Source organism: Balaenoptera physalus, assembly GCF_965194825.1.
Source record: "Balaenoptera physalus genome assembly, contig: SUPER_1_unloc_4, whole genome shotgun sequence".
Lineage (NCBI taxonomy): Eukaryota > Metazoa > Chordata > Mammalia > Artiodactyla > Balaenopteridae > Balaenoptera > Balaenoptera physalus.
The window spans coordinates 284,891-861,606 of NW_028126595.1; the positions used below are offsets into that span (position 1 = coordinate 284,891).

The 576,716-nt window shown below is 38.7% G+C and overlaps 3 long non-coding RNA genes and 1 pseudogene across 5 annotated transcripts; 3 read left to right on the plus strand and 1 right to left on the minus strand.

Moving 5' to 3' along the window:
* Positions 1-15,850: 15,850 nt before the first annotated feature.
* LOC309650540 lies at positions 15,851-19,295 on the minus strand. Its single transcript, XR_014257609.1, has 2 exons — positions 19,044-19,295; positions 15,851-18,701 (listed from the first exon to the last, which is right to left on the minus strand). It is a non-coding gene; the product is annotated as an uncharacterized lncRNA (long non-coding RNA).
* Positions 19,296-38,062: 18,767 nt separating this feature from the next.
* LOC309650548 lies at positions 38,063-289,578 on the plus strand. 2 transcript variants are annotated; one of them, XR_014257613.1, is made up of 3 exons: positions 38,063-38,077; positions 211,427-211,738; positions 287,546-289,578. It is a non-coding gene; the product is annotated as an uncharacterized lncRNA (long non-coding RNA). The 2 variants fall into 2 exon arrangements; XR_014257614.1 differs by having other exon boundaries at positions 211,427-211,734.
* LOC309650538 (serine/arginine-rich splicing factor 3 pseudogene) lies at positions 253,198-253,972 on the plus strand (annotated as a pseudogene). The gene is made up of 2 exons: positions 253,198-253,237; positions 253,428-253,972. The product of its transcript is annotated as a serine/arginine-rich splicing factor 3 pseudogene (transcript).
* Positions 261,211-276,489, plus strand: LOC309650545. Its single transcript, XR_014257611.1, has 3 exons — positions 261,211-261,298; positions 261,794-261,912; positions 275,874-276,489. It is a non-coding gene; the product is annotated as an uncharacterized lncRNA (long non-coding RNA).
* Positions 289,579-576,716: the final 287,138 nt, after the last annotated feature.

Consider the following 576,716-nt stretch of genomic DNA (forward strand, 5'->3'; position numbering starts at 1 on the left):
CCTCTCGTTGCCAAGCACAGGCTCCAGACACGCAGGCTCAGTAATTGTGGCTCACAGGCCGAGTTGCTCCGCGGCATGTGGGATCTTCCCAGACCAGGGCTCGAACCCGCGTCCCCTGCATTGGCAGGCAGATTCTCAACCACCGCACCACCAGGGAAGCCCAACCAAAATTTTTGAAGCAGCTGCTAGATGCCTGGCCCTGTTTGGAGTTCAGCAGTGATCAAGGCAGGAAGAGTCCTGCTTTCATGAACCATGTAGTGGGGAGGAGAGACAGGTGCAACTTGGGTGAGGGATTTCACCTTGCTGGGCCTCTGTTTTCTCATCTGGAAAATGGGATGGGTGTTTCTCATTTTCTGGGATTGTCCCGCCCTCATATTCTCTGATTCCATAAGAAGCATCTGTTTTCCTGTTTCTTTAAAATTCAATCAGGCCATGAGCTGTGATGAATGTCGTTAGCTGCTCCCCAAATCACTCTATTTCCACCCATTTCCTGTGATCAGGTCTTTCCCCCAACATGACTCACAATCAGTCAAGTCACAGAAGCTAAGGGGCACCCAGCAGAAGAATTCCAACCCTGGCTTCTCAGGAGCTCTGCGGTCTACCTGGCCAGGTAAACTTCACGCACCTGGCACAAGGTGGCCATCCCTGGTTTCACATCAACATGATCTCAGGCACAAACCTCCTTGTTTTTCCATTTTGTCTTTAAGTTACTTGCTGAAACAACTGCACAAATATGAAAAAGATATAAAATCAGGCATCCTCTGCCCTCAGTGCCTACTAAATGATTTTCTGCCACTTTAATGATAAAGATACAACATTTCAGCATTCCGCTGCCCTTATTATTTTTCATTTTGTTGATATTTCTACTGAATACATCTTTCAATATTTTAACAATGGAACATATATTTAGGTTGTTCCACACACAGCCTTTGGTGGTAAGGGTTTTGTTGTTATATTTCTATTATGTTTCCTTTAAAAATAATTATCCTGTTTAAATGGATTACATCAATTTTATAGGCATTTATCATATGATATTGATGAAATTAATACATAGAGGGCAGTAGTACAAATTGATTGGAATTGAGAGCCTCCATTAGCACACTTAAATATGAATATTATATATATATATATTTATAAGCCAAATTACATGCTGAGTGAGATTCTCCTACTCTTTTTCACTCTCTGCCCCTCAAGGCTGTGAGAAATGGAATATTTCTTGCCATATCAGTAAAAAAAGGATGTCACAGACATCAGCACTTGCAGCCCTCCAGTGTGAGCCGGCAGGCCCTGAGGAACTCAGGATATGCAAATACAGAATGCAGGACCCAGAGAGCTGAGGTGCATATCAAAGGAAGGATTTCAGTGAGCCCAGACGCTTGCATCTTCCCATACAAAGAAAAGCATTCCATTCCTCACCTTGGGAGAGCTGGTTTTCCTTAGTTAACAGTCACCTTTTGATGTTCCCCATTACCTGCGCCATTCCACTCCCCTGTCCCCTCCCCCCAGTACTTTAGCTCAGGGAGGAAGGAGCGCAGAGAGACTCGGCTGAACAAGGGGCCTGCGAGCCTGGGGATGCGTTTTCAGCCGCTTTCCCCGCAGTCAGGAGGAGGGGCGCTGACGCTCCAACTGGACCCTGCGCCTCCCTTGCCCCGTTTCCCCTCAGGACGCTCAGGCCGACCCCCCTCCCCACACCCACCAGGCCCCGCAAGCCAGGCCAAGGGCAGGGGCGAGAGGAGGGACTGAAGTTCCCCGGGACCAGACGCAGGGGGCCGCTCTTTCTGCCCAGCAGCGGCGGGTGGCAGCGAACCCCTGCCCCTCAGAAGTTGGTCTTGCGCTGACGCCCGGGCACCGCACCAGGAGGAGGGTCGGTGCCCACTTACCCGGCCCGCCGTCCCCACGACTGTCGCGGCTTCGCCCGCCGGGGCCCCTCCAGAGCCGGCAGCCTCAGTGAGGCCGCCCTCCCCTCGGGCTCCAGGTCAGTTCCGTGACGGCGGAGGGAAGAGACCCCGAGCCGGGAGTTCCAGCTCTGCGGAAACGCGGGCTCCGTTCTGGGCACAGGGGGTGGGACGGCTCTGCCCAGAGGCCTTCCGGGAGGGAGGAGGACGCTGGGGAAGGGAGCCGCCAGGAGCGTAAGGCCTCAACGGGGGTCCTGGAGGGGCAGCCCGGCCCGGGGTCCACGCCCACTGTGACCGCAGCCCAGGCCTTTTTCCTGGAATCCTACACACAAAAGTTAGAAAGATACACGGTCTATAGTAAATATTCACAAATGATTGTTGCTGCTGTGTTTACTATTCTATTAAAGGTGTAAAATCCATAAAACACTTTAAGTTCAAAATTAAATATGAATTTTTACCTTTCTAATTATGTCTCTGATATTCACAATTGTGGTTAATGAATCAGAGACTGTGGCATCACCAGTTAAAAATGAGCTTGAGAAAAAAATAGAACTCAGGCCCACCGGACCTACTGAATCACAATCTGCACTTTTACAATCTCCCCAGTGTACTTGTGTACCCATGAATAGTTGAAAGGTACATTTCTACCTCGACATGTCTTTTCTATCTGAGAAATACACACATTTTATCCAGTTTGATATAAATAAAACACTCAAAAATGCATATGCCTGTGTTGAAACCATCATTTTATCATTTTTCCAGACAAGTATAGTCTCTATACTGGATTTGTGGATCACATGCCATACTCTTTCTTGTAGTTAGAAATAAGGTAGAGAAAGTTACTTTGTAAAAAAATAAAAAATATATGTATATATATATATGTATATATATTAGTGGATAATTGAAGACAGACTTCTAAATTAAAACCAGTTCTCTTAACTTGCTGTTTTCTTCTTGGGTCACATTATGAACTCTTCCTGTGGCCACATGGCATGTGTACTTTTAATTTCAGGGGCTGCTGGCATTCCAGGATGTGGCCATAGATTTCTCTCAAGAGGAGTGAGAATGACTGGACCAAAATCAATGGGAATTGTACAGGGATGTGATTTTAGAGAAGTATAGGAACCTGCTCTCCTTGGATGAGGATACCTTCCTTCCAGAATTCCTTATCCAACCACAGGGTTTAGAGTCCTTCATTTGTAGAATGTCTCCTGGAATCTTCTGCTTCGTACAATAGGGTTTCAGTTTGCAACGTTTCAGGAAAGATTGGGAGTTTGTGGATATAATTTATCTTATTCTTTTAAAATTGCAGCCTCCCTTTTAATATACTTTGTAACTGCTTGGGATGTGTCTATATGAACTGTGTACTATATGCTTCTGTTATAGTCCTTACAATATTTTTTTGCCTTATTTTCTGTAACACATTTCCATGGATTCTTTGGGCTTAAGGTATATTAAAAAGGAGACTGCGATTCTGGGACTTCCCTGGTGATGCAGTGGTTAAGAATTCTCCTGCCAATGCAGGGGACCCGGTTCGATCCCCGGTCCGGGAAGATCCCACGTGCCACGGAGCAACTAAGCCAGTGGGCCACAACTACTGAGCCTGTGCGCCACAACTACTGAAGCCAGCGTGCCTTGAGCCTGTCCGCCATTTATTTTTTGGAGAATAAAACCGCCTCCGAGTGATTAAAAGTTTGACCAGCTAGTCAAAATGCTTTATCACCTGTTCTTCCAAAACACTGATCAACGGAACAAGTTTTACTAGGGATAACAGTGTAATTGTATTCTGGAGTTCATATGGGCAATATGGTTTATGACCTTGATGCTGGATCACGACATTTCAATGGTATAACTGCTATTAATTGTCTGTTTGTTCAATGATTAAAGTCTCACGTGATCTGAGTTCAGACTGGAGTCATCCTGGTTGGTTTCTGTCTATTGCAGATTTCTTCCAGTATGAAAGGACAAGAGCAATTCGGCTTACTTTACAAAATGTCTTCAAACTAAATGATGATATAATCTACATTCAATTAATTTATACATACCCTACTGTAGAACAGAGTTTGTTACGGTGGCAGAGCCCGGTAATTATGTAAAACTGAAACCTTTATCTGCAGTGGTTCAAGTCCTCTTCCTAAGAATATGTTTATAATCAACATTCTTTCACAAATTACCCAATTTAATTCACCATAGCATTCCTCATATTAACTAAATGGAGAATCCTAGGCTATATACAAATCCAGAAAGGGCCAAAAATCATCAGCTCCCATGGATTATTACAACCCATTGCTGAGGCATTCAAATTACTTATTAAAGAACCACTATGTCCATCAACATCATCAATTTATATATTATTGCCCCAATGCTAGCCTTAACCCTGGCTCTCACAACATGAATTCCTCTTCCCATATCTTATCCACTAATTAATATAAATGTAGGCATACTATTTATATTAGCCATATCACACCTAGCCATCTATTCCATCCTCAGATCTGGATGAGCTTCACGTTCAAAATACTCACTCACTGGAGCTCTAGGGACAGTAGCACAGACAATCTCATATGAAGTAATGTAACAGTTATTCTATTCTCAGTCTTACTGATAAATGGATCATTTACACTTTCAACAGTAATTATTACACAAGAACACCTATGACTAATTTTCTCCTGACCCCTACCCAGAATTTGATTATCTCCGCAGTAGCAGAAATCCAATGAAGCCCCACTTGATTTAACAGAAGTAGAATCAAAACCTGTATATGTCTTCAATGTAGAAAATGTAGCAGGCCCATTCACCCCGTCCTTCCTAGAGAATATGTCAATTTCCTTATAATAAACATTTCCACAACATTCTATTTTTAGGAGCATTCAACAGTCCCTAGGTGCCAGAATTATATACAGCCCAAGTCATCATTAAAACACATCTAAAAATCTCCTTTCTATGAATTTGAGCATCCTACCCACAATTTTGATATGATCAACATATACATCTCTTATAAAAAGTTTTTTTACTACTAACATTAGCCCTATGTATATGAGAGTTTTCTCTACCTGTCATCATACCAGGCAACCCACAGCAAACTTAAGAAATATGTCTGACAAAACAGTTATTTTGATAGAGTAAATCATAGAGGTTTCAATGCTCTTATTCCTGGAATTGAATTCTTCCTAATAATTTTACATTCTCCATGCTACCTACCACATTACACCACATGCTATATAGTAAAATTCTCTAAGTAAGCTTCCGGCCCATACCCCCAAAATATTTTTGTATATCCTTCCTGTGCTAATAAACTCTCATTGTTTTTACCATCATTCTACTGACCATTTTCTCAGGAAATATAATTGTATAACAAGCTCACACTGGTTAATGGTATCCCCATTCTAATAAAAAACATGAACCCATAAGCTACAGAAGCATCCAACAAATATTTCCTAAAACAGTCCACCACATCAATGTTACTTATAACGGCTATTATCATTAATCTAATATACTCTGGTCAAAGAGCACAATGAATAACAAGAATCTTTAATCCACCAGCATCCACCCTCATGACAATCGCCCTTGTCACAAAAGTAGGACTTTCCCCATTTCACTTCTGAGTGCCTGAAGTCACACAAGGCATCCCATGAACAGCAGACCTGATGCTATCAACATCACAAAATTGCACCCCTATCAGTTTTATACCACATGTCACCATCCATCAACCTAAATAAACTATTAATCATAGTGATATTATAAATCATAGCTGGAGGCTGAGGCAGACTTCGCCATACTCACCTGGAAAAAATTACAGCCTCCTCATCAATTGCCCATATAGGATGAATAACAGCTATTATAATGTATATTCAGATTATAACAATCCTAAACATACTAATTTATATCATAACAACACTATCTTCTTCTTATTTATGCCCAGATCATGTACAAGAGTATCACTGTCACACACATGTGATAAAACACCTCCCATCACAATCCTTTTCCTCACCATTATAGTATCATTAGGACATCACCCATCACTATCAAGGTTTTTAACCAAATGAATAATTATCCAAGAGATAACAAAAATGACATCATTCTCCCAACACTAATAGCCATCATAGCAGTCCTCAGCATATATTTCTACTTGCAGCTAACATACTCCACATCAATAACTATATTCCCTTCATTAAACAACACAAAAACAAAACAATTTGAACATACAAAGAAATAACCTTCCTATCATTACCAATCCTAATACCCACACGATTACTACACACAACACCCATTCTATTGGTGCTGGACTAGGAATTTAGGTTAGTTCAGACCAAGAGCTTTCAAAATCCTAAACAAGTAAAATTTACTTAATTCCTAAAAATAAGGATTGCAAGACTTTATTCTACATCAATTGAATGTAAAGCAAACATTGTATTTAAGCCAAATCTTTATGAGATTGATGAGTTTTAACCCCAGGAAACTTTAGTTAACAGGCAAATCCTCTAGTCAACTGGCTTCAGTCTACTTCTCCTTCATTTGAGAAAGAAAAAGAGAAAAAAAGGCAGGAAAATCACCGGCAGAATTGAAGCTGCTTCTCTGAAGTTACAATTCAATTTGTTGATTCACCACAGGGTTTGCCAGAAAGAGGGCTCAATCTCTGTCTTTAGATTTAGAGTCTAATGCTAACTCAGTCATTTTACCTCTGTTCATACACTGCTGATTATTTTCAACAAATCACAAAGATATCGGCATTTTATATTTACTATTTGGTGCTTGAGCTGGAGTAGCAGGCAGCACCTTAAGTATATTAATCCAGGCTGAGCTATGCTGACCTGGAGCGCTACTTGGAGATGCCCAAACCTGTAAGGTAGTCATAACAGTCCCTGCACTTGTAATAATTTTCTTTATAGTTGTACCCATTATGATTGCAGGCTTTGAAAACTGACTTGGACCACTAATAACTCGGACACCTGAAGTAGCATTTCCCCAAATAAATCATATAAACTTTTGACTACTTCCCCCATCATTCTTACTCCTACTCATATCACCAGTAGTAGAAGCTGGTTCTGGTACCAGTGGAACCGTGTATTCAGCTCTAGCCTGCAATCTGGCCCATGCAGGAGCCTCTGTCGACCTAACTGTTTTCTCCTTACATTTAGCAGGTGTCTCTTCAATTCTTGGTATTATTACTTTTATTACTATAGTCTTTAATACAAAACCAGCAGTCATATCCCAATACCAAACACCATTATTTGTTTAATCTTCCCCAACTATAGCCATATTACTATAATTACCAATCTCAGTCCGAGCAGCCAGAATTGCCATATTGTTAAGAGATAGAAATCTAAACACTACTTTCTTTGACCCTGCAGGAGGGGACTGAATCCTATACCAACACCTATTTTGATTCTTTGCTCACCCTGAAGTCTGTATTCATGGCCTACCAGGGTTTGTTGTAAACTCACATATCATTACATACTATTTAGGACAAAAAGTGCCTTTCAGCTAATTTGGAATAGTATGAGTCATGTTCACTGGTTTTTTAGGATTTCTCTTGTGGGCCCATCATATGTTTACCATAGGGATAGCTGTCGACTCAGGAGCATACTTTGCATCAGCTACCGTAATTACTTCTATCCCTACAGGAGTAAAAGCATCTAGCTGATTAGCAACTCTTTATTTAATTTCTCTTTTTTTTTTGGCTGCGTTGGGTCTTGTTTGCTGCACGTGGGCTTTCTCTGGTTGCGGTGAGCGGCAGCTACTCTTCGTGCGGTGTGCGGCCTTTTCATTGCAGTGGCTTCTCTTGTTGCAGAGCACGGCCTCTAGGCGTGTGGGCTACAGTAGTTGTGGCTTGTGGGCTCTAGAGGGCAGCTCAGTAGTTGTGGTGCACGGGCTTTTTGCTCCGCGGCATGCGGAATCTTCCCAGACGAGGGCTCGAACCCGTGTCCCCTGCATTGGCAGGCGAATTCTTAACCACTGCATCACCAGGGAAGTCCCTGGTTAGCAACTGTTCACGGAAGTAATATTATATGACCTCCCACTATATTATGAGTTTTAGGCTTTAGTTTTTCTTTTTACAGTAGGTGGTTTGACAGGAATCATCTTAGCCAACTCATTGCAGACATTGTCCTCCAGGATACATACTATGTAGTAGCACACTTCCATGACCTAATGTCCATGGGAGCAGTCTTCACTATTATAGGAGGCTTCCTACACTGATTCCCACTATTCTCAGGTTATACAGTTAACTCAGCATGAGCAAAAATTCACTTCACAAGTATATTTGTAGTAGTAAATATGACTTCCTGCAGCACTTTCTTGGCCTCTCAGGGATGTCACTACGTTAGTCTGAGTACCCTGAGGCACACACAACATGAAATATTTTGTCTTTAGGCTCATTCATCTCAGTAGCAGCAGTAATGCTAATAATCTTCATACTTTGAAAAGCATTTGCGTCTAAACAAGAAGTCTTAGCAGCGGAAACTGCTACTCCTAACCTAGAATGGTTACACGAATGTTCTTCACCATATCCTATGTTTCAAGATCCTACCTATGTAAATGTAAAATAAGGAAGGACTCAAGTCCTTTTCAACCAGTTTCAAGCCAACACCATAACAATTATGTCTTTCTCAATAAATGAGATAAAAGTAAAAAGTGATGTAGCTTTGTCAAAGTTAAATCATAGGCTAAAATCCTGTATATCACTAAGGCATATCACTTTCATCTCGGCTCTCAAGATACAACATCACCGATTATGGAAGAACTTTTACATTTTCATCATCACACATTAATAGTGATTTTTAAAATAAGTTCTCTAGTCCTCTATATCATTTCACTAATATTGACATCTAAACTAACTCACTTGCATACAATAGATGCACAGGTAGAGAAAATGTGAACAATTTACTAGCCACTATTGTAATCTTAATTGCCCTATCATCATTGTGAATCCTTTACATGACACATGAAATCAATAACTCTTCCCAAACCATAAAACACTATGGGTCAGTAATGATACTGAAGCTACAAATACACAGATTATGACGATTTAAATGTTGACTCCTCTGTAATCCCCACATCAGAGCTAAAACCAGGAGAATAATGACTAATAGAAGTCAACAACCGAATAGTTAGAGATAGCCATTGAATATTAGTTTCATCTGAAATTGTTGTACACTCCTGAGTTGTTCCTTCTCAGGCCTAAAAAGAGCTATCCCAGGATGCCTAACTTAAAGAATCCTAATACCAACAGGACCAGGCCTATGTTGTGGACAAGAGAGCTCGTTTTCCTGAGTTCAAAGACAGGACAGAGGGATATGGCTGAGATATGGGGTGAATCTGGAGCCCATGGGGATGCACTCTCCAAGCTCCAGGATAGGAATGGGGCCTCTAGGGTCCCAGGCCACCCACCACACCCTCCCGAGCAGGATCTGGACAACATTCCCTGTCAGTGATGAGGCAGCCCTAATACTGGTCATGCCCCGATGTTGTGTCCTATGTGGGCCCCATGCTCTTGGGATCACATCCCACACTCTGCAGGTCCATGCTACAGGGTCCTTCGTGCCTCAGGAGTACAGACCACACAACAAGCAGTTCCCTCCACAACCAGCAGGAGGAGGGGAGGAGAGCAGGGGCACCAGGGGAGTCTCACTCAGACAACAACACCCCAGGGGTGCCAGCGGGGACAGTGATGATGCAGATGAGGCACAGACCAAGAGATGGGACCAGAGGACCCAAAAGGCAGCTGGTCAGGTCCTGGCTCATCTGCACCCCGGACACCTTTGTCCCTCATACACCCCCTTCCTCATACACCCTCTCCTTAAATGCAGAATCTTCAGATGCAAACAGGCAGAGCTTCAGACTGAAAGTCAGCTCTTCCAAAATGACCCATCAGCAAACACTTCAGGATTCCACTCCAGTGGGTGCCCTGGAGTCGACAACTCAGTGACTGAAGTGGATATCGGTGCCAGGGGCGGTGGGAGGGAATGGGAAGTGAGACTTTCATGGTTGTGGAATTTTCGTTTTGCCAGATGAAAAGTTCTAGTGATGGTGGTGATGGCTCCACGAGAAAGTGAATCTATCTGATGCCTCAGAAACGTGCACTTAAAATGGTGATGATGGTAAAGGGTATGTGATGTGTGTGTTTTTTTGTTTTTTTGTGATGTGTGTTTCATTTCACTTAAAATAAATTCTTAAAATAATGTCTTGTTAATTGAGATTCCATTTCGACTCCCCTTCATCACAAATGTCAGAGGCCCAGACACAGTCCCCTACCTTAGGGGCCATCACGGTACCCTCACAGAGCACGTGGGAGACCATTCTTAAGGGGGGGCTAGTCTGTGCTCACCTGACCTCTGTCCAGGGGGACCCAGGCAGTGGTGACTCCCATAGATTAGACATATGATATGCTATGATATTAATATGATACCACCAAGTGCTGTCACTCACCAGAACACAGAGCAGCAACCCACTCAAACATGTCTGACCTCATATGATTGTGACAAGATGAAGAGAAGAAAAGGAACCACAGGTTAATCAGGGCAACACCCTTAATGCAGAGGTTGGAAATCTCAAAGGGGACAGGACACACTGCAGGCAAAGAGCGCATATGCGGTCTCCCCGTACATGTGATCCTGACCCATGCAGGTATGGTGAGACCCACACAGTCCCCGCACCCTATACCTGGGGTCACACATCCACACTCACCAGGGTGACCCACCTCCCCATACCCCTCCACCTGGGTCACATGTCCACAGTCCCAGGGTGACCTCACCTCCCCAGACCCTGCACCTGGGGTCACACGTCCCCTTGGTCAGGACACCATGGCTCTGCAGGGGGCTCCCCCAATGTGGAAACAAGCTGGGTCCCTGGGACCTCCTGGGATGGGAAAAAGTGTCAGGTGGGTCTCCTTTCCCCACACTTGTCCCACAGGAGTCCTCCTCTTCTCACTTTGGTTCTGTGTGATTTTAACTGTTTTTAAAGCTTTCAGGCTAGAGTTGAACACACGACCTTGGCGCTGGCAGGCTCAGTCCTTTCTCGTCTCACTTACGTGTTGAGAAAACTCACAGGACAGCAGGGCTGAAAGCCGAGGGGCAGCTCTGGACTCTGCTGAGTAGGGACGGTAGACTGGAAGGAGTGCTCAGCAGCAGCCTCAGCTGTTACCCATCGGCCTTTTGCCCAATCTGCGTGCCCTGCAATCAATTCACCAGCTAAACCTGCCTATCGGGCTTTTGCCCAATCTGCGTGCCCTGCAATCAATTCACCAGGTAAACCTGCCTCCCTATGCACCATGCACGTGCTGGTAAATTGGAATTATTGCCAGGTAGCCTCCCTGAGGATTCTCCACAAACCCCAGGGAAGGTGAACCTTGCAGGGATTAAGACTAAGGCCCCGACCATAGCACTGACCCTTGGGAGGACCAGGTCACCACACTCAGAGGAGAGGCTGTTACGTAGACAAACCCACCTCAGCTCCAGACCCCAGACACCTAAGCACTGACATTCAGATGCAGTCATGGAGCTTCCCAGTACTGAGGCCAGGCCGGGTCTCTACCCAGGTCCCCATAGTCCTAGCGTACACAGAACATGGTCAGGTCTAAATCTTCTTATTATAGACAACACATGGTCAGCTGTAAACATAATCGGTAGACAAGACATGCAGAGGTCTAAATCTACCATGTAGACAGAACTTGATCATGTTTAAACTAGCTTAGGGCTGATCTCATAGGACGTACAGATCACACACATGGGTCTCTCATCTTTGGACACCCACATCAGGAAACTGAACAAAATCTTTGTCATTAAACATTTCAACAGGCAAAACAGAAATGTTCCCAATTTCTCTGGCCACCTGATGGTCAGGATCCATGGGTGAGCCACGAACTTCTTACAGTGCAGCCCAGTCTGCTGCCAAGACAGACAAGAAGTGGCCTGATTCCAGCCTCCCAGGCTTCCAGAAGGAGGCGACCACACTGGAAGCCCAGGCAGGAGAGTCCTGTATGGTCCGGGCCGGGAGATCCGGTCTGTCCATTCGGCTGGCCGATTCCGGGCGTGGCGCTCAGGGCTGCTGAGAGCCCTACACTCAGGTCCTGCTTCCCTGCAGCATGTGCGTGTGCATGTGCGTGTGTGTGTGTGTGTGTGTAGAGGGGGCGGTGGCTGACGGCTCCCATGGCTCCCGTCCCAGGCACCGCGCTGTGTTCCAGGGGAGGCACGGGGAGATGTAGGGACACAGAAGCCGTTGGAGAGGAGAACCTACCGCGGAACTCCTTGCACGCTGGCTAGCCCCACCCGGGGACCCGCCTGCCCATCGTGGGCCGCATGTCACCCCCCAGCCCCCCACCCCCGAGGACAGGGTGCCTGATCTTTCAACAGCACAGGGTCTCACATGAAGGAGACCCAGTGGGGACTGTCACCACCCTCCCCACTCCTGATACTGTGTTTGGGGAGAATGAACCCCCTTGACTGGGCGATGGGACCCTGTGAGGAAAGAGGTGGCGGCCTCATCCAAGTCGGGGCCTGGCTGAGAGATGGAAACACAGGAGCCAAGTGCAGGGCCTGGAGGCCAGGCCAACAGGAGGGGCACCCCCATACTTGGCCGGGCTCCCCAACTGTGACATTGTTGCTTTAGGGGACCTGGAGCAGGTGACTGAATGTAATGGGGGTCTAAACTGGACCCTGAATGGGGTTTAAAGAAGGTGTGAAAGAAGTTACTGAGACGGTGACAGTCATTGGAGGACAGACTCTGTGTCAGGACATCCTGCTCCATCCATTTAAATCCCTGAGATCTGTGACCTTTACGTGGCTACGCAGGATTGTTGGAGCAGCTGCGTGCGGATATATCTGGGGCACAATTCAGTCTGCAACCAACTTGCAAGTGCAAGTGGTTCCAGCAAACACACAGGTGTGCGCACAGGCAGGCACAGGACACACACAAACATATGCACGTGCACAGCACAAATATATTCACACACTAGCATATGAACACACATGCACGCATATGCCCATGGACACACTAACGTGTGCAAGTGCACATACCTGTGCACATTCACAGCATATGTATGCAAACAGGCACATGCACAAGCATAGCACACACACAGGGAATAAAGTGAATCCGTAAAGTATTAATTCCTGAACACAAGTGAAGCTGACATGTATTTTTCCCTTTTCTTAGCTTTGATGTTTTTCACAATACAAAGTTTAAGAAAAAAGTTAATGGCAAATGACTTTTGATTCATAGGACTTTCTGACATTATTCCACAAATATTATGACAGGAGAAATGAATGTAGATATTACATGTGTCCACTAATGGATGAATGGAGAAGAAAAACACAGTCCATCAATACAAGGGAATGTTATTCAGCCTAAAAAGGAAGGCAATTCTGACACGGGCTGCAGCAGGGATGAACCTTGAGGGCATTATGCTCAGTGATGTAAGCTAGACACAAAAAACAAACAGTGCTTGATCCACTCATACAAGACCCCTAGAGCAGTCGGAAACATAGAGACATAAAGTAGGATGTTGAGTGCCAGAGGCTGAGGGAGGGAAAATGGGGAGTGAGTGTTTAATGGGGACTGTTTCAATTTTGCAAGATGAAAAAGTTCTGGAGGACGATGGCGGTCAGGTTTGCACAACAGTGCGAATTACTTCTTGACCCTGAAATGTGCACTTAAAAATGGTTAAGATAGTAAATTTTATGTTATGTGTATTTGACCACAATTTTAAAAACTTTTTAAAAAACAACAGGAAATAGTCCATGAATACCACAAGATGCACAACTTCACTAACAACCGAGGGATTAAAGCCATAAGAAAAATACTGTGCATACACCTACCAGAGTGGCAGACATGAAACACATAGTATCAAATATCAGCAGGATGTGGAGCAATGGAAAGCCTGGTACGCAGCGGGGGGGATGCAACCACTTCTGAAACAATCGGGCCTCAGATAGCGAAGTCCGTGCACACAGACCCACAGTGCTTCTCCCAGTTGAACACAAACCCACCAGCCCTGCACCAGGACACACGGACATGGACTCTGCAGCCACAGGAGCCAAACCTGAAAGAACTTGAAGGCCATCACAAGCGGATGCAGAAATGAATCATGAACGCTCCTATGAAGGAATATTCCACAGCAATGGAGTACATTTTGTTTAAAGGTAGTAAAACTATAAAAATTATTTAAAAAAAACTATATTCACAAGATGAAAGAATCTATAATTCTGGCACCTAGGGATTGTCAAATGCTCCTAAAAATAGATTGTTGTGGAAATGTTTATTATAGGGAAATTGACATATTCTCTAGGAAGGACGGGGTGAATGGGCCTGCTACATTTTCTACATTGAAGACATATACAGGTTTTGATTCTACTTCTGTTAAATCAAGTGGGGCTTCATTAGATTTCTGCTACTGCGGAGATAATCAAATTCTGGGTAGGGGTCAGGAGAAAATTAGTCATAGGTGTTCTTGTGTAATAATTACTGTTGAAAGTGTAAATGATCCATTTATCAGTAAGACTGAGAATAGAATAACTGTTACATTACTTCATATGAGATTGTCTGTGCTACTGTCCCTAGAGCTCCAGTGAGTGAGTATTTTGAACGTGAAGCTCATCCAGATCTGAGGATGGAATAGATGGCTAGGTGTGATATGGCTAATATAAATAGTATGCCTACATTTATATTAATTAGTGGATAAGATATGGGAAGAGGAATTCATGTTGTGAGAGCCAGGGTTAAGGCTAGCATTGGGGCAATAATATATAAATTGATGATGTTGATGGACATAGTGGTTCTTTAATAAGTAATTTGAATGCCTCAGCAATGGGTTGTAATAATCCATGGGGGCTGATGATTTTTGGCCCTTTCTGGATTTGTATATAGCCTAGGATTCTCCATTTAGTTAATATGAGGAATGCTATGGTGAATTAAATTGGGTAATTTGTGAAAGAATGTTGATTATAAACATATTCTTAGGAAGAGGACTTGAACCACTGCAGATAAAGGTTTCAGTTTTACATAATTACCGGGCTCTGCCACCGTAACAAACTCTGTTCTACAGTAGGGTATGTATAAATTAATTGAATATAGATTATATCATCATTTAGTTTGAAGACATTTTGTAAAGTAAGCCGAATTGCTCTTGTCCTTTCATACTGGAAGAAATCTGCAATAGACAGAAACCAACCAGGATGACTCCAGTCTGAACTCAGATCACGTGAGACTTTAATCGTTGAACAAACAGACAATTAATAGCAGTTATGCCATTGAAATGTCGTGATCCAGCATCAAGGTCATAAACCACATTGCCCATATGAACTCCAGAATACAATCACTAGTAAAACTTGTTCCGTTGATCAGTGGTTTAAAAGCACAGGTGATAAAGGATTTTGACTAGTTGGTCTAAATTTTAATCACTCAGAAGCGGTTTTATTCTCCAAAAACTAAATGGCGCACAGGCTCAAGGCACGCCGGCTTCAGTAGTTGTGGTGCGCAGGTTCAGTAGTTGTGGCCCAATGGCTTAGTTGCTCCGTGGCACGTGGGATCTTCCGGGACCGAGGATCGAACCGGGTCCCCTGCATTGGCAGGAGAATTCTTAACCACTGCATCACCAGGGAAGTCCCAGAATCGCAGTCTCCTTTTTAATATACCTTAAGCCCAAAGAATCCATGGAAATGTGTTACAGAAAATAAGGCAAAAAAATATTGTAAGGACTATAACAGAAGCATATAGTACACAGTTCATATAGACACATCCCAAGCAGTTACAAAGTATATTAAAAGGGAGGCTGCAATTTTAAAAGAATAAGATAAATTATATCCACAAACTCCCAATCTTTCCTGAAACGTTGCAAACTGAAACCCTATTGTACGAAGCAGAAGATTCCAGGAGACATTCTACAAATGAAGGACTCTAAACCCTGTGGTTGGATAAGGAATTCTGGAAGGAAGGTATCCTCACCCAAGGAGAGCAGGTTCCTATACTTCTCTAAAATCACATCCCTGTACAATTCCCATTGATTTTGGTCCAGTCATTCTCACTCCTCTTGAGAGAAATCTATGGCCACATCCTGGAATGCCAGCAGCCCCTGAAATTAAAAGTACACATGCCATGTGGCCACAGGAAGAGTTCATAATGTGACCCAAGAAGAAAACAGCAAGTTAAGAGAACTGGTTTTAATTTAGAAGTCTGTCTTCAATTATCCACTAATATATATACATATATATATATACATATATTTTTTATTTTTTTACAAAGTAACTTTCTCTACCTTATTTCTAACTACAAGAAAGAGTATGGCATGTGATCCACAAATCCAGTATAGAGACTATACTTGTCTGGAAAAATGATAAAATGATGGTTTCAACACAGGCATATGCATTTTTGAGTGTTTTATTTATATCAAACTGGATAAAATGTGTGTATTTCTCAGATAGAAAAGACATGTCGAGGTAGAAATGTACCTTTCAACTATTCATGGGTACACAAGTACACTGGGGAGATTGTAAAAGTGCAGATTGTGATTCAGTAGGTCCGGTGGGCCTGAGTTCTATTTTTTTCTCAAGCTCATTTTTAACTGGTGATGCCACAGTCTCTGATTCATTAACCACAATTGTGAATATCAGAGACATAATTAGAAAGGTAAAAATTCATATTTAATTTTGAACTTAAAGTGTTTTATGGATTTTACACCTTTAATAGAATAGTAAACACAGCAGCAACAATCATTTGTGAATATTTACTATAGACCGTGTATCTTTCTAACTTTTGTGTGTAGGATTCCAGGAAAAAGGCCTGGGCTGCGGTCACAGTGGGCGTGGACCCCGGGCCGGGCTGCCCCTCCAGGACCCCCGTTGAGGCCTTACGCTCCTGGCGGCTCCCTTCCCCAGCGTCCTCCTCCCTCCCGGAAGGCCTCTGGGCAGAGCCGTCCCACCCCCTGCGCCCAGAACGGAGCCCGCGTTTCCGCAGAGCTGGAACTCCCGGCTCGGGGTCTCTTCCCTCCGCCGTCACGGAACTGACCTGGAGCCCGAGGGGAGGGCGGCCTCACTGAGGCTGCCGGCTCTGGAGGGGCCCCGGCGGGCGAAGCCGCGACAGTCGTGGGGACGGCGGGCCGGGTAAGTGGGCACCGACCCTCCTCCTGGTGCGGTGCCCGGGCGTCAGCGCAAGACCAACTTCTGAGGGGCAGGGGTTCGCTGCCACCCGCCGCTGCTGGGCAGAAAGAGCGGCCCCCTGCGTCTGGTCCCGGGGAACTTCAGTCCCTCCTCTCGCCCCTGCCCTCGGCCTGGCTCGCGGGGCCTGGTGGGCGTGGGGAGTGGGTCGGCCTGAGCGTCCTGAGGGGAAACGGGGCAAGGGAGGCCCAGGGTCCGGTTGGAGCGTCAGCGCCCCTCCTCCTGACTGCGGGGAAAGCGGCTGAAAACGCATCCCCAGGCTCGCAGGCCCCTTGTTCAGCCGAGTCTCTCTGCGCTCCTTCCTCCCTGAGCTAAAGTACTGGGGGGAGGGGACAGGGGAGTGGAATGGCGCAGGTAATGGGGAACATCAAAAGGTGACTGTTAACTAAGGAAAACCAGCTCTCCCAAGGTGAGGAATGGAATGCTTTTCTTTGTATGGGAAGATGCAAGCGTCTGGGCTCACTGAAATCCTTCCTTTGATATGCACCTCAGCTCTCTGGGTCCTGCATTCTGTATTTGCATATCCTGAGTTCCTCAGGGCCTGCCGGCTCACACTGGAGGGCTGCAAGTGCTGATGTCTGTGACATCCTTTTTTTACTGATATGGCAAGAAATATTCCATTTCTCACAGCCTTGAGGGGCAGAGAGTGAAAAAGAGTAGGAGAATCTCACTCAGCATGTAATTTGGCTTATAAATATATATATATATAATATTCATATTTAAGTGTGCTAATGGAGGCTCTCAATTCCAATCAATTTGTACTACTGCCCTCTATGTATTAATTTCATCAATATCATATGATAAATGCCTATAAAATTGATGTAATCCATTTAAACAGGATAATTATTTTTAAAGGAAACATAATAGAAATATAACAACAAAACCCTTACCACCAAAGGCTGTGTGTGGAACAACCTAAATATATGTTCCATTGTTAAAATATTGAAAGATGTATTCAGTAGAAATATCAACAAAATGAAAAATAATAAGGGCAGCGGAATGCTGAAATGTTGTATCTTTATCATTAAAGTGGCAGAAAATCATTTAGTAGGCACTGAGGGCAGAGGATGCCTGATTTTATATCTTTTTCATATTTGTGCAGTTGTTTCAGCAAGTAACTTAAAGACAAAATGGAAAAACAAGGAGGTTTGTGCCTGAGATCATGTTGATGTGAAACCAGGGATGGCCACCTTGTGCCAGGTGCGTGAAGTTTACCTGGCCAGGTAGACCGCAGAGCTCCTGAGAAGCCAGGGTTGGAATTCTTCTGCTGGGTGCCCCTTAGCTTCTGTGACTTGACTGATTGTGAGTCATGTTGGGGGAAAGACCTGATCACAGGAAATGGGTGGAAATAGAGTGATTTGGGGAGCAGCTAACGACATTCATCACAGCTCATGGCCTGATTGAATTTTAAAGAAACAGGAAAACAGATGCTTCTTATGGAATCAGAGAATATGAGGGCGGGACAATCCCAGAAAATGAGAAACACCCATCCCATTTTCCAGATGAGAAAACAGAGGCCCAGCAAGGTGAAATCCCTCACCCAAGTTGCACCTGTCTCTCCTCCCCACTACATGGTTCATGAAAGCAGGACTCTTCCTGCCTTGATCACTGCTGAACTCCAAACAGGGCCAGGCATCTAGCAGCTGCTTCAAAAATTTTGGTTGGGCTTCCCTGGTGGTGCGGTGGTTGAGAATCTGCCTGCCAATGCAGGGGACGCGGGTTCGAGCCCTGGTCTGGGAAGATCCCACATGCCGCGGAGCAACTCGGCCTGTGAGCCACAATTACTGAGCCTGCGTGTCTGGAGCCTGTGCTTGGCAACGAGAGGCCACGATAGTGAGAGGCCCGCGCACCGCGATGAAGAGTGGCCCCCGCTTGCCACAACTAGAGAAAGCCCTCGCACAGAAACGAAGACCCAACACAGCCATACATACATACATACATACATACATACATACATAAAAAGAATGTAAGCAGACAAGAATAGCATTAAAAAAAAAATTTGGTTGACTGGATGAACAGCGCTATTTCTTTCTTTCTCACTCTTATTCAGGACTGTGCCAAGAACTCCCCAGGTTGCAATGTAATTCGATAAATGTAAATATTAATTGAGTTTTGGTGTGATGAGGGCTTAGGCTTTGAAGGTTACAGACTTGGTTCAGATCCTGGTTCTGCCACTCAATAGCTGTTTGGCTTTGGGAAAATTACTAAACCTCTCTGAGCTTACTTCCTCCTTTGTAAAGTGGGGATAAAACTATCTGAGCCAGCAGAACACCTGCATCAGGGATGTGCACTAAGTATTGGTCTTTCTCACTCTCCCACTCCTTCCCTCTGTTCTTCCCCAAGAAGTTGTATAGAAGGATATAGTAGTTTTAAAAAAAAATTAATTTAATTAGTTTTGGCTGCGTTTGGTCTTCGTTGCTGCGTGTGGGCTTTCTCTAGTTGCAGGGAGCGGGGGTTATTGTTTGTTGCGGTGCGTGGGCTTCTCATTGCGGTGGATTCTCTTGTTGCGCTTGTTGTGGAGCACCGGATTTAGGCGCACAGGCTTCAGTAGTTGTGGCCTCCAGGCTCAGTAGTTGTGGCACATGGGCTTAGCTGCTCCGCAGCATTTGGGATCTTCCCTGACCAGGACTCGAGCCCAGGTCCCCTGCCTTGGCAGGCAGATTCTTAATCATTGCGCCACCAGGGAAGTCTGATATAGTACTTTTTAAAAAGGGGTTTTAATTTATTTCAGAAAATATACATTTTTCTTGTAGAAAAGATTATTCCCCTATAGAAACATAAACACGCAAACCACTCCAAATGCTGTATTCTATGGGTTAGATATTATCAGTCACATTTTATAAGTAATTGGGCAAATGCCAAAGCACTAGCTACTGGGGAGTAAGAAGACTCAAATCTGGGGTGCCCCCCACCCCAATTTCAAGAGCATGGTGTGTTTTTCAAATCCATGTTTCATCTGGTCTTTGTTTCTCATCCATATTCTGTGTCTGCCTTTCACCAGAAGGCTCAGATCCTCCGCTTTCACACCCTCCCGGCTGGCTGTGCCCCAGCTCCCGCCCTGGAACCTCTGCATGCCTGGGTGTGCCTGCTCCCCCTGTGCATCACCAGCTTTGCCAGGGAGCTGCTGTATCGTGCACTGCTTGCTGTGCCCAGAGTACCTGGACCCTTCTGGTACATGAAGTACACCCTCATCACCATGTGTGCACGCCCATCCCCTTACCTTATATCCTGCCTCTAAGCCAGGGTTGGGGGTGACTACAGTGTGCATTCAGCTGTGTGAGGTGCTGGGATCAAAGTGAAGTTCCCAACTTTTGAAGTTGCAGGCTTGAGGGGCACACAGTGATTTAAAATCAGGTCACCTGACTTCAAGGGGGGACTGATTGATTTAAAGCCAAGGCAGCTGACTTAAAGCCTGTGTCCCTCAGCTGCAGGACGAGACCAGCTTTGGCGGTACACGGGTTCGCTCCAAGCCACGACTGCTATTCAGGAAGAGCTTCCAGCAGCGCCTTAGTGCAGGGGGACTTGGTCCGTGGTCTTGCCCCTGCTCTCAGAGGGGGGCCACCTGCTCTTCTGGAGAATCAGGGAGGGGGAAGTGCAGAGTCCCAGCTGGAGTTGCGTCACCCTTGTCTGATGGCAAGGAAAGGGGGGCGGGGCTGTGTGGTGTCCTGGGGCTGGACTCACCAGGTCGACTCAGCCTCTCAGCCCCCTAACCTCCCCTCACACACCCCACAAGAGTTTTCAGTAATATGTAATTGCGCCTTAGGTTCTCGGTCTTCAAACTCATACCCAGGCTCCCAGATCCCTTGATTCAGCCTATTCCTCTGTGCTCTTTCTTCTGTTACATACAGTCCGAGAGGGAGGGGCTGGGGGATGGGACTGGAGGGATCCCGGCAGCACTGGCCTCAGCTGACTAAAGAGATCCGGGGCCTGCGCTATCACACATGTGCGAGGACCCTTAAGGCGGAATCGAGGGGGCCAGTTAGAGGCAGTGCTTGCTGCCTCAAGTGAGTATGGATCACCGTCGGGTGGGGAGCACGCTGACCCCTGAGAAGTACTGTTAGGAGGATGTGTTCCTCCCTCGGCTTCAAGGACGTGGGTGGGCTTCAGGGCTCCAGTTCCTCTCCAGGCCTCCAGGTCCGACTGCACCGCAGCGGGCTTGCAGACCTGTCTTCCTGTCCCAGAACTTGCCAGGCTCCAGGAAGAATCCAGATTGCAGAAATGGTGCCTGAGCACTCCAGCGTAAGAAGTGCTGTCCCTGGGGACCCAACAGTGGAGGGAGGAAGGGTGAAGGGACTGGGGGTTAGGGTAGGGAGGGGTGGCTGCCCTGGGAGACATTGAGAAAAATATCGCCCCCCACACCCCTGCCCCTGCAACTGACCCATTGATGCCATAGGATCTCAGCGCCTTTTAGTCAGAGATGCCTCTGCTTCTTTACTCCTGTGTTCAAAACTATGCAAAACCAACTCTTCATCCTCTTGCTGCCTTGCCAGGACTTTTAAAGCACTGTTCTTTTGAAGCACTCGTTCCCTAAACTGCAGTTTGGAGCTGTCCCAGCTATTTAAAAGTGTTCTCCTTAAACTGAGACTAAATCCTACTCTTTTGGAAAAATGTCCTTAACTTCATTGGAGATCATCTTTTCTGCCCATTCCTTCCTTCTACTGCCCTCTTAAGAACCCCTGTGCTCAAAGAGCTTGGTGATTTATTTTTTGCTTGATGTCTAAAAGAAACCTTCCCCATGCACCCCAAAAAGCTTTCCTGGATCATAGGTGTTTCAAAACCATGACAGTGTTTTGCAGTTAGTATACACTGGGTAGACTGCCTAGCAATCCCTCCAAGAGCCAGAGGTGAGCAACACCTTTGCTTATTTGATTGGATGTCCTTCAAGTTTAGGAAGGTACCATTCTTATGACCCAGGAGATAAGACAGAGCCCTGGATGGCTGTGGCTGTGATTAGATAACTTCTGATGATTTTATTTCCCTTACTGAGCTGCTGCTTCTAGGTTAATTTCATTTCATTACCTGTCCATTTTTAAAGAAAGACTGACAAAGTCACTGGAATAGGTCAGGAGTCTGAGCTCAGGGTTGGTCAAAGGTACTCACAGGGAGGAAGGTGGATAAAAATAGGTAGGTAAATAGGAGGGTTGGCAAGTACAGCCAGGACACCCGTGTTCATCGTGCATACTAATAAAGGCCAGAATCTCATTTATCTCTGGTGGGAAGTTCTGATGGTTTCACAGGATCAAACTCAAATCATATTCAAACTAGGGGATTTCCCTGAGCATAAAAGGAAGTGTCCATCCCTAGCAGGAGTCGCTGCAGAGGAATAAAGACGTAGATGTAGAGAATGGACTTAAGGACACAGGGAGGGGCAAGGGTAAGCTGGGATGAAGTGAGAGAGTGGCATGGACATATATACACTACCAAAGGTGAAATAGATAGCTATTGGGAAGCAGCTGCATATAGCACAGGGAGATCAGCTCAGTGCTTTGTGACCACCTAGAGGGGTGGGTTAGGGAAGGTGGGAGGGAGACACAAGAGGGAGAGGATATGGGAATATATGTATACGAATAGTTGATTCACTTTGTTATACAGCAGAAGCTAAGACAACAAGGTAAAGTAATTATACTCCAAGAAATATGTTAACAATAGCAACAGCAAAAAAACCCGAATCTAAGTCAATCAAGCCAACGGAGACATTGTATGTGTTTACAGTTCAAGAAATCCACAAGATAATCCTTTATTCTGTAGGCAATGAATGGTCCATTCGAAAAGAAAAAAACTTTCTAAAATGTTGTTTTTCCATTTATTGTTCAGAACATCCTTTTTATACCTCTGAATTTCTTACTATTCAAAGCCAAGTCACGTGAGTTACCGGGAAGCAGCTGATTGATTTAAAGTTGGGTCATGTGATTTAAAAACCAGTGGCAGTTGATTGATTTAAATCCCAGTTAAATGACATGAGGAAGGGGTGCTAGAAACTGCTTTTTCATCTCTGGCTCAGAATATCATATATACCTACCTTGGTTTTTCTTATGATTTAGAAAACTTGAGCTGTCTCTCCTTGGAATCATCAGGAGAAAAATACAGCATTTCAGGTTCATTCTTGAAACCAACTTCTCACGGTTAAGGTGTATTGGCTAAAAGATCTTCCTTCTTCAAGAGATTCCAAACCTCTGTAAGACACTTCATTGTAATTGGAGAAAAAAGAAGAATGAATTCAGGCCAGCAGCTGCAGGAGGCCAAGGCAGCCCCCAGGATTAGGGAAGGAGGGGGAGGAAGGGCTGAGAGTTTGGCTTTAGAGCAGACAACCCCCAGAGGGCACTGAAGCACAGGCAGAGCCCACCTGCCACTCCCAGTTTGGCACTCCAGGGTCAGATTTAGGTTTGGAGATGGGGTTGCTGTAACCCCAAGGAGGTGAGCAGAGAGGAGGAGTTGATTACCTCTGATTATCCTCTGACTCTCTGATTTGATTATCCTCTGACTCTCTGGCCCAAATTGCCTGACGTCACAGGGGGGGACAGAGTTTTGCTTTCAGCAACTGATGGGACACTTCCAGGCTGGTCGGGTCGTCCAGTGGCCCGACAGCCTGACAGGCTGACTGCGGTATGATCGCCCTTCTTTTCTCCAGAATCTGTACATCAGGAGGTGCATGGGTGTGGGAGCCCATTCACCGCCACCCCCCACCCCCAGGGGGGATGGCACCTTCCCTGGCTGTACCCTATGATCACCAGGTGCTTGAAATGAATGCAAGATTTTTGACTTGAAGGAAAAGCTCACGTAACCACTTCTGCCTCATAATGTGTGGGATTTACTATAATGGAAGGACATTATAAAGAACAGGTAGAAAACTCACCTGTTGGTCTCCATGTAGGAGTTAATTTTGCATGAATCCCTCCTACATGAGTAGATAGCAGAGGTTTATTTTTGTTCCCGTGTGTGTAGTTGTGTCAGAGGATGTAGGTATGGTGATTTGAAGCCGTCAAAGAAATATTCTCAGAACTCTCAAGACTTCTCTTGATTGGAACCGAAAGAGACCTGGAAAAGGAGGAAAAGAAAAGGAGGAGGGAGAACGAATGACTGTTTCTCAGTAAATTCACCTTCCTGGTTGATTGTTCTGTCTTCTCATTTCTTTTAACTTCCATGTATGTCTAGTGGTATAATGTAGAAAGGCTGATTTTTATGCTTTAAAAGATTTTACATCACAAAGAAACTAGAAGTGGCTAACAGAACTTATTCAAATCAATTTTACCTAGAGACTTTGATATTAAATTTGTATACTAAAATGGGTTTATCCAAATTTTCTCTTTCTTTTTGAGTGAATATTTGTAACATATTTTTGTAGATAATAATTTATCCTAGATATACAAAATTGTGAGAATGGGTACCATTTTTTACCACTTAAATGATTTCTTTTAAATGAATAGATTGTACACTTTAAATGCCAATGTTGTGTCTTACATGTTGTGTTTTAATTCCTGATTTCCAAAACTTGTGTTTATTTAATTGATTTCTATCTAATAATCTGTCTCCCCTTTATTGTTTCTTACTTTATATTTTATTGATCTATAGTTAATTTACATTATTATATTAGTTTCAGAGGTACAACAGTGATTCATAAATGTTTAGGTTCTTCTCCATTTATAGGTATTATAAAAGAGTGGCTATATTCCCCATGCTATACAGTACACCACTGTAGATTATTGATTTTATACATAGTGGATTGTACCTCAAAATCTCCTACCACTAATTTGCTCCTCCACCCTATCTCTCCCTGCTGGTAACCACTAGTCTGTTCTTTAATCTGTGAGTCTGTTTTTTTGTTGTTGTTGTTTGTGTTGTATTCAAATTTTTAGATGCCACGTGTAAGTGATAACATACCATGCTTGTTTTCTCATAACATACCATGCTTTTTTTCTCATAACATACCATGCTTGTTTTCTCTGCGGCTTATTTTACTAAGCATAATACCCTCCAAGTCCATCCATGTTCTTGCAAATGGCAAAATTTCATTTTTTGCTGGTCATCATAAAAAATCTTTTTTATCCACTAAGCTATTGATGAACACTTATTTTGACTCTATATCTTGGCTATGGCAAATAACACTGTTATGAACATTGGGGTGCAGTTATTTTTTTGAAATAGTGTTTTTGTTTTCTTCTGATATACCCAACAGTGAAATTGCTGGATATTATGGTAGTTCTATTTTTAGTTTTTTGTGGAACCTCCATTCTGCCTTCCACAGTAGCTGCACTACTTCACATTCACATCAAGAGTGTACAAGAGTTTCCCTTTCTCCACATCCTCACTAACCTTTGTTATTTGTGATCTTTTTGATGACAGCCTTTCTGACAAGACTGAGGTGATATATCTCGTAGTTTTGATTTGCATTTTACTGCCGATTAGCTATGTTTAGCATCTTTGTGAGTTCTGGCTGTCTATCTGTATTTTTTCCTTGGAAAAATGTCTATTTAGGTCTTCTCATTTTTTTAAAAAAGATTTTGGGTGTTTTTTTGATATTGAGTTGTATGTGCTGTTTCTGTAGTTTAGATATGAACCCTTGCTTGGTCATCTTTTTGGTGTTAACCTCTTATCATGTGCAAATATTGTGTCTCCTTCAGCAGGTTGTCTTTTCATTTTGTCTTTGGTTTCCTTTGCTGTGCAAAATCTTTTAAGTTTAGTGAAGTCCCATTTGTTTATTTTTGCTTTTGTTTCATTTGCCTTAGTAGACTGAACCTAAAACTGTTGCTATCATTTATGTTGAAGAATGTTGTATACTTTCCTCTAGGGGTTTTATGGTTTCTGGTCCTACATTTAGGTGTTTATTCAGTTTTGCATTTATTTTATATATGCTGTGCTAAAATAATCTAATTTTATTCTTCTCCATCTAGCTGTCCAGTTTTCCCAGTACCACTTATTGAAGAGACAGTTTTTTCTCCATATTGCCAGCTTTGTCATAAATCAATTAAATATAAGTGTGTGGGCTTATTTCTGGGATCTCTGTTCTCTTCCAGTGATCTTTGTGTCTGTTTTTGCTCCGGTACGATTCTCTCTGATTACTGTCACTTTGCAGTATAGTCTGAAGTCAAGGTGCGTGATGCCTCCAGCTCTGTTCTTTCTCAAGATTGTTTGGCTATTTGGGATCTTTGTGTTTCTATACAAATTTTAAAATTACTTTTTCAAGTTCTGTGCAAATGCTTTGGTATTCTGATAGGGATTGCATTAAATCTGTAGATTGTCTTTGGTAGTATGGTTATTTTAAGAGTATTAATTCTTCCAGTCTATGCACATGCTATATTTTCCCATCATTTTGTGTTGTCTTCAACTTCTTTCACCAATGGCTGATAGATTTCTGAGCACATGTCTTTTACCTGCTTAGGTGTGTTTATTCGTAAGTATCTTATTCTTTTTGATGTGATTGCATATGGTGTTGTTTTCTTAATTTTTCTTTCTGACAGCTTTGAGTTTTTTTTTTCTTCTTTTTCTAATTCCTTCAGGTGTAATGTTATGTTGTTTATTTGATATTTTTCTTGATTCCTAAGAATAAGCTTGTATCATTATAACTTCCCCCCGTGAACTGTGTTGGCTGTGTCCCATAGATTTTGGATCATTGTGTGTTCGTTTTCATTTGTCTTTGGTATTTTTGGAATCCCTCTTTAATTTCTTCAGTGTTCCTTTCTTCCCCTTTTATTCCCTTCATCTGTGATGTGAGGACTATCTTTAATATTATGTTTGGATTTCTTTCAGTTTTGTGTATTTGCGTGTGTGTGTGTGTGTGTGATTATTTAAGTTGCTGAGCTCTTAATCTCACATGGAAACTACCAACCCTGCATTGTTACTCTCCTCCCCCACAGTTACTGAATTTGACCTTATATTTTACATCTACTTGTTTGTGTGTGCCTTAACTTCTTATTGTGAATATAGATGATTTTATTACCGTTTTCTTTCATCCTTCCTATTAGCTGTGTACATGGTTGATTTACTACCTTTGTTGAATATTTGCCTTAACAAATGAGCTTTTTCCTTTAGTAAGTTTCCTTTCCTAATTTTTATGTTTCAGTCGTGACCATTTCTGTTTCACTTAGAAAAGCCCCTTTAAGATTTCTCATAAAGCTGGTTTGGCGATGCTGAGCTCTTTTAGTTTTGCTTCTCTGTAAAACTTTAGATATCACCATCAAATCTGAAGGAGAGCCTCGCTAGGTAGAGTATTTTTGGTTATCGGCTTTTCCCTTTCATGACTTTAAATATACCATGCCACTCCCTTCTGGCATGCAGAGGTTATTGTGAAAAGTCAGCAGATAACTTTATGCAATTTCCCATGTTTGTAACTTGTTGCTTTTCCTTTTCTCCTTTTAATAGTGTCTTTTTATCTTAATCATTTTTTCCATTTTAATTACAATGAGTCTTGGTGTAGTCCTCTTTGGGTTGATCCTGTTTTGGCCTTACTGTGTTTACTGGACTTGGATGTCTGTTTTCTTTCCCAGATTAAGGAACTTTTCAGCTCATATGTCTTCAGGTTTGTTCTAAACCGCTTTCTCTTTCCTTTTTGCTTCTGGGACCAGTATAATGCAAATATTAGTACACTTGATGTTATTTCACAAGTCTGTTCAACTTTCCTCATGTCCTTTTAATCTATTGTTTTACCGTTCATCTTCAGTGATTGCCAGTACTCTGTCCTTCAGTTTTCTGATTCATTCCTCTGTATCATTTAGTCTACCGTAGTTTCCTTTTAGTGTATTTTTCATTTCAGTTATTGCATTCCTCATCTCTGTTTTGTTGTTCTTTAATGGTCTATCTCTTTTTAAAAAACTTCTAACTTCTTGCTCTGGTCGTCCATTCTTCTCCTGAGTTCTCTGATCATCTTTACCGTCATTACCTTGAACTCTTTCTTGAGTAGATTGGCTATCTCCACTTCACTTAGATCTTCTTCTGAGTTCTTATCTTGTTCCTTCATTTGGATCGTGTTTCTGTGTCACCTCATTTTTCTTAACTTGCTGTTTTTATTGCTATGTATGTAGTAGGTTCGTTACATTTCCTGACCTTGGAGAAGTGGCCTTTTGTAGGAGAGGTCCTATGTGTCCCAGCAACCCAGTGTCCCCTGGTCACTAGAACTATATGTTCTAGGTGTACCCCCTATGTGGGCTGCTTGGGCTCTTCTGTTGTGGTGGGCTGACTACTGTGGGTGGTCTGGTAGGCTTGGCTGCCCCCAGACTGCTTGTTTGCCAGGCTCTGCCTTGCATGGAGGCTGTCTGTGCTGCTTGGTGAGACTAAATCATAAGGCAGCTGGCTGCACAACTCTGGGGGACACCAAATCTAGTGCTGGTTCACTTATGGGTAGAACTGCAGTCCAGGTGATAATCAGGGCTAGTGCCCAGTCACTGGTCCTGGGGCTATGCTGGCTACTGGGAGGAAGAGACAGGTCCTGAGTTCTGGCTGCAGGGCCCAGGAGTCACAGAGTTGGTGTTGGATCACTGTTCCTGACACAGCTATCTGCAGGGTCTGGGGTATCCCTAATCTTGTGTTGGCATTCTGATGGGCAGGGTCAGGACCCAGCTGAGTCCATGGCTGCTTCTGGCCTGCAAGTGAGTGTTCTGGTCACACAGGCTGCTGGGCTGTGGTATTCCTGGAGCTGGTGTGTGCCTGTTGGTGTATGAGGCTGATCCCAATGCTAGAGCAGGTTTGCTGTTGGGTAGGTCCAAGCTCCATCCAGTCCCTGTGCAGTTATCACCTGCCGATGGTGAGGCTGACTCCAAGGCCAGAGTAGGCTCACTTGTCAGAGGGGCCAGGGACTCTGGGGCTGGTGCCTGTCCACTGAGGTGTGGAGGCTGGTCCTGGGGCTTTTGGTGGCTGGGCCCATGTCCAGGGGCAGCTGTGCATTGAGAGGGTCTGAAGGCAGCCTGTTTGCCGGTGGGTAGGGCTATGCCCTTGCTCAGTTAGTTGCTTGGCCTGCAGCATCCTAGTACTTGTGTCTCTAGTCTGGTGGAAATGGGTAGGGCTAGGTCCTGAGGCTAAAAAGATAGAGGGAGGATTCTCAAATTATGCTTGCTGGTACCAGTGTCCACGAGGTAGAAGGAGCTCCACCGAATGGCTGTTGCCAGTGTCTCTGTCCCTGAGGCTGTGCTGTAGTTGCCTCTTGCCTCTCTGGGAGACTCTCCAAGGTCAGGAGGTAGGTGTGACCCGGGATCCTTTCAAATGACTGCTTCTGTTCTGATTCTCAGATCATGTGGGATTTTGTGAGCATCTTTTAAGGGTGGAATCTCTATTTCCCACAACCCTCGGGCTCTCTGGAAAATAAGCACTACTGGTCTTCAAAGCCCAACTTTCTAGGAACTCTTCTTTCCAGAACAGGATCCCTGGGCTTGGGAGCCTGATGTTGGCTTCATACCCCTTGCTACCTGGGAACACCTCTGAAATTTTAATTATTCTCATATTTGTGGGCCACCCACCTGGTGGTATGGGTCTTGACTCTATTGAGATTTTGCCCTTCTTTTCTATCTTGTCGAGGTGCCTTCCTTATATCTTTAGCTGTAAAACATCTTTTATGGTAGGTCCCGGACTTTTTTTATCAATTGCTGTTCTGTAAACTGTTGTGACTTTGGTGTGCCCATGAGAGGAATCAAGCTCCGGGTCTTTGAATGCTACCATCTTGGACAATCTGTCCACTTCATTCTTAATCATATTATTTAAGCTTCCTTAGTATCTTATTTGATTAGCGACAGTTTGAAATTTATTATCACTCATGTTTACTTCGCCTGTTTAAAGAAATTGAATAGTGCATTAATTCATTTTGAAATGGAGGTAGTGACCTGTGAATTTCCATACCTCAAAAATCAAGGATAGGACAAAAGCCTTTTTGACCTGTGTTACCCTCAAACTCTGCACCCCACCCCAGCTTGGCAATTAACCTCTTACACCCATGCTCACACCTTCTGTTTTCGGACTGTTAACCATCATTGCATCTTTATGTGTGTTGACAAAGTGAACTCTAGTCTTTCCAGTTTTTGAGTTTTGTTTTTTGGTTTAGGGAACAGTCCTACTATGAATGTACATTTACTGGTCTGCTGAAGTTCATATATAAACCTGTCAAGCACATTACCAGAATTGGAATTGCTTGTATACACACTTTGATAAATTTTAGAGACAATGGTAGAACAGAAGTAAATTGTATTTCAAATCCCACAATATTTTCACACCATGAAAACCCTTCCCTGTTTACTATATTTGTGTGTAGTTTATCTTTATGCCCATACTATATTTCCCAGAGATGGGTAAGTGTTACGTTTCTTGCTAGCACATTTACCGTATTGTTCAAAGTCAGGCGTTTAGTGGTTTTAGCATGATCCTATTTCCATGAACTCGCAAATACAAGATCTTCTCTCACACTGTCTTTTACTCCCTGCTGTTTTATATTGCCCTCCTAATTCTCAGTCCTGGTCTTTCTTTATGTTCTTCATCAACCTGGATAGGTTATACTATTTTCTCCCTTATTCAAGACCAATAGAATAGAATAGAACACCTAGAAATAAACCCTGATATATGGCCAAATGATTTTTGACAAGTTGCCAAGACTTTTCAAAGTAGAAAGGATAGTATTTTCAACAAATGGTGCTGAGAAGTCATGTTGTCAACATGCAAAGTAGGAAGATGGACCCTTACCTAACATCATATGCAAAAATTAATGAAAACGTATCAAGAAACTAAATATAAGACCTAATAAAATAAAAAGTCTTAGAAGAAGACACAGGACAAGGGCCTCACGACATTGGATTGGCAGTGTTTTCCTCAATATGAAACGAAGGAACAACAAAGGTACAGCTGACAAAAAAATTAACAATTTGCAGTACAAAATTTTAAAAAAAATGTGTATCAAAGAAATGTAAACAGAATAAAATGGCAACCCACAAGATGGGAGAAAATATTTGAAAGCCATGTATCTGACAAGAGATGTCTATTCAGAATATACAGAGAACTCCTACACCTCAACAAAAAGCAAACACCCTGATTCAAAAATGGATAAAAGACTTGAATAGATGGTTCTTCAAAAAGATGTACAAATGACTAAGCACTTGAATAGATGCTCCATATCACTAAATGCATGTTTATATATTTGTGTGCATGCATACACACACAAGCACACACACACATACACAAGCAGAAAACAAGTATTGGTGAGGATGCGAGGGAGTTGGAACCATTGTGCTATGTCAGTGGGAATGTAGAATGATACAGCTGCTTTGCAAAAGAGTATGGCAATTTTTCAGATATTGAAAAATAGAATTACTACATGATCCAAGAATTTTACTATGAGGTATACCCAAAGGAATTGAAATCAGGGTCTTAAAGAAATATTTGTACTCCAGTGTTTAGAGCAGTAATAATCACAGTAGCTAAAATATGAAAGCAACCTAAGTGTTCATCCACTAGTTCCTGGATAAGCAAAGTGTGGTATACCCATATAATACAATATTATTCAGCCATAAGAAGGAAAAGATCTAGGAATATGCTACAACATGGATGAATCTTGAGGAAATTGAGCTACCAAAAATGCCATTTTTGTGACTTTTAGTGAGTCATAACAATACAACTACTTATTTCAATTATATGAGGTACTTAGTGTAGTCAAAACCATAGAAATTGGGAGGGTAATGATGCTTTTCAGGTGGTTATGGAACAGAAAGGAAAGTTATGTTTAAAGGATACAGAGTTACAGTTTTAAAATGTAGAAAAGAATTAGAAAGATAAATGGTGATGTTGATCGCCCAATAATATGAATGTATTTAATATCACTGAACGGTGCACTTTATAATAATTAACATGTTATATTTTATGTTATTTGATTTTACCAACATACACAATTGGGAAAGAATGTAATATCAGGAAAGGGAGTGGACCTGGGATAGAGCAGAGAGTAATCAGAAGGGTGAGACACTGCATATGTTGAAGAAGAAGAACTGAGAGTCTTCATTGGCCAGAAGAGTCTTTATAAAAAAAAATTACTCTGAGGGTGTATTAAATAGATATCTATGGGTGCACTGCTGTCTCCCATGGGTTATCTTAAAGAGTCTTTAATAAAGTCCATAAGGCTTGTGCTGAGGCTTTTTTAAAAACTGGATTCCCTAGGAGATAATTAGAGGGTGGTACTTAAGTCTATGTCTAGGTTGACAGATTTTGCAGGGAAGACGAACCTGAGAACAGTGGAGGTCTTAAGAGTGTAAGTACACGGAAATTAGAAAAAATAAATAAAAGGAATTAGGAAAACTGTGGACTTCGAAGGTCATGTATTATTACTGAGCCAGACCTGAGGTTTCTAAGGAGTTATATACACAGTTGCTATTTGGATTACTTGTTGATAAAGATAAATGGAACAACTAGAATCGTTCCCAAGTGTAGGTAAGATATAATGAGAGGATGGAGGTGGAAAGTAGGGAGGCCCAGAGAGAAGTGGGAAGGTCATATTGGGCCAAGATGGTGGTAATATCCAGCAGAACAGATGGTAGGACAGACTATGGGTTCATCGTTTTCATTTCGGCTCCCCACCTCATCCTTAATAATTCTTTGGGAATATTTCATGGCTCTGTGATGCAGGTACAGAATTCGAGTGAGGAGACTACACCCTCAGTGTCCAGCTGTCTGAGTCCTCAGTGTGCTTCAAATGATGGAGAACTATTGCTTCTTTATGAGAAGAGTTAGTACCTCGTAGCTAAGCTTAAGCTGGAGCTTATGCAATATTGATTCCATTTTATATATACTGTTGGCATGGAGGTTCCTCCTCCTCTTTTCTTGACCATTATGAAATGAATCTATATTTCTTAATATTTGGGTATATCAGATAAATACATTAAGTAAAGGAATCTTATATATTGCTCCCTGCATAGTTTGCTCTTTCTTGTTTCTCTTTTCTCTTTACTAAATTAGCACAGGGAGAGACCTTGAAATGTTCTAATCAGGAGAGATTAGAACATCATATTTCTAGAGAGGTTGGTTGGACAGAGCAGGGGTCCCAGTGAGAATCCAAGCTTCTGTTTCTACTTGGAAGTGTACCTGTGTAGAATAGAGGGCTCCAGGAAATATCCTAGAATATTCCAATGTCCCTGTGGGAGATCATTAAGAGAGGCAGGATCTGGTACCAGATCAGTGTACTATGACATGTTTGTCAGTCATCTGATGTGAGATTCTGAGAGCCAATCCCTTATGGTAGGGCTGAGTGCAGAGTGATGAAGAACCTGTGAAAGCCTTTGATTGCATGTTAAAGATGAAGCTCTGATTTCGGGGAGAATTTTCTTACCTGACTGAATGTCACCCTTCTGTGGGGATGAGATTCTGTGCTTTTCCTCCGTTGATGACCACTGACTGAAAATCATTAGAGGATCATGTCTAGAAAGCATTCCTTATTTAATTTCTTAAAGAAGAAAACATAGAAAACATTTTTATCCACTTTCAAATTGAGGATCATGGGGAATGACATCAGTGAAAATGTCAGAGTAGGGAGCTCTGGCTTGTGTCCATCCCCAGAAACACTGACATACGTGGTACAACCTGTCAAAATGATCTTATCCACACATGTAAGTTTTCTTTTCTTTTCGCCCTGTAGATTTATCTTTCATTCAAACTTTACTGACTACAGGGTGTGGAGAATAAACAGGGAAGTAGAAACTGTATTTCCTGATGAGAGAATCACTAAGTCACATTAGCTGTTCTGAGCTATGTCTTACTCACCGTGACTGTAATTAAAACAAACAAACAAACAACACACTTTTTTTCTTTTTGGTGAGTCAGTTCTGACATTTCCTCGTTAAAGACATGGTAACAGATATAGAATTAGATTTATCAGAATTGAGCAAAATTTTGATTGTACCTGTGTTGAATATATGAGCATGACCTGCTACAAAACTTCATTATACTTATTGCCACAACTGACAAATTTCCTTTTTCCACTCCTGATATGTTGCATGTAAGGAATGCATAGGTCACTAACCCCAGCTGGTCACAGGTAAACTCTGCCACATGGATTACTGCATGTTTTTCTGCTAGAAGACCATACATTCTCGAGTATCATGCCTGCAGAGTATCTGGGCTCTTCTTTTTTCTGGATAAAGTTTAGATAATCACCTAATTTTATGAGAAATATATAAATTGTATCTGCATATTCTTCAGGTTTTTATTTATCCATTCTCTTTCAAGTCCTAAGTGCAAATATTAAAGTGATTTCCAAGAGGGTGGTAAATAGGACAGCTACGTTTATGCTCCAAAATTAGCAATAAATCATAATACAATTGTAAATGCATTAATGTGTGATTAATATGTAGATACTTATGTAAATGCAATTTTAGTAATGCTTTGTGGAGAGCTTCAGAATCTAGGTATTAAGAAAAAAAGAAGAAGAAGGAGTTCTTGAAACTCTGAGGAAATTATAGAGAAGTCTTTGTGTCTATAAATATCACTCTGAAATAATGCATTTTCTCAGAAATAAAGTAGGCATAAAACTGTAGGAAAAAACTTCATGAAATGAAAGAGCATGTGAGATGGCCATACAAGAAAAAGAATATTCTCAGAGAATAATGAACAGTGTGGAGTTCAGCAGAAAGGTAATACAGATTCAGAGAGTAAAACTTCGGAGAGCCTAATTATGAGTTCCTCATATTTCATCTTTGGAGAGATGGTAGTCATTTGAAATATGATGTTATAAGATGACGTTAACATACTTAAATACTTTCATTTAGAAATGACCACTTATACCAGAATAAATGAAAAAGAACACAAAATTATGTTTTTGTTGATTTTTTAAAGACCTCAGGTGAGTGCTGATAATTTAAAAATACATGATGTCTTTCACTGCAAAGTAAAGGAGCTGTTACAGTGGAGGATTACTGGACTGAATGTCAATATTATGACATAGTATGAGTGTGTTTCGTGTTTGGTAATTGCAATCATTGTTGCTTTTGTTGTGGTCATCCATTTACAATGCTTGGTGTCAGTTGATTTATCTCTTGTAAAAATAAAATACAGTGTGTGTGGGGAAAAATACATGATGTCTTGACTAAAGTTGTATGGAATTTGAGATCTGGAAAAAAGGCAATTTCTTTTCTGTAATGCTAGGATGCTAATTGGACATTTTTGCAAGAAAGAGATTTCAGGATGCAAATCTCGTGTCTCTAAGGTTGGAAGTCAGCTCATGGTGGAACATTTTATTAAAATTGTATAAGTGGAGAAGTATTTCTTTGGAAGGAAGAGGTCGGTCACGAATTCCTTTTTAATAAAGTTAGTGGTTTATAGTATACCAAATGAGCAAAATGGCTATTTCTGAACTTTAGAGAAAATTAATATAGTTTTTCTGCATTTATATTATGAAGCTGATATAAAGTATCATAAATTCTTTATTTTGAAAAACAATGTAATCAATTTGACATAATTCATATATATTGAACCTGTGGTACACACACACAATAAATCTTACATTCTAAAATTTTTTTGCACTAAAGAAATATCTTCAAGTGTAGTTGATTTACAATGGTGTGGGTTTTTTAAATACATGTTTATTGGAGTATAATTGCTTTATAACATTGTATTAGTTTCTGCTTTACAACAAAGTGAATCAGCTATATGTATACATATATTCCCCATATCCCCCCCTCTTGAGCCTCCCTCCCACACTCCCTGTCCCACCCCTCTGGGGGACATAAAGCACCGAGCTGATCTCCCTGTGCTATGAGGCAGCTTACCACTAGCTATTTTACATTTGGTAGTGTATATATGTCAGTGCTACTCTCTCACTACGTCCCTGTCTCCCCTTCCCCCTGTGTCCTTAAGTCCGTTCTCTACATCTGTGTCTTTATTCCTGCCCTGTCACTAGATTCGTCAGTACCACTTTTCTAGATTCCATATATATGTGTTAGCGTACGGTATTTGTTTTTCTCTTTCTGACTTACTTCACTCTGTATGACAGACTCTAGGTCCAACCACCTCACTACAAATAACTCAATTTTGTTCCTTTTTATGGCTGAGTAATACTCCATTGTGTATATGTGCCACGTCTTCTTTATATATTCATCTGTCGATGGACATTTAGGTTGCATCTATGTCCTGGCTATTGTAAATAGTGCTACAGTGAACATTGTGGTACATGTGTCTTTTTGAATTATGGTTTTCTCCGGGTATATGCCCAGTAGTGGAATGCTGGGTCATATGGTAGTTCTGTTTTTAGCTTTTAAGGAACCTCCATACTGTTCTCCATAATGGCTGTATCAGTGTACATTCCCACCAACAGTGGAGGAGGGTTTCCTTTTCTCCACACCCTATCCAGCCTTTATGCATTGTTTTATTAATTTCTTTTTTTTTAAACTTCTAAAAAAAATTTTTATATTTATTTTTGGCTGTGTTGGGTCTTCATTTCTGTGCGAGGGCTTTCTCTAGATGCGGCAAGCGGGGGCCACTCTTCATTGCGGTGCACGGGCCTCTTCACTATCGTGGCGTCTCTTGTTGCAGAGCACAGGCTCCAGACGTGCAGGCTCAGTAGTTGTGGCTCACGGGCCTAGTTGCTCCACGGCGTGTGGGATCTTCCCAGGCCAGGGCTCGAACCCGTGTCCCCTGCATTGGCAGGCAGATTCTCAACCACTGCGCCACCAGGGAAGCCCTCCATCATTTCTTTTTCATTTATTTCTGATTTCATCTTTATGATTTCTTTCCTTCTGCTAACTTTGGGGTTTTTTTTATTATTCGTTCTTTAATTGCTTTAGGTGTAAGTTTAGGTCGTTTATTTGAGATTTTTCTTTTTTCTTGAGGTAGGATTGTATTGCTATAAACTTCCCTCTTAGAACTGCTTTTGCTGCATCCCTTAGATTTTGGGTCATTGTGTTTTCATTGTCAGTTGTTTCTAGGTATTTTTTTATTTCCTCTTTGATTTCTTCAGTGATGTCTTGGTTATTAAGTGGTGTATTGTTTAGCGTGCATGTGTTTGTATTTTTTTTACAGATTTTTTCCTGTAATTGATATCTAGTCTGATAGCGTTGTGGTCGGAAAAGATACATGATACGATTTCAATTTTCTTAAATTTACCAAGGCTTGATTTGTGACCCAAGAGAAGATCTATCCTGGAGGATGTTCCATGCGCACTTGAGAAGAAAGTGTATTCTTTTTTTTTTGGATGGAATGTCGTACAAATATCAATTAAGTCCATCTTGTTTAATGTATCATTTAAAGCTTGTGTTTCCTTATTTATTTTCCTTTTGGATGAATTGTCCATTGGTGAAAGGAGGTGTTAAAGTCCCCCACTATGATTGTGTTACTGTCAATTTCCCCTTTTGGGGCTGTTAACATTTGCCTTATGTATTGAGGTGCTCCTTTGTTGGGTGCATAAATATTTACAATTGTTATATCTTCTTTGTGGATTGATCCCTTCATCATTATGTAGTGTCCTTCTTTGTTTCTTGTAATAGTCTTTATTTTAAAGTCTATTTTGTCTGATATGAGAATTGCTACTCCAACTTTCTTTTGATTTCCATTTGCATGGAATATGTTTTTCCATCAACACACTTTCAGTATGTATGTGTCCCTAGGTCTGAAGTGGGTCTCTTATAGACAGCATATGTACGGGTCTTGTTTTTGTGTCCATTCAGCCAGTCTATGTCTTTTGGTTGGAGCATTTAATCCATTTCATTTAAGGTAATTATCGATATGTATTTTCCTATTACCATTTTCTTCATTGTTTTGGGTTTGTTATTGTAAGTCTTTTCCTTCTCTTGTGGTTCCTGCCTAGAGAAGTTCCTTTAGCGTTTTTTGTAAAGCTGGTTTGGTGGTGCTGCATTCTCTTAGCTTTTGCTTGTCTGTAAAGGTTTTAATTTCTCCGTCAAATCTGAATGAGATCCTTGCTGGGTAGAGTAATCTTGGTTGTAGGTTTTTTTCCCTTTCATCACTTTAAATATGCACAAAGATGCCCAAAGTGTATGCTCAGCTGTCCCTCAGAGTCGACAGCCTTTCTATTGTGATCTATTTATGATTTATTTCTTAAATGACTAATGAGGCTTAGTCAGATTTTTCTGACAGCTTTGGGTCTTCAGCTTTCTGCTTTCATCATTTGTCCTTAACAGCAAAATCTAGATTTAAAGTGTTTTAGTTTTCTATTCACTTATACATAGTTATATAGATAAAAGATGTCAACATCCCATACAAATGCACCCTTCCCTACTTCTACCCTCAATATTTTGTGGAGATTTCTGTCTTTATGCAGAGAGTGTATTTGGAGGGGGTGGGGGGAGGGGGTTCCCCTGTTTAAATAAAATTGCATTTAGTATAAACCCAAATCAATACTTTATACCATTAGTACCACCAATATGCCACTCAGGCTGTCCTAAAAGCATCCCCAAAGCAGTTCCTGTGGGAAACAGAAAACAGGCTGTTTGCAGTTCATGAAGAACACCCCAATACTATTCCATTGTATTTTATGTCAAAAAAAAGCATGATCTCTATCAATTTGAGACATCATGTTTTAGAAAATTGGGATATAAGATACATTTTTTCCCTTTCCTAGCTAACCTAAATTAATAGCAAAAGTAATCATTTACTGAGCACCTACTGTGTTACACAAATTATTTATAATCTTTATAACACACCTACAATGTAGGCATTATAATTGCCATTTTTAAAATGAGGAAATTGAAACTCAGAAATACAATATAATCTGAGCAGAGTTACACAGCTATTGAATGGCAGAGCTAGTATTTAAACCTGTCTCGTCATGTTCCAAAGTCTATGTCTGTATTAAGATAGGAAGACTATAACTTTCTGATACTCAATACACCTAAAAAAGTGAAATTTAGAGAATGTGAAAATTCCCCCCATATCAGAAAACTAGTCTAAGTTTTAAAAGAAGTATCATGAGCAGAATCAGGCAATTAAGTAAGAGTACTATTCAAGTACACAAATCACTGTGATCATTGGAGAACATGTTACTGTCACATGAAAGGCAATGAGAGAAGAATAGTATTTACAGCGGTGGGAGAAAATTTCTATGTCTTTATGCTTCTTTGCCTTTTAAAATGTTAATCTCATAATGATAAAACTAAAGGAACAATAGGTTTTGTTTCCAAAAGCTGCTAATAATGATATGTTCACTATACCATAGGCTGTTTAGGCCAGTGTGTTTGTGCATTACTTGTTTATTTATGTATATACTTAATTTTTAAAATGTCTTTTATTATAAATATGATATACCTTCGTTGTTACATATTCAAGCCATAGAGAAAGGCATAGAATCGTTTTTCGTTATATTCTTCCAGATTTTATTATTTTTTCACTTCCTTTTCCTTTCCTCCCTTTATTTGAGGTTGTTATTTATGGAAAGGCTGGCCCAAAGCTTGAAGTTTCTAATGACTCTATTAAGCTTCTACCATCCCACTTCCTGCTTCCAAGTGGCAACCACTTTGAAGTTTTCAACTTGATCTTTTGGTGTTTACCTCTGTGTCTCCATGTAACATGTTTATACATGTTTCTACTTCCTGTATTTTCTAATTGAAATTACCTTTTGACTTCTCATTTTTGGAAGATGAGGATTTATATCTTTTCACAATCCCTTCTCAACCCCCACTACACACACACACACACACACACACACACACACACATACACACACACACATCCTTTCAACTTGGTAAGAGTGAAATTTTGGTTTTGTTTTTTAGGACTGAATAGTATACTATGATCACTTTTTCTTGTACATTTTGTTTAACTTTGAGCTAATATTTTCTCTCTTTCATATTCTATCAACTTTATATGTACTCTTCACTAATTCAACTCCAAAGCCTCCTTCTGTTGTATAATAAACTTCTTATTATATCCAAACACATTAGGTCTTCTCCGAATTTTCTCTTCTTACTAAAAAATAACTTTCCTGGAAACTTCTAAGCTGCTACAACCTGGACTCGTTCCTCTCTGTGCCCACCTTTGGTCCTGGACACACTTCACTATCATTTTAATTCCCTTCACCTGTCTCTTTTGTAGGATCTCCTATTTCCTGGGTTCCATCTCTTGTTGGGGAAGAAGGGAGTGTTTGTTTGTTTACTTCCTGTTTGGGTGGCATATATCCTCCAGCATATTCCTAATAAAGAGATGCATGTGAAACATTTTTTGAGAATTTACATATGTGAATATTCCCTTATTCTATCATCTTTCTACTTAATAGTTTGGCAAAGTATAGAACACTAGATTGGAAACTGGCGTCTCACAAAATTTTGAAGGTATTTCTCAGCTGTCTTCTAGGCCCAAATGTGACTGAAATCATTCAAATTCTTATCTTTTCTTTGAAACCTGGCTGTCTCTCTCTCTCTTTCTCTCTCACCTTGTCAATGTTCCTCTATTTAACAGGTATATACTTTGATGGGCTCTGTTTCCTTCCATTATGTTAGGCACTCTGTGTGTAAATCCCTTTTGAGTGCAAACTTATATTCTCCAGATCTGCTAATCTTTTGACAATTATTTTATTCATGACTTTATCCTTTCTATGGACTTTTTTCTCTTTTTGGAAATTTCTATCAGATCTCTTGGACTGTTTCCTTTCTTTTTCCCCCTCACTGTTTCCTATTTATTTGCTTCTTTACCCTAGTTTATGCGAGAATTGTTGACTTCATATTCTAAATCTTGTGAATTTTTCTTTTCTGCTCTAATAGTTTCAATTTTCAAAATATCTCTATTATTTCTTTGAATGTTACTTTTTCAAAGCATCCATTTTAGTTTCTGAATGCAATATCTTATGGCTCTGAGGATACTTATGCTATTTTAATAATGTTTTTCTTCTCTCCACTTAATTCATATTTTCTTTTTCTTTTTTTTCTACCTGTTTTGTTGCTTGCCTGTTTGCTCATAGTTAAGAGTGGTACATTGGAAACCCAAATGGAAACTCTGAGAGCAGATGAATTTCTTAAACTGTGATCTTCATGTAGAGTGATCTGGCGGGAACATTTCCTTGTGGAAATCCTGATGTTGGCGTATTTAGAGATTTCCTCTGGGGCTGCCCAAATTCCCAAGCAAAGTCTTCCTCTGTCCTGCTTGGAGGGAATCCTCCTGGTTGCTACTTCGGGAATTTGTTTTTTCCCCAGCTTGCTAACACACATCCAATTTTGTGATTTATTATTAAAATTACATTCTCTTGGGACTTCCCTGGTGGTCCAGTGGCTAAGACTCTGTGCTCTCAGTGCAGGGGGCCCAGGTTCGATCCCTAGTCAGGGAATTAGATACCACATGCCAAAACTCAGAGTTCACATGCCGCAACTAACAGATCCCTCATGTCACAACTAAGACCTGTCACAGCCCAATAAATAAATAAATATTTAAAAAAATAATAAATAAAATTACATTCTCTCACTTGAACACAATTTATGTGAAGGAACTAGGATGACTAGGAGGCAGAGGTGTCATGTACTTAAAAATTATCTCAGCGGAATTTTTCTTTTCAGTGATGTCCTTAATACTTTACTGTTTGTGAGGGCCTGTTACAAAAGCAAACTCTTGGAGTTAACAAAACTGTGTATAAGGTATGGGATTATGAAGTTGAGGTCAGCTGATAGAGAAAATTGAACCAGGTGGCATTAGCACCACAATTCAGGGTTATATTTTTTCTGTAAACTACAGCACCAAAAACTTAATTGGCTAAATCAAGTTGTCCTTCCTCATAGAGTTCACAGTCTATAATGTTGAAAGCTATTTTGGTGAGTGTTATGTTGCAATTTACAATAAAAAGTATATATTCAGTCTTCAAACCCTGCTCCTGCCACAAATCTCCTAAAAGTCTTGGAATTTCCTAAGTGATAAGGACAACAAAGGTGTGCTTTTATGTTAATGAGGTGACTTTTGGAAAGAACCTAAGGATGGGGGCTGGTTGCTAGCTGAGTCAAAGATTTGATTAGAATGTTGGAACTTTCACTTTCCTCCCCACCCCTGAACTTCCAGCCTCAGGGGAGGGGACAGGGCTGGAGACTGAGTTCAGCCAGCAGTGTTGTAATCAGACATGCCTTTCAGGAAGCCTCCATAAAAACTCAAAAGGAGGGGTTCCAAGAGCTTGCGAGTTGGTGAACACGTGGAGATTTGGGGAGTCACACCCAAAGAGGGCAAGGAAGCTCCATACCCTTTCTCATACCTTACCCTAGGCATCTCTTTTATCTGGCTACTTCTGAGTCATATTCTTTTATAATAAACCAGCAATCAGTTAAGTAAATGTTTCTCTGAGCTCTGTGAGCCACTCAAGCAAATTAACCCCAAACCAAGGAGGGTCGCTGGAATTGCTGATCTATAGTCAATCAGTCAGAAGCACAGGTGATAACCTGGACTTGCGATTCACATCTGAAGTGTGTGTGTGTGTGTGTGTGTGTGTGTTTGTAAGGAGGTGGGTGGCAGTGGAGGGCCATGTGGTCTGGTAGGACTGAGCCCATAACCTATGGAATCTGATGCTGTTTCCAAGTATATAGTGTTAGAATTGAGTTGAACTGTAGGACACCCTGTTGGCGTCCAGAAAACTTCTTGGTGGTGGGAAACACCCTCCCTCCACACATTAGAAATGGGGTGTTCAGAGGACCAAAGAGTGAGTTTCCAAAATAATTGAGATCGGTTCAAAAGTGACACTGAGATGCGTGTGCACAGACACACAAATCCTTCACTGTGTTCATGAAATTCACTTTTATTTAATAGAGTAGGAAGTTTGTCAGTGTGTGGGGGGAAGAAAAAAAATACAAACCTCATTAAGTAGAAGTAAATAAACTCATATTGAACATTTTTGCCATTTTAGAATCAGACAACAATCTGTGACTTCAGATATTGAATAAAAATGTAGTACGTGTGCTGGTAAATTTAAGAGGCCCCCTACAGATGACTTTAAAATTATAAAATTACCTAATTTTATTTCCAAGTCAAAATCTAGAATAACTTTATGAATATCACCAACTAATTCATGGCTTCTTGGGATAGATCCTCAACCACATGACAACTTCTAATAACTGGAATATTACTTTTATGTGTCAGTTCAAATTCCTGGGAAAGTGGATCGGTTTGGTCTAGCTAATCTTAATGAGCCTGTCCACCGAGTTCACTGGTTACCTGCCACCTTTGGATCTGCTGCCCATTAGTCACATGCCCACACCTGAGCAATGAACTCTGGAGGAAGGACAACTGGAGATGGGCTGCACGTCATGGTCACTAGGCAAGAAGGAATTGTCTGAAGGAAAACTTTTACCTGGAAGGGAAATATCATCATTTCCTCCCTAGCTTTAAGATTCAATGTTTTTCCATTGCTTTTTAAAAAAAAATTTATTAGAGTATACTTGATTTACAATGTTGTGTCAGTCTCTGCTGTACAACAAAGTGAATCATATATATATATATATATATATATATATATATATATGCTCTTTTTTAGATCCTTTTCCCATATAGGTCATTACAGAGTACTGAGTAGAGTTTCCTGTGCTATACAGTAGGTCCTTATTAGCTATCTATTTTATATATAGTAGTCTGTATATGTCAATCCCAATCTCCCAATTTATCCCTCCCTCCCATCCTCCCTGGTAACCGTAAGATTGTTTTCTACATCTGTGACTCTCTTTCTGTTTTGTACCATGATTTTAGATTCCACATATAAGCAATATCATATAATATTTGTCTTTCTCTGACTTAGTTCACTCAGTATGACAATCTCTAGGTCCATCATGTTACTATTTTTTGTCATTCTTTTTTATGCCTGAGTAATATTCCATTATATATATATGTATACACACACACACACACACACACACACACACACACACACACATATCATGTCTTTTTTATCCATTCATCTGTTGACGGACATTTAGGTTGCTTCCATTTCCTGGCTATGGTAAATAGTGCTGCAATGAACATTCGGGTGCGTGTATCTTTTTCAAATTATGGTCTTCTCTGGATATATGCCTGGGAGTAGGATTGCTAGAACTTATGGTAGCTCTAAAAACAATTAATGCTGGAGACGGTGTGGAGAAAAGGGAACCCTTGTACACTGTTGGTGGGCATGTAAGTTGGTACAGCCACTATGGAGAACAATATGGAGGTTCCTTAAAAACAAACAAAACCTGCGGGGCGGTGGTGGTGGTGGTGTGATGAATTGGACGATTGGGATTGACATGTATACACTGATGTGTATAAAATGGATGACTAATTAAAACAACAACAACAACAAAAACTACTAAAAATAGAGCTTCCATTGCTTTTAGGATCGATCCTACAAAGGCTGATGTGACTGGGCCCCTGCCTCGCCTCTTCTCTCATTACTCTCCGCTCTTTCTCTCTGCTGCAGCCATGCTGACTTTGCAGTTTCTCAAATCACCCTTGTTTCCATGTTGCCCCACAACATTTGCCTAGGCTTTTCCCTTTGCCCACCTAATAATCACCCTTTAGATCTCATTTCAAATTACATTCTCAGTGTCTTTGAAGAAGTCCACAGAACAACTTACTTCTGAAAATTAGAGCTGCCAATTAAATTCCATTTTGTTATGGAACTAATTGTGTGAATCTGTTGATCGGGGTTCAGGACACACTAACCCAAAATATGACACCGTGGCATACTGAATATTTTAAGCTGAAGGAATTTGAGAAAGAGCATATGTAGAAAGGACTCTCTGACCTTCCCCTGCAGGAGATCATAAGACCCTTATGTGAGGGGTGCCTTTTCTATACCCAGAGAAAATGTTCATCCTCATCTCCAAGACGTCAAGAGGAATTAGACTGAAAAGGCTTTGCTATTTCCCCTAATTTACCGCACTAAACTCATACCCCTTTTTGTCCTATCATATTTTCCATGACTTTCTACTCTTCTTCCAACCAAACAGAAACACTCTCAGGTTTAACCACTTCTTCAGGTCTTCATTTTCTAATGAAGCTTCCGGTGTCACGTGAAACTTACAATAAACGAATTTGTATGCTTTTCTCTTGTCAATCTGTCTTTTGTTAGAGGGGTCTCTGTCAAGAACTTAGAAGAGTAGAGGAAACAGCTCTTTTTCTTCCCTACTTCAGTAACCAGGTAAGAGGCTATCAAGGTAGTCAAAAAAGAGGAAGTCTCTAGATGGTGAGAAGGGTCACACTGTGTTGAGTAGTGATTAGCAAGCAGAGAAGAGTTAGTAGCAGGGGAGTAGTACTACTCTCAGAAGTCACCTCTCTCATCTCTGAAGTCTCCTCACATTTGCTACTTAGGCAGTGAATTGTTCCCATAGTATTTTTTTCTTCTCCTTATCTGAGATGCTCATTGAAGACCACATTTATAAGATACAACTTAATCAATATATGTGGATGGCTTGGTGCATTATACTTGGAAAGTTTTTAATTATTATTGAGTAATAAGTAAGCTTTGTTGAAGCCTTGTCTTTCCTTTTTTTTAGTGTTTGTAATATACTTTGATTTGATTGGATTTTTTACTGAAGTATAGTTAATTCACAATGTTGTGCTAGTTTCAGGTATACAGGAGAGTGATCCATTTTTATATATACATATGTTAAGATTAAGTTTTATATATATTATATAATATATATATATTCTTTTTCAGATTCTTTTCCATTATAGGTTATTACAAGATATTGAGTATAGTTCCCTGTGCTATACAGTAGTTGCCTTTTCATGTTCTTATTAGGTTTCATCTTCCTGCATTTTACTTTTTAAGATGCATTTTTTTTAAACGGGAAACTTTTTTCTGATTATGTTAGTCTATGGACTATCATGGTTCTCTAAATTCAGAAATATATATTAGTAAATGTTCCCTTCCTCATCCCTACATTCATGGGTAATCTCCTGCTAATTATTAGCACGGTGAAGTAAATTAAGGAAGCTATTATTGGGTGTATATGTTAATAGGGTGATAATTGGATACCAGTGGGTAAGAATTAAGTAGGAAATGTCAAGGTGAGTTCAGAGACGTTTCATTAAAGAAAAAAATAGGAAAATGCTGAGGAGCTTACAATCAATTGCTTATTTTACACCAAATGGCTTTTTAAAATTATGGTCACAAAAAGTGGATAAGCAGTAAAATGTACATTTGAGCTGATACAAATTGTCAGAAGAGAAATAAATATCGACACGTCTCACATTTGAGGTAGATTAGATAAATGTTTGATTTTTGAACATTCATTTCAAACAACAAAATTGAAATAACCTAAAATTTTCATGAAAGCTGTGCGGACATTCTAAATCAGTTATGCCATCATTTTGAAAATGGTCAAGATGGGAAGGGGAGGTAGGAAGATGGGATTCCACGTAAAATTCATCCGAAATATTTTTCTAAGAAGGTTTGAACAACACACTTAGGATTTCAGGGATGCCCATTCTGCGTATAACGTATCTATCTGCAAACATGTTACGGCAAGCATCACTTGGCTGACACACCTGCCCACTGTCCTACCTACAGCGAGCTGTCTGAGATGTCATGGGAGTTGCCTCTAACCAGGACCTGATACCCAATGCCCTGACAACGCTGCTTATTCAAAGCTTGAACTGCGACTCTTCACTTGGCTCCACAGGCCCAGGGCAACTTGAACACCTGGCAAGACAGTAAGTTGGCAGATTCCTGCCTCTGAAAGATATGCAATTTTCAAGTGAGAGTTGCATTTCTCAATTTTACTTTTCTGTTTAGGGATTAGTTTGCTTATTTGTTCACTTATTCATTCACACATTTACATTTATCGACCAATATTTGTACAATTACGTTTTGTTTCCTCACTTAAATAAATAATTTTTTTCTCTGTGATGACTAAGGAACAAGCTGGTAAATGGTTGTTTGCTCTACAGTCATTTTGCCACAAGGTCGTGGTATAACTCTTTGAAGTTAAAAAAAAACTTGCAAAAAGTGTAATTTCAAGATTTATAAAAACATAACTCATGAGAACGGCTTATTTTTGTTTCATAGTTTAATTTCTCTACAGCTTTAATAATTGTAGAAATTAGATTTCTATTGCAAATGAATTTTTCTTAAATGATATATAAATTATAAGAATTGAAATCACTCTCATAATGATGATGATATGCAGTTATCACAGCTAACATTATCTAAGGCCTTATTTTGTGCCAGGCACTGTGCGAGGTGTTTTACGTACAGTGAGTCAGTGCTCGCTGTCCTATCATTACTTAAATACAGTCACTGCTACCCTCTTTGCAGATAAGAGGACCAACACTTATATTAACAGGGATTCTTATTTATCTGGTCTTTTAATACTGTGTCTTATGTTAGGTTTTATAGTTGAATTAGAGCTATGTTTCCTGAGTTAGCAGGACAGTAATCTCCAGGGGGTACATTTTTCCATAAGTAATTTTTGCAGAGTCCTAACCTGAAGATTCTAATTCCAAGGGTCTGGAATTGGGACCTAGTAAACTGTACTTTGAACAAATGTCCCTTATGATTCTTACTGTTAAACAAGTTTAAAAACTATTGATTGATAGTTGTCTTTGAGTTTCACTGCTCTGCTTAAAAGATGCTTAAAATCACCTATTTCCAGCACTGCATCCTTTACCTCAAGATTTTAAAATCAAGATTATAAAATTACAATAATGTTTCATTCAGGCTCTTCAATACTATTTTCACCCTGATTTTGAGGATTTGGGCAAGTCATGTATTATAAAGAGGTGAATTCTTTTGTATTTTATTGTAAAAAAAAAAAGTGATATGTAAAGAAAGTATTTTGTGCTCTGTTACAAATATCCCAGTGAAATTCATACTACACAATGTAGTAAAAACAGATATAAAATGCTTTATCAGTTTAAAAGTACTGAAAATTCTGATTTGTATTTTAGGGATGAATATAAACTATTAATTCAAATATGATATGGCAATATTGAGTTAGTAAAATCTCTTATAACATAACTGATCCCAACTTTTTTAAAAGCATGTAATATTTTGCCTCACCAGCTTTACACTGCTGAAGTTTATAAATGAACAAAGTACTGAAATCCAGTGACAACAGCTAGCAAAACATTTTCCTTTAAATCTAAAGTATTTATAGTGCTCTGTGTATTTAGATCTCTCTTCTCCTAGATATTAGGTATCCGTATTAGGTATCAGTATTTTCTTTTTTGCATTTTTTCAAAACAATTTAATTGTCTGCTCTTCAGTCATTTTACCACAAGGTGGTGGTATAACCTTCTGTCTTAGATTCCTTGACACTCCCAAAACCTTCTAACTGGATTAAAATTGCTTAGAGAAAAATATCCCATTACCTTTGTAACTATTTTAACAAACTTTAAGAGGTTTAATTAATTATTATGTGTTGCCAATGCACCTATAATTTATACCAATTTGACAAGTGATATTTTCTTAAAATGATAAAGAAAACCTAATGTTTTAAAACTCTTGTGTGCTATACCAAGAGATGACACTAATCACCAGAAAAACTTAAGCTAATTCTGGAACTAGCCAACATTAATGGAGATACTAAAATGGGAGTAGTAGGATGAGGTCTCTGAATGTTTTTCATTGCCTTGAACTTTACTTTTAGAACTTGGTAGCTTATCTATTTCATGTTTATTCTAAAACTGGATTTTTCAAAATTAATTTTTTCAATTCTTTTTTGTATTACTAGTAGCAGCCTTAATCCTAAGTGCCCCGTACTGAAACATTTATATAAGTTACTGTGGTAGATATTTGAGTGTACCTTTCAGATGTGGTCTGCAGACAGCCTCTAGCTATCAGCTCCTTCTGTCTCAGCTGCAGAGAACCACCTATGTGGAGGTTAGGCCCTTCCCAGGGCAGCCCACTTCTACTGACTGAGCAAAGTGGCAGTATAAAGACCTGGCCATTTGGGCTCTATGCAGAATTTTTTTATTGAGATATAAATGACATATAACATTGTATTAGTTTTAGTCATACGGTATAATTATCTGATACATGTTTATATTGCGAAATGATTACCGTGAGTTTAGTTAACATCCATTACAGCACATAATAACAATTTTTTTCCTTGTGACGAGAACTTTTAAGATCTACTCTCTTAGCAACTTTTAAATATACAAAACTGTATTGTTAACTGTAGTCACCATGCTGTATATTACATTCCCAGGACTTATTTATCTTACAACTGGAAGTTTGTACCTTTGCACCACCTTGACTCATTTCTCCCATTTTCCCACACACCCCCCTACCCCACACACACACCTGCTTCTGGTAATCACAAATCTGTTCTCTGTATCCATGAGTTTGTTTTTTTAAATTTTAACTTATTTTTTAAGATTCCACATATAAGTGACATTATAAGTATTTGTCTTTCTCTGACTGTGTTATTTCACTTACCCTCCATATCCATCCATGTTGCCACAGATGGCAGGATTTCCTTCATTTTTATGGCTGAATAATATCTCGTTGTGTATATACACTATATTTTCTTTATCCATTCATTCATCCATGGACACTTAGTTTGTTTCCATGTCTTGGCTATTGGAAATAATGCTGCAATCTATATGGGGATGCAGGTATCTTTTGGAGACAGTGATTCTGTTTCTGTTAGATAAGTACCCAGAAATGGAATTGCTAGACCATATGGCAGTTCTAATTTTTATTTTTTGAGGAGCCTCCATACTGTTTTCCACAGTGGCTGCACCAATTTACATTCCCACCAACAGTGTACAAGGTTTCCCTTTTCTCTACCTCCTTGCTTACACTTGTTATTTCTTGTCTTTTTGATAATAGCCATTCTAACATGCATGAAGCGATACCTAATTATGGTTTTGATTTGCATTTCCCTGATGATTAGTGATGTTGAGCATCTTTTCATGTGCCTGTTGGCTTTCTGTATGTCTTCTTTGGAAAAACCTCTATTCAGATATTCTGCCCATTTTTAAACTAGATTGTTTCTTGCTTCCTTTTTCTGCTGATTTATATGAGTTTAAATACTTTTTAGATATTTACCCCTTATCAGATACATAATTTGCAAATATTTTCTCCCATTCCATAGGTTGCCTTTTCATTTTGTTGATGGTTTCGTTTGCTGTGCAGAAGTCTTTTAGTTTGATATAGTCCTACTTGTTTATTTTTGCTTTTTTGCCTTTCTGTTTAGTGTCAAATCCAAAAAGTCATTGTCACAACTGATGTCAAGGAGCTTACCTCCTATGTTTTCTTCTAGGAGTTTTAAGGTTTCAGGTCTTCTGTTCAAGTCTTTAATCTATTTTGGGTTAATTTTTGTGTATGGTGTATGATAGGGCTTCATTCTCTTGCATGTGGCTGTCTAGTTTTACCAACACAATTTATTGAAGAGATTATCCATTCTCCATTGTATATTCTTGTCTCCTTTGTTGTAAATTAATTGACCATACATAGGAGAGTTTACTTTTGGACTTTTGATTCTGTTCCATTGACCTATGTTTCCATTTTTGTGCCAGTACCATACTGTTTCAATTACTGTAGCTTTGTGATACGGTTTGAAAACAAGAAGCATGTTACCTCCAGCTTTGTTCTTCTTTCTTAAGATTGCTTTGGCTATTCCAGGTCTTTTGTGGTTTTATATAAATTTTAGGATTATTTATTCTAGTTCTGTGAAAAATGCCATTGGTATTTTGATAGGAATTGCCTTGAATCTGTAAATTGATTTGGATAGTATGGACATTTTAATATCAGTTCTTCCAATCCATGAACCTGGAATATTTTCCCATTTGTTTGTGTCTTCTATTTCTTTCATCAGTGTTTTATAGGCTTCAGTGTACAGATCTTTCACCTCATTGGTTAAGTTTATTCCTAACTATTTTATTCATTTTGATGTAATTGTCAATGGATTGTTTTCTTAATTTCTCTTCATAATAACTTGTTATTAGCGTATAAAAATGCAACTGATTTTTATATATTGATTTGGTATCCTGCAACTTACTGAATTCATTGATTAGTTCTAACTTTTTTTGGTGGAATCTTTAAGGTTTTCTATATGTAATGTCATGTCATCTGCAAATAGAACCAGTTTTACTTCTTCTTTCCTTCCTTCCAAGCCTATACTGAATAAATGTGACAAGAGTGGGCATCCTTGTCTTATTCCTGATCTTAGAGAAAACACTTTATGTTTTTCGCTGTTGAATATGATATTAGCTGCAGGCTTGTCACATATGGCCTTTATTACGTTAACGCATGTTCCCTCTATACCCACCTTTTTGAGTTTTTTCATAAATAAATGTTGAATTTTGTCAAATACTTTTTCTGCGTCTATTAAAATGATCATATGATTCTTATCCTTCATTTTGTTAATGTGGTTTATAACATTGATTTGCAGATAGTGAACCATCCTTGAATCCCTGGAATAAATCCCACTTGATCATGGTGTATGGTCTTTTTAATGTATTGTTGACTTAGTTTGCTAATATTTTGTTCAGAATTTTTGCATCCATCTTCATCAGGGATATTGGCCTGTAAATTTCTTTCCTTGTAGTGTCCTTGTCTGGTTTTGGTATCAGGGTAATGATGGTATCATAGAATGAGTCTGGAAGTGTTGCCTCCTGTTCTCTTTATTAGAAGAGTTTGAGAAAGATTGGTATTAATTTTTCTTTAAATGTTTGGTAGAATTCACCACTGAAGCCACCTGGGTGAGGACTTCTGTTTGTTGGTAGGTTTGATTTTTTTTTTTTAATGTTGTGGCTGACTTGGTTTTTCCCTACATGTTTTTTGGGTTTTGGGTTTTTTTGTTTTAATTTATTTTTTAATTTTGGCTGTGTTGGGTCTTCGTTTCTGTGCGAGGGCTTTCTCCAGTTGTGGCAAGCAGGGGCCACTCTTCATCGTGGTGCGCGGGCCTTTCACTGTCGCGGCTTCTCTTGTTGCGGGGCACAGGCTCCAGACACGCAGGCTCAGTAGTTGTGGCTCACGGGCTTAGTTGCTCCACGGCATGTGGGATCTTCCCAGACCAGGGCTCAAGCCTGTGTCCCCTGCATTGGCAGGCAGATTCTCGACCACTGCGCCACCAGGGAAGCCCAGGTTTGATTATTGATTCAATCTCCTTACTAATAATTGGTCTGTTCAGATTTTCTGTTAATTCGTGATTCAGTCTTGGTACGTTCTATGTTTCTAGAAATTTATCCATTTCTTGTAGATAGTCCAATTTGTTAGCATATAATTTTCATAGTAGTCTCTTATGATCCTTTGTATTTCTGAGGTATCAATTGTAACATCTCCTCTTTCATTTCTGATTTTATTTATTTGAGTCTTCTCTCTTCTGTTCTTAATGAGTCTGGCTAATGATCTATTTTGTTTATCTTATCAAAGAACCAGCTCTCAGTTTCACTGATCTTTTCTGTTGTCTCTTTAGTCTTGATTTCATTTATTTCTACTCTGACCTTCGTTACTTTCTTCCTTCTACCAACTTTTGTCTTAGTTTCTCCTTTTTCTAGTTCCTTGAGGTACAAAGTTAGGTTGTTTAGTATTTTCTTTTTTCTTCATGTAGGGGTTTATCCTTATGAATTTCCCTCTTAAAACTGCTACTACTGTATCCAATAAGTTTTGGTATATTGTATTTCCATTTTCATTTGTCTCAAGATTTTTTTTAATTTCTTTTCAACCCACTGGTTGTTCAGTGGCATGCTATTTAATCTCCACATATTTGTGAATTTTCCAGTTTTCTTCTTGTAATTGATTTCTAGTTTCACACCACTGTTGTTGGAAAAGATACTTGATATGATTTCAATCGTCTTAGATTTAAGATGTGTTTTATGGTCTAATACATGATCTATACTGGAGAATGTTCCATGTGTAAATGAGAAGTATGTGTATTCTATTGCTTTTGAATGGAATGTTGTGTAAACGTATGTTAAGTCCATCTGGTCTAACATATTATTTAAGTCTAATGTTTCCTTGTTGATTTTCTGTTTGATATTCTATATCTATCCATTGACGAAAGTGGGGTGTTGAAGTCCCTTACTATTACTGTTATTGCTGTCTTTTTTTCCCTTTTGTGTCATTAATATTATACATTTAGGTGCTCCTTTTTGGGGTGCATAAATATTTACAAATGTTACATTCTCTTGTTGGATTGACTGCTTTATAATTATATAATGACCTTCTTTGTCTCTTATTACAATCTTTGTCTTAAAGTCTATCTTGTATTTTATATTACCTCAGCTTTCTTTTGGTTTCCGTTTGCATGGAATGCCTTTTTGCATCCCTTCACTTTCAGTCTGTATGTGTCCTTAAAACTGAAGTGACTCTCTCACTTAAGGCAGAATATATAAATTGGGTCCTGTCCATTGACCTTTTATAAGTCCCAATGAGGTCCATTTATCATAGAATAATATATTTAATAATATAAATGCAATTCACCATTAGCATTGTTATGAAGAATAAGAAATATCAAAACAATTCCTATATTTATTTGGCTATTGTTATTCAAGGAAGTGATTTTTTAAAAAGAAAAGTCTGATCAAATAACTTATTGTTAAACTCTAGAAGGAAACAAGTGAAGAAGTCACTTCTCCATTCACTGTTCTCTCCTTTGCTCACTGTGCTCCAGCCACACTGCCTTTCTTGCAAGCTTTCTAACACGCTGGAGACACTATCCTTGAACCTTTGTTCTGGAGGTTTCTTCTGTGGGTCTAGATGTGGTCAATCCAGGTTGCATCACAGCCCCTGAATGAATTTTGTAAGAATTTCTCTCCCTCTCACTGTCTTTGTATCTCTTTTTTCTTTTCTAATTTATTTTTATAATGGGGTATAGCTGATTTTCAATGCTGTGTTTCTTCCTTCTGTACATCCACTTGATTCACTTACAGAGAGACATCAATCAATTCCTTTTCAGATTCTTACCAGTCTTCTATATTCTATTCTGGTGACGAAAGTGTGCTCACTAAAGTGCTTTGAGCTATAGAGTAGGTCTTGTCGATTACCTATTTGGGCTATGGAACGGTATCTATGCTAATTTCAACCTCCTGGTTTATGCCTCACACCACCCCAGCTTTCCCCTTTAGCAGCCATAAGTGTGTTTTCTAAATGTGTGACGCTGTTTCTGTTTTGAAATTTAGTTCATGTGTAGCCATTTTTAGATTTCACCTATAAGTGATATCTTATGATAAGTCTCTTTTACTGTCTGACCTATATCACTTAGAATGATCATACCTAAGCCCACCCGAGTTGCTGCAACTGGCCTTCTTTCATTCATGTCATGGCTGAGAAATATTCCATTTTACCTAAGTACCGCACCTCCTTAATCCATTTTTTCCTTCCAAGGTCATTTACATTGTATGCCAGTCGAGGCTCTTGTAAACAGAGCAGCCCTAAATTTTGGGGTGCCTCTGTTTTGTTCATTTTTAATTTTCCCAATTTATACGCCCATGAGTGGAAGTGCCCTATGCTCTCTAGCTGTGTTTTTCAGATGTTTTGGGAAACACCATACACTTCCCCAGAGTGGCGGTTGGCAATTTACATCCCGCCCATCAGCGTAACAAGGCTCCCTTTTCTCTCTGGCCTGTCCTGCATTTCTGGTTTTTACACTTTTTCAGGATGGCCCTTTTGACCGATGGGAAGTGAGACATTTTTGTAGTGCTGATTTGCATTTCCCGCTTGCTTGGTTGGCCAAAAAGGGCGTATGCGTTTTTTCCTGAATTCAGGAAAAAACGCATACGCCCTTTTTGGCCAAGTGCATCATTGTTGACGTTTTGCCGCATTTCATGTGCTTTAAAGGTGAGTCGAATCTACCTCCTGAAATCTGTTTCCTGCAGTTCTGCCTTACTTTCAAATCCTCTTCCTTGCCTTCCCTCAATATATTTTTGGACGATAGTTATCATTTATAACTCTGCAGGTTTGTGAATTGCAGTGCCCCTGAGCTCCATTTTTCAACTCGCTTTTTTGGAAGCTGGCCGCAAAACCGCAGGATTGCTTCAGGCCCTATTCTGGTTCCGAGGAGCAGGCTGAGCCTGTGGTTAATTCTTCTTCCTGATGGCAAATTAGATTGACCTGTGCCGGTCTGAACACCTAGAGCTAGTCTCTCATTGGTTGCCCCTCTTCCCGTTCATCCTCAGGACAAATTGCAAACTGTACGAAAGAGGAGGTTAAAGGTGCTGATTCTCCAAGTGGGGAGATTGTTAGGAAAGTGGCTGGAATGGCGAACCCGAGCACCAGGAGATGAGAAATGAGGTGCGTTTTAGAAACCTTTCCCGATCACACGGTGTCCCATCCTCTGGGTTTCCCATGCATGTTTTCTCTGTAGGAAGATTCCCTTGAACCTGGAGATTTGGGACCCATGCAATGGGTCCCACGCAGTATTACTTTAAAGGGTCTGCATTTGCTCCCCCAACCTCACCAATCCTCTCAGCCCCTAGAGTGTCCACCCTTATGTCACATCCAGCTGTGGGTCTAGATATGGTCAGTCCAGGTTGCATCACAGCCCCTGAACGAATTTTGTAAGAATTTCTCTCTCTTTCACTATCTTTGTTTTTTTTTTTTTGTAACTTATTTTTATAGAAGGGTTTAGCTGATTTTCACTGCTGTGTTTATGCTGCTTTACGCCCACTTGATTCACTTACAGGGAGATATCAATATATAGGTTTTAAGATTCTTACTAGTCAGATATATTCTTGGGCGGTAAATAGGGGGTGTTGAGTCCAGTTCACTGAGCAAGGAGTAGGTCTTGTCTGTTACATATTTAGTTTATGGAATGGTATCTGTGCTAATTTCAAACCCTTGTTTTATGCATCACCCCACCTCACCTTTCCCGTTAAGCAGCCATAGTGTGTTTTCTAAATGTGTGACTCTGTTCTGTTTTGTAATTCAGTTCTTGTGAAGCGATTTTTACATTCCCTCTATAAGTGATATCTTATGATAATTGTCTTTTTCTGTGTGACTTATTTCACTTAAAATCATCGTACCTAAATCCACTCATCATGCTGCTACTAGCCTTATGACATTGATTTCATGGCTGAGTGATATTCCATTGTACATAAGTACCACAGCTTCTTTATCCATTTTTCTCTTTCCTGGGATATTTAAGTTGTAGTGAAGTGGAGATTCTTGTAAAAAGAGCAGCCCTAAACTTTGGGGTGCCTGTGTCTTGTTGATTTGAAGTTTTCCCAATTTATATGCCCATGAGTGGAAGTGTCCTATGCTCTCTAGCTGTGTTTTGTAGATGTTTTGGGAAACACCATACAATTCTCCAGAGTGGCCGTTGGGAATTTACATCCCGCCCATCAGCATAACAAGGTTCCCATTTCTCCCTGGCCTGTCCTGCATTTCTGGTTTTTACACTTTTTTAGGATGGCCCTTTTGACTGCTGAGAAGTGAGACTTCTTAGTAGTGCTGATTTGCATTTCCTGCTTCTGCAGAATGTGGGATGTTCCCGAACCAGGGATCGAACCTGTGTCCCCTGTATTGGCAGGCGGATTCTTAACCACGGTGCCACCAGGCAAGCCCCCATGTAAATTATTACAGAGCGTTCAGTAGACCTCCCTTGTTATATGGTGGTTCTTTTTGACACATGTGTTTAATGTGTATTTGTATACGTATGGTAAACCTAATCTTAATGTACCCATTCCTCCCACCTTTCCTTTGAGATAACCGTGGTTTGTTTTCTAAGTCTGTGAGAGTCTTTCTCTGTGGAAGTATGTTCATATGTGTCAGTTGTTAGGTAACACCTAGAAGTGATATCACAGGATATTTGTCGTCTGCTGTCCGACTTACCTCATATTCTGTGATTATCTCTAGGCTCATCTAAGGTCCTGCAAAGAGCAGTGTTTCATTCTTTTCCATGGCGAATATTCCACCGTGTCCATGGACCACTTCTTCTTTTTACATTCACCTGTTGATGGGCATTTTGGTTACTTCCAAGTCTTGGCTATGCTAAATATTGATGCAGTGCAGGATTGCCAGCCCGTGTCTTTGGGATTCTGGTCTTCTCAGGGGTTAGGCCCAGCAGTGGGCCTACTAGATCATATGGTAGTTCAATTTTTACCTTTCAACGCACCTCCATTCTGTTCTCACTACTGGCTGTTACCAGTTTACATCCACCAGCAACCAGAGGGTACACGGATCTCTAAAGCCCCTTCAGGATTTATTGTTTGTAGACTTTTTACTGATGGCATTTTGAGTGTTGCATGGTGATACCTTTTTGTAGTTTCAATTTGCATGCATCTAATAATTCCCGATATTGAGCTTTTATCTACGTCCGTTTTCCTTTTTTTTTCTCTTAAGTGAAACACAGAAACTTACCTCTTTAAATTGTTTCCTTGAAAATTGTGCCATGTTCTGAATTCCTGTGGCCATTACCTGTACCAGGATATTTTTTGAGGGCAGGTGTCATTTACAGCCCTGTAGTAATTGTGAATATTACATGACCATTAGCTCTGGATTTAAAGCTGCTGTTGCAGGAAACGGCCACAAGGAGGCAGCATTTCTATATTCCCAACTCTGGTTACTAGAGCAACATAGCCTTCCTGGAAGTCCTGTTTGTAGGTTGTAAAGTAGAGTGGAATGTGCCAGGACAAACCCCCAAAAACGATGTCTACTTATTTGTTGTTGGTATTCTTAGTTAAATTTTCATTTTTCTCAGAGCAAATTTGATTGCAATATTGTGTTTGCTCTAGGTGTACAGAGTCTCTTTCATTGATACATATATCTTTTCATGTTTGGATGCCGTTCCATATAGGTTATTACAGAATGTTGTGTAGACCTCTCTTGGTATTCGGTATGTCTTTGATGATTATATATTTTATAAGTATTAGCATATGTCTGTTGAACCCAATATCCTCCGTTATACATTCCTCACACCTTTCCATTTGGTTAACCACAAGCTTGTTTTCTGAACACGTGAGTGTCCTTCTCTGTGGAAATAGGTTCATTCCTATCAATTTTTAGATAACACCTATATGTGATATCATAGGATATGTGTCTCTCACTTTCTGACTTACTTCAAGTTGTGTGATTATCTGTAGCCTCATCTATGGTGCTGCAAACGGCACTGTTTCATTATTTTCTGTGTCTAATATTGCATTGTGTACATGGACCACTTTTTCATCCATTCATCTGATGATGGACATTTTTGTGGCTTCCATGTCTTGGTTATTGTAAATACTGCTGCAATACACGATTTTCCATCCCGTGTTTTTTGGTTCTGGCTTTCACAGGTTACAGGCCCAATAGTGGGCCTTCTGGATCATATGGTGACTCAATTTTTACCTTCCAACGCACTGCCATTCTGTTCCTATTATTGGCTGTTACCAGTTTACATCCCACTTAGACCAAGAGGTTACGCTATTCTCCACAACTTCTTCAACACCTATTGTTTGTTGACTTTTTGCTGATGGTCATTCTAACTGGTGTGAGGTGATACCTTTGTGTAGATTGGATTTCAATGAGTCTAATAATTCCTGATGTTTTGTGTTTATGAATGTCGTTTTCATTTTTTTTAAGATTGAGCTAAACTTACAACTTCATATTGCCTTCTTGAAAAATTTGCCGCGTTTGGATTTTTTTGGCCATTCCCTACCCCAGGACATTTTTTGAGGGCATGAGTCATTTATAGCCCTGCAGTCCTTGTGAATATTAGTGACTATTAGCAGTAGATTTAAAGCTGCTGTTTGAGGAAATGGCCTTAGGGTGCCAACATTTATACGTTGCCAACTCTGCTTGCTAGGGAAACAGAACCTTTCTGCAAGTTGTGCTTTTAGGTTGCAGATTAGAGTGGAATGTGCCAGGATAAAACCCCATAAATTTTAGCTTCCTTAATCCTTGTTTAAGTTGTAGTTTTGATCAGAGCAAATTTGATTGAAAAATGCCTTTTGTTCAAGGTGTACAGAATCTTGTTCATTTACACATATGCATACATCTATTGATCTTTGGGTCTTTTTCCATGTAGGTTATTACAGAGTGTTGAGTAGACCACTCTTGGTATTCCATAGGTCTTTGGGATTATATATTTTATATGTATTAGTATATGTGTGTTAACCCCAATATCCTAATTTATCCATTCCTCACATCTTTTCTTTGGATTAACCATAAGTTTGTCTTCTCAATCTGAGATTGTCTTTCTCTATGGAAATATGTTCATTTTTATGAATTTTCAGATAACATAAGTGATATCATAGGACATTTGTCTTTCGCATTCTGACTTACTTAAGGTTGTGTGAGTATCTCTAGGCTCATCTGTAGTGCTGCATATACCATTCTTTTATTTTTTTTCGTGACTGATATTCCACTCTGACCATATACCACTTATTCTTTGTCCATTCATCTGTTTGTGGACCTTATTTTTGCTTCCATGTCTTGACTATTTCAATATTGCTGCAGTGCACATTTGCCTGCCTCTGTCTTTCTGATTCTGGTGGTCTTAGGTTTTAGGCCCAAAAGGTGCCCTGCCGCATCATATGGTAGCTCAATGTTTACCTTTTAAAGCAGCTCCATTCAGTTTTCGTTAGTGCTGTTACCACTTCACATCCCACCAGCAGCCAGAAGGTACACAGTTCTCTAAAACAGCTTCAGCATTTATAGTTTGTAGACTTTTTGCTGATGGTCATTTGACTGGTGTGAGCTGAAACCCTTTTGGAGGTTGGATTTGCATGTGGCCAGTAATTCCTTGTACTGAGCTTTAGGCATGTCCTTTTTTTTGTTATCCTTTTTTTAAAGAGTGAGTCCAACGTTCCTCTTCATATTGACTGTTCGAAAAATTTGTCATGTGCTGAATTTTATTGCCTATTCCCTACCCCAGGGCATGTTTTGAGGGTGTGTGTCATTTACAGCCCTGCAGTCCTTTTGACTATTAAGCAACCATTAGCACTGGGTTTAAAGCTGCTGTTATGGGAAACAGCCACAAGGCGGCAGCATTATTACGTTCTCAACTCTTGTTACTAGGGCAACAGAGTCTTCCTGGAGGTAGTGTTCCGAGCTTGTAAATTAGAGTTGAATGTGCTGGGACAAGCCCCCAGTAGTTCATGTCTCCTTACTTAAGTTTGTTTTTTAAATTTAATTTCTATTTCTTATCGGAGTATATGTGATTAGAGTGTTGTGATTGTCTGACTGTACAGAATCTGCTCAATGATTCATACATGTATCTGTTCAACTTCGGATCCTTTTACTATGTATGTTATTACAGGATATTGAGTAGACCTGCCTTGGTATTTGGTAAGTGTTTTGTCATTATATATTTTCTATGTATTGGTGATTATATAATTCATATAGTTTATATGTTATATGTTTATATACATTTAACATACATTAGTATATGTATGTTAGCCAAATTATCCTAATTTATCCATCCTCCTACCTTTCATTTTGGTTAAGCATTAGTTTGTTTTATAAGTCTGTGAGTGTCTTTTTCTGTGGAAATATATTCAATGGTAACAATCTTAGGATAACATGTATAAATGATATCATAGGATATTTGTCATTCCCTTTTGACTTACTTAACCTAATATGATTATTTCTAGGATCATCTGTAGTCCTGAAAAAGGCATTGTTCATTTCTTTCCCGAGGCTACTATTCCATTCTGTCCGTATACCACTTCTTCTTTGTCCATTCATCTGTTAATAGACCATTTTTTTGCTTCCATGTCTTGGCTATAACAATATTGTTGCAGTGCACATTTGCCTCCCTCTGTCTTTCCGATTCTGGTGGTCTTAGGATATAGGCCCAAAAGGTGCCCTGCCACGTCATATGGTAACTCAATGTTTACCTTTTAAAGCAGCTCCATTCAGTTTTCGTTAGTGCTGTTACCACTTTACATCCCACCAGCAGCTAGAAGGATGAGAGGTCTCTAAAACCCCTTCAGCATTTATAGTTTGTAGACTTTTTGCTGATGGTCATTTGACTGGTGTGAGCTGAAACCTTTTTGAATTTGAATTTGCATGTGGCTAATAATTCCTTATACTGAGCTTTAGGAATGTCTTTTTTTTTCTTTTCCTTTTTTTTTTAAAGAGTGAGTACAACTTTCCTCTTCATATTGAATGTTTGAAAAATTTGTCATGTGCTGAATTTTCTTGCCTATTCCCTACCCCATGGCATTTTTTGAAGGCCTGTGTCATTTAGAGCCCTGCAGTCCTCGTAACTATTAAGCAACCATTAGCACTGGGTTTAAAGCTGCTGTTATGGGAAACAGCCACAAGGCGGCAGCATTATTACGTTCTCAACCCTTGTTACTAGGGCAACAGAGTCTTCCTGGAGGTAGTGTTCCGAGGTTGTAAATTAGAGTTGAATGTGCTGGGACAAGCCCCCAGTAGTTCATGTCTCCTTAGTTAAGTTTGTTTTTTAAATTTAATTTCTATGTCTTATCGGATTATATGTGATTAGAGTCTTGTGATTGTCTGGCTTTACAGAATCTGCTCAATGATTCATACATATATCTGTTCATCTTTGGATCCTTTTACTATGTATGTTATTACAGGATATTGAGTAGACCTGCCTTGGTATTTGGTAAGTGTTTTGTCATTATATATTTTGTATGTATTGGTGATTATATAATTCATATAGTTTATATGTGATATGTTTATATACATTTAACATTCATTAGTATATGTATGTTAGCCAAATTATCCTAATTTATCCATCCTCCCACCTTTCATTTTGGTTAAGCATTAGTTTGTTTTATAAGTCTGTGAGTGTCTTTTTCTGTGGAAATATATTCAATGGTAGCAATCTTAGGATAACATGTATAAATGATATCATAGGATATTTGTCATTCCCTTTTGACTTACTTAACCTAATATGATTATTTCTAGGATCATCTGTAGTCCTGAAAAAGGCATTGTTCATTTTTTTCCCGAGGCTACTATTCCATTCTGTCCGTATACCACTTCTTCTTTGTCCATTCATCTGTTAATAGACCATTTTTTTGCTTCCATGTCTTGGCTGTATCAATATTGTTGCAGTGCACATTTGCCTCCCTCTGTCTTTCCGATTCTGGTGGTCTAAGGTTATAGGCCCAAAAGGTGCCCTGCCACGTCATATGGTAGCTCAATGTTTACCTTTTAAAGCAGCTGCATTCAGTTTTCGTTAGTGCTGTTACCACTTCACATCCCACCAGCAGCTAGAAGGATGAGAGGTCTCTAAAACCCCTTCAGCATTTATAATTTGTAGACTTTTTGCTGATGGTCATTTGAGCGGTGTGAGCTGATACCTTGTTGGAGGATGGACTTGCATGTGGCTAATAATTCCTTATACTGAGCTGTAGGCATGTCGTTTTTTATTTCCTTTTTTTTTAAAGAGTGAGTACAACATCCCTCTTCATATTGACTTCTTGAAAAATTAGTCATGTGTTGAATTTTCTTGCCTATTCCCTAGCCCAGGGTATTTTTTGAGGGCAGGTGTCATTTAGAGCCCTGCAGTCCTTGTGACTATTAAGCAACCATTAGCACTGGGTTTAAAGCTGTTGTTGTGGGAAACAGCCACAAGGCGGCAGCAATATTACGTTCTGAACTCTTGTTACTAGGGCAACAGAGTCTTCCTGGAGGTAGTGTTCCAAGGTTGTAAATTAGTGTTGAATGTGCTGGGACAAGCCCCCTAAGTTTATGTCTCCTTACTTCTGTTTGTTTTTTAAATTTAATTTCTATTTCTTATCAGAGTAAATTTGATTAGAGTGTTGTGATTGTCTGGCTGCACGGAATCTGCTCAATGACTCATACATATGTCTGTTCATCTTTGGATCCTGTCACCATGTATGTTATTACAGAATATTGAGTAGACCTCCCTTGGTATTATGTAGGTGTTTTGTCATTATATGTTTTATATGTTTTGGTGATTATATAATTCATATAGTTTATATGTTATATGTTTATATACATTAGTATATGTATATTAGCCGCAGAGTCCTAATATATCCATCCTCCCACCTTTCATTTTGGCTAACCATTAGTTTCTTTTATAAGTCTGTGTGTGTCTGTTTCTGTGGAAATATGTTCATTGCTAGCAATCTTAGGATAACATGTATACATGATATCATAGGATATTTGTCATTCCTCTTGACTTACTTAACCTAATATGATTATTTCTAGTCTCATCTGTAGTCCTGAAAATGGCATTGTTCATTTTTTTCCCGAGGCTACTGTTCCATTCGTTATGTATACCACTTCTTCTTTGTCCATTTATCTGTTGATAGATATTTTTTTGCTTCCATGTCTTGGCTACTGTAAATACTGCTGTAATACACGATTTTCCGTCCCGTGTCTTTTTCATTCTGGCTTTCACAGGTTACAGGCCCAATAGTGGGCCTTCCGGATCATATGGTGACTCAATTTTTACCTTTCAACGCACTGCCATTCTGTTCCTATTATTGGCTGTTACCCCTTTACATTCCACTTAGACTGAGAGGTTACGCTATTCTCCACAACTTCTTCAACATCTATTTTTTTTTCACTTTTTCCTGATGGTCATTCTGACACGTGTGAGGTGATATCTTTGTGTAGAATGGATTTGCATGTGTATCATATTTCCTGATGTTTTGCGTTTATCAATGTCCTTTTCAATTTTTTTAAGATTGAGCAAAACATACAACTTCTAAATGCCTTCTTGAAAAATTTGCCACGTTTGGAATTTTTTGGCCATTCCTTACCCCAGGACATTTTTTGAGGGCATGAGTCATTTACAGCCCTGCAGTCCTTGTGAATATTAGTGACCATTAGCAGGAGATTTAAAGATGCTGTTTGAGGAAACGACCTTAGGATGGCAACATTTCTACGTTGCTAACTCTGCTTGCTAGGGAAACAGGACCTTGCTGCAAGTTGTGCTTTTAGGTTGCAAATTAGAGTGGAATGTGCCAGGACAAACCCCCATAAGTTTTAGCCACCTTAATTCTTGTTTGTGTCTTTAAGTTGTAGTTTTTATCAGAGCAAATTTGATTGAAAAATGTCTTTTTTTCTAGGTGTACAGAATCTTGTTCATTTACACACACATATATATATCTATTGATCCTTGGGTCCTTTTCCATGTAGGTTATTACAGAGTGTTGAATAGCTCATTCTTGGTATTCCATAGGTCTTTGGGGATTAAATATTTTATATGTATTAGTATATGAGTGTAAACCCCAATATCCTAATTTATCCATCCCTGACACCTTTTCTTTGGCTTAACCATAAGTTTGTCTTCTCAATCTGAGATTGCCTTTCTCAATGGAAATATGTTCATTTTTTATGAATTTTCAAATAACATAAGTGATATCATAGGGCATTTGTCTTTCGCATTCTGACTTACTTCACGTTGTGTGATTATATCTAGGCTTCTCTGTGGTGCTGCATATGCCATTCTTTTATTTTTTTTCGTGACTGATATTCCATTCTGTCCATATACCACTTCTTCTTTGTCCATTCATCTGTTTATGAACCTTTTTTTTGCTTCCATGTCTTGGCTATTTCAATATTGCTGCAGTGCACTTTTGCCTGCCTCTGTCTTTCCAATTCTGGTGGTCTTAGGTTATAGGCCCAAAAGGTGCCCTGCCGCATCATATGATAGCTCAATGTTTACCTTTTCAAGCAGCTCCATTCAGTTTTCGTTAGTGCTGTTACCACTTTGCATCCCAACGGCAGCTAGAAGGTACACGTTTCTCTAAAACCCCTTCAGCATTTATAGTTTGTAGACTTTTTGCTGATGGTCATGACTGGTGTGAGCTGAAACCTTTTTGAATTTGAATTTGCATGTGGCTAAAAATTCCTTATTCTGAGCTTTAGGTATGTCCTTTTTTTTCTTTTCCTTTTTTTTAAAGAGTGAGTACAACTTCCCTCCTCTTATTGACTTCTTGAAAAATTTCTCAGGTGTTGAATTTTCTTGCCTATTCTCTAAACCAGGGCATTTTTGAGGGCGTGTGTCATTTACAGCCCTGCAGTCCTTGTGACTATATAAGCAACCATTGGCACTGGGTTTAAAGCTGCTGTTGTGGGAAACAGCCACAAGGCGGCAGCATTATTACGTTCTCAACTCTTGTTATTTGGGCAACAGAGTCTTCCTGGAGGTAGGGTTCCGAGGTTGTAAATTAGAGTGGAATGTGCTGGGACAAGCCCCCAGAAGTTTATGTCCCCTTACGTATGTTTCTTTTTTAAATTTAATTTCTATTTCTTATCAGAGAAAATTTGATTAGAGTGTTTTTATTGTCTGGCTGTACAGAATCTGCTCAATGATTCATACATATGTCTCTTCATCTTCGGATCCTGTTACCAAGTATGTGTTTACAAAATGTATATTTTAAAGGTATTGGTAATTATATAATTCATATAGTTTATCTGTTATATGTTTATATACATTTAACATACTTTAGTATATGTATGTTAACCCCATAGTCCTAATTTACCCATCGTCCCACCTTTCATTTTGGCTAACCATTAGTTTATTTGATAAGTCTGTGAGTGTCTTTTTCTGTGGAAATATGTTCATTGGTAGCAATCTTAGGATAACGTGTATAAATGATATCATAGGATATTTGTCATACCGTTTTGACTTACTTAACCTTATATGATTATTTCTAGGCTCAAATGTAGTCCTGAAAACGGCATTGTTCATTTTTTTCCCGAGGCTACTATGCCATTCTGTCCGTATACCACTTCTTCTTTGTCCATTCATCTGTTTATGGACCTTATTTTTGCTTCCATGTCTTGGCTATTTCAATATTGCTGCAGTGCTCATTTGCCTGCCTGTGTCTTTCCGATTCTGGTGGTCTTAGGTTATAGGCCCAAAAGGTGCCCTGCCGCATCATTTGGTAGCTCAATTTTTACCTTTTCAAGCAGCTCCATTCAGTTTGCGTTAGTGCTGTTGCCACTTTACATCCCACCAGCAGCTTGAAGGTACACAGTTCTCTAAGACCCCTTCAGCATTTATCGTTTCTGGACATTTTGCTGATGGTCATGACTGGTGTGAGCTGAAACCTTTTTGAATTTGAATTTGCATGTGGCTAATAATTCCTTATACTGAGCTTTAGGCATGTCCTGTTTTTTCTTTTCCTTTTTTTTAAAGAGTGAGTACAACTTCCCTCCTCTTATTGACTTCTTGAAAAATTTCTCATATGTTGAATTGTCTTCCCTATTCCCTACGCCAGGGCATATTTTGAGGGCGTGTGTCATTTATAGCCCTGCAGTCCTTGTGACTATATAGGCAACCATTGGCACTGGGTTTAAAGCTGCTGTTGTGGGAAACAGCCACAAGGCGGCAGCATTATTACGTTCTCAACTCTTGTTACTTGGGCAACAGAGTCTTCCTGGAGGTAGGGTTCCGAGGTTGTAAATTAGAGTGGAATGTGCTGGGACAAGCCCCCAGAAGTTTATGTCCCCTTACTTATGTTTCTTTTGTAAATTTAATTTCTATTTCTTATCGGAGTAAATTTGATTAGAGTGTTTTGATTGTCTGGCTGTACAGAATCTGCTCAATGATTCATACTTATGTCTGTTCACCTTTGGACCCTGTTACCATGTATGTGATTACAGAACGTATATTTTAAAGGTATTGGTGATTATATAATTCATATAGATTATCTGTTATATGTTTATATACATTTAACATACATTAGTATATGTATGTTAACCCCATAGTCCTAATTTACCCATCCTCCCACGTTTCATTTTGGCTAACCATTAGTTTATTTGACAAGTCTGTGAGTATCTTTTTCTGTGGAAATATGTTCATTGGTAGCAATCTTAGGATAACGTGTATAAATGATATCATAGGATATTTGTCATACTTTTTTGACTTACTTAACCTTATATGATTATTTCTCGGCTCAACTGTAGTCGTGAAAACGGCATTGTTCATTATCTTCCCGAGGCTCCTATTCCATTTGGTCCGTATACCACTTCGTCTTTGTCCATTCATCTGGTTATGGACCTTTTTTCTGCTTCCATGTCTTGGCTATTTCACTATTCTTGCAGTGCACATTTGCCTGCCTCTGTCTTTCCGATTCTGGTGGTCTTAGGTTATAGACCCAAAAGGTGCCCTGCCGCATCATATGGTAGCTCAATTTTTACCTTTTCAAGCAGCTCCATTCAGTTTTCGTTAGTGTTCTTACCACTTTATATCCCACCAGCAGCTAGAAGGTACACAGTTCTCTAAGACCCCTTCAGCATTTATAGTTTGTAGACATTTTGCTGATGGTCATGAGTGGTGTGAGCTGAAACCTTTTTGAATTTGAATTTGCATGTGGCTAATAATTCCTTATTCTGAGCTTTAGGCATGTCCTTTTTTTTCTTTTCCTTTTTTTTAAAGAGTGAGTACAACTTCCCTCGTCTTATTGACTTCTTGGAAAATTTCTCAGGTGTTGAATTTTCTTGCCTATTCTCTGAACCAGGGCATTTTTGAGGGCGTGTGTCATTTACAGCCCTGCAGTCCTTGTGACTATATAAGCAACCATTGGCACTGGGTTTAAAGCTGCTGTTGTGGGAAACAGCCACAAGGCGGCAGCATTATTACGTTCTCAACTCTTGTTACTAGGGCAACAGACTCTTCCTGGAGGTAGTGTTCCAAGGTTGTAAATTAGAGTGGAATGTGCTGGGACAAGCCCCAAGAAGTTTATGTCTCCTTACTTATGTTTGTTTTTTAAACTTAATTTCTGTTTCTTATCAGAGTAAATTTGATTAGATTGTTTTGATTGTCTGGCTGTACAGAATCTGCTCAATGATTCATACATATGTCTCTTCATCTTTGGATCCTGTTACCAAGTATGTGTTTACAAAATGTATATTTTAAAGGTATTGGTGATTATATAATTCATATAGTTTATATGTTATATGTTTATATACATTTAACATACATTAGTATATGTATGTTAACCCCATAGTCCTAATTTACCCATCGTCCCACCTTTCATTTTGGCTAACCATTAGTTTATTTGATAAGTCTGTGAGTGTCTTTTTCTGTGGAAATATGTTCATTGGTAGCAATCTTAGGATAACATATATAAATGATATCATAGGATATTTGTCATACCCTTTTCACTTTCTTAATGTTATTTGATTATTTCTAGCTCAACTGTAGTCTTGAAAACGGCATTGTTCATTTTTTTCACGACGCTACTATTCCATTCTGTCCATATACCACTTCGTCTTTGTCCATTCATCTGTTTATGGACTTTTTTTTTCCTTCCATATCTTGGCTATTTCAATATTGCTGCAATGCATATTTGCCTGCATCTGTCTTTCTGATTCTGGTTGTCTTAGGTTATAGGCCCAAAAGGTGCCCTGCCACATCATATGGTAGCTCAATTTTTACCTTTTCAATCAGCTTCATTCACTTTGCGTTAGTGCTGTTGCCACTTTACATCCCACCAGCAGCTAGAAGGTACACAGTTCTCCAAAACCCCTTCAGCATTTATCGTTTGTAGACGTTTTGCTGATGGTCATGACTGGTGTGAGCTAAAACCTTTTTGAATTTGAATTTGCATGTGGCTAATAATTCCTTATACTGAGCTTTAGGCATGTCCTTTTTTTTCTTTTCCTTTCTTTTAAAGAGTGAGTACAACTTCCCTCCTCTTATTGACTTTTTGAAAAATTTCTCATATGTTGAATTTTCTTACCTATTCCCTACGCCAGGGCATGTTTTGAGGGCGTGTGTCATTTACAGCCCTGCAGTCTTTGTGACTATATAAGCAACCATTGACACTGGGTTTAAAGCTGCTGTTGTGGGAAACAGCCACTAGGCGGCAGCATTATTACGTTCTCAACTCTTGTTACTAGTTCAAAAGTTTCTTCCTGGAAGTAGTGTTCCAAGGTTGTAAATTAGAGTGGAATGTGCTGGGACAAGCCCTCAGAAGTTTATGTCACCTTACTTATGTTTGTTTTTTAAATTTAATTTCTATTTCTTATCGGAGTAAATTTGATTAGAGTGTTGTGGTTTTCTGGCTGTACAGAATCTGCTCAATGATTCATACATATGTCTGTTCATTTTCGGATTCTGTTACTATGTATGTTATTACAGAATGTTGAATAGACCTCCCTTGGTATTTGGTAGGTGTTTTGTCTTTATATATTTTATATGTATTGGTGGGTATATAATTCATATAGTTTATATGTTATTTGTTTATATACATTTAACATACATTAGTATATCTATGTTAGCCCCATAGTCCTAATTTATCGATCTTCCCACCTTTCATTTTGGCTAACCATTTGTTTGTTTTTTAAGTCTGTGAGTGTCTTTTTCTGTGGAAATATGTTCATTGGTAGCAACCTTAGGCTAATATGTATACATGATATCATAGGATATTTGTCATTCCCTCGTGACTTACTTAAGCTAATATGATTATTTCTAGGCTCATGTGTAGTCCTGAAATCGGCATTGTTCATTTTTTTCCCGAGGCTACTCCTCCATTCGGTATGTGTACCACTTCTTCTGTGTCCATTTATCTGTTGATAGACATTTTCTTTGCTTCCATATCTTGGCTATTGTAAATACTGCTACAGTACATGATTTTCCATCCCGTGTCTTTTTGATTCTCACTTTCACAGGTGAAAGGCCCAATAGTGGGCCTTCCTGATCATATGGTGACTCAATTTTTACCTTTAAACGCGCTGTCATTCTGTTCCTATTATTGGCCATTATCAGTTTACATCCCACTTAGACCGAGAGGGTACGCTATTCTCCACAACATCTTCAGCATCTATTGTTTGTTGACTTTTTGCTGATGGTCATTCTGACTGGTTTGAGGTGATAACTTTGTGTAGATTGGATTTGCATGCGTCTAATAATTCCTGATGTTTTGCGTTTATCAATGTGCTTTTCATTTTTTTTTAAGATAGAGCTAATGTTACAACTTCAAATTGCCTTCTTGAAAAATTTGATGCGTTTGGAATTTTTGGCCTTTCCCTACCCCAGGACATTTTTAGAGGGCATGAGTCATTTACAGCCCTGCAGTCCTTGTGAATATTACTGACCATTAGCAGTAGATTTAAAGCTGCTGTTTGAGGAAACGGCCTTAGTGTGGCAGCATTTCTACATTGCCAACTCTGCTTGCTAGGGAAACAGAACCTTTGTGCAAGTTGTGCTTTTAGGTTGCAGATTAGAGTGGAATGTGCCAGGACAAACCCCCATAAGTTTTAGCCTCCGTAATTCTTGTTTGTGTCTTTAAGTTGTAGTTTTTATCAGAGCAAATTTCATTGAAAAATGTCTCTTTTTCTAGGGTACAGAATCTTGTTTATTTACATATATACATATATCTATTGATCTTTGGGTCCTTTTCCATGTAGGTTGTTATAGAGTGTTAAGTAGACCACTTTTGGTATTCCATAGGTCTTTGGGGATTATATATTTTATATGTATTAATATATGTGTGTTAACCCCAATATCCTAATTTATCCATTCCTCACACCTTTTCTTTGGCTTAACCATAAGTTTGTCTTCTCAATCTGAGATTGCCTTTCTCTAGGAAATATGTTCATGTTTATGAATTTTCAGATAACATAAGGGACATCATAGGGCATTTGTCTTTCGCATTCTGACTTACTTCACGTTGTGGGATTATCTCTAGGCTCATCTGTGGTGCTGCATATGCCATTCTTTAATTTTTTTTGTGACTGATATTCCAATCTGTCCATATAACACTTCTTCTTTGTCCATTCATCTGATTATGGACCTTTTTTTTGCTTCCATGTCTTGGCAATTTCAATATTGCTGCAGTGCCATTTGCCTGCCTCTGTCTTTCCGATTCTTGTGGTCTTAGGTTATAAGCCCAAAAGGTGCCCTTCCGCATCATATGGTAGTCAATTTGTACCTATAAAAGCAGCTCCATTCAGTTTTCATTAGTGCTGTTACCACTTTACATTCCACCAGCAGCTAGAAGGTACAGAGCTCTCTAAAAGCCCTTCAGCATTTATAGTTTGTAGACTTTTTGCTGATGGTTATTTGACTGGTGTGAACTGAAACCTTTTTGGAAGTTGGATTTGCATGTGGTTAATAATTCCTTATACTGAGCTTTAGGCATGTCCTTTTTTTTCTTTTCCTTTTTTATTTAAATAGTGACTATAACTTCCCTCTTCATATTGACTTCTTGAAACGTTTGTCATTTGTTGAATTTTCTTGCCTATTCCCTTCCCCAGGGCATTTTTTGAGGGAAGGTGTCATTTACAGCCCTGCAGTCCTTGTGACTATTAAGCAACCATTAGCACTTGGTTTAAAGCTGCTGTTGTGGGAAACAGCTACAAGGCGGCAACATTATTACATGCTCAACTCTTGTTACTGGGGCAACAGAGTCTTCTTGGAGGTAGTGTTCCAAGGTTGTAAATTACACTGGAATGTGCTGGGATGAGCCCCCAGAAGTTTATGTCTCCTTACTTCTGTTTGTTTTTTAAATTTAATTTATATTTCTTATTGGAGTAAATTTGATTAGAGTGTTTTGATTGTCTGGCTGTACAGAATCTGCTCAATGATTCATAGGCATGTCTGTTCATCTTCAGATCCTGTTACCATGTATGTTATTACAGAATGTTTAGTAGACCTCCCTTGGTATTTGGTAGGTGTTTTGTCATTATAAATTTTATATGTATTGGTGACTATATAATTCATATAGTTTATATACATTCAACATACATTAGTATATGTATGTTAGCCCCATAGTCCTAATTTATCCATCCTCCCACCTTTCATTTTGGCTAACCATTAGTTTGTTTTATAAGTCTGTGAGTGTCTTTCTCTGTGGAAATATATTCATTGGTAGCAATCGTAGAATAACATGTATACCTGATATCATAGGATATTTGTCATTCCCTCTTGACTTACTTAACCTAATATGATTATTTTTAGGCTCATCTGTAGTCCTGAAAATGGCATTGTTCTTTTTTTTCCCTAGGCTACTATTCCATTCTGTCCATATACTACTTTTTCTTTGTACTTTCAACTGTTTATGGACCTTTTTTTTGCTTCCATGTCTTGGCTATTTCAATATTGCTGCAGTGCACATTTGCCTGTCTCTGTCTTTCCGATTCTGGTGGTCTTAGGTTATAGGCCCAAAAGGTTCCCTGCCGCATCATATTGTAGATCAATTTTTACCTTTTAAAGCAGCTCCATTCTGTTTTCTTTAGTGCTGTTACCACTTTACATTCCACCAGCAGCTAGAAGGTACAGAGTTCTCTAAAAGCCCTTCAGCATTTATAGTGTGTAGACTTTTTGCTGATGGTCATTTGACTGGTTTGAGCTGAAACCTTTTTCACGTTAGATTTGCATGTGGCTAATAATTCCTTATACTGAACTTTAGGCATGTCCTTTTTTTTCTAAAAACTGACTACAACTTCCCTCTTCATATTGACTTCTTGAAAAATTTGTCATGTGTAGAATTTTCTTGCTTATTCCCTACCCCAGGGCATTTTTTGAGGACAGGTGTCATTTATAGCCCTGCAGTCCTTGTGACTAGTAAGCAACCATTAGCACTTGTTTTAAAGCTGCTGTTATGGGAAACAGCCACAAGGCGGCAGCATTATTACATTCTTAACTCTTGTTACTAGGGCAACAGAGTCTTCCTGGAGGTAGTGTTACAAAGTTGTAAATTAGAGTGGAATGTGCTGAGACAAGCCCCCAGAAGTTTATGTCTTCTTACTTATGTTTGTTTTTTTAATTTAATTTCTATTTCTTATCGGCGTAAATTTGATTAGAGTGTTGTGGTTTTCTGGCTGTACAGAATATGCTCAATGATTCATACATATGTCTGTTCATCTTCGGATTCTGTTACCTTGTATGTTATTACAGAATGTTGAGTAGACCTCCCTTGGTATTTGGTAGGTGTTTTGTCATTATAAATTTTATATGTATTGGTGACTATATAATTCATATAGTTTATATGTTATATGTTTATATACATTTAACATACTTTAGTATATGTATGTTAGCCCCATAGTCCTAATTTATCCATCCTCCCACCTTTCATTTTGGCTAACCATTAGTTTGTTTTGTAAATCTGTGATTGTCTTTTTCTGTGGAAATATGTTCATTGGTAGCAATCTTAGGATAACATGTATACATGATATCATAGGATATTTGTCATTCCCTCTTGACTTACTTAAGCTAATATGATTATTTCTAGGCTCATGTGTAGTCCTGAAATCGGCATTGTTCATTTTTTTCCCGAGGCTACTCTTCCATTCGGTATTTGTACCACTTCTTCTTTGTCCATTTATCTGTTGATGGACATTTTGTTTGCTTCCATGTTTTGGCTATTGTAAGTACTGCTGCAATATACGGTTTTCCATCCCGTGCCTTTTTGATTCTGGCTTTCACAGGTGACAGGCCCAATAGTGGGCCTTCCAGATCATATGGTGACTCAATTTTTACCTTTAAACGCACTGCCGTCCTGTTCCTATTATTTGGCCATTACCAGTTTACATCCCACTTAGACCGAGAGGTTACGCTTTTCTCCACAACTGCTTCAGCACCTATTGTTTGTTGACATTTTTTTTCACACACACACAGTGTAATTTATTTTTACAAGAGATAAATAGACTGACACTAAGCATTGTACATGGATGACCACAACAAAAGCAACAATGATTGCAGTTACCAAACCTGAAAGACACTCATACTATGTCATAATATTAACATTCAGTCCAGTAATCCTCCACTGTAACAGCTCCTTTACTTTGCAGTGAAAATTGATTTGTATATTCTTTGCCTCTGAGTCCTTGTGGGATTTTTTTTTAATTCAGACAGAAAGTCACAAAAATTATACTCATCCTCATCAGTTCACTCAGTCCCATGTAATTAAATTTTTTTTTCATCTTGATCTTTTGTTAGCACTTTTTTGAGTTCATCAGTTTTTCATTAGAGTTCTGAAAATGCTTATTCATTCAGTTCAGCAGTGCAGTCAGTTACCAGAAACTTGTACTTGTCAGAGTCTTTTCCATGAATTTCTTGAAGATGAAACCCTTTAATAGGAACATATTTGCAAAAGCATCAGAGTACACCCAGAACTGTCTGTAAATGAGAAAAGACTTAAAAATGACCACAGTTAAAGATTTGATGAAAGTTCATAATAATGCAGTTGACAAGAAAATTAGTTATTTCTGAGATATACATTTTAAAGTAATAACTAGGATTATTACTTATAACATTATACCAGAACATATAAGATTTTTAGAAATTTCATGTAATGTCTGAAACATTTATATTAACATATTTCCATACATATTTCCATACAAATACAAATATAAGATTTTTAGAAATTTCATGTAATGTCTGAAACATTTATATTAACATATTTCCATACAAATAACCCAATGAAAGTTTAGTATTAGTTGTTTTGTTTGTTTGTTTTTTTATGCTGCAGGTTCTTATTAGGCATCAATTTTATACACATCAGTGTATACATGTCAATCCCAATCGCCCAATTCAGCACACCACCATCCCCACCCCACCGCAGTTTTCCCCCTTGGTGTCCATATGTCCATTCTCTACATCTGTGTCTCAACTTCTGCCCTGCAAACCGGCTCATCTGTACCATTTTTCTAGGTTCCACATACATGCATTAATATACGATATTTGTTTTTCTCTTTCTGACTTACTTCACTCTGTGTGACAGTCTCTAGATCCATCCACTTCTCAACAAATGACTCAATTTCGTTCCTTTTTATGGCTGAGTAATATTCCATTGTATATATGTACCACAACTTCTTTATCCATTCGTCTGTTGATGGGCATTTAGGTTGCTTCCATGACCTGGCTATTGTAAATAGTGCTGCAATGAACATTCGGGTGCATGTGTCTTTTTGAATTATGGTTTTCTCTGGGTATATGCAGTCCCAGTAGTGGGATTGCTGGGTCATATGGTCATTCTATTTTTAGTTTTTTTAAGGAACCTCCATATTGTTCTCCATAGTGGCTGTATCAATTTACATTCCCACCAACAGTGCAAGAGGGTTCCCTTTTCTCCACACCCTCTCCAGCATTTGTTGTTTGTAGATTTTCTGATGATGCCCATTCTAACAGGAGTGAGGTGATACCTCATCGTAGTTTTGATTTGCATTTCTCTAATAATTAGCGATGTTGAGCATCTTTTCATGTGCTTCGTGGCCATCTGTATGTCTTCTTTGGAGAAATGTCTATTTAGGTCTTCTGCCCATTTTTGGATTGGGGTGTTTGTTTCTTTAATATTGAGCTGAATGAGCTGTTTATATATTTTGGAGATTAATCCTTTGTCGGTTGATTCGTTTGCAAATATTTTCTCCCATTCCGAGGGTTGTCTTTTCGTCTTGTTTATGGTTTCCTTTGCTGTGCAAAAGCTTTGAGGTTTCATTAGGTCCCATTTGTTTATTTTTGTTTTTATTTCCATTACTCTAGGAGGTGGATCAAAAAAGATCTTGCTGTGATTTATGTTAAAGAGTGTTCTTCCTATGTTTTCCTCTAAGAGTTTTATAGTGTCCAGTCTTATATTTAGGTCTCTAATCCATTTTGAGTTTATTTTTGTGTATGGTGTTAGGGAGTATTCTAATTTCATTCTTTTGCATGTAGCTGTCCAGTTTTCCCAGCACCACTTATTGAAGAGACTGTCTTTTCTCCATTGTATATCTTTGCCTCCTTTGTCATAGATTAGTTGACCATAGGTGCGTGGGTTAATCTGTGGGCTTTCTATCTTGTTCCATTGATCTATGTTTCTGTTTTTGTGCCAGTACCATATTGTCTTGATTACTGTAGCTTTGTAGTATAGTCTGAAGTCAGGGAGTCTGACTCCTCCAGCTCCATTTTTTTCCCTCAAGACTGCTTTGGCTATTCGGGGTCTTTTGTGACTCCATACAAATTTTAAGATGATTTGTGCTAGCTCCGTAAAAAATGCCATTGGTAATTTGATAGGGATTGCATTGAATCTGTATATTGCTTTGGGTAGTATACTCATTATCACAATGTTGATTCTTCCAATCCAAGAACATGGTATATCTCTCCATCTGTTGGTATCATCTTTAATTTCTTTCATCAGTGTCTTATAGTTTTCTGCATACAGGTCTTTTGTCTCCCTAGGTAGGTTTATTCCTAGGTATTTTATTCTTTTTGTTGCAATGGTAAATGGGAGTGTTTCCATAATTTCTCTTTCAGATTTTTCATCATTAGTGTATAGGAATGCAAGAGATTTCTGTGCATTCATTTTGTATCCTGCAACTTTACCATATTCATTCATTAGCTCTAGCAGTTCTCTGGTGGCAGTTTTAGGATTCTCTATGTATAGTATCATGTCATCCGCAAACAGTGACAGTTTTACCTCCTCTTTTCCAATTTGTATTCCTTTTATTTCTTTTTCTTCTCTGATTGCCGTGGATAGGACTTCCAGAACTATGTTGAATAATAGTGGTGAGAGTGGACATCCTTGTCTCGTTCCTGATCTTAGAGGAAATGCTTTCAGTTTTTCACCATTGAGAATGATGTTTGCTGTGGGTTTGTCATATATGGCCTTTATTATGTTGAGGTAGGTTCCCTCTATGCCCACTTTCTGGAGAGTTTTTATCATAAATGGGTGTTGAATTTTGTCAAAAGCTTTTTCTGCATCTATTGAGATGATCATATGGTTTTATTCTTCAATTTGTTAATATGGTGTATCGCATTGATTGATTTGCGTATATTGACGAATCCTTGCATCCCTGGGATAAATCCCACTTGATCGTGGTGTATGATCCTTTTAATGTGTTGTTGGATTCTGTTTGCTAGTGTTTTGTTGAGGATTTTTGCATCTATATTCATCAGTGATATTGGTCTGTAATTTTCTTTTTTTGTAGTGTCTTTGTCTGGTTTTGGTATCAGGGTGATGGTGGCCTCATAGAATGAGTTTGGGAGTGTTCCTTCCTCTGCAATTTTTGGAAGAGTTTGAGAAGGATAGGTGTTAGCTCTTCTCTAAATGTTTGAGAGAATTCACCTGTGAAGCCATCTGGTCCTGGACTTTGGTTTGTTGGAAGATTTTTAATCACAGTTTCAATTTCATTACTTGTGATTGGTCTGTTCATATTTTCTGTTTCTTCCTGGTTCAGTCTTGGAAGGTTATACCTTTCTAAAAATGTGTCCATTTCTTCCAGGTTGTCCATTTTATTGGCATAAAGTTGCTCGTAGTAGTCTCTTAGGATGCTTTGTATTTCTGCGGTGTCTGTTGTAACTTCTCCTTTTTCATTTCTGATTTTATTGATGTGAGTCCTCTCCCTCTTTTTCTTGATGCGTCTGGGCTAATGCCTTATCAATTTTGTTTATCTTCTCAAAGAACCAACTTTTAGTTTTATTGATCTTTGCTATTGTTTTCTTTGTTTCTAGTTCATTTATTTCTGCTCTGATCTTTATGATTTCTTTCCTTCTGCTAACTTTGGGTTTTGTTTGTTCTTTAGGTGTAAGGTTAGATTGTTTACTTGAGATTTTTCTTGTTTCTTGAGATAGGCTTGTATAGCTATCAACTTCCCTCTTAGAACTGCTTTTGCTGCATCCCATAGGTTTTGGGTCGTCGTGTTTTCATTGTCATTTGTCTCTAGGTATTTTTTTGATTTCCTCTCTGATTTCTTCAGTGATCTCTTGGTTATTTAGTAACGTATTGTTTAGCCTCCATGTGTTTGTCTGTGTTACGTTTTTTTCCCTGTAATTCATTTCTAATCTCATAGCGTTGTGGTCCGAAAAGATGCTTGATATGATTTCAATTTTCTTAAATTTACTGAGGCTTGATTTGTGACCCAAGATGTGATCTATCCTGGAGAATGTTCCGTGCGCACTTGAGAAGAACGTGTAATCTGCTGGTTTTGGATGGAATGTCCTATATATACCAGTTAAATCTAACTGGTCTATTGTGTCATTTAAAGCTTCTGTTTCCTTATTCATTTTCATTTTGGATGATCTGTCCATTGGTGTAAGTGAGGTGTTAAAGTCCCCCACTATGATTGTGTTACTGTCGATCTCCTCTTTTATAGCTGTTAGCAGTTGCCTTATGTATTGAGGTGCTCCTATGTTGGGTGCATATATATTTATAATTGTTATATCTTCTTCTTGGATTGATCCCTTGATCATTATGTAGTGTCCTTCCTTGTCTCTTGTAACATTCTTTATTTTAAAGTCTATTTTATCTGATATGAGTATAGCTACTCCAGCTTTCTTTTGATTTCCATTTGCATGGAATATCCTTTTCCATCCCCTCACTTTCAGTCTGTATGTCTCCCTAGGTCTAAAGTGGGTCTCTTGTAGATAGCATATATATGGGTCTTGTTTTTGCATCCATTCAGCCAGTCTATGTCTTTTGGTTGGGGCATTTAATCCATTCACGTTTAAGGTAATTATCGATATGTATGTTCCTATGACCATTTTCTTAATTGTTTTGGGTTTGTTTTTGTAGGTCCTTTTCTTCTCTTGTGTTTCCCACTTAGAGAAGTTCCTTTAGCATTTGTTGTAGAGCTGGTTTGGTGGTGCTGAATTCTCGTAGCTTTTGCTTGTCTGTAAAGCTTTTGATTTCTCCATCAAATCTAGATGAGATCCTTGCCGGGTAGAGTAATCTTGGTTGTAGGTTCTTCCCTTTCATCATTTTAAGTATATCATGCCACTCCCTTCTGGCTTGTAGAGTTTCTGCTGAGAAATCAGCTGTTAACCTTATGGGAGTTCCCTTGTATGTTATTTGTCGTTTTTCCCTTGCTGCTTTCAATAATTTTTCTTTGTCTTTAATTTTTGCCACTTTGATTACTATGTGTCGCGGCGTGTTTCTCCTTGGGTTTATCCTGTATGGGACTCTCTGCGCTTCCTGGACTTGGGTGGCTATTTCCTTTCCCATGTTAGGGAAGTTTTCGACTATAATCTCTTCAGATATTTTCTCTGGTCCTTTCTCTCTCTCTTCTCCTTCTGGGACCCCTATAATGCGAATGTTGTTGCATTTAATGTTGTCCCAGAGGTCTCTCAGGCTGTCTTCATTTCTTTTCATTCTTTTTTCTTTATTCTGTTCTGCAGCAGTGAATTCCACCATTCTGTCTTCCAGGTCACTTATCCGTTCTTCTGCCTCAGTTATTCTGCTATTGATTCCTTCTAGCGTAGTTTTCATTTCAGTTATTGTATTGGTCATCTCTGTTTGTTTGTTCTTTAATTCTTCTAGGTCTTTGTTAATCATTTCTTGCATCTTCTCAATCTTTGCCTCCATTCTTATTCCGAAGTCCTGGATCATCTTCACTATCATTATTCTGAATTCTTTTTCTGGAAGGTTGCCTATCTCCACTTCATTTAGTTGTTTTTCTGGGGTTTTTTCTTGTTCCTTCATCTGGTACATAGCCCTCTGCCTTTTCATCTTGTCTATCTTTCTGTAACTGTGGTTTTTGGTCCACAGGCTGCAGGATTGTCGTTTTTCTTGTTTCTGCTGTCTGCCCTCTGGTGGTTGAGGCTATCTAAGAGGCTTGATGGGAGGCTCTGGTGGTGGGTAGAGCTGACTGTTGCTGTGGCGGTCAGAGCTCAGTAAAACTTTAATCCACTTGACTGTTGATGGGTGGGGCTGGGTTCCCTCCCTGTTGGTTGTTTTGCCTGAGGCAACCCAACACTGGAGCCTACCTGGGCTCTTTGGTGGGGTTAATGGCAGACTCTGGGAGGGCTCACGCCAAGGAGCACTTCCCAGAACCTCCGCTGCCAGTGTCCTTGTCCCCACGGTGAAACAGAGCCACACCCCGCCTCTGCAGGAGACCCCCAAACACCAGCAGGTAGGTCTGGTTCAGTCTCCCCCAGGGTCACTGCTCCTTCCCCTGGGTCCCGATGCGCACACTACTTTGTGTGTGCCCTCCAAGAGTGGGGTCTCTGTTTCCCCCAGTCCTGTAGAAGTCCTGCAATCAATTCCCACTAGGCTTCAAAGTCTGATTCTCTAGGAATTCCTCCTCCCGTTGCAGGACCCCCAGGTTGGGAAGCCTGACGTGGGGCTCAGAACCTTCACTCCAGTGGGTGGACTTCTGTGGTATAAGTGTTCGCCAGTCTGTGAGTCACCCACCCAGCAGTTATGGGATTTGATTTTACTCTGATTGCGCCCTCCTACCGTCTCACTGTGGCTTCTCCTCTGTCCTTGGACGTGCGGTATCCTCCTTGGTGTAGTCCAGGGTCTTCCTGTCAGTGATTGTCCAGCAGCCAGTTGTGATTCTGGTGCTCTCGCTAGAGGGAGTGAGAGCACGTCCTTCTACTCCGCCATCTTGGTTAATGCTCTGTTTGTTGACATTTTGCTGATGGTCATTCTGACTGGTGTGAGGTGATACCTTCGTGTAGATTGGATTTGCATGCGTCTCATAATTCCTGGTGTTTTGCGTTTATCAATGTTCTTTTCATTTTTTTTAAGATGGAGCTAAAGTTACAACTTCAAATTGCCTTCTTGAAAAATTTGCCACGTTTCGATTTTTTTGGCCATTCCCTACCCCAGGACATTTTTAGAGGGCATGAGTCATTTACAGCCCTGCAGTCCTTGTGAATATTAGTGACCATTAGCAGTAGATTTAAAGCTGCTGTTTGAGGAAACAGCCTTAGGGTGGCAGCATTTCCATGTTGCCAACTCTGCTTGCTAGGCAAACAGAACCTTGCTGCAAGTTGTGCTTTTAGGTTGCAGATTAGAGTGGAATGTGCCAGGACAAACCCTCATAAGTTTTAGCCTCCGTAATTCTTGTTTGTGTCTTTAAGTTGTAGTTTTTATCAGAGCAAATTTGATTGAAAAATGTCTTTTTTTCTAGGTGTACAGAATCTTGTGCATTTACACATATACATATATATCTGTTGATCTTTGGGTCCTTTCCCATGTAGGTTGTTACAGAGTGTTGAGTAGACCACTTTTGGTATTCCATAGGTCTTTGGGGATTATATATTTTATATGTATTAATATATGTGTGTTAACCCCAATATCCTAATTTATCCATTCCTCACACCTTTTCTTTGGCTTAACCATAAGTTTGTCTTCTCAATCTGAGATTGCCTTTCTCTAGGAAATATGTTCATGTTTATGAATTTTCAGATAACGTAAGGGACATCATAGGGCATTTGTCTTTCGCATTCTGACTTACTTCACGTTGTGTGATTATCTCTAGGCTCATCTGTGGTGCTGCATATGCCATTGTTTTATTTTTTTTGTGACTGATACTCCGATCTGTCCATATACCACTTCTTCTTTGTCCATTCATCTGATTATGGACCTTTTTTTTGCTTCCATGTCTTGGCAATTTCAATATTGCTGCAGTGCCATTTGCCTGCCTCTGTCTTTCCGATTCTTGTGGTCTTAGGTTATAGGCCCAAAAGGTGCCCTGCAGCATCATATGGTAGCTTAATTTTTATGTTTTAAAGCAGCTCCGTTCAGTTTTCGTTAGTGCTGTTACCATTTTACATTCCACCAGCAGCTAGAAGGTACAGAGTTCTCTAAAAGCCCTTCAGCATTTATAGTTTGTAGACTTTTTGCTGATGGTCATTTGACTGGTGTAAGCTGAAACCTTTTTGGAAGTTGAATTTGCATGTGGCTAATAATTCCTTATACTGAGCTTTAGGCATGTCCTTTTTTTTCTTTTCCTTTTTTTTAAAGAGTGAGTACAACTTCCCTCCTCTTATTGACTTTTTGAAAAATTTCTCATATGTTGAATTTTCTTACCTATTCCCTACGCCAGGGCATGTTTTGAGGGCGTGTGTCATTTACAGCCCTGCAGTCTTTGTGACTATATAAGCAACCATTGGCACTGGGTTTAAAGCTGCTGTTGTGGGAAACAGCCACTAGGCGGCAGCATTATTACGTTCTCAACTCTTGTTAGTAGTTCAAAAGTTTCTTCCTGGAAGTAGTGTTCCAAGGTTGTAAATTAGAGTGGAATGTGCTGGGACAAGCCCTCAGAAGTTTATGTCACCTTACTTATGTTTGTTTTTTAAATTTAATTTCTATTTCTTATCGGAGTAAATTTGATTAGAGTGTTGTGGTTTTCTGGCTGTACAGAATCTGCTCAATGATTCATACATATGTCTGTTCATTTTCGGATTCTGTTACTATGTATGTTATTACAGAATGTTGAATAGACCTCCCTTGGTATTTGGTAGGTGTTTTGTCTTTATATATTTTATATGTATTGGTGGGTATATAATTCATATAGTTTATATGTTATTTGTTTATATACATTTAACATACATTAGTATATCTATGTTAGCCCCATAGTCCTAATTTATCGATCTTCCCACCTTTCATTTTGGCTAACCATTTGTTTGTTTTTTAAGTCTGTGAGTGTCTTTTTCTGTGGAAATATGTTCATTGGTAGCAACCTTAGGCTAATATGTATACATGATATCATAGGATATTTGTCATTCCCTCGTGACTTACTTAAGCTAATATGATTATTTCTAGGCTCATGTGTAGTCCTGAAATCGGCATTGTTCATTTTTTTCCCGAGGCTACTCCTCCATTCGGTATGTGTACCACTTCTTCTGTGTCCATTTATCTGTTGATAGACATTTTCTTTGCTTCCATATCTTGGCTATTGTAAATACTGCTACAGTACATGATTTTCCATCCCGTGTCTTTTTGATTCTCACTTTCACAGGTGAAAGGCCCAATAGTGGGCCTTCCTGATCATATGGTGACTCAATTTTTACCTTTAAACGCGCTGTCATTCTGTTCCTATTATTGGCCATTATCAGTTTACATCCCACTTAGACCGAGAGGGTACGCTATTCTCCACAACATCTTCAGCATCTATTGTTTGTTGACTTTTTGCTGATGGTCATTCTGACTGGTTTGAGGTGATAACTTTGTGTAGATTGGATTTGCATGCGTCTAATAATTCCTGATGTTTTGCGTTTATCAATGTGCTTTTCATTTTTTTTTAAGATAGAGCTAATGTTACAACTTCAAATTGCCTTCTTGAAAAATTTGATGCGTTTGGAATTTTTGGCCTTTCCCTACCCCAGGACATTTTTAGAGGGCATGAGTCATTTACAGCCCTGCAGTCCTTGTGAATATTACTGACCATTAGCAGTAGATTTAAAGCTGCTGTTTGAGGAAACGGCCTTAGTGTGGCAGCATTTCTACATTGCCAACTCTGCTTGCTAGGGAAACAGAACCTTTGTGCAAGTTGTGCTTTTAGGTTGCAGATTAGAGTGGAATGTGCCAGGACAAACCCCCATAAGTTTTAGCCTCCGTAATTCTTGTTTGTGTCTTTAAGTTGTAGTTTTTATCAGAGCAAATTTCATTGAAAAATGTCTCTTTTTCTAGGGTACAGAATCTTGTTTATTTACATATATACATATATCTATTGATCTTTGGGTCCTTTTCCATGTAGGTTGTTATAGAGTGTTAAGTAGACCACTTTTGGTATTCCATAGGTCTTTGGGGATTATATATTTTATATGTATTAATATATGTGTGTTAACCCCAATATCCTAATTTATCCATTCCTCACACCTTTTCTTTGGCTTAACCATAAGTTTGTCTTCTCAATCTGAGATTGCCTTTCTCTAGGAAATATGTTCATTTTTATGAATTTTCAGATAACATAAGGGACATCATAGGGCATTTGTCTTTCGCATTCTGACTTACTTCACGTTGTGGGATTATCTCTAGGCTCATCTGTGGTGCTGCATATGCCATTCTTTTATTTTTTTTGTGACTGATATTCCAATCTGTCCATATAACACTTCTTCTTTGTCCATTCATCTGATTATGGACCTTTTTTTGCTTCCATGTCTTGGCAATTTCAATATTGCTGCAGTGCCATTTGCCTGCCTCTGTCTTTCCGATTCTTGTGGTCTTAGGTTATAAGCCCAAAGGGTGCCCTTCCGCATCATATGGTAGTCAATATGTACCTATAAAAGCAGCTCCATTTAGTTTTCATTAGTGCTGTTACCACTTTACATTCCACCAGCAGCTAGAAGGTACCGAGCTCACTAAAAGCCCTTCAGCATTTATAGTTTGTAGACTTTTTGCTGATGGTTATTTGACTGGTGTGAACTGAAACCTTTTTGGAAGTTGGATTTGCATGTGGTTAATAATTCCTTATACTGAGCTTTAGACATATCCTTTTTCTTCGTTTCCTTTTTTATTTAAATAGTGACTATAACTTCCCTCTTCATATTGACTTCTTGAAAAATTTCTCATGTGTTGAATTCTCTTGCCTATTCCCTATCCCAGGGCATTTTTTGAGGGCAGGTGTCATTTAGAGCCCTGCAGTCCTTGTGACTATATAAGCAACCATTGGCACTGGGTTTAAAGCTGCTGTTGTGGGAAACAGCCACAAGGTGGCAGCATTATTACGTTCTCAACTCTTGTTACTAGGGCAACAGCGTCTTCCTGGAGGCAGTTTTCAAGGTTGTCAATTAGAGTGGAATGTGCTGGGATAAGCCCCAGAAGTTTATGTCTCCTTACTTATGTTTGTTTTTTAAACTTAATTTATATTTCTTGTTGGAGTAAATTTGATTAGAGTGTTTTGATTGTCTGGCTGTACAGAATCTGCTCAATGATTCATACATACGTCTATTCATCTTCGAATCCTGTTACCATGTATGTGATCACAAAATGTATATTTTGAAGGTATTGGTGATTATATAATTCATGTAATTTATATGTTATATGTTTATATACATTAAACATACATTAGTATATGTATTTTAACCCCATAGTCCTAATTTACCCATCCTCCCACCTTTCATTTTGGCTAACCATTAGTTTATTTGATAAGTCTGTGAGTGTCTTTTTCTGTGGAAATATGTTCATTGGTAGCAATTTTACGATAACATATATAAATGATATCATAGGATATTTGTCATACCCTTTTCACTTACTTAACGTTATATGATTATTTCAAGGTTCAACTGTAGTCCTGAAAACGGCATTGTTCATTTTTTTCACGAGGCTACTATTCCATTCTGTCCATATACCACTTCGTCTTTGTCCATACATCTGTTTATGGACCTTTTTTTTCCTTCCATGTCTTGGCTATTTCAATGTTGCTGCAGTGCACATTTGCCTGCCTCTGTCTTTCCGATTCTGGTGGTGTTAGGTTATAGGCCCAAAAGGTGCCCTGCCGCATCATATGGTAGCTTAATTTTTACCTTTTCAAGCAGCTCCCTTCTGTTTGCGTTAGTGCTGTTGCCACTTTACATCCCACCAGCAGCTAGAAGGTACACAGTTCTCTAAAACCCCTTCAGCATTTATAGATTGTAGACTTTTTGCTGATGGTCATGACTCTTGTGAGCTGAAACCTTTTTGAATTTGAATATGTATGTGGCTAATAATTCCTTATACAGAGCTTTAGGCATGTCCTTTTTTTTGTTTTCCTTTTTTTTAAAGAGTGAGTACAACTTCCCTCCTCTTATTGACTTCTTGAAAAATTTCTCATGTGTTGAATTTTCTTGCCTATTCCCTACCCCAGGGCATGTTTTGTGGGCCTGTGTCATTTACAGCCCTGCAGTCCTTGTGACTGTAGAAGCAACCATTGGCACTGGGTTTAAAGCTGCTATTGTGGGAAACAGCCTCAAGGCGGCAGCATTATTACGTTCTCAACCCTTGTTACTAGGGCAACAGAGTCTTCCTAGAGGTAGTGTTCCAAGGTTGTAAATTAGAGTGGAATGTGCTGGGAGAAGCCCCCAGAAATTTATGTCTCCTTACTTATGTTTGTTTTTTAAATTTAATTTCTATTTCTTATCGGAGTAAATTTGATTAGAGTGTTTTGATTGTCTGGCTGTACATAATCTGCTCAAATATTCATACATATGTCTGTTCATCTTCGGTTCCTGTTACCATGTATGTGATTACAGAATGTATATTTTCAAGGTACTGGTGATTATATAATTCTTATAGTTTATCTGTTATATGTTTATATACATTTAACATACATTAGTATATGTATGTTAACCCCATAGTCCTAATTTACCCATCCTCCCGCCTTTCATTTTGGCTAACCATTAGTTTATTTGATAAGTCTGTGAGTATCCTTTTCTGAGGAAATATGTTCATTGGTAGCAATCTTAGGATAACATGTATAAATGATATCATAGGATATTTGTCATACCCTTTTCACTTACTTAACCTTATATGATTATTTTTAGGCTCAACTGTAGTCCTGAAAACGGCATTGTTCATTTTTTTCCCGAGGCTACTATTCCATTCTGTCCATATACCACGTCTTCTTTTCCCATTCATCCGTTTATGGACCTTTTTTTGGCTTCCATGTCTTGGCTATTTCCATATTGCTCCAGTGCACATTTGCCTCCCTCTCTCTTTCCGATTCTGGTTGTCTTAGTTTATAGGCTCAAAGGTGTCCTGCCGCATCATATGGTAGCTCAATTTTTACCTTGTAAAGGAGCTCCATTCAGTTTTTGTTAGTGCTGTTACCACTTTACATCCCACCAGCAGCTAGGAGGTATGAGTTGTCTAAAACCCATTCAGCATTTATAGTTTGTAGACTTTTTGCTAATGGCCATTTGACTGGTGTGAGCTGAAACCTTTTTGGAGGTTGGAAACGCATGTGGCTAATAATTCCTTATACTGAGCTTTAACCATATCCTTTTTCTTCGTTTCCTTTTTTTGTTAAAGAGTGAGTACAACTTCCCTCCTCTATTGACTTCTTAAAAAATTTCTCATGTGTTGAATTTTCTTGCCTATTCCCTACCCCAGGGCATTTTTTGAGGGCAGGTGTCATTTAGAGCCCTGCATTCCTTGGGACTATTAAGCAACCATTAGCAGTGGGTTTCAAGCTGCTGTTGTGTGAAACAGCCACAAGGCGGCAGCATTATTACGTTCTCAACTCTTGTTACTTGGGCAACAGAGTCTTCCTGTAGGTAGGGTTCCGAGGTTGTAAATTAGAGTGGAATGTGCTGGGACAAGCCCCCAGAAGTTTATGTCTCCTTACTTATGTTTGTTTTTTCAAATTTAGTTTCTATTTCTTATTGGAGTAAATTTGATTAGAGTGTGTTGATTGTTTGGCTGTACAGAATCTGCTCAATGATTCATACTTATGTCTGTTCACCTTTGGACCCTGTTACCATGTATGTGATTACAGAATGTATATTTTAAAGGTATTGGTGATTGTATAATTCATATAGTTTATCTGTTATATGTTTATATACATTTAACATACATTATTATATGTATGTTAACCCCATAGTCCTAATTTACCCATCCTCCCACCTTTCCTTTTGGCTAACCATTAGTTTATTTGATAAGTCTGTGAGTGTCTTTTTCTGTGGAAATATGTTCATTGGTAGCAATCTTAGGATAACATGTATAAATGATATCATAGGATATTTGTCATACCTTTTTGACTTACTTACCCTTATATGATTATTTCTAGGCTCAACTGTGGTCCTGAAAACGGCATTGTTCATTTTTGTTCTGAGGCTACTATTCTATTTTGTACGTATACCACTTCTTCTTTGTCCATTCATCTGTGTATGGACCTTTTTTTTGCTTCCATGTCTTGGCTATTTCAATATTGTTGCAGTGCACATTTGCCTGCCTCTGTCTTTCCGATTCTGGTGGTCTTAGTTTATAGGCTCTAAAGGTGCCCTGCCGCATCATATGGTATCTCAATTTTTAACTTATAAAGCAGCTCCATTCAGTTTTTCTTAGTGCTATTACCACTTTACATCCCACCAGCAGCTAGGAGGAATGAGTTGTCTAAAACCCATTCAGCATTTAGCGTTTGTAGACTTTTTGGTGATGGCCATTTGACTGGTGTGAGCTGCAACCTTTTTGGAGGTTGGATACGCATTTGGTTAATAATTCCTTATACTGAGCTTTAGGCATATCCTTTTTCTTCTTTTCCTTTTTTTGTTAAAGTGTGAGTACAACTTCCCTCTTCATATTGACTTCTTGAAAAATTTCTCATGTGTTGAATTTTCTTGCGTAATCCCTACCCCAGGGCATTTTTTGAGGGCAGGTGTCATTTAGAGCCCTGCAGTCCTTGTGACTATGAAGCAACCATTAGCACTGGGTTTAAAGCTGCTGTTGTGGGAAACAGCCACAAGGCGGCATCATTATTACGTTCTCAACTCTTGTTACTAGGGCAACAGAGTCTTCCTGGAGGTAGTGTTCGGAGGTTGTAAATTAGAGTGGAATGTGCTGGGACAAGCCCCCAGAAGTTTATGTCTCCTTACTTATGTTTGTTCTTTAAATTTAATTTCTATTTCTTATTGGAGTAAATTTGATTAGAGTGTTTTGATTGTCTGGCTGTACAGAATCTGCTCAATGATTCAAACATATGTCTGTTCATGTTCGGATCCTGTTACCATGTATGTGATTACAGAATATATATTTTAAAGGTATTGGTGATTATATAATTCATATAGTTTATCTGTTATATGTTTATATACATTTAACATACATTAGTATATGTATGTTAACCCCATAGTCCTAATTTACCCATCCTCCCACCTTTCATTTTGGCTAACCATTAGTTTATTTGATAAGTCTGTGGGTGTCTTCTTTTGTGGAAATATGTTCATTGGTAGCAATCTTAGGATAACATGTATAAATGATATCATAGGATATTTGTCATACCGTTTTGACTTACTTAACCTTATATGATTATTTCTAGGCTCAACTGTAGTCGTGAAAACGGCATTGTTCCTTTTTTTCCCGAGGCTCCTATTCCATTTGGTACGTATACCACTTCATCTTTGTCCATTCATTTGTTTATAGACATTTTTTTTGCTTCCATGTCTTGGCTCTTTCAATATTGTTGCAGTGCATATTTGCCTGCATCTGTCTTTCCGATTTTGGTGGTTTTATATTATAGGCCCAAAAGGTGCCCTGCCGCATCATATGTTAACTCAATTTTTACCTTTTCAAGCAGCTCCATTCAGTTTTCGTTAGTGCTCTTACCACTTTACATCCCACCGGCACCTAGAAGGTACACAGTTATCTAAAACCCCTTCAGCATTTATAGTTTGTAGACTTTTTGCTGCTGGTCATGACTGGTGTGAGCTGAAAACTTATTGAATTTGAATTTGCATATGGCTAATAATTTCCTTTACTGAGCTTTAGGCATGCCCTTTTTTTCTTTTCCTTTTTTTTTAAAGAGTGAGTACAACCTCCCTCCTCTTATTGACTTCTTGAAAAATTTCTTATGTGTTGAATTTTCTTGCCTATTCCCTACCCCAGGGCATTTTTTGAGGGCCTGTGTCATTTACAGCCCTGCAGTCCTTGTGAGTCTATAAGCAACCATTGGCACTGGGTTTAAAGCTGCTGTTTTGGGAAATAGCCACAAGGCAGCAGCATTATTACGTTCTCAACACTTGTTACTAGGGCAGCAGAGTCTTCCTGGAGGTAGTGTTCCGAGGTTGTAAACTAGAGTGGAATGTGCTGGGACAAGCCCCCAGAAGTTTATATCTCCTTACTTATGTTTGTTTTTTAAATTTATTTTCTACTTCTTATCGGAGTAAATTTGATTAGAGTGTTTTGATTGTCTGGCTGTACAGAATCTGCTCAATGATTCATACATATGTCTGTTCATCTTCCGATCCTGTTACCATGTATGTGATTACAGAATGTATATTTTGAAGGGATTGGTGATTATATAATTCATATCATTTATATGTTATATATTTATGTACATTTAACTTACATTAGTATATTTATGTTAACCCCATAGTCCTAATTTACCCATACCCCCACCTTTCATTTTGGCTAACCATTAGTTTATTTGATAAGTCTGTAAGTGTCTTTTTCTGTGGAAATATGTTCATTGGTAGCAATCTTAGGATAACATGTATAAATGATATCATAGGACATTTGTCATACCCTTTTGACTTACTTATCGTTATATGATTATTTCTAGGCTCAACTGTAGTCCTGAAAACGGCATTGTTCATTTTTTTCCCGAGGCTACTATTCCATTCTGTCCATATACAACTTCTTCTTTTTCCCGTCATCTGTTTATGGATCTTTTTTTTGCTTCCATGTCTTGGCTCTTTCAATATTGCTGCAGTGCACATTTGCCTGCCTCTGTCTTTCCTATTCTGGTGGTCTTAGGTTATAGGCCCAAAAGGTGCCCTGCCGCATCATATGGTAGCTCAATTTTCACCTTTTCAAGCAGCTCCATTCAGTTTGCATTAGTGCTGTTGCCACTTTACATCCCACCAGCAGCCAGAAGGTACACAGTTCTCTAAAACCCCCTCAGCATTTATCGTTTGTAGACTTTTTGCTGACGGTTATGACTGGTGTGAACTGAAACCTTTTTGAATTTGAATTTGCTTGTGGCTTATAATTCCTTATACTGAGCTTTAGGCATGTCCTTTTTTTTCTTTTCCTTTTTTTTTAAAGAGTGAGTACAACTTCCCTCCTCTTATTGACTTCTTGAAAAATTTCTCATATGTTGAATTTTCTTGCCTATTGCCTACGCCAGGGCATGTTTTGAGGGCCTGTGTCATTTAGAGCCCTGCAGTCCTTGTGACTATATAAGCAACCATTTGCACTGGGTTTAAAGCTGCTGTTGTGGGAAACAGCCACAAGGCGGCAGCATTATTACGTTCTCAACTCTTGTTACTAGGGCAACTGAGTCTTCCTGGAGGCAGTTTTCCAAGGTTATAAATTAGAGTGAAGTGTGCTGGGACAAGCCCCAGAAGTTTATGTCTCCTTACTTATGTTTGTTTTTTAAACTTAATTTATACTTCTTGTCAGAGTAAATTTGATTAGAGTGTTTTGATTGTCTGGCTGTACAGAATCTGCTCAATGATTCATATTTATGTTTCTTCATCTTCGGATCCTGTTACCATGTATGTGATCACAAAATATATATTTTCAAGGTATTGGTGATTATATAATTCTTATAGTTTATCTGTTATATGTTTATATACATTTAACATACATTAGTATATGTATGTTAACCCCATAGTCCTAATTTACCCATCCTCCCACCTTTCATTTTGGCTAACCATTAGTTTATTTGATAAGTCTGTGGGTGTCTTCTTTTGTGGAAATATGTTCATTGATAGCAATCTTAGGATAACATGTATAAATGATATCATAGGATGTTTGTCATACCCTTTTCACTTACTTAACCTTATATGATTATTTCTAGGCTCAACTGTAGTCCTGAAAACGGCATTGTTCATTTTTTTCGCGAGGCTACTATTACATTTGGTACGTATACCACTTCGTCTTTGTCCATTCATCTGTTTATGGACCTTTTTCCTGCTTCCATGTCTTGGCTATTTCAATATTGCTGCAGTGCACATTTGCCTGCCTGTGTTTTGCACATTCTGGTGGTCTTAGGTTATAGGCCCAAAAGGTGCCATACCGCATCATATGGCAGCTCAATTTTTACGTTTTCAAGCATCTCCTTTCAGTTTGCATTAGTGTTGTTACCACGTTACATCCCAGGAGCAGCTTGAAGGTACACAGTTCTCTAAAACCCCTTCAGCATTTATAGTTTGTAGACATTTTGCTGATGGTTATGACTGGTGTGAGCTGAATCCATTTTGAATTTGAATTTGCATGTGGTTAATAATTCCTTATACTGAGCTTTAGGCATGTCCTTTTTTCGTTTTCCTTTTTTTTAAAGAGTGAGTACAACTTCCCTCCTCTTATTGACTTCTTGAAAAATTTCTCATGTGTTGAATTTTCTTGCCTATTCCCTACCCCAGGGCATTTCTTGAGGGCCTGTGTCATTTACAGTCCTGCAGTCCTTGTGACGATGTAAGCAACCATTGGCACTGGGTTTAAAGCTGCTTTTGTGGGAAACAGCCACATGGCGGCAGCATTATTACGTCCTCATCTCTTGTTAATGGGGCAAAAGACTCTTCCTGGAGGTAGTGTTCCAAGGTTGTAAATTAGAGTGGAATGTGCTGGGACAAGCCCCCAGAAGTTTATCTCTCCTTACTTATGTTTGTTTTTTAAATTTAATTTCTATTTCTTATCGGAGTAAATCTGACTAGAGTGTTTTGATTTTCTGGCTGTACAGAATCTGCTCATTGATTCATATTCATGTTTGTTCATCTTCGGATCCTGTTACTATGTATGTGATTACAGAATATATATTTTAAAGGTATTCGTGATTATATAATTCATATACTTTATATGTTATATGTTTATATACATTTAACATACATTAGTATGTGTATGTTAACCCCATAGTCCTAATTTACCCATCCTCCCACCATTCATTTTGGCTAACCATTAGTATATTTGATAAGTCTGTGAGTGTCTTTTTCTGTGGAAATATGTTCATTGGTAGCAATTTTACGATAACATATATAAATGATATCATAGGATATTTGTCATACCCTTTTCACTTACTTAACGTTATATGATTATTTCTAGGTTCAACTGTAGTCCTGAAAACGGCATTGTTCATTTTTTTCACGAGGCTACTATTCCATTCTGTCCATATACCACTTCGTCTTTGTCCATACATCTGTTTATGGACCTTTTTTTTCCTTCCATGTCTTGGCTATTTCAGTGTTGCTGCAGTGCACATTTGCCTGCCTCTGTCTTTCCGATTCTGGTGGTCTTAGGTTATAGGCCCAAAAGGTGCCCTGCCGCATCATATGGTAGCTTAATTTTTACCTTTTCAAGCAGCTCTTTTCACTTTGCGTTAGTGCTGTTGCCACTTTACATCCCACCAGCAGCTAGAAGGTACACAGTTCTCTAAAACCCCTTCAGCATTTATAGATTGTAGACTTTTTGCTGATGGTCATGACTCTTGTGAGCTGAAACCTTTTTGAATTTGAATATGTATGTGGCTAATAATTCCTTATACTGAGCTTTAGGCATGTCCTTTTTTTGTTTTCCTTTTTTTTAAAGAGTGAGTACAACTTCCCTCCTCTTATTGACTTCTTGAAAAATTTCTCATGTGTTGAATTTTCTTGCCTAATCCCTACCGCAGGGCATGTTTTGTGGGCCTGTGTCATTTACAGCCCTGCAGTCCTTGTGACTGTAGAAGCAACCATTGGCACTGGGTTTAAAGCTGCTGTTGTGGGAAACAGCCTCAAGGCGGCAGCATTATTACGTTCTCAACCCTTGTTACTAGAGCAACAGAGTCTTCCTAGAGGTAGTGTTCCAAGGATGTAAATTAGAGTGGAATGTGCTGGGAGAAGCCCCCAGAAATTTATGTCTCCTTACTTATGTTTGTTTTTTAAATTTAATTTCTATTTCTTATCGGAGTAAATTTGATTAGAGTGTTTTGATTGTCTGGCTGTACAGAATCTGCTCAAATATTCATACATATGTCTGTTCATCTTCGATTCCTGTTACCATGTATGTGAATACAGAATGTATATTTTAAACGTATTGGTGATTATATAATTCTTATAGTTTATCTGTTATATGTTTATATACATTTAACATACATTAGTATATGTATGTTAACCCCATAGTCCTAATTTACCCATCCTCCCACCTTTCATTTTGGCTAACCATTAGTTTATTTGATAAGTCTGTGGGTGTCTTCTTTTGTGGAAATATGTTCATTGATAGCAATCTTAGGATAACATGTATAAATGATATCATAGGATGTTTGTCATACCCTTTTCACTTACTTAACCTTATATGATTATTTCTAGGCTCAACTGTAGTCCTGAAAACGGCATTGTTCATTTTTTTCGCGAGGCTACTATTACATTTGGTACGTATACCACTTCGTCTTTGTCCATTCATCTGTTTATGGACCTTTTTCCTGCTTCCATGTCTTGGCTATTTCAATATTGCTGCAGTGCACATTTGCCTGCCTGTGTTTTTCACATTCTGGTGGTCTTAGGTTATAGGCCCAAAAGGTGCCATACCGCATCATATGGCAGCTCAATTTTTACCTTTTCAAGCATCTCCATTCAGTTTGCATTAGTGTTGTTACCACGTTACTTCCCAGCAGCAGCTTGAAGGTACACAGTTCTCTAAAACCCCTTCAGCATTTATAGTTTGTAGACATTTTGCTGATGGTTATGACTGGTGTGAGCTGAAACCTTTTTGAATTTGAATTTGCATGTGGCTAATAATTCCTTATACTGAGCTTTAGACATATCCTTTTTCTTCGTTTCCTTTTTTTGTTATAGAGTGACTACAACTTCCCTCCTCTTATTGACTTCTAGAAAAATTTCTCATGTGTTGAATTTTCTTACCTATTCCCTACCTCAGGCCATTTTTTGAGGGCAGGTGTCATTTAGAGCCCTGCAGTCCTTGTGACTATATAAGCAACCATTGGCACTGGGTTATAGCTGCTGTTGTGGGAAACAGCCACAAGGCGGCAGCATTATTACGTTCTCAACTCTTGTTACTTGGGCAACAGAGTCTTTCTGGAGGTAGGGTTCTTAGGTTGTAAATTAGAGGGGAATGTGCTGGGACAAGCCCCCAGAAGTTTATGTCTCCTTACTTTTGTTTGTTTTTTAAATTTAATTTGTATTTCTTATCGGAGTAAATTTGATTAGAGTGTTTTGATTGTCTGGCTGTACCGATTCTGCTCAATGAATCATACATACGTTTGTTCATCTTTGGATCCTGTTACCATGTATGTGATCACAAAATGTATATTTTAAACGTATTGTTGATTATATAATTCATAAACTTTATCTGTTATATGCTTATATACATTTAACATACATTAGTATAGGTATGTTAACCCCATAGTCCTAATTTACCCATCCTCCCACCTTTCCTTTTGGCTAACCATTAGTTTATTTGATAAGTCTGTGAGTGTCTTTTTCTGTGGAAATATGTTCATTGGTAGCAATCTTAGGATAACATGTATAAATGATATCATAGGCTGTTTGTCATACCCTTTTCACTTACTTACCCTTATATGATTATTTCTAGGCTCAACTGTGGTCCTGAAAACGGCATTGTTCATTTTTCTTCCGAGGCTACTATTCTATTTTGTACGTATACCACTTCTTCTTTGTCCATTCATCTGTGTATGGATCTTTTTTTTGCTTCCATATCTTGGCTATTTCAGTATTGCTGCAGGGCACATTTGCCTGCCTCTGTCTTTCCGATTCTGGTGGTCTTAGTTTATAGGCTCAAAAGGTGCCCTGCCGCATCATATGGTAGCTCACTTTTGACCTTGGAAAGCAGCTCCATTCAATTTTTGTTAGTGCTATTACCACTTTACATCCCACCAGCAGCTAGGAGGTATGAGTTGTCTAAAACCCATTCAGCATTTATAGTTTGTAGACTTTTTGCTGATGGCCATTTGACTGGTGTGAGCTGAAACATTTTTGGTGGTTGGATATGCACGTGGCTAATAATTCCTTATACTGAGCTTTAGGCATATCCTTTTTCTTCTTTTCCTTTTTTTGTTAAAGTGTGAATACAAATTCCCTCTTCATATTGACTTCTTGAAAAATTTCTCATGTGTTGAATTTTGCTGCGTTTACCCTAACCCAGGGCATTTTTTGAGGGCAGGTGTGATTTAGAGCCCTGCACACCTTGTGACTATTAAGCAACCATTAGCACTGGGTTTAAAGCTGCTGTTGTGGGAAACAGACACAAGGCGGCAACAGTATTACGTTCTCAACTCTTGTTATTAGGGCAACAGAGTCTTCCTGGAGGTAGTGTTCCGTGGTTGTAAATTAGAGTGGAATGTGCTGGGACAAGCCCCCAGAAGGTTATGTCTCCTTCCTTATGTTTGTTTTTTAAATTTAATTTCTATTTGTTAATGGAGTTAATTTGATTAGAGTGTTTTGATTGTCTGGCTGTACAGAATCTGCTCAATGATTCATACATATGTCTGTTCATCTTCGGATCCTGTTACCATGTATATGATTACTGAATGTATACTTTAAAGGTATTCGTGATTATATAATTCATAAACTTTATCTGTTATATGTTTATATACATTTAACATACATTGGTATATGTATGTTAACCCCATAGTCCTAATTTACCCATCCTCCCAACTTTCTTTTTGGCTAACCATTAGTTTATTTGATAAGTCTATGAGTGTCTTTTTCTGTGGAAATATGTTCATTGGTAGCAATCTAAGGATAACATGTATAAATGATATCATTGGATATTTGTCATACCCTTTTGACTTACTTACCCTTATACGATTATTTCTAGGCTCAACTGTAGTCCTGAAAACGGCATTGTTCAGTTTTTTCCTGAGGCTACTATTCCATTCTGTCCATATACCTCTTCTTCTTTGTCCATTCTTCTGTTTATGGAACTTTTTTTTGCTTCCATGTCTTGGCTATTTCAGTATAGTTGCAGTGCACATTTGCCTGCCTCTGTCTTTCTGATTCTGGTGTTCTTAGGTTATAGGCTGAAAAGGTGCCCTGCCACATCATATGGTAGCTCAATTTTTACCTTGTAAAGCAGCTCCATTCAGTTTTTGTTAGTGCTGTTGCCACTTTACATCCCACTAGGAGCTAGGAGTTATGAGTTGGCTAAAACCCATTCAGCATTTATAGTTTGTAGACATTTTGCTGATGGCTATTTGACTGGTGTGAGCTGAAACCTTTTTGGAGTTTGGATACGCATTTGCCTAATAATTCTTTATACTGAGCTTTAGGCATATCCTTTTTCTTCTTTTCCTTTTTTTGTTAAAGTGTGAGTACAACTTCCGTCTTCATATTGATTTCTTGAAAAATTTCTCATGTGTTGAATTTTCTTTCCTATTCCCTACCCAAGTGCATTTTTGAGGGCAGGTGTCATTTAGAACTCTGCAGTCCTTGTGACTATTAAGCAACCATTAGCACTGGGTTTAAAACTGCTGTTGTGGGAAACAGCCACAAGGCGGCAGCATTATTACGTTCTCAACTCTTGTTACTAGGGCAACAGAGTCTTCCTCGAGGTAGTGTTCCGTTGTTGTAAATTAGAGTGGAATGTGCTGGGACAAGCCCCCAGAAGTTTATGTCTCCTTTCTTATGTTTGTTTTTTAATTTAATTTCTATTTCTTATCAGAGTAAATTTGATTAGAGTGTTTTGATTGTCTGGCTGTACAGAATCTGCTCAATGATTCCTACTAATGTCTGTTCATCTTCGGATCCAGTTACCATGTATGTGATTACAGAATGTATATTTTAAAGGTATTGGTGATTATATAATTTATATAGTTTATATGTTATATGTTTATATACATTTAACATATATCGTATATGTATGTTAACCCCATAGTTTTAATTTACCAATCCTCCCACGTTTCATTTTGGCTAACCATTAGTTTATTTGATAAGTCTGTGAGTGTCTTTTTCTGTGGAAATATTTTCATTGGTAGCAATCATAGGATAACATGTATAAATGATACCATAGGATATTTGTCATACCCTTTTGACTTACTTACTCTTATATGATTATAGGCATTTTTCAAGAAGTCAATAGGAAGAGGGAAGTTGTAATCACTCTTTAAAAAAAAAGGAAAAAAAAAAGGACATGCCTAAAGCTCAGTATAAGGAATTATTAGCCACATGCAAATTCAAATTCAAAAAGGTTTCAGGTCACACCAGTCATGACCATCAGCAAAAAGTGTACAAACTATATATGCTGAAGGGCTTTTAGAGAACTCTGTACCTTCTAGCTGCTGGTGGAATGTAAAGTGGTAACAGCACTAACGAAAACAGAATGGAGCTGCTTTAAAAGGTAAAAATTGAGCTACAATATGATGCGGCAGGGCACCTTATGGACCTATAACCTAAGACCACCAGAATCGGAAAGACAGAGACAGGCAAATGTGCACTGCAGCAATACTGAAATAGCCAAGACATGGAAGCAAAAAAAAAGGTCCATAAACAGATGAAAGGACAAAGAAAAAGTGGTATATGGACAGAATGGAATAGTAGCCTCGGGAAAAAAATGAACAATGCCATTTTCAGGACTACAGATGAGCCTAGAAATAATCATATTAGGTTAAGTAAGTCAAGAGGGAATGACAAATATCCTATGATATCAGGTATATATATATGTTATTCTACGATTGCTACCAATGAACATATTTCCACAGAGAAAGACACTCACAGACTTATAAAACAAACTAATGGTTAGCCAAAATGAAAGGTGGGAGGATGGAAAAATTAGGACTATGGAGCTAACATACATATACTAATGTATGTTAAATGTATATAAACTATATGAATTATATTGTCACCAATACATATAAAATATATAATGGCAAAACACCTACCAAATACCAAGGGAGGTCTACTCAACATTCTGTAATAACATACATGGTAACAGGATCCGAAGATGAACAGACATGCGTATGAATCATTGAGCAGATTCTGTACAGCCAGCCAATCACAACGCTCTAAACAAATTTACTCCGATAAGAAATAGAAATTAAATTTAAAAAACAAACAGAAGTAAGGAGACATAAACTTCTGGGGGCTTGTCCCAGCACATTCCAGTGTAATTTACAACCTTGGAACACTACCTCCAGGAAGACTCTGTTGCCCCAGTAACAAGAGTTGAGAACGTAATAATGCTGCCGCCTTGTAGCTGTTTCCCACAACAGCAGCTTTAAACCAAGTACTAATGGTTGCTTAATAGTCACAAGGACTGTAGGGCTGTAAATGACACCTGTCCTCAAAAAATGCCCTGGGGTAGGGAATAGGCAAGAAAATTCAACACATGACAAATGTTTCAAGAAGTCAATATGAAGAGGGAAGTTTTAGTCACTCTTTAAATAAAAAAGGAAAAGGACAAAAAAGGACATGCCTAAAGCTCAGTATAAGGAATTATTAGCCACATGCAAATCCAACTTCCAAAAAGGTTTCAGCTTACACCAGTCAAATGACCATCAGCAAAAAGTCTACAAACTATAAATGCTGAAGGGCTTTTAGAGAACTCTGTACCTTCTAGCTGCTGGTGGAATGTAAAATGGTAACAGCACTAACGAAAACTGAACGGAGCTGCTTTAAAAGGTAAAAATTAAGCTACCATATGATGCTGCAGGGCACCTTTTGGGCCTATAACCTAAGACCACAAGAATCGGAAAGACAGAGGCAGGCAAATGGCACTGCAGCAATATTGAAATTGCCAAGACATGGAAGCAAAAAAAAGGTCCATAATCAGATGAATGGACAAAGAAGAAGTGGTATATGGACAGATCGGAGTATCAGTCACAAAAAAAATAAAACAATGGCATATGCAGCACCACAGATGAGCCTAGAGATAATCACACAACGTGAAGTAAGTCAGAATGCGAAAGACAAATGCCCTATGATGTCCCTTATGTTATCTGAAAATTCATAAACATGAACATATTTCCTAGAGAAAGGCAATCTCAGATTGAGAAGACAAACTTATGGTTAAGCCAAAGAAAAGGTGTGAGGAATGGATAAATTAGGATATTGGGGTTAACACACATATATTAATACATATAAAATATATAATCCCCAAAGACCTATGGAATACCAAAAGTGGTCTACTCAACACTCTGTAACAACCTACATGGGAAAGGACCCAAAGATCAACAGATATATATGTATATGTGTAAATGCACAAGATTCTGTACACCTAGAAAAAAAGACATTTTTCAATCAAATTTGCTCTGATAAAAACTACAACTTAAAGACACAAACAAGAATTACGGAGGCTAAAACTTATGGGGGTTTGTCCTGGCACATTCCACTCTAATCTGCAACCTAAAAGCACAACTTGCAGCAAGGTTCTGTTTGCCTAGCAAGCAGAGTTGGCAACATGGAAATGCTGCCACCCTAAGGCTGTTTCCTCAAACAGCAGCTTTAAATCTACTGCTAATGGTCACTAATATTCACAAGGACTGCAGGGCTGTAAATGACTCGTGCCCTCAAAAAATGTCCTGGGGTAGGGAATGGCCAAAAAAATCGAAACGTGGCAAATTTTTCAAGAAGGCAATTTGAAGTTGTAACTTTAGATCCATCTTAACAAAAAATGAAAAGAACATTGATAAACGCAAAACACCAGGAATTATGAGACGCATGCAAATCCAATCTACACGAAGGTATCACCTCACACCAGTCAGAATGACCATCAGCAAAATGTCAACAAACAGAGCATTAACCAAGATGGCGGAGTAGAAGGACGTGCTCTCACTCCCTCTTGCGAGAGCACCAGAATCACAACTGGCTGCTGGACAATCACTGACAGGAAGACCCTGGACTACACCAAGGAGGATACCGCACGTCCAAGGACAGAGGAGAAGCCACAGTGAGACGGTAGGAGGGCGCAATCAGAGTAAAATCAAATCCCATAACTGCTGGGTGGGTGACTCACAGACTGGCGAACACTTATACCACAGAAGTCCACCCACTGGAGTGAAGGTTCTGAGCCCCACGTCAGGCTTCCCAACCTGGGGGTCCTGCAACGGGAGGAGGAATTCCTAGAGAATCAGACTTTGAAGCCTAGTGGGAATTGATTGCAGGACTTCTACAGGACTGGGGGAAACAGAGACCCCACTCTTGGAGGGCACACACAAAGTAGTGTGCGCATCGGGACCCAGGGGAAGGAGCAGTGACCCTGGGGGAGACTGAACCAGACCTACCTGCTGGTGTTTGGGGGTCTCCTGCAGAGGCGGGGCGTGGCTCTGTTTCACCGTGGGGACAAGGACACTGGCAGCGGAGGTTCTGGGAAGTGCTCCTTGGCGTGAGCCCTCCCAGAGTCTGCCATTAACCCCACCAAAGAGCCCAGGTAGGCTCCAGTGTTGGGTTGCCTCAGGCAAAACAACCAACAGGGAGGGAACCCAGCCCCACCCATCAACAGTCAAGTGGATTAAAGTTTTACTGAGCTCTGACCGCCACAGCAACAGTCAGCTCTACCCACCACCAGAGCCTCCCATCAAGCCTCTTAGATAGCCTCAACCACCAGAGGGCAGACAGCAGAAACAAGAAAAAGGACAATCCTGCAGCCTGTGGACCAAAAACCACAGTTACAGAAAGATAGACAAGATGAAAAGGCAGAGGGCTATGTACCAGATGAAGGAACAAGAAAAAACCCCAGAAAAACAACTAAATGAAGTGGAGATAGGCAACCTTCCAGAAAAAGAATTCAGAATAATGATAGTGAAGATGATCCAGGACCTCGGAATAAGAATGGAGGCAAAGATTGAGAAGATGCAAGAAATGATTAACAAAGACCTAGAAGAATTAAAGAACAAACAAACAGAGATGACCAATACAATAAGTGAAATGAAAACTACGCTAGAAGGAATCAATAGCAGAATAACTGAGGCAGAAGAACGGATAAGTGACCTGGAAGACAGAATGGTGGAATTCACTGCTGCAGAACAGAATAAAGAAAAAAGAATGAAAAGAAATGAAGACAGCCTGAGAGACCTCTGGGACAACATTAAATGCAACAACATTCGCATTATAGGGGTCCCAGAAGGAGAAGAGAGAGAGAAAGGACCAGAGAAAATATTTGAAGAGATTATAGTCGAAAACTTCCCTAACATGGGAAAGGAAATAGCCACCCAAGTCCAGGAAGCGCAGAGAGTCCCATACAGGATAAACCCAAGGAGAAACACGCCGAGACACATAGTAATCAAAGTGGCAAAAATTAAAGACAAAGAAAAATTATTGAAAGCAGCAAGGGAAAAACGACAAATAACATACAAGGGAACTCCCATAAGGTTAACAGCTGATTTCTCAGCAGAAACTCTACAAGCCAGAAGGGAGTGGCATGATATACTTAAAGTGATGAAAGGGAAGAACCTACAACCAAGATTACTCTACCCGGCAAGGATCTCATCTAGATTTGATGGAGAAATCAAAAGCTTTACAGACAAGCAAAAGCTACGAGAATTCAGCACCACCAAACCAGCTCTACAACAAATGCTAAAGGAACTTCTCTAAGTGGGAAACACAAGAGAAGAAAAGGACCTACAAAAACAAACCCAAAACAATTAAGAAAATGGTCATAGGAACATACATATCGATAATTACCTTAAACGTGAATGGATTAAATGCCCCAACCAAAAGACATAGACTGGCTGAATGGATACAAAAACAAGACCCATATATATGCTATCTACAAGAGACCCACTTTAGACCTAGGGAGACATACAGACTGAAAGTGAGGGGATGGAAAAGGATATTCCATGCAAATGGAAATCGAAAGATAGCTGGAGTAGCTATACTCATATCAGATAAAATAGACTTTAAAATAAAGAATGTTACAAGAGACAAGGAAGGACACTACATAATGATCAAGGGATCAATCCAAGAAGAAGATATAACAATTATAAATATATATGCACCCAACATAGGAGCACCTCAATACATAAGGCAACTGCTAACAGCTATAAAAGAGGAGATCGACAGTAACACAATCATAGTGGGGGACTTTAACACCTCACTTACACCAATGGACAGATCATCCAAAATGAAAATGAATAAGGAAACAGAAGCTTTAAATGACACAATAGACCAGTTAGATTTAATTGATATATATAGGACATTCCATCCAAAACCAGCAGATTACACGTTCTTCTCAAGTGCGCACGGAACATTCTCCAGGAGAGATCACATCTTGGGTCACAAATCAAGCCTCAGTAAATTTAAGAAAATTGAAATCATATCAAGCATCTTTTCGGACCACAACGCTATAAGATTAGAAATGAATTACAGGGAAAAAAACGTAACACAGACAAACACATGGAGGCTAAACAATACGTTACTAAATAACCAAGAGATCACTGAAGAAATCAGAGAGGAAATCAAAAAAATACCTAGAGACAAATGACAATGAAAACACGACGACCCAAAACCTATGGGATGCAGCAAAAGCAGTTCTAAGAGGGAAGTTGATAGCTATACAAGCCTATCTCAAGAAACAAGAAAAATCTCAAGTAAACAATCTAACCTTACACCTAAAGAACAAACAAAACCCAAAGTTAGCAGAAGGAAAGAAATCATAAAGATCAGAGCAGAAATAAATGAACTAGAAACAAAGAAAACAATAGCAAAGATCAATAAAACTAAAAGTTGGTTCTTTGAGAAGATAAACAAAATTGATAAGGCATTAGCCCAGACGCATCAAGAAAAAGAGGGAGAGGACTCACATCAATAAAATCAGAAATGAAAAAGGAGAAGTTACAACAGACACCGCAGAAATACAAAGCATCCTAAGAGACTACTACGAGCAACTTTATGCCAATAAAATGGACAACCTGGAAGAAATGGACACATTTTTAGAAAGGTATAACCTTCCAAGACTGAACCAGGAAGAAACAGAAAATATGAACAGACCAATCACAAGTAATGAAACTGTGATTAAAAATCTTCCAACAAACCAAAGTCCAGGACCAGATGGCTTCACAGGTGAATTCTCTCAAACATTTAGAGAAGAGCTAACACCTATCCTTCTCAAACTCTTCCAAAAATTGCAGAGGAAGGAACACTCCCAAACTCATTCTATGAGGCCACCATCACCCTGATACCAAAACCAGACAAAGACACTACAAAAAAAGAAAATTACAGACCAATATCACTGATGAATATAGATGCAAAAATCCTCAACAAAACACTAGCAAACAGAATCCAACAACACATTAAAAGGATCATACACCACGATCAAGTGGGATTTATCCCAGGGATGCAAGGATTCGTCAATATACGCAAATCAATCAATGCGATACACCATATTAACAAATTGAAGAATAAAACCATATGATCATCTCAATAGATGCAGAAAAAGCTTTTGACAAAATTCAACACCCATTTATGATAAAAACTCTCCAGAAAGTGGGCATAGAGGGAACCTACCTCAACATAATAAAGGCCATATATGACAAACCCACAGCAAACATCATTCTCAATGGTGAAAAACTGAAAGCATTTCCTCTAAGATCAGGAACGAGACAAGGATGTCCACTCTCACCACTATTATTCAACATAGTTCTGGAAGTCCTATCCACGGCAATCAGAGAAGAAAAAGAAATAAAAGGAATACAAATTGGAAAAGAGGAGGTAAAACTGTCACTGTTTGCGGATGACATGATACTATACATAGAGAATCCTAAAACTGCCACCAGAAAACTGCTAGAGCTAATGAATGAATATGGTAAAGTTGCAGGATACAAAATGAATGCACAGAAATCTCTTGCATTCCTATACACTAATGATGAAAAATCTGAAAGAGAAATTATGGAAACACTCCCATTTACCATTGCAACAAAAAGAATAAAATACCTAGGAATAAACCTACCTAGGGAGACAAAAGACCTGTATGCAGAAAACTATAAGACACTGATGAAAGAAATTAAAGATGATACCAACAGATGGAGAGATATACCATGTTCTTGGATTGGAAGAATCAACATTGTGATAATGAGTATACTACCCAAAGCAATATACAGATTCAATGCAATCCCTATCAAATTACCAATGGCATTTTTTACGGAGCTAGCACAAATCATCTTAAAATTTGTATGGAGTCACAAAAGACCCCGAATAGCCAAAGCAGTCTTGAGGGAAAAAAATGGAGCTGGAGGAGTCAGACTCCCTGACTTCAGACTATACTACAAAGCTACAGTAATCAAGACAATATGGTACTGGCACAAAAACAGAAACACAGATCAATGGAACAAGATAGAAAGCCCACAGATTAACCCACGCACCTATGGTCAACTAATCTATGACAAAGGAGGCAAAGATATACAATGGAGAAAAGACAGTCTCTTCAATAAGTGGTGCTGGGAAAACTGGACAGCTACATGCAAAAGAATGAAATTAGAATACTCCCTAACACCATACACAAAAATAAACTCAAAATGGATTAGAGACCTAAATATAAGACTGGACACTATAAAACTCTTAGAGGAAAACATAGGAAGAACACTCTTTGACATAAATCACAGCAAGATCTTTTTTGATCCACCTCCTAGAGTAATGGAAATAAAAACAAAAATAAACAAATGGGACCTAATGAAACCTCAAAGCTTTTGCACAGCAAAGGAAACCATAAACAAGACGAAAAGACAACCCTCGGAATGGGAGAAAATATTTGCAAACGAATCAACGGACAAAGGATTAATCTCCAAAATATATAAACAGCTCATTCAGCTCAATATTAAAGAAACAAACACCCCAATCCAAAAATGGGCAGAAGACCTAAATAGACATTTCTCCAAAGAAGACATACAGACGGCCACGAAGCACATGAAAAGATGCTCAACATCGCTAAGTATTAGAGAAATGCAAATCAAAACTACGATGAGGTATCACCTCACTCCTGTTAGAATGGGCATCATCAGAAAATCTACAAACAACAAATGCTGGAGAGGGTGTGGAGAAAAGGGAACCCTCTTGCACTGTTGGTGGGAATGTAAATTGATACAGCCACTATGGAGAACAATATGGAGGTTCCTTAAAAAACTAAAAATAGAATTACCATATGACCCAGCAATCCCACTACTGGGACTGCATATACCCAGAGAAAACCGTAATTCAAAAAGACACATGCACCCGAATGTTCATTGCAGCACTATTTACAATAGCCAGGTCATGGAAGCAACCTAAATGCCCATCAACAGACGAATGGATAAAGAAGTTGTGGTACATATATACAATGGAATATTACTCAGCCATAAAAAGGAACGAAATTGAGTCATTTGTTGAGAAGTGGATGGATCTAGAGACTGTCACACAGAGTGAAGTAAGTCAGAAAGAGAAAAACAAATATCGTATATTAATGCATGTATGTGGAACCTAGAAAAATGGTACAGATGAGCCGGTTTGCAGGGCAGAAGTTGAGACACAGATGTAGAGAATGGACATATGGACACCAAGGGGGGAAAACTGCGGTGGGGTGGGGATGGTGGTGTGCTGAATTGGGCGATTGGGATTGACATGTATACACTGATGTGTATAAAATTGATGCCTAATAAGAACCTGCAGCATAAAAAAACAAACAAACAAAACAACTAATACTAAACTTTCATTGGGTTATTTGTATGGAAATATGTTAATATAAATGTTTCAGACATTACATGAAATTTCTAAAAATCTTATATTTGTATTTGTATGGAAATATGTATGGAAATATGTTAATATAAATGTTTCAGACATTACATGAAATTTCTAAAAATCTTATATGTTCTGGTATAATGTTATAAGTAATAATCCTAGTTATTACTTTAAAATGTATATCTCAGAAATAACTAATTTTCTTGTCAACTGCATTATTATGAACTTTCATCAAATCTTTAACTGTGGTCATTTTTACGTCTTTTCTCATTTACAGACAGTTCTGGGTGTACTCTGATGCTTTTGCAAATATGTTCCTATTAAAGGGTTTCATCTTCAAGAAATTCATGGAAAAGACTCTGACAAGTACAAGTTTCTGGTAACTGACTGCACTGCTGAACTGAATGAATAAGCATTTTCAGAACTCTAATGAAAAACTGATGAACTCAAAAAAGTGCTAACAAAAGATCAAGATGAAAAAAAAATTTAATTACATGGGACTGAGTGAACTGATGAGGATGAGTATAATTTTTGTGACTTTCTGTCTGAATTAAAAAAAAAAATCCCACAAGGACTCAGAGGCAAAGAATATACAAATCAATTTTCACTGCAAAGTAAAGGAGCTGTTACAGTGGAGGATTACTGGACTGAATGTTAATATTATGACATAGTATGAGTGTCTTTCAGGTTTGGTAACTGCAATCATTGTTGCTTTTGTTGTGGTCATCCATGTACAATGCTTAGTGTCAGTCTATTTATCTCTTGTAAAAATAAATTACACTGTGTGTGTGTGAAAAAAAATGTCAACAAACAATAGGTGCTGAAGCAGTTGTGGAGAAAAGCGTAACCTCTCGGTCTAAGTGGGATGTAAACTGGTAATGGCCAAATAATAGGAACAGGACGGCAGTGCGTTTAAAGGTAAAAATTGAGTCACCATATGATCTGGAAGGCCCACTATTGGGCCTGTCACCTGTGAAAGCCAGAATCAAAAAGGCACGGGATGGAAAACCGTGTATTGCAGCAGTACTTACAATAGCCAAAACATGGAAGCAAACAAAATGTCCATCAACAGATAAATGGACAAAGAAGAAGTGGTACACATACCGAATGGAAGAGTAGCCTCGGGAAAAAAATGAACAATGCCGTTTTCAGGACTACACATGAGCCTGGAAATAATCATATTAGCTTAAGTAAGTCAAGAGGGAATGACAAATATCCTATGATATCATGTATACATGTTATCCTAAGATTGCTACCAATGAACATATTTCCACAGAAAAAGACAATCACAGATTTACAAAACAAACTAATGGTTAGCCAAAATGAAAGGTGGGAGGATGGATAAATTAGGACTATGGGGCTAACATACATATACTAATGTATGTTAAATGTATATAAACATATAACATATAAACTATATGAATTATATAGTCACCAATACATATAAAATATATAATGACAAAACACCTACCAAATACCAAGGGAGGTCTACTCAACATTCTTTAATAACATACAAGGTAACAGAATCCGAAGATGAACAGACATATGTATGAATCATTGAGCATATTCTGTACAGCCAGAAAACCACAACACTCTAATCAAATTTACGCCGATAAGAAATAGAAATTAAATTAAAAAAACAAACATAAGTAAGGAGACATAAACTTCTGGGGGCTTGTCTCAGCACATTCCACTCTAATTTACAACTTTGTAACACTACCTCCAGGAAGACTCTGTTGCCCTAGTAACAAGAGTTAAGAATGCAATAATGCTGCCGCCTTGTGGCTGTTTCCCATAACAGCAGCTTTAAAACAAGTGCTAATGGTTGCTTACTAGTCACAAGGACTGCAGGGCTATAAATGACACCTGTCCTCAAAAAATGCCCTGGGGTAGGGAATAAGCAAGAAAATTCTACACATGACAAATTTTTCAAGAAGTCAATATGAAGAGGGAAGTTGTAGTCAGTTTTTAGAAAAAAAAGGACATGCCTAAAGCTCAGTATAAGGAATTATTAGCCACATGCAAATCTAACGTGAAAAAGGTTTCAGCTCAAACCAGTCAAATGACCATCAGCAAAAAGTCTACACACTATAAATGCTGAAGGGCTTTTAGAGAACTCTGTACCTTCTAGCTGCTGGTGGAATGTAAAGTGGTAACAGCACTAACGAAAACAGAATGGAGCTGCTTTAAAAGGTAAAAATTGATCTACAATATGATGTGGCAGGGAACCTTTTGGGCCTATAACCTAAGACCACCAGAATCGGAAAGACAGAGACAGGCAAATGTGCACTGCAGCAATATTGAAATAGCCAAGACATGGAAGCAAAAAAAAGGTCCATAAACAGTTGAAAGTACAAAGAAAAAGTAGTATATGGACAGAATGGAATAGTAGCCTAGGGATAAAAAAGAACAATGCCATTTTCAGGACTACAGATGAGCCTAAGAATAATCATATTAGGTTAAGTAAGTCAAGAGGGAATGACAAATATCCTATGATATCAGGTATACATGTTATTCTACGATTGCTACCAATGAATATATTTCCACAGAGAAAGACACTCACAGACTTATAAAACAAACTAATGGTTAGCCAAAATGAAAGGTGGGAGGATGGATAAATTAGGACTATGGGGCTAACATACATATACTAATGTATATTGAATGTATATAAACTATATGAATTATATAGTCACCAATACATATAAAATTTATAATGACAAAACACCTACCAAATACCAAGGGAGGTCTACTCAACATTCTGTAATAACATACATGGTAACAGGATCCGAAGATGAACAGACATGCCTATGAATCATTGAGCAGATTCTGTACAGCCAGACAATCAAAACACTCTAATCAAATTTACTCCAATAAGAAATATAAATTAAATTTAAAAAACAAACAGAAGTAAGGAGACATAAACTTCTGGGGGCTCGTCCCAGCACATTCCAGTGTAATTTACAACCTTGGAACACTACCTCCAAGAAGACTCTGTTGCCCCAGTAACAAGAGTTGAGCATGTAATAATGTTGCCGCCTTGTAGCTGTTTCCCACAACAGCAGCTTTAAACCAAGTGCTAATGGTTGCTTAATAGTCACAAGGACTGCAGGGCTGTAAATGACACCTTCCCTCAAAAAATGCCCTGGGGTAGGGAATAGGCAAGAAAATTCAACAAATGACAAACGTTTCAAGAAGTCAATATGAAGAGGGAAGTTATAGTCACTATTTAAATAAAAAAGGAAAAGAAAAAAAAGGACATGCCTAAAGCTCAGTATAAGGAATTATTAACCACATGCAAATCCAACTTCCAAAAAGGTTTCAGTTCACACCAGTCAAATAACCATCAGCAAAAAGTCTACAAACTATAAATGCTGAAGGGCTTTTAGAGAGCTCTGTACCTTCTAGCTGCTGGTGGAATGTAAAGTGGTAACAGCACTAATGAAAACTGAATGGAGCTGCTTTTATAGGTACAAATTGACTACCATATGATGCGGAAGGGCACCTTTTGGGCTTATAACCTAAGACCACAAGAATCGGAAAGACAGAGGCAGGCAAATGGCACTGCAGCAATATTGAAATTGCCAAGACATGGAAGCAAAAAAAAGGTCCATAATCAGATGAATGGACAAAGAAGAAGTGTTATATGGACAGATTGGAATATCAGTCACAAAAAAAATTAAAGAATGGCATATGCAGCACCACAGATGAGCCTAGAGATAATCCCACAACGTGAAGTAAGTCAGAATGCGAAAGACAAATGCCCTATGATGTCCCTTATGTTATCTGAAAATTCATAAACATGAACATATTTCCTAGAGAAAGGCAATCTCAGATTGAGAAGACAAACTTATGGTTAAGCCAAAGAAAAGGTGTGAGGAATGGATAAATTAGGATATTGGGGTTAACACACATATATTAATACATATAAAATATATAATCCCCAAAGACCTATGGAATACCAAAAGTGGTCTACTTAACACTCTATAACAACCTACATGGAAAAGGACCCAAAGATCAATAGATATATGTATATATGTAAATAAACAAGATTCTGTACCCTAGAAAAAGAGACATTTTTCAATGAAATTTGCTCTGATAAAAACTACAACTTAAAGACACAAACAAGAATTACGGAGGCTAAAACTTATGGGGGTTTGTCCTGGCACATTCCACTCTAATCTGCAACCTAAAAGCACAACTTGCACAAAGGTTCTGTTTCCCTAGCAAGCAGAGTTGGCAATGTAGAAATGCTGCCACACTAAGGCCGTTTCCTCAAACAGCAGCTTAAATCTACTGCTAATGGTCAGTAATATTCACAAGGACTGCAGGGCTGTAAATGACTCATGCCCTCTAAAAATGTCCTGGGGTAGGGAAAGGCCAAAAATTCCAAACGCATCAAATTTTTCAAGAAGGCAATTTGAAGTTGTAACATTAGCTCTATCTTAAAAAAAAATGAAAAGCACATTGATAAACGCAAAACATCAGGAATTATTAGACGCATGCAAATCCAATCTACACAAAGTTATCACCTCAAACCAGTCAGAATGACCATTAGCAAAAAGTCAACAAACAATAGATGCTGAAGATGTTGTGGAGAATAGCGTACCCTCTCGGTCTAAGTGGGATGTAAACTGATAATGGCCAATAATAGGAACAGAATGACAGCGCGTTTAAAGGTAAAAATTGAGTCACCATATGATCAGGAAGGCCCACTATTGGGCCTTTAACCTGTGAAAGGGAGAATCAAAAAGACACGGGATGGAAAATCATGTACTGCAGCAGTATTTACAATAGCCAAGATATGGAAGCAAAGAAAATGTCTATCAACAGATAAATGGACACAGAAGAAGTGGTACACATACCGAATGGAGGAGTAGCCTCGGGAAAAAAATGAACAATGCCGATTTCAGGACTACACATGAGCCTAGAAATAATCATATTAGCTTAAGTAAGTCACGAGGGAATGACAAATATCCTATGATATCATGTATACATGTTAGCCTAAGGTTGCTACCAATGAACATATTTCCACAGAAAAAGACACTCACAGACTTATAAAACAAACAAATGGTTAGCCAAAATGAAAGGTGGGAAGATCGATAAATTAGGACTATGGGGCTAACATAGATATACTAATGTATGTTAAATGTATATAAACAAATAACATATAAACTATATGAATTATATACCCACCAATACATATAAAATATATAAAGACAAAACACCTACCAAATACCAAGGGAGGTCTATTCAACATTCTGTAATAACATACATGGTAACAGAATCCGAAAATGAACAGACATATGTATGAATCACTGAGCAGATTCTGTACAGCCAGAAAACCACAACACTCTAATCAAATTTACTCCGATAAGAAATAGAAATTAAATTTAAAAAACAAACATAAGTAAGGAGACATAAACTTCTGGGGGCTTGTCCCAGCACATTCTAGTGTAATTTACAACCTTGGAACACTACCTCCAGGAAGACTCTGTTGCCCCAGTAACAAGAGTTGAGAACGTAATAATGCTGCCGCCTTGCAGCTGTTTCCCACAACAGCAGCTTTAAACCAAGTACTAATGGTTGCTTAATAGTCACAAGGACTGCAGGGCTGTAAATGACACCTGTCCTCAAAAAATGCCCTGGGGTAGGGAATAGGCAAGAAAATTCAACACATGACAAATGTTTCAAGAAGTCAATATGAAGAGGGAAGTTTTAGTCACTCTTTAAATAAAAAAGGAAAAGGAACAAAAAGGACATGCCTAAAGCTCAGTATAAGGAATTATTAGCCACATGCAAATCCAACTTCCAAAAAGGTTTCAGCTTACACCAGTCAAATGACCATCAGCAAAAAGTCTACAAACTATAAATGCTGAAGGGCTTTTAGAGAACTCTGTACCTTCTAGCTGCTGGTGGAATGTAAAATGGTAACAGCACTAACGAAAACTGAACGGAGCTGCTTTAAAACATAAAAATTAAGCTACCATATGATGCTGCAGGGCACCTTTTGGGCCTATAACCTAAGACCACAAGAATCGGAAAGACAGAGGCAGGCAAATGGCACTGCAGCAATATTGAAATTGCCAAGACATGGAAGCAAAAAAAAGGTCCATAATCAGATGAATGGACAAAGAAGAAGTGGTATATGGACAGATCGGAGTATCAGTCACAAAAAAAATAAAACAATGGCATATGCAGCACCACAGATGAGCCTAGAGATAATCCCACAACGTGAAGTAAGTCAGAATGCGAAAGACAAATGCCCTATGATGTCCCTTATGTTATCTGAAAATTCATAAACATGAACATATTTCCTAGAGAAAGGCAATCTCAGATTGAGAAGACAAACTTATGGTTAAGCCAAAGAAAAGGTGTGAGGAATGGATAAATTAGGATATTGGGGTGAACACACATATATTAATACATATAAAATATATAATCCCCAAAGACCTATGGAATACCAAAAGTGGTCTACTCAACACTCTGTAACAACCTACATGGGAAAGGACCCAAAGATCAACAGATATATATGTATATGTGTAAATGCACAAGATTCTGTACACCTAGAAAAAAAGACATTTTTCAATCAAATTTGCTCTGATAAAAACTACAACTTAAAGACACAAACAAGAATTACGGAGGCTAAAACTTATGGGGGTTTGTCCTGGCACATTCCACTCTAATCTGCAACCTAAAAGCACAACTTGCAGCAAGGTTCTGTTTGCCTAGCAAGCAGAGTTGGCAACATGGAAATGCTGCCACCCTAAGGCTGTTTCCTCAAACAGCAGCTTTAAATCTACTGCTAATGGTCACTAATATTCACAAGGACTGCAGGGCTGTAAATGACTCGTGCCCTCTAAAAATGTCCTGGGGTAGGGAATGGCCAAAAAAATCGAAACGTGGCAAATTTTTCAAGAAGGCAATTTGAAGTTGTAACTTTAGATCCATCTTAACAAAAAATGAAAAGAACATTGATAAACGCAAAACACCAGGAATTATGAGACGCATGCAAATCCAATCTACACGAAGGTATCACCTCACACCAGTCAGAATGACCATCAGCAAAATGTCAACAAACAGAGCATTAACCAAGATGGCGGAGTAGAAGGACGTGCTCTCACTCCCTCTTGCGAGAGCACCAGAATCACAACTGGCTGCTGGACAATCACTGACAGGAAGACCCTGGACTACACCAAGGAGGATACCGCACGTCCAAGGACAGAGGAGAAGCCACAGTGAGACGGTAGGAGGGCGCAATCAGAGTAAAATCAAATCCCATAACTGCTGGGTGGGTGACTCACAGACTGGCGAACACTTATACCACAGAAGTCCACCCACTGGAGTGAAGGTTCTGAGCCCCACGTCAGGCTTCCCAACCTGGGGGTCCTGCAACGGGAGGAGGAATTCCTAGAGAATCAGACTTTGAAGCCTAGTGGGAATTGATTGCAGGACTTCTACAGGACTGGGGGAAACAGAGACCCCACTCTTGGAGGGCACACACAAAGTAGTGTGCGCATCGGGACCCAGGGGAAGGAGCAGTGACCCTGGGGGAGACTGAACCAGACCTACCTGCTGGTGTTTGGGGGTCTCCTGCAGAGGCGGGGCGTGGCTCTGTTTCACCGTGGGGACAAGGACACTGGCAGCGGAGGTTCTGGGAAGTGCTCCTTGGCGTGAGCCCTCCCAGAGTCTGCCATTAACCCCACCAAAGAGCCCAGGTAGGCTCCAGTGTTGGGTTGCCTCAGGCAAAACAACCAACAGGGAGGGAACCCAGCCCCACCCATCAACAGTCAAGTGGATTAAAGTTTTACTGAGCTCTGACCGCCACAGCAACAGTCAGCTCTACCCACCACCAGAGCCTCCCATCAAGCCTCTTAGATAGCCTCAACCACCAGAGGGCAGACAGCAGAAACAAGAAAAACGACAATCCTGCAGCCTGTGGACCAAAAACCACAGTTACAGAAAGATAGACAAGATGAAAAGGCAGAGGGCTATGTACCAGATGAAGGAACAAGAAAAAACCCCAGAAAAACAACTAAATGAAGTGGAGATAGGCAACCTTCCAGAAAAAGAATTCAGAATAATGATAGTGAAGATGATCCAGGACCTCGGAATAAGAATGGAGGCAAAGATTGAGAAGATGCAAGAAATGATTAACAAAGACCTAGAAGAATTAAAGAACAAACAAACAGAGATGACCAATACAATAAGTGAAATGAAAACTACGCTAGAAGGAATCAATAGCAGAATAACTGAGGCAGAAGAACGGATAAGTGACCTGGAAGACAGAATGGTGGAATTCACTGCTGCGGAACAGAATAAAGAAAAAAGAATGAAAAGAAATGAAGACAGCCTGAGAGACCTCTGGGACAACATTAAATGCAACAACATTCGCATTATAGGGGTCCCAGAAGGAGAAGAGAGAGAGAAAGGACCAGAGAAAATATTTGAAGAGATTATAGTCGAAAACTTCCCTAACATGGGAAAGGAAATAGCCACCCAAGTCCAGGAAGCGCAGAGAGTCCCATACAGGATAAACCCAAGGAGAAACACGCCGAGACACATAGTAATCAAAGTGGCAAAAATTAAAGACAAAGAAAAATTATTGAAAGCAGCAAGGGAAAAACGACAAATAACATACAAGGGAACTCCCATAAGGTTAACAGCTGATTTCTCAGCAGAAACTCTACAAGCCAGAAGGGAGTGGCATGATATACTTAAAGTGATGAAAGGGAAGAACCTACAACCAAGATTACTCTACCCGGCAAGGATCTCATCTAGATTTGATGGAGAAATCAAAAGCTTTACAGACAAGCAAAAGCTACGAGAATTCAGCACCACCAAACCAGCTCTACAACAAATGCTAAAGGAACTTCTCTAAGTGGGAAACACAAGAGAAGAAAAGGACCTACAAAAACAAACCCAAAACAATTAAGAAAATGGTCATAGGAACATACATATCGATAATTACCTTAAACGTGAATGGATTAAATGCCCCAACCAAAAGACATAGACTGGCTGAATGGATACAAAAACAAGACCCATATATATGCTATCTACAAGAGACCCACTTTAGACCTAGGGACACATACAGACTGAAAGTGAGGCGATGGAAAAGGATATTCCATGCAAATGGAAATCAAAAGAAAGCTGGAGTAGCTATACTCATATCAGATAAAATAGACTTTAAAATAAAGAATGTTACAAGAGACAAGGAAGGACACTACATAACGATCAAGGGATCAATCCAAGAAGAAGATATAACAATTATAAATATATATGCACCCAACATAGGAGCACCTCAATACATAAGGCAACTGCTAACAGCTATAAAAGAGGAGATCGACAGTAACACAATCATAGTGGGGGACTTTAACACCTCACTTACACCAATGGACAGATCATCCAAAATGAAAATGAATAAGGAAACAGAAGCTTTAAATGACACAATAGACCAGTTAGATTTAATTGATATATATAGGACATTCCATCCAAAACCAGCAGATTACACGTTCTTCTCAAGTGCGCACGGAACATTCTCCAGGAGAGATCACATCTTGGGTCACAAATCAAGCCTCAGTAAATTTAAGAAAATTGAAATCATATCAAGCATCTTTTCGGACCACAACGCTATGAGATTAGAAATGAATTACAGGGAAAAAAACGTAAAACAGACAAACACATGGAGGCTAAACAATACGTTACTAAATAACCAAGAGATCACTGAAGAAATCAGAGAGGAAATCAAAAAAATACCTAGAGACAAATGACAATGAAAACACGACGACCCAAAACCTATGGGATGCAGCAAAAGCAGTTCTAAGAGGGAAGTTGATAGCTATACAAGCCTATCTCAAGAAACAAGAAAAATCTCAAGTAAACAATCTAACCTTACACCTAAAGAACAAACAAAACCCAAAGTTAGCAGAAGGAAAGAAATCATAAAGATCAGAGCAGAAATAAATGAACTAGAAACAAAGAAAACAATAGCAAAGATCAATAAAACTAAAAGTTGGTTCTTTGAGAAGATAAACAAAATTGATAAGGCATTAGCCCAGACGCATCAAGAAAAAGAGGGAGAGGACTCACATCAATAAAATCAGAAATGAAAAAGGAGAAGTTACAACAGACACCGCAGAAATACAAAGCATCCTAAGAGACTACTACGAGCAACTTTATGCCAATAAAATGGACAACCTGGAAGAAATGGACACATTTTTAGAAAGGTATAACCTTCCAAGACTGAACCAGGAAGAAACAGAAAATATGAACAGACCAATCACAAGTAATGAAATTGAAACTGTGATTAAAAATCTTCCAACAAACCAAAGTCCAGGACCAGATGGCTTCACAGGTGAATTCTCTCAAACATTTAGAGAAGAGCTAACACCTATCCTTCTCAAACTCTTCCAAAAATTGCAGAGGAAGGAACACTCCCAAACTCATTCTATGAGGCCACCATCACCCTGATACCAAAACCAGACAAAGACACTACAAAAAAAGAAAATTACAGACCAATATCACTGATGAATATAGATGCAAAAATCCTCAACAAAACACTAGCAAACAGAATCCAACAACACATTAAAAGGATCATACACCACGATCAAGTGGGATTTATCCCAGGGATGCAAGGATTCGTCAATATACGCAAATCAATCAATGCGATACACCATATTAACAAATTGAAGAATAAAACCATATGATCATCTCAATAGATGCAGAAAAAGCTTTTGACAAAATTCAACACCCATTTATGATAAAAACTCTCCAGAAAGTGGGCATAGAGGGAACCTACCTCAACATAATAAAGGCCATATATGACAAACCCACAGCAAACATCATTCTCAATGGTGAAAAACTGAAAGCATTTCCTCTAAGATCAGGAACGAGACAAGGATGTCCACTCTCACCACTATTATTCAACATAGTTCTGGAAGTCCTATCCACGGCAATCAGAGAAGAAAAAGAAATAAAAGGAATACAAATTGGAAAAGAGGAGGTAAAACTGTCACTGTTTGCGGATGACATGATACTATACATAGAGAATCCTAAAACTGCCACCAGAGAACTGCTAGAGCTAATGAATGAATATGGTAAAGTTGCAGGATACAAAATGAATGCACAGAAATCTCTTGCATTCCTATACACTAATGATGAAAAATCTGAAAGAGAAATTATGGAAACACTCCCATTTACCATTGCAACAAAAAGAATAAAATACCTAGGAATAAACCTACCTAGGGAGACAAAAGACCTGTATGCAGAAAACTATAAGACACTGATGAAAGAAATTAAAGATGATACCAACAGATGGAGAGATATACCATGTTCTTGGATTGGAAGAATCAACATTGTGATAATGAGTATACTACCCAAAGCAATATACAGATTCAATGCAATCCCTATCAAATTACCAATGGCATTTTTTACGGAGCTAGCACAAATCATCTTAAAATTTGTATGGAGTCACAAAAGACCCCGAATAGCCAAAGCAGTCTTGAGGGAAAAAAATGGAGCTGGAGGAGTCAGACTCCCTGACTTCAGACTATACTACAAAGCTACAGTAATCAAGACAATATGGTACTGGCACAAAAACAGAAACATAGATCAATGGAACAAGATAGAAAGCCCACAGATTAACCCACGCACCTATGGTCAACTAATCTATGACAAAGGAGGCAAAGATATACAATGGAGAAAAGACAGTCTCTTCAATAAGTGGTGCTGGGAAAACTGGACAGCTACATGCAAAAGAATGAAATTAGAATACTCCCTAACACCATACACAAAAATAAACTCAAAATGGATTAGAGACCTAAATATAAGACTGGACACTATAAAACTCTTAGAGGAAAACATAGGAAGAACACTCTTTGACATAAATCACAGCAAGATCTTTTTTGATCCACCTCCTAGAGTAATGGAAATAAAAACAAAAATAAACAAATGGGACCTAATGAAACCTCAAAGCTTTTGCACAGCAAAGGAAACCATAAACAAGACGAAAAGACAACCCTCGGAATGGGAGAAAATATTTGCAAACGAATCAACGGACAAAGGATTAATCTCCAAAATATATAAACAGCTCATTCAGCTCAATATTAAAGAAACAAACACCCCAATCCAAAAATGGGCAGAAGACCTAAATAGACATTTCTCCAAAGAAGACATACAGACGGCCACGAAGCACATGGAAAGATGCTCAACATCGCTAAGTATTAGAGAAATGCAAATCAAAACTACGATGAGGTATCACCTCACTCCTGTTAGAATGGGCATCATCAGAAAATCTACAAACAACAAATGCTGGAGAGGGTGTGGAGAAAAGGGAACCCTCTTGCACTGTTGGTGGGAATGTAAATTGATACAGCCACTATGGAGAACAATATGGAGGTTCCTTAAAAAACTAAAAATAGAATTACCATATGACCCAGCAATCCCACTACTGGGACTGCATATACCCAGAGAAAACCGTAATTCAAAAAGACACATGCACCCGAATGTTCATTGCAGCACTATTTACAATAGCCAGGTCATGGAAGCAACCTAAATGCCCATCAACAGACGAATGGATAAAGAAGTTGTGGTACATATATACAATGGAATATTACTCAGCCATAAAAAGGAACGAAATTGAGTCATTTGTTGAGAAGTGGATGGATCTAGAGACTGTCACACAGAGTGAAGTAAGTCAGAAAGAGAAAAACAAATATCGTATATTAATGCATGTATGTGGAACCTAGAAAAATGGTACAGATGAGCCGGTTTGCAGGGCAGAAGTTGAGACACAGATGTAGAGAATGGACATATGGACACCAAGGGGGGAAAACTGCGGTGGGGTGGGGATGGTGGTGTGCTGAATTGGGCGATTGGGATTGACATGTATACACTGATGTGTATAAAATTGATGCCTAATAAGAACCTGCAGCATAAAAAAACAAACAAACAAAACAACTAATACTAAACTTTCATTGGGTTATTTGTATGGAAATATGTTAATATAAATGTTTCAGACATTACATGAAATTTCTAAAAATCTTATATTTGTATTTGTATGGAAATATGTATGGAAATATGTTAATATAAATGTTTCAGACATTACATGAAATTTCTAAAAATCTTATATGTTCTGGTATAATGTTATAAGTAATAATCCTAGTTATTACTTTAAAATGTATATCTCAGAAATAACTAATTTTCTTGTCAACTGCATTATTATGAACTTTCATCAAATCTTTAACTGTGGTCATTTTTACGTCTTTTCTCATTTACAGACAGTTCTGGGTGTACTCTGATGCTTTTGCAAATATGTTCCTATTAAAGGGTTTCATCTTCAAGAAATTCATGGAAAAGACTCTGACAAGTACAAGTTTCTGGTAACTGACTGCACTGCTGAACTGAATGAATAAGCATTTTCAGAACTCTAATGAAAAACTGATGAACTCAAAAAAGTGCTAACAAAAGATCAAGATGAAAAAAAAATTTAATTACATGGGACTGAGTGAACTGATGAGGATGAGTATAATTTTTGTGACTTTCTGTCTGAATTAAAAAAAAAAATCCCACAAGGACTCAGAGGCAAAGAATATACAAATCAATTTTCACTGCAAAGTAAAGGAGCTGTTACAGTGGAGGATTACTGGACTGAATGTTAATATTATGACATAGTATGAGTGTCTTTCAGGTTTGGTAACTGCAATCATTGTTGCTTTTGTTGTGGTCATCCATGTACAATGCTTAGTGTCAGTCTATTTATCTCTTGTAAAAATAAATTACACTGTGTGTGTGTGAAAAAAAATGTCAACAAACAATAGGTGCTGAAGCAGTTGTGGAGAAAAGCGTAACCTCTCGGTCTAAGTGGGATGTAAACTGCTAATGGCCAAATAATAGGAACAGGACAGCAGTGCGTTTAAAGGTAAAAATTGAGTCACCATATGATCTGGAAGGCCCACTATTGGGCCTGTCACCTGTGAAAGCCAGAATCAAAAAGGCACGGGATGGAAAACCGTGTATTGCAGCAGTACTTACAATAGCCAAAACATGGAAGCAAACAAAATGTCCATCAACAGATAAATGGACAAAGAAGAAGTGGTACACATACCGAATGGAAGAGTAGCCTCGGGAAAAAAATGAACAATGCCGTTTTCAGGACTACACATGAGCCTAGAAATAATCATATTAGCTTAAGTAAGTCAAGAGGGAATGACAAATATCCTATGATATCATGTATACATGTTATCCTAAGATTGCTACCAATGAACATATTTCCACAGAAAAAGACAATCACAGATTTACAAAACAAACTAATGGTTAGCCAAAATGAAAGGTGGGAGGATGGATAAATTAGGACTATGGGGCTAACATACATATACTAATGTATGTTAAATGTATATAAACATATAACATATAAACTATATGAATTATATAGTCACCAATACATATAAAATATATAAGGACAAAACACCTACCAAATACCAAGGGAGGTCTACTCAACATTCTGTAATAACATACAAGGTAACAGAATCCGAAGATGAACAGACATATGTATGAATCATTGAGCATATTCTGTACAGCCAGAAAACCACAACACTCTAATCAAATTTACGCCGATAAGAAATAGAAATTAAATTTAAAAAACAAACATAAGTAAGGAGACATAAACTTCTGGGGGCTTGTCTCAGCACATTCCACTCTAATTTACAACTTTGTAACACTACCTCCAGGAAGACTCTGTTGCCCTAGTAACAAGAGTTAAGAATGTAATAATGCTGCCGCCTTGTGGCTGTTTCCCATAACAGCAGCTTTAAAACAAGTGCTAATGGTTGCTTACTAGTCACAAGGACTGCAGGGCTATAAATGACACCTGTCCTCAAAAAATGCCCTGGGGTAGGGAATAAGCAAGAAAATTCTACACATGACAAATTTTTCAAGAAGTCAATATGAAGAGGGAAGTTGTAGTCAGTTTTTAGAAAAAAAAGGACATGCCTAAAGCTCAGTATAAGGAATTATTAGCCACATGCAAATCTAACGTGAAAAAGGTTTCAGCTCAAACCAGTCAAATGACCATCAGCAAAAAGTCTACACACTATAAATGCTGAAGGGCTTTTAGAGAACTCTGTACCTTCTAGCTGCTGGTGGAATGTAAAGTGGTAACAGCACTAACGAAAACAGAATGGAGCTGCTTTAAAAGGTAAAAATTGATCTACAATATGATGTGGCAGGGAACCTTTTGGGCCTATAACCTAAGATCACCAGAATCGGAAAGACAGAGACAGGCAAATGTGCACTGCAGCAATATTGAAATAGCCAAGACATGGAAGCAAAAAAAAGGTCCATAAACAGTTGAAAGTACAAAGAAAAAGTAGTATATGGACAGAATGGAATAGTAGCCTAGGGAAAAAAAAGAACAATGCCATTTTCAGGACTACAGATGAGCCTAAAAATAATCATATTAGGTTAAGTAAGTCAAGAGGGAATGACAAATATCCTATGATATCAGGTATACATGTTATTCTACGATTGCTACCAATGAATATATTTCCACAGAGAAAGACACTCACAGACTTATAAAACAAACTAATGGTTAGCCAAAATGAAAGGTGGGAGGATGGATAAATTAGGACTATGGGGCTAACATACATATACTAATGTATGTTGAATGTATATAAACTATATGAATTATATAGTCACCAATACATATAAAATTTATAATGACAAAACACCTACCAAATACCAAGGGAGGTCTACTCAACATTCTGTAATAACATACATGGTAACAGGATCCGAAGATGAACAGACATGCCTATGAATCATTGAGCAGATTCTGTACAGCCAGACAATCAAAACACTCTAATCAAATTTACTCCAATAAGAAATATAAATTAAATTTAAAAAACAAACAGAAGTAAGGAGACATAAACTTCTGGGGGCTCGTCCCAGCACATTCCAGTGTAATTTACAACCTTGGAACACTACCTCCAAGAAGACTCTGTTGCCCCAGTAACAAGAGTTGAGCATGTAATAATGTTGCCGCCTTGTAGCTGTTTCCCACAACAGCAGCTTTAAACCAAGTGCTAATGGTTGCTTAATAGTCACAAGGACTGCAGGGCTGTAAATGACACCTTCCCTCAAAAAATGCCCTGGGGAAGGGAATAGGCAAGAAAATTCAACAAATGACAAACGTTTCAAGAAGTCAATATGAAGAGGGAAGTTATAGTCACTATTTAAATAAAAAAGGAAAAGAAAAAAAAGGACATGCCTGAAGCTCAGTATAAGGAATTATTAACCACATGCAAATCCAACTTCCAAAAAGGTTTCAGTTCACACCAGTCAAATAACCATCAGCAAAAAGTCTACAAACTATAAATGCTGAAGGGCTTTTAGAGAGCTCTGTACCTTCTAGCTGCTGGTGGAATGTAAAGTGGTAACAGCACTAATGAAAACTGAATGGAGCTGCTTTTATAGGTACAAATTGACTACCATATGATGCGGAAGGGCACCTTTTGGGCTTATAACCTAAGACCACAAGAATCGGAAAGACAGAGGCAGGCAAATGGCACTGCAGCAATATTGAAATTGCCAAGACATGGAAGCAAAAAAAAGGTCCATAATCAGATGAATGGACAAAGAAGAAGTGTTATATGGACAGATTGGAATATCAGTCACAAAAAAAATTAAAGAATGGCATATGCAGCACCACAGATGAGCCTAGAGATAATCCCACAACGTGAAGTAAGTCAGAATGCGAAAGACAAATGCCCTATGATGTCCCTTATGTTATCTGAAAATTCATAAACATGAACATATTTCCTAGAGAAAGGCAATCTCAGATTGAGAAGACAAACTTATGGTTAAGCCAAAGAAAAGGTGTGAGGAATGGATAAATTAGGATATTGGGGTTAACACACATATATTAATACATATAAAATATATAATCCCCAAAGACCTATGGAATACCAAAAGTGGTCTACTTAACACTCTATAACAACCTACATGGAAAAGGACCCAAAGATCAATAGATATATGTATATATGTAAATAAACAAGATTCTGTACCCTAGAAAAAGAGACATTTTTCAATGAAATTTGCTCTGATAAAAACTACAACTTAAAGACACAAACAAGAATTACGGAGGCTAAAACTTATGGGGGTTTGTCCTGGCACATTCCACTCTAATCTGCAACCTAAAAGCACAACTTGCACAAAGGTTCTGTTTCCCTAGCAAGCAGAGTTGGCAATGTAGAAATGCTGCCACACTAAGGCCGTTTCCTCAAACAGCAGCTTTAAATCTACTGCTAATGGTCAGTAATATTCACAAGGACTGCAGGGCTGTAAATGACTCATGCCCTCTAAAAATGTCCTGGGGTAGGGAAAGGCCAAAAATTCCAAACGCATCAAATTTTTCAAGAAGGCAATTTGAAGTTGTAACATTAGCTCTATCTTAAAAAAAAATGAAAAGCACATTGATAAACGCAAAACATCAGGAATTATTAGACGCATGCAAATCCAATCTACACAAAGTTATCACCTCAAACCAGTCAGAATGACCATCAGCAAAAAGTCAACAAACAATAGATGCTGAAGATGTTGTGGAGAATAGCGTACCCTCTCGGTCTAAGTGGGATGTAAACTGATAATGGCCAATAATAGGAACAGAATGACAGCGCGTTTAAAGGTAAAAATTGAGTCACCATATGATCAGGAAGGCCCACTATTGGGCCTTTCACCTGTGAAAGTGAGAATCAAAAAGACACGGGATGGAAAATCATGTACTGTAGCAGTATTTACAATAGCCAAGATATGGAAGCAAAGAAAATGTCTATCAACAGATAAATGGACACAGAAGAAGTGGTACACATACCGAATGGAGGAGTAGCCTCGGGAAAAAAATGAACAATGCCGATTTCAGGACTACACATGAGCCTAGAAATAATCATATTAGCTTAAGTAAGTCACGAGGGAATGACAAATATCCTATGATATCATGTATACATATTAGCCTAAGGTTGCTACCAATGAACATATTTCCACAGAAAAAGACACTCACAGACTTAAAAAACAAACAAATGGTTAGCCAAAATGAAAGGTGGGAAGATCGATAAATTAGGACTATGGGGCTAACATAGATATACTAATGTATGTTAAATGTATATAAACAAATAACATATAAACTATATGAATTATATACCCACCAATACATATAAAATATATAAAGACAAAACACCTACCAAATACCAAGGGAGGTCTATTCAACATTCTGTAATAACATACATAGTAACAGAATCCGAAAATGAACAGACATATGTATGAATCATTGAGCAGATTCTGTACAGCCAGAAAACCACAACACTCTAATCAAATTTACTCCGATAAGAAATAGAAATTAAATTTAAAAAACAAACATAAGTAAGGTGACATAAACTTCTGAGGGCTTGCCCCAGCACATTCCACTCTAATTTACAACCTTGGAACACTACTTCCAGGAAGAAACTTTTGAACTAGTAACAAGAGTTGAGAACGTAATAATGCTGCCGCCTAGTGGCTGTTTCCCACAACAGCAGCTTTAAACCCAGTGCCAATGGTTGCTTATATAGTCACAAAGACTGCAGGGCTGTAAATGACACACGCCCTCAAAACATGCCCTGGCGTAGGGAATAGGTAAGAAAATTCAACATATGAGAAATTTTTCAAAAAGTCAATAAGAGGAGGGAAGTTGTACTCACTCTTTAAAAAAAAGGAAAAGAAAAAAAAGGACATGCCTAAAGCTCAGTATAAGGAATTATTAGCCACATGCAAATTCAACTTCCAAAAAGGTTTCAGCTTACACCAGTCAAATGACCATCAGCAAAAAGTCTACAAACTATAAATGCTGAAGGGCTTTTAGAGAACTCTGTACCTTCTAGCTGCTGGTGGAATGTAAAATGGTAACAGCACTAACGAAAACTGAACGGAGCTGCTTTAAAACATAAAAATTAAGCTACCATATGATGCTGCAGGGCACCTTTTGGGCCTATAACCTAAGACCACAAGAATCGGAAAGACAGAGGCAGGCAAATGGCACTGCAGCAATATTGAAATTGCCAAGACATGGAAGCAAAAAAAAGGTCCATAATCAGATGAATGGACAAAGAAGAAGTGGTATATGGACAGATCGGAGTATCAGTCACAAAAAAAATAAAACAATGGCATATGCAGCACCACAGATGAGCCTAGAGATAATCACACAACGTGAAGTAAGTCAGAATGCGAAAGACAAATGCCCTATGATGTCCCTTACGTTATCTGAAAATTCATAAACATGAACATATTTCCTAGAGAAAGGCAATCTCAGATTGAGAAGACAAACTTATGGTTAAGCCAAAGAAAAGGTGTGAGGAATGGATAAATTAGGATATTGGGGTTAACACACATATATTAATACATATAAAATATATAATCCCCAAAGACCTATGGAATACCAAAAGTGGTCTACTCAACACTCTGTAACAACCTACATGGGAAAGGACCCAAAGATCAACAGATATATATGTATATGTGTAAATGCACAAGATTCTGTACACCTAGAAAAAAAGACATTTTTCAATCAAATTTGCTCTGATAAAAACTACAACTTAAAGACACAAACAAGAATTACGGAGGCTAAAACTTATGAGGGTTTGTCCTGGCACATTCCACTCTAATCTGCAACCTAAAAGCACAACTTGCAGCAAGGTTCTGTTTGCCTAGCAAGCAGAGTTGGCAACATGGAAATGCTGCCACCCTAAGGCTGTTTCCTCAAACAGCAGCTTTAAATCTACTGCTAATGGTCACTAATATTCACAAGGACTGCAGGGCTGTAAATGACTCATGCCCTCTAAAAATGTCCTGGGGTAGGGAATGGCCAAAAAAATCGAAACGTGGCAAATTTTTCAAGAAGGCAATTTGAAGTTGTAACTTTAGCTCCATCTTAAAAAAAATGAAAAGAACATTGATAAACGCAAAACACCAGGAATTATGAGACGCATGCAAATCCAATCTACACGAAGGTATCACCTCACACCAGTCAGAATGACCATCAGCAAAATGTCAACAAACAGAGCATTAACCAAGATGGCGGAGTAGAAGGACGTGCTCTCACTCCCTCTAGCGAGAGCACCAGAATCACAACTGGCTGCTGGACAATCACTGACAGGAAGACCCTGGACTACACCAAGGAGGATACCGCACGTCCAAGGACAGAGGAGAAGCCACAGTGAGACGGTAGGAGGGCGCAATCAGAGTAAAATCAAATCCCATAACTGCTGGGTGGGTGACTCACAGACTGGCGAACACTTATACCACAGAAGTCCACCCACTGGAGTGAAGGTTCTGAGCCCCACGTCAGGCTTCCCAACCTGGGGGTCCTGCAACGGGAGGAGGAATTCCTAGAGAATCAGACTTTGAAGCCTAGTGGGAATTGATTGCAGGACTTCTACAGGACTGGGGGAAACAGAGACCCCACTCTTGGAGGGCACACACAAAGTAGTGTGCGCATCGGGACCCAGGGGAAGGAGCAGTGACCCTGGGGGAGACTGAACCAGACCTACCTGCTGGTGTTTGGGGGTCTCCTGCAGAGGCGGGGCGTGGCTCTGTTTCACCGTGGGGACAAGGACACTGGCAGCGGAGGTTCTGGGAAGTGCTCCTTGGCGTGAGCCCTCCCAGAGTCTGCCATTAACCCCACCAAAGAGCCCAGGTAGGCTCCAGTGTTGGGTTGCCTCAGGCAAAACAACCAACAGGGAGGGAACCCAGCCCCACCCATCAACAGTCAAGTGGATTAAAGTTTTACTGAGCTCTGACCGCCACAGCAACAGTCAGCTCTACCCACCACCAGAGCCTCCCATCAAGCCTCTTAGATAGCCTCAACCACCAGAGGGCAGACAGCAGAAACAAGAAAAACGACAATCCTGCAGCCTGTGGACCAAAAACCACAGTTACAGAAAGATAGACAAGATGAAAAGGCAGAGGGCTATGTACCAGATGAAGGAACAAGAAAAAACCCCAGAAAAACAACTAAATGAAGTGGAGATAGGCAACCTTTCAGAAAAAGAATTCAGAATAATGATAGTGAAGATGATCCAGGACTTCGGAATAAGAATGGAGGCAAAGATTGAGAAGATGCAAGAAATGATTAACAAAGACCTAGAAGAATTAAAGAACAAACAAACAGAGATGACCAATACAATAACTGAAATGAAAACTACGCTAGAAGAAATCAATAGCAGAATAACTGAGGCAGAAGAACGGATAAGTGACCTGGAAGACAGAATGGTGGAATTCACTGCTGCAGAACAGAATAAAGAAAAAAGAATGAAAAGAAATGAAGACAGCCTGAGAGACCTCTGGGACAACATTAAATGCAACAACATTCGCATTATAGGGGTCCCAGAAGGAGAAGAGAGAGAGAAAGGACCAGAGAAAATATCTGAAGAGATTATAGTCGAAAACTTCCCTAACATGGGAAAGGAAATAGCCACCCAAGTCCAGGAAGCGCAGAGAGTCCCATACAGGATAAACCCAAGGAGAAACACGCCGCGACACATAGTAATCAAAGTGGCAAAAATTAAAGACAAAGAAAAATTATTGAAAGCAGCAAGGGAAAAACGACAAATAACATACAAGGGAACTCCCATAAGGTTAACAGCTGATTTCTCAGCAGAAACTCTACAAGCCAGAAGGGAGTGGCATGATATACTTAAAGTGATGAAAGGGAAGAACCTACAACCAAGATTACTCTACCCGGCAAGGATCTCATCTAGATTTGATGGAGAAATCAAAAGCTTTACAGACAAGCTAAAGCTACGAGAATTCAGCACCACCAAACCAGCTCTACAACAAATGCTAAAGGAACTTCTCTAAGTGGGAAACACAAGAGAAGAAAAGGACCTACAAAAACAAACCCAAAACAATTAAGAAAATGGTCATAGGAACATACATATCGATAATTACCTTAAACGTGAATGGATTAAATGCCCCAACCAAAAGACATAGACTGGCTGAATGGATGCAAAAACAAGACCCATATATATGCTATCTACAAGAGACCCACTTTAGACCTAGGGACACATACAGACTGAAAGTGAGGGGATGGAAAAGGATATTCCATGCAAATGGAAATCAAAAGAAAGCTGGAGTAGCTATACTCATATCAGATAAAATAGACTTTAAAATAAAGAATGTTACAAGAGACAAGGAAGGACACTACATAATGATCAAGGGATCAATCCAAGAAGAAGATATAACAATTATAAATATATATGCACCCAACATAGGAGCACCTCAATACATAAGGCAACTGCTAACAGCTATAAAAGAGGAGATCGACAGTAACACAATCATAGTGGGGGACTTTAACACCTCACTTACACCAATGGACAGATCATCCAAAATGAAAATGAATAAGGAAACAGAACCTTTAAATGACACAATAGACCAGTTAGATTTAATTGATATATATAGGACATTCCATCCAAAACCAGCAGATTACACGTTCTTCTCAAGTGCGCACGGAACATTCTCCAGGATAGATCACATCTTGGGTCACAAATCAAGCCTCAGTAAATTTAAGAAAATTGAAATCATATCAAGCATCTTTTCGGACCACAACGCTATGAGATTAGAAATGAATTACAGGGAAAAAAACGTAACACAGACAAACACATGGAGGCTAAACAATACGTTACTAAATAACCAAGAGATCACTGAAGAAATCAGAGAGGAAATCAAAAAAATACCTAGAGACAAATGACAATGAAAACACGACGACCCAAAACCTATGGGATGCAGCAAAAGCAGTTCTAAGAGGGAAGTTGATAGCTATACAAGCCTATCTCAAGAAACAAGAAAAATCTCAAGTAAACAATCTAACCTTACACCTAAAGAACAAACAAAACCCAAAGTTAGCAGAAGGAAAGAAATCATAAAGATCAGAGCAGAAATAAATGAACTAGAAACAAAGAAAACAATAGCAAAGATCAATAAAACTAAAAGTTGGTTCTTTGAGAAGATAAACAAAATTGATAAGGCATTAGCCCAGACGCATCAAGAAAAAGAGGGAGGGGACTCACATCAATAAAATCAGAAATGAAAAAGGAGAAGTTACAACAGACACCGCAGAAATACAAAGCATCCTAAGAGACTACTACGAGCAACTTTATGCCAATAAAATGGACAACCTGGAAGAAATGGACACATTTTTAGAAAGGTATAACCTTCCAAGACTGAACCAGGAAGAAACAGAAAATATGAACAGACCAATCACAAGTAATGAAATTGAAACTGTGATTAAAAATCTTCCAACAAACCAAAGTCCAGGACCAGATGGCTTCACAGGTGAATTCTCTCAAACATTTAGAGAAGAGCTAACACCTATCCTTCTCAAACTCTTCCAAAAATTGCAGAGGAAGGAACACTCCCAAACTCATTCTATGAGGCCACCATCACCCTGATACCAAAACCAGACAAAGACACTACAAAAAAAGAAAATTACAGACCAATATCACTGATGAATATAGATGCAAAAATCCTCAACAAAACACTAGCAAACAGAATCCAACAACACATTAAAAGGATCATACACCACGATCAAGTGGGATTTATCCCAGGGATGCAAGGATTCGTCAATATACGCAAATCAATCAATGCGATACACCATATTAACAAATTGAAGAATAAAACCATATGATCATCTCAATAGATGCAGAAAAAGCTTTTGACAAAATTCAACACCCATTTATGATAAAAACTCTCCAGAAAGTGGGCATAGAGGGAACCTACCTCAACATAATAAAGGCCATATATGACAAACCCACAGCAAACATCATTCTCAATGGTGAAAAACTGAAAGCATTTCCTCTAAGATCAGGAACGAGACAAGGATGTCCACTCTCACCACTATTATTCAACATAGTTCTGGAAGTCCTATCCACGGCAATCAGAGAAGAAAAAGAAATAAAAGGAATACAAATTGGAAAAGAGGAGGTAAAACTGTCACTGTTTGCGGATGACATGATACTATACATAGAGAATCCTAAAACTGCCACCAGAAAACTGCTAGAGCTAATGAATGAATATGGTAAAGTTGCAGGATACAAAATGAATGCACAGAAATCTCTTGCATTCCTATACACTAATGATGAAAAATCTGAAAGAGAAATTATGGAAACACTCCCATTTACCATTGCAACAAAAAGAATAAAATACCTAGGAATAAACCTACCTAGGGAGACAAAAGACCTGTATGCAGAAAACTATAAGACACTGATGAAAGAAATTAAAGATGATACCAACAGATGGAGAGATATACCATGTTCTTGGATTGGAAGAATCAACATTGTGATAATGAGTATACTACCCAAAGCAATATACAGATTCAATGCAATCCCTATCAAATTACCAATGGCATTTTTTACGGAGCTAGCACAAATCATCTTAAAATTTGTATGGAGTCACAAAAGACCCCGAATAGCCAAAGCAGTCTTGAGGGAAAAAAATGGAGCTGGAGGAGTCAGACTCCCTGACTTCAGACTATACTACAAAGCTACAGTAATCAAGACAATATGGTACTGGCACAAAAACAGAAACATAGATCAATGGAACAAGATAGAAAGCCCACAGATTAACCCACGCACCTATGGTCAACTAATCTATGACAAAGGAGGCAAAGATATACAATGGAGAAAAGACAGTCTCTTCAATAAGTGGTGCTGGGAAAACTGGACAGCTACATGCAAAAGAATGAAATTAGAATACTCCCTAACACCATACACAAAAATAAACTCAAAATGGATTAGAGACCTAAATATAAGACTGGACACTATAAAACTCTTAGAGGAAAACATAGGAAGAACACTCTTTGACATAAATCACAGCAAGATCTTTTTTGATCCACCTCCTAGAGTAATGGAAATAAAAACAAAAATAAACAAATGGGACCTAATGAAACCTCAAAGCTTTTGCACAGCAAAGGAAACCATAAACAAGACGAAAAGACAACCCTCGGAATGGGAGAAAATATTTGCAAACGAATCAACCGACAAAGGATTAATCTCCAAAATATATAAACAGCTCATTCAGCTCAATATTAAAGAAACAAACACCCCAATCCAAAAATGGGCAGAAGACCTAAATAGACATTTCTCCAAAGAAGACATACAGATGGCCACGAAGCACATGAAAAGATGCTCAACATCGCTAATTATTAGAGAAATGCAAATCAAAACTACGATGAGGTATCACCTCACTCCTGTTAGAATGGGCATCATCAGAAAATCTACAAACAACAAATGCTGGAGAGGGTGTGGAGAAAAGGGAACCCTCTTGCACTGTTGGTGGGAATGTAAATTGATACAGCCACTATGGAGAACAATATGGAGGTTCCTTAAAAAAACTAAAAATAGAATGACCATATGACCCAGCAATCCCACTACTGGGACTGCATATACCCAGAGAAAACCATAATTCAAAAAGACACATGCACCCGAATGTTCATTGCAGCACTATTTACAATAGCCAGGTCATGGAAGCAACCTAAATGCCCATCAACAGACGAATGGATAAAGAAGTTGTGGTACATATATACAATGGAATATTACTCAGCCATAAAAAGGAACGAAATTGAGTCATTTGTTGAGAAGTGGATGGATCTAGAGACTGTCACACAGAGTGAAGTAAGTCAGAAAGAGAAAAACAAATATCGTATATTAATGCATGTATGTGGAACCTAGAAAAATGGTACAGATGAGCCGGTTTGCAGGGCAGAAGTTGAGACACAGATGTAGAGAATGGACATATGGACACCAAGGGGGAAAACTGCGGTGGGGTGGGGATGGTGGTGTGCTGAATTGGGCGATTGGGATTGACATGTATACACTGATGTGTATAAAATTGATGCCTAATAAGAACCTGCAGCATAAAAAAACAAACAAACAAAACAACTAATACTAAACTTTCATTGGGTTATTTGTATGGAAATATGTTAATATAAATGTTTCAGACATTACATGAAATTTCTAAAAATCTTATATTTGTATTTGTATGGAAATATGTATGGAAATATGTTAATATAAATGTTTCAGACATTACATGAAATTTCTAAAAATCTTATATGTTCTGGTATAATGTTATAAGTAATAATCCTAGTTATTACTTTAAAATGTATATCTCAGAAATAACTAATTTTCTTGTCAACTGCATTATTATGAACTTTCATCAAATCTTTAACTGTGGTCATTTTTAAGTCTTTTCTCATTTACAGACAGTTCTGGGTGTACTCTGATGCTTTTGCAAATATGTTCCTATTAAAGGGTTTCATCTTCAAGAAATTCATGGAAAAGACTCTGACAAGTACAAGTTTCTGGTAACTGACTGCACTGCTGAACTGAATGAATAAGCATTTTCAGAACTCTAATGAAAAACTGATGAACTCAAAAAAGTGCTAACAAAAGATCAAGATGAAAAAAAAATTTAATTACATGGGACTGAGTGAACTGATGAGGATGAGTATAATTTTTGTGACTTTCTGTCTGAATTAAAAAAAAAATCCCACAAGGACTCAGAGGCAAAGAATATACAAATCAATTTTCACTGCAAAGTAAAGGAGCTGTTACAGTGGAGGATTACTGGACTGAATGTTAATATTATGACATAGTATGAGTGTCTTTCAGGTTTGGTAACTGCAATCATTGTTGCTTTTGTTGTGGTCATCCATGTACAATGCTTAGTGTCAGTCTATTTATCTCTTGTAAAAATAAATTACACTGTGTGTGTGTGAAAAAAAATGTCAACAAACAATAGGTGCTGAAGCAGTTGTGGAGAAAAGCGTAACCTCTCGGTCTAAGTGGGATGTAAACTGGTAATGGCCAAATAATAGGAACAGGACGGCAGTGCGTTTAAAGGTAAAAATTGAGTCACCATATGATCTGGAAGGCCCACTATTGGGCCTGTCACCTGTGAAAGCCAGAATCAAAAAGGCACGGGATGGAAAACCGTATATTGCAGCAGTACTTACAATAGCCAAAACATGGAAGCAAACAAAATGTCCATCAACAGATAAATGGACAAAGAAGAAGTGGTACAAATACCGAATGGAAGAGTAGCCTCGGGAAAAAAATGAACAATGCCGATTTCAGGACTACACATGAGCCTAGAAATAATCATATTAGCTTAAGTAAGTCAAGAGGGAATGACAAATATCCTATGATATCATGTATACATGTTATCCTAAGATTGCTACCAATGAACATATTTCCACAGAAAAAGACAATCACAGATTTACAAAACAAACTAATGGTTAGCCAAAATGAAAGGTGGGAGGATGGATAAATTAGGACTATGGGGCTAACATACATATACTAAAGTATGTTAAATGTATATAAACATATAACATATAAACTATATGAATTATATAGTCACCAATACATATAAAATATATAATGACAAAACACCTACCAAATACCAAGGGAGGTCTACTCAACATTCTGTAATAACATACAAGGTAACAGAATCCGAAGATGAACAGACATATGTATGAATCATTGAGCATATTCTGTACAGCCAGAAAACCACAACACTCTAATCAAATTTAAGCCGATAAGAAATAGAAATTAAATTAAAAAAACAAACATAAGTAAGAAGACATAAACTTCTGGGGGCTTGTCTCAGCACATTCCACTCTAATTTACAACTTTGTAACACTACCTCCAGGAAGACTCTGTTGCCCTAGTAACAAGAGTTAAGAATGTAATAATGCTGCCGCCTTGTGGCTGTTTCCCATAACAGCAGCTTTAAAACAAGTGCTAATGGTTGCTTACTAGTCACAAGGACTGCAGGGCTATAAATGACACCTGTCCTCAAAAAATGCCCTGGGGTAGGGAATAAGCAAGAAAATTCTACACATGACAAATTTTTCAAGAAGTCAATATGAAGAGGGAAGTTGTAGTCAGTTTTTAGAAAAAAAAGGACATGCCTAAAGCTCAGTATAAGGAATTATTAACCACATGCAAATCTAACGTGAAAAAAGTTTCAGCTCAAACCAGTCAAATGACCATCAGCAAAAAGTCTACACACTATAAATGCTGAAGGGCTTTTAGAGAACTCTGTACCTTCTAGCTGCTGGTGGAATGTAAAGTGGTAACAGCACTAAAGAAAACAGAATGGAGCTGCTTTAAAAGGTAAAAATTGATCTACAATATGATGCGGCAGGGAACCTTTTGGGCCTATAACCTAAGACCACCAGAATCGGAAAGGCAGAGACAGGCAAATGTGCACTGCAGCAATATTGAAATAGCCAAGACATGGAAGCAAAAAAAAGGTCCATAAACAGTTGAAAGTACAAAGAAAAAGTAGTATATGGACAGAATGGAATAGTAGCCTAGGGAAAAAAAAGAACAATGCCATTTTCAGGACTACAGATGAGCCTAAAAATAATCATATTAGGTTAAGTAAGTCAAGAGGGAATGACAAATATCCTATGATATCAGGTATACATGTTATTCTACGATTGCTACCAATGAATATATTTCCACAGAGAAAGACACTCACAGACTTATAAAACAAACTAATGGTTAGCCAAAATGAAAGGTGGGAGGATGGATAAATTAGGACTATGGGGCTAACATACATATACTAATGTATGTTGAATGTATATAAACTATATGAATTATATAGTCACCAATACATATAAAATTTATTATGACAAAACACCTACCACATACCAAGGGAGGTCTACTCAACATTCTGTAATAACATACATGGTAACAGGATCCGAAGATGAACAGACATGCCTATGAATCATTGAGCAGATTCTGTACAGCCAGACAATCAAAACACTCTAATCAAATTTACTCCAATAAGAAATATAAATTAAATTTAAAAAACAAACAGAAGTAAGGAGACATAAACTTCTGGGGGCTCATCCCAGCACATTCCAGTGTAATTTACAACCTTGGAACACTACCTCCAAGAAGACTCTGTTGCCCCAGTAACAAGAGTTGAGCATGTAATAATGTTGCCGCCTTGTAGCTGTTTCCCACAACAGCAGCTTTAAACCAAGTGCTAATGGTTGCTTAATAGTCACAAGGACTGCAGGGCTGTAAATGACACCTTCCCTCAAAAAATGCCCTGGGGAAGGGAATAGGCAAGAAAATTCAACAAATGACAAACGTTTCAAGAAGTCAATATGAAGAGGGAAGTTATAGTCACTATTTAAATAAAAAAGGAAAAGAAAAAAAAGGACATGCCTAAAGCTCAGTATATGGAATTATTAACCACATGCAAATCCAACTTCCAAAAAGGTTTCAGTTCACACCAGTCAAATAACCATCAGCAAAAAGTCTACAAACTATAAATGCTGAAGGGCTTTTAGAGAGCTCTGTACCTTCTAGCTGCTGGTGGAATGTAAAGTGGTAACAGCACTAATGAAAACTGAATGGAGCTGCTTTTATAGGTACAAATTGACTACCATATGATGCGGAAGGGCACCTTTTGGGCTTATAACCTAAGACCACAAGAATCGGAAAGACAGAGGCAGGCAAATGGCACTGCAGCAATATTGAAATTGCCAAGACATGGAAGCAAAAAAAAGGTCCATAATCAGATGAATGGACAAAGAAGAAGTGTTATATGGACAGATTGGAATATCAGTCACAAAAAAAATTAAAGAATGGCATATGCAGCACCACAGATGAGCCTAGAGATAATCCCACAACGTGAAGTAAGTCAGAATGTGAAAGACAAATGCCCTATGATGTCCCTTATGTTATCTGAAAATTCATAAAAATGAACATATTTCCTAGAGAAAGGCAATCTCAGATTGAGAAGACAAACTTATGGTTAAGCCAAAGAAAAGGTGTGAGGAATGGATAAATTAGGATATTGGGGTTAACACACATATATTAATACATATAAAATATATAATCCCCAAAGACCTATGGAATACCAAAAGTGGTCTACTTAACACTCTATAACAACCTACATGGAAAAGGACCCAAAGATCAATAGATATATGTATATATGTAAATAAACAAGATTCTGTACCCTAGAAAAAGAGACATTTTTCAATGAAATTTGCTCTGATAAAAACTACAACTTAAAGACACAAACAAGAATTACGGAGGCTAAAACTTATGGGGGTTTGTCCTGGCACATTCCACTCTAATCTGCAACCTAAAAGCACAACTTGCACAAAGGTTCTGTTTCCCTAGCAAGCAGAGTTGGCAATGTAGAAATGCTGCCACACTAAGGCCGTTTCCTCAAACAGCAGCTTAAATCTACTGCTAATGGTCAGTAATATTCACAAGGACTGCAGGGCTGTAAATGACTCATGCCCTCTAAAAATGTCCTGGGGTAGGGAAAGGCCAAAAATTCCAAACGCATCAAATTTTTCAAGAAGGCAATTTGAAGTTGTAACATTAGCTCTATCTTAAAAAAAAATGAAAAGCACATTGATAAACGCAAAACATCAGGAATTATTAGACGCATGCAAATCCAATCTACACAAAGTTATCACCTCAAACCAGTCAGAATGACCATTAGCAAAAAGTCAACAAACAATAGATGCTGAAGATGTTGTGGAGAATAGCGTACCCTCTCGGTCTAAGTGGGATGTAAACTGATAATGGCCAATAATAGGAACAGAATGACAGCGCGTTTAAAGGTAAAAATTGAGTCACCATATGATCAGGAAGGCCCACTATTGGGCCTTTAACCTGTGAAAGTGAGAATCAAAAAGACACGGGATGGAAAATCATGTACTGTAGCAGTATTTACAATAGCCAAGATATGGAAGCAAAGAAAATGTCTATCAACAGATAAATGGACACAGAAGAAGTGGTACACATACCGAATGGAGGAGTAGCCTCGGGAAAAAAATGAACAATGCCGATTTCAGGACTACACATGAGCCTAGAAATAATCATATTAGCTTAAGTAAGTCACGAGGGAATGACAAATATCCTATGATATCATGTATACATATTAGCCTAAGGTTGCTACCAATGAACATATTTCCACAGAAAAAGACACTCACAGACTTAAAAAACAAACAAATGGTTAGCCAAAATGAAAGGTGGGAAGATCGATAAATTAGGACTATGGGGCTAACATAGATATACTAATGTATGTTAAATGTATATAAACAAATAACATATAAACTATATGAATTATATACCCACCAATACATATAAAATATATAAAGACAAAACACCTACCAAATACCAAGGGAGGTCTATTCAACATTCTGTAATAACATACATAGTAACAGAATCCGAAAATGAACAGACATATGTATGAATCATTGAGCAGATTCTGTACAGCCAGAAAACCACAACACTCTAATCAAATTTACTCCGATAAGAAATAGAAATTAAATTTAAAAAACAAACATAAGTAAGGTGACATAAACTTCTGAGGGCTTGTCCCAGCACATTCCACTCTAATTTACAACCTTGGAACACTACTTCCAGGAAGAAACTTTTGAACTAGTAACAAGAGTTGAGAACGTAATAATGCTGCCGCCTAGTGGCTGTTTCCCACAACAGCAGCTTTAAACCCAGTGTCAATGGTTGCTTATATAGTCACAAAGACTGCAGGGCTGTAAATGACACACGCCCTCAAAACATGCCCTGGCGTAGGGAATAGGTAAGAAAATTCAACATATGAGAAATTTTTCAAAAAGTCAATAAGAGGAGGGAAGTTGTACTCACTCTTTAAAAGAAAGGAAAAGAAAAAAAAGGACATGCCTAAAGCTCAGTATAAGGAATTATTAGCCACATGCAAATTCAAATTCAAAAAGGTTTTAGCTCACACCACTCATGACCATCAGCAAAACGTCTACAAACGATAAATGCTGAAGGGGTTTTGGAGAACTGTGTACCTTCTAGCTGCTGGTGGGATGTAAAGTGGCAACAGCACTAACGCAAAGTGAATGAAGCTGATTGAAAAGGTAAAAATTGAGCTACCATATGATGTGGCAGGGCACCTTTTGGGCCTATAACCTAAGACAACCAGAATCAGAAAGACAGATGCAGGCAAATATGCATTGCAGCAATATTGAAATAGCCAAGATATGGAAGGAAAAAAAAAGTCCATAAACAGATGAATGGACAAAGACGAAGTGGTATATGGACAGAATGGAATAGTAGCGTCGTGAAAAAAATGAACAATGCCGTTTTCAAGACTACAGTTGAGCTAGAAATAATCAAATAACATTAAGAAAGTGAAAAGGGTATGACAAATATCCTATGATATCATTTATATATGTTATCCTAAGATTGCTACCAATGAACATATTTCCACAGAAAAAGACACTCACAGACTTATCAAATAAACTAATGGTTAGCCAAAATGAAAGGTGGGACGATGGGTAAATTAGGACTATGGGGTTAACATACATATACTAATGTATGTTAAATGTATATAAACATATAACATATAAACTATATGAATTATATAATCACCAATACCTTTAAAATATACATTTTGTAAACACATACTTGGTAACAGGATCCAAAGATGAAGAGACATATGTATGAATCATTGAGCAGATTCTGTACAGCCAGACAATCAAAACAATCTAATCAAATTTACTCTGATAAGAAACAGAAATTAAGTTTAAAAAACAAACATAAGTAAGGAGACATAAACTTCTTGGGGCTTGTCCCAGCACATTCCACTCTAATTTACAACCTTGGAACACTACCTCCAGGAAGAGTCTGTTGCCCTAGTAACAAGAGTTGAGAACGTAATAATGCTGCCGCCTTGTGGCTGTTTCCCACAACAGCAGCTTTAAACCCAGTGCCAATGGTTGCTTATATAGTCACAAGGACTGCAGGGCTGTAAATGACACACGCCCTCAAAAATGCCCTGGTTCAGAGAATAGGCAAGAAAATTCAACACCTGAGAAATTTTCCAAGAAGTCAATAAGACGAGGGAAGTTGTACTCACTCTTTAAAAAAAAGGAAAAGAAAAAAAAGGACATGCCTAAAGCTCAGAATAAGGAATTATTAGCCACATGCAAATTCAAATTCAAAAAGGTTTCAGCTCACACCACTCATGACCATCAGCAAAATGTCTACAAACTATAAATGCTGAAGGGGTCTTAGAGAACTGTGTACCTTCTAGCTGCTGGTGGGATATAAAGTGGTAAGAACACTAACGAAAACTGAATGGAGCTGCTTGAAAAGGTAAAAATTGAGCTACCATATGATGCGGCAGGGCACCTTTTGGGTCTATAACCTAAGACCACCAGAATCGGAAAGACAGAGGCAGGCAAATGTGCACTGCAAGAATAGTGAAATAGCCAAGACATGGAAGCAGAAAAAAGGTCCATAACCAGATGAATGGACAAAGACGAAGTGGTATACGGACCAAATGGAATAGGAGCCTCGGGAAGATAATGAACAATGCCGTTTTCACGACTACAGTTGAGCCGAGAAATAATCATATAAGGTTAAGTAAGTCAAAAAAGTATGACAAATATCCTATGATATCATTTATACACGTTATCCTAAGATTGCTACCAATGAACATATTTCCACAGAAAAAGATACTCACAGACTTGTCAAATAAACTAATGGTTAGCCAAAATGAAACGTGGGAGGATGGGTAAATTAGGACTATGGGGTTAACATACATATACTAATGTATGTTAAATGTATATAAACATATAACAGATAATCTATATGAATTATATAATCACCAATACCTTTAAAATATACGTTCTGTAATCACATACATGGTAACAGGGTCCAAAGGTGAACAGACATAAGTATGAATCATTGAGCAGATTCTGTACAGCCAGACAATCAAAACACTCTAATCAAATTTACTCCGATAAGAAATAGAAATTAAATTTACAAAAGAAACATAAGTAAGGGGACATAAACTTCTGGGGGCTTGTCCCAGCACATTCCACTCTAATTTACAACCTCGGAACCCTACCTCCAGGAAGACTCTGTTGCCCAAGTAACAAGAGTTGAGAACGTAATAATGCTGCCGCCTTGTGGCTGTTTCCCACAACAGCAGCTTTAAACCCAGTGCCAATGGTTGCCTATATAGTCACAAGGACTGCAGGGCTATAAATGACACACGCCCTCAAAATATGCCCTGGCGTAGGGAATAGGGAAGACAATTCAACATATGAGAAATTTTTCAAGAAGTCAATAAGAGGAGGGAAGTTGTACTCACTCTTTAAAAAAAAGGAAAAGAAAAAACAGGACATGCCTAAAGCTCAGTATAAGGAATTATTAGCCACATGCAAATTCAAATTCAAAAAGGTTTCAGCTCACACCAGTCATGACCATCAGCAAAATGTCCAGAAACGATAAATGCTGAAGGGGTCTTAGAGAACTGTGTACCTTCAAGCTGCTGGTGGGATGTAAAGTGGCAACAGCACTAACGCAAACTGAATGGAGCTGCTTGAAAAGGTAAAAATTGAGCTACCAAATGATGCGGCAGGGCACCTTTTGGGCCTATAACCTAAGACCACCAGAATCGGAAAGACACAGGCAGGCAAATGAGCACTGCAGCAATATTGAAATAGCCAAGACATGGAAGCAAAAATAAGGTCCATAAACAGATGAATGGACAAAGAAGAAGTGGTATACGGACAGAATGGCATAGTAGCCTCGGGAAAAAAATGAACAATGCCGTTTTCAGGACTACATTTGAGCCTAGAAATAATCATATAAGGTTAAGTAAGTCAAAACGGTATGACAAATATCCTATGATATCATTTATACACGTTATCCTAAGATTGCTACCAATGAACATATTTCCACAGAAAAAGACACTCACAGACTTATCAAATAAACTAATGGTTAGCCAAAATGAAAGGTGGGACGATGGGTAAATTAGGACTATGGGGTTAACATACATATACTAAAGTATGTTAAATGTATATAAACATATAACAGATAAACTATATGAATTATATAATTACCAATACCTTTAAAATATACATTTTGTAAACACATACTTGGTAACAGGATCCGAAGATGAAGAGACATATGTATGAATCATTGAGCAGATTCTGTACAGCCAGACAATAAAAACACTCTAATCAAATTTTCTCTGATAAGAAATAGAAATTAAATTTAAAAAAGAAACATACGTAAGGGGACATAAACTTCTGGGGGCTTGTCCCAGCACATTCCACTCTAATTTACAACCTCGGAACCCTACCTCCAGGAAGACTCTGTTGCCCAAATAACAAGAGTTGAGAACGTAATAATGCTGCCGCCTTGTGGCTGTTTCCCACAACAGCAGCTTTAAACCCAGTGCCAATGGTTGCTTATATAGTCACAAGGACTGCAGGGCTGTAAATGACACACGCCCTCAAAAATGCCCTGGTTTAGAGAATAGGCAAGAAAATTCAACACCTGAGAAATTTTTCAAGAAGTCAATAAGAGGAGGGAAGTTGTACTCACTCTTTAAAAAAAAGGAAAAGAAAAAAAAGGACATACCTAAAGCTCAGAATAAGGAATTTTTAGCCACATGCAAATTCAAATTCAAAAAGGTTTCAGCTCACACCAGTCATGACCATCAGCAAAAAGTCTACAAACTATAAATGCTGAAGGGGTTTTAGAGAAACGTGTACCTTCTAGCTGCCGTTGGGATGCAAAGTGGTAACAGCACTAACGAAAACTGAATGGAGCTGCTTGAAAAGGTAAACATTGAGCTATCATATGATGCGGCAGGGCACCTTTTGGGCCTATAACCTAAGACCACCAGAATTGGAAAGACAGAGGCAGGCAAAAGTGCACTGCAGCAATATTGAAATAGCCAAGACATGGAAGCAAAAAAAAGGTTCATAAACAGATGAATGGACAAAGAAGAAGTGGTATATGGACAGAATGGAATATCAGTCACGAAAAAAAATAAAAGAATGGCATATGCAGCACCACAGAGAAGCCTAGATATAATCACACAACGTGAAGTAAGTCAGAATGCGAAAGACAAATGCCCTATGATATCACTTATGTTATTTGAAAATTCATAAAAAATGAACATATTTCCATTGAGAAAGGCAATCTCAGATTGAGAAGACAAACTTATGGTTAAGCCAAAGAAAAGGTGTCAGGGATGGATAAATTAGGATATTGGGGTTTACACTCATATACTAATACATATAAAATATTTAATCCCCAAAGACCTATGGAATACCAAGAATGAGCTATTCAACACTCTGTAATAACCTACATGGAAAAGGACCCAAGGATCAATAGATATATATATGTGTGTGTAAATGAACAAGATTCTGTACACCTAGAAAAAAAGACATTTTTCAATCAAATTTGCTCTGATAAAAACTACAACTTAAAGACACAAACAAGAATTAAGGTGGCTAAAACTTATGGGGGTTTGTCCTGGCACATTCCACTCTAATTTGCAACCTAAAAGCACAACTTGCAGCAAGGTCCTGTTTCCCTAGCAAGCAGAGTTAGCAACGTAGAAATGTTGCCATCCTAAGGTCGTTTCCTCAAACAGCATCTTTAAATCTCCTGCTAATGGTCACTAATATTCACAAGGACTGCAGGGCTGTAAATGACTCATGCCCTCAAAAAATGTCCTGGGGTAAGGAATGGCCAAAAAATTCCAAACGTGGCAAATTTTTCAAGAAGGCATTTAGAAGTTGTATGTTTTGCTCAATCTTAAAAAAATTGAAAAGGACATTGATAAACGCAAAACATCAGGAAATATGATACACATGCAAATCCATTCTACACAAAGATATCACCTCACACGTGTCAGAATGACCATCAGGAAAAAGTGAAAAAAAAATAGATGTTGAAGAAGTTGTGGAGAATAGCGTAACCTCTCAGTCTAAGTGGAATGTAAAGGGGTAACAGCCAATAATAGGAACAGAATGGCAGTGCGTTGAAAGGTAAAAATTGAGTCACCATATGATCCGGAAGGCCCACTATTGGGCCTGTAACCTGTGAAAGCCAGAATGAAAAAGACACGGGACGGAAAATCGTGTATTACAGCAGTATTTACAGTAGCCAAGACATGGAAGCAAAAAAATATCTATCAACAGATAAATGGACAAAGAAGAAGTGGTATACATAACGAATGGAACAGTAGCCTCGGGAAAAAAATGAACAATGCCATTTTCAGGACTACAGATGAGACTAGAAATAATCATATTAGGTTAAGTAAGTCAAGAGGAATGACAAATATCCTATGATATCATGTATACATGTTATCCTAAGATTGCTAGCAATGAACATATTTCCACAGAAACAGACACACACAGACTTATAAAAGAAACTAATGGTTAGCCAAAATGAAAGGTGGGAGGATGGATATATTAGGACTCTGCGGCTAATATACATATACTAATGTATATAAACATATAACATATAAACTATATGAATTATATAATCACCAAAACATATAAAACATATAATGACAAAACACCTACATAATACCAAGGGAGGTCTACTCAATATTCTGTAATAACATACATGGTGACAGGATCCAAAGATGAACAGACATATGTATGAGTCATTGAGCAGATTCCGTGCAGCCAGACAATCACAACACTCTAATCAAATTTACTCTGATAAGAAATAGAAATTAAATTTAAAAAACAAACAGAAGTAAGGAGACATAAACTTAGGGGGCTTGTCCCAGCACATTCAACACTAATTTACAACCTTGGAACACTACCTCCAGGAAGACTCTGTTGCCCTAGTAACAAGAGTTCAGAACGTAATATTGCTGCCGCCTTGTGGCTGTTTCCCACAACAACAGCTTTAAACCCAGTGCTAATGGTTGCTTAATAGTCACAAGGACTGCAGGGCTCTAAATGACACCTGCCCTCAAAAAATACCCTGGGCTAGGGAATAGGCAAGAAAATTCAACACATGACTAATTTTTCAAGAAGTCAATATGAAGAGGGATGTTGTACTCACTCTTTAAAAAAAAAGGAAATAAAAAACGACATGCCTACAGCTCAGTATAAGGAATTATTAGCCACATGCAAGTCCATCCTCCAACAAGGTATCAGCTCACACCGCTCAAATGACCATCAGCAAAAAGTCTACAAATTATAAATGCTGAAGGGGTTTTAGAGACCTCTCATCCTTCTAGCTGCTGGTGGGATGTGAAGTGGTAACAGCACTAACGAAAACTGAATGCAGCTGCTTTAAAAGGTAAACATTGAGCTACCATATGACGTGGCAGGGCACCTTTTGGGCCTATAACCTTAGACCACCAGAATCGGAAAGACAGAGGGAGGCAAATGTGCACTGCAACAATATTGATACAGCCAAGACATGGAAGCAAAAAAATGGTCTATTAACAGATGAATGGACAAAGAAGAAGTGGTATACGGACAGAATGGAATAGTAGCCTCGGGAAAAAAATGAACAATGCCTTTTTCAGGACTACAGATGATCCTAGAAATAATCATATTAGGTTAAGTAAGTCAAAAGGGAATGACAAATATCCTATGATATCATTTATACATGTTATCCTAAGATTGCTACCATTGAATATATTTCCACAGAAAAAGACACTCACAGACTTATAAAACAAACTAATGCTTAACCAAAATGAAAGGTGGGAGGATGGATAAATTAGGATAATTTGGCTAACATACATATACTAATGAATGTTAAATGTATATAAACATATCACATATAAACTATATGAATTATATAATCACCAATACATACAAAATATATAATGACAAAACACTTACCAAATACCAAGGCAGGTCTACTCAATATCCTGTAATAACATACATAGTAAAAGGATCCAAAGATGAACAGATATATGTATGAATCATTGAGCAGATTCTGTAAAGCCAGACAATCACAAGACTCTAATCACATATAATCCGATAAGACATAGAAATTAAATTTAAAAAACAAACTTAACTAAGGAGACATGAACTACTGGGGGCTTGTCCCAGCACATTCAACTCTAATTTACAACCTCGGAACACTACCTCCAGGAAGACTCTGTTGCCCTAGTAACAAGGGTTGAGAACGTAATAATGCTGCCGCCTTGTGGCTGTTTCCCATAACAGCAGCTTTAAACCCAGTGCTAATGGTTGCTTAATAGTTACGAGGACTGCAGGGCTCTAAATGACACAGGCCTTCAAAAAATGCCATGGGGTAGGGAATAGGCAAGAAAATTCAGCACATGACAAATTTTTCAAACATTCAATATGAAGAGGAAAGTTGTACTCACTCTTTAAAAAAAAAAGGAAAAGAAAAAAAAAGACATTCCTAAAGCTCAGTATAAGGAATTATTAGCCACATGCAAATTCAAATTCAAAAAGGTTTCAGCTCACACCAGTCAAATGACCATCAGCAAAAAGTCTACAAACTATAAATGCTGAAGGGGTTTTAGAGACCTCTCATCCTTCTAGCTGCTGGTGGGATGTAAAGTGGTAACAGCACTAACGAAAACTGAATGGAGCTGCTTTAAAAGGTAAACATTGAGTTACCATATGACGTGGCAGGGCACCTTTTGGGCCTATATCCTAAGACCACCAGAATCGGAAAGACAGAGGGAGGCAAATGTGCACTGCAACAATATTGTTATAGCCAAGACATGGAAGCAAAAAAATGGTCTATTAACAGATGAATGGACAAAGAAGAAGTGGTATACGGACAGAATGGAATAGTAGCCTCGGGAAAGAAATGAACAATGCCTTTTTCAGGACTACAGATGATCCTAGAAATAATCATATTAGGTTAAGTAAGTCAAAAGGGAATGACAAATATCCTATGATATCATTTATACATGTTATCCTAAGATTGTTACCATTGAATATATTTCCACAGAAAAAGACACTCACAGACTTATAAAACAAACTAATGCTTAACCAAAATGAAAGGTAGGAGGATGGATAAATTAGGATAATTTGGCTAACATACATATACTAATGTATGTTAAATGTATATAAACATATAACATATAAACTATATGAATTATATAATCACCAATACATAGAAAATATATAATGACAAAACACTTACCAAATACCAAGGCAGGTCTACTCAATATCCTGTAATAACATACATAGTAAAAGGATCCGAAGTTGAACAGATACGTGTATGAATCATTGAGCAGATTCTGTACAGTCAGACAATCACAACACTCTAATCACATATACTCCGATAAGAAATAGAAATTAAATTTAAAAAACAAACTTAAGTAAGGAGACATGAACTACTGGGGGCTTGTCCCAGCACATTCAACTCTAATTTACAAGCTCGGAACACTACCTCCAGGAAGACTCTGTTGCCCTAGTAACAAGAGTTGAGAACGTAATAATGCTGCCGCCTTGTGGCTGTTTCCCATAACAGCAGCTTTAAACCCAGTGCTAATGGTTGCTTAATAGTCAAAAGGACTGCAGGGCTGTAAATGACACACACCCTCAAAACATGCCCTGGGGTAGGGAATAGGCAATAAAATTCAGCACATGACAAATTTTTCGAACAGTCAATATGAAGAGGAACGTTGGACTCACTCTTTAAAAAAAAGGATAACAAAAAAAAGGACATGCCTAAAGCTCAGTACAAGGAATTACTGGCCACATGCAAATCCAACCTCCAAAAGGGTTTCAGCTCACACCAGTCAAATGACCATCAGCAAAAAGTCTACAAACTATAAATGCTGAAGCTGTTTTAGAGAACTGTGTACCTTCTGGCTGCTGGTGGGATGTGAAGTGGTAACAGCACTAACGAAAACTGAATGGAGCTGCTTTAAAAGGTAAACATTGAGCTACCATATGATGCGGCAGGGCACCTTTTGGGCCTAAAACCTAAGACCACCAGAATCAGAAAGACAGAGGCAGGCAAATGTGCACTGCAGCAATATTGAAATAGTCAAGACATGGAAGCAAAAATAAGGTCCACAAACAGATGAATGGACAAAGAATAAGTGGTATATGGTCAGAGTGGAATATCAGTCACGAAAAAAAATAAAAGAATGGTATATGCAGCACTACAGATGAGCCTAGAGATACTCACACAACCTTAAGTAAGTCAGAATGCGAAAGACAAATGTCCTATGATATCACTTATGTTATCTGAAAATTCATAAAAATGAACATATTTCCATAGAGAAAGACAATCTCAGATTGAGAAGACAAACTTATGGTTAATCCAAAGAAAAGATGTGAGGAATGGATAAATTAGGATATTGGGGTTAACACACATATACTAATACATATAAAATATATAATCCCAAAGACCTATGGAATACCAAGAGTGGTCTACTCAACACTCTGTAATAACCTACATGGAAAAAGACCCAAAGATCAATAGATGTATGCATATGTGTAAATGAACAAGATTCTGTACACCTTGAACAAAAGGCATTTTTCAATCAAATTTGCTCTGATCAAAACTACAACTTAAACAAGGATTAAGGAAGCTAAAATTTATGGGGTTTTATCCTGGCACATTCCACTCTAATCTGCAACCTAAAAGCACAACTTGCAGAAAGGTTCTGTTTCCCTAGCAAGCAGAGTTGGCAACGTATAAATGTTGGCACCCTAAGGCCATTTCCTCAAACAGCAGCTTTAAATCTACTGCTAATAGTCACTAATATTCACAAGGACTGCAGGGCTATAAATGACTCATGCCCTCAAAAAATGTCCTGGGGTAGGGAATGGCCAAAAAAATCCAAACGCGGCAAATTTTTCAAGAAGGCAATATGAAGTTGTAAGTTTAGCTCAATCTTAAAAAAAATGAAAACGACATTCATAAACACAAAACATCAGGAATTATTAGACTCATTGAAATCCAATCTACACAAAGGTATCACCTCACACCAGTTAGAATGACCATCAGCAAAAAGTCAACAAACAATAGGTGTTGAAGAAGTTGTGGAGAATAGCGTAACCTCTTGGTCTAAGTGGGATGTAAACTGGTAACAGCCAATAATAGGAACAGAATGGCAGTGCGTTGGAAGGTAAAAATTGAGTCACCATATGATCCAGAAGGCCCACTATTGGGCCTGTAACCTGTGAAAGCCAGAACCAAAAAACACGGGATGGAAAATCGTGTATTGCAGCAGTATTTACAATAACCAAGACATGGAAGCCACAAAAATGTCCATCATCAGATGAATGGATGAAAAAGTGGTCCATGTACACAATGCAATATTAGACACAGAAAATAATGAAACAGTGCCGTTTGCAGCACCATAGATGAGGCTACAGATAATCACACAACTTGAAGTAAGTCAGAAAGTGAGAGACACATATCCTATGATATCACATATAGGTGTTATCTAAAAATTGATAGGAATGAACCTATTTCCACAGAGAAGGACACTCACGTGTTCAGAAAACAAGCTTGTGGTTAACCAAATGGAAAGGTGTGAGGAATGTATAACGGAGGATATTGGGTTCAACAGACATATGCTAATACTTATAAAATATATAATCATCAAAGACATACCGAATACCAAGAGAGGTCTACACAACATTCTGTAATAACCTATATGGAACGGCATCCAAACATGAAAAGATATATGTATCAATGAAAGAGACTCTGTACACCTAGAGCAAACACAATATTGCAATCAAATTTGCTCTGAGAAAAATGAAAATTTAACTAAGAATACCAACAACAAATAAGTAGACATCGTTTTTGGGGGTTTGTCCTGGCACATTCCACTCTACTTTACAACCTACAAACAGGACTTCCAGGAAGGCTATGTTGCTCTAGTAACCAGAGTTGGGAATATAGAAATGCTGCCTCCTTGTGGCCGTTTCCTGCAACAGCAGCTTTAAATCCAGAGCTAATGGTCATGTAATATTCACAATTACTACAGGGCTGTAAATGACACCTGCCCTCAAAAAATATCCTGGTACAGGTAATGGCCACAGGAATTCAGAACATGGCACAATTTTCAAGGAAACAATTTAAAGAGGTAAGTTTCTGTGTTTCACTTAAGAGAAAAAAAAAGGAAAACGGACGTAGATAAAAGCTCAATATCGGGAATTATTAGATGCATGCAAATTGAAACTACAAAAAGGTATCACCATGCAACACTCAAAATGCCATCAGTAAAAAGTCTACAAACAATAAATCCTGAAGGGGCTTTAGAGATCCGTGTACCCTCTGGTTGCTGGTGGATGTAAACTGGTAACAGCCAGTAGTGAGAACAGAATGGAGGTGCGTTGAAAGGTAAAAATTGAACTACCATATGATCTAGTAGGCCCACTGCTGGGCCTAACCCCTGAGAAGACCAGAATCCCAAAGACACGGGCTGGCAATCCTGCACTGCATCAATATTTAGCATAGCCAAGACTTGGAAGTAACCAAAATGCCCATCAACAGGTGAATGTAAAAAGAAGAAGTGGTCCATGGACACGGTGGAATATTCGCCATGGAAAAGAATGAAACACTGCTCTTTGCAGGACCTTAGATGAGCCTAGAGATAATCACAGAATATGAGGTAAGTCGGACAGCAGACGACAAATATCCTGTGATATCACTTCTAGGTGTTACCTAACAACTGACACATATGAACATACTTCCACAGAGAAAGACTCTCACAGACTTAGAAAACAAACCACGGTTATCTCAAAGGAAAGGTGGGAGGAATGGGTACATTAAGATTAGGTTTACCATACGTATACAAATACACATTAAACACATGTGTCAAAAAGAACCACCATATAACAAGGGAGGTCTACTGAACGCTCTGTAATAATTTACATGGGGGCTTGCCTGGTGGCACCGTGGTTAAGAATCCGCCTGCCAATACAGGGGACACAGGTTCGATCCCTGGTTCGGGAACATCCCACATTCTGCAGAAGCAGGAAATGCAAATCAGCACTACTAAGAAGTCTCACTTCTCAGCAGTCAAAAGGGCCATCCTAAAAAAGTGTAAAAACCAGAAATGCAGGACAGGCCAGGGAGAAATGGGAACCTTGTTATGCTGATGGGCGGGATGTAAATTCCCAACGGCCACTCTGGAGAATTGTATGGTGTTTCCCAAAACATCTACAAAACACAGCTAGAGAGCATAGGACACTTCCACTCATGGGCATATAAATTGGGAAAACTTCAAATCAACAAGACACAGGCACCCCAAAGTTTAGGGCTGCTCTTTTTACAAGAATCTCCACTTCACTACAACTTAAATATCCCAGGAAAGAGAAAAATGGATAAAGAAGCTGTGGTACTTATGTACAATGGAATATCACTCAGCCATGAAATCAATGTCATAAGGCTAGTAGCAGCATGATGAGTGGATTTAGGTACGATGATTTTAAGTGAAATAAGTCACACAGAAAAAGACAATTATCATAAGATATCACTTATAGAGGGAATGTAAAAATCGCTTCACAAGAACTGAATTACAAAACAGAACAGAGTCACACATTTAGAAAACACACTATGGCTGCTTAACGGGAAAGGTGAGGTGGGGTGATGCATAAAACAAGGGTTTGAAATTAGCACAGATACCATTCCATAAACTAAATATGTAACAGACAAGACCTACTCCTTGCTCAGTGAACTGGACTCAACACCCCCTATTTACCGCCCAAGAATATATCTGACTAGTAAGAATCTTAAAACCTATATATTGATATCTCCCTGTAAGTGAATCAAGTGGGCGTAAAGCAGCATAAACACAGCAGTGAAAATCAGCTAAACCCTTCTATAAAAATAAGTTACAAAAAAAAAAAACAAAGATAGTGAAAGAGAGAGAAATTCTTACAAAATTCGTTCAGGGGCTGTGATGCAACCTGGACTGACCATATCTAGACCCACAGCTGGATGTGACATAAGGGTGGACACTCTAGGGGCTGAGAGGATTGGTGAGGTTGGGGGAGCAAATGCAGACCCTTTAAAGTAATACTGCGTGGGACCCATTGCATGGGTCCCAAATCTCCAGGTTCAAGGGAATCTTCCTACAGAGAAAACATGCATGGGAAACCCAGAGGATGGGACACCGTGTGATCGGGAAAGGTTTCTAAAACGCACCTCATTTCTCATCTCCTGGTGCTCGGGTTCGCCATTCCAGCCACTTTCCTAACAATCTCCCCACTTGGAGAATCAGCACCTTTAACCTCCTCTTTCGTACAGTTTGCAATTTGTCCTGAGGATGAACGGGAAGAGGGGCAACCAATGAGAGACTAGCTCTAGGTGTTCAGACCGGCACAGGTCAATCTAATTTGCCATCAGGAAGAAGAATTAACCACAGGCTCAGCCTGCTCCTCGGAACCAGAATAGGGCCTGAAGCAATCCTGCGGTTTTGCGGCCAGCTTCCAAAAAAGCGAGTTGAAAAATGGAGCTCAGGGGCACTGCAATTCACAAACCTGCAGAGTTATAAATGATAACTATCGTCCAAAAATATATTGAGGGAAGGCAACGAAGAGGATTTGAAAGTAAGGCAGAACTGCAGGAAACAGATTTCAGGAGGTAGATTCGACTCACCTTTAAAGCACATGAAATGCGGCAAAACGTCAACAATGATGCACTTGGCCAAAAAGGGCGTATGCGTTTTTTCCTGAATTCAGGAAAAAACGCATACGCCCTTTTTGGCCAACCAAGCAAGCGGGAAATGCAAATCAGCACTACAAAAATGTCTCACTTCCCATCGGTCAAAAGGGCCATCCTGAAAAAGTGTAAAAACCAGAAATGCAGGACAGGCCAGAGAGAAAAGGGAGCCTTGTTACGCTGATGGGCGGGATGTAAATTGCCAACCGCCACTCTGGGGAAGTGTATGGTGTTTCCCAAAACATCTGAAAAACACAGCTAGAGAGCATAGGGCACTTCCACTCATGGGCGTATAAATTGGGAAAATTAAAAATGAACAAAACAGAGGCACCCCAAAATTTAGGGCTGCTCTGTTTACAAGAGCCTCGACTGGCATACAATGTAAATGACCTTGGAAGGAAAAAATGGATTAAGGAGGTGCGGTACTTAGGTAAAATGGAATATTTCTCAGCCATGACATGAATGAAAGAAGGCCAGTTGCAGCAACTCGGGTGGGCTTAGGTACGATCATTCTAAGTGATATAGGTCAGACAGTAAAAGAGACTTATCATAAGATATCACTTATAGGTGAAATCTAAAAATGGCTACACATGAACTAAATTTCAAAACAGAAACAGCGTCACACATTTAGAAAACACACTTATGGCTGCTAAAGGGGAAAGCTGGGGTGGTGTGAGGCATAAACCAGGAGGTTGAAATTAGCATAGATACCGTTCCATAGCCCAAATAGGTAATCGACAAGACCTACTCTATAGCTCAAAGCACTTTAGTGAGCACACTTTCGTCACCAGAATAGAATATAGAAGACTGGTAAGAATCTGAAAAGGAATTGATTGATGTCTCTCTGTAAGTGAATCAAGTGGATGTACAGAAGGAAGAAACACAGCATTGAAAATCAGCTATACCCCATTATAAAAATAAATTAGAAAAGAAAAAAGAGATACAAAGACAGTGAGAGGGAGAGAAATTCTTACAAAATTCATTCAGGGGCTGTGATGCAACCTGGATTGACCACATCTAGACCCACAGAAGAAACCTCCAGAACAAAGGTTCAAGGATAGTGTCTCCAGCGTGTTAGAAAGCTTGCAAGAAAGGCAGTGTGGCTGGAGCACAGTGAGCAAAGGAGAGAACAGTGAATGGAGAAGTGACTTCTTCACTTGTTTCCTTCTAGAGTTTAACAATAAGTTATTTGATCAGACTTTTCTTTTTAAAAAATCACTTCCTTGAATAACAATAGCCAAATAAATATAGGAATTGTTTTGATATTTCTTATTCTTCATAACAATGCTAATGGTGAATTGCATTTATATTATTAAATATATTATTCTATGATAAATGGACCTCATTGGGACTTATAAAAGGTCAATGGACAGGACCCAATTTATATATTCTGCCTTAAGTGAGAGAGTCACTTCAGTTTTAAGGACACATACAGACTGAAAGTGAAGGGATGCAAAAAGGCATTCCATGCAAACGGAAACCAAAAGAAAGCTGAGGTAATATAAAATACAAGATAGACTTTAAGACAAAGATTGTAATAAGAGACAAAGAAGGTCATTATATAATTATAAAGCAGTCAATCCAACAAGAGAATGTAACATTTGTAAATATTTATGCACCCCAAAAAGGAGCACCTAAATGTATAATATTAATGACACAAAAGGGAAAAAAAGACAGCAATAACAGTAATAGTAAGGGACTTCAACACCCCACTTTCGTCAATGGATAGATATAGAATATCAAACAGAAAATCAACAAGGAAACATTAGACTTAAATAATATGTTAGACCAGATGGACTTAACATACGTTTACACAACATTCCATTCAAAAGCAATAGAATACACATACTTCTCATTTACACATGGAACATTCTCCAGTATAGATCATGTATTAGACCATAAAACACATCTTAAATCTAAGACGATTGAAATCATATCAAGTATCTTTTCCAACAACAGTGGTGTGAAACTAGAAATCAATTACAAGAAGAAAACTGGAAAATTCACAAATATGTGGAGATTAAATAGCATGCCACTGAACAACCAGTGGGTTGAAAAGAAATTAAAAAAAATCTTGAGACAAATGAAAATGGAAATACAATATACCAAAACTTATTGGATACAGTAGTAGCAGTTTTAAGAGGGAAATTCATAAGGATAAACCCCTACATGAAGAAAAAAGAAAATACTAAACAACCTAACTTTGTACCTCAAGGAACTAGAAAAAGGAGAAACTAAGACAAAAGTTGGTAGAAGGAAGAAAGTAACGAAGGTCAGAGTAGAAATAAATGAAATCAAGACTAAAGAGACAACAGAAAAGATCAGTGAAACTGAGAGCTGGTTCTTTGATAAGATAAACAAAATAGATCATTAGCCAGACTCATTAAGAACAGAAGAGAGAAGACTCAAATAAATAAAATCAGAAATGAAAGAGGAGATGTTACAATTGATACCTCAGAAATACAAAGGATCATAAGAGACTACTATGAAAATTATATGCTAACAAATTGGACTATCTACAAGAAATGGATAAATTTCTAGAAACATAGAACGTACCAAGACTGAATCACGAATTAACAGAAAATCTGAACAGACCAATTATTAGTAAGGAGATTGAATCAATAATCAAACCTGGGCTTCCCTGGTGGCGCAGTGGTCGAGAATCTGCCTGCCAATGCAGGGGACACAGGCTTGAGCCCTGGTCTGGGAAGATCCCACATGCCGTGGAGCAACTAAGCCCGTGAGCCACAACTACTGAGCCTGCGTGTCTGGAGCCTGTGCCCCGCAACAAGAGAAGCCGCGACAGTGAAAGGCCCGCGCACCACGATGAAGAGTGGCCCCTGCTTGCCACAACTGGAGAAAGCCCTCGCACAGAAACGAAGACCCAACACAGCCAAAATTAAAAAATAAATTAAAACAAAAAAACCCAAAACCCAAAAAACATGTAGGGAAAAACCAAGTCAGCCACAACATTAAAAAAAAAAAATCAAACCTACCAACAAACAGAAGTCCTCACCCAGGTGGCTTCAGTGGTGAATTCTACCAAACATTTAAAGAAAAATTAATACCAATCTTTCTCAAACTCTTCTAATAAAGAGAACAGGAGGCAACACTTCCAGACTCATTCTATGATACCATCATTACCCTGATACCAAAACCAGACAAGGACACTACAAGGAAAGAAATTTACAGGCCAATATCCCTGATGAAGATGGATGCAAAAATTCTGAACAAAATATTAGCAAACTAAGTCAACAATACATTAAAAAGACCATACACCATGATCAAGTGGGATTTATTCCAGGGATTCAAGGATGGTTCACTATCTGCAAATCAATGTTATAAACCACATTAACAAAATGAAGGATAAGAATCATATGATCATTTTAATAGACGCAGAAAAAGTATTTGACAAAATTCAACATTTATTTATGAAAAAACTCAAAAAGGTGGGTATAGAGGGAACATGCGTTAACGTAATAAAGGCCATATGTGACAAGCCTGCAGCTAATATCATATTCAACAGCGAAAAACATAAAGTGTTTTCTCTAAGATCAGGAATAAGACAAGGATGCCCACTCTTGTCACATTTATTCAGTATAGGCTTGGAAGGAAGGAAAGAAGAAGTAAAACTGGTTCTATTTGCAGATGACATGACATTACATATAGAAAACCTTAAAGATTCCACCAAAAAAAGTTAGAACTAATCAATGAATTCAGTAAGTTGCAGGATACCAAATCAATATATAAAAATCAGTTGCATTTTTATACGCTAATAACAAGTTATTATGAAGAGAAATTAAGAAAACAATCCATTGACAATTACATCAAAATGAATAAAATAGTTAGGAATAAACTTAACCAATGAGGTGAAAGATCTGTACACTGAAGCCTATAAAACACTGATGAAAGAAATAGAAGACACAAACAAATGGGAAAATATTCCAGGTTCATGGATTGGAAGAACTGATATTAAAATGTCCATACTATCCAAATCAATTTACAGATTCAAGGCAATTCCTATCAAAATACCAATGGCATTTTTCACAGAACTAGAATAAATAATCCTAAAATTTATATAAAACCACAAAAGACCTGGAATAGCCAAAGCAATCTTAAGAAAGAAGAACAAAGCTGGAGGTAACATGCTTCTTGTTTTCAAACCGTATCACAAAGCTACAGTAATTGAAACAGTATGGTACTGGCACAAAAATGGAAACATAGGTCAATGGAACAGAATCAAAAGTCCAAAAGTAAACTCTCCTATGTATGGTCAATTAATTTACAACAAAGGAGACAAGAATATACAATGGAGAATGGATAATCTCTTCAATAAATTGTGTTGGTAAAACTAGACAGCCACATGCAAGAGAATGAAGCCCTATCATACACCATACACAAAAATTAACCCAAAATAGATTAAAGACTTGAACAGAAGACCTGAAACCTTAAAACTCCTAGAAGAAAACATAGGAGGTAAGCTCCTTGACATCAGTTGTGACAATGACTTTTTGGATTTGACACTAAACAGAAAGGCAAAAAAGCAAAAATAAACAAGTAGGACTATATCAAACTAAAAGACTTCTGCACAGCAAACGAAACCATCAACAAAATGAAAAGGCAACCTATGGAATGGGAGAAAATATTTGCAAATTATGTATCTGATAAGGGGTAAATATCTAAAAAGTATTTAAACTCATATAAATCAGCAGAAAAAGGAAGCAAGAAACAATCTAGTTTAAAAATGGGCAGAATATCTGAATAGAGGTTTTTCCAAAGAAGACATACAGAAAGCCAACAGGCACATGAAAAGATGCTCAACATCACTAATCATCAGGGAAATGCAAATCAAAACCATAATTAGGTATCGCTTCATGCATGTTAGAATGGCTATTATCAAAAAGACAAGAAATAACAAGTGTAAGCAAGGAGGTAGAGAAAAGGGAAACCTTGTACACTGTTGGTGGGAATGTAAATTGGTGCAGCCACTGTGGAAAACAGTATGGAGGCTCCTCAAAAAATAAAAATTAGAACTGCCATATGGTCTAGCAATTCCATTTCTGGGTACTTATCTAACAGAAACAGAATCACTGTCTCCAAAAGATACCTGCATCCCCATATAGATTGCAGCATTATTTCCAATAGCCAAGACATGGAAACAAACTAAGTGTCCATGGATGAATGAATGGATAAAGAAAATATAGTGTATATACACAACGAGATATTATTCAGCCATAAAAATGAAGGAAATCCTGCCATCTGTGGCAACATGGATGGATATGGAGGGTAAGTGAAATAACACAGTCAGAGAAAGACAAATACTTATAATGTCACTTATATGTGGAATCTTAAAAAATAAGTTAAAATTTAAAAAAACAAACTCATGGATACAGAGAACAGATTTGTGATTACCAGAAGCAGGTGTGTGTGTGGGGTAGGGGGGTGTGTGGGAAAATGGGAGAAATGAGTCAAGGTGGTGCAAAGGTACAAACTTCCAGTTGTAAGATAAATAAGTCCTGGGAATGTAATATACAGCATGGTGACTACAGTTAACAATACAGTTTTGTATATTTAAAAGTTGCTAAGAGAGTAGATCTTAAAAGTTCTCGTCACAAGGAAAAAAATTGTTATTATGTGCTGTAATGGATGTTAACTAAACTCACGGTAATCATTTCGCAATATAAACATGTATCAGATAATTATACCGTATGACTAAAACTAATACAATGTTATATGTCATTTATATCTCAATAAAAAAATTCTGCATAGAGCCCAAATGGCCAGGTCTTTATACTGCCACTTTGCTCAGTCAGTAGAAGTGGGCTGCCCTGGGAAGGGCCTAACCTCCACATAGGTGGTTCTCTGCAGCTGAGACAGAAGGAGCTGATAGCTAGAGGCTGTCTGCAGACCACATCTGAAAGGTACACTCAAATATCTACCACAGTAACTTATATAAATGTTTCAGTACGGGGCACTTAGGATTAAGGCTGCTACTAGTAATACAAAAAAGAATTGAAAAAATTAATTTTGAAAAATCCAGTTTTAGAATAAACATGAAATAGATAAGCTACCAAGTTCTAAAAGTAAAGTTCAAGGCAATGAAAAACATTCAGAGACCTCATCCTACTACTCCCATTTTAGTATCTCCATTAATGTTGGCTAGTTCCAGAATTAGCTTAAGTTTTTCTGGTGATTAGTGTCATCTCTTGGTATAGCACACAAGAGTTTTAAAACATTAGGTTTTCTTTATCATTTTAAGAAAATATCACTTGTCAAATTGGTATAAATTATAGGTGCATTGGCAACACATAATAATTAATTAAACCTCTTAAAGTTTGTTAAAATAGTTACAAAGGTAATGGGATATTTTTCTCTAAGCAATTTTAATCCAGTTAGAAGGTTTTGGGAGTGTCAAGGAATCTAAGACAGAAGGTTATACCACCACCTTGTGGTAAAATGACTGAAGAGCAGACAATTAAATTGTTTTGAAAAAATGCAAAAAAGAAAATACTGATACCTAATACGGATACCTAATATCTAGGAGAAGAGAGATCTAAATACACAGAGCACTATAAATACTTTAGATTTAAAGGAAAATGTTTTGCTAGCTGTTGTCACTGGATTTCAGTACTTTGTTCATTTATAAACTTCAGCAGTGTAAAGCTGGTGAGGCAAAATATTACATGCTTTTAAAAAAGTTGGGATCAGTTATGTTATAAGAGATTTTACTAACTCAATATTGCCATATCATATTTGAATTAATAGTTTATATTCATCCCTAAAATACAAATCAGAATTTTCAGTACTTTTAAACTGATAAAGCATTTTATATCTGTTTTTACTACATTGTGTAGTATGAATTTCACTGGGATATTTGTAACAGAGCACAAAATACTTTCTTTACATATCACTTTTTTTTTTTACAATAAAATACAAAAGAATTCACCTCTTTATAATACATGACTTGCCCAAATCCTCAAAATCAGGGTGAAAATAGTATTGAAGAGCCTGAATGAAACATTATTGTAATTTTATAATCTTGATTTTAAAATCTTGAGGTAAAGGATGCAGTGCTGGAAATAGGTGATTTTAAGCATCTTTTAAGCAGAGCAGTGAAACTCAAAGACAACTATCAATCAATAGTTTTTAAACTTGTTTAACAGTAAGAATCATAAGGGACATTTGTTCAAAGTACAGTTTACTAGGTCCCAATTCCAGACCCTTGGAATTAGAATCTTCAGGTTAGGACTCTGCAAAAATTACTTATGGAAAAATGTACCCCCTGGAGATTACTGTCCTGCTAACTCAGGAAACATAGCTCTAATTCAACTATAAAACCTAACATAAGACACAGTATTAAAAGACCAGATAAATAAGAATCCCTGTTAATATAAGTGTTGGTCCTCTTATCTGCAAAGAGGGTAGCAGTGACTGTATTTAAGTAATGATAGGACAGCGAGCACTGACTCACTGTACGTAAAACACCTCGCACAGTGCCTGGCACAAAATAAGGCCTTAGATAATGTTAGCTGTGATAACTGCATATCATCATCATTATGAGAGTGATTTCAATTCTTATAATTTATATATCATTTAAGAAAAATTCATTTGCAATAGAAATCTAATTTCTACAATTATTAAAGCTGTAGAGAAATTAAACTATGAAACAAAAATAAGCCGTTCTCATGAGTTATGTTTTTATAAATCTTGAAATTACACTTTTTGCAAGTTTTTTTTTAACTTCAAAGAGTTATACCACGACCTTGTGGCAAAATGACTGTAGAGCAAACAACCATTTACCAGCTTGTTCCTTAGTCATCACAGAGAAAAAAATTATTTATTTAAGTGAGGAAACAAAACGTAATTGTACAAATATTGGTCGATAAATGTAAATGTGTGAATGAATAAGTGAACAAATAAGCAAACTAATCCCTAAACAGAAAAGTAAAATTGAGAAATGCAACTCTCACTTGAAAATTGCATATCTTTCAGAGGCAGGAATCTGCCAACTTACTGTCTTGCCAGGTGTTCAAGTTGCCCTGGGCCTGTGGAGCCAAGTGAAGAGTCGCAGTTCAAGCTTTGAAAAAGCAGCGTTGTCAGGGCATTGGGTATCAGGTCCTGGTTAGAGGCAACTCCCATGACATCTCAGACAGCTCGCTGTAGGTAGGACAGTGGGCAGGTGTGTCAGCCAAGTGATGCTTGCCGTAACATGTTTGCAGATAGATACGTTATACGCAGAATGGGCATCCCTGAAATCCTAAGTGTGTTGTTCAAACCTTCTTAGAAAAATATTTCGGATGAATTTTACGTGGAATCCCATCTTCCTACCTCCCCTTCCCATCTTGACCATTTTCAAAATGATGGCATAACTGATTTAGAATGTCCGCACAGCTTTCATGAAAATTTTAGGTTATTTCAATTTTGTTGTTTGAAATGAATGTTCAAAAATCAAACATTTATCTAATCTACCTCAAATGTGAGACGTGTCGATATTTATTTCTCTTCTGACAATTTGTATCAGCTCAAATGTACATTTTACTGCTTATCCACTTTTTGTGACCATAATTTTAAAAAGCCATTTGGTGTAAAATAAGCAATTGATTGTAAGCTCCTCAGCATTTTCCTATTTTTTTCTTTAATGAAACGTCTCTGAACTCACCTTGACATTTCCTACTTAATTCTTACCCACTGGTATCCAATTATCACCCTATTAACATATACACCCAATAATAGCTTCCTTAATTTACTTCACCGTGCTAATAATTAGCAGGAGATTACCCATGAATGTAGGGATGAGGAAGGGAACATTTACTAATATATATTTCTGAATTTAGAGAACCATGATAGTCCATAGACTAACATAATCAGAAAAAAGTTTCCCGTTTAAAAAAAATGCATCTTAAAAAGTAAAATGCAGGAAGATGAAACCTAATAAGAACATGAAAAGGCAACTACTGTATAGCACAGGGAACTATACTCAATATCTTGTAATAACCTATAATGGAAAAGAATCTGAAAAAGAATATATATATATTATATAATATATATAAAACTTAATCTTAACATATGTATATATAAAAATGGATCACTCTCCTGTATACCTGAAACTAGCACAACATTGTGAATTAACTATACTTCAGTAAAAAATCCAATCAAATCAAAGTATATTACAAACACTAAAAAAAAGGAAAGACAAGGCTTCAACAAAGCTTACTTATTACTCAATAATAATTAAAAACTTTCCAAGTATAATGCACCAAGCCATCCACATATATTGATTAAGTTGTATCTTATAAATGTGGTCTTCAATGAGCATCTCAGATAAGGAGAAGAAAAAAATACTATGGGAACAATTCACTGCCTAAGTAGCAAATGTGAGGAGACTTCAGAGATGAGAGAGGTGACTTCTGAGAGTAGTACTACTCCCCTGCTACTAACTCTTCTCTGCTTGCTAATCACTACTCAACACAGTGTGACCCTTCTCACCATCTAGAGACTTCCTCTTTTTTGACTACCTTGATAGCCTCTTACCTGGTTACTGAAGTAGGGAAGAAAAAGAGCTGTTTCCTCTACTCTTCTAAGTTCTTGACAGAGACCCCTCTAACAAAAGACAGATTGACAAGAGAAAAGCATACAAATTCGTTTATTGTAAGTTTCACGTGACACCGGAAGCTTCATTAGAAAATGAAGACCTGAAGAAGTGGTTAAACCTGAGAGTGTTTCTGTTTGGTTGGAAGAAGAGTAGAAAGTCATGGAAAATATGATAGGACAAAAAGGGGTATGAGTTTAGTGCGGTAAATTAGGGGAAATAGCAAAGCCTTTTCAGTCTAATTCCTCTTGACGTCTTGGAGATGAGGATGAACATTTTCTCTGGGTATAGAAAAGGCACCCCTCACATAAGGGTCTTATGATCTCCTGCAGGGGAAGGTCAGAGAGTCCTTTCTACATATGCTCTTTCTCAAATTCCTTCAGCTTAAAATATTCAGTATGCCACGGTGTCATATTTTGGGTTAGTGTGTCCTGAACCCCGATCAACAGATTCACACAATTAGTTCCATAACAAAATGGAATTTAATTGGCAGCTCTAATTTTCAGAAGTAAGTTGTTCTGTGGACTTCTTCAAAGACACTGAGAATGTAATTTGAAATGAGATCTAAAGGGTGATTATTAGGTGGGCAAAGGGAAAAGCCTAGGCAAATGTTGTGGGGCAACATGGAAACAAGGGTGATTTGAGAAACTGCAAAGTCAGCATGGCTGCAGCAGAGAGAAAGAGCGGAGAGTAATGAGAGAAGAGGCGAGGCAGGGGCCCAGTCACATCAGCCTTTGTAGGATCGATCCTAAAAGCAATGGAAGCTCTATTTTTAGTAGTTTTTGTTGTTGTTGTTGTTTTAATTAGTCATCCATTTTATACACATCAGTGTATACATGTCAATCCCAATCGTCCAATTCATCACACCACCACCACCACCGCCCCGCAGGTTTTGTTTGTTTTTAAGGAACCTCCATATTGTTCTCCATAGTGGCTGTACCAACTTACATGCCCACCAACAGTGTACAAGGGTTCCCTTTTCTCCACACCGTCTCCAGCATTAATTGTTTTTAGAGCTACCATAAGTTCTAGCAATCCTACTCCCAGGCATATATCCAGAGAAGACCATAATTTGAAAAAGATACACGCACCCGAATGTTCATTGCAGCACTATTTACCATAGCCAGGAAATGGAAGCAACCTAAATGTCCGTCAACAGATGAATGGATAAAAAAGACATGATATGTGTGTGTGTGTGTGTGTGTGTATATACATATATATATAATGGAATATTACTCAGGCATAAAAAAGAATGACAAAAAATAGTAACATGATGGACCTAGAGATTGTCATACTGAGTGAACTAAGTCAGAGAAAGACAAATATTATATGATATTGCTTATATGTGGAATCTAAAATCATGGTACAAAACAGAAAGAGAGTCACAGATGTAGAAAACAATCTTACAGTTACCAGGGAGGATGGGAGGGAGGGATAAATTGGGAGATTGGGATTGACATATACAGACTACTATATATAAAATAGATAGCTAATAAGGACCTACTGTATAGCACAGGAAACTCTACTCAGTACTCTGTAATGACCTATATGGGAAAAGGATCTAAAAAAGAGCATATATATATATATATATATATATATATATATATATATATATATATATATATATATATATGATTCACTTTGTTGTACAGCAGAGACTGACACAACATTGTAAATCAAGTATACTCTAATAAATTTTTTTTTTAAAAAGCAATGGAAAAACATTGAATCTTAAAGCTAGGGAGGAAATGATGATATTTCCCTTCCAGGTAAAAGTTTTCCTTCAGACAATTCCTTCTTGCCTAGTGACCATGACGTGCAGCCCATCTCCAGTTGTCCTTCCTCCAGAGTTCATTGCTCAGGTGTGGGCATGTGACTAATGGGCAGCAGATCCAAAGGTGTCAGGCAACCAGTGAACTCGGTGGACAGGCTCATTAAGATTAGCTAGACCAAACCGATCCACTTTCCCAGGAATTTGAACTGACACATAAAAGTAATATTCCAGTTATCAGAAGTTGTCATGTGGTTGAGGATCTATCCCAAGAAGCCATGAATTAGTTGGTGATATTCATAAAGTTATTCTAGATTTTGACTTGGAAATAAAATTAGGTAATTTTATAATTTTAAAGTCATCTGTAGGGGGCCTCTTAAATTTACCAGCACACGTACTACATTTTTATTCAATATCTGAAGTCACAGATTGTTGTCTGATTCTAAAATGGCAAAAATGTTCAATATGAGTTTATTTACTTCTACTTAATGAGGTTTGTATTTTTTTTCTTCCCCCCACACACTGACAAACTTCCTACTCTATTAAATAAAAGTGAATTTCATGAACACAGTGAAGGATTTGTGTGTCTGTGCACACGCATCTCAGTGTCACTTTTGAACCGATCTCAATTATTTTGGAAACTCACTCTTTGGTCCTCTGAACACCCCATTTCTAATGTGTGGAGGGAGGGTGTTTCCCACCACCAAGAAGTTTTCTGGACGCCAACAGGGTGTCCTACAGTTCAACTCAATTCTAACACTATATACTTGGAAACAGCATCAGATTCCATAGGTTATGGGCTCAGTCCTACCAGACCACATGGCCCTCCACTGCCACCCACCTCCTTACAAACACACACACACACACACACACACACACACACACACTTCAGATGTGAATCGCAAGTCCAGGTTATCATCTGTGCTTCTGACTGATTGACTATAGATCAGCAATTCCAGCGACCCTCCTTGGTTTGGGGTTAATTTGCTTGAGTGGCTCACAGAGCTCAGAGAAACATTTACTTAACTGATTGCTGGTTTATTATAAAAGAATATGACTCAGAAGTAGCCAGATAAAAGAGATGCCTAGGGTAAGGTATGAGAAAGGGTATGGAGCTTCCTTGCCCTCTTTGGGTGTGACTCCCCAAATCTCCACGTGTTCACCAACTCGGAAGTTCTTGGAACCCCTCCTTTTGAGTTTTTATGGAGGCTTCCTGAAAGGCATGTCTGATTACAACACTGCTGGCTGAACTCAGTCTCCAGCCCTGTCCCCTCCCCTGAGGCTGGAAGTTCAGGGGTGGGGAGGAAAGTGAAAGTTCCAACATTCTAATCAAATCTTTGACTCAGCTAGCAACCAGCCCCCATCCTTAGGTTCTTTCCAAAAGTCACCTCATTAACATAAAAACACACCTTTGTTGTCCTTATCACTTAGGAAATTCCAAGACTTTTAGGAGATTTGTGGCAGGAGCAGGGTTTGAAGACTGAATATATACTTTTTATTGTAAATTGCAACATAACACTCACCAAAATAGCTTTCAACATTATAGACTGTGAACTCTATGAGGAAGGACAACTTGATTTAGCCAATTAAGTTTTTGGTGCTGTAGTTTACAGAAAAAATATAACCCTGAATTGTGGTGCTAATGCCACCTGGTTCAATTTTCTCTATCAGCTGACCTCAACTTCATAATCCCATACCTTATACACACTTTTGTTAACTCCAAGAGTTTGCTTTTGTAACAGGCCCTCACAAACAGTAAAGTATTAAGGACATCACTGAAAAGAAAAATTCCGCTGAGATAATTTTTAAGTGCATGACACCTCTGCCTCCTAGTCATCCTAGTTCCTTCACATAAATTGTGTTCAAGTGAGAGAATGTAATTTTATTTATTATTTTTTAAAATATTTATTTATTTATTGGGCTGTGACAGGTCTTAGTTGTGACATGAGGGATCTGTTAGTTGCGGCATGTGAACTCTGAGTTTTGGCATGTGGTATCTAATTCCCTGACTAGGGATCGAACCTGGGCCCCCTGCATTGAGAGCACAGAGTCTTAGCCACTGGACCACCAGGGAAGTCCCAAGAGAATGTAATTTTAATAATAAATCACAAAATTGGATGTGTGTTAGCAAGCTGGGGAAAAAACAAATTCCCGAAGTAGCAACCAGGAGGATTCCCTCCAAGCAGGACAGAGGACGACTTTGCTTGGGAATTTGAGCAGCCCCAGAGGAAAGCTCTAAATACGCCAACATCAGGATTTCCACAAGGAAATGTCCCCGCCTGATCACTCTACATGAAGACCACAGTTTAAGAAATTCATCTGCTCTCAGAGTTTCCATTTAGGTTTCCAATGTACCACTCTTAACTATGAGCAAACAGGCAAGCAACAAACAGGTAGAAAAAAAAAAGAAAAAGAAAATATGAATTAAGTCGAGAGAAGAAAAACATTATTAAAATAGCATAAGTATCCTCAGAGCCATAAGATATTGCATTCATAAACTAAAATGGATGCTTTGAAAAAGTAACATTCAAAGAACTAATAGAGATATTTTGAAAATTGAAACTATTAGAGCAGAAAAGAAAAATTCACAAGATTTAGAATATGAAGTCAACAATTCTCGCATAAACTAGGGTAAAGAAGCAAATAAATAGGAAACAGTGAGGGGGAAAAAGAAAGGAAACAGTCCAAGAGATCTGATAGAAATTTCCAAAAAGAGAAAAAAGTCCATAGAAAGGATAAAGTCATGAATAAAATAATTTTCAAAAGATTAGCAGATCTGGAGAATATAAGTTTGCACTCAAAAGGGATTTACACACAGAGTGCCTAACATAATGGAAGGAAACAGAGCCCATCAAAGTATATACCTGTGAAATAGAGGAATATTGACAAGGTGAGAGAGAAAGAGAGAGAGAGACAACCAGGTTTCAAAGAAAAGATAAGAATTTGAATGATTTCAGTCACATTTGGGCCTAGAAGACAGCTGAGAAATACCTTCAAAATTTTGTGAGACGCCAGTTTCCAATCTAGTGTTCTATACTTTGCCAAACTATTAAGTAGAAAGATGATAGAATAAGGGAATATTCACATATGTAAATTCTCAAAAAATGTTTCACATGCATCTCTTTATTAGGAATATGCTGGAAGATATACTCCACCCAAACAGGAAGTAAACAAACAAACACTCCCTTCTTCCCCAACAAGAGATGGAACCCAGGAAATAGGAGATCCTACAAAAGAGACAGGTGAAGGGAATTAAAATGATAGTGAAGTGTGTCCAGGACCAAAGGTGGGCACAGAGAGGAACGAGTCCAGGTTGTAGCAGCTTAGAAGTTTCCAGGAAAGTTATTTTTTAGTAAGAAGAGAAAATTCGGAGAAGACCTAATGTGTTTGGATATAATAAGAAGTTTATTATACAACAGAAGGAGGCTTTGGAGTTGAATTAGTGAAGAGTACATATAAAGTTGATAGAATATGAAAGAGAGAAAATATTAGCTCAAAGTTAAACAAAATGTACAAGAAAAAGTGATCATAGTATACTGGATTCAGTCCTAAAAAACAAAACCAAAATTTCACTCTTACCAAGTTGAAAGAATGTGTGTGTGTGTGTGTGTGTGTGTGTGTGTGTGTGTGTGTGTGTAGTGGGGGTTGAGAAGGGATTGTGAAAAGATATAAATCCTCATCTTCCAAAAATGGGAAGTCAAAAGGTAATTTCAATTAGAAAATACAGGAAGTAGAAACATGTATAAACATGTTACATGGAGACACAGAGGTAAACACCAAAAGATCAAGTTGAAAAATTCAAAGTGGTTGCCACTTGGAAGCAGGAAGTGGGATGGTAGAAGCTTAATAGAGTCATTAGAAACTTCAAGCTTTGGGCCAGCCTTTCCATAAATAACAACCTCAAATAAAGGGAGGAAAGGAAAAGGAAGTGAAAAAATAATAAAATCTGGAAGAATATAACGAAAAACGATTCTATGCCTTTCTCTATGGCTTGAATATGTAACAACGAAGGTATATCATATTTATAATAAAAGACATTTTAAAAATTAAGTATATACATAAATAAACAAGTAATGCACAAACACACTGGCCTAAACAGCCTATGGTATAGTGAACATATCATTATTAGCAGCTTTTGGAAACAAAACCTATTGTTCCTTTAGTTTTATCATTATGAGATTAACATTTTAAAAGGCAAAGAAGCATAAAGACATAGAAATTTTCTCCCACCGCTGTAAATACTATTCTTCTCTCATTGCCTTTCATGTGACAGTAACATGTTCTCCAATGATCACAGTGATTTGTGTACTTGAATAGTACTCTTACTTAATTGCCTGATTCTGCTCATGATACTTCTTTTAAAACTTAGACTAGTTTTCTGATATGGGGGGAATTTTCACATTCTCTAAATTTCACTTTTTTAGGTGTATTGAGTATCAGAAAGTTATAGTCTTCCTATCTTAATACAGACATAGACTTTGGAACATGACGAGACAGGTTTAAATACTAGCTCTGCCATTCAATAGCTGTGTAACTCTGCTCAGATTATATTGTATTTCTGAGTTTCAATTTCCTCATTTTAAAAATGGCAATTATAATGCCTACATTGTAAGTGTGTTATAAAGATTATAAATAATTTGTGTAACACAGTAGGTGCTCAGTAAATGATTACTTTTGCTATTAATTTAGGTTAGCTAGGAAAGGGAAAAAATGCATCTTATATCCAAATTTTCTAAAACATGATGTCTCAAATTGATAGAGATCATGCTTTTTTTGACATAAAATACAATGGAATAGTATTGGGGTGTTCTTCATGAACTGCAAACAGCCTGTTTTCTGTTTCCCACAGGAACTGCTTTGGGGATGCTTTTAGGACAGCCTGAGTGGCATATTGGTGGTACTAATGGTATAAAGTATTGATTTGGGTTTATACTAAATGCAATTTTATTTAAACAGGGGAACCCCCTCCCCCCACCCCCTCCAAATACACTCTCTGCATAAAGACAGAAATCTCCACAAAATATTGAGGGTAGAAGTAGGGAAGGGTGCATTTGTATGGGATGTTGACATCTTTTATCTATATAACTATGTATAAGTGAATAGAAAACTAAAACACTTTAAATCTAGATTTTGCTATTAAGGACAAATGATGAAAGCAGAAAGCTGAAGACCCAAAGCTGTCAGAAAAATCTGACTAAGCCTCATTAGTCATTTAAGAAATAAATCATAAATAGATCACAATAGAAAGGCTGTCGACTCTGAGGGACTGCTGAGCATACACTTTGGGCATCTTTGTGCATATTTAAAGTGATGAAAGGGAAAAAAACCTACAACCAAGATTACTCTACCCAGCAAGGATCTCATTCAGATTTGACGGAGAAATTAAAACCTTTACAGACAAGCAAAAGCTAAGAGAATGCAGCACCACCAAACCAGCTTTACAAAAAACGCTAAAGGAACTTCTCTAGGCAGGAACCACAAGAGAAGGAAAAGACTTACAATAACAAACCCAAAACAATGAAGAAAATGGTAATAGGAAAATACATATCGATAATTACCTTAAATGAAATGGATTAAATGCTCCAACCAAAAGACATAGACTGGCTGAATAGACACAAAAACAAGACCCGTACATATGCTGTCTACAAGAGACCCACTTCAGACCTAGGGACACATACATACTGAAAGTGTGTTGATGGAAAAACATATTCCATGCAAATGGAAATCAAAAGAAAGTTGGAGTAGCAATTCTCATATCAGACAAAATAGACTTTAAAATAAAGACTATTACAAGAAACAAAGAAGGACACTACATAATGATGAAGGGATCAATCCACAAAGAAGATATAACAATTGTAAATATTTATGCACCCAACAAAGGAGCACCTCAATACATAAGGCAAATGCTAACAGCCCCAAAAGGGGAAATTGACAGTAACACAATCATAGTGGGGGACTTTAACACCTCCTTTCACCAATGGACAATTCATCCAAAAGGAAAATAAATAAGGAAACACAAGCTTTAAATGATACATTAAACAAGATGGACTTAATTGATATTTATACGACATTCCATCCAAAAAAAACAGAATACACTTTCTTCTCAAGTGCGCATGGAACATCCTCCAGGATAGATCTTCTCTTGGGTCACAAATCAAGCCTTGGTAAATTTAAGAAAATTGAAATCATATCATGTATCTTTTCCGACCACAACGCTATCAGACTAGATATGAATTACAGGAAAAAATCTGTAAAAAAAATACAAACACATGCACGCTAAACAATACACTACTTAATAACCAAGACATCACTGAAGAAATCAAAGAGGAAATAAAAAAATACCTAGAAACAACTGACAATGAAAACACAATGACCCAAAATCTAAGGGATGCAGCAAAAGCAGTTCTAAGAGGGAAGTTTATAGCAATACAATCCTACCTCAAGAAAAAAGAAAAATCTCAAATAAACGACCTAAACTTACACCTAAAGCAATTAAAGAATGAATAATTTAAAAAACCCCCAAAGTTAGCAGAAGGAAAGAAATCATAAAGATGAAATCAGAAATAAATGAAAAAGAAATGAAGGAGGGCTTCCCTGGTGGCGCAGTGGTTGAGAATCTGCCTGCCAATGCAGGGGACACGGGTTCGAGCCCTGGCCTGGGAAGATCCCACACGCCGTGGAGCAACTAGGCCCGTGAGCCACAACTACTGAGCCTGCACGTCTGGAGCCTGTGCTCTGCAACAAGAGAGGCCACAATAGTGAAGAGGCCCGTGCACCGCAATGAAGAGTGGCCCCCGCTTGCCGCATCTAGAGAAAGCCATCGCACAGAAATGAAGACCCAACACAGCCAAAAATAAATATAAAAATTTTTTTTAAAGTTTAAAAAAAAAGAAATTAATAAAACAATGCATAAAGGCTGGATAGAGTGTGGAGAAAAGGAAACCCTCCTCCACTGTTGGTGGGAATGTACACTGATACAGCCATTATGGAGAACAGTATGGAGGTTCCTTAAAAGCTAAAAACAGAACTACCATATGACCCAGCATTCCACTACTGGGCATATACCCGGAGAAAACCATAATTCAAAAAGACACATGTACCACAATATTCACTGTAGCACTATTTACAATAGCCAGGACATAGATGCAACCTAAATGTCCATCGACAGATGAATATATAAAGAAGACGTGGCACATATACACAATGGAGTATTACTCAGCCATAAAAAGGAACAAAATTGAGTTATTTGTAGTGAGGTGGTTGGACCTAGAGTCTGTCATACAGAGTGAAGTAAGTCAGAAAGAGAAAAACAAATACCATACGCTAACACATATATATGGAATCTAGAAAAGTGGTACTGACGAATCTAGTGACAGGGCAGGAATAAAGACACAGATGTAGAGAACGGACTTAAGGACACAGGGGGAAGGGGAGACAGGGACGTAGTGAGAGAGTAGCACTGACATATATACACTACCAAATGTAAAATAGCTAGTGGTAAGCTGCCTCATAACACAGGGAGATCAGCTCGGTGCTTTATGTCCCCCAGAGGGGTGGGACAGGGAGTGTGGGAGGGAGGCTCAAGAGGGGGGGATATGGGGAATATATGTATACATATAGCTGATTCACTTTGTTGTAAAGCAGAAACTAATACAATGTTATAAAGCAATTATACTCCAATAAACATGTATTTTAAAAACCCACACCATTGTAAATCAACTACACTTGAAGATATTTCTTTAGTGCAAAAAAATTTTAGAATGTAAGATTTATTGTGTGTGTGTACCACAGGTTCAATATATATGAATTATGTCAAATTGATTACATTGTTTTTCAAAATAAAGAATTTATGATACTTTATATCAGCCTCATAATATAAATGCAGAAAAACTATATTAATTTTCTCTAAAGTTCAGAAATAGCCATTTTGCTCATTCGGTATACTATAAACCACTAACTTTATTAAAAAGGAATTCGTGACCGACCTCTTCCTTCCAAAGAAATATTTCTCCACTTATACAATTTTAATAGAATGTTCCACCATGAGCTGACTTCCAACCTTAGAGACACGAGATTTGCATCCTGAAATCTCTTTCTTGCAAAAATGTCCAATTAGCATCCTAGCATTACAGAAAAGAAATTGCCTTTTTTCCAGATCTCAAATTCCATACAACTTTAGTCAAGACATCATGTATTTTTTTCACACACACACTGTATTTTATTTTTACAAGAGATAAATCAACTGACACCAAGCATTGTAAATGGATGAGCACAACAAAAGCAACAATGATTGCAATTACCAAACACGAAGCACACTCATACTGTGTCATAATATTGACATTCAGTCCAGTAATCCTTCACTGTAACAGCTCCTTTACTTTGCAGTGAAAGACATCATGTATTTTTATATTATCAGCACTCACCTGAGGTCTTTAAAAAATCAAAAAAAAACATAATTTTGTGTTCTCTTTCATTTATTCTGGTATAAGTGGTCATTTCTAAATGAAAGTATTTAAGTATCTTAACGTCATCTTATAACATCATATTTCAAATGACTACCGTCTCTCCAAAGATGAAATATGAGGAACTCATAATTAGGCTCTCCGAAGTTTTACTCTCTGAATCTGTATTACCTTTCTGCTGAACTCCACACTGTTCATTATTCTGTGAGAATATTCTTTTTCTTGTATGGCCATCTCACATGCTTTTTCATTTCATGAAGTTTTTTCCTACAGTTTTATGCCTACTTTATTTCTGAGAAAATGCATTATTTCAGAGTGATATTTATAGACACAAAGACTTCTCTATAATTCCCTCAGAGTTTCAAGAACTCCTTCTTTTTTTTTTTAATACCTAGATTCTGAAGCTCTCCACAAAGCATTACTAAACTTGCATTTACATAAGTATCTACATATTAATCACACATTAATGCATTTACAATTGTATTATGATTTATTGTTAATTTTGGAGCATAAACGTAGCTGTCCTATTTACCACCCTCTTGGAAATCACTTTAATATTTGCATTTAGGACTTGAAAGAGAATGGATAAATAAAAACCTGAAGAATATGCAGATACAATTTATATATTTCTCATAAAATTAGGTGATTATCTAAACTTTATCCAGAAAAAAGAAGAGCCCAGATACTCTGCAGGCATGATACTCGAGAATGTATGGTCTTCTAGCAGAAAAACAGGCAGTAATCCATGTGGCAGAGTTTACCTGTGACCAGCTGGGGTTAGTGACCTATGCATTCCTTACATGCAACATATCAGGAGTGGAAAAAGGAAATTTGTCAGTTGTGGCAATAAGTATAATGAAGTTTTGTAGCAGGTCATGCTCATATATTCAACACAGGTACAATCAAAATTTTGCTCAATTCTGATAAATCTAAGTCTATATCTGTTACCATGTCTTTAACGAGGAAATGTCATAACTGACTCACCAAAAAGAAAAAAAGTGTGTTGTTTGTTTGTTTGTTTTAATTAGAGTCACGGTGAGTAAGACGTAGCTCAGAACAGCTAATGTGACTTAGTGATTCTCTCATCAGGAAATACAGTTTCTACTTCCCTGTTTATTCTCCACACCCTGTAGTCAGTAAAGTTTCAATGAAAGATAAATCTACAGGGTGAAAAGAAAAATAAACTTACATGTGTGGATAAGATCATTTTGACAGGCTTTACCACGTATGTCAGTGTTTCTGGGGATGGACACAAGCCAGAGCTCCCTACTCTGACATTTTCACTGATGACATTCCCCATGATCCTCAATTTGAAAGTGGATAAAAATGTTTTCTATGTTTTCTTCTTTAAGAAATTAAATAAGGAATGCTTTCTAGACATGATCCTCTAATGATTTTCAGTCAGTGGTCATCAACGGAGGAAAAGCACAGAATCTCATCCCCACAGAAGGGTGACATTCAGTCAGGTAAGAAAATTCTCCCCGAAATCAGAGCTTCATCTTTAACATGCAATCAAAGGCTTTCACAGGTTCTTCATCACTCTGCACTCAGCCCTACCATAAGGGATTGGCTCTGAGAATCTCACATCAGATGACTGACAAACATGTCATAGTACACTGATCTGGTACCAGATCCTGCCTCTCTTAATGATCTCCCGCAGGGACATTGGAATATTCTAGGATATTTCCTGGAGCCCTCTATTCTACACAGGTACACTTCCAAGTAGAAACAGAAGCTTGGATTCTCACTGGGACCCCTGCTCTGTCCAACCAACCTCTCTAGAAATATGATGTTCTAATCTCTCCTGATTAGAACATTTCAAGGTCTCTCCCCGTGCTAATTTAGTAAAGAGAAAAGAGAAACAAGAAAGAGCAAACTATGCAGGGAGCAATATATAAGATTCCTTTACTTAATGTATTTATCTGATATACCCAAATATTAAGAAATATAGATTCATTTCATAATGGTCAAGAAAAGAGGAGGAGGAACCTCCATGCCAACAGTATATATAAAATGGGATCAATATTGCATAAGCTCCAGCTTAAGCTTAGCTACGAGGTACTAACTCTTCTCATAAAGAAGCAATAGTTCTCCATCATTTGAAGCACACTGAGGACTCAGACAGCTGGACACTGAGGGTGTAGTCTCCTCACTCGAATTCTGTACCTGCATCACAGAGCCATGAAATATTCCCAAAGAATTATTAAGGATGAGGGGGGGAGCCGAAATGAAAACGATGAACCCATAGTCTGTCCTACCATCTGTTCTGCTGGATATTACCACCATCTTGGCCCAATATGACCTTCCCACTTCTCTCTGGGCCTCCCTACTTTCCACCTCCATCCTCTCATTATATCTTACCTACACTTGGGAACGATTCCAGTTGTTCCACTTATCTTTATCAACAAGTAATCCAAATAGCAACTGTGTATATAACTCCTTAGAAACCTCAGGTCTGACTCAGTAATAATACATGACCTTCGAAGTCCACAGTTTTCCTAATTCCTTTTATTTTTTTTTTCTAATTTCCATGTACTTACACTCTTAAGACCTCCACTGTTCTCAGGTTCGCCTTCCCTGCAAAATCTGTCAACCTAGACATAGACTTAAGTACCAACCTCTAATTATCTCCTAGGGAATCCAGTTTTTAAAAAAGCCTCAGCAAGCCTTATGGACTTTATTAAAGACTCTTTAAGATAACCCATGGGAGATAGCAGTGCACCCATAGATATCTATTTAATACACCCTCAGAGTAATTTTTTTTTATAAAGACTCTTCTGGCCAATGAAGACTCTCAGTTCTTCTTCTTCAACATATGCAGTGTCTCACCCTTCTGATTACTCTCTGCTCTATCCCAGGTCCACTCCCTTTCCTGATATTACATTCTTTCCCAATTGTGTATGTTGGTAAAATCAAATAACATAAAATATAACATGTTAATTATTATAAAGTGCACCGTTCAGTGATATTAAATACGTTCATATTATTGGGCGATCAACATCACCATTTATCTTTCTAATTCTTTTCTTCATTTTAAAACTTTAACTCTGTATCCTTTAAACATAACTTTCCTTTCTGTTCCATAACCACCTGAAAAGCATCATTACCCTCCCAATTTCTATGGTTTTGACTACACTAAGTACCCCATATAATTGAAATAAGTAGTTGTATTGTTATGACTCACTAAAAGTCACAAAAATGGCATTTTTGGTAGCTCAATTTCCTCAAGATTCATCCATGTTGTAGCATATTTCTAGATCTTTTCCTTCTTAAGGCTGAATAATATTGTATTATATGGGTATACCACACTTTGCTTATCCAGGAACTAGTGGATGAACACTTAGGTTGCTTTCATATTTTAGCTACTCTGATTATTACTGCTCTAAACAATGGAGTACAAATATTTCTTTAAGACCCTGATTTCAATTCCTTTGGGTATTCCTCATAGTAAAATTCTTGGATCATGTAGTAATTCTATTTTTCAATATCTGAAAAATTGCCATACTCTTTTGCAAAGCAGCTGTATCATTCTACATTCCCACTGACATAGCACAATGGTTCCAACTCCCTCACATCCTCACCAATACTTGTTTTCTGCTTGTGTATGTGTGTGTGTGCTTGTGTGTGTATGCATGCACACAAATATATAAACATGCATTTAGTGATATGGAGCATCTATTCAAGTGCTTAGTCATTTGTACATCTTTTTGAAGAACCATCTACTCAAGTCTTTTATCCATTTTTGAATCAGGGTGTTTGCTTTTTGTTGAGGTGTAGGAGTTCTCTGTATATTCTGAATAGACATCTCTTGTCAGATACATGGCTTTCAAATATTTTCTCCCATCTTGTGGGTTGCCATTTTATTCTGTTTACATTTCTTTGATACACATTTTTTTTTTAATTATGTACTGCAAATTGTTAATTTTTTTCTCAGCTGTACCTTTGTTGTTCCTTCGTTTCATATTGAGGAAAACACTGCCAATCCAATGTCATGAAGCCCTTGTCCTGTGTCTTCTTCTAAGACTTTTTATTTTATTAGGTCTTATAGTTAGTTTCTTGATACGTTTTCATTAATTTTTGCATATGATGTTAGGTAAGGGTCCATCTTCCTACTTTGCATGTTGACAACATGACTTCTCAGCACCATTTGTTGAAAATACTATCCTTTCTACTTTGAAAAGTCTTGGCAACTTGTCAAAAATCATTTGGCCATATATCAGGGTTTATTTCTGGGTGTTCTATTCTATTCTGTTGGTCTTGAATAAGGGAGAAAATAGTATAACCTATCCAGGTTGATGAAGAACATAAAGAAAGACCAGGACTGAGAATTAGGAGGGCAATATAAAACAGCAGGGAGTAAAAGACAGTGTGAGAGAAGATCTTGTATTTGCGAGTTCATGGAAATAGGATCATGCTAAAACCACTAAACGCCTGACTTTGAACAATACGGTAAATGTGCTAGCAAGAAAAGTAACACTTACCCATCTCTGGGAAATATAGTATGGGCATAAAGATAAACTACACACAAATATAGTAAACAGGGAAGGGTTTTCATGGTGTGAAAATATTGTGGGATTTGAAATACAATTTACTTCTGTTCTACCATTGTCTCTAAAATTTATCAAAGTGTGTATACAAGCAATTCCAATTCTGGTAATGTGCTTGACAGGTTTATATATGAACTTCAGCAGACCAGTAAATGTACATTCATAGTAGGACTGTTCCCTAAACCAAAAAACAAAACTCAAAAACTGGAAAGACTAGAGTTCACTTTGTCAACACACATAAAGATGCAATGATGGTTAACGGTCCGAAAACAGAAGGTGTGAGCATGGGTGTAAGAGGTTAATTGCCAGGCTGGGGTGGGGTGCAGAGTTTGAGGGTAACACAGGTCGAAAAGGCTTTTGTCCTATCCTTGATTTTTGAGGTATGGAAATTCACAGGTCACTACCTTCATTTCAAACTGAATGAATGCACTATTCAATTTCTTTAAACAGGCGAAGTAAACATGAGTGATAATAAATTTCAAACTGTCGCTAATCAAATAAGATACTAAGAAAGCTTAAATAATATGATTAAGAATGAAGTGGACAGATTGTCCAAGATGGTAGCATTCAAAGACCCGGAGCTTGCTGCCTCTCATGGGCACACCAAAGTCACAACTGTTTACAGATCAGCAATTGATGAAACAGGCCGGGACCTACCGTAAAAGATGTTTTACAGCTAAAGATATAAGGAAGGCACCTCGACAAGACAGGAAAGAAGGGCAAAATCTCAATAGAGTCAAGACCCATACCACCAGGTGGGTGGCCCACAAATGTGAGAATAATTACAATTTCAGAGGTGCTCCCAGGTAGCAAGGGGTATGAAGCCAACATCAGGCTCCCAAGCCCAGGGATCCTGTTCTGGAAAGAAGAGTTCCTAGAAAGTTGGGCTTTGAAGACCAGTAGTGCTTATTTTCCAGAGAGCCAGAGGGTTGTGGGAAATAGAGATTCCACTCTTAAAAGATGCTCACAAAATCCCACATGATCCGAGAATCAGAACAGAAGCAGTCATTTGAAAGGATCCCGGGTCACACCTACCTCCTGATCTTGGAGAGTCTCCCAGAGAGGCAAGAGGCAACTACAGCACAGCCTCAGGGACAGAGACACTGGCAGCAGCCATTCGGGGGAGCTCCTTCTACCTCGTGGACACTGGTACCAGCAAGCATAATTTGAGAATCCTCCCTCTATCTTTTTAGCCTCAGGACCTAGCCCTACCCATTTCCACCAGACTAGAGACACAAGTACTAGGATGCTGCAGGCCAAGCAACTAACTGAGCAGGGGCATAGCGCCACCCACCGGCAAACAGGCTGCCTTCAGACCCTCTCAATGCACAGCTGCCCCTGGACATGGGCCCAGCCACCAAAAGCCCCAGGACCAGCCTCCACACCTCAGTGGACAGGCACCAGCCCCAGAGTCCCTGGCCCCTCTGACAAGTGAGCCTACTCTGGCCTTGGAGTCAGCCTCACCATTGGCAGGTGATAACTGCCCAGGGACTGGATGGAGCTTGGACCTACCCAACAGCAAACCTGCTCTAGCATTGGGATCAGCCTCATACACCAACAGGCACACACCAGCTCCAGGAATACCACAGCCCAGCAGCCTGTGTGACCAGAACACTCACTTGCAGGCCAGAAGCAGCCATGGACTCAGCTGGGTCCTGACCCTGCCCATCAGAATGCCAACACAAGATTAGGGACACCCCAGACCCTGCAGATAGCTGTGTCAGGAACAGTGATCCAACACCAACTCTGCGACTCCTGGGCCCTGCAGCCAGAACTCAGGACCTGTCTCTTCCTCCCAGTAGCTAGAATAGCCCCAGGACCAGTGACTGGGCACTAGCCCTGATTATCACCTGGACTGCAGTTCTACCCATAAGTGAACCAGCACTAGATTTGGTGTCCCCCAGAGTTGTGCAGCCAGCTGCCTTATGATTTAGTCTCACCAAGCAGCACAGACAGCCTCCATACGAGGCAGAGCCTCGCAAACAAGCAGTCTGGGGACAGCCAAGCCTACCAGACCACCCACAGTAGTCAGCCCACCACAACAGAAGAGCCCAAGCAGCCCACATAGGGGGTACACCTAGAACATATAGTTCTAGTGACCAGGGGACACTGGGTTGCTGGGACACATAGGACCTCTCCTACAAAAGGCCACTTCTCCAAGGTCAGGAAATGTAACGAATCTACTACATACATAGCAATAAAAACAGCAAGTTAAGAAAAATGAGGTGACACAGAAACACGATCCAAATGAAGGAACAAGATAAGAACTCAGAAGAAGATCTAAGTGAAGTGGAGATAGCCAATCTACTCAAGAAAGAGTTCAAGGTAATGACGGTAAAGATGATCAGAGAACTCAGGAGAAGAATGGACGACCAGAGCAAGAAATTAGAAGTTTTTTAAAAAGAGTTAGACCATTAAAGAACAACAAAACAGAGATGACGAATGCAATAACTGAAATGAAAAATACACTAAAAGGAAACTACGGTAGACTAAATGATACAGAGGAATGAATCAGAAAACTGAAGGACAGAGTACTGGCAATCACTGAAGACGAACGGTAAAACAATAGATTAAAAGGACATGAGGAAAGTTGAACAGACTTGTGAAATAACATCAAGTGTACTAATATTTGCATTATACTGGTCCCAGAAGCAAAAAGGAAAGAGAAAGCGGTGTAGAACAAACCTGAAGACATATGAGCTGAAAAGTTCCTTAATCTGGGAAAGAAAACAGACATCCAAGTCCAGTAAACACAGTAAGGCCAAAACAGGATCAAACCAAAGAGGACCACACCAAGACTCACTGTAATTAAAATGGCAAAAAAATAAAGATAAAAAGACACTATTAAAAGGAGCAAAGGAAAAGCAACAAGTTACAAACATCGGAACTTGCATAAAGTTAACAGCTGACTTTTCAGGATAACCTCTGCATGCCAGAAGGGAGTGGCATGGTATATTTAAAGTCATGAAAGGGAAAAGCCGATAACCAAAAATACTCTACCCAGCAAGGCTCTTCTTCAGATTTGATGGTGATATCTAAAGTTTTACAGAGAAACAAAACTAAAAGAGCTCAGCATCACCAAACCAGCTTTATGAGAAATCTTAAAGGGGCTTTTCTAAGTGAAAAAGAAAAGGCCACGACTGAAACATAAAAATTAGGAAAGGAAACTTACTAAAGGAAAAAGCTCATTGGTTAAGGCAAATATTCAACAAAGGTAGTAAATCAACCATGTACACAGCTAATAGAAAGGATGAAAGAAAACGGTAATAAAATCATCTATATTCACAATAAGAAGTTAAGGCACACACAAACAAGTAGATGTAAAATATAAGGTCAAATTCAGTAACTGTGAGGGAGGAGAGTAACAATGCAGGGTTGGCAGTGTCCATGTGAAATTAAGAGCTCAGCAACTTAAATAATCACACACACACACACACACAAATACACAAAACTGAAAGAAATCCAAACATAATATTAAAGATAGTCCTCACATCACAGATGAAGGGAATAAAAGGGGAAGAAAGGAACACTGAAGAAATTAAAGAGGCATTCTAAAAATACCCAAGACAAATGAAAATGAACACACAATGATCCAAAATCTATGGGACATGGCCAATGCAGATCACGGGGGAAGTTATAGTGACACAAGCTTATTCTTAGGAAACAAGAAAAATATCAAATAAACAACCTAACATTACACCTGAAGGAATTAGAAAAAGAAGAAAAAAAACACCCAAAGCTATCAGAAAGAAAAATTAAGAAAAGTATACCATATGCAATCACATCAAAAAGAATAAGATACCTACGAATAAACACACCTAAGCAGGTAAAAGACATGTGCTCAGAAATCTATCAGCCATTGGTGAAAGAAGTTGAAGACAACACAAAAAGATGGAAAAACATAGCATGTGCATAGACTGGAAGAACTAATACTCTTAAAATAACCATACTACCAAAGACAATCTACAGATTTAATGCAATCCCTATCAGAATACCAAAGCATTTGCACAGAACTTGAAAAAGTAATTTTAAAATTTGTATAGAAACACAAAGACCCCAAAAAGCCAAACAATCTTGAGAAAGAACAGAGCTGGAGGCATCACGCACCTTGACTTCAGACTATACTGCAAAGTGACAGTAATCAGAGAGAATCATACCAGAGCAAAAACAGACACAAAGATCACTGGAAGAGAACAGAGATCCCAGAAATAAGCCCACACACTTATATTTAATTGATTTATGACAAAGCAGGCAATATGGAGAAAAAACTGTCTCTTCAATAAGTGGTACTGGGAAAACTGGACAGCTAGATGGAGAAGAATAAAATTAGATTATTTTAGCACAGCATATATAAAATAAATGCAAAACTGAATAACCACCTAAATGTAGGACCAGAAACCATAAAACCCCTAGAGGAAAGTATACAACATTCTTCAACATAAATGATAGCAGCAGTTTTAGGTTCAGTCTACTAAGGCAAATGAAACAAAAGCAAAAATAAACAAATGGGACTTCACTAAACTTAAAAGATTTTGCACAGCAAAGGAAACCAAAGACAAAATGAAAAGACAACCTGCTGAAGGAGACACAATATTTGCACATGATAAGAGGTTAACACCAAAAAGATGACCAAGCAAGGGTTCATATCTAAACTACAGAAACTCACACAACTACACACACGGGAACAAAAATAAACCTCTGCTATCTACTCATGTAGGAGGGATTCATGCAAAATTAACTCCTACATGGAGACCAACAGGTGAGTTTTCTACCTGTTCTTTATAATGTCCTTCCATTATAGTAAATCCCACACATTATGAGGCAGAAGTGGTTACGTGAGCTTTTCCTTCAAGTCAAAAATCTTGCATTCATTTCAAGCACCTGGTGATCATAGGGTACAGCCAGGGAAGGTGCCATCCGCCCTGGGGGTGGGGGGTGACGGTGAATGGGCTCCCACACCCATGCACCTCCTGATGTACAGATTCTGGAGAAAAGAAGGGCGATCATACCGCAGTCAGCCTGTCAGGCTGTCGGGCCGCTGGGCGACCTGAGCAGCCTGGAAGTGTCCCATCAGTTGCTGAAAGCAAAACTCTGTCCCCCCCCTGTGACGTCAGGCAATTTGGGCCAGAGAGTCAGAGGATAATCAAATCAGAGAGTCAGAGGATAATCAGAGGTAATCAACTCCTCCTCTCTGCTCACCTCCTTGGGGTTACAGCAACCCCATCTCCAAACCCAAATCTGACCCTGGAGTGCCAAACTGGGAGTGGAAGGTGGGCTCTGCCCGTGCTTCAGCACCCTCTGGAGGTTGTCTGCTCTAAAGCCAACTCTCAGCCCTTCCTTCTCCTTCCCTAATCATGGGGGCTGCCTTGGTCTCCTGCAGCTGCTGGCCTGATTTCATTCTTCTTTTTTCTCCAATTACAATGAAGTGTCTTACAGAAGTTTGGAATCTCTTGAAAAAGGAAGATCTTTTAGTCAATACACCTTAACTGTGAGAAGTTGGTATCAAGAATGAACCTGAAATACTGTATTTTTCTCCTGATGATTCCAAGGAGAGACAGCACAGGTTTTCTAAATCATAAGAAGAACCAAGGTAAATATGATATTCTGAGCCAGAGATGAAAAAGCAGTTTCTAGCACCCCTTCCTCATGTCATTTAACTGGGATTTAAATCAATCAACTGCCACTGGTTTTTAAATCACATGACCCAACTTTAAATCAATCAGCTGCTTCCCGGTAACTCACGTGACTTGGCTTTGAATAGTAAGAAATTCAGAGGTATAAAAAGGATGTTCTGAACAATAAATGGAAAAACAACATTTTAGAAAGTTTTTTTCTTTTCGAATGGACCATTCATTGCCTACAGAATAAGGATTCTCTTGTGGATATCTTGAACTGTAAACACATACAATGTCTCCGTTGGCTTGATTGACTTAGAGTTTGGTTTTTATGCTGTTGCTATTGTTAACATATTTCTTGGAGTATAATTACTTTACCTTGTTGTCTTAGCTTCTGCTGTATAACAAAGTGAATCAACTATTCGTATACATATATTCCCATATCCTCTCCCTCTTGTGTCTCCCTCCCACCTTCCCTAACCCACCCTTCTAGGTGGTCACAAAGCACTGAGCTGATCTCCCTGTGCTATATGCAGCTGCTTCCCAATATCTATCTATTTCACCTTTGGTAGTGTATATATGTCCATGCCACTCTCTCACTTCATCCCAACTTACCCTTGCCCCTCACTGTGTCCTTAAGTCCATTCTCTACATCTACGTCTTTATTCCTCTGCAGCGACTCCTGCTAGGGATGGACACTTCCTTTTATGCTCAGGGAAATCCCCTAGTTTGAATATGATTTGAGTTTGATCCTGTGAAACCATCAGAACTTCCCACCAGAGATAAATGAGGCGATTCTGGCCTTTATTAGTATGCACGATGAACACGGGTGTCCTGGCTATACTTGCCAACCCTCCTATTTACCCACCTATTTTTATCCACCTTCCTCCCTGTGAGTACCTTTGACCAACCCTGAGCTCAGACTCCTGACCTATTCCAGTGACTTTGTCAGTCTTTCTTTAAAAATGGACAGGTAATGAAATGAAATTAACCTAGAAGCAGCAGCTCAGTAAGGGAAATAAGATCATCAGAAGTTATCTAATCACAGCCACAGCCATCCAGGGCTCTGTCTTATCTCCTGGGTCATAAGAATGGTACCTTCCTAAACTTGAAGGACATCCAATCAAATAAGCAAAAGTGTTGCTCACCTCTGGCTCTTGGAGGGATTGCTAGGCAGTCTACCCAGTGTATACTAACTGCAAAACACTGTCATGGTTTTGAAACACCTATGATCCAGGAAAGCTTTTTGGGTTGCATGGGGAAGGTTTCTTTTAGACATCAAGCAAAAAATAAATCACCAAGCTCTTTGAGCACAGGGGTTCTTAAGAGGGCAGTAGAAGGAAGGAATGGGCAGAAAAGACGATCTCCAATGAAGTTAAGGACATTTTTCCAAAAGAGTAGGATTTAGTCTCAGTTTAAGGAGAACACTTTTAAATAGCTGGGACAGCTCCAAACTGCAGTTTAGGGAACGAGTGCTTCAAAAGAACAGTGCTTTAAAAGTCCTGGCAAGGCAGCAAGAGGATGAAGAGTTGGTTTTGCATAGTTTTGAACACAGGAGTAAAGAAGCAGAGGCATCTCTGACTAAAAGGCCCTGAGATCCTATGGCATCAATGGGTCAGTTGCAGGGGCAGGGGTGTGGGGGGCGATATTTCTCTCTCAATGTCTCCCAGGGCAGCCACCCCTCCCTACCCTAACCCCCAGTCCCTTCACCCTTCCTCCCTCCACTGTTGGGTCCCCAGGGACAGCACTTCTTACGCTGGAGTGCTCAGGCACCATTTCTGCAGTCTGGATTCTTCCTGGAGCCTGGCAAGTTCTGGGACAGGAAGACAGGTCTGCAAGCCCACTGTGGTGCAGTCGGACCTGGAGGCCTGGAGAGGAACTGGAGCCCTGAAGCCCACCCACGTCCTTGAAGCCGAGGGAGGAACACATCCTCCTAACAGTACTTCTCAGGGGTCAGCGTGCTCCCCACCCGACGGTGATCCATACTCACTTGAGGCAGCAAGCACTGCGTCTAACTGGCCCCCTCGATTCCGCCTTAAGGGTCCTCGCACGTGTGTGATAGCGCAGGCCCCGGATCTCTTTAGTCAGCTGAGGCCAGTGCTGCCGGGATCCCTCCAGTCCCATCCCCCAGCCCCTCCCTCTCGGACTCTATGTAATAGAAGAAAGAGCACAGAGGAATAGGCTGAATCAAGGGATCTGGGAGCCTGGGTATGAGTTTGAAGACCGAGAACCTAAGGCGCAATTACATATTACTGAAAACTCTTGTGGGGTGTGTGAGGGGAGGTTAGGGGGCTGAGAGGCTGAGTCGACCTGGTGAGTCCAGCCCCAGGACACCACACAGCCCCGCCCCCCTTTCCTTGCCATCAGACAAGGGTGACGCAACTCCAGCTGGTACTCTGCACTTCCCCCTCCCTGATTCTCCAGAAGAGCAGGTGGCCCCCCTCTGAGGGCAGGGGCAAGACCACGGACCAAGTCCCCCTGCACTAAGGCACTACTGGAAGCTCTTCCTGAATAGCAGTCCTGGCTTGGAGCGAACCCAGGTACCGCCAAAGCTGGTCTCGTCCTGCAGCTGAGGGACACAGGCTTTAAGTCAGCTGCCTTGGCTTTAAATCAATCAGTCCCCCCTTTAAGTCAGGTGACCTGATTTTAAATCACTGTGTGCCCCTCAAGCCTGCAACTTCAAAAGTTGGGAACTTCACTTTGATCCCAGCACCTCACACAGCTGAATGCACACTGTAGTCACCCCCAACCCTGGCTTAGAGGCAGGATATAAGGTAAGGGGATGGGCGTGCACACATGGTGATGAGGGTGTACTTCATGTACCAGAAGGGTCCAGGTACTCTGGGCACAGCAAGCAGTGCACGATACAGCAGCTCCCTGGCAAAGCTGGTGATGCACAGGGGGAGCAGGCACACCCAGGCATGCAGAGGTTCCAGGGCGGGAGCTGGGGCACAGCCAGCCGGGAGGGTGTGAAAGCGGAGGATCTGAGCCTTCTGGTGAAAGGCAGACACAGAATATGGATGAGAAACAAAGACCAGATGAAACATGGATTTGAAAAACACACCATGCTCTTGAAATTGGGGTGGGGGGCACCCCAGATTTGAGTCTTCTTACTCCCCAGTAGCTAGTGCTTTGGCATTTGCCCAATTACTTATAAAATGTGACTGATAATATCTAACCCATAGAATACAGCATTTGGAGTGGTTTGCGTGTTTATGTTTCTATAGGGGAATAAACTTTTCTACAAGAAAAATGTATATTTTCTGAAATAAATTAAAACCCCTTTTTAAAAAGTACCGTATCGGACTTCCCTGGTGGCGCAGTGGTTAAGAATCTGCCTGCCAAGGCAGGGGACCTGGGCTCGAGTCCTGGTCAGGGAAGATCCCAAATGCTGCGGAGCAGCTAAGCCCATGCGCCACAACTACTGAGCCTGGAGGCCACAACTACTGAAGCCTGCGCGCCTAAAGCTGGTGCTCCACAACAAGCGCAACAAGAGAATCCACCGCAATGAGAAGCCCACGCACCGCAACAAACAATAACCCCCGCTCCCTGCAACTAGAGAAAGCCCACACGCAGCAACGAAGACCAAACGCAGCCAAAAATAATTAAATTAATTTTTTTTAAAACTACTATATCCTTCTATACATCTTCTTGGGGAAGAACAGAGGGAAGGAGTGGGAGAGTGAGAAAGACCAATACTTAGTGCACATCCCTGATGCAGGTGCTCTGCTGGCTCAGATAGTTTTATCCCCACTTTACAAAGGAGGAAGTAAGCTCAGAGAGGTTTAGTAATTTTCCCAAAGCCAAACAGCTATTGAGTGGCAGAACCAGGATCTGAACCAAGTCTGTAACCTTCAAAGCCTAAGCCCTCATCACACCAAAACTCAATTAATATTTACATTTATCGAATTACATTGCAACCTGGGGAGTTCTTGGCACAGTCCTGAATAAGAGTGAGAAAGAAAGAAATAGCGTTGTTCATCCAGTCAACCAAATTTTTTTTAATGCTATTCTTGTCTGCTTACATTCTTTTTATTTATGTATGTATGTATGTATGTATGGCTGTGTTGGGTCTTCGTTTCTGTGCGAGGGCTTTCTCTAGTTGTGGCAAGCGGGGGCCACTCTTCATCGCGGTGCGCGGACCTCTCACTATCGTGGCCTCTCGTTGCCAAGCACAGGCTCCATACACGCAGGCTCAGTAATTGTGGCTCACAGGCCGAGTTGCTCCGCGGCATGTGGGATCTTCCCAGACCAGGGCTCGAACCCGCGTCCCCTGCATTGGCAGGCAGATTCTCAACCACCGCACCACCAGGGAAGCCCAACCAAAATTTTTGAAGCAGCTGCTAGATGCCTGGCCCTGTTTGGAGTTCAGCAGTGATCAAGGCAGGAAGAGTCCTGCGTTCATGAACCATGTAGTGGGGAGGAGAGACAGGTGCAACTTGGGTGAGGGATTTCACCTTGCTGGGCCTCTGTTTTCTCATCTGGAAAATGGGATGGGTGTTTCTCATTTTCTGGGATTGTCCCGCCCTCATATTCTCTGATTCCATAAGAAGCATCTGTTTTCCTGTTTCTTTAAAATTCAATCAGGCCATGAGCTGTGATGAATGTCATTAGCTGCTCCCCAAATCACTCTATTTCCACCCATTTCCTGTGATCAGGTCTTTCCCCCAACATGACTCACAATCAGTCAAGTCACAGAAGCTAAGGGGCACCCAGCAGAAGAATTCCAACCCTGGCTTCTCAGGAGCTCTGCGGTCTACCTGGGCAGGTAAACTTCACGCACCTGGCACAAGGTGGCCATCCCTGGTTTCACATCAACATGATCTCAGGCACAAACCTCCTTGTTTTTCCATTTTGTCTTTAACTTACTTGCTGAAACAACTGCACAAATATGAAAAAGATATAAAATCAGGCATCCTCTGCCCTCAGTGCCTACTAAATGATTTTCTGCCACTTTAATGATAAAGATACAACATTTCAGCATTCCGCTGCCCTTATTATTTTTCATTTTGTTGATATTTCTACTGAATACATCTTTCAATATTTTAACAATGGAACATGTATTTAGGTTGTTCCACACATAGCCTTTGGTGGTAAGGGTTTTGTTGTTATATTTCTATTATGTTTCCTTTAAAAATAATTATCTTGTTTAAATGGATTACATCAATTTTATAGGCAAGTATCATATGATATTGATGAAATTAATACATAGAGGGCAGTAGTACAAATTGATTGGAATTGAGAGCCTCCATTAGCACACTTAAATATGAATATTATATATATATATATTTATAAGCCAAATTACATGCTGAGTGAGAGTCTCCTACTCTTTTTCACTCTCTGCCCCTCAAGCCTGTGAGAAATGGAATATTTCTTGCCATATCAGTTAAAAAAAGGATGTCACAGACATCAGCACTTGCAGCCCTCCAGTGTGAGCCGGCAGGCCCTGAGGAACTCAGGATATGCAAATACAGAATGCAGGACCCAGAGAGCTGAGGTGCATATCAAAGGAAGGATTTCAGTGAGCCCAGACGCTTGCATCTTCCCATACAAAGAAAAGCGCTACATTCCTCACCTTGGGAGAGCTGGTTTTCCTTAGTTAACAATCACCTTTTGATGTTCCCCATTACCTGCGCCATTCCCCTCCCCTGTCCCCTCCCCCCAGTACTTTAGCTCAGGGAGGAAGGAGCGCAGAGAGACTCGGCTGAACAAGGGGCCTGCGAGCCTGGGGATGCGTTTTCAGCCGCTTTCCCCGCAGTCAGGAGGAGGGGCGCTGACGCTCCAACCGGACCCTGGGCCTCCCTTGCCCCGTTTCCCCTCAGGACGCTCAGGCCGACCCACTCCCCATGCCCACCAGGCCCTGCGAGCCAGGCCGAGGGCAGGGGCGAGAGGAGGGACTGAAGTTCCCCGGGACCAGACGCAGGGGGCCGCTCTTTCTGCACAGCAGCGGCGGGTGGCAGCGAACGCCTGCCCCTCAGAAGCTGGTCTTGCGCTGACGCCCGGGCACCGGACCAGGAGGAGGGTCGGCGCCCACTTACCTGGCCCGCGGTCCCCAGGACTGTCGTGGCTTCAGCTGCCAGGGCCCCTCCAGAGCCGGCAGCCTCAGTGAGGCCGCCCTCCCCTCGGGCTCCGGGGCACTTCAGTGACGGCGGAGGGAAGAGACACCGAACCGGGAGTTCCAGCTCTGCGGAAACGTGGGCTCCGTTCTGGGCGAGGAGGTGGGACCGCTCTGCCCCCAGGCCTTCCGGGAGTGAGGGCGGCACCAGGGGAGGAGCCGCCTGCAGCCGCCAGGAGCCCTTCCGGGGGTCCTGGAGGGGCGACCCGGCCTGCGGGCCCCGCCCACTGTGGCTGCAGCCCAGGCCTTTTTCCTCGAATCCTACACAAAAAAGAAAGATACACAGTCTATAGTAAATATTCACAAATGATTGTTGCTGCTGTGCTTACTATTCTATTAAAGGTGTAAAATCCATAAAACACTTTAAGTTCAAAGTTAAATATGAATTTTTACCTTTCTAATTATGTCTCTGCTATTCCCAACTGTGATTAATGAATCAGAGACTGTGGCATCACCAGTTAAAAATGAGCTTGAGAAAAAAATAGAACTCAGGCCCACCAGACCTACTGAATCACGATCTGCACTTTTACAATCTCCCCAGTGTACTTGTGTACCCATGAATAGTTGAAAGGTACATTTCTACCTCGACATGTCTTTTCTGTCTGAGAAATACACACATTTTATCCAGTTTGATATAAATAACACACTCAAAAATGCATATGCCTTTGTTGAAACCATCATTTTATCATTTCTTTTCAAGATAAGTATAGTCTCTACACTGGTTTTGTGGATCACGTGCCATACTCTTTTCTTGTAGTTAGAAATAAGGTAGAGAAAGTTACTTTGTAAATATATATATATATATATATATATATAGTGGATAATTGAAGACAGTCTTCTAAATTAAAACCAGTTCTCTTAACTTGCTGTTTTCTTCTTGGGTCACATTATGAACTCTTCCCGTGGCCACATGGCATGTGTACTTTTAATTTCAGGGGCTGCTGACATTCCAGGATGTGGCCATAGATTTCTCTCAAGAGGAGTGAGAATGACTGGACCAAAATCAATGGGAATTGTACAGGGATGTGATTTTAGAGAAGTATAGGAACCTGCTCTCCTTGGGTGAGGATACCTTCCTTCCAGAATTCCTTATCCAACCACAGGGTTTAGAGTCCTTCATTTGTAGAATGTCTCCTGGAATCTTCTGCTTCCTACAATAGGGTTTCAGATTGCAACGTTTCAGGAAAGATTGGGAGTTTGTGGGTATAATTTATCTTATTCTTTTAAAATTGCAGCCTCCCTTTTAATATACTTTGTAACTGCTTGGGATGTGTCTATATGAACTGTGTACTATATGCTTCTGTTATAGTCCTTACAATATTTTTTTGCCTTATTTTCTGTAACAATTTTCCATGGATTCTTTGGGCTTAAGGTATACTAAAAGGGAGACTGCAATTCTGGGACTTCCCTGGTGATGCAGTGGTTAAGAATTCACCTGCCAATGCAGGGGACCCGGTTCGATCCCCGGTCCGGGAAGATCCCACGTGCCACGGAGCAACTAAGCCAGTGGGCCACAACTACTGAGCCTGCGCACCACAACTACTGAAGCCGGCGTGCCTTGAGCCCGTGCGCCATTTATTTTTTGGAGAATAAAACCGCCTCTGAGTGATTAAAATTTAGACCAACTAGTCAAAATCCTTTATCACCTGTTCTTTTAAACCACTGATCAACGGAACAAGTTTTACTAGGGATAACAGTGTGATTGTATTCTGGAGTTCATATGGGCAATGTGGTTTATGACCTTGATGCTGGATCACGACATTTCAATGGTATAACTGCTATTAATTGTCTGTTTGTTCAACGATTAAGGTCTCACGTGATCTGAGTTCAGACTGGAGTCATCCTGGTTGGTTTCTGTCTATTGCAGATTTCTTCCAGTATGAAAGGACAAGAGCAATTCGGCTTACTTTACAAAATGTCTTCAAACTAAATGATGATATAATCTATATTCAATTAATTTATACATACCCTACTGTAGAACAGAGTTTGTTACGGTGGCAGAGCCCGGTAATTATGTAAAACTGAAACCTTTATCTGCAGTGGTTCAAGTCCTCTTCCTAAGAATATGTTTATAATCAACATTCTTTCACAAATTACCCAATTTAATTCACCATAGCATTCCTCATATTAACTAAATGGAGAATCCTAGGCTATATACAAATCCAGAAAGGGCCAAAAATCATCAGCCCCCATGGATTATTACAACCCATTGCTGAGGCATTCAAATTACTTATTAAAGAACCACTATGTCCATCAACATCATCAATTTATATATTATTGCCCCAATGCTAGCCTTAACCCTGGCTCTCACAACATGAATTCCTCTTCCCATATCTTATCCACTAATTAATATAAATGTAGGCATACTATTTATATTAGCCATATCACACCTAGCCATCTATTCCATCCTCAGATCTGGATGAGCTTCACGTTCAAAATACTCACTCACTGGAGCTCTAGGGACAGTAGCACAGACAATCTCATATGAAGTAATGTAACAGTTATTCTATTCTCAGTCTTACTGATAAATGGATCATTTACACTTTCAACAGTAATTATTACACAAGAACACCTATGACTAATTTTCTCCTGACCCCTACCCAGAATTTGATTATCTCCGCAGTAGCAGAAATCCAATGAAGCCCCACTTGATTTAACAGAAGTAGAATCAAAACCTGTATATGTCTTCAATGTAGAAAATGTAGCAGGCCCATTCACCCCGTCCTTCCTAGAGAATATGTCAATTTCCCTATAATAAACATTTCCACAACAATCTATTTTTAGGAGCATTTGACAATCCCTAGGTGCCAGAATTATAGATTCTTTCATCTTGTGAATATAGTTTTTTTTTAATAATTTTTATAGTTTTACTACCTTTAAACAAAATGTACTCCATTGCTGTGGAATATTCCTTCATAGGAGCGTGCATGATTCATTTCTGCATCCGCTTGTGATGGCCTTCAAGTTCTTTCAGGTTTGGCTCCTGTGGCTGCAGAGTCCATGTCCGTGTGTCCTGGTGCAGGGCTGGTGGGTTTGTGTTCAACTGGGAGGAGCACTGTGGGTCTGTGTGCACGGACTTCGCTATCTGAGGCCCGATTGTTTCAGAAGTGGTTGCATCCCCCCCGCTGCGTACCAGGCTTTCCATTGCTCCACATCCTGCTGATATTTGATACTATGTCTTTCATGTCTGCCATTCTGGTAGGTGTATGCACAGTATTTTTCTTATGGCTTTAATCCCTCGGTTGTTAGTGAAGTTGTGCATCTTGTGGTATTCATGGACTATTTCCTGTTGTTTTTTAAAAAGTTTTTAAAATTGTGGTCAAATACACATAACATAAAATTTACTATCTTAACCATTTTTAAGTGCACATTTCAGGGTCAAGAAGTAATTCGCACTGTTGTGCAAACCTGACCGCCATCGTCCTCCAGAACTTTTTCATCTTGCAGAATTGAAACAGTCCCCATTAAACACTCACTCCCCATTGTCCCTCCCTCAGCCTCTGGCACTCAACATCCTACTTTATGTCTCTATGTTTCCGACTGCTCTAGGGGTCTTGTATGAGTGGATCAAGCACTGTTTGTTTTTTGTGTCTAGCTTACATCACTGAGCATAATGCCCTCAAGGTTCATCCCTGCTGCAGCCCGTGTCAGAATTGCCTTCCTTTTTAGGCTGAATAACATTCCCTTGTATTGATGGACTGTGTTTTTCTTCTCCATTCATCCATTAGTGGACACATGTAATATCTACATTCATTTCTCCTGTCATAATATTTGTGGAATAATGTCAGAAAGTCCTATGAATCAAAAGTCATTTGCCATTAACTTTTTTCTTAAACTTTGTATTGTGAAAAACATCAAAGCTAAGAAAAGGGAAAAATACATGTCAGCTTCACTTGTGTTCAGGAATTAATACTTTACGGATTCACTTTATTCCCTGTGTGTGTGCTATGCTTGTGCATGTGCCTGTTTGCATACATATGCTGTGAATGTGCACAGGTATGTGCACTTGCACATGTTAGTGTGTCCATGGGCATATGCGTGCATGTGTGTTCATATGCTAGTGTGTGAATATATTTGTGCTGTGCACGTGCATATGTTTGTGTGTGTCCTGTGCCTGCCTGTGCGCACACCTGTGTGTTTGCTGGAACCACTTGCACTTGCAAGTTGGTTGCAGACTGAATTGTGCCCCAGATATATCCGCACGCAGCTGCTCCAACAATCCTGCGTAGCCACGTAAAGGTCACAGATCTCAGGGATTTAAATGGATGGAGCAGGATGTCCTGACACAGAGTCTGTCCTCCAATGACTGTCACCGTCTCAGTAACTTCTTTCACACCTTCTTTAAACACCATTCAGGGTCCAGTTTAGACCCCCATTACATTCAGTCACCTGCCCCAGGTCCCCTAAAGCAACAATGTCACAGTTGGGGAGCCCGGCCAAGTATGGGGGTGCCCCTCCTGTTGGCCTGGCCTCCAGGCCCTGCCCTTGGCTCCTGTGTTTCCATCTCTCAGCCAGGCCCCGACTTGGATGGGGCCGCCACCTCTTTCCTCACAGGGTCCCATCGCCCAGTCAAGGGGGTTCATTCTCCCCAAACACAGTATTAGGAGTGGGAGGGTGGTGACAGTCCCCACTGGGTCTCCTTCATGTGAGACCCTGTGCTGTTGAAAGATCAGGCACCCTGTCCTCGGGGGTGGGGGGCTGGGGTGTGACATGTGTCCCACGATGGGCAGGCGGGTCCCCAGGTGGGGCGAGCCAGCGTGCAAGGAGTTCCGCGGTAGGTTCTCCTCTCCAACGGCTTCTGTGCCCCTACATCTCCCCGTGCCTCCCCTGGAACACAGCGCGGTGCCTGGGACGGGAACCATGGGAGCCGTCAGCCACCGCCCCCTCTACACACACACACACACACGCACACGCACATGCACACGCACACGCTGCAGGGAAGCAGGACCTGAGTGTAGGGTTCTCAGCAGCCCTGAGCGCCACGCCCGGAATCGGCCAGCCGAATGGACAGACCGGATCTCCCGGCCCGGACCATGCAGGACTCTCCTGCCTGGGCTTCCAGTGTGATCATCTCCTTCTGGAAGCCTGGGAGGCTGGAATCAGGCCACTTCTTGTCTGTCTTGGCAGCAGACTGGGCTGCACTCTAAGAAGTTCGTGGCTCACCCATGGATCCTGACCATCAGGTGGCCAGAGAAATTGGGAACATTTCCGTTTTGCCTGTTGAAATGTTTAATGACAAAGATTTTGTTCAGTTTCCTGATGTGGGTGTCCAAAGATGAGAGACCCATGTGTGTGATCTGTACGTCCTATGAGATCAGCCCTAAGCTAGTTTAAACATGATCAAGTTCTGTCTACATGGTAGATTTAGACCTCTGCATGTCTTGTCTACCGAATATGTTTAGAGCTGACCATGTGTTGTCTATAATAAGAAGATTTAGACCTGACCATGTTCTGTGTACGCTAGGACTATGGGGACCTGGGTAGAGACCCGGCCTGGCCTCAGTACTGGGAAGCTCCATGCCTGCATCTGAATGTCAGTGCTTAGATGTCTGGGGTCTGGAGCTGAGGTGGGTTTGTCTACGTAACAGCCTCTCCTCTGAGTGTGGTGACCTGGTCCTCCCAAGGGTCAGTGCTATGGTCGGGGCCTTAGTCTTAATCCCTGCAAGGTTCACCTTCCCTGGGGCTCGTGGAGAATCCTCAAGGAGGCTACCTGGCAATAATTCCAATTTACCAGCACGTGCATGGTGCATAGGGAGGCAGGTTTAGCTGGTGAATTGATTGCAGGGCACGCAGATTGGGCAAAAGCCCGATAGGCAGGTTTAGCTGGTGAATTGATTGCAGGGCACGCAGATTGGGCAAAAGGCCGATGGGTAACAGCTGAGGCTGCTGCTGAGCACTCCTTCCAGTCTACCGTCCCTACTCAGCAGAGTCCAGAGCTGCCCCTCGGCTTTCAGCCCTGCTGTCCTGTGAGTTTTCTCAACATGTAAGTGAGACGAGAAAGGACTGAGCCTGCCAGCGCCAAGGTCGTGTGTTCAACTCTAGCCTGAAAGCTTTAAAAACAGTTAAAATCACACAGAACCAAAGTGAGAAGAGGAGGACTCCTGTGGGACAAGTGTGGGGAAAGGAGACCCACCTGACACTTTTTCCCATCCCAGGAGGTCCCAGGGACCCAGCTTGTTTCCACATTGGGGGAGCCCCCTGCAGAGCCATGGTGTCCTGACCAAGGGGACGTGTGACCCCAGGTGCAGGGTCTGGGGAGGTGAGGTCACCCTGGGACTGTGGACATGTGACCCAGGTGGAGGGGTATGGGGAGGTGGGTCACCCTGGTGAGTGTGGATGTGTGACCCCAGGTATAGGGTGCGGGGACTGTGTGGGTCTCACCACACATGCATGGGTCAGGATCACAAGTACGGGGAGACCGCATATGCGCTCTTTGCCTGCAGTGTGTCCTGTCCCCTTTGAGATTTCCAACCTCTGCATTAAGGGTGTTGCCCTGATTAACCTGTGGTTCCTTTTCTTCTCTTCATCTTGTCACAATCATATGAGGTCAGACATGTTTGAGTGGGTTGCTGCTCTGTGTTCTGGTGAGTGACAACACTTGGTGGTATCATATTAATATCATAGCATATCATATGTCTAATCTATGGGGGTCACCACTGCCTGGGTCCCCCTGGACAGAGGTCAGGTGAGCACAGACTAGCCCCCCCCCAAGAATGGTCTCCCACGTGCTCTGTGAGGGTACCGTGATGGCCCCTAAGGTAGGGGACTGTGTCAGGGCCTCTGACATTTGTGATGAAGGGGAGTCGAAATGGAATCTCAATTAACAAGACATTATTTTAAGAATTTATTTTAAGTGAAATAAAACACACATCACAAAAAAACAAAAAAACACACACATCACATACCCTTTACCATCATCACCATTTTAAGTGCACGTTTCTGAGGCATCAGATATATTCACTTTCTCGTGGAGCCATCACCCCCACCCCTAGAACTTTTCATCTGGCAAAACGAAAATTCCACAACCATGAAAGTCTCACTTCCCATTCCCTCCCACTGCCCCTGGCACCGATATCCACTTCAGTCACTGAGTTGTCCACTCCAGGGCACCCACTGGAGTGGAATCCTGCAGTGTTTGCTGATGGGTCATTTTGGAAGAGCTGACTTTCAGTCTGAAGCTCTGCCTGTTTGCATCTGAAGATTCTGCATTTAAGGAGAGGGTGTATGAGGAAGGGGGTGTATGAGGGACAAAGGTGTCCGGGGTGCAGATGCCAGGACCTGACCAGCTGCCTGTTGGGTCCTCTGGTCCCATCTCTTGGTCTGTGCCTCATCTGCATCATCACTGTCCCCACTGGCACCCCTGGGGTGTTGTTGTCTGAGTGAGACTCCCCTGGTGCCCCTGCTCTCCTCCCCTCCTCCTGCTGGTTGGGGAGGGAACTGCTTGTTGTGTGGTCTGTACTCCTGAGGCACGAAGGACCCTGTGGCATGGACCTGCAGAGTGTGGGATGTGATCCCAAGAGCATGGGGCCCACATAGGACACAACATCGGGGCCTGACAAGTGCTAGGGCTGCCTCATCACTGACAGGGAATGTTGTGCACATCCTGCTCGGGAGGGTGTGGTGGGTGGCCTGGGACCCTAGAGGCCCCATTCCTATCCTGGAGCTTGGAGAGTGCATCCACATGGGCTCCAGAATCACCCCCATATCTCAGCCATATCCCTCTGTCCTGTCTTTGAACTCAGGAAAACGAGCTCTCTTGTCCACAACATAGGCCTGGTCCTGTTGGTACTAGGATTCTTTAAGTTAGGCGTCCTGGGATAGCAGCTCTTTTTAGGTCTGAGAAGGAACAACTCAGGAGTGTACAACAATTTCAGATGAAACTAATATTCAATGGCTATCTCTAACTATTCGGTTGTTGACTTCTATTAGTCATTATTCTCCTGGTTTTAGCTCTGATGTGGGGATTTCAGAGGAGTCAACATTTAAATCTTCATAATCTGTGTATTTGTAGCTTCAGTATCATTACTGACCCATAGTTTTTTATGCTTTGGGAAGAGTTATTCATTTCATGTGTCATGTAAAGGATTCACAATGATGATAGGGCAATTAAGAGTACAATAGTGGCTAGTAAATTGTTCACATTTTCTCTACCTGTGCATCTATTGTATGCAAGTGAGTTAGTTTAGATGTCAATATTAGTGAAATGATATAGAGGACTAGAGAACTTATTTTAAAAATCACTATTCATGTGTGATGATGAAAATGTAAAAGTTCTTCCATAATCGGTGATGTTGTATCTTGAGAGCCTAGATGAAATTGATATGCCTTAGTGATATACAGGATTTTAGCCTATGATTTAACTTTGACAAAGCTACATCACTTTTTACTTTTATCTCATTTATTGAGAAAGACATAATTGTTATGGTGTTGGCTTGAAACTGGTTGAAAAGGACTTGAGTCCTTCCTTATTTTACATTTACATAGGTAGGATCTTGAAACATAGGATATGGTGAAGGACATTCGTGTAACCATTCTAGGTTAGGAGTAGCAGTTTCCGCTGCTAAGACTTCTCGTTTAGACGCAAATGCTTTTCAAAGTATGAAGATTATTAGCATTACTGCTGCTACTGAGATGAATGAGCCTAAAGACAAAATATTTCATGTTGTGTGTGCCTCAGGGTACTCAGACTAACGTAGTGACATCCCTGAGAGGCCACGAAAGTGCTGCAGGAAGTCATATTTACTACTACAAATATACTTGTGAAGTGAATTTTTGCTCATGCTGAGTTAACTGTATAACCTGAGAATAGTGGGAATCAGTGTAGGAAGCCTCCTATAATAGTGAAGACTGCTCCCATGGACATTAGGTCATGGAAGTGTGCTACTACATAGTATGTATCCTGGAGGACAATGTCTGCGATGAGTTGGCTAAGATGATTCCTGTCAAACCACCTACTGTAGAAAGAAAAACTAAAGCCTAAAACTCATAATATAGTGGGAGGTCATATAATATTACTTCCGTGAACAGTTGCTAACCAGGGACTTCCCTGGTGATGCAGTGGTTAAGAATTCGCCTGCCAATGCAGCGGACACGGGTTTGAGCCCTCGTCTGGGAAGATTCCACATGCCGCGGAGCAAAAAGCCCATGCACCACAACTACTGAGCTGCCCTCTAGAGCCCACAAGCCACAACTACTGTAGCCCACGCGCCTAGAGGCTGTGCTCTGCAACAAGAGAAGCCACTGCAATGAAAAGGCCGCACACCGCACGAAGAGTAGCTGCCGCTCAACGCAACCAGAGAAAGCCCACATGCAGCAAACAAGACCCAACGCAGCCAAAAAAAAAGAAAAGAAAAAGAAAAATTAAATAAAGAGTTGCTAATCAGCTAGATGCTTTTACTCCTGTAGGGATAGAAGTAATTACGGTAGCTGATGCAAAGTATGCTCCTGAGTTGACAGCTATCCCTATGGTAAACATATGATGGGCCCACAAGAGAAATCCTAAAAAACCAGTGAACATGACTCATACTAATCCCAATTAGCTGAAAGGCAATTTTTGTCCTAAATAGTATGTAATGATATGTGAGTTTACAACAAACCCTGGTAGGCCATGAATACAGACTTCAGGGTGAGCAAAGAGTCAAAATAGGTGTTGGTATAGGATTCAGTCCCCTCCTGCAGGGTCAAAGAAAGTAGTGTTTAGATTTCTATCTCTTAACAATATGGCAATTCTGGCTGCTCGGACTGAGAGTGGTAATTATAGTAATATGGCTATAGTTGGGAAAGATTAAACAAATACTGGTGTTTGGTATTGAGATATGACTGCTGGTTTTGTATTAAAGACTATAGTAATAAAAGTAATAATACCAAGAATTGAAGAGACACCTGCTAAATGTAAGGAGAAAACAGTTAGGTCGACAGAGGCTCCTGCATGGGCCAGATTGCAGGCTAGAGCTGAATACACGGTTCCACTGGTACCAGAACCAGCTTCTACTACTGGTGATATGAGTAGGAGTAAGAATGATGGGGGAAGTAGTCAAAAGTTTATATGATTTGTTGGGGGAAATGCTACTTCAGGTGTCCGAGTTATTAGTGGTCCAAGTCAGTTTTCAAAGCCTGCAATCATAATGGGTACAACTATAAAGAAAATTATTACAAGTGCAGGGACTGTTATGACTACCTTACAGGTTTGGGCATCTCCAAGTAGCGCTCCAGGTCAGCATAGCTCAGCCTGGATTAATATACTTAAGGTGCTGCCTGCTACTCCAGCTCAAGCACCAAATAGTAAATATAAAATGCCGATATCTTTGTGATTTGTTGAAAATAATCAGCAGTGTATGAACAGAGGTAAAATGACTGAGTTAGCATTAGACTCTAAATCTAAAGACAGAGATTGAGCCCTCTTTCTTGCAAACCCTGTGGTGAATCAACTAAGTGAATTGTAACTTCAGAGAAGCAGCTTCAATTCTGCCGGTGATTTTCCTGCCTTTTTTTCTCTTTTTCTTTCTCAAATGAAGGAGAAGTAGACTGAAGCCAGTTGACTAGAGGATTTGCCTGTTAACTAAAGTTTCCTGGGGTTAAAACTCATCAATCTCGTAAAAATTTGGCTTAAATACAATGTTTGCTTTACATTCAATTGATGTAGAATAAAGTCTTGCAATCCTTATTTTTAGGAATTAAGTAAATTTTACTCGTTTAGGGTTTTGAAAGCTCTTGGTCTGAACTAACCTAAATTCCTAGTCCAGCACCAATAGAATGGGTGTTGTGTGTAGTAATCGTGTGGGTATTAGGATTGGTAATGATAGGAAGGTTATTTCTTTGTATGTTCAAATTGTTTTGTCTTTGTGTTGTTTAATGAAGGGAATATAGTTATTGATGTGGAGTATGTTAGCTGCAAGTAGAAATATATGCTGAGGACTGCTATGATGGCTATTAGTGTTGGGAGAATGATGTCATTTTTGTTATCTCTTGGATAATTATTCATTTGGTTAAAAACCTTGATAGTGATGGGTGATGTCCTAATGATACTATAATGGTGAGGAAAAGGATTGTGATGGGAGGTGTTTTATCACATGTGTGTGACAATGATACTCTTGTAAATGATCTGGGCATAAATAAGAAGAAGATAGTGTTGTTATGATATAAATTAGTATGTTTAGGATTGTTATAATCTGAATATACATTATAATAGCTGTTATTCATCCTATATGGGCAATTGATGAGGAGGCTGTAATTTTTTCCAGGTGAGTATGGCGAAGTCTGCCTCAGCCTCCAGCTATGATTTATAATATCACTATGATTAATAGTTTATTTAGGTTGATGGATGGTGACATGTGGTATAAAACTGATAGGGGTGCAATTTTGTGATGTTGATAGCATCAGGTCTGCTGTTCATGGGATGCCTTGTGTGACTTCAGGCACTCAGAAGTGAAATGGGGAAAGTCCTATTTTTGTGACAAGGGGCGATTGTCATGAGGGTGGATGCTGCTGGATTAAAGATTTTTGTTATTCATTGTGTTCTTTGACCAGAGTATATTAGATTAATGATAATAGCCATTATAAGTAGTATTGATGTGGTGGATTGTTTTCGGAAATATTTGTTGGATGCTTCTGTAGCTTATGGGTTCATGTTTTTTATTAAAATGGGGATACCATTAACCAGTGTGAGCTTGTTATACAATTATATTTCCTGAGATAATGGTCAGTAGAATGATAGTAAAAAACAATGAGAGTTTATTAGCACAGGAAGGATATACAAAAACATTTTGTGGGTATGGGCCTGAAGCTTACTTAGAGAGCCTTACTATATAGCATGTGGTGTCATGTGGTAGCATGGAGAATGTAAAATTCTTTGGAAGAATTCAATTCCAGGAATAAGAGCATTGAAACCTCTATGAGTTACTCTATCAAAGTAACTGTTTTGTCAGACATATTTCTTAAGTTTGCTGTGGGTTGCCTGGTATGATGACAGGTAGAGGAAACTCTCATATACATAGGGCTAATGTTAGTAGTAAAAAAACTTTTTATAAGAGTTGTATATGTTGATCATATCAAAATTGTGGGTAAGATGCTCAAATTCATAGAAAGGAGATTTTTAGATGTATTTTAATGATGACTTGGGCTGTATATAATTCTGGCGCCTAGGGACTGTTGAATGCTCCTAAAAATAGATTGTTGTGGAAATGTTTATTATAGGGAAATTGACATATTCTCTAGGAAGGACGGGGTGAATGGGCCTGCTACATTTTCTACATTGAAGACATATACAGGTTTTGATTCTACTTCTGTTAAATCAAGTGGGGCTTCATTGGATTTCTGCTACTGTGGAGATAATCAAATTCTGGGTAGGGGTCAGGAGAAAATTAGTCATAGGTGTTCTTGTGTAATAATTACTGTTGAAAGTGTAAATGATCCATTTATCAGTAAGACTGAGAATAGAATAACTGTTACATTACTTCATATGAGATTGTCTGTGCTACTGTCCCTAGAGCTCCAGTGAGTGAGTATTTTGAACGTGAAGCTCATCCAGATCTGAGGATGGAATAGATGGCTAGGTGTGATATGGCTAATATAAATAGTATGCCTACATTTATATTAATTAGTGGATAAGATATGGGAAGAGGAATTCATGTTGTGAGAGCCAGGGTTAAGGCTAGCATTGGGGCAATAATATATAAATTGATGATGTTGATGGACATAGTGGTTCTTTAATAAGTAATTTGAATGCCTCAGCAATGGGTTGTAATAATCCATGGGGGCTGATGATTTTTGGCCCTTTCTGGATTTGTATATAGCCTAGGATTCTCCATTTAGTTAATATGAGGAATGCTATGGTGAATTAAATTGGGTAATTTGTGAAAGAATGTTGATTATAAACATATTCTTAGGAAGAGGACTTGAACCACTGCAGATAAAGGTTTCAGTTTTACATAATTACCGGGCTCTGCCACCGTAACAAACTCTGTTCTACAGTAGGGTATGTATAAATTAATTGAATGTAGATTATATCATCATTTAGTTTGAAGACATTTTGTAAAGTAAGCCGAATTGCTCTTGTCCTTTCATACTGGAAGAAATCTGCAATAGATAGAAACCAACCAGGATGACTCCAGTCTGAACTCAGATCACGTGAGACTTTAATCGTTGAACAAACAGACAATTAATAGCAGTTATACCATTGAAATGTCGTGATCCAGCATCAAGGTCATAAACCACATTGCCCATATGAACTCCAGAATACAATCACACTGTTATCCCTAGTAAAACTTGTTCCATTGATCAGTGGTTTAAAAGAACAGGTGATAAAGGATTTTGACTAGTTGGTCTAAATTTTAATCACTCAGAGGCGGTTTTATTCTCCGAAAAATAAATGGCGCACGGGCTCAAGGCACGCCGGCTTCAGTAGTTGTGGTGCGCAGGCTCAGTAGTTGTGGCCCACTGGCTTAGTTGCTCCGTGGCACGTGGGATCTTCCCGGACCGGGGATCGAACTGGGTCCCCTGCATTGGCAAGAGAATTCTTAACCACTGCATCACCAGGGAAGTCCCAGAATTGCAGTCTCCCTTTTAGTATACCTTAAGCCCAAAGAATCCATGGAAATTTGTTACAGAAAATAAGACAAAAAATATTGTAAGGACTATAACAGAAGCATATAGTACACAGTTCATATAGACACATCCCAAGCAGTTACAAAGTATATTAAAAGGGAGGCTGCAATTTTAAAAGAATAAGATAAATTATATCCACAAACTCCCAATCTTTCCTGAAACGTTGCAAACTGAAACCCTATTGTATGAAGCAGAAGATTCCAGGAGACATTCTACAAATGAAGGACTCTAAACCCTGTGGTTGGATAAGGAATTCTGGAAGGAAGGTATCCTCACCCAAGGAGAGCAGGTTCCTATACTTCTCTAAAATCACATCCCTGTACAATTCCCATTGATTTTGGTCCAGTCATTCTCACTCCTCTTGAGAGAAATCTATGGCCACATCCTGGAATGCCAGCAGCCCCTGAAATTAAACGTACACATGCCATGTGGCCACGGGAAGAGTTCATAATATGACCCAAGAAGAAAACAGCAAGTTAAGAGAACTGGTTTTAATTTAGAAGACTGTCTTCAATTATCCCCTAATATATATACATATATATATATACATATATTTTTTATTTTTTTACAAAGTAACTTTCTCTACCTTATTTCTAACTACAAGAAAGAGTATGGCATGTGATCCACAAATCCAGTATAGAGACTATACTTGTCTGGAAAAATGATAAAATGATGGTTTCAACACAGGCATATGCATTTTTGAGTGTTTTATTTATATCAAACTGGATAAAATGTGTGTATTTCTCAGACAGAAAAGACATGTCGAGGTAGAAATGTACCTTTCAACTATTCATGGGTACACAAGTACACTGGGGAGATTGTAAAAGTGCAGATCGTGATTCAGTAGGTCCGGTGGGCCTGAGTTCTATTTTTTTCTCAAGCTCATTTTTAACTGGTGATGCCACAGTCTCTGATTCATTAACCACAATTGTGAATATCAGAGACATAATTAGAAAGGTAAAAATTCATATTTAATGTTGAACTTAAAGTGTTTTATGGATTTTACACCTTTAATAGAATAGTAAACACAGCAACAACAATCATTTGTGAATATTTACTATAGACCGTGTATCTTTCTAACTTTTGTGTGTAGGATTCCAGGAAAAAGGCCTGGGCTGCGGTCACAGTGGGCGTGGACCCCGGGCCGGGCCACCCCTCCAGGACCCCCGTTGAGGCCGTACGCTCCTGGCGGCTCCCTCCCCCAGCGTCCCCCTCCCTCCCGGAAGGCCTCTGGGCAGAGCCGTCCCACCCCCTGCGCCCAGAACGGAGCCCGCATTTCCGCAGAGCTGGAACTCCCGGCTCGGGGTCTCTTCCCTCCGCCGTCACGGAACTGCCCTGGAGCCCGAGGGGAGGGCGGCCTCACTGAGGTTGCCGGCTCTGGAGGGGCCCCGGCGGGCGAAGCCGCGACAGTCGTGGGGACGGCGGGCCAGGTAAGTGGGCACCGACCCTCCTCCTGGTGCGGTGCCCGGGCGTCAGCGCAAGACCAGCTTCTGAGGGGCAGGGGTTCGCTGCCACCCGCCGCTGCTGGGCAGAAAGAGCGGCCCCCAGCGTCTGGTCCCGGGGAACTTCGGTCCCTCCTCTCGCCCCTGCCCTTGGCCTGGCTTGCGGGGCCTGGTGGGTGTGGGGAGGGGGGTCGGCCTGAGCTTCCTGAGGGGAAACGGGGCAAGGGAGGCGCAGGGTCCAGTTGGAGCGTCAGCGCCCCTCCTCCTGACTGCAGGGAAAGCGGCTGAAAACGCATCCCCAGGCTTGCAGGCCCCTTGTTCAGCCGAGTCTCTCTGCGCTCCTTCCTCCCTGAGCTAAAGTACAGGGGGGAGGGGACAGGGGAGTGGAATGGCGCAGGTAATCGGGAACATCAAAAGGTGACTGTTAACTAAGGAAAACCAGCTCTCCCAAGGTGAGGAATGGAATGCTTTTCTTTGTATGGGAAGTTGCAAGCGTCTGGGCTCACTGAAATCCTTCCTTTGATATGCACCTCAGCTCTCTGGGTCCTTCATTCTGTATTTGCATATCCTGAGTTCCTCAGGGCCTGCCGGCTCACACTGGAGGGCTGCAAGTGCTGATGTCTGTGACATCCTTTGTTTACTGATATGGCAAGAAATATTCCATTTCTCACAGGTTTGAGGGGCAGACAGTGAAAAAGAGTAGAAGAATCTCGGCATGTACTTTGGTTTACATATAGATAATATTTATACTTAACTGTGCTAATAGAGGTTCTCAAGTCCAATCAACTTGTACTACTGCCCTTTATGTATCAATTTCATCAATATCGTACGATAAATGCGTATAGAATTCACTTAATCCATTTTAATAGGATAATGATTTTTAAAGGAAACATAATAGAAATATAACAACAAAACCTTTACCATTAAAGGCTGGGTCTGGAACAACCTAAATAAATGTTCCATTGTTAAAATATTGAAAGATGTATTCAATAGAAATATCAACAAAATTGACAAATAATAAGGGCAGCAGAATGTTCAAATGTTCTATCTTTATCATTAAAGTGGCAGAAAATCATTTATTAGTAGGCACTGGGGGCAGAAGATGCCTGATTTTATATCTTTGTCATATTTGTGCAGTTGTTTCAGCAAGTAACTTAAAGACAAAATGGAAAAACAAGGAGGTTTGTGCCTGAGATCATGTTGATGTGAAACCAGGGATGGCCACCTTGTGCCAGGTGCATGAAGTTTACCTGCCCAGGTAGACCGCAGAGCTCCTGAGAAGCCAGGGTTGGAATTCTTCTGCTGGGTGCCCCTTAGCTTCTGTGAGTTGATTGATTGTGAGTCATGTTGGGGGAAAGACCTGATCACAGGAAATGGGTGGAAATAGAGTGATTTGGGGAGCAGCTAACGACATTCATCACAGCTCGTGGCCTGACTGAATTTTATAGAAACAGGAAAACAAATGCTTCTTATGGAATCAGAGAATATGAGGGTGGGACAATCCCAGAAAATGAGAAACACCCATCCCATTTTCCAGATGAGAAAACAGAGGCCCAGCAAGGTGAAATCCCTCACCCAAGTTGCACCCGTCTCTCCTCCCCACTACATGGGTCATGAAAGCAGGACTCTTCCTGCCTTGATCACTGCTGAACCCCAAAAAGGGCCAGGCATCTAGCAGCTGCTCCAAAAATTTTGGTTGACTATAGGAACAATGCTATTTCTTTCTTTCTCACTCTTATTCAGGATTGTGCCAAGAACTCCCCAGGTTGCGATGTAATTCGATAAATGTAAATATTAATTGAGTTTTGTTGTCATGAGGACTTAGGCTTTGAAGGTAACAGACTTGGTTCAGATCCTGGTTCTGCCACTCAATAGCTGTTTGGCTTTGGGAAAATTACTAAACCTCTCTGAGATTATTTCCTCCTTTGTAAAGTGAGGATAAATCTATCTGAGCCAGCAGAGCACCTGCATGAGAGATGTGCACTAAATATTGGTCTTTCTCACTCTCCTACACCATCTCTCTGTTCTTCCCAGAGAAGTTGTACAGAAGAATATAGTACTCTTTTAAAATAGCTAACTAATTAATTTGTTTTTGGCTGCGTTGTGTATTCGTTGTTATGCACAGGCTTTCTCTAGTTGCGGCAAGCGGGGGCTACTCTTTGTTGTGGTGCGTGGGCTTCTCATTGCGGTGGCTTCTCTTGCTGCACTTGTTGTGGAGCACCGGCTCTGGGCGCGCGGGCTTCAGTAGTTGTGGCCTGCAGGCTCAGTAGTTGTGGTGCATGGGCTTAGCTGCTCTGTGGCATGTGGGATCTTCCCTGACCAGGGCTCGAACCCATGTCCCCTGCCTTGGCAGGCAGATTCTTAACCAATGTGCCACCAGGGAAGTCCGATATAGTACTTTTTAAAAAGGGGTTTTAATTTATTTCAGATTGTGTACATTTTTCTTGTAGAAAAGATTATTCTACTATAGAAACATAAACACGCAAAACCACTCCAAATGCTGTATTCTATGGGTTAGATATTATCAGTCACATTTTATAAGTAATTGGGCAAATGCCAAAGCACTAGCTACTGGGGAGTAAGAAGACTCAAATCTGGAGTGCCCCTCACCCCAATTTCAAGAGCAGAGTGTGTTTTTCAAATCCATGTTTCATCTGGTCTTTGCTTCTCATCCATCTTTGCTTCTCATCCATCCTCTGTGTCTGCCTTTCTCAAGAAGGCTCAGATCCTCCGCTTTCACACCCTCGTGGCTGGTTGTGCCCCAGCTCCCGCCCTGGAGCCTCTGCATGCCTGGGTGTGCCTGCTCCCCCTGTGCATCACCAGCTTTGCCAGGGAGCTGCTGTATCGTGCACTGCTTGCTGTGCCCAGAGTACCTGGACCCTTCTGGTACATGAAGTACACCCTCATCACCATGTGTGCATGCCCATCCCCTTACCTTATATCCTGCCTCTAAGCCAGGGTTGGGGTTGACTACAGTGTGCATTCAGCTGTGTGAGGTGCTGGGATCAAAGTGAAGTTCCCAACTTTTGAAGTTGCAGGCTTGAGGGGCACACAGTGATTTAAAATCAGGTCACCTGACTTCAAGGGGGGACTGACTGATTTAAAGCCAAGGCAGCTGACTTAAAGCCTGTGTCCCTCAGCTGCAGGACGAGACCAAATTTGGCGGTGCACGGGTTCTATCCAAGCCAACAATGCTATTCAGGAAGAGCTTCCAGCAGCGCCTTAGTGCAGGGGGACTTGGTCGGTGGTCTTGCCCCTGCCCTCAGAGGGGGGCCACCTGCTCTTCTGGAGCATCGGGGGTGTGGGGGGGGAGTGCAGAGTCCCAGCTGGAGTTGCGGCACCCTTGTCTGATGGCAGGGAAAGGGGGGCGGGGCTGTGTGGTGTCCTGGGGCTGGACTCACCAGGTCGACTCAGCCTCTCAGCCTCCTAAGCTACCCCTCACACACCCCACAAGAGTTTCCAATAATATGTAATTGCGCCTTAGGTTCTCGGTCTTCAAACTCATACCCAGGCTCCCAGATCCCTTGATTCAGCCTATTCCTCTGTGCTCTTTCTTCTATTACATAGAGTCCGAGAGGGAGGGGCTGGGGGATGGGACTGGAGGGATCCCGGCAGCACTGGCCTCAGCTGACTAAAGAGATCCGGGGCCTGCGCTATCACACACGTGCGAGGACCCTTAAGGCGGAATCGAGGGGGCCAGTTAGACGCAGTGCTTGCTGCCTCAAGTGAGTATGGATCACCGTCGGGTGGGGAGCACGCTGACCCCTGAGAAGTACTGTTAGGAGGATGTGTTCCTCCCTTGGCTTCAAGGACGTGGGTGGGCTTCAGGGCTCCAGTTCCTCTCCAGGCCTCCAGGTCCGACTGCACCGCAGCGGGCTTGCAGACCTGTCTTCCTGTCCCAGAACTTGCCAGGCTCCAGGAAGAATCCAGACTGCAGAAATGGTGCCTGAGCACTCCAGCGTAAGAAGTGCTGTCCCTGGGGACCCAACAGTGGAGGGAGGAAGGGTGAAGGGACTGGGGGTTAGGGTAGGGAGGGGTGGCTGCCCTGGGAGACATTGAGAGAGAAATATCGCCCCCACACCCCTGCCCCTGCAACTGACGCATTGATGCCATAGGATCTCAGGGCCTTTTAGTCAGAGATGCCTCTGCTTCTTTACTCCTGTGTTCAAAACTATGCAAAACCAACTCTTCATCCTCTTGCTGCCTTGCCAGGACTTTTAAAGCACTGTTCTTTTGAAGCACTCGTTCCCTAAACTGCAGTTTGGAGCTGTTCCAGCTATTTAAAAGTGTTCTCCTTAAACTGAGACTAAATCCTACTCTTTTGGAAAAATGTCCTTAACTTCATTGGAGATCGTCTTTTCTGCCCATTCCTTCCTTCTACTGCCCTCTTAAGAACCCCTGTGCTCAAAGAGCTTGGTGATTTATTTTTTGCTTGATGTCAAAAAGAAACCTTCCCCATGCACCCCAAAAAGCTTTCCTGGATCATAGGTGTTTCAAAACCATGACAGTGTTTTGCAGTTAGTATACACTGGGTAGACTGCCTAGCAATCCCTCCAAGAGCCAGAGGTGAGCAACACTTTTGCTTATTTGATTGGATGTCCTTCAAGTTTAGGAAGGTACCATTCTTATGACCCAGGAGATAAGACAGAGCCCTGGATGGCTGTGGCTGTGATTAGATAACTTCTGATGATTTTATTTCCCTTACTGAGCTGCTGCTTCTAGGTTAAATTCATTTTATTACCTGTCCATTTTTAAAGAAAGACTGACAAAGTCACTGGAATAGGTCAGGAGTCTGAGCTCAGGGTTGGTCAAAGGTACTCACAGGGAGGAAGGTGGATAAAAATAGGTGGGTAAATAGGAGGGTTAGCAAGTACAGCCAGGACACCCGTGTTCATCGTGCATACTAATAAAGGCCAGAATCGCCTCATTTATCTCTGGTGGGAAGTTCTGATGGTTTCACAGGATCAAACTCAAATCATATTCAAACTAGGGGATTTCCCTGAGCATAAAAGGAAGTGTCCATCCCTAGCAGGAGTCGCTGCAGAGGAATAAAGATGTAGATGTGGAGAATGGACTTGAGGACACAGGGAAGGACAAGGGTAAGCTGGGATGAAGTGAGAGAGTGGCATGGACATATATACACTACCAAAGGTGAAATAGATACCTATTGGGAAGCAGCTGCATATAGCACAGGGAGATCAGCTCAGTGCTTTGTGACCACCTAGAGGGGTGGGATAGGGAGGGTGGGAGGGAGACACAAGAGGGAGAGGATATGGGAATATATGTATACGAATAGTTGATTCACTTTGTTATACAGCAGAAGCTAACACAAAAAGGTAAAGCAATTATACTCCAATAAAGATGTTAACAACAACAACAAAAAAACCCCAAAATCTAAGTCAATCAAGCCAACGCAGACAATGTATGTGTTTACAGTTCAAGAAATCCACAAGAGAATCCTTTATTCTGTAGGCAATGAATGGTCCATTCGAAAAGAAAAAAACTTTCTAAAATGTTGTTTTTCCATTTATTGTTCAGAACATCCTTTTTATACCTCTGCATTTCTTACTATTCAAAGCCAAGTCACGTGAGTTACAGGGAAGCAGCTGATTGATTTAAAGTTGGGTCATGTGATTTAAAAACCAGTGGCAGTTGATTGATTTAAGTCCTGGTCATATGACATGAGAAGGGGGTGCTAAAAACTGCTTTTTCATCTCTGGCTCAGAATATCATATTTACCTACCTTGGTTTTTCTTATGATTTAGAAAACTTGGGCTGTCTCTCCTTGGAATCATCAGGAGAAAAATACAGCATTTCAGGTTCATTCTTGAAACCAACTTCTCACGGTTAAGGTGTATTGGCTAAAAGATCTTCCTTCTTCAAGAGATGCCAAACCTCTGTAAGACACTTCATTGTAATTGGAGAAAAAAGAAGAATGAATTCAGGCCAGCAGCTGCAGGAGGCCAAGGCAGCCCCCAGGATTAGGGAAGGAGGGGGAGGAAGGGCTGAGAGTTTGGCTTTAGAGCAGACAACCCCCAGAGGACACTGAAGCACAGGCAGAGCCCACCTGCCACTCCCAGTTTGGCACTCCAGGGTCAGATTTGGGTTTGGAGATGGGGTTGCTGTAACCCCAAGGAGGTGAGCAGAGAGGAGGAGTTGATTACCGGTCTCCTCTGACTCTCTGACCCAAATTGCCTGGCTTCACAGGGGGGACAGAGTTTTGCTTTCAGCAACTGATGGGCACTTCCAGGCTGGTCGGGTTGCCCAGTGACCCGACAGCCTGACAGGCTGACTGCAGTGTGACCGCCCTTTGTTTTTCCAGAATCTGTACATCAGGAGGTTCATGGGTGTGGGAGCCCATTCACTGCCCCTCCCCCCAAGGGGGATGACACCTTCCCTGGCTGTACCCTATGATCACCAGGTACTTGAAATGAATGCAAGTTTTTTGACTTCAAGGAAATGCTCACATAACCGTTTCTTCCTCATAATGTGTGAGATTTACTATAATGGAAGGACATTATAAAGAACAAGTAGGAAACTCACCTGTTGGTCTCCATGTAGGAGTTTATTTTGCATGAATCCCTCCTACATGAGTAGATAACAGAGGTTTATTTTTGTTCCCGTGTGTGTAGTTGTGTCAGAGGATGTAGGTATGGTGATTTGAAGCCGTCAAAGAAATATTCTCAGAACTCTCAAGACTTCTCTTGATTGGAACCGAAAGAGACCTGGAAAAGGAGGAAAAGAAAAGGAGGAGGGAGAAAGAATGACTGTGTCTCAGTAAATTCACCTTCCTGGTTGATTGTTCTGTCTTCTCATTTCTTTTAACTTCTATATATGTCTAATGGAATAATGTAGAAAGGCTGATTTTTATGCTTTAAAAGATTTTACATCACAAAGAAACTAGAAGTGGCTAACAGAACTTATTCAAATCAATTTTACCTAGAGACTTTGATATTAAATTTGTATACTAAAATGGGTTTATCCAAATTTTCTCTTTCTTTTTGAGTGAATATTTGTAACATATTTTTGTAGATAATAATTTATCCTAGATATACAAAATTGTGAGAATGGGTACCATTTTTTTACCACTTAAATAGTTTCTTTTAAATGAATAGATTTGTACACGTTAAATGCCAATGTTGTGTCTTCCGTTTTGTTTTTCAATTCCTTGATTTCCAAAACTTGTGTTTATTTAATTGATTTCTATCTAATAATCTGTCTCCCCTTTATTGTTTCTTACTTTATATTTTATTGATCTATAGTTAATTTACATTATTATATTAGTTTCAGAGGTACAACAGTGATTCATAAATGTTTAGGTTCTTCTCCATTTATAGATATTATAAAAGAGTGGCTATATTCCCCATGCTATACAGTACACCACTGTAGATTATTGATTTTATACATAGTGGATTGTACCTCAAAATCTCCTACCACTATTTTGCTCCTCTACCCTATCTCTCCCTGCTGGTAACCACTAGTCTGTTCTTTAATCTGTGAGTCTGTTTTTTTTGTTGTTGTTGTTTGTGTTGTATTCAAATTTTTAGATGCCACGTGTAAGTGATAACATACCATGCTTGTTTTCTCATAACATACCATGCTTTTTTTCTCATAACATACCATGCTTGTTTTCTCTGCGGCTTATTTTACTAAGCATAATACCCTCCAAGTCCATCCATGTTCTTGCAAATGGCAAAATTTCATTTTTTGCTGGTCATCATAAAAAATCTTTTTTATCCACTAAGCTATTGATGAACACTTATTTTGACTCTATATCTTGGCTATGGCAAATAACACTGTTATGAACATTGGGGTGCAGTTATTTTTTTGAAATAGTGTTTTTGTTTTCTTCTGATATACCCAACAGTGAAATTGCTGGATATTATGGTAGTTCTATTTTTAGTTTTTTGTGGAACCTCCATTCTGCCTTCCACAGTAGCTGCACTACTTCACATTCACATCAAGAGTGTACAAGAGTTTCCCTTTCTCCACATCCTCACTAACCTTTGTTATTTGTGATCTTTTTGATGACAGCCTTTCTGACAAGACTGAGGTGATATATCTCGTAGTTTTGATTTGCATTTTACTGCCGATTAGCTATGTTTAGCATCTTTGTGAGTTCTGGCTGTCTATCTGTATTTTTTCCTTGGAAAAATGTCTATTTAGGTCTTCTCATTTTTTTAAAAAAGATTTTGGGTGTTCTTTTGATATTGAGTTGTATGTGCTGTTTCTGTAGTTTAGATATGAACCCTTGCTTGGTCATCTTTTTGGTGTTAACCTCTTATCATGTGCAAATATTGTGTCTCCTTCAGCAGGTTGTCTTTTCATTTTGTCTTTGGTTTCCTTTGCTGTGCAAAATCTTTTAAGTTTAGTGAAGTCCCATTTGTTTATTTTTGCTTTTGTTTCATTTGCCTTAGTAGACTGAACCTAAAACTGTTGCTATCATTTATGTTGAAGAATGTTGTATACTTTCCTCTAGGGGTTTTATGGTTTCTGGTCCTACATTTAGGTGGTTATTCAGTTTTGCATTTATTTTATATATGCTGTGCTAAAATAATCTAATTTTATTCTTCTCCATCTAGCTGTCCAGTTTTCCCAGTACCACTTATTGAAGAGGCAGTTTTTTCTCCATATTGCCTGCTTTGTCATAAATCAATTAAATATAAGTGTGTGGGCTTATTTCTGGGATCTCTGTTCTCTTCCAGTGATCTTTGTGTCTGTTTTTGCTCCGGTACGATTCTCTCTGATTACTGTCACTTTGCAGTATAGTCTGAAGTCAAGGTGCGTGATGCCTCCAGCTCTGTTCTTTCTCAAGATTGTTTGGCTATTTGGGATCTTTGTGTTTCTATACAAATTTTAAAATTACTTTTTCAAGTTCTGTGCAAATGCTTTGGTATTCTGATAGGGATTGCATTAAATCTGTAGATTGTCTTTGGTAGTATGGTTATTTTAAGAGTATTAATTCTTCCAGTCTATGCACATGCTATATTTTACCATCATTTTGTGTTGTCTTCAACTTCTTTCACCAATGGCTGATAGATTTCTGCGCACATGTCTTTTACCTGCTTAGGTGTGTTTATTCGTAGGTATCTTATTCTTTTTGATGTGATTGCATATGGTGTTGTTTTCTTAATTTTTCTTTCTGACAGCTTTGAGGTTTTTTTTTCTTCTTTTTCTAATTCCTTCAGGTGTAATGTTATGTTGTTTATTTGATATTTTTCTTGATTCCTAAGAATAAGCTTGTATCATTATAACTTCCCCCCGTGAACTGTGTTGGCTCTGTCCCATAGATTTTGGATCATTGTGTGTTCGTTTTCATTTGTCTTTGGTATTTTTGGAATCCCTCTTTAATTTCTTCAGTGTTCCTTTCTTCCCCTTTTATTCCCTTCATCTGTGATGTGAGGACTATCTTTAATATTATGTTTGGATTTCTTTCAGTTTTGTGTATTTGTGTTTGTGTGTGTGTGTGTGTGTGTGATTATTTAAGTTGCTGAGCTCTTAATTTCACTTGGAAACTACCAACCCTGCATTGTTACTCTCCTCCCCCACAGTTGCTGAATTTGACCTTATATTTTACATCTACTTGTTTGTGTGTCCCTTAACTTCTTATTGTGAATATAGATGATTTTATTACTGTTTTCTTTCATCCGTCCTATTAGCTGTGTACATGGTTGATTTACTACCTTTGTTGAATATTTACCTTAGCAAATGAGCTTTTTCCTTTAGTAAGTTTCCTTTCCTAATTTTTATGTTTCAGTCGTGACCATTTCTGTTTCACTTAGAAAAGCCCCTTTAAGATTTCTCATAAAGCTGGTTTGGCGATGCTGAGCTCTTTTAGTTTTGCTTCTCTGTAAAACTTTAGATATCACCATCAAATCTGAAGGAGAGCCTCGCTAGGTAGAGTATTTTAGGTTATCGGCTTTTCCCTTTCATGACTTTAAATATACCATGCCACTCCCTTCTGGCATGCAGAGGTTATCGAGAAAAGTCAGCAGATAACTTTATGCAATTTCCCATGTTTGTAACTTGTTGCTTTTCCTTTGCTCCTTTTAATAGTGTCTTTTTATCTTTATTATTTTTTCCATTTTAATTACAATGAGTCTTGGTGTAGTCCTCTTTGGGTTGATCCTGTTTTGGCCTTACTGTGTTTACTGGACTTGGATGTCTGTTTTCTTTCCCAGATTAAGGAACTTTTCAGCTCATATGTCTTCAGGTTTGTTCTAAACCGCTTTCTCTTTCCTTTTTGCTTCTGGGACCAGTATAATGCAAGTATTAGTACACTTGATGTTATTTCACAAGTCTGTTCAACTTTCCTCATGTCCTTTTAATCTATTGTTTTACCGTTCATCTTCAGTGATTGCCAGTACTCTGTCCTTCAGTTTTCTGATTCATTCCTCTGTATCATTTAGTCTACCGTAGTTTCCTTTTAGTGTATTTTTCATTTCAGTTATTGCATTCGTCATCTCTGTTTTGTTGTTCTTTAATGGTCTAACTCTTTTTAAAAAACTTCTAACTTCTTGCTCTGGTCGTCCATTCTTCTCCTGAGTTCTCTGATCATCTTTACCGTCATTACCTTGAACTCTTTCTTGAGTAGATTGGCTACCTCCACTTCACTTAGATCTTCTTCTGAGTTCTTATCTTGTTCCTTCATTTGGATCGTGTTTCTGTGTCACCTCATTTTTCTTAACTTGCTGTTTTTATTGCTATGTATGTAGTAGATTCGTTACATTTCCTGACCTTGGAGAAGTGGCCTTTTGTAGGAGAGGTCCTATGTGTCCCAGCAACCCAGTGTCCCCTGGTCACTAGAACTATATGTTCTAGGTGTACCCCCTATGTGGGCTGCTTGGGCTCTTCTGTTGTGGTGGGCTGACTACTGTGGGTGGTCTGGTAGGCTTGGCTGTCCCCAGACTGCTTGTTTGCCAGGCTCTGCCTTGTATGGAGGCTGTCTGTGCTGCTTGGTGAGACTAAATCATAAGGCAGCTGGCTGCACAACTCTGGGGGACACCAAATCTAGTGCTGGTTCACTTATGGGTAGAACTGCAGTCCAGGTGATAATCAGGGCTAGTGCCCAGTCACTGGTCCTGGGGTTATTCTAGCTACTGGGAGGAAGAGACAGGTCCTGAATTCTGGCTGCAGGGCCCAGGAGTCGCAGAGTTGGTGTTGGATCACTGTTCCTGACACAGCTATCTGCAGGGTCTGGGGTGTCCCTAATCTTGTGTTGGCATTCTGATGGGCAGGGTCAGGACCCAGCTGAGTCCATGGCTGCTTCTGGCCTGCAAGTGAGTGTTCTGGTCACACAGGCTGCTGGGCTGTGGTATTCCTGGAGCTGGTGTGTGCCTGTTGGTGTATGAGGCTGATCCCAATGCTAGAGCAGGTTTGCTGTTGGGTAGGTCCAAGCTCCATCCAGTCCCTGTGCAGTTATCACCTGCCAATGGTGAGGCTGACTCCAAGGCCAGAGTAGGCTCACTTGTCAGAGGGGCCAGAGACTCTGGGGCTGGTGCCTGTCCACTGAGGTGTGGAGGCTGGTCCTGGGGCTTTTGGTGGCTGGGCCCATGTCCAGGGGCAGCTGTGCATTGAGAGGGTCTGAAGGCAGCCTGTTTGCCGGTGGGTGGCACTATGCCCCTGCTCAGTTAGTTGCTTGGCCTGCAGCATCCTAGTACTTGTGTCTCTAGTCGGGTGGAAATGGGTAGGGCTAGGTCCTGAGGCTAAAAAGATAGAGGGAGGATTCTCAAATTATGCTTGCTGGTACCAGTGTCCACGAGGTAGAAGGAGCTCCCCCGAATGGCTGCTGCCAGTGTCTCTGTCCCTGAGGCTGTGCTGTAGTTGCCTCTTGCCTCTCTGGGAGACTCTCCAAGATCAGGAGGTAGGTGTGACCCGGGATCCTTTCAAATGACTGCTTCTGTTCTGATTCTCGGATCATGTGGGATTTTGTGAGCATCTTTTAAGAGTGGAATCTCTATTTCCCACAACCCTCTGGCTCTCTGGAAAATAAGCACTACTGGTCTTCAAAGCCCAACTTTCTAGGAACTCTTCTTTCCAGAACAGGATCCCTGGGCTTGGGAGCCTGATGTTGGCTTCATACCCCTTGCTACCTGGGAGCACCTCTGAAATTGTAATTATTCTCACATTTGTGGGCCACCCACCTGGTGGTATGGGTCTTGACTCTATTGAGATTTTGCCCTTCTTTCCTGTCTTGTCGAGGTGCCTTCCTTATATCTTTAGCTGTAAAACATCTTTTACGGTAGGTCCCGGCCTGTTTCATCAATTGCTGATCTGTAAACAGTTGTGACTTTGGTGTGCCCATGAGAGGCAGCAAGCTCCGGGTCTTTGAATGCTACCATCTTGGACAATCTGTCCACTTCATTCTTAATCATATTATTTAAGCTTTCTTAGTATCTTATTTGATTAGCGACAGTTTGAAATTTATTATCACTCATGTTTACTTCGCCTGTTTAAAGAAATTGAATAGTGCATTCATTCAGTTTGAAATGAAGGTAGTGACCTGTGAATTTCCATACCTCAAAAATCAAGGATAGGACAAAAGCCTTTTCGACCTGTGTTACCCTCAAACTCTGCACCCCACCCCAGCCTGGCAATTAACCTCTTACACCAATGCTCACACCTTCTGTTTTCAGACCGTTAACCATCATTGCATCTTTATGTGTGTTGACAAAGTGAACTCTAGTCTTTCCAGTTTTTGAGTTTTGTTTTTTGGTTTAGGGAACAGTCCTACTATGAATGTACATTTACTGGTCTGCTGAAGTTCATATATAAACCTGTCAAGCACATTACCAGAATTGGAATTGCTTGTATACACACTTTGATAAATTTTAGAGACAATGGTAGAACAGAAGTAAATTGTATTTCAAATCCCACAATATTTTCACACCATGAAAACCCTTCCCTGTTTACTATATTTGTGTGTAGTTTATCTTTATGCCCATACTATATTTCCCAGAGATGGGTAAGTGTTACTTTTCTTGCTAGCACATTTACCGTATTGTTCAAAGTCAGGCGTTTAGTGGTTTTAGCATGATCCTATTTCCATGAACTCGCAAATACAAGATCTTCTCTCACACTGTCTTTTACTCCCTGCTGTTTTATATTGCCCTCCTAATTCTCAGTCCTGGTCTTTCTTTATGTTCTTCATCAACCTGGATAGGTTATACTATTTTCTCCCTTATTCAAGACCAACAGAATAGAATAGAACACCCAGAAATAAACCCTGATATATGGCCAAATGATTCTTGACAAGTTGCCAAGACTTTTCAAAGTAGAAAGGATAGTATTTTCAACAAATGGTGCTGAGAAGTCATGTTGTCAACATGCAAAGTAGGAAGATGGACCCTTACCTAACATCATATGCAAAAATTAATGAAAACGTATCAAGAAACTAACTATAAGACCTAATAAAATAAAAAGTCTTAGAAGAAGACACAGGACAAGGGCTTCATGACATTGGATTGGCAGTGTTTTCCTCAATATGAAACGAAGGAACAACAAAGGTACAGCTGAGAAAAAAATTAACAATTTGCAGTACATAATTAAAAAAAAATGTGTATCAAAGAAATGTAAACAGAATAAAATGGCAACCCACAAGATGGGAGAAAATATTTGAAAGCCATGTATCTGACAAGAGATGTCTATTCAGAATATACAGAGAACTCCTACACCTCAACAAAAAGCAAACACCCTGATTCAAAAATGGATAAAAGACTTGAGTAGATGGTTCTTCAAAAAGATGTACAAATGACTAAGCACTTGAATAGATGCTCCATATCACTAAATGCATGTTTATATATTTGTGTGCATGCATACACACACAAGCACACACACACATACACAAGCAGAAAACAAGTATTGGTGAGGATGCGAGGGAGTTGGAACCATTGTGCTATGTCAGTGGGAATGTAGAATGATACAGCTACTTTGCAAAAGAGTATGGCAATTTTTCACATATTGAAAAAAAGAATTACTACATGATCCAAGAATTTTACTATGAGGTATACCCAAAGGAATTGAAATCAGGGTCTTAAAGAAATATTTGTACTCCAGTGTTTAGAGCAGTAATAATCAGAGTAGCTAAAATATGAAAGCAACCTAAGTGTTCATCCACTAGTTCCTGGATAAGCAAAGTGTGGTATACCCATATAATACAATATTATTCAGCCTTAAGAAGGAAAAGATCTAGGAATATGCTACAACATGGATGAATCTTGAGGAAATTGAGCTACCAAAAATGCCATTTTTGTGACTTTTAGTGAGTCATAACAATACAACTACTTATTTCAATTATATGGGGTACTTAGTGTAGTCAAAACCATAGAAATTGGGAGGGTAATGATTCTTTTCAGGTTGTTATGGAACAAGAAGGAAAGTTATGTTTAAAGGATACAGAGTTACAGTTTTAAAACGTAGAAAATTATTAGAAAGATAAATGGTGATGTTGATTGCCCAATAATATGAATGTATTTAATATCACTGAACGGTGCACTTTATAATAATTAACATGTTATATTTTATGTTATTTGATTTTACCAACTTACACAATTGGGAAAGAATGTAATATCAGGAAAGGGAGTGGACCTGGGATAGAGCAGAGAGTAATCAGAAGGGTGAGACCCTGCATATGTTGAAGAAGAAGAACTGAGAGTCTTCATTGGCCAGAAGAATCTTTATTAAAAAAAAATTACTCTGAGGGTGTATTAAATAGATATCTATGGGTGCACTGCTATCTCCCATGGGTTATCTTAAAGAGTCTTTAATAAAGTCCATAAGGCTTGCTGAGGCTTTTTTAAAAACTGGATTCCCTAGGAGATAATTAGAGGGTGGTACTTAAGTCTATGTCTAGGTTGACAGATTTTGCAGGGAAGACGAACCTGAGAACAGTGGAGGTCTTAAGAGTGTAAGTACATGGAAATTAGAAAAAAAAATAAAAGGAATTAGGAAAACTGTGGACTTCGAAGGTCATGTATTATTACTGAGTCAGACCTGAGGTTTCTAAGGAGTTATATACACAGTTGCTATTTGGATTACTTGTTGATAAAGATAAGTGGAACAACTAGAATCGTTCCCAAGTGTAGGTAAGATATAATGAGAGGATGGAGGTGGAAAGTAGGGAGGCCCAGAGAGAAGTGGGAAGGTCATATTGGGCCAAGATGGTGGTAATATCCAGCAGAACAGATGGTAGGACAGACTATGGGTTCATTGTTTTCATTTCGGCTCCCCCCCTCATCCTTAATAATTCTTTGGGAATATTTCATGGCTCTGTGATGCAGGTACAGAATTCGAGTGAGGAGACTGCACCCTCAGTGTCCAGCTGTCTGAGTCCTCAGTGTGCTTCAAATGATGGAGAACTATTGCTTCTTTATGAGAAGAGTTAGTACCTCGTAGCTAAGCTTAAGCTGGAGCTTATGCAATATTGATTCCATTTTATATATACTGTTGGCATGGAGGTTCCTCCTCCTCTTTTCTTGACCATTATGAAATGAATCTATATTTCTCAATATTTGGGTATATCAGGTAAATACATTAAGTAAAGGAATCTTATATATTGCTCCCTGCATAGTTTGCTCTTTCTTGTTTCTCTTTTCTCTTTACTAAATTAGCACAGGGAGAGACCTTGAAATGTTCTAATCAGGAGAGATTAGAACATCATATTTCTAGAGAGGTTGGTTGGACAGAGCAGGGGTCCCAGTGAGAACCCAAGCTTCTGTTTCTACTTGGAAGTGTACCTGTGTAGAATAGAGGACTCCAGGAAATATCCTAGAATATTCCAATGTCCCTGCAGGAGATCATTAAGAGAGGCAGGATCTGGTACCAGATCAGTGTACTATGACATGTTTGTCAGTCATCTGATGTGAGATTCTCAGAGCCAATCCCTTATGGTAGGGCTGAGTGCAGAGTGATGAAGAACCTGTGAAAGCCTTTGATTGCATGTTAAAGATGAAGCTCTGATTTCGGGGAGAATTTTCTTACCTGACTGAATGTCACCCTTCTGTGGGGATGAGATTCTGTGCTTTTCCTCCGTTGATGACCACTGACTGAAAATCATTAGAGGATCATGTCTAGAAAGCATTCCTTATTTAATTTCTTAAAGAAGAAAACATAGAAAACATTTTTATCCACTTTCAAATTGAGGATCATGGGGAATGTCATCAGTGAAAATGTCAGAGTAGGGAGCTCTGGCTTGTGTCCATCCCCAGAAACACTGACATACGTGGTAAAACCTGTCAAAATGATCTTATCCACACATGTAAGTTTTCTTTTCTTTTCTCCCTGTAGATTTATCTTTCATTGAAACTTTGCTTACTACAGGGTGTGGAGAATAAACAGGGAAGTAGAAACTGTATTTCCTGATGAGAGAATCACTAAGTCACATTAGCTGTTCTGAGCTACGTCTTACTCACCATGACTCTAATTAAAACAAACAAACAAAATACTTTTTTTGTAAGTCAGTTCTGACATTTCCTCGTTAAAGACAAGGTAACAGATATAGACTTAGATCTACCAGAATTGAGCAAATTTTTGATTTTACCTGTGTTGAATATATGAGCATGACCTGCTACAAATCTTCATTATACTTATTGACACAACTGACAAATTCCCTTTTTCCACTCCTGATATGTTGCATGTAAAGAATGCATAGGTCACTAATCCCAGCTGTTCACAGGTAAACTCTGCCACATGGATTACTGCATGTTTTCCTGCTGGAAGACCACACATTCTCGAGTATCATGCCTGCCGAGTATCTGGGCTCTTCTTTTTTTCTGGATAAAGGTTAGATAATCACCTAATTTTATGAGAAATATATAAAATGTATTTGCATATTCTTCCGGTTTTTATTTATCCATTCTCTTTCAAGTCCTAAGTGCAAATATTAAAGTGATTTCCAAGAGGGTGGTAAATAAGACAGCTACATTTATGCTCCAAAATTAGCAATAAATCATAATACAATTGTAAATGCATTAATGTGTGATTAATATGTAGATACTTATGTAAATGCAAGTTTAGTAATGCTTTGTGGAGAGCTTCAAAATCTAGGTATTAAAAAAAAAAAAGAAGGAGTTCTTGAAACTCTGAGGGAATTATAGAGAAGTCTTTGTGTCTATAAATATCACTCTGAAATAATGCATTTTCTCAGAAGTAAACTAGGCATAAAACTGTAGGAAAAAACTTCATGAAATGAAAGAGCACGTGAGATGGCCATACAAGAAAAAGAATATTCTCACAGAATAATGAACAGTGTGGAGTTCAGCAGAAGGGTCATACAGATTCAGAGAGTAAAACTTTGTAGAGCCTAATTGTGAGTTCCTCATATTTCATCTTTGGAGACATGGTAGTCATTGGAAATATGATGTTATAAGATGACGTTAACATACTTAAATACTTTCGTTTAGAAATGACCACTTAGAACCAGAATAAATGAAAGAGAACACAAAATTATGTTTTTGTTGATTTTTAAAGACCTCAGGTGAGTGCTGATAATTTAAAAATACATGATGTCTTTCACTGCAAAGTAAAGGAGCTGTTACAGTGGAGGATTACTGGACTGAATGTCAATATTATGACACAGTATGAGTGTGTTTCGTGTTTGGTAATTGCAATCATTGTTGCTTTTGTTGTGCTCATCCATTTACAATGCTTGGTGTCAGTTGATTTATCTCTTGTAAAAATAAAATACAGTGTGTGTGTGTGTGAAAAAAAGCATACATGATTTCTTGACTAAAGTTGTATGGAATTTGAGATCTGGAAAAAAAGCATTTCTTTTCTGTAATGCTAGGATGCTAATTGGACATTTTTGCAAGAAAGAGATTTCAGGATGCAAATCTCGTGTCTCTAAGGTGGGAAGTCAGTTCATGGCGGAACATTCTATTAAACTTGTGTGAGTGGAGAAATATTTCTTTGGAAGGAAGAGGTCACGAATCCCTTTTTAATAGTTATTGGTTTATAGTATACCAAATGAGCAAAATGGCTATTTCTGAACGTTAGAAACAAATAATATAGTTTTTCTGCATTTATAATATGAAGCTGATGTAAAATATCAAAAATTCTTTATTTTGCAAAGCAATGTAATCAATTTGACATAATTCACATATATTGAACCTGTGGTACACACACACACAATAAAACTTACATTCAGAAAATTTTTGCAGTTAAGAAATATTTTCAAGTGTAGTTGATTTACAATGTTGTGGGTTTTTAAAATACATGTTTATTGGAGTATAATTGCTTTATAATACTGTATTAATTTCTGCTTTACAACAAAGTGAATCATCTATATGTATACATATATTCCCCACATCCCTCCCTCTTGAGCCTCCCTCTCACACTCCCTACCCCACCCCTCTGGGGGACATAAAGCACCGAGCTGATCTCCCTGTGCTATGAGGCAGCTTACCACTAGCTATTTTACATTTGGTAGTGTATATATGTCAGTGCTACTCTCTCACTACGTCCCTGTCTCCCCTTCCCCCCTGTGTCCTTAAGTCCGTTCTCTACGTCTGTGTCTTTATTCCTGCCCTGTCACTAGGTTCGTCAGTACCATTTTTCTAGATTCCATATATATGTGTTAGCATACGGTATTTGTTTTTCTCTTTCTGACTTACTTCACTCTGTATGACAGACTCTAGGTCCAACCACCGCACTACAAATAACTCAATTTTGTTCCTTTTTATGGCTGAGTAATACTCCATTGTATAGATGTGCCACATCTTCTTTATATATTCATCTGTCGATGGACATTTAGGTTGCTTCTATGTCCTGGCTATTGTAAATAGTGCTACAGTGAACATTGTGGTACATGTATCTTTTTGAATTATGGTTTTCTCCAGGTATATGTCCAGTAGTGGGATTGCTGTGTCATATGGTAGTTGTATTTTTAGCTTTTAAGGAATCTCCATACTGTTCTCCATAGTGGCTGTATCAGTTTACATTCCCACCAACAGTTCAGGAGGGTTCCCTTTTCTCCACACCCTCTGCAGCATTTATACATTGTTGTATTAATTTCTGCTGTGCAGCAAAGTGATTCAGTTTTATATATATATAGATATATAGATATATATCTATATCTATATATATGTATATCTATATATGTATATATATTCTTTTCCATTATGTTTTATCACAGGATATTGAATATAGTTTCCTGTGCTAAACAGTAGGTCTTTGTGGGTTGTCCATCCTATGTAGAATAGTTTGCTTCTGCTATTCCAAAGCTCCCAATCTTTCCTTCACTCTCTCCTTGGCAACCACAACTGTGTTTTCTATATCTGTGTGTTTGTTTCTGTTTCGCTGACATGTTCATTTGTGTCCTATTTTCGATTCCACATATAAGTGATATTATATGGTATTTGTCTTTCTCTCTCTGACTTACTTCACTTAGTATCATTATCTCTAGGTCCATCCATGTTGCTTCAAATGGCATTATTTCATTCTTTTTTATGTCTGAGTAATATCTATTGTATACTTATATCACACCTTCTTTATACATTCATTTTTCAATGAACATTTAGGTGGTTTCCATGTCTTGGCTATTATAAATAGTGCTGCTATGAACATAGGGTTTCATGTATCTTTTTGAATTATAGTTTTGTCTAGATATTTGTCCACAAGTGGGATTGCTAGATCATATGGCAACTCTCTTTATAGTTTTTTTGAGGAACATCCATACTGTTTTCCACAGTGGCTGCACCAACTTACATGGCCACTGACAGTGTAGAAGCGTTCCCTCTTCTCCATATCCCCTCCAGCATTTGTTAATTGTAGATTTTTTTTAATGATGGCCATTCTGATCAGTGTGAAGTGATACCTCATTGTAATTTGGATTTGCGTTTCTCTAATAATTAGTGATGATGAGCATCTTTTCATGTGCCTATTGGCTATCTGTATGTCTTCTTTGGAGAAATGTTTATTTAGATCTTCTACCCATTTTTCCATTGAGTTATTTGTTATTTTGTTATTGAGTTGTATCAGCTGTTTGTATAGTTTGGAAATTAAGCCCTTGTCAGTCTCATCATTTGCTAATATTTTCTCCCAGTCCATAGATTGTATTTTCATTTTGATTATGGTTTCCTTTGCTGTGCAAAAGCTTATAAGTTTGATTAGTTCCTGTTTCTTTTTTGCTTTTACAGTAAGTCCCCTACATATGAACAAGTTCCCTTCCAAGAGTGCGTTTGTAAGTCCAATTTGTTTGTAAGTCCAACAAAGTTCGCCTAGGTACACAACTTACACAGTCGGCTATATGGTATGGTACCGTAATAGGTTTATAATACTTTTCATGCAAACAATACATTAAAAACAAGCACAAAAACAAAGAAAACATTTTTAATCTTACAGTACAGTAACTTGAAAATTACAGTAATACAGTACAACAGCTGGCATACTCGGGCTGGCATCGAGGGAATAGGCGAGAAGAGTTACTGATTCAAGAGGGAGAGGAGGTGGGAGATGGTAGAGGTGAAGGATTATCAGTAGTAGGAGACAGAGGGCAAGCTTCAAATTCACTCATACCTGACGTTGATGGCAAATGTTCTGGTTCCTTGTTGGATTTAATTCTATCTACCCTCTTGAAAGAATGATCCATTGATGTCTGGGTAGTAGCTCTTTTTTTCTCATCATAGATGACAAGGTAGCACTGGATTGCATTCTGAATGGCTGCTGCCACCTTTGGGTCCCATTCTAGGTTCGGGTCCTGTGCCTCAAAAACTAACAGTGTTTCCTCAAATAACGAAGATTCCCTTGCCATTTTCTGTGTCGTGAATCTCTTCAGTTCTTCAGTTACTTCTTCTTTCTCCTGTCCCTCTTCATCCTTTCTCTGGGCCTCCAATTCCATCAGTAAGCTCCTCATGTTGCACAGCAAGGAGTTCAATGGAATCATCCTCTTGCAGATCTAGCTCCAGCTTCTCACTGAGGTTCACTGCGTTGCTGAAGACCTCTTTGGACTTCTGATCTACCTTCTCAAATCCACAAAAATCATGAACAAACTGTGGGCAGAAGTTCTTCTAAACCCTATTCATGGTGACCGCCATACCCTCACACCATGCAAAGTCAATGTTTTTTATGGTCTTGTAGATGTTATAGTCTTTCCAAAGTTGTCCCTAGGTTGTTCCTGATTTGTTACTTACCTTTACTGCCTGACAAAAAGTGTGACATAAATAATATTTCTTGAAAGTCGTTATAACTCCCTGGTCCATAGGTTGGATGAGCAACGTAGTATTCGGTGACAGATGCAGTACTTTGACGTTGGGATGAAAGTCATCCATGAATGGGGGGTGGCCCAGAGCATAGTCAAGCAGCAACAGAATGTTTTGCTGGAACGTCCTTCTCCAAGTAATATTTCTCTACATCTGGGATAAAGTGGTGGCAAAACCAGTCCTGGAATGTGGCCTGTGTAATCCAGGATTTGGGGTTACGCTTCCACACAACAGGAAGGGTTCTTGGGTTCTCTGAATGATAAACTGAGAGAGGTTTCAGCTTCAATTCACTGGAAGCATTGCCACCAAACAACAGTTAGCCTGTCCTTTGCTGCTTTACAGCCCGGCATCAACTTTTCCTCCTTACTGATGTAACGTCGGTCTGGCATCCTCTTCCAGTACAGTTGTGTCTCATCCACGTTAAAAACCTGGTTGGGTAAATACACACCATCATCAATAATTTCTCAAAGTGTTTCTGGATGTTCCTGGACAGCTACCCTATCTGCACTTGCTGCCTCTCCACTTACTTTTACATTGTGAAGGTTGGCTCTAGCCTTGAACCGATGAAACCAGCCATGGTTGGCATTAAAAGATGTGCCCTCTGATTCTTTGCCGTGTTTCTTCTTCAAGTCTTCATAAAGGCTTTTAGCTTTCTCTTGAATCAGTGTTAAGTTGAGCAGGACTCAGCGCTGATGTTGATCCTGCATCCGCACACTGAGAAGTTTCTCCATCTCCTCCATCACTTTTCCATGCTTCTTCGATATTTTGTCAACATCATCGGCACAGCAGACTTCACATGTTCCATGATCTTGTCCCTGTTCTTTAGATTCCTGACAATGATTGAATGATTCATGTTATAAGAATGAGCAATGTCTAACATCTTTTTGCCTCGCTCCACTCTCTCAATTACTTTCACTTTTGTTTCCATCATTATCGCTTGGCGCTTCTTAACAGTACCAGCTACATCACCTCTGCTTTTACGCTTGCTTCCAGACATCTTGGGCTTGAAATAAAGATACTGTACTACTGTACTCTATACAGTACTGTAAAGTACACAAAAGCACAACCGCATATAGAGGAAGCACGCACGTGACAATGTATGCCAGACACGTGAACTAACTTACATGATTTGACATGCAAATGGACGTTTGCATCTTTGAAAGTTTGCAACTTGAAGGTTCGTATGTAGGTGACTTACCGTATTCGTACTGCCTAAGGAGAACTACCTAGGAAAACTTTGGTATGACTTATGTCAGAGAATGTTTTGCTTATGTTCTCTTCTAGGAGTTATAAGGTGTCCTATCTTATATTTAAGCATATAAGCCGTTTTGAGTTTATTTTTGTGTATGGTGTGAGGGTATGTTCTGACTTCACTGATTTGCATACGGCTCTCCAACTTTCAAAACACCACTTGCTGAAGAGACTCTCTTTTCCCCATTGTATATTCTTGCCTCCTTTGTCAAATGTTAATTGACCATAGGTGTGTGGGTTTATTTCTTAGTTCTCTATTCCATTCCATTGATCCATGTGTCTCTTTCTGTGCCAATACCATGTGGCTTTGATTACTGTAACTCTGTAGTATTGTCTGAAGTTTAGGAGGGTTATGCCTCCTGCTTTGTTCTTTTTCCTGGGGATTGTGTTGACAGTTCTGACTTTTTATGGTTCCAGATACATTTTAAGATTATTTGTTCTAGTTCTGGGGAAAATGTCATGGGTAATTTGATAGGGATCACATTAAATCTGTAGATTGCTTTGGGTAGTATAGCCATTTTAACAGTATTAATTCTTCCCATCCAAGAGCGTGGGATGTCTTTCCATTTCTTTGAATCATCTTCAGTTTCCTTTACTAACGTTTTGTAGTTCTCAGCATATAAGTCTTTCACCTCCTTGGTGAGGTTTATTCCTAAGAATTTATTTTTTTGATGCCATTTAAAAAAGGATTGCTTGTTTACAGTTCCTTTCTGATATTTCATTGTTAGTATAAAGAAATGCAACCAGGGACTTCCCTGGTGGCTCTGTGGTTGAGAATCTGCCTGCCAATACAGGGGACATGGGTTTGAGCCCTGATGCAGGAAGATCTCACATGCCGTGGAGCAACTAAACCTGTGTGCCACAACTACTTAGCCTGCACTCTAGAGCCAGAGAGCCACAACTACTGAGCCCGTGTGCCACAACTACTTAAGCCTGCGTGCCTAGAGCCCATGCTCCACAACAAGAGAAGCCACTGCAATAAGAAGCCTGTGCACCACACGAAAGACTAGTCCCCACTGGCCACAACTAGAGAAAGCCCGTGCACAGCAATGAAGACCCAATGCAGCCGAAATAAATTTTAAAAAAAGAAAGAAAAACCAAGAAATGCAACCAATTTATGTATGTTAATCTTGTATCCTGCTACTTTGCTGAATTTGTTTATCAGTTCTAGTAGTGTTTGTGTGGAATTTTTAGGGTTTCCTTTATATATATTATCATGTCATCACATATAATGACAACTTTACCTCTTCCCTTCCAATTTGGTTGGATTTTATTTCTTTTTCTTGTCTGATTGCTGTGGCTAGGACTTCCAGTACTATGTTGAAGAGAAGAGGTGAGAGTGGGCATCCTTGTCTTGTTCCAGATTTTAGTGGGAAGGCTTTCAGCTTATGAACATTGAGTATTATATTGGCTGTGGGTTTGTCATAAATAGCTTTTATTATGTTGAGATATGTTTCCTCTATACCCACTTTGGTAAGTGTTTTTATCATGAATGGATGTTGAAGTTTTTCAAATGTTTTTTCGCCATCTATTGAGATGATCGTTTGTTTTGTGTTTTTCCTTTGTTGACGGGATGTATCATGTCGATTGACTTGCATATGTTGAAACAACTTTGTGACACTGGGATGAATCAAATTTGGTCATGGTGTATGATCCTCTTCTGTGATGTCAGTTTCAGTTTTCTAATATTCAGTTGAGAATTTTTGCATCTATATTTATCAAAGATATTGGCCTGCAGTTTTCTTTTTTGGTAGTGTCTTCCTCTGTGTTTTTTGTTAAAGTCTTTATTGAATTTGTTCCAATATTGCTTCTGTTTTATGTTTTGGTTCCTTGTTTGTGAGGCATGTGGGATCTTAGCTCCAAAACCAGGGATCGAACCTGCACCCCCTGCACTGGAAGGCAAAGTCTTAACTGCTGGACCACCAGAAAAGTCCCCATCTGTTTTATTTTGTTTTTTTTAAGTAAATTTCTTTATCTATTTATTTTTGGATGCATTGGGCGTTCGTTGCTGTGCTCGGGCTCTCTCTAGTTGAGGCGAGCGGGGGCTACTCTTCACTGTGGTGTGCAGGCTGTTCATTACAGTGGCTTCTTTTGTTGCAGATCATGTGCTCTAGGTGCACAGGTTTCAGCAGTTGTGGCTATCAGGCTCAGTAGTTGTGGCTCGTGGGCTGTAGAGCGCAGGCTCAGTAGTTGTGGCACACAGGCTTAGTTGCTCCGTGGCATGTGGGATCTTTCCAGACCAGGTCTCGAACCTATGTCCCCTGCATTGGCAGACTGATTCTTAACCACTGTACCACCAGGGAAGTCGCCCCCCCCCATCTGTTTTTGATATCAGCGTGATAGTGGCTTCATAGAATGTCTTTGGAAGTATTCTTTACTCTTTAGTCTTTTCAAAGAGTTTGAGAAGAATCAGTGTAAGTTCTGCTTTGTATATTTGGTAGAATTTGCCTGTGAAACCATCTGATCCTGGACTTCTGTTGGTAGGGAGTTTTTTAAAATTACAGATTCTATTTTTTTAAAATTTTATTTATTTATTTATTTATTTATTTTTGGCTGTGTTGGATCTTCGTTTCTGTGCGAGGGCCTTCTCTATTTGCAGCGAGCGGGGGCCACTCTTCATCGCGGTGCATGGACCTCTCACTATCGTGACCTCTCTTGTTGCGGAGCACGGGCTCCAGACGCGCAGGCTCAGTAGTTGTGGCTCACAGACCCAGTTGCTCCGCGACATGTTGGATCTTCCCAGACCAGGGCTCGAACCCATGTCCCCTGCATTGGCAGGCAGATTCTTAACCACTGCGCCACCAGGGAAGCCCTCTGTTTTGCTTTTAGTGATCAGTATGTTCAAGTTATCTATTTCCTCTTGATTCAGTTTTGTTCAGCTGTAAAAAAACAAAATATATTTTTAAGTTATGTTAGCATCTAAATACTTACCATGTATTAGACCACAAAAGAGTGAAGAAAAAAATATTAAAATATTTTTTCGAATACAAAAAGTATTGAAATGTTTTTAAGAAATTGGTATAATAATACTAATTACAATAATGACAAATTGTTCTGAACTTAAAGACTACTTATATCTAAGATGCATATTATATGCTTATTGTTTTATTATTTTTAAAAACATGGAATGTTTTCTCCTTTCTAATGTAGTTCTTTTATTTTACCTGTATATTGTGAAGAAAATTTAGTTGCACATAATATAAAAAATTACACTTTAATAGGAGGTATTAATCCATTTACATTTACTATAGTACTGAAAATACTTCGGTTTAGAGTTCCATGTCATTGAGTGCTCTTTTTTATTTATTTATTTTTTAAAAAGATTTAATTTGGGGGGGCATAAATTATTTATTTATTTATTTATTTATTTATTTATTTTTAGCATCTTTATTGGACTATAATTGCTTTACAATGGTGTGTTAGTCTCTGCTTTATAGCAAAGTGAATCAGCTATACATATCCATATATCCCCATATCTCCTGCCTGTTGCATCTCCCTCCCACCCTCCCTATCCCACCCCTCTAAGTGGTCACAAAGCACTGAGCTGATCTCCCTGTGCTATGCAGCTGTTTCCTACTAGCTAGCTATTTTACATTTGGTAGTATGTATAAGTCCATGCCACTCTCTCACTTCGTCCCAGCTTACCCTTCCCCCTCCCCATGTCCTCAAGTCCATTCTCTATGTCTGCGTCTTTATTCCTGTCCTGTCCCTAGGTTCTTCCCAACCATTTTTTCTTCTTTTTTTTTTAGATTCCACATATATGTGTTAGCATACAGTATTTGTTTTTCTCTTTCTGACTTACTTCACTCTGTATGACAGACCCTAGGTCCATCCATCTCACTACAAATAACTCAATTTCATTTCTTTTTATGGCTGAGTAATATTCCATTTTATATTGAAGATGTGCAACATCTTTTTTACCCATTCATCAGTTGATGGACACTTAGGTTGCTTCCATGTCCTGGCTATTGCAAATAGAGCTGCAATGAACATTGTGGAACATGACTCTTTTTGAATTATGGTTTTCTCCAGATATATGCCCAGTAGTGGGATTGCTGTGTCATATGGTAGTTCTATTTTTAGTTTTTTAAAGAACGTCCATACTGTTCTCGATAGTGGCTGTATCAATTTACACTCCCACCAACGGTGCAAGAGGGTTCCCTTTTTTCCACACTTCTGCAGCATTTATTGTTTGTAGATTTTTTTGATGATGGCCATTCTTACCTGTGTGTGGTGATATCTCATTGTAATTTCGATTTGCATTTCTCTAATGATCAATGATGTTGAGCATTCTTTCATGTGTTTGTTGGCAATCTGTATATCTTCTTTGGAGAAATGTCTATTTAAGTCTTCTGCCCATTTATGGATTGGGTTGTTTGTTTTTTTGATATTGAGTTGCATGGGCTGCTTGTAAAGTTTGGAGATTAATCCTCTGTCAGTTGCTTCATTGGCAAATATTTTCTCCCATTCTGAGGGTTGCCTTTTCATCTTGTTTACATTTTCCTTTGCTGTGCAAAACCTTTTAAGTCTCCTTAGGTCTCATTTGTTTATGTTTTTTTTTTTAATTTCCATTTCTCTAGGAGGTGGGTCAAAAAGGATCTTGCTGTGATTGATGTCATAGAGTGTTCTGCCTATGTTTTCCTCTAAGAGTTTTATAGTGTCTGGCCTTACATTTAGGTCTTTAATCCATTTTGAGTTTATTTTTGTGTGTGGTGTTAGGGAGTCTTCTAATTTCATTCTTTTACCTGTAGCTGTCCAGTTTTCCCAGCACCACTTATTGAAGAGGCTGTGATTTCTCCATTGTATATTCTTGCCTCCTTTATCAAAAATAAGGTGACCATATGTGTATGGGTTTATGTCTGGGCTTTCACTCCTGTTCCATTGATCTATATTTCTGTTTTTGTGCCAGTACCATACTGTCTTGGCTAATGTAGCTTTGTAGTATTGTCTGAAGTCAGGGAGCCTGATTCCTCCAGCTCTGTTTTTCTTCTCAAGATTGCTTTGGCTGTTCAGGGTCTTTTGTGTTTCCATACAAATTGTGAAATTTTTTTGTGCTAGTTCTCTGAAAAATTCCATTGGTAGTTTGATAGGGATTGCAATGAATCTGTAGATTGCTTTGGGCAGTAGAGTCCTTTTCACAATGTTGATTCTTCCAATCCAAGAACATGGTATATCTCTGTATCTGTTTGTGTCATCTTTGATTTCTTTCATCAGTGTCTTATAGTTTGTTGAGTAAACGTCTTTTGTCTCCTTAGGTAGGTTTATTCCTAGGTATTTTATTCTTTTTGTTGCAGTGGTAAATGGGAGTGTTTCCTGAATTTCTCTTTCAGATTTTTCATCTTTAATGTATAGGAATGAAAGAGATATCTGTACATTAATTTTGTATCCTGCAACCTTACCAGATTCATTGATTAACTCTAGTAGGTTTCTGGTAGCATCTTTAGGATTCTCTATATATAGTATCATGTCATCTGCAAACAGTGAGAGCTTAACTTCTTCTTTTCCGATTTGGATTCCTTTTATTTCTTTTTCTTCTCTGATTGCTGTAGCTAAAAATTCCAAAAGTGTGTGGAATAATAGTGGTGAGAGTGGGCAATCTTGTCTTGTTCCTGATCTTGGTGGAAATGGTTTCACTTTTTCACCATTGAGAACGATGCTGGCTGTGGGTTTGTCATATATGGCCTTTATTATGTTCAGGAAAGTTCCCTCTATGCCTACTTTCTGGAGGGTTTTTATCATAAATGGGTGTTTAATATTGTCGAAAGCATTTTCTGCATCTATTGAGATGACCATATGGTTTTATCCTTCAGCTTTTTAATATGGTGTATCACATTGATTTGCATGTATTGAAGACTCCTTGCATCCCTGGGATAAACCCCACTTGATCATGGTGTATGATCCTTTTAAGGTGCTGTTGGATTCTGTTTGCTAGTATTGTGCCGTGGATTTTTGCAGCTATGTTCATCAGTGATATTGGCCTGTAGTTTTCTTTCTTTGTGACATCTTTGTCTGGTTTTGGTGTCAGGGAGATGGTGGTCTCATAGAATAAGTTTGGGAGAGTTCCTCCCTCTGCTATATTTTGGAAGAGTTTGAGAAGGATAGGTGTTAACTCTTCTCTAAATGTTTGATAGAATTTGCCTGTGAAGCCATCTGGTCCTGGGCTTTTGTTTGTTGGAAGATTTTTAATCACAGTCTCAATTTCAGTGCTTGGGATTGGTTTGTTTATAGTTTCTATTTCTTCCTGGTTCAGTCTTGGAAGGTTGTGCTTTTCTAAGAATTTGTCCATTTCTTCCAGGTTGTCCATTTTATTGGCATATAGTTGCTTGCAGTAATCTCTCATGATCCTTTGTATTTCTGCCATGTCAGTTGTTACTTCTCCTTTTTCATTTGTAATTCTATTGATTTGAGTCTTCTCCCTTTTTTTCTTGATGAGTCTGGCTAATAGTTTATCAATTTTGTTTATCTTCTCAAAGAACCAGCTTTTAGTTTTTTTGATCTTTGCTGTTGTTTCCTTCATTTCTTTTTCATTTATTTCTGATCTGATCTTTATGATTTCTTTCCTCTGCTGACTTTGGGGTTTTTTTTTCTTTCTTTCTCTAATTGCTTTAGGTGTAAGGTTAACTTGTTTATTTAAGATGTTTCTAGTTTCTTGAGGTAGGATTGTATTGCTATAAACTTCCCTCTTAGGACTGCTTTTGCTGCATCCCATAGGTTTTGGGTCTTCATGTTTCCATTGTCATTTGTTTCTAGGTATTTTTTTATTTCCTCTTTGATTTCTTCAGTGATGTCTTGGTTATTAAGTAGCGTATTGTTTAACGTCCATGTGTTTGTATTTTTTTACAGATTTTTTCCTGTAATTGATATCTAGTCTGATAGCGTTGTGGTCGGAAAAGATACTTGATACGATTTCAATTTTCTTAAATTTACCAAGGCTTGCTTTGTGACCCAAGATATGATCTATCCTGGAGAATGTTCCATGAGCACTTGAGAAAAATGTGTATTCTGTTGTTTTTGGGTGGAATGTCCTATAAATATCAATTAAGTCCATCTTGTTTAATGCATCATTTAAAGCTTGTGTTTCCTTATTTATTTTCATTTTGGATGATCTGTTCATTGGTGAAAGAGGGGTGCTAAAGTCCCCTACTATGATTGTGTTACTGTCAATGTCCCCTTTTATGGCTGTTAGCATTTGCCTTATGTATTGAGGTGCTCCTATGTTGGGTGCATAAATATGTACAATTGTTATATCTTCTTCTTGGATTGATCCCTTGATCATTATGTAGTGTCCTTCTTTATCTCCTGTAATAGTCTTTATTTTAAAGTCTTTTTTGTCTGATATGAGAATTGCTACTCTAGCTTTCTTTTGATTTCCATTTGCATGGAATATCTTATTCCATCCCCTCACTTTCCGTCTGTATGTGTCCCTAGGTCTGAAGTGGGTCTCTTGTAGACCACATATATACCGGTCGTGTTCTCGGAGCCATTCAGCCAGTCTATGTCTTTGGTTGGAGCATTTAATTCATTTACATTTAAGGTAATTATTGATATGTATGTTCTTATTACCATTTTCTTAATTGTTTTGGGTTTGTTATTGTAGGTCTTTTCCTTCTCTTGTGTTTCCTGCCTAGAGAAGTTCCTTTAGCATTTGTTGTAAAGCAGGTTTGGTGGTGCTGAATTCTCTTAGCTTTTGCTTGTCTGTAAAGGTTTTAATTTCTCTGTCGAATCTGAACGAGATCCTTGGTGGGTCGAGTAATCTTGGTTGTAGCTCTTCCCCTTTCATCACTTTAAATGTGTCCTGCCAGTCCCTTCTGGCTTGCAGAGTTTCTGCTGAAAGATCAGCTGTTAACCTTATGGGGATTCCCTTGTATGTTATTTGTTGTTTTTTCCCTTGCTGCTTTTAATAATTTTTCTTTGTATTTAATTTTTGATAGTTTGATTAATATATGTTTTGGAATGTTTCTCCTTGGGTTTATCTTGTATGGGACTCTCTGCACTTCCTGGTCTTGATTAATGATTTCCTTTCCCATATTAGGGAAGTTTTCAACTATAATCTCTTTAAATATTTTCTCAGTGTCTTTCTTTTTCTCTTTTACTTCTTGGACCCCTATATTCGAATGTTGGTGCATTTAATGTTGTCCCAGAGGTGTCTCAGATTGTCCTCAATTCTTTTCATTCTTTTTTCTTTTTTCTGCTCTGCAGTAGTTATTTCCACTATTTTATCTTCCAGGTCATTTATCCATTCTTCTGCCTCAGTTATTCTACTATTGTTTCCTTCTAGAGAATTTTTAATTCCATTTATTGTGCTGTTCATCATTGTTTGTTTGCTCTTTAGTTCTTCTAGGTCCTTGTTAAACGTTTCTTGTCTATTCTCCATTCCAGTTCCAAGATTTGGGATCATCTTTATTATCATTACTCTGAATTCTTTTTCAGGTAGACTGCCTATTTCCTCCACATTTGTTTGATCTGGTGGGTTTTTACCTTGCTCCTTCATCTGCTGTGTGTTTCTGTGTTTTCTCATTTGGCTTTGGGGACTGTGTTTGGGGTCTCCTTTTCGGAGGCTGCAGATTCATAGTTCCCGTTGTTTTTGGTATCTGCCCCCAGTGGCTAAGATTGGTTCAGTGGGTTGTTTAGGCTTTCTGATGGAGGGGACTGGTGCCTGTGTTCTGGTGGGTGTGTCTGGATCTTGTCTTTCTGGTGGACAGGTCAGCATCCGGTGGTGTGTTTTGGGGTGTCTGTGACCTTATTATGATTTTAGGCAGCCTCTCTGCTAATGGGTGGGCCTGCATTCCTGTCTTGCTAGTTGTTTGGCATGGGACGTCCAGCACTGGATCTTGCTGGTCTCTGAGTGGAGCTGGGTCTTAGCATTGAGAAGGGTACCTCTGGGAGAGCTTTTGCCGTTTGATATTACAAGGTGCCGGAGGTCTCTGGTAGACCAATATCCTGAATTCGGCTCTCCCGCCTCAGAGGCACAGGCTTGACACCCGGCTGGAGTACCAAGACCCTGTCAGCCACATGGCTGGGGGTGAGAGCAAGAGGTAACTTTGGTACATCTCAAAGACCACCAATGAGAATCACTGACCATTTTCTCTCCAGAAGTGAAGAAAACAAAATTCAGACTTCGGCTTGTCAGCCACTTTGGTAGCCAACCTCCAAGATGGCCCTAATTATCCCCTAATTATCTCCCAGTCTTCATGTACCTGTGTGGCTCCTCGCACTTGAAAAGGGTTGACTGTTTAACTAATAAGAAATTGCAGAAATGACAAAGTGCAGCTTCCAAAGTTATAAAAGACATTGCAGCTTCTGCTTTGGTTTCTGCTAGATCACTCATCCTGGGGTAAGCCAGCTGCCATGTCATGAGGACACTCAAGCAGCCCTAAGGAGAGATCCATGTGGCAAGGAACTGAGGCCTCTTACCTACAGCCACGTGAGTGAGTCATCTCAGAAGTCAAAAGATTTAATTTTATTTATTTTTGGTTGCGTTGGGTCTTCGTTGCTGCACAGGGTTTCTCTAGTTGTGTCAAGCAGGGGTTACTCATCGTTGTGGTGCGTGGGTTTCTCCTTGTGGTGGTTTCTCTTGTTGTGGAGTATGGGCACTAGGTGCATGGGCTCCAGTAGTTGTGTCATGCAGGCTCAATAGTTGTTGCTTGCAGGCTCTAGAGCACAGGCTCAGTAGTTGTGGCACACAGGCTTAGTTGCTCTGTGGCATGTGGGATCTTCCCAGACCAGGGATTGAACCACTGTTCCCTGCATTGGCAGGCAAATTCTTACCCACTGTGCCACCAGGGAAGTCCAGTGTGCTCTTTTTTAAACCTAGTCTGTTTTCATTATTTTCTATCTTAACGATTCTTTTTATTAAAGAAAAAAAAATAACACTCCTTTCTACCCCTCCTCTTTGAGGATTATATATGAAGAAGTATGTCTTATTCATTAACCTCAAAGTTTCACCTTACATTTAAGAAGTAATCACAATGTCAAGTATTTAATACCTTTCACTTCCACCTTGAAAAGCATGGATATTAAAGTGCTAATATAATTACCTTCCCTAGTCTATCTTTTTTACTTTTTGTTATGTATAAAAAACAACTAAAAACATGCATGGTTTGTAAGGAAATGACAAATTTCAGAAAATTCAGCATCTGAATACACTCTCTACATAGCTTCTAGATAAAGACACAGAAAATTGCCAGATACTCAGAGGTCCCCTGGTCCCATTCTAGTGACTCCCCTTAAGGTTTAATATTGTTCTGGTATCTAACAAAAAGATAACTTTACCTGTATTTTGTATTTTATATAAATGTTATGGCACAGTAAAATCACTTTTGGATTGGGCTTTTTTATTTTATGTTGTTTGTGAATATGCCTATATGGTTGCCTGTTGTTGTGATCATGCATTGCCACTGATGCATAGGATTCCATAGTGTAAATATTTAACTATTAATTAATTTATTCCAATGTGTATTACAATATGAGTGATTTTCAGTTTGTGTCTATTGAGAACAGCACTGGTATATAAATTCTAGAACTTGAGCTTTGGCAGTGTGTGTGTAAATTATTGTTCAGTATACATGTAGTAGTAAAATTTTCGAGTCATAGCTTTCTTGTGTTTATCTTTTTAGATATTTCTAAATATTTTCAAAACATTTGTATGATTTTTCATCCTCAGCAGCAATGAATGAGATTCAAGGATTATACACATTCTTGTCAAACTTGATAATACTTGTCATTTTCATTTGAACTTTCTGGTTGGTGAGTGATAATTCCAGGTATCACGTTTTTGCATTTAATTGACTACTAAGAAGCCAAGCATCTTTTGATATGTTTACTTAACATTCTGTACTCTCTTTTTTGAAATATCTTTTGGTATATTTTCCCCATTTTGCTATTCCATTATCTTCTTATTGAAGACTTCTTTTTTTTAACATCTGAAGACTTTTTATTTAAGAGTTTTTAATATATGCTTGATATGAGTTCTTCTCTCTTTGTGTCTCTCCTTCTCTTTCTTTAGATGAGTGTCAGTTTTTAATGTTAATAACATCTAATTTGTTATTTTCTTCTTTATTTATTTATTTAGTCTTATTTCTATTTATTTATGTAGTCTTCTTATCTGTAGCAGAACACATTATTTATTCTAAACCACAAATATGTTTTCGTTTCTTTAATAAATCTAATTATTAAGCTTTAAAATTAAGTTAACTTTCTAAACTAAATATGTTGTATCATAGTGAGTATTAATTTTTCTATGACAGCTGAAATGTTACATTTATTCAGAAAATGTTGTATTCAGTTTTCTTTTCATTTGCTCCTACTTCTCATTGATTCACAGTGGTAAACATCACTTCATCCATGGATCTGACTTTTCTCTGATTTCTCATGGTCATTCTCACTAATTCGTCTTGCCTCCTGAAATATTTAGCAATCCCATTATTCCACAGAAGCAAAAACCTTCCTTGGGCCTTTTTCCTCAGAAGATTGATTATTCCCACATTTTAAATGGGAGATTGCAATAAGTTAGGAGAAAATGCCACAAGGGTCTCTCATTTTTTTTTCACATCTTGTATCAGCCTCTGCTTGCACTCTCTGTTCAAAGATTTTTGTACAACACATTGATGGAAGATGCCAGTTGTTTCTCTCCTTGGGGAAAAGACAGATTAATTACCTGACAAATAAAATAAAGAGAGTGTCTTGCTCTGTTCAAATGCTGGACAGGATTGCTTGCATCCTAATTTAAATGTTTCAGGTGACTGAAGCTTAAGATTCCTAAGCTTTAATCCATACTTGCACCATGCACAGCACCCAACAGGAGTGCTTTACATAACCCCATGAGACACTTGTGTGCAAGTGGAACAGATAAAAATATAAAACTATTGCTGTCTTTTTGTGCCATAAAAATGATTTTTTGTCTCATTTAAAATATTTTTTTCTAAAATCCAAAAACGTGTCAGGCTAAAATATTGTTATTTCAAATATGGTAAAATCGAAGACCCTTCAAATTTCTTTCCAGTTTTGTTGATGATGGAATGTTGTCAGAGATATGACTTCATTAAACACAATAGGTAAGATTCCTTCATAGGCCTGATTGGGGAATATGAAAATAATCCCCAGAAAAATCTGGACATTTTCTAGTTCTCAAATATTGGTTAAGATGGTAGAAAGGGCCCTTCATTGTCCTATATGTTAATGCAGATCAATTGTGAGAGGTGGGAATAAAACAAGCAGCCTAAATATCCTTTATGTTTGTTGTACTACTAGTAGAAAGAGGAAGGGTCAACATGTCACCATGGTTGATATAGCAAATAAGCTGCTTGAAACTACACAGAAATGTATCTGCTTGTGTTTTCTGTGCAGTTACCCTCTCTTTTGGTGTGCCCTGATACCTCCCTCAACTTATGTACCAACTCCAGCAGCATTAAGCAGAAATCCAAAGAAATCTATTCTTTGGAATTATGAGGAAGGGAAGAGTCGAAAATTTTATAGCATACTCTGTACAAGGATACACGTCACCATTCTTATCTATGTCATGCCATTCATGGAGGGTCAGTAGGTTCAGGGGATTCTGGAAGCACCAAGTTCTGTGGGGTTAATCACAGCTGCGTTCATGGGCAGTAAAAGAGAAGGGCCTTATCTTGGTCACTTTCTCAATGCTAGTAGCTACAAAAAGAAGAGGACAGCAGACATCTTAGGGAGAAGAGCCAACATTAAATGAAATGTCCTAATTACTCTAGGCAACTTCTCATGATGGACTCACATAGCTCCTCAAATCCCTACATACTTGCACAAGGGATAGTGTAATATTACTGGAGTGTCTGACTGCAGATTAACATTATTTTTGTTGAAAAAAATAAAAATAGGTTCAAGTGATAGGGTCTGAAAAGGGTTCACAGTGCGAGGGAAGCTATTGTAACAATGTGGACAGAACTCTTTGGATGGATTCATCATGTTTTGTTTTGTTTTTTTGCTGCTTCAGAATCTGTAGTAGAGATTGGTGTGTTCCATGATGCATTCCCGTTTCTTATAAGTTTTACATGGAATACCCCATTAGGAAGAAGTGCACGTAAGGAAGATTAGTGAATCAAACTCCTCTGCCCTCTGTCAGCAGTGGGTGCAAAGGGATTTAGACCAAGTGCTTTCATCCTTTTATGTGCAAAGTTTTCACTATATGAATGATGTTTTGTTTGTTTGCAGGTCAGGAGCCTTGGTCTCAATATCCCTGTTTAAAGTGTTATCACGTGTCTGCCAGAAAGAATTGCTGATGATACTGGAAAAAATTGAGAGTTATCCTTAACAATTAAGGGTTTTGTAACAACATGGATGGACCTAGAGATTGTTATACTGAGTGAAGCAACTCAGACACACAAAGACAGATATCATATGATACTGCTTATATGAGGAATCTAAAAAAAAAAAGGTACAAATGAACTTATTTACACAACAGAAATAGAGTCATGGATATAGAAAACAAACTTATGGTTACCAGGGGATAAGTGGGGAAGGGATAAATTGGGAGATTGGGACTGACATATACACACTACTATATATAAAATAGATAAGTATTGATAAAGACCTGCTTTATAGCACAGGGAACTCTACTCAATGGTCTGTACTGGCATATACAGAAAAAGAATCTTAAAAAAAAACAAGGGTTTGGGGATTATATAATAAATATAAATGTACAAACCTTTAACATGAAAGGAAAAGTCAGTTAACTCTGTGGTCCCTGTTATGGTGTAAACAATTTGTACCTCTAATTTTAAAATTTTGAAACCTAGCTCCCATGTTGATGGTATTAGGAGGAGGAGTTTTTGGGAGGTGATTAGGTCATGAGGCCAGAGACCTCAAACATGGGCTTAGTGACCTAATAAATGTAGCACACAGAATATCTTATGCCCATTCCATGATTTCATTGCCGAGCGAGAAGACCCATATTATGAACCAGAAATTGGTCGCTCGCCACACACTAAGTCAGCTGGCAACTTGTTCTTTTTTTAAAAAATTAATTAGAAAATTAATTAATTAATTTTTGGGCTGTGTTGGGTCTTTGTTGCAGTGTGCGGGCTTCTCATTGGGTGGCTTCTCTTGTTGCGGAGCACAGGCTCTAGGCGTACGGGTTTCAGTGGTTGTGGCTCACGGGCTCAGTAGTTGTGGCCTGTGGGCTCTAGAGCACAGGCTCAGTATTTGTGGTGCGTGGGCTTAGTTGTTCCATGGCATGTGGGATCTCCCCGGACCATGGCTCGAACTCTTGTCCCCTTTATTGGTAGGCAGATTCTTAACCACTGCACCACCAGGGAAGCCCCTGGTAATTTGTTCTTGAACTTTTCAGCCTCAGCAATTATGAGAAAACAAAAATATTCTGTTGTTTATAAAATACCAAGTCTCTCATATTTTGTTTTAGCAGTCAAAGAGCTGGCTGAGGAGAAATATCTGTGAGCTTGAAGAAACATCAAGAGAAACCTTTAAATCTCAAAAGAAAAGAGAAAATGGGCAGGAAAGAAATCAACAGAACAGAGTAATCAATAATTGTGGAACAATGAAAAATGCTGCGACCTATACATAATGGGTATAGCAGGAGGAGAATAAAGATAACAAAGAACAGAAAATATTTTCTAAAAATGACTGAGAATCTCCCCAAATGAATGTCTGACACTAAATCCACAACATCCAAACTTAGAGGAACATCCGAATAGTAAAGAAAACTGACCAATATCTCTCAGGAACATCAGTGCAAAAATCCTCAACAAAATATTACCAAATCGAATCCAACAATATTTTGAGAGAATTTTATATCATGAATGAGAGGGAATAATCCCAGGTATGCAAGCCTGGTTCAACATTCTAAAATCAAATAATTATAGCCATCATATCAACACCCTAAAGACAATCATTAGCATATCAATAGATTCAGAAGCCCTTTGAAAAAATCTAACACCCATTCTTCATAAAAACTCTCAGTTAAAGAAATAGACTGGAGCTTTCTCAAGTTGATAACAAAGATTTACAGGAAACTTTTATCTTACATCATGATTAATGGTCAAAAACATGAAGCTTTTCCACTAAGTTCAGGTAAAAGCAAGGATGTCCTCTTTCATGGCTCCTTTTCCATATTTTACTTCAAGTCCTTGCTAATGCAATAAGGCACAAAAATAAATAAAACAAATACAGATTGGGTAGAAAAAAATGAAAGCAACCTAAATAAAATGTGGACCAATATACTTTATGGACACCTCACCAAAGAAAATAGACACTATGCATATAAGTATACAGAAGAATAATCCAGATTACATGCTGCCATGAAAAAGCAAATTAAAAATACAATTACATACCACCATATAACACTTAGAATGGCTAAAATGTGAACAATGACAAGAACAAATTCTGTAGGAGATGTGGAACAATAGGAAATGTCATTTGTTATTGGTGGAAATGAAAAATAATACAGCTACTTTGGTAGTCTGATTGACACTTGCTATAATATTGAACATTCCCTTACTGTACAATCCGGCAAGTGTTCTCATGGATATTTACTGAAAGTAGTTTAAAACATACTTCCAGAGGAAAACCTGCATATGGATATTTATAGCACCTAATTCAATATTGCCAAAATGTGAATGAAACTAAGGTGTCCTCCAGTAGGTGAATGAAATGATATAGTATTAATATATTCTGGGAATGGGATAATATTGAGCACTAAAAAAGTAAACTATCAAGCCATAAAAATAGATGGGGATTCTTATTTTCTTTTGAAATATAGGTGATTTTCTTTATCTTGTAATTTAAATTTTATTGGAGTATAGTTGATTTACAATGTTGTGTTCATTTCAGCTGCACAGCAAGTGATTCAGTTACACATATGCATATATTCATTCTTTTTCAGATTCTTTTCTGATAAAGGTATTCTCAGAATATTGAGTAGAGTTCCCTGTGCTATACAGTAGGTCCTTGTTGCTTATCTATGTTATATATAGTAGTATTCGTATGTTTACCCCAAGTTCCTGATTTATCCCTACCCCCCACCTTTCCCCTTTGGTAACCATAAGTTTGTTTTCCAAGTCTGTGAGTCTGCCTCTGTTTTGCAAGTTAGTTCATTTGTATCAATTTCTAGGTTCCACCTAGAAGTGATATCATACAATATTTGTCTTACTCTGTCTGACTTACTTCACTTAGTACAATCATCTCTAGGTCCATCCAAGTGACTGCAATTGGCATTATTTTCTTCTATTTTATGGCTGAGTCATATTCCATTGTATATATGTATCACATATTCTTTACCTATATTCATATGTTGATGGACATTTTGGTTGCTTCCATGTCTTCGCTATTGTAAAGAGTGTTGCAGTGAACATTGGGGAAGATGTGTCTTTTCGATTTATGCTTTCCTCCAGATATGCGCACAGGAGTGAACTTGCTGGATCATCTGGTAGCTCTATTTTATTTTATTTCATTTCATTTCATTTCAATTTCAATTTTTTTGGAGAAGAGTTGATTTACAATGTTGTGTTACTTTCTGCTGTGCAGCACAGTGAAGCAGTTATACATATATCCAATCCTTTTTGGATTCCTTTCCCATACAGGTCATTACAGAGTATTGAGTAGAGTTCCCTGTGCTATACAGTAAGCCCTTATTTGTTTTCTCTTTTATATATAGTGGTGTGTATATGTCAATCCCAATTTCCAGTTTATCCCTGCCGCCTCCCCTCACTCTGGTAACCTCCATTCTGTGCTCCATAGTGGCTATTACCAATTGACATTGCCACTGATAGCGTAGTATTGGTGGCACAGTGGTTAAGAATCTGCCTGCCATTTCAGGGGTCACAGGTTCGAGCCCTGGCCCGGGAAGACCTCACATGTCACAGAACAAGTAAGCCCGTGCACCACAACTACTGAGTCTGCACTCTAGAGCCCACGAGCCACAACTACTGAAGCCTGTGTGCCTAGAGCCTGTGCTCCACAAGAGAAGCCACCGAAAAGAGAAGGCTTTGTACCACAACGATGAGTAGCCCCCGCTTGCTGCAGCTAGAGAAAAGCCACATGCAGCAATGAAGACCCAATGCAGATTAAAAAAAATAATAATAAGTAGTAGGTTTCTCTTTTTCCCACACCATCTGAAGCATTTCGTGTTTGTAGACATTGTGATGATGGCTATTCTGAGTGGTTCCAGGTGATACTTCTTTGTACATCTGATTTGCATTTGTCTAACATAAAGCAATGGTGAGCATCTTCATATGTGCTTTTCTTTTTGAACAGTGTGAGTAAAATTTACCCCTTGAAAAAGGGTTATTGAAAGGTTGCCTTGTTTTGAAGTCTATTTCGATTACCTACCCTAAGACATTTTTTGAGGGCTGTTGTCATTTACAGCTCCCCAGGCATTTTGAATATGAAGTGCCTATAAGGTCCAGTTTTTAGAGTTGTTGTTATGGGAAACAGAAGGCGGCAGGATTTCTACTGTCCCTGTCTGGTTGCTGACACAACCTTAGATGTAGGGAAAGTCCTATTCCTGGGTTTTAAATTAGAGTGGAATGTGCCTGACCAAACATGTAAGGGCTTCTGTCCCATTCCTTCTTCCCCCTTACCCTTCATCCCCCGAACAAATACAAACCCCTGCAAAATCACCTGTTGAGGGTGCTGTCTTGCAGAGTGGGATGACCCTAACGAAGAAGTCTGGAGGTTGGAACCCAAACACCAGGATATGTTGAGACCAGGTGATTTTCCAAGTGTCATCCAGCCCAGAGAGTCCACCATCCTTTGGGTGTCAGAGGGTTGATTTAGTAGTATGAGGGCACACTTAGATCTGGAGATTGTGATCCCATGCAGAGGGGACCAGGTACTACATGTTCAAGGGGGGTGAATTAGCTGGCATATCCTCCCGAGGTCCTCAGGCCCACAACAGTCCAGTCTTGGGACCAAATTGGGTCTGTGTCCAGGGATGTGACACTAGCACGTTCACCGCGACTAAACGAATTTAGTGATCATTTTTCATTTCTGTAATTTAATTTTAAATTTATAATGGAGTATAGTTGATTTACCATATTGTGTTCATTTTTGACATACACCAACATGATGCATTTATACAGAGATGACTATATATTCTTTTTAGAATTATTTTCCCATTGAGGTTACTAAAGGGTGTTGAGAAGAGTTCCAAGTGCTCTACAGCGGGTCCATGTTGATTACAAGTTTTCTCTCTGTAAATATGTATATACTAACTCCAACCTCATGATTTATGCCTCCAACACACCTTTCCAGTTTGGTAACCATAAGTTTGTGTTCTAAGTCTGGGACTCTGTTTCTGTGTTGTAAGATAGTACCTTTCTATCAATTTTTAGATTCCCCTGATAAGTAATATCATATGATATTTTTCATTGTCTGATTTATGACACTTAGTATGAATGTATCTAGGTCCTTCCGAGTGGCTGCAAATGGCCTTATTTCATTCATTTCATGGCTGAGTAATATTCCATTGTACATATCTACCATAATTTCTTTATCCATTCTTCCTTCCAAGGACTTTTAGGTAGCTTCCAAGTAGAGGCTCTTGTAAACAGGGCTGCATAAATTTTGGAATGCCTGGGTCCTGTCAATTTACGTTTTTTCCAAGATACAGGCCCAGGAGTGGTATCGCCATATGCTCTGAAGCTCTGGTTTTTAGATTTTTAAGGAATCACCACCCACTTCTCCAGAGTGGCTGTTAGCAATTTACATTCCCACCATCAGCTTGTCAGGGTTCCCTTTTCTGCACACCCTGTCCTGCATTTCAGGTTTTACACTTTGTGAGGTTGGCCATTCTGACTGGTGCGAAGTGATATCTCTTTGTAGTATTAATTTACATTGCCCACCTGTTCTGTTGGTCAAAAATGGAGTAAGAGTTTTTCCTGAATATATTAAGGAATAACGCATACGGCCTTTTTGGCAAACTGCATCATTGGCGATGTTCAGCAGCTTTGCATGTGCTTTAATGGCGAGTGCAAACTACCTCTTGAAATTCCTTTCCTGCAATTCTGCCTTGCTTACAAGGCCTTTAGGAATACTTGGCTGAAGAAATGGCTCCATTAGAGGTGTCAATTACAACCCTGCATGTTTGTGAATTGCAGTGCCCCTGAGCACCGGTTTTCAACTTGTTGTTTAGGGAAGCAGACACAAAGGGGCTGGATTTCTACAGACCCATTCCGGTTACTGGGGCACCTGAAGGCTAGGGAAATTCTTCTTCCAGATTAGGAAACTAGAGTGGCATATGCCTGTCCAAACATCTAAGGCTCGTGTCTCATTCCATCCCCCCATTCCCCTTCTTCACCGGAAAATTCCAAGCCGTGAAAAACTGGCTGTTGAGTGTGCTGCCTTCCCAAAGTGGGGAGACTCTAAGGAAAGGAGCTGGGGAACCCGAATACCAGGAGAAGTGGAGATGGGGTGACTTTTCCAAACTCTTCCCGATCAGACGGTGTACCATCCTCTGGATGTCCCATGAATGTTTTAGCTGTAGGAAGGGTCCCCTGCATCTGGAGATATGGGACCCATGGAATGGGGGCCAGGCAGTATTACTCTAAAAGTGTTGCATTTGCTGTCCCATCCTCACGAAGCCTCTTAGACCAACGAGTGTAGAGCCTTAGGTCCCATCCAGCTCTGTGTCTAGATGTGGTCAGTCCAGGTTGCATCACAGCCCTTGAACAAATTTTGTAAGAATTTCTCTCTCTCTCACTGTCTTTTTTTTTGTTCTTGTTATTTAATTTTATAATGGGGTATAGCTGATTTTCAATACTGTGTTTCTTCCTACTCTGCATCTATCCACTTGATTCACTTAAAGAGAGACATCAATAAATTGTTTTACAGATTCTTACCAGTCTTATATATCCTTTTCCGGTGACAACAGTGTGCTGAGTCCAGCTCGTTGAGCTATACAGTAGGTCCTGTCGAATACCTATTTTGTTTATGGAACTGTATCTATGCTAATTTCAACCTCCTGGTTTATGCATCACCCCACCCCACCTTTCTTCTTTAGCAGCCATAAGTGTGTTTTCTAAATGTGTGACTGTTTCTGTTTTGTAATTGAGTTCATGTGTAGCCATTTTTAGATACTATCTATAAGTGATACCTTATGGTAAGTCTCCTTTTATGTCTGACTTAGGTCACTTAGAATGATCATACCTCAGTCTCCACGAGTTGCTGCAATTGGCCTTATTTCATTGATTTAATTGCAGAGTAATGTTCCATTGTACAGAAGTACCACATCTTCGTTATCCATTTATTGCTTCCAAGGACATGTAAGTTGTACCCAAATCGAGGCATTTCTAAACAGAGCAGCACTAAACGTATGGGGTGCCTGTGTCCTGTCGATTTTTGGTTTTCCCAAGATATGCGGCAAAGAGTGGAAGAGATGTATGCTCTGTAGCTCTGTATTTTAGACGTTTTAGGGAACACCATAGACTTCTCCAGAGTGGCCGTTGGCTATTTACATCCCCGTCATCAGTGAAACAAAGCTCCCTCTTCTCCATGGCCTGTCCAGCATTTTTGCTGTCTACACTTTTCCAGGATGGCCTTTTGATGAATGCGAAGTGATACTTCTTTGTAGTATGGATTTGCATTGCCCGCTTGTTTGATTGGCCAAAAAGGGCGTATGCGTTTTTTTCTGAATATATTTATTTTTATAATGGGGTTTAGCTGATTTTCACTGCTGTGTTTATGCCACTTTACGCCCACTTGATTCATTTACAGAGAGAAGTCAATACATAGGTTTTAAGATTCTTACTAGTCAGATATATTCTTGTGCGATGAATAGGGGGAGTTGAGTCCAGTTCACTGAGCAAGGAGTAGGTCTTGTCTATTACACATTTGGTTTATGGAACGGTATCTGTGCTAATTTCAAACCCTTGTTTTATGCATCACCCCACCTCACCTTTCCCGTTAAGCAGCCATAGTGTGTTTTCTAAATGTGTGACTCTCTTCTGTTTTGTAATACAGTTAATGTGTAGCGATTTTTACATGCCCTCTATAAGTGATATCTTATGATGTGTCTTTTTCTGTGTGACTTATTTCACTTAGAATCATCGTACTTAAATCCACTCATCATGCTGCTACTAGCCTTATGACATTGATTTCATGGCTGAGTGATATTCCATTGTACATAAGTAGCACAACTTGTTTATTACATTTTTCTCTTTCCTGGGATATTTAAGGTGTACCGAAGTGGAGGTTCTTGTAAACAAAGCAGCCCTAAACTTTGGGGTGCCTGTGTCTTGTTGATATTTAGCTTTCCCTATTTATACGCCCATGAGTGGAAGTGCCCTATGCTCTCTAGCTGTGTTTTTTAGATGTTTTGGGAAACACCATACACTTCTCCAGAGTGGCCGTTGGCAATTAACATCCCGCCCATCAGCGTAACAAGGCTCCCATTTCTCCCTGGCCTGTCCTGCATTTCTCGTTTTTACACTTTTTTAGGATGGCCATTTTGACCGCTGGGAAGTGAGACTTCTTTGTAGCGCTGATTTGCATTTCCTGCTTGCTTGGTTGGCCCAAAAGCACGTATGCGTTTTTTTCTGAATATATTCGGGAAAAAACGCATACGCCCTTTTTGGCTAAGGGCATCATTGTCAACGTTTTGCCGCTTTTCATGTGCTTTTAAAGCGATTCGAATCTACCTCCTGAAATCTGTTTCCTGCAATTCTGCCTTACTTTCAAATCCTCTTCGTTGCCTTCCTTCAATATATTTTTGGATGATAGTTATCATTTATAACTCTGCAGGTTTGTGAATTACAGTGCCCCTGAGCTCCATTTTTCAACTCGCTTTTTTGGGAGCTGGCTGCAAAACCACAGGATTGCTTCAGGCCCTATTCTTGTTCTGGGGGCAGACTGAGCCTGTGGTTAATTCTTCTTCCTGATGGCAAATTAGAGTGACCTGTGCCTGTCCGAAGAGCTAGAGCTAGTCTCTCATTGGTTGTCCCTCTTCCCATTCATCCTCAGGACAAATTGCAAACTGTACGAAAGAGGAGGTTAAAGGTGCTGATTCTCCAAGTGGGGAGATTGTTAGGAAAGCGGCTGGAATGGCGAACCCGAGCACCAGGAGATGAGAAATGAGGTGCGTTTTAGAAACCTTTCCCGATCACACGGTGTCCCATCCTCTGGGTTTCCCATGCATGTTTTCGCTGTAGAAAGATTCCCTTGAACCTGGAGATTTGGGACCCATGGAATGGGTCCCACGCAGTATTACTTTAAAGGGTCTGCATTTGCTCACCCAACCTCACCAAACCTCGCAGCCCCAAGAGTGTCCAGCCTTATGTCTCATTCAGTTGAGGGTCTAGATATGGTCAATCCAGGTTGCATCACAGTCCCTGAAAGAATTTTGTAAGAATTTCTCTGACTTTCACTGTCTTTGTATTTTTTTTGTAATTTATTTTTATAATGGGGATTAGCTGATTTTCACTGCTGTGTTTATGGCACTTTACACCCACTTGATTCACTTACAGAGAGATATCAATACATAAGGTTTCAGATGCTTACTAGTCAGATATATACTTGTGCAGTGAATAGGGGGTGTTGAGTCCAGTTCACTGAGCAAGGAGTAGGTCTTGTCTATTACGTATTGGGTTTATGGAACGGTATCTGAGCTAATTTCAAACCCTTGTTTTATGCATCACCCCACCTACCTTTCCCGTTAAGCAGCCATAGTATGTTTTCTAAATGTGTGATTCTGTTCTGTTTTGTGATTCAGTCCATGAGTAGCGATTTTTACATTCCCTCTATAAGTGATATCTTATGATAATTGTCTTTTTCTGTGTGACTTATTTCACTTAGACTCATCGTACCTAAATCCACTGATCATGCTGCTGCTAGCCTTATGACATTGATTTCATGGCTGAGTGACATTCCATTGTACATAAGTACCACAACTTCTTTATCCATTTTTCTCTTTCCTGGGATATTTAAAGTGTACCGAAGTGGAGGTTCTTGTAAACAGAGCAGCTGTAAACATTGTGGTGCCTGTGTCTTGTTGATTTTTAGCTTTCCCTATTTATACGCCCATGAGTGGAAGTGCCCTATGCTCTCTAGCTGTGTTTTTCAGATGTTTTGGGAAACACCATACACTTCTCCAGAGTGGCCGTTGGCAATTTACATCCCGCCCATCAGCGTAACAAGGCTCCCATTTCGCCCTGGCCTGTCCTGCACTTCTGGGTTTTACACTTTTTTAGGATGGCCCTTTTGACCGCTGGGAAGTGAGACTTCTTTGTAGTGCTGATTTCCATTTCCCGCTTGCTTGGTTGGCCAAAAAGGGCGTATGCGTTTTTTCCTGAATATATTCAGGAAAAAACGCATACGCCCTTTTTGGCCAAGTGCATCATTGTGAACGTTTTGCCGCTTTTCAGGTGCTTTAAAGGCGATTCGAATCTACCTCCTGAAATCTGTTTCCTGCAATTCTGCCTTACTTTCAAATCCTCTTCGTTTCCTTCCCTCAATATATTTTTGGACGATAGTTATCATTTATAACTCTGCAGGTTTGTGAATTGCAGTGCCCCTGAGCTCCATTATTCAACTCGCTTTTGGCGAACTGGCTGCAAAAACGGAGGATTGCTTCAGGCCCTATTTTGGTTCCGCGGAGCAGGCTGAGCCTGTGGTTAATTCTTCTTCCTGATGGGAAATTAGAATGACAAGTGCCTGTCCGAAGAGCTAGAGCTAGTCTCTCATTGGTTGCCCCTCTTCCCATTCATCCTCAGGACAAATTGCAACCTGTACGAAACAGGAGCTTAAAGGTGCTGATTCTCCAACTGGGGAGATTGTTAGGAAAGCAGCTGGAATGGCGAACCCGAGCACCAGGAGATAAGAGATGAGGTGCTTTTTAGAAAGCTTTCCCGATCACATGGTGTACCATTCTCTGGGTTTCCTATGCATGTTTTCGATGTAGGAAGATTCCCTTGAACCCGGAGATTTGGGACGCATGGAATGGGTACCACGCAGTATTACTTTAAAGGGTCTGCATTTGCTCACCCAACCTCACCAAACCTCGCAGCCCCAAGAGTGTCCAGCCTTATGTCTCATTCAGCTGTGAACCTCGATATGGTCAATCCAGTTTGCATCACAGCCCCTGAAAGAATTTTGTAAGAATTTCTCTCTCTTTCACTGTCTTTGTTTCTTTCTTTGTAATTTATTTTTATAATGGGGATTAGCTGATTTTCACTGCTATGTTTATGGCACTTTACACCCACTGGATTCACTTACAGAGAGATATCAATATATAGGTTTTCAGATGCTTACTAGTCAGATATATTCTTGTGTGGTGAATATGGGGTGGTGAGTCCAGTTCACTGAGCAAGGAGTAGGTCTTGTCTATTACACATTTGGTTTATGGAACGGTATCTGTGCTAATCTCAAACCCTTGCTTTATGCATCACCCCACCTCACCTTTCCCGTTAAGCAGCCATAGTGTGTTTTCTAATTGTGTGACTCTGTTCTGTTTTGTAACTCAGTTCATGAGTAGCGATTTTTACATTCCCTCTATAAGTGATATCTTATGATAAGTGTCTTTTTCTGTGTGACTTATTTCACTTAGAATCATCGTACCTAAATCCACTGATCATGCTGCTGCTAGCCTTATGACATTGATTTCATGGCTGAGTGATATTCCATTGTACATAAGTACCTCAACTTCTTTATCCATTTTTCTCTTTCCTGGGATATTTAAGTTGTACCGAAGTGGAGGTTCTTGTAAACAGAGCAGCCGTAAACATTGTGGTGCCTGTGTCTTGTTGATTTTTAGCTTTCCCTATTTATACGCCCATGAGTGGAAGTGCCCTATGCTCTCTAGCTGTGTTTTGTAGATGTTTTGGGAAACACCATACACTTCTCCAGAGTGACCGTTGGCAATTTACATCCCGCCCATCAGCGTAACAAGGCTCCTATTTCTCCCTCGCCTGTCCTGCATTTCTCGTTTTTACACTTTTTTAGGATGGCCCTTTTGCCCGCTGGGAAGTGAGACTTCTTTGTAGGGCTGATTTGCATTTCCCGCTTGCTTCCTTGGCCAAAAGGGCCTTTGCGTTTTTTCCTGAATATGTTCAGGAAAAAACGCATACGCCCTTTTTGGCCAAGTGCATCATTGTCAACGTTTTGCCGCTTTTCATGTGCTTTAAAGGACATTCGAATCTACCTCCTGAAATCTGTTTCCTGCAATTCTGCCTTACTTTCAGATCCTCTTTGTTGCCTTCCCTCAATATATTTTTGTACGATAGTTATCATTTGTAACTCTGCAGGTTTGTGCATTGTAGTGTCACTGAGCTCCATTTTTCAACTCGCTTTTTTGGGAGCTGGCTGCAAAACCGCAGGATTGCTTCAGGCCCTATTCTGGTTCGGGGAAGCAGGCTGAGCCTATGGTTAATTCTTCTTCCTGATGAGAAATTAGAGTGAGCAGTGCCTGTCCGAATAGCTAGAGCTAGTCTCTCATTGGTTCCCCCTCTTCCCATTCATCCTCAGGACAAATTGCAACCTGTAGGAAACAGGAACTTAAAGGTGGTGATACTCCAAGTGCGGAGATTGTTAGGAAAGTGGCTGGAATGGCGAACCAGAGCACCAGGAGATGAGAAATGAGGTGCGTTTTAGAAACCTTTCCCGATCACACGGTGTACCATCCTCTGGGTTTCCTATACATGTTTTTGCTGCAAGAAGATTCCCTTGAACCTGGAGATTTTGGGCCCATGGAATGATTACCACGCAGTATTACTTTAACGGGTCTGCATTTGCGCACCCAACCTCACCAAACCTCGCAACCCGACGAGTGTCCAGCCTTATGTCTCATTCAGCTGTGGGTCTAGATATGGTCAATCCAGGTTGCATCACAGCCCCCGAACGAATTTTGTAAGTATGTCTCTCTCTTTCACTGTCTTTATTTTTTTGGAATTTATTTTTATAATGGGGTTTATCTGATTTTCAATGCTGTGTTTATGCTGCTTTACACCCACTTGCTTCTCTTACTTAGAGATTTCAGTACATAGGTTTTAAGATTCTTACTAGTCAGATATATTCTTGTGCAGTGAATAGAGGGTGTTGAGTCCAGTTCATTGAGCAAGGAATAGGTCTTCTCTATCACATATTTGGTTTATGGAACGGTATCTGTGCTAATTTCATACCCTTGTTTTATGCATCACCCCACCTCAGCTTTCCCATTAAGCAGCCCTAGTGTGTTTTCTAAATGTGTGAGTTTGTTCCGTTTTGTAATTCAGTTTATCTGTAGCGATTTTTACATTTCCTCTATAAGTGATATCTTTTGAAAGGTGTTTTTTTCCTTTTGACTTATTTCACTTAGAATCTTCGTGCCTAAATCCACTCATCACGCTGCTACTAGCCTTATGACATTGATTTCATGGCTGAGTGATATTCCATTGTACATAAGTACCGCAACTTCTATATCCATTTTTCTCTTTCCTGGGATATCTAAGGTGTACCGAAGTGGAGGTTCTTGTAAGCAGAGCAGCCCTATACTTTGGGGTGCCTGTGTCTTGTTGATTTTTAGTTTTCCCAATTTATACGCCCATGAGTGGAAGTGCCATATGCTCTCTAGCTGTGTTTTTTAGATCTTTTAGGAAAGCCCATACTCTTCTCCAGAGTGGCCGTTGGCAATTTCCATCCCACCCATCAGCCTAACAAGGCTCCCTTTTCTACTTGGCCTGTCCTGCATTTCTGGTTTTTACACTTTTTTAGGATGGCCCTTCTGACCGTTGTGAAGTGAGACTTCTTTGTAGTGCTGATTTGCATTTCCTGCTTGCTTGAGTGGCCTAAAAGGGCCAGGAGGGAGAAGGGAAGGAGTTTCAAGGAGAAGGACAGAGAGCAGGAGAAGGAGGGGGTGAGGGAGAGAGAGGGGGGAGTGGGATAGAGGGATAGAGGGAAGGAGGGAAAGACAAAGATATCTCTCCCTCACTCCCTCTATCCGTCTCTCCCTCCCTCTATCCCTCTCCCTCGCTCCCTCTCCTCCCTCTCCCTGTCCCTCCAGCTCTCCCTCTCCCTCCGTCTCTCCATCTCCCTTACTCCCTCCCAGAGATGGAGAGATGTAGGGACAGGCAGAGACAAGGGAGAGGGAGAGAGGGAGAGAGAGAGGGGAGAGAATTAGAGAGGGAGAGAGAGAGAGGTCTCTTCCTTCCTCTCTTTCCCTCTCTCCTCCTTCTCTCCCTCTCTGCCTCTTCCCTCTCCCTCTCCCTCTCTCCCCCCTCCCTCTCCCCGTCTCTCTGGTCTCTGCCTCTCCCTCCATCTCTCCCTCTCTGGGAGCGAGTGAGGGAGCGGGAGAGACGGAGGGAGAGGGAGAGACAGAGGGAGAGGGAGAGACAGAGGGAGGGAGAGGGAGAGGGAGGGAGAGAGGAAGGGAAAATGCGAGGGAGGGAGAGGGAAGGAGGGCAAGACATCTCTCCCTCTCCCTCTCCTTCCACCTGCCTCTCTCCCTCTCCCTCCCTTCCTCTTCCTTTCCTAGAGGGAGGGAGGGAGAGGGAGAGACAGAGGAAGAGGAGAGGGAGGGAGCAAAGGAGAGGGGGAGTCGGAGAAGGAGGTAGGGAGAGGGAGAAGGACAGAGGGTGCCTGCTTCCCTCTCTGTCTCCCTCCCTCCCTCCCTCTCCGTGTCCCTCTCTCCCCTACTCTCCCTCTCCCTCTGTCTCTCCTTCTCTGGGAGGGAGAGAGGGAGAGGAAGAGGGAGGGAGAGTGAGAAGGAGGGAAAGTGATGGAGGGAGGGAGAGGGAGAGAGGGAGGGAGAGAGGGATAGAGGGACGGAGGGAGAGATGTCTTTCCCTCCGTCCCTCTATCACTCTCTCCCTCTACCCCCCTTTCTCTCCCTCTCCCCCTCCCTCTCCTGCTCTCTGTCCCTCTCCCTCCACCTCCTTCCCTCTCTGGAGAGGGAAGGAGGTGGAGGGAGAGGGAGAGGGAGGGAGGGAGGGAGAGGGAAAGAGGTAGAGGCAGAGCGGAACAGGGAAACAAGGACAGGGAAACAGGCACAGGGAGAGGGAGGGAGAGAGGGAGAGAGGAGAGGGAAGAGGGAGATGAAAGAAGGAGAGGAAAGAGGTAGAGGGAGAGAGGGAGAGGGAAGAGGGAAAGGGAGAGGGAGCGAGGGAGGGGAAAGAGAGAGGGGGAGAGGGAGAGAGGGAGGGAGAGAGGGAGAGACAGATGGAGAGAAAGAGAGGGAGAGGGAAAGAGGGAGAGGGAAGAGGGAGAGGGAAGAGGGAAAGGGAGAGGGAGCGAGGGAGGGGAAAGAGAGAGAGGGAGAGGGAGAGAGGGAGGGAGAGAGGGAGAGACAGATGGAGAGAAAGAGAGGGAAAGAGGGAGAGGGAGAGTGGAACAGGGAAAGAGGGACAGGGAGAGAGGGAGGGATAGAGGGAGGAGAGGAAGCAGGGAGAAAAGAGAGAAAGAACACACCATCTACACTTCTGTCAAATGACACCGGGGATCCTTACACAACCAGGAGAAAATAACACAGGGAGGCTCTTTCTCAGCTGGAACTGGAACTGCAGACGGGGCCAAACACCACCAGGCTGGCCACAAATGTCCAGCCGCTGCTCCAGCCCCGTCAGCTGTGAGTCCGGTCACCAGGGCTCTGAGTGTCTGCTCCAGGGAGCTGGGGTTCACCCTCTCACCCGGGAGGCTGGGCCAAGACAGCAGGGCCCCGGGCTGGAACATAGGTGGGAAAGCATCCCCACAGGATAGCTTGTGTAAGCAGATTCAGCTGCCAGATTCTAGAGGCCCGGGACCACCCTGTGGCCCGTGAAACCCAGGAGCCACGAGGGTCTTGCATCGTGATTCCTGTCCATTGGACTGTAAAGTTTATGTAGGGAATCTTGGAAACAGTGGTAACAAGGCTGAATTGGAACGAGCTTTAGGCTATTATGGACCACTCTGAAGTGTGTGGGGTGCTAAAAACCCTCCTGGCTTCGCTCTTGTTGAATGTGAAGATCCCCGAGATGCAGCTGATGCTGTCCGAGAACTAGATGGGAGAACACTATGTGGCTGCCGAGTAAGAGTGGACCTGTCGAATGGGGAAAAGAGAAGTCGAAATCGTGACGCCTCCTTCTTGGGGTCGTCGCCCTCGAGATGATTATCGGAGGAGGAGTCCTCCACCTCCCACACATCTCCAAGATGGAGAGCCTTCTCCGTCAGCCAGAGCAGGTCCCTTTCTAGATATAGGAGAAGAGAGAGATCCCTGTCCCAAGAGAGAAATCACAAGCCATCCCGATCTTTCTCTAGGTCTCCTAGCCGATCTAGGTCAAATGAAAGGGAAATGGAAGACCACTTTGCAAGAGGAGTGGTGTACAGGCAATAACTTCATTTGGCAGGAGTATGTACAGAATATTCAAGTTTTGTTTGAGACTTCCGAAGCTTGGTGCACTTTTTAAATGTTTTAGTTGTTCACACTTGTTTGTCTCTTGGGACAGTGACACATAAAGGTGTCATTCTCTATGGTTTGAAATGGATCCTATGAGGCATGTAATATGAAGAATTGTTACCTTACAATGTTCCCTTAAGCAAAATTGAATTTGCTTTGAATTTTTGGTCTTGCCTAGACTGATAATGAAACTCTAACTCCTGCCCACCTAAAGTGTGATGTTTACTATTATGGAAACAACACTGGCAAACATTGAAAAGACTTTCTGTAGCTGGGATATGGTATGCAGCTGTAGTTAAGCAAGCAGTCTTTAAAAGGTGCTGTGAATCCAAGCCAGCAGGTAAAAATGAAAGCCGCACCCTTACCCTAGATTAGAGGTTTAAAAATTCCACTAGTCTTCACACTGGACAAGAGGTTGTCCAGGGAGTTTAAAATCTAAGAAGTTTCAAGGAAGTTAGTTTACCTTTGAGTTAGGTCATACGTCCCCTCTGTGTTTGCTGTACATGAATACATAGCTCTTTGTAATATTCTTTGGAAATTTGAGATTATCAAGATACCAATGTCCTGCCAGATTAAGAGTATATTGTAGAGCTGAACTTTGAGTTACTGTGCAATTTTTTTTTTTCATGCTGTCATTTGTAATATGTTTTGTGAGAATCCTTGGGATTAAAGTTTTGGTTGCAAAAGAAAAAAAGAAAAGAAAAGAATCCGCCTGCCAATGCAGGGGACACAGGTTCAAGCCCTGGTCCGGGAAGATCCCAGGTGCTGCAGATCAACTAAGCCCGTGGGCCACAACTACTGAGCCTGCACTCTAGATCCTGGGAGCCAGAACTACTGAGCCCCCGTGCCACAACTACAGAAGCCCACACGCAACGACGACCCAACGCAGCAAGAAAAAAAAGACGATACTGGCCAGGTGATCAAGGGTAAAATCGTTTGTCATAAGTCCCGTTGATGGTGTGTATCCTTGATGTGACCTGAGGAAAATGGCATTTTTATCTCTGTCTGGGTCTTCCGCCCCAAACCCCATAACTCCAGACCAACCATAAGAAAACATCCGAAAACAAACAGACAAACAAATTGAGGGACAAAATACCTGACCAGTCCTCCTCAAAACTTTCAAGGTATCAAAACCCAGCGACGTCTGAGAAATGTCACAGCCCAGAGGAGACTGGGACAGAAAAAGGATGTTAGGGGAACACTAGGGAAATGCTAATAAAGTTTGGACTTTAGTTAATAACAATGTATCCATCTTGGTTCCTTAGTTGGATAAACATGTCGTACTAAGGTACTAACGAGTTGGAAATAGGGGTACTGGGTCAGGGTCCACGGCACTCTGTACACTCTGTACAGATCTTTGCAACTTTTTTGTAACTCTAAGCTCTAAAATTAAGCGAGTACTGAACAGAGCTAAGAATGTTATTTCCCTGATTTGAACATGCCTGAGTTTCTTTTCATGGTCACATTTTTGCTATCTGGATGTGTCTTGGCATCAGTAGCAAAGGAGAGTTGCCAGCCCCTGGGAAGATGTGGGTGGTTTGCAGGTGGCTTGCTCTGGAGCTGAAGACCACGGTGGGAAGTCTGCAGCCTCGGGCTGCACTTAGAACCATGGGAGGGGATGGGCCAGCTCAGTTAGGGATGGAACCTATAAATAAAACTTTTTTCTTTTCCGTTATGGCTTATCACAGGATACTGAATATAGTTCCCTGTGCTAGACAGTAGGACGTTGTAGTTTATCCATCCTATATTTAATAGTTTGCATCTGCTAACCCCAAACTCCCAATCCAACCCTCCCTCACTGTTTCTCCCCCTTGGCAACCACAAGTCTGTTCTCTATGTCTGTGAGTCTGTTTTTGTTTTGTGGACGAGTTCATTTGTGTCGTATTTTAGATTTCACATATAAGTGAGATCATATGATATTTGTCTTTCTCTTCTGACTTACTTCACTTAGTATGATCATCTCTAGGTCCATCCACGTTGCTGCAAATAGCATTATTTCATTCTTTTTATGGCTGAATAATATTCCATTGTATATATGTACCACATCTTCTTTATCCATTCATCCATCAGTGGACATTTAGGTAGCTTCCATGTCTTGGCTACTGTAAATAGTGCTGCAATGAACATTGGGGTGCGTGTATCTTTTCTTTCTTTCTTCCTTCTTTCTTCCTTTCTTCTTTTCTTTCTCTCTCTCTCTTTCTCTCTTTCTTCCTTTTTTTCTCTCTCTCTTTCTCTCTTTCTTTCTTTTTTCTTTCTTCTTTTATTGTCACACGGCATGTGAGATCTTAGTTCCCTGACCAGAAATGGAACCCATGCCCCCTGCACTGAAAGCGCGGAGTCTTAACCACTGGGCAACCAGGGAAATCCCAGGGGTGTATGTATAGTTTTGAATTAGAGTTTTCTCCGGATCTATGCCCAGGAGTGGAATTGTGGGACCCTATGGCAGCTGTATCTGTTCCTGCACGCCTCACATCAACCACCTGCACTCCAATCCTTGCTCTCAACGTCATCTTCGGGGAACCCAACCTGCGACAGGGACCTTGACAAGAAGAAATGGCTCAGGGAAAAGCTACCTGCACAGGGAGGAGATAGAGGCCATCGCCCCTGGGGTGCGGCGGGGACAGTGGGCACAGAAATTTGTCATTTCACCCACCCCCGATACTCATCTCAGCCCTCCTGGCTGCCCCACTCTAGGTCACCTCGGGATACAGAGGTGACCCGGTTAGAGTCCCTGCCTGTGCAGGAATCTGGGGGCACCAGCGGGTCTGAATAATATTAGTGCAGGGTATCCCCCATGGCACTGGGTTTATTCGGAGCGGGTCATCCTCTGCTGAGGGCCTCTCCTGGTCACTGTGTGGGGTTTAGCAGCATCCCTGGCCTCACCCATTTGATTCCAGGGTCCCCTCCCCCCCAGTTGTGACAACCACAGATTTTCCACACACATCACGGAAGAACTGGGTGAGGCGGGGGCAGGATGGCTCTGGGCGAGGACAGCTGTGTTGAAGCAACCAGCCTGGCCCAGGGCAAGGTCTGCCCCAATCCCGTCAGCGCCTGAATTTAGAACTGCCCCTTTCCTCTCCCACCTCCCTTGCCCTGCAGTGGTCTCCGAGACATCATCCCCAAGTAATAAATCACACCTTCTCAGTTTACTGTTTGCTGCCCTCGCTAGAACGTGAGCTCTTTGAGGACAGGGATGCTGTTATGTCCGCAGCACCTAGAATAGTGTCTGCTCTGTAGTAGATGCTTCATAAATACTTGCTGAATAAAGGAGTTGAATACAGGGATAAGTGGATGAATGAATGAAGGTTACAATGGAAGGAGGGGGGAGATTCCCTTTCTGGCTCTCGGGGGTTGGGAGATCAAGTGAAAGATCTGTCCTAAATAGGCTGACCAGCCTTCTGGGGTCCCCTGGGACTGAGGGTTTCCCCAGAATTCCAGCGCTCAAACCTGAGCGGTCCTGGGCAAACTGGGGGCGGGTGTTGGTCACCCTATCTAAACACAGTAACAATTCCAGCTGCAATAGCAATGGCCAATGACCTCTACGGTCTTATTGACCATGCACAGTTCTCTACCTGGCAGGGAAGGGTGGGCCGGGATTGGAATTCTGGTGATCCAGGGCGGGTGAGGGCACACCCCGGGCTTGTGGAGTGGAGTCCAGGAAGGTTCTGGAGGAAGTGACAGTGACACAGGAGGGAGGGAGGAGTCTAAGGAAGAACGTCCCACATGACAACATGTGCCAATGGCCCTGGGCCCAAGGTCACACCTGACCAGGGCTTGCTTTTTTTTATTTTCTAATTTACTTTTTCCCACATGGATATGCAATTGTCCTAATGCCATTTATTGAAAACTCCTTAATTTCCCTACTTTCTATCATATCAAGTTCTCATATATCTGTTTCTGGACCTTTATTCTATACCATAGAGCTATACGTCCCATCCTTGCACCACTAGGGCTGTTTCATCACTATAACTTTATTTATCCATTTTTTTTGGCCGTGCCGTGCGGCATGTGGGATCTTATTTCCCTGACCAGTGATCGAACCCGCGTCCCCTGCAGTGGAAGCTCGGAGTCTTAATCACTGGACCTCCAGGGAAGTCCCCAGGGCTTGCTTTGACATCCATGGAATGGTGGCAGGTGGGCACAGGGAGCAGCTGTCTGTGAGCCATCCTGTGTAGAAATGCAGGGTGGAGGGGAGGACAGGTGGAGCTGGAGGGGGAGAAGCGGAGGAGGGAGGGAGGAAGGGAGGGAGGCCGGGTGAGAGACAGACAGAGAGTTTCCTGAGACAATAGCTCTGGCCGTGTCCTAGGGCATGAAAGCTGAAAATAGCTCCTAGTGCCGGGAGCCTTGGAGCCGGAGCCTGGGAGCCACGGTGACTGGCTCTCCTCCCTGGTGTGTGTGTGTTGCAGCGGGGGGGTGGGGGGGTTGGCTCTGGGCTTCTCAGGCTGGGAATGGGGTGCACAGAGCAGGGACGGAGCAGGGACCCTTCTCTCTGGGACCTCGTGGGCCATCCTCAGCTCACAAAGCTGAGCCACTCCTGGCCCTACGAGTGGGGGGCTTATCCTCCCTGTCCCCTGGATCATACCCCCTCACACACAACTTCCCCATGTGTGTTCCCAGCAACCAAGAGAATCTGTTTTTAAAAGATTTGGGGGAGGGGGGTAACCATACAAACAAGAGCAGAATGGATACTTTTTCAGAATATGAATGGCTCTGTGTAAGCCCACCCCCAGGGTAACCACAGTCCTGACCTCTAACACTCTTGACGAGTCAGCCTTGGTCTGGGCTTGCGGACCCACGGAAGCTTCCTCATCCCCTCCTTCAGATCCTGACTCTCCCTCGGCGTCTTTGTGAGAAGCACCCGGGGAAGTGGGACTGCTAGGCTGTACTGCTGCTAGAACTCCACCTGGGCTCCACCAGGCTCCAGCCCCCTGCCCTGTCCACCTAACTGATCCTGAGGCACCTCAACTGGTAGGAGCAGCATCACCTTCCCTCCTGGGACTTGTGACACTTAAGGGAGACCCCGAAAGACAAGCCTTTGGCTCCCTGGCTGGCAAAGAGCAGGTACTCAATTGTCATAAGTGTCCGTATCAGTGAGGGTTCTCCAGACAAACAGAATCCATACGGGGTGTGTGTGTATATACACACACACGTACATATGTACAAGCATACAAAAATATACAGCTGTGTACATATGCAGTATGCGTACACACATATACACATATAGTATATACAATAAACACATACATATATACACACATAAAATGCAGTTTGTATATATACAGTATGTATACACACATATACACATAATATATACAATACACACATACATATACACTATACATACACACATATAAAATGCATAGTTTGTATATATACAGTATGTACAAATACGTATAACATATGCAATATACACACCTAGGTACATATATATCATACATATATACACACATACAAAGATATTTAGGTGTGCATATAGACAGTATACATACATACACATATAATATATGCAATACATACACGTACATACATATAGACACACATATACACCTACATATAAAAGCATATAGCATAAAAATATATGTGTACTGTATATAGAAATTCATCGTATATATACATACATATATCATATATATAAGATATATACACATACATATATACAATGTATACACACACACACACCTATATGTAAATATGCGCATGGACATACACATATAAATTCATACGCAAGTGTGTATATAATAGTATATTCATATATACATATAATACCTAGAAACATATACACATGCAGGTATACAACAGATATACACACCTATATATAAATATACACTGTATACATACATACATACAGTGTACATACACTGTCTATATACACACACCCATAAATCAATATATGGGTGTGTGTATATATACAGCATGTTCACATTTATAATATGTATACTATATATATATATACACATACATACATGTATACAATATATACACACAAATATATAGGCTTGTATGTATACTGTATATAGTACTTACACATATACTACAAACGCACGCACATATAAACATATGTGTATACATATATATAATATGTATACACACATATACAAATTAATAGGCTTGTATATATTCAGTATTTTTACATATATAGTTTTGTTTTAAGGAGTTGACTCATGTGACCGTGAGGCAGGCAAGTCAGGGCAGGACTCTGGGCTGGAGACACAGGGAAGAGCTGATGTGCCAAGGCCATTGGAGGAACAGTTCCCTCTTTCTACGGAACCTCATTTTTCTCTCCAGTCCTTCAACTGATGGACGAGGCCCACCCACGCCACGGCATTGACAATCTCCTTTATGCAAAGTGGTCCAATTTCAGTGTTCATCTCTTCTGAAAAATACCTTCCTGGCCACATCTGGAATAATGTTTGTGGTTGCCGGGGCCCCACGCAGTGCGCACATGAGATTAACCATCCCCGTGGCGATGACACTTTATTTTCTCCCTTGACCATTGTCACTACTATTCCAATTAAAATGGCAGCGCCATGAGGGCAGGGCATTTCCTTTTTTGCCAGTACTGAGCGTCCAGGTCTGGTGCCTAGCATAGGCTAAATACACAGCATTTTTGTGAACAGAAGCCAGGATTCCGGCTGCCATATTTAATGAGGAATTATAGTCTTATTATTGGGGGGGAGGTGTCACGGTACGTCAAGGGCGGGAGTCGAACCCGCCACCCCAGGCCCCGAGGGGTCTCCCCGGGTCTCCACTTCGGGCCGGTGGGTGTGGCCGGGGGCAGCTGAAGACGTGCGTGCGTGCTTGCGTGCGTACGTGCGTGCGTGCGTTCGTACGTGCGTGCGTGCGTGCGAGGGGGCGGGTCCACGGGGCGGGAGGCGCTCGCTGCGAGTGAGTGGTTCAGCTGGCCCCCGGCTCATTGTGCTTGCCTCACGCCGGCCCCAGTTGGCAGCAGCGCTGGAGGCCCCGGGCCTGTGACCACAAAGAGGGAGCCGGGGGCCGGACGGGAGCAGGCCGCCGGCGGCGGCGGCGGCGGCGGCGGCGGCGGCGGCGCGGCGGCGGCGCCGGCTGAGGCCCAGGCCAGGCTCCCTCCCCTCAGCCTCCCGCCCGCCCGCCTGTCCCGCCCCCGCCGGCGGCGCCCCGCCCCTCCCCCAACCGCCAGACTAGCCTGCTGCGGGGGCCGCGCGCGAAAACGTGGGGGAGAAGCTGAGGCTGGAGTCGCCCGTGGTGGCCGAGCCCGCCGTCTACCCATGGCTGCTGCTGGTCTACGTGAGTGCCGCCCGTCCCCTCTTCCTGGACCTCCACCTCTCTTCCCCCAGGGCGCGCGCTGAGCCCACCGAGAAACGGAGCGACTCGAGTCGCCAGACCCTCTTTGGAGCCCCCCTTCCCGCCCTGCCTGCTTCTCCGCGGCCGTTTCCAGCCCCCGTGCGCAGGGTGGGCAGAGGGGAGCCGGGGCCGGCCGGGGGCACAGACTCGGCCGCGGGGACCCCGCGCTTCCGAGGGTCGCCCGAGCCGGTCTGCCGTTGGCCCTGTAGGGCTGGGGACCCCGGTCCCCCCCCACCGGCCTGAACTGCTGGCGGGCTTGCCCTTCCGTACTTTATGATCTGACACGTCGGGTTTCTTTTTCCTGGCCAGCTTTACCATTACCTGCCCAGCTTTCCCAGCATCCCCTGATAATGTGTTAGATATTCAAGTTTTAGGGCCCGGTCCCAGCCCTATGGAATCAGCAACTCTGGTGGGGCTCAGTGATCTCTGTTACAACAGACCCTCCAGATGATTTTTATTCACCTTAAAGTTTGAAAATATCTGCATTGTCAGCTGGCCAAAGCATCCACCAGCAGGTGAAGGGGAGTGGCGCCTGGAAAAGATAGGGACTAGCCAAGGTAAGTACAGTAGCATTTGCCATGGTAGTAATGGAGAATGCCTTTTCTCCACTGGTTGGCACAGACTAGTAGTATCTGGGAGCAGTGGCAGGGTTATTTCGGATGCTTTACATTGCAATGTAGAGTGACCGCTGTCCTGGTTTGCCAGGGACTTCCCCTGTGTGAGCACTTAAAATCTCATCCTGGCAAACCCCTTAGCCTTGGGTTTGAAAAACTTAGGGAATAACATGAAATTTAGGGGAAACATGATCTAGGTTTTGGGCAAGTCACAAGTGCTAATTAAAGCTAAGCAAGTATGGACAACATCTAGCCTCCTTTACCCCTTTGCGGGGAGGTAAATCTTGATTGGGTGAGAGGACTTATTGTTAAGAGATCTTTGTAGAAACATCCCCTTCTGCTTAGTCCGCTGGTTCTCGGTTCTGGCTAGACATTGGCATCGTCTGAGGAGAGTTAAAATGATTGTATTGGTCTAGCATGACCAACCGTCGGTGTGAGGGTTTTTAAAAAGTGCTTCAGAGGATTCTAATGTGCAGCCAAATTTAGGTGCCACTGCTTAAGCTTTTGAACCGCTGCTACGTATTTTCACCTCATCTTGCTGTGAGAATATCCAACTGTAGTTGAGGTTTGTTTTTTTTCTTTTTCTTTTTTTAACTGTCTTATTATAAGATTTACTGTCTTAAATAAGATTGAATGTACAGAAACTCCTGCTAGTCCATCTGGTATAGCTGGATACCCGGAGTAATATCGTTAAGATATGTACCATTTAAGTATTGTGACTGGCCTTTTAAAAATTAACATATGCATTAAATTAGTATTGATAGTATAGATCTCTTTCGAAGTTGTCATGTTGGGGAGCTATACCTCTAATCTGCTGCCATTGCTAAATATCTGGACACCTCTTATTAGGAATTGCTTTAAAAAATCTTTAGGGATTAAAACCAAGATTGCTGTATTATTTGTACTGGGACCACAAAAACCTCACGAAGTTCCCCTGCTGTACCTTCTACCCCCATCTCTAACCCTTGGCAACTTCTAATCTGTTCTCCATCTCCACAGTTTTGTTATTTTAAGAATAATATGTAAACATAATCATGAATTACTTAATCTTCGGAGATTGGCTTTTAAAAAATTTTCCCTCGGCATCATTCCCTTGAAGTTCATTTCAATTTTTGCATATATTAATAATTTGTTCCTTGTTGTTGCTCGGTAGTATTCTATCATAAGATTTTATCACAATTTGTTTCAACATTCACCCATTGAAAGACATTTGGGTAGTTGCCAGTTTTCGGCTATTAGAAATAAAACTGCTATGAACATTTATGTGTAAGTTTCTGTGGGAACTTCATTAAGTTTTTGTTTCTTTTGGATAAATGCTCAAGAGTACAATTACTGCATTGTAGGGTGAATCTACTTTTAGGATTAAAAGAGACTGTCAAGCTGTTTCTCAGAGTGGCTAAACCATTTTATTTTCCCACCAGTGATGTGATATAATTTTTCTACGTACTCGCTAGCATTTGATGTTGTCACTATACTTTAATTTTAGTTATTCTCTGATATCTCATTATGGTCTTAATTTGCATTTCCCTGACGGCTAACGATGTTGAACATCTTTTCATGTGCTTCTTTGCCATGTGTATATTCTCTTCCATGAAATGTCTGTTCCTGTCTTCTGACTATTTTCTAGTTGGATTTTTTTAAGTTGTTTGGAGAGTTCTTTGTATATTATAGATACAAGTCATTTGTCTCCTATGGGGTTTTCAAATATGTTTTCCCACTGTGTAATTTGAGTTTTCATCCACTTAAAAGGATCTTCTATGAAGCATTTTTAACTTATTTTGATGAGATCCAATTTATCAGTTTTTGCTTTTATTGATCATACTTTCGGTGTCAAGTCTAAGAATTATTCACCTAGTTCTAGATGCCAAAGATTTTCTCCTATTTTTTTTTCTAAAACTGTCCTGCTTTTACATTTAAGATTATGATCCACTTTGATTTAATTTTTGTGTAAGATGTGTAAGGTTTAGGTTAAGGTTCATTGTTTGTTTGTTTGTTTTTGTCGAGGGATGTCCAACTGTTTCAGTACCATTTTTTGAAAAGTCTATTCTTCCCTGATAGCTTTTGCACTGCTGTCAAAACCAAGTTAAATGTATTTGTGTCGGTCTATTTCTGGGTTCTCTGTTCCATTCCATTGATCTGTGTATCTACCCTCCATCATTATGGCGAAATCTTGAAATTGGGTAGATTAATTCCTCCCATTTTAATCTTCCTTTACAAATTGTTTTAGCTATTCTTCAGCCTCTTCCTACCATATAAATCTTAGAATAAGCTTGTCTATATCCACAAAAACCTTGAGGGCATTTTAAGAGTAATTGTGTTAAGCCTGTTAACTTGGGGAGAATTGACATCTTTATTATGTTGTGTTTTCTAATCCATGAACAAGGTATGTCTCCCTATTTGTTTGGGACTTTTAAAATTTTCTTCATCAGCATTTTGTAATTTTCAGTATAGAGGTCCTATAAATGTCTTATTGGGCTTCTATTTAAGTATTTATTTAGGTCAGTTGTAAATGGCATCACATATTTTTATTTAAGCTTCTACACATTTGTTATTAATATGTAATTTGATAAAATTGTGTGGATCTTGTACTCTAAAACATTTACAAACGAATATTATTTCTCAAGCTTTTTGTGGATTCCTTGGTATTTTCTCCATTTAGATTATCATCTCATCTTCAGATATAGACAGTTTTAGTTTTCCTTATTCAATATAATAGGATATATTACTATTCAACATTCAGTAGGATATATTCCTTCCTATTCAACATAGTAGGAATAGTTCTTTCATCTTTTAAATAAACTTTTTAAAAATTTAACTGTTAAATTTATCTATTTATTTATTTTTGCTTTATTTTCTTACTAGAACCTCCAGTAATATATTTAATAAAAGTGGTGAGAGCAGATATCGGTGCCTTGTTTCTGATCTTACAGAGAAAGCGTTCAGTCTTTCACAGTTAAATATAATGTCGGTATAGGTTGTTTGTAGATCACCTTTATGAGTTTCAGTATGTTCCTTTTCTATTCCTAGTTTGCTTGGAGTTTTTTTTCTTCTTTTTTTAAAATCATGAATGGGATTGGATTTTATCAAATGCTTTCTCTGCATTAATGATTAGGATCACATGACTTTTCCCCCTTAATCTGTTGGATATGGTAGATTACATTGTTTGATTTTCAAATATTTAACCAACTTTGCATAACTGGAATAAATACCGCTTGGTCATGGTATATTATTCTTTTTATATATTTCTGGATTTAATTTGCTAATATTTGGCTGAGGATTTTTACAGCCAATTTCATAAAAAATACTGGGCTGTAGTTTTCTTCTTTCTATACTGTCCCAGTCTGGTTTTGGTATCAAGGTAATACTGGCTTCATAAAATTAATTAGGAACTGTTCCCTCTACTTCCGTTTCTTATCAAGTCATGTAAAATTGGTGTTAATGCTTTAAGTCTTGGGTAAAAGTGAAACATCTAAGCCTGAATATTTCTTTTGGGAGTTTTTAAATGAAAAATCAGTGTTTCTCATAGTTACAGGAAAATTGAGATTGTCTCTTTCATCTTGGCTGAGTTTTGGTAGTTTTGGGTGTAGACGCATTGGTCCATTTCATCCACAGTTTTGAATTTATAGTGTAGACTTGTTCATAATAACGTGTCCCTTATTAACCTGCAGGATATGTCATGGTATCCCTGGTTGCATTTCTGATATCTGTGATTTGTGCCATCTCTCTTTTTATCTTTATCAGTCTTGCTACATCTTTCTTGATTAGATTGTTTATTTTGAAGAACCAGCCTTTTGTTTCATTGATTTCCTCCCCCCCCCATTTTCCTGTTTTTAGTTTCATGGATTTTTGTTTCATCTTTATTATTTCCTTCTTTCTGCTTGTTTAGTGTTTTTTCCTCTTCCGTTTTTACTATTTTAATATAGAAAATTAGACTATTTCTTTGAAATATTTTCTTTCCCAATTTAGTGCTATAAACTTGCCTTTCAGCATTGCTTTCACTTCATTCCACAAACGTTGATCTGTTATATCTCCATTTTCTTTTATTCTATGCATTTAAAATTTTTTCCTTGACTTTTTACCCATGAGTTATTTGGAATTGTGATGTTTAGTTTTCATGTGATTGAAGATTTTCCTGTTGTCTTTCTGTTATTGATTTCTAGTCTGGTTCCATTATGGCTAGAGAACATACTCTCTCTGATTTTAATTCTTTTAAATCTGCTAATGTTTTTTTATCACCCAGTGTATGGTATATGAGTGAATGTTCCATGGACACTTGAATATGTATTCTGCTTTTATTGAGTGTGTTCTTTAAATGTCAGTTATATCCTGTTGATTGATGATGTTTTCAGTTCTTCCATACCCTTGCTGATTTTTCTCTCTGGGAGTTCTATAAATTGCTGTGTTGAAGTCTCAAATAATAATTGTGGATTTGAAATTTTCTCCTTTTACCTTTTTCAGTGTTTGCTTCATGTGTTTTGAAGTTCTGTTGTTTGGTGCACACGCATTTAGTATCACTAGGTCATCTAGGTGGATTATTCCTGTTATCTTTATGTAATGACCCTCTTTGCCCCTAATAATTTCCTTTGCTCTGAAATCTACTTTATCTGATATTAATATAGCCATTTCTGCTTTTTCTGATGAATGTTCACATGATATACCTTTTTCATCCTTTTACTCTGAACTACCAATATCATGATGTTTAAAGTAAGCTTCTTATAGACAGTATATAGTTGGATCATGCTTGTGATTTTTTCATCTACTCTTCCAATGTCTGTCTTTGACTTGGCTATTTAGATCATTTACAGTTAATGTAACGATTGCTATGTTAAAGATGAGGTCTAGCATTTTATTTTTTTTATGTTTATTTTTTATTTTATTTTTTTCACACACACACACACTGTATTTTATTTTTACAAGAGATAAATAGACTGACAACAAGCATTCTACATGGATGACCACAACAAAAGCAACAATGATTGCAATTACCAAACATGAAACACACTCATGCTATGTCATAATATTGACATTCAGTCCAGTAATCCTCCACTGTAACAGCTCCTTTACTTTGCAGTGAAAATTGATTTGTATATTCTTTGCCTCTGAGTCCTTGTGAGATTTTTTTTTTAATTCAGACGGAAAGTCACAAAAATTATACTCATCCTCATCAGTTCACTCAGTCCCATGTAATTAAATTTTTTTTCATCTTGATCTTTTGTTAGCACTTTTATGAGTTCATCAGTTTTTCATTAGAGTTCTGAAAATGCTTATTCATTCAGTTCAGTAGTACAGTCAGTTACCAGAAACCTGTACTTGTCAGAGTCTTTTCCATGAATTTCTTGAAGATGAAACCCTTTTATAGGAACATATTTGCCAAAGCATCAGAGTACACCCAGAACTGTCTGTAAATGAGAAAAGACTTAAAAATGACCACAGTTAAAGATTTGATGAAAGTTCATAATAATGCAGTTGACAAGAAAATTAGTTATTTCTGAGATATACATTTTAAAGTAATAACTAGGATTATTACTTATAACATTATACCAGAACATATAAGATTTTTAGAAATTTCATGTAATGTCTGAAACATTTATATTAACATATTTCCATACATATTTCAATACAAATACAAATATAAGATTTTTAGAAATTTCATGTAATGTCTGAAACATTTATATTAACATATTTCCATACAAATAACCCAATGAAAGTTTAGTATTAGTTGTTTTGTTTGTTTGTTTTTTTATACTGCAGGTTCTTATTAGGCATCAATTTTATACACATCAGTGTATACATGTCAATCCCAATCGCCCAATTCAGCACACCACCATCCCCACCCCACCGCAGTTTACCATTTTATTTTTTGTTTTGTCTTTTACCTCAGTTTCTCAATCCTGTGTTTCTCTTATTTTGCCTTCTTGTGGGTTACTTAAACATTTTTTAATAAGTCCATTTTAATCTAATTTATTTATAATCGTTTGTGGATACTGTTTGTATAGTTTTCTTAGTGGTTGCTTTTGGCATTACACTATACATATGTAACTTATCATAGCCTACTGGAATCAGTGGTTTATTACTTCAAGTGAAGTTTCAAAATTTTACTTCCATTTAGGTCTCTTAATAGTCCCCAGTTTTAAAGTATGATTTTCTGTAGTATTTCCTTTATATACATTGAGAACCACATCAGATGGTGTCATAATTTTTGCTTTGACCATCAGAGGGAATTTAAGAAACTCATGAGGCTAATGATAGTCTCTTATATTTATCCCACTTGTTTTCACCCATTCCATTGTTCCCCTTTTCTTTCTGAAGTTGCCAGTCTTCTGTTATTTTTTTTTATGTTTGCATAACAGTAGGTGATATCTGGGCTTTCCAGTGCCATTGGATATGAGTTTCAGGAAACACTGAGCCTGGCTCACTTAATGCTACTGAGTTGGAGGGTTTGTATACGTTGGGCCTGTTGGCACAGCAGATGCTAGCAGATTAGACTAATGCTGATGGGACTAGTGCCACAGGAGGATGCATTCCCATTCAGGCTATGCTGCTGCTACAGTAGATCAAATCCCCCTCTACCCCAAGTGTGGGGCAGTGACCTGCTGCTGTCACTGCTTCTTTATTAGGCTGCTTTCGCCTCAGGTGTGTGGTGGGATCCCTTGGAAGCTGCTGCTGCTGTCAATCACAGGGTTAAATTCATTTTAGAAAAACTTAAATATAAATATATAGCCTGGCTCTTGTAGGACCTCTGTATTTGTTTTTTTATTGCTTTCATACGAATTACCACAAATTGAGTGACTCAAAACATCGTAAATTTATTACCTTACAAGTCTGACATTGGTCTCAATTGAGTAAAGTAAAAGTGTTGGCAGGATCGACAGATGAATGGATAAAGCTGTGGCACATATATACAATGGAATATTACTCAGCCATAAAAAGAAATGAAATTGAGTTATTTGTAGTGAGGGGGATTGACCTAGAGACTGTCATACAGAGTGAAGTAAGTCAGAAAGAGAAAAACAAATACCGTATGCTAACACATATATATGGAATCTAAAAAAAAAAGAAAAAAATGGTTATGAAGAACCTAGGGGCAGGACAGGAATAAAGACTCAGCCATAGAGAATGGACTTGAGGACACAGGGAGGGGGAAGGGTAATCTGGGATGAAGTGAGAGAGTGGCATGGACATATATATACTACCAAATGTAAAATAAATAGCTAGTGGGAAGCAGCCACAAAGCACAGGGAGTGGAATCCTGCAGTGTTTGCTGATGGGTCATTTTGGAAGAGCTGACTTTCAGTCTGAAGCTCTGCCTGTTTGCATCTGAAGAATCTGCATTTAAGGAGAGGGTGTATGAGGAAGGGGGTGTATGAGGGACAAAGGTGTCCTGGGTGCAGATGAGCCAGGACCTGACCAGCTGCCTTTTGGGTCCTCTGGTCCCATCTCTTGGTCTGTGCCTCATCTGCATCATCACTGTCCCCGCTGGCACCCCTGGGGTGTTGTTGTCTGAGTGAGATTTCCCTGGTGCCCCTGCTCTCCTCCCCTCCTCCTGCTGGTTGGGGAGGGAACTGCTTGTTGTGTGGTCTGTACTCCTGAGGCACGAAGGACCCTGTAGCATGGACCTGCAGAGTGTGGGATGTGGTCCCAAGAGCATGGGGCCCACATAGGACACAACATCGGGGCATGACCAGTATTAGGGCTGCCTCATCACTGACAGGGAATGTTGTCCAGATCGTGCTCGGGAGGGTGTGGTGGGTGGCCTGGGACCCTAGAGGCCCCATTCCTATCCTGGAGCTTGGAGAGTGCATCCCCATGGGCTCCAGATTCACCCCATATCTCAGCCATATCCCTCTGTCCTGTCTTTGAACTCAGGAAAACGAGTTCTCTTGTCCACAACATAGGCCTGGTCCTGTTGGTATTAGGATTCTTTAAGTTAGGCATCCTGGGATAGCTCTTTTTAGGCCTGAGAAGGAACAACTCAGGAGTGTACAACAATTTCAGATGAAACTAATATTCAATGACTATCTCTAACTACTCGGTTGTTGACTTCTATTAGTCATTATTCTCCTGGTTTTAGCTCTGATGTGGGGATTACAGAGGAGTCAACATTTAAATCTTCATAATCTGTGTATTTGTAGCTTCAGTATCATTACTGACCCATAGTTTTTTATGGTTTGGGAAGAGTTATTGATTTCATGTGTCATGTAAAGGATTCACAATGATGATAGGGCAATTAAGATTACAATAATGGCTAGTAAATTGTTCACATTTTCTCTACCTGTGCATCTATTGTATGCAAGTGAGTTAGTTTAGATGTCAATATTAGTGAAATGATATAGAGGACTAGAGAACTTATTTTAAAAATCACTATTAATGTGTGATGATGAAAATGTAAAAGTTCTTCCATAATCGGTGATGTTGTATCTTGAGAGCCTAGATGAAAGTGATATGCCTTAGTAATATACAGGATTTTAGCCTATGATTTAACTTTGACAAAGCTACATCACTTTTTACTTTTATCTCATTTATTGAGAAAGACATAATTGTTATGGTGTTGGCTTGAAACTGGTTGAAAAGGACTTGAGTCCTTCCTTATTTCACATTTACATAGGTAGGATCTTGAAACATAGGATATGGTGGAGGGCATTCGTGTAACCATTCTAGGTTAGGAGTAGCAATTTCCACTGCTAAGACTTCTTGTTTAGATGCAAATGCTTTTCAAAGTATGAAGATTATTAGCATTACTGCTGCTACGGAGATGAATGAGCCTAAAGATAAAATATTTCATGTTGTGTGTGCCTCAGGGTACTCAGACTAACGTAGTGACATCCCTGAGAGGCCAAGAAAGTGCTGCAGGAAGTCATATTTACTACTACAAATATACTTGTGAAGTGAATTTTTGCTCATGCTGAGTTAACTGTATAACCTGAGAATAGTGGGAATCAGTGTAGGAAGCCTCCTATAATAGTGAAGACTGCTCCCATGGACATTAGGTCACGGAAGTGTGCTACTACATAGTATGTATCCTGGAGGACAATGTCTGGGGATGAGTTGGCTAAGATGATTCCTGTCAAACCACCTACTGTAAAAAGAAAAACTAAAGCCTAAAACTCATAGTATAGTGGGAGGTCATATAATATTACCTCCGTGAACAGTTGCTAACCAGGGACTTCCCTGGTGACGCAGTGGTTATGAATTCGCCTGCCAATGCAGGGGACATGGGTTCGAGCCCTCGTCTGGGAAGATTCCGCATGGCGCGGAGCAAAAAGCCCATGCACCACAACTACTGAGCTGCCCTCTAGAGCCTGCAAGCCACAACTACTGAAGCCCACGCGCCTAGAGGCCGTGCTCTGCAACAAGAGAAGCCACTGCAATGAAAAGGCCGTGCACCGCAACCAGAGAAAGCCCACGTGCAGCAACCAAGACCCAACGCAGCCAAAAAAAAAAAGAAACGAGAAAGAAAACTTAAATAAAGAGTTGCTAATCAGCTAGATACTTTTACTCCTGTAGGGATAGAAGTAATTACGGTAGCTGATGCAAAGTATGCTCCTGAGTCGACAGCTATCCCTATGGTAAACATATGATGGGCCCACAAGAGAAATCCTAAAAAGCCAGTGGACGTGACTCATACTAGTCCCAAATAGCTGAAAGGCACTTTTTGTCCTAAATAGTATGTAATGATATGTGAGATTATAACAAAGCCTGGTAGGCCATGAATACAGACTTCAGGGTGACCAAAGAGTCAGAATAGGTGTTGGTATAGGATTCAGTCTCCTCCTGCAGGGTCAAAGAAAGTAGTGTTTAGATTTCTGTCTCTTAACAATATGGCAATTCTGGCTGCTCAGACTGAGAGTGGTAATTATAGTAATATGGCTATAGTTGGGAAAGATTAAACAAATACTGGTGTTTGGTATTGGGATATGACTGATAGTTTTGTATTAAAGACTATAGTAATAAAAGTAATAGCACCAAGAATTGAAGAGACACCTGCTAAATGTAAGGAGAAAATGGTTAGATCGACAGAGGCTCCTTCATGGGCCAGATTGCAGGCTAGAGCTGAATATAGGGTTCCACTTGTACCAGAACCAGCTTCTACTATTGGTGATATGAGTAAGAGTAAGAATGATGGGGGAAGTAGTCAAAAGTTTATATGATGTACTGGGGGAAATGCTACCTCAGGTGCCCCAGTTATTAGTGGCCCAAGTCAGTTTTCAAATCCTGAAATCATAATGGGTACAACTATAAAGAAAATTATTACAAGTGCAGGGACTGTTATGACTACCTTACAGATTTGGGCATCTCCAAGTAGCGCTCCAGGTTAGCATAGGTCAGCCAGGATTAATATACTTAAGGCGCTGCCTGCTACTCCAGCTCAAGCACCAAATAGTAAAGATAAAATGCCGATATCTTTGTGATTTGTTGAAAATAATCAGCAGTGTATGAACAGAGGTAAAATGACTGAGCTAGCATTCGACTGTAAATCTAAAGACAGAGATTGAGCCCTCTTTCTGGCAAACCCTGTGGTGAATCAACAGATTGAATTGTAACTTGAGAGAAGCAGCTTCAATTCTGCCGGTGATTTTCCTGCCTTTTTTTTTCTTCTTTTTTCTTTCTCAAAGGGAGGAGAAGTAGATTGAAGCCAGTTGACTAGAGGATTTGCCTGTTAACTAAAATTTCCTGGGGTTAAAACTCATCAATCTCGTAAGGATTTGGCTTAATTACAGTGTTTGCTTTGCATTCAATTGATATAGGAGAAAGTCCTGCAGTCCTTATTTTTAGAAATTAAGTAAATTGTACTTGTTTAGGGTTTTGAAAGCTCTTGGTCTAAGCTAACCTAAATTCCTAGTCCAGCACTGATAGGATGGGTGTTATGGGTAGTAATCGTGTGGCTATTATGATGAGTAATGATAGGAAAGTTATTTGTTTTGTATGTTCAAATTGTTGTACTTTTGTGTTGTTTAATGAAGGGAATATAGTTAGTGATGTGGGTTATGTTAGCTGCAAGTAGAAGTATATGCTGAGGACTGCTGTGATGGCTATTAGTGTTGGTAGAATGATGTTATCATTTTTGTTATCTCTTGGATAATTATTCATTTGGGTCAAAACCCTGATAATGGTGGGCGACCTCCTAATGACACTATAATGCTGAGGATAAGGATCCTGATGGGAGGTGTTTTATCTCATGTGTGTGATAATGATACCCTTGTAGTACATGATCTGGGTATAAATAGGAAGAAGATAGTGTTGTTATGATATAAATTAGTATGTTTAGGATTGTTATACTTGGAATATACATTATAATAGCTGTTATTCATCCTATATGGGCAACTGATGAGGAGGCTGTAATTTTTTCCAGGTGAGTATGGCTAAGTCTGCCTCAGCGTCCAACTATGATTTATAATATCACTATGATTAACAGTATGTTTAGGTTGATGGATGGTGACATGTGGTATAAAACTGATAGGGGTGCAATTTTGTCATGTTGATAGCATCAGGCCTGCTGTTCATGGAATGCCTTGAGTTACTTCGGGCACTCAGAAGTGAAATGGGGAATGTCCTACTTTTGTGACAAGGACGATTGTCATGATAGTGGATGCTGCTGGATTAAAGATTTTTGTAATCCATTGTGTTCTTTGACCAGAGTATATTAGATTAATGATAATAGCCATTATAAGTAGTATTGATGTGGTGGATTGTTTTAGAAAATATTTGTTGGATGCTTCTGTAGCTTATGGGTTCATGTTTTTTATTAGAGTGGGGATACCATTAACCAGTGTGAGCTTGTTACTACAATTATATTTCCTGAAATAATGGTCAGTAGAATGATAGTAAAAAACAATGAGAGTTTATTAGTACAGGAAGGATATACAACAATATTTTGGGGGTATGGGCCTTGAAGCTTTCTTAGAGAACCTTACTATATAGCATTGTGGTGTAATGTGGTAGCATGGAGAATGTAAAATTCTTAGAAATAAGTTCAATTCCAGGAATAAGCGCATTTAAACCTCTATCATTTACTTTATCAAAGTAACTCTTTAGTCAAACATATTTCTTAAGTTTGCTGTGGGTTGCCTGGTATGATGACAGGTAGTGAAAACTCTCATATACATAGGGCTAATGTTAGTAGTAAAAAGATTTTTTATAAGAGATGTATACGTTGATCATATCAAAATTGTGGGTAGGATGCTCGAATTCATCGAAAGGAGATTGTTAGATGTGTTTTAATGATGACTTGGGCTGTATATAATTCTGGCACGTAGGGATTGTCGAATGCTCCTAAAAATAGAATGTTGTGGAAATGTTTATTATAAGGAAATTGACATATTCTCTAGGAAGGACGGGGTGAATGGGCCTGCTACATTTTCTACATTGAAGACATAGACAGGTTTTGATTCTACTTCTGTTAAATCAAGTGGGGCTTCATTGGATTTCTGCTACTGCGGAGATAATCAAATTCTGGGTAGGGGTCAGGAGAAAATTAGTCATAGGTGTTCTTGTGTAATAATTACTGTTGAAAGTGTAAATGATCCATTTAGCATTAGGACTGAGAATAGAATAACTGCCAGCAAGACTTCATATGAGATTGTCTGTGCTACTGTCCGTAGAGCTCCAGTGAGTGAGTATTTTGAATCTGAAGCTCAACCAGATCAGAGGATGGAATAAATGGCTAGGCTTGATATGGCTAATATAAATAGTATGCCTACATTTATATCAATTAGTGGATAAGATATGGGAAGAGGAATTCATGTTGTGAGAGCCAGGGTTAAGGCTAGCATTGGGGCAATAATATATAAATTGATGATGTTGATGGTCATGGTGGTTCTTTAATAAATAATTTGAATGTCTCAGTAATGGGTTGTAATAATCCATAGGGGCTGATGACTTTTGGCCCTTTCTGGATTTGTATATAGCCTAGGATTCTCCATTTAGTTAATATGAGGAATGCTATGGTGAATTAAATTGGGTACTTTGTGAAAGAATGTTGATTATAAATATATTCTTAGGAAGAGAACTTGAACCACTGCAGATAAATGTTTCAGTTTTACCTAATTACCGGGCTCTGCCACCGTAACAAACCCTGTTCTACAGTAGGGTATGTATAAATTAACTGAATGTAGATTATATCATCATTTAGTTTGAAGACATTTTGTAAAGTAAGCCGTATTGCTCTTGTCCTTTCATACTGGAAGAAATCTGCAATAGACAGAAACCAACCAGGATGACTCCAGTCTGAACTCAGATCACGTGAGACTTTAATCGTTGAACAAACAGACAATTAATAGCAGTTATACCATTGAAATGTCGTGATCCAGCATCAAGGTCATAAAACATATTGCTGATATGAACTCCAGAATACAATTACTCTGTTATCCCTAGTAAAACTTGTTCCGTTGATCAGTGGTTTAGAAGAACAGGTGATAAAGCATTTTGACTAGCTGGTCTAGATTTTAATCACTCAGAGGCAGTTTTATTCTCCAAAAAATAAATGGCGCACGGGCTCAAGGCACACCGGCTTCAGTACTTGTGGCACGCAGGCTCAGTAGTTGTGGCCCACTGGCTTAGTTGCTCCGTGGCACGTGGGAAATTCCCAGACCGGGGATCGAACAGGGTCCCCTGCATTGGCAGGCGAAATCCTAACCACTGCATCACCAGGGAAGTCCCAGAATCGCAGTCTCCCTTTTAATATACCTTAAGCCCAAAGAATCCATGGAAAATTGTTACAGAAAATAAGACAAAAAAATATTGTAAGGACTATAACAGAAGCATATAATACACAGTTCATATAGACACATCCCAAGCAGTTACAAAGTATATTAAAAGGGAGGCTGCGATTTTAAAAGAATAAGATAAATTATACCCACAAACTCCCAGTCTTTCCTGAAACATTGCAATCTGAAACCCTATTGTAGGAAGCAGAAGATTCCAGGAGACATTCTACAAATGAAGGACTCTAAACCCTGTGGTTGGAAAAGGAATTCTGGAAGGAAGGTATCCTCACCCAAGGAGAGCAGGTTCCTATACTTCTCTAACATCACACCCCTGTAGAATTCCCATTGATCTTGGTCCAGGCATTGTCACTCCTCTTGAGAGAAATCTATGGCCACATCCTGGAATGGCAGCAGTCCCTGAAATTAAAAGTACACATGCCATGTGGCCATGGGAAGAGTTCATAATGTGACCCAAGAAGAAAACAGCAAGTTAAGAGAACTGGTTTTAATTATAGAAGACTGTCTTCAATTATCCACTAATATATATATATTTACAAAGTAACTTTCTCTACCTTATTTGTAACTACAAGAAAAGAGTATGGCATGTGATCCACAAAACCAGTGTAGAGACTATACTTATCTGGAAAAGAAATGATAGAATGATGGTTTCAACACAGGCATATGCATTTTTGAGTGTTTTATTTATATCAAACTGGATAAAATGTGTGTATTTCTCAGACAGAAAAGACATGTCGAGGTAGAAATGTACCTTTCAACTATTCATGGGTACACAAGTACACTGGGGAGATTTTAAAAGTGCAGATCGTGATTCAGTAGGTCTGGTGGGCCTGAGTTCTGTTTTTTCCTCAAGCTCATTTTTAACTAGTGATGCCACAGTCTCTGATTCATTAACCACAGTTGGGAATAGCAGAGACATAATTAGAAAGGTAAAAATTCATATTTAACTTTGAACTTAAAGTGTTTTATGGATTTTACACCTTTAATAGAATAGTAAGCACAGCAGCAACAATCATTTGTGAATATTTACTATAGACTGTGTATCTTTCTTTCTTGTGTAGGATTCCAGGAAAAAGGCCTGGGCTGCGGCCACAGTGGGCCGGCCCCCCAGGCCGGGCCGCCCCTCCAGGACCCCCAGAAGGGCTCCTGGAGGCTCCAGGCGGCTTCTCCCCCGGCGCCACCCTCCCTCCCGGAAGGCCTGGGGGCAGAGCGGTCCCACCTCCTCGCCCAGAACGGATCCCGCGTTTCCGCAGAGCTGGAACTCCCGGCTCGGGGTCTCTTCCCTCCGCCGTCACTGAAGTGCCCCGGAGCCCGAAGGGAGGGCGGCCTCACTGAGGCTGCCGGCTCTGGAGGGGCCCCGGCGGCCAAAGCCGCGACAGTCCTGGGGATCGCGGGCCGGGTAAGTGGGCGCCAACCCTCCTCCTGGTCCGGTGCCCGGGCGTCAGTGCAAGACCAGCTTCTGAGGGGCAGGGGTTCGCTGCCACCCGCCGCTGCTGTGCAGAAAGAGCGGCCCCCAGCGTTCTGGTCCCGGGGAACTTCGGTCCCTCCTCTCGCCCCTGCCCTCGGCCTGGCTCGCGGGGCCTGGTGGGCGTGGGGAGTGGGTCGGCCTGAGCGTCCTGAGGGGAAACGGGGAAAGGGAGGCGCAGGGTCCGGTTGGAGCGTCAGCGCCCCTCCTCCTGACTGCGGGGAAAGCAGCTGAAAACGCATCCCCAGGCTCGGAGGTCCCTTGTTCAGCCGAGTCTCTCTGCGCTCCTTCCTCCCTGAGCTAAAGTACTGGGGGGAGGGGACAGGGGAGGGGAATGGCGCAGGTAATGGGGAACATCAAAAGGTGATTGTTAACTAAGGAAAACCAGCTCTCCCAAGGTGAGGAATGTAGCGCTTTTCTTTGTATGGGAAGATGCAAGCGTCTGGGCTCACTGAAATCATTCCTTTGATATGCACCTCAGCTCGCTGGGGCCAGCATTCTGTATTTGCATATCCTGAGTTCCTCAGGGCCTGCTGGCTCACACTGGAGGGCTGCAAGTGCTGATGTCTGTGACATCCTTTTTTTACTGATATGGCAAGAAATATTCCATTTCTTACAGGCTTGAGGGGCAGAGAGTGAAAAAGAGTAGGAGAATCTCACTCAGCATGTAATTTGGCATATATATATATATATATATATATATATATATAATATTTATATTTAACTGTGCTAATAGAGACTCTCAATTCCAATCAATTTGTACTACTGCCCTCTATGTATTAATTTCATCAGTATCATATAAAAAATGCCTATAAAGTTGACATAATCCATTTAAACAGGATAATTATTTTTAAAGGAAACATAATAGAAATATAACAACAAAACCCTTACCACCAAAGGCTGTGTGTGGAACAACCTAAATATATGTTCCATTGTTAAAATATTGAAAGATGTATTCAGTAGAAATATCAACAAAATGAAAAATAATAAGGGCAGCGGAATGCTGAAATATTGTATCTTTATCATTAAAGTGGCAGAAAATCATTTATTAGTAGGCAGTGAGGGCAGAGGATGCCTGATTTTTATATCTTTTTCATATTTGTGCAGTTGTTTCAGCAAGTAACTTAAAGAAAAGATGGAAAAACAAGGAGGTTTGTGCCTGAGATCATGTTGATGTGAAACCAGGGATGGCCACCTTGTGCCAGGTGCGTGAAGTTTACCTGGCCAGGTAGACCGCAGAGCTCCTGAGAAGCCAGGGTTGGAATTCTTCTGCTGGTTGCCCCTTAGCTTCTGTGACTTGATTGATTTTGAGTCATGTTGGGGGATAGACCTGATCACAGGAAATGGGTGGAAATAGAGTGATTTGGGGAGCAGCTAACGACATTCATCACAGCTCATGGCCTGATTGAATTTTAAAAAACAGGAAAACAAATGCTTCTTATGGAATCAGAGAATGTGAGGGGTGGACAATCCCAGAAAATGAGAAACACCCATCCCATTTTCCAGATGAGAAAACAGAGGCCCAGCAAGGTGAAATCCCTCACCCAAGTTGCACCTCTCTCTCCTCCCCACTACATGGTTCATGAAAGTAGGACTCTTCCTGTCTTGATCACTGCTGAACTCCAAACAGGGCCAGGCATCTAGCAGCTGCTTCAAAAATTTTGGTTGGGCTTCCCTGGTGGTGCGGTGGTTGAGAATCTGCCTGCCAATGCAGGGGACGCGGGTTCGAGCCCTGGTCTGGGAAGATCCCACATGCCGCAGAGCAACTCGGCCTGTGAGCCACAATTACTGAGCCTGCGGGTCTGGAGCCTGTGCTTGGCAACGAGAGGCCACGATAGTGAGAGGCCCGTGCACCGCGATGAAGAGTGGCCCCCGCTTGCCACAACTAGAGAAAGCCCTCGCACAGAAACGAAGACCCAACACAGCCATACATACATACATACATACATAAATAAAAAGAATGTAAGCAGACAAGAATAGCATTAAAAAAAAATTTGGTTGACTGGATGAACAACGCTATTTCTTTCTTTCTCACTCTTATTCAGGACTGTGCCAAGAACTCCCCAGGTTGCAATGTAATTCGATAAATGTAAATATTAATTGAGTTTTGGTGTGATGAGGGCTTAGGCTTTGAAGGTTACAGATTTGGTTCAGATCCTGGTTCTGCCACTCAATAGCTGTTTGGCTTTGGGAAAATTACTAAACCTCTCTGAGCTTACTTCCTCCTTTGTAAAGTGGGGATAAAACTATCTGAGCCAGCAGAGCACCTGCATCAGGGATGTGCACTAAGTATTGGTCTTTCTCACTCTCCCACTCCTTCCCTCTGTTCTTCCCCAAGAAGATGTATAGAAGGATATAGTAGTTTTAAAAAAAATTAATTTAATTATTTTTGGCTGCGTTTGGTCTTCGTTGCTGCGTGTGGGCTTTCTCTAGTTGCAGGGAGCGGGGGTTATTGTTTGTTGCGGTGCGTGGGCTTCTCATTGCGGTGGATTCTCTTGTTGCGCTTGTTGTGGAGCACCAGCTTTAGGCGCGCAGCCTTCAGTAGTTGTGGCCTCCAGGCTCAGTAGTTGTGGCGCATGGGCTTAGCTGCTCCGCAGCATTTGGGATCTTCCCTGACCAGGACTCGAGCCCAGGTCCCCTGCCTTGGCAGGCAGATTCTTAACCACTGCGCCACCAGGGAAGTCCGATACGGTACTTTTTAAAAAGGGGTTTTAATTTATTTCAGAAAATATACATTTTTCTTGTAGAAAAGTTTATTCCCCTATAGAAACATAAACACGCAAACCACTCCAAATGCTGTATTCTATGGGTTAGATATTATCAGTCACATTTTATAAGTAATTGGGCAAATGCCAAAGCACTAGCTACTGGGGAGTAAGAAGACTCAAATCTGGGGTGCCCCCCACCCCAATTTCAAGAGCATGGTGTGTTTTTCAAATCCATGTTTCATCTGGTCTTTGTTTCTCATCCATATTCTGTGTCTGCCTTTCACCAGAAGGCTCAGATCCTCCGCTTTCACACCCTCCCGGCTGGCTGTGCCCCAGCTCCCGCCCTGGAACCTCTGAATGCCTGGGTGTGCCTGCTCCCCCTGTGCATCACCAGCTTTGCCAGGGAGCTGCTGTATCGTGCACTGCTTGCTGTGCCCAGAGTACCTGGACCCTTCTGGTACATGAAGTACACCCTCATCACCATGTGTGCACGCCCATCCCCTTACCTTATATCCTGCCTCTAAGCCAGGGTTGGGGGTGACTACAGTGTGCATTCAGCTGTGTGTGAGGTGCTGGGATCAAAGTGAAGTTCCCAACTTTTGAAGTTGCTGGCTTGAGGGGCACACAGGGATTTAAAATCAGGTCACCTGACTTAAAGGGGGGACTGATTGATTTAAAGCCAAGGCAGCTGACTTAAAGCCTGCGTCCCTCAGCTGCAGGACGAGACCAGTTTTGGCGGTACACGGGTTCGCTCCAAGGCAGGACTGCTTTTCAGGAAGAGCTTCCAGTAGTGCCTTAGTGCAGGGGGACTTGGTCTGTGGTCTTGCCCCTGCCCTCAGAGGGGGGCCACCTGCTCTTCTGGAGAATCAGGGAGGGGGAAGTGCAGAGTCCCAGCTGGAGTTGCGTCACCCTTGTCTGATGGCAAGGAAAGGGGGGCAGGGCTGTGTGGTGTCCTGGGGCTGGACTCACCAGGTCGACTCAGCCTCTCAGCCCCCTAACCTCCCCTCACACACCCCACAAGAGTTTTCAGTAATATGTAATTGCGCCTTAGGTTCTCGGTCTTCAAACTCATACCCAGGCTCCCAGATCCCTTGATTCAGCCTATTCCTCTGTGCTCTTTCTTCTGTTACATACAGTCCGAGAGGGAGGGGCTGGGGGATGGGACTGGAGGGATCCCGGCAGCACTGGCCTCAGCTGACTAAAGAGATCCGGGGCCTGCGCTATCACACATGTGCGAGGACCCTTAAGGCGGAATCGAGGGGGCCAGTTAGAGGCAGTGCTTGCTGCCTCAAGTGAGTATGGATCACCATCGGGTGGGGAGCATGCTGACCCCTGAGAAGTACTGTTAGGAGGATGTGTTCCTCCCTCGGCTTCAAGGACGTGGGTGGGCTTCAGGGCTCCAGTTCCTCTCCAGGCCTCCAGGTCCGACTGCACCACAGCGGGCTTGCAGACCTGTCTTCCTGTCCCAGAACTTGCCAGGCTCCAGGAAGAATCCAGACTGCAGAAATGGTGCCTGAGCACTCCAGCGTAAGAAGTGCTGTCCCTGGGGACCCAACAGTGGAGGGAGGAAGGGTGAAGGGACTGGGGGTTAGGGTAGGGAGGGGTGGCTGCCCTGGGAGACATTGAGAGAAATATCGCCCCCCACACCCCTGCCCCTGCAACTGACGCATTGATGCCATAGGATCTCAGGGCCTTTTAGTCAGAGATGCCTCTGCTTCTTTACTCCTGTGTTCAAAACTATGCAAAACCAACTCTTCATCCTCTTGCTGCCTTGCCAGGACTTTTAAAGCACTGTTCTTTTGAAGCACTCGTTCCCTAAACTGCAGTTTGGAGCTGTCCCAGCTATTTAAAAGTGTTCTCCTTAAACTGAGACTAAATCCTACTCTTTTGGAAAAATTTCCTTAACTTCATTGGAGATCATCTTTTCTGCCCATTCCTTCCTTCTACTGCCCTCTTAAGAACCCCTGTGCTCAAAGAGCTTGGTGATTTATTTTTTGCTTGATGTCTAAAAGAAACCTTCCCCATGCACCCCAAAAAGCTTTCCTGGATCATAGGTGTTTCAAAACCATGACAGTGTTTTGCAGTTAGTATACACTGTGTAGATTGCCTAGCAATCCCTCCAAGAGCCAGAGGTGAGCAACACTTTTGCTTATTTGATGGGATGTCCTTCAAGTTTAGGAAGGTACCATTCTTATGACCCAGGAGATAAGACAGAGCCCTGGATGGCTGTGGCTGTGATTAGATAACTTCTGATGATTTTATTTCCCTTACTGAGCTGCTGCTTCTAGGTCAATTTCATTTCATTACCTGTCCATTTTTAAAGAAAGACTGACAAAGTCACTGGAATAGGTCAGGAGTCTGAGCTCAGGGTTGGTCAAAGGTACTCACAGGGAGGAAGGTGGATAAAAATAGGTGGGTAAATAGGAGGGTTGGCAAGTACAGCCAGGACACCCGTGTTCATCGTGCATACTAATAAAGGCCAGAATCTCCTCATTTATCTCTGGTGGGAAGTTCTGATGGTTTCACAGGATCAAACTCAAATCATATTCAAACTAGGGGATTTCCTTGAGCATAAAAGGAAGTATCCATCCCTAGCAGGAGTCGCTGCAGAGGAATAAAGACGTAGATGTAGAGAATGGACTTAAGGACACAGGGAGGGGTAAGGGTAAGCTGGGATGAAGTGAGGGAGTGGCATGGACATATATACACTACCAAAGGTGAAATAGATAGCTATTGGGAAGCAGCTGCATATAGCACAGGGAGATCAGCTCAGTGCTTTGTGACCACCTAGAGGGGTGGGTTAGGGAAGGTGGGAGGGAGACACAAGAGGGAGAGGATATGGGAATATATGTATACGAATAGTTGATTCACTTTGTTATACAGCAGAAGCTAACACAACAAGGTAAAGTAATTATACTCCAAGAAATAGGTTAACAATAGCAACAACAAAAAAACCCAAATCTAAGTCAATCAAGCCAACGGAGACATTGTATGTGTTTACAGTTCAAGAAATCCACAAGAGAATCCTTTATTCTGTAGGCAATGAATGGTCCATTCGAAAAGAAAAAAACTTTCTAAAATGTTGTTTTTCCATTTATTGTTCAGAACATCCTTTTTATACCTCTGCATTTCTTACTATTCAAAGCCAAGTCACGTGAGTTACAGGGAAGCAGCTGATTGATTTAAAGTTGGGTCATGTGATTTAAAATCCAGTGGCAGTTGTTTGATTTAAATCCCAGTTAAATGACATGAGGAAGGGGTGCTAGAAACTGCTTTTTCATCTCTGGCTCAGAATATCATATTTACCTTGGTTCTTCTTATGATTTAGAAAACTTGTGCTGTCTCTCCTTGGAATCATCAGGAGAAAAATACAGTATTTCAGGTTCATTCTTGATACCAACTTCTCACAGTTAAGGTGTATTGACTAAAAGATCTTCCTTCTTCAAGAGATTCCAAACTTCTGTAAGACACTTCATTGTAATTGGAGAAAAAAGAAGAATGAAATCAGGCCAGCAGCTGCAGGAGACCAAGGCAGCCCCCATGACTAGGGAAGGAGAAGGAAGGGCTGAGAGTTGCCTTTAGAGCAGACAACCTCCAGAGGGCGCTGAAGCACGGGCAGAGCCCACCTGCCACTCCCAGTTTGGCACTCCAGGGTCAGATTTGGGTTTGGAGATGGGGTTGCTGTAACCCCAAGGAGGTGAGCAGAGAGGAGGAGTTGATTACCTCTGATTGTCCTCTGACTCTCTGATTTGATTATCCTCTGACTCTCTGGCCCAAATTGCCTGACGTCACAGGGGGGGGACAGAGTTTTGCTTTCAGCAGCTGATGGGACCCTTCCAGGCTGGTCCGGTCGCCCAGTGGCCCGACAGCCTGACAGGCTGACTGCGGTATGATCGCCCTTCTTTTCTCCAGAATCTGTACATCAGGAGGTGCATGGGTGTGGGAGCCCATTCACCGCCACCCCCCACCCCCAGGGGGGATGGCACCTTCCCTGGCTGTACCCTATGATCACCAGGTGCTTGAAATGAATGCAAGATTTTTGACTTGAAGGAAAAGCTCACGTAACCACTTCTGCCTCATAATGTGTGGGATTTACTATAATGGAAGGACATTATAAAGAACAGGTAGAAAACTCACCTGTTGGTCTCCATGTAGGAGTTAATTTTGCATGAATCCCTCCTACATGAGTAGATAGCAGAGGTTTATTTTTGTTCCCGTGTGTGTAGTTGTGTCAGAGGATGTAGGTATGGTGATTTGAAGCCGTCAAAGAAATATTCTCAGAACTCTCAAGACTTCTCTTGATTGGAACCGAAAGAGACCTGGAAAAGGAGGAAAAGAAAAGGAGGAGGGAGAACGAATGACTGTTTCTCAGTAAATTCACCTTCCTGGTTGATTGTTCTGTCTTCTCATTTCTTTTAACTTCCATGTATGTCTAGTGGTATAATGTAGAAAGGCTGATTTTTATGCTTTAAAAGATTTTACATCACAAAGAAACTAGAAGTGGCTAACAGAACTTATTCAAATCAATTTTACCTAGAGACTTTGATATTAAATTTGTATACTAAAATGGGTTTATCCAAATTTTCTCTTTCTTTTTGAGTGAATATTTGTAACATATTTTTGTAGATAATAATTTATCCTAGATATACAAAATTGTGAGAATGGGTACCATTTTTTACCACTTAAATGATTTCTTTTAAATGAATAGATTGTACAGTTTAAATGCCAATGTTGTGTCTTACATGTTGTGTTTTAATTCCTGATTTCCAAAACTTGTGTTTATTTAATTGATTTCTATCTAATAATCTGTCTCCCCTTTATTGTTTCTTACTTTATATTTTATTGATCTATAGTTAATTTACATTATTATATTAGTTTCAGAGGTACAACAGTGATTCATAAATGTTTAGCTTCTTCTCCATTTATAGTTATTATAAAAGAGTGGCTATATTCCCCATGCTATACAGTACACCACTGTAGATTATTGATTTTATACATAGTGGATTGTACCTCAAAATCTCCTACCACTATTTTGCTCCTCCACCCTATCTCTCCCTGCTGGTAACCACTAGTCTGTTTTTTAATCTGTGAGTCTGTTTTTTGGTTGTTGTTGTTGTATTCAATTTTTCAGATGCCATGTGTAAGTGATAACATACCATGCTTGTTTTCTCATAACATACCATGCTTGTTTTCTCTGCAGCTTATTTTACTAAGCATAATACCCTCCAAGTCCATCCATGTTATTGCAAATGGCAAAATTTTATTTTTTGCTGAAGTCATCATAAAAAATCTTTTTTATCCACTAAGCTATTGATGAACACTTAGTTTGACTCTATATCTTGGCTATGGCAAATAACACTGTTTTGAACATTGGGGTGCAGTTATTTTTTTGAAATAGTGTTTTTGTTTTCTTCTGATATACCCAAGAGTGAAACTGCTGGATATTATGGTAGTTCTATTTTTAGTTTTTTGTGGAACCTCCATTCTGCTTTCCACAGTAGCTGCACTAATTCACATTCACATCAAGAGTGTACAAGAGTTTCCCTTTCTCCACATCCTCACTAACCTTTGTTATTTGTGATCTTTTTGATGACAGCCATTCTGACAAGACTGAGGTGATATATCTCATAGTTTTGATTTGCATTTTACTGCCGATTAGCTATGTTTAGCATCTTTGTGAGTTCTGGCTGTCTATCTGTATATTTTCCTTGGAAAAGTGTCTATTTAGGTCTTCTCATTTTTTAAAAAAAAAGATTTTGGGTGTTTTTTTGATATTGAGTTGTATGTGCTCTTTCTGTAGTTTAGCTATGAACCCTTGCTTAGTCATCTTTTTGGTGTTAACCTCTTATCATGTGCAAATATTTTCTCTCCTTCAGCAGGTTGTCTTTTCATTTTGTCTTTGGTTTCCTTTGCTGTGCAAAATCTTTTAAGTTTAGTGAAGTCCCATTTGTTTATTTTTGCTTTTGTTTCATTTGCCTTAGTAGATTGAACCTAAAACTGTTGCTATCATTTATGTTGAAGAATGTTCTATATTTTCCTTTAGGGGTTTTATGGTTTCTGGTCCTACATTTAGGTGTCTATTCAGTTTTGCATTTATTTTATATATGGTGTTCTAAAATAATCTAATTTTATTCTTTTCCATGTAGCTGACCAGTTTTCCTAGTACCACTTATTGAAGAGACAGTTTTTTCTCCATATTGCCTGCTTTGTCATAAATCAATTAAATATAAGTGTGTGGGCTTATTTATGGGATCGCTGTTCTCTTCCAGTGATCTTTGTGTCTGTTTTTGCTCTGGTACGATTCTCTCTGATTACTGTCACTTTGCAGTATAGTCTGAAGTCAAGGTGCGTGATGCCTCCAGCTCTGTTCTTTCTCAAGATTGTTTGGCTATTTGGGGCCTTTGTGTTTCTATACAAATTTTAAAATTACTTTTTCAAGTTCTGTGCAAATGCTTTGGTATTCTGATAGGGATTGCATTAAATCTGTAGACTGTCTTTGGTAGTATGGTTATTTTAAGAGTATTAATTCTTCCAGTCCATGCACATGCTATGTTTTTCCATCTTTTTGTGTTGCCTTCAACTTCTTTCACCAATGGCTGATAGATTTCTGAGCACGTCTTTTTTTTTATAGTGATTTCTTTAATTTATTTATTACTTATTTATTATTTATATTTTGGCTGTGTTGGGTCTTCGTTTCTGTGCGAGGGCTTTCTCCAGCCGCGGCAAGCGGGGGCCACTCTTCATCGCGATGCGTGGGCCTCTCACTATTGCGGCCTCTCCTGTTGCGGAGCACAGGCTCCAGACGCGCAGGCTCAGTAGTTGTGGCTCACGGGCCCAGCTGTTCCGCGGAATGTGGGATCTTCCCAGACCAGGGCTCGAACCCGTGTCCCCTGCATTGGCAGGCAGACTCTTAACCACTGCGCCACCAGGGAAGCCCTGAGCACATGTCTTTTACCTGCTTAGGTGTGTTTATTCCTAGGTATCTTATTCTTTTTTTAAAGAAATTCACGTTCTTTTATTTATTTATTTATTTATTTATTTATTTATTTATTTATTTATTTATTTATTTATGACTGTGTTGAGTCTTCGTTTCTGTGCGAGGGCTTTCTCTAGTTGCGGCAAATGGGGACCACTCTTCATTGTGGTGCGCGGGCCTCTCACCATCGCTGCCTCCCTTGTTGCGGAGCACAGGCTCCAGACGCGCAGGCTCAGTAATTGTGGCTCACGGGCCCAGTTGCTCCATGGCATGTGGGATCTTCCCAGACCAGGGCTCGAACCCGTGTCCCCTGCATTGGCAGGCAGATTCTCAACCACTGCGCCACCAGGGAAGCCCTCTTATTCTTTTCGATGTGATTGCATATGGTATAGTTTTCTTAATTTTTCTTTCTGACAACTTTGGGTTTTGTTTTTTCTTCTTTTTCTAATTCCTTCAGGTGTAGTGTTAGGTTGTTTATTTGATATTTTTCTTGTTTCCTAAGAATAAGCTTGTATCACTGTAACTTCCCCCGTGAACTGCGTTGGCTGTGTCCCATAGATTTTGGATCATTGTGTGTTCATTTTCATTTGTCTTGGGTATTTTTAGAATCCCTCTTTAATTTCTTCAGTGTTCCTTTCTTCCCCGTTTATTCCCTTCATCTGTGACGTGAGGACTATCTTTAATATTATGTTTGGATTTCTTTCAGTTTTGTGTGAGTGTGTATGTGTGTGATTATTTAAGTTGCTGAGCTCTTAATTTCACATGGACACTACCAACCATGCATTGTTACCCTCCTCCCCCACAGTTACTGAATTTGACCTTATATTTTACATCTACTTGTTTTGTGTGTCCCTTAACTTCTTATTGTGAATATAGATGGTTTTATTTCTGTTTTCTTTCATCCTTCCTATTAGCTGTGTACATGGTTGATTTACTACCTCTGTTGAATATTTGCCTTAAGCAATGAGGTTTTTCCTTTAGTAAATTTCCTTTCCTAATTTTTATGTTTCAGTCGTGGCCTTTTCTTTTTCACTTAGAAAAGCCCCCTTAAGATTTCTCATAAAGCTGGTTTGGCGATGCTGAGCTCTTTTAGTTTTGCTTCTCTGTAAAACTTTAGATCTCTCCATCAAGTCTGAAGGAGAGCCTTGCTGGGTAGAGTATTTTTGGTTATGGGCTTTTCCCTTCCATGACTTTAAATATACCGTGCCACTCCCTTCTGGCATGCAGAGGTTATCCTGAAATGTCAGCTGATAACTTTATGCAAGTTCCCATGTTTGTAACTTGTTGCTTTTCCTTTGCTCCTTTTAATAGTGTCTTTTTATCTTTATTTTTTTTGCCATTTTAATTACAGTGAGTCTTGGTGTGGTCCTCTTTGGGTTGATCCTGTTTTGGCCTTACTGTGTTTACTGGCCTTGGATGTCTGTTTTCTTTCCCAGGTTATGGAAGGTTTCAGCTCGTATGTCTTCAGGTAGATTCTACACTGCTTTCTCTTCCCTTTTGCTTCTGGGACCTGTATAATGCAAATATTAGTACACTTGATGTTGTTTCACAAGTCTGTTCAACTTTCCTCTTTTCATTTTAATCTATTGTTTTACCGTTCATCTTCAGTGATTGCCAGTACTCTGTCCTTCAGTTTTCTGATTCATTCCTCTGTATCATTTAGTCTACAGTAGTTTCCTTTTAGTGTATTTTTCATTTCAGTTATTGCATTCGTCATCTCTGTTTTGTTGTTCTTTAATGGTCTAACTCTTTTTAAAAAAACTTCTAACTTCTTGCTCTGGTCGTCCATTCTTCTCCTGAGTTCTCTGATCATCTTTACCGTCATTACCTTGAACTCTTTCTTGAGCAGATTGGCTATCTCCACTTCACTTAGATCTTCTTCTGAGTTCTTATCTTGTTCCTTCATTTGGATCGTGTTTCTGTGTCACCTCATTTTTCTTAACTTGCTGTTTTTATTGCTATGTATGTAGTAGGTTCGTTACATTTCCTGACCTTGGAGAAGTGGCCTTTTGTAGGAGAGGTCCTATGTGTCCCAGCAACCCAGTGTCCCCTGGTCACTAGAACTATATGTTCTAGGTGTACCCCCTATGTGGGCTGCTTGGGCTCTTCTGTTGTGGTGGGCTGACTACTGTGGGTGGTCTGGTAGGCTTGGCTGCCCCCAGGCTGCTTGTTTGCCAGGCTCTGCCTTGTATGGAGGCTGTCTGTGCTGCTTGGTGAGACTAAATCATAAGGCAGCTGGCTGCACAACTCTGGGGGACACCAAATCTAGTGCTGGTTCACTTATGGGTAGAACTGCAGTCCAGGTGATATCAGGGTTAGTGCCCAGTCACTGGTCCTGGGGCTATGCTGGCTACTGGGAGGAAGAGACAGGTCCTGAGTTCTGGCTGCAGGGCCCAGGAGTTGCAGAGTTGGTGTTGGATCACTGTTCCTGACACAGCTATCTGCAGGGTCTGGGGTGTCCCTAATCTTGTGTTGGCATTCTGATGGGCAGGGTCAGGACCCAGCTGAGTCCATGGCTGCTTCTGGCCTGCAAGTGAGTGTTCTGGTCACACAGGCTGCTGGGCTGTGGTATTCCTGGAGCTGGTGTGTGCCTGTTGGTGTATGAGGCTGATCCCAATGCTAGAGCAGGTTTGCTGTTGGGTAGGTCCAAGCTCCATCCAGTCCCTGTGCAGTTATCACCTGCCAATGGTGAGGCTGACTCCAAGGCCAGAGTAGACTCACTTGTCAGAGGGGCCAGGGACTCTGGGGCTGGTGCCTGTCCACTGAGGAGGCTGGTCCTGGGGCTTTTGGTGGCTGGGCCCATGTCCAGGGGCAGCTGTGCATTGAGAGGGTCTGAAGGCAGCCTGTTTGCCGGTGGGTGGCGCTATGCCCCTGCTCAGTTAGTTGCTTGGCCTGCAGCATCCTAGTACTTGTTTCTCTAGTTTGGTGGAAATGGGTAGGGGTAGGTCCTGAGGCTAAAAAGATAGAGAGAAGATTCTCAAATTATGCTTGCTGGTACCAGTGTCCACGAGGTAGAAGGAGCTCCCCCGAATGGCTGCTGCCAGTGTCTCTGTCCCTGAGGCTGTGCTGTAGTTGCCTCTTGCCTCTCTGGGAGACTCTCCAAGATCAGGAGGTAGGTGTGACCCGGGATCCTTTCAAATGACTGACTGCTTCTGTTCTGATTCTCGGATCATGTGGGATTTTGTGAGCATCTTTTAAGAGTGGAATCTCTATTTCCCACAACCCTCTGGCTCTCTGGAAAATAAGCACTACTGGTCTTCAAAGCCCAACTTTCTAGGAACTCTTCTTTCCAGAACAGGATCCCTGGGCTTGAGAGCCTGATGTTGGCTTCATATCCCTTGCTACCTGGGAGCACCTCTGCAATTGTAATTATTCTCCCATTTGTGGGCCACCCACCTGGTGGTATGGGTCTTGACTCTATTGAGATTTTGCCCTTCCTTCCTGTCTTGTCGAGGTGCCGTCCTTATGTCTTTAGCTGTAAAACATCTTTTACGGTAGGTCCCGGTCTTTTTCATCAATTGCTGTTCTGTAAACTGTTGTGACTTTGGTGTCCCCATGAGAGGCATCAAGCTCTGGGTCTTTGAATGCTACCATATTGGACAATCTGTCCACTTCTTTCTTAAATCACATTATTTAATTTTTCTTAGTATCTTATTTGATTAGCGACAGTTTGAAATTTATTATCACTCATGTTTACTTCGCCTGTTTAAAGAAATTGAATAGTGCATTCATTCAGTTTGAAATGAAGGTAGTGGCCGGTGAATTTCCATACCTCAAAAATCAAGGATAGGACAAAAGCCTTTTCGACCTGTGTTACCCTCAAACTCTGCACCCCACCCCAGCCTGGGGATTAACCTCTTGCACCCATGCTCACTTTCTGTTTTTGGACCGTTAACCATCATTGCATCTGTATGTGTGTTGACAAAGTGAACTCTAGTCTTTCCAGTTTTTGAGTTTTGTTTTTTGGTTTAGGGAAGAGTCCTAGTATGAATGTACATTTACTGGTCTGCTGGAGTTCATATATAAACCTGTCAAGCACATTACTAGAATTGGTATTGCTTGTATATACACTTTCATAAATTTTAGAGACAATGGTAGAACAGAAGTGAATTGTATTTCAAATCCCACAATATTTTCACACCATGAAAACCCTTCCCTGTTTAATATATTTGTGTGTAGTTTATCTTTATGCCCATACTATATTTCCCAGAGATGGGTAAGTGTTATGTTTCTTGCTAGCACATTTACCGTATTGTTCAAAGTCAGGCGTTTAGTGGTTTTAGCATGATCCTATTTCCATGAACTCGCAAATACAAGACCTTCTCTCACACTGTCTTTTACTCCCTGCTGTTTTATATTGCCCTCCTAATTCTCAGTCCTGGTCTTTCTTTATGTTCTTCATCAACCTGGATAGGTTATACTATTTTCTCCCTTATTCAAGACCAATAGAATAGAATAGAACACCCAGAAATAAACCCTGATATATGGCCATATGATTTTTGACACGTTGCCAAGGCTTTTCAAAGTAGAAAGGATAGTATTTTCAACAAATGGTGCTGAGAAGTCATGTTGTCAACATGCAAAAGTAGGAAGATGGACCCATACCTAACATCATATGCAAAAATTAATGAAAACGTATCAAGAAACTAACTATAAGACCTAATAAAATAAAAAGTCTTATTAGAAGATACAGGACAAGGGCTTTATGACATTGGATTTGGCAGTGTTTTCCTCAATATGAAACAACAGAACAACAAAGGTACAGCTAACAAAACAATTAAAAATGTGCAGTACATAATTTAAAAAAAATGTGTATCAAAGAAATGTAAACGGAATAAAATGGCAACCCACAAGATGGGAGAAAATATTTGAAAGCCATGTATCTGACAAGAGATTTCTATTCAGAATACACAGAGAATTCCTATACCTCAATAAAAAGCAAACACCCTGTTTCAAAAATGGATAAAAGACTTGAATAGATGGTTCTTCAGAAAGATGTACAAATGACTAAGCACTTGAATAGATGCTCCATATCACTAAATGCATGTTTATATATTTGTGTGCATGCATACACACACAAATACACAAGCAGAAAACAAGTACTGGTGAGGATGTGAGGGAGTTGGAACCATTGTGCTATGACAGTGGGCATGTAGAATGATACAGCTGCTTTGCAAAAGAGTATGGCAATTTTTCAGATATTGAAAAATAGAATTACTACATGATCCAAGAATTTTACTATGAGGTATACCCAAAGGAATTGAAATCAGGGTCTTAAAGAAATATTTGTACTCCAGTGTTTAGAGGAGTAATAATCACAGTAGCTAAAATATGAAAGCAACCTAAGTGTTCATCCACTAGTTCCTGGATAAGCAAAGTGTGGTATACCCATATAACACAATATTATTCAGCCTTAAGAAGGAAAAGATCTAGGAATATGCTACAACATGGATGAATCTTGAGGAAATTGAGCTACCAAAAATGCCATTTTTTGTGACTTTAAGTGAGTCATAACAATACAACTACTTATTTCAATTATATGGGGTACTTAGTGTAGTCAAAACCATAGAAATTGGGAGGGTAATGATGCTTTTCAGGTGGTTATGGAACAAAAAGGAAAGTTATGTTGAAAGGATACAGAGTTACAGTTTTAAAACGTAGAAAAGAATTAGAAAGATAAATGGTGATGTTGATCGCCCAATAATATGAATGTATTTAATATCACTGAATGGTGCACTTTATAATAATTAACATGTTATATTTTATGTTATTTGATTTTACCAACATACACAATTGGGAAAGAATGTAATATCAGGAAAGGGAGTGGACCTGGGGTAGAGCAGAGAGTAATCAGAAGGGTGAGACCCTGCATATGTTGAAGAAGAAGAACTGAGAGTCTTCATTGGCCAGAAGAGACTTTATAAAAAAAAATTACTCTGAGGGTGTATTAAATAGATATCTATGGGTGTACTGCTATCTCCCATGGGTTATCTTAAAGAGTCTTTAATAAAGTCCATAAGGCTTGCTGAGGCTTTTTTAAAAACTGGATTCCCTAGGAGATATTTAGATGGTGGTACTTAAGTCTATGTCTAGGTTGACAGATTTTGCAGGGAAGACGAACTTGAGAACAGTGGAGGTCCTGAGAGTGTAAGTACATGGAAATTAGAAAAAAATAATAAAGGGAATTAGGAAAACTGTGGACTTCGAAGGTCATGTATTAGTGAGTCAGTCCTGAGGTTTCTAAGGATTTATATACACAGTTGCTATTTGGATTACTTGTTGATAAAGATAAGTGGAAAAACTAGAGTCGTTTCCAAGTGTAGGTAAGATATAATGAGAGGATGGAGGTAGAAAGTAGGGAGGCCCAGAGAGAAGTGGGAATGTCATATTGGGCCAAGATGGTGGTAATATCCAGCAGAACAGATGGTAGGGCAGACTATGGATTCATCTTTTTTATTTCGGCTCCCCACCTCATCCTTAATAATTCTTTGGGAATATTTCATGGCTCTGTGATGCAGGTACAGAATTCGAGTGAGGAGACTGCACCCTCAGTGTCCAGCTGTCTGAGTCCTCAGTGTGCTTCAAATGATGGAGAACTATTGCTTCTTTATGAGAAGAGTTAGTACCTCGTAGCTAAGCTTAAGCTGGAGCTTATGCAATATTGATTCCATTTTATATATACTGTTGGCATGGAGGTTCCTCCTCCTCTTTTCTTGACCATTATGAAATGAATCTATATTTCTCAATATTTGGGTATATCAGGTAAATACATTAAGTAAAGGAATCTTATATATTGCTCCCTGCATAGTTTGCTCTTTCTTGTTTCTCTTTTCTCTTTACTAAATTAGCACAGGGAGAGACCTTGAAATGTTCTAATCAGGAGAGATTAGAACATCATATTTCTAGAGAGGTTGGTTGGACAGAGCAGGGGTCCCAGTGAAAATCAAAGCTTCTGTTTCTACTTGGAAGTGTACCTGTATAGAGTAGAGGGCTCCAGGAAATATCCTAGAATATTCCAATGTCCCTGCAGGAGATCATTAAGAGAGGTAGGATCTGGTACCAGATCAGTGTACTATGCCATGTTTGTCAGTCATCTGATGTGAGATTCTCAGAGCCAATCCCATATGGTAGGGCTGAGTGCAGAGTGATGAAGAACCTGTGAAAGCCTTTGACTTCATGTTAAAGATGAAGCTCTGATTTCGGGGAGAATTTTCTTACCTGACTGAATGTCACCCTTCTGTGGTGATGAGATTCTGTGCTTTACCTCCGTTGATGACCACTGACTGAAAATCATTAGAGAGTCATGTCTAGAAAGCATTCTTTATTTAATTCCTTAAAGAAGAAAACATAGAAAATATTTTTATCCACTTTCAAATTGAGGATCAAGGGGAATGACATCAGTGAAAATGTCAGAGTAAGGAGCTCTGGCTTGTGTCCATCCCCAGAAACACTGACATACGTGGTGCAACCTGTCAAAATGATCTTATCAACACATGTAAGTTTTCTTTTCTTTTCGCCCTGTAGATTTATCTTTCATTGAAACTCTGCTTACTACAGGATGTGGAGAATAAACAGGGAAGTAGAAACTGTATTTCCTGATGAGAGAATCACTAAGTCACATTAGCTATTCTGAGCTACGTCTTACTCACCGTGACTGTAATTAAAACAAACAAACAAACACTTTTTTTTTGATAAGTCAGTTCTGACATTTCCTCGTTAAAGACATGGTAACATGGTAACAGATACAGACTTAGACATTTGCCTGCCTCTGTCTTTCCGATTCTTGTGGTCTTAGGTTATAGGCCCAAAAGGTGCCCTGCCGCATCATCTGGTAGCTCAATTTTTACCTTTTCAAGCAGGTCCATTCAGTTTTCGTTAGTGCTGTTACCACTTTACATTCCACCAGCAGCTAGAAGGTACAGAGTTCTCTAAAAGCCCTTTAGCATTTATCGTTTGTAGACTTTGTGCTGATGGTCATTTGACTGGTGTGAGCTGAAACTTTTTGGAAGTTGGATTTGTATGTGGCTAATAATTCCTTATACTGAGTTTTAGGCATGTCCTTTTTTTTCTTTTCATTTTTTATTTAAAGAGTGACTACAACTTCCCTCTTCATATTGACTTCTTGAAACATTTGTCATGTGTTGAATTTTCTTACCTATTCCCGACACCAGGGCATTTTTTGAGGACAGGTGTCATTTACAGCCCTGCAGTCCTTGTGACTATTAAGCAACCATTAGCACTTGGTTTAAAGCTGCTGTTGTGGGGAACAGCCACAAGGCGGCAGCATTATTATGTTCTCAACTCTTGTTACTAGTGCAAAAGAGTCTTCCTGGAGGTAGTGTTCCAAGGCTGTCAATTAGAGAGGAATGTGCTGAGACAAGTCCCCAGAAGTTTATGTCTCTTTACTTCTGTTTGTTTTTTAAATTTAATTTCTATTTCTTATAGTACTAAATTTGATTAGAGTGTTGTGGTTTTCTGGCTGTACAGAATCTGCTCAATGATTCACACATATGTCTGTTCATCTTCAGATCCTGTTACCATGTATGTTGTTAGTGAATGTTGAGTAGACCTCCCTTGGTATTTGGTAGGTGTTTTGTCATTATATATTTTATATGTATTGGTGACTATATAATTCATATAGTTTATATACATTTAACATACATTAGTATATGTATGTTAGCCCCATAGTCCTAATTTATCCATCCTCCCACCTTTCATTTTGGCTAACCATTAGTTTGTTTTATAAGTCTGTGAGTGTCTTTTTCTGCGGAAATGTGTTCATTGGTAACAATCTTAAGATAACATGTATACGTGATATCATAGGATATTTGTCATTCCCTCTTGACTTACTTAACCTAATATGATTATTTCTAGGCTCATCTGTAGTCCTGAAAACAGCATTGTTCATTGTTTTCACGAAGCTACTATTCCGTTCTGTCCATATACCACATTTTCTTTGTCCATTCATCTGTTTATGGACCTTTTTTTTGCTTCCATGTCTTGGCTATTTCAGTATTGCTGCACTGCACATTTGCCAGTCTCCGTCTTTCCGATTCTGGTGGTCTTAGGTTATAGGCCCAAAAGGTGCCCTGCCGCATCATATGGTAGCTCAGTTTTTACCTTTTAAAGCAGCTCCGTTCAGTTTTTGTTAGTGCTGTTACCACTTTACATCCCACCAGCAGCTAGAAGGTACAGAGTTCTCTAAAACCCCTTCAGCATTTATAGTTTGTAGACTTTTTGCTGATGGTCATTTGACTGGTGTGAGCTGAAACCTTTTTGGACATTGGATTTGCATATGGCTAATAATTCCTTACACTAAGCTTTAGGCATGTCCTTTTTTTTCTTTTCCTTTTTTTTTAAAGAGTGACTACAACTTCCCTCTTCTTATTGAGTTCTTGAAAAATTTGTCATGTGTTGAATTTTCTTGCGTATTCCCTACCGCAGAGCATTTTTTGAGGGCAGGTGTCATTTACAGCCCTGCAGTCCTTCTGACTATTAAGGAAACATTAGCACTTGGTTTAAAGCTGCTGTTGTGGGAAACAGCCACAGGGCGGCAGCATCATTATGTTCTCAACTCTTGTTACTAGTGCAAAAGAGTCTTCCTGGAGGTAGTGTTCCAAGGTTGTAGATTAGAGTGGAATGTGCTGGGACAAGCCCCCAGAAGTTTATTTCTCCTTAGTTATGTTTGCTTTTTAAATTGAATTTCTATTTCTTATTGGAGTAAATTTGATTAGAGTGTTGTGATTGTCTGGCTGTACAGAATCGGCTCAATGATTCATACATATGTCTGTTCATGTTCGGATCCTGTTACCAGGTATGTTATTACAGAATGTTGAGTAGACCTCCCTTGGTATTTGGTAGGTGTTTTGTCATTATATATTTTATATATATTGGTGACTATATAATTCATATAGTTTATATGTTACAAGTTTATATACATTTAACATACATTAATATATCTATGTTAGCCCCATAGTCTTAAGTTATCCATCATCCCACCTTTCATTTGGCTAACCATTAGTTTGTTGTATAAGTCTGTGAGTGTCTGTTTCTGTGGAAATATGTTCATTGGTAGCAATCTTAGGATAACATGTACACATGATATCATAGGATATTTGTCATTCCCTTTTGACTTACTTAACCTAATATGATTATTTCTAGGCTCATCTGTAGTCCTGAAAACGGCATTGTTCATTTTTTTCCCGAGGCTACTATTCCATTCGGTATGTATACCTCTTCTTCTTTGTCCATTTATCTGTTGATGGACATTTTGTTTGCTTCCATGTCTTGGCTATTGTAAATACTGCTGCAGTACACGATTTTCCATCCTGTGTCGTTTTTTTTTTTTAAGATTTTTTTTTAAATTAATTAATTAATTAATTTATTTATTTTTGGCTGTGCTGGTTCCTTGTTTCTGTGCGAGGGCTTTCTCCAGTTGCGGCAAGTGGGGGCCACTCCTCATCACGGTGCGCGGGCCTCCCACCATAGCGGCCTATCCCGCTGCGGAGCACAGGCTCCAGACCCGCAGGCTCAGCAGCTGTGGCTCACGGCTCCAAATGCTCCACGGCATGCGGGATCCTCCCACACCAGGGATCGAACCCGTGGCCCCTGCATTGGCAGGCATACTCTCAACCACTGCGCCACCAGGGAATCCCCATCCCGTGTCTTTTTGATTCTGACTTTCACAGGTGAAAAGCCCAATAGTGGGACTTCCGGATCATATGGTGACTCAATTTTTACCTTTAAACGCGCTGCCATTCTGTTCCTATTATTGGCCGTTTCCAGTTTACATCCCACTTAGACCGAGAGGTTTCGCTATTCTCCACAACTTCTTCAACATCTATTGTTTGTAGACTTTTGGCTGATGGTCATTCTGACTGGTGTGAGGTGATACCTTTGTGTAGATTGGATTTGCATGCGTCTCACATTTCCTGATGTTTTGCGTTTATCAATGTCCTTTTCACTTTTTTTTAAGATTGAGCGAAACTTACAACTTCTAACTGCCTTCTTGAAAGATTTGCTGCGTTTGGAATTTTTTGGCCATTCCCTTCCCCAGGACATTTTTTGAGGGCATGAGTCATTTACAGCCCTGCAGTCCTTGTGAATATTAGTGACCATTAGCAGTAGATTTAAAGCTGCTGTTTGAGGAAACGGCTTTAGGGTGGCAGCATTTCTACGTTGCCAACTCTGCTTGCTAGGGAAGCAGAACCTCGCTGCAAGTTGTGGTTTTAGGTTGCAGATTAGAGTGGAATGTGCCAGGACAAACCCCCATAAGTTTAACCTCCGTAATTCTTGTCTGTCTCTTTAAGTTGTAGTTTTTATCAGAGCAAATTTGATTGAAAAATGTCTTTTTTTCTAGGTGTACAGAATCTTGTTCATTTACACATATACCTATATCTATTGATCTTTGGGTCCTTTTCCATGTAGGTTGTTACAGAGTGTTGAGTAGACCACTCTTGGTATTCCATAGGTCTTTGGGGATTATATATTTTATATGTATTAGTATATGTGTGTTAACCCCAATATCCTAATTTATCCATTCCTCACACCTTTTCTTTGGCTTAACCATAAGTTTGTCTTCTCAATCTGAGATTGCCTTTCTCTATGGAGATATGTTCATTTTTATGAATTTTCAGATAACATAAGGGACATCATAGGGCATTTGTCTTTCGCATTCTGACTTACTTCACGTTGTGTGATTATCTCTAGGCTCATCTGTGGTGCTGCATATGCCATTCTTTTATTTTTTTCCGTGACGGATATTCCATTCTGTCCATATACCACTTCTTCTTTTTCCATTCATCTGTTTATGGACCTTTTTTTTGCTTCCATGTCTTGGCTCTTTCAGTATTTCTGCACTGCACATTTGCCTGACTCTGTCTTTCCGATTCTGGTGGTCTTAGGTTATAGGCCCAAAACGTGCCCTGCTGCATCATATGGTAGCTCAATTTTTACCTTTTAAAGCAGCTCCATTCAGTTTTCGTTAGTGCTGTTACCACTTTACATCCCACCAGCAGCTAGAAGGATGAGAGGTCTCTAAAACCCCTTCAGCATTTATAGTTTGTAGACTTTTTGCTGATGGTCATTTGACTGGTGTGAGCTGAAACCTTTTTCACGTTGCCTTTGCATGTGGCTAATAATTCCTTATACTGAGCTTTAGGCATCTCCTTTTTTTTCTTTTCCTTTTTTTTTAAAGAGTGATTACAACTTCCCTCTTCCTATTGACTTCTTGAAAAATTTGTCATGTGTTGAATTTTCTTGCCTATTCCCTATCCCAGGGCATTTTTTGAGGACAGGTGTCATTTACAGCCCTTCAGTCCTTGTGACTATTAAGCAACCATTAGCACTTGGTTTAAAGCTGCTGTTGTGGGATACAGCCACAAGGCAGCAGCATTATTACGTTCTCAGCTCTTGTTACTAGTGCAAAAGAATCTTCCTGGAGGTAGAGTTCCAAGGTTGTATATTAGAGTGGAATGTGCTGGGACAAGCCCCCAGAACTTTATGTCGCCTTACTTATGTTTGCTTTTTAAATTTAATTTCTATTTCTTCTCGGAGTAAATTTGATTAGAGTGTTGTGGTTTTCTGGCTGTACAGAATCTGCTCAATGATTCATACGTATGTCTGTTCATCTTCGGATTCTGTTACCTTGTATGTTATTACAGAATGTTGAGTAGACCTCCCTTGGTATTTGGTAGGTGTTTTGTCATTATATATTTTATATGTATTGGTGACTAAATAATTCATATAGTTTATATGTTATATGTTTATATACATTTAACATACATTACTATATCTATGTTATCCCCATAGTCCTTATTTATCCATCCTCCCACCTTTCATTTTGGCTAACACTTAGTTTGTTTTATAAGTCTGTGAGTGTCTTTTTCTGTGGAAATATGTTGATTGGTAGCAATCTTAGGATAACATGTATACGTGATATCATAGGATATTTGTCATTCCCTCTTGACTTACTTAAGCTAATATGATTATTTCTAGGCTCATGTGTAGTCCTGAAAACGGCATTGTTCATTTTTTTCCCGAGGCTACTCTTCCATTCGGTATGTGTACAACTTCTTCTTTGTCCATTTATCTGTTGATGGACATTTTGTTTGCTTCCATGTTTTGGCTATTGTAAGTACTGCTGCAATACACGGTTTTCCATCCCGTGCCTTTTTGATTCTGGCTTTCACAGGTGACAGGCCCAGATCATATGGTGACTCAATTTTTACCTTTAAACGCACTGCCGTCCTTTTCCTATTATTTGGCCATTACCAGTTTACATCCCACTTAGACCGAGAGGTTACGCTTTTCTCCACAACTGCTTCAGCACCTATTGTTTGTTGACATTTTTTTTCACACACACACAGTGTATTTTATTTTTACAAGAGATAAATAGACTGACACTAAGCATTGTACATGGATGACCACAACAAAAGCAACAATGATTGCAGTTACCAAACCTGAAAGACACTCATACTATGTCATAATATTGACATTCAGTCCAGTAATCCTCCACTGTAACAGCTCCTTTACTTTGCAGTGAAAATTGATTTGTATATTCTTTGCCTCTGAGTCCTTGTGGGATTTTTTTTTAAATTCAGACAGAAAGTCACAAAAATTATACTCATCCTCATCAGTTCACTCAGTCCCATGTAATTAATTTTTGTTTTCATCTTGATCTTTCGTTAGCACTTTTTTGAGTTCATCAGTTTTTCATTAGAGTTCTGAAAATGCTTATTCATTCAGTTCAGCAGTGCAGTCAGTTACCAGAAACTTGTACTTGTCAGAGTCTTTTACATGAATTTCTTAAAGATGAAACCCTTTAATAGGAACATATTTGCCAAAGCATCAGAGTACACCCAGAACTGTCTGTAAATGAGAAAAGACTTAAAAATGACCACAGTTAAAGATTTGATGAAAGTTCATAATAATGCAGTTGACAAGAAAATTAGTTATTTCTGAGATATACATTTTAAAGTAATAACTAGGATTATTACTTATAACATTATACCAGAACATATAAGATTTTTAGAAATTTCATGTAATGTCTGAAACATTTATATTAACATATTTCCATACATATTTCCATACAAATACAAATATAAGATTTTTAGAAATTTCATGTAATGTCTGAAACATTTATATTAACCTATTTCCATACAAATAACCCAATGAAAGTTTAGTATTAGTTGTTTTGTTTGTTTGTTTTTTTATACTGCAGGTTCTTATTAGGCATCAATTTTATACACATCAGTGTATACATGTCAATCCCAATCGCCCAATTCAGCACACCACCATCCCCACCCCACCGCAGTTTTCCCCCCTTGGTGTCCATATGTCCATTCTCTACATCTGTGTCTCAACTTCTGCCCTGCAAACCGGCTCATCTGTACCATTTTTCTGGGTTCCACATACATGCATTAATATACGATATTTGTTTTTCTCTTTGTGACTTACTTCACTCTGTATGACAGTCTCTAGATCCATCCACTTCTCAACAAATGACTCAATTTCGTTCCTTTTTATGGCTGAGTAATATTCCATTGTATATATGTACCACAACTTCTTTATCCATTCGTCTGTTGATGGGCATTTAGGTTGCTTCCATGACCTGGCTATTGTAAATAGTGCTGCAATGAACATTCGGGTGCATGTGTCTTTTTGAATTACGGTTTTCTCTGGGTATATGCTCAGTAGTGGGATTGCTGGGTCATATGGTAATTCTATTTTTAGTTTTTTAAGGAACCTCCATATTGTTCTCCATAGTGGCTGTATCAATTTACATTCCCACCAACAGTGCAAGAGGGTTCCCTTTTCTCCACACCCTCTCCAGCATTTGTTGTTTGTAGATTTTCTGATGATGCCCATTCTAACAGGAGTGAGGTGATACCTCATTGTAGTTTTGATTTGCATTTCTCTAATAATTAGCGATGTTGAGCATCTTTTCATGTGCTTCGTGGCCGTCTGTATGTCTTCTTTGGAGAAATGTCTACTTAGGTCTTCTGCCCATTTTTGGATTGGGGTGTTTGTTTCTTTAATATTGAGCTGAATGAGCTGTTTATATATTTTGGAGATTAATCCTTTGTCCGTTGATTCGTTTGCAAATATTTTCTCCCATTCCGAGGGTTGTCTTTTCGTCTTGTTTATGGTTTCCTTTGCTGTGCAAAAGCTTTGAGGTTTCATTAGGTCCCATTTGTTTATTTTTGTTTTTATTTCCATTACTCTAGGAGGTGGATCAAAAAAGATCTTGCTGTGATTTATGTCAGAGTGTTCTTCCTATGTTTTCCTCTAAGGGTTTTATAGTGTCCAGTCTTATATTTAGGTCTCTAATCCATTTTGAGTTTATTTTTGTGTATGGTGTTAGGGAGTATTCTAATTTCATTCTTTTGCATGTAGCTGTCCAGTTTTCCCAGCACCACTTATTGAAGAGACTGTCTTTTCTCCATTGTATATCTTTGCCTCCTTTGTCATAGATTAGTTGACCATAGGTGCGTGGGTTAATCTGTGGGCTTGCTATCTTGTTCCATTGATCTATGTTTCTGTTTTTGTGCCAGTACCATATTGTCTTGATTACTGTAGCTTTGTAGTATAGTCTGAAGTCAGGGAGTCTGATTCCTCCAGCTCCATTTTTTTCCCTCAAGACTGCTTTGGCTATTCGGGGTCTTTTGTGACTCCATACAAATTTTAAGATGATTTGTTCTAGCTCCGTAAAAAATGCCATTGGTAATTTGATAGGGATTGCGTTGAATCTGTATATTGCTTTGGGTAGTATACTCATTATCACAATGTTGATTCTTCCAATCCAAGAACATGGTATATCTCTCCATCTGTTGGTATCATCTTTAATTTCTTTCATCAGTGTCTTATAGTTTTCTGCATACAGGTCTTTTGTCTCCCTAGGTAGGTTTACTCCTAGGTATTTTATTCTTTTTGTTGCAATGGTAAATGGGAGTGTTTCCATAATTTCTCTTTCAGATTTTTCATCATTAGTGTATAGGAATGCAAGAGATTTCTGTGCATTCATTTTGTATCCTGCAACTTTAGCATATTCATTCATTAGCTCTAGCAGTTTTCTGGTGGCAGTTTTAGGATTCTCTATGTATAGTATCATGTCATCCGCAAACAGTGACAGTTTTACCTCCTCTTTTCCAATTTGTATTCCTTTTATTTCTTTTTCTTCTCTGATTGCCGTGCATAGGACTTCCAGAACTATGTTGAATAATAGCGGTGAGAGTGGACATCCTTGTCTCGTTCCTGATCTTAGAGGAAATGCTTTCAGTTTTTCACCTTTGAGAATGATGTTTGCTGTGGGTTTGTCATATATGGCCTTTATTATGTTGAGGTAGGTTCCCTCTATGCCCACTTTCTGGAGAGTTTTTATCATAAATGGGTGTTGAATTTTGTCAAAAGCTTTTTCTGCATCTATTGAGATGATCATATGGTTTTTATTCTTCAATTTGTTAAGATGGTGTATCACATTGATTGATTTGCGTATATTGACGAATCCTTGCATCCCTGGGATAAATCCCACTTGATCGTGGTGTATGATCCTTTTAATGTGTTGTTGGATTCTGTTTGCTAGTGTTTTGTTGAGGATTTTTGCATCTATATTCATCAGTGATATTGGTCTGTAATTTTCTTTTTTTGTAGTGTCTTTGTCTGGTTTTGGTATCAGGGTGATGGTGGCCTCATAGAATGAGTTTGGGAGTGTTCCTTCCTCTGCAATTTTTGGAAGAGTTTGAGAAGGATAGGTCTTAGCTCTTCTCTAAATGTTTGATAGAATTCACCTGTGAAGCCATCTGGTCCTGGACTTTTGTTTGTTGGAAGATTTTTAATCACAGTTTCAATTTCATTACTTGTGATTGGTCTGTTCATATTTTCTGTTTCTTCCTGGTTCAGTCTTGGAAGGTTATACCTTTCTAAAAATGTGTCCATTTCTTCCAGGTTGTCCATTTTATTGGCGTAAAGTTGCTCGTAGTAGTCTCTTGGGATGCTTTGTATTTCTGCGGTGTCTGTTGTAACTTCTCCTTTTTCATTTCTGATTTTATTGATTTGAGTCCTCTCCCTCTTTTTCTTGATGAGTCTGGGCTAATGGCTTATCAATTTTGTTTATCTTCTCAAAGAACCAACTTTTAGTTTTATTGATCTTTGCTATTGTTTTCTTTGTTTCTATTTCATTTATTTCTGCTCTGATCTTTATGATTTCTTTCCTTCTGCTAACTTTGGGTTTTGTTTGTTCTTCTTTCTCTAGTTTCTTTAGGTGTAAGGTTAGATTGTTTACTTGAGATTTTTCTTGTTTCCTGAGATAGGCTTGTATAGCTATCAACTTCCCTCTTAGAACTGCTTTTGCTGCATCCCATAGGTTTTGGGTCGTCGTGTTTTCATTGTCATTTGTCTCTAGGTATTTTTTGATTTCCTCTCTGATTTCTTCAGTGATCTCTTGGTTATTTAGTAACGTATTGTTTAGCCTCCACGTGTTTGTCTGTTTTACGTTTTTTTCCCTGTAATTCATTTCTAATCTCATAGCGTTGTGGTCCGAAAAGATGCTTGATATGATTTCAATTTTCTTAAATTTACTGAGGCTTGATTTGTGACCCAAGATGTGATCTATCCTGGAGAATGTTCCGTGCGCACTTGAGAAGAACGTGTAATCTGCTGGTTTTGGATGGAATGTCCTATATATACCAGTTAAATCTAACTGGTCTGTTGTGTCATTTAAAGCTTCTGTTTCCTTATTCATTTTCATTTTGGATGATCTGTCCATTGGTGTAAGTGAGGTGTTAAAGTCCCCCACTATGATTGTGTTACTGTCGATCTCCTCTTTTATAGCTGTTAGCAGTTGCCTTATGTATTGAGGTGCTCCTATGTTGGGTGCATATATATTTATAATTGTTATATCTTCTTCTTGGATTGATCCCTTGATCGTTATGTAGTGTCCTTCCTTGTCTCTTGTAACATTCTTTATTTTAAAGTCTATTTTATCTGATATGAGTATAGCTACTCCAGCTTTCTTTTGATTTCCATTTGCATGGAATATCCTTTTCCATCGCCTCACTTTCAGTCTGTATGTGTCCCTAGGTCTAAAGTGGGTCTCTTGTAGATAGCATATATATGGGTCTTGTTTTTGTATCCATTCAGCCAGTCTATGTCTTTTGGTTGGGGCATTTAATCCATTCACGTTTAAGGTAATTATCGATATGTATGTTCCTATGACCATTTTCTTAATTGTTTTGGGTTTGTTTTTGTAGGTCCTTTTCTTCTCTTGTGTTTCCCACTTAGAGAAGTTCCTTTAGCATTTGTTGTAGAGCTGGTTTGGTGGTGCTGAATTCTCGTAGCTTTTGCTTGTCTGTAAAGCTTTTGATTTCTCCATCAAATCTAGATGAGATCCTTGCCGGGTAGAGTAATCTTGGTTGTAGGTTCTTCCCTTTCATCACTTTAAGTATATCATGCCACTCCCTTCTGGCTTGTAGAGTTTCTGCTGAGAAATCAGCTGTTAACCTTATGGGAGTTCCCTTGTATGTTATTTGTCGTTTTTCCCTTGCTGCTTTCAATAATTTTTCTTTGTCTTTAATTTTTGCCACTTTGATTACTATGTGTCTCGGCGTGTTTCTCCTTGGGTTTATCCTGTATGGGACTCTCTGCGCTTCCTGGACTTGGGTGGCTATTTCCTTTCCCATGTTAGGGAAGTTTTCGACTATAATCTCTTCAAATATTTTCTCTGGTCCTTTCTCTCTCTCTTCTCCTTCTGGGACCCCTATAATGCGAATGTTGTTGCATTTAATGTTGTCCCAGAGGTCTCTCAGGCTGTCTTCATTTCTTTTCATTCTTTTTTCTTTATTCTGTTCCGCAGCAGTGAATTCCACCATTCTGTCTTCCAGGTCACTTATCCGTTCTTCTGCCTCAGTTATTCTGCTATTGATTCCTTCTAGCGTAGTTTTCATTTCACTTATTGTATTGGTCATCTCTGTTTGTTTGTTCTTTAATTCTTCTAGGTCTTTGTTAATCATTTCTTGCATCTTCTCAATCTTTGCCTCCATTCTTATTCCGAGGTCCTGGATCATCTTCACTATCATTATTCTGAATTCTTTTTCTGGAAGGTTGCCTATCTCCACTTCATTTAGTTGTTTTTCTGGGGTTTTTTCTTGTTCCTTCATCTGGTACATAGCCCTCTGCCTTTTCATCTTGTCTATCTTTCTGTAACTGTGGTTTTTGGTCCACAGGCTGCAGGATTGTCGTTTTTCTTGTTTCTGCTGTCTGCCCTCTGGTGGTTGAGGCTATCTAAGAGGCTTGATGGGAGGCTCTGGTGGTGGGTAGAGCTGACTGTTGCTGTGGCGGTCAGAGCTCAGTAAAACTTTAATCCACTTGACTGTTGATGGGTGGGGCTGGGTTCCCTCCCTGTTGGTTGTTTTGCCTGAGGCAACCCAACACTGGAGCCTACCTGGGCTCTTTGGTGGGGTTAATGGCAGACTCTGGGAGGGCTCACGCCAAGGAGCACTTCCCAGAACCTCCGCTGCCAGTGTCCTTGTCCCCACGGTGAAACAGAGCCACGCCCCGCCTCTGCAGGAGACCCCCAAACACCAGCAGGTAGGTCTGGTTCAGTCTCCCCCAGGGTCACTGCTCCTTCCCCTGGGTCCCGATGCGCACACTACTTTGTGTGTGCCCTCCAAGAGTGGGGTCTCTGTTTCCCCCAGTCCTGTAGAAGTCCTGCAATCAATTCCCACTAGGCTTCAAAGTCTGATTCTCTAGGAATTCCTCCTCCCGTTGCAGGACCCCCAGGTTGGGAAGCCTGACGTGGGGCTCAGAACCTTCACTCCAGTGGGTGGACTTCTGTGGTATAAGTGTTCGCCAGTCTCTGAGTCACCCACCCAGCAGTTATGGGATTTGATTTTACTCTGATTGCGCCCTCCTACCGTCTCACTGTGGCTTCTCCTCTGTCCTTGGACGTGCGGTATCCTCCTTGGTGTAGTCCAGGGTCTTCCTGTCAGTGATTGTCCAGCAGCCAGTTGTGATTCTGGTGCTCTCGCAAGAGGGAGTGAGAGCACGTCCTTCTACTCCGCCATCTTGGTTAATGCTCTGTTTGTTGACATTTTGCTGATGGTCATTCTGACTGGTGTGAGGTGATAGCTTTGTGTAGATTGGATTTGCATGCGTCTCATAATTCCTGATGTTTTGCGTTTATCAATGTTCTTTTCATTTTTTTTTAAGATGGAGCTAAAGTTACAACTTCAAATTGCCTTCTTGAAAAATTTGCCACGTTTCGATTTTTTTGGCCATTCCCTACCCCAGGACATTTTTTGAGGGCATGAGTCATTTACAGCCCTGCAGTCCTTGTGAATATTAGTGACCATTAGCAGTAGATTTAAAGCTGCTGTTTGAGGAAACAGCCTTAGGGTGGCAGCATTTCCATGTTGCCAACTCTGCTTGCTAGGCAAACAGAACCTTGCTGCAAGTTGTGCTTTTAGGTTGCAGATTAGAGTGGAATGTGCCAGGACAAACCCCCGTAAGTTTTAGCCTCCGTAATTCTTGTTTGTGTCTTTAAGTTGTAGTTTTTATCAGAGCAAATTTGATTGAAAAATGTCTTTTTTTCTAGGTGTACAGAATCTTGTTCATTTACACATATACATATATATCTGTTGATCTTTGGGTCCTTTCCCATGTAGGTTGTTACAGAGTGTTGAGTAGACCACTTTTGGTATTCCATAGGTCTTTGGGGATTATATATTTTATATGTATTAATATATGTGTGTTAACCCCAATATCCTAATTTATCCATTCCTCACACCTTTTCTATGGCTTAACCATAAGTTTGTCTTCTCAATCTGAGATTGCCTTTCTCTAGGAAATATGTTCATTTTTATGAATTTTCAGATAACATAAGGGACATCATAGGGCATTTGTCTTTCGCATTCTGACTTACTTCACATTGTGTGATTATCTCTAGGCTCATCTGTGGTGCTGCATATGCCATTGTTTTATTTTTTTTGTGACTGATACTCCGATCTGTCCATATACCACTTCTTCTTTGTCCATTCATCTGATTATGGACCTTTTTCTTGCTTCCATGTCTTGGCAATTTCAATATTGCTGCAGTACCATTTGCCTGCCTCTGTCTTTCCGATTCTTGTGGTCTTAGGTTATAGGCCCAAAAGGTGCCCTGCAGCATCATATGGTAGCTTAATTTTTACCTTTTAAAGCAGCTCCGTTCAGTTTTCGTTAGTGCTGTTACCATTTTACATTCCACCAGCAGCTAGAAGGTACAGAGTTCTCTAAAAGCCCTTCAGCATTTATAGTTTGTAGACTTTTTGCTGATGGTCATTTGACTGGTGTAAGCTGAAACCTTTTTGGAAGTTGGATTTGCATGTGGCTAATAATTCCTTATACTGAGCTTTAGGCATGTCCTTTTTTGTCCTTTTCCTTTTTTATTTAAAGACTGACTAAAACTTCCCTCTTCATATTGACTTCTTGAAACATTTGTCATGTGTTGAATTTTCTTGCCTATTCCCTACGCCAGGGCATTTTTTGGGGACAGGTGTCATTTATAGCCCTGCAGTCCTTGTGCCTATTAAGCAACCATTAGCACTTGGTTTAAAGCTGCTGTTATGGGAAACAGCCACAAGGCGGCAGCATTATTACGTTCTCAACTCTTGTTACTAGTGCAAAAGAGTCTTCCTGGAGGTAGTGTTCCAAGGTTGTAAATTAGAGTGGAATGTGCTGGGACAAGCCCCCAGAAGTTTATGTCACCTTACTTATGTTTGTTTTTTAAATTTAATTTCTATTTCTTATCGGAGTAAATTTGATTAGAGTGTTGTGGTTTTCTGGCTGTACAGAATCTGCTCAATGATTCATACAGATGTCTGTTCATCTTCGGATCCTGTTACCTTGTATGTTATTACAGAATGTTGAGTAGACCTCCCTTGGTATTTGGTAGGTGTTTTGTCACTATATATTTTATATGTATTGGCGACTATATAATTCATATAGTTTATATGTTATATGTTTATATACATTTAATATACATTAGTATATGTATGTTAGCCCCATAGTCCTAATTTATCCATCCTCCCACCTTTCATTTTGGCTAACCATTAGTTTGTTTTGTAAATCTGTGATTGTCTTTTTCTGTAGACATATGTTCATTGGTAGCAATCTTAGGATAACATGTACGCATGATATCATAGGATATTTGTCATACCTTTTTGACTTACTTAACCTTATATGATTATTTCTAGGCTCATTTGTAGTCCTGAAAACGGCATTGTTCATTTTTTTCCCAAGGCTACTACTATTCCATTCTGTCCATATACCACTTCTTCTTTGTCCATTCTTCTGTTTATGGAACTTTTTTTTGCTTCCATGTGTTGGCTATTTCAGTATTGCTGCAGTGCACATTTGCCTGCCTCTGTCTTTCCGATTCTGGTGGTCTTAGGTTATAGGCCCAAAACGTGCCCTGCTGCATCATATGGTAGCTCAATTTTTACCTTTTAAAGCAGCTCCATTCAGTTTTCGTTAGTGCTGTTACCACTTTACATCCCACCAGCAGCTAGAAGGATGAGAGGTCTCTAAAACCCCTTCAGCATTTATAGTTTGTAGACTTTTTGCTGATGGTCATTTGACTGGTGTGAGCTGAAACCTTTTTCACGTTGCCTTTGCATGTGGCTAATAATTCCTTATACTGAGCTTTAGGCATCTCCTTTTTTTTCTTTTCCTTTTTTTTTTAAAGAGTGATTACAACCTCCCTCTTCCTATTGACTTCTTGAAAAATTTGTCAGGTGTTGAATTTTCTTGCCTATTCCCTATCCCAGGGCATTTTTTGAGGACAGGTGTCATTTACAGCCCTGCAGTCCTTGTGACTATTAAGCAACCATTAGCACTTGGTTTAAAGCTGCTGTTGTGGGATACAGCCACAAGGCAGCAGCATTATTACGTTCTCAGCTCTTGTTACTAGTGCAAAAGAATCTTCCTGGAGGTAGAGTTCCAAGGTTGTATATTAGAGTGGAATGTGCTGGGACAAGCCCCCAGAACTTTATGTCGCCTTACTTATGTTTGCTTTTTAAATTTAATTTCTATTTCTTATCGGAGTGTTGTGGTTTTCTGGCTGTACAGAATCTGCTCAATGATTCATACGTATGTCTGTTCATCTTCGGATTCTGTTACCTTGTATGTTATTACAGAATGTTGAGTAGACCTCCCTTGGTATTTGGTAGGTGTTTTGTCATTATATATTTTATATGTATTGGTGACTAAATAATTCATAGAGTTTATATGTTATATGTTTATATACTTTTAACATACATTACTATATCTATGTTACCCCATAGTCCTTATTTATCCATCCTCCCACCTTTCATTTTGGCTAACCCTTAGTTTGTTTTATAAGTCTGTGAGTGTCTTTTTCTGTGGAAATATGTTCATTGGTAGCAATCTTAGGATAACATGTATACATGATATCATAGGATATTTGTCATTCCCTCTTGACTTACTTAAGCTAATATGATTATTTCTAGGCTCATGTGTAGTCCTGAAAACGGCATTGTTCATTTTTTTCCCGAGGCTACTCTTCCATTCGGTATGTGTACCACTTCTTCTTTGTCCATTTATCTGTTGATGGACATTTTGTTTGCTTCCATGTTTTGGCTATTGTAAGTACTGCTGCAATACACGGTTTTCCATCCCGTGCCTTTTTGATTCTGGCTTTCACAGGTGACAGGCCCAATAGTGGGCCTTCCAGATCATATGGTGACTCAATTTTTACCTTTAAACGCACTGCCGTCCTGTTCTTATTATTTGGCCATTACCAGTTTACATCCCACTTAGACCGAGAGGTTACGCTTTTCTCCACAACTGCTTCAGCACCTATTGTTTGTTGACATTTTTTTTCACACACACACAGTGTATTTTATTTTTACAAGAGATAAATAGACTGACAGTAAGCATTGTACATGGATGACCACAACAAAAGCAACAATGATTGCAGTTACCAAACCTGAAACACACTCATACTATGTCATAATATTGACATTCAGTCCAGTAATCCTCCACTGTAACAGCTCCTTTACTTTGCAGTGAAAATTGATTTGTATATTCTTTGCCTCTGAGTCCTTGTGGGATTTTTTTTTAATTCAGACAGAAAGTCACAAAAATTATACTCATCCTCATCAGTTCACTCAGTCCCATGTAATTAAATTTTTGTTTTCATCTTGATCTTTTGTTAGCACTTTTTTGAGTTCATCAGTTTTTCATTAGAGTTCTGAAAATGCTTATTCATTCAGTTCAGCAGTGCAGTCAGTTACCAGAAACTTGTACTTGTCAGAGTCTTTTCCATGAATTTCTTGAAGATGAAACCCTTTAATAGGAACATATTTGCCAAAGCATCAGAGTACACCCAGAACTGTCTGTAAATGAGAAAAGACTTAAAAATGACCACAGTTAAAGATTTGATGAAAGTTCATAATAATGCAGTTGACAAGAAAATTAGTTATTTCTGAGATATACATTTTAAAGTAATAACTAGGATTATTACTTATAACATTATACCAGAACATATAAGATTTTTAGAAATTTCATGTAATGTCTGAAACATTTATATTAACATATTTCCATACATATTTCCATACAAATACAAATATAAGATTTTTAGAAATTTCATGTAATGTCTGAAACATTTATATTAACCTATTTCCATACAAATAACCCAATGAAAGTTTAGTATTAGTTGTTTTGTTTGTTTGTTTTTTTATACTGCAGGTTCTTATTAGGCATCAATTTTATACACATCAGTGTATACATGTCAATCCCAATCGCCCAATTCAGCACACCACCATCCCCACCCCACCGCAGTTTTCCCCCCTTGGTGTCCATATGTCCATTCTCTACATCTGTGTCTCAACTTCTGCCCTGCAAACCGGCTCATCTGTACCATTTTTCTGGGTTCCACATACATGCATTAATATACGATATTTGTTTTTCTCTTTGTGACTTACTTCACTCTGTATGACAGTCTCTAGATCCATCCACTTCTCAACAAATGACTCAATTTCGTTCCTTTTTATGGCTGAGTAATATTCCATTGTATATATGTACCACAACTTCTTTATCCATTCGTCTGTTGATGGGCATTTAGGTTGCTTCCATGACCTGGCTATTGTAAATAGTGCTGCAATGAACATTCGGGTGCATGTGTCTTTTTGAATTACGGTTTTCTCTGGGTATATGCTCAGTAGTGGGATTGCTGGGTCATATGGTAATTCTATTTTTAGTTTTTTAAGGAACCTCCATATTGTTCTCCATAGTGGCTGTATCAATTTACATTCCCACCAACAGTGCAAGAGGGTTCCCTTTTCTCCACACCCTCTCCAGCATTTGTTGTTTGTAGATTTTCTGATGATGCCCATTCTAACAGGAGTGAGGTGATACCTCATTGTAGTTTTGATTTGCATTTCTCTAATAATTAGCGATGTTGAGCATCTTTTCATGTGCTTCGTGGCCGTCTGTATGTCTTCTTTGGAGAAATGTCTACTTAGGTCTTCTGCCCATTTTTGGATTGGGGTGTTTGTTTCTTTAATATTGAGCTGAATGAGCTGTTTATATATTTTGGAGATTAATCCTTTGTCCGTTGATTCGTTTGCAAATATTTTCTCCCATTCCGAGGGTTGTCTTTTCGTCTTGTTTATGGTTTCCTTTGCTGTGCAAAAGCTTTGAGGTTTCATTAGGTCCCATTTGTTTATTTTTGTTTTTATTTCCATTACTCTAGGAGGTGGATCAAAAAAGATCTTGCTGTGATTTATGTCAAAGAGTGTTCTTCCTATGTTTTCCTCTAAGGGTTTTATAGTGTCCAGTCTTATATTTAGGTCTCTAATCCATTTTGAGTTTATTTTTGTGTATGGTGTTAGGGAGTATTCTAATTTCATTCTTTTGCATGTAGCTGTCCAGTTTTCCCAGCACCACTTATTGAAGAGACTGTCTTTTCTCCATTGTATATCTTTGCCTCCTTTGTCATAGATTAGTTGACCATAGGTGCGTGGGTTAATCTGTGGGCTTGCTATCTTGTTCCATTGATCTATGTTTCTGTTTTTGTGCCAGTACCATATTGTCTTGATTACTGTAGCTTTGTAGTATAGTCTGAAGTCAGGGAGTCTGATTCCTCCAGCTCCATTTTTTTCCCTCAAGACTGCTTTGGCTATTCGGGGTCTTTTGTGACTCCATACAAATTTTAAGATGATTTGTTCTAGCTCCGTAAAAAATGCCATTGGTAATTTGATAGGGATTGCGTTGAATCTGTATATTGCTTTGGGTAGTATACTCATTATCACAATGTTGATTCTTCCAATCCAAGAACATGGTATATCTCTCCATCTGTTGGTATCATCTTTAATTTCTTTCATCAGTGTCTTATAGTTTTCTGCATACAGGTCTTTTGTCTCCCTAGGTAGGTTTACTCCTAGGTATTTTATTCTTTTTGTTGCAATGGTAAATGGGAGTGTTTCCATAATTTCTCTTTCAGATTTTTCATCATTAGTGTATAGGAATGCAAGAGATTTCTGTGCATTCATTTTGTATCCTGCAACTTTAGCATATTCATTCATTAGCTCTAGCAGTTTTCTGGTGGCAGTTTTAGGATTCTCTATGTATAGTATCATGTCATCCGCAAACAGTGACAGTTTTACCTCCTCTTTTCCAATTTGTATTCCTTTTATTTCTTTTTCTTCTCTGATTGCCGTGCATAGGACTTCCAGAACTATGTTGAATAATAGCGGTGAGAGTGGACATCCTTGTCTCGTTCCTGATCTTAGAGGAAATGCTTTCAGTTTTTCACCTTTGAGAATGATGTTTGCTGTGGGTTTGTCATATATGGCCTTTATTATGTTGAGGTAGGTTCCCTCTATGCCCACTTTCTGGAGAGTTTTTATCATAAATGGGTGTTGAATTTTGTCAAAAGCTTTTTCTGCATCTATTGAGATGATCATATGGTTTTTATTCTTCAATTTGTTAAGATGGTGTATCACATTGATTGATTTGCGTATATTGACGAATCCTTGCATCCCTGGGATAAATCCCACTTGATCGTGGTGTATGATCCTTTTAATGTGTTGTTGGATTCTGTTTGCTAGTGTTTTGTTGAGGATTTTTGCATCTATATTCATCAGTGATATTGGTCTGTAATTTTCTTTTTTTGTAGTGTCTTTGTCTGGTTTTGGTATCAGGGTGATGGTGGCCTCATAGAATGAGTTTGGGTGTGTTCCTTCCTCTGCAATTTTTGGAAGAGTTTGAGAAGGATAGGTCTTAGCTCTTCTCTAAATGTTTGATAGAATTCACCTGTGAAGCCATCTGGTCCTGGACTTTTGTTTGTTGGAAGATTTTTAATCACAGTTTCAATTTCATTACTTGTGATTGGTCTGTTCATATTTTCTGTTTCTTCCTGGTTCAGTCTTGGAAGGTTATACCTTTCTAAAAATGTGTCCATTTCTTCCAGGTTGTCCATTTTATTGGCGTAAAGTTGCTCGTAGTAGTCTCTTAGAATGCTTTGTATTTCTGCGGTGTCTGTTGTAACTTCTCCTTTTTCATTTCTGATTTTATTGATTTGAGTCCTCTCCCTCTTTTTCTTGATGAGTCTGGGCTAATGGCTTATCAATTTTGTTTATCTTCTCAAAGAACCAACTTTTAGTTTTATTGATCTTTGCTATTGTTTTCTTTGTTTCTATTTCATTTATTTCTGCTCTGATCTTTATGATTTCTTTCCTTCTGCTAACTTTGGGTTTTGTTTGTTCTTCTTTCTCTAGTTTCTTTAGGTGTAAGGTTAGATTGTTTACTTGAGATTTTTCTTGTTTCCTGAGATAGGCTTGTATAGCTATCAACTTCCCTCTTAGAACTGCTTTTGCTGCATCCCATAGGTTTTGGGTCGTCGTGTTTTCATTGTCATTTGTCTCTAGGTATTTTTTGATTTCCTCTCTGATTTCTTCAGTGATCTCTTGGTTATTTAGTAACGTATTGTTTAGCCTCCACGTGTTTGTCTGTTTTACGTTTTGTTCCCTGTAATTCATTTCTAATCTCATAGCGTTGTGGTCCGAAAAGATGCTTGATATGATTTCAATTTTCTTAAATTTACTGAGGCTTGATTTGTGACCCAAGATGTGATCTATCCTGGAGAATGTTCCGTGTGCACTTGAGAAGAACGTGTAGTCTGCTGGTTTTGGATGGAATGTCCTATATATACCAGTTAAATCTAACTGGTCTGTTGTGTCATTTAAAGCTTCTGTTTCCTTATTCATTTTCATTTTGGATGATCTGTCCATTGGTGTAAGTGAGGTGTTAAAGTCCCCCACTATGATTGTGTTACTGTCGATCTCCTCTTTTATAGCTGTTAGCAGTTGCCTTATGTATTGAGGTGCTCCTATCTATGTTGGGTGCATATATATTTATAATTGTTATATCTTCTTCTTGGATTGATCCCTTGATCATTATGTAGTGTCCTTCCTTGTCTCTTGTAACATTCTTTATTTTAAAGTCTATTTTATCTGATATGAGTATAGCTACTCCAGCTTTCTTTTGATTTCCATTTGCATGGAATATCCTTTTCCATCGCCTCACTTTCCGTCTGTATGTGTCCCTAGGTCTAAAGTGGGTCTCTTGTAGATAGCATATATATGGGTCTTGTTTTTGTATCCATTCAGCCAGTCTATGTCTTTTGGTTGGGGCATTTAATCCATTCACGTTTAAGGTAATTATCGATATGTATGTTCCTATGACCATTTTCTTAATTGTTTTGGGTTTGTTTTTGTAGGTCCTTTTCTTCTCTTGTGTTTCCCACTTAGAGAAGTTCCTTTAGCATTTGTTGTAGAGCTGGTTTGGTGGTGCTGAATTCTCGTAGCTTTTGCTTGTCTGTAAAGCTTTTGATTTCTCCATCAAATCTAGATGAGATCCTTGCCGGGTAGAGTAATCTTGGTTGTAGGTTCTTCCCTTTCATCACTTTAAGTATATCATGCCACTCCCTTCTGGCTTGTAGAGTTTCTGCTGAGAAATCAGCTGTTAACCTTATGGGAGTTCCCTTGTATGTTATTTGTCGTTTTTCCCTTGCTGCTTTCAATAATTTTTCTTTGTCTTTAATTTTTGCCACTTTGATTACTATGTGTCTCGGCGTGTTTCTCCTTGGGTTTATCCTGTATGGGACTCTCTGCGCTTCCTGGACTTGGGTGGCTATTTCCTTTCCCATGTTAGGGAAGTTTTCGACTATAATCTCTTCAAATATTTTCTCTGGTCCTTTCTCTCTCTCTTCTCCTTCTGGGACCCCTATAATGCGAATGTTGTTGCATTTAATGTTGTCCCAGAGGTCTCTCAGGCTGTCTTCATTTCTTTTCATTCTTTTTTCTTTATTCTGTTCCGCAGCAGTGAATTCCACCATTCTGTCTTCCAGGTCACTTATCCGTTCTTCTGCCTCAGTTATTCTGCTATTGATTCCTTCTAGCGTAGTTTTCATTTCACTTATTGTATTGGTCATCTCTGTTTGTTTGTTCTTTAATTCTTCTAGGTCTTTGTTAATCATTTCTTGCATCTTCTCAATCTTTGCCTCCATTCTTATTCCGAGGTCCTGGATCATCTTCACTATCATTATTCTGAATTCTTTTTCTGGAAGGTTGCCTATCTCCACTTCATTTAGTTGTTTTTCTGGGGTTTTTTCTTGTTCCTTCATCTGGTACATAGCCCTCTGCCTTTTCATCTTGTCTATCTTTCTGTAACTGTGGTTTTTGGTCCACAGGCTGCAGGATTGTCGTTTTTCTTGTTTCTGCTGTCTGCCCTCTGGTGGTTGAGGCTATCTAAGAGGCTTGATGGGAGGCTCTGGTGGTGGGTAGAGCTGACTGTTGCTGTGGCGGTCAGAGCTCAGTAAAACTTTAATCCACTTGACTGTTGATGGGTGGGGCTGGGTTCCCTCCCTGTTGGTTGTTTTGCCTGAGGCAACCCAACACTGGAGCCTACCTGGGCTCTTTGGTGGGGTTAATGGCAGACTCTGGGAGGGCTCACGCCAAGGAGCACTTCCCAGAACCTCCGCTGCCAGTGTCCTTGTCCCCACGGTGAAACAGAGCCACGCCCCGCCTCTGCAGGAGACCCCCAAACACCAGCAGGTAGGTCTGGTTCAGTCTCCCCCAGGGTCACTGCTCCTTCCCCTGGGTCCCGATGCGCACACTACTTTGTGTGTGCCCTCCAAGAGTGGGGTCTCTGTTTCCCCCAGTCCTGTAGAAGTCCTGCAATCAATTCCCACTAGGCTTCAAAGTCTGATTCTCTAGGAATTCCTCCTCCCGTTGCAGGACCCCCAGGTTGGGAAGCCTGACGTGGGGCTCAGAACCTTCACTCCAGTGGGTGGACTTCTGTGGTATAAGTGTTCGCCAGTCTCTGAGTCACCCACCCAGCAGTTATGGGATTTGATTTTACTCTGATTGCGCCCTCCTACCGTCTCACTGTGGCTTCTCCTCTGTCCTTGGACGTGCGGTATCCTCCTTGGTGTAGTCCAGGGTCTTCCTGTCAGTGATTGTCCAGCAGCCAGTTGTGATTCTGGTGCTCTCGCAAGAGGGAGTGAGAGCACGTCCTTCTACTCCGCCATCTTGGTTAATGCTCTGTCTGTTGACATTTTGCTGATGGTCATTCTGACTGGTGTGAGGTGATAGCTTTGTGTAGATTGGATTTGCATGCGTCTCATAATTCCTGATGTTTTGCGTTTATCAATGTTCTTTTCATTTTTTTTTAAGATGGAGCTAAAGTTACAACTTCAAATTGCCTTCTTGAAAAATTTGCCACGTTTCGATTTTTTTGGCCATTCCCTACCCCAGGACATTTTTTGAGGGCATGAGTCATTTACAGCCCTGCAGTCCTTGTGAATATTAGTGACCATTAGCAGTAGATTTAAAGCTGCTGTTTGAGGAAACAGCCTTAGGGTGGCAGCATTTCCATGTTGCCAACTCTGCTTGCTAGGCAAACAGAACCTTGCTGCAAGTTGTGCTTTTAGGTTGCAGATTAGAGTGGAATGTGCCAGGACAAACCCCCGTAAGTTTTAGCCTCCGTAATTCTCGTTTGTGTCTTTAAGTTGTAGTTTTTATCAGAGCAAATTTGATTGAAAAATGTCTTTTTTTCTAGGTGTACAGAATCTTGTTCATTTACACATATACATATATATCTGTTGATCTTTGGGTCCTTTCCCATGTAGGTTGTTACAGAGTGTTGAGTAGACCACTTTTGGTATTCCATAGGTCTTTGGGGATTATATATTTTATATGTATTAATATATGTGTGTTAACCCCAATATCCTAATTTATCCATTCCTCACACCTTTTCTATGGCTTAACCATAAGTTTGTCTTCTCAATCTGAGATTGCCTTTCTCTAGGAAATATGTTCATTTTTATGAATTTTCAGATAACATAAGGGACATCATAGGGCATTTGTCTTTCGCATTCTGACTTACTTCACATTGTGTGATTATCTCTAGGCTCATCTGTGGTGCTGCATATGCCATTGTTTTATTTTTTTTGTGACTGATACTCCGATCTGTCCATATACCACTTCTTCTTTGTCCATTCATCTGATTATGGACCTTTTTCTTGCTTCCATGTCTTGGCAATTTCAATATTGCTGCAGTACCATTTGCCTGCCTCTGTCTTTCCGATTCTTGTGGTCTTAGGTTATAGGCCCAAAAGGTGCCCTGCAGCATCATATGGTAGCTTAATTTTTACCTTTTAAAGCAGCTCCGTTCAGTTTTCGTTAGTGCTGTTACCATTTTACATTCCACCAGCAGCTAGAAGGTACAGAGTTCTCTAAAAGCCCTTCAGCATTTATAGTTTGTAGACTTTTTGCTGATGGTCATTTGACTGGTGTAAGCTGAAACCTTTTTGGAAGTTGGATTTGCATGTGGCTAATAATTCCTTATACTGAGCTTTAGGCATGTCCTTTTTTGTCCTTTTCCTTTTTTATTTAAAGAGTGACTAAAACTTCCCTCTTCATATTGACTTCTTGAAACATTTGTCATGTGTTGAATTTTCTTGCCTATTCCCTACGCCAGGGCATTTTTTGGGGACAGGTGTCATTTATAGCCCTGCAGTCCTTGTGCCTATTAAGCAACCATTAGCACTTGGTTTAAAGCTGCTGTTATGGGAAACAGCCACAAGGCGGCAGCATTATTACGTTCTCAACTCTTGTTACTAGTGCAAAAGAGTCTTCCTGGAGGTAGTGTTCCAAGGTTGTAAATTAGAGTGGAATGTGCTGGGACAAGCCCCCAGAAGTTTATGTCACCTTACTTATGTTTGTTTTTTAAATTTAATTTCTATTTCTTATCGGAGTAAATTTGATTAGAGTGTTGTGGTTTTCTGGCTGTACAGAATCTGCTCAATGATTCATACAGATGTCTGTTCATCTTCGGATCCTGTTACCTTGTATGTTATTACAGAATGTTGAGTAGACCTCCCTTGGTATTTGGTAGGTGTTTTGTCACTATATATTTTATATGTATTGGCGACTATATAATTCATATAGTTTATATGTTATATGTTTATATACATTTAATATACATTAGTATATGTATGTTAGCCCCATAGTCCTAATTTATCCATCCTCCCACCTTTCATTTTGGCTAACCATTAGTTTGTTTTGTAAATCTGTGATTGTCTTTTTCTGTAGACATATGTTCATTGGTAGCAATCTTAGGATAACATGTACGCATGATATCATAGGATATTTGTCATACCTTTTTGACTTACTTAACCTTATATGATTATTTCTAGGCTCATTTGTAGTCCTGAAAACGGCATTGTTCATTTTTTTCCCAAGGCTACTACTATTCCATTCTGTCCATATACCACTTCTTCTTTGTCCATTCTTCTGTTTATGGAACTTTTTTTTGCTTCCATGTGTTGGCTATTTCAGTATTGCTGCAGTGCACATTTGCCTGCCTCTGTCTTTCCGATTCTGGTGGTCTTAGGTTATAGGCCCAAAACGTGCCCTGCTGCATCATATGGTAGCTCAATTTTTACCTTTTAAAGCAGCTCCATTCAGTTTTCGTTAGTGCTGTTACCACTTTACATCCCACCAGCAGCTAGAAGGATGAGAGGTCTCTAAAACCCCTTCAGCATTTATAGTTTGTAGACTTTTTGCTGATGGTCATTTGACTGGTGTGAGCTGAAACCTTTTTCACGTTGCCTTTGCATGTGGCTAATAATTCCTTATACTGAGCTTTAGGCATCTCCTTTTTTTTCTTTTCCTTTTTTTTTTAAAGAGTGATTACAACCTCCCTCTTCCTATTGACTTCTTGAAAAATTTGTCAGGTGTTGAATTTTCTTGCCTATTCCCTATCCCAGGGCATTTTTTGAGGACAGGTGTCATTTACAGCCCTGCAGTCCTTGTGACTATTAAGCAACCATTAGCACTTGGTTTAAAGCTGCTGTTGTGGGATACAGCCACAAGGCAGCAGCATTATTACGTTCTCAGCTCTTGTTACTAGTGCAAAAGAATCTTCCTGGAGGTAGAGTTCCAAGGTTGTATATTAGAGTGGAATGTGCTGGGACAAGCCCCCAGAACTTTATGTCGCCTTACTTATGTTTGCTTTTTAAATTTAATTTCTATTTCTTATCGGAGTGTTGTGGTTTTCTGGCTGTACAGAATCTGCTCAATGATTCATACGTATGTCTGTTCATCTTCGGATTCTGTTACCTTGTATGTTATTACAGAATGTTGAGTAGACCTCCCTTGGTATTTGGTAGGTGTTTTGTCATTATATATTTTATATGTATTGGTGACTAAATAATTCATAGAGTTTATATGTTATATGTTTATATACTTTTAACATACATTACTATATCTATGTTACCCCATAGTCCTTATTTATCCATCCTCCCACCTTTCATTTTGGCTAACCCTTAGTTTGTTTTATAAGTCTGTGAGTGTCTTTTTCTGTGGAAATATGTTCATTGGTAGCAATCTTAGGATAACATGTATACATGATATCATAGGATATTTGTCATTCCCTCTTGACTTACTTAAGCTAATATGATTATTTCTAGGCTCATGTGTAGTCCTGAAAACGGCATTGTTCATTTTTTTCCCGAGGCTACTCTTCCATTCGGTATGTGTACCACTTCTTCTTTGTCCATTTATCTGTTGATGGACATTTTGTTTGCTTCCATGTTTTGGCTATTGTAAGTACTGCTGCAATACACGGTTTTCCATCCCGTGCCTTTTTGATTCTGGCTTTCACAGGTGACAGGCCCAATAGTGGGCCTTCCAGATCATATGGTGACTCAATTTTTACCTTTAAACGCACTGCCGTCCTGTTCTTATTATTTGGCCATTACCAGTTTACATCCCACTTAGACCGAGAGGTTACGCTTTTCTCCACAACTGCTTCAGCACCTATTGTTTGTTGACATTTTTTTTCACACACACACAGTGTATTTTATTTTTACAAGAGATAAATAGACTGACAGTAAGCATTGTACATGGATGACCACAACAAAAGCAACAATGATTGCAGTTACCAAACCTGAAACACACTCATACTATGTCATAATATTGACATTCAGTCCAGTAATCCTCCACTGTAACAGCTCCTTTACTTTGCAGTGAAAATTGATTTGTATATTCTTTGCCTCTGAGTCCTTGTGGGATTTTTTTTTAATTCAGACAGAAAGTCACAAAAATTATACTCATCCTCATCAGTTCACTCAGTCCCATGTAATTAAATTTTTGTTTTCATCTTGATCTTTTGTTAGCACTTTTTTGAGTTCATCAGTTTTTCATTAGAGTTCTGAAAATGCTTATTCATTCAGTTCAGCAGTGCAGTCAGTTACCAGAAACTTGTACTTGTCAGAGTCTTTTCCATGAATTTCTTGAAGATGAAACCCTTTAATAGGAACATATTTGCCAAAGCATCAGAGTACACCCAGAACTGTCTGTAAATGAGAAAAGACTTAAAAATGACCACAGTTAAAGATTTGATGAAAGTTCATAATAATGCAGTTGACAAGAAAATTAGTTATTTCTGAGATATACATTTTAAAGTAATAACTAGGATTATTACTTATAACATTATACCAGAACATATAAGATTTTTAGAAATTTCATGTAATGTCTGAAACATTTATATTAACATATTTCCATACATATTTCCATACAAATACAAATATAAGATTTTTAGAAATTTCATGTAATGTCTGAAACATTTATATTAACCTATTTCCATACAAATAACCCAATGAAAGTTTAGTATTAGTTGTTTTGTTTGTTTGTTTTTTTATACTGCAGGTTCTTATTAGGCATCAATTTTATACACATCAGTGTATACATGTCAATCCCAATCGCCCAATTCAGCACACCACCATCCCCACCCCACCGCAGTTTTCCCCCCTTGGTGTCCATATGTCCATTCTCTACATCTGTGTCTCAACTTCTGCCCTGCAAACCGGCTCATCTGTACCATTTTTCTGGGTTCCACATACATGCATTAATATACGATATTTGTTTTTCTCTTTGTGACTTACTTCACTCTGTATGACAGTCTCTAGATCCATCCACTTCTCAACAAATGACTCAATTTCGTTCCTTTTTATGGCTGAGTAATATTCCATTGTATATATGTACCACAACTTCTTTATCCATTCGTCTGTTGATGGGCATTTAGGTTGCTTCCATGACCTGGCTATTGTAAATAGTGCTGCAATGAACATTCGGGTGCATGTGTCTTTTTGAATTACGGTTTTCTCTGGGTATATGCTCAGTAGTGGGATTGCTGGGTCATATGGTAATTCTATTTTTAGTTTTTTAAGGAACCTCCATATTGTTCTCCATAGTGGCTGTATCAATTTACATTCCCACCAACAGTGCAAGAGGGTTCCCTTTTCTCCACACCCTCTCCAGCATTTGTTGTTTGTAGATTTTCTGATGATGCCCATTCTAACAGGAGTGAGGTGATACCTCATTGTAGTTTTGATTTGCATTTCTCTAATAATTAGCGATGTTGAGCATCTTTTCATGTGCTTCGTGGCCGTCTGTATGTCTTCTTTGGAGAAATGTCTACTTAGGTCTTCTGCCCATTTTTGGATTGGGGTGTTTGTTTCTTTAATATTGAGCTGAATGAGCTGTTTATATATTTTGGAGATTAATCCTTTGTCCGTTGATTCGTTTGCAAATATTTTCTCCCATTCCGAGGGTTGTCTTTTCGTCTTGTTTATGGTTTCCTTTGCTGTGCAAAAGCTTTGAGGTTTCATTAGGTCCCATTTGTTTATTTTTGTTTTTATTTCCATTACTCTAGGAGGTGGATCAAAAAAGATCTTGCTGTGATTTATGTCAAAGAGTGTTCTTCCTATGTTTTCCTCTAAGGGTTTTATAGTGTCCAGTCTTATATTTAGGTCTCTAATCCATTTTGAGTTTATTTTTGTGTATGGTGTTAGGGAGTATTCTAATTTCATTCTTTTGCATGTAGCTGTCCAGTTTTCCCAGCACCACTTATTGAAGAGACTGTCTTTTCTCCATTGTATATCTTTGCCTCCTTTGTCATAGATTAGTTGACCATAGGTGCGTGGGTTAATCTGTGGGCTTGCTATCTTGTTCCATTGATCTATGTTTCTGTTTTTGTGCCAGTACCATATTGTCTTGATTACTGTAGCTTTGTAGTATAGTCTGAAGTCAGGGAGTCTGATTCCTCCAGCTCCATTTTTTTCCCTCAAGACTGCTTTGGCTATTCGGGGTCTTTTGTGACTCCATACAAATTTTAAGATGATTTGTTCTAGCTCCGTAAAAAATGCCATTGGTAATTTGATAGGGATTGCGTTGAATCTGTATATTGCTTTGGGTAGTATACTCATTATCACAATGTTGATTCTTCCAATCCAAGAACATGGTATATCTCTCCATCTGTTGGTATCATCTTTAATTTCTTTCATCAGTGTCTTATAGTTTTCTGCATACAGGTCTTTTGTCTCCCTAGGTAGGTTTACTCCTAGGTATTTTATTCTTTTTGTTGCAATGGTAAATGGGAGTGTTTCCATAATTTCTCTTTCAGATTTTTCATCATTAGTGTATAGGAATGCAAGAGATTTCTGTGCATTCATTTTGTATCCTGCAACTTTAGCATATTCATTCATTAGCTCTAGCAGTTTTCTGGTGGCAGTTTTAGGATTCTCTATGTATAGTATCATGTCATCCGCAAACAGTGACAGTTTTACCTCCTCTTTTCCAATTTGTATTCCTTTTATTTCTTTTTCTTCTCTGATTGCCGTGCATAGGACTTCCAGAACTATGTTGAATAATAGCGGTGAGAGTGGACATCCTTGTCTCGTTCCTGATCTTAGAGGAAATGCTTTCAGTTTTTCACCTTTGAGAATGATGTTTGCTGTGGGTTTGTCATATATGGCCTTTATTATGTTGAGGTAGGTTCCCTCTATGCCCACTTTCTGGAGAGTTTTTATCATAAATGGGTGTTGAATTTTGTCAAAAGCTTTTTCTGCATCTATTGAGATGATCATATGGTTTTTATTCTTCAATTTGTTAAGATGGTGTATCACATTGATTGATTTGCGTATATTGACGAATCCTTGCATCCCTGGGATAAATCCCACTTGATCGTGGTGTATGATCCTTTTAATGTGTTGTTGGATTCTGTTTGCTAGTGTTTTGTTGAGGATTTTTGCATCTATATTCATCAGTGATATTGGTCTGTAATTTTCTTTTTTTGTAGTGTCTTTGTCTGGTTTTGGTATCAGGGTGATGGTGGCCTCATAGAATGAGTTTGGGTGTGTTCCTTCCTCTGCAATTTTTGGAAGAGTTTGAGAAGGATAGGTCTTAGCTCTTCTCTAAATGTTTGATAGAATTCACCTGTGAAGCCATCTGGTCCTGGACTTTTGTTTGTTGGAAGATTTTTAATCACAGTTTCAATTTCATTACTTGTGATTGGTCTGTTCATATTTTCTGTTTCTTCCTGGTTCAGTCTTGGAAGGTTATACCTTTCTAAAAATGTGTCCATTTCTTCCAGGTTGTCCATTTTATTGGCGTAAAGTTGCTCGTAGTAGTCTCTTAGAATGCTTTGTATTTCTGCGGTGTCTGTTGTAACTTCTCCTTTTTCATTTCTGATTTTATTGATTTGAGTCCTCTCCCTCTTTTTCTTGATGAGTCTGGGCTAATGGCTTATCAATTTTGTTTATCTTCTCAAAGAACCAACTTTTAGTTTTATTGATCTTTGCTATTGTTTTCTTTGTTTCTATTTCATTTATTTCTGCTCTGATCTTTATGATTTCTTTCCTTCTGCTAACTTTGGGTTTTGTTTGTTCTTCTTTCTCTAGTTTCTTTAGGTGTAAGGTTAGATTGTTTACTTGAGATTTTTCTTGTTTCCTGAGATAGGCTTGTATAGCTATCAACTTCCCTCTTAGAACTGCTTTTGCTGCATCCCATAGGTTTTGGGTCGTCGTGTTTTCATTGTCATTTGTCTCTAGGTATTTTTTGATTTCCTCTCTGATTTCTTCAGTGATCTCTTGGTTATTTAGTAACGTATTGTTTAGCCTCCATGTGTTTGTCTGTTTTACGTTTTGTTCCCTGTAATTCATTTCTAATCTCATAGCGTTGTGGTCCGAAAAGATGCTTGATATGATTTCAATTTTCTTAAATTTACTGAGGCTTGATTTGTGACCCAAGATGTGATCTATCCTGGAGAATGTTCCGTGTGCACTTGAGAAGAACGTGTAGTCTGCTGGTTTTGGATGGAATGTCCTATATATACCAGTTAAATCTAACTGGTCTGTTGTGTCATTTAAAGCTTCTGTTTCCTTATTCATTTTCATTTTGGATGATCTGTCCATTGGTGTAAGTGAGGTGTTAAAGTCCCCCACTATGATTGTGTTACTGTCGATCTCCTCTTTTATAGCTGTTAGCAGTTGCCTTATGTATTGAGGTGCTCCTATCTATGTTGGGTGCATATATATTTATAATTGTTATATCTTCTTCTTGGATTGATCCCTTGATCATTATGTAGTGTCCTTCCTTGTCTCTTGTAACATTCTTTATTTTAAAGTCTATTTTATCTGATATGAGTATAGCTACTCCAGCTTTCTTTTGATTTCCATTTGCATGGAATATCCTTTTCCATCGCCTCACTTTCCGTCTGTATGTGTCCCTAGGTCTAAAGTGGGTCTCTTGTAGATAGCATATATATGGGTCTTGTTTTTGTATCCATTCAGCCAGTCTATGTCTTTTGGTTGGGGCATTTAATCCATTCACGTTTAAGGTAATTATCGATATGTATGTTCCTATGACCATTTTCTTAATTGTTTTGGGTTTGTTTTTGTAGGTCCTTTTCTTCTCTTGTGTTTCCCACTTAGAGAAGTTCCTTTAGCATTTGTTGTAGAGCTGGTTTGGTGGTGCTGAATTCTCGTAGCTTTTGCTTGTCTGTAAAGCTTTTGATTTCTCCATCAAATCTAGATGAGATCCTTGCCGGGTAGAGTAATCTTGGTTGTAGGTTCTTCCCTTTCATCACTTTAAGTATATCATGCCACTCCCTTCTGGCTTGTAGAGTTTCTGCTGAGAAATCAGCTGTTAACCTTATGGGAGTTCCCTTGTATGTTATTTGTCGTTTTTCCCTTGCTGCTTTCAATAATTTTTCTTTGTCTTTAATTTTTGCCACTTTGATTACTATGTGTCTCGGCGTGTTTCTCCTTGGGTTTATCCTGTATGGGACTCTCTGCGCTTCCTGGACTTGGGTGGCTATTTCCTTTCCCATGTTAGGGAAGTTTTCGACTATAATCTCTTCAAATATTTTCTCTGGTCCTTTCTCTCTCTCTTCTCCTTCTGGGACCCCTATAATGCGAATGTTGTTGCATTTAATGTTGTCCCAGAGGTCTCTCAGGCTGTCTTCATTTCTTTTCATTCTTTTTTCTTGATTCTGTTCCGCAGCAGTGAATTCCACCATTCTGTCTTCCAGGTCACTTATCCGTTCTTCTGCCTCAGTTATTCTGCTATTGATTCCTTCTAGCGTAGTTTTCATTTCACTTATTGTATTGGTCATCTCTGTTTGTTTGTTCTTTAATTCTTCTAGGTCTTTGTTAATCATTTCTTGCATCTTCTCAATCTTTGCCTCCATTCTTATTCCGAGGTCCTGGATCATCTTCACTATCATTATTCTGAATTCTTTTTCTGGAAGGTTGCCTATCTCCACTTCATTTAGTTGTTTTTCTGGGGTTTTTTCTTGTTCCTTCATCTGGTACATAGCCCTCTGCCTTTTCATCTTGTCTATCTTTCTGTAACTGTGGTTTTTGGTCCACAGGCTGCAGGATTGTCGTTTTTCTTGTTTCTGCTGTCTGCCCTCTGGTGGTTGAGGCTATCTAAGAGGCTTGATGGGAGGCTCTGGTGGTGGGTAGAGCTGACTGTTGCTGTGGCGGTCAGAGCTCAGTAAAACTTTAATCCACTTGACTGTTGATGGGTGGGGCTGGGTTCCCTCCCTGTTGGTTGTTTTGCCTGAGGCAACCCAACACTGGAGCCTACCTGGGCTCTTTGGTGGGGTTAATGGCAGACTCTGGGAGGGCTCACGCCAAGGAGCACTTCCCAGAACCTCCGCTGCCAGTGTCCTTGTCCCCACGGTGAAACAGAGCCACGCCCCGCCTCTGCAGGAGACCCCCAAACACCAGCAGGTAGGTCTGGTTCAGTCTCCCCCAGGGTCACTGCTCCTTCCCCTGGGTCCCGATGCGCACACTACTTTGTGTGTGCCCTCCAAGAGTGGGGTCTCTGTTTCCCCCAGTCCTGTAGGAGTCCTGCAATCAATTCCCACTAGGCTTCAAAGTCTGATTCTCTAGGAATTCCTCCTCCCGTTGCAGGACCCCCAGGTTGGGAAGCCTGACGTGGGGCTCAGAACCTTCACTCCAGTGGGTGGACTTCTGTGGTATAAGTGTTCGCCAGTCTCTGAGTCACCCACCCAGCAGTTATGGGATTTGATTTTACTCTGATTGCGCCCTCCTACCGTCTCACTGTGGCTTCTCCTCTGTCCTTGGACGTGCGGTATCCTCCTTGGTGTAGTCCAGGGTCTTCCTGTCAGTGATTGTCCAGCAGCCAGTTGTGATTCTGGTGCTCTCGCAAGAGGGAGTGAGAGCACGTCCTTCTACTCCGCCATCTTGGTTAATGCTCTGTCTGTTGACATTTTGCTGATGGTCATTCTGACTGGTGTGAGGTGATAGCTTTGTGTAGATTGGATTTGCATGCGTCTCATAATTCCTGATGTTTTGCGTTTATCAATGTTCTTTTCATTTTTTTTTAAGATGGAGCTAAAGTTACAACTTCAAATTGCCTTCTTGAAAAATTTGCCACGTTTCGATTTTTTTGGCCATTCCCTACCCCAGGACATTTTTTGAGGGCATGAGTCATTTACAGCCCTGCAGTCCTTGTGAATATTAGTGACCATTAGCAGTAGATTTAAAGCTGCTGTTTGAGGAAACAGCCTTAGGGTGGCAGCATTTCCATGTTGCCAACTCTGCTTGCTAGGCAAACAGAACCTTGCTGCAAGTTGTGCTTTTAGGTTGCAGATTAGAGTGGAATGTGCCAGGACAAACCCCCGTAAGTTTTAGCCTCCGTAATTCTTGTTTGTGTCTTTAAGTTGTAGTTTTTATCAGAGCAAATTTGATTGAAAAATGTCTTTTTTTCTAGGTGTACAGAATCTTGTTCATTTACACATATACATATATATCTGTTGATCTTTGGGTCCTTTCCCATGTAGGTTGTTACAGAGTGTTGAGTAGACCACTTTTGGTATTCCATAGGTCTTTGGGGATTATATATTTTATATGTATTAATATATGTGTGTTAACCCCAATATCCTAATTTATCCATTCCTCACACCTTTTCTATGGCTTAACCATAAGTTTGTCTTCTCAATCTGAGATTGCCTTTCTCTAGGAAATATGTTCATTTTTATGAATTTTCAGATAACATAAGGGACATCATAGGGCATTTGTCTTTCGCATTCTGACTTACTTCACATTGTGTGATTATCTCTAGGCTCATCTGTGGTGCTGCATATGCCATTGTTTTATTTTTTTTGTGACTGATACTCCGATCTGTCCATATACCACTTCTTCTTTGTCCATTCATCTGATTATGGACCTTTTTTTTGCTTCCATGTCTTGGCAATTTCAATATTGCTGCAGTACCATTTGCCTGCCTCTGTCTTTCCGATTCTTGTGGTCTTAGGTTATAGGCCCAAAAGGTGCCCTGCAGCATCATATGGTAGCTTAATTTTTACCTTTTAAAGCAGCTCCGTTCAGTTTTCGTTAGTGCTGTTACCATTTTACATTCCACCAGCAGCTAGAAGGTACAGAGTTCTCTAAAAGCCCTTCAGCATTTATAGTTTGTAGACTTTTTGCTGATGGTCATTTGACTGGTGTAAGCTGAAACCTTTTTGGAAGTTGGATTTGCATGTGGCTAATAATTCCTTATACTGAGCTTTAGGCATGTCCTTTTTTGTCCTTTTCCTTTTTTATTTAAAGAGTGACTAAAACTTCCCTCTTCATATTGACTTCTTGAAACATTTGTCATGTGTTGAATTTTCTTGCCTATTCCCTACGCCAGGGCATTTTTTGGGGACAGGTGTCATTTATAGCCCTGCAGTCCTTGTGCCTATTAAGCAACCATTAGCACTTGGTTTAAAGCTGCTGTTATGGGAAACAGCCACAAGGCGGCAGCATTATTACGTTCTCAACTCTTGTTACTAGTGCAAAAGAGTCTTCCTGGAGGTAGTGTTCCAAGGTTGTAAATTAGAGTGGAATGTGCTGGGACAAGCCCCCAGAAGTTTATGTCACCTTACTTATGTTTGTTTTTTAAATTTAATTTCTATTTCTTATCGGAGTAAATTTGATTAGAGTGTTGTGGTTTTCTGGCTGTACAGAATCTGCTCAATGATTCATACAGATGTCTGTTCATCTTCGGATCCTGTTACCTTGTATGTTATTACAGAATGTTGAGTAGACCTCCCTTGGTATTTGGTAGGTGTTTTGTCACTATATATTTTATATGTATTGGCGACTATATAATTCATATAGTTTATATGTTATATGTTTATATACATTTAATATACATTAGTATATGTATGTTAGCCCCATAGTCCTAATTTATCCATCCTCCCACCTTTCATTTTGGCTAACCATTAGTTTGTTTTGTAAATCTGTGATTGTCTTTTTCTGTAGACATATGTTCATTGGTAGCAATCTTAGGATAACATGTACGCATGATATCATAGGATATTTGTCATACCTTTTTGACTTACTTAACCTTATATGATTATTTCTAGGCTCATTTGTAGTCCTGAAAACGGCATTGTTCATTTTTTTCCCAAGGCTACTACTATTCCATTCTGTCCATATACCACTTCTTCTTTGTCCATTCTTCTGTTTATGGAACTTTTTTTTGCTTCCATGTGTTGGCTATTTCAGTATTGCTGCAGTGCACATTTGCCTGCCTCTGTCTTTCCGATTCTGGTGGTCTTAGGTTATAGGCCCAAAACGTGCCCTGCTGCATCATATGGTAGCTCAATTTTTACCTTTTAAAGCAGCTCCATTCAGTTTTCGTTAGTGCTGTTACCACTTTACATCCCACCAGCAGCTAGAAGGATGAGAGGTCTCTAAAACCCCTTCAGCATTTATAGTTTGTAGACTTTTTGCTGATGGTCATTTGACTGGTGTGAGCTGAAACCTTTTTCACGTTGCCTTTGCATGTGGCTAATAATTCCTTATACTGAGCTTTAGGCATCTCCTTTTTTTTCTTTTCCTTTTTTTTTTAAAGAGTGATTACAACCTCCCTCTTCCTATTGACTTCTTGAAAAATTTGTCAGGTGTTGAATTTTCTTGCCTATTCCCTATCCCAGGGCATTTTTTGAGGACAGGTGTCATTTACAGCCCTGCAGTCCTTGTGACTATTAAGCAACCATTAGCACTTGGTTTAAAGCTGCTGTTGTGGGATACAGCCACAAGGCAGCAGCATTATTACGTTCTCAGCTCTTGTTACTAGTGCAAAAGAATCTTCCTGGAGGTAGAGTTCCAAGGTTGTATATTAGAGTGGAATGTGCTGGGACAAGCCCCCAGAACTTTATGTCGCCTTACTTATGTTTGCTTTTTAAATTTAATTTCTATTTCTTATCGGAGTGTTGTGGTTTTCTGGCTGTACAGAATCTGCTCAATGATTCATACGTATGTCTGTTCATCTTCGGATTCTGTTACCTTGTATGTTATTACAGAATGTTGAGTAGACCTCCCTTGGTATTTGGTAGGTGTTTTGTCATTATATATTTTATATGTATTGGTGACTAAATAATTCATAGAGTTTATATGTTATATGTTTATATACTTTTAACATACATTACTATATCTATGTTACCCCATAGTCCTTATTTATCCATCCTCCCACCTTTCATTTTGGCTAACCCTTAGTTTGTTTTATAAGTCTGTGAGTGTCTTTTTCTGTGGAAATATGTTCATTGGTAGCAATCTTAGGATAACATGTATACATGATATCATAGGATATTTGTCATTCCCTCTTGACTTACTTAAGCTAATATGATTATTTCTAGGCTCATGTGTAGTCCTGAAAACGGCATTGTTCATTTTTTTCCCGAGGCTACTCTTCCATTCGGTATGTGTACCACTTCTTCTTTGTCCATTTATCTGTTGATGGACATTTTGTTTGCTTCCATGTTTTGGCTATTGTAAGTACTGCTGCAATACACGGTTTTCCATCCCGTGCCTTTTTGATTCTGGCTTTCACAGGTGACAGGCCCAATAGTGGGCCTTCCAGATCATATGGTGACTCAATTTTTACCTTTAAACGCACTGCCGTCCTGTTCTTATTATTTGGCCATTACCAGTTTACATCCCACTTAGACCGAGAGGTTACGCTTTTCTCCACAACTGCTTCAGCACCTATTGTTTGTTGACATTTTTTTTCACACACACACAGTGTATTTTATTTTTACAAGAGATAAATAGACTGACAGTAAGCATTGTACATGGATGACCACAACAAAAGCAACAATGATTGCAGTTACCAAACCTGAAACACACTCATACTATGTCATAATATTGACATTCAGTCCAGTAATCCTCCACTGTAACAGCTCCTTTACTTTGCAGTGAAAATTGATTTGTATATTCTTTGCCTCTGAGTCCTTGTGGGATTTTTTTTTAATTCAGACAGAAAGTCACAAAAATTATACTCATCCTCATCAGTTCACTCAGTCCCATGTAATTAAATTTTTGTTTTCATCTTGATCTTTTGTTAGCACTTTTTTGAGTTCATCAGTTTTTCATTAGAGTTCTGAAAATGCTTATTCATTCAGTTCAGCAGTGCAGTCAGTTACCAGAAACTTGTACTTGTCAGAGTCTTTTCCATGAATTTCTTGAAGATGAAACCCTTTAATAGGAACATATTTGCCAAAGCATCAGAGTACACCCAGAACTGTCTGTAAATGAGAAAAGACTTAAAAATGACCACAGTTAAAGATTTGATGAAAGTTCATAATAATGCAGTTGACAAGAAAATTAGTTATTTCTGAGATATACATTTTAAAGTAATAACTAGGATTATTACTTATAACATTATACCAGAACATATAAGATTTTTAGAAATTTCATGTAATGTCTGAAACATTTATATTAACATATTTCCATACATATTTCCATACAAATACAAATATAAGATTTTTAGAAATTTCATGTAATGTCTGAAACATTTATATTAACCTATTTCCATACAAATAACCCAATGAAAGTTTAGTATTAGTTGTTTTGTTTGTTTGTTTTTTTATACTGCAGGTTCTTATTAGGCATCAATTTTATACACATCAGTGTATACATGTCAATCCCAATCGCCCAATTCAGCACACCACCATCCCCACCCCACCGCAGTTTTCCCCCCTTGGTGTCCATATGTCCATTCTCTACATCTGTGTCTCAACTTCTGCCCTGCAAACCGGCTCATCTGTACCATTTTTCTGGGTTCCACATACATGCATTAATATACGATATTTGTTTTTCTCTTTGTGACTTACTTCACTCTGTATGACAGTCTCTAGATCCATCCACTTCTCAACAAATGACTCAATTTCGTTCCTTTTTATGGCTGAGTAATATTCCATTGTATATATGTACCACAACTTCTTTATCCATTCGTCTGTTGATGGGCATTTAGGTTGCTTCCATGACCTGGCTATTGTAAATAGTGCTGCAATGAACATTCGGGTGCATGTGTCTTTTTGAATTACGGTTTTCTCTGGGTATATGCTCAGTAGTGGGATTGCTGGGTCATATGGTAATTCTATTTTTAGTTTTTTAAGGAACCTCCATATTGTTCTCCATAGTGGCTGTATCAATTTACATTCCCACCAACAGTGCAAGAGGGTTCCCTTTTCTCCACACCCTCTCCAGCATTTGTTGTTTGTAGATTTTCTGATGATGCCCATTCTAACAGGAGTGAGGTGATACCTCATTGTAGTTTTGATTTGCATTTCTCTAATAATTAGCGATGTTGAGCATCTTTTCATGTGCTTCGTGGCCGTCTGTATGTCTTCTTTGGAGAAATGTCTACTTAGGTCTTCTGCCCATTTTTGGATTGGGGTGTTTGTTTCTTTAATATTGAGCTGAATGAGCTGTTTATATATTTTGGAGATTAATCCTTTGTCCGTTGATTCGTTTGCAAATATTTTCTCCCATTCCGAGGGTTGTCTTTTCGTCTTGTTTATGGTTTCCTTTGCTGTGCAAAAGCTTTGAGGTTTCATTAGGTCCCATTTGTTTATTTTTGTTTTTATTTCCATTACTCTAGGAGGTGGATCAAAAAAGATCTTGCTGTGATTTATGTCAAAGAGTGTTCTTCCTATGTTTTCCTCTAAGGGTTTTATAGTGTCCAGTCTTATATTTAGGTCTCTAATCCATTTTGAGTTTATTTTTGTGTATGGTGTTAGGGAGTATTCTAATTTCATTCTTTTGCATGTAGCTGTCCAGTTTTCCCAGCACCACTTATTGAAGAGACTGTCTTTTCTCCATTGTATATCTTTGCCTCCTTTGTCATAGATTAGTTGACCATAGGTGCGTGGGTTAATCTGTGGGCTTGCTATCTTGTTCCATTGATCTATGTTTCTGTTTTTGTGCCAGTACCATATTGTCTTGATTACTGTAGCTTTGTAGTATAGTCTGAAGTCAGGGAGTCTGATTCCTCCAGCTCCATTTTTTTCCCTCAAGACTGCTTTGGCTATTCGGGGTCTTTTGTGACTCCATACAAATTTTAAGATGATTTGTTCTAGCTCCGTAAAAAATGCCATTGGTAATTTGATAGGGATTGCGTTGAATCTGTATATTGCTTTGGGTAGTATACTCATTATCACAATGTTGATTCTTCCAATCCAAGAACATGGTATATCTCTCCATCTGTTGGTATCATCTTTAATTTCTTTCATCAGTGTCTTATAGTTTTCTGCATACAGGTCTTTTGTCTCCCTAGGTAGGTTTACTCCTAGGTATTTTATTCTTTTTGTTGCAATGGTAAATGGGAGTGTTTCCATAATTTCTCTTTCAGATTTTTCATCATTAGTGTATAGGAATGCAAGAGATTTCTGTGCATTCATTTTGTATCCTGCAACTTTAGCATATTCATTCATTAGCTCTAGCAGTTTTCTGGTGGCAGTTTTAGGATTCTCTATGTATAGTATCATGTCATCCGCAAACAGTGACAGTTTTACCTCCTCTTTTCCAATTTGTATTCCTTTTATTTCTTTTTCTTCTCTGATTGCCGTGCATAGGACTTCCAGAACTATGTTGAATAATAGCGGTGAGAGTGGACATCCTTGTCTCGTTCCTGATCTTAGAGGAAATGCTTTCAGTTTTTCACCTTTGAGAATGATGTTTGCTGTGGGTTTGTCATATATGGCCTTTATTATGTTGAGGTAGGTTCCCTCTATGCCCACTTTCTGGAGAGTTTTTATCATAAATGGGTGTTGAATTTTGTCAAAAGCTTTTTCTGCATCTATTGAGATGATCATATGGTTTTTATTCTTCAATTTGTTAAGATGGTGTATCACATTGATTGATTTGCGTATATTGACGAATCCTTGCATCCCTGGGATAAATCCCACTTGATCGTGGTGTATGATCCTTTTAATGTGTTGTTGGATTCTGTTTGCTAGTGTTTTGTTGAGGATTTTTGCATCTATATTCATCAGTGATATTGGTCTGTAATTTTCTTTTTTTGTAGTGTCTTTGTCTGGTTTTGGTATCAGGGTGATGGTGGCCTCATAGAATGAGTTTGGGAGTGTTCCTTCCTCTGCAATTTTTGGAAGAGTTTGAGAAGGATAGGTCTTAGCTCTTCTCTAAATGTTTGATAGAATTCACCTGTGAAGCCATCTGGTCCTGGACTTTTGTTTGTTGGAAGATTCTTAATCACAGTTTCAATTTCATTACTTGTGATTGGTCTGTTCATATTTTCTGTTTCTTCCTGGTTCAGTCTTGGAAGGTTATACCTTTCTAAAAATGTGTCCATTTCTTCCAGGTTGTCCATTTTATTGGCGTAAAGTTGCTCGTAGTAGTCTCTTGGGATGCTTTGTATTTCTGCGGTGTCTGTTGTAACTTCTCCTTTTTCATTTCTGATTTTATTGATTTGAGTCCTCTCCCTCTTTTTCTTGATGAGTCTGGGCTAATGGCTTATCAATTTTGTTTATCTTCTCAAAGAACCAACTTTTAGTTTTATTGATCTTTGCTATTGTTTTCTTTGTTTCTATTTCATTTATTTCTGCTCTGATCTTTATGATTTCTTTCCTTCTGCTAACTTTGGGTTTTGTTTGTTCTTCTTTCTCTAGTTTCTTTAGGTGTAAGGTTAGATTGTTTACTTGAGATTTTTCTTGTTTCCTGAGATAGGCTTGTATAGCTATCAACTTCCCTCTTAGAACTGCTTTTGCTGCATCCCATAGGTTTTGGGTCGTCGTGTTTTCATTGTCATTTGTCTCTAGGTATTTTTTGATTTCCTCTCTGATTTCTTCAGTGATCTCTTGGTTATTTAGTAACGTATTGTTTAGCCTCCACGTGTTTGTCTGTTTTACGTTTTTTTCCCTGTAATTCATTTCTAATCTCATAGCGTTGTGGTCCGAAAAGATGCTTGATATGATTTCAATTTTCTTAAATTTACTGAGGCTTGATTTGTGACCCAAGATGTGATCTATCCTGGAGAATGTTCCGTGCGCACTTGAGAAGAACGTGTAATCTGCTGGTTTTGGATGGAATGTCCTATATATACCAGTTAAATCTAACTGGTCTGTTGTGTCATTTAAAGCTTCTGTTTCCTTATTCATTTTCATTTTGGATGATCTGTCCATTGGTGTAAGTGAGGTGTTAAAGTCCCCCACTATGATTGTGTTACTGTCGATCTCCTCTTTTATAGCTGTTAGCAGTTGCCTTATGTATTGAGGTGCTCCTATGTTGGGTGCATATATATTTATAATTGTTATATCTTCTTCTTGGATTGATCCCTTGATCGTTATGTAGTGTCCTTCCTTGTCTCTTGTAACATTCTTTATTTTAAAGTCTATTTTATCTGATATGAGTATAGCTACTCCAGCTTTCTTTTGATTTCCATTTGCATGGAATATCCTTTTCCATCGCCTCACTTTCAGTCTGTATGTGTCCCTAGGTCTAAAGTGGGTCTCTTGTAGATAGCATATATATGGGTCTTGTTTTTGTATCCATTCAGCCAGTCTATGTCTTTTGGTTGGGGCATTTAATCCATTCACGTTTAAGGTAATTATCGATATGTATGTTCCTATGACCATTTTCTTAATTGTTTTGGGTTTGTTTTTGTAGGTCCTTTTCTTCTCTTGTGTTTCCCACTTAGAGAAGTTCCTTTAGCATTTGTTGTAGAGCTGGTTTGGTGGTGCTGAATTCTCGTAGCTTTTGCTTGTCTGTAAAGCTTTTGATTTCTCCATCAAATCTAGATGAGATCCTTGCCGGGTAGAGTAATCTTGGTTGTAGGTTCTTCCCTTTCATCACTTTAAGTATATCATGCCACTCCCTTCTGGCTTGTAGAGTTTCTGCTGAGAAATCAGCTGTTAACCTTATGGGAGTTCCCTTGTATGTTATTTGTCGTTTTTCCCTTGCTGCTTTCAATAATTTTTCTTTGTCTTTAATTTTTGCCACTTTGATTACTATGTGTCTCGGCGTGTTTCTCCTTGGGTTTATCCTGTATGGGACTCTCTGCGCTTCCTGGACTTGGGTGGCTATTTCCTTTCCCATGTTAGGGAAGTTTTCGACTATAATCTCTTCAAATATTTTCTCTGGTCCTTTCTCTCTCTCTTCTCCTTCCGGGACCCCTATAATGCGAATGTTGTTGCATTTAATGTTGTCCCAGAGGTCTCTCAGGCTGTCTTCATTTCTTTTCATTCTTTTTTCTTTATTCTGTTCCGCAGCAGTGAATTCCACCATTCTGTCTTCCAGGTCACTTATCCGTTCTTCTGCCTCAGTTATTCTGCTATTGATTCCTTCTAGCGTAGTTTTCATTTCACTTATTGTATTGGTCATCTCTGTTTGTTTGTTCTTTAATTCTTCTAGGTCTTTGTTAATCATTTCTTGCATCTTCTCAATCTTTGCCTCCATTCTTATTCCGAGGTCCTGGATCATCTTCACTATCATTATTCTGAATTCTTTTTCTGGAAGGTTGCCTATCTCCACTTCATTTAGTTGTTTTTCTGGGGTTTTTTCTTGTTCCTTCATCTGGTACATAGCCCTCTGCCTTTTCATCTTGTCTATCTTTCTGTAACTGTGGTTTTTGGTCCACAGGCTGCAGGATTGTCGTTTTTCTTGTTTCTGCTGTCTGCCCTCTGGTGGTTGAGGCTATCTAAGAGGCTTGATGGGAGGCTCTGGTGGTGGGTAGAGCTGACTGTTGCTGTGGCGGTCAGAGCTCAGTAAAACTTTAATCCACTTGACTGTTGATGGGTGGGGCTGGGTTCCCTCCCTGTTGGTTGTTTTGCCTGAGGCAACCCAACACTGGAGCCTACCTGGGCTCTTTGGTGGGGTTAATGGCAGACTCTGGGAGGGCTCACGCCAAGGAGCACTTCCCAGAACCTCCGCTGCCAGTGTCCTTGTCCCCACGGTGAAACAGAGCCACGCCCCGCCTCTGCAGGAGACCCCCAAACACCAGCAGGTAGGTCTGGTTCAGTCTCCCCCAGGGTCACTGCTCCTTCCCCTGGGTCCCGATGCGCACACTACTTTGTGTGTGCCCTCCAAGAGTGGGGTCTCTGTTTCCCCCAGTCCTGTAGGAGTCCTGCAATCAATTCCCACTAGGCTTCAAAGTCTGATTCTCTAGGAATTCCTCCTCCCGTTGCAGGACCCCCAGGTTGGGAAGCCTGACGTGGGGCTCAGAACCTTCACTCCAGTGGGTGGACTTCTGTGGTATAAGTGTTCGCCAGTCTGTGAGTCACCCACCCAGCAGTTATGGGATTAGATTTTACTCTGATTGTGCCCTCCTACCGTCTCACTGTGGCTTCTCCTCTGTCCTTGGACGTGCGGTATCCTCCTTGGTGTAGTCCAGGGTCTTCCTGTCAGTGATTGTCCAGCAGCCAGTTGTGATTCTGGTGCTCTCGCAAGAGGGAGTGAGAGCACGTCCTTCTACTCCGCCATCTTGGTTAATGCTCTGTTTGTTGACATTTTGCTGATGGTCATTCTGACTGGTGTGAGGTGATAGCTTTGTGTAGATTGGATTTGCATGCGTCTCATAATTCCTGATGTTTTGCGTTTATCAATGTTCTTTTCATTTTTTTTTAAGATGGAGCTAAAGTTACAACTTCAAATTGCCTTCTTGAAAAATTTGCCACGTTTCGATTTTTTTGGCCATTCCCTACCCCAGGACATTTTTTGAGGGTATGAGTCATTTACAGCCCTGCAGTCCTTGTGAATATTAGTGACCATTAGCAGTAGATTTAAAGCTGCTGTTTGAGGAAACAGCCTTAGGGTGGCAGCATTTCCATGTTGCCAACTCTGCTTGCTAGGCAAACAGAACCTTGCTGCAAGTTGTGCTTTTAGGTTGCAGATTAGAGTGGAATGTGCCAGGACAAACCCCCGTAAGTTTTAGCCTCCGTAATTCTTGTTTGTGTCTTTAAGTTGTAGTTTTTATCAGAGCAAATTTGATTGAAAAATGTCTTTTTTTCTAGGTGTACAGAATCTTGTTCATTTACACATATACATATATATCTGTTGATCTTTGGGTCCTTTCCCATGTAGGTTGTTACAGAGTGTTGAGTAGACCACTTTTGGTATTCCATAGGTCTTTGGGGATTATATATTTTATATGTATTAATATATGTGTGTTAACCCCAATATCCTAATTTATCCATTCCTCACACCTTTTCTATGGCTTAACCATAAGTTTGTCTTCTCAATCTGAGATTGCCTTTCTCTAGGAAATATGTTCATTTTTATGAATTTTCAGATAACATAAGGGACATCATAGGGCATTTGTCTTTCGCATTCTGACTTACTTCACATTGTGTGATTATCTCTAGGCTCATCTGTGGTGCTGCATATGCCATTGTTTTATTTTTTTTGTGACTGATACTCCGATCTGTCCATATACCACTTCTTCTTTGTCCATTCATCTGATTATGGACCTTTTTTTTGCTTCCATGTCTTGGCAATTTCAATATTGCTGCAGTACCATTTGCCTGCCTCTGTCTTTCCGATTCTTGTGGTCTTAGGTTATAGGCCCAAAAGGTGCCCTGCAGCATCATATGGTAGCTTAATTTTTACCTTTTAAAGCAGCTCCGTTCAGTTTTCGTTAGTGCTGTTACCATTTTACATTCCACCAGCAGCTAGAAGGTACAGAGTTCTCTAAAAGCCCTTCAGCATTTATAGTTTGTAGACTTTTTGCTGATGGTCATTTGACTGGTGTAAGCTGAAACCTTTTTGGAAGTTGGATTTGCATGTGGCTAATAATTCCTTATACTGAGCTTTAGGCATGTCCTTTTTTGTCCTTTTCCTTTTTTATTTAAAGAGTGACTAAAACTTCCCTCTTCATATTGACTTCTTGAAACATTTGTCATGTGTTGAATTTTCTTGCCTATTCCCTACGCCAGGGCATTTTTTGGGGACAGGTGTCATTTATAGCCCTGCAGTCCTTGTGCCTATTAAGCAACCATTAGCACTTGGTTTAAAGCTGCTATTATGGGAAACAGCCACAAGGCGGCAGCATTATTACGTTCTCAAGTCTTGTTACTAGGACAACAGAGTCTTCCTGGAGGTAGTGTTCCGAGCTTTTAAATTAGAGTGCAATGTGCTGGGACAAGCCCCCAGAAGTTTATGTCTCCTTACTTATGTTTGTTTTTTAAATTTAATTTGTATTTTTTATCGGAGTAAATTTGATTAGAGTGTTTTGATTGTCTGGCTGTACAGAATCTGTTCAATGATTCATACATATGTATGTTCATCTTCGGATCCTGTTACCATGTATGTGATTACAGAATGTATATTTTGAAGGTATTGGTGATTATATAATTCATATCATTTATATGTTATATGTTTATATACATTTAACTTATATTAGTATATGTACGTTAACCCCATAGTCCTAATTTACCCATCCCACCACCTTTCATTTTGGCTAACCATTAGTTTATTTGATAAGTCTGTGAGTGTCTTTTTCTGTGGAAATATGTTCATTGGTAGCAATCTTAGGATAACATGTATAAATGATATCATAGGATATTTGTCATACCCTTTTGACTTACTTAACCTTATATGATTATTTCTAGGCTCAACTGTAGTCCTGAAAACGGCATTGTTCATTTTTTTCCAGAGGCTACTATTCTATTTGGTACGTATACCATTTCGTCTTTGTCCATTCATCTGTTTATGGACCTTTTTTTGCTTCCATGTCTTGGCTATTTCAGTATTGTTGCAGTGCACAATTGCCTGCCTCTGTCTTTCCGATTCTGGTGTTCTTAGGTTATAGGCCCAAAAGGTGCCCTGCTGCATCGTATGGTAACTCAATTTTTACCTTTTCAAGCAGCTCCATTCAGTTTGCATTAGTGGTATTACTTCTTTACATCCCACCAGCAGCTAGAAGGTACACATTCCTCTAAAACCCCTTCAGCATTTATAGTTTGTAGACTTTTTGATGATGGTCATGACTGGTGTTACCTGAAACCTTTTTGAATTTGAATTTGCATGTGGCTAATAATTCCTTATATTGAGCTTTAGGCATGTCATTTTTTTCTTTTCCTTTTGTTTTAAAGAGTGAGTACAACTTCCCTCCTCTTATTGACTTCTTGAAAAGTTTCTCATGTGTTGAATTTTTTTGCCTATTCCCTACCCCAGGGCATTTTTTGAAGGCAGGTGTCATTTAGAGCCCTTCAGTCCTTGTGACTATTAAGCAACCTTTGGCACTGGGTTTAAAGCTGCTGTTGTGGGAAACAGCCACAAGGCGGCAGCATTATTACGTTCTCACCTCTTCTTACTAGGGCAACAGAGTCTTCCTGGAGGTAGTTTTCCAAGGTTGTAAATTAGAGTGGAATGTGCTGGGACAAGCCCCCAGAAGTTTATGTCTCCTAACTTATGTTTGCTTTTTAAATTTAATTTCTATTTCTTATCGGAGTAAATTTGATTAGAGTGTTTTGATTGGCTGTACAGAATCTGCTCAATGATTCATACATATATCTGTTCATCTTCGGAACCTGTTATTATGTATGTGATTACAGAATGTATATTTTAAAGGTTTGGTGATTATATAATTTATATAGTTCATATGTTATATGTTTATATACATTTAACATACATTAGTATATGTATGTTAACCCCATAGTCCTAATTTACCCATCCTCCCACCTTTCATTTTGGCTAACCGTTAGTATTTTTGATAAGTCTGTGACTGTCTTTTTCTGTGGAAATATGTTCATTGGTAGTAATCTTAGGAAAACATGTATAAATGATTTCATAGGATATTTGTCACACCCTTTTGACTTACTTAACCTTATATGACTATTTCTAGTCTCAACTGTAGTTCTGAAAACGGCATTGTTCATTTTTTTCCCGAGGCTACTCTTCCATTCTGTCCATATACCACTTCTTCTTTGTCCATTCACCTGTTTATGGACCATTTTTTGCTTCCATGTCTTGGGTATTTCAGTATTGTTGCAGTGCACATTTGCCTGCCTCTGTATTTCCGATTTTGGTGGTCTTAGGTTATAGGCCCAAAAGGTGCCCTGCCGCATCATATGGTAACTCAATTTTTACCTTTTCAAGCAGCTCCATTCAGTATGCGTTAGTGCTGTTACCACTTTACATCCCACCAGCAGCTAGAATGTACACAATTCTCTAAAACCCCTTCAGCATTTATAGTTTGTAGACTTTTTGCTGATGGTCATGACTGGTGTCACCTGAAACCTATTTGAATTTGAATTTGCATGTGGCTAATAATTCCTTATACTGAGCTTTAGGCATGTCCTTTTTTTTTCTTTTCCTTTTTTTTTAAAGAGTGAGTACAACTTCCCTCCTCTTATTGACTTCTTGAAAAGTTACTCATGTGTTGAATTTTCTTGCCAATTCCATACCCCAGGGCATTTTTTGAGGGCCTGTGTCTTTTACAGCCCTGCAGTCCTTGTGACTATATAAGCAACCATTGGCACTGGGTTTAAAGCTACTGTTGTGGGAAGCAGCCACAAGGCGGCAGCATTATTACGTTCTCAAGTCTTGTTACTAGGACAACACAGTCTTGCTGGAGGTAGTGTTCCGAGCTTGTAAATTAGAGTGGAATGTGCTGGGACAAGCCCCCAGAAGTTTATGTCTCCTAACTTATGTTTGCTTTTTAAATTTAATTTCTATTTCTTATCGGAGTAAATTTGATTAGAGTGTTTTGATTGTCTGGCTGTACAGAATCTGCTCAATGATTCATACATATATCTGTTCATCTTCGGAACCTGTTATCAAGTATGTGATTACAGAATATATATTTTGAAGGTATTGGTGATTATATAATTCATATCGTTTATATGTTATATGTTTATATACATTTAACTTACATTAGTATATGTATGTTAACCCCATAGTCCTAACTTACCCATCCCCCCACCTTTCATTTTGGCTAACCATTAGTTTATTTGATAAGTCTGTGAGTGTCTTTTTCTGTGGAAATATGTTCATTGGTAGCAATCTTAAGAAAACTTGTATAAATGATATCATAGGATATTTGTCATACCCTTTTGACTTACTTAACCTTATATGATTTTTTCTAGGCTCAACTGTAGTCCTGAAAACAGCATTGTTCATTTTTCTCCCGAGGCTACTATTCCATTCTGTCCGTATACCACTTCTTCTTTGTCCATTCATCTGTTTATTGACCTTTTTTTTGCTTCCATATCTTGGCTATTTCAGTATTGTTGCAGTGCATATTTGCCTGCCTCTGTCTTTCCAATTTTGGTGGTCTTAGGTTATAGGCCTAAAAGGTGCCCTGCCGCATCATTTGGTAGCTCAATTTTTACCTTTTCAAGCAGCTCGATTCAGTTTGCGTTAGTGCTGTTTCCACTTTACATCCCACCAGCAGCTAGAAGGTACACAGATCTCTAAAACCCCTTCAGCATTTATAGTTTGTAGACATTTTGCTGATGGTAATGACTGGTGTGAGCTGAAACGTTTTTGAATTTGAATTTGTATGTGGCTAATAATTCCTTATACTAAGCTTTAGGCATGTCCTTTTTTTTCTTTTCCTTTTTTTTTTAAAGAGTGAGTACAACTTCCCTCCTCTTATTGACTTCTTGGAAATTTCTCATGTGTTGAATGTTCTTGCCAATTCCCTACCCCATGGCATATTTTGAGGGCTTGTGTCATTTACAGCCCTGCAGTCCTTGTGACTATATAAGCAATCATTGGCACTGGGTTTAAAGTGCTGTTGTGGGAAGCAGCCGCAAGGCGGCAGCATTATTGCGTTCTCAAGTCTTGTTACTAGGAGAACAGAGTCTTCCTGGAGGTAGTGTTCTGAGCTTGTAAATTAGAGTGCAATATGCTGGGACAAGCCCCCAGCAGTTTATGTCTCCTAACTTATGTTTTTTTTTTAAATTTAATTTCTGTTTCTTATCGGAGTAAATTTGATTAGAGTGTTTTGATTGTCTGGCTGTACAGAATCTGCTCAATGATTCATACATATGTCTGTTCATCTTCGGATCCTGTTACCATGTATGTGATCACAGAATATATATTTTGAACGTATTGGTGATTATACAATTCATATCGTTTATATGTTATATGTTTATATACATTTAACTTACATTAGTATATGTATGTTAACCCCATAGTCCTAACTTACCCATCCCCCCACCTTTCATTTTGGCTAACCATTAGTTTATTTGATAAGTCTGTGAGTGTCTTTTTCTGTGGAAATATGTTCATTGGTAGCAATCTTAAGAAAACTTGTATAAATTATATCATAGGATATTTGTCATACTCTTTTGACTTACTTAACCTTATATGATTTTTTCTAGGCTCAACTGTAGTCCTGAAAACAGCATTGTTCATTTTTCTACCGAGGCTACTATTCCATTCTGTCCGTATACCACTTCTTCTTTGTCCATTCATCTGTTTATGGACCTTTTTTTTGCTTCCATATCTTGGCTATTTCAGTATTGTTGCAGTGCATATTTGCCTGCCTCTGTCTTTCCAATTTTGGTGGTCTTAGTTTATAGGCCCAAAGGTGCCCTGCCGCATCATTTGGTAGCTCAATTTTTACCTTTTCAAGCAGCTCGATTCAGTTTGCGTTAGTGCTGTTTCCACTTTACATCCCACCAGCAGCTAGAAGGTACACAGATCTCTAAAACCCCTTCAGCATTTATACTTTGTAGACATTTTGCTGATGGTAATGACTGGTGTGAGCTGAAACCTTTTTGAATTTGAATTTGTATGTGGCTAATAATTCCTTATACTAAGCTTTAGGCATGTCCTTTTTTTTCTTTTCCTTTTTTTTTTTAAAGAGTGAGTACAACTCCCCTCCTCTTATTGACTTCTTGAAAAATTTCTCATGTGTTGGATTTTATTGCCTATTCCCTACCCCAGGGCAATTTTTGAGGGCCTGTGTCATTTACAGCCCTGCAGTCCTTGTGACTATATAAGCAACCATTGTCAATGGGTTTAAAGCTGCTGTTTTGGGAGACAGCCACAAGGCGGCAGCATTATTACGTTCTCAAGTCTTGTTACTAGGACAACAGAGTCTTCCTGGAGGTAGTGTTCCGAGCTTTTAAATTAGAGTGCAATGTGCTGGGACAAGCCCCCAGAAGTTTATGTCTCCTTACTTATGTTTGTTTTTTAAATTTAATTTGTCTTTCTTATCGGAGTAAATTTGATTAGAGTGTTTTGATTGTCTGGCTGTACAGAATCTGCTCAATGATTCACACATATGTCTGTTCATCTTCGGATCCTGTTACCATGTATGTGATTACAGAATGTATATTTTGAAGGTATTGGTGAATATATACTTCATATCATTTATATGTTATATGTTTATATACATTTAACTTACATTAGTATATGTATGTTAACCCCATAGTCCTAATTTACCCATCCTCCCACCTTTCATTTTGGCTAACCATTAGTTTATTTGATAAGTCTGTGAGTGTCTTTTTCTGTGGAAATATGTTCATTGGTAGCAATCTTAGGAAAACTTGTATAAATAATATCATAGGATATTTGTAATACCCTTTTGTCTTACTTAACCTTATATGATTATTTCTAGTCTCAACTCTAGTCCTGAAAACGGCATTGTTCATTTTTTTCCCGAGGCTACTCTTCCATTCTGTCCATATACCACTTCTTCTTTGTCCATTCACCTGTTTATGGACCTTTTTTTTGCTTCCATGTCTTTGCTATTTCAGTATTGTTGCAGTGCACATTTGCCTGCCTCTGTCTTTCCGATTCTGGTGGTCTTAGGTTATAGGCCCAAAAGGTGCCCTGCCGCATCATATGGTAGCTCAATTTTTACGTTTTCAAGCAGCTCGATTCAGTTTGCATTAGTGCTGTTACGACTTTATATCCCACCAGCAGCTAGAAGGTACACACTTCTCTAAAACCCCTTCAGCATTTATAGTTTGTAGACTTTTTGCTGATGGTCATGACTGGTGTGAGCTGAAACCTTTTTGGAGGTTGGATACGCATGTGGCTAATAATTCCTTATGCTGAGCTTTAGGCATGTCCTTTTTTTCTTTTCCTTTTTTTTTAAAGAGTGAGTTCAACTTCCGTACTCTTATTGACTTTTGAAAATTTCTCATGTGTTGAATTTTCTTGCCAATTCCCTACCCTAGGGCATTTTTTGAGGGCCTGTGTCTTTTACAGCCCTGCAGTCCTTGTGACTATATAAGCAACCATTGGCACTGGGTTTAAAGCTACTGTTGTGGGAAGCAGCCACAAGGCGGCAGCATTATTACGTTCTCAAGTCTTGTTACTAGGACAACACAGTCTTCCTGGAGGTAGTGTTCCGAGCTTGTAAATTAGAGTGCAATGTGCTGGGACAAGCCCCCAAAAGTTTATGTCTCCTAACTTATGTTTGTTTTTTAAATTTAATTTCTATTTCTTATCAGAGTAAATTTGATTAGAGTGTTTTGATTGTCTGGCTGTACAGAATCTGCTCAATGATTCATACATATGTCTGTTCATCTTCGGATCCTGTTACCATGTATGTGATTACAGAATGTATATTTTGAAGGTATTGGTGAATATATAATTCATATCATTTATATGTTATATGTTTATATACATTTAACATACATTAGTATATGTATGTTAACCCCATAGTCCTAATTTACCCATCCTCCCACCTTTCATATTGGCTAACCATTAGTTTATATGATAAGTCTGTGAGTGTCTTTTTCTGTGGAAATATGTTCATTGGTAGCAATCTTAGGATGACATGTATAAATGATATCATAGGATATTTGTCATACCCTTTTGACTTACTTAACCTTATATGATTATTTCTAGGCTCAACTCTAGTCCTGAAAACAGCATTGTTCATTTTTTTCCAGAGGCTACTATTCCATTTGGTACGTATACCATTTCGTCTTTGTTCATTCATCTGTTTATGGACCTTTTTTTGCTTCCATGTCTTGGCTATTTCAGTATTGTTGCAGTGCACATTTGCCTGCCTCTGTCTTTCCGATTCTGGTGGTCTTAGGTTATAGGCCCAAAAGGTGCCCTGCCGCATCGTATGGTAACTCAATTTTTACCTTTTCAAGCAGCTCCATTCAGTTTGCATTAGTGGTATTACTTCTTTACATCCCACCAGCAGCTAGAAGGTACACATTCCTCTAAAACCCCTTCAGCATTTATAGTTTGTAGACTTTTTGATGATGGTCATGACTGGTGTTACCTGAAACCTTTTTGAATTTGAATTTGCATGTGGCTAATAATTCCTTATACTGAGCTTTAGGCATGTCATTTTTTTCTTTTCCTTTTGTTTTAAAGAGTGAGTACAACTTCCCTCCTCTTATTGACTTCTTGAAAAGTTTCTCACGTGTTGAATTTTTTTGCCTATTCCCTACCCCAGGGCATTTTTTGAAGGCAGGTGTCATTTAGAGCCCTTCAGTCCTTGTGACTATTAAGCAACCTTTGGCACTGGGTTTAAAGCTGCTGTTGTGGGAAACAGCCACAAGGCGGCAGCATTATTACATTCTCAACTCTTCTTACTAGGGCAACAGAGTCTTCCTGGAGGTAGTTTTCCAAGGTTGTAAATTAGAGTGGAATGTGCTGGGACAAGCCCCCAGAAGTTTATGTCTCCTAACTTATGTTTGCTTTTTAAATTTAATTTCTATTTCTTATCGGAGTAAATTTGATTAGAGTGTTTTGATTGGCTGTACAGAATCTGCTCAATGATTCATACATATATCTGTTCATCTTCGGAACCTGTTATCATGTATGTGATTACAGAATGTATATTTTAAAGGTTTGGTGATTATATATTTTATATAGTTCATATGTTATATGTTTATATACATTTAACATACATTAGTATATGTATGTTAACCCCATAGTCCTAATTTACCCATCCTCCCACCTTTCATTTTGGCTAACCATTAGTTTAATTGATAAGTCTGTGAGTGTCTTTTTTTGTGGAAATATGTTCATTGGTAGCAATCTTAGGATAACATGTATAAATGATATCATAGGATATTTGTCATACCCTTTTGACTAACTTACCCTTATATGATTATTTCTAGGCTCAACTGTAGTCATGAAAACGGCATTGTTCATTTTTTTCCCAAGGCTACTATTCCATTTGGTACGTATACCACTTCGTCTTTGTCCATTCCTTTGTTTATGGAGCTTTTTTTTGCTTCTATGTCTTGGCTATTTCAATATTGTTGCAGTGCATATTTGCCTGCATCTGTCTTTCCGATTTTGGTGGTCTTATATTATAGGCCCAAAAGGTGCCCTGCCGCATCATACGTTAACTCAATTTTTACCTTTTCAAGTAGCTGCATTCAGTTTTCGTTAGTGCTCTTAACAGTTTACATCCCACCGGAACCTAGAAGGTACACAGTTCTCTAAAACCCGTTCAGCATTTATAGTTTGTAGATTTTTTGCTGATGGTCATGACTGGTGTGAGCTGAAACCTTATTGAATTTGAATTTGCATGTGCCTAATAATTTCCTTTACTGAGCTTTAGGCATGCCGTTTTTTTTCTTTTCCTTTCTTTTTTAGAGAGTGAGTACAACCTCCCTCCTCTTATTGACTTCTTGAAAAATTTCTCATGTGTTGAATTTTCTTGCCTATTCCCTACCCCAAGGCATTTTTTGAGGGCCTGTATCATTTACAGCCCTGCAGTCCTTGTGACAATATAAGCAACCATTTGCACTGGGTTTAAAGCTGCTGTTGTGGGAAATAGCCACAAGGCAGCAGCATTATTAGGTTCTCAACTCTTGTTAATAGGGAAGCAGAGTCTTCCTGGAGGTAGTGTTCCGAGGTTGTAAATTAGAGTGGAATGTGCTGGGACAAGCCCCCAGAAGTTTATGTCTCCTTACTTATGTTTGTTTTTTAAATTTAACTTCTACTTTTTATCGGAGTAAATTTGATTAGAGTGTTTTGATTGTCTGGCTGTACAGAATCTGCTCAATGATTCACACATATGTCTGTTCATCTGCGGATCCTGTTACCATGTATGTGATTACAGAATGTATATTTTGAAGGGATTGGTGATTATATAATTCATATCATTTATATGTTATATGTTTATATACATTTAACTTACATTAGTATATGTATGTTAACCCCATAGTCCTAATTTACCCATCCTCCCACCTTTCATTTTGGCTAACCGTTAGTATTTTTGATAAGTCTGTGAGTGTGTTTTTCTGTGGAAATATGTTCATTGGTAGTAATCTTAGGAAAACATGTATAAATGATTTCATAGGATATTTGTCACACCCTTTTGACTTACTTAACCTTATATGACTATTTCTAGTCTCAACTGTAGTTCTGAAAACGGCATTGTTCATTTTTTTCCCGAGGCTACTCTTCCATTCTGTCCATATACCACTTCTTCTTTGTCCATTCACCTGTTTATGGACCATTTTTTGTTTCCATGTCTTGGGTATTTCAGTATTGTTGCAGTGCACATTTGCCTGCCTCTGTATTTCCGATTTTGGTGGTCTTAGGTTATAGGCCCAAAAGGTGCCCTGCCGCATCATATGGTAACTCAATTTTTACCTTTTCAAGCAGCTCCATTCAGTATGCGTTAGTGCTGTTACCACTTTACATCCCACCAGCAGCTAGAATGTACACAATTCTCTAAAACCCCTTCAGCATTTATAGTTTGTAGACTTTTTGCTGATGGTCATGACTGGTGTCACCTGAAACCTTTTTGAATTTGAATTTGCATGTGGCTAATAATTCCTTATACTGAGCTTTAGGCATGTCCTTTTTTTTCTTTTCCTTTTTTTTTAAAGAGTGAGTACAACTTCCCTCCTCTTATTGACTTCTTGAAAAGTCACTCATGTGTTGAATTTTTTTGCCTATTCCCTACTCCAGGGCATTCTTTGAGGGCCGGTGTCATTTAGAGCCCTGCAGTCCTTGTGACTATTAAGCAACCTTTGGCACTGGGTTTAAAGCTGCTGTTGTGGGAAACAGCCACAAGGTGGCAGCATTATTACGTTCTGAACTCTTGTTACTAGGGCAACAGAGTCTTCCTGGAGGTAGTTTTCCAAGGTTGTAAATTAGAGTGGAATGTGCTGGGACAAGCCCCCAGAAGTTTATGTCTCCTACCTTATGTTTGCTTTTTAAATTTAATTTCTATTTCTTATCAGAGTCAATTTGATTAGAGTGTTTTGATTGTCTGGCTGTACAGAATCTGCTCAATGATTCATACATATGTCTGTTCATCTTCGGATCCTGCTACCATGTACGTGATTACAGAATGTATATTTTAAAGCTATTGGTGATGATATAATGCATATAGTTTATATGTGATATGTTTATATACATTTAACATACATTAGTATATGTATGTTAACCCCATAGTCCTAATTTACCTATTCTCCCACCTTTCATTTTGGCTAACCATTAGTTTATTTGATTAGTCTGTGAGTGTCTTTTTCTGTGGAAATATGTTCATGGGTAGCAATCTTAGGATAACTTTTATAAATGATATCGTAGGATATTTGTCATACCCTTTTGACTTACTTAACCTTATATAATTATTTCTAGTCTCAACTGTAGTCCTGGAAACGGCAGTGTTCATTTTTTTTCCGAGGCTACTATTCCATTTGGTACGTATACCACTTCGTCTTTGTCCATTCATCTGTTTATGGACCTTTTTTTTGCTTCCATGTCTTGGCTATTTCAGTATTGCTGCAGTGCACATTTCCCTGCCTCTGTCTTTCCGAATCTGGTGGTCTTAGGTTATAGGCCCAAAAGGTGCCCTGCCGCATCATATGGTTGCTCAATTTTTACGTTTTCAAGCAGCTCGATTCAGGTTGCGTTACTGCTGTTACCACTTTACATCCCCCCAGCAGCTAGAAGGTACACAGTTCTCTACAACCCCTTCACCATTTATAGTTTGTAGACTTTTTCCTGATGGTCATGACTGGTGTGAGCTGAAACCTTTTTGAATTTGAAATTGCATGTTAGTAATAATTCCTTATACTGAGCTTTAGGCATGTCTTATTTTTTCTTTTCCTTTTTTTTTTAAAGAGTGAGTACAACTTCCCTCCTCTTATTGACTTCTTGAAAAGTTTCTCATGTGTTGAATTTTCTTGCCTATTCCCTTGCCCAGGGCATTTTTTGAGGGCAGGTGTCATTTAGAGCCCTGCAGTCCTTGTGACTATTAAGCAACCATTGGCACTGGGTTTAAAGCTGCTGTTGTGGGAAACAGCCACAAGGCGGCAGCATTATTACGTTCTCAACTCTTGTTACTAGGGCAACAGAGTCTTCCTGGAGGTAGTTTTCCAAGGTTGTAAATTAGAGTGGAATGTTCTGGGAGAAGTCCCCAGAAGTTTATGTCTCCTAACTTATGTTTGCTTTTTAAATTTAATTTCTATTTCTTATCGGAGTAAATTTGATTAGAGTGTTTTTATTGTTTGACTGTACAGAATCTGCTCAATGATTCATACATATATCTGTTCATCTTCGGAACCTGTTAGCATGTATGTGATTACAGAATGTATATTTTAAAGGTATTGGTGATTATATTATTTATATAGTTTATATATTATATGTTTATATACATTTAACATACATTAGTATATGTATGTTAACCCCATTGTCCTAATTTACCCATCCTCCCACCTTTCATTTTGGCTAACCATTAGTTTATTTGATAAGTCTGTGAGTGTCTTTTTCTGTGGAAATATGTTCATTGGTAGCAATCTTAGGATAACATGTATTAATGATATCATAGGATATTTGTCATACCCTTTTGACTTACTTAACCTTATATGATTATTTCTAGGCTCAACTCTAGTCCTGAAAACGGCATTGTTCATTTTTTTCCAGAGGCTACTATTCCATTTGGTACGTGTACCATTTCGTCTTTGTCCATTCATCTGTTTATGGACCTTTTTTTTGCTTCCATGTCTTGGCTATTTCAATATTGTTGCAGTGCACATTTGCCTGCCTCTGTCTTTCCGAATCCAGTTGTCTTAGGTTATAGGCCCAAAATGTGCCCTGCCGCAACATATGGTAGCTCAATGTTTACCTTTTCAAGCAGCTCGATTCAGTTTGCGTTACTGCTGTTACCACTTTACATCCCACCAGCAGCTAGAAGGTACACAGTTCTCTAAAACCCCTTCAGCATTTATAGTTTGTAGACTTTTTGCTGATGGTCATGACTGGTGTGAGCTGAAACCTTTTTGGAGGTTGGATACGCATGTGGCTAATAATTCCTTATGCTGAGCTTTAGGCATGTTCTTTTTTTCCTTTCCTTTTTTTTTAAAGAGTGAGTACAACTTCCCTCCTCTTATTGACTTCTTGGAAATTTCTCATGTGTTGAATGTTCTTGCCAATTCCCTACCCCAGGGCATATTTTGAGGGCTTGTGTCATTTACAGCCCTGCAGTCCTTGTGACTATATAAGCAATCATTGGCACTGGGTTTAAAGTGCTGTTGTGGGAAGCAGCCACAAGGCGGCAGCATTATTGCGTTCTCAAGTCTTGTTACTAGGAGAACAGAGTCTTCCTGGAGGTAGTGTTCTGAGCTTGTAAATTAGAGTGCAATGTGCTGGGACAAGCCCCCAAAAGTTTATGTCTCCTAACTTATGTTTTTTTTTAAATTTAATTTCTATTTCTTATCGGAGTAAATTTGATTAGAGTGTTTTGATTGTCTGGCTGTACAGAATCTGCTCAATGATTCTTACATATGTCTGTTCATCTTCGGATCCTGTTACCATGTATGTGATCACAGAATATATATTTTGAAGGTATTGGTGATTATATAATTCATATCGTTTATATGTTATATGTTTATATACATTTAACTTACATTAGTATATGTATGTTAACCCCATAGTCCTAACTTACCCATCCCCCCACCTTTCATTTTGGCTAACCATTAGTTTATTTGATAAGTCTGTGAGTGTCTTTTTCTGTGGAAATATGTTCATTGGTAGCAATCTTAAGAAAACTTGTATAAATGATATCATAGGATATTTGTCATACCCTTTTGACTTACTTAACCTTATATGATTTTTTCTAGGCTCAACTGTAGTCCTGAAAACAGCATTGTTCATTTTTCTCCCGAGGCTTCTATTCCATTCTGTCCGTATACCACTTCTTCTTTGTCCATTCATCTGTTTATGGACCTTTTTTTTGCTTCCATATCTTGGCTATTTCAGTATTGTTGCAGTGCATATTTGCCTGCCTCTGTCTTTCCAATTTTGGTGGTCTTAGGTTATAGGCCCAAAAGGTGCCCTGCCGCATCATTTGTTAGCTCAATTTTTACCTTTTCTAGCAGCTCGATTCAGTTTGCGTTAGTGCTGTTTCCACTTTACATCCCACCAGCAGCTAGAAGGTACACAGATCTCTAAAACCCCTTCAGCATTTATAGTTTGTAGACAGTTTGCTGATGGTAATGACTGGTGTGAGCTGAAACCTTTTTGAATTTGAATTTGTATGTGGCTAATAATTCCTTATAGTAAGCTTTAGGCATGTCCTGTTTTTTCTTTTCCTTTTTTTTTAAAGAGTGAGTACAACTTCCCTCCTCTTATTGACTTCTTGGAAATTTCTCATGTGTTGAATGTTCTTGCCAATTCCCTACCCCAGGGCATATTTTGAGGGCTTGTGTCATTTACAGCCCTGCAGTCCTTGTGACTATATAAGCAATCATTGGCACTGGGTTTAAAGTGCTGTTGTGGGAAGCAGCCGCAAGGCGGCAGCATTATTGCGTTCTCAAGTCTTGTTACTAGGACAACAGAGTCTTCCTGGAGGTAGTGTTCCGAGCTTGTAAATTAGAGTGCAATGTGCTGGGACAAGCCCCCAGAAGTTTATGTCTCCTTACTTATGTTTGTTTTTTAAATTTAATTTGTCTTTCTTATCGGAGTAAATTTGATTAGAGTGTTTTGATTGTCTGGCTGTACAGAATCTGCTCAATGATTCACACATATGTCTGTTCATCTTCGGATCCTGTTACCATGTATGTGATTACAGAATGTATATTTTGAAGGTATTGGTGAATATATAATTCATATCATTTATATGTTATATGTTTATATACATTTAACTTACATTAGTATATGTATGTTAACCCCATAGTCCTAATTTACCCATCCTCCCACCTTTCATTTTGGCTAACCATTAGTTTATTTGATAAGTCTGTGAGTGTCTTTTTCTGTGGAAATATGTTCATTGGTAGCAATCTTAGGAAAACTTGTATAAATAATATCATAGGATATTTGTAATACCCTTTTGTCTTACTTAACCTTATATGATTATTTCTAGTCTCAACTCTAGTCCTGAAAACGGCATTGTTCATTTTTTTCCCGAGGCTACTCTTCCATTCTGTCCATATACCACTTCTTCTTTGTCCTTTCACCTGTTTATGGATCTTTTTTTTGCTTCCATGTCTTTGCTATTTCAGTATTGTTGCAGTGCACATTTGCCTGCCTCTGTCTTTCCGATTCTGGTGGTCTTAGGTTATAGGCCCAGAAGGTGCCCTGCCGCATCATATGGTAGCTCAAGTTTTACGTTTTCAAGCAGCTCGATTCAGTTTGCATTAGTGCTGTTACGACTTTATATCCCACCAGCAGCTAGAAGGTAAACACTTCTCTAAAACCCCTTCAGCATTTATACTTTGTAGACTTTTTGCTGATGGTCATGACTGGTGTGAGCTGAAACCTTTTTGGAGGTTGGATACGCATGTGGCTAATAATTCCTTTTGCTGACCTTTAGGCATGTCCTTTTTTTCTTTTCCTTTTTTTTTAAAGAGTGAGTTCAACTTCCGTACTCTTATTGACTTTTGAAAATTTCTCATGTGTTGAATTTTCTTGCCAATTCCCTACCCTAGGGCATTTTTTGAGGGCCTGTGTCTTTTACAGCCCTGCAGTCCTTGTGACTATATAAGCAACCATTGGCACTGGGTTTAAAGCTACTGTTGTGGGAAGCAGCCACAAGGCGGCAGCATTATTACGTTCTCAAGTCTTGTTACAAGGACAACACAGTCTTCCTGGAGGTAGTGTTCCGAGCTTGTAAATTAGAGTGCAATGTGCTGGGACAAGCCCCCAAAAGTTTATGTCTCCTAACTTATGTTTGTTTTTTAAATTTAATTTCTATTTCTTATCGGAGTAAATTTGATTAGAGTGTTTTGATTGTCTGGCTGTACAGAATCTGCTCAATGATTCATACATATGTCTGTTCATCTTCGGATCCTGTTACCATGTATGTGATTACAGAATGTATATTTTGAAGGTATTGGTGAATATATAATTCATATCATTTATATGTTATATGTTTATATACATTTAACATACATTAGTATATGTATGTTAACCCCATAGTCCTAATTTACCCATCCTTCCACCTTTCATTTTGGCTAACCATTAGTTTATATGATAAGTCTGTGAGTGTCTTTTTCTGTGGAAATATGTTCATTGGTAGCAATCTTAGGATAACATGTATAAATGATATCATAGGATATTTGTCATACCCTTTTGACTTACTTAACCTTATATGATTATTTCTAGGCTCAACTGTAGTCCTGAAAACGGCATTGTTCATTTTTTTCCCGAGGCTACTATTCCATTTGGTACGTATCCCACTTCGTCTTTGTCCATTCATCTGTTTATGGACCTTTTTTTTTGCTTCCATGTCTTGGCTATTTCAATATTGTTGCAATGCACATTTGCCTGCCTCTCTCTTTCCGAATCTGGTGGTCTTAGGTTATAGGCCCAAAAGGTGCCCTGCCGCACCATATGGTAACTCAATTTTTACCTTTTCAAGCAGCTCGATTCAGTTTGCGTTACTGCTGGTACCACTTTACATCCCACCAGCAGCTAGAAGGTACACAGTTCTCTAAAACCCCTTCAGCATTTATAGTTTGTAGACTTTTTGCTGATGGTCATGACTGGTGTGAGCTGAAACCTTTTTGGAGGTTGGATACGCATGTGGCTAATAATTCCTTATGCTGAGCTTTAGGCATGTCCTTTTTTTCTTTTCCTTTTTTTTTAAAGAGTGAGTACAACTTCCGTACTCTTATTGACTTCTTGAAAATTTCTCATGTGTTGAATTTTCTTGCCAATTCCCTACCCCAGGGCATTTTTTGAGGGCCTGTGTCTTTTACAGCCCTGCAGTCCTTGTGACTATATAAGCAACCATTGGCACTGGGTTTAAAGCTACTGTTGTGGGAAGCAGCCACAAGGCGGCAGCATTATTACGTTCTCAAGTCTTGTTACTAGGACAACACAGTCTTCCTGGAGGTAGTGTTCCGAGCCTGTAAATTAGAGTGCAATGTCCTGGGACAAGCCCCCAGAAGTTTATGTCTCCTAACTTATGTTTGTTTTTTAAATTTAATTTCTATTTCTTATCGGAGTAAATTTGATTAGAGTGTTGTGGTTTTCTGGCTGTACAGAATCTGCTCAATGATTCATACATATGTCTGTTCATCTTCGAACCTGTTAGCATGTATGTGATTACAGAATGTATATTTTAAAGGTATTGGTGATTATATAATTTATATAGTTCATATGTTATATGTTTATATACATTTAACATACATTAGTATATGTATGTTAACCCCATAGTCCTAATTTACCCATCCTCCCACCTTTCATTTTGGCTAGCCATTAGTTTATTTGATAAGTCTGTGAGTGTCTTTTTCTGTGGAAATATGTTCATTGGTAGCAATCTTAGGATAACATGTATAAATGATGTCATAGGATATTTGTCATACCCTTTTGACTTACTTAACCTTATATGATTATTTCTAGGCTCAACTGTAGTCCTGAAAACGGCATTGTTCATTTTTTTCCCGAGGCTACTATTCCATTTGGTACGTATCCCACTTCGTCTTTGTCCATTCATCTGTTTATGGACCTTTTTTTTTGCTTCCATGTCTTGGCTATTTCAATATTGTTGCAATGCACATTTGCCTGCCTCTCTCTTTCCGAATCTGGTGGTCTTAGGTTATAGGCCCAAAAGGTGCCCTGCCGCACCATATGGTAACTCAATTTTTACCTTTTCAAGCAGCTCGATTCAGTTTGCGTTACTACTGTTACCACTTTACATCCCACCAGCAGCTAGAAGGTACACAGATCTCTACAACCCCTTCAGCATTTATAGTTTGTAGACATTTTGCTGATGGTAATGACTGGTGTGAGCTGAAACCTTTTTGAATTTGAATTTGTATGTGCCTAATAATTCCTTATACTAAGCTTTAGGCATGTCGTTTTTTTTCTTTTCCTTTTTTTTTTAAAGAGTGAGTACAACTTCCCTCCTCTTATTGACTTCTTGGAAATTTCTCATGTGTTGAATGTTCTTGCCAATTCCCTACCCCCGGGCATATTTTGAGGGCTTGTGTCATTTACAACCCTGCAGTCCTTGTGACTATATAAGCAATCATTGGCACTGGGTTTAAAGTGCTGTTGTGGGAAGCAGCCACAAGGCGGCAGCATTATTGCGTTCTCAAGTCTTGTTACTAGGAGAACAGAGTCTTCCTGGAGGTAGTGTTCTGAGCTTGTAAAGTAGAGTGCAATATGCTGGGACAAGCCCCCAGAAGTTTATGTCTCCTAACTTATGTTTTTTTTTTAAATTTAATTTCTGTTTCTTATCGGAGTAAATTTGATTAGAGTGTTTTGATTGTCTGGCTGTACAGAATCTGCTCAATGATTCATACATATGTCTGTTCATCTTCGGATCCTGTTACCATGTATGTGATCACAGAATATATATTTTGAACGTATTGGTGATTATATAATTCATATCGTTTATATGTTATATGTTTATATACATTTAACTTACATTAGTATATGTATGTTAACCCCATAGTCCTAACTTACCCATCCCCCCACCTTTCATTTTGGCTAACCATTAGTTTATTTGATAAGTCTGTGAGTGTCTTTTTCTGTGGAAATATGTTCATTGGTAGCAATCTTAAGAAAACTTGTATAAATGATATCATAGGATATTTGTCATACCCTTTTGACTTACTTAACCTTATATGATTTTTTCTAGGCTCCACTGTAGTCCTGAAAACAGCATTGTTCATTTTTCTCCCGAGGCTACTATTCCATTCTGTCCGTATACCACTTCTTCTTTGTCCATTCATCTGTTTATGGACCTTTTTTTTGCTTCCATATCTTGGCTATTTCAGTATTGTTGCAGTGCATATTTGCCTGCCTCTGTCTTTCCAATTTTGGTGGTCTTAGGTTATAGGCCCAAAAGGTGCCCTGCCGCATCATTTGGTAGCTCAATTTTTACCTTTTCAAGCAGCTCGATTCAGTTTGCGTTAGTGCTGTTTCCACTTTACATCCCACCAGCAGCTAGAAGGTACACAGATCTCTAAAACCCCTTCAGCATTTATAGTTTGTAGACATTTTGCTGATGGTAATGACTGGTGTGAGCTGAAACCTTTTTGAATTTGAATTTGTATGTGGCTAATAATTCCTTATACTAAGCTTTAGGCATGTCCTTTTTTTTCTTTTCCTTTTTTTTTTTAAAGAGTGAGTACAACTCCCCTCCTCTTATTGACTTCTTGAAAAATTTCTCATGTGTTGGATTTTCTTGCCTATTCCCTACCCCAGGGCAATTTTTGAGGGCCTGTGTCATTTACAGCCCTGCAGTCCTTGGGACTATATAAGCAACCATTGTCACTGGGTTTAAAGCTGCTGTTTTGGGAGACAGCCACAAGGCGGCAGCATTATTACGTTCTCAAGTCTTGTTACTAGGACAACAGAGTCTTCCTGGAGGTAGTGTTCCGAGCTTGTAAATTAGAGTGCAATGTGCTGGGACAAGCCCCCAGAAGTTTATGTCTCCTTACTTATGTTTGTTTTTTAAATTTAATTTGTATTTTTTATCGGAGTAAATTTGATTAGAGTGTTTTGATTGTCTGGCTGTACAGAATCTGTTCAATGATTCACACATATGTCTGTTCATCTTCGGATCCTGTTACCATGTATGTGATTACAGAATGTATATTTTGAAGGTATTGGTGATTATATAATTCATATCATTTATATGTTATATGTTTATATACATTTAACTTATATTAGTATATGTATGTTAACCCCATAGTCCTAATTTACCCATCCTCCCACCTTTCATTTTGGCTAACCATTAGTTTATTTGATAAGTCTGTGAGTGTCTTTTTCTGTGGAAATATGTTCATTGGTAGCAATCTTAGGAAAACTTGTATAAATAATATCATAGGATATTTGTAATACCCTTTTGACTTACTTAACCTTATATGATTATTTCTAGTCTCAACTCTAGTCCTGAAAACGGCATTGTTCATTTTTTTCCCGAGGCTACTCTTCCATTCTGTCCATATACCACTTCTTCTTTGTCCATTCACCTGTTTATGGACCTTTTTTTTGCTTCCATGTCTTTGCTATTTCAGTATTGTTGTAGTGCACATTTGCCTGCCTCTGTCTTTCCGATTCTGGTGGTCTTAGGTTATAGGCCCAAAAGGTGCCCTGCCGCATCATATGGTAGTTCAATTTTTACGTTTTCAAGCAGCTCGATTCAGTTTGCTTTAGTGCTGTTACAACTTTATATCCCACCAGCAGCTAGAAGGTACACACTTCTCTAAAACCCCTTCAGCATTTATAGTTTGTAGACGTTTTGCTGATGGTCATGACTGGTGTGAGCTGAAACCTTTTTGGAGGTTGGATACGCATATGGCTAATAATTCCTTATGCTGAGCTTTAGGCATGTCCTATTTTTTCTTTTCCTTTTTTTTAAAAAGAGTGAGTACAACTTCCCTCCTCTTATTGATTTCTTGAAAAGTTTCTTATGTGTTGAATTTTCTTGCCTATTCCCTACCCCAGGGCATTTTTTGAGTGCCTGTGTCATTTACAACCGTACAGTCCTTGTGACTATATAAGCAACCATTGGCACTGGGTTTAAAGGTGCTGTTTTTGGAGACAGCCACAAGGCGGCAGCATTATTACGTTCTCAAGTCTTGTTACTAGGACAACAGAGTCTTCCTGGAGGTAGTGTTCCGAGCTTTTAAATTAGAGTGCAATGTGCTGGGACAAGCCCCCAGAAGTTTATGTCTCCTTACTTATGTTTGTTATTTAAATTTAATTTGTATTTTTTATCGGAGTAAATTTGATTAGAGTGTTTTGATTGTCTGGCTGTACAGAATCTGTTCAATGATTCATACATATGTCTGTTCATCTTCGGATCCTGTTACCATGTATGTGATTACAGAATGTATATTTTGAAGGTATTGGTGATTATATAATTCATATCATTTATATGTTATATGTTTATATACATTTAACTTATATTAGTATATGTATGTTAACCCCATAGTCCTAATTTACCCATCCCCCCACCTTTCATTTTGGCTAACCATTAGTTTATTTGATAAGTCTGTGAGTGTCTTTTTCTGTGGAAATATGTTCATTGGTAGCAATCTTAGGATAACATGTATAAATGATATCATAGGATATTTGTCATACCCTTTTGACTTACTTAACCTTATATGATTATTTCTAGGCTCAACTCTAGTCCTGAAAACGGCATTGTTCATTGTTTTCCAGAGGCTACTATTCCATTTGGTATGTATACCATTTCGTCTTTGTCCATTCATCTGTTTATGGACCTTTTTTTGCTTCCATGTCTTGGCTATTTCAGTATTGTTGCAGTGCACATTTGCCTGCCTCTGTCTTTCCGATTCTGGTGGTCTTAGGTTATAGGCCCAAAAGGTGCCCTGCTGCATCGTATGGTAACTCAATTTTTACCTTTTCAAGCAGCTCCATTCAGTTTCATTAGTGGTATTACTTCTTTACATCCCACCAGCAGCTAGAAGGTACACATTCCTCTAAGACCCCTTCAGCATTTATAGTTTGTAGACTTTTTGATGATGGTCATGACTGGTGTTACCTGAAACCTTTTTGAATTTGAATTTGCATGTGGCTAATAATTCCTTATACTGAGCTTTAGGCATGTCATTTTTTTCTTTTCCTTTTGTTTTAAAGAGTGAGTACAACTTCCCTCCTCTTATTGACTTCTTGAAAAGTTTCTCATGTGTTGAATTTTTTTGCCTATTCCCTACCCCAGGGCATTTTTTGAAGGCAGGTGTCATTTAGAGCCCTTCAGTCCTTGTGACTATTAAGCAACCTTTGGCACTGGGTTTAAAGCTGCTGTTGTGGGAAACAGCCACAAGGCGGCAGCATTATTACGTTCTCAACTCTTATTACTAGGGCAAAAGAGTCTTCCTCGAGGTAGTGTTCCGAGGTTGTGAATTAGAGTGGGATGTGCTGGGACAAGCCCCCAGAAGTTTATGTCTCCTTACCTATGTTTGTTTTTAAATTTAATTTCTACTTCTTATCGGAGTAAATTTGATTAGAGTGTTTTGATTGTCTGGCTGTACAGAATCTGCTCAATGATTCACACATATGTCTGTTCATCTTCGGATCCTGTTACCATGTATGTGATTACAGAATGTATATTTTGAAGGTATTGGTGAATATATAATTCATATCATTTATATGTTATATGTTTATATACATTTAACTTACATTAGTATATGTATGTTAACCCCATAGTCCTAATTTACCCATCCTCCCACCTTTCATTTTGGCTAACCATTAGTTTATTTGATAAGTCTGTGAGTGTCTTTTTCTGTGGAAATATGTTCATTGGTAGCAATCTTAGGAAAACTTGTATAAATAATATCATAGGATATTTGTAATACCCTTTTGTCTTACTTAACCTTATATGATTATTTCTAGTCTCAACTCTAGTCCTGAAAACGGCATTGTTCATTTTTTTCCCGAGGCTACTCTTCCATTCTGTCCATATACCACTTCTTCTTTGTCCATTCACCTGTTTATGGACCTTTTTTTTGCTTCCATGTCTTTGCTATTTCAGTATTGTTGCAGTGCACATTTGCCTGCCTCTGTCTTTCCGATTCTGGTGGTCTTAGGTTATAGGCCCAAAAGGTGCCCTGCCGCATCATATGGTAGCTCAATTTTTACGTTTTCAAGCAGCTCGATTCAGTTTGCATTAGTGCTGTTACGACTTTATATCCCACCAGCAGCTAGAAGGTACACACTTCTCTAAAACCCCTTCAGCATTTATAGTTTGTAGACTTTTTGCTGATGGTCATGACTGGTGTAAGCTGAATCCTTTTTGGAGGTTGGATACGCATGTGGCTAATAATTCCTTATGCTGAGCTTTAGGCATGTCCTTTTTTTCTTTTCCTTTTTTTTTAAAGAGTGAGTTCAACTTCCGTACTCTTATTGACTTTTGAAAATTTCTCATGTGTTGAATTTTCTTGCCAATTCCCTACCCTAGGGCATTTTTTGAGGGCCTGTGTCTTTTACAGCCCTGCAGTCCTTGTGACTATATAAGCAACCATTGGCACTGGGTTTAAAGCTACTGTTGTGGGAAGCAGCCACAAGGCGGCAGCATTATTACGTTCTCAAGTCTTGTTACTAGGACAACACAGTCTTCCTGGAGGTAGTGTTCCGAGCTTGTAAATTAGAGTGCAATGTGCTGGGACAAGCCCCCAAAAGTTTATGTCTCCTAACTTATGTTTGTTTTTTAAATTTAATTTCTATTTCTTATCGGAGTAAATTTGATTAGAGTGTTTTGATTGTCTGGCTGTACAGAATCTGCTCAATGATTCATACATATGTCTGTTCATCTTCGGATCCTGTTACCATGTATGTGATTACAGAATGTATATTTTGAAGGTATTGGTGAATATATAATTCATATCATTTATATGTTATATGTTTATATACATTTAACATACATTAGTATATGTATGTTAACCCCATAGTCCTAATTTACCCATCCTCCCACCTTTCATTTTGGCTAACCATTAGTTTATATGATAAGTCTGTGAGTGTCTTTTTCTTAGGAAATATGTTCATTGGTAGCAATCTTAGGATAACATGTATAAATGATATCATAGGATATTTGTCATACCCTTTTGACTTACTTAACCTTATATGATTATTTCTAGGCTCAACTCTAGTCCTGAAAACAGCATTGTTCATTTTTTTCCAGAGGCTACTATTCCATTTGGTACGTATACCATTTCGTCTTTGTTCATTCATCTGTTTATGGACCTTTTTTTGCTTCCATGTCTTGGCTATTTCAGTATTGTTGCAGTGCACATTTGCCTGCCTCTGTCTTTCCGATTCTGGTGGTCTTAGGTTATAGGCCCAAAAGGTGCCCTGCCGCATCGTATGGTAACTCAATTTTTACCTTTTCAAGCAGCTCCATTCAGTTTGCATTAGTGGTATTACTTCTTTACATCCCACCAGCAGCTAGAAGGTACACATTCCTCTAAAACCCCTTCAGCATTTATAGTTTGTAGACTTTTTGATGATGGTCATGACTGGTGTTACCTGAAACCTTTTTGAATTTGAATTTGCATGTGGCTAATAATTCCTTATACTGAGCTTTAGGCATGTCATTTTTTTCTTTTCCTTTTGTTTTAAAGAGTGAGTACAACTTCCCTCCTCTTATTGACTTCTTGAAAAGTTTCTCATGTGTTGAATTTTTTTGCCTATTCCCTACCCCAGGGCATTTTTTGAAGGCAGGTGTCATTTAGAGCCCTTCAGTCCTTGTGACTATTAAGCAACCTTTGGCACTAGGTTTAAAGCTGCTGTTGTGGGAAACAGCCACAAGGCGGCAGCATTATTACATTCTGAACTCTTCTTACTAGGGCAACAGAGTCTTCCTGGAGGTAGTTTTCCAAGGTTGTAAATTAGAGTGGAATGTGCTGGGACAAGCCCCCAGAAGTTTATGTCTCCTAACTTATGTTTGCTTTTTAAATTTAATTTCTATTTCTTATCGGAGTAAATTTGATTAGAGTGTTTTGATTGGCTGTACAGAATCTGCTCAATGATTCATACATATATCTGTTCATCTTCGGAACCTGTTATCATGTATGTGATTACAGAATGTATATTTTAAAGGTTTGGTGATTATATATTTTATATAGTTCATATGTTATATGTTTATATACATTTAACATACATTAGTATATGTATGTTAACCCCATAGTCCTAATTTACCCATCCTCCCACCTTTCATTTTGGCTAACCATTAGTTTATTTGATAAGTCTGTGAGTGTCTTTTTTTGTGGAAATATGTTCATTGGTAGCAATCTTAGGATAACATGTATAAATGATATCATAGGATATTTGTCATACCCTTTTGACTAACTTACCCTTATATGACTATTTCTAGTCTCAACTGTAGTTCTGAAAACGGCATTGTTCATTTTTTTCCCGAGGCTACTCTTCCATTCTGTCCATATACCACTTCTTCTTTGTCCATTCACCTGTTTATGGACCATTTTTTGCTTCCATGTCTTGGGTATTTCAGTATTGTTGCAGTGCACATTTGCCTGCCTCTGTATTTCCGATTTTGGTGGTCTTAGGTTATAGGCCCAAAAGGTGCCCTGCCGCATCATATGGTAACTCAATTTTTACCTTTTCAAGCAGCTCCATTCAGTATGCGTTAGTGCTGTTACCACTTTACATCCCACCAGCAGGTAGAATGTACACAATTCTCTAAAACCCCTTCAGCATTTATAGTTTGTAGACTTTTTGCTGATGGTCATGACTGGTGTCACCTGAAACCTTTTTGAATTTGAATTTGCATGTGGCTAATAATTCCTTATACTGAGCTTTAGGCATGTCCTTTTTTTTTCTTTTCCTTTTTTTTTAAAGAGTGAGTACAACTTCCCTCCTCTTATTGACTTCTTGAAAAGTTACTCATGTGTTGAATTTTCTTGCCAATTCCATACCCCAGGGCATTTTTTGAGGGCCTGTGTCTTTTACAGCCCTGCAGTCCTTGTGACTATATAAGCAACCATTGGCACTGGGTTTAAAGCTACTGTTGTGGGAAGCAGCCAAAAGGCGGCAGCATTATTACGTTCTCAAGTCTTGTTACTAGGACAACACAGTCTTCCTGGAGGTAGTGTTCCGAGCTTGTAAATTAGAGTGCAATGTGCTGGGACAAGCCCCCAGAAGTTTATGTCTCCTAACTTATGTTTGTTTTTTAAATTTAATTTCTATTTCTTATCGGAGTAAATTTGATTAGAGTGTTGTGGTTTTCTGGCTGTACAGAATCTGCTCAATGATTCATACATATGTCTGTTCATCTTCGAACCTGTTAGCATGTATGTGATTACAGAATGTATATTTTAAAGGTATTGGTGATTATATTATTTATATATTTCATATGTTATATGTTTATATACATTTAACATACATTAGTATATGTATTTTAACCCCATTGTCCTAATTTACCCATCCTCCCACCTTTCATTTTGGCTAGCCATTAGTTTATTTGATAAGTCTGTGAGTGTCTTTTTCTGTGGAAATATGTTCATTGGTAGCAATCTTAGGATAACATGTATAAATGATGTCATAGGATATTTGTCATACCCTTTTGACTTACTTAACCTTATATGATTATTTCTAGGCTCAACTGTAGTCCTGAAAACGGCATTGTTCATTTTTTTCCCGAGGCTACTATTCCATTTGGTACGTATCCCACTTCGTCTTTGTCCATTCATCTGTTTATGGACCTTTTTTTTTGCTTCCATGTCTTTGCTATTTCAGTATTGTTGCAGTGCACATTTGCCTGCCTCTGTCTTTCCGATTCTGGTGGTCTTAGGTTATAGGCCCAAAAGGTGCCCTGCCGCATCATATGGTAGCTCAATTTTTACGTTTTCAAGCAGCTCGATTCAGTTTGCATTAGTGCTGTTACGACTTTATATCCCACCAGCAGCTAGAAGGTACACACTTCTCTAAAACCCCTTCAGCATTTATAGTTTGTAGACTTTTTGCTGATGGTCATGACTGGTGTGAGCTGAAACCTTTTTGGAGGTTGGATACGCATGTGGCTAATAATTCCTTATGCTGAGCTTTAGGCATGTCCTATTTTTTCTTTTCCTTTTTTTTAAAATGAGTGAGTACAACTTCCCTCCTCTTATTGATTTCTTGAAAAGTTTCTTATGTGTTGAATTTTCTTGCCTATTCCCTACCCCAGGGCATTTTTTGAGTGCCTGTGTCATTTACAACCGTGCAGTCCTTGTGACTATATAAGCAACCATTGGCACTGGGTTTAAGGCTACTGTTGTGGGAAGCAGCCACAAGGCAGCAGCATTATTACGTTCTCAAGTCTTGTTACTAGGACAACACAGCCTTCCTGGAGGTAGTGTTCCGAGCTTTTAAATTAGAGTGCAATGTGCTGGGACAAGCCCCCAGAAGTTTATGTCTCCTAACTTATGTTTGCTTTTTAAATATAATTTCTATTTCTTATCAGAGTCAATTTGCTTAGAGTGTTTTGATTGTCTGGCTGTACAGAATCTGTTCAATGATTCATACATATGTCTGTTCATCTTCGGATCCTGCTACCATGTACGTGATTACAGAATGTATATTTTTGAAGCTATTGGTGATGATATAATGCATATAGTTTATATGTGATATGTTTATATACATTTAACATACATTAGTATATGTATGTTAACCCCATTGTCCTAATTTACCCATCCTCCCACCTTTCATTTTGGCTAACCATTAGTTTATTTGATAAGTCTGTGAGTGTCTTTTTCTGTGGAAATATGTTCATTGGTAGCAATCTTAGGATAACATGTATTAATGATATCATAGGATATTTGTCATACCCTTTTGACTTACTTAACCTTATATGATTATTTCTAGGCTCATCTCTAGTCCTGAAAACGGCATTGTTCATTTTTTTCCAGAGGCTTCTATTCCATTTGGTACGTGTACCATTTCGTCTTTGTCCATTCATCTGTTTATGGACCTTTTTTTTGCTTCCATGTCTTGGCTATTTCAATATTGTTGCAGTGCACATTTGCCTGCCTCTGTCTTTCCGAATCCAGTTGTCTTAGGTTATAGGCCCAAAATGTGCCCTGCCGCATCATATGGTAGCTCAATGTTTACCTTTTCAAGCAGCTCGATTCAGTTTGCGTTACTGCTGTTACCACTTTACATCCCACCAGCAGCTAGAAGGTACACAGTTCTCTAAAACCCCTTCAGCATTTATAGTTTGTAGACTTTTTGCTGATGGTCATGACTGGTGTGAGCTGAAACCTTTTTGGAGGTTGGATACGCATGTGGCTAATAATTCCTTATGCTGAGCTTTAGGCATGTCCTTTTTTTCTTTTCCTTTTTTTTTAAAGAGTGACTACAACTTCCCTCCTCTTATTGACTTCTTGAAAATTTCTCATGTGTTGAATTTTCTTGCCAATTCCATACCCCAGGGCATTTTTTGAGGGTCTGTGTCTTTTACAGCCCTGCAGTCCTTGTGACTATATAAGCAACCATTGGCACTGGGTTTAAAGCTACTGTTGTGGGAAGCAGCCACAAGGCGGCAGCATTATTACGTTCTCAAGTCTTGTTACTAGGACAACACAGTCTTCCTGGAGGTAGTGTTCCGAGCTTGTAAATTAGAGTGCAATGTGCTGGGACAAGCCCCCAGAAGTTTATGTCTCCTAACTTATGTTTGTTTTTTAAATTTAATTTCTATTTCTTATCGGAGTAAATTTGATTAGAGTGTTGTGGTTTTCTGGCTGTACAGAATCTGCTCAATGATTCATACATATGTCTGTTCATCTTCGAACCTGTTAGCATGTATGTGATTACAGAATGTATATTTTAAAGGTATTGGTGATTATATAATTTATATATTTCATATGTTATATGTTTATATACATTTAACATACATTAGTATATGTATTTTAACCCCATAGTCCTAATTTACCCATCCTCCCACCTTTCATTTTGGCTAGCCATTAGTTTATTTGATAAGTCTGTGAGTGTCTTTTTCTGTGGAAATATGTTCATTGGTAGCAATCTTAGGATAACATGTATAAATGATGTCCTAGGATATTTGTCATACCCGTTTGACTTACTTAACCTTATATGATTATTTCTAGGCTCAACTGTAGTCCTGAAAACGGCATTGTTCATTTTTTTCCCGAGGCTACTATTCCATTTGGTACGTATCCCACTTCGTCTTTCTCCATTCATCTGTTTATGGACCTTTTTTTTGCTTCCATGTCTTGGCTATTTCAATATTGTTGCAATGCACATTTGCCTGCCTCTCTCTTTCCGAATCTGGTGGTCTTAGGTTATAGGCCCAAAAGGTGCCCTGCCGCATCATATGGTAGCTCAATTTTTACCTTTTCAAGCAGCTCCATTCAGTTTGCGTTAGTGCTGTTGCCACTTTACATCCCACCAGCAGCTAGAAGGTACACAGATCTCTAAAACCCCTTCAGCATTTATAGTTTGTAGACATTTTGCTGATGGTCATGACTGGTGTGAGCTGAAACCTTTTTGGAGGTTGGATACGCATGTGGCTAATAATTCCTTATGCTGAGCTTTAGGCATGTCCTATTTTTTCTTTTCCTTTTTTTTAAAAAGAGTGAGTACAACTTCCCTCCTCTTATTGATTTCTTGAAAAGTTTCTTATGTGTTGAATTTTCTTGCCTATTCCCTACCCCAGGGCATTTTTTGAGTGCCTGTGTCATTTACAACCGTACAGTCCTTGTGACTATATAAGCAACCATTGGCACTGGGTTTAAAGGTGCTGTTTTTGGAGACAGCCACAAGGCGGCAGCATTATTACGTTCTCAAGTCTTGTTACTAGGACAACAGAGTCTTCCTGGAGGTAGTGTTCCGAGCTTTTAAATTAGAGTGCAATGTGCTGGGACAAGCCCCCAGAAGTTTATGTCTCCTTACTTATGTTTGTTTTTTAAATTTAATTTGTATTTTTTATCGGAGTAAATTTGATTAGAGTGTTTTGATTGTCTGGCTGTACAGAATCTGTTCAATGATTCATACATATGTCTGTTCATCTTCGGATCCTGTTACCATGTATGTGATTACAGAATGTATATTTTGAAGGTATTGGTGATTATATAATTCATATCATTTATATGTTATATGTTTATATACATTTAACTTATATTAGTATATGTATGTTAACCCCATAGTCCTAATTTACCCATCCCCCCACCTTTCATTTTGGCTAACCATTAGTTTATTTGATAAGTCTGTGAGTGTCTTTTTCTGTGGAAATATGTTCATTGGTAGCAATCTTAGGATAACATGTATAAATGATATCATAGGATATTTGTCATACCCTTTTGACTTACTTAACCTTATATGATTATTTCTAGGCTCAACTCTAGTCCTGAAAACGGCATTGTTCATTTTTTTCCAGAGGCTACTATTCCATTTGGTACGTATACCATTTCGTCTTTGTCCATTCATCTGTTTATGGACCTTTTTTTTGCTTCCATGTCTTGGCTATTTCAATATTGTTGCAGTGCACATTTGCCTGCCTCTGTCTTTCCGAATCCGGTGGTCTTAGGTTATAGGCCCAAAAGGTGCCCTGCCGCATCATATGGTAGCTCAGTGTTTACCTTTTCAAGCAGCTCGATTCAGTTTGCGTTACTGCTGTTACCACTTTACATCCAAACAGCAGCTAGAAGGTACACAGTTCTCTAAAACCCCTTCAGCATTTATAGTTTGTAGACTTTTTGCTGATGGTCATGACTGGTGTGAGCTGAAACCTTTTTTGAGGTTGGATACGCATGTGGCTAATAATTCCTTATGCTGAGCTTTAGGCATGTCCTTTTTTTCTTTTCCTTTTTTTTAAAGAGTCAGTACAACTTCCGTACTCTTATTGACTTCTTGAAAATTTCTCATGTGTTGAATTTTCTTGCCAATTCCCTACACCAGGGTATTTTTTGAGGGCCTGTGTCTTTTACAGCCCTGCAGTCCTTGTGACTATATAAGCAACCATTGGCACTGGGTTTAAAGCTACTGTTGTGGGAAGCAGCCACAAGGCGGCAGCATTATTACGTTCTCAAGTCTTGTTACTAGGACAACACAGTCTTCCTGGAGGTAGTGTTCCGAGCTTGTAAATTAGAGTGCAATGTGCTGGGACAAGCCCCCAAAAGTTTATGTCTCCTAACTTATGTTTGTTTTTTAAATTTAATTTCTATTTCTTATCGGAGTAAATTTGATTAGAGTGTTTTGATTGTCTGGCTGTACAGAATCTGCTCAATGATTCATACATATGTCTGTTCATCTTCGGATCCTGTTACCATGTATGTGATTACAGAATGTATATTTTGAAGGTATTGGTGAATATATAATTCATATCATTTATATGTTATATGTTTATATACATTTAACATACATTAGTATATGTATGTTAACCCCATAGTCCTAATTTACCCATCCTCCCACCTTTCATTTTGGCTAACCATTAGTTTATATGATAAGTCTGTGAGTGTCTTTTTCTGTGGAAATATGTTCATTGGTAGCAATCTTAGGATAACATGTATAAATGATGTCATAGGATATTTGTCATACCCTTTTGACTTACTTAACCTTATATGATTATTTCTAGGCTCAACTCTAGTCCTGAAAATGGCATTGTTCATTTTTCTCCCGAGGCTACTATTCCATTCTGTCCGTATACCACTTCTTCTTTGTCCATTCATCTGTTTATGGACCTTTTTTTTGCTTCCATATCTTGGCTATTTCAGTATTGTTGCAGTGCATATTTGCCTGCCTCTGTCTTTCCAATTTTGGTGTTCTTAGGTTATAGGCCCAAAAGGTGCCCTGCCGCATCATTTGGTAGCTCAATTTTTACCTTTTCAAGCAGCTCGATTCAGTTTGCGTTAGTGCTGTTTCCACTTTACATCCCACCAGCAGCTAGAAGGTACACAGATCTCTAAAACCCCTTCAGCATTTATAGTTTGTAGACATTTTGCTGATGGTAATGACTGGTGTGAGCTGAAACCTTTTTGAATTTGAATTTGTATGTGGCTAATAATTCCTTATACTAAGCTTTAGGCATGTCCTTTTTTTTCTTTTCCTTTTTTTTTTAAAGAGTGAGTACAACTTCCCTCCTCTTATTGACTTCTTGGAAATTTCTCATGTGTTGAATGTTCTTGCCAATTCCCTACCCCAGGGCATATTTTGAGGGCTTGTGTCATTTACAGCCCTGCAGTCCTTGTGACTATATAAGCAATCATTGGCACTGGGTTTAAAGTGCTGTTGTGGGAAGCAGCCACAAGGCGGCAGCATTATTGCGTTCTCAAGTCTTGTTACTAGGAGAACAGAGTCTTCCTGGAGGTAGTGTTCTGAGCTTGTAAATTAGAGTGCAATATGCTGGGACAAGCCCCCAGAAGTTTATGTCTCCTAACTTATGTTTGCTTTTTAAATTTAATTTCTATTTCTTATCGGAGTAAATTTGATTAGAGTGTTGTGGTTTTCTGGCTGTACAGAATCTGCTCAATGATTCATACATATGTCTGTTCATCTTCGAACCTGTTAGCATGTATGTGATTACAGAATGTATATTTTAAAGGTATTGGTGATTATATAATTTATATATTTCATATGTTATATGTTTATATACATTTAACATACATTAGTATATGTATTTTAACCCCATAGTCCTAATTTACCCATCCTCCCACCTTTCATTTTGGCTAGCAATTAGTTTATTTGATAAGTCTGTGAGTGTCTTTTTCTGTGGAAATATGTTCATTGGTAGCAATCTTAGGATAACATGTATAAATGATGTCCTAGGATATTTGTCATACCCTTTTGACTTACTTAACCTTATATGATTATTTCTAGGCTCAACTGTAGTCCTGAAAACGGCATTGTTCATTTTTTTCCCGAGGCTACTATTCCATTTGGTACGTATCCCACTTCGTCTTTGTCCATTCATCTGTTTATGGACCTTTTTTTGCTTCCATGTCTTGGCTATTTCAGTATTGTTGCAGTGCACATTTGCCTGCCTCTGTCTTTCCGATTCTGGTGGTCTTAGGTTATAGGCCCAAAAGGTGCCCTGCCGCATCGTATGGTAACTCAATTTTTACCTTTTGAAGCAGCTCCATTCAGTTTGCATTAGTGGTATTACTTCTTTACATCCCACCAGCAGCTAGAAGGTACACATTCCTCTAAAACCCCTTCAGCATTTATAGTTTGTAGACTTTTTGATGATGGTCATGACTGCTGTTACCTGAAACCTTTTTGAATTTGAATTTGCATGTGGCTAATAATTCCTTATACTGAGCTTTAGGCATGTCATTTTTTTCTTTTCCTTTTGTTTTAAAGAGTGAGTACAACTTCCCTCCTCTTATTGACTTCTTGAAAAGTTTCTCATGTGTTGAATTTTTTTGCCTATTCCCTACCCCAGGGCATTTTTTGAATGCAGGTGTCATTTAGAGCCCTTGAGTCCTTGTGACTATTAAGCAACCTTTGGCACTGGGTTTAAAGCTGCTGTTGTGGGAAACAGCCACAAGGCGGCAGCATTATTACGTTCTCCACTCTTCTTACTAGGGCAACAGAGTCTTCCTGGAGGTAGTTTTCCAAGGTTGTAAATTAGAGTGCAATGTGCTGGGACAAGCCCCCAGAAGTTTATGTCTCCTAACTTATGTTTGCTTTTTAAATTTAATTTCTATTTCTTATCGGAGTAAATTTGATTAGAGTGTTTTGATTGGCTGTACAGAATCTGCTCAATGATTCATACATATATCTGTTCATCTTCGGAACCTGTTATCATGTATGTGATTACAGAATGTATATTTTAAAGGTTTGGTGATTATATATTTTATATAGTTCATATGTTATATGTTTATATACATTTAACATACATTAGTATATGTATGTTAACCCCATAGTCCTAATTTACCCATCCTCCCACCTTTCATTTTGGCTAACCATTAGTTTATTTGATAAGTCTGTGAGTGTCTTTTTTTGTGGAAATATGTTCATTGGTAGCAATCTTAGGATAACATGTATAAATGATATCATAGGATATTTGTCATACCCTTTTGACTAACTTACCCTTATATGACTATTTCTAGTCTCAACTGTAGTTCTGAAAACGGCATTGTTCATTTTTTTCCCGAGGCTACTCTTCCATTCTGTCCATATACCACTTCTTCTTTGTCCATTCACCTGTTTATGGACCATTTTTTGCTTCCATGTCTTGGGTATTTCAGTATTGTTGCAGTGCACATTTGCCTGCCTCTGTATTTCCGATTTTGGTGGTCTTAGGTTATAGGCCCAAAAGGTGCCCTGCCGCATCATATGGTAACTCAATTTTTACCTTTTCAAGCAGCTCCATTCAGTATGCGTTAGTGCTGTTACCACTTTACATCCCACCAGCAGGTAGAATGTACACAATTCTCTAAAACCCCTTCAGCATTTATAGTTTGTAGACTTTTTGCTGATGGTCATGACTGGTGTCACCTGAAACCTTTTTGAATTTGAATTTGCATGTGGCTAATAATTCCTTATACTGAGCTTTAGGCATGTCCTTTTTTTTTCTTTTCCTTTTTTTTTAAAGAGTGAGTACAACTTCCCTCCTCTTATTGACTTCTTGAAAAGTTACTCATGTGTTGAATTTTCTTGCCAATTCCATACCCCAGGGCATTTTTTGAGGGCCTGTGTCTTTTACAGCCCTGCAGTCCTTGTGACTATATAAGCAACCATTGGCACTGGGTTTAAAGCTACTGTTGTGGGAAGCAGCCACAAGGCGGCAGCATTATTACGTTCTCAAGTCTTGTTACTAGGACAACACAGTCTTCCTGGAGGTAGTGTTCCGAGCTTGTAAATTAGAGTGCAATGTGCTGGGACAAGCCCCCAGAAGTTTATGTCTCCTAACTTATGTTTGTTTTTTAAATTTAATTTCTATTTCTTATCGGAGTAAATTTGATTAGAGTGTTGTGGTTTTCTGGCTGTACAGAATCTGCTCAATGATTCATACATATGTCTGTTCATCTTCGAACCTGTTAGCATGTATGTGATTACAGAATGTATATTTTAAAGGTATTGGTGATTATATTATTTATATATTTCATATGTTATATGTTTATATACATTTAACATACATTAGTATATGTATTTTAACCCCATTGTCCTAATTTACCCATCCTCCCACCTTTCATTTTGGCTAGCCATTAGTTTATTTGATAAGTCTGTGAGTGTCTTTTTCTGTGGAAATATGTTCATTGGTAGCAATCTTAGGATAACATGTATAAATGATGTCATAGGATATTTGTCATACCCTTTTGACTTACTTAACCTTATATGATTATTTCTAGGCTCAACTGTAGTCCTGAAAACGGCATTGTTCATTTTTTTCCCGAGGCTACTATTCCATTTGGTACGTATCCCACTTCGTCTTTGTCCATTCATCTGTTTATGGACCTTTTTTTTTGCTTCCATGTCTTTGCTATTTCAGTATTGTTGCAGTGCACATTTGCCTGCCTCTGTCTTTCCGATTCTGGTGGTCTTAGGTTATAGGCCCAAAAGGTGCCCTGCCGCATCATATGGTAGCTCAATTTTTACGTTTTCAAGCAGCTCGATTCAGTTTGCATTAGTGCTGTTACGACTTTATATCCCACCAGCAGCTAGAAGGTACACACTTCTCTAAAACCCCTTCAGCATTTATAGTTTGTAGACTTTTTGCTGATGGTCATGACTGGTGTGAGCTGAAACCTTTTTGGAGGTTGGATACGCATGTGGCTAATAATTCCTTATGCTGAGCTTTAGGCATGTCCTATTTTTTCTTTTCCTTTTTTTTAAAATGAGTGAGTACAACTTCCCTCCTCTTATTGATTTCTTGAAAAGTTTCTTATGTGTTGAATTTTCTTGCCTATTCCCTACCCCAGGGCATTTTTTGAGTGCCTGTGTCATTTACAACCGTGCAGTCCTTGTGACTATATAAGCAACCATTGGCACTGGGTTTAAAGCTACTGTTGTGGGAAGCAGCCACAAGGCAGCAGCATTATTACGTTCTCAAGTCTTGTTACTAGGACAACACAGTCTTCCTGGAGGTAGTGTTCCGAGCTTTTAAATTAGAGTGCAATGTGCTGGGACAAGCCCCCAGAAGTTTATGTCTCCTAACTTATGTTTGCTTTTTAAATATAATTTCTATTTCTTATCAGAGTCAATTTGCTTAGAGTGTTTTGATTGTCTGGCTGTACAGAATCTGTTCAATGATTCATACATATGTCTGTTCATCTTCGGATCCTGCTACCATGTACGTGATTACAGAATGTATATTTTTGAAGCTATTGGTGATGATATAATGCATATAGTTTATATGTGATATGTTTATATACATTTAACATACATTAGTATATGTATGTTAACCCCATTGTCCTAATTTACCCATCCTCCCACCTTTCATTTTGGCTAACCATTAGTTTATTTGATAAGTCTGTGAGTGTCTTTTTCTGTGGAAATATGTTCATTGGTAGCAATCTTAGGATAACATGTATTAATGATATCATAGGATATTTGTCATACCCTTTTGACTTACTTAACCTTATATGATTATTTCTAGGTTCATCTCTAGTCCTGAAAACGGCATTGTTCATTTTTTTCCAGAGGCTTCTATTCCATTTGGTACGTGTACCATTTCGTCTTTGTCCATTCATCTGTTTATGGACCTTTTTTTTGCTTCCATGTCTTGGCTATTTCAATATTGTTGCAGTGCACATTTGCCTGCCTCTGTCTTTCCGAATCCAGTTGTCTTAGGTTATAGGCCCAAAATGTGCCCTGCCGCATCATATGGTAGCTCAATGTTTACCTTTTCAAGCAGCTCGATTCAGTTTGCGTTACTGCTGTTACCACTTTACATCCCACCAGCAGCTAGAAGGTACACAGTTCTCTAAAACCCCTTCAGCATTTATAGTTTGTAGACTTTTTGCTGATGGTCATGACTGGTGTGAGCTGAAACCTTTTTGGAGGTTGGATACGCATGTGGCTAATAATTCCTTATGCTGAGCTTTAGGCATGTCCTTTTTTTCTTTTCCTTTTTTTTTAAAGAGTGACTACAACTTCCCTCCTCTTATTGACTTCTTGAAAATTTCTCATGTGTTGAATTTTCTTGCCAATTCCATACCCCAGGGCATTTTTTGAGGGCCTGTGTCTTTTACAGCCCTGCAGTCCTTGTGACTATATAAGCAACCATTGGCACTGGGTTTAAAGCTACTGTTGTGGGAAGCAGCCACAAGGCAGCAGCATTATTACGTTCTCAAGTCTTGTTACTAGGACAACACAGTCTTCCTGGAGGTAGTGTTCCGAGCTTTTAAATTAGAGTGCAATGTGCTGGGACAAGCCCCCAGAAGTTTATGTCTCCTTACTTATGTTTGTTTTTTAAATTTAATTTGTATTTTTTATCGGAGTAAATTTGATTAGAGTGTTTTGATTGTCTGGCTGTACAGAATCTGTTCAATGATTCATACATATGTCTGTTCATCTTCGGATCCTGTTACCATGTATGTGATCACAGAATATATATTTTGAAGGTATTGGTGATTATATAATTCATATCGTTTATATGTTATATGTTTATATACATTTAACTTACATTAGTATATGTATGTTAACCCCATAGTCCTAACTTACCCATCCCCCCACCTTTCATTTTGGCTAACCATTAGTTTATTTGATAAGTCTGTGAGTGTCTTTTTCTGTGGAAATATGTTCATTGGTAGCAATCTTAAGAAAACTTGTATAAATGATATCATAGGATATTTGTCATACCCTTTTGACTTACTTAACCTTATATGATTTTTTCTAGGCTCAACTGTAGTCCTGAAAACAGCATTGTTCATTTTTCTCCCGAGGCTACTATTCCATTCTGTCCGTATACCACTTCTTCTTTGTCCATTCATCTGTTTATGGACCTTTTTTTTGCTTCCATATCTTGGCTATTTCAGTATTGTTGCAGTGCATATTTGCCTGCCTCTGTCTTTCCAATTTTGGTGGTCTTAGGTTATAGGCCCAAAAGGTGCCCTGCCCCATCATTTGGTAGCTCAATTTTTACCTTTTCAAGCAGCTCGATTCATTTTGCGTTAGTGCTGTTTCCACTTTACATCCCACCAGCAGCTAGAAGGTACACAATGCTCTAAAACCCCTTCAGCATTTATAGTTTGTAGACTTTTTGCTGATGGTCATGACTGGTGTCACCTGAAACCTTTTTGAATTTGAATTTGCATGTGGCTAATAATTCCTTATACTGAGCTTTAGGCATGTCCTTTTTTATTCTTTTCCTTTTTTTTTTAAAGAGTGAGTACAACGTCCCTCCTCTTATTGACTTCTTGAAAATTTACTCATGTGTTGAATTTTTTTGCCTATTCCCTACTCCAGGGCATTCTTTGAGGGCCGGTGTCATTTAGAGCCCTGCAGTCCTTGTGACTATTAAGCAACCTTTGGCACTGGGTTTAAAGCTGCTGTTGTGGGAAACAGCCACAAGGTGGCAGCATTATTACGTTCTCAACTCTTGTTACTAGGGCAACAGAGTCTTCCTGGAGGTAGTTTTCCAAGGTTGTAAATTAGAGTGGAATGTGCTGGGACAAGCCCCCAGAAGTTTATGTCTCCTAACTTATGTTTGCTTTTTAAATTTAATTTCTATTTCTTATCAGAGTCAGTTTGCTTAGAGTGTTTTGATTGTCTGGCTGTACAGAATCTGCTCAATGATTCATACATATGTCTGTTCATCTTCGGATCCTGCTACCATGTACGTGATTACAGAATGTATATTTTTGAAGCTATTGGTGATGATATAATGCATATAGTTTATATGTGATATGTTTATATACATTTAACATACATTAGTATATGTATGTTAACCCCATTGTCCTAATTTACCCATCCTCCCACCTTTCATTTTGGCTAACCATTAGTTTATTTGATAAGTCTGTGAGTGTCTTTTTCTGTGGAAATATGTTCATTGGTAGCAATCTTAGGATAACATGTATTAATGATATCATAGGATATTTGTCATACCCTTTTGACTTACTTAACCTTATATGATTATTTCTAGGCTCAACTCTAGTCCTGAAAACGGCATTGTTCATTTTTTTCCAGAGGCTTCTATTCCATTTGGTACGTGTACCATTTCGTCTTTGTCCATTCATCTGTTTATGGACCTTTTTTTTGCTTCCATGTCTTGGATATTTCAATATTGTTGCAGTGCACATTTGCCTGCCTCTGTCTTTCCGAATCCAGTTGTCTTAGGTTATAGGCCCAAAATGTGCCCTGCCGCATCATATGGTAGCTCAATGTTTACCTTTTCAAGCAGCTCGATTCAGTTTGCGTTACTGCTGTTACCACTTTACATCCCACCAGCAGCTAGAAGGTACACAGTTCTCTAAAACCCCTTCAGCATTTATAGTTTGTAGACTTTTTGCTGATGGTCATGACTGGTGTGAGCTGAAACCTTTTTGGAGGTTGGATACGCATGTGGCTAATAATTCCTTATGCTGAGCTTTAGGCATGTCCTTTTTTTCTTTTCCTTTTTTTTTAAAGAGTGACTACAACTTCCCTCCTCTTATTGACTTCTTGAAAATTTCTCATGTGTTGAATTTTCTTGCCAATTCCATACCCCAGGGCATTTTTTGAGGGCCTGTGTCTTTTACAGCCCTGCAGTCCTTGTGACTATATAAGCAACCATTGGCACTGGGTTTAAAGCTACTGTTGTGGGAAGCAGCCACAAGGCGGCAGCATTATTACGTTCTCAAGTCTTGTTACTAGGACAACACAGTCTTCCTGGAGGTAGTGTTCCGAGCTTGTAAATTAGAGTGCAATGTGCTGGGACAAGCCCCCAGAAGTTTATGTCTCCTAACTTATGTTTGTTTTTTAAATTTAATTTCTATTTCTTATCGGAGTAAATTTGATTAGAGTGTTGTGGTTTTCTGGCTGTACAGAATCTGCTCAATGATTCATACATATGTCTGTTCATCTTCGAACCTGTTAGCATGTATGTGATTACAGAATGTATATTTTAAAGGTATTGGTGATTATATAATTTATATATTTCATATGTTATATGTTTATATACATTTAACATACATTAGTATATGTATTTTAACCCCATAGTCCTAATTTACCCATCCTCCCACCTTTCATTTTGGCTAGCCATTAGTTTATTTGATAAGTCTGTGAGTGTCTTTTTCTGTGGAAATATGTTCATTGGTAGCAATCTTAGGATAACATGTATAAATGATGTCCTAGGATATTTGTCATACCCTTTTGACTTACTTAACCTTATATGATTATTTCTAGGCTCAACTGTAGTCCTGAAAACGGCATTGTTCATTTTTTTCCCGAGGCTACTATTCCATTTGGTACGTATCCCACTTCGTCTTTCTCCATTCATCTGTTTATGGACCTTTTTTTTGCTTCCATGTCTTGGCTATTTCAATATTGTTGCAATGCACATTTGCCTGCCTCTCTCTTTCCGAATCTGGTGGTCTTAGGTTATAGGCCCAAAAGGTGCCCTACCGCATCATATGGTAGCTCAATTTTTACCTTTTCAAGCAGCTCCATTCAGTTTGCGTTAGTGCTGTTGCCACTTTACATCCCACCAGCAGCTAGAAGGTACACAGATCTCTAAAACCCCTTCAGCATTTATAGTTTGTAGACATTTTGCTGATGGTCATGACTGGTGTGAGCTGAAACCTTTTTGGAGGTTGGATACGCATGTGGCTAATAATTCCTTATGCTGAGCTTTAGGCATGTCCTATTTTTTCTTTTCCTTTTTTTTAAAAAGAGTGAGTACAACTTCCCTCCTCTTATTGATTTCTTGAAAAGTTTCTTATGTGTTGAATTTTCTTGCCTATTCCCTACCCCAGGGCATTTTTTGAGTGCCTGTGTCATTTACAACCGTACAGTCCTTGTGACTATATAAGCAACAATTGGCACTGGGTTTAAAGGTGCTGTTTTTGGAGACAGCCACAAGGCGGCAGCATTATTACGTTCTCAAGTCTTGTTACTAGGACAACGGAGTCTTCCTGGAGGTAGTGTTCCGAGCTTTTAAATTAGAGTGCAATGTGCTGGGACAAGCCCCCAGAAGTTTATGTCTCCTTACTTATGTTTGTTTTTTAAATTTAATTTGTATTTTTTATCGGAGTAAATTTGATTAGAGTGTTTTGATTGTCTGGCTGTACAGAATCTGTTCAATGATTCATACATATGTCTGTTCATCTTCGGATCCTGTTACCATGTATGTGATTACAGAATGTATATTTTGAAGGTATTGGTGATTATATAATTCATATCATTTATATGTTATATGTTTATATACATTTAACTTATATTAGTATATGTATGTTAACCCCATAGTCCTAATTTACCCATCCCCCCACCTTTCATTTTGGCTAACCATTAGTTTATTTGATAAGTCTGTGAGTGTCTTTTTCTGTGGAAATATGTTCATTGGTAGCAATCTTAGGATAACATGTATAAATGATATCATAGGATATTTGTCATACCCTTTTGACTTACTTAACCTTATATGATTATTTCTAGGCTCAACTGTAGTCCTGAAAACGGCATTGTTCATTTTTTTCCCGAGGCTACTATTCCATTTGGTACGTATCCCACTTCGTCTTTGTCCATTCATCTGTTTATGGACCTTTTTTTGCTTCCATGTCTTGGCTATTTCAGTATTGTTGCAGTGCACATTTGCCTGCCTCTGTCTTTCCGATTCTGGTGGTCTTAGGTTATAGGCCCAAAAGGTGCCCTGCCGCATCGTATGGTAACTCAATTTTTACCTTTTGAAGCAGCTCCATTCAGTTTGCATTAGTGGTATTACTTCTTTACATCCCACCAGCAGCTAGAAGGTACACATTCCTCTAAAACCCCTTCAGCATTTATAGTTTGTAGACTTTTTGATGATGGTCATGACTGGTGTTACCTGAAACCTTTTTGAATTTGAATTTGCATGTGGCTAATAATTCCTTATACTGAGCTTTAGGCATGTCATTTTTTTCTTTTCCTTTTGTTTTAAAGAGTGAGTACAACTTCCCTCCTCTTATTGACTTCTTGAAAAGTTTCTCATGTGTTGAATTTTTTTGCCTATTCCCTACCCCAGGGCATTTTTTGAATGCAGGTGTCATTTAGAGCCCTTGAGTCCTTGTGACTATTAAGCAACCTTTGGCACTGGGTTTAAAGCTGCTGTTGTGGGAAACAGCCACAAGGCGGCAGCATTATTACGTTCTCCACTCTTCTTACTAGGGCAACAGAGTCTTCCTGGAGGTAGTTTTCCAAGGTTGTAAATTAGAGTGCAATGTGCTGGGACAAGCCCCCAGAAGTTTATGTCTCCTAACTTATGTTTGCTTTTTAAATTTAATTTCTATTTCTTATCGGAGTAAATTTGATTAGAGTGTTTTGATTGGCTGTACAGAATCTGCTCAATGATTCATACATATATCTGTTCATCTTCGGAACCTGTTATCATGTATGTGATTACAGAATGTATATTTTAAAGGTTTGGTGATTATATATTTTATATAGTTCATATGTTATATGTTTATATACATTTAACATACATTAGTATATGTATGTTAACCCCATAGTCCTAATTTACCCATCCTCCCACCTTTCATTTTGGCTAACCATTAGTTTATTTGATAAGTCTGTGAGTGTCTTTTTTTGTGGAAATATGTTCATTGGTAGCAATCTTAGGATAACATGTATAAATGATATCATAGGATATTTGTCATACCCTTTTGACTAACTTACCCTTATATGACTATTTCTAGTCTCAACTGTAGTTCTGAAAACGGCATTGTTCATTTTTTTCCCGAGGCTACTCTTCCATTCTGTCCATATACCACTTCTTCTTTGTCCATTCACCTGTTTATGGACCATTTTTTGCTTCCATGTCTTGGGTATTTCAGTATTGTTGCAGTGCACATTTGCCTGCCTCTGTATTTCCGATTTTGGTGGTCTTAGGTTATAGGCCCAAAAGGTGCCCTGCCCCATCATATGATAACTCAATTTTTACCTTTTCAAGCAGCTCCATTCAGTATGCGTTAGTGCTGTTACCACTTTACATCCCACCAGCAGGTAGAATGTACACAATTCTCTAAAACCCCTTCAGCATTTATAGTTTGTAGACTTTTTGCTGATGGTCATGACTGGTGTCACCTGAAACCTTTTTGAATTTGAATTTGCATGTGGCTAATAATTCCTTATACTGAGCTTTAGGCATGTCCTTTTTTTTTCTTTTCCTTTTTTTTTAAAGAGTGAGTACAACTTCCCTCCTCTTATTGACTTCTTGAAAAGTTACTCATGTGTTGAATTTTCTTGCCAATTCCATACCCCAGGGCATTTTTTGAGGGCCTGTGTCTTTTACAGCCCTGCAGTCCTTGTGACTATATAAGCAACCATTGGCACTGGGTTTAAAGCTACTGTTGTGGGAAGCAGCCACAAGGCGGCAGCATTATTACGTTCTCAAGTCTTGTTACTAGGACAACACAGTCTTCCTGGAGGTAGTGTTCCGAGCTTGTAAATTAGAGTGCAATGTGCTGGGACAAGCCCCCAGAAGTTTATGTCTCCTAACTTATGTTTGTTTTTTAAATTTAATTTCTATTTCTTATCGGAGTAAATTTGATTAGAGTGTTGTGGTTTTCTGGCTGTACAGAATCTGCTCAATGATTCATACATATGTCTGTTCATCTTCGAACCTGTTAGCATGTATGTGATTACAGAATGTATATTTTAAAGGTATTGGTGATTATATTATTTATATATTTCATATGTTATATGTTTATATACATTTAACATACATTAGTATATGTATTTTAACCCCATTGTCCTAATTTACCCATCCTCCCACCTTTCATTTTGGCTAGCCATTAGTTTATTTGATAAGTCTGTGAGTGTCTTTTTCTGTGGAAATATGTTCATTGGTAGCAATCTTAAGAAAACTTGTATAAATGATATCATAGGATATTTGTCATACCCTTTTGACTTACTTAACCTTATATGATTTTTTCTAGGCTCAACTGTAGTCCTGAAAACAGCATTGTTCATTTTTCTCCCGAGGCTACTATTCCATTCTGTCCGTATACCACTTCTTCTTTGTCCATTCATCTGTTTATGGACCTTTTTTTTGCTTCCATATCTTGGCTATTTCAGTATTGTTGCAGTGCATATTTGCCTGCCTCTGTCTTTCCAATTTTGGTGGTCTTAGGTTATAGGCCCAAAAGGTGCCCTGCCCCATCATTTGGTAGCTCAATTTTTACCTTTTCAAGCAGCTCGATTCATTTTGCGTTAGTGCTGTTTCCACTTTACATCCCACCAGCAGCTAGAAGGTACACAATGCTCTAAAACCCCTTCAGCATTTATAGTTTGTAGACTTTTTGCTGATGGTCATGACTGGTGTCACCTGAAACCTTTTTGAATATGAATTTGCATGTGGCTAATAATTCCTTATACTGAGCTTTAGGCATGTCCTTTTTTATTCTTTTCCTTTTTTTTTTAAAGAGTGAGTACAACTTCCCTCCTCTTATTGACTTCTTGAAAATTTACTCATGTGTTGAATTTTTTTGCCTATTCCCTACTCCAGGGCATTCTTTGAGGGCCGGTGTCATTTAGAGCCCTGCAGTCCTTGTGACTATTAAGCAACCTTTGGCACTGGGTTTAAAGCTGCTGTTGTGGGAAACAGCCACAAGGTGGCAGCATTATTACGTTCTCAACTCTTGTTACTAGGGCAACAGAGTCTTCCTGGAGGTAGTTTTCCAAGGTTGTAAATTAGAGTGGAATGTGCTGGGACAAGCCCCCAGAAGTTTATGTCTCCTAACTTATGTTTGCTTTTTAAATTTAATTTCTATTTCTTATCAGAGTCAGTTTGCTTAGAGTGTTTTGATTGTCTGGCTGTACAGAATCTGCTCAATGATTCATACATATGTCTGTTCATCTTCGGATCCTGCTACCATGTACGTGATTACAGAATGTATATTTTTGAAGCTATTGGTGATGATATAATGCATATAGTTTATATGAGATATGTTTATATACATTTAACATACATTAGTATATGTATGTTAACCCCATTGTCCTAATTTACCCATCCTCCCACCTTTCATTTTGGCTAACCATTAGTTTATTTGATAAGTCTGTGAGTGTCTTTTTCTGTGGAAATATGTTCATTGGTAGCAATCTTAGGATAACATGTATTAATGATATCATAGGATATTTGTCATACCCTTTTGACTTACTTAACCTTATATGATTATTTCTAGGCTCAACTCTAGTCCTGAAAACGGCATTGTTCATTTTTTTCCAGAGGCTTCTATTCCATTTGGTACGTGTACCATTTCGTCTTTGTCCATTCATCTGTTTATGGACCTTTTTTTTGCTTCCATGTCTTGGCTATTTCAATATTGTTGCAGTGCACATTTGCCTGCCTCTGTCTTTCCGAATCCAGTTGTCTTAGGTTATAGGCCCAAAATGTGCCCTGCCGCATCATATGGTAGCTCAATGTTTACCTTTTCAAGCAGCTCGATTCAGTTTGCGTTACTGCTGTTACCACTTTACATCCCACCAGCAGCTAGAAGGTACACAGTTCTCTAAAACCCCTTCAGCATTTATAGTTTGTAGACTTTTTGCTGATGGTCATGACTGGTGTGAGCTGAAACCTTTTTGGAGGTTGGATACGCATGTGGCTAATAATTCCTTATGCTGAGCTTTAGGCATGTCCTTTTTTTCTTTTCCTTTTTTTTTAAAGAGTGACTACAACTTCCCTCCTCTTATTGACTTCTTGAAAATTTCTCATGTGTTGAATTTTCTTGCCAATTCCATACCCCAGGGCATTTTTTGAGGGCCTGTGTCTTTTACAGCCCTGCAGTCCTTGTGACTATATAAGCAACCATTGGCACTGGGTTTAAAGCTACTGTTGTGGGAAGCAGCCACAAGGCGGCAGCATTATTACGTTCTCAAGTCTTGTTACTAGGACAACACAGTCTTCCTGGAGGTAGTGTTCCGAGCTTGTAAATTAGAGTGCAATGTGCTGGGACAAGCCCCCAGAAGTTTATGTCTCCTAACTTATGTTTGTTTTTTAAATTTAATTTCTATTTCTTATCGGAGTAAATTTGATTAGAGTGTTGTGGTTTTCTGGCTGTACAGAATCTGCTCAATGATTCATACATATGTCTGTTCATCTTCGAACCTGTTAGCATGTATGTGATTACAGAATGTATATTTTAAAGGTATTGGTGATTATATAATTTATATATTTCATATGTTATATGTTTATATACATTTAACATACATTAGTATATGTATTTTAACCCCATAGTCCTAATTTACCCATCCTCCCACCTTTCATTTTGGCTAGCCATTAGTTTATTTGATAAGTCTGTGAGTGTCTTTTTCTGTGGAAACATGTTCATTGGTAGCAATCTTAGGATAACATGTATAAATGATGTCCTAGGATATTTGTCATACCCTTTTGACTTACTTAACCTTATATGATTATTTCTAGGCTCAACTGTAGTCCTGAAAACGGCATTGTTCATTTTTTTCCCGAGGCTACTATTCCATTTGGTACGTATCCCACTTCGTCTTTCTCCATTCATCTGTTTATGGACCTTTTTTTTGCTTCCATGTCTTGGCTATTTCAATATTGTTGCAATGCACATTTGCCTGCCTCTCTCTTTCCGAATCTGGTGGTCTTAGGTTATAGGCCCAAAAGGTGCCCTACCGCATCATATGGTAGCTCAATTTTTACCTTTTCAAGCAGCTCCATTCAGTTTGCGTTAGTGCTGTTGCCACTTTACATCCCACCAGCAGCTAGAAGGTACACAGATCTCTAAAACCCCTTCAGCATTTATAGTTTGTAGACATTTTGCTGATGGTCATGACTGGTGTGAGCTGAAACCTTTTTGGAGGTTGGATACGCATGTGGCTAATAATTCCTTATGCTGAGCTTTAGGCATGTCCTATTTTTTCTTTTCCTTTTTTTTAAAAAGAGTGAGTACAACTTCCCTCCTCTTATTGATTTCTTGAAAAGTTTCTTATGTGTTGAATTTTCTTGCCTATTCCCTACCCCAGGGCATTTTTTGAGTGCCTGTGTCATTTACAACCGTACAGTCCTTGTGACTATATAAGCAACCATTGGCACTGGGTTTAAAGGTGCTGTTTTTGGAGACAGCCACAAGGCGGCAGCATTATTACGTTCTCAAGTCTTGTTACTAGGACAACGGAGTCTTCCTGGAGGTAGTGTTCCGAGCTTTTAAATTAGAGTGCAATGTGCTGGGACAAGCCCCCAGAAGTTTATGTCTCCTTACTTATGTTTGTTTTTTAAATTTAATTTGTATTTTTTATCGGAGTAAATTTGATTAGAGTGTTTTGATTGTCTGGCTGTACAGAATCTGTTCAATGATTCATACATATGTCTGTTCATCTTCGGATCCTGTTACCATGTATGTGATTACAGAATGTATATTTTGAAGGTATTGGTGATTATATAATTCATATCATTTATATGTTATATGTTTATATACATTTAACTTATATTAGTATATGTATGTTAACCCCATAGTCCTAATTTACCCATCCCCCCACCTTTCATTTTGGCTAACCATTAGTTTATTTGATAAGTCTGTGAGTGTCTTTTTCTGTGGAAATATGTTCATTGGTAGCAATCTTAGGATAACATGTATAAATGATATCATAGGATATTTGTCATACCCTTTTGACTTACTTAACCTTATATGATTATTTCTAGGCTCAACTGTAGTCCTGAAAACGGCATTGTTCATTTTTTTCCCGAGGCTACTATTCCATTTGGTACGTATCCCACTTCGTCTTTGTCCATTCATCTGTTTATGGACCTTTTTTTGCTTCCATGTCTTGGCTATTTCAGTATTGTTGCAGTGCACATTTGCCTGCCTCTGTCTTTCCGATTCTGGTGGTCTTAGGTTATAGGCCCAAAAGGTGCCCTGCCGCATCGTATGGTAACTCAATTTTTACCTTTTGAAGCAGCTCCATTCAGTTTGCATTAGTGGTATTACTTCTTTACATCCCACCAGCAGCTAGAAGGTACACATTCCTCTAAAACCCCTTCAGCATTTATAGTTTGTAGACTTTTTGATGATGGTCATGACTGGTGTCACCTGAAACCTTTTTGAATTTGAATTTGCATGTGGCTAATAATTCCTTATACTGAGCTTTAGGCATGTCCTTTTTTTTTCTTTTCCTTTTTTTTTAAAGAGTGAGTACAACTTCCCTCCTCTTATTGACTTCTTGAAAAGTTACTCATGTGTTGAATTTTCTTGCCAATTCCATACCCCAGGGCATTTTTTGAGGGCCTGTGTCTTTTACAGCCCTGCAGTCCTTGTGACTATATAAGCAACCATTGGCACTGGGTTTAAAGCTACTGTTGTGGGAAGCAGCCAAAAGGCGGCAGCATTATTACGTTCTCAAGTCTTGTTACTAGGACAACACAGTCTTCCTGGAGGTAGTGTTCCGAGCTTGTAAATTAGAGTGCAATGTGCTGGGACAAGCCCCCAGAAGTTTATGTCTCCTAACTTATGTTTGTTTTTTAAATTTAATTTCTATTTCTTATCGGAGTAAATTTGATTAGAGTGTTGTGGTTTTCTGGCTGTACAGAATCTGCTCAATGATTCATACATATGTCTGTTCATCTTCGAACCTGTTAGCATGTATGTGATTACAGAATGTATATTTTAAAGGTATTGGTGATTATATTATTTATATATTTCATATGTTATATGTTTATATACATTTAACATACATTAGTATATGTATTTTAACCCCATTGTCCTAATTTACCCATCCTCCCACCTTTCATTTTGGCTAGCCATTAGTTTATTTGATAAGTCTGTGAGTGTCTTTTTCTGTGGAAATATGTTCATTGGTAGCAATCTTAGGATAACATGTATAAATGATGTCATAGGATATTTGTCATACCCTTTTGACTTACTTAACCTTATATGATTATTTCTAGGCTCAACTGTAGTCCTGAAAACGGCATTGTTCATTTTTTTCCCGAGGCTACTATTCCATTTGGTACGTATCCCACTTCGTCTTTGTCCATTCATCTGTTTATGGACCTTTTTTTTTGCTTCCATGTCTTTGCTATTTCAGTATTGTTGCAGTGCACATTTGCCTGCCTCTGTCTTTCCGATTCTGGTGGTCTTAGGTTATAGGCCCAAAAGGTGCCCTGCCGCATCATATGGTAGCTCAATTTTTACGTTTTCAAGCAGCTCGATTCAGTTTGCATTAGTGCTGTTACGACTTTATATCCCACCAGCAGCTAGAAGGTACACACTTCTCTAAAACCCCTTCAGCATTTATAGTTTGTAGACTTTTTGCTGATGGTCATGACTGGTGTGAGCTGAAACCTTTTTGGAGGTTGGATACGCATGTGGCTAATAATTCCTTATGCTGAGCTTTAGGCATGTCCTATTTTTTCTTTTCCTTTTTTTTAAAATGAGTGAGTACAACTTCCCTCCTCTTATTGATTTCTTGAAAAGTTTCTTATGTGTTGAATTTTCTTGCCTATTCCCTACCCCAGGGCATTTTTTGAGTGCCTGTGTCATTTACAACCGTGCAGTCCTTGTGACTATATAAGCAACCATTGGCACTGGGTTTAAAGCTACTGTTTTTGGAGACAGCCACAAGGCGGCAGCATTATTACGTTCTCAAGTCTTGTTACTAGGACAACGGAGTCTTCCTGGAGGTAGTGTTCCGAGCTTTTAAATTAGAGTGCAATGTGCTGGGACAAGCCCCCAGAAGTTTATGTCTCCTTACTTATGTTTGTTTTTTAAATTTAATTTGTATTTTTTATCGGAGTAAATTTGATTAGAGTGTTTTGATTGTCTGGCTGTACAGAATCTGTTCAATGATTCATACATATGTCTGTTCATCTTCGGATCCTGTTACCATGTATGTGATTACAGAATGTATATTTTGAAGGTATTGGTGATTATATAATTCATATCATTTATATGTTATATGTTTATATACATTTAACTTATATTAGTATATGTATGTTAACCCCATAGTCCTAATTTACCCATCCCCCCACCTTTCATTTTGGCTAACCATTAGTTTATTTGATAAGTCTGTGAGTGTCTTTTTCTGTGGAAATATGTTCATTGGTAGCAATCTTAGGATAACATGTATAAATGATATCATAGGATATTTGTCATACCCTTTTGACTTACTTAACCTTATATGATTATTTCTAGGCTCAACTGTAGTCCTGAAAACGGCATTGTTCATTTTTTTCCCGAGGCTACTATTCCATTTGGTACGTATCCCACTTCGTCTTTGTCCATTCATCTGTTTATGGACCTTTTTTTGCTTCCATGTCTTGGCTATTTCAGTATTGTTGCAGTGCACATTTGCCTGCCTCTGTCTTTCCGATTCTGGTGGTCTTAGGTTATAGGCCCAAAAGGTGCCCTGCCGCATCGTATGGTAACTCAATTTTTACCTTTTGAAGCAGCTCCATTCAGTTTGCATTAGTGGTATTACTTCTTTACATCCCACCAGCAGCTAGAAGGTACACATTCCTCTAAAACCCCTTCAGCATTTATAGTTTGTAGACTTTTTGATGATGGTCATGACTGGTGTCACCTGAAACCTTTTTGAATTTGAATTTGCATGTGGCTAATAATTCCTTATACTGAGCTTTAGGCATGTCCTTTTTTTTTCTTTTCCTTTTTTTTTAAAGAGTGAGTACAACTTCCCTCCTCTTATTGACTTCTTGAAAAGTTACTCATGTGTTGAATTTTCTTGCCAATTCCATACCCCAGGGCATTTTTTGAGGGCCTGTGTCTTTTACAGCCCTGCAGTCCTTGTGACTATATAAGCAACCATTGGCACTGGGTTTAAAGCTACTGTTGTGGGAAGCAGCCAAAAGGCGGCAGCATTATTACGTTCTCAAGTCTTGTTACTAGGACAACACAGTCTTCCTGGAGGTAGTGTTCCGAGCTTGTAAATTAGAGTGCAATGTGCTGGGACAAGCCCCCAGAAGTTTATGTCTCCTAACTTATGTTTGTTTTTTAAATTTAATTTCTATTTCTTATCGGAGTAAATTTGATTAGAGTGTTGTGGTTTTCTGGCTGTACAGAATCTGCTCAATGATTCATACATATGTCTGTTCATCTTCGAACCTGTTAGCATGTATGTGATTACAGAATGTATATTTTAAAGGTATTGGTGATTATATTATTTATATATTTCATATGTTATATGTTTATATACATTTAACATACATTAGTATATGTATTTTAACCCCATTGTCCTAATTTACCCATCCTCCCACCTTTCATTTTGGCTAGCCATTAGTTTATTTGATAAGTCTGTGAGTGTCTTTTTCTGTGGAAATATGTTCATTGGTAGCAATCTTAGGATAACATGTATAAATGATGTCATAGGATATTTGTCATACCCTTTTGACTTACTTAACCTTATATGATTATTTCTAGGCTCAACTGTAGTCCTGAAAACGGCATTGTTCATTTTTTTCCCGAGGCTACTATTCCATTTGGTACGTATCCCACTTCGTCTTTGTCCATTCATCTGTTTATGGACCTTTTTTTTTGCTTCCATGTCTTTGCTATTTCAGTATTGTTGCAGTGCACATTTGCCTGCCTCTGTCTTTCCGATTCTGGTGGTCTTAGGTTATAGGCCCAAAAGGTGCCCTGCCGCATCATATGGTAGCTCAATTTTTACGTTTTCAAGCAGCTCGATTCAGTTTGCATTAGTGCTGTTACGACTTTATATCCCACCAGCAGCTAGAAGGTACACACTTCTCTAAAACCCCTTCAGCATTTATAGTTTGTAGACTTTTTGCTGATGGTCATGACTGGTGTGAGCTGAAACCTTTTTGGAGGTTGGATACGCATGTGGCTAATAATTCCTTATGCTGAGCTTTAGGCATGTCCTATTTTTTCTTTTCCTTTTTTTTAAAATGAGTGAGTACAACTTCCCTCCTCTTATTGATTTCTTGAAAAGTTTCTTATGTGTTGAATTTTCTTGCCTATTCCCTACCCCAGGGCATTTTTTGAGTGCCTGTGTCATTTACAACCGTGCAGTCCTTGTGACTATATAAGCAACCATTGGCACTGGGTTTAAAGCTACTGTTGTGGGAAGCAGCCACAAGGCAGCAGCATTATTACGTTCTCAAGTCTTGTTACTAGGACAACAGAGTCTTCCTGGAGGTAGTGTTCCGAGCTTTTAAATTAGAGTGCAATGTGCTGGGACAAGCCCCCAGAAGTTTATGTCTCCTAACTTATGTTTGCTTTTTAAATATAATTTCTATTTCTTATCAGAGTCAATTTGCTTAGAGTGTTTTGATTGTCTGGCTGTACAGAATCTGTTCAATGATTCATACATATGTCTGTTCATCTTCGGATCCTGCTACCATGTACGTGATTACAGAATGTATATTTTTGAAGCTATTGGTGATGATATAATGCATATAGTTTATATGTGATATGTTTATATACATTTAACATACATTAGTATATGTATGTTAACCCCATTGTCCTAATTTACCCATCCTCCCACCTTTCATTTTGGCTAACCATTAGTTTATTTGATAAGTCTGTGAGTGTCTTTTTCTGTGGAAATATGTTCATTGGTAGCAATCTTAGGATAACATGTATTAATGATATCATAGGATATTTGTCATACCCTTTTGACTTACTTAACCTTATATGATTATTTCTAGGTTCATCTCTAGTCCTGAAAACGGCATTGTTCATTTTTTTCCAGAGGCTTCTATTCCATTTGGTACGTGTACCATTTCGTCTTTGTCCATTCATCTGTTTATGGACCTTTTTTTTGCTTCCATGTCTTGGCTATTTCAATATTGTTGCAGTGCACATTTGCCTGCCTCTGTCTTTCCGAATCCAGTTGTCTTAGGTTATAGGCCCAAAATGTGCCCTGCCGCATCATATGGTAGCTCAATGTTTACCTTTTCAAGCAGCTCGATTCAGTTTGCGTTACTGCTGTTACCACTTTACATCCCACCAGCAGCTAGAAGGTACACAGTTCTCTAAAACCCCTTCAGCATTTATAGTTTGTAGACTTTTTGCTGATGGTCATGACTGGTGTGAGCTGAAACCTTTTTGGAGGTTGGATACGCATGTGGCTAATAATTCCTTATGCTGAGCTTTAGGCATGTCCTTTTTTTCTTTTCCTTTTTTTTTAAAGAGTGACTACAACTTCCCTCCTCTTATTGACTTCTTGAAAATTTCTCATGTGTTGAATTTTCTTGCCAATTCCATACCCCAGGGCATTTTTTGAGGGCCTGTGTCTTTTACAGCCCTGCAGTCCTTGTGACTATATAAGCAACCATTGGCACTGGGTTTAAAGCTACTGTTGTGGGAAGCAGCCACAAGGCAGCAGCATTATTACGTTCTCAAGTCTTGTTACTAGGACAACACAGTCTTCCTGGAGGTAGTGTTCCGAGCTTTTAAATTAGAGTGCAATGTGCTGGGACAAGCCCCCAGAAGTTTATGTCTCCTTACTTATGTTTGTTTTTTAAATTTAATTTGTATTTTTTATCGGAGTAAATTTGATTAGAGTGTTTTGATTGTCTGGCTGTACAGAATCTGTTCAATGATTCATACATATGTCTGTTCATCTTCGGATCCTGTTACCATGTATGTGATCACAGAATATATATTTTGAAGGTATTGGTGATTATATAATTCATATCGTTTATATGTTATATGTTTATATACATTTAACTTACCTTAGTATATGTATGTTAACCCCATAGTCCTAACTTACCCATCCCCCCACCTTTCATTTTGGCTAACCATTAGTTTATTTGATAAGTCTGTGAGTGTCTTTTTCTGTGGAAATATGTTCATTGGTAGCAATCTTAAGAAAACTTGTATAAATGATATCATAGGATATTTGTCATACCCTTTTGACTTACTTAACCTTATATGATTTTTTCTAGGCTCAACTGTAGTCCTGAAAACAGCATTGTTCATTTTTCTCCCGAGGCTACTATTCCATTCTGTCCGTATACCACTTCTTCTTTGTCCATTCATCTGTTTATGGACCTTTTTTTTGCTTCCATATCTTGGCTATTTCAGTATTGTTGCAGTGCATATTTGCCTGCCTCTGTCTTTCCAATTTTGGTGGTCTTAGGTTATAGGCCCAAAAGGTGCCCTGCCCCATCATTTGGTAGCTCAATTTTTACCTTTTCAAGCAGCTCGATTCATTTTGCGTTAGTGCTGTTTCCACTTTACATCCCACCAGCAGCTAGAAGGTACACAATGCTCTAAAACCCCTTCAGCATTTATAGTTTGTAGACTTTTTGCTGATGGTCATGACTGGTGTCACCTGAAACCTTTTTGAATATGAATTTGCATGTGGCTAATAATTCCTTATACTGAGCTTTAGGCATGTCCTTTTTTATTCTTTTCCTTTTTTTTTTAAAGAGTGAGTACAACTTCCCTCCTCTTATTGACTTCTTGAAAATTTACTCATGTGTTGAATTTTTTTGCCTATTCCCTACTCCAGGGCATTCTTTGAGGGCCGGTGTCATTTAGAGCCCTGCAGTCCTTGTGACTATTAAGCAACCTTTGGCACTGGGTTTAAAGCTGCTGTTGTGGGAAACAGCCACAAGGTGGCAGCATTATTACGTTCTCAACTCTTGTTACTAGGGCAACAGAGTCTTCCTGGAGGTAGTTTTCCAAGGTTGTAAATTAGAGTGGAATGTGCTGGGACAAGCCCCCAGAAGTTTATGTCTCCTAACTTATGTTTGCTTTTTAAATTTAATTTCTATTTCTTATCAGAGTCAGTTTGCTTAGAGTGTTTTGATTGTCTGGCTGTACAGAATCTGCTCAATGATTCATACATATGTCTGTTCATCTTCGGATCCTGCTACCATGTACGTGATTACAGAATGTATATTTTTGAAGCTATTGGTGATGATATAATGCATATAGTTTATATGTGATATGTTTATATACATTTAACATACATTAGTATATGTATGTTAACCCCATTGTCCTAATTTACCCATCCTCCCACCTTTCATTTTGGCTAACCATTAGTTTATTTGATAAGTCTGTGAGTGTCTTTTTCTGTGGAAATATGTTCATTGGTAGCAATCTTAGGATAACATGTATTAATGATATCATAGGATATTTGTCATACCCTTTTGACTTACTTAACCTTATATGATTATTTCTAGGCTCAACTCTAGTCCTGAAAACGGCATTGTTCATTTTTTTCCAGAGGCTTCTATTCCATTTGGTACGTGTACCATTTCGTCTTTGTCCATTCATCTGTTTATGGACCTTTTTTTTGCTTCCATGTCTTGGCTATTTCAATATTGTTGCAGTGCACATTTGCCTGCCTCTGTCTTTCCGAATCCAGTTGTCTTAGGTTATAGGCCCAAAATGTGCCCTGCCGCATCATATGGTAGCTCAATGTTTACCTTTTCAAGCAGCTCGATTCAGTTTGCGTTACTGCTGTTACCACTTTACATCCCACCAGCAGCTAGAAGGTACACAGTTCTCTAAAACCCCTTCAGCATTTATAGTTTGTAGACTTTTTGCTGATGGTCATGACTGGTGTGAGCTGAAACCTTTTTGGAGGTTGGATACGCATGTGGCTAATAATTCCTTATGCTGAGCTTTAGGCATGTCCTTTTTTTCTTTTCCTTTTTTTTTAAAGAGTGACTACAACTTCCCTCCTCTTATTGACTTCTTGAAAATTTCTCATGTGTTGAATTTTCTTGCCAATTCCATACCCCAGGGCATTTTTTGAGGGCCTGTGTCTTTTACAGCCCTGCAGTCCTTGTGACTATATAAGCAACCATTGGCACTGGGTTTAAAGCTACTGTTGTGGGAAGCAGCCACAAGGCGGCAGCATTATTACGTTCTCAAGTCTTGTTACTAGGACAACACAGTCTTCCTGGAGGTAGTGTTCCGAGCTTGTAAATTAGAGTGCAATGTGCTGGGACAAGCCCCCAGAAGTTTATGTCTCCTAACTTATGTTTGTTTTTTAAATTTAATTTCTATTTCTTATCGGAGTAAATTTGATTAGAGTGTTGTGGTTTTCTGGCTGTACAGAATCTGCTCAATGATTCATACATATGTCTGTTCATCTTCGAACCTGTTAGCATGTATGTGATTACAGAATGTATATTTTAAAGGTATTGGTGATTATATAATTTATATATTTCATATGTTATATGTTTATATACATTTAACATACATTAGTATATGTATTTTAACCCCATAGTCCTAATTTACCCATCCTCCCACCTTTCATTTTGGCTAGCCATTAGTTTATTTGATAAGTCTGTGAGTGTCTTTTTCTGTGGAAATATGTTCATTGGTAGCAATCTTAGGATAACATGTATAAATGATGTCCTAGGATATTTGTCATACCCTTTTGACTTACTTAACCTTATATGATTATTTCTAGGCTCAACTGTAGTCCTGAAAACGGCATTGTTCATTTTTTTCCCGAGGCTACTATTCCATTTGGTACGTATCCCACTTCGTCTTTCTCCATTCATCTGTTTATGGACCTTTTTTTTGCTTCCATGTCTTGGCTATTTCAATATTGTTGCAATGCACATTTGCCTGCCTCTCTCTTTCCGAATCTGGTGGTCTTAGGTTATAGGCCCAAAAGGTGCCCTGCCGCATCATATGGTAGCTCAATTTTTACCTTTTCAAGCAGCTCCATTCAGTTTGCGTTAGTGCTGTTGCCACTTTACATCCCACCAGCAGCTAGAAGGTACACAGATCTCTAAAACCCCTTCAGCATTTATAGTTTGTAGACATTTTGCTGATGGTCATGACTGGTGTGAGCTGAAACCTTTTTGGAGGTTGGATACGCATGTGGCTAATAATTCCTTATGCTGAGCTTTAGGCATGTCCTATTTTTTCTTTTCCTTTTTTTTAAAAAGAGTGAGTACAACTTCCCTCCTCTCTTGACTTCTTGAAAAATTTCTCATGTGTTGAATTTTCCTGCCTATTCCCTACCCCAGGGCATTTTTTGAAGGCAGGTGTCATTTAGAGCCCTGCATTCCTTGGGACTATTAAGCAACCATTAGCAGTGGGTTTAAAGCTGCTCTTGTGCGAAACAGCCACAAGGCGGCAGCATTATTACGTTCTCAACTCTTGTTACTTGGGCAAAAGAGTCTTCCTGGAGGTAGGGTTCCGAGGTTGTAAATTAGAGTGGAATGTGCAGGGACAAGCCCCCAGAAGTTTATGTCTCCTTACTTATGTTTGTTTTTTAAATTTAATTTGTCTTTCTTATCGGAGTAAATTTGATTAGAGTGTTTTGATTGTCTGGCTGTACAGAATCTGCTCAATGATTCACACATATGTCTGTTCATCTTCGGATCCTGTTACCATGTATGTGATTACAGAATGTATATTTTGAAGGTATTGGTGAATATATAATTCATATCATTTATATGTTATATGTTTATATACATTTAACTTACATTAGTATATGTATGTTAACCCCATAGTCCTAATTTACCCATCCTCCCACCTTTCATTTTGGCTAACCATTAGTTTATTTGATAAGTCTGTGAATGTCTTTTTCTGTGGAAATATGTTCATTGGTAGCAATCTTAGGAAAACTTGTTTAAATAATATCATAGGATATTTGTAATACCCTTTTGTCTTACTTAACCTTATATGATTATTTCTAGTCTCAACTCTAGTCCTGAAAACGGCATTGTTCATTTTTTTCCCGAGGCTACTCTTCCATTCTGTCCATATACCACTTCTTCTTTGTCCATTCACCTGTTTATGGACCTTTTTTTTGCTTCCATGTCTTTGCTATTTCAGTATTGTTGCAGTGCACATTTGCCTGCCTCTGTCTTTCCGAGTCTGGTGGTCTTAGGTTATAGGCCCTAAAGGTGCCCTGCCGCATCATATGGTAGCTCAATTTTTACGTTTTCAAGCAGCTCGATTCAGTTTGCATTAGTGCTGTTACGACTTTATATCCCACCAGCAGCTAGAAGGTACACACTTCTCTAAAACCCCTTCAGCATTTATAGTTTGTAGACTTTTTGCTGATGGTCATGACTGGTGTGAGCTGAAACCTTTTTGGAGGTTGGATACGCATGTGGCTAATAATTCCTTATGCTGAGCTTTAGGCATGTCCTTTTTTTCTTTTCCTTTTTTTTTTAAAGAGTGAGTACAACTTCCCTCCTCTTATTGACTTCTTGGAAATTTCTCATGTGTTGAATGTTCTTGCCAATTCCCTACCCCAGGGCATATTTTGAGGGCTTGTGTCATTTACAGCCCTGCAGTCCTTGTGACTATATAAGCAATCATTCGCACTGGGTTTAAAGTGCTGTTGTGGGAAGCAGCCACAAGGCGGCAGCATTATTGCGTTCTCAAGTCTTGTTAGTAGGAGAACAGAGTCTTCCTGGAGGTAGTGTTCTGAGCTTGTAAATTAGAGTGCAATGTGCTGGGACAAGCCCCCAAAAGTTTATGTCTCCTAACTTATGTTTTTTTTTTAAATTTAATTTCTATTTCTTATCGGAGTAAATTTGATTAGAGTGTTTTGATTGTCTGGCTGTACAGAATCTGCTCAATGATTCATACATATGTCTGTTCATCTTCGGATCCTGTTACCATGTATGTGATCACAGAATATATATTTTGAAGGTATTGGTGATTATATAATTCATATCGTTTATATGTTATATGTTTATATACATTTAACTTACATTAGTATATGTATGTTAACCCCATAGTCCTAACTTACCCATCCCCCCACCTTTCATTTTGGCTAACCATTAGTTTATTTGATAAGTCTGTGAGTGTCTTTTTCTGTGGAAATATGTTCATTGGTAGCAATCTTAAGAAAACTTGTATAAATGATATCATAGGATATTTGTCATACCCTTTTGACTTACTTAACCTTATATGATTTTTTCTAGGCTCAACTGTAGTCCTGAAAACAGCATTGTTCATTTTTCTCCCGAGGCTACTATTCCATTCTGTCCGTATACCACTTCTTCTTTGTCCATTCATCTGTTTATGGACCTTTTTTTTGCTTCCATATCTTGGCTATTTCAGTATTGTTGCAGTGCATATTTGCCTGCATCTGTCTTTCCAATTTTGGTGGTCTTAGGTTATAGGCCCAAAAGGTGCCCTGCCGCATCATTTGGTAGCTCAATTTTTACCTTTTCAAGCAGCTCGATTCAGTTTGCGTTAGTGCTGTTTCCACTTTACATCCCACCAGCAGCTAGAAGGTACACAGATCTCTAAAACCCCTTCAGCATTTATAGTTTGTAGACATTTTGCTGATGGAAATGACTGGTGTGAGCTGAAACCTTTTTGAATTTGAATTTGTATGTGGCTAATAATTCCTTATACTAAGCTTTAGGCATGTCCTTTTTTTTCTTTTCCTTTTTTTTTTAAAGAGTGAGTACAACTTCCCTCCTCTTATTGACTTCTTGGAAATTTCTCATGTGTTGAATGTTCTTGCCAATTCCCTACCCCAGGGCATATTTTGAGGGCTTGTGTCATTTACAGCCCTGCAGTCCTTGTGACTATATAAGCAATCATTGGCACTGGGTTTAAAGTGCTGTTGTGGGAAGCAGCCACAAGGCGGCAGCATTATTGCGTTCTCAAGTCTTGTTACTAGGAGAACAGAGTCTTCCTGGAGGTAGTGTTCTGAGCTTGTAAATTAGAGTGCAATATGCTGGGACAAGCCCCCAGAAGTTTATGTCTCCTAACTTATGTTTTTTTTTAAATTTAATTTCTATTTCTTATCGGAGTAAATTTGATTAGAGTGTTTTGATTGTCTGGCTGTACAGAATCTGCTCAATGATTCATACATATGTCTGTTCATCTTCGGATCCTGTTACCATGTATGTGATTACAGAATGTATATTTTGAAGGTATTGGTGAATATATAATTCATATCATTTATATGTTATATGTTTATATACATTTAACTTACATTAGTATATGTATGTTAACCCCATAGTCCTAATTTACCCATCCTCCCACCTTTCATTTTGGCTAACCATTAGTTTATTTGATAAGTCTGGGAGTGTCTTTTTCTGTGGAAATATGTTCATTGGCAGCAATCTTTTGAAAACTTGTATAAATAATATCATAGGATATTTGTAATACCCTTTTGTCTTACTTAACCTTATATGATTATTTCTAGTCTCAACTCTAGTCCTGAAAACGGCATTGTTCATTTTTTTCCCGAGGCTACTCTTCCATTCTGTCCATATACCACTTCTTCTTTGTCCATTCACCTGTTTATGGACCTTTTTTTTGCTTCCATGTCTTTGCTATTTCAGTATTGTTGCAGTGCACATTTGCCTACCTCTGTCTTTCCGATTCTGGTGGTCTTAGGTTATAGGCCCAAAAGGTGCCCTGCCGCATCATATGGTAGCTCAATTTTTACATTTTCAAGCAGCTCGATTCAGTTTGCATTAGTGCTGTTACGACTTTATATCCCACCAGCAGCTAGAAGGTACACACTTCTCTAAAACCCCTTCAGCATTTATAGTTTGTAGACTTTTTGCTGATGGTCATGACTGGTGTGAGCTGAAACCTTTTTGGAGGTTGGATACGCATGTGGCTAATAATTCCTTATGCTGAGCTTTAGGCATGTCCTATTTTTTCTTTTCCTTTTTTTTAAAAAGAGTGAGTACAACTTCCCTCCTCTTATTGATTTCTTGAAAAGTTTCTTATGTGTTGAATTTTCTTGCCTATTCCCTACCCCAGTGCATTTTTTGAGTGCCTCTGTCATTTACAACCGTGCAGTCCTTGTGACTATATAAGCAACCATTGGCACTAGGTTTAAAGGTGCTGTTTTTGGAGACAGCCACAAGGCGGCAGCATTATTACGTTCTCAAGTCTTGTTACTAGGACAACACAGTCTTCCTGGAGGTAGTGTTCCGAGCCTGTAAATTAGAGTGCAATGTCCTGGGACAAGCCCCCAGAAGTTTATGTCTCCTAACTTATGTTTGTTTTTTTAAATTTAATTTCTATTTCTTATCGGAGTAAATTTGATTAGAGTGTTGTGGTTTTCTGGCTGTACAGAATCTGCTCAATGATTCATACATATGTCTGTTCATCTTTGAACCTGTTAGCATGTATGTGATTACAGAATGTATATTTTAAAGGTATTGGTGATTATATAATTTATATAGTTCATATGTTATATGTTTATATACATTTAACATACATTAGTATATGTATGTTAACCCCATAGTCCTAATTTACCCATCCTCCCACCTTTCATTTTGGCTAGCCATTAGTTTATTTGATAAGTCTGTGAGTGTCTTTTTCTGTGGAAATATGTTCATTGGTAGCAATCTTAGGATAACATGTATAAATGATGTCATAGGATATTTGTCATACCCTTTTGACTTACTTAACCTTATATGATTATTTCTAGGCTCAACTGTAGTCCTGAAAACGGCATTGTTCATTTTTTTCCCGAGGCTACTATTCCATTTGGTACGTATCCCACTTCGTCTTTGTCCATTCATCTGTTTATGGACCTTTTTTTTTGCTTCCATGTCTTGGCTATTTCAATATTGTTGCAATGCACATTTGCCTGCCTCTCTCTTTCCGAATCTGGTGGTCTTAGGTTATAGGCCCAAAAGGTGCCCTGCCGCACCATATGGTAACTCAATTTTTACCTTTTCAAGCAGCTCGATTCAGTTTGCGTTACTGCTGGTACCACTTTACATCCCACCAGCAGCTAGAAGGTACACACTTCTCTAAAACCCCTTCAGCATTTATTGTTTGTAGACTTTTTGCTGATGGTCATGACTGGAGTGAGCTGAAACCTTTTTGAATTTGAATTTGCATGTGGCTAATAATTCCTTATACTGAGCTTTAGGCATGTCCTTTTTTTCTTTTCCTTTTTTTTTTAAAGAGTGAGTACAACTTCCCTCCGCTTATTGACTTCTTGGAAATTTCTCATGTGTTGAATGTTCTTGCCAATTCCCTACCCCAGGGCATATTTTGAGGGCTTGTGTCATTTACAGCCCTGCAGTCCTTGTGACTATATAAGCAATCATTGGCACTGGGTTTAAAGTGCTGTTGTGGGAAGCAGCCACAAGGCGGCAGCATTATTGCGTTCTCAAGTCTTGTTACTAGGAGAACAGAGTCTTCCTGGAGGTAGGGTTCTGAGCTTGTAAATTAGAGTGCAATGTGCTCGGACAAGCCCCCAAAAGTTTATATCTCCTAACTTATGTTTGTTTTTTTAAATTTAATTTCTATTTCTTATCGGAGTAAATTTGATTAGAGTGTTTTGATTGTCTGGCTGTACAGAATCTGCTCAATGATTCATACATATGTCTGTTCATCTTCGGATCCTGTTACCATGTATGTGATCACAGAATATATATTTTGAAGGTATTGGTGATTATATAATTCATATCGTTTATATGTTATATGTTTATATACATTTAACTTACATTAGTATATGTATGTTAACCCCATAGTCCTAACTTACCCATCCCCCCACCTTTCATTTTGGCTAACCATTAGTTTATTTGATAAGTCTGTGAGTGTCTTTTTCTGTGGAAATATGTTCATTGGTAGCAATCTTAGGATAACATGTATAAATGATGTCATAGGATATTTGTCATACCCTTTTGACTTACTTAACCTTATATGATTATTTCTAGGCTCAACTCTAGTCCTGAAAACGGCATTGTTCATTTTTTTCCAGAGGCTACTATTCCATTTGGTACGTATACCATTTCGTCTTTGTCCATTCATCTGTTTATGGACCTTTTTTTTGCTTCCATGTCTTGGCTATTTCAATATTGTTGCAGTGCACATTTGCCTGCCTCTGTCTTTCCGAATCCGGTGGTCTTAGGTTATAGGCCCAAAAGGTGCCCTGCCGCATCATATGGTAGCTCAATGTTTACCTTTTCAAGCAGCTCGATTCAGTTTGCGTTACTGCTGTTACCACTTTACATCCAAACAGCAGCTAGAAGGTACACATTTCTCTAAAACCCCTTCAGCATTTATAGTTTGTAGACTTTTTGCTGATGGTCATGACTGGTGTGAGCTGAAACCTTTTTGGAGGTTGGATACGCATGTGGCTAATAATTCCTTATGCTGAGCTTTAGGCATGTCCTTTTTTTCTTTTCCTTTTTTTTTAAAGAGTGAGTACAACTTCCGTACTCTTATTGACTTCTTGAAAATTTCTCATGTGTTGAATTTTCTTGCCAATTCCCTACCCCAGGGCATTTTTTTAAGGGCCTGTGTCTTTTACAGCCCTGCAGTCCTTGTGACTAAATAAGCAACCATTGGCACTGGGTTTAAAGCTACTGTTGTGGGAAGCAGCCACAAGGCGGCAGCATTATTACGTTCTCAAGTCTTGTTACTAGGACAACACAGTCTTCCTGGAGGTAGTGTTCCGAGCCTGTAAATTAGAGTGCAATGTCCTGGGACAAGCCCCCAGAAGTTTATGTCTCCTAACTTATGTTTGTTTTTTAAATTTAATTTCTATTTCTTATCGGAGTAAATTTGATTAGAGTGTTGTGGTTTTCTGGCTGTACAGAATCTGCTCAATGATTCATACATATGTCTGTTCATCTTCGAACCTGTTAGCATGTATGTGATTACAGAATGTATATTTTAAAGGTATTGGTGATTATATAATTTATATAGTTCATATGTTATATGTTTATATACATTTAACATACATTAGTATATGTATGTTAACCCCATAGTCCTAATTTACCCATCCTCCCACCTTTCATTTTGGCTAGCCATTAGTTTATTTGATAAGTCTGTGAGTGTCTTTTTCTGTGGAAATATGTTCATTGGTAGCAATCTTAGGATAACATGTATAAATGATGTCATAGGATATTTGTCATACCCTTTTGACTTACTTAACCTTATATGATTATTTCTAGGCTCAACTGTAGTCCTGAAAACGGCATTGTTCATTTTTTTCCCGAGGCTACTATTCCATTTGGTACGTATCCCACTTCGTCTTTGTCCATTCATCTGTTTATGGACCTTTTTTTTTGCTTCCATGTCTTGGCTATTTCAATATTGTTGCAATGCACATTTGCCTGCCTCTCTCTTTCCGAATCTGGTGGTCTTAGGTTATAGGCCCAAAAGGTGCCCTGCCGCACCATATGGTAACTCAATTTTTACCTTTTCAAGCAGCTCGATTCAGTTTGCGTTAGTGCTGTTTCCACTTTACATCCCACCAGCAGCTAGAAGGTACACAGATCTCTAAAACCCCTTCAGCATTTATAGTTTGTAGACATTTTGCTGATGGTAATGACTGGTGTGAGCTGAAACCTTTTTGAATTTGAATTTGTATGTGGCTAATAATTCCTTATACTAAGCTTTAGGCATGTCCTTTTTTTTCTTTTCCTTTTTTTTTTTAAAGAGTGAGTACAACTCCCCTCCTGTTATTGACTTCTTGAAAAATTTCTCATGTGTTGGATTTTCTTGCCTATTCCCTACCCCAGGGCAATTTTTTAGGGCCTGTGTCATTTACAGCCCTGCAGTCCTTGGGACTATATAAGCAACCATTGTCACTGGGTTTAAAGCTGCTGTTTTGGGAGACAGCCACAAGGCGGCAGCATTATTACGTTCTCAAGTCTTGTTACTAGGACAACAGAGTCTTCCTGGAGGTAGTGTTCCGAGCTTGTAAATTAGAGTGCAATGTGCTGGGACAAGCCCCCAGAAGTTTATGTCTCCTTACTTATGTTTGTTTTTTAAATTTAATTTGTATTTTTTATCGGAGTAAATTTGATTAGAGTGTTTTGATTGTCTGGCTGTACAGAATCTGTTCAATGATTCACACATATGTCTGTTCATCTTCGGATCCTGTTACCATGTATGTGATTACAGAATGTATATTTTGAAGGTATTGGTGAATATATAATTCATATCATTTATATGTTATATGTTTATATACATTTAACTTATATTAGTATATGTATGTTAACCCCATAGTCCTAATTTACCCATCCTCCCACCTTTCATTTTGGCTAACCATTAGTTTATTTGATAAGTCTGTGAGTGTCTTTTTCTGTGGAAATATGTTCATTGGTAGCAATCTTAGGAAAACTTGTATAAATAATATCATAGGATATTTGTAATACCCTTTTGTCTTACTTAACCTTATATGATTATTTCTAGTCTCAACTCTAGTCCTGAAAACGGCATTGTTCATTTTTTTCCCGAGGCTACTCTTCCATTCTGTCCATATACCACTTCTTCTTTGTCCATTCACCTGTTTATGGACCTTTTTTTTGCTTCCATGTCTTTGCTATTTCAGTATTGTTGCAGTGCACATTTGCCTGCCTCTGTCTTTCCGATTCTGGTGGTCTTAGGTTATAGGCCCAAAAGGTGCCCTGCCGCATCATATGGTAGTTCAATTTTTACGTTTTCAAGCAGCTCGATTCAGTTTGCTTTAGTGCTGTTACAACTTTATATCCCACCAGCAGCTAGAAGGTACACACTTCTCTAAAACCCCTTCAGCATTTATAGTTTGTAGACTTTTTGCTGATGGTCATGACTGGTGTGAGCTGAAACCTTTTTGGAGGTTGGATACGCATATGGCTAATAATTCCTTATGCTGAGCTTTAGGCATGTCCTATTTTTTCTTTTCCTTTTTTTTAAAAAGAGTGAGTACAACTTCCCTCCTCTTATTGATTTCTTGAAAAGTTTCTTATGTGTTGAATTTTCTTGCCTATTCCCTGCCCCAGGGCATTTTTTGAGTGCCTGTGTCATTTACAACCGTACAGTCCTTGTGACTATATAAGCAACCATTGGCACTGGGTTTAAAGGTGCTGTTTTTGGAGACAGCCACAAGGCGGCAGCATTATTACGTTCTCAAGTCTTGTTACTAGGACAACAGAGTCTTCCTGGAGGTAGTGTTCCGAGCTTTTAAATTAGAGTGCAATGTGCTGGGACAAGCCCCCAGAAGTTTATGTCTCCTTACTTATGTTTGTTTTTTAAATTTAATTTGTATTTTTTATCGGAGTAAATTTGATTAGAGTGTTTTGATTGTCTGGCTGTACAGAATCTGTTCAATGATTCATACATATGTCTGTTCATCTTCGGATCCTGTTACCATGTATGTGATCACAGAATATATATTTTGAAGGTATTGGTGATTATATAATTCTTATCGTTTATATGTTATATGTTTATATACATTAAACTTACATTAGTATATGTATGTTAACCCCATAGTCCTAACTTACCCATCCCCCCACCTTTCATTTTGGCTAACCATTAGTTTATTTGATAAGTCTGTGAGTGTCTTTTTCTGTGGAAATATGTTCATTGGTAGCAATCTTAGGATAACATGTATAAATGATATCATAGGATATTTGTCATACCCTTTTGACTTACTTAACCTTATATGATTATTTCTAGGCTCAACTCTAGTCCTGAAAACGGCATTGTTCATTTTTTTCCAGAGGCTACTATTCCATTTGGTACGTATACCATTTCGTCTTTGTCCATTCATCTGTTTATGGACCTTTTTTTTGCTTCCATGTCTTGGCTATTTCAATATTGTTGCAGTGCACATTTGCCTGCCTCTGTCTTTCCGAATCCGGTGGTCTTAGGTTATAGGCCCAAAAGGTGCCCTGCCGCATCATATGGTAGCTCAATGTTTACCTTTTCAAGCAGCTCGATTCAGTTTGCGTTACTGCTGTTACCACTTTACATCCAAACAGCAGCTAGAAGGTACACATTTCTCTAAAACCCCTTCAGCATTTATAGTTTGTAGACTTTTTGCTGATGGTCATGACTGGTGTGAGCTGAAACCTTTTTGGAGGTTGGATACGCATGTGGCTAATAATTCCTTATGCTGAGCTTTAGGCATGTCCTTTTTTTCTTTTCCTTTTTTTTTAAAGAGTGAGTACAACTTCCGTACTCTTATTGACTTCTTGAAAATTTCTCATGTGTTGAATTTTCTTGCCAATTCCCTACCCCAGGGCATTTTTTTAAGGGCCTGTGTCTTTTACAGCCCTGCAGTCCTTGTGACTAAATAAGCAACCATTGGCACTGGGTTTAAAGCTACTGTTGTGGGAAGCAGCCACAAGGCGGCAGCATTATTACGTTCTCAAGTCTTGTTACTAGGACAACACAGTCTTCCTGGAGGTAGTGTTCCGAGCCTGTAAATTAGAGAGCAATGTCCTGGGACAAGCCCCCAGAAGTTTATGTCTCCTAACTTATGTTTGTTTTTTAAATTTAATTTCTATTTCTTATCGGAGTAAATTTGATTAGAGTGTTGTGGTTTTCTGGCTGTACAGAATCTGCTCAATGATTCATACATATGTCTGTTCATCTTCGAACCTGTTAGCATGTATGTGATTACAGAATGTATATTTTAAAGGTATTGGTGATTATATAATTTATATAGTTCATATGTTATATGTTTATATACATTTAACATACATTAGTATATGTATGTTAACCCCATAGTCCTAATTTACCCATCCTCCCACCTTTCATTTTGGCTAGCCATTAGTTTATTTGATAAGTCTGTGAGTGTCTTTTTCTGTGGAAATATGTTCATTGGTAGCAATCTTAGGATAACATGTATAAATGATGTCATAGGATATTTGTCATACCCTTTTGACTTACTTAACCTTATATGATTATTTCTAGGCTCAACTGTAGTCCTGAAAACGGCATTGTTCATTTTTTTCCCGAGGCTACTATTCCATTTGGTACGTATCCCACTTCGTCTTTGTCCATTCATCTGTTTATGGACCTTTTTTTTTGCTTCCATGTCTTGGCTATTTCAATATTGTTGCAATGCACATTTGCCTGCCTCTCTCTTTCCGAATCTGGTGGTCTTAGGTTATAGGCCCAAAAGGTGCCCTGCCGCACCATATGGTAACTCAATTTTTACCTTTTCAAGCAGCTCGATTCAGTTTGCGTTAGTGCTGTTTCCACTTTACATCCCACCAGCAGCTAGAAGGTACACAGATCTCTAAAACCCCTTCAGCATTTATAGTTTGTAGACATTTTGCTGATGGTAATGACTGGTGTGAGCTGAAACCTTTTTGAATTTGAATTTGTATGTGGCTAATAATTCCTTATACTAAGCTTTAGGCATGTCCTTTTTTTTCTTTTCCTTTTTTTTTTAAAGAGTGAGTACAACTCCCCTCCTGTTATTGACTTCTTGAAAAATTTCTCATGTGTTGGATTTTCTTGCCTATTCCCTACCCCAGGGCAATTTTTGAGGGCCTGTGTCATTTACAGCCCTGCAGTCCTTGGGACTATATAAGCAACCATTGTCACTGGGTTTAAAGCTGCTGTTTTGGGAGACAGCCACAAGGCGGCAGCATTATTACGTTCTCAAGTCTTGTTACTAGGACAACAGAGTCTTCCTGGAGGTAGTGTTCCGAGCTTGTAAATTAGAGTGCAATGTGCTGGGACAAGCCCCCAGAAGTTTATGTCTCCTTACTTATGTTTGTTTTTTAAATTTAATTTGTATTTTTTATCGGAGTAAATTTGATTAGAGTGTTTTGATTGTCTGGCTGTACAGAATCTGTTCAATGATTCACACATATGTCTGTTCATCTTCGGATCCTGTTACCATGTATGTGATTACAGAATGTATATTTTGAAGGTATTGGTGAATATATAATTCATATCATTTATATGTTATATGTTTATATACATTTAACTTATATTAGTATATGTATGTTAACCCCATAGTCCTAATTTACCCATCCTCCCACCTTTCATTTTGGCTAACCATTAGTTTATTTGATAAGTCTGTGAGTGTCTTTTTCTGTGGAAATATGTTCATTGGTAGCAATCTTAGGAAAACTTGTATAAATAATATCATAGGATATTTGTAATACCCTTTTGTCTTACTTAACCTTATATGATTATTTCTAGTCTCAACTCTAGTCCTGAAAACGGCATTGTTCATTTTTTTCCCGAGGCTACTCTTCCATTCTGTCCATATACCACTTCTTCTTTGTCCATTCACCTGTTTATGGACCTTTTTTTTGCTTCCATGTCTTTGCTATTTCAGTATTGTTGCAGTGCACATTTGCCTGCCTCTGTCTTTCCGATTCTGGTGGTCTTAGGTTATAGGCCCAAAAGGTGCCCTGCCGCATCATATGGTAGTTCAATTTTTACGTTTTCAAGCAGCTCGATTCAGTTTGCTTTAGTGCTGTTACAACTTTATATCCCACCAGCAGCTAGAAGGTACACACTTCTCTAAAACCCCTTCAGCATTTATAGTTTGTAGACTTTTTGCTGATGGTCATGACTGGTGTGAGCTGAAACCTTTTTGGAGGTTGGATACGCATATGGCTAATAATTCCTTATGCTGAGCTTTAGGCATGTCCTATTTTTTCTTTTCCTTTTTTTTAAAAAGAGTGAGTACAACTTCCCTCCTCTTATTGATTTCTTGAAAAGTTTCTTATGTGTTGAATTTTCTTGCCTATTCCCTGCCCCAGGGCATTTTTTGAGTGCCTGTGTCATTTACAACCGTACAGTCCTTGTGACTATATAAGCAACCATTGGCACTGGGTTTAAAGGTGCTGTTTTTGGAGACAGCCACAAGGCGGCAGCATTATTACGTTCTCAAGTCTTGTTACTAGGACAACAGAGTCTTCCTGGAGGTAGTGTTCCGAGCTTTTAAATTAGAGTGCAATGTGCTGGGACAAGCCCCCAGAAGTTTATGTCTCCTTACTTATGTTTGTTTTTTAAATTTAATTTGTATTTTTTATCGGAGTAAATTTGATTAGAGTGTTTTGATTGTCTGGCTGTACAGAATCTGTTCAATGATTCATACATATGTCTGTTCATCTTCGGATCCTGTTACCATGTATGTGATTACAGAATGTATATTTTGAAGGTATTGGTGATTATATAATTCATATCATTTATATGTTATATGTTTATATACATTTAACTTATATTAGTATATGTATGTTAACCCCATAGTCCTAATTTACCCATCCCCCCACCTTTCATTTTGGCTAACCATTAGTTTATTTGATAAGTCTGTGAGTGTCTTTTTCTGTGGAAATATGTTCATTGGTAGCAATCTTAGGATAACATGTATAAATGATATCATAGGATGTTTGTCATACCCTTTTGACTTACTTAACCTTATATGATTATTTATAGGCTCAACTCTAGTCCTGAAAACGGCATTGTTCATTGTTTTCCAGAGGCTACTATTCCATTTGGTATGTATACCATTTCGTCTTTGTCCATTCATCTGTTTATGGACCTTTTTTTGCTTCCATGTCTTGGCTATTTCAGTATTGTTGCAGTGCACATTTGCCTGCCTCTGTCTTTCCGATTCTGGTGGTCTTAGGTTATAGGCCCAAAAGGTGCCCTGCTGCATCGTATGGTAACTCAATTTTTACCTTTTCAAGCAGCTCCATTCAGTTTCATTAGTGGTATTACTTCTTTACATCCCACCAGCAGCTAGAAGGTACACATTCCTCTAAAACCCCTTCAGCATTTATAGTTTGTAGACTTTTTGATGATGGTCATGACTGGTGTTACCTGAAACCTTTTTGAATTTGAATTTGCATGTGGCTAATAATTCCTTATACTGAGCTTTAGGCATGTCATTTTTTTCTTTTCCTTTTGTTTTAAAGAGTGAGTACAACTTCCCTCCTCTTATTGACTTCTTGAAAAGTTTCTCATGTGTTGAATTTTTTTGCCTATTCCCTACCCCAGGGCATTTTTTGAAGGCAGGTGTCATTTAGAGCCCTTCAGTCCTTGTGACTATTAAGCAACCTTTGGCACTGGGTTTAAAGCTGCTGTTGTGGGAAACAGCCACAAGGCGGCAGCATTATTACGTTCTCACCTCTTCTTACTAGGGCAACAGAGTCTTCCTGGAGGTAGTTTTCCAAGGTTGTAAATTAGAGTGGAATGTGCTGGGACAAGCCCCCAGAAGTTTATGTCTCCTAACTTATGTTTGCTTTTTAAATTTAATTTCTATTTCTTATCGGAGTAAATTTGATTAGAGTGTTTTGATTGGCTGTACAGAATCTGCTCAATGATTCATACATATATCTGTTCATCTTCGGAACCTGTTATTATGTATGTGATTACAGAATGTATATTTTAAAGGTTTGGTGATTATATAATTTATATAGTTCATATGTTATATGTTTATATACATTTAACATACATTAGTATATGTTGGTTAACCCCATAGTCCTAATTTACCCATCCTCCCACCTTTCATTTTGGCTAACCGTTAGTATTTTTGATAAGTCTGTGACTGTCTTTTTCTGTGGAAATATGTTCATTGGTAGTAATCTTAGGAAAACATGTATAAATGATTTCATAGGATATTTGTCACACCCTTTTGACTTACTTAACCTTATATGACTATTTCTAGTCTCAACTGTAGTTCTGAAAACGGCATTGTTCATTTTTTTCCCGAGGCTACTCTTCCATTCTGTCCATATACCACTTCTTCTTTGTCCATTCACCTGTTTATGGACCATTTTTTGCTTCCATGTCTTGGGTATTTCAGTATTGTTGCAGTGCACATTTGCCTGCCTCTGTATTTCCGATTTTGGTGGTCTTAGGTTATAGGCCCAAAAGGTGCCCTGCCGCATCATATGGTAACTCAATTTTTACCTTTTCAAGCAGCTCCATTCAGTATGCGTTAGTGCTGTTACCACTTTACATCCCACCAGCAGCTAGAATGTACACAATTCTCTAAAACCCCTTCAGCATTTATAGTTTGTAGACTTTTTGCTGATGGTCATGACTGGTGTCACCTGAAACCTTTTTGAATTTGAATTTGCATGTGGCTAATAATTCCTTATACTGAGCTTTAGGCATGTCCTTTTTTTTTCTTTTCCTTTTTTTTTAAAGAGTGAGTACAACTTCCCTCCTCTTATTGACTTCTTGAAAAGTTACTCATGTGTTGAATTTTCTTGCCAATTCCATACCCCAGGGCATTTTTTGAGGGCCTGTGTCTTTTACAGCCCTGCAGTCCTTGTGAGTATATAAGCAACCATTGGCACTGGGTTTAAAGCTACTGTTGTGGGAAGCAGCCACAAGGCGGCAGCATTATTACGTTCTCAAGTCTTGTTACTAGGACAACACAGTCTTCCTGGAGGTAGTGTTCCGAGCTTGTAAATTAGAGTGCAATGTGCTGGGACAAGCCCCCAGAAGTTTATGTCTCCTAACTTATGTTTGTTTTTTAAATTTAATTTCTATTTCTTATCGGAGTAAATTTGATTAGAGTGTTGTGGTTTTCTGACTGTACAGAATCTGCTCAATGATTCATACATATGTCTGTTCATCTTCGAACCTGTTAGCATGTATGTGATTACAGAATGTATATTTTAAAGGTATTGGTGATTATATTATTTATATATTTCATATGTTATATGTTTATATACATTTAACATACATTAGTATATGTATTTTAACCCCATTGTCCTAATTTACCCATCCTCCCACCTTTCATTTTAGCTAGCCATTAGTTTATTTGATAAGTCTGTGAGTGTCTTTTTCTGTGGAAATATGTTCATTGGTAGCAATCTTAGGGTAACATGTATAAATGATGTCATAGGATATTTGTCATACCCTTTTGACTTACTTAACCTTATATGATTATTTCTAGGCTCAACTGTAGTCCTGAAAACGGCATTGTTCATTTTTTTCCCGAGGCTACTATTCCATTTGGTACGTATCCCACTTCGTCTTTGTCCATTCATCTGTTTATGGACCTTTTTTTTTGCTTCCATGTCTTTGCTATTTCAGTATTGTTGCAGTGCACATTTGCCTGCCTCTGTCTTTCCGATTCTGGTGGTCTTAGGTTATAGGCCCAAAAGGTGCCCTGCCGCATCATATGGTAGCTCAATTTTTACGTTTTCAAGCAGCTCGATTCAGTTTGCATTAGTGCTGTTACGACTTTATATCCCACCAGCAGCTAGAAGGTACACACTTCTCTAAAACCCCTTCAGCATTTATAGTTTGTAGACTTTTTGCTGATGGTCATGACTGGTGTGAGCTGAAACCTTTTTCTAGGTTGGATACGCATGTGGCTAATAATTCCTTATGCTGAGCTTTAGGCATGTCCTATTTTTTCTTTTCCTTTTTTTTAAAATGAGTGAGTACAACTTCCCTCCTCTTATTGATTTCTTGAAAAGTTTCTTATGTGTTGAATTTTCTTGCCTATTCCCTACCCCAGGGCATTTTTTGAGTGCCGGTGTCATTTACAACCGTGCAGTCCTTGTGACTATATAAGCAACCATTGGCACTGGGTTTAAAGGTGCTGTTTTTGGAGACAGCCACAAGGCGGCAGCATTATTACGTTCTCAAGTCTTGTTACTAGGACAACAGAGTCTTCCTGGAGGTAGTGTTCCGAGCTTTTAAATTAGAGTGCAATGTGCTGGGACAAGCCCCCAGAAGTTTATGTCTCCTTACTTATGTTTGTTTTTTAAATTTAATTTGTATTTTTTATCGGAGTAAATTTGATTAGAGTGTTTTGATTGTCTGGCTGTACAGAATCTGTTCAATGATTCATACATATATCTGTTCATCTTCGGAACCTGTTAGCATGTATGTGATTACAGAATGTATATTTTAAAGGTATTGGTGATTATATTATTTATATAGTTTATATATTATATGTTTATATACATTTAACATACATTAGTATATGTATGTTAACCCCATTGTCCTAATTTACCCATCCTCCCACCTTTCATTTTGGCTAACCATTAGTTTATTTGATAAGTCTGTGAGTGTCTTTTTCTGTGGAAATATGTTCATTGGTAGCAATCTTAGGATAACATGTATTAATGATATCATAGGATATTTGTCATACCCTTTTGACTTACTTAACCTTATATGATTATTTCTAGGCTCAACTCTAGTCCTGAAAACGGCATTGTTCATTTTTTTCCAGAGGCTTCTATTCCATTTGGTACGTGTACCATTTCGTCTTTGTCCATTCATCTGTTTATGGACCTTTTTTTTGCTTCCATGTCTTGGCTATTTCAATATTGTTGCAGTGCACATTTGCCTGCCTCTGTCTTTCCGAATCCAGTTGTCTTAGGTTATAGGCCCAAAATGTGCCCTGCCGCATCATATGGTAGCTCAATGTTTACCTTTTCAAGCAGCTCGATTCAGTTTGTGTTACTGCTGTTACCACTTTACATCCCACCAGCAGCTAGAAGGTACACAGTTCTCTAAAACCCCTTCAGCATTTATAGTTTGTAGACTTTTTGCTGATGGTCATGACTGGTGTGAGCTGAAACCTTTTTGGAGGTTGGATACGCATGTGGCTAATAATTCCTTATGCTGAGCTTTAGGCATGTCCTTCTTTTCTTTTCCTTTTTTTTTAAAGAGTGACTACAACTTCCCTCCTCTTATTGACTACTTGAAAATTTCTCATGTGTTGAATTTTCTTGCCAATTCCATACCCCAGGGCATTTTTTGAGGGCCTGTGTCTTTTACAGCCCTGCAGTCCTTGTGACTATATAAGCAACCATTGGCACTGGGTTTAAAGCTACTGTTGTGGGAAGCAGCCACAAGGCGGCAGCATTATTACGTTCTCAAGTCTTGTTACTAGGACAACACAGTCTTCCTGGAGGTAGTGTTCCGAGCTTGTAAATTAGAGTGCAATGTGCTGGGACAAGCCCCCAGAAGTTTATGTCTCCTAACTTATGTTTGTTTTTTAAATTTAATTTCTATTTCTTATCGGAGTAAATTTGATTAGAGTGTTGTGGTTTTCTGGCTGTACAGAATCTGCTCAATGATTCATACATATGTCTGTTCATCTTCGAACCTGTTAGCATGTATGTGATTACAGAATGTATATTTTAAAGGTATTGGTGATTATATAATTTATATATTTCATATGTTATATGTTTATATACATTTAACATACATTAGTATATGTATTTTAACCCCATTGTCCTAATTTACCCATCCTCCCACCTTTCATTTTGGCTAGCCATTAGTTTATTTGATAAGTCTGTGAGTGTCTTTTTCTGTGGAAATATGTTCATTGGTAGCAATCTTAGGATAACATGTATAAATGATGTCATAGGATATTTGTCATACCCTTTTGACTTACTTAACCTTATATGATTATTTCTAGGCTCAACTGTAGTCCTGAAAACGGCATTGTTCATTTTTTTCCCGAGGCTACTATTCCATTTGGTACGTATCCCACTTCGTCTTTGTCCATTCATCTGTTTATGGACCTTTTTTTTTGCTTCCATGTCTTGGCTATTTCAGTATTGTTGCAGTGCACATTTGCCTGCCTCTGTCTTTCCGATTCTGGTGGTCTTAGGTTATAGGCCCAAAAGATGCCCTGCCGCATCATATGGTAGCTCAATTTTTACGTTTTCAAGCAGCTCGATTCAGTTTGCATTAGTGCTGTTACGACTTTATATCCCACCAGCAGCTAGAAGGTACACACTTCTCTAAAACCCCTTCAGCATTTATAGCTTGTAGACTTTTTGCTGATGGTCATGACTGGTGTGAGCTGAAACCTTTTTGGAGGTTGGATACGCATGTGGCTAATAATTCCTTATGCTGAGCTTTAGGCATGTCCTATTTTTTCTTTTCCTTTTTTTTAAAATGAGTGAGTACAACTTCCCTCCTCTTATTGATTTCTTGAAAAGTTTCTTATGTGTTGAATTTTCTTGCCTATTCCCTACCCCAGGGCATTTTTTGAGTGCCTGTGTCATTTACAACCGTGCAGTCCTTGTGACTATATAAGCAACCATTGGCACTGGGTTTAAAGGTGCTGTTTTTGGAGACAGCCACAAGGCGGCAGCATTATTACGTTCTCAAGTCTTGTTACTAGGACAACAGAGTCTTCCTGGAGGTAGTGTTCCGAGCTTTTAAATTAGAGTGCAATGTGCTGGGACAAGCCCCCAGAAGTTTATGTCTCCTTACTTATGTTTGTTTTTTAAATTTAATTTGTATTTTTTATCGGAGTAAATTTGATTAGAGTGTTTTGATTGTCTGGCTGTACAGAATCTGTTCAATGATTCATACATATGTCTGTTCATCTTCGGATCCTGTTACCATGTATGTGATCACAGAATATATATTTTGAAGGTATTGGTGATTATATAATTCATATCGTTTATATGTTATATGTTTATATACATTTAACTTACATTAGTATATGTATGTTAACCCCATAGTCCTAACTTACCCATCCCCCCACCTTTCATTTTGGCTAAACATTAGTTTATTTGATAAGTCTGTGAGTGTCTTTTTCTGTGGAAATATGTTCATTGGTAGCAATCTTAAGAAAACTTGTATAAATGATATCATAGGATATTTGTCATACCCTTTTGACTTACTTAACCTTATATGATTTTTTCTAGGCTCAACTGTAGTCCTGAAAACAGCATTGTTCATTTTTCTCCCGAGGCTACTATTCCATTCTGTCCCTATACCACTTCTTCTTTGTCCATTCATGTGTTTATGGACCTTTTTTTTGCTTCCTTATCTTGGCTATTTCAGTATTGTTGCAGTGCATATTTGCCTGCCTCTGTCTTTCCAATTTTGGTGGTCTTAGGTTATAGGCCCAAAAGGTGCCCTGCCCCATCATTTGGTAGCTCAATTTTTACCTTTTCAAGCAGCTCGATTCAGTTTGCGTTAGTGCTGTTTCCACTTTACATCCCACCAGCAGCTAGAAGGTACACAGATCTCTAAAACCCCTTCAGCATTTATAGTTTGTAGACATTTTGCTGATGGTAATGACTGGTGTGAGCTGAAACCTTTTTGAATTTGAATTTGTATGTGGCTAATAATTCCTTATACTAAGCTTTAGGCATGTCCTTTTTTTTCTTTTCCTTTTTTTTTTTAAAGAGTGAGTACAACTTCCCTCCTCTTATTGACTTCTTGGAAATTTCTCATGTGTTGAATGTTCTTGCCAATTCCCTACCCCAGGGCATATTTTGAGGGCTTGTGTCATTTACAGCCCTGCAGTCCTTGTGACTATATAAGCAATCATTGGCACTGGGTTTAAAGTGCTGTTGTGGGAAGCAGCCGCAAGGCGGCAGCATTATTGCGTTCTCAAGTCTTGTTACTAGGAGAACAGAGTCTTCCTGGAGGTAGTGTTCCGAGCTTTTAAATTAGAGTGCAATGTGCTGGGACAAGCCCCCAGAAGTTTATGTCTCCTTACTTATGTTTGTTTTTTAAATTTAATTTGTATTTTTTATCGGAGTAAATTTGATTAGAGTGTTTTGATTGTCTGGCTGTACAGAATCTGTTCAATGATTCATACATATATCTGTTCATCTTCTGAACCTGTTAGCATGTATGTGATTACAGAATGTATATTTTGAAGGTATTGGTGATTATATAATTCATATCATTTATATGTTATATGTTTATATACATTTAACTTATATTAGTATATGTATGTTAACCCCATAGTCCTAATTTACCCATCCCCCCAACTTTCATTTTGGCTAACCATTAGTTTATTTGATAAGTCTGTGAGTGTCTTTTTCTGTGGAAATATTTTCATTGGTAGCAATCTTAGGATAACATGTATAAATGATATCATAGGATATTTGTCATACCCTTTTGACTTACTTAACCTTATATGATTATTTCTAGGCTCAACTCTAGTCCTGAAAACGGCATTGTTCATTTTTTTCCAGAGGCTACTATTCCATTTGGTACGTATACCATTTCGTCTTTGTCCATTCATCTGTTTATGGACCTTTTTTTTGCTTCCATGTCTTGGCTATTTCACTATTGTTGCAGTGCACATTTGCCTGCCTCTGTCTTTCCGAATCCGGTGGTCTTAGGTTATAGGCCCAAAAGGTGCCCTGCCACATCATATGGTAGCTCAATGTTTACCTTTTCAAGCAGCTCGATTCAGTTTGCGTTACTGCTGTTACCACTTTACATCCAAACAGCAGCTAGAAGGTACACAGTTCTCTAAAACCCCTTCAGCATTTATAGTTTGTAGACTTTTTGCTGATGGTCATGACTGGTGTGAGCTGAAACCTTTTTGGAGGTTGGATACGCATGTGGCTAATAATTCCTTATGCTGAGCTTTAGGCATGTCCTTTTTTTCTTTTCCTTTTTTTTTAAAGAGTGAGTACAACTTCCGTACTCTTATTGACTTCTTGAAAATTTCTCATGTGTTGAATTTTCTTGCCAATTCCCTACCCCAGGGCATTTTTTGAGGGCCTGTGTCTTTTACAGCCCTGCAGTCCTTGTGACTATATAAGCAACCATTGGCACTGGGTTTAAAGCTACTGTTGTGGGAAGCAGCCACAAGGCGGCAGCATTATTGCGTTCTCAAGTCTTGTTACTAGGAGAACAGAGTCTTCCTGGAGGTAGTGTTCCGAGCCTGTAAATTAGAGTGCAATGTGCTGGGACAAGCCCCCAGAAGTTTATGTCTCCTAACTCATGTTTGTTTTTTAAATTTAATTTCTATTTCTTATCGGAGTAAATTTGATTAGAGTGTTGTGGTTTTCTGGCTGTACAGAATCTGCTCAATGATTCATACATATGTCTGTTCATCTTCGAACCTGTTAGCATGTATGTGATTACAGAATGTATATTTTAAAGGTATTGGTGATTATATAATTTATATAGTTCATATGTTATATGTTTATATACATTTAACATACATTAGTATATGTATGTTAACCCCATAGTCCTAATTTACCCATCCTCCCACCTTTCATTTTGGCTAGCCATTAGTTTATTTGATAAGTCTGTGAGTGTCTTTTTCTGTGGAAATATGTTCATTGGTAGCAATCTTAGGATAACATGTATAAATGATGTCATAGGATATTTGTCATACCCTTTTGACTTACTTAACCTTATATGATTATTTCTAGGCTCAACTGTAGTCCTGAAAACGGCATTGTTCATTTTTTTCCCGAGGCTACTATTCCATTTGGTACGTATCCCACTTCGTCTTTGTCCATTCATCTGTTTATGGACGTTTTTTTTTGCTTCCATGTCTTGGCTATTTCAATATTGTTGCAATGCACATTTGCCTGCCTCTCTCTTTCCGAATCTGGTGGTCTTAGGTTATAGGCCCAAAAGGTGCCCTGCCGCACCATATGGTAACTCAATTTTTACCTTTTCAAGCAGCTCGATTCAGTTTGCGTTACTGCTGTTACCACTTTACATCCCACCAGCAGCTAGAAGGTACACAGATCTCTAAAACCCCTTCAGCATTTATAGTTTGTAGACATTTTGCTGATGGTAATGACTGGTGTGAGCTGAAACCTTTTTGAATTTGAATTTGTATGTGGCTAATAATTCCTTATACTAAGCTTTAGGCATGTCCTTTTTTTTCTTTTCCTTTTTTTTTTAAAGAGTGAGTACAACTTCCCTCCTCTTATTGACTTCTTGGAAATTTCTCATGTGTTGAATGTTCTTGCCAATTCCCTACCCCAGGGCATATTTTGAGGGCTTGTGTCATTTACAGCCCTGCAGTCCTTGTGACTATATAAGCAATCATTGGCACTGGGTTTAAAGTGCTGTTGTGGGAAGCAGCCACAAGGCGGCAGCATTATTGCGTTCTCAAGTCTTGTTACTAGGAGAACAGAGTCTTCCTGGAGGTAGTGTTCTGAGCTTGTAAATTAGAGTGCAATATGCTGGGACAAGCCCCCAGAAGTTTATGTCTCCTAACTTATGTTTTTTTTTTAAATTTAATTTCTATTTCTTATCGGAGTAAATTTGATTAGAGTGTTTTGATTGTCTGGCTGTACAGAATCTGCTCAATGATTCATACATATGTCTGTTCATCTTCGGATCCTGTTACCATGTATGTGATCACAGAATATATATTTTGAAGGTATTGGTGATTATATAATTCATATCGTTTATATGTTATATGTTTATATACATTTAACTTACATTAGTATATGTATGTTAACCCCATAGTCCTAACTTACCCATCCCCCCACCTTTCATTTTGGCTAACCATTAGTTTATTTGATAAGTCTGTGAGTGTCTTTTTCTGTGGAAATATGTTCATTGGTAGCAATCTTAAGAAAACTTGTATAAATGATATCATAGGATATTTGTCATACCCTTTTGACTTACTTAACCTTATATGATTTTTTCTAGGCTCAACTGTAGTCCTGAAAACAGCATTGTTCATTTTTCTCCCGAGGCTACTATTCCATTCTGTCCGTATACCACTTCTTCTTTGTCCATTCATCTGTTTATGGACCTTTTTTTTGCTTCCATATCTTGGCTATTTCAGTATTGTTGCAGTGCATATTTGCCTGCCTCTGTCTTTCCAATTTTGGTGGTCTTAGGTTATAGGCCCATAAGGTGCCCTGCCGCATCATTTGGTAGATCAATTTTTACCTTTTCAAGCAGCTCGATTCAGTTTGCGTTAGTGCTGTTTCCACTTTACAACCCACCAGCAGCTAGAAGGTACACAGATCTCTAAAACCCCTTCAGCATTTATAGTTTGTAGACATTTTGCTGATGGTAATGACTGGTGTGAGCTGAAACCTTTTTGAATTTGAATTTGTATGTGGCTAATAATTCCTTATACTAAGCTTTAGGCATGTCCTTTTTTTTCTTTTCCTTTTTTTTTTTTAAAGAGTGAGTACAACTCCCCTCCCCTTATTGACTTCTTGAAAAATTTCTCATGTGTTGGATTTTCTTGCCTATTCCCTACCCCAGGGCAATTTTTGAGGGCCTGTGTCATTTACAGCCCTGCAGTCCTTGGGACTATATAAGCAACCATTGTCACTGGGTTTAAAGCTGCTGTTTTGGGAGACAGCCACAAGGCGGCAGCATTATTACGTTCTCAAGTCTTGTTACTAGGACAACAGAGTCTTCCTGGAGGTAGTGTTCGGAGCTTGTAAATTAGAGTGCAATGTGCTGGGACAAGCCCCCAGAAGTTTATGTCTCCTTACTTATGTTTGTTTTTTAAATTTAATTTGTATTTTTTATCGGAGTAAATTTGATTAGAGTGTTTTGATTGTCTGGCTGTACAGAATCTGTTCAATGATTCATACATATGTCTGTTCATCTTCGGATCCTGTTACCATGTATGTGATTACAGAATGTATATTTTGAAGGTATTGGTGATTATATAATTCATATCATTTATATGTTATATGTTTATATACATTTAACTTATATTATTATATGTATGTTAACCCCATAGTCCTAATTTACCCATCCTCCCACCTTTCATTTTGGCTAACCATTAGTTTATTTGATAAGTCTGTGAGTGTCTTTTTCTGTGGAAATATGTTCATTGGTAGCAATCTTAGGAAAACTTGTATAAATGATATCATAGGATATTTGTAATACCCTTTTGTCTTACTTAACCTTATATGATTATTTCTAGTCTCAACTCTAGTCCTGAAAACGGCATTGTTCATTTTTTTCCCGAGGCTACTCTTCCATTCTGTCCATATACCACTTCTTCTTTGTCCATTCACCTGTTTATGGACCTTTTTTTTGCTTCCATGTCTTTGCTATTTCAGTATTGTTGCAGTGCACATTTGCCTGCCTCTGTCTTTCCGATTCTGGTGGTCTTAGGTTATAGGCCCAAAAGGTGCCCTGCCGCATCATATGGTAGTTCAGTTTTTACGTTTTCAAGCAGCTCGATTCAGTTTGCTTTAGTGCTGTTACAACTTTATATCCCACCAGCAGCTAGAAGGTACACACTTCTCTAAAACCCCTTCAGCATTTATAGTTTGTAGACTTTTTGCTGATGGTCATGACTGGTGTGAGCTGAAACCTTTTTGGAGGTTGGATACGCATATGGCTAATAATTCCTTATGCTGAGCTTTAGGCATGTCCTATTTTTTCTTTTCCTTTTTTTTAAAAAGAGTGAGTACAACTTCCCTCCTCTTATTGATTTCTTGAAAAGTTTCTTATGTGTTGAATTTTCTTGCCTATTCCCTGCCCCAGGGCATTTTTTGAGTGCCTGTGTCATTTACAACCGTGCAGTCCTTGTGACTATATAAGTAACCATTGTCACTGGGTTTAAAGGTGCTGTTTTTGGAGACAGCCACAAGGCGGCAGCATTATTACGTTCTCAAGTCTTGTTACTAGGACAACAGAGTCTTCCTGGAGGTAGTGTTCCGAGCTTTTAAATTAGAGTGCAATGTGCTGGGACAAGCCCCCAGAAGTTTATGTCTCCTTACTTATGTTTGTTTTTTAAATTTAATTTGTATTTTTTATCGGAGTAAATTTGATTAGAGTGTTTTGATTGTCTGGCTGTACAGAATCTGTTCAATGATTCATACATATGTCTGTTCATCTTCGGATCCTGTTAGCATGTATGTGATTACAGAATGTATATTTTGAAGGTATTGGTGATTATATAATTCATATCATTTATATGTTATATGTTTATATACATTTAACTTATATTAGTATATGTATGTTAACCCCATAGTCCTAATTTACCCATCCCCCCACCTTTCATTTTGGCTAACCATTAGTTTATTTGATAAGTCTGTGAGTGTCTTTTTCTGTGGAAATATGTTCATTGGTAGCAATCTTAGGATAACATGTATAAATGATATCATAGGATATTTGTCATACCCTTTTGACTTACTTAACCTTATATGATTATTTCTAGGCTCAACTCTAGTCCTGAAAACGGCATTGTTCATTGTTTTCCAGAGGCTACTATTCCATTTGGTATGTATACCATTTCGTCTTTGTCCATTCATCTGTTTATGGACCTTTTTTTGCTTCCATGTCTTGGCTATTTCAGTATTGTTGCAGTGCACATTTGCCTGCCTCTGTCTTTCCGATTCTGGTGGTCTTAGGTTATAGGCCCAAAAGGTGCCCTGCTGCATCGTATGGTAACTCAATTTTTACCTTTTCAAGCAGCTCCATTCAGTTTCATTAGTGGTATTACTTCTTTACATCCCACCAGCAGCTAGAAGGTACACATTCCTCTAAAACCCCTTCAGCATTTATAGTTTGTAGACTTTTTGATGATGGTCATGACTGGTGTTACCTGAAACCTTTTTGAATTTGAATTTGCATGTGGCTAATAATTCCTTATACTGAGCTTTAGGCATGTCATTTTTTTCTTTTCCTTTTGTTTTAAAGAGTGAGTACAACTTCCCTCCTCTTATTGACTTCTTGAAAAGTTTCTCATGTGTTGAATTTTTTTGCCTATTCCCTACCCCAGGGCATTTTTTGAAGGCAGGTGTCATTTAGAGCCCTTCAGTCCTTGTGACTATTAAGCAACCTTTGGCACTGGGTTTAAAGCTGCTGTTGTGGGAAACAGCCACAAGGCGGCAGCATTATTACGTTCTCACCTCTTCTTACTAGGGCAACAGAGTCTTCCTGGAGGTAGTTTTCCAAGGTTGTAAATTAGAGTGGAATGTGCTGGGACAAGCCCCCAGAAGTTTATGTCTCCTAACTTATGTTTGCTTTTTAAATTTAATTTCTATTTCTTATCGGAGTAAATTTGATTAGAGTGTTTTGATTGGCTGTACAGAATCTGCTCAATGATTCATACATATATCTGTTCATCTTCGGAACCTGTTATTATGTATGTGATTACAGAATGTATATTTTAAAGGTTTGGTGATTATATAATTTATATAGTTCATATGTTATATGTTTATATACATTTAACATACATTAGTATATGTTGGTTAACCCCATAGTCCTAATTTACCCATCCTCCCACCTTTCATTTTGGCTAACCGTTAGTATTTTTGATAAGTCTGTGACTGTCTTTTTCTGTGGAAATATGTTCATTGGTAGTAATCTTAGGAAAACATGTATAAATGATTTCATAGGATATTTGTCACACCCTTTTGACTTACTTAACCTTATATGACTATTTCTAGTCTCAACTGTAGTTCTGAAAACGGCATTGTTCATTTTTTTCCCGAGGCTACTCTTCCATTCTGTCCATATACCACTTCTTCTTTGTCCATTCACCTGTTTATGGACCATTTTTTGCTTCCATGTCTTGGGTATTTCAGTATTGTTGCAGTGCACATTTGCCTGCCTCTGTATTTCCGATTTTGGTGGTCTTAGGTTATAGGCCCAAAAGGTGCCCTGCCGCATCATATGGTAACTCAATTTTTACCTTTTCAAGCAGCTCCATTCAGTATGCGTTAGTGCTGTTACCACTTTACATCCCACCAGCAGCTAGAATGTACACAATTCTCTAAAACCCCTTCAGCATTTATAGTTTGTAGACTTTTTGCTGATGGTCATGACTGGTGTCACCTGAAACCTTTTTGAATTTGAATTTGCATGTGGCTAATAATTCCTTATACTGAGCTTTAGGCATGTCCTTTTTTTTTCTTTTCCTTTTTTTTTAAAGAGTGAGTACAACTTCCCTCCTCTTATTGACTTCTTGAAAAGTTACTCATGTGTTGAATTTTCTTGCCAATTCCATACCCCAGGGCATTTTTTGAGGGCCTGTGTCTTTTACAGCCCTGCAGTCCTTGTGACTATATAAGCAACCATTGGCACTGGGTTTAAAGCTACTGTTGTGGGAAGCAGCCACAAGGCGGCAGCATTATTACGTTCTCAAGTCTTGTTACTAGGACAACACAGTCTTCCTGGAGGTAGTGTTCCGAGCTTGTAAATTAGAGTGCAATGTGCTGGGACAAGCCCCCAGAAGTTTATGTCTCCTAACTTATGTTTGTTTTTTAAATTTAATTTCTATTTCTTATCGGAGTAAATTTGATTAGAGTGTTGTGGTTTTCTGACTGTACAGAATCTGCTCAATGATTCATACATATGTCTGTTCATCTTCGAACCTGTTAGCATGTATGTGATTACAGAATGTATATTTTAAAGGTATTGGTGATTATATTATTTATATATTTCATATGTTATATGTTTATATACATTTAACATACATTAGTATATGTATTTTAACCCCATTGTCCTAATTTACCCATCCTCCCACCTTTCATTTTGGCTAGCCATTAGTTTATTTGATAAGTCTGTGAGTGTCTTTTTCTGTGGAAATATGTTCATTGGTAGCAATCTTAGGGTAACATGTATAAATGATGTCATAGGATATTTGTCATACCCTTTTGACTTACTTAACCTTATATGATTATTTCTAGGCTCAACTGTAGTCCTGAAAACGGCATTGTTCATTTTTTTCCCGAGGCTACTATTCCATTTGGTACGTATCCCACTTCGTCTTTGTCCATTCATCTGTTTATGGACCTTTTTTTTTGCTTCCATGTCTTTGCTATTTCAGTATTGTTGCAGTGCACATTTGCCTGCCTCTGTCTTTCCGATTCTGGTGGTCTTAGGTTATAGGCCCAAAAGGTGCCCTGCCGCATCATATGGTAGCTCAATTTTTACGTTTTCAAGCAGCTCGATTCAGTTTGCATTAGTGCTGTTACGACTTTATATCCCACCAGCAGCTAGAAGGTACACACTTCTCTAAAACCCCTTCAGCATTTATAGTTTGTAGACTTTTTGCTGATGGTCATGACTGGTGTGAGCTGAAACCTTTTTCTAGGTTGGATACGCATGTGGCTAATAATTCCTTATGCTGAGCTTTAGGCATGTCCTATTTTTTCTTTTCCTTTTTTTTAAAATGAGTGAGTACAACTTCCCTCCTCTTATTGATTTCTTGAAAAGTTTCTTATGTGTTGAATTTTCTTGCCTATTCCCTACCCCAGGGCATTTTTTGAGTGCCTGTGTCATTTACAACCGTGCAGTCCTTGTGACTATATAAGCAACCATTGGCACTGGGTTTAAAGGTGCTGTTTTTGGAGACAGCCACAAGGCGGCAGCATTATTACGTTCTCAAGTCTTGTTACTAGGACAACAGAGTCTTCCTGGAGGTAGTGTTCCGAGCTTTTAAATTAGAGTGCAATGTGCTGGGACAAGCCCCCAGAAGTTTATGTCTCCTTACTTATGTTTGTTTTTTAAATTTAATTTGTATTTTTTATCGGAGTAAATTTGATTAGAGTGTTTTGATTGTCTGGCTGTACAGAATCTGTTCAATGATTCATACATATATCTGTTCATCTTCGGAACCTGTTAGCATGTATGTGATTACAGAATGTATATTTTAAAGGTATTGGTGATTATATTATTTTTATAGTTTATATATTATATGTTTATATACATTTAACATACATTAGTATATGTATGTTAACCCCATTGTCCTAATTTACCCATCCTCCCACCTTTCATTTTGGCTAACCATTAGTTTATTTGATAAGTCTGTGAGTGTCTTTTTCTGTGGAAATATGTTCATTGGTAGCAATCTTAGGATAACATGTATTAATGATATCATAGGATATTTGTCATACCCTTTTGACTTACTTAACCTTATATGATTATTTCTAGGCTCAACTCTAGTCCTGAAAACGGCATTGTTCATTTTTTTCCAGAGGCTTCTATTCCATTTGGTACGTGTACCATTTCGTCTTTGTCCATTCATCTGTTTATGGACCTTTTTTTTGCTTCCATGTCTTGGCTATTTCAATATTGTTGCAGTGCACATTTGCCTGCCTCTGTCTTTCCGAATCCAGTTGTCTTAGGTTATAGGCCCAAAATGTGCCCTGCCGCATCATATGGTAGCTCAATGTTTACCTTTTCAAGCAGCTCGATTCAGTTTGCGTTACTGCTGTTACCACTTTACATCCCACCAGCAGCTAGAAGGTACACAGTTCTCTAAAACCCCTTCAGCATTTATAGTTTGTAGACTTTTTGCTGATGGTCATGACTGGTGTGAGCTGAAACCTTTTTGGAGGTTGGATACGCATGTGGCTAATAATTCCTTATGCTGAGCTTTAGGCATGTCCTTTTTTTCTTTTCCTTTTTTTTTAAAGAGTGACTACAACTTCCCTCCTCTTATTGACTTCTTGAAAATTTCTCATGTGTTGAATTTTCTTGCCAATTCCATACCCCAGGGCATTTTTTGAGGGCCTGTGTCTTTTACAGCCCTGCAGTCCTTGTGACTATATAAGCAACCATTGGCACTGGGTTTAAAGCTACTGTTGTGGGAAGCAGCCACAAGGCGGCAGCATTATTACGTTCTCAAGTCTTGTTACTAGGACAACACAGTCTTCCTGGAGGTAGTGTTCCGAGCTTGTAAATTAGAGTGCAATGTGCTGGGACAAGCCCCCAGAAGTTTATGTCTCCTAACTTATGTTTGTTTTTTAAATTTAATTTCTATTTCTTATCGGAGTAAATTTGATTAGAGTGTTGTGGTTTTCTGGCTGTACAGAATCTGCTCAATGATTCATACATATGTCTGTTCATCTTCGAACCTGTTAGCATGTATGTGATTACAGAATGTATATTTTAAAGGTATTGGTGATTATATAATTTATATATTTCATATGTTATATGTTTATATACATTTAACATACATTAGTATATGTATTTTAACCCCATTGTCCTAATTTACCCATCCTCCCACCTTTCATTTTGGCTAGCCATTAGTTTATTTGATAAGTCTGTGAGTGTCTTTTTCTGTGGAAATATGTTCATTGGTAGCAATCTTAGGATAACATGTATAAATGATGTCATAGGATATTTGTCATACCCTTTTAACTTACTTAACCTTATATGATTATTTCTAGGCTCAACTGTAGTCCTGAAAACGGCATTGTTCATTTTTTTCCCGAGGCTACTATTCCATTTGGTACGTATCCCACTTCTTCTTTGTCCATTCATCTGTTTATGGACCTTTTTTTTTGCTTCCATGTCTTGGCTATTTCAGTATTGTTGCAGTGCACATTTGCCTGCCTCTGTCTTTCCGATTCCGGTGGTCTTAGGTTATAGGCCCAAAATGTGCCCTGCCGCATCATATGGTAGCTCAATGTTTACCTTTTCAAGCAGCTCGATTCAGTTTGCGTTACTGCTGTTACCACTTTACATCCCACCAGCAGCTAGAAGGTACACAGTTCTCTAAAACCCCTTCAGCATTTATAGTTTGTAGACTTTTTGCTGATGGTCATGACTGGTGTGAGCTGAAACCTTTTTGGAGGTTGGGTACGCATGTGGCTAATAATTCCTTATGCTGAGCTTTAGGCATGTCCTTTTTTTCTTTTTCTTTTTTTTTAAAGAGTGACTACAACTTCCCTCCTCTTATTGACTTCTTGAAAATTTCTCATGTGTTGAATTTTCTTGCCAATTCAATACCCCAGGGCATTTTTTGAGGGCCTGTGTCTTTTACAGCCCTGCAGTCCTTGTGACTATATAAGCAACCATTGGCACTGGGTTTAAAGCTACTGTTGTGGGAAGCAGCCACAAGGCGGCAGCATTATTACGTTCTCAAGTCTTGTTACTAGGACAACACAGTCTTCCTGGAGGTAGTGTTCCGAGCTTGTAAATTAGAGTGCAATGTGCTGGGACAAGCCCCCAGAAGTTTATGTCTCCTAACTTATGTTTGTTTTTTAAATTTAATTTCTATTTCTTATCGGAGTAAATTTGATTAGAGTGTTGTGGTTTTCTGGCTGTACAGAATCTGCTCAATGATTCATACATATGTCTGTTCATCTTCGAACCTGTTAGCATGTATGTGATTACAGAATGTATATTTTAAAGGTATTGGTGATTATATAATTTATATATTTCATATGTTATATGTTTATATACATTTAACATACATTAGTATATGTATTTTAACCCCATTGTCCTAATTTACCCATCCTCCCACCTTTCATTTTGGCTAGCCATTAGTTTATTTGATAAGTCTGTGAGTGTCTTTTTCTGTGGAAATATGTTCATTGGTAGCAATCTTAGCATAACATGTATAAATGATGTCATAGGATATTTGTCATACCCTTTTGACTTACTTAACCTTATATGATTATTTCTAGGCTCAACTGTAGTCCTGAAAACGGCATTGTTCATTTTTTTCCCGAGGCTACTATTCCATTTGGTACGTATCCCACTTCGTCTTTGTCCATTCATCTGTTTATGGACCTTTTTTTTTGCTTCCATGTCTTTGCTATTTCAGTATTGTTGCAGTGCACATTTGCCTGCCTCTGTCTTTCCGATTCTGGTGGTCTTAGGTTATAGGCCCAAAAGATGCCCTGCCGCATCATATGGTAGCTCAATTTTTACGTTTTCAAGCAGCTCGATTCAGTTTGCATTAGTGCTGTTACGACTTTATATCCCACCAGCAGCTAGAAGGTACACAGATCTCTAAAACCCCTTCAGCATTTATAGCTTGTAGACTTTTTGCTGATGGTCATGACTGGTGTGAGCTGAAACCTTTTTGGAGGTTGGATACGCATGTGGCTAATAATTCCTTATGCTGAGCTTTAGGCATGTCCTATTTTTTCTTTTCCTTTTTTTTAAAATGAGTGAGTACAACTTCCCTCCTCTTATTGATTTCTTGAAAAGTTTCTTATGTGTTGAATTTTCTTGCCTATTTCCTACCCAGGGCATTTTTTGAGTGCCTGTGTCATTTACAACCGTGCAGTCCTTGTGACTATATAAGCAACCATTGGCACTGGGTTTAAAGGTGCTGTTTTTGGAGACAGCCACAAGGCGGCAGCATTATTACGTTCTCAAGTCTTGTTACTAGGACAACAGAGTCTTCCTGGAGGTAGTGTTCCGAGCTTTTAAATTAGAGTGCAATGTGCTGGGACAAGCCCCCAGAAGTTTATGTCTCCTTACTTATGTTTGTTTTTTAAATTTAATTTGTATTTTTTATCGGAGTAAATTTGATTAGAGTGTTTTGATTGTCTGGCTGTACAGAATCTGTTCAATGATTCATACATATGTCTGTTCATCTTCGGATCCTGTTACCATGTATGTGATCACAGAATATATATTTTGAAGGTATTGGTGATTATATAATTCATATCGTTTATATGTTATATGTTTATATACATTTAACTTACATTAGTATATGTATGTTAACCCCATAGTCCTAACTTACCCATCCCCCCACCTTTCATTTTGGCTAAACATTAGTTTATTTGATAAGTCTGTGAGTGTCTTTTTCTGTGGAAATATTTTCATTGGTAGCAATCTTAGGATAACATGTATAAATGATATCATAGGATATTTGTCATACCCTTTTGACTTACTTAACCTTATATGATTATTTCTAGGCTCAACTCTAGTCCTGAAAACGGCATTGTTCATTTTTTTCCAGAGGCTACTATTCCATTTGGTACGTATACCATTTCGTCTTTGTCCATTCATCTGTTTATGGACCTTTTTTTTGCTTCCATGTCTTGGCTATTTCACTATTGTTGCAGTGCACATTTGCCTGCCTCTGTCTTTCCGAATCCGGTGGTCTTAGGTTATAGGCCCAAAAGGTGCCCTGCCACATCATATGGTAGCTCAATGTTTACCTTTTCAAGCAGCTCGATTCAGTTTGCGTTACTGCTGTTACCACTTTACATCCAAACAGCAGCTAGAAGGTACACAGTTCTCTAAAACCCCTTCAGCATTTATAGTTTGTAGACTTTTTGCTGATGGTCATGACTGGTGTGAGCTGAAACCTTTTTGGAGGTTGGATACGCATGTGGCTAATAATTCCTTATGCTGAGCTTTAGGCATGTCCTTTTTTTCTTTTCCTTTTTTTTTAAAGAGTGAGTACAACTTCCGTACTCTTATTGACTTCTTGAAAATTTCTCATGTGTTGAATTTTCTTGCCAATTCCCTACCCCAGGGCATTTTTTGAGGGCCTGTGTCTTTTACAGCCCTGCAGTCCTTGTGACTATATAAGCAACCATTGGCACTGGGTTTAAAGCTACTGTTGTGGGAAGCAGCCACAAGGCGGCAGCATTATTGCGTTCTCAAGTCTTGTTACTAGGAGAACAGAGTCTTCCTGGAGGTAGTGTTCCGAGCCTGTAAATTAGAGTGCAATGTGCTGGGACAAGCCCCCAGAAGTTTATGTCTCCTAACTCATGTTTGTTTTTTAAATTTAATTTCTATTTCTTATCGGAGTAAATTTGATTAGAGTGTTGTGGTTTTCTGGCTGTACAGAATCTGCTCAATGATTCATACATATGTCTGTTCATCTTCGAACCTGTTAGCATGTATGTGATTACAGAATGTATATTTTAAAGGTATTGGTGATTATATAATTTATATAGTTCATATGTTATATGTTTATATACATTTAACATACATTAGTATATGTATGTTAACCCCATAGTCCTAATTTACCCATCCTCCCACCTTTCATTTTGGCTAGCCATTAGTTTATTTGATAAGTCTGTGAGTGTCTTTTTCTGTGGAAATATGTTCATTGGTAGCAATCTTAGGATAACATGTATAAATGATGTCATAGGATACTTGTCATACCCTTTTGACTTACTTAACCTTATATGATTATTTCTAGGCTCAACTGTAGTCCTGAAAACGGCATTGTTCATTTTTTTCCCGAGGCTACTATTCCATTTGGTACGTATCCCACTTCGTCTTTGTCCATTCATCTGTTTATGGACCTTTTTTTTTGCTTCCATGTCTTGGCTATTTCAATATTGTTGCAATGCACATTTGCCTGCCTCTCTCTTTCCGAATCTGGTGGTCTTAGGTTATAGGCCCAAAAGGTGCCCCGCCGCACCATATGGTAACTCAATTTTTACCTTTTCAAGCAGCTCGATTCAGTTTGCGTTACTGCTGTTACCACTTTACATCCCACCAGCAGCTAGAAGGTACACAGATCTCTAAAACCCCTTCAGCATTTATAGTTTGTAGACATTTTGCTGATGGTAATGACTGGTGTGAGCTGAAACCTTTTTGAATTTGAATTTGTATGTGGCTAATAATTCCTTATACTAAGCTTTAGGCATGTCCTTTTTTTTCTTTTCCTTTTTTTTTTAAAGAGTGAGTACAACTTCCCTCCTCTTATTGACTTCTTGGAAATTTCTCATGTGTTGAATGTTCTTGCCAATTCCCTACCCCAGGGCATATTTTGAGGGCTTGTGTCATTTACAGCCCTGCAGTCCTTGTGACTATATAAGCAATCATTGGCACTGGGTTTAAAGTGCTGTTGTGGGAAGCAGCCACAAGGCGGCAGCATTATTGCGTTCTCAAGTCTTGTTACTAGGAGAACAGAGTCTTCCTGGAGGTAGTGTTCTGAGCTTGTAAATTAGAGTGCAATATGCTGGGACAAGCCCCCAGAAGTTTATGTCTCCTAACTTATGTTTTTTTTTTAAATTTAATTTCTATTTCTTATCGGAGTAAATTTGATTAGAGTGTTTTGATTGTCTGGCTGTACAGAATCTGCTCAATGATTCATACATATGTCTGTTCATGTTCGGATCCTGTTACCATGTATGTGATCACAGAATATATATTTTGAAGGTATTGGTGATTATATAATTCATATCGTTTATATGTTATATGTTTATATACATTTAACTTACATTAGTATATGTATGTTAACCCCATAGTCCTAACTTACCCATCCCCCCACCTTTCATTTTGGCTAACCATTAGTTTATTTGATAAGTCTGTGAGTGTCTTTTTCTGTGGAAATATGTTCATTGGTAGCAATCTTAAGAAAACTTGTATAAATGATATCATAGGATATTTGTCATACCCTTTTGACTTACTTAACCTTATATGATTTTTTCTAGGCTCAACTGTAGTCCTGAAAACAGCATTGTTCATTTTTCTCCCGAGGCTACTATTCCATTCTGTCCGTATACCACTTCTTCTTTGTCCATTCATCTGTTTATGGACCTTTTTTTTGCTTCCATATCTTGGCTATTTCAGTATTGTTGCAGTGCATATTTGCCTGCCTCTGTCTTTCCAATTTTGGTGGTCTTAGGTTATAGGCCCATAAGGTGCCCTGCCGCATCATTTGGTAGATCAATTTTTACCTTTTCAAGCAGCTCGATTCAGTTTGCGTTAGTGCTGTTTCCACTTTACAACCCACCAGCAGCTAGAAGGTACACAGATCTCTAAAACCCCTTCAGCATTTATAGTTTGTAGACATTTTGCTGATGGTAATGACTGGTGTGAGCTGAAACCTTTTTGAATTTGAATTTGTATGTGGCTAATAATTCCTTATACTAAGCTTTAGGCATGTCCTTTTTTTTCTTTTCCTTTTTTTTTTTTAAAGAGTGAGTACAACTCCCCTCCTCTTATTGACTTCTTGAAAAATTTCTCATGTGTTGGATTTTCTTGCCTATTCCCTACCCCAGGGCAATTTTTGAGGGCCTGTGTCATTTACAGCCCTGCAGTCCTTGGGACTATATAAGCAACCATTGTCACTGGGTTTAAAGCTGCTGTTTTGGGAGACAGCCACAAGGCGGCAGCATTATTACGTTCTCAAGTCTTGTTACTAGGACAACAGAGTCTTCCTGGAGGTAGTGTTCGGAGCTTGTAAATTAGAGTGCAATGTGCTGGGACAAGCCCCCAGAAGTTTATGTCTCCTTACTTATGTTTGTTTTTTAAATTTAATTTGTATTTTTTATCGGAGTAAATTTGATTAGAGTGTTTTGATTGTCTGGCTGTACAGAATCTGTTCAATGATTCATACATATGTCTGTTCATCTTCGGATCCTGTTACCATGTATGTGATTACAGAATGTATATTTTGAAGGTATTGGTGATTATATAATTCATATCGTTTATATGTTATATGTTTATATACATTTAACTTATATTATTATATGTATGTTAACCCCATAGTCCTAATTTACCCATCCTCCCACCTTTCATTTTGGCTAACCATTAGTTTATTTGATAAGTCTGTGAGTGTCTTTTTCTGTGGAAATATGTTCATTGGTAGCAATCTTAGGAAAACTTGTATAAATGATATCATAGGATATTTGTAATACCCTTTTGTCTTACTTAACCTTATATGATTATTTCTAGTCTCAACTCTAGTCCTGAAAACGGCATTGTTCATTTTTTTCCCGAGGCTACTCTTCCATTCTGTCCATATACCACTTCTTCTTTGTCCATTCACCTGTTTATGGACCTTTTTTTTGCTTCCATGTCTTTGCTATTTCAGTATTGTTGCAGTGCACATTTGCCTGCCTCTGTCTTTCCGATTCTGGTGGTCTTAGGTTATAGGCCCAAAAGGTGCCCTGCCGCATCATATGGTAGTTCAGTTTTTACGTTTTCAAGCAGCTCGATTCAGTTTGCTTTAGTGCTGTTACAACTTTATATCCCACCAGCAGCTAGAAGGTACACACTTCTCTAAAACCCCTTCAGCATTTATAGTTTGTAGACTTTTTGCTGATGGTCATGACTGGTGTGAGCTGAAACCTTTTTGGAGGTTGGATACGCATATGGCTAATAATTCCTTATGCTGAGCTTTAGGCATGTCCTATTTTTTCTTTTCCTTTTTTTTAAAAAGAGTGAGTACAACTTCCCTCCTCTTATTGATTTCTTGAAAAGTTTCTTATGTGTTGAATTTTCTTGCCTATTCCCTGCCCCAGGGCATTTTTTGAGTGCCTGTGTCATTTACAACCGTGCAGTCCTTGTGACTATATAAGCAACCATTGGCACTGGGTTTAAAGGTGCTGTTTTTGGAGACAGCCACAAGGCGGCAGCATTATTACGTTCTCAAGTCTTGTTACTAGGACAACAGAGTCTTCCTGGAGGTAGTGTTCCGAGCTTTTAAATTAGAGTGCAATGTGCTGGGACAAGCCCCCAGAAGTTTATGTCTCCTTACTTATGTTTGTTTTTTAAATTTAATTTGTATTTTTTATCGGAGTAAATTTGATTAGAGTGTTTTGATTGTCTGGCTGTACAGAATCTGTTCAATGATTCATACATATGTCTGTTCATCTTCGGATCCTGTTAGCATGTATGTGATTACAGAATGTATATTTTGAAGGTATTGGTGATTATATAATTCATATCATTTATATGTTATATGTTTATATACATTTAACTTATATTAGTATATGTATGTTAACCCCATAGTCCTAATTTACCCATCCCCCCACCTTTCATTTTGGCTAACCATTAGTTTATTTGATAAGTCTGTGAGTGTCTTTTTCTGTGGAAATATGTTCATTGGTAGCAATCTTAGGATAACATGTATAAATGATATCATAGGATATTTGTCATACCCTTTTGACTTACTTAACCTTATATGATTATTTCTAGGCTCAACTCTAGTCCTGAAAACGGCATTGTTCATTGTTTTCCAGAGGCTACTATTCCATTTGGTATGTATACCATTTCGTCTTTGTCCATTCATCTGTTTATGGACCTTTTTTTGCTTCCATGTCTTGGCTATTTCAGTATTGTTGCAGTGCACATTTGCCTGCCTCTGTCTTTCCGATTCTGGTGGTCTTAGGTTATAGGCCCAAAAGGTGCCCTGCTGCATCGTATGGTAACTCAATTTTTACCTTTTCAAGCAGCTCCATTCAGTTTCATTAGTGGTATTACTTCTTTACATCCCACCAGCAGCTAGAAGGTACACATTCCTCTAAAACCCCTTCAGCATTTATAGTTTGTAGACTTTTTGATGATGGTCATGACTGGTGTTACCTGAAACCTTTTTGAATTTGAATTTGCATGTGGCTAATAATTCCTTATACTGAGCTTTAGGCATGTCATTTTTTTCTTTTCCTTTTGTTTTAAAGAGTGAGTACAACTTCCCTCCTCTTATTGACTTCTTGAAAAGTTTCTCATGTGTTGAATTTTTTTGCCTATTCCCTACCCCAGGGCATTTTTTGAAGGCAGGTGTCATTTAGAGCCCTTCAGTCCTTGTGACTATTAAGCAACCTTTGGCACTGGGTTTAAAGCTGCTGTTGTGGGAAACAGCCACAAGGCGGCAGCATTATTACGTTCTCACCTCTTCTTACTAGGGCAACAGAGTCTTCCTGGAGGTAGTTTTCCAAGGTTGTAAATTAGAGTGGAATGTGCTGGGACAAGCCCCCAGAAGTTTATGTCTCCTAACTTATGTTTGCTTTTTAAATTTAATTTCTATTTCTTATCGGAGTAAATTTGATTAGAGTGTTTTGATTGGCTGTACAGAATCTGCTCAATGATTCATACATATATCTGTTCATCTTCGGAACCTGTTATTATGTATGTGATTACAGAATGTATATTTTAAAGGTTTGGTGATTATATAATTTATATAGTTCATATGTTATATGTTTATATACATTTAACATACATTAGTATATGTTGGTTAACCCCATAGTCCTAATTTACCCATCCTCCCACCTTTCATTTTGGCTAACCGTTAGTATTTTTGATAAGTCTGTGACTGTCTTTTTCTGTGGAAATATGTTCATTGGTAGTAATCTTAGGAAAACATGTATAAATGATTTCATAGGATATTTGTCACACCCTTTTGACTTACTTAACCTTATATGACTATTTCTAGTCTCAACTGTAGTTCTGAAAACGGCATTGTTCATTTTTTTCCCGAGGCTACTCTTCCATTCTGTCCATATACCACTTCTTCTTTGTCCATTCACCTGTTTATGGACCATTTTTTGCTTCCATGTCTTGGGTATTTCAGTATTGTTGCAGTGCACATTTGCCTGCCTCTGTATTTCCGATTTTGGTGGTCTTAGGTTATAGGCCCAAAAGGTGCCCTGCCGCATCATATGGTAACTCAATTTTTACCTTTTCAAGCAGCTCCATTCAGTATGCGTTAGTGCTGTTACCACTTTACATCCCACCAGCAGCTAGAATGTACACAATTCTCTAAAACCCCTTCAGCATTTATAGTTTGTAGACTTTTTGCTGATGGTCATGACTGGTGTCACCTGAAACCTTTTTGAATTTGAATTTGCATGTGGCTAATAATTCCTTATACTGAGCTTTAGGCATGTCCTTTTTTTTTCTTTTCCTTTTTTTTTAAAGAGTGAGTACAACTTCCCTCCTCTTATTGACTTCTTGAAAAGTTACTCATGTGTTGAATTTTCTTGCCAATTCCATACCCCAGGGCATTTTTTGAGGGCCTGTGTCTTTTACAGCCCTGCAGTCCTTGTGACTATATAAGCAACCATTGGCACTGGGTTTAAAGCTACTGTTGTGGGAAGCAGCCACAAGGCGGCAGCATTATTACGTTCTCAAGTCTTGTTACTAGGACAACACAGTCTTCCTGGAGGTAGTGTTCCGAGCTTGTAAATTAGAGTGCAATGTGCTGGGACAAGCCCCCAGAAGTTTATGTCTCCTAACTTATGTTTGTTTTTTAAATTTAATTTCTATTTCTTATCGGAGTAAATTTGATTAGAGTGTTGTGGTTTTCTGACTGTACAGAATCTGCTCAATGATTCATACATATGTCTGTTCATCTTCGAACCTGTTAGCATGTATGTGATTACAGAATGTATATTTTAAAGGTATTGGTGATTATATTATTTATATATTTCATATGTTATATGTTTATATACATTTAACATACATTAGTATATGTATTTTAACCCCATTGTCCTAATTTACCCATCCTCCCACCTTTCATTTTGGCTAGCCATTAGTTTATTTGATAAGTCTGTGAGTGTCTTTTTCTGTGGAAATATGTTCATTGGTAGCAATCTTAGGGTAACATGTATAAATGATGTCATAGGATATTTGTCATACCCTTTTGACTTACTTAACCTTATATGATTATTTCTAGGCTCAACTGTAGTCCTGAAAACGGCATTGTTCATTTTTTTCCCGAGGCTACTATTCCATTTGGTACGTATCCCACTTCGTCTTTGTCCATTCATCTGTTTATGGACCTTTTTTTTTGCTTCCATGTCTTTGCTATTTCAGTATTGTTGCAGTGCACATTTGCCTGCCTCTGTCTTTCCGATTCTGGTGGTCTTAGGTTATAGGCCCAAAAGGTGCCCTGCCGCATCATATGGTAGCTCAATTTTTACGTTTTCAAGCAGCTCGATTCAGTTTGCATTAGTGCTGTTACGACTTTATATCCCACCAGCAGCTAGAAGGTACACACTTCTCTAAAACCCCTTCAGCATTTATAGTTTGTAGACTTTTTGCTGATGGTCATGACTGGTGTGAGCTGAAACCTTTTTCTAGGTTGGATACGCATGTGGCTAATAATTCCTTATGCTGAGCTTTAGGCATGTCCTATTTTTTCTTTTCCTTTTTTTTAAAATGAGTGAGTACAACTTCCCTCCTCTTATTGATTTCTTGAAAAGTTTCTTATGTGTTGAATTTTCTTGCCTATTCCCTACCCCAGGGCATTTTTTGAGTGCCTGTGTCATTTACAACCGTGCAGTCCTTGTGACTATATAAGCAACCATTGGCACTGGGTTTAAAGGTGCTGTTTTTGGAGACAGCCACAAGGCGGCAGCATTATTACGTTCTCAAGTCTTGTTACTAGGACAACAGAGTCTTCCTGGAGGTAGTGTTCCGAGCTTTTAAATTAGAGTGCAATGTGCTGGGACAAGCCCCCAGAAGTTTATGTCTCCTTACTTATGTTTGTTTTTTAAATTTAATTTGTATTTTTTATCGGAGTAAATTTGATTAGAGTGTTTTGATTGTCTGGCTGTACAGAATCTGTTCAATGATTCATACATATATCTGTTCATCTTCGGAACCTGTTAGCATGTATGTGATTACAGAATGTATATTTTAAAGGTATTGGTGATTATATTATTTTTATAGTTTATATATTATATGTTTATATACATTTAACATACATTAGTATATGTATGTTAACCCCATTGTCCTAATTTACCCATCCTCCCACCTTTCATTTTGGCTAACCATTAGTTTATTTGATAAGTCTGTGAGTGTCTTTTTCTGTGGAAATATGTTCATTGGTAGCAATCTTAGGATAACATGTATTAATGATATCATAGGATATTTGTCATACCCTTTTGACTTACTTAACCTTATATGATTATTTCTAGGCTCAACTCTAGTCCTGAAAACGGCATTGTTCATTTTTTTCCAGAGGCTTCTATTCCATTTGGTACGTGTACCATTTCGTCTTTGTCCATTCATCTGTTTATGGACCTTTTTTTTGCTTCCATGTCTTGGCTATTTCAATATTGTTGCAGTGCACATTTGCCTGCCTCTGTCTTTCCGAATCCAGTTGTCTTAGGTTATAGGCCCAAAATGTGCCCTGCCGCATCATATGGTAGCTCAATGTTTACCTTTTCAAGCAGCTCGATTCAGTTTGCGTTACTGCTGTTACCACTTTACATCCCACCAGCAGCTAGAAGGTACACAGTTCTCTAAAACCCCTTCAGCATTTATAGTTTGTAGACTTTTTGCTGATGGTCATGACTGGTGTGAGCTGAAACCTTTTTGGAGGTTGGATACGCATGTGGCTAATAATTCCTTATGCTGAGCTTTAGGCATGTCCTTTTTTTCTTTTTCTTTTTTTTTAAAGAGTGACTACAACTTCCCTCCTCTTATTGACTTCTTGAAAATTTCTCATGTGTTGAATTTTCTTGCCAATTCAATACCCCAGGGCATTTTTTGAGGGCCTGTGTCTTTTACAGCCCTGCAGTCCTTGTGACTATATAAGCAACCATTGGCACTGGGTTTAAAGCTACTGTTGTGGGAAGCAGCCACAAGGCGGCAGCATTATTACGTTCTCAAGTCTTGTTACTAGGACAACACAGTCTTCCTGGAGGTAGTGTTCCGAGCTTGTAAATTAGAGTGCAATGTGCTGGGACAAGCCCCCAGAAGTTTATGTCTCCTAACTTATGTTTGTTTTTTAAATTTAATTTCTATTTCTTATCGGAGTAAATTTGATTAGAGTGTTGTGGTTTTCTGGCTGTACAGAATCTGCTCAATGATTCATACATATGTCTGTTCATCTTCGAACCTGTTAGCATGTATGTGATTACAGAATGTATATTTTAAAGGTATTGGTGATTATATAATTTATATATTTCATATGTTATATGTTTATATACATTTAACATACATTAGTATATGTATTTTAACCCCATTGTCCTAATTTACCCATCCTCCCACCTTTCATTTTGGCTAGCCATTAGTTTATTTGATAAGTCTGTGAGTGTCTTTTTCTGTGGAAATATGTTCATTGGTAGCAATCTTAGCATAACATGTATAAATGATGTCATAGGATATTTGTCATACCCTTTTGACTTACTTAACCTTATATGATTATTTCTAGGCTCAACTGTAGTCCTGAAAACGGCATTGTTCATTTTTTTCCCGAGGCTACTATTCCATTTGGTACGTATCCCACTTCGTCTTTGTCCATTCATCTGTTTATGGACCTTTTTTTTTGCTTCCATGTCTTTGCTATTTCAGTATTGTTGCAGTGCACATTTGCCTGCCTCTGTCTTTCCGATTCTGGTGGTCTTAGGTTATAGGCCCAAAAGATGCCCTGCCGCATCATATGGTAGCTCAATTTTTACGTTTTCAAGCAGCTCGATTCAGTTTGCATTAGTGCTGTTACGACTTTATATCCCACCAGCAGCTAGAAGGTACACAGATCTCTAAAACCCCTTCAGCATTTATAGCTTGTAGACTTTTTGCTGATGGTCATGACTGGTGTGAGCTGAAACCTTTTTGGAGGTTGGATACGCATGTGGCTAATAATTCCTTATGCTGAGCTTTAGGCATGTCCTATTTTTTCTTTTCCTTTTTTTTAAAATGAGTGAGTACAACTTCCCTCCTCTTATTGATTTCTTGAAAAGTTTCTTATGTGTTGAATTTTCTTGCCTATTTCCTACCCAGGGCATTTTTTGAGTGCCTGTGTCATTTACAACCGTGCAGTCCTTGTGACTATATAAGCAACCATTGGCACTGGGTTTAAAGGTGCTGTTTTTGGAGACAGCCACAAGGCGGCAGCATTATTACGTTCTCAAGTCTTGTTACTAGGACAACAGAGTCTTCCTGGAGGTAGTGTTCCGAGCTTTTAAATTAGAGTGCAATGTGCTGGGACAAGCCCCCAGAAGTTTATGTCTCCTTACTTATGTTTGTTTTTTAAATTTAATTTGTATTTTTTATCGGAGTAAATTTGATTAGAGTGTTTTGATTGTCTGGCTGTACAGAATCTGTTCAATGATTCATACATATGTCTGTTCATCTTCGGATCCTGTTACCATGTATGTGATCACAGAATATATATTTTGAAGGTATTGGTGATTATATAATTCATATCGTTTATATGTTATATGTTTATATACATTTAACTTACATTAGTATATGTATGTTAACCCCATAGTCCTAACTTACCCATCCCCCCACCTTTCATTTTGGCTAAACATTAGTTTATTTGATAAGTCTGTGAGTGTCTTTTTCTGTGGAAATATGTTCATTGGTAGCAATCTTAAGAAAACTTGTATAAATGATATCATAGGATATTTGTTATACCCTTTTGACTTACTTAACCTTATATGATTTTTTCTAGGCTGAACTGTAGTCCTGAAAACAGCATTGTTCATTTTTCTCCTGAGGCTACTATTCCATTCTGTCCGTATACCACTTCTTCTTTGTCCATTCATGTGTTTATGGACCTTTTTTTTGCTTCCATATCTTGGCTATTTCAGTATTGTTGCAGTGCATATTTGCCTGCCTCTGTCTTTCCAATTTTGGTGGTCTTAGGTTATAGGCCCAAAAGGTGCCCTGCCCCATCATTTGGTACCTCAATTTTTACCTTTTCAAGCAGCTCGATTCAGTTTGCGTTAGTGCTGTTTCCACTTTACATCCCACCAGCAGCTAGAAGGTACACAGATCTCTAAAACCCCTTCAGCATTTATAGTTTGTAGACATTTTGCTGATGGTAATGACTGGTGTGAGCTGAAACCTTTTTGAATTTGAATTTGTATGTGGCTAATAATTCCTTATACTAAGCTTTAGGCATGTCCTTTTTTTTCTTTTCCTTTTTTTTTAAAGAGTGAGTACAACTTCCCTCCTCTTATTGACTTCTTGGAAATTTCTCATGTGTTGAATGTTCTTGCCAATTCCCTACCCCAGGGCATATTTTGAGGGCTTGTGTCATTTACAGCCCTGCAGTCCTTGTGACTATATAAGCAATCATTGGCACTGGGTTTAAAGTGCTGTTGTGGGAAGCAGCCACAAGGCGGCAGCATTATTGCGTTCTCAAGTCTTGTTACTAGGAGAACAGAGTCTTCCTGGAGGTAGTGTTCCGAGCTTTTAAATTAGAGTGCAATGTGCTGGGACAAGCCCCCAGAAGTTTATGTCTCCTTACTTATGTTTGTTTTTTAAATTTAATTTGTATTTTTTATCGGAGTAAATTTGATTAGAGTGTTTTGATTGTCTGGCTGTACAGAATCTGTTCAATGATTCATACATATATCTGTTCATCTTCTGAACCTGTTAGCATGTATGTGATTACAGAATGTATATTTTGAAGTTATTGGTGATTATATAATTCATATCATTTATATGTTATATGTTTATATACATTTAACTTATATTAGTATATGTATGTTAACCCCATAGTCCTAATTTACCCATCCCCCCAACTTTCATTTTGGCTAACCATTAGTTTATTTGATAAGTCTGTGAGTGTCTTTTTCTGTGGAAATATTTTCATTGGTAGCAATCTTAGGATAACATGTATAAATGATATCATAGGATATTTGTCATACCCTTTTGACTTACTTAACCTTATATGATTATTTCTAGGCTCAACTCTAGTCCTGAAAACGGCATTGTTCATTTTTTTCCAGAGGCTACTATTCCATTTGGTACGTATACCATTTCGTCTTGGTCCATTCATCTGTTTATGGACCTTTTTTTTGCTTCCATGTCTTGGCTATTTCAATATTGTTGCAGTGCACATTTGCCTGCCTCTGTCTTTCCGAATCCGGTGGTCTTAGGTTATAGGCCCAAAAGGTGCCCTGCCACATCATATGGTAGCTCAATGTTTACCTTTTCAAGCAGCTCGATTCAGTTTGCGTTACTGCTGTTACCACTTTACATACAAACAGCAGCTAGAAGGTACACAGTTCTCTAAAACCCCTTCAGCATTTATAGTTTGTAGACTTTTTGCTGATGGTCATGACTGGTGTGAGCTGAAACCTTTTTGGAGGTTGGATACGCATGTGGCTAATAATTCTTTATGCTGAGCTTTAGGCATGTCCTTTTTTTCTTTTCCTTTTTTTTTAAAGAGTGAGTACAACTTCCGTACTCTTATTGACTTCTTGAAAATTTCTCATGTGTTGAATTTTCTTGCCAATTCCCTACCCCAGGGCATTTTTTGAGGGCCTGTGTCTTTTACAGCCCTGCAGTCCTTGTGACTATATAAGCAACCATTGGCACTGGGTTTAAAGCTACTGTTGTGGGAAGCAGCCACAAGGCGGCAGCATTATTGCGTTCTCAAGTCTTGTTACTAGGAGAACAGAGTCTTCCTGGAGGTAGTGTTCCGAGCCTGTAAATTAGAGTGCAATGTCCTGGGACAAGCCCCCAGAAGTTTATGTCTCCTAACTCATGTTTGTTTTTTAAATTTAATTTCTATTTCTTATCGGAGTAAATTTGATTAGAGTGTTGTGGTTTTCTGGCTGTACAGAATCTGCTCAATGATTCATACATATGTCTGTTCATCTTCGAACCTGTTAGCATGTATGTGATTACAGAATGTATATTTTAAAGGTATTGGTGATTATATAATTTATATAGTTCATATGTTATATGTTTATATACATTTAACATACATTAGTATATGTATGTTAACCCCATAGTCCTAATTTACCCATCCTCCCACCTTTCATTTTGGCTAGCCATTAGTTTATTTGATAAGTCTGTGAGTGTCTTTTTCTGTGGAAATATGTTCATTGGTAGCAATCTTAGGATAATATGTATAAATGATGTCATAGGATATTTGTCATACCCTTTTGACTTACTTAACCTTATATGATTATTTCTAGGCTCAACTGTAGTCCTGAAAACGGCATTGTTCATTTTTTTCCCGAGGCTACTATTCCATTTGGTACGTATCCCACTTCGTCTTTGTCCATTCATCTGTTTATGGACCTTTTTTTTTGCTTCCATGTCTTGGCTATTTCAATATTGTTGCAATGCACATTTGCCTGCCTCTCTCTTTCCGAATCTGGTGGTCTTAGGTTATAGGCCCAAAAGGTGCCCTGCCGCACCATATGGTAACTCAATTTTTACCTTTTCAAGCAGCTCGATTCAGTTTGCGTTACTGCTGTTACCAATTTACATCCCACCAGCAGCTAGAAGGTACACATTCCTCTAAAACCCCTTCAGCATTTATAGTTTGTAGACTTTTTGATGATGGTCATGACTGGTGTTACCTGAAACCTTTTTGAATTTGAATTTGCATGTGGCTAATAATTCCTTATACTGAGCTTTAGGCATGTCATTTTTTTCTTTTCCTTTTGTTTTAAAGAGTGAGTACAACTTCCCTCCTCTTATTGACTTCTTGAAAAGTTTCTCATGTGTTGAATTTTTTTGCCTATTCCCTACCCCAGGGCATTTTTTGAAGGCAGGTGTCATTTAGAGCCCTTCAGTCCTTTTGACTATTAAGCAACCTTTGGCACTGGGTTTAAAGCTGCTGTTGTGGGAAACAGCCACAAGGCGGCAGCATTATTACATTCTGAACTCTTCTTACTAGGGCAACAGAGTCTTCCTGGAGGTAGTTTTCCAAGGTTGTAAATTAGAGTGGAATGTGCTGGGACAAGCCCCCAGAAGTTTATGTCTCCTAACTTATGTTTGCTTTTTAAATTTAATTTCTATTTCTTATCGGAGTAAATTTGATTAGAGTGTTTTGATTGGCTGTACAGAATCTGCTCAATGATTCATACATATATCTGTTCATCTTCGGAACCTGTTATCATGTATGTGATTACAGAATGTATATTTTAAAGGTTTGGTGATTATATATTTTATATAGTTCATATGTTATATGTTTATATACATTTAACATACATTAGTATATGTATGTTAACCCCATAGTCCTAATTTACCCATCCTCCCACCTTTCATTTTGGCTAACCATTAGTTTATTGGATAAGTCTGTGAGTGTCTTTTTTTGTGGAAATATGTTCATTGGTAGCAATCTTAGGATAACATGTATAAATGATATCATAGGATATTTGTCATACCCTTTTGACTAACTTACCCTTATATGATTATTTCTAGGCTCAACTGTAGTCATGAAAACGGCATTGTTCATTTTTTTCCCGAGGCTACTATTCCATTTGGTACGTATACCACTTCGTCTTTGTCCATTCATTTTTTTATGGAGCTTTTTTTTGCTTCTGTGTCTTGGCTATTTCAATATTGTTGCAGTGCATATTTGCCTGCATCTGTCTTTCCGATTTTGGTGGTCTTATATTATAGGCCCAAAAGGTGCCCTGCCGCATCATACGGTAACTCAATTTTTACCTTTTCAAGTAGCTGCATTCAGTTTTCGTTAGTGCTCTTACCAGTTTACATCCCACCGGAACCTAGAAGGTACACAGTTCTCTAAAACCCGTTCAGCATTTATAGTTTGTAGATTTTTTGCTGATGGTCATGACTGGTGTGAGCTGAAACCTTATTGAATTTGAATTTGTATGTGCCTAATAATTTCCTTTACTGAGCTTTAGGCATGCCCTTTTTTTTCTTTTCCTTTCTTTTTTAGAGAGTGAGTACAACCTCCCTCCTCTTATTGACTTCTTGAAAAATTTCTCATGTGTTGAATTTTCTTGCCTATTCCCTACCCCAGGGCATTTTTTGAGGGCCTGTGTCATTTACAGCCCTGCAGTCCTTGTGAGTCTATAAGCAACCATTGGCACTGGGTTTAAAGCTGCTGTTGTGGGAAATAGCCACAAGGCAGCAGCATTATTACGTTCTCAACACTTGTTACTAGGGCAGCAGAGTCTTCCTGGAGGTAGTGTTCCGAGGTTGTAAACTAGAGTGGAATGTGCTGGGACAAGCCCCCAGAAGTTTATATCTCCTTACTTATGTTTGTTTTTTAAATTTATTTTCTACTTCTTATCGGAGTAAATTTGATTAGAGTGTTTTGATTGTCTGGCTGTACAGAATCTGCTCAATGATTCATACATATGTCTGTTCATCTTCGGAACCTGTTACCATGTATGTGATTACAGAATGTATATTTTGAAGGGATTGGTGATTATATAATTCATATCATTTATATGTTATATGTTTATGTACATTTAAGTTACATTAGTATATTCATGTTAACCCCATAGTCCTAATTTACCCATCCCCCCACCTTTCATTTTGGCTAACCATTAGTTTATTTGATAAGTCTGTGAGTGTCTTTTTCTGTGGAAATATGTTCATTGGTAGCAATCTTAGGATAACATGTATAAATGATATCATAGGACATTTGTCATACCCTTTTGACTTACTTATCGTTATATGATTATTTCTAGGCTCAACTGTAGTCCTGAAAACGGCATTGTTCATTTTTTTCCCGAGGCTACTATTCCATTCTGTCCATATACCACTTCTTCTTTTTCCCGTCATCTGTTTATGGACCTTTTTTTGCTTCCATGTCTTGGCTCTTTCAATATTGCTGCAGTGCACATTTGCCTGCCTCTGTCTTTCCGATTCTGGTGGTCTTAGGTTATAGGCCCAAAAGGTGCCCTGCCGCATCATATGGTAGCTCAATTTTTACCTTTTCAAGCACAGCTCCATTCAGTTTGCGTTAGTGCTGTTGCCACTTTACATCCCACCAGCAGCCAGAAGGTACACAGTTCTCTAAAACCCCCTCAGCATTTATCGTTTGTAGACTTTTTGCTGATGGTTATGACTGGTGTGAACTGAAACCTTTTTGAATTTGAATTTGCTTGTGGCTTATAATTCCTTATACTGAGCTTTAGGCATGTCCTTTTTTTTCTTTTCCTTTTTTTTTAAAGAGTGAGTACAACTTCCCTCCTCTTATTGACTTCTTGAAAAATTTCTCATATGTTGAATTTTCTTGCCTATTGCCTACGCCAGGGCATGTTTTGAGGGCCTGTGTCATTTAGAGCCCTGCAGTCCTTGTGACTATATAAGCAACCATTGGCACTGGGTTTAAAGCTGCTGTTGTGGGAAACAGCCACAAGGCGGCAGCATTATTACGTTCTCAACTCTTGTTACTAGGGCAACTGAGTCTTCCTGGAGGCAGTTTTCCAAGGTTGTAAATTAGAGTGGAATGTGCTGGGACAAGCCCCAGAAGTTTATGTCTCCTTACTTATGTTTGTTTTTTAAACTTAATTTATACTTCTTGTCGGAGTAAATTTGATTAGAGTGTTTTGATTGTCTGGCTGTACAGAATCTGCTCAATGATTCATACATATGTCTGTTCATCTTCGGATCCTGTTACCATGTATGTGATCACAAAATATATATTTTCAAGGTATTGGTGATTATATAATTCATATAGTTTATCTGTTATATGTTTATATACATTTAACATACATTAGTATATGTATGTTAACCCCATAGTCCTAATTTACCCATCCTCCCACCTTTCATTTTGGCTAACCATTAGTTTCTTTGGTAAGTCTGTGAGTGTGTTTTTCTGTGGAAATATGTTCATTGGTAGCAATCTTAGGATAACATGTATAAATGATATCATAGGATGTTTGTCATACCCTTTTCACTTACTTAACCTTATATGATTATTTCTAGGCTCAACTGTAGTCCGGAAAACGGCATTGTTCATTTTTTTCGCGAGGCTACTATTACATTTGGTACATATACCACTTCGTCTTTGTCCATTCATCTGTTTATGGACCTATTTTCTGCTTCCATGTCTTGGCTATTTCAATATTGCTGCAGTGCACATTGGCCTGCCTGTGTTTTCCAGATTCTGGTGGTCTTAGGTTATAGGCCCAAAAGGTGCCATGCCGCATCATATGGTAGCTCAATTTTTACCTTTTCAAGCATCTCCATTCAGTTTGCATTAGTGTTGTTACCACGTTACATCCCAGCAGCAGCTTGAAGGTACACAGTTCTCTAAAACCCCTTCAGCATTTATCGTTTGTAGACATTTTGCTGATGGTTATGACTGGTGTGAGCTGAAACCTTTTTGAATTTGAATTTGCATGTGGCTAATAATTCCTTATACTGAGCTTTAGGCATGTCCTTTTTTTGTTTTCCTTTTTTTTAAAGAGTGAGTACAACTTCCCTCCTCTTATTGACTTCTTGAAAAATTTCTCATGTGTTGAATTTTCTTGCCTATTCCCTACCCCAGGGCATTTCTTGAGGGCCTGTGTCATTTACAGCCCTGCAGTCCTTGTGACTATGTAGGCAACCATTGGCACTGGGTTTAAAGCTGCTGCTGTGGGAAACAGCCACATGGCGGCAGCATTATTACGTCCTCAACTCTTGTTAATGGGGCAAAAGACTCTTCCTGGAGGTAGTGTTCCAAGGTTGGAAATTAGAGTGGAATGTGCTGGGACAAGCCCCCAGAAGTTTATCTCTCCTTACTTATGTTTGTTTTTTAAATTTAATTTCTATTTCTTATCGGAGTAAATCTGATTAGAGTGTTTTGATTTTCTGGCTGTACAGAATCTGCTCATTGATTCATATTTATGTTTCTTCATCTTCGGATCCTGTTACCATGTATGTGATTACAGAATATATATTTTAAAGGTATTCGTGATTATATAATTCATATACTTTATATGTTATATGTTTATATACATTTAACATACATTAGTATATGTATGTTAACCCCATAGTCCTAATTTACCCATCCTCCCACCTTTCATTTTGGCTAACCATTAGTTTATTTGATAAGTCTGTGAGTGTCTTTTTCTGTGGAAATATGTTCATTGGTAGCAATTTTACGATAACATATATAAATGACATCATAGGATATTTGTCATACCCTTTTCACTTACTTAACGTTATATGATTATTTCTAGGCTCAACTGTAGTCCTGAAAACGGCATTGTTCATTTTTTTCCCGAGCCTACTATTCCATTCTGTCCATATACCACTTCGTCTTTGTCCATACATCTGTTTATGGACCTTTTTTTTTCCTTCCATGTCTTGGCTATTTCAATGTTGCTGCAGTGCACATTTGCCTGCCTCTGTCTTTCCGATTCTGGTGGTCTTAGGTTATAGGCCCAAAAGGTGCCCTGCCGCATCATATGGTAGCTCAATTTTTACCTTGTAAAGCAGCTCCATTCAGTTCTTGTTAGTGCTTTTACCACTTTACATCCCACCAGCAGCTAGTAGGTATGAGTTGTCTAAAACCCATTCAGCATTTATAGTTTGTAGACTTTTTGCTAATGGCCATTTGACTGGTGTGAGCTGAAACCTTTTTGGAGGTTGGAAACGCATGTGGCTAATAATTCCTTATACTGAGCTTTAACCATATCCTTTTTCTTCGTTTCCTTTTTTTGTTAAAGAGTAGGTACAACTTCCCTCCTCTCTTGACTTCTTGAAAAATTTCTCATGTGTTGAATTTTCCTGCCTATTCCCTACCCCAGGGCATTTTTTGAGGGCAGGTGTCATTTAGAGCCCTGCATTCCTTGGGACTATTAAGCAACCATTAGCAGTGGGTTTAAAGCTGCTCTTGTGCGAAACAGCCACAAGGCGGCAGCATTATTACGTTCTCAACTCTTGTTACTTGGGCAAAAGAGTCTTCCTGGAGCTAGGGTTCCGAGGTTGTAAATTAGAGTGGAATGTGCAGGGACAAGCCCCCAGAAGTTTATGTCTCCTTACTTATGTTTGTTTTTTAAATTTAGTTTCTATTTCTTATCGGAGTAAATTTGATTAGAGTGTGTTGATTGTCTGGCTGTACAGAATCTGCTCAATGATTCATACTTATGTCTGTTCACCTTTGGACCCTGTTACCATGTATGTGATTACAGAATGTATAGTTTAAAGGTATTGGTGATTATATAATTCATATAATTTATCTGTTATATGTTTATATACATTTAACATACATTAGTATATGTATATTAACCCCATAGTCCTAATTTACCCATCCTCCCACCTTTCCTTTTGGCTAACCATTAGTTTACTTGATAAGTCTGTGAGTGTCTTTTTCTGTGGAAATATGTTCTTTGGTAGCAATCTTAGGATAACATGTATAAATGATGTCATAGGATATTTGTCATACCCTTTTGACTTACTTAACCTTATATGATTATTTCTAGTCTCAACTGTAGTCGTGAAAACGGCATTGTTCCTTTTTTTCCCGAGGCTACTATTCCATTTGGTACGTATACCACTTCATCTTTGTCCATTCATCTGTTTATGGACCTTTTTTTTGCTTCCATGTCTTGGCTATTTCAATATTGTTGCAGTGCATATTTGCCTGCATCTGTCTTTCCGATTTTGGTGGTTTTATATTATAGGCCCAAAAGGTGCCCTGCCGCATCATATGTTAACTCAATTTTTACCTTTTCAAGCAGCTCCATTCAGTTTTCGTTAGTGCTCTTACCACTTTACATCCCACCGGCACCAAGAAGGTACACAGTTCTCTAAAACCCCTTCAGCATTTATAGTTTGTAGACTTTTTGCTGCTGGTCATGACTGGTGTCAGCTGAAACCTTATTGAATTTGAATTTGCATATGGCTAATAATTTCCTTTACTGAGCTTTAGGCATGCCCTTTTTTTCTTTTCCTTTTTTTTTAAAGAGTGAGTACAACCTCCCTCCTCTTATTGACTTCTTGAAAAATTTCTCATGTGTTGAATTTTCTTGCCTATTCCCTACCCCAGGGCATTTTTTGAGGGCCTGTGTCATTTACAGCCCTGCAGTCCTTGTGAGTCTATAAGCAACCATTGGCACTGGGTTTAAAGCTGCTGTTGTGGGAAATAGCCACAAGGCAGCAGCATTATTACGTTCTCAACACTTGTTACTAGGGCAGCAGAGTCTTCCTGGAGGTAGTGTTCCGAGGTTGTAAACTAGAGTGGAATGTGCTGGGACAAGCCCCCAGAAGTTTATATCTCCTTACTTATGTTTGTTTTTTAAATTTATTTTCTACTTCTTATCGGAGTAAATTTGATTAGAGTGTTTTGATTGTCTGGCTGTACAGAATCTGCTCAATGATTCATACATATGTCTGTTCATCTTCGGAACCTGTTACCATGTATGTGATTACAGAATGTATATTTTGAAGGGATTGGTGATTATATAATTCATATCATTTATATGTTATATGTTTATGTACATTTAAGTTACATTAGTATATTCATGTTAACCCCATAGTCCTAATTTACCCATCCCCCCACCTTTCATTTTGGCTAACCATTAGTTTATTTGATAAGTCTGTGAGTGTCTTTTTCTGTGGAAATATGTTCATTGGTAGCAATCTTAGGATAACATGTATAAATGATATCATAGGACATTTGTCATACCCTTTTGACTTACTTATCGTTATATGATTATTTCTAGGCTCAACTGTAGTCCTGAAAACGGCATTGTTCATTTTTTTCCCGAGGCTACTATTCCATTCTGTCCATATACCACTTCTTCTTTTTCCCGTCATCTGTTTATGGACCTTTTTTTGCTTCCATGTCTTGGCTCTTTCAATATTGCTGCAGTGCACATTTGCCTGCCTCTGTCTTTCCGATTCTGGTGGTCTTAGGTTATAGGCCCAAAAGGTGCCCTGCCGCATCATATGGTAGCTCAATTTTTACCTTTTCAAGCACAGCTCCATTCAGTTTGCGTTAGTGCTGTTGCCACTTTACATCCCACCAGCAGCCAGAAGGTACACAGTTCTCTAAAACCCCCTCAGCATTTATCGTTTGTAGACTTTTTGCTGATGGTTATGACTGGTGTGAACTGAAACCTTTTTGAATTTGAATTTGCTTGTGGCTTATAATTCCTTATACTGAGCTTTAGGCATGTCCTTTTTTTCTTTTCCTTTTTTTTTAAAGAGTGAGTACAACTTCCCTCCTCTTATTGACTTCTTGAAAAATTTCTCATATGTTGAATTTTCTTGCCTATTGCCTACGCCAGGGCATGTTTTGATGGCCTGTGTCATTTAGAGCCCTGCAGTCCTTGTGACTATATAAGCAACCATTGGCACTGGGTTTAAAGCTGCTGTTGTGGGAAACAGCCACAAGGCGGCAGCATTATTACGTTCTCAACTCTTGTTACTAGGGCAACTGAGTCTTCCTGGAGGCAGTTTTCCAAGGTTGTAAATTAGAGTGGAATGTGCTGGGACAAGCCCCAGAAGTTTATGTCTCCTTACTTATGTTTGTTTTTTAAACTTAATTTATACTTCTTGTCGGAGTAAATTTGATTAGAGTGTTTTGATTGTCTGGCTGTACAGAATCTGCTCAATGATTCATACATATGTCTGTTCATCTTCGGATCCTGTTACCATGTATGTGATCACAAAATATATATTTTGAAGGTGTTGGTGATTATATAATTCATATAGTTTATCTGTTATATGTTTATATACATTTAACATACATTAGTATATGTATGTTAACCCCATAGTCCTAATTTACCCATCCTCCCACCTTTCATTTTGGCTAACCATTAGTTTCTTTGGTAAGTCTGTGAGTGTGTTTTTCTGTGGAAATATGTTCATTGGTAGCAATCTTAGGATAACATGTATAAATGATATCATAGGATGTTTGTCATACCCTTTTCACTTACTTAACCTTATATGATTATTTCTAGGCTCAACTGTAGTCCTGAAAACGGCATTGTTCATTTTTTTCGCGAGGCTACTATTACATTTGGTACGTATACCACTTCGTCTTTGTCCATTCATCTGTTTATGGACCTATTTTCTGCTTCCATGTCTTGGCTATTTCAATATTGCTGCAGTGCACATTTGCCTGCCTGTGTTTTTCAGATTCTGGTGGTCTTAGGTTATAGGCCCAAAAGGTGCCATGCCGCATCATATGGTAGCTCAATTTTTACCTTTTCAAGCATCTCCATTCAGTTTGCATTAGTGTTGTTACCACGTTACATCCCAGCAGCAGCTTGAAGGTACACAGTTCTCTAAAACCCCTTCAGCATTTATCGTTTGTAGACTTTTTGCTGATGGTTATGACTGGTGTGAGCTGAAACCTTTTTGAATTTGAATTTGCATGTGGCTAATAATTCCTTATACTGAGCTTTAGGCATGTCCTTTTTTTGTTTTCCTTTTTTTTAAAGAGTGAGTACAACTTCCCTCCTCTTATTGACTTCTTGAAAAATTTCTCATGTGTTGAATTTTCTTGCCTATTCCCTACCCCAGGGCATTTCTTGAGGGCCTGTGTCATTTACAGCCCTGCAGTCCTTGTGACTATGTAGGCAACCATTGGCACTGGGTTTAAAGCTGCTGCTGTGGGAAACAGCCACATGGCGGCAGCATTATTACGTCCTCAACTCTTGTTAATGGGGCAAAAGACTCTTCCTGGAGGTAGTGTTCCAAGGTTGGAAATTAGAGTGGAATGTGCTGGGACAAGCCCCCAGAAGTTTATCTCTCCTTACTTATGTTTGTTTTTTAAATTTAATTTCTATTTCTTATCGGAGTAAATCTGATTAGAGTGTTTTGATTTTCTGGCTGTACAGAATCTGCTCATTGATTCATATTTATGTTTCTTCATCTTCGGATCCTGTTACCATGTATGTGATTACAGAATATATATTTTAAAGGTATTCGTGATTATATAATTCATATACTTTATATGTTTATGTTTATATACATATAACATACATTAGTATATGTATGTTAACCCCATAGTCCTAATTTACCCATCCTCCCACCTTTCATTTTGGCTAACCATTAGTTTATTTGATAAGTCTGTGAGTGTCTTTTTCTGTGGAAATATGTTCATTGGTAGCAATTTTACGATAACATATATAAATGACATCATAGGATATTTGTCATACCCTTTTCACTTACTTAACGTTATATGATTATTTCTAGGCTCAACTGTAGTCCTGAAAACGGCATTGTTCATTTTTTTCACGAGCCTACTATTCCATTCTGTCCATATACCACTTCGTCTTTGTCCATACATCTGTTTATGGACCTTTTTTTTTCCTTCCATGTCTTGGCTATTTCAATGTTGCTGCAGTGCACATTTGCCTGCCTCTGTCTTTCCGATTCTGGTGGTCTTAGGTTATAGGCCCAAAAGGTGCCCTGCCGCATCATATGGTAGCTCAATTTTTACCTTTTCAAGCAGCTCCATTCAGTTTGCGTTAGTGCTGTTGCCACTTTACATCCCACCAGCAACTAGAAGGTACACAGTTCTCTAAAACCCCTTCAGCATTTATAGTTTGTAGACTTTTTGCTGATGGTCATGACTCTTGTGAGCTTAAACCTTTTTGAATTTGAATATGTATGTGGCTAATAATTCCTTATACTGAGCTTTAGGCATGTCCTTTTTTTTTGTTTTCCTTTTTTTTAAAGAGTGAGTACAACTTCCCTCCTCTTATTGACTTCTTGAAAAATTTCTCATGTGTTGAATTTTCTTGCCTATTCCCTACCCCAGGGCATGTTTTGTGGGCCTGTGTCATTTACAGCCCTGCAGTCCTTGTGACTATATAACCAACCATTGGCACTGGGTTTAAAGCTGCTGTTGTGGGAAAGAGCCACAAGACGGCAGCATTATTACATTCTCAACTCTTGTTATTAGGGCAACAGAGTCTTCCTGGAGGTAGTGTTCCCAAGTTGTAAATTAGAGAGGAATGTCCTGGGACAAGCCCCCAGAAGTTTATGTCTCCTTACTTATGTTTGTTTTTTAAATTTAATTTCTATTTCTTATCGGAGTAAATTTGATTAGAGTGTTTTGATTGTCTGGCTGTACAGAATCTGCTCAATGATTCATACATACGTCTGTTCATCTTCGGATACTGTTACCATGTATGTGATCACAAAATGTATATTTTGAAGGTATTGGTGATGATATAATTCATGTAATTTATATGTTATATGTTTATATACATTTAACATACATTAGTATATGTATGTTAACCCCATAGTCCTAATTTACCCATCCTCCCACCTTTCATTTTGGCTAACCATTAGTTTATTTGATAAGTCTGTGAGTGTCTTTTTCTGTGGAAATATGTTCATTGGTAGCAATCTTAGGATAACATGTATAAATGATATCATAGGCTGTTTGTCATACCCTTTTCACTTACTTAACCTTATATGATTATTTCAAGGCTCAACTGTAGTCCAGAAAACGGCATTGTTCATTTTTTTCCCGAGCTTACTATTCCATTCTGTCCATATACCACTTCTTCTTTTTCCATTCATATGTTTATGGACCTTTTTTTTTGCTTTCATGTCTTGGCTATTTCAATATTACTGCAGTGCACATTTGCCTGCCTCTGTCTTTCCGATCCTGGTGGTCTTCGTTTATAGGCTCAAAGGTGCCCTGCCGCATCATATGGTAGCTCAATTTTTACCTTGTAAAGCAGCTCCATTCAGTTCTTGTTAGTGCTTTTACCACTTTACATCCCACCAGCAGCTAGTAGGTATGAGTTGTCTAAAACCCATTCAGCATTTATAGTTTGTAGACTTTTTGCTAATGGCCATTTGACTGGTGTGAGCTGAAACCTTTTTGGAGGTTGGAAACGCATGTGGCTAATAATTCCTTATACTGAGCTTTAACCATATCCTTTTTCTTCGTTTCCTTTTTTTGTTAAAGAGTAGGTACAACTTCCCTCCTCTCTTGACTTCTTGAAAAATTTCTCATGTGTTGAATTTTCCTGCCTATTCCCTACCCCAGGGCATTTTTTGAGGGCAGGTGTCATTTAGAGCCCTGCATTCCTTGGGACTATTAAGCAACCATTAGCAGTGGGTTTAAAGCTGCTCTTGTGCGAAACAGCCACAAGGCGGCAGCATTATTACGTTCTCAACTCTTGTTACTTGGGCAAAAGAGTCTTCCTGGAGGTAGGGTTCCGAGGTTGTAAATTAGAGTGGAATGTGCAGGGACAAGCCCCCAGAAGTTTATGTCTCCTTACTTATGTTTGTTTTTTAAATTTAGTTTCTATTTCTTATCGGAGTAAATTTGATTAGAGTGTGTTGATTGTCTGGCTGTACAGAATCTGCTCAATGATTCATACTTATGTCTGTTCACCTTTGGACCCTGTTACCATGTATGTGATTACAGAATGTATATTTTAAAGGTATTGGTGATTATATAATTCATATAATTTATCTGTTATATGTTTATATACATTTAACATACATTAGTATATGTATATTAACCCCATAGTCCTAATTTACCCATCCTCCCACCTTTCCTTTTGGCTAACCATTAGTTTACTTGATAAGTCTGTGAGTGTCTTTTTCTGTGGAAATATGTTCTTTGGTAGCAATCTTAGGATAACATGTATAAATGATGTCATAGGATATTTGTCATACCCTTTTGACTTACTTAACCTTATATGATTATTTCTAGTCTCAACTGTAGTCGTGAAAACGGCATTGTTCCTTTTTTTCCCGAGGCTACTATTCCATTTGGTACGTATACCACTTCATCTTTGTCCATTCATCTGTTTATGGACCTTTTTTTTGCTTCCATGTCTTGGCTATTTCAATATTGTTGCAGTGCATATGTGCCTGCATCTGTCTTTCCGATTTTGGTGGTTTTATATTATAGGCCCAAAAGGTGCCCTGCCGCATCATATGTTAACTCAATTTTTACCTTTTCAAGCAGCTCCATTCAGTTTTCGTTAGTGCTCTTACCACTTTACATCCCACCGGCACCAAGAAGGTACACAGTTCTCTAAAACCCCTTCAGCATTTATAGTTTGTAGACTTTTTGCTGCTGGTCATGACTGGTGTGAGCTGAAACCTTATTGAATTTGAATTTGCATATGGCTAATAATTTCCTTTACTGAGCTTTAGGCATGCCCTTTTTTTCTTTTCCTTTTTTTTTAAAGAGTGAGTACAACCTCCCTCCTCTTATTGACTTCTTGAAAAATTTCTCATGTGTTGAATTTTCTTGCCTATTCCCTACCCCAGGGCATTTTTTGAGGGCCTGTGTCATTTACAGCCCTGCAGTCCTTGTGAGTCTATAAGCAACCATTGGCACTGGGTTTAAAGCTGCTGTTGTGGGAAATAGCCACAAGGCAGCAGCATTATTACGTTCTCAACACTTGTTACTAGGGCAGCAGAGTCTTCCTGGAGGTAGTGTTCCGAGGTTGTAAACTAGAGTGGAATGTGCTGGGACAAGCCCCCAGAAGTTTATATCTCCTTACTTATGTTTGTTTTTTAAATTTATTTTCTACTTCTTATCGGAGTAAATTTGATTAGAGTGTTTTGATTGTCTGGCTGTACAGAATCTGCTCAATGATTCATACATATGTCTGTTCATCTTCGGAACCTGTTACCATGTATGTGATTACAGAATGTATATTTTGAAGGGATTGGTGATTATATAATTCATATCATTTATATGTTATATGTTTATGTACATTTAACTTACATTAGTATATGTATATTAACCCCATAGTCCTAATTTACCCATCCTCCCACCTTTCCTTTTGGCTAACCATTAGTTTACTTGATAAGTCTGTGAGTGTCTTTTTCTGTGGAAATATGTTCTTTGGTAGCAATCTTAGGATAACATGTATAAATGATATCATAGGACATTTGTCATACCCTTTTGACTTACTTATCGTTATATGATTATTTCTAGGCTCAACTGTAGTCCTGAAAACGGCATTGTTCATTTTTTTCCCGAGGCTACTATTCCATTCTGTCCATATACCACTTCTTCTTTTTCCCGTCATCTGTTTATGGACCTTTTTTTGCTTCCATGTCTTGGCTCTTTCAATATTGCTGCAGTGCACATTTGCCTGCCTCTGTCTTTCCGATTCTGGTGGTCTTAGGTTATAGGCCCAAAAGGTGCCCTGCCGCATCATATGGTAGCTCAATTTTTACCTTTTCAAGCACAGCTCCATTCAGTTTGCGTTAGTGCTGTTGCCACTTTACATCCCACCAGCAGCCAGAAGGTACACAGTTCTCTAAAACCCCCTCAGCATTTATCGTTTGTAGACTTTTTGCTAATGGTTATGACTGGTGTGAACTGAAACCTTTTCGAATTTGAATTTGCTTGTGGCTTATAATTCCTTATACTGAGCTTTAGGCATGTCCTTTTTTTTCTTTTCCTTTTTTTTTAAAGAGTGAGTACAACTTCCCTCCTCTTATTGACTTCTTGAAAAATTTCTCATATGTTGAATTTTCTTGCCTATTGCCTACGCCAGGGCATGTTTTGAGGGCCTGTGTCATTTAGAGCCCTGCAGTCCTTGTGACTATATAAGCAACCATTGTCACTGGGTTTAAAGCTGCTGTTGTGGGAAACAGCCACAAGGCGGCAGCATTATTACGTTCTCAACTCTTGTTACTAGGGCAACTGAGTCTTCCTGGAGGCAGTTTTCCAAGGTTGTAAATTAGAGTGGAATGTGCTGGGACAAGCCCCAGAAGTTTATGTCTCCTTACTTATGTTTGTTTTTTAAACTTAATTTATACTTCTTGTCGGAGTAAATTTGATTAGAGTGTTTTGATTGTCTGGCTGTACAGAATCTGCTCAATGATTCATACATATGTCTGTTCATCTTCGGATCCTGTTACCATGTATGTGATCACAAAATATATATTTTCAAGGTATTGGTGATTATATAATTCATATAGTTTATCTGTTATATGTTTATATACATTTAACATACATTAGTATATGTATGTTAACCCCATAGTCCTAATTTACCCATCCTCCCACCTTTCATTTTGGCTAACCATTAGTTTCTTTGGTAAGTCTGTGAGTGTGTTTTTCTGTGGAAATATGTTCATTGGTAGCAATCTTAGGATAACATGTATAAATGATATCATAGGATGTTTGTCATACCCTTTTCACTTACTTAACCTTATATGATTATTTCTAGGCTCAACTGTAGTCCTGAAAACGGCATTGTTCATTTTTTTCGCGAGGCTACTATTACATTTGGTACATATACCACTTCGTCTTTGTCCATTCATCTGTTTATGGACCTATTTTCTGCTTCCATGTCTTGGCTATTTCAATATTGCTGCAGTGCACATTGGCCTGCCTGTGTTTTCCAGATTCTGGTGGTCTTAGGTTATAGGCCCAAAAGGTGCCATGCCGCATCATATGGTAGCTCAATTTTTACCTTTTCAAGCATCTCCATTCAGTTTGCATTAGTGTTGTTACCACGTTACATCCCAGCAGCAGCTTGAAGGTACACAGTTCTCTAAAACCCCTTCAGCATTTATCGTTTGTAGACATTTTGCTGATGGTTATGACTGGTGTGAGCTGAAACCTTTTTGAATTTGAATTTGCATGTGGCTAATAATTCCTTATACTGAGCTTTAGGCATGTCCTTTTTTTGTTTTCCTTTTTTTTAAAGAGTGAGTACAACTTCCCTCCTCTTATTGACTTCTTGAAAAATTTCTCATGTGTTGAATTTTCTTGCCTATTCCCTACCCCAGGGCATTTCTTGAGGGCCTGTGTCATTTACAGCCCTGCAGTCCTTGTGACTATGTAGGCAACCATTGGCACTGGGTTTAAAGCTGCTGCTGTGGGAAACAGCCACATGGCGGCAGCATTATTACGTCCTCAACTCTTGTTAATGGGGCAAAAGACTCTTCCTGGAGGTAGTGTTCCAAGGTTGGAAATTAGAGTGGAATGTGCTGGGACAAGCCCCCAGAAGTTTATCTCTCCTTACTTATGTTTGTTTTTTAAATTTAATTTCTATTTCTTATCGGAGTAAATCTGATTAGAGTGTTTTGATTTTCTGGCTGTACAGAATCTGCTCATTGATTCATATTTATGTTTCTTCATCTTCGGATCCTGTTACCATGTATGTGATTACAGAATATATATTTTAAAGGTATTCGTGATTATATAATTCATATACTTTATATGTTATATGTTTATATACATTTAACATACATTAGTATATGTATGTTAACCCCATAGTCCTAATTTACCCATCCTCCCACCTTTCATTTTGGCTAACCATTAGTTTATTTGATAAGTCTGTGAGTGTCTTTTTCTGTGGAAATATGTTCATTGGTAGCAATTTTACGATAACATATATAAATGACATCATAGGATATTTGTCATACCCTTTTCACTTACTTAACGTTATATGATTATTTCTAGGCTCAACTGTAGTCCTGAAAACGGCATTGTTCATTTTTTTCACGAGCCTACTATTCCATTCTGTCCATATACCACTTCGTCTTTGTCCATACATCTGTTTATGGACCTTTTTTTTTCCTTCCATGTCTTGGCTATTTCAATGTTGCTGCAGTGCACATTTGCCTGCCTCTGTCTTTCCGATTCTGGTGGTCTTAGGTTATAGGCCCAAAAGGTGCCCTGCCGCATCATATGGTAGCTCAATTTTTACCTTTTCAAGCAGCTCCATTCAGTTTGCGTTAGTGCTGTTGCCACTTTACATCCCACCAGCAACTAGAAGGTACACAGTTCTCTAAAACCCCTTCAGCATTTATAGTTTGTAGACTTTTTGCTGATGGTCATGACTCTTGTGAGCTTAAACCTTTTTGAATTTGAATATGTATGTGGCTAATAATTCCTTATACTGAGCTTTAGGCATGTCCTTTTTTTTGTTTTCCTTTTTTTTAAAGAGTGAGTACAACTTCCCTCCTCTTATTGACTTCTTGAAAAATTTCTCATGTGTTGAATTTTCTTGCCTATTCCCTACCCCAGGGCATGTTTTGTGGGCCTGTGTCATTTACAGCCCTGCAGTCCTTGTGACTATATAACCAACCATTGGCACTGGGTTTAAAGCTGCTGTTGTGGGAAAGAGCCACAAGACGGCAGCATTATTACATTCTCAACTCTTGTTATTAGGGCAACAGAGTCTTCCTGGAGGTAGTGTTCCCAGGTTGTAAATTAGAGAGGAATGTCCTGGGACAAGCCCCCAGAAGTTTATGTCTCCTTACTTATGTTTGTTTTTTAAATTTAATTTCTATTTCTTATCGGAGTAAATTTGATTAGAGTGTTTTGATTGTCTGGCTGTACAGAATCTGCTCAATGATTCATACATACGTCTGTTCATCTTCGGATACTGTTACCATGTATGTGATCACAAAATGTATATTTTGAAGGTATTGGTGATGATATAATTCATGTAATTTATATGTTATATGTTTATATACATTTAACATACATTAGTATATGTATGTTAACCCCATAGTCCTAATTTACCCATCCTCCCACCTTTCATTTTGGCTAACCATTAGTTTATTTGATAAGTCTGTGAGTGTCTTTTTCTGTGGAAATATGTTCATTGGTAGCAATCTTAGGATAACATGTATAAATGATATCATAGGCTGTTTGTCATACCCTTTTCACTTACTTAACCTTATATGATTATTTCAAGGCTCAACTGTAGTCCAGAAAACGGCATTGTTCATTTTTTTCCCGAGCTTACTATTCCATTCTGTCCATATACCACTTCTTCTTTTTCCATTCATATGTTTATGGACCTTTTTTTTTGCTTTCATGTCTTGGCTATTTCAATATTACTGCAGTGCACATTTGCCTGCCTCTGTCTTTCCGATCCTGGTGGTCTTCGTTTATAGGCTCAAAGGTGCCCTGCCGCATCATATGGTAGCTCAATTTTTACCTTGTAAAGCAGCTCCATTCAGTTCTTGTTAGTGCTTTTACCACTTTACATCCCACCAGCAGCTAGTAGGTATGAGTTGTCGAAAACCCATTCAGCATTTATAGTTTGTAGACGTTTTGCTAATGGCCATTTGACTGGTGTGAGCTGAAACCTTTTTGGAGGTTGGAAACGCATGTGGCTAATAATTCCTTATACTGAGCTTTAACCATATCCTTTTTCTTCGTTTCCTTTTTTTGTTAAAGAGTAGGTACAACTTCCCTCCTCTCTTGACTTCTTGAAAAATTTCTCATGTGTTGAATTTTCCTGCCTATTCCCTACCCCAGGGCATTTTTTGAGGGCAGGTGTCATTTAGAGCCCTGCATTCCTTGGGACTATTAAGCAACCATTAGCAGTGGGTTTAAAGCTGCTCTTGTGCGAAACAGCCACAAGGCGGCAGCATTATTACGTTCTCTACTCTTGTTACTTGGGCAAAAGAGTCTTCCTGGAGGTAGGGTTCCGAGGTTGTAAATTAGAGTGGAATGTGCAGGGACAAGCCCCCAGAAGTTTATGTCTCCTTACTTATGTTTGTTTTTTAAATTTAGTTTCTATTTCTTATCGGAGTAAATTTGATTAGAGTGTGTTGATTGTCTGGCTGTACAGAATCTGCTCAATGATTCATACTTATGTCTGTTCACCTTTGGACCCTGTTACCATGTATGTGATTACAGAATGTATATTTTAAAGGGATTGGTGATTATATAATTCATATAATTTATCTGTTATATGTTTATATACATTTAACATACATTAGTATATGTATATTAACCCCATAGTCCTACTTTACCCATCCTCCCACCTTTCCTTTTGGCTAACCATTAGTTTACTTGATAAGTCTGTGAGTGTCTTTTTCTGTGGAAATATGTTCTTTGGTAGCAATCTTAGGATAACATGTATAAATGATATCATAGGATATTTGTCATACCCTTTTGACTTACTTAACCTTATATGATTATTTGTAGGTTCAACTGTAGTCGTGAAAACGGCATTGTTCCTTTTTTTCCCGAGGCTACTATTCCATTTGGTACGTATACCACTTCATCTTTGTCCATTCATCTGTTTATGGACCTTTTTTTTGCTTCCATGTCTTGGCTATTTCAATATTGTTGCAGTGCATATTTGCCTGCATCTGTCTTTCCGATTTTGGTGGTTTTATATTATAGGCCCAAAAGGTGCCCTGCCGCATCATATGTTAACTCAATTTTTACCTTTTCAAGCAGCTCCATTCAGTTTTCGTTAGTGCTCTTACCACTTTACATCCCACCGGCACCAAGAAGGTACACAGTTCTCTAAAACCCCTTCAGCATTTATAGTTTGTAGACTTTTTGCTGCTGGTCATGACTGGTGTGAGCTGAAACCTTATTGAATTTGAATTTGCATATGGCTAATAATTTCCTTTACTGAGCTTTAGGCATGCCCTTTTTTTCTTTTCCTTTTTTTTTAAAGAGTGAGTACAACCTCCCTCCTCTTATTGACTTCTTGAAAAATTTCTCATGTGTTGAATTTTCTTGCCTATTCCCTACCCCAGGGCATTTTTTGAGGGCCTGTGTCATTTACAGCCCTGCAGTCCTTGTGAGTCTATAAGCAACCATTGGCACTGGGTTTAAAGCTGCTGTTGTGGGAAATAGCCACAAGGCAGCAGCATTATTACGTTCTCAACACTTGTTACTAGGGCAGCAGAGTCTTCCTGGAGGTAGTGTTCCGAGGTTGTAAACTAGAGTGGAATGTGCTGGGACAAGCCCCCAGAAGTTTATATCTCCTTACTTATGTTTGTTTTTTAAATTTATTTTCTACTTCTTATCGGAGTAAATTTGATTAGAGTGTTTTGATTGTCTGGCTGTACAGAATCTGCTCAATGATTCATACATATGTCTGTTCATCTTCGGAACCTGTTACCATGTATGTGATTACAGAATGTATATTTTGAAGGGATTGGTGATTATATAATTCATATCATTTATATGTTATATGTTTATGTACATTTAAGTTACATTAGTATATTCATGTTAACCCCATAGTCCTAATTTACCCATCCCCCCACCTTTCATTTTGGCTAACCATTAGTTTATTTGATAAGTCTGTGAGTGTCTTTTTCTGTGGAAATATGTTCATTGGTAGCAATCTTAGGATAACATGTATAAATGATATCATAGGACATTTGTCATACCCTTTTGACTTACTTATCGTTATATGATTATTTCTAGGCTCAACTGTAGTCCTGAAAACGGCATTGTTCATTTTTTTCCCGAGGCTACTATTCCATTCTGTCCATATACCACTTCTTCTTTTTCCCGTCATCTGTTTATGGACCTTTTTTTGCTTCCATGTCTTGGCTCTTTCAATATTGCTGCAGTGCACATTTGCCTGCCTCTGTCTTTCCGATTCTGGTGGTCTTAGGTTATAGGCCCAAAAGGTGCCCTGCCGCATCATATGGTAGCTCAATTTTTACCTTTTCAAGCACAGCTCCATTCAGTTTGCGTTAGTGCTGTTGCCACTTTACATCCCACCAGCAGCCAGAAGGTACACAGTTCTCTAAAACCCCCTCAGCATTTATCGTTTGTAGACTTTTTGCTGATGGTTATGACTGGTGTGAACTGAAACCTTTTTGAATTTGAATTTGCTTGTGGCTTATAATTCCTTATACTGAGCTTTAGGCATGTCCTTTTTTTCTTTTCCTTTTTTTTTAAAGAGTGAGTACAACTTCCCTCCTCTTATTGACTTCTTGAAAAATTTCTCATATGTTGAATTTTCTTGCCTATTGCCTACGCCAGGGCATGTTTTGATGGCCTGTGTCATTTAGAGCCCTGCAGTCCTTGTGACTATATAAGCAACCATTGGCACTGGGTTTAAAGCTGCTGTTGTGGGAAACAGCCACAAGGCGGCAGCATTATTACGTTCTCAACTCTTGTTACTAGGGCAACTGAGTCTTCCTGGAGGCAGTTTTCCAAGGTTGTAAATTAGAGTGGAATGTGCTGGGACAAGCCCCAGAAGTTTATGTCTCCTTACTTATGTTTGTTTTTTAAACTTAATTTATACTTCTTGTCGGAGTAAATTTGATTAGAGTGTTTTGATTGTCTGGCTGTACAGAATCTGCTCAATGATTCATACATATGTCTGTTCATCTTCGGATCCTGTTACCATGTATGTGATCACAAAATATATATTTTGAAGGTGTTGGTGATTATATAATTCATATAGTTTATCTGTTATATGTTTATATACATTTAACATACATTAGTATATGTATGTTAACCCCATAGTCCTAATTTACCCATCCTCCCACCTTTCATTTTGGCTAACCATTAGTTTCTTTGGTAAGTCTGTGAGTGTGTTTTTCTGTGGAAATATGTTCATTGGTAGCAATCTTAGGATAACATGTATAAATGATATCATAGGATGTTTGTCATACCCTTTTCACTTACTTAACCTTATATGATTATTTCTAGGCTCAACTGTAGTCCGGAAAACGGCATTGTTCATTTTTTTCGCGAGGCTACTATTACATTTGGTACGTATACTACTTCGTCTTTGTCCATTCATCTGTTTATGAACCTATTTTCTGCTTCCATGTCTTGGCTATTTCAATATTGCTGCAGTGCACATTGGCCTGCCTGTGTTTTTCAGATTCTGGTGGTCTTAGGTTATAGGCCCAAAAGGTGCCATGCCGCATCATATGGTAGCTCAATTTTTACCTTTTCAAGCATCTCCATTCAGTTTGCATTAGTGTTGTTACCACGTTACATCCCAGCAGCAGCTTGAAGGTACACAGTTCTCTAAAACCCCTTCAGCATTTATCGTTTGTAGACTTTTTGCTGATGGTTATGACTGGTGTGAGCTGAAACCTTTTTGAATTTGAATTTGCATGTGGCTAATAATTCCTTATACTGAGCTTTAGGCATGTCCTTTTTTTGTTTTCCTTTTTTTTAAAGAGTGAGTACAACTTCCCTCCTCTTATTGACTTCTTGAAAAATTTCTCATGTGTTGAATTTTCTTGCCTATTCCCTACCCCAGGGCATTTCTTGAGGACCTGTGTCATTTACAGCCCTGCAGTCCTTGTGACTATGTAGGCAACCATTGGCACTGGGTTTAAAGCTGCTGCTGTGGGAAACAGCCACATGGCGGCAGCATTATTACGTCCTCAACTCTTGTTAATGGGGCAAAAGACTCTTCCTGGAGGTAGTGTTCCAAGGTTGGAAATTAGAGTGGAATGTGCTGGGACAAGCCCCCAGAAGTTTATCTCTCCTTACTTATGTTTGTTTTTTAAATTTAATTTCTATTTCTTATCGGAGTAAATCTGATTAGAGTGTTTTGATTTTCTGGCTGTACAGAATCTGCTCATTGATTCATATTTATGTTTCTTCATCTTCGGATCCTGTTACCATGTATGTGATTACAGAATATATATTTTAAAGGTATTCGTGATTATATAATTCATATACTTTATATGTTATATGTTTATATACATTTAACATACATTAGTATATGTATGTTAACCCCATAGTCCTAATTTACCCATCCTCCCACCTTTCATTTTGGCTAACCATTAGTTTATTTGATAAGTCTGTGAGTGTCTTTTTCTGTGGAAATATGTTCATTGGTAGCAATTTTACGATAACATATATAAATGACATCATAGGATATTTGTCATACCCTTTTCACTTACTTAACGTTATATGATTATTTCTAGGCTCAACTGTAGTCCTGAAAACGGCATTGTTCATTTTTTTCACGAGCCTACTATTCCATTCTGTCCATATACCACTTCGTCTTTGTCCATACATCTGTTTATGGACCTTTTTTTTTCCTTCCATGTCTTGGCTATTTCAATGTTGCTGCAGTGCACATTTGCCTGCCTCTGTCTTTCCGATTCTGGTGGTCTTAGGTTATAGGCCCAAAAGGTGCCCTGCCGCATCATATGGTAGCTCAATTTTTACCTTTTCAAGCAGCTCCATTCAGTTTGCGTTAGTGCTGTTGCCACTTTACATCCCACCAGCAACTAGAAGGTACACAGTTCTCTAAAACCCCTTCAGGATTTATAGTTTGTAGACTTTTTGCTGATGGTCATGACTCTTGTGAGCTTAAACCTTTTTGAATTTGAATATGTATGTGGCTAATAATTCCTTATACTGAGCTTTAGGCATGTCCTTTTTTTTGTTTTCCTTTTTTTTAAAGAGTGAGTACAACTTCCCTCCTCTTATTGACTTCTTGAAAAATTTCTCATGTGTTGAATTTTCTTGCCTATTCCCTACCCCAGGGCATGTTTTGTGGGCCTGTGTCATTTACAGCCCTGCAGTCCTTGTGACTATATAACCAACCATTGGCACTGGGTTTAAAGCTGCTGTTGTGGGAAAGAGCCACAAGACGGCAGCATTATTACATTCTCAACTCTTGTTATTAGGGCAACAGAGTCTTCCTGGAGGTAGTGTTCCCAGGTTGTAAATTAGAGAGGAATGTCCTGGGACAAGCCCCCAGAAGTTTATGTCTCCTTACTTATGTTTGTTTTTTAAATTTAATTTCTATTTCTTATCGGAGTAAATTTGATTAGAGTGTTTTGATTGTCTGGCTGTACAGAATCTGCTCAATGATTCATACATACGTCTGTTCATCTTCGGATACTGTTACCATGTATGTGATCACAAAATGTATATTTTGAAGGTATTGGTGATGATATAATTCATGTAATTTATATGTTATATGTTTATATACATTTAACATACATTAGTATATGTATGTTAACCCCATAGTCCTAATTTACCCATCCTCCCACCTTTCATTTTGGCTAACCATTAGTTTATTTGATAAGTCTGTGAGTGTCTTTTTCTGTGGAAATATGTTCATTGGTAGCAATCTTAGGATAACATGTATAAATGATATCATAGGCTGTTTGTCATACCCTTTTCACTTACTTAACCTTATATGATTATTTCAAGGCTCAACTGTAGTCCAGAAAACGGCATTGTTCATTTTTTTCCCGAGCTTACTATTCCATTCTGTCCATATACCACTTCTTCTTTTTCCATTCATATGTTTATGGACCTTTTTTTTTGCTTTCATGTCTTGGCTATTTCAATATTACTGCAGTGCACATTTGCCTGCCTCTGTCTTTCCGATCCTGGTGGTCTTCGTTTATAGGCTCAAAGGTGCCCTGCCGCATCATATGGTAGCTCAATTTTTACCTTGTAAAGCAGCTCCATTCAGTTCTTGTTAGTGCTTTTACCACTTTACATCCCACCAGCAGCTAGTAGGTATGAGTTGTCGAAAACCCATTCAGCATTTATAGTTTGTAGACGTTTTGCTAATGGCCATTTGACTGGTGTGAGCTGAAACCTTTTTGGAGGTTGGAAACGCATGTGGCTAATAATTCCTTATACTGAGCTTTAACCATATCCTTTTTCTTCGTTTCCTTTTTTTGTTAAAGAGTAGGTACAACTTCCCTCCTCTCTTGACTTCTTGAAAAATTTCTCATGTGTTGAATTTTCCTGCCTATTCCCTACCCCAGGGCATTTTTTGAGGGCAGGTGTCATTTAGAGCCCTGCATTCCTTGGGACTATTAAGCAACCATTAGCAGTGGGTTTAAAGCTGCTCTTGTGCGAAACAGCCACAAGGCGGCAGCATTATTACGTTCTCTACTCTTGTTACTTGGGCAAAAGAGTCTTCCTGGAGGTAGGGTTCCGAGGTTGTAAATTAGAGTGGAATGTGCAGGGACAAGCCCCCAGAAGTTTATGTCTCCTTACTTATGTTTGTTTTTTAAATTTAGTTTCTATTTCTTATCGGAGTAAATTTGATTAGAGTGTGTTGATTGTCTGGCTGTACAGAATCTGCTCAATGATTCATACTTATGTCTGTTCACCTTTGGACCCTGTTACCATGTATGTGATTACAGAATGTATATTTTAAAGGGATTGGTGATTATATAATTCATATAATTTATCTGTTATATGTTTATATACATTTAACATACATTAGTATATGTATATTAACCCCATAGTCCTACTTTACCCATCCTCCCACCTTTCCTTTTGGCTAACCATTAGTTTACTTGATAAGTCTGTGAGTGTCTTTTTCTGTGGAAATATGTTCTTTGGTAGCAATCTTAGGATAACATGTATAAATGATATCATAGGATATTTGTCATACCCTTTTGACTTACTTAACCTTATATGATTATTTGTAGGTTCAACTGTAGTCGTGAAAACGGCATTGTTCCTTTTTTTCCCGAGGCTACTATTCCATTTGGTACGTATACCACTTCATCTTTGTCCATTCATCTGTTTATGGACCTTTTTTTTGCTTCCATGTCTTGGCTATTTCAATATTGTTGCAGTGCATATTTGCCTGCATCTGTCTTTCCGATTTTGGTGGTTTTATATTATAGGCCCAAAAGGTGCCCTGCCGCATCATATGTTAACTCAATTTTTACCTTTTCAAGCAGCTCCATTCAGTTTTCGTTAGTGCTCTTACCACTTTACATCCCACCGGCACCAAGAAGGTACACAGTTCTCTAAAACCCCTTCAGCATTTATAGTTTGTAGACTTTTTGCTGCTGGTCATGACTGGTGTGAGCTGAAACCTTATTGAATTTGAATTTGCATATGGCTAATAATTTCCTTTACTGAGCTTTAGGCATGCCCTTTTTTTCTTTTCCTTTTTTTTTAAAGAGTGAGTACAACCTCCCTCCTCTTATTGACTTCTTGAAAAATTTCTCATGTGTTGAATTTTCTTGCCTATTCCCTACCCCAGGGCATTTTTTGAGGGCCTGTGTCATTTACAGCCCTGCAGTCCTTGTGAGTCTATAAGCAACCATTGGCACTGGGTTTAAAGCTGCTGTTGTGGGAAATAGCCACAAGGCAGCAGCATTATTACGTTCTCAACACTTGTTACTAGGGCAGCAGAGTCTTCCTGGAGGTAGTGTTCCGAGGTTGTAAACTAGAGTGGAATGTGCTGGGACAAGCCCCCAGAAGTTTATATCTCCTTACTTATGTTTGTTTTTTAAATTTATTTTCTACTTCTTATCGGAGTAAATTTGATTAGAGTGTTTTGATTGTCTGGCTGTACAGAATCTGCTCAATGATTCATACATATGTCTGTTCATCTTCGGAACCTGTTACCATGTATGTGATTACAGAATGTATATTTTGAAGGGATTGGTGATTATATAATTCATATCATTTATATGTTATATGTTTATGTACATTTAAGTTACATTAGTATATTCATGTTAACCCCATAGTCCTAATTTACCCATCCCCCCACCTTTCATTTTGGCTAACCATTAGTTTATTTGATAAGTCTGTGAGTGTCTTTTTCTGTGGAAATATGTTCATTGGTAGCAATCTTAGGATAACATGTATAAATGATATCATAGGACATTTGTCATACCCTTTTGACTTACTTATCGTTATATGATTATTTCTAGGCTCAACTGTAGTCCTGAAAACGGCATTGTTCATTTTTTTCCCGAGGCTACTATTCCATTCTGTCCATATACCACTTCTTCTTTTTCCCGTCATCTGTTTATGGACCTTTTTTTGCTTCCATGTCTTGGCTCTTTCAATATTGCTGCAGTGCACATTTGCCTGCCTCTGTCTTTCCGATTCTGGTGGTCTTAGGTTATAGGCCCAAAAGGTGCCCTGCCGCATCATATGGTAGCTCAATTTTTACCTTTTCAAGCACAGCTCCATTCAGTTTGCGTTAGTGCTGTTGCCACTTTACATCCCACCAGCAGCCAGAAGGTACACAGTTCTCTAAAACCCCCTCAGCATTTATCGTTTGTAGACTTTTTGCTGATGGTTATGACTGGTGTGAACTGAAACCTTTTTGAATTTGAATTTGCTTGTGGCTTATAATTCCTTATACTGAGCTTTAGGCATGTCCTTTTTTTCTTTTCCTTTTTTTTTAAAGAGTGAGTACAACTTCCCTCCTCTTATTGACTTCTTGAAAAATTTCTCATATGTTGAATTTTCTTGCCTATTGCCTACGCCAGGGCATGTTTTGATGGCCTGTGTCATTTAGAGCCCTGCAGTCCTTGTGACTATATAAGCAACCATTGGCACTGGGTTTAAAGCTGCTGTTGTGGGAAACAGCCACAAGGCGGCAGCATTATTACGTTCTCAACTCTTGTTACTAGGGCAACTGAGTCTTCCTGGAGGCAGTTTTCCAAGGTTGTAAATTAGAGTGGAATGTGCTGGGACAAGCCCCAGAAGTTTATGTCTCCTTACTTATGTTTGTTTTTTAAACTTAATTTATACTTCTTGTCGGAGTAAATTTGATTAGAGTGTTTTGATTGTCTGGCTGTACAGAATCTGCTCAATGATTCATACATATGTCTGTTCATCTTCGGATCCTGTTACCATGTATGTGATCACAAAATATATATTTTGAAGGTGTTGGTGATTATATAATTCATATAGTTTATCTGTTATATGTTTATATACATTTAACATACATTAGTATATGTATGTTAACCCCATAGTCCTAATTTACCCATCCTCCCACCTTTCATTTTGGCTAACCATTAGTTTCTTTGGTAAGTCTGTGAGTGTGTTTTTCTGTGGAAATATGTTCATTGGTAGCAATCTTAGGATAACATGTATAAATGATATCATAGGATGTTTGTCATACCCTTTTCACTTACTTAACCTTATATGATTATTTCTAGGCTCAACTGTAGTCCGGAAAACGGCATTGTTCATTTTTTTCGCGAGACTACTATTACATTTGGTACGTATACTACTTCGTCTTTGTCCATTCATCTGTTTATGAACCTATTTTCTGCTTCCATGTCTTGGCTATTTCAATATTGCTGCAGTGCACATTGGCCTGCCTGTGTTTTTCAGATTCTGGTGGTCTTAGGTTATAGGCCCAAAAGGTGCCATGCCGCATCATATGGTAGCTCAATTTTTACCTTTTCAAGCATCTCCATTCAGTTTGCATTAGTGTTGTTACCACGTTACATCCCAGCAGCAGCTTGAAGGTACACAGTTCTCTAAAACCCCTTCAGCATTTATCGTTTGTAGACTTTTTGCTGATGGTTATGACTGGTGTGAGCTGAAACCTTTTTGAATTTGAATTTGCATGTGGCTAATAATTCCTTATACTGAGCTTTAGGCATGTCCTTTTTTTGTTTTCCTTTTTTTTAAAGAGTGAGTACAACTTCCCTCCTCTTATTGACTTCTTGAAAAATTTCTCATGTGTTGAATTTTCTTGCCTATTCCCTACCCCAGGGCATTTCTTGAGGACCTGTGTCATTTACAGCCCTGCAGTCCTTGTGACTATGTAGGCAACCATTGGCACTGGGTTTAAAGCTGCTGCTGTGGGAAACAGCCACATGGCGGCAGCATTATTACGTCCTCAACTCTTGTTAATGGGGCAAAAGACTCTTCCTGGAGGTAGTGTTCCAAGGTTGGAAATTAGAGTGGAATGTGCTGGGACAAGCCCCCAGAAGTTTATCTCTCCTTACTTATGTTTGTTTTTTAAATTTAATTTCTATTTCTTATCGGAGTAAATCTGATTAGAGTGTTTTGATTTTCTGGCTGTACAGAATCTGCTCATTGATTCATATTTATGTTTCTTCATCTTCGGATCCTGTTACCATGTATGTGATTACAGAATATATATTTTAAAGGTATTCGTGATTATATAATTCATATACTTTATATGTTATATGTTTATATACATTTAACATACATTAGTATATGTATGTTAACCCCATAGTCCTAATTTACCCATCCTCCCACCTTTCATTTTGGCTAACCATTAGTTTATTTGATAAGTCTGTGAGTGTCTTTTTCTGTGGAAATATGTTCATTGGTAGCAATTTTACGATAACATATATAAATGACATCATAGGATATTTGTCATACCCTTTTCACTTACTTAACGTTATATGATTATTTCTAGGCTCAACTGTAGTCCTGAAAACGGCATTGTTCATTTTTTTCACGAGCCTACTATTCCATTCTGTCCATATACCACTTCGTCTTTGTCCATACATCTGTTTATGGACCTTTTTTTTTCCTTCCATGTCTTGGCTATTTCAATGTTGCTGCAGTGCACATTTGCCTGCCTCTGTCTTTCCGATTCTGGTGGTCTTAGGTTATAGGCCCAAAAGGTGCCCTGCCGCATCATATGGTAGCTCAATTTTTACCTTTTCAAGCAGCTCCATTCAGTTTGCGTTAGTGCTGTTGCCACTTTACATCCCACCAGCAACTAGAAGGTACACAGTTCTCTAAAACCCCTTCAGGATTTATAGTTTGTAGACTTTTTGCTGATGGTCATGACTCTTGTGAGCTTAAACCTTTTTGAATTTGAATATGTATGTGGCTAATAATTCCTTATACTGAGCTTTAGGCATGTCCTTTTTTTTGTTTTCCTTTTTTTTAAAGAGTGAGTACAACTTCCCTCCTCTTATTGACTTCTTGAAAAATTTCTCATGTGTTGAATTTTCTTGCCTATTCCCTACCCCAGGGCATGTTTTGTGGGCCTGTGTCATTTACAGCCCTGCAGTCCTTGTGACTATATAACCAACCATTGGCACTGGGTTTAAAGCTGCTGTTGTGGGAAAGAGCCACAAGACGGCAGCATTATTACATTCTCAACTCTTGTTATTAGGGCAACAGAGTCTTCCTGGAGGTAGTGTTCCCAGGTTGTAAATTAGAGAGGAATGTCCTGGGACAAGCCCCCAGAAGTTTATGTCTCCTTACTTATGTTTGTTTTTTAAATTTAATTTCTATTTCTTATCGGAGTAAATTTGATTAGAGTGTTTTGATTGTCTGGCTGTACAGAATCTGCTCAATGATTCATACATACGTCTGTTCATCTTCGGATACTGTTACCATGTATGTGATCACAAAATGTATATTTTGAAGGTATTGGTGATGATATAATTTATATATTTCATATGTTATATGTTTATATACATTTAACATACATTAGTATATGTATTTTAACCCCATAGTCCTAATTTACCCATCCTCCCACCTTTCATTTTGGCTAGCAATTAGTTTATTTGATAAGTCTGTGAGTGTCTTTTTCTGTGGAAATATGTTCATTGGTAGCAATCTTAGGATAACATGTATAAATGATGTCCTAGGATATTTGTCATACCCTTTTGACTTACTTAACCTTATATGATTATTTCTAGGCTCAACTGTAGTCCTGAAAACGGCATTGTTCATTTTTTTCCCGAGGCTACTATTCCATTTGGTACGTATCCCACTTCGTCTTTGTCCATTCATCTGTTTATGGACCTTTTTTTGCTTCCATGTCTTGGCTATTTCAGTATTGTTGCAGTGCACATTTGCCTGCCTCTGTCTTTCCGATTCTGGTGGTCTTAGGTTATAGGCCCAAAAGGTGCCCTGCCGCATCGTATGGTAACTCAATTTTTACCTTTTGAAGCAGCTCCATTCAGTTTGCATTAGTGGTATTACTTCTTTACATCCCACCAGCAGCTAGAAGGTACACATTCCTCTAAAACCCCTTCAGCATTTATAGTTTGTAGACTTTTTGATGATGGTCATGACTGGTGTTACCTGAAACCTTTTTGAATTTGAATTTGCATGTGGCTAATAATTCCTTATACTGAGCTTTAGGCATGTCATTTTTTTCTTTTCCTTTTGTTTTAAAGAGTGAGTACAACTCCCCTCCTCTTATTGACTTCTTGAAAAGTTTCTCATGTGTTGAATTTTTTTGCCTATTCCCTACCCCAGGGCATTTTTTGAATGCAGGTGTCATTTAGAGCCCTTGAGTCCTTGTGACTATTAAGCAACCTTTGGCACTGGGTTTAAAGCTGCTGTTGTGGGAAACAGCCACAAGGCGGCAGCATTATTACGTTCTCCACTCTTCTTACTAGGGCAACAGAGTCTTCCTGGAGGTAGTTTTCCAAGGTTGTAAATTAGAGTGGAATGTGCTGGGACAAGCCCCCAGAAGTTTATGTCTCCTAACTTATGTTTGCTTTTTAAATTTAATTTCTATTTCTTATCGGAGTAAATTTGATTAGAGTGTTTTGATTGGCTGTACAGAATCTGCTCAATGATTCATACATATATCTGTTCATCTTCGGAACCTGTTATCATGTATGTGATTACAGAATGTATATTTTAAAGGTTTGGTGATTATATATTTTATATAGTTCATATGTTATATGTTTATATACATTTAACATACATTAGTATATGTATGTTAACCCCATAGTCCTAATTTACCCATCCTCCCACCTTTCATTTTGGCTAACCATTAGTTTATTTGATAAGTCTGTGAGTGTCTTTTTTTGTGGAAATATGTTCATTGGTAGCAATCTTAGGATAACATGTATAAATGATATCATAGGATATTTGTCATACCCTTTTGACTAACTTACCCTTATATGACTATTTCTAGTCTCAACTGTAGTTCTGAAAACGGCATTGTTCATTTTTTTCCCGAGGCTACTCTTCCATTCTGTCCATATACCACTTCTTCTTTGTCCATTCACCTGTTTATGGACCATTTTTTGCTTCCATGTCTTGGGTATTTCAGTATTGTTGCAGTGCACATTTGCCTGCCTCTGTATTTCCGATTTTGGTGGTCTTAGGTTATAGGCCCAAAAGGTGCCCTGCCGCATCATATGGTAACTCAATTTTTACCTTTTCAAGCAGCTCCATTCAGTATGCGTTAGTGCTGTTACCACTTTACATCCCACCAGCAGGTAGAATGTACACAATTCTCTAAAACCCCTTCAGCATTTAGAGTTTGTAGACTTTTTGCTGATGGTCATGACTGGTGTCACCTGAAACCTTTTTGAATTTGAATTTGCATGTGGCTAATAATTCCTTATACTGAGCTTTAGGCATGTCCTTTTTTTTCTTTTCCTTTTTTTTTAAAGAGTGAGTACAACTTCCCTCCTCTTATTGACTTCTTGAAAAGTTACTCATGTGTTGAATTTTCTTGCCAATTCCATACCCCAGGGCATTTTTTGAGGGCCTGTGTCTTTTACAGCCCTGCAGTCCTTGTGACTATATAAGCAACCATTGGCACTGGGTTTAAAGCTACTGTTGTGGGAAGCAGCCAAAAGGCGGCAGCATTATTACGTTCTCAAGTCTTGTTACTAGGACAACACAGTCTTCCTGGAGGTAGTGTTCCGAGCTTGTAAATTAGAGTGCAATGTGCTGGGACAAGCCCCCAGAAGTTTATGTCTCCTAACTTATGTTTGTTTTTTAAATTTAATTTCTATTTCTTATCGGAGTAAATTTGATTAGAGTGTTGTGGTTTTCTGGCTGTACAGAATCTGCTCAATGATTCATACATATGTCTGTTCATCTTCGAACCTGTTAGCATGTATGTGATTACAGAATGTATATTTTAAAGGTATTGGTGATTATATTATTTATATATTTCATATGTTATATGTTTATATACATTTAACATACATTAGTATATGTATTTTAACCCCATTGTCCTAATTTACCCATCCTCCCACCTTTCATTTTGGCTAGCCATTAGTTTATTTGATAAGTCTGTGAGTGTCTTTTTCTGTGGAAATATGTTCATTGGTAGCAATCTTAGGATAACATGTATAAATGATGTCATAGGATATTTGTCATACCCTTTTGACTTACTTAACCTTATATGATTATTTCTAGGCTCAACTGTAGTCCTGAAAACGGCATTGTTCATTTTTTTCCCGAGGCTACTATTCCATTTGGTACGTATCCCACTTCGTCTTTGTCCATTCATCTGTTTATGGACCTTTTTTTTTGCTTCCATGTCTTTGCTATTTCAGTATTGTTGCAGTGCACATTTGCCTGCCTCTGTCTTTCCGATTCTGGTGGTCTTAGGTTATAGGCCCAAAAGGTGCCCTGCCGCATCATATGGTAGCTCAATTTTTACGTTTTCAAGCAGCTCGATTCAGTTTGCATTAGTGCTGTTACGACTTTATATCCCACCAGCAGCTAGAAGGTACACACTTCTCTAAAACCCCTTCAGCATTTATAGTTTGTAGACTTTTTGCTGATGGTCATGACTGGTGTGAGCTGAAACCTTTTTGGAGGTTGGATACGCATGTGGCTAATAATTCCTTATGCTGAGCTTTAGGCATGTCCTATTTTTTCTTTTCCTTTTTTTTAAAATGAGTGAGTACAACTTCCCTCCTCTTATTGATTTCTTGAAAAGTTTCTTATGTGTTGAATTTTCTTGCCTATTCCCTACCCCAGGGCATTTTTTGAGTGCCTGTGTCATTTACAACCGTGCAGTCCTTGTGACTATATAAGCAACCATTGGCACTGGGTTTAAAGGTGCTGTTTTTGGAGACAGCCACAAGGCGGCAGCATTATTACGTTCTCAAGTCTTGTTACTAGGACAACAGAGTCTTCCTGGAGGTAGTGTTCCGAGCTTTTAAATTAGAGTGCAATGTGCTGGGACAAGCCCCCAGAAGTTTATGTCTCCTAACTTATGTTTGCTTTTTAAATATAATTTCTATTTCTTATCAGAGTCAATTTGCTTAGAGTGTTTTGATTGTCTGGCTGTACAGAATCTGTTCAATGATTCATACATATGTCTGTTCATCTTCGGATCCTGCTACCATGTACGTGATTACAGAATGTATATTTTTGAAGCTATTGGTGATGATATAATGCATATAGTTTATATGTGATATGTTTATATACATTTAACATACATTAGTATATGTATGTTAACCCCATTGTCCTAATTTACCCATCCTCCCACCTTTCATTTTGGCTAACCATTAGTTTATTTGATAAGTCTGTGAGTGTCTTTTTCTGTGGAAATATGTTCATTGGTAGCAATCTTAGGATAACATGTATTAATGATATCATAGGATATTTGTCATACCCTTTTGACTTACTTAACCTTATATGATTATTTCTAGGCTCATCTCTAGTCCTGAAAACGGCATTGTTCATTTTTTTCCAGAGGCTTCTATTCCATTTGGTACGTGTACCATTTCGTCTTTGTCCATTCATCTGTTTATGGACCTTTTTTTTGCTTCCATGTCTTGGCTATTTCAATATTGTTGCAGTGCACATTTGCCTGCCTCTGTCTTTCCGAATCCAGTTGTCTTAGGTTATAGGCCCAAAATGTGCCCTGCCGCATCATATGGTAGCTCAATGTTTACCTTTTCAAGCAGCTCGATTCAGTTTGCGTTACTGCTGTTACCACTTTACATCCCACCAGCAGCTAGAAGGTACACAGTTCTCTAAAACCCCTTCAGCATTTATAGTTTGTAGACTTTTTGCTGATGGTCATGACTGGTGTGAGCTGAAACCTTTTTGGAGGTTGGATACGCATGTGGCTAATAATTCCTTATGCTGAGCTTTAGGCATGTCCTTTTTTTCTTTTCCTTTTTTTTAAAGAGTGACTACAACTTCCCTCCTCTTATTGACTTCTTGAAAATTTCTCATGTGTTGAATTTTCTTGCCAATTCCATACCCCAGGGCATTTTTTGAGGGCCTGTGTCTTTTACAGCCCTGCAGTCCTTGTGACTATATAAGCAACCATTGGCACTGGGTTTAAAGCTACTGTTGTGGGAAGCAGCCACAAGGCAGCAGCATTATTACGTTCTCAAGTCTTGTTACTAGGACAACACAGTCTTCCTGGAGGTAGTGTTCCGAGCTTTTAAATTAGAGTGCAATGTGCTGGGACAAGCCCCCAGAAGTTTATGTCTCCTTACTTATGTTTGTTTTTTAAATTTAATTTGTATTTTTTATCGGAGTAAATTTGATTAGAGTGTTTTGATTGTCTGGCTGTACAGAATCTGTTCAATGATTCATACATATGTCTGTTCATCTTCGGATCCTGTTACCATGTATGTGATCACAGAATATATATTTTGAAGGTATTGGTGATTATATAATTCATATCGTTTATATGTTATATGTTTATATACATTTAACTTACATTAGTATATGTATGTTAACCCCATAGTCCTAACTTACCCATCCCCCCACCTTTCATTTTGGCTAACCATTAGTTTATTTGATAAGTCTGTGAGTGTCTTTTTCTGTGGAAATATGTTCATTGGTAGCAATCTTAAGAAAACTTGTATAAATGATATCATAGGATATTTGTCATACCCTTTTGACTTACTTAACCTTATATGATTTTTTCTAGGCTCAACTGTAGTCCTGAAAACAGCATTGTTCATTTTTCTCCCGAGGCTACTATTCCATTCTGTCCGTATACCACTTCTTCTTTGTCCATTCATCTGTTTATGGACCTTTTTTTTGCTTCCATATCTTGGCTATTTCAGTATTGTTGCAGTGCATATTTGCCTGCCTCTGTCTTTCCAATTTTGGTGGTCTTAGGTTATAGGCCCAAAAGGTGCCCTGCCCCATCATTTGGTAGCTCAATTTTTACCTTTTCAAGCAGCTCGATTCATTTTGCGTTAGTGCTGTTTCCACTTTACATCCCACCAGCAGCTAGAAGGTACACAATGCTCTAAAACCCCTTCAGCATTTATAGTTTGTAGACTTTTTGCTGATGGTCATGACTGGTGTCACCTGAAACCTTTTTGAATTTGAATTTGCATGTGGCTAATAATTCCTTATACTGAGCTTTAGGCATGTCCTTTTTTATTCTTTTCCTTTTTTTTTTAAAGAGTGAGTACAACTTCCCTCCTCTTATTGACTTCTTGAAAATTTACTCATGTGTTGAATTTTTTTGCCTATTCCCTACTCCAGGGCATTCTTTGAGGGCCGGTGTCATTTAGAGCCCTGCAGTCCTTGTGACTATTAAGCAACCTTTGGCACTGGGTTTAAAGCTGCTGTTGTGGGAAACAGCCACAAGGTGGCAGCATTATTACGTTCTCAACTCTTGTTACTAGGGCAACAGAGTCTTCCTGGAGGTAGTTTTCCAAGGTTGTAAATTAGAGTGGAATGTGCTGGGACAAGCCCCCAGAAGTTTATGTCTCCTAACTTATGTTTGCTTTTTAAATTTAATTTCTATTTCTTATCAGAGTCAGTTTGCTTAGAGTGTTTTGATTGTCTGGCTGTACAGAATCTGCTCAATGATTCATACATATGTCTGTTCATCTTCGGATCCTGCTACCATGTACGTGATTACAGAATGTATATTTTTGAAGCTATTGGTGATGATATAATGCATATAGTTTATATGTGATATGTTTATATACATTTAACATACATTAGTATATGTATGTTAACCCCATTGTCCTAATTTACCCATCCTCCCACCTTTCATTTTGGCTAACCATTAGTTTATTTGATAAGTCTGTGAGTGTCTTTTTCTGTGGAAATATGTTCATTGGTAGCAATCTTAGGATAACATGTATTAATGATATCATAGGATATTTGTCATACCCTTTTGACTTACTTAACCTTATATGATTATTTCTAGGCTCAACTCTAGTCCTGAAAACGGCATTGTTCATTTTTTTCCAGAGGCTTCTATTCCATTTGGTACGTGTACCATTTCGTCTTTGTCCATTCATCTGTTTATGGACCTTTTTTTTGCTTCCATGTCTTGGCTATTTCAATATTGTTGCAGTGCACATTTGCCTGCCTCTGTCTTTCCGAATCCAGTTGTCTTAGGTTATAGGCCCAAAATGTGCCCTGCCGCATCATATGGTAGCTCAATGTTTACCTTTTCAAGCAGCTCGATTCAGTTTGCGTTACTGCTGTTACCACTTTACATCCCACCAGCAGCTAGAAGGTACACAGTTCTCTAAAACCCCTTCAGCATTTATAGTTTGTAGACTTTTTGCTGATGGTCATGACTGGTGTGAGCTGAAACCTTTTTGGAGGTTGGATACGCATGTGGCTAATAATTCCTTATGCTGAGCTTTAGGCATGTCCTTTTTTTCTTTTCCTTTTTTTTTAAAGAGTGACTACAACTTCCCTCCTCTTATTGACTTCTTGAAAATTTCTCATGTGTTGAATTTTCTTGCCAATTCCATACCCCAGGGCATTTTTTGAGGGCCTGTGTCTTTTACAGCCCTGCAGTCCTTGTGACTATATAAGCAACCATTGGCACTGGGTTTAAAGCTACTGTTGTGGGAAGCAGCCACAAGGCGGCAGCATTATTACGTTCTCAAGTCTTGTTACTAGGACAACACAGTCTTCCTGGAGGTAGTGTTCCGAGCTTGTAAATTAGAGTGCAATGTGCTGGGACAAGCCCCCAGAAGTTTATGTCTCCTAACTTATGTTTGTTTTTTAAATTTAATTTCTATTTCTTATCGGAGTAAATTTGATTAGAGTGTTGTGGTTTTCTGGCTGTACAGAATCTGCTCAATGATTCATACATATGTCTGTTCATCTTCGAACCTGTTAGCATGTATGTGATTACAGAATGTATATTTTAAAGGTATTGGTGATTATATAATTTATATATTTCATATGTTATATGTTTATATACATTTAACATACATTAGTATATGTATTTTAACCCCATAGTCCTAATTTACCCATCCTCCCACCTTTCATTTTGGCTAGCCATTAGTTTATTTGATAAGTCTGTGAGTGTCTTTTTCTGTGGAAATATGTTCATTGGTAGCAATCTTAGGATAACATGTATAAATGATGTCCTAGGATATTTGTCATACCCTTTTGACTTACTTAACCTTATATGATTATTTCTAGGCTCAACTGTAGTCCTGAAAACGGCATTGTTCATTTTTTTCCCGAGGCTACTATTCCATTTGGTACGTATCCCACTTCGTCTTTCTCCATTCATCTGTTTATGGACCTTTTTTTTGCTTCCATGTCTTGGCTATTTCAATATTGTTGCAATGCACATTTGCCTGCCTCTCTCTTTCCGAATCTGGTGGTCTTAGGTTATAGGCCCAAAAGGTGCCCTGCCGCATCATATGGTAGCTCAATTTTTACCTTTTCAAGCAGCTCCATTCAGTTTGCGTTAGTGCTGTTGCCACTTTACATCCCACCAGCAGCTAGAAGGTACACAGATCTCTAAAACCCCTTCAGCATTTATAGTTTGTAGACATTTTGCTGATGGTCATGACTGGTGTGAGCTGAAACCTTTTTGGAGGTTGGATACGCATGTGGCTAATAATTCCTTATGCTGAGCTTTAGGCATGTCCTATTTTTTCTTTTCCTTTTTTTTAAAAAGAGTGAGTACAACTTCCCTCCTCTTATTGATTTCTTGAAAAGTTTCTTATGTGTTGAATTTTCTTGCCTATTCCCTACCCCAGGGCATTTTTTGAGTGCCTGTGTCATTTACAACTGTACAGTCCTTGTGACTATATAAGCAACCATTGGCACTGGGTTTAAAGGTGCTGTTTTTGGAGACAGCCACAAGGCGGCAGCATTATTACGTTCTCAAGTCTTGTTACTAGGACAACAGAGTCTTCCTGGAGGTAGTGTTCCGAGCTTTTAAATTAGAGTGCAATGTGCTGGGACAAGCCCCCAGAAGTTTATGTCTCCTTACTTATGTTTGTTTTTTAAATTTAATTTGTATTTTTTATCGGAGTAAATTTGATTAGAGTGTTTTGATTGTCTGGCTGTACAGAATCTGTTCAATGATTCATACATATGTTTGTTCATCTTCGGATCCTGTTACCATGTATGTGATTACAGAATGTATATTTTGAAGGTATTGGTGATTATATAATTCATATCATTTATATGTTATATGTTTATATACATTTAACTTATATTAGTATATGTATGTTAACCCCATAGTCCTAATTTACCCATCCCCCCACCTTTCATTTTGGCTAACCATTAGTTTATTTGATAAGTCTGTGAGTGTCTTTTTCTGTGGAAATATGTTCATTGGTAGCAATCTTAGGATAACATGTATAAATGATATCATAGGATATTTGTCATACCCTTTTGACTTACTTAACCTTATATGATTATTTCTAGGCTCAACTCTAGTCCTGAAAACGGCATTGTTCATTTTTTTCCAGAGGCTACTATTCCATTTGGTACGTATACCATTTCGTCTTTGTCCATTCATCTGTTTATGGACCTTTTTTTTGCTTCCATGTCTTGGCTATTTCAATATTGTTGCAGTGCACATTTGCCTGCCTCTGTCTTTCCGAATCCGGTGGTCTTAGGTTATAGGCCCAAAAGGTGCCCTGCCGCATCATATGGTAGCTCAGTGTTTACCTTTTCAAGCAGCTCGATTCAGTTTGCGTTACTGCTGTTACCACTTTACATCCAAACAGCAGCTAGAAGGTACACAGTTCTCTAAAACCCCTTCAGCATTTATAGTTTGTAGACTTTTTGCTGATGGTCATGACTGGTGTGAGCTGAAACCTTTTTGGAGGTTGGATACGCATGTGGCTAATAATTCCTTATGCTGAGCTTTAGGCATGTCCTTTTTTTCTTTTCCTTTTTTTTAAAGAGTGAGTACAACTTCCGTACTCTTATTGACTTCTTGAAAATTTCTCATGTGTTGAATTTTCTTGCCAATTCCCTACACCAGGGTATTTTCTGAGGGCCTGTGTCTTTAACAGCCCTGCAGTCCTTGTGACTATATAAGCAACCATTGGCACTGGGTTTAAAGCTACTGTTGTGGGAAGCAGCCACAAGGCGGCAGCATTATTACGTTCTCAAGTCTTGTTACTAGGACAACACAGTCTTACTGGAGGTAGTGTTCCGAGCTTGTAAATTAGAGTGCAATGTGCTGGGACAAGCCCCCAAAAGTTTATGTCTCCTAACTTATGTTTGTTTTTTAAATTTAATTTCTATTTCTTATCGGAGTAAATTTGATTAGAGTGTTTTGATTGTCTGGCTGTACAGAATCTGCTCAATGATTCATACATATGTCTGTTCATCTTCGGATCCTGTTACCATGTATGTGATTACAGAATGTATATTTTGAAGGTATTGGTGAATATATAATTCATATCATTTATATGTTATATGTTTATATACATTTAACATACATTAGTATATGTATGTTAACCCCATAGTCCTAATTTACCCATCCTCCCACCTTTCATTTTGGCTAACCATTAGTTTATATGATAAGTCTGTGAGTGTCTTTTTCTTTGGAAATATGTTCATTGGTAGCAATCTTAGGATAACATGTATAAATGATGTCATAGGATATTTGTCATACCCTTTTGACTTACTTAACCTTATATGATTATTTCTAGGCTCAACTCTAGTCCTGAAAACGGCATTGTTCATTTTTCTCCCGAGGCTACTATTCCATTCTGTCCGTATACCACTTCTTCTTTGTCCATTCATCTGTTTATGGACCTTTTTTTTGCTTCCATATCTTGGCTATTTCAGTATTGTTGCAGTGCATATTTGCCTGCCTCTGTCTTTCCAATTTTGGTGTTCTTAGGTTATAGGCCCAAAAGGTGCCCTGCCGCATCATTTGGTAGCTCAATTTTTACCTTTTCAAGCAGCTCGATTCAGTTTGCGTTAGTGCTGTTTCCACTTTACATCCCACCAGCAGCTAGAAGGTACACAGATCTCTAAAACCCCTTCAGCATTTATAGTTTGTAGACATTTTGCTGATGGTAATGACTGGTGTGAGCTGAAACCTTTTTGAATTTGAATTTGTATGTGGCTAATAATTCCTTATACTAAGCTTTAGGCATGTCCTTTTTTTTCTTTTCCTTTTTTTTTTAAAGAGTGAGTACAACTTCCCTCCTCTTATTGACTTCTTGGAAATTTCTCATGTGTTGAATGTTCTTGCCAATTCCCTACCCCAGGGCATATTTTGAGGGCTTGTGTCATTTACAGCCCTGCAGTCCTTGTGACTATATAAGCAATCATTGGCACTGGGTTTAAAGTGCTGTTGTGGGAAGCAGCCACAAGGCGGCAGCATTATTGCGTTCTCAAGTCTTGTTACTAGGAGAACAGAGTCTTCCTGGAGGTAGTGTTCTGAGCTTGTAAATTAGAGTGCAATATGCTGGGACAAGCCCCCAGAAGTTTATGTCTCCTAACTTATGTTTGCTTTTTAAATTTAATTTCTATTTCTTATCGGAGTAAATTTGATTAGAGTGTTGTGGTTTTCTGGCTGTACAGAATCTGCTCAATGATTCATACATATGTCTGTTCATCTTCGAACCTGTTAGCATGTATGTGATTACAGAATGTATATTTTAAAGGTATTGGTGATTATATAATTTATATATTTCATATGTTATATGTTTATATACATTTAACATACATTAGTATATGTATTTTAACCCCATAGTCCTAATTTACCCATCCTCCCACCTTTCATTTTGGCTAGCAATTAGTTTATTTGATAAGTCTGTGAGTGTCTTTTTCTGTGGAAATATGTTCATTGGTAGCAATCTTAGGATAACATGTATAAATGATGTCCTAGGATATTTGTCATACCCTTTTGACTTACTTAACCTTATATGATTATTTCTAGGCTCAACTGTAGTCCTGAAAACGGCATTGTTCATTTTTTTCCCGAGGCTACTATTCCATTTGGTACGTATCCCACTTCGTCTTTGTCCATTCATCTGTTTATGGACCTTTTTTGCTTCCATGTCTTGGCTATTTCAGTATTGTTGCAGTGCACATTTGCCTGCCTCTGTCTTTCCGATTCTGGTGGTCTTAGGTTATAGGCCCAAAAGGTGCCCTGCCGCATCGTATGGTAACTCAATTTTTACCTTTTGAAGCAGCTCCATTCAGTTTGCATTAGTGGTATTACTTCTTTACATCCCACCAGCAGCTAGAAGGTACACATTCCTCTAAAACCCCTTCAGCATTTATAGTTTGTAGACTTTTTGATGATGGTCATGACTGGTGTTACCTGAAACCTTTTTGAATTTGAATTTGCATGTGGCTAATAATTCCTTATACTGAGCTTTAGGCATGTCATTATTTTCTTTTCCTTTTGTTTTAAAGAGTGAGTACAACTCCCCTCCTCTTATTGACTTCTTGAAAAGTTTCTCATGTGTTGAATTTTTTTGCCTATTCCCTACCCCAGGGCATTTTTTGAATGCAGGTGTCATTTAGAGCCCTTGAGTCCTTGTGACTATTAAGCAACCTTTGGCACTGGGTTTAAAGCTGCTGTTGTGGGAAACAGCCACAAGGCGGCAGCATTATTACGTTCTCCACTCTTCTTACTAGGGCAACAGAGTCTTCCTGGAGGTAGTTTTCCAAGGTTGTAAATTAGAGTGGAATGTGCTGGGACAAGCCCCCAGAAGTTTATGTCTCCTAACTTATGTTTGCTTTTTAAATTTAATTTCTATTTCTTATCGGAGTAAATTTGATTAGAGTGTTTTGATTGGCTGTACAGAATCTGCTCAATGATTCATACATATATCTGTTCATCTTCGGAACCTGTTATCATGTATGTGATTACAGAATGTATATTTTAAAGGTTTGGTGATTATATATTTTATATAGTTCATATGTTATATGTTTATATACATTTAACATACATTAGTATATGTATGTTAACCCCATAGTCCTAATTTACCCATCCTCCCACCTTTCATTTTGGCTAACCATTAGTTTATTTGATAAGTCTGTGAGTGTCTTTTTTTGTGGAAATATGTTCATTGGTAGCAATCTTAGGATAACATGTATAAATGATATCATAGGATATTTGTCATACCCTTTTGACTAACTTACCCTTATATGACTATTTCTAGTCTCAACTGTAGTTCTGAAAACGGCATTGTTCATTTTTTTCCCGAGGCTACTCTTCCATTCTGTCCATATACCACTTCTTCTTTGTCCATTCACCTGTATATGGACCATTTTTTGCTTCCATGTCTTGGGTATTTCAGTATTGTTGCAGTGCACATTTGCCTGCCTCTGTATTTCCGATTTTGGTGGTCTTAGGTTATAGGCCCAAAAGGTGCCCTGCCGCATCATATGGTAACTCAATTTTTACCTTTTCAAGCAGCTCCATTCACTATGCGTTAGTGCTGTTACCACTTTACATCCCACCAGCAGGTAGAATGTACACAATTCTCTAAAACCCCTTCAGCATTTATAGTTTGTAGACTTTTTGCTGATGGTCATGACTGGTGTCACCTGAAACCTTTTTGAATTTGAATTTGCATGTGGCTAATAATTCCTTATACTGAGCTTTAGGCATGTCCTTTTTTTTTCTTTTCCTTTTTTTTTAAAGAGTGAGTACAACTTCCCTCCTCTTATTGACTTCTTGAAAAGTTACTCATGTGTTGAATTTTCTTGCCAATTCCATACCCCAGGGCATTTTTTGAGGGCCTGTGTCTTTTACAGCCCTGCAGTCCTTGTGACTATATAAGCAACCATTGGCACTGGGTTTAAAGCTACTGTTGTGGGAAGCAGCCAAAAGGCGGCAGCATTATTACGTTCTCAAGTCTTGTTACTAGGACAACACAGTCTTCCTGGAGGTAGTGTTCCGAGCTTGTAAATTAGAGTGCAATGTGCTGGGACAAGCCCCCAGAAGTTTATGTCTCCTAACTTATGTTTGTTTTTTAAATTTAATTTCTATTTCTTATCGGAGTAAATTTGATTAGAGTGTTGTGGTTTTCTGGCTGTACAGAATCTGCTCAATGATTCATACATATGTCTGTTCATCTTCGAACCTGTTAGCATGTATGTGATTACAGAATGTATATTTTAAAGGTATTGGTGATTATATTATTTATATATTTCATATGTTATATGTTTATATACATTTAACATACATTAGTATATGTATTTTAACCCCATTGTCCTAATTTACCCATCCTCCCACCTTTCATTTTGGCTAGCTATTAGTTTATTTGATAAGTCTGTGAGTGTCTTTTTCTGTGGAAATATGTTCATTGGTAGCAATCTTAGGATAACATGTATAAATGATGTCATAGGATATTTGTCATACCCTTTTGACTTACTTAACCTTATATGATTATTTCTAGGCTCAACTGTAGTCCTGAAAACGGCATTGTTCATTTTTTTCCCGAGGCTACTATTCCATTTGGTACGTATCCCACTTCGTCTTTGTCCATTCATCTGTTTATGGACCTTTTTTTTTGCTTCCATGTCTTTGCTATTTCAGTATTGTTGCAGTGCACATTTGCCTGCCTCTGTCTTTCCGATTCTGGTGGTCTTAGGTTATAGGCCCAAAAGGTGCCCTGCCGCATCATATGGTAGCTCAATTTTTACGTTTTCAAGCAGCTCGATTCAGTTTGCATTAGTGCTGTTACGACTTTATATCCCACCAGCAGCTAGAAGGTACACACTTCTCTAAAACCCCTTCAGCATTTATAGTTTGTAGACTTTTTGCTGATGGTCATGACTGGTGTGAGCTGAAACCTTTTTGGAGGTTGGATACGCATGTGGCTAATAATTCCTTATGCTGAGCTTTAGGCATGTCCTATTTTTTCTTTTCCTTTTTTTTAAAATGAGTGAGTACAACTTCCCTCCTCTTATTGATTTCTTGAAAAGTTTCTTATGTGTTGAATTTTCTTGCCTATTCCCTACCCCAGGGCATTTTTTGAGTGCCTGTGTCATTTACAACCGTGCAGTCCTTGTGACTATATAAGCAACCATTGGCACTGGGTTTAAAGGTGCTGTTTTTGGAGACAGCCACAAGGCGGCAGCATTATTACGTTCTCAAGTCTTGTTACTAGGACAACAGAGTCTTCCTGGAGGTAGTGTTCCGAGCTTTTAAATTAGAGTGCAATGTGCTGGGACAAGCCCCCAGAAGTTTATGTCTCCTAACTTATGTTTGCTTTTTAAATATAATTTCTATTTCTTATCAGAGTCAATTTGCTTAGAGTGTTTTGATTGTCTGGCTGTACAGAATCTGTTCAATGATTCATACATATGTCTGTTCATCTTCGGATCCTGCTACCATGTACGTGATTACAGAATGTATATTTTTGAAGCTATTGGTGATGATATAATGCATATAGTTTATATGTGATATGTTTATATACATTTAACATACATTAGTATATGTATGTTAACCCCATTGTCCTAATTTACCCATCCTCCCACCTTTCATTTTGGCTAACCATTAGTTTATTTGATAAGTCTGTGAGTGTCTTTTTCTGTGGAAATATGTTCATTGGTAGCAATCTTAGGATAACATGTATTAATGATATCATAGGATATTTGTCATACCCTTTTGACTTACTTAACCTTATATGATTATTTCTAGGCTCATCTCTAGTCCTGAAAACGGCATTGTTCATTTTTTTCCAGAGGCTTCTATTCCATTTGGTACGTGTACCATTTCGTCTTTGTCCATTCATCTGTTTATGGACCTTTTTTTTGCTTCCATGTCTTGACTATTTCAATATTGTTGCAGTGCACATTTGCCTGCCTCTGTCTTTCCGAATCCAGTTGTCTTAGGTTATAGGCCCAAAATGTGCCCTGCCGCATCATATGGTAGCTCAATGTTTACCTTTTCAAGCAGCTCGATTCAGTTTGCGTTACTGCTGTTACCACTTTACATCCCACCAGCAGCTAGAAGGTACACAGTTCTCTAAAACCCCTTCAGCATTTATAGTTTGTAGACTTTTTGCTGATGGTCATGACTGGTGTGAGCTGAAACCTTTTTGGAGGTTGGATACGCATGTGGCTAATAATTCCTTATGCTGAGCTTTAGGCATGTCCTTTTTTTCTTTTCCTTTTTTTTTAAAGAGTGACTACAACTTCCCTCCTCTTATTGACTTCTTGAAAATTTCTCATGTGTTGAATTTTCTTGCCAATTCCATACCCCAGGGCATTTTTTGAGGGCCTGTGTCTTTTACAGCCCTGCAGTCCTTGTGACTATATAAGCAACCATTGGCACTGGGTTTAAAGCTACTGTTGTGGGAAGCAGCCACAAGGCAGCAGCATTATTACGTTCTCAAGTCTTGTTACTAGGACAACACAGTCTTCCTGGAGGTAGTGTTCCGAGCTTGTAAATTAGAGTGCAATGTGCTGGGACAAGCCCCCAGAAGTTTATGTCTCCTTACTTATGTTTGTTTTTTAAATTTAATTTGTATTTTTTATCGGAGTAAATTTGATTAGAGTGTTTTGATTGTCTGGCTGTACAGAATCTGTTCAATGATTCATACATATGTCTGTTCATCTTCGGATCCTGTTACCATGTATGTGATCACAGAATATATATTTTGAAGGTATTGGTGATTATATAATTCATATCGTTTATATGTTATATGTTTATATACATTTAACTTACATTAGTATATGTATGTTAACCCCATAGTCCTAACTTACCCATCCCCCCACCTTTCATTTTGGCTAACCATTAGTTTATTTGATAAGTCTGTGAGTGTCTTTTTCTGTGGAAATATGTTCATTGGTAGCAATCTTAAGAAAACTTGTATAAATGATATCATAGGATATTTGTCATACCCTTTTGACTTACTTAACCTTATATGATTTTTTCTAGGCTCAACTGTAGTCCTGAAAACAGCATTGTTCATTTTTCTCCCGAGGCTACTATTCCATTCTGTCCGTATACCACTTCTTCTTTGTCCATTCATCTGTTTATGGACCTTTTTTTTGCTTCCATATCTTGGCTATTTCAGTATTGTTGCAGTGCATATTTGCCTGCCTCTGTCTTTCCAATTTTGGTGGTCTTAGGTTATAGGCCCAAAAGGTGCCCTGCCCCATCATTTGGTAGCTCAATTTTTACCTTTTCAAGCAGCTCGATTCATTTTGCGTTAGTGCTGTTTCCACTTTACATCCCACCAGCAGCTAGAAGGTACACAATGCTCTAAAACCCCTTCAGCATTTATAGTTTGTAGACTTTTTGCTGATGGTCATGACTGGTGTCACCTGAAACCTTTTTGAATTTGAATTTGCATGTGGCTAATAATTCCTTATACTGAGCTTTAGGCATGTCCTTTTTTATTCTTTTCCTTTTTTTTTTAAAGAGTGAGTACAACTTCCCTCCTCTTATTGACTTCTTGAAAATTTACTCATGTGTTGAATTTTTTTGCCTATTCCCTACTCCAGGGCATTCTTTGAGGGCCGGTGTCATTTAGAGCCCTGCAGTCCTTGTGACTATTAAGCAACCTTTGGCACTGGGTTTAAAGCTGCTGTTGTGGGAAACAGCCACAAGGTGGCAGCATTATTACGTTCTCAACTCTTGTTACTAGGGCAACAGAGTCTTCCTGGAGGTAGTTTTCCAAGGTTGTAAATTAGAGTGGAATGTGCTGGGACAAGCCCCCAGAAGTTTATGTCTCCTAACTTATGTTTGCTTTTTAAATTTAATTTCTATTTCTTATCAGAGTCAGTTTGCTTAGAGTGTTTTGATTGTCTGGCTGTACAGAATCTGCTCAATGATTCATACATATGTCTGTTCATCTTCGGATCCTGCTACCATGTACGTGATTACAGAATGTATATTTTTGAAGCTATTGGTGATGATATAATGCATATAGTTTATATGTGATATGTTTATATACATTTAACATACATTAGTATATGTATGTTAACCCCATTGTCCTAATTTACCCATCCTCCCACCTTTCATTTTGGCTAACCATTAGTTTATTTGATAAGTCTGTGAGTGTCTTTTTCTGTGGAAATATGTTCATTGGTAGCAATCTTAGGATAACATGTATTAATGATATCATAGGATATTTGTCATACCCTTTTGACTTACTTAACCTTATATGATTATTTCTAGGCTCAACTCTAGTCCTGAAAACGGCATTGTTCATTTTTTTCCAGAGGCTTCTATTCCATTTGGTACGTGTACCATTTCGTCTTTGTCCATTCATCTGTTTATGGACCTTTTTTTTGCTTCCATGTCTTGGCTATTTCAATATTGTTGCAGTGCACATTTGCCTGCCTCTGTCTTTCCGAATCCAGTTGTCTTAGGTTATAGGCCCAAAATGTGCCCTGCCGCATCATATGGTAGCTCAATGTTTACCTTTTCAAGCAGCTCGATTCAGTTTGCGTTACTGCTGTTACCACTTTACATCCCACCAGCAGCTAGAAGGTACACAGTTCTCTAAAACCCCTTCAGCATTTATAGTTTGTAGACTTTTTGCTGATGGTCATGACTGGTGTGAGCTGAAACCTTTTTGGAGGTTGGATACGCATGTGGCTAATAATTCCTTATGCTGAGCTTTAGGCATGTCCTTTTTTTCTTTTCCTTTTTTTTTAAAGAGTGACTACAACTTCCCTCCTCTTATTGACTTCTTGAAAATTTCTCATGTGTTGAATTTTCTTGCCAATTCCATACCCCAGGGCATTTTTTGAGGGCCTGTGTCTTTTACAGCCCTGCAGTCCTTGTGACTATATAAGCAACCATTGGCACTGGGTTTAAAGCTACTGTTGTGGGAAGCAGCCACAAGGCGGCAGCATTATTACGTTCTCAAGTCTTGTTACTAGGACAACACAGTCTTCCTGGAGGTAGTGTTCCGAGCTTGTAAATTAGAGTGCAATGTGCTGGGACAAGCCCCCAGAAGTTTATGTCTCCTAACTTATGTTTGTTTTTTAAATTTAATTTCTATTTCTTATCGGAGTAAATTTGATTAGAGTGTTGTGGTTTTCTGGCTGTACAGAATCTGCTCAATGATTCATACATATGTCTGTTCATCTTCGAACCTGTTAGCATGTATGTGATTACAGAATGTATATTTTAAAGGTATTGGTGATTATATAATTTATATATTTCATATGTTATATGTTTATATACATTTAACATACATTAGTATATGTATTTTAACCCCATAGTCCTAATTTACCCATCCTCCCACCTTTCATTTTGGCTAGCCATTAGTTTATTTGATAAGTCTGTGAGTGTCTTTTTCTGTGGAAATATGTTCATTGGTAGCAATCTTAGGATAACATGTATAAATGATGTCCTAGGATATTTGTCATACCCTTTTGACTTACTTAACCTTATATGATTATTTCTAGGCTCAACTGTAGTCCTGAAAACGGCATTGTTCATTTTTTTCCCGAGGCTACTATTCCATTTGGTACGTATCCCACTTCGTCTTTCTCCATTCATCTGTTTATGGACCTTTTTTTTGCTTCCATGTCTTGGCTATTTCAATATTGTTGCAATGCACATTTGCCTGCCTCTCTCTTTCCGAATCTGGTGGTCTTAGGTTATAGGCCCAAAAGGTGCCCTGCCGCATCATATGGTAGCTCAATTTTTACCTTTTCAAGCAGCTCCATTCAGTTTGCGTTAGTGCTGTTGCCACTTTACATCCCACCAGCAGCTAGAAGGTACACAGATCTCTAAAACCCCTTCAGCATTTATAGTTTGTAGACATTTTGCTGATGGTCATGACTGGTGTGAGCTGAAACCTTTTTGGAGGTTGGATACGCATGTGGCTAATAATTCCTTATGCTGAGCTTTAGGCATGTCCTATTTTTTCTTTTCCTTTTTTTTAAAAAGAGTGAGTACAACTTCCCTCCTCTTATTGATTTCTTGAAAAGTTTCTTATGTGTTGAATTTTCTTGCCTATTCCCTACCCCAGGGCATTTTTTGAGTGCCTGTGTCATTTACAACTGTACAGTCCTTGTGACTATATAAGCAACCATTGGCACTGGGTTTAAAGGTGCTGTTTTTGGAGACAGCCACAAGGCGGCAGCATTATTACGTTCTCAAGTCTTGTTACTAGGACAACAGAGTCTTCCTGGAGGTAGTGTTCCGAGCTTTTAAATTAGAGTGCAATGTGCTGGGACAAGCCCCCAGAAGTTTATGTCTCCTTACTTATGTTTGTTTTTTAAATTTAATTTGTATTTTTTATCGGAGTAAATTTGATTAGAGTGTTTTGATTGTCTGGCTGTACAGAATCTGTTCAATGATTCATACATATGTTTGTTCATCTTCGGATCCTGTTACCATGTATGTGATTACAGAATGTATATTTTGAAGGTATTGGTGATTATATAATTCATATCATTTATATGTTATATGTTTATATACATTTAACTTATATTAGTATATGTATGTTAACCCCATAGTCCTAATTTACCCATCCCCCCACCTTTCATTTTGGCTAACCATTAGTTTATTTGATAAGTCTGTGAGTGTCTTTTTCTGTGGAAATATGTTCATTGGTAGCAATCTTAGGATAACATGTATAAATGATATCATAGGATATTTGTCATACCCTTTTGACTTACTTAACCTTATATGATTATTTCTAGGCTCAACTCTAGTCCTGAAAACGGCATTGTTCATTTTTTTCCAGAGGCTACTATTCCATTTGGTACGTATACCATTTCGTCTTTGTCCATTCATCTGTTTATGGACCTTTTTTTTGCTTCCATGTCTTGGCTATTTCAATATTGTTGCAGTGCACATTTGCCTGCCTCTGTCTTTCCGAATCCGGTGGTCTTAGGTTATAGGCCCAAAAGGTGCCCTGCCGCATCATATGGTAGCTCAGTGTTTACCTTTTCAAGCAGCTCGATTCAGTTTGCGTTACTGCTGTTACCACTTTACATCCAAACAGCAGCTAGAAGGTACACAGTTCTCTAAAACCCCTTCAGCATTTATAGTTTGTAGACTTTTTGCTGATGGTCATGACTGGTGTGAGCTGAAACCTTTTTGGAGGTTGGATACGCATGTGGCTAATAATTCCTTATGCTGAGCTTTAGGCATGTCCTTTTTTTCTTTTCCTTTTTTTTAAAGAGTGAGTACAACTTCCGTACTCTTATTGACTTCTTGAAAATTTCTCATGTGTTGAATTTTCTTGCCAATTCCCTACACCAGGGTATTTTCTGAGGGCCTGTGTCTTTAACAGCCCTGCAGTCCTTGTGACTATATAAGCAACCATTGGCACTGGGTTTAAAGCTACTGTTGTGGGAAGCAGCCACAAGGCGGCAGCATTATTACGTTCTCAAGTCTTGTTACTAGGACAACACAGTCTTACTGGAGGTAGTGTTCCGAGCTTGTAAATTAGAGTGCAATGTGCTGGGACAAGCCCCCAAAAGTTTATGTCTCCTAACTTATGTTTGTTTTTTAAATTTAATTTCTATTTCTTATCGGAGTAAATTTGATTAGAGTGTTTTGATTGTCTGGCTGTACAGAATCTGCTCAATGATTCATACATATGTCTGTTCATCTTCGGATCCTGTTACCATGTATGTGATTACAGAATGTATATTTTGAAGGTATTGGTGAATATATAATTCATATCATTTATATGTTATATGTTTATATACATTTAACATACATTAGTATATGTATGTTAACCCCATAGTCCTAATTTACCCATCCTCCCACCTTTCATTTTGGCTAACCATTAGTTTATATGATAAGTCTGTGAGTGTCTTTTTCTTTGGAAATATGTTCATTGGTAGCAATCTTAGGATAACATGTATAAATGATGTCATAGGATATTTGTCATACCCTTTTGACTTACTTAACCTTATATGATTATTTCTAGGCTCAACTCTAGTCCTGAAAACGGCATTGTTCATTTTTCTCCCGAGGCTACTATTCCATTCTGTCCGTATACCACTTCTTCTTTGTCCATTCATCTGTTTATGGACCTTTTTTTTGCTTCCATATCTTGGCTATTTCAGTATTGTTGCAGTGCATATTTGCCTGCCTCTGTCTTTCCAATTTTGGTGTTCTTAGGTTATAGGCCCAAAAGGTGCCCTGCCGCATCATTTGGTAGCTCAATTTTTACCTTTTCAAGCAGCTCGATTCAGTTTGCGTTAGTGCTGTTTCCACTTTACATCCCACCAGCAGCTAGAAGGTACACAGATCTCTAAAACCCCTTCAGCATTTATAGTTTGTAGACATTTTGCTGATGGTAATGACTGGTGTGAGCTGAAACCTTTTTGAATTTGAATTTGTATGTGGCTAATAATTCCTTATACTAAGCTTTAGGCATGTCCTTTTTTTTCTTTTCCTTTTTTTTTTAAAGAGTGAGTACAACTTCCCTCCTCTTATTGACTTCTTGGAAATTTCTCATGTGTTGAATGTTCTTGCCAATTCCCTACCCCAGGGCATATTTTGAGGGCTTGTGTCATTTACAGCCCTGCAGTCCTTGTGACTATATAAGCAATCATTGGCACTGGGTTTAAAGTGCTGTTGTGGGAAGCAGCCACAAGGCGGCAGCATTATTGCGTTCTCAAGTCTTGTTACTAGGAGAACAGAGTCTTCCTGGAGGTAGTGTTCTGAGCTTGTAAATTAGAGTGCAATATGCTGGGACAAGCCCCCAGAAGTTTATGTCTCCTAACTTATGTTTGCTTTTTAAATTTAATTTCTATTTCTTATCGGAGTAAATTTGATTAGAGTGTTGTGGTTTTCTGGCTGTACAGAATCTGCTCAATGATTCATACATATGTCTGTTCATCTTCGAACCTGTTAGCATGTATGTGATTACAGAATGTATATTTTAAAGGTATTGGTGATTATATAATTTATATATTTCATATGTTATATGTTTATATACATTTAACATACATTAGTATATGTATTTTAACCCCATAGTCCTAATTTACCCATCCTCCCACCTTTCATTTTGGCTAGCAATTAGTTTATTTGATAAGTCTGTGAGTGTCTTTTTCTGTGGAAATATGTTCATTGGTAGCAATCTTAGGATAACATGTATAAATGATGTCCTAGGATATTTGTCATACCCTTTTGACTTACTTAACCTTATATGATTATTTCTAGGCTCAACTGTAGTCCTGAAAACGGCATTGTTCATTTTTTTCCCGAGGCTACTATTCCATTTGGTACGTATCCCACTTCGTCTTTGTCCATTCATCTGTTTATGGACCTTTTTTGCTTCCATGTCTTGGCTATTTCAGTATTGTTGCAGTGCACATTTGCCTGCCTCTGTCTTTCCGATTCTGGTGGTCTTAGGTTATAGGCCCAAAAGGTGCCCTGCCGCATCGTATGGTAACTCAATTTTTACCTTTTGAAGCAGCTCCATTCAGTTTGCATTAGTGGTATTACTTCTTTACATCCCACCAGCAGCTAGAAGGTACACATTCCTCTAAAACCCCTTCAGCATTTATAGTTTGTAGACTTTTTGATGATGGTCATGACTGGTGTTACCTGAAACCTTTTTGAATTTGAATTTGCATGTGGCTAATAATTCCTTATACTGAGCTTTAGGCATGTCATTATTTTCTTTTCCTTTTGTTTTAAAGAGTGAGTACAACTCCCCTCCTCTTATTGACTTCTTGAAAAGTTTCTCATGTGTTGAATTTTTTTGCCTATTCCCTACCCCAGGGCATTTTTTGAATGCAGGTGTCATTTAGAGCCCTTGAGTCCTTGTGACTATTAAGCAACCTTTGGCACTGGGTTTAAAGCTGCTGTTGTGGGAAACAGCCACAAGGCGGCAGCATTATTACGTTCTCCACTCTTCTTACTAGGGCAACAGAGTCTTCCTGGAGGTAGTTTTCCAAGGTTGTAAATTAGAGTGGAATGTGCTGGGACAAGCCCCCAGAAGTTTATGTCTCCTAACTTATGTTTGCTTTTTAAATTTAATTTCTATTTCTTATCGGAGTAAATTTGATTAGAGTGTTTTGATTGGCTGTACAGAATCTGCTCAATGATTCATACATATATCTGTTCATCTTCGGAACCTGTTATCATGTATGTGATTACAGAATGTATATTTTAAAGGTTTGGTGATTATATATTTTATATAGTTCATATGTTATATGTTTATATACATTTAACATACATTAGTATATGTATGTTAACCCCATAGTCCTAATTTACCCATCCTCCCACCTTTCATTTTGGCTAACCATTAGTTTATTTGATAAGTCTGTGAGTGTCTTTTTTTGTGGAAATATGTTCATTGGTAGCAATCTTAGGATAACATGTATAAATGATATCATAGGATATTTGTCATACCCTTTTGACTAACTTACCCTTATATGACTATTTCTAGTCTCAACTGTAGTTCTGAAAACGGCATTGTTCATTTTTTTCCCGAGGCTACTCTTCCATTCTGTCCATATACCACTTCTTCTTTGTCCATTCACCTGTATATGGACCATTTTTTGCTTCCATGTCTTGGGTATTTCAGTATTGTTGCAGTGCACATTTGCCTGCCTCTGTATTTCCGATTTTGGTGGTCTTAGGTTATAGGCCCAAAAGGTGCCCTGCCGCATCATATGGTAACTCAATTTTTACCTTTTCAAGCAGCTCCATTCACTATGCGTTAGTGCTGTTACCACTTTACATCCCACCAGCAGGTAGAATGTACACAATTCTCTAAAACCCCTTCAGCATTTATAGTTTGTAGACTTTTTGCTGATGGTCATGACTGGTGTCACCTGAAACCTTTTTGAATTTGAATTTGCATGTGGCTAATAATTCCTTATACTGAGCTTTAGGCATGTCCTTTTTTTTTCTTTTCCTTTTTTTTTAAAGAGTGAGTACAACTTCCCTCCTCTTATTGACTTCTTGAAAAGTTACTCATGTGTTGAATTTTCTTGCCAATTCCATACCCCAGGGCATTTTTTGAGGGCCTGTGTCTTTTACAGCCCTGCAGTCCTTGTGACTATATAAGCAACCATTGGCACTGGGTTTAAAGCTACTGTTGTGGGAAGCAGCCAAAAGGCGGCAGCATTATTACGTTCTCAAGTCTTGTTACTAGGACAACACAGTCTTCCTGGAGGTAGTGTTCCGAGCTTGTAAATTAGAGTGCAATGTGCTGGGACAAGCCCCCAGAAGTTTATGTCTCCTAACTTATGTTTGTTTTTTAAATTTAATTTCTATTTCTTATCGGAGTAAATTTGATTAGAGTGTTGTGGTTTTCTGGCTGTACAGAATCTGCTCAATGATTCATACATATGTCTGTTCATCTTCGAACCTGTTAGCATGTATGTGATTACAGAATGTATATTTTAAAGGTATTGGTGATTATATTATTTATATATTTCATATGTTATATGTTTATATACATTTAACATACATTAGTATATGTATTTTAACCCCATTGTCCTAATTTACCCATCCTCCCACCTTTCATTTTGGCTAGCTATTAGTTTATTTGATAAGTCTGTGAGTGTCTTTTTCTGTGGAAATATGTTCATTGGTAGCAATCTTAGGATAACATGTATAAATGATGTCATAGGATATTTGTCATACCCTTTTGACTTACTTAACCTTATATGATTATTTCTAGGCTCAACTGTAGTCCTGAAAACGGCATTGTTCATTTTTTTCCCGAGGCTACTATTCCATTTGGTACGTATCCCACTTCGTCTTTGTCCATTCATCTGTTTATGGACCTTTTTTTTTGCTTCCATGTCTTTGCTATTTCAGTATTGTTGCAGTGCACATTTGCCTGCCTCTGTCTTTCCGATTCTGGTGGTCTTAGGTTATAGGCCCAAAAGGTGCCCTGCCGCATCATATGGTAGCTCAATTTTTACGTTTTCAAGCAGCTCGATTCAGTTTGCATTAGTGCTGTTACGACTTTATATCCCACCAGCAGCTAGAAGGTACACACTTCTCTAAAACCCCTTCAGCATTTATAGTTTGTAGACTTTTTGCTGATGGTCATGACTGGTGTGAGCTGAAACCTTTTTGGAGGTTGGATACGCATGTGGCTAATAATTCCTTATGCTGAGCTTTAGGCATGTCCTATTTTTTCTTTTCCTTTTTTTTAAAATGAGTGAGTACAACTTCCCTCCTCTTATTGATTTCTTGAAAAGTTTCTTATGTGTTGAATTTTCTTGCCTATTCCCTACCCCAGGGCATTTTTTGAGTGCCTGTGTCATTTACAACCGTGCAGTCCTTGTGACTATATAAGCAACCATTGGCACTGGGTTTAAAGGTGCTGTTTTTGGAGACAGCCACAAGGCGGCAGCATTATTACGTTCTCAAGTCTTGTTACTAGGACAACAGAGTCTTCCTGGAGGTAGTGTTCCGAGCTTTTAAATTAGAGTGCAATGTGCTGGGACAAGCCCCCAGAAGTTTATGTCTCCTAACTTATGTTTGCTTTTTAAATATAATTTCTATTTCTTATCAGAGTCAATTTGCTTAGAGTGTTTTGATTGTCTGGCTGTACAGAATCTGTTCAATGATTCATACATATGTCTGTTCATCTTCGGATCCTGCTACCATGTACGTGATTACAGAATGTATATTTTTGAAGCTATTGGTGATGATATAATGCATATAGTTTATATGTGATATGTTTATATACATTTAACATACATTAGTATATGTATGTTAACCCCATTGTCCTAATTTACCCATCCTCCCACCTTTCATTTTGGCTAACCATTAGTTTATTTGATAAGTCTGTGAGTGTCTTTTTCTGTGGAAATATGTTCATTGGTAGCAATCTTAGGATAACATGTATTAATGATATCATAGGATATTTGTCATACCCTTTTGACTTACTTAACCTTATATGATTATTTCTAGGCTCATCTCTAGTCCTGAAAACGGCATTGTTCATTTTTTTCCAGAGGCTTCTATTCCATTTGGTACGTGTACCATTTCGTCTTTGTCCATTCATCTGTTTATGGACCTTTTTTTTGCTTCCATGTCTTGACTATTTCAATATTGTTGCAGTGCACATTTGCCTGCCTCTGTCTTTCCGAATCCAGTTGTCTTAGGTTATAGGCCCAAAATGTGCCCTGCCGCATCATATGGTAGCTCAATGTTTACCTTTTCAAGCAGCTCGATTCAGTTTGCGTTACTGCTGTTACCACTTTACATCCCACCAGCAGCTAGAAGGTACACAGTTCTCTAAAACCCCTTCAGCATTTATAGTTTGTAGACTTTTTGCTGATGGTCATGACTGGTGTGAGCTGAAACCTTTTTGGAGGTTGGATACGCATGTGGCTAATAATTCCTTATGCTGAGCTTTAGGCATGTCCTTTTTTTCTTTTCCTTTTTTTTTAAAGAGTGACTACAACTTCCCTCCTCTTATTGACTTCTTGAAAATTTCTCATGTGTTGAATTTTCTTGCCAATTCCATACCCCAGGGCATTTTTTGAGGGCCTGTGTCTTTTACAGCCCTGCAGTCCTTGTGACTATATAAGCAACCATTGGCACTGGGTTTAAAGCTACTGTTGTGGGAAGCAGCCACAAGGCAGCAGCATTATTACGTTCTCAAGTCTTGTTACTAGGACAACACAGTCTTCCTGGAGGTAGTGTTCCGAGCTTGTAAATTAGAGTGCAATGTGCTGGGACAAGCCCCCAGAAGTTTATGTCTCCTTACTTATGTTTGTTTTTTAAATTTAATTTGTATTTTTTATCGGAGTAAATTTGATTAGAGTGTTTTGATTGTCTGGCTGTACAGAATCTGTTCAATGATTCATACATATGTCTGTTCATCTTCGGATCCTGTTACCATGTATGTGATCACAGAATATATATTTTGAAGGTATTGGTGATTATATAATTCATATCGTTTATATGTTATATGTTTATATACATTTAACTTACATTAGTATATGTATGTTAACCCCATAGTCCTAACTTACCCATCCCCCCACCTTTCATTTTGGCTAACCATTAGTTTATTTGATAAGTCTGTGAGTGTCTTTTTCTGTGGAAATATGTTCATTGGTAGCAATCTTAAGAAAACTTGTATAAATGATATCATAGGATATTTGTCATACCCTTTTGACTTACTTAACCTTATATGATTTTTTCTAGGCTCAACTGTAGTCCTGAAAACAGCATTGTTCATTTTTCTCCCGAGGCTACTATTCCATTCTGTCCGTATACCACTTCTTCTTTGTCCATTCATCTGTTTATGGACCTTTTTTTTGCTTCCATATCTTGGCTATTTCAGTATTGTTGCAGTGCATATTTGCCTGCCTCTGTCTTTCCAATTTTGGTGGTCTTAGGTTATAGGCCCAAAAGGTGCCCTGCCCCATCATTTGGTAGCTCAATTTTTACCTTTTCAAGCAGCTCGATTCATTTTGCGTTAGTGCTGTTTCCACTTTACATCCCACCAGCAGCTAGAAGGTACACAATGCTCTAAAACCCCTTCAGCATTTATAGTTTGTAGACTTTTTGCTGATGGTCATGACTGGTGTCACCTGAAACCTTTTTGAATTTGAATTTGCATGTGGCTAATAATTCCTTATACTGAGCTTTAGGCATGTCCTTTTTTATTCTTTTCCTTTTTTTTTTAAAGAGTGAGTACAACTTCCCTCCTCTTATTGACTTCTTGAAAATTTACTCATGTGTTGAATTTTTTTGCCTATTCCCTACTCCAGGGCATTCTTTGAGGGCCGGTGTCATTTAGAGCCCTGCAGTCCTTGTGACTATTAAGCAACCTTTGGCACTGGGTTTAAAGCTGCTGTTGTGGGAAACAGCCACAAGGTGGCAGCATTATTACGTTCTCAACTCTTGTTACTAGGGCAACAGAGTCTTCCTGGAGGTAGTTTTCCAAGGTTGTAAATTAGAGTGGAATGTGCTGGGACAAGCCCCCAGAAGTTTATGTCTCCTAACTTATGTTTGCTTTTTAAATTTAATTTCTATTTCTTATCAGAGTCAGTTTGCTTAGAGTGTTTTGATTGTCTGGCTGTACAGAATCTGCTCAATGATTCATACATATGTCTGTTCATCTTCGGATCCTGCTACCATGTACGTGATTACAGAATGTATATTTTTGAAGCTATTGGTGATGATATAATGCATATAGTTTATATGTGATATGTTTATATACATTTAACATACATTAGTATATGTATGTTAACCCCATTGTCCTAATTTACCCATCCTCCCACCTTTCATTTTGGCTAACCATTAGTTTATTTGATAAGTCTGTGAGTGTCTTTTTCTGTGGAAATATGTTCATTGGTAGCAATCTTAGGATAACATGTATTAATGATATCATAGGATATTTGTCATACCCTTTTGACTTACTTAACCTTATATGATTATTTCTAGGCTCAACTCTAGTCCTGAAAACGGCATTGTTCATTTTTTTCCAGAGGCTTCTATTCCATTTGGTACGTGTACCATTTCGTCTTTGTCCATTCATCTGTTTATGGACCTTTTTTTTGCTTCCATGTCTTGGCTATTTCAATATTGTTGCAGTGCACATTTGCCTGCCTCTGTCTTTCCGAATCCAGTTGTCTTAGGTTATAGGCCCAAAATGTGCCCTGCCGCATCATATGGTAGCTCAATGTTTACCTTTTCAAGCAGCTCGATTCAGTTTGCGTTACTGCTGTTACCACTTTACATCCCACCAGCAGCTAGAAGGTACACAGTTCTCTAAAACCCCTTCAGCATTTATAGTTTGTAGACTTTTTGCTGATGGTCATGACTGGTGTGAGCTGAAACCTTTTTGGAGGTTGGATACGCATGTGGCTAATAATTCCTTATGCTGAGCTTTAGGCATGTCCTTTTTTTCTTTTCCTTTTTTTTTAAAGAGTGACTACAACTTCCCTCCTCTTATTGACTTCTTGAAAATTTCTCATGTGTTGAATTTTCTTGCCAATTCCATACCCCAGGGCATTTTTTGAGGGCCTGTGTCTTTTACAGCCCTGCAGTCCTTGTGACTATATAAGCAACCATTGGCACTGGGTTTAAAGCTACTGTTGTGGGAAGCAGCCACAAGGCGGCAGCATTATTACGTTCTCAAGTCTTGTTACTAGGACAACACAGTCTTCCTGGAGGTAGTGTTCCGAGCTTGTAAATTAGAGTGCAATGTGCTGGGACAAGCCCCCAGAAGTTTATGTCTCCTAACTTATGTTTGTTTTTTAAATTTAATTTCTATTTCTTATCGGAGTAAATTTGATTAGAGTGTTGTGGTTTTCTGGCTGTACAGAATCTGCTCAATGATTCATACATATGTCTGTTCATCTTCGAACCTGTTAGCATGTATGTGATTACAGAATGTATATTTTAAAGGTATTGGTGATTATATAATTTATATATTTCATATGTTATATGTTTATATACATTTAACATACATTAGTATATGTATTTTAACCCCATAGTCCTAATTTACCCATCCTCCCACCTTTCATTTTGGCTAGCCATTAGTTTATTTGATAAGTCTGTGAGTGTCTTTTTCTGTGGAAATATGTTCATTGGTAGCAATCTTAGGATAACATGTATAAATGATGTCCTAGGATATTTGTCATACCCTTTTGACTTACTTAACCTTATATGATTATTTCTAGGCTCAACTGTAGTCCTGAAAACGGCATTGTTCATTTTTTTCCCGAGGCTACTATTCCATTTGGTACGTATCCCACTTCGTCTTTGTCCATTCATCTGTTTATGGACCTTTTTTTTTGCTTCCATGTCTTTGCTATTTCAGTAGTGTTGCAGTGCACATTTGCCTGCCTCTGTCTTTCCGATTCTGGTGGTCTTAGGTTATAGGCCCAAAAGGTGCCCTGCCGCATCATATGGTAGCTCAATTTTTACGTTTTCAAGCAGCTCGATTCAGTTTGCATTAGTGCTGTTACGACTTTATATCCCACCAGCAGCTAGAAGGTACACACTTCTCTAAAACCCCTTCAGCATTTATAGTTTGTAGACTTTTTGCTGATGGTCATGACTGGTGTGAGCTGAAACCTTTTTGGAGGTTGGATACGCATGTGGCTAATAATTCCTTATGCTGAGCTTTAGGCATGTCCTATTTTTTCTTTTCCTTTTTTTTAAAATGAGTGAGTACAACTTCCCTCCTCTTATTGATTTCTTGAAAAGTTTCTTATGTGTTGAATTTTCTTGCCTATTCCCTACCCCAGGGCATTTTTTGAGTGCCTGTGTCATTTACAACCGTGCAGTCCTTGTGACTATATAAGCAACCATTGGCACTGGGTTTAAAGGTGCTGTTTTTGGAGACAGCCACAAGGCGGCAGCATTATTACGTTCTCAAGTCTTGTTACTAGGACAACAGAGTCTTCCTGGAGGTATTGTTCCGAGCTTTTAAATTAGAGTGCAATGTGCTGGGACAAGCCCCCAGAAGTTTATGTCTCCTAACTTATGTTTGCTTTTTAAATATAATTTCTATTTCTTATCAGAGTCAATTTGCTTAGAGTGTTTTGATTGTCTGGCTGTACAGAATCTGTTCAATGATTCATACATATGTCTGTTCATCTTCGGATCCTGCTACCATGTACGTGATTACAGAATGTATATTTTTGAAGCTATTGGTGATGATATAATGCATATAGTTTATATGTGATATGTTTATATACATTTAACATACATTAGTATATGTATGTTAACCCCATTGTCCTAATTTACCCATCCTCCCACCTTTCATTTTGGCTAACCATTAGTTTATTTGATAAGTCTGTGAGTGTCTTTTTCTGTGGAAATATGTTCATTGGTAGCAATCTTAGGATAACATGTATTAATGATATCATAGGATATTTGTCATACCCTTTTGACTTACTTAACCTTATATGATTATTTCTAGGCTCAACTCTAGTCCTGAAAACGGCATTGTTCATTTTTTTCCAGAGGCTTCTATTCCATTTGGTACGTGTACCATTTCGTCTTTGTCCATTCATCTGTTTATGGACCTTTTTTTTGCTTCCATGTCTTGGCTATTTCAATATTGTTGCAGTGCACATTTGCCTGCCTCTGTCTTTCCGAATCCAGTTGTCTTAGGTTATAGGCCCAAAATGTGCCCTGCCGCATCATATGGTAGCTCAATGTTTACCTTTTCAAGCAGCTCGATTCAGTTTGCGTTACTGCTGTTACCACTTTACATCCCACCAGCAGCTAGAAGGTACACAGTTCTCTAAAACCCCTTCAGCATTTATAGTTTGTAGACTTTTTGCTGATGGTCATGACTGGTGTGAGCTGAAACCTTTTTGGAGGTTGGATACGCATGTGGCTAATAATTCCTTATGCTGAGCTTTAGGCATGTCCTTTTTTTCTTTTCCTTTTTTTTTAAAGAGTGACTACAACTTCCCTCCTCTTATTGACTTCTTGAAAATTTCTCATGTGTTGAATTTTCTTGCCAATTCCATACCCCAGGGCATTTTTTGAGGGCCTGTGTCTTTTACAGCCCTGCAGTCCTTGTGACTATATAAGCAACCATTGGCACTGGGTTTAAAGCTACTGTTGTGGGAAGCAGCCACAAGGCGGCAGCATTATTACGTTCTCAAGTCTTGTTACTAGGACAACACAGTCTTCCTGGAGGTAGTGTTCCGAGCTTGTAAATTAGAGTGCAATGTGCTGGGACAAGCCCCCAGAAGTTTATGTCTCCTAACTTATGTTTGTTTTTTAAATTTAATTTCTATTTCTTATCGGAGTAAATTTGATTAGAGTGTTGTGGTTTTCTGGCTGTACAGAATCTGCTCAATGATTCATACATATGTCTGTTCATCTTCGAACCTGTTAGCATGTATGTGATTACAGAATGTATATTTTAAAGGTATTGGTGATTATATAATTTATATATTTCATATGTTATATGTTTATATACATTTAACATACATTAGTATATGTATTTTAACCCCATAGTCCTAATTTACCCATCCTCCCACCTTTCATTTTGGCTAGCCATTAGTTTATTTGATAAGTCTGTGAGTGTCTTTTTCTGTGGAAATATGTTCATTGGTAGCAATCTTAGGATAACATGTATAAATGATGTCCTAGGATATTTGTCATACCCTTTTGACTTACTTAACCTTATATGATTATTTCTAGGCTCAACTGTAGTCCTGAAAACGGCATTGTTCATTTTTTTCCCGAGGCTACTATTCCATTTGGTACGTATCCCACTTCGTCTTTGTCCATTCATCTGTTTATGGACCTTTTTTTTTGCTTCCATGTCTTTGCTATTTCAGTAGTGTTGCAGTGCACATTTGCCTGCCTCTGTCTTTCCGATTCTGGTGGTCTTAGGTTATAGGCCCAAAAGGTGCCCTGCCGCATCATATGGTAGCTCAATTTTTACGTTTTCAAGCAGCTCGATTCAGTTTGCATTAGTGCTGTTACGACTTTATATCCCACCAGCAGCTAGAAGGTACACACTTCTCTAAAACCCCTTCAGCATTTATAGTTTGTAGACTTTTTGCTGATGGTCATGACTGGTGTGAGCTGAAACCTTTTTGGAGGTTGGATACGCATGTGGCTAATAATTCCTTATGCTGAGCTTTAGGCATGTCCTATTTTTTCTTTTCCTTTTTTTTAAAATGAGTGAGTACAACTTCCCTCCTCTTATTGATTTCTTGAAAAGTTTCTTATGTGTTGAATTTTCTTGCCTATTCCCTACCCCAGGGCATTTTTTGAGTGCCTGTGTCATTTACAACCGTGCAGTCCTTGTGACTATATAAGCAACCATTGGCACTGGGTTTAAAGGTGCTGTTTTTGGAGACAGCCACAAGGCGGCAGCATTATTACGTTCTCAAGTCTTGTTACTAGGACAACAGAGTCTTCCTGGAGGTATTGTTCCGAGCTTTTAAATTAGAGTGCAATGTGCTGGGACAAGCCCCCAGAAGTTTATGTCTCCTAACTTATGTTTGCTTTTTAAATATAATTTCTATTTCTTATCAGAGTCAATTTGCTTAGAGTGTTTTGATTGTCTGGCTGTACAGAATCTGTTCAATGATTCATACATATGTCTGTTCATCTTCGGATCCTGCTACCATGTACGTGATTACAGAATGTATATTTTTGAAGCTATTGGTGATGATATAATGCATATAGTTTATATGTGATATGTTTATATACATTTAACATACATTAGTATATGTATGTTAACCCCATTGTCCTAATTTACCCATCCTCCCACCTTTCATTTTGGCTAACCATTAGTTTATTTGATAAGTCTGTGAGTGTCTTTTTCTGTGGAAATATGTTCATTGGTAGCAATCTTAGGATAACATGTATTAATGATATCATAGGATATTTGTCATACCCTTTTGACTTACTTAACCTTATATGATTATTTCTAGGCTCATCTCTAGTCCTGAAAACGGCATTGTTCATTTTTTTCCAGAGGCTTCTATTCCATTTGGTACGTGTACCATTTCGTCTTTGTCCATTCATCTGTTTATGGACCTTTTTTTTGCTTCCATGTCTTGGCTATTTCAATATTGTTGCAGTGCACATTTGCCTGCCTCTGTCTTTCCGAATCCAGTTGTCTTAGGTTATAGGCCCAAAATGTGCCCTGCCGCATCATATGGTAGCTCAATGTTTACCTTTTCAAGCAGCTCGATTCAGTTTGCGTTACTGCTGTTACCACTTTACATCCCACCAGCAGCTAGAAGGTACACAGTTCTCTAAAACCCCTTCAGCATTTATAGTTTGTAGACTTTTTGCTGATGGTCATGACTGGTGTGAGCTGAAACCTTTTTGGAGGTTGGATACGCATGTGGCTAATAATTCCTTATGCTGAGCTTTAGGCATGTCCTTTTTTTCTTTTCCTTTTTTTTTAAAGAATGACTACAACTTCCCTCCTCTTATTGACTTCTTGAAAATTTCTCATGTGTTGAATTTTCTTGCCAATTCCATACCCCAGGGCATTTTTTGAGGGCCTGTGTCTTTTACAGCCCTGCAGTCCTTGTGACTATATAAGCAACCATTGGCACTGGGTTTAAAGCTACTGTTGTGGGAAGCAGCCACAAGGCGGCAGCATTATTACGTTCTCAAGTCTTGTTACTAGGACAACACAGTCTTCCTGGAGGTAGTGTTCCGAGCTTGTAAATTAGAGTGCAATGTGCTGGGACAAGCCCCCAGAAGTTTATGTCTCCTTACTTACGTTTGTTTTTTAAATTTAATTTGTATTTTTTATCGGAGTAAATTTGATTAGAGTGTTTTGATTGTCTGGCTGTACAGAATCTGTTCAATGATTCATACATATGTCTGTTCATCTTCGGATCCTGTTACCATGTATGTGATCACAGAATATATATTTTGAAGGTATTGGTGATTATATAATTCATATCGTTTATATGTTATATGTTTATATACATTTAACTTACATTAGTATATGTATGTTAACCCCATAGTCCTAACTTACCCATCCCCCCACCTTTCATTTTGGCTAACCATTAGTTTATTTGATAAGTCTGTGAGTGTCTTTTTCTGTGGAAATATGTTCATTGGTAGCAATCTTAAGAAAACTTGTATAAATGATATCATAGGATATTTGTCATACCCTTTTGACTTACTTAACCTTATATGATTTTTTCTAGGCTCAACTGTAGTCTTGAAAACAGCATTGTTCATTTTTCTCCCGAGGCTACTATTCCATTCTGTCCGTATACCACTTCTTCTTTGTCCATTCATCTGTTTATGGACCTTTTTTTTGCTTCCATATCTTGGCTATTTCAGTATTGTTTCAGTGCATATTTGCCTGCCTCTGTCTTTCCAATTTTGGTGGTCTTAGGTTATAGGCCCAAAAGGTGCCCTGCCCCATCATTTGGTAGCTCAATTTTTACCTTTTCAAGCAGCTCGATTCATTTTGCGTTAGTGCTGTTTCCACTTTACATCCCACCAGCAGCTAGAAGGTACACAATGCTCTAAAACCCCTTCAGCATTTATAGTTTGTAGACTTTTTGCTGATGGTCATGACTGGTGTCACCTGAAACCTTTTTGAATTTGAATTTGCATGTGGCTAATAATTCCTTATACTGAGCTTTAGGCATGTCCTTTTTTATTCTTTTCCTTTTTTTTTTAAAGAGTGAGTACAACTTCCCTCCTCTTATTGACTTCTTGAAAATTTACTCATGTGTTGAATTTTTTTGCCTATTCCCTACTCCAGGGCATTCTTTGAGGGCCGGTGTCATTTAGAGCCCTGCAGTCCTTGTGACTATTAAGCAACCTTTGGCACTGGGTTTAAAGCTGCTGTTGTGGGAAACAGCCACAAGGTGGCAGCATTATTACGTTCTCAACTCTTGTTACTAGGGCAACAGAGTCTTCCTGGAGGTAGTTTTCCAAGGTTGTAAATTAGAGTGGAATGTGCTGGGACAAGCCCCCAGAAGTTTATGTCTCCTAACTTATGTTTGCTTTTTAAATTTAATTTCTATTTCTTATCAGAGTCAGTTTGCTTAGAGTGTTTTGATTGTCTGGCTGTACAGAATCTGCTCAATGATTCATACATATGTCTGTTCATCTTCGGATCCTGCTACCATGTACGTGATTACAGAATGTATATTTTTGAAGCTATTGGTGATGATATAATGCATATAGTTTATATGTGATATGTTTATATACATTTAACATACATTAGTATATGTATGTTAACCCCATTGTCCTAATTTACCCATCCTCCCACCTTTCATTTTGGCTAACCATTAGTTTATTTGATAAGTCTGTGAGTGTCTTTTTCTGTGGAAATATGTTCATTGGTAGCAATCTTAGGATAACATGTATTAATGATATCATAGGATATTTGTCATACCCTTTTGACTTACTTAACCTTATATGATTATTTCTAGGCTCAACTCTAGTCCTGAAAACGGCATTGTTCATTTTTTTCCAGAGGCTTCTATTCCATTTGGTACGTGTACCATTTCGTCTTTGTCCATTCATCTGTTTATGGACCTTTTTTTTGCTTCCATGTCTTGGCTATTTCAATATTGTTGCAGTGCACATTTGCCTGCCTCTGTCTTTCCGAATCCAGTTGTCTTAGGTTATAGGCCCAAAATGTGCCCTGCCGCATCATATGGTAGCTCAATGTTTACCTTTTCAAGCAGCTCGATTCAGTTTGCGTTACTGCTGTTACCACTTTACATCCCACCAGCAGCTAGAAGGTACACAGTTCTCTAAAACCCCTTCAGCATTTATAGTTTGTAGACTTTTTGCTGATGGTCATGACTGGTGTGAGCTGAAACCTTTTTGGAGGTTGGATACGCATGTGGCTAATAATTCCTTATGCTGAGCTTTAGGCATGTCCTTTTTTTCTTTTCCTTTTTTTTTAAAGAGTGACTACAACTTCCCTCCTCTTATTGACTTCTTGAAAATTTCTCATGTGTTGAATTTTCTTGCCAATTCCATACCCCAGGGCATTTTTTGAGGGCCTGTGTCTTTTACAGCCCTGCAGTCCTTGTGACTATATAAGCAACCATTGGCACTGGGTTTAAAGCTACTGTTGTGGGAAGCAGCCACAAGGCGGCAGCATTATTACGTTCTCAAGTCTTGTTACTAGGACAACACAGTCTTCCTGGAGGTAGTGTTCCGAGCTTGTAAATTAGAGTGCAATGTGCTGGGACAAGCCCCCAGAAGTTTATGTCTCCTAACTTATGTTTGTTTTTTAAATTTAATTTCTATTTCTTATCGGAGTAAATTTGATTAGAGTGTTGTGGTTTTCTGGCTGTACAGAATCTGCTCAATGATTCATACATATGTCTGTTCATCTTCGAACCTGTTAGCATGTATGTGATTACAGAATGTATATTTTAAAGGTATTGGTGATTATATAATTTATATATTTCATATGTTATATGTTTATATACATTTAACATACATTAGTATATGTATTTTAACCCCATAGTCCTAATTTACCCATCCTCCCACCTTTCATTTTGGCTAGCCATTAGTTTATTTGATAAGTCTGTGAGTGTCTTTTTCTGTGGAAATATGTTCATTGGTAGCAATCTTAGGATAACATGTATAAATGATGTCCTAGGATATTTGTCATACCCGTTTGACTTACTTAACCTTATATGATTATTTCTAGGCTCAACTGTAGTCCTGAAAACGGCATTGTTCATTTTTTTCCCGAGGCTACTATTCCATTTGGTACGTATCCCACTTCGTCTTTCTCCATTCATCTGTTTATGGACCTTTTTTTTGCTTCCATGTCTTGGCTATTTCAATATTGTTGCAATGCACATTTGCCTGCCTCTCTCTTTCCGAATCTGGTGGTCTTAGGTTATAGGCCCAAAAGGTGCCCTGCCGCATCATATGGTAGCTCAATTTTTACCTTTTCAAGCAGCTCCATTCAGTTTGCGTTAGTGCTTTTGCCACTTTACATCCCACCAGCAGCTAGAAGGTACACAGATCTCTAAAACCCCTTCAGCATTTATAGTTTGTAGACATTTTGCTGATGGTCATGACTGGTGTGAGCTGAAACCTTTTTGGAGGTTGGATACGCATGTGGCTAATAATTCCTTATGCTGAGCTTTAGGCATGTCCTATTTTTTCTTTTCCTTTTTTTTAAAAAGAGTGAGTACAACTTCCCTCCTCTTATTGATTTCTTGAAAAGTTTCTTATGTGTTGAATTTTCTTGCCTATTCCCTACCCCAGGGCATTTTTTGAGTGCCTGTGTCATTTACAACCGTACAGTCCTTGTGACTATATAAGCAACCATTGGCACTGGGTTTAAAGGTGCTGTTTTTGGAGACAGCCACAAGGCGGCAGCATTATTACGTTCTCAAGTCTTGTTACTAGGACAACAGAGTCTTCCTGGAGGTAGTGTTCCGAGCTTTTAAATTAGAGTGCAATGTGCTGGGACAAGCCCCCAGAAGTTTATGTCTCCTTACTTATGTTTGTTTTTTAAATTTAATTTGTATTTTTTATCGGAGTAAATTTGATTAGAGTGTTTTGATTGTCTGGCTGTACAGAATCTGTTCAATGATTCATACATATGTCTGTTCATCTTCGGATCCTGTTACCATGTATGTGATTACAGAATGTATATTTTGAAGGTATTGGTGATTATATAATTCATATCATTTATATGTTATATGTTTATATACATTTAACTTATATTAGTATATGTATGTTAACCCCATAGTCCTAATTTACCCATCCCCCCACCTTTCATTTTGGCTAACCATTAGTTTATTTGATAAGTCTGTGAGTGTCTTTTTCTGTGGAAATATGTTCATTGGTAGCAATCTTAGGATAACATGTATAAATGATATCATAGGATATTTGTCATACCCTTTTGACTTACTTAACCTTATATGATTATTTCTAGGCTCAACTCTAGTCCTGAAAACGGCATTGTTCATTTTTTTCCAGAGGCTACTATTCCATTTGGTACGTATACCATTTCGTCTTTGTCCATTCATCTGTTTATGGACCTTTTTTTTGCTTCCATGTCTTGGCTATTTCAATATTGTTGCAGTGCACATTTGCCTGCCTCTGTCTTTCCGAATCCGGTGGTCTTAGGTTATAGGCCCAAAAGGTGCCCTGCCGCATCATATGGTAGCTCAGTGTTTACCTTTTCAAGCAGCTCGATTCAGTTTGCGTTACTGCTGTTACCACTTTACATCCAAACAGCAGCTAGAAGGTACACAGTTCTCTAAAACCCCTTCAGCATTTATAGTTTGTAGACTTTTTGCTGATGGTCATGACTGGTGTGAGCTGAAACCTTTTTGGAGGTTGGATACGCATGTGGCTAATAATTCCTTATGCTGAGCTTTAGGCATGTCCTTTTTTTCTTTTCCTTTTTTTTAAAGAGTGAGTACAACTTCCGTACTCTTATTGACTTCTTGAAAATTTCTCATGTGTTGAATTTTCTTGCCAATTCCCTACACCAGGGTATTTTTTGAGGGCCTGTGTCTTTTACAGCCCTGCAGTCCTTGTGACTATATAAGCAACCATTGGCACTGGGTTTAAAGCTACTGTTGTGGGAAGCAGCCACAAGGCGGCAGCATTATTACGTTCTCAAGTCTTGTTACTAGGACAACACAGTCTTCCTGGAGGTAGTGTTCCGAGCTTGTAAATTAGAGTGCAATGTGCTGGGACAAGCCCCCAAAAGTTTATGTCTCCTAACTTATGTTTGTTTTTTAAATTTAATTTCTATTTCTTATCGGAGTAAATTTGATTAGAGTGTTTTGATTGTCTGGCTGTACAGAATCTGCTCAATGATTCATACATATGTCTGTTCATCTTCGGATCCTGTTACCATGTATGTGATTACAGAATGTATATTTTGAAGGTATTGGTGAATATATAATTCATATCATTTATATGTTATATGTTTATATACATTTAACATACATTAGTATATGTATGTTAACCCCATAGTCCTAATTTACCCATCCTCCCACCTTTCATTTTGGCTAACCATTAGTTTATATGATAAGTCTGTGAGTGTCTTTTTCTGTGGAAATATGTTCATTGGTAGCAATCTTAGGATAACATGTATAAATGATGTCATAGGATATTTGTCATACCCTTTTGACTTACTTAACCTTATATGATTATTTCTAGGCTCAACTCTAGTCCTGAAAATGGCATTGTTCATTTTTCTCCCGAGGCTACTATTCCATTCTGTCCGTATACCACTTCTTCTTTGTCCATTCATCTGTTTATGGACCTTTTTTTTGCTTCCATATCTTGGCTATTTCAGTATTGTTGCAGTGCATATTTGCCTGCCTCTGTCTTTCCAATTTTGGTGTTCTTAGGTTATAGGCCCAAAAGGTGCCCTGCCGCATCATTTGGTAGCTCAATTTTTACCTTTTCAAGCAGCTCGATTCAGTTTGCGTTAGTGCTGTTTCCACTTTACATCCCACCAGCAGCTAGAAGGTACACAGATCTCTAAAACCCCTTCAGCATTTATAGTTTGTAGACATTTTGCTGATGGTAATGACTGGTGTGAGCTGAAACCTTTTTGAATTTGAATTTGTATGTGGCTAATAATTCCTTATACTAAGCTTTAGGCATGTCCTTTTTTTTCTTTTCCTTTTTTTTTTAAAGAGTGAGTACAACTTCCCTCCTCTTATTGACTTCTTGGAAATTTCTCATGTGTTGAATGTTCTTGCCAATTCCCTACCCCAGGGCATATTTTGAGGGCTTGTGTCATTTACAGCCCTGCAGTCCTTGTGACTATATAAGCAATCATTGGCACTGGGTTTAAAGTGCTGTTGTGGGAAGCAGCCACAAGGCGGCAGCATTATTGCGTTCTCAAGTCTTGTTACTAGGAGAACAGAGTCTTCCTGGAGGTAGTGTTCTGAGCTTGTAAATTAGAGTGCAATATGCTGGGACAAGCCCCCAGAAGTTTATGTCTCCTAACTTATGTTTGCTTTTTAAATTTAATTTCTATTTCTTATCGGAGTAAATTTGATTAGAGTGTTGTGGTTTTCTGGCTGTACAGAATCTGCTCAATGATTCATACATATGTCTGTTCATCTTCGAACCTGTTAGCATGTATGTGATTACAGAATGTATATTTTAAAGGTATTGGTGATTATATAATTTATATATTTCATATGTTATATGTTTATATACATTTAACATACATTAGTATATGTATTTTAACCCCATAGTCCTAATTTACCCATCCTCCCACCTTTCATTTTGGCTAGCAATTAGTTTATTTGATAAGTCTGTGAGTGTCTTTTTCTGTGGAAATATGTTCATTGGTAGCAATCTTAGGATAACATGTATAAATGATGTCCTAGGATATTTGTCATACCCTTTTGACTTACTTAACCTTATATGATTATTTCTAGGCTCAACTGTAGTCCTGAAAACGGCATTGTTCATTTTTTTCCCGAGGCTACTATTCCATTTGGTACGTATCCCACTTCGTCTTTGTCCATTCATCTGTTTATGGACCTTTTTTTGCTTCCATGTCTTGGCTATTTCAGTATTGTTGCAGTGCACATTTGCCTGCCTCTGTCTTTCCGATTCTGGTGGTCTTAGGTTATAGGCCCAAAAGGTGCCCTGCCGCATCGTATGGTAACTCAATTTTTACCTTTTGAAGCAGCTCCATTCAGTTTGCATTAGTGGTATTACTTCTTTACATCCCACCAGCAGCTAGAAGGTACACATTCCTCTAAAACCCCTTCAGCATTTATAGTTTGTAGACTTTTTGATGATGGTCATGACTGGTGTTACCTGAAACCTTTTTGAATTTGAATTTGCATGTGGCTAATAATTCCTTATACTGAGCTTTAGGCATGTCATTTTTTTCTTTTCCTTTTGTTTTAAAGAGTGAGTACAACTCCCCTCCTCTTATTGACTTCTTGAAAAGTTTCTCATGTGTTGAATTTTTTTGCCTATTCCCTACCCCAGGGCATTTTTTGAATGCAGGTGTCATTTAGAGCCCTTGAGTCCTTGTGACTATTAAGCAACCTTTGGCACTGGGTTTAAAGCTGCTGTTGTGGGAAACAGCCACAAGGCGGCAGCATTATTACGTTCTCCACTCTTCTTACTAGGGCAACAGAGTCTTCCTGGAGGTAGTTTTCCAAGGTTGTAAATTAGAGTGGAATGTGCTGGGACAAGCCCCCAGAAGTTTATGTCTCCTAACTTATGTTTGCTTTTTAAATTTAATTTCTATTTCTTATCGGAGTAAATTTGATTAGAGTGTTTTGATTGGCTGTACAGAATCTGCTCAATGATTCATACATATATCTGTTCATCTTCGGAACCTGTTATCATGTATGTGATTACAGAATGTATATTTTAAAGGTTTGGTGATTATATATTTTATATAGTTCATATGTTATATGTTTATATACATTTAACATACATTAGTATATGTATGTTAACCCCATAGTCCTAATTTACCCATCCTCCCACCTTTCATTTTGGCTAACCATTAGTTTATTTGATAAGTCTGTGAGTGTCTTTTTTTGTGGAAATATGTTCATTGGTAGCAATCTTAGGATAACATGTATAAATGATATCATAGGATATTTGTCATACCCTTTTGACTAACTTACCCTTATATGACTATTTCTAGTCTCAACTGTAGTTCTGAAAACGGCATTGTTCATTTTTTTCCCGAGGCTACTCTTCCATTCTGTCCATATACCACTTCTTCTTTGTCCATTCACCTGTTTATGGACCATTTTTTGCTTCCATGTCTTGGGTATTTCAGTATTGTTGCAGTGCACATTTGCCTGCCTCTGTATTTCCGATTTTGGTGGTCTTAGGTTATAGGCCCAAAAGGTGCCCTGCCGCATCATATGGTAACTCAATTTTTACCTTTTCAAGCAGCTCCATTCACTATGCGTTAGTGCTGTTACCACTTTACATCCCACCAGCAGGTAGAATGTACACAATTCTCTAAAACCCCTTCAGCATTTATAGTTTGTAGACTTTTTGCTGATGGTCATGACTGGTGTCACCTGAAACCTTTTTGAATTTGAATTTGCATGTGGCTAATAATTCCTTATACTGAGCTTTAGGCATGTCCTTTTTTTTCTTTTCCTTTTTTTTTAAAGAGTGAGTACAACTTCCCTCCTCTTATTGACTTCTTGAAAAGTTACTCATGTGTTGAATTTTCTTGCCAATTCCATACCCCAGGGCATTTTTTGAGGGCCTGTGTCTTTTACAGCCCTGCAGTCCTTGTGACTATATAAGCAACCATTGGCACTGGGTTTAAAGCTACTGTTGTGGGAAGCAGCCACAAGGCGGCAGCATTATTACGTTCTCAAGTCTTGTTACTAGGACAACACAGTCTTCCTGGAGGTAGTGTTCCGAGCTTGTAAATTAGAGTGCAATGTGCTGGGACAAGCCCCCAGAAGTTTATGTCTCCTAACTTATGTTTGTTTTTTAAATTTAATTTCTATTTCTTATCGGAGTAAATTTGATTAGAGTGTTGTGGTTTTCTGGCTGTACAGAATCTGCTCAATGATTCATACATATGTCTGTTCATCTTCGAACCTGTTAGCATGTATGTGATTACAGAATGTATATTTTAAAGGTATTGGTGATTATATTATTTATATATTTCATATGTTATATGTTTATATACATTTAACATACATTAGTATATGTATTTTAACCCCATTGTCCTAATTTACCCATCCTCCCACCTTTCATTTTGGCTAGCCATTAGTTTATTTGATAAGTCTGTGAGTGTCTTTTTCTGTGGAAATATGTTCATTGGTAGCAATCTTAGGATAACATGTATAAATGATGTCCTAGGATATTTGTCATACCCTTTTGACTTACTTAACCTTATATGATTATTTCTAGGCTCAACTGTAGTCCTGAAAACGGCATTGTTCATTTTTTTCCCGAGGCTACTATTCCATTTGGTACGTATCCCACTTCGTCTTTGTCCATTCATCTGTTTATGGACCTTTTTTTTTGCTTCCATGTCTTTGCTATTTCAGTATTGTTGCAGTGCACATTTGCCTGCCTCTGTCTTTCCGATTCTGGTGGTCTTAGGTTATAGGCCCAAAAGGTGCCCTGCCGCATCATATGGTAGCTCAATTTTTACGTTTTCAAGCAGCTCGATTCAGTTTGCATTAGTGCTGTTACGACTTTATATCCCACCAGCAGCTAGAACGTACACACTTCTCTAAAACCCCTTCAGCATTTATAGTTTGTAGACTTTTTGCTGATGGTCATGACTGGTGTGAGCTGAAACCTTTTTGGAGGTTGGATACGCATGTGGCTAATAATTCCTTATGCTGAGCTTTAGGCATGTCCTATTTTTTCTTTTCCTTTTTTTTAAAATGAGTGAGTACAACTTCCCTCCTCTTATTGATTTCTTGAAAAGTTTCTTATGTGTTGAATTTTCTTGCTTATTCCCTACCCCAGGGCATTTTTTGAGTGCCTGTGTCATTTACAACCGTGCAGTCCTTGTGACTATATAAGCAACCATTGGCACTGGGTTTAAAGGTGCTGTTTTTGGAGACAGCCACAAGGCGGCAGCATTATTACGTTCTCAAGTCTTGTTACTAGGACAACAGAGTCTTCCTGGAGGTAGTGTTCCGAGCTTTTAAATTAGAGTGCAATGTGCTGGGACAAGCCCCCAGAAGTTTATGTCTCCTAACTTATGTTTGCTTTTTAAATATAATTTCTATTTCTTATCAGAGTCAATTTGCTTAGAGTGTTTTGATTGTCTGGCTGTACAGAATCTGTTCAATGATTCATACATATGTCTGTTCATCTTCGGATCCTGCTACCATGTACGTGATTACAGAATGTATATTTTTGAAGCTATTGGTGATGATATAATGCATATAGTTTATATGTGATATGTTTATATACATTTAACATACATTAGTATATGTATGTTAACCCCATTGTCCTAATTTACCCATCCTCCCACCTTTCATTTTGGCTAACCATTAGTTTATTTGATAAGTCTGTGAGTGTCTTTTTCTGTGGAAATATGTTCATTGGTAGCAATCTTAGGATAACATGTATTAATGATATCATAGGATATTTGTCATACCCTTTTGACTTACTTAACCTTATATGATTATTTCTAGGCTCATCTCTAGTCCTGAAAACGGCATTGTTCATTTTTTTCCAGAGGCTTCTATTCCATTTGGTACGTGTACCATTTCGTCTTTGTCCATTCATCTGTTTATGGACCTTTTTTTTGCTTCCATGTCTTGGCTATTTCAATATTGTTGCAGTGCACATTTGCCTGCCTCTGTCTTTCCGAATCCAGTTGTCTTAGGTTATAGGCCCAAAATGTGCCCTGCCGCATCATATGGTAGCTCAATGTTTACCTTTTCAAGCAGCTCGATTCAGTTTGCGTTACTGCTGTTACCACTTTACATCCCACCAGCAGCTAGAAGGTACACAGTTCTCTAAAACCCCTTCAGCATTTATAGTTTGTAGACTTTTTGCTGATGGTCATGACTGGTGTGAGCTGAAACCTTTTTGGAGGTTGGATACGCATGTGGCTAATAATTCCTTATGCTGAGCTTTAGGCATGTCCTTTTTTTCTTTTCCTTTTTTTTTAAAGAGTGACTACAACTTCCCTCCTCTTATTGACTTCTTGAAAATTTCTCATGTGTTGAATTTTCTTGCCAATTCCATACCCCAGGGCATTTTTTGAGGGCCTGTGTCTTTTACAGCCCTGCAGTCCTTGTGACTATATAAGCAACCATTGGCACTGGGTTTAAAGCTACTGTTGTGGGAAGCAGCCACAAGGCAGCAGCATTATTACGTTCTCAAGTCTTGTTACTAGGACAACACAGTCTTCCTGGAGGTAGTGTTCCGAGCTTTTAAATTAGAGTGCAATGTGCTGGGACAAGCCCCCAGAAGTTTATGTCTCCTTACTTATGTTTGTTTTTTAAATTTAATTTGTATTTTTTATCGGAGTAAATTTGATTAGAGTGTTTTGATTGTCTGGCTGTACAGAATCTGTTCAATGATTCATACATATGTCTGTTCATCTTCGGATCCTGTTACCATGTATGTGATCACAGAATATATATTTTGAAGGTATTGGTGATTATATAATTCATATCGTTTATATGTTATATGTTTATATACATTTAACTTACATTAGTATATGTATGTTAACCCCATAGTCCTAACTTACCCATCCCCCCACCTTTCATTTTGGCTAACCATTAGTTTATTTGATAAGTCTGTGAGTGTCTTTTTCTGTGGAAATATGTTCATTGGTAGCAATCTTAAGAAAACTTGTATAAATGATATCATAGGATATTTGTCATACCCTTTTGACTTACTTAACCTTATATGATTTTTTCTAGGCTCAACTGTAGTCCTGAAAACAGCATTGTTCATTTTTCTCCCGAGGCTACTATTCCATTCTGTCCGTATACCACTTCTTCTTTGTCCATTCATCTGTTTATGGACCTTTTTTTTGCTTCCATATCTTGGCTATTTCAGTATTGTTGCAGTGCATATTTGCCTGCCTCTGTCTTTCCAATTTTGGTGGTCTTAGGTTATAGGCCCAAAAGGTGCCCTGCCCCATCATTTGGTAGCTCAATTTTTACCTTTTCAAGCAGCTCGATTCATTTTGCGTTAGTGCTGTTTCCACTTTACATCCCACCAGCAGCTAGAAGGTACACAATGCTCTAAAACCCCTTCAGCATTTATAGTTTGTAGACTTTTTGCTGATGGTCATGACTGGTGTCACCTGAAACCTTTTTGAATTTGAATTTGCATGTGGCTAATAATTCCTTATACTGAGCTTTAGGCATGTCCTTTTTTATTCTTTTCCTTTTTTTTTTAAAGAGTGAGTACAACTTCCCTCCTCTTATTGACTTCTTGAAAATTTACTCATGTGTTGAATTTTTTTGCCTATTCCCTACTCCAGGGCATTCTTTGAGGGCCGGTGTCATTTAGAGCCCTGCAGTCCTTGTGACTATTAAGCAACCTTTGGCACTGGGTTTAAAGCTGCTGTTGTGGGAAACAGCCACAAGGTGGCAGCATTATTACGTTCTCAACTCTTGTTACTAGGGCAACAGAGTCTTCCTGGAGGTAGTTTTCCAAGGTTGTAAATTAGAGTGGAATGTGCTGGGACAAGCCCCCAGAAGTTTATGTCTCCTAACTTATGTTTGCTTTTTAAATTTAATTTCTATTTCTTATCAGAGTCAGTTTGCTTAGAGTGTTTTGATTGTCTGGCTGTACAGAATCTGCTCAATGATTCATACATATGTCTGTTCATCTTCGGATCCTGCTACCATGTACGTGATTACAGAATGTATATTTTTGAAGCTATTGGTGATGATATAATGCATATAGTTTATATGTGATATGTTTATATACATTTAACATACATTAGTATATGTATGTTAACCCCATTGTCCTAATTTACCCATCCTCCCACCTTTCATTTTGGCTAACCATTAGTTTATTTGATAAGTCTGTGAGTGTCTTTTTCTGTGGAAATATGTTCATTGGTAGCAATCTTAGGATAACATGTATTAATGATATCATAGGATATTTGTCATACCCTTTTGACTTACTTAACCTTATATGATTATTTCTAGGCTCAACTCTAGTCCTGAAAACGGCATTGTTCATTTTTTTCCAGAGGCTTCTATTCCATTTGGTACGTGTACCATTTCGTCTTTGTCCATTCATCTGTTTATGGACCTTTTTTTTGCTTCCATGTCTTGGCTATTTCAATATTGTTGCAGTGCACATTTGCCTGCCTCTGTCTTTCCGAATCCAGTTGTCTTAGGTTATAGGCCCAAAATGTGCCCTGCCGCATCATATGGTAGCTCAATGTTTACCTTTTCAAGCAGCTCGATTCAGTTTGCGTTACTGCTGTTACCACTTTACATCCCACCAGCAGCTAGAAGGTACACAGTTCTCTAAAACCCCTTCAGCATTTATAGTTTGTAGACTTTTTGCTGATGGTCATGACTGGTGTGAGCTGAAACCTTTTTGGAGGTTGGATACGCATGTGGCTAATAATTCCTTATGCTGAGCTTTAGGCATGTCCTTTTTTTCTTTTCCTTTTTTTTTAAAGAGTGACTACAACTTCCCTCCTCTTATTGACTTCTTGAAAATTTCTCATGTGTTGAATTTTCTTGCCAATTCCATACCCCAGGGCATTTTTTGAGGGCCTGTGTCTTTTACAGCCCTGCAGTCCTTGTGACTATATAAGCAACCATTGGCACTGGGTTTAAAGCTACTGTTGTGGGAAGCAGCCACAAGGCGGCAGCATTATTACGTTCTCAAGTCTTGTTACTAGGACAACACAGTCTTCCTGGAGGTAGTGTTCCGAGCTTGTAAATTAGAGTGCAATGTGCTGGGACAAGCCCCCAGAAGTTTATGTCTCCTAACTTATGTTTGTTTTTTAAATTTAATTTCTATTTCTTATCGGAGTAAATTTGATTAGAGTGTTGTGGTTTTCTGGCTGTACAGAATCTGCTCAATGATTCATACATATGTCTGTTCATCTTCGAACCTGTTAGCATGTATGTGATTACAGAATGTATATTTTAAAGGTATTGGTGATTATATAATTTATATATTTCATATGTTATATGTTTATATACATTTAACATACATTAGTATATGTATTTTAACCCCATAGTCCTAATTTACCCATCCTCCCACCTTTCATTTTGGCTAGCCATTAGTTTATTTGATAAGTCTGTGAGTGTCTTTTTCTGTGGAAATATGTTCATTGGTAGCAATCTTAGGATAACATGTATAAATGATGTCCTAGGATATTTGTCATACCCTTTTGACTTACTTAACCTTATATGATTATTTCTAGGCTCAACTGTAGTCCTGAAAACGGCATTGTTCATTTTTTTCCCGAGGCTACTATTCCATTTGGTACGTATCCCACTTCGTCTTTGTCCATTCATCTGTTTATGGACCTTTTTTTTTGCTTCCATGTCTTTGCTATTTCAGTATTGTTGCAGTGCACATTTGCCTGCCTCTGTCTTTCCGATTCTGGTGGTCTTAGGTTATAGGCCCAAAAGGTGCCCTGCCGCATCATATGGTAGCTCAATTTTTACGTTTTCAAGCAGCTCGATTCAGTTTGCATTAGTGCTGTTACGACTTTATATCCCACCAGCAGCTAGAAGGTACACACTTCTCTAAAACCCCTTCAGCATTTATAGTTTGTAGACTTTTTGCTGATGGTCATGACTGGTGTGAGCTGAAACCTTTTTGGAGGTTGGATACGCATGTGGCTAATAATTCCTTATGCTGAGCTTTAGGCATGTCCTATTTTTTCTTTTCCTTTTTTTTAAAATGAGTGAGTACAACTTCCCTCCTCTTATTGATTTCTTGAAAAGTTTCTTATGTGTTGAATTTTCTTGCCTATTCCCTACCCCAGGGCATTTTTTGAGTGCCTGTGTCATTTACAACCGTGCAGTCCTTGTGACTATATAAGCAACCATTGGCACTGGGTTTAAAGGTGCTGTTTTTGGAGACAGCCACAAGGCGGCAGCATTATTACGTTCTCAAGTCTTGTTACTAGGACAACAGAGTCTTCCTGGAGGTATTGTTCCGAGCTTTTAAATTAGAGTGCAATGTGCTGGGACAAGCCCCCAGAAGTTTATGTCTCCTAACTTATGTTTGCTTTTTAAATATAATTTCTATTTCTTATCAGAGTCAATTTGCTTAGAGTGTTTTGATTGTCTGGCTGTACAGAATCTGTTCAATGATTCATACATATGTCTGTTCATCTTCGGATCCTGCTACCATGTACGTGATTACAGAATGTATATTTTTGAAGCTATTGGTGATGATATAATGCATATAGTTTATATGTGATATGTTTATATACATTTAACATACATTAGTATATGTATGTTAACCCCATTGTCCTAATTTACCCATCCTCCCACCTTTCATTTTGGCTAACCATTAGTTTATTTGATAAGTCTGTGAGTGTCTTTTTCTGTGGAAATATGTTCATTGGTAGCAATCTTAGGATAACATGTATTAATGATATCATAGGATATTTGTCATACCCTTTTGACTTACTTAACCTTATATGATTATTTCTAGGCTCATCTCTAGTCCTGAAAACGGCATTGTTCATTTTTTTCCAGAGGCTTCTATTCCATTTGGTACGTGTACCATTTCGTCTTTGTCCATTCATCTGTTTATGGACCTTTTTTTTGCTTCCATGTCTTGGCTATTTCAATATTGTTGCAGTGCACATTTGCCTGCCTCTGTCTTTCCGAATCCAGTTGTCTTAGGTTATAGGCCCAAAATGTGCCCTGCCGCATCATATGGTAGCTCAATGTTTACCTTTTCAAGCAGCTCGATTCAGTTTGCGTTACTGCTGTTACCACTTTACATCCCACCAGCAGCTAGAAGGTACACAGTTCTCTAAAACCCCTTCAGCATTTATAGTTTGTAGACTTTTTGCTGATGGTCATGACTGGTGTGAGCTGAAACCTTTTTGGAGGTTGGATACGCATGTGGCTAATAATTCCTTATGCTGAGCTTTAGGCATGTCCTTTTTTTCTTTTCCTTTTTTTTTAAAGAATGACTACAACTTCCCTCCTCTTATTGACTTCTTGAAAATTTCTCATGTGTTGAATTTTCTTGCCAATTCCATACCCCAGGGCATTTTTTGAGGGCCTGTGTCTTTTACAGCCCTGCAGTCCTTGTGACTATATAAGCAACCATTGGCACTGGGTTTAAAGCTACTGTTGTGGGAAGCAGCCACAAGGCGGCAGCATTATTACGTTCTCAAGTCTTGTTACTAGGACAACACAGTCTTCCTGGAGGTAGTGTTCCGAGCTTGTAAATTAGAGTGCAATGTGCTGGGACAAGCCCCCAGAAGTTTATGTCTCCTTACTTATGTTTGTTTTTTAAATTTAATTTGTATTTTTTATCGGAGTAAATTTGATTAGAGTGTTTTGATTGTCTGGCTGTACAGAATCTGTTCAATGATTCATACATATGTCTGTTCATCTTCGGATCCTGTTACCATGTATGTGATCACAGAATATATATTTTGAAGGTATTGGTGATTATATAATTCATATCGTTTATATGTTATATGTTTATATACATTTAACTTACATTAGTATATGTATGTTAACCCCATAGTCCTAACTTACCCATCCCCCCACCTTTCATTTTGGCTAACCATTAGTTTATTTGATAAGTCTGTGAGTGTCTTTTTCTGTGGAAATATGTTCATTGGTAGCAATCTTAAGAAAACTTGTATAAATGATATCATAGGATATTTGTCATACCCTTTTGACTTACTTAACCTTATATGATTTTTTCTAGGCTCAACTGTAGTCTTGAAAACAGCATTGTTCATTTTTCTCCCGAGGCTACTATTCCATTCTGTCCGTATACCACTTCTTCTTTGTCCATTCATCTGTTTATGGACCTTTTTTTTGCTTCCATATCTTGGCTATTTCAGTATTGTTGCAGTGCATATTTGCCTGCCTCTGTCTTTCCAATTTTGGTGGTCTTAGGTTATAGGCCCAAAAGGTGCCCTGCCCCATCATTTGGTAGCTCAATTTTTACCTTTTCAAGCAGCTCGATTCATTTTGCGTTAGTGCTGTTTCCACTTTACATCCCACCAGCAGCTAGAAGGTACACAATGCTCTAAAACCCCTTCAGCATTTATAGTTTGTAGACTTTTTGCTGATGGTCATGACTGGTGTCACCTGAAACCTTTTTGAATTTGAATTTGCATGTGGCTAATAATTCCTTATACTGAGCTTTAGGCATGTCCTTTTTTATTCTTTTCCTTTTTTTTTTAAAGAGTGAGTACAACTTCCCTCCTCTTATTGACTTCTTGAAAATTTACTCATGTGTTGAATTTTTTTGCCTATTCCCTACTCCAGGGCATTCTTTGAGGGCCGGTGTCATTTAGAGCCCTGCAGTCCTTGTGACTATTAAGCAACCTTTGGCACTGGGTTTAAAGCTGCTGTTGTGGGAAACAGCCACAAGGTGGCAGCATTATTACGTTCTCAACTCTTGTTACTAGGGCAACAGAGTCTTCCTGGAGGTAGTTTTCCAAGGTTGTAAATTAGAGTGGAATGTGCTGGGACAAGCCCCCAGAAGTTTATGTCTCCTAACTTATGTTTGCTTTTTAAATTTAATTTCTATTTCTTATCAGAGTCAGTTTGCTTAGAGTGTTTTGATTGTCTGGCTGTACAGAATCTGCTCAATGATTCATACATATGTCTGTTCATCTTCGGATCCTGCTACCATGTACGTGATTACAGAATGTATATTTTTGAAGCTATTGGTGATGATATAATGCATATAGTTTATATGTGATATGTTTATATACATTTAACATACATTAGTATATGTATGTTAACCCCATTGTCCTAATTTACCCATCCTCCCACCTTTCATTTTGGCTAACCATTAGTTTATTTGATAAGTCTGTGAGTGTCTTTTTCTGTGGAAATATGTTCATTGGTAGCAATCTTAGGATAACATGTATTAATGATATCATAGGATATTTGTCATACCCTTTTGACTTACTTAACCTTATATGATTATTTCTAGGCTCAACTCTAGTCCTGAAAACGGCATTGTTCATTTTTTTCCAGAGGCTTCTATTCCATTTGGTACGTGTACCATTTCGTCTTTGTCCATTCATCTGTTTATGGACCTTTTTTTTGCTTCCATGTCTTGGCTATTTCAATATTGTTGCAGTGCACATTTGCCTGCCTCTGTCTTTCCGAATCCAGTTGTCTTAGGTTATAGGCCCAAAATGTGCCCTGCCGCATCATATGGTAGCTCAATGTTTACCTTTTCAAGCAGCTCGATTCAGTTTGCGTTACTGCTGTTACCACTTTACATCCCACCAGCAGCTAGAAGGTACACAGTTCTCTAAAACCCCTTCAGCATTTATAGTTTGTAGACTTTTTGCTGATGGTCATGACTGGTGTGAGCTGAAACCTTTTTGGAGGTTGGATACGCATGTGGCTAATAATTCCTTATGCTGAGCTTTAGGCATGTCCTTTTTTTCTTTTCCTTTTTTTTTAAAGAGTGACTACAACTTCCCTCCTCTTATTGACTTCTTGAAAATTTCTCATGTGTTGAATTTTCTTGCCAATTCCATACCCCAGGGCATTTTTTGAGGGCCTGTGTCTTTTACAGCCCTGCAGTCCTTGTGACTATATAAGCAACCATTGGCACTGGGTTTAAAGCTACTGTTGTGGGAAGCAGCCACAAGGCGGCAGCATTATTACGTTCTCAAGTCTTGTTACTAGGACAACACAGTCTTCCTGGAGGTAGTGTTCCGAGCTTGTAAATTAGAGTGCAATGTGCTGGGACAAGCCCCCAGAAGTTTATGTCTCCTAACTTATGTTTGTTTTTTAAATTTAATTTCTATTTCTTATCGGAGTAAATTTGATTAGAGTGTTGTGGTTTTCTGGCTGTACAGAATCTGCTCAATGATTCATACATATGTCTGTTCATCTTCGAACCTGTTAGCATGTATGTGATTACAGAATGTATATTTTAAAGGTATTGGTGATTATATAATTTATATATTTCATATGTTATATGTTTATATACATTTAACATACATTAGTATATGTATTTTAACCCCATAGTCCTAATTTACCCATCCTCCCACCTTTCATTTTGGCTAGCCATTAGTTTATTTGATAAGTCTGTGAGTGTCTTTTTCTGTGGAAATATGTTCATTGGTAGCAATCTTAGGATAACATGTATAAATGATGTCCTAGGATATTTGTCATACCCGTTTGACTTACTTAACCTTATATGATTATTTCTAGGCTCAACTGTAGTCCTGAAAACGGCATTGTTCATTTTTTTCCCGAGGCTACTATTCCATTTGGTACGTATCCCACTTCGTCTTTCTCCATTCATCTGTTTATGGACCTTTTTTTTGCTTCCATGTCTTGGCTATTTCAATATTGTTGCAATGCACATTTGCCTGCCTCTCTCTTTCCGAATCTGGTGGTCTTAGGTTATAGGCCCAAAAGGTGCCCTGCCGCATCATATGGTAGCTCAATTTTTACCTTTTCAAGCAGCTCCATTCAGTTTGCGTTAGTGCTGTTGCCACTTTACATCCCACCAGCAGCTAGAAGGTACACAGATCTCTAAAACCCCTTCAGCATTTATAGTTTGTAGACATTTTGCTGATGGTCATGACTGGTGTGAGCTGAAACCTTTTTGGAGGTTGGATACGCATGTGGCTAATAATTCCTTATGCTGAGCTTTAGGCATGTCCTATTTTTTCTTTTCCTTTTTTTTAAAAAGAGTGAGTACAACTTCCCTCCTCTTATTGATTTCTTGAAAAGTTTCTTATGTGTTGAATTTTCTTGCCTATTCCCTACCCCAGGGCATTTTTTGAGTGCCTGTGTCATTTACAACCGTACAGTCCTTGTGACTATATAAGCAACCATTGGCACTGGGTTTAAAGGTGCTGTTTTTGGAGACAGCCACAAGGCGGCAGCATTATTACGTTCTCAAGTCTTGTTACTAGGACAACAGAGTCTTCCTGGAGGTAGTGTTCCGAGCTTTTAAATTAGAGTGCAATGTGCTGGGACAAGCCCCCAGAAGTTTATGTCTCCTTACTTATGTTTGTTTTTTAAATTTAATTTGTATTTTTTATCGGAGTAAATTTGATTAGAGTGTTTTGATTGTCTGGCTGTACAGAATCTGTTCAATGATTCATACATATGTCTGTTCATCTTCGGATCCTGTTACCATGTATGTGATTACAGAATGTATATTTTGAAGGTATTGGTGATTATATAATTCATATCATTTATATGTTATATGTTTATATACATTTAACTTATATTAGTATATGTATGTTAACCCCATAGTCCTAATTTACCCATCCCCCCACCTTTCATTTTGGCTAACCATTAGTTTATTTGATAAGTCTGTGAGTGTCTTTTTCTGTGGAAATATGTTCATTGGTAGCAATCTTAGGATAACATGTATAAATGATATCATAGGATATTTGTCATACCCTTTTGACTTACTTAACCTTATATGATTATTTCTAGGCTCAACTCTAGTCCTGAAAACGGCATTGTTCATTTTTTTCCAGAGGCTACTATTCCATTTGGTACGTATACCATTTCGTCTTTGTCCATTCATCTGTTTATGGACCTTTTTTTTGCTTCCATGTCTTGGCTATTTCAATATTGTTGCAGTGCACATTTGCCTGCCTCTGTCTTTCCGAATCCGGTGGTCTTAGGTTATAGGCCCAAAAGGTGCCCTGCCGCATCATATGGTAGCTCAGTGTTTACCTTTTCAAGCAGCTCGATTCAGTTTGCGTTACTGCTGTTACCACTTTACATCCAAACAGCAGCTAGAAGGTACACAGTTCTCTAAAACCCCTTCAGCATTTATAGTTTGTAGACTTTTTGCTGATGGTCATGACTGGTGTGAGCTGAAACCTTTTTGGAGGTTGGATACGCATGTGGCTAATAATTCCTTATGCTGAGCTTTAGGCATGTCCTTTTTTTCTTTTCCTTTTTTTTAAAGAGTGAGTACAACTTCCGTACTCTTATTGACTTCTTGAAAATTTCTCATGTGTTGAATTTTCTTGCCAATTCCCTACACCAGGATATTTTTTGAGGGCCTGTGTCTTTTACAGCCCTGCAGTCCTTGTGACTATATAAGCAACCATTGGCACTGGGTTTAAAGCTACTGTTGTGGGAAGCAGCCACAAGGCGGCAGCATTATTACGTTCTCAAGTCTTGTTACTAGGACAACACAGTCTTCCTGGAGGTAGTGTTCCGAGCTTGTAAATTAGAGTGCAATGTGCTGGGACAAGCCCCCAAAAGTTTATGTCTCCTAACTTATGTTTGTTTTTTAAATTTAATTTCTATTTCTTATCGGAGTAAATTTGATTAGAGTGTTTTGATTGTCTGGCTGTACAGAATCTGCTCAATGATTCATACATATGTCTGTTCATCTTCGGATCCTGTTACCATGTATGTGATTACAGAATGTATATTTTGAAGGTATTGGTGAATATATAATTCATATCATTTATATGTTATATGTTTATATACATTTAACATACATTAGTATATGTATGTTAACCCCATAGTCCTAATTTACCCATCCTCCCACCTTTCATTTTGGCTAACCATTAGTTTATATGATAAGTCTGTGAGTGTCTTTTTCTGTGGAAATATGTTCATTGGTAGCAATCTTAGGATAACATGTATAAATGATGTCATAGGATATTTGTCATACCCTTTTGACTTACTTAACCTTATATGATTATTTCTAGGCTCAACTCTAGTCCTGAAAATGGCATTGTTCATTTTTCTCCCGAGGCTACTATTCCATTCTGTCCGTATACCACTTCTTCTTTGTCCATTCATCTGTTTATGGACCTTTTTTTTGCTTCCATATCTTGGCTATTTCAGTATTGTTGCAGTGCATATTTGCCTGCCTCTGTCTTTCCAATTTTGGTGTTCTTAGGTTATAGGCCCAAAAGGTGCCCTGCCGCATCATTTGGTAGCTCAATTTTTACCTTTTCAAGCAGCTCGATTCAGTTTGCGTTAGTGCTGTTTCCACTTTACATCCCACCAGCAGCTAGAAGGTACACAGATCTCTAAAACCCCTTCAGCATTTATAGTTTGTAGACATTTTGCTGATGGTAATGACTGGTGTGAGCTGAAACCTTTTTGAATTTGAATTTGTATGTGGCTAATAATTCCTTATACTAAGCTTTAGGCATGTCCTTTTTTTTCTTTTCCTTTTTTTTTTAAAGAGTGAGTACAACTTCCCTCCTCTTATTGACTTCTTGGAAATTTCTCATGTGTTGAATGTTCTTGCCAATTCCCTACCCCAGGGCATATTTTGAGGGCTTGTGTCATTTACAGCCCTGCAGTCCTTGTGACTATATAAGCAATCATTGGCACTGGGTTTAAAGTGCTGTTGTGGGAAGCAGCCACAAGGCGGCAGCATTATTGCGTTCTCAAGTCTTGTTACTAGGAGAACAGAGTCTTCCTGGAGGTAGTGTTCTGAGCTTGTAAATTAGAGTGCAATATGCTGGGACAAGCCCCCAGAAGTTTATGTCTCCTAACTTATGTTTGCTTTTTAAATTTAATTTCTATTTCTTATCGGAGTAAATTTGATTAGAGTGTTGTGGTTTTCTGGCTGTACAGAATCTGCTCAATGATTCATACATATGTCTGTTCATCTTCGAACCTGTTAGCATGTATGTGATTACAGAATGTATATTTTAAAGGTATTGGTGATTATATAATTTATATATTTCATATGTTATATGTTTATATACATTTAACATACATTAGTATATGTATTTTAACCCCATAGTCCTAATTTACCCATCCTCCCACCTTTCATTTTGGCTAGCAATTAGTTTATTTGATAAGTCTGTGAGTGTCTTTTTCTGTGGAAATATGTTCATTGGTAGCAATCTTAGGATAACATGTATAAATGATGTCCTAGGATATTTGTCATACCCTTTTGACTTACTTAACCTTATATGATTATTTCTAGGCTCAACTGTAGTCCTGAAAACGGCATTGTTCATTTTTTTCCCGAGGCTACTATTCCATTTGGTACGTATCCCACTTCGTCTTTGTCCATTCATCTGTTTATGGACCTTTTTTTGCTTCCATGTCTTGGCTATTTCAGTATTGTTGCAGTGCACATTTGCCTGCCTCTGTCTTTCCGATTCTGGTGGTCTTAGGTTATAGGCCCAAAAGGTGCCCTGCCGCATCGTATGGTAACTCAATTTTTACCTTTTGAAGCAGCTCCATTCAGTTTGCATTAGTGGTATTACTTCTTTACATCCCACCAGCAGCTAGAAGGTACACATTCCTCTAAAACCCCTTCAGCATTTATAGTTTGTAGACTTTTTGATGATGGTCATGACTGGTGTTACCTGAAACCTTTTTGAATTTGAATTTGCATGTGGCTAATAATTCCTTATACTGAGCTTTAGGCATGTCATTTTTTTCTTTTCCTTTTGTTTTAAAGAGTGAGTACAACTTCCCTCCTCTTATTGACTTCTTGAAAAGTTTCTCATGTGTTGAATTTTTTTGCCTATTCCCTACCCCAGGGCATTTTTTGAATGCAGGTGTCATTTAGAGCCCTTGAGTCCTTGTGACTAATAAGCAACCTTTGGCACTGGGTTTAAAGCTGCTGTTGTGGGAAACAGCCACAAGGCGGCAGCATTATTACGTTCTCCACTCTTCTTACTAGGGCAACAGAGTCTTCCTGGAGGTAGTTTTCCAAGGTTGTAAATTAGAGTGGAATGTGCTGGGACAAGCCCCCAGAAGTTTATGTCTCCTAACTTATGTTTGCTTTTTAAATTTAATTTCTATTTCTTATCGGAGTAAATTTGATTAGAGTGTTTTGATTGGCTGTACAGAATCTGCTCAATGATTCATACATATATCTGTTCATCTTCGGAACCTGTTATCATGTATGTGATTACAGAATGTATATTTTAAAGGTTTGGTGATTATATATTTTATATAGTTCATATGTTATATGTTTATATACATTTAACATACATTAGTATATGTATGTTAACCCCATAGTCCTAATTTACCCATCCTCCCACCTTTCATTTTGGCTAACCATTAGTTTATTTGATAAGTCTGTGAGTGTCTTTTTTTGTGGAAATATGTTCATTGGTAGCAATCTTAGGATAACATGTATAAATGATATCATAGGATATTTGTCATACCCTTTTGACTAACTTACCCTTATATGACTATTTCTAGTCTCAACTGTAGTTCTGAAAACGGCATTGTTCATTTTTTTCCCGAGGCTACTCTTCCATTCTGTCCATATACCACTTCTTCTTTGTCCATTCACCTGTTTATGAACCATTTTTGCTTCCATGTCTTGGGTATTTCAGTATTGTTGCAGTGCACATTTGCCTGCCTCTGTATTTCCGATTTTGGTGGTCTTAGGTTATAGGCCCAAAAGGTGCCCTGCCGCATCATATGGTAACTCAATTTTTACCTTTTCAAGCAGCTCCATTCAGTATGCGTTAGTGCTGTTACCACTTTACATCCCACCAGCAGGTAGAATGTACACAATTCTCTAAAACCCCTTCAGCATTTATAGTTTGTAGACTTTTTGCTGATGGTCATGACTGGTGTCACCTGAAACCTTTTTGAATTTGAATTTGCATGTGGCTAATAATTCCTTATACTGAGCTTTAGGCATGTCCTTTTTTTTTCTTTTCCTTTTTTTTTAAAGAGTGAGTACAACTTCCCTCCTCTTATTGACTTCTTGAAAAGTTACTCATGTGTTGAATTTTCTTGCCAATTCCATACCCCAGGGCATTTTTTGAGGGCCTGTGTCTTTTACAGCCCTGCAGTCCTTGTGACTATATAAGCAACCATTGGCACTGGGTTTAAAGCTACTGTTGTGGGAAGCAGCCAAAAGGCGGCAGCATTATTACGTTCTCAAGTCTTGTTACTAGGACAACACAGTCTTCCTGGAGGTAGTGTTCCGAGCTTGTAAATTAGAGTGCAATGTGCTGGGACAAGCCCCCAGAAGTTTATGTCTCCTAACTTATGTTTGTTTTTTAAATTTAATTTCTATTTCTTATCGGAGTAAATTTGATTAGAGTGTTGTGGTTTTCTGGCTGTACAGAATCTGCTCAATGATTCATACATATGTCTGTTCATCTTCGAACCTGTTAGCATGTATGTGATTACAGAATGTATATTTTAAAGGTATTGGTGATTATATTATTTATATATTTCATATGTTATATGTTTATATACATTTAACATACATTAGTATATGTATTTTAACCCCATTGTCCTAATTTACCCATCCTCCCACCTTTCATTTTGGCTAGCCATTAGTTTATTTGATAAGTCTGTGAGTGTCTTTTTCTGTGGAAATATGTTCATTGGTAGCAATCTTAGGATAACATGTATAAATGATGTCATAGGATATTTGTCATACCCTTTTGACTTACTTAACCTTATATGATTATTTCTAGGCTCAACTGTAGTCCTGAAAACGGCATTGTTCATTTTTTTCCCGAGGCTACTATTCCATTTGGTACGTATCCCACTTCGTCTTTGTCCATTCATCTGTTTATGGACCTTTTTTTTTGCTTCCATGTCTTTGCTATTTCAGTATTGTTGCAGTGCACATTTGCCTGCCTCTGTCTTTCCGATTCTGGTGGTCTTAGGTTATAGGCCCAAAAGGTGCCCTGCCGCATCATATGGTAGCTCAATTTTTACGTTTTCAAGCAGCTCGATTCAGTTTGCATTAGTGCTGTTACGACTTTATATCCCACCAGCAGCTAGAAGGTACACACTTCTCTAAAACCCCTTCAGCATTTATAGTTTGTAGACTTTTTGCTGATGGTCATGACTGGTGTGAGCTGAAACCTTTTTGGAGGTTGGATACGCATGTGGCTAATAATTCCTTATGCTGAGCTTTAGGCATGTCCTATTTTTTCTTTTCCTTTTTTTTAAAATGAGTGAGTACAACTTCCCTCCTCTTATTGATTTCTTGAAAAGTTTCTTATGTGTTGAATTTTCTTGCCTATTCCCTACCCCAGGGCATTTTTTGAGTGCCTGTGTCATTTACAACCGTGCAGTCCTTGTGACTATATAAGCAACCATTGGCACTGGGTTTAAAGCTACTGTTGTGGGAAGCAGCCACAAGGCAGCAGCATTATTACGTTCTCAAGTCTTGTTACTAGGACAACACAGTCTTCCTGGAGGTAGTGTTCCGAGCTTTTAAATTAGAGTGCAATGTGCTGGGACAAGCCCCCAGAAGTTTATGTCTCCTAACTTATGTTTGCTTTTTAAATATAATTTCTATTTCTTATCAGAGTCAATTTGCTTAGAGTGTTTTGATTGTCTGGCTGTACAGAATCTGTTCAATGATTCATACATATGTCTGTTCATCTTCGGATCCTGCTACCATGTACGTGATTACAGAATGTATATTTTTGAAGCTATTGGTGATGATATAATGCATATAGTTTATATGTGATATGTTTATATACATTTAACATACATTAGTATATGTATGTTAACCCCATTGTCCTAATTTACCCATCCTCCCACCTTTCATTTTGGCTAACCATTAGTTTATTTGATAAGTCTGTGAGTGTCTTTTTCTGTGGAAATATGTTCATTGGTAGCAATCTTAGGATAACATGTATTAATGATATCATAGGATATTTGTCATACCCTTTTGACTTACTTAACCTTATATGATTATTTCTAGGCTCATCTCTAGTCCTGAAAACGGCATTGTTCATTTTTTTCCAGAGGCTTCTATTCCATTTGGTACGTGTACCATTTCGTCTTTGTCCATTCATCTGTTTATGGACCTTTTTTTTGCTTCCATGTCTTGGCTATTTCAATATTGTTGCAGTGCACATTTGCCTGCCTCTGTCTTTCCGAATCCAGTTGTCTTAGGTTATAGGCCCAAAATGTGCCCTGCCGCATCATATGGTAGCTCAATGTTTACCTTTTCAAGCAGCTCGATTCAGTTTGCGTTACTGCTGTTACCACTTTACATCCCACCAGCAGCTAGAAGGTACACAGTTCTCTAAAACCCCTTCAGCATTTATAGTTTGTAGACTTTTTGCTGATGGTCATGACTGGTGTGAGCTGAAACCTTTTTGGAGGTTGGATACGCATGTGGCTAATAATTCCTTATGCTGAGCTTTAGGCATGTCCTTTTTTTCTTTTCCTTTTTTTTTAAAGAGTGACTACAACTTCCCTCCTCTTATTGACTTCTTGAAAATTTCTCATGTGTTGAATTTTCTTGCCAATTCCATACCCCAGGGCATTTTTTGAGGGCCTGTGTCTTTTACAGCCCTGCAGTCCTTGTGACTATATAAGCAACCATTGGCACTGGGTTTAAAGCTACTGTTGTGGGAAGCAGCCACAAGGCGGCAGCATTATTACGTTCTCAAGTCTTGTTACTAGGACAACACAGTCTTCCTGGAGGTAGTGTTCCGAGCTTGTAAATTAGAGTGCAATGTGCTGGGACAAGCCCCCAGAAGTTTATGTCTCCTAACTTATGTTTGTTTTTTAAATTTAATTTCTATTTCTTATCGGAGTAAATTTGATTAGAGTGTTGTGGTTTTCTGGCTGTACAGAATCTGCTCAATGATTCATACATATGTCTGTTCATCTTCGAACCTGTTAGCATGTATGTGATTACAGAATGTATATTTTAAAGGTATTGGTGATTATATAATTTATATATTTCATATGTTATATGTTTATATACATTTAACATACATTAGTATATGTATTTTAACCCCATAGTCCTAATTTACCCATCCTCCCACCTTTCATTTTGGCTAGCCATTAGTTTATTTGATAAGTCTGTGAGTGTCTTTTTCTGTGGAAATATGTTCATTGGTAGCAATCTTAGGATAACATGTATAAATGATGTCCTAGGATATTTGTCATACCCGTTTGACTTACTTAACCTTATATGATTATTTCTAGGCTCAACTGTAGTCCTGAAAACGGCATTGTTCATTTTTTTCCCGAGGCTACTATTCCATTTGGTACGTATCCCACTTCGTCTTTCTCCATTCATCTGTTTATGGACCTTTTTTTTGCTTCCATGTCTTGGCTATTTCAATATTGTTGCAATGCACATTTGCCTGCCTCTCTCTTTCCGAATCTGGTGGTCTTAGGTTATAGGCCCAAAAGGTGCCCTGCCGCATCATATGGTAGCTCAATTTTTACCTTTTCAAGCAGCTCCATTCAGTTTGCGTTAGTGCTGTTGCCACTTTACATCCCACCAGCAGCTAGAAGGTACACAGATCTCTAAAACCCCTTCAGCATTTATAGTTTGTAGACATTTTGCTGATGGTCATGACTGGTGTGAGCTGAAACCTTTTTGGAGGTTGGATACGCATGTGGCTAATAATTCCTTATGCTGAGCTTTAGGCATGTCCTATTTTTTCTTTTCCTTTTTTTTAAAAAGAGTGAGTACAACTTCCCTCCTCTTATTGATTTCTTGAAAAGTTTCTTATGTGTTGAATTTTCTTGCCTATTCCCTACCCCAGGGCATTTTTTGAGTGCCTGTGTCATTTACAACCGTACAGTCCTTGTGACTATATAAGCAACCATTGGCACTGGGTTTAAAGGTGCTGTTTTTGGAGACAGCCACAAGGCGGCAGCATTATTACGTTCTCAAGTCTTGTTACTAGGACAACAGAGTCTTCCTGGAGGTAGTGTTCCGAGCTTTTAAATTAGAGTGCAATGTGCTGGGACAAGCCCCCAGAAGTTTATGTCTCCTTACTTATGTTTGTTTTTTAAATTTAATTTGTATTTTTTATCGGAGTAAATTTGATTAGAGTGTTTTGATTGTCTGGCTGTACAGAATCTGTTCAATGATTCATACATATGTCTGTTCATCTTCGGATCCTGTTACCATGTATGTGATTACAGAATGTATATTTTGAAGGTATTGGTGATTATATAATTCATATCATTTATATGTTATATGTTTATATACATTTAACTTATATTAGTATATGTATGTTAACCCCATAGTCCTAATTTACCCATCCCCCCACCTTTCATTTTGGCTAACCATTAGTTTATTTGATAAGTCTGTGAGTGTCTTTTTCTGTGGAAATATGTTCATTGGTAGCAATCTTAGGATAACATGTATAAATGATATCATAGGATATTTGTCATACCCTTTTGACTTACTTAACCTTATATGATTATTTCTAGGCTCAACTCTAGTCCTGAAAACGGCATTGTTCATTTTTTTCCAGAGGCTACTATTCCATTTGGTACGTATACCATTTCGTCTTTGTCCATTCATCTGTTTATGGACCTTTTTTTTGCTTCCATGTCTTGGCTATTTCAATATTGTTGCAGTGCACATTTGCCTGCCTCTGTCTTTCCGAATCCGGTGGTCTTAGGTTATAGGCCCAAAAGGTGCCCTGCCGCATCATATGGTAGCTCAGTGTTTACCTTTTCAAGCAGCTCGATTCAGTTTGCGTTACTGCTGTTACCACTTTACATCCAAACAGCAGCTAGAAGGTACACAGTTCTCTAAAACCCCTTCAGCATTTATAGTTTGTAGACTTTTTGCTGATGGTCATGACTGGTGTGAGCTGAAACCTTTTTGGAGGTTGGATACGCATGTGGCTAATAATTCCTTATGCTGAGCTTTAGGCATGTCCTTTTTTTCTTTTCCTTTTTTTTAAAGAGTGAGTACAACTTCCGTACTCTTATTGACTTCTTGAAAATTTCTCATGTGTTGAATTTTCTTGCCAATTCCCTACACCAGGGTATTTTTTGAGGGCCTGTGTCTTTTACAGCCCTGCAGTCCTTGTGACTATATAAGCAACCATTGGCACTGGGTTTAAAGCTACTGTTGTGGGAAGCAGCCACAAGGCGGCAGCATTATTACGTTCTCAAGTCTTGTTACTAGGACAACACAGTCTTCCTGGAGGTAGTGTTCCGAGCTTGTAAATTAGAGTGCAATGTGCTGGGACAAGCCCCCAAAAGTTTATGTCTCCTAACTTATGTTTGTTTTTTAAATTTAATTTCTATTTCTTATCGGAGTAAATTTGATTAGAGTGTTTTGATTGTCTGGCTGTACAGAATCTGCTCAATGATTCATACATATGTCTGTTCATCTTCGGATCCTGTTACCATGTATGTGATTACAGAATGTATATTTTGAAGGTATTGGTGAATATATAATTCATATCATTTATATGTTATATGTTTATATACATTTAACATACATTAGTATATGTATGTTAACCCCATAGTCCTAATTTACCCATCCTCCCACCTTTCATTTTGGCTAACCATTAGTTTATATGATAAGTCTGTGAGTGTCTTTTTCTGTGGAAATATGTTCATTGGTAGCAATCTTAGGATAACATGTATAAATGATGTCATAGGATATTTGTCATACCCTTTTGACTTACTTAACCTTATATGATTATTTCTAGGCTCAACTCTAGTCCTGAAAATGGCATTGTTCATTTTTCTCCCGAGGCTACTATTCCATTCTGTCCGTATACCACTTCTTCTTTGTCCATTCATCTGTTTATGGACCTTTTTTTTGCTTCCATATCTTGGCTATTTCAGTATTGTTGCAGTGCATATTTGCCTGCCTCTGTCTTTCCAATTTTGGTGTTCTTAGGTTATAGGCCCAAAAGGTGCCCTGCCGCATCATTTGGTAGCTCAATTTTTACCTTTTCAAGCAGCTCGATTCAGTTTGCGTTAGTGCTGTTTCCACTTTACATCCCACCAGCAGCTAGAAGGTACACAGATCTCTAAAACCCCTTCAGCATTTATAGTTTGTAGACATTTTGCTGATGGTAATGACTGGTGTGAGCTGAAACCTTTTTGAATTTGAATTTGTATGTGGCTAATAATTCCTTATACTAAGCTTTAGGCATGTCCTTTTTTTTCTTTTCCTTTTTTTTTTAAAGAGTGAGTACAACTTCCCTCCTCTTATTGACTTCTTGGAAATTTCTCATGTGTTGAATGTTCTTGCCAATTCCCTACCCCAGGGCATATTTTGAGGGCTTGTGTCATTTACAGCCCTGCAGTCCTTGTGACTATATAAGCAATCATTGGCACTGGGTTTAAAGTGCTGTTGTGGGAAGCAGCCACAAGGCGGCAGCATTATTGCGTTCTCAAGTCTTGTTACTAGGAGAACAGAGTCTTCCTGGAGGTAGTGTTCTGAGCTTGTAAATTAGAGTGCAATATGCTGGGACAAGCCCCCAGAAGTTTATGTCTCCTAACTTATGTTTGCTTTTTAAATTTAATTTCTATTTCTTATCGGAGTAAATTTGATTAGAGTGTTGTGGTTTTCTGGCTGTACAGAATCTGCTCAATGATTCATACATATGTCTGTTCATCTTCGAACCTGTTAGCATGTATGTGATTACAGAATGTATATTTTAAAGGTATTGGTGATTATATTATTTATATATTTCATATGTTATATGTTTATATACATTTAACATACATTAGTATATGTATTTTAACCCCATAGTCCTAATTTACCCATCCTCCCACCTTTCATTTTGGCTAGCAATTAGTTTATTTGATAAGTCTGTGAGTGTCTTTTTCTGTGGAAATATGTTCATTGGTAGCAATCTTAGGATAACATGTATAAATGATGTCCTAGGATATTTGTCATACCCTTTTGACTTACTTAACCTTATATGATTATTTCTAGGCTCAACTGTAGTCCTGAAAACGGCATTGTTCATTTTTTTCCCGAGGCTACTATTCCATTTGGTACGTATCCCACTTCGTCTTTGTCCATTCATCTGTTTATGGACCTTTTTTTGCTTCCATGTCTTGGCTATTTCAGTATTGTTGCAGTGCACATTTGCCTGCCTCTGTCTTTCCGATTCTGGTGGTCTTAGGTTATAGGCCCAAAAGGTGCCCTGCCGCATCGTATGGTAACTCAATTTTTACCTTTTGAAGCAGCTCCATTCAGTTTGCATTAGTGGTATTACTTCTTTACATCCCACCATCAGCTAGAAGGTACACATTCCTCTAAAACCCCTTCAGCATTTATAGTTTGTAGACTTTTTGATGATGGTCATGACTGGTGTTACCTGAAACCTTTTTGAATTTGAATTTGCATGTGGCTAATAATTCCTTATACTGAGCTTTAGGCATGTCATTTTTTTCTTTTCCTTTTGTTTTAAAGAGTGAGTACAACTTCCCTCCTCTTATTGACTTCTTGAAAAGTTTCTCATGTGTTGAATTTTTTTGCCTATTCCCTACCCCAGGGCATTTTTTGAATGCAGGTGTCATTTAGAGCCCTTGAGTCCTTGTGACTAATAAGCAACCTTTGGCACTGGGTTTAAAGCTGCTGTTGTGGGAAACAGCCACAAGGCGGCAGCATTATTACGTTCTCCACTCTTCTTACTAGGGCAACAGAGTCTTCCTGGAGGTAGTTTTCCAAGGTTGTAAATTAGAGTGGAATGTGCTGGGACAAGCCCCCAGAAGTTTATGTCTCCTAACTTATGTTTGCTTTTTAAATTTAATTTCTATTTCTTATCGGAGTAAATTTGATTAGAGTGTTTTGATTGGCTGTACAGAATCTGCTCAATGATTCATACATATATCTGTTCATCTTCGGAACCTGTTATCATGTATGTGATTACAGAATGTATATTTTAAAGGTTTGGTGATTATATATTTTATATAGTTCATATGTTATATGTTTATATACATTTAACATACATTAGTATATGTATGTTAACCCCATAGTCCTAATTTACCCATCCTCCCACCTTTCATTTTGGCTAACCATTAGTTTATTTGATAAGTCTGTGAGTGTCTTTTTTTGTGGAAATATGTTCATTGGTAGCAATCTTAGGATAACATGTATAAATGATATCATAGGATATTTGTCATACCCTTTTGACTAACTTACCCTTATATGACTATTTCTAGTCTCAACTGTAGTTCTGAAAACGGCATTGTTCATTTTTTTCCCGAGGCTACTCTTCCATTCTGTCCATATACCACTTCTTCTTTGTCCATTCACCTGTTTATGGACCATTTTTTGCTTCCATGTCTTGGGTATTTCAGTATTGTTGCAGTGCACATTTGCCTGCCTCTGTATTTCCGATTTTGGTGGTCTTAGGTTATAGGCCCAAAAGGTGCCCTGCCGCATCATATGGTAACTCAATTTTTACCTTTTCAAGCAGCTCCATTCAGTATGCGTTAGTGCTGTTACCACTTTACATCCCACCAGCAGGTAGAATGTACACAATTCTCTAAAACCCCTTTAGCATTTATAGTTTGTAGACTTTTTGCTGATGGTCATGACTGGTGTCACCTGAAACCTTTTTGAATTTGAATTTGCATGTGGCTAATAATTCCTTATACTGAGCTTTAGGCATGTCCTTTTTTTTTCTTTTCCTTTTTTTTTAAAGAGTGAGTACAACTTCCCTCCTCTTATTGACTTCTTGAAAAGTTACTCATGTGTTGAATTTTCTTGCCAATTCCATACCCCAGGGCATTTTTTGAGGGCCTGTGTCTTTTACAGCCCTGCAGTCCTTGTGACTATATAAGCAACCATTGGCACTGGGTTTAAAGCTACTGTTGTGGGAAGCAGCCAAAAGGCGGCAGCATTATTACGTTCTCAAGTCTTGTTACTAGGACAACACAGTCTTCCTGGAGGTAGTGTTCCGAGCTTGTAAATTAGAGTGCAATGTGCTGGGACAAGCCCCCAGAAGTTTATGTCTCCTAACTTATGTTTGTTTTTTAAATTTAATTTCTATTTCTTATCGGAGTAAATTTGATTAGAGTGTTGTGGTTTTCTGGCTGTACAGAATCTGCTCAATGATTCATACATATGTCTGTTCATCTTCGAACCTGTTAGCATGTATGTGATTACAGAATGTATATTTTAAAGGTATTGGTGATTATATTATTTATATATTTCATATGTTATATGTTTATATACATTTAACATACATTAGTATATGTATTTTAACCCCATTGTCCTAATTTACCCATCCTCCCACCTTTCATTTTGGCTAGCCATTAGTTTATTTGATAAGTCTGTGAGTGTCTTTTTCTGTGGAAATATGTTCATTGGTAGCAATCTTAGGATAACATGTATAAATGATGTCATAGGATATTTGTCATACCCTTTTGACTTACTTAACCTTATATGATTATTTCTAGGCTCAACTGTAGTCCTGAAAACGGCATTGTTCATTTTTTTCCCGAGGCTACTATTCCATTTGGTACGTATCCCACTTCGTCTTTGTCCATTCATCTGTTTATGGACCTTTTTTTTTGCTTCCATGTCTTTGCTATTTCAGTATTGTTGCAGTGCACATTTGCCTGCCTCTGTCTTTCCGATTCTGGTGGTCTTAGGTTATAGGCCCAAAAGGTGCCCTGCCGCATCATATGGTAGCTCAATTTTTACGTTTTCAAGCAGCTCGATTCAGTTTGCATTAGTGCTGTTACGACTTTATATCCCACCAGCAGCTAGAAGGTACACACTTCTCTAAAACCCCTTCAGCATTTATAGTTTGTAGACTTTTTGCTGATGGTCATGACTGGTGTGAGCTGAAACCTTTTTGGAGGTTGGATATGCATGTGGCTAATAATTCCTTATGCTGAGCTTTAGGCATGTCCTATTTTTTCTTTTCCTTTTTTTTAAAATGAGTGAGTACAACTTCCCTCCTCTTATTGATTTCTTGAAAAGTTTCTTATGTGTTGAATTTTCTTGCCTATTCCCTACCCCAGGGCATTTTTTGAGTGCCTGTGTCATTTACAACCGTGCAGTCCTTGTGACTATATAAGCAACCATTGGCACTGGGTTTAAAGCTACTGTTGTGGGAAGCAGCCACAAGGCAGCAGCATTATTACGTTCTCAAGTCTTGTTACTAGGACAACACAGTCTTCCTGGAGGTAGTGTTCCGAGCTTTTAAATTAGAGTGCAATGTGCTGGGACAAGCCCCCAGAAGTTTATGTCTCCTAACTTATGTTTGCTTTTTAAATATAATTTCTATTTCTTATCAGAGTCAATTTGCTTAGAGTGTTTTGATTGTCTGGCTGTACAGAATCTGTTCAATGATTCATACATATGTCTGTTCATCTTCGGATCCTGCTACCATGTACGTGATTACAGAATGTATATTTTTGAAGCTATTGGTGATGATATAATGCATATAGTTTATATGTGATATGTTTATATACATTTAACATACATTAGTATATGTATGTTAACCCCATTGTCCTAATTTACCCATCCTCCCACCTTTCATTTTGGCTAACCATTAGTTTATTTGATAAGTCTGTGAGTGTCTTTTTCTGTGGAAATATGTTCATTGGTAGCAATCTTAGGATAACATGTATTAATGATATCATAGGATATTTGTCATACCCTTTTGACTTACTTAACCTTATATGATTATTTCTAGGCTCATCTCTAGTCCTGAAAACGGCATTGTTCATTTTTTTCCAGAGGCTTCTATTCCATTTGGTACGTGTACCATTTCGTCTTTGTCCATTCATCTGTTTATGGACCTTTTTTTTGCTTCCATGTCTTGGCTATTTCAATATTGTTGCAGTGCACATTTGCCTGCCTCTGTCTTTCCGAATCCAGTTGTCTTAGGTTATAGGCCCAAAATGTGCCCTGCCGCATCATATGGTAGCTCAATGTTTACCTTTTCAAGCAGCTCGATTCAGTTTGCGTTACTGCTGTTACCACTTTACATCCCACCAGCAGCTAGAAGGTACACAGTTCTCTAAAACCCCTTCAGCATTTATAGTTTGTAGACTTTTTGCTGATGGTCATGACTGGTGTGAGCTGAAACCTTTTTGGAGGTTGGATACGCATGTGGCTAATAATTCCTTATGCTGAGCTTTAGGCATGTCCTTTTTTTCTTTTCCTTTTTTTTTAAAGAGTGACTACAACTTCCCTCCTCTTATTGACTTCTTGAAAATTTCTCATGTGTTGAATTTTCTTGCCAATTCCATACCCCAGGGCATTTTTTGAGGGCCTGTGTCTTTTACAGCCCTGCAGTCCTTGTGACTATATAAGCAACCATTGGCACTGGGTTTAAAGCTACTGTTGTGGGAAGCAGCCACAAGGCGGCAGCATTATTACGTTCTCAAGTCTTGTTACTAGGACAACACAGTCTTCCTGGAGGTAGTGTTCCGAGCTTGTAAATTAGAGTGCAATGTGCTGGGACAAGCCCCCAGAAGTTTATGTCTCCTAACTTATGTTTGTTTTTTAAATTTAATTTCTATTTCTTATCGGAGTAAATTTGATTAGAGTGTTGTGGTTTTCTGGCTGTACAGAATCTGCTCAATGATTCATACATATGTCTGTTCATCTTCGAACCTGTTAGCATGTATGTGATTACAGAATGTATATTTTAAAGGTATTGGTGATTATATAATTTATATATTTCATATGTTATATGTTTATATACATTTAACATACATTAGTATATGTATTTTAACCCCATAGTCCTAATTTACCCATCCTCCCACCTTTCATTTTGGCTAGCCATTAGTTTATTTGATAAGTCTGTGAGTGTCTTTTTCTGTGGAAATATGTTCATTGGTAGCAATCTTAGGATAACATGTATAAATGATGTCCTAGGATATTTGTCATACCCGTTTGACTTACTTAACCTTATATGATTATTTCTAGGCTCAACTGTAGTCCTGAAAACGGCATTGTTCATTTTTTTCCCGAGGCTACTATTCCATTTGGTACGTATCCCACTTCGTCTTTGTCCATTCATCTGTTTATGGACCTTTTTTTTTGCTTCCATGTCTTTGCTATTTCAGTATTGTTGCAGTGCACATTTGCCTGCCTCTGTCTTTCCGATTCTGGTGGTCTTAGGTTATAGGCCCAAAAGGTGCCCTGCCGCATCATATGGTAGCTCAATTTTTACGTTTTCAAGCAGCTCGATTCAGTTTGCATTAGTGCTGTTACGACTTTATATCCCACCAGCAGCTAGAAGGTACACACTTCTCTAAAACCCCTTCAGCATTTATAGTTTGTAGACTTTTTGCTGATGGTCATGACTGGTGTGAGCTGAAACCTTTTTGGAGGTTGGATACGCATGTGGCTAATAATTCCTTATGCTGAGCTTTAGGCATGTCCTATTTTTTCTTTTCCTTTTTTTTAAAATGAGTGAGTACAACTTCCCTCCTCTTATTGATTTCTTGAAAAGTTTCTTATGTGTTGAATTTTCTTGCCTATTCCCTACCCCAGGGCATTTTTTGAGTGCCTGTGTCATTTACAACCGTGCAGTCCTTGTGACTATATAAGCAACCATTGGCACTGGGTTTAAAGGTGCTGTTTTTGGAGACAGCCACAAGGCGGCAGCATTATTACGTTCTCAAGTCTTGTTACTAGGACAACAGAGTCTTCCTGGAGGTATTGTTCCGAGCTTTTAAATTAGAGTGCAATGTGCTGGGACAAGCCCCCAGAAGTTTATGTCTCCTAACTTATGTTTGCTTTTTAAATATAATTTCTATTTCTTATCAGAGTCAATTTGCTTAGAGTGTTTTGATTGTCTGGCTGTACAGAATCTGTTCAATGATTCATACATATGTCTGTTCATCTTCGGATCCTGCTACCATGTACGTGATTACAGAATGTATATTTTTGAAGCTATTGGTGATGATATAATGCATATAGTTTATATGTGATATGTTTATATACATTTAACATACATTAGTATATGTATGTTAACCCCATTGTCCTAATTTACCCATCCTCCCACCTTTCATTTTGGCTAACCATTAGTTTATTTGATAAGTCTGTGAGTGTCTTTTTCTGTGGAAATATGTTCATTGGTAGCAATCTTAGGATAACATGTATTAATGATATCATAGGATATTTGTCATACCCTTTTGACTTACTTAACCTTATATGATTATTTCTAGGCTCATCTCTAGTCCTGAAAACGGCATTGTTCATTTTTTTCCAGAGGCTTCTATTCCATTTGGTACGTGTACCATTTCGTCTTTGTCCATTCATCTGTTTATGGACCTTTTTTTTGCTTCCATGTCTTGGCTATTTCAATATTGTTGCAGTGCACATTTGCCTGCCTCTGTCTTTCCGAATCCAGTTGTCTTAGGTTATAGGCCCAAAATGTGCCCTGCCGCATCATATGGTAGCTCAATGTTTACCTTTTCAAGCAGCTCGATTCAGTTTGCGTTACTGCTGTTACCACTTTACATCCCACCAGCAGCTAGAAGGTACACAGTTCTCTAAAACCCCTTCAGCATTTATAGTTTGTAGACTTTTTGCTGATGGTCATGACTGGTGTGAGCTGAAACCTTTTTGGAGGTTGGATACGCATGTGGCTAATAATTCCTTATGCTGAGCTTTAGGCATGTCCTTTTTTTCTTTTCCTTTTTTTTTAAAGAATGACTACAACTTCCCTCCTCTTATTGACTTCTTGAAAATTTCTCATGTGTTGAATTTTCTTGCCAATTCCATACCCCAGGGCATTTTTTGAGGGCCTGTGTCTTTTACAGCCCTGCAGTCCTTGTGACTATATAAGCAACCATTGGCACTGGGTTTAAAGCTACTGTTGTGGGAAGCAGCCACAAGGCGGCAGCATTATTACGTTCTCAAGTCTTGTTACTAGGACAACACAGTCTTCCTGGAGGTAGTGTTCCGAGCTTGTAAATTAGAGTGCAATGTGCTGGGACAAGCCCCCAGAAGTTTATGTCTCCTTACTTATGTTTGTTTTTTAAATTTAATTTGTATTTTTTATCGGAGTAAATTTGATTAGAGTGTTTTGATTGTCTGGCTGTACAGAATCTGTTCAATGATTCATACATATGTCTGTTCATCTTCGGATCCTGTTACCATGTATGTGATCACAGAATATATATTTTGAAGGTATTGGTGATTATATAATTCATATCGTTTATATGTTATATGTTTATATACATTTAACTTACATTAGTATATGTATGTTAACCCCATAGTCCTAACTTACCCATCCCCCCACCTTTCATTTTGGCTAACCATTAGTTTATTTGATAAGTCTGTGAGTGTCTTTTTCTGTGGAAATATGTTCATTGGTAGCAATCTTAAGAAAACTTGTATAAATGATATCATAGGATATTTGTCATACCCTTTTGACTTACTTAACCTTATATGATTTTTTCTAGGCTCAACTGTAGTCTTGAAAACAGCATTGTTCATTTTTCTCCCGAGGCTACTATTCCATTCTGTCCGTATACCACTTCTTCTTTGTCCATTCATCTGTTTATGGACCTTTTTTTTGCTTCCATATCTTGGCTATTTCAGTATTGTTGCAGTGCATATTTGCCTGCCTCTGTCTTTCCAATTTTGGTGGTCTTAGGTTATAGGCCCAAAAGGTGCCCTGCCCCATCATTTGGTAGCTCAATTTTTACCTTTTCAAGCAGCTCGATTCATTTTGCGTTAGTGCTGTTTCCACTTTACATCCCACCAGCAGCTAGAAGGTACACAATGCTCTAAAACCCCTTCAGCATTTATAGTTTGTAGACTTTTTGCTGATGGTCATGACTGGTGTCACCTGAAACCTTTTTGAATTTGAATTTGCATGTGGCTAATAATTCCTTATACTGAGCTTTAGGCATGTCCTTTTTTATTCTTTTCCTTTTTTTTTTAAAGAGTGAGTACAACTTCCCTCCTCTTATTGACTTCTTGAAAATTTACTCATGTGTTGAATTTTTTTGCCTATTCCCTACTCCAGGGCATTCTTTGAGGGCCGGTGTCATTTAGAGCCCTGCAGTCCTTGTGACTATTAAGCAACCTTTGGCACTGGGTTTAAAGCTGCTGTTGTGGGAAACAGCCACAAGGTGGCAGCATTATTACGTTCTCAACTCTTGTTACTAGGGCAACAGAGTCTTCCTGGAGGTAGTTTTCCAAGGTTGTAAATTAGAGTGGAATGTGCTGGGACAAGCCCCCAGAAGTTTATGTCTCCTAACTTATGTTTGCTTTTTAAATTTAATTTCTATTTCTTATCAGAGTCAGTTTGCTTAGAGTGTTTTGATTGTCTGGCTGTACAGAATCTGCTCAATGATTCATACATATGTCTGTTCATCTTCGGATCCTGCTACCATGTACGTGATTACAGAATGTATATTTTTGAAGCTATTGGTGATGATATAATGCATATAGTTTATATGGGATATGTTTATATACATTTAACATACATTAGTATATGTATGTTAACCCCATTGTCCTAATTTACCCATCCTCCCACCTTTCATTTTGGCTAACCATTAGTTTATTTGATAAGTCTATGAGTGTCTTTTTCTGTGGAAATATGTTCATTGGTAGCAATCTTAGGATAACATGTATTAATGATATCATAGGATATTTGTCATACCCTTTTGACTTACTTAACCTTATATGATTATTTCTAGGCTCAACTCTAGTCCTGAAAACGGCATTGTTCATTTTTTTCCAGAGGCTTCTATTCCATTTGGTACGTGTACCATTTCGTCTTTGTCCATTCATCTGTTTATGGACCTTTTTTTTGCTTCCATGTCTTGGCTATTTCAATATTGTTGCAGTGCACATTTGCCTGCCTCTGTCTTTCCGAATCCAGTTGTCTTAGGTTATAGGCCCAAAATGTGCCCTGCCGCATCATATGGTAGCTCAATGTTTACCTTTTCAAGCAGCTCGATTCAGTTTGCGTTACTGCTGTTACCACTTTACATCCCACCAGCAGCTAGAAGGTACACAGTTCTCTAAAACCCCTTCAGCATTTATAGTTTGTAGACTTTTTGCTGATGGTCATGACTGGTGTGAGCTGAAACCTTTTTGGAGGTTGGATACGCATGTGGCTAATAATTCCTTATGCTGAGCTTTAGGCATGTCCTTTTTTTCTTTTCCTTTTTTTTTAAAGAGTGACTACAACTTCCCTCCTCTTATTGACTTCTTGAAAATTTCTCATGTGTTGAATTTTCTTGCCAATTCCATACCCCAGGGCATTTTTTGAGGGCCTGTGTCTTTTACAGCCCTGCAGTCCTTGTGACTATATAAGCAACCATTGGCACTGGGTTTAAAGCTACTGTTGTGGGAAGCAGCCACAAGGCGGCAGCATTATTACGTTCTCAAGTCTTGTTACTAGGACAACACAGTCTTCCTGGAGGTAGTGTTCCGAGCTTGTAAATTAGAGTGCAATGTGCTGGGACAAGCCCCCAGAAGTTTATGTCTCCTAACTTATGTTTGTTTTTTAAATTTAATTTCTATTTCTTATCGGAGTAAATTTGATTAGAGTGTTGTGGTTTTCTGGCTGTACAGAATCTGCTCAATCATTCATACATATGTCTGTTCATCTTCGAACCTGTTAGCATGTATGTGATTACAGAATGTATATTTTAAAGGTATTGGTGATTATATAATTTATATATTTCATATGTTATATGTTTATATACATTTAACATACATTAGTATATGTATTTTAACCCCATAGTCCTAATTTACCCATCCTCCCACCTTTCATTTTGGCTAGCCATTAGTTTATTTGATAAGTCTGTGAGTGTCTTTTTCTGTGGAAATATGTTCATTGGTAGCAATCTTAGGATAACATGTATAAATGATGTCATAGGATATTTGTCATACCCGTTTGACTTACTTAACCTTATATGATTATTTCTAGGCTCAACTGTAGTCCTGAAAACGGCATTGTTCATTTTTTTCCCGAGGCTACTATTCCATTTGGTACGTATCCCACTTCGTCTTTCTCCATTCATCTGTTTATGGACCTTTTTTTTGCTTCCATGTCTTGGCTATTTCAATATTGTTGCAATGCACATTTGCCTGCCTCTCTCTTTCCGAATCTGGTGGTCTTAGGTTATAGGCCCAAAAGGTGCCCTGCCGCATCATATGGTAGCTCAATTTTTACCTTTTCAAGCAGCTCCATTCAGTTTGCGTTAGTGCTGTTGCCACTTTACATCCCACCAGCAGCTAGAAGGTACACAGATCTCTAAAACCCCTTCAGCATTTATAGTTTGTAGACATTTTGCTGATGGTCATGACTGGTGTGAGCTGAAACCTTTTTGGAGGTTGGATACGCATGTGGCTAATAATTCCTTATGCTGAGCTTTAGGCATGTCCTATTTTTTCTTTTCCTTTTTTTTAAAAAGAGTGAGTACAACTTCCCTCCTCTTATTGATTTCTTGAAAAGTTTCTTATGTGTTGAATTTTCTTGCCTATTCCCTACCCCAGGGCATTTTTTGAGTGCCTGTGTCATTTACAACCGTACAGTCCTTGTGACTATATAAGCAACCATTGGCACTGGGTTTAAAGGTGCTGTTTTTGGAGACAGCCACAAGGCGGCAGCATTATTACGTTCTCAAGTCTTGTTACTAGGACAACAGAGTCTTCCTGGAGGTAGTGTTCCGAGCTTTTAAATTAGAGTGCAATGTGCTGGGACAAGCCCCCAGAAGTTTATGTCTCCTTACTTATGTTTGTTTTTTAAATTTAATTTGTATTTTTTATCGGAGTAAATTTGATTAGAGTGTTTTGATTGTCTGGCTGTACAGAATCTGTTCAATGATTCATACATATGTCTGTTCATCTTCGGATCCTGTTACCATGTATGTGATTACAGAATGTATATTTTGAAGGTATTGGTGATTATGTAATTCATATCATTTATATGTTATATGTTTATATACATTTAACTTATATTAGTATATGTATGTTAACCCCATAGTCCTAATTTACCCATCCCCCCACCTTTCATTTTGGCTAACCATTAGTTTATTTGATAAGTCTGTGAGTGTCTTTTTCTGTGGAAATATGTTCATTGGTAGCAATCTTAGGATAACATGTATAAATGATATCATAGGATATTTGTCATACCCTTTTGACTTACTTAACCTTATATGATTATTTCTAGGCTCAACTCTAGTCCTGAAAACGGCATTGTTCATTTTTTTCCAGAGGCTACTATTCCATTTGGTACGTATACCATTTCGTCTTTGTCCATTCATCTGTTTATGGACCTTTTTTTTGCTTCCATGTCTTGGCTATTTCAATATTGTTGCAGTGCACATTTGCCTGCCTCTGTCTTTCCGAATCCGGTGGTCTTAGGTTATAGGCCCAAAAGGTGCCCTGCCGCATCATATGGTAGCTCAGTGTTTACCTTTTCAAGCAGCTCGATTCAGTTTGCGTTACTGCTGTTACCACTTTACATCCAAACAGCAGCTAGAAGGTACACAGTTCTCTAAAACCCCTTCAGCATTTATAGTTTGTAGACTTTTTGCTGATGGTCATGACTGGTGTGAGCTGAAACCTTTTTGGAGGTTGGATACGCATGTGGCTAATAATTCCTTATGCTGAGCTTTAGGCATGTCCTTTTTTTCTTTTCCTTTTTTTTAAAGAGTGAGTACAACTTCCGTACTCTTATTGACTTCTTGAAAATTTCTCATGTGTTGAATTTTCTTGCCAATTCCCTACACCAGGGTATTTTTTGAGGGCCTGTGTCTTTTACAGCCCTGCAGTCCTTGTGACTATATAAGCAACCATTGGCACTGGGTTTAAAGCTACTGTTGTGGGAAGCAGCCACAAGGCGGCAGCATTATTACGTTCTCAAGTCTTGTTACTAGGACAACACAGTCTTCCTGGAGGTAGTGTTCCGAGCTTGTAAATTAGAGTGCAATGTGCTGGGACAAGCCCCCAAAAGTTTATGTCTCCTAACTTATGTTTGTTTTTTAAATTTAATTTCTATTTCTTATCGGAGTAAATTTGATTAGAGTGTTTTGATTGTCTGGCTGTACAGAATCTGCTCAATGATTCATACATATGTCTGTTCATCTTCGGATCCTGTTACCATGTATGTGATTACAGAATGTATATTTTGAAGGTATTGGTGAATATATAATTCATATCATTTATATGTTATATGTTTATATACATTTAACATACATTAGTATATGTATGTTAACCCCATAGTCCTAATTTACCCATCCTCCCACCTTTCATTTTGGCTAACCATTAGTTTATATGATAAGTCTGTGAGTGTCTTTTTCTGTGGAAATATGTTCATTGGTAGCAATCTTAGGATAACATGTATAAATGATGTCATAGGATATTTGTCATACCCTTTTGACTTACTTAACCTTATATGATTATTTCTAGGCTCAACTCTAGTCCTGAAAATGGCATTGTTCATTTTTCTCCCGAGGCTACTATTCCATTCTGTCCGTATACCACTTCTTCTTTGTCCATTCATCTGTTTATGGACCTTTTTTTTGCTTCCATATCTTGGCTATTTCAGTATTGTTGCAGTGCATATTTGCCTGCCTCTGTCTTTCCAATTTTGGTGTTCTTAGGTTATAGGCCCAAAAGGTGCCCTGCCGCATCATTTGGTAGCTCAATTTTTACCTTTTCAAGCAGCTCGATTCAGTTTGCGTTAGTGCTGTTTCCACTTTACATCCCACCAGCAGCTAGAAGGTACACAGATCTCTAAAACCCCTTCAGCATTTATAGTTTGTAGACATTTTGCTGATGGTAATGACTGGTGTGAGCTGAAACCTTTTTGAATTTGAATTTGTATGTGGCTAATAATTCCTTATACTAAGCTTTAGGCATGTCCTTTTTTTTCTTTTCCTTTTTTTTTTAAAGAGTGAGTACAACTTCCCTCCTCTTATTGACTTCTTGGAAATTTCTCATGTGTTGAATGTTCTTGCCAATTCCCTACCCCAGGGCATATTTTGAGGGCTTGTGTCATTTACAGCCCTGCAGTCCTTGTGACTATATAAGCAATCATTGGCACTGGGTTTAAAGTGCTGTTGTGGGAAGCAGCCACAAGGCGGCAGCATTATTGCGTTCTCAAGTCTTGTTACTAGGAGAACAGAGTCTTCCTGGAGGTAGTGTTCTGAGCTTGTAAATTAGAGTGCAATATGCTGGGACAAGCCCCCAGAAGTTTATGTCTCCTAACTTATGTTTGCTTTTTAAATTTAATTTCTATTTCTTATCGGAGTAAATTTGATTAGAGTGTTGTGGTTTTCTGGCTGTACAGAATCTGCTCAATGATTCATACATATGTCTGTTCATCTTCGAACCTGTTAGCATGTATGTGATTACAGAATGTATATTTTAAAGGTATTGGTGATTATATAATTTATATATTTCATATGTTATATGTTTATATACATTTAACATACATTAGTATATGTATTTTAACCCCATAGTCCTAATTTACCCATCCTCCCACCTTTCATTTTGGCTAGCAATTAGTTTATTTGATAAGTCTGTGAGTGTCTTTTTCTGTGGAAATATGTTCATTGGTAGCAATCTTAGGATAACATGTATAAATGATGTCCTAGGATATTTGTCATACCCTTTTGACTTACTTAACCTTATATGATTATTTCTAGGCTCAACTGTAGTCCTGAAAACGGCATTGTTCATTTTTTTCCCGAGGCTACTATTCCATTTGGTACGTATCCCACTTCGTCTTTGTCCATTCATCTGTTTATGGACCTTTTTTTGCTTCCATGTCTTGGCTATTTCAGTATTGTTGCAGTGCACATTTGCCTGCCTCTGTCTTTCCGATTCTGGTGGTCTTAGGTTATAGGCCCAAAAGGTGCCCTGCCGCATCGTATGGTAACTCAATTTTTACCTTTTGAAGCAGCTCCATTCAGTTTGCATTAGTGGTATTACTTCTTTACATCCCACCAGCAGCTAGAAGGTACACATTCCTCTAAAACCCCTTCAGCATTTATAGTTTGTAGACTTTTTGATGATGGTCATGACTGGTGTTACCTGAAACCTTTTTGAATTTGAATTTGCATGTGGCTAATAATTCCTTATACTGAGCTTTAGGCATGTCATTTTTTTCTTTTCCTTTTGTTTTAAAGAGTGAGTACAACTTCCCTCCTCTTATTGACTTCTTGAAAAGTTTCTCATGTGTTGAATTTTTTTGCCTATTCCCTACCCCAGGGCATTTTTTGAATGCAGGTGTCATTTAGAGCCCTTGAGTCCTTGTGACTAATAAGCAACCTTTGGCACTGGGTTTAAAGCTGCTGTTGTGGGAAACAGCCACAAGGCGGCAGCATTATTACGTTCTCCACTCTTCTTACTAGGGCAACAGAGTCTTCCTGGAGGTAGTTTTCCAAGGTTGTAAATTAGAGTGGAATGTGCTGGGACAAGCCCCCAGAAGTTTATGTCTCCTAACTTATGTTTGCTTTTTAAATTTAATTTCTATTTCTTATCGGAGTAAATTTGATTAGAGTGTTTTGATTGGCTGTACAGAATCTGCTCAATGATTCATACATATATCTGTTCATCTTCGGAACCTGTTATCATGTATGTGATTACAGAATGTATATTTTAAAGGTTTGGTGATTATATATTTTATATAGTTCATATGTTATATGTTTATATACATTTAACATACATTAGTATATGTATGTTAACCCCATAGTCCTAATTTACCCATCCTCCCACCTTTCATTTTGGCTAACCATTAGTTTATTTGATAAGTCTGTGAGTGTCTTTTTTTGTGGAAATATGTTCATTGGTAGCAATCTTAGGATAACATGTATAAATGATATCATAGGATATTTGTCATACCCTTTTGACTAACTTACCCTTATATGACTATTTCTAGTCTCAACTGTAGTTCTGAAAACGGCATTGTTCATTTTTTTCCCGAGGCTACTCTTCCATTCTGTCCATATACCACTTCTTCTTTGTCCATTCACCTGTTTATGGACCATTTTTTGCTTCCATGTCTTGGGTATTTCAGTATTGTTGCAGTGCACATTTGCCTGCCTCTGTATTTCCGATTTTGGTGGTCTCAGGTTATAGGCCCAAAAGGTGCCCTGCCGCATCATATGGTAACTCAATTTTTACCTTTTCAAGCAGCTCCATTCAGTATGCGTTAGTGCTGTTACCACTTTACATCCCACCAGCAGGTAGAATGTACACAATTCTCTAAAACCCCTTCAGCATTTATAGTTTGTAGACTTTTTGCTGATGGTCATGACTGGTGTCACCTGAAACCTTTTTGAATTTGAATTTGCATGTGGCTAATAATTCCTTATACTGAGCTTTAGGCATGTCCTTTTTTTTTCTTTTCCTTTTTTTTTAAAGAGTGAGTACAACTTCCCTCCTCTTATTGACTTCTTGAAAAGTTACTCATGTGTTGAATTTTCTTGCCAATTCCATACCCCAGGGCATTTTTTGAGGGCCTGTGTCTTTTACAGCCCTGCAGTCCTTGTGACTATATAAGCAACCATTGGCACTGGGTTTAAAGCTACTGTTGTGGGAAGCAGCCAAAAGGCGGCAGCATTATTACGTTCTCAAGTCTTGTTACTAGGACAACACAGTCTTCCTGGAGGTAGTGTTCCGAGCTTGTAAATTAGAGTGCAATGTGCTGGGACAAGCCCCCAGAAGTTTATGTCTCCTAACTTATGTTTGCTTTTTAAATATAATTTCTATTTCTTATCAGAGTCAATTTGCTTAGAGTGTTTTGATTGTCTGGCTGTACAGAATCTGTTCAATGATTCATACATATGTCTGTTCATCTTCGGATCCTGCTACCATGTACGTGATTACAGAATGTATATTTTTGAAGCTATTGGTGATGATATAATGCATATAGTTTATATGTGATATGTTTATATACATTTAACATACATTAGTATATGTATGTTAACCCCATTGTCCTAATTTACCCATCCTCCCACCTTTCATTTTGGCTAACCATTAGTTTATTTGATAAGTCTGTGAGTGTCTTTTTCTGTGGAAATATGTTCATTGGTAGCAATCTTAGGATAACATGTATTAATGATATCATAGGATATTTGTCATACCCTTTTGACTTACTTAACCTTATATGATTATTTCTAGGCTCATCTCTAGTCCTGAAAACGGCATTGTTCATTTTTTTCCAGAGGCTTCTATTCCATTTGGTACGTGTACCATTTCGTCTTTGTCCATTCATCTGTTTATGGACCTTTTTTTTGCTTCCATGTCTTGGCTATTTCAATATTGTTGCAGTGCACATTTGCCTGCCTCTGTCTTTCCGAATCCAGTTGTCTTAGGTTATAGGCCCAAAATGTGCCCTGCCGCATCATATGGTAGCTCAATGTTTACCTTTTCAAGCAGCTCGATTCAGTTTGCGTTACTGCTGTTACCACTTTACATCCCACCAGCAGCTAGAAGGTACACAGTTCTCTAAAACCCCTTCAGCATTTATAGTTTGTAGACTTTTTGCTGATGGTCATGACTGGTGTGAGCTGAAACCTTTTTGGAGGTTGGATACGCATGTGGCTAATAATTCCTTATGCTGAGCTTTAGGCATGTCCTTTTTTTCTTTTCCTTTTTTTTTAAAGAGTGACTACAACTTCCCTCCTCTTATTGACTTCTTGAAAATTTCTCATGTGTTGAATTTTCTTGCCAATTCCATACCCCAGGGCATTTTTTGAGGGCCTGTGTCTTTTACAGCCCTGCAGTCCTTGTGACTATATAAGCAACCATTGGCACTGGGTTTAAAGCTACTGTTGTGGGAAGCAGCCACAAGGCGGCAGCATTATTACGTTCTCAAGTCTTGTTACTAGGACAACACAGTCTTCCTGGAGGTAGTGTTCCGAGCTTGTAAATTAGAGTGCAATGTGCTGGGACAAGCCCCCAGAAGTTTATGTCTCCTAACTTATGTTTGTTTTTTAAATTTAATTTCTATTTCTTATCGGAGTAAATTTGATTAGAGTGTTGTGGTTTTCTGGCTGTACAGAATCTGCTCAATGATTCATACATATGTCTGTTCATCTTCGAACCTGTTAGCATGTATGTGATTACAGAATGTATATTTTAAAGGTATTGGTGATTATATAATTTATATATTTCATATGTTATATGTTTATATACATTTAACATACATTAGTATATGTATTTTAACCCCATAGTCCTAATTTACCCATCCTCCCACCTTTCATTTTGGCTAGCCATTAGTTTATTTGATAAGTCTGTGAGTGTCTTTTTCTGTGGAAATATGTTCATTGGTAGCAATCTTAGGATAACATGTATAAATGATGTCCTAGGATATTTGTCATACCCGTTTGACTTACTTAACCTTATATGATTATTTCTAGGCTCAACTGTAGTCCTGAAAACGGCATTGTTCATTTTTTTCCCGAGGCTACTATTCCATTTGGTACGTATCCCACTTCGTCTTTGTCCATTCATCTGTTTATGGACCTTTTTTTTTGCTTCCATGTCTTTGCTATTTCAGTAGTGTTGCAGTGCACATTTGCCTGCCTCTGTCTTTCCGATTCTGGTGGTCTTAGGTTATAGGCCCAAAAGGTGCCCTGCCGCATCATATGGTAGCTCAATTTTTACGTTTTCAAGCAGCTCGATTCAGTTTGCATTAGTGCTGTTACGACTTTATATCCCACCAGCAGCTAGAAGGTACACACTTCTCTAAAACCCCTTCAGCATTTATAGTTTGTAGACTTTTTGCTGATGGTCATGACTGGTGTGAGCTGAAACCTTTTTGGAGGTTGGATACGCATGTGGCTAATAATTCCTTATGCTGAGCTTTAGGCATGTCCTATTTTTTCTTTTCCTTTTTTTTAAAATGAGTGAGTACAACTTCCCTCCTCTTATTGATTTCTTGAAAAGTTTCTTATGTGTTGAATTTTCTTGCCTATTCCCTACCCCAGGGCATTTTTTGAGTGCCTGTGTCATTTACAACCGTGCAGTCCTTGTGACTATATAAGCAACCATTGGCACTGGGTTTAAAGGTGCTGTTTTTGGAGACAGCCACAAGGCGGCAGCATTATTACGTTCTCAAGTCTTGTTACTAGGACAACAGAGTCTTCCTGGAGGTATTGTTCCGAGCTTTTAAATTAGAGTGCAATGTGCTGGGACAAGCCCCCAGAAGTTTATGTCTCCTAACTTATGTTTGCTTTTTAAATATAATTTCTATTTCTTATCAGAGTCAATTTGCTTAGAGTGTTTTGATTGTCTGGCTGTACAGAATCTGTTCAATGATTCATACATATGTCTGTTCATCTTCGGATCCTGCTACCATGTACGTGATTACAGAATGTATATTTTTGAAGCTATTGGTGATGATATAATGCATATAGTTTATATGTGATATGTTTATATACATTTAACATACATTAGTATATGTATGTTAACCCCATTGTCCTAATTTACCCATCCTCCCACCTTTCATTTTGGCTAACCATTAGTTTATTTGATAAGTCTGTGAGTGTCTTTTTCTGTGGAAATATGTTCATTGGTAGCAATCTTAGGATAACATGTATTAATGATATCATAGGATATTTGTCATACCCTTTTGACTTACTTAACCTTATATGATTATTTCTAGGCTCATCTCTAGTCCTGAAAACGGCATTGTTCATTTTTTTCCAGAGGCTTCTATTCCATTTGGTACGTGTACCATTTCGTCTTTGTCCATTCATCTGTTTATGGACCTTTTTTTTGCTTCCATGTCTTGGCTATTTCAATATTGTTGCAGTGCACATTTGCCTGCCTCTGTCTTTCCGAATCCAGTTGTCTTAGGTTATAGGCCCAAAATGTGCCCTGCCGCATCATATGGTAGCTCAATGTTTACCTTTTCAAGCAGCTCGATTCAGTTTGCGTTACTGCTGTTACCACTTTACATCCCACCAGCAGCTAGAAGGTACACAGTTCTCTAAAACCCCTTCAGCATTTATAGTTTGTAGACTTTTTGCTGATGGTCATGACTGGTGTGAGCTGAAACCTTTTTGGAGGTTGGATACGCATGTGGCTAATAATTCCTTATGCTGAGCTTTAGGCATGTCCTTTTTTTCTTTTCCTTTTTTTTTAAAGAATGACTACAACTTCCCTCCTCTTATTGACTTCTTGAAAATTTCTCATGTGTTGAATTTTCTTGCCAATTCCATACCCCAGGGCATTTTTTGAGGGCCTGTGTCTTTTACAGCCCTGCAGTCCTTGTGACTATATAAGCAACCATTGGCACTGGGTTTAAAGCTACTGTTGTGGGAAGCAGCCACAAGGCGGCAGCATTATTACGTTCTCAAGTCTTGTTACTAGGACAACACAGTCTTCCTGGAGGTAGTGTTCCGAGCTTGTAAATTAGAGTGCAATGTGCTGGGACAAGCCCCCAGAAGTTTATGTCTCCTTACTTATGTTTGTTTTTTAAATTTAATTTGTATTTTTTATCGGAGTAAATTTGATTAGAGTGTTTTGATTGTCTGGCTGTACAGAATCTGTTCAATGATTCATACATATGTCTGTTCATCTTCGGATCCTGTTACCATGTATGTGATCACAGAATATATATTTTGAAGGTATTGGTGATTATATAATTCATATCGTTTATATGTTATATGTTTATATACATTTAACTTACATTAGTATATGTATGTTAACCCCATAGTCCTAACTTACCCATCCCCCCACCTTTCATTTTGGCTAACCATTAGTTTATTTGATAAGTCTGTGAGTGTCTTTTTCTGTGGAAATATGTTCATTGGTAGCAATCTTAAGAAAACTTGTATAAATGATATCATAGGATATTTGTCATACCCTTTTGACTTACTTAACCTTATATGATTTTTTCTAGGCTCAACTGTAGTCTTGAAAACAGCATTGTTCATTTTTCTCCCGAGGCTACTATTCCATTCTGTCCGTATACCACTTCTTCTTTGTCCATTCATCTGTTTATGGACCTTTTTTTTGCTTCCATATCTTGGCTATTTCAGTATTGTTGCAGTGCATATTTGCCTGCCTCTGTCTTTCCAATTTTGGTGGTCTTAGGTTATAGGCCCAAAAGGTGCCCTGCCCCATCATTTGGTAGCTCAATTTTTACCTTTTCAAGCAGCTCGATTCATTTTGCGTTAGTGCTGTTTCCACTTTACATCCCACCAGCAGCTAGAAGGTACACAATGCTCTAAAACCCCTTCAGCATTTATAGTTTGTAGACTTTTTGCTGATGGTCATGACTGGTGTCACCTGAAACCTTTTTGAATTTGAATTTGCATGTGGCTAATAATTCCTTATACTGAGCTTTAGGCATGTCCTTTTTTATTCTTTTCCTTTTTTTTTTAAAGAGTGAGTACAACTTCCCTCCTCTTATTGACTTCTTGAAAATTTACTCATGTGTTGAATTTTTTTGCCTATTCCCTACTCCAGGGCATTCTTTGAGGGCCGGTGTCATTTAGAGCCCTGCAGTCCTTGTGACTATTAAGCAACCTTTGGCACTGGGTTTAAAGCTGCTGTTGTGGGAAACAGCCACAAGGTGGCAGCATTATTACGTTCTCAACTCTTGTTACTAGGGCAACAGAGTCTTCCTGGAGGTAGTTTTCCAAGGTTGTAAATTAGAGTGGAATGTGCTGGGACAAGCCCCCAGAAGTTTATGTCTCCTAACTTATGTTTGCTTTTTAAATTTAATTTCTATTTCTTATCAGAGTCAGTTTGCTTAGAGTGTTTTGATTGTCTGGCTGTACAGAATCTGCTCAATGATTCATACATATGTCTGTTCATCTTCGGATCCTGCTACCATGTACGTGATTACAGAATGTATATTTTTGAAGCTATTGGTGATGATATAATGCATATAGTTTATATGTGATATGTTTATATACATTTAACATACATTAGTATATGTATGTTAACCCCATTGTCCTAATTTACCCATCCTCCCACCTTTCATTTTGGCTAACCATTAGTTTATTTGATAAGTCTATGAGTGTCTTTTTCTGTGGAAATATGTTCATTGGTAGCAATCTTAGGATAACATGTATTAATGATATCATAGGATATTTGTCATACCCTTTTGACTTACTTAACCTTATATGATTATTTCTAGGCTCAACTCTAGTCCTGAAAACGGCATTGTTCATTTTTTTCCAGAGGCTTCTATTCCATTTGGTACGTGTACCATTTCGTCTTTGTCCATTCATCTGTTTATGGACCTTTTTTTTGCTTCCATGTCTTGGCTATTTCAATATTGTTGCAGTGCACATTTGCCTGCCTCTGTCTTTCCGAATCCAGTTGTCTTAGGTTATAGGCCCAAAATGTGCCCTGCCGCATCATATGGTAGCTCAATGTTTACCTTTTCAAGCAGCTCGATTCAGTTTGCGTTACTGCTGTTACCACTTTACATCCCACCAGCAGCTAGAAGGTACACAGTTCTCTAAAACCCCTTCAGCATTTATAGTTTGTAGACTTTTTGCTGATGGTCATGACTGGTGTGAGCTGAAACCTTTTTGGAGGTTGGATACGCATGTGGCTAATAATTCCTTATGCTGAGCTTTAGGCATGTCCTTTTTTTCTTTTCCTTTTTTTTTAAAGAGTGACTACAACTTCCCTCCTCTTATTGACTTCTTGAAAATTTCTCATGTGTTGAATTTTCTTGCCAATTCCATACCCCAGGGCATTTTTTGAGGGCCTGTGTCTTTTACAGCCCTGCAGTCCTTGTGACTATATAAGCAACCATTGGCACTGGGTTTAAAGCTACTGTTGTGGGAAGCAGCCACAAGGCGGCAGCATTATTACGTTCTCAAGTCTTGTTACTAGGACAACACAGTCTTCCTGGAGGTAGTGTTCCGAGCTTGTAAATTAGAGTGCAATGTGCTGGGACAAGCCCCCAGAAGTTTATGTCTCCTAACTTATGTTTGTTTTTTAAATTTAATTTCTATTTCTTATCGGAGTAAATTTGATTAGAGTGTTGTGGTTTTCTGGCTGTACAGAATCTGCTCAATGATTCATACATATGTCTGTTCATCTTCGAACCTGTTAGCATGTATGTGATTACAGAATGTATATTTTAAAGGTATTGGTGATTATATAATTTATATATTTCATATGTTATATGTTTATATACATTTAACATACATTAGTATATGTATTTTAACCCCATAGTCCTAATTTACCCATCCTCCCACCTTTCATTTTGGCTAGCCATTAGTTTATTTGATAAGTCTGTGAGTGTCTTTTTCTGTGGAAATATGTTCATTGGTAGCAATCTTAGGATAACATGTATAAATGATGTCATAGGATATTTGTCATACCCGTTTGACTTACTTAACCTTATATGATTATTTCTAGGCTCAACTGTAGTCCTGAAAACGGCATTGTTCATTTTTTTCCCGAGGCTACTATTCCATTTGGTACGTATCCCACTTCGTCTTTCTCCATTCATCTGTTTATGGACCTTTTTTTTGCTTCCATGTCTTGGCTATTTCAATATTGTTGCAATGCACATTTGCCTGCCTCTCTCTTTCCGAATCTGGTGGTCTTAGGTTATAGGCCCAAAAGGTGCCCTGCCGCATCATATGGTAGCTCAATTTTTACCTTTTCAAGCAGCTCCATTCAGTTTGCGTTAGTGCTGTTGCCACTTTACATCCCACCAGCAGCTAGAAGGTACACAGATCTCTAAAACCCCTTCAGCATTTATAGTTTGTAGACATTTTGCTGATGGTCATGACTGGTGTGAGCTGAAACCTTTTTGGAGGTTGGATACGCATGTGGCTAATAATTCCTTATGCTGAGCTTTAGGCATGTCCTATTTTTTCTTTTCCTTTTTTTTAAAAAGAGTGAGTACAACTTCCCTCCTCTTATTGATTTCTTGAAAAGTTTCTTATGTGTTGAATTTTCTTGCCTATTCCCTACCCCAGGGCATTTTTTGAGTGCCTGTGTCATTTACAACCGTACAGTCCTTGTGACTATATAAGCAACCATTGGCACTGGGTTTAAAGGTGCTGTTTTTGGAGACAGCCACAAGGCGGCAGCATTATTACGTTCTCAAGTCTTGTTACTAGGACAACAGAGTCTTCCTGGAGGTAGTGTTCCGAGCTTTTAAATTAGAGTGCAATGTGCTGGGACAAGCCCCCAGAAGTTTATGTCTCCTTACTTATGTTTGTTTTTTAAATTTAATTTGTATTTTTTATCGGAGTAAATTTGATTAGAGTGTTTTGATTGTCTGGCTGTACAGAATCTGTTCAATGATTCATACATATGTCTGTTCATCTTCGGATCCTGTTACCATGTATGTGATTACAGAATGTATATTTTGAAGGTATTGGTGATTATGTAATTCATATCATTTATATGTTATATGTTTATATACATTTAACTTATATTAGTATATGTATGTTAACCCCATAGTCCTAATTTACCCATCCCCCCACCTTTCATTTTGGCTAACCATTAGTTTATTTGATAAGTCTGTGAGTGTCTTTTTCTGTGGAAATATGTTCATTGGTAGCAATCTTAGGATAACATGTATAAATGATATCATAGGATATTTGTCATACCCTTTTGACTTACTTAACCTTATATGATTATTTCTAGGCTCAACTCTAGTCCTGAAAACGGCATTGTTCATTTTTTTCCAGAGGCTACTATTCCATTTGGTACGTATACCATTTCGTCTTTGTCCATTCATCTGTTTATGGACCTTTTTTTTGCTTCCATGTCTTGGCTATTTCAATATTGTTGCAGTGCACATTTGCCTGCCTCTGTCTTTCCGAATCCGGTGGTCTTAGGTTATAGGCCCAAAAGGTGCCCTGCCGCATCATATGGTAGCTCAGTGTTTACCTTTTCAAGCAGCTCGATTCAGTTTGCGTTACTGCTGTTACCACTTTACATCCAAACAGCAGCTAGAAGGTACACAGTTCTCTAAAACCCCTTCAGCATTTATAGTTTGTAGACTTTTTGCTGATGGTCATGACTGGTGTGAGCTGAAACCTTTTTGGAGGTTGGATACGCATGTGGCTAATAATTCCTTATGCTGAGCTTTAGGCATGTCCTTTTTTTCTTTTCCTTTTTTTTAAAGAGTGAGTACAACTTCCGTACTCTTATTGACTTCTTGAAAATTTCTCATGTGTTGAATTTTCTTGCCAATTCCCTACACCAGGGTATTTTTTGAGGGCCTGTGTCTTTTACAGCCCTGCAGTCCTTGTGACTATATAAGCAACCATTGGCACTGGGTTTAAAGCTACTGTTGTGGGAAGCAGCCACAAGGCGGCAGCATTATTACGTTCTCAAGTCTTGTTACTAGGACAACACAGTCTTCCTGGAGGTAGTGTTCCGAGCTTGTAAATTAGAGTGCAATGTGCTGGGACAAGCCCCCAAAAGTTTATGTCTCCTAACTTATGTTTGTTTTTTAAATTTAATTTCTATTTCTTATCGGAGTAAATTTGATTAGAGTGTTTTGATTGTCTGGCTGTACAGAATCTGCTCAATGATTCATACATATGTCTGTTCATCTTCGGATCCTGTTACCATGTATGTGATTACAGAATGTATATTTTGAAGGTATTGGTGAATATATAATTCATATCATTTATATGTTATATGTTTATATACATTTAACATACATTAGTATATGTATGTTAACCCCATAGTCCTAATTTACCCATCCTCCCACCTTTCATTTTGGCTAACCATTAGTTTATATGATAAGTCTGTGAGTGTCTTTTTCTGTGGAAATATGTTCATTGGTAGCAATCTTAGGATAACATGTATAAATGATGTCATAGGATATTTGTCATACCCTTTTGACTTACTTAACCTTATATGATTATTTCTAGGCTCAACTCTAGTCCTGAAAATGGCATTGTTCATTTTTCTCCCGAGGCTACTATTCCATTCTGTCCGTATACCACTTCTTCTTTGTCCATTCATCTGTTTATGGACCTTTTTTTTGCTTCCATATCTTGGCTATTTCAGTATTGTTGCAGTGCATATTTGCCTGCCTCTGTCTTTCCAATTTTGGTGTTCTTAGGTTATAGGCCCAAAAGGTGCCCTGCCGCATCATTTGGTAGCTCAATTTTTACCTTTTCAAGCAGCTCGATTCAGTTTGCGTTAGTGCTGTTTCCACTTTACATCCCACCAGCAGCTAGAAGGTACACAGATCTCTAAAACCCCTTCAGCATTTATAGTTTGTAGACATTTTGCTGATGGTAATGACTGGTGTGAGCTGAAACCTTTTTGAATTTGAATTTGTATGTGGCTAATAATTCCTTATACTAAGCTTTAGGCATGTCCTTTTTTTTCTTTTCCTTTTTTTTTTAAAGAGTGAGTACAACTTCCCTCCTCTTATTGACTTCTTGGAAATTTCTCATGTGTTGAATGTTCTTGCCAATTCCCTACCCCAGGGCATATTTTGAGGGCTTGTGTCATTTACAGCCCTGCAGTCCTTGTGACTATATAAGCAATCATTGGCACTGGGTTTAAAGTGCTGTTGTGGGAAGCAGCCACAAGGCGGCAGCATTATTGCGTTCTCAAGTCTTGTTACTAGGAGAACAGAGTCTTCCTGGAGGTAGTGTTCTGAGCTTGTAAATTAGAGTGCAATATGCTGGGACAAGCCCCCAGAAGTTTATGTCTCCTAACTTATGTTTGCTTTTTAAATTTAATTTCTATTTCTTATCGGAGTAAATTTGATTAGAGTGTTGTGGTTTTCTGGCTGTACAGAATCTGCTCAATGATTCATACATATGTCTGTTCATCTTCGAACCTGTTAGCATGTATGTGATTACAGAATGTATATTTTAAAGGTATTGGTGATTATATAATTTATATATTTCATATGTTATATGTTTATATACATTTAACATACATTAGTATATGTATTTTAACCCCATAGTCCTAATTTACCCATCCTCCCACCTTTCATTTTGGCTAGCAATTAGTTTATTTGATAAGTCTGTGAGTGTCTTTTTCTGTGGAAATATGTTCATTGGTAGCAATCTTAGGATAACATGTATAAATGATGTCCTAGGATATTTGTCATACCCTTTTGACTTACTTAACCTTATATGATTATTTCTAGGCTCAACTGTAGTCCTGAAAACGGCATTGTTCATTTTTTTCCCGAGGCTACTATTCCATTTGGTACGTATCCCACTTCGTCTTTGTCCATTCATCTGTTTATGGACCTTTTTTTGCTTCCATGTCTTGGCTATTTCAGTATTGTTGCAGTGCACATTTGCCTGCCTCTGTCTTTCCGATTCTGGTGGTCTTAGGTTATAGGCCCAAAAGGTGCCCTGCCGCATCGTATGGTAACTCAATTTTTACCTTTTGAAGCAGCTCCATTCAGTTTGCATTAGTGGTATTACTTCTTTACATCCCACCAGCAGCTAGAAGGTACACATTCCTCTAAAACCCCTTCAGCATTTATAGTTTGTAGACTTTTTGATGATGGTCATGACTGGTGTTACCTGAAACCTTTTTGAATTTGAATTTGCATGTGGCTAATAATTCCTTATACTGAGCTTTAGGCATGTCATTTTTTTCTTTTCCTTTTGTTTTAAAGAGTGAGTACAACTTCCCTCCTCTTATTGACTTCTTGAAAAGTTTCTCATGTGTTGAATTTTTTTGCCTATTCCCTACCCCAGGGCATTTTTTGAATGCAGGTGTCATTTAGAGCCCTTGAGTCCTTGTGACTAATAAGCAACCTTTGGCACTGGGTTTAAAGCTGCTGTTGTGGGAAACAGCCACAAGGCGGCAGCATTATTACGTTCTCCACTCTTCTTACTAGGGCAACAGAGTCTTCCTGGAGGTAGTTTTCCAAGGTTGTAAATTAGAGTGGAATGTGCTGGGACAAGCCCCCAGAAGTTTATGTCTCCTAACTTATGTTTGCTTTTTAAATTTAATTTCTATTTCTTATCGGAGTAAATTTGATTAGAGTGTTTTGATTGGCTGTACAGAATCTGCTCAATGATTCATACATATATCTGTTCATCTTCGGAACCTGTTATCATGTATGTGATTACAGAATGTATATTTTAAAGGTTTGGTGATTATATATTTTATATAGTTCATATGTTATATGTTTATATACATTTAACATACATTAGTATATGTATGTTAACCCCATAGTCCTAATTTACCCATCCTCCCACCTTTCATTTTGGCTAACCATTAGTTTATTTGATAAGTCTGTGAGTGTCTTTTTTTGTGGAAATATGTTCATTGGTAGCAATCTTAGGATAACATGTATAAATGATATCATAGGATATTTGTCATACCCTTTTGACTAACTTACCCTTATATGACTATTTCTAGTCTCAACTGTAGTTCTGAAAACGGCATTGTTCATTTTTTTCCCGAGGCTACTCTTCCATTCTGTCCATATACCACTTCTTCTTTGTCCATTCACCTGTTTATGGACCATTTTTTGCTTCCATGTCTTGGGTATTTCAGTATTGTTGCAGTGCACATTTGCCTGCCTCTGTATTTCCGATTTTGGTGGTCTTAGGTTATAGGCCCAAAAGGTGCCCTGCCGCATCATATGGTAACTCAATTTTTACCTTTTCAAGCAGCTCCATTCAGTATGCGTTAGTGCTGTTACCACTTTACATCCCACCAGCAGGTAGAATGTACACAATTCTCTAAAACCCCTTCAGCATTTATAGTTTGTAGACTTTTTGCTGATGGTCATGACTGGTGTCACCTGAAACCTTTTTGAATTTGAATTTGCATGTGGCTAATAATTCCTTATACTGAGCTTTAGGCATGTCCTTTTTTTTTCTTTTCCTTTTTTTTTAAAGAGTGAGTACAACTTCCCTCCTCTTATTGACTTCTTGAAAAGTTACTCATGTGTTGAATTTTCTTGCCAATTCCATACCCCAGGGCATTTTTTGAGGGCCTGTGTCTTTTACAGCCCTGCAGTCCTTGTGACTATATAAGCAACCATTGGCACTGGGTTTAAAGCTACTGTTGTGGGAAGCAGCCAAAAGGCGGCAGCATTATTACGTTCTCAAGTCTTGTTACTAGGACAACACAGTCTTCCTGGAGGTAGTGTTCCGAGCTTGTAAATTAGAGTGCAATGTGCTGGGACAAGCCCCCAGAAGTTTATGTCTCCTAACTTATGTTTGTTTTTTAAATTTAATTTCTATTTCTTATCGGAGTAAATTTGATTAGAGTGTTGTGGTTTTCTGGCTGTACAGAATCTGCTCAATGATTCATACATATGTCTGTTCATCTTCGAACCTGTTAGCATGTATGTGATTACAGAATGTATATTTTAAAGGTATTGGTGATTATATTATTTATATATTTCATATGTTATATGTTTATATACATTTAACATACATTAGTATATGTATTTTAACCCCATTGTCCTAATTTACCCATCCTCCCACCTTTCATTTTGGCTAGCCATTAGTTTATTTGATAAGTCTGTGAGTGTCTTTTTCTGTGGAAATATGTTCATTGGTAGCAATCTTAGGATAACATGTATAAATGATGTCATAGGATATTTGTCATACCCTTTTGACTTACTTAACCTTATATGATTATTTCTAGGCTCAACTGTAGTCCTGAAAACGGCATTGTTCATTTTTTTCCCGAGGCTACTATTCCATTTGGTACGTATCCCACTTCGTCTTTGTCCATTCATCTGTTTATGGACCTTTTTTTTTGCTTCCATGTCTTTGCTATTTCAGTATTGTTGCAGTGCACATTTGCCTGCCTCTGTCTTTCCGATTCTGGTGGTCTTAGGTTATAGGCCCAAAAGGTGCCCTGCCGCATCATATGGTAGCTCAATTTTTACGTTTTCAAGCAGCTCGATTCAGTTTGCATTAGTGCTGTTACGACTTTATATCCCACCAGCAGCTAGAAGGTACACACTTCTCTAAAACCCCTTCAGCATTTATAGTTTGTAGACTTTTTGCTGATGGTCATGACTGGTGTGAGCTGAAACCTTTTTGGAGGTTGGATACGCATGTGGCTAATAATTCCTTATGCTGAGCTTTAGGCATGTCCTATTTTTTCTTTTCCTTTTTTTTAAAATGAGTGAGTACAACTTCCCTCCTCTTATTGATTTCTTGAAAAGTTTCTTATGTGTTGAATTTTCTTGCCTATTCCCTACCCCAGGGCATTTTTTGAGTGCCTGTGTCATTTACAACCGTGCAGTCCTTGTGACTATATAAGCAACCATTGGCACTGGGTTTAAAGCTACTGTTGTGGGAAGCAGCCACAAGGTAGCAGCATTATTACGTTCTCAAGTCTTGTTACTAGGACAACACAGCCTTCCTGGAGGTAGTGTTCCGAGCTTTTAAATTAGAGTGCAATGTGCTGGGACAAGCCCCCAGAAGTTTATGTCTCCTAACTTATGTTTGCTTTTTAAATATAATTTCTATTTCTTATCAGAGTCAATTTGCTTAGAGTGTTTTGATTGTCTGGCTGTACAGAATCTGTTCAATGATTCATACATATGTCTGTTCATCTTCGGATCCTGCTACCATGTACGTGATTACAGAATGTATATTTTTGAAGCTATTGGTGATGATATAATGCATATAGTTTATATGTGATATGTTTATATACATTTAACATACATTAGTATATGTATGTTAACCCCATTGTCCTAATTTACCCATCCTCCCACCTTTCATTTTGGCTAACCATTAGTTTATTTGATAAGTCTGTGAGTGTCTTTTTCTGTGGAAATATGTTCATTGGTAGCAATCTTAGGATAACATGTATTAATGATATCATAGGATATTTGTCATACCCTTTTGACTTACTTAACCTTATATGATTATTTCTAGGCTCATCTCTAGTCCTGAAAACGGCATTGTTCATTTTTTTCCAGAGGCTTCTATTCCATTTGGTACGTGTACCATTTCGTCTTTGTCCATTCATCTGTTTATGGACCTTTTTTTTGCTTCCATGTCTTGGCTATTTCAATATTGTTGCAGTGCACATTTGCCTGCCTCTGTCTTTCCGAATCCAGTTGTCTTAGGTTATAGGCCCAAAATGTGCCCTGCCGCATCATATGGTAGCTCAATGTTTACCTTTTCAAGCAGCTCGATTCAGTTTGCGTTACTGCTGTTACCACTTTACATCCCACCAGCAGCTAGAAGGTACACAGTTCTCTAAAACCCCTTCAGCATTTATAGTTTGTAGACTTTTTGCTGATGGTCATGACTGGTGTGAGCTGAAACCTTTTTGGAGGTTGGATACGCATGTGGCTAATAATTCCTTATGCTGAGCTTTAGGCATGTCCTTTTTTTCTTTTCCTTTTTTTTTAAAGAGTGACTACAACTTCCCTCCTCTTATTGACTTCTTGAAAATTTCTCATGTGTTGAATTTTCTTGCCAATTCCATACCCCAGGGCATTTTTTGAGGGTCTGTGTCTTTTACAGCCCTGCAGTCCTTGTGACTATATAAGCAACCATTGGCACTGGGTTTAAAGCTACTGTTGTGGGAAGCAGCCACAAGGCGGCAGCATTATTACGTTCTCAAGTCTTGTTACTAGGACAACACAGTCTTCCTGGAGGTAGTGTTCCGAGCTTGTAAATTAGAGTGCAATGTGCTGGGACAAGCCCCCAGAAGTTTATGTCTCCTAACTTATGTTTGTTTTTTAAATTTAATTTCTATTTCTTATCGGAGTAAATTTGATTAGAGTGTTGTGGTTTTCTGGCTGTACAGAATCTGCTCAATGATTCATACATATGTCTGTTCATCTTCGAACCTGTTAGCATGTATGTGATTACAGAATGTATATTTTAAAGGTATTGGTGATTATATAATTTATATATTTCATGTTATATGTTTATATACATTTAACATACATTAGTATATGTATTTTAACCCCATAGTCCTAATTTACCCATCCTCCCACCTTTCATTTTGGCTAGCAATTAGTTTATTTGATAAGTCTGTGAGTGTCTTTTTCTGTGGAAATATGTTCATTGGTAGCAATCTTAGGATAACATGTATAAATGATGTCCTAGGATATTTGTCATACCCTTTTGACTTACTTAACCTTATATGATTATTTCTAGGCTCAACTGTAGTCCTGAAAACGGCATTGTTCATTTTTTTCCCGAGGCTACTATTCCATTTGGTACGTATCCCACTTCGTCTTTGTCCATTCATCTGTTTATGGACCTTTTTTTGCTTCCATGTCTTGGCTATTTCAGTATTGTTGCAGTGCACATTTGCCTGCCTCTGTCTTTCCGATTCTGGTGGTCTTAGGTTATAGGCCCAAAAGGTGCCCTGCCGCATCGTATGGTAACTCAATTTTTACCTTTTGAAGCAGCTCCATTCAGTTTGCATTAGTGGTATTACTTCTTTACATCCCACCAGCAGCTAGAAGGTACACATTCCTCTAAAACCCCTTCAGCATTTATAGTTTGTAGACTTTTTGATGATGGTCATGACTGGTGTTACCTGAAACCTTTTTGAATTTGAATTTGCATGTGGCTAATAATTCCTTATACTGAGCTTTAGGCATGTCATTTTTTTCTTTTCCTTTTGTTTTAAAGAGTGAGTACAACTTCCCTCCTCTTATTGACTTCTTGAAAAGTTTCTCATGTGTTGAATTTTTTTGCCTATTCCCTACCCCAGGGCATTTTTTGAATGCAGGTGTCATTTAGAGCCCTTGAGTCCTTGTGACTATTAAGCAACCTTTGGCACTGGGTTTAAAGCTGCTGTTGTGGGAAACAGCCACAAGGCGGCAGCATTATTACGTTCTCCACTCTTCTTACTAGGGCAACAGAGTCTTCCTGGAGGTAGTTTTCCAAGGTTGTAAATTAGAGTGCAATGTGCTGGGACAAGCCCCCAGAAGTTTATGTCTCCTAACTTATGTTTGCTTTTTAAATTTAATTTCTATTTCTTATCGGAGTAAATTTGATTAGAGTGTTTTGATTGGCTGTACAGAATCTGCTCAATGATTCATACATATATCTGTTCATCTTCGGAACCTGTTATCATGTATGTGATTACAGAATGTATATTTTAAAGGTTTGGTGATTATATATTTTATATAGTTCATATGTTATATGTTTATATACATTTAACATACATTAGTATATGTATGTTAACCCCATAGTCCTAATTTACCCATCCTCCCACCTTTCATTTTGGCTAACCATTAGTTTATTTGATAAGTCTGTGAGTGTCTTTTTTTGTGGAAATATGTTCATTGGTAGCAATCTTAGGATAACATGTATAAATGATATCATAGGATATTTGTCATACCCTTTTGACTAACTTACCCTTATATGACTATTTCTAGTCTCAACTGTAGTTCTGAAAACGGCATTGTTCATTTTTTTCCCGAGGCTACTCTTCCATTCTGTCCATATACCACTTCTTCTTTGTCCATTCACCTGTTTATGGACCATTTTTTGCTTCCATGTCTTGGGTATTTCAGTATTGTTGCAGTGCACATTTGCCTGCCTCTGTATTTCCGATTTTGGTGGTCTTAGGTTATAGGCCCAAAAGGTGCCCTGCCGCATCATATGGTAACTCAATTTTTACCTTTTCAAGCAGCTCCATTCAGTATGCGTTAGTGCTGTTACCACTTTACATCCCACCAGCAGGTAGAATGTACACAATTCTCTAAAACCCCTTCAGCATTTATAGTTTGTAGACTTTTTGCTGATGGTCATGACTGGTGTCACCTGAAACCTTTTTGAATTTGAATTTGCATGTGGCTAATAATTCCTTATACTGAGCTTTAGGCATGTCCTTTTTTTTTCTTTTCCTTTTTTTTTAAAGAGTGAGTACAACTTCCCTCCTCTTATTGACTTCTTGAAAAGTTACTCATGTGTTGAATTTTCTTGCCAATTCCATACCCCAGGGCATTTTTTGAGGGCCTGTGTCTTTTACAGCCCTGCAGTCCTTGTGACTATATAAGCAACCATTGGCACTGGGTTTAAAGCTACTGTTGTGGGAAGCAGCCACAAGGCGGCAGCATTATTACGTTCTCAAGTCTTGTTACTAGGACAACACAGTCTTCCTGGAGGTAGTGTTCCGAGCTTGTAAATTAGAGTGCAATGTGCTGGGACAAGCCCCCAGAAGTTTATGTCTCCTAACTTATGTTTGTTTTTTAAATTTAATTTCTATTTCTTATCGGAGTAAATTTGATTAGAGTGTTGTGGTTTTCTGGCTGTACAGAATCTGCTCAATGATTCATACATATGTCTGTTCATCTTCGAACCTGTTAGCATGTATGTGATTACAGAATGTATATTTTAAAGGTATTGGTGATTATATTATTTATATATTTCATATGTTATATGTTTATATACATTTAACATACATTAGTATATGTATTTTAACCCCATTGTCCTAATTTACCCATCCTCCCACCTTTCATTTTGGCTAGCCATTAGTTTATTTGATAAGTCTGTGAGTGTCTTTTTCTGTGGAAATATGTTCATTGGTAGCAATCTTAAGAAAACTTGTATAAATGATATCATAGGATATTTGTCATACCCTTTTGACTTACTTAACCTTATATGATTTTTTCTAGGCTCAACTGTAGTCCTGAAAACGGCATTGTTCATTTTTCTCCCGAGGCTACTATTCCATTCTGTCCGTATACCACTTCTTCTTTGTCCATTCATCTGTTTATGGACCTTTTTTTTGCTTCCATATCTTGGCTATTTCAGTATTGTTGCAGTGCATATTTGCCTGCCTCTGTCTTTCCAATTTTGGTGGTCTTAGGTTATAGGCCCAAAAGGTGCCCTGCCCCATCATTTGGTAGCTCAATTTTTACCTTTTCAAGCAGCTCGATTCATTTTGCGTTAGTGCTGTTTCCACTTTACATCCCACCAGCAGCTAGAAGGTACACAATGCTCTAAAACCCCTTCAGCATTTATAGTTTGTAGACTTTTTGCTGATGGTTATGACTGGTGTCACCTGAAACCTTTTTGAATATGAATTTGCATGTGGCTAATAATTCCTTATACTGAGCTTTAGGCATGTCCTTTTTTATTCTTTTCCTTTTTTTTTTAAAGAGTGAGTACAACTTCCCTCCTCTTATTGACTTCTTGAAAATTTACTCATGTGTTGAATTTTTTTGCCTATTCCCTACTCCAGGGCATTCTTTGAGGGCCGGTGTCATTTAGAGCCCTGCAGTCCTTGTGACTATTAAGCAACCTTTGGCACTGGGTTTAAAGCTGCTGTTGTGGGAAACAGCCACAAGGTGGCAGCATTATTACGTTCTCAACTCTTGTTACTAGGGCAACAGAGTCTTCCTGGAGGTAGTTTTCCAAGGTTGTAAATTAGAGTGGAATGTGCTGGGACAAGCCCCCAGAAGTTTATGTCTCCTAACTTATGTTTGCTTTTTAAATTTAATTTCTATTTCTTATCAGAGTCAGTTTGCTTAGAGTGTTTTGATTGTCTGGCTGTACAGAATCTGCTCAATGATTCATACATATGTCTGTTCATCTTCGGATCCTGCTACCATGTACGTGATTACAGAATGTATATTTTTGAAGCTATTGGTGATGATATAATGCATATAGTTTATATGTGATATGTTTATATACATTTAACATACATTAGTATATGTATGTTAACCCCATTGTCCTAATTTACCCATCCTCCCACCTTTCATTTTGGCTAACCATTAGTTTATTTGATAAGTCTGTGAGTGTCTTTTTCTGTGGAAATATGTTCATTGGTAGCAATCTTAGGATAACATGTATTAATGATATCATAGGATATTTGTCATACCCTTTTGACTTACTTAACCTTATATGATTATTTCTAGGCTCAACTCTAGTCCTGAAAACGGCATTGTTCATTTTTTTCCAGAGGCTTCTATTCCATTTGGTACGTGTACCATTTCGTCTTTGTCCATTCATCTGTTTATGGACCTTTTTTTTGCTTCCATGTCTTGGCTATTTCAATATTGTTGCAGTGCACATTTGCCTGCCTCTGTCTTTCCGAATCCAGTTGTCTTAGGTTATAGGCCAAAATGTGCCCTGCCGCATCATATGGTAGCTCAATGTTTACCTTTTCAAGCAGCTCGATTCAGTTTGCGTTACTGCTGTTACCACTTTACATCCCACCAGCAGCTAGAAGGTACACAGTTCTCTAAAACCCCTTCAGCATTTATAGTTTGTAGACTTTTTGCTGATGGTCATGACTGGTGTGAGCTGAAACCTTTTTGGAGGTTGGATACGCATGTGGCTAATAATTCCTTATGCTGAGCTTTAGGCATGTCCTTTTTTTCTTTTCCTTTTTTTTTAAAGAGTGACTACAACTTCCCTCCTCTTATTGACTTCTTGAAAATTTCTCATGTGTTGAATTTTCTTGCCAATTCCATACCCCAGGGCATTTTTTGAGGGCCTGTGTCTTTTACAGCCCTGCAGTCCTTGTGACTATATAAGCAACCATTGGCACTGGGTTTAAAGCTACTGTTGTGGGAAGCAGCCACAAGGCAGCAGCATTATTACGTTCTCAAGTCTTGTTACTAGGACAACACAGTCTTCCTGGAGGTAGTGTTCCGAGCTTTTAAATTAGAGTGCAATGTGCTGGGACAAGCCCCCAGAAGTTTATGTCTCCTTACTTATGTTTGTTTTTTAAATTTAATTTCTATTTTTTATCGGAGTAAATTTGATTAGAGTGTTTTGATTGTCTGGCTGTACAGAATCTGTTCAATGATTCATACATATGTCTGTTCATCTTCGGATCCTGTTACCATGTATGTGATCACAGAATATATATTTTGAAGGTATTGGTGATTATATAATTCATATCGTTTATATGTTATATGTTTATATACATTTAACTTACATTAGTATATGTATGTTAACCCCATAGTCCTAACTTACCCATCCCCCCACCTTTCATTTTGGCTAACCATTAGTTTATTTGATAAGTCTGTGAGTGTCTTTTTCTGTGGAAATATGTTCATTGGTAGCAATCTTAAGAAAACTTGTATAAATGATATCATAGGATATTTGTCATACCCTTTTGACTTACTTAACCTTATATGATTTTTTCTAGGCTCAACTGTAGTCCTGAAAACAGCATTGTTCATTTTTCTCCCGAGGCTACTATTCCATTCTGTCCGTATACCACTTCTTCTTTGTCCATTCATCTGTTTATGGACCTTTTTTTTGCTTCCATATCTTGGCTATTTCAGTATTGTTGCAGTGCATATTTGCCTGCCTCTGTCTTTCCAATTTTGGTGGTCTTAGGTTATAGGCCCAAAAGGTGCCCTGCCCCATCATTTGGTAGCTCAATTTTTACCTTTTCAAGCAGCTCGATTCATTTTGCGTTAGTGCTGTTTCCACTTTACATCCCACCAGCAGCTAGAAGGTACACAATGCTCTAAAACCCCTTCAGCATTTATAGTTTGTAGACTTTTTGCTGATGGTCATGACTGGTGTCACCTGAAAACTTTTTGAATATGAATTTGCATGTGGCTAATAATTCCTTATACTGAGCTTTAGGCATGTCCTTTTTTATTCTTTTCCTTTTTTTTTTAAAGAGTGAGTACAACTTCCCTCCTCTTATTGACTTCTTGAAAGTTTACTCATGTGTTGAATTTTTTTGCCTATTCCCTACTCCAGGGCATTCTTTGAGGGCCGGTGTCATTTAGAGCCCTGCAGTCCTTGTGACTATTAAGCAACCTTTGGCACTGGGTTTAAAGCTGCTGTTGTGGGAAACAGCCACAAGGTGGCAGCATTATTACGTTCTCAACTCTTGTTACTAGGGCAACAGAGTCTTCCTGGAGGTAGTTTTCCAAGGTTGTAAATTAGAGTGGAATGTGCTGGGACAAGCCCCCAGAAGTTTATGTCTCCTAACTTATGTTTGCTTTTTAAATTTAATTTCTATTTCTTATCAGAGTCAGTTTGCTTAGAGTGTTTTGATTGTCTGGCTGTACAGAATCTGCTCAATGATTCATACATATGTCTGTTCATCTTCGGATCCTGCTACCATGTACGTGATTACAGAATGTATATTTTTGAAGCTATTGGTGATGATATAATGCATATAGTTTATATGTGATATGTTTATATACATTTAACATACATTAGTATATGTATGTTAACCCCATTGTCCTAATTTACCCATCCTCCCACCTTTCATTTTGGCTAACCATTAGTTTATTTGATAAGTCTGTGAGTGTCTTTTTCTGTGGAAATATGTTCATTGGTAGCAATCTTAGGATAACATGTATTAATGATATCATAGGATATTTGTCATACCCTTTTGACTTACTTAACCTTATATGATTATTTCTAGGCTCAACTCTAGTCCTGAAAACGGCATTGTTCATTTTTTTCCAGAGGCTTCTATTCCATTTGGTACGTGTACCATTTCGTCTTTGTCCATTCATCTGTTTATGGACCTTTTTTTTGCTTCCATGTCTTGGCTATTTCAATATTGTTGCAGTGCACATTTGCCTGCCTCTGTCTTTCCGAATCCAGTTGTCTTAGGTTATAGGCCCAAAATGTGCCCTGCCGCATCATATGGTAGCTCAATGTTTACCTTTTCAAGCAGCTCGATTCAGTTTGCGTTACTGCTGTTACCACTTTACATCCCACCAGCAGCTAGAAGGTACACAGTTCTCTAAAACCCCTTCAGCATTTATAGTTTGTAGACTTTTTGCTGATGGTCATGACTGGTGTGAGCTGAAACCTTTTTGGAGGTTGGATACGCATGTGGCTAATAATTCCTTATGCTGAGCTTTAGGCATGTCCTTTTTTTCTTTTCCTTTTTTTTTAAAGAGTGACTACAACTTCCCTCCTCTTATTGACTTCTTGAAAATTTCTCATGTGTTGAATTTTCTTGCCAATTCCATACCCCAGGGCATTTTTTGAGGGCCTGTGTCTTTTACAGCCCTGCAGTCCTTGTGACTATATAAGCAACCATTGGCACTGGGTTTAAAGCTACTGTTGTGGGAAGCAGCCACAAGGCGGCAGCATTATTACGTTCTCAAGTCTTGTTACTAGGACAACACAGTCTTCCTGGAGGTAGTGTTCCGAGCTTGTAAATTAGAGTGCAATGTGCTGGGACAAGCCCCCAGAAGTTTATGTCTCCTAACTTATGTTTGTTTTTTAAATTTAATTTCTATTTCTTATCAGAGTAAATTTGATTAGAGTGTTGTGGTTTTCTGGCTGTACAGAATCTGCTCAATGATTCATACATATGTCTGTTCATCTTCGAACCTGTTAGCATGTATGTGATTACAGAATGTATATTTTAAAGGTATTGGTGATTATATAATTTATATATTTCATATGTTATATGTTTATATACATTTAACATACATTAGTATATGTATTTTAACCCCATAGTCCTAATTTACCCATCCTCCCACCTTTCATTTTGGCTAGCCATTAGTTTATTTGATAAGTCTGTGAGTGTCTTTTTCTGTGGAAATATGTTCATTGGTAGCAATCTTAGGATAACATGTATAAATGATGTCCTAGGATATTTGTCATACCCTTTTGACTTACTTAACCTTATATGATTATTTCTAGGCTCAACTGTAGTCCTGAAAACGGCATTGTTCATTTTTTTCCCGAGGCTACTATTCCATTTGGTACGTATCCCACTTCGTCTTTC